The following is a 576,716-nucleotide window of genomic DNA, read 5'->3' as shown; positions in this document are numbered from 1 at the left end:
CCGCATGCTTCCCTTTACTTAGTAAAGGCGTCCGCATGCTTCCCTTTACTGAGTAAAGGCGTCCGCATGCTTCCCTTTACTGAGTAAAGGCGTCCGCATGCTTCCCTTTACTTAGTAAAGGCGTCCGCATGCTTCCCTTTACTGAGTAAAGGCGTCCGCATGCTTCCCTTTACTTAGTAAAGGCGTCCGCATGCTTCCCTTTACTGAGTAAAGGCGTCCGCATGCTTCCCTTTACTTAGTAAAGGCGTCCGCATGCTTCCCTTTACTGAGTAAAGGCGTCCGCATGCTTCCCTTTACTGAGTAAAGGCGTCCGCATGCTTCCCTTTACTTAGTAAAAGCGTCCGCATGCTTCCCTTTACTGAGTAAAGGCGTCCCTTTACTGAGTAAAGGCGTATGCATGCTTCCCTTTACTGAGTAAAGGCGTCCGCATGCTTCCCTTTACTGAGTAAAGGCGTCCGCATGCTTCCCTTTACTGAGTAAAGGCGTCCGCATGCTTCCCTTTACTGAGTAAAGGCGTCCGCATGCTTCCCTTTACTGAGTAAAGGCGTCCGCATGCTTCCCTTTACTGAGTAAAGGCGTCCGCATGCTTCCCTTTACTGAGTAAAGGCGTCCGCATGCTTCCCTTTACTGAGTAAAGGCGTCCGCATGCTTCCCTTTACTGAGTAAAGGCGTCCGCATGCTTCCCTTTACTGAGTAAAGGCGCCCGCATGCTTCCCTTTACTGAGTAAAGGCGCCCGCATGCTTCCCTTTACTGAGTAAAGGCGTCCGCATGCTTCCCTTTAATGAGTAAAGGCGTCCGCATGCTTCCCTTTAATGAGTAAAGGCGTCCGCATGCTTCCCTTTACTTAGTAAAAGCGTCCGCATGCTTCCCTTTACTGAGTAAAGGCGTCCCTTTACTGAGTAAAGGCGTATGCATGCTTCCCTTTACTGAGTAAAGGCGTCCGCATGCTTCCCTTTACTGAGTAAAGGCGTCCGCATGCTTCCCTTTAATGAGTAAAGGCGTCCGCATGCTTCCCTTTACTTAGTAAAAGCGTCCGCATGCTTCCCTTTACTGAGTAAAGGCGTCCCTTTACTGAGTAAAGGCGTATGCATGCTTCCCTTTACTGAGTAAAGGCGTCCGCATGCTTCCCTTTACTGAGTAAAGGCGTCCGCATGCTTCCCTTTAATGAGTAAAGGCGTCCGCATGCTTCCCTTTACTTAGTAAAAGCGTCCGCATGCTTCCCTTTACTGAGTAAAGGCGTCCCTTTACTGAGTAAAGGCGTATGCATGCTTCCCTTTACTGAGTAAAGGCGTCCGCATGCTTCCCTTTACTGAGTAAAGGCGTCCGCATGCTTCCCTTTAATGAGTAAAGGCGTCCGCATGCTTCCCTTTACTTAGTAAAAGCGTCCGCATGCTTCCCTTTACTGAGTAAAGGCGTCCCTTTACTGAGTAAAGGCATATGCATGCTTCCCTTTACTGAGTAAAGGCGTCCGCATGCTTCCCTTTACTGAGTAAAGGCGTCCGCATGCTTCCCTTTACTGAGTAAAGGCGTATGCATGCTTCCCTTTACTGAGTAAAGGCGTCTGCATGCTTCCCTTTACTGAGTAAAGGCGTCTGCATGCTTCCCTTTACTGAGTAAAGGCGTCTGCATGCTTCCCTTTACTGAGTAAAGGCGTCCGCATGCTTCCTTTACTTAGTAAAAGCGTCCACATGCTTCCCTTTACTTAGTAAAGGCGTCCCTTTACTGAGTAAAGGCGTATGCATGCTTCCCTTTACTGAGTAAAGGCGTATGCATGCTTCCCTTTACTGAGTAAAGGCGTCTGCATGCTTCCCTTTACTGAGTAAAGGCGTCTGCATGCTTCCTAGCCTAAATAGTTTTCTCAAGGCAAGTCAGTAGCCGAAGTCTATGACCCTCCGTTGGTGATTGGTCAACAGTAGGGATTCTCCAAACATCTTAATAAACTGTAAAATTGCGAGACTATGATCTTGTCAAAATTAATTACAGATTTCTTGAATTATTTTAGATTAATTCTGACTATTTTGGGGAATTGTGTACTGGCTACAGCGTCTAAAAATCGACAAACAGTACTAGACGTTTTTTGTTTTTCCATCGAATGTCTTTTAAGGGAGTATGCGAGCACACTCGTTCGGCTAGCTGAGTTTGGTTAAGGCGTGCGCATGCTTCCCTGCTGAAACCGTTTGGAACAGTTTGTGCATATATTATGATGACATTTGGTTAAGTTTTTGTTTGTTCTGGACTTGTTTCGGCTGTTCGGGCACAACATTTTTTTCGCGAGGCAAGTTGAAGTCGGTAGCCAAAGTCTACGCCCACGTCAATAGTAGGGATTCATCAATGAAGGGCCTGTTGTCTTTCAACGAGACGACTCGTCAGCAATGCACGTTTGTTCTCTTGAAAAATACTACACGTCTTCGGCAAAACGTCAAAATTAATGACAGATTTCTTTAGTTATCTTAGATTAATTCGCTTTTTTTTCCCTCGTTTTTCAAGTGAAGGTCTTTTAAGGGAGTCGTTCGGTTCAGTTAGCTGGGCGCCAGCTGAATTGAAGCAGGCTGACACCTTTGGCCACCTCAATATTTGCAGCCATAGATCCTTCAGTGTTGTGAAATAAGTATAATGTTAAAGTAAGATTTGAATGGAGAAAGCTGATCTGAGAGCCGCGCTCCCTTTCTTTCGATCTTATCAGTATTGGCGACCGTTCTAAAACACCACGCAGTGAGAAAACATATTACATTTTCGGCCTTTGTAAGAAAGTTTTTGGATGAAGGTTGAAATCTCATTGATCAATGTCTCAACCAAATATTAATTGCCACTTTGAAATGATGTGGTGTGCCCAGTGGGAAGATTCAAATGTATTTTTTTAAATTATTGTTAAAACATTTGTAGCCTATCTCTGGGTATCAGAGTTTATGCATTATGCTCAGTTTTCCACCAGAAAATTGCCAAAAAGAGTAGAATCTGCTCACGTACTTTTACACTAGACGTTTCTTTACAAAAGAAAACATTTTAAAAAGGGTTAGCTTCATCATATTAACAGGGTAACAGGGTTGACCTTAAAATGAGGGCCAGCTTTTTTTTTCTTTTTTTTTTTACCCTAAAGGAACTACTAATCACATTAAATAAATAATAATCTTCATAAATGCCTTTGTCAAAGCAACATAATAACTAGGGGTTGACAATGATGGGGAAATGTTGGGGTTGAATTAAAATCTTCCTAGAAGTCAGTGGGTTGCACAGAAGGACATGACAAAATGCAGAATTTTGTCACTATTAACAAGTCAAAAAAACTGTTTTATTGAATTTTCCATGTGGTCTATATTAAAGGCAGTGTTGAGGAAGCTACTCTAAACATATAGTTTACCAAGCTACTAAATACTTTACACTGGAAGAAGTAAAGCTACACTAAAGCTACCCTTAAGACAAAATATAGTTTCATTAACTAAAGTTACTTTGAAAAAGTAGTTTTCACTACAAACTACTTTGTGAAATATTATCATATATAAATCTGAAATGTCATTGACTACAATTTGCCAGACAGATCCCTTTAGGGTCATATTGTAACAGGTTTTGTTTTTTCTATTTATATTTCGAGGTGGCACATGGGGCGCACAGATTGGTTTCACTTTGTTGGTGAGTATTTGTTGCACCTGTTCTGGCTTGTCCATCTCGTTGGCCGGAAGGTGTTTCACCTGTGCTGGCGGTACATTCACGCTGCGAACAGCCCGTTCCATCTCATCCCAAAGATACTCCATTGGGTTGAGGTCTGGGGACTGCGCAGGCCACTTAAGTAAACTGAACTCGCGGTCATGTTCCAGGCAATGTTTTTCCACTTCTCAATTGTCCAGTGTTGGTCATCGCGTGTCCACTGGAGTCGCTTATTATTGTTTTTAGCTGATAGGAGTGGAACCCGGTGTGGTCGTCTGCTGCAATAGCCCATCCGTGACAAGGATCGACAAGTTGTGCGTTCCGAGCTACCATTATTCACACCATAATTATTACCATTACCACACCAATATTGTTATTTGTCTGTTTGCAGCCCGCCTGTTAGCGTGCACGATTCTTGCCATTCTCCTTCGACCTCTTTCATCAATGAGCTGTTTTCACCGACAGGACTGCCGCTGACTGGATGTTTTGTTTGTCGCACCATTCTCGGTAAACCTTAGATGCTGTCGTGTGTGTGAAAAGCTCAGGAGGGCGGCTGTTTCTGAGATACTGCATTCGGTGTGCCTGACCCCGACGATTATCCCGCTCTGAGTCACTTAGTTTACTCGTTTCGCCCGTTCTAACGTTCAATCGAACAGTAACTGGATGCCTGCCTGCCTGCTTACTTTATATAACAAGCCACGGCCACATGACTCACTGTCTCTAGGAGCAATCCATTTTGGTGAATGGGGTGGTGTACTTCATAAACTGGCTGGTGAGTGTATATAAAACACAGGAAAATCACGTTTTCGACTGCACTGGGCGATTAACACTCTGAGAATGGATATTTTAGGTTATTTGAAGATAATGAAATAATAACATTAAATGTTGTGAAAGTTTTCTTAACCCTAAGAGCTAAATGTAAAGGTTATTTGGAAGTTTTTGAATAACTTCCTTTATTTTGTGTAAAAAATAAAATAAAATACTCCAAGCACCAATGCAGTAGGACCCATGGTAATACAATACATAATTAAAACATACAACAATACATGATCCAGCCTAAAAAAAAAAACATTTACACTCCTCTGTAACACAGTCTCCTATCAAATAGTTTTATTAATTCAGTGATACTAACGTATCTAGATGAAGCATGGATTGCATGCCTCTGGTGCACAAGATGAGAACGCAGTCTTGCCTAATACTGTAAATGTCCTGGGGACTTTAAGTAGCAACCAGCTAGCAGACCGGGTATGGTAACTGCTGGTGGTGAAGGAGACTAGACTAGAGGTAAAGAGGGAGTTTAGCCAAAAGGTCTTTGTAGAACACATACAAATGTAGCTTTCTGCGCATATAAAGTGAGGTCCAACCCACCATTTGTTACAAGGTGCAATGGTGGGTGAGTGACTTGGCATTTGTAATAAAGCGCAAGGATGCATGATAAACATGATAAACAGAGTCCAGTCTCTGTAAGACAGAGGAGGCTGCATGTATATACAACAATTAAGTGATAATGCCAGAGAAGCCAGTGTTTGGAGGATATATTGGCACGTGTTATTCGTCGATGGCCGGCAAACCGTGCCAATATATCCTCCAAACACCAGCTTAGATGGCATTATCACTATACAACGGGTTACCAACACATTCAAATAATGATTGATGTATTTTCATTCAACTTTATTTTGATTCATTTATTCATACCATTTCATCCTTCCAAAAGATACAGTACCAACACAAATCTAGGGTTGCTAGAGAATACTGTCCCAGTCGTTCAGTATTTTTGTTCTGTATCTATGGACGCAACCCAGTCGTTCATTCTAAATGTTCCACTGCCATACTGGCTGGCAACGCTCTTATCCCTCGCTTGCTATCAAGCCAACCACGGCTAACTTAGTCACATTTAAAAAAAAAAAGTGCAGCAAGGATAACAGCAAAGTAGCTGCATTTGCATTTGTTTAAGCTGTTTTCCAAGTAAAATTTATTTGGATATATCCATAACAATGAGCTAATTTGCCTGGCATAGAAAATGCACTCAATCGTCAGGACACTGTTGTTCAGAGTAACTAACCACAGCTATATGAACACAATCAATTCAAACTGAAGCTGGAAAGATTGCAAATTAGATCCAGAGTTACCTCTGCTGCAGAGGAAAAGTTCGTTAGTTACCGGCCTCAGAAATCGGCAATTAACTGCACCTCAGATTGCAGCCCAAATAAAGTTCAAGTAACAGACACATTTCAACATCAACTGTTCAGAGGAGACTGCGTGAATCAGGCCTTCATAGTTGAATTGCTGCAAAGAAAACACTTATAAAGGACACCAATAATAAGAAGAGACTTTCTTGGGCCAAGAAACACAAGCAATGGACATTAGACCGACCGTGGAAATCTGTCCTTGGTCTGATGAGTCTAAATGTGAGATTTTTGGTTCCAACCACCATGTCTTTGTGAGACGCAGAGTAGGTGAACGAATGATCTCCTCATGTGTGGTTCCCACCTTGAAGCATGAAGGAGGAGGTGTGGGGGTGCTTTGCTGGTGACAATGTATGTGATTTATTTTGAATTCAAGGCACTGTTAACCAGCATGGCTACCACAGCATTCTGCAGCGATACGCCATCCCATCTGGTTTGCGCTTAGTCCCACTATCATTTGTTTTTCAACAGGACAACAACCCAAAACCCACCTCCAGGCTGTGTAAGGGCTATTTGACCAAGAATAAGAGTGGAGTGCTGCATCATATCACCTGGCCTCCACAATCACCCGACCTCAACCCAATTGAGATGGTTTGGGATGAGTTGGACCGCAGAGTGAAGGAAAAGCAGCCGACAAGTGCTCAGCATATGTAAGAACTCCTTCAAGATTGTTGGAAAAGCATTCCAGGTGACTACCTCATGAATCTGGTTGAGAAAATGCCAAGACTGGGCAAAGCTGTCATCAAGGCAAATGGTGGCTACTTTGAGAACATTCCCAAGGTGAAGCCATTTGGATAACCGAAGAATGTTGTTCCTTAACGTTCTGGGAACCATTTGAGAACATTCCCAAGGTGAAGCCATTTGGAGAACAATCCTAGAACATTTCCAACAAAGCAATTAAATGTCAAGTTCCTTAAATATGCTGAGAATGATCCAAAGCCAAGCAACTATCCTGCACCATTTCCAGAAGGTTGGCAAGGTTGTATTTAAAATAACCATAGGACAACCACACTCTCACCAAGCTGTAAGAAACATGGTTCTCAGAATGTTATATGCTAGCTGGGGAGATGGTTCCTAAATACAGTCATATGAGCTGGCTTCCCAAGAAAACCTTTTCACTGTCTGTTTGAGTCATAGCTAGTTTTTGTGAAAAGTCTAAGCATTTTATAAGGAGACAGATGGACTTCCTGTGTTAGGCTATAGGAAAACTCTCAAGGGATTGCAAAGATGAGAAATTAGGGTGAAATAGCAAGTACTGTGAATTGCTATGGGTCAGAAGAAAAAGTGTATCATGACCGTTTGGTGCTGCAGTTGCTGTCTCACAAGAAGTGGGGGAAGGGAGAGCAACAGTGGTCACTGGCCACAGCCCAGCGTGGCTGTAAATGTCTTGTGGTCGAAAGACAAAAGTCACCAACTGACATTTTGACTGCCTCTGCAGTCTTGTGAATCACTAGTCTTTTTGATCCATTCATAACCATTGTAGTTAATTATTTGAATTCATGAGCTATTAAGACTCGATGCAGCTGACTCTATTTGCTTTTAGCCACACTTTTTTAGGGCATCATGTAATTGCTTTTGGAGCCACTGTTTTAGAGGTTGTTATGTTGAAACACATTACCATAAGTGAATACTTTAAAAGCTATTGAACTTCTCACATACAGATTAAACATACTAGATAGCGGAGGCGCCACTTTGGTTTTAGAAGTGGGGGGACATAACCTGGCAGGGGGTCTGGGGGAGTTAAAAAAATGAAAGGTGTGAATTGGGAAGTAAATTGTATTGGGAGAGAGTTGACTTATTGACTAGACTGGTGGGGGTCGGGCATGCAGGTGGCTTATTTGGTTATTACAGATCATTTGGAAACACTCCTTTCTGCTTTGTATACGTTGACCTACCTATTTTATTAAAAGTACATATTTTTTGCATTATTCACACAGAATTCAGTAGCCTACCTCTCCTAGTTGGACGTGAGAGTTCAAGTTCGCCTAGTATGTGTGGCCTCATTGAAATAGAGTAGACTGCCTACATGAGTGGAGAATCAAGTGGCAGTTAACTTGAATATGAAATTAACTTTAAAATGATTTAGACTGTAGTTTACTACAGTGTCTGTAAACAGATATTGATAATGGAAAGAAGTGTAGGGTGCCCAACCAACGTGAGTCAAAGTGCAATCAAAAAATGTTATCATTGAAAAGGAAAAAGCACAACGCAAACAGATTATGCTGAGCCAGCGTTTTAATTTTCAATAAATATTGATTACCCATTAATGTGCCTCTGCCTGCAAATTGTCCTAAAAGGTAGGCTACATCCTATAGGCCTATGCAAAACGTAGCAAGTGTTGCTGTAATCATTCTTGCTGCGCTGCTTCCAGTTCAGTAGCCATACCTGCGAGATCCGGTGCGCATGTGGTCTCATTTAAATAGAGTAGGCTATAGCCTATGCATGGGTGGAGAAGCACGAGGCAGTTATCTTTCCAAGGAAATGTACTTCCTAAATAGGCCTGTGATTAGGCTATAGTTTACGACATTGCCTAGAAATAGGCCTAAATATTGATCACCCATATTTCTGTATGAAAATCTTCCCAATCCTAAAAGGTAGGCTATAAAAATAGCAGTAATACAATATAAAGGCCATGTGAGAATCTCTGGTAATCTAACCTATTTCTTAAGTTATTTTTGCGCATTTGATATTGCCTATAGGGCGCAAGATTGCTGGGACCATGGCTGGCAAGTGAGCTGCGTCTCACATGCCTAAAATAACATTGCAGGACGGTTGAGTTTGGGACCAGTTCCTGTGGTAGCGGGAGGGATTCGAACAGCTGTTTATTACTATATCAGTGTGAATTAGCTAGGGAAACTGACAGATCAATAACGTTATACATGACAATTACAATACTAGCTCAGCACTGCGAATAAATACAATTAAATTATTTATTTTTTAAGTTAAACAGCAGTTACCTTGCCAGCTACATCAGCCAACTAAAGAGTAGCCAGTTTCTGCCATGCTTGCTTTTACAACTCGGTGAAAGAGTGCCACACATACACACTGAGCTATGCTCAACTCAACCGTGCTGATCCAGCCAGCCTTCCAGAAGCTTTGCCTTCACACAGCCTGTCAGCCCACTCTGTGGTGTCCACGCAGTCCTAAATCCAGTCTGCTGAACACTCCAAACAGCCTACCCGACTGCTCAGAGGAGTCTGTATGGTCCTAAAGCACACCATTGCTGCTTTTTGTATCACATTGCAAGGATAAAACTGGGGGGGTTAAAAATTCAATTTAAGTATGTGGGGGGGACATGATTCCCCCGTCCCAAGTCAAAGTTGTGCCCCCGTTAGATACAGTGCATTTGGAAAGTATTACGACCCCTTGAATTAAAATATATATATTATTTTACATTACAGCCTTTTCTAAAATTGATTAAATTGTTTTAGTTTTCATCAATCTACACACACTACTCCATAATGACGCAGCAAAAAAATTAAATATCACATTTACATAAGTTGTCAGACCCTTTACTCAGTACTTTGTTAAAGCGCCTTTGGCAGCGATTACAGCCATGAGTCTTCTTGGGTATGACACTACAAGCTTGGCACACCTGTATTTTTGGAGTTTCTCCCATTTTTCTCTGCAGATCCTCTCAAGCTCTGTAAGATTGGATGGGGACAATGGCTGCACAGCTCTTTTCAGGTCTCTCCAGAGATGTTAGATCGGGTCAAGTCTGGACTCTGGCTGGGCCACTCAAGGACATTCAGGGACTTGTCCCGAAGCCACTCCTGTGTTGTCTTGGCTGTGTGCTTAGGGTCGTTGTCCTGTTGGAAGGTGAACCTTCACCCCAGTCTGAGGTCTTGAGCACTCTGGAGCAGGTTTTCATCAAGGATCTCTCTGTACTTTGCTCTGTTCATCTTTCCCTCAAATCCTGACTAGTCTCCCAGTCCCTGCCATTGAAAAACATCCCCACAGCATGATGCTGCACCAACATGCTTCACCGTAGGGATGGTGCCAGGTTTCCTCCAGACGTGGCGCTTGGCATTCAGGCCAAATAGTTCAATCTTGGTTTCATCAGACAAGAGAATCTTGTTTCTCATGGTCTGAGAGTCCTTTAGGTGCCTTTTGGCAAACTCCAAGTGGGCTATCATGTGCCTTTTACTGAGGAGTGGCTTCCATCTGGCCAGACTGGTGGAGTGCTGCAGAGATGCTTGTCCTTCTGGAAGGTTCTCCCATATCCACAGAGGAACTCTGGAGCTCTGTCACAGTGACCATTGGGTTCTTGGTCACCTCCCTGACCATGGCCCTTCTCCCCTGATTGCTCAGTTTGGCCGGGCGGCCAGCTCTAGGAAGAGTCTTGGTGGTTCCAAACTTCTTCCACTTACGAATAATAGAGACCACTGCGTTCTTGGGGACCGTCAATGTTGCAGAAATTCTTTGGTGCCTTTCCCCAGATCTGTGCCTCGAAACACTCCTGTCTCGGCGCTCTATGGGCAATCCTTCGACCTCATGGCTTGGTTTTTGCTCTGGCATGCACTGTCAATCGTGGGACCTTATATAGACAGGTGTGTGCCTTTCCAAATCATGTCCAATCAATTGAATTTACCACAGCTGGACTCCAATCAAGTTGTAGAAACATCTCAAGGATGATCAATGGAAACAGGATGCACCTGAGCTCAAAGTTTAGTCTCATAGCAAAGGGTCTGAATACTTGTGTAAATAAGGTATTTCTGTTTTTTATTTGTATTAGCAAAAACCTCTAAAAACCTGTTTTCGCTTTGACATTATGGGGTATTGTGTGTAGATTGATTAGGAAACATATTTCATCCATTGAAGAATAAGGCTGTAATGTAAGAAATTGGAGGGAAAACAGGGAAGGGGTCTGAATACTTTTGGAATATGCTGAGTGCCCTTAAATAACATCCACAATAATGTCTAAGCAGAAGCCGGTCTACATAGGATGTGCATAATATACTGTATGTTCTTGAATGTATTTGAATGTTTTGGGAATTTGCACATTAAAAAACGACCTGCAGCAGCGCTGGTGAACCCAGGTTCATAGCCCTTAGTCGCAATAATAAGTCGTAATTAGTCATAAAATATGCTACTTACTACCTGTAATACAGTCCTCTTATTTTTTTAACAGCCAAAAATATATTTACTTCAAATTGGATGAAATGTCATGTAACACGTGCAGCACAATATTGCTGATAAGCGAAAGTGCGGTTTGATAGGCTATATACTGTATGTTGTCATATGTAGGCTACATCTGTCTTTTAAAATCATGAATTGAAGCGACCTCGCTGGTACAATCTCTGGATACAGGGCCAGCATGTGTTTATTTTATTTTTTTAACACCAGTATACATACAAGAAGTATACAAACAGACAATGATAACATATGCTAGGGGGTACAACAAATTACAGATTATACAAGACCTTAAAAGATACACATTGATTGTTTTATCAGCTTTCTTATTAGAATAATGTAGAGTGGTCTTAATGTACTGCTCAAATTCCTTATAGAAAACATGGAAGAGTGTTTTTTTGTTGTTGTGAATTTACATTTATGAATGACATTTTTCCATTGCACAATTAGATTCATGAGGTAAAATTGTTTTACTTTATCCTGGTTATAGTTAAGGAAACTGAGCAGCACATTCTACCATTTAAAAAAAAAAAAAAGTCATCAAGAATATTAACAATTATAAAACTATAAATATCTTTGCCATAATTTAGACAATGCCAAAATAAATGCAAAACTGTTCATTCTGAAAGAGACATCTTTGACCTTGTTAACAAGCAGGTATTTGTGTGGTAATAACCAGACATTTTTTTCCAACAGATATTATTGACAAATGTTTTCCAGTAAATGTGACATAAGGAATAGATACAATATCCCTTTTGAAATAAAGCACTTGTAGATATGTTGTTCTGAGGGAGCAAGGAGAAACACATTTTTCTTATTGGAGAGTCAACTGGATTAAGCGAGGGTAGGTCAAGAAGGTGAGGTCTGGTAACGTCTCTGAACAACATGAGAGTTCCAGATGGAATAGCATCAAAGACTCTGGCGAACTCTTTATGGACCACACTCTCTCGATTTGATAACATATTCACAGAAGGACGCAGGTCCGGTGTCCCATAAAAGGCAATGGGCGGAGACGAAGGAGTCATGTACCGCGATTTGATTGGAGAATTGGTCTGACATGACTGTTTTTTTAAAGAAATTGCCTTCTCCCATTGGTCGATAGGCTTCGTCCGATTTGAGCTCATTTCCCCTATCAGCATAGCTAAATGGAGTCGCAGAAAAAAAGGAGAAGCTAAACAAATCCAAAGACTCGGCGTGGAAGAAATTCTGGTGGAGCGGCGTTTCGAGTCTTATACCCGAACACCAGTTGGAAGAAGAATGCTCGAAAACAAGAGAGAGAGGTTGAAAACCTTCCTAAGAAAAATAGATGAAAAGGCAATCTTTAGAATCAAGCACTTCATGAAAGAAAGGTAACTATAACTGTTCTACCTAAACCGCTATCACGCCGCGAGCCCTCTGTAGCAATGGGTGGATGTGTTAATAGAGATGCTAGCTGGCTTTTCGCTTCTTATAAGAAACAACGTTTGGAATTCAATACAACATACAATTAGTTACGTTATATTGTTACATTTGCCATGAATTACTTTCTATAGTTATTACTTTTGTTTCAAGAGACGTTTAGGTTCTTCCAAGTGGTGGCTACTGTAATGGGTCGCCCTGTGCACTCTTGCGGTACTACGTTAACATGCTAGCTAAGTACAACTAGCTAACGTTAAGCTAAGTATGACTAGGGAATTAACAAAAATATAAACGCAACAATTTCTAATATTTTACTGAGTTACAGTTCATAGATGGAAATCAGTCAATTGAAATAAATTCATTAGACTATGGATTTCACATGACTGGGCAGGGGTGTAGTCATGGGCCTGGGAGGGCATAGACCCATCCACTTGGGAGCCAGGTCCAGCCAATCAGAATTCGTTTTAATCTAGAAAAGTTTTATTACAGACAGAAATGCTCCTCAGCACCCCCTTAACTCAGACATTCCCGCAGGTGAAGACGCTGGATGTGGAGGTCCTAGGCTGGCGTCGTTACACGTGGTCTGCGGTTGTGAGGCCGGTTGAATGTACTGCCAAATTCTCTAAAATGACGTTGGAGGCGGCTTATGGTAGAGAAATTAACAGTGAATTCTCTGGCAACAGCTCTGTTGGACATTCCTGCAGTCAGCATGCCAATTGCACGCTCCATCAAAACTTGAGAACTGTGGCATTGTTGTGACAAAACTGCACATTTTAGAGTGGCCTTTTATTGTCCACAGTACAAGGTGCACCTGTGTAATGATCATGCTGTTTAATCAGCTTCTTGATATGCTACACAGGGGTATGGTTTATCTTGCCAAAGGAGAAATGCTCACTAATAGATGTAAACAAATTTGAGACATACTCATTTTGTGCGGATGGAATATTTCTGTTATCTTTTATTTCAGCTCATGAAACATGGGACCAATGCTTTACATGTTGCGTTCTATATTTTTGTTCTGTATATTTAGCTAGCTGCCTCTTAGGTGACATCCTGAATCTAGTGAAAGCTGTAAGTTATTGAACACATTTTAAATGGTAATAATATTTATCTACTGTCTCAAATGCTTGTCAGCAAGTAGAAGTGTCTCAAATAGGAACATAATTGTGCAAACAGCTGGACCTTAGGCAATTTAAACAATGTATTTTATTGCATAGAACTTCCGATAAAATTAGCTAGCTAGTTTTGGGAGTTACACTTTAATTAGGTCGCAATGTAGACTCAAGTGTATTCCTGGACTACAGCTAGAGGATGTCATGATACAGAGTACAACAGATCAGCAATTCGTTTCACAGGGAGAGGTGAAATATGTGTCAATTATGAGAAGGAAAACAGCTAGGTAAACATCCAGGCAATGTTTTTGTATACACAGGCCTACAGTCAAGGAAAGGTGTTTTCTTTACATTCAAAACAGGTCCAGAATATTGGCTTTACACCACCATGTTAGCTGAAAGCGGTGTGTGGTGAGCTGTAGGGAAACTCAGTTATTGCATGTTCCAATGCTTGGATTCTTCTGGACAGTTCTTAATCTCATCATTGCCTCTCGCAGATGAAAACGCGTTACCTCATTGTCCTCCTGCTCCTCTATGTGGGTCAGAAGGAGACTACTATTTATTTATCCTCCTAAAGGCAGGGATGATCCTGCTCTGAGAATAATCACAGACAGCAGGGACCGGTGTTACAGCAGAGGAGACATGTCGGGGACACGTAAGGGAGACATACTGGGGACACGTTTTCTTTGAGAACTCTATATTTAGTCTCCGTGGGTCACCCACATGTGGTCTCTATCGTTTATATAAAGGCTGTAACATATCACCGTTTAAGCCCCGTCCAATAGGAACCGTGCTACACCAGCCCCCCCCCCCATGAGCCCTTCGCCGTTATCTCCTCCGCTCTTAGTGAGCTATGGTATGTGAAAGTGACATTCATTGGGGGTCGTCTCTCAGGTTGTTAATGTACAGTGATAACATGTACTGACTGAGTTTTGTAAGTCTAGTAGTACTACATTGAAGCTAGGAATAGACAGGGAGGGGCTGCAGTGCCGGAAGGAGTGCACAACCAGTGGCCAAGAAAGGCCTAAATTACCAGCTGTTTTGCAGGCTAAGGGGAGTAGGCCTAACTTTTAAATGAAAGGGAGAAAACCAGATCTGCAGGCTTGAGTGGGGTTTCTAGTTAAACCTGGGGTTATGGTCAAGTCAGGGTTATGGTTAAAAGGGCATGCGTGTCGCCTCCCAGCACGGTGCAATGAGCACTCTCCCAGACTTCGTTCACAAAGTCAAGAAATGTTCTTTTCTTTTTCACCCGGGAGCCTTTTCACTTCACAGAGGACCGGTGAATTCCTCATAGTTCTAGCTGTCTCTCCAAACTATACACAAGTCTTTAAACACTGTTGTTCACGTGACTAATCTGTACAGTACCATCTGAACGTTAAGGTAGACACTGGCTTACCCAGAATGTTGTCTATTTACATGAAACCATAAACTCAAATCAGCTTGCACTCTTTTTGCTGTGAGAAATCATATCTAGATTTAAGGCTAGGGCTAACCATTTTTGGGGATATAAACATGTACTTGGTGAATTAATTCAACATGTGAGAGCCAGGTGGGAATTTCCTGCCTGGTGGTGGGAATTTCCTGCTGTTGAATTTCCTACTGTTGAACTTCCTACTGTTGAACTATCCTGAGGCTACAGTGGAAGAAAGGCCTTCTGTCTCGGTCAGCTGAACATGGAGGAAGTGGCGAGAGCCCTGCATGCATGGGCCACATGACTCTCACAAACGCACACTGTTCTGCAAGCCCTGGGCCTGGCGGCACGCCACAAGCCGCATGTTGTTTGGCCCCAGTCTCTGGTGACTTGTCTTGCTTGACCACTCTGCTGCAGAGCAAAGCGACTCCCTCACAGGCCAAATCACTTGGAGTGTCTGACTTTGTTTTGTTCTAGCCAATTGCTGGGATTTATAGTTGATTTGGCATATTCACTTGAATTGTTACTGGGATGTTCACTTGTGTTGCTATATTGGATTCATTTTTTTTTTATTCTACTGTTAGCCTTGGAGTTTTTTTGTACAATAGGTTTTTTTCTGGATCAAAAGGCGACTTGGGTGGTGTTCGCTGTCAGCCTGGCTGAATTTGAGGCCCCTCTCTTGGCAGTGTAGAGACATTTAGCATTTAAGCCACTTTCCTGCAATTCTACACATTTTCTATGGAGCTGAGAGAAATTGTTGGTGTTTTTTAAGCAAATCTCCTGCAATTCTCTGAATTGTGCCATGGCTAATGCTGTTGTTTTGCTCAAACAATAAAATACTGCTAAAGCATTTTTTTTAATGTTCAGTTTTCCCTGACACTAGCATTTATTTAGGTGATTGTTAGTTCTGAAAGGATATATGTCCATTTGTCTTCTACATTTATATCTGATTTTAGTGGTTAAATTTACACTTTTTCCACCCCTGAAGTTAATTAAAAAAAAAAAAATCCCTCTTTAGGATTTCATATGGCAGAAAAATCCCTGTACAAAATATTAACGTATGGTTTGGCTATGTGTGAAAGCTTTGGAGTCTGTATTTTCCCTTGTTTTTAATCTGAGCACTGAAAAGTCTTTCTTTTAGGAAGCTCAGAAAAGCCCAGCCGTTGTCATCTGATCTTTGCATATGACTAAACTCAACATGATTGGACGATAGAAAATCTGCAGTTCACATGACTGACTGGGCTGTACAACTTTTTCTGTTGTCCACTAGATGGTGCATTCATGCTGTTCATAACCGGACAATATACTCCTCATTGAACTGATGTATTTGTCATGGCCCATAACAATTAAGCCAGTCTTTGCATGTAAATATAACAAATGTAAAAGTTAGAACATTGAGGTAGAAGTTATAGGGCAGATGCACACATTATCTACAGAGCCATGTGCCTAGAATAATATGAATTAACAGAAATTTGCATGACAGACCCACGACTGAAGAATGTCATGTCCAGGAGCACACGCTTTTTTTTTACTGCCTTGAGCTGTAAGATCCATTTCTCAGCCGGGTGCTCTGAAATGCCATGTTGGGAACACAAGAACTGACCAGTGGGTCACCCCCTTTCCCCACCACTGCACTCTGTTTACCATAGAATGGGGGTATCTAGTCCACTCATATTAATGCCCTTTAGCTTATGCAATGCAGCTGCTTTTGCAGACTTGAGATATTGTACACCCGCTCAATGTGGGTACAGTGTGCTACCAGTTCCGTAACTCTGTGCCCAGCCGCACATCGTCTGTACAAACTGTTATGCTCATCTCAACGACAGCCTCTTATCAGAAGTCTGGGTGTTTCGTTTGATACTAGGAAGTGTATTTTAGGTGTCGGGATTCTTTCAGGAATGGCAATGGTAAAAGCTTTTCGCGATAAGCCCTTGCACCCCCCATGTGACCATAGCAGTCGCTATAAATGTTATCCGGTGATTTTTATTAAACCTGAAGCGGATAAAGGGAGACGTCAAGTGGATAGGGAGTTATTGTTGGTTCAAGCTAATACAATGTGTGCACAGGTAGAATAGTGCGTGCAGACATGACGTCATGGACTGTGGTTTTTCAGCAGAGTAGTGGCTGGTAGCGACCTCTTGCCTACTTGGCGGCATTACAGTACAAAGTTGACTGGATGTCTTAAGCTATATTTTAGTCGTTATCTAGTTGCCAATGCGAACAATCCACCTTTTGCCATGCAAGTGAAGTGATTTCAATATCAAATGTCATTGAATTGACATGGTCAGCAAACGGGCCTGATAATGTGGAAGACCTCATCAGCTGATTAGCAAATCTGTGTCTTTGTTGCACACTACCACCAAGTCTTGATGACTCTCTTGATCATGCCAATGTTATTTAGCCTATGTAATTACCCTGAAGAAATGTAAACCACACACGCTAAAAAAAAGTGACCCTTTTGCATTTGACACTTTCATAGCCCGGTTTGGTAACCTCCTGTGTTTATAGGTGTCTTATGTGGACTTATATAAGGAGTTAATTTAAGACTGCTGACCATTTGCATAAGGGTTTATGCTGTGGAATCTGGCATGCTGAACCGTGGATCAGACTGACTGTTAAGCATCGGCGTGGGAGGATGAGATTGAGTCATAGCCACGGTCCACAGCCCCACTCATCTCTCAATAGTCCGAAGTAACTACCTCTCCTTGTGTCCTCATTGCCATTTGGGCAATGACAATGTCGTCTCGTCCCCCCCCCCCCCCACACCCCACACACACACACTTTACGACCCTAATTGTGTCTCATAAAACACAGTGCATTTAACCTATTCACCTTGCACTGAAATTGGATGAACCTATGGGGTTAATTTGACCTCCTGACCCTGAAAGGTGTCATTTTTAACAGGCGCCATTGTCCATGTGTATTTTGGTTCTGTGTGGGACCTCCACAAAGAGGACAAGCCAACCATTAACATGCTCATTGTACTAGTTGCTTTGTAGCCATTTTCCTTCAGGCATTCTGAAGTCGACTGCCATTCAGCTGACAGTGTCATTTGAAGCCATTTCATGCTGTGTTGAGAAGAGAGGCTGGTGTTATTCCCCCACCTCCCACTGTTCCCTTCCCACTGTCAGCTGTTTCCAAGCTAATGCCAGTTGACCGAATATCGGAGGATGACGCAGCGTGAGGGACAGTGCCGCTTGGAACCCAGCCAGCCATCTAGTTTTTGTTTAGTTTTTTTCTTCAAACCCACTCTGTCTGTGTGCTGCTGCTCTTCTAACCCTTCCACGTTTTGAAATGCATCAATAAAAGCTAGAAAGACCTTTACACCCTTTTGACTGCTTGCCATTGCTCCCGGGTCCAGAGCAGAGGGCAAAAAAGCTCACACTTTATTTTTCACAAACGCTGCTTGTGTTCGGACCGGCGCGCTCTGTAGCAACTGAAGAAGCGGGTTAGCACAAGCTTGGCTGGTCATGGAGAGGGGAAAGAGCCAGTGGGACAACCAGGATCCTGCGGACCCTCCTCGGGCAGGGGATGAGGCGAGGTAGGGCAAGCGTGGCTTTCCACTGCTTTTTCTCTTCACCTGTCCACAGCCTATTCAGTGCCTATTTTCTAGTGATTAGGGTTTAAGCCGAAGTGAATGTCAATACTGAATCATTTGTGAGTATGACGTCAACAGATGTCCTCAATGTATCGACTGCTGATTTCTAGCCTGCTATTGACTCCCATCAGGATTAGTCATCAAGGTCTCTGTCTAACCCCATTACCAGAGGGAGTCAGTGGGACCATCTATAGATCACGTCCTCATGACCACGAGGCTTATCAAATGGGCAATCTATTAGCCTACGATTATCAGGTTCACCACCACTTGAGGGTATCACTGGTTCAGTGGACTAGTGCTCATAGACAGTACATTGTGGTCAGAACAGATTAACATGACAATTTACTAGACCATCACCATTTAGTGATGTGATATACTCTATCGTTTTACAACCTAAGAGATTGTATAGGCTTATGTTATGGATGTGCTGGTATTGTTCCGGTCTTGTTTTCTTTTCAATCTGTCTAGTGCTGGGCTAGCTGAGTTGGGTGAAAAGAAACTGATACTTTTCCCAGCACGTAGGAAGTGGGCCAAAGTTCAAGGCCTCTGCTCTGCCAGCAGATATAGGAGATAATAAAAATAGTTGGGAGCACTGACTTCCTTGTTTGTCTAGGTGGGGAGACTGCCACAAAGGGTCCGGACCTTGTTCCAGTAATACGAGTTTGTACAAATGATGGGACAAGTGTTAACTCGAGCCCTTTCAATGGAGAGGAACATTCCCATAGTATAGAAAGTTGTAGGCCTATTGCTTAGAGTTGACATGATTGTCAGATATTCACATGTCTATATAATACATTCCAGCTGATTTAATATCAGCTGACGGTGTTAGCTAGAAGGTGACAATGTAATCTGTACTGGCACAGACCTCAATGGCAATTGGCCTTGAACAATGTCATATAACAATGTGAATTACATCAGTAGACTACAATTGCCCTTAAACAACTTCTAGCATGCGACAAATTGGTTGCATGCAGGGTTGCTTGAATTTGAGTTATTCCCATGCGTTTCATGTGCAGTTCCATTAGAAAAATGTGATTTTTGGGCCTCACTAGCCCCATGTAACATGTACAGTGGACTCAGTGAGATGGTCCAGAATTCTTTCCTGATGGATTTAATTTTTCATTTAACCTTTATTTAACTAGGCAAGTCGGTTAAGAACAAATTCATATTTACAATGACGGCCTACACCGTGTGCCATCTCCACATTGGTTATACCCACGTGGGTGACTAAAAGACTAAAGAGGTCAGTGGCGGTAATGCACTTAACCTCTATGGGCTATTTGGGACGTTTGCGTCTCACCCTAGTCAACAGCCAGTGGAATCCCGTGGCGCGATATTCAAATACCTTAGAAATGCTATTACTTCAATTTCTCAAACATATGACTATTTTACACCATTTTAAAGACAAGACTCTCGTTAATCTAACCACACTGTCCTATTTCAAAAAGGCTTTACAACGAAAGCAAAACATTATATTATGTCAGCAGAGTACCCAGCCAGAAATAATCAGACACCCATTTTTCAAGCTAGCATATAATGTCACAAAAACCAAAACCACAGCTAAATGCAGCACTAACCTTTGATGATCTTCATCAGATGACACTCCTAGGACATTATGTTATACAATACATGCATGTTTTGTTCAATCAAGTTCATATTTATATCAAAAACCCGCTTTTTACATTAGCATGTGACTAACATGTGACTAGCATTCCCACCGAACACTTCCGGTTAATTTACTAAATTACTCACGATAAACATTCACAAAAAACATAACAATTATTTTAAGAATTATAGATATAGAACTCCTTTATGCAATCGCGGTGTCCGATTTTAAAATAGCTTTTCGGTGAAAGCACATTTTGCAATATTCTGAGTAGATAGCCCGGCCATCACAGGCTAGCTATTTTGACACCCACCAAGTTTGGTACTCACCAAACTCAGATTTACTATAAGAAATATTGGATTACCTTTGCTGTTCTTCGTCAGAATGCACTCCCAGGACTTCTACTTCAATAACAAATATTGGTTTGGTTCCAAATAATCCATAGTTATATCCAAATAGCGGCGTTTTGTTCGTGCGTTCAAGACACTATCCGAAGGGTAAAGAAGGGTGACGCGCCCGGCGCGTTTCGTGACAAAAAATGTCAAAATATTCCATTACCGTACTTCGAAGCATGTCAAACGCTGTTTAAAATCCATTTTTATGTGATTTTTCTCGTAACAAAAGCGATAATATTCCGACCGGGAGTCGTTGTTTTCGTTCAAAGACTGAAAATGTAAACATGGAGTCGTCTCGTGCACGCGTGCACCAGTCTCATTGTTCTCAGATCGACCACTTACCAAATGCGCTACTGTTTTTCAGCAATGGCCTGCAAAGTCATCATTCAACGTTCTGGCGCCTTCTGAGAGCCTATGGGAGCGTTAGAAAATGTCACGTTACAGCAGAGATCCTTTGTTTAGGATAGAGATGTCAAAGAAGGCCAAGAAATGGTCAGAGAGGGCGCTTCCTGTTTGGAATCTTCTCAGGTTTTGGCCTGCCAAATGAGTTCTGTTATACTCACGACACCATTCAAACAGTTTTAGAAACTTTAGGGTGTTTTCTATCCAAATTCTATCCAAATCAAACTAAATTATATGCATATTCTAGTTACTGGGCAGGAGTAGTAACCAGATTAAATCGGGTATGTTTTTTTATCCGGCCGTGCAAATACTGCCCCCTATCCCCAACAGGTTAAATTATGAAAGTTGCCAATCGCAATATAAAGTCAAGAGAAGGAAAAGGCCTGGAAGGAGGAGAGATGACTAGAAACGATTCGGTTTACCGTTTTATGTGTGGATTAATTGGCGGAGTAGAGGACCTTGTGCATTTCAGGTAAAATAACAACTCACTGTTTATCCCAGGACAAATTAGCTAGCAACCGCAAGCTAGCTAAATAGGACAAATTAGCTAGCAAGCTAGCTAGCTAAATTGCCATACATGTTTAATGCTTTTCGACCTGTCCTCAAATTCATATAATTGGTTGAGAGTTTGTTTTGATATTTTAACCTGGGTGTTGTGATTGTATTTGGTGGGGGGACAAAATACATTTATGCACGATGGCGCACGCGCGCAGCCGGTTTGGGTTCCGTGTTAGACCGCTGCGCCACTTGGGAGTCCATGCAAAGTCTCTACCTGGCAGACAGGGAGTAAACTGAAACTGATAGCCTGCAGTACTGTATGACTGGTTGCCAAGCGATGCTCACACTGTAAAGTGTGTGCATATTCGTGTGCTATGTGGCAGGGCCTGCGAGCTCTACCATCAGCATACACATTCCGTCCCATGCGTCTTCTCTTCTGTAACGCACAGATGGGGCCTGTTCTATCAGATTCTCATTCTCTTCATTAAAGACAAGCACAATGGCATGATCTAACTGTCAAAAACATGCCTCCTTGAGGTGGAACCCAATGCCAGGCGTATTATGAAAGGAATGTAAATTCAATCTAGATTAAGATCTGGTCAGATGCAGACAACTGTTTACATTAACACACTTGGTCAGGCTATAGATCTGTCTATAAATACGCACTGTAGGTTAGTTTTCCTCAAAGTATTCCCAGGCCTAATGGTCTGCAGACTAACATGTAAAGGAAGGAATGGAATTTCACAGGGCTTTCAAAAGAGCTCCCATTACCCTGCTTTCATTGTTCTATACTCCTATATCAGCCCCTCCCCCACACAGGCTTAGTCATGTGAGTATGACTGGGACATGTATCACCTAACCCTCCACACTGATAGGCCTGTTTACTGGTACAGAATCTGTACCTGGGGGGCCTTGTTTACAAGCTGGATTACCCACTCCCCCAACGTGTATGCCTTACAAGTTAGCCCTCAGTCAACTAGGTTACCTTCTCATTCCCGACTCACTGAAAGGTTGGAATGTATGTTCTCACTTTTAATGCCTGTATGTAACATGCTCCATACCCAGACACGCGGTAGCCTAAAGAGAAACAATAAACCGTTTTTAACCTGGCCTCCTGAAACTGTAAAGTGTTTTATTATTTGAAGGTTTTGCCAACCGAAGTGAGATAATGGCAGCCAGTGAAGTAACTTGCACAGCTTGAGTGATGCAAGTAGTTATCCAGTCAACTTCACTTAAATTTCTCAATCGTCCTTGACTGATGTTTTAGACCATGCCTTATTTCTGGAGAGACTTGGCCTATCTGACATATCCTAAGCCTAATGGTTTTTGAAAGGGCTATGGTGTAATTGGAACTTCGTACAGCAGCATGTTGACAATTAGCTGCGTGCACGTGGGTGGAGTGGGATTTTTGGAGTACCAGACACCTTTTGGTAACATGATGTCCTCGCTGGTCTCACTCCCATTCACAAGGGGGTGATGGCAAAGTCTTTTGTGTCTTTAATTTTGTGAAAACAAGAGTCACCTTCCCTTGCTAGCCTAAAACATAGCAAGCTAGCTAGCCTTTATAGCTTCCCACATCTCAATGTGATATAATTAAATATTGAAAAAATATCTCTGGCAAATAGTTATACTTGCTGGTGTAACGTAAAACATATCCCAGTTTGAAATGTTGCTTGTGTATTCATTACCATATTGGCAAAAAATAGAACCTTCGAATCAAATGGCTACCCCTCTTATGCTGCGGCTGTTCTGTACATCATGCATAGTCACTTTACCCCTACCTACATGTACATATTACCTCGACTAACCGGTGCCTCCGCACATTGACTCTGTACCGGTACCCCCCGTATATAGCCTCGCCATTTGTTATTTTACTGCTGCTCTTTAATTATTTGTAACTTTTTCCCCCCCCTTTTTAATTTTTTTATTTTTAACTCATCTATTTTTCTACTTAACATTACATTTTTCTTAACTGCATTGTTGGCTAAGGGCTTGTAAGTAAGCATTTCACTGTAAGGTCTACATCTGTTGTATTCGGCGCATGTGACAAATCAAATTTGCTTAGATTTTTGAAGTGTGTGTCTGTCAAGGGGGTGGCCCTGCCTTTGTTGCCAGGGGCAATGGATCCCAGTGTCTTTTTAAAGAGCGATGCAGCAGTTGCCCTTGTCTCAAATAGAACAGTGGACTAACTAGGGGAAACCTTGACTATAGTTGTTCACCATGAGCCTGTACTTCTGATGGAATTCCAACCCCCCCCCCCCCCCCCCCTTCGAGTGTCCCTCGGTGGGGGAGTGGCACTTAAACGGAACAATTAGTGGTAGGGAGAGCAAAATTAGGCTTAATGGGAAAAACGAATACCACAATTGAAGGAGGACGAGCCTTGTTTTTCACAATGCCTGTAGTGGTGGCAATAATGGCTTTAGTTATTTCTCATGGAACAAATACGTACTTACTATATGCGCAACAAATGAGAACAGCAAAACAACAATGTGCCCATCTTCTCGCTGTGGTTCAGTGTGGAGTAGTACTGAAGCAGGACTTTCATTCCATAGCTGTTTGACATGTAACAGTCACATTTCCTTCACTCGGTCATAACCAGTGGAAGCGTTGTAGTTAGAACAATTTAAAACCCCTGTTCTGAACTAGGCTAATATTTATGCAAAATGTTTTCGTGTCCATACTCAGATCGGCTGGCTACACAGCCATAGCATACAGGTATTTTTAACCTCAGCACAATAAGCATGAAAATAGTTAGCTACTGCTACGTTACCTGCATTGAAGATATTTGCCAATCTCTAACATTACTACAAATAAGGAACAATGACTAGTTATTGAGTTTAAAATATTTTTTTAATGAACAGCAAGGAAAGCTTACATAATTGGACATTCAATTTGCATTAAATCCTTTAGCTAGCTAGTTAGATTATTTACATCCACTGGGTTTCACAAGATGACTTGCTGGGTTGCTCAGCAGTCCCTAAAACAGACTAATTACAATTCATACAAATGTCAAATGCCCATATAGCAAGCTAGTTGGCTAATGTTAGCTAGTCGGCTAGCTAGTTAAATTGCAATGTATTTTTTATTATAATTTTGGGGGGGGGAAATTTGACATGTATGTGTTTTTCTTTACGTTAATTAACATATTCCTCTGAACTGTACTTTACTTTAATTTTTTTACATGATTTGTTATGAAACTATAATTACTTACATTTGTCAGCCATCTTCCTGAAGCAACTTTAGAGCCTTGGGTCGCAGAGCTTTATGGGACTTTTGATAACCACTTGATAGGAAGTCTGCATTTCACTTTGTTTGGGGTGGGTGTTGGGATTGAGCCAAAGTCTAGCTTGAGCAAACAATGACGTGTTGATTTTGTATATTCTTGTGCTGCACATCAAGTGGCATAGCATGTGTTCTGTACTGTTGTGAATCCATAGCCTTGGGGGAATAGGAAGTTTGAACCTCCACTCCCTGTCAGAGAACGCTCGATGGGCTGGGTTTGAGCAGCTCTCTGGCATCACCACACACCTGGGCTTCTCAGACTTTCTTTGCACTGTAATGTAATTATTTCTTCAAGCTAAGATCATATGTAAAGGATCCATATCTTTCATTTCAGTCTAGTCTAGCTACTCTGAGCTTGTGGACATGTTTTTAAATACGGGAAAGGCTTATTGCTCCACTGACTGTTAGTGCAGAAGGCGTGTGCCCTTACGTCACCCACTACGACGCGTCAGCCTATTTCAACACGAAGCCACTTCCTTCTAGGTAATAGAAAAATCAGCTTTCACTGGAAGGATGTGGCCATACTGAGTTGAACTAGTTCAGAAGTCATTCAGCACCCATCATTATGCAGTAGCAGGTTAAGACTTGAAGGCCTTTGTTCAACAGTTTTCGGGTTGGGTTTTGTTTTGACTGGCTGCAAATTATGGATTGAAGTCAGTGCTGCTACAGTGTGTTTTTATTCAGATAAGGAGGTCTTGCTATGAACAGGTATGAGTTTTCGGTCATCAAGGAGACAGCATCTGAACGGGTAAGACTTTAGACGGCAGTTTGTGCTTAGTTGGTTGTCCATTGCTTTTCAGGCCAGTTCTTTGAACAGCTGTGCAAATAGGCTAAATACTTAGGTTTGAGACGGTCCTGTTGTGTAGTGTGTTTTGTAGTTTAGATTCATTCTGCACTTTTATGCTGCATGTTTTTGTCCTGTGAAAGGAATATCTACTCAGGAAATCAAGTTTTCTTAGGTCTAATGATGTCTTACACTTTGTACCCTAGAAATTGCCATTATTGAATTTGACTTGGGCTAGTATGTTTTGAAATGGGCTTGAATGTTTCATGCTTTCATCTACACCATAGCAGGCTCATCGTGTGTGTGTGCCTAGAAGGCCAGCATCCCGAAGTCGCCTCTTCACTGTTGACGTTGAGCCCCGTGTTTTGCGGGTACTATTTAATTAAGCTGCCAGTTGTGGACTTGTGAGGCGTCTGTTTCTCAAACTAGACACTCTAATGTACTTTTCCTCTTGCTCAGTTGTGCAACGGGGACTCCCACACTTTCAATTCTGGTTAGAGACTGTTTACGTTGTTCTGTGAAGGGAGTAGAACACACGTCAGTTTCTTGGCAATTTCTCGCATGGAATAGCCTTTATTTCTCAGAACAAGAATAGACTGACGAGTTTCAGAAGAAAGTTCTTTGTTTCTGGCCATTCTGAGCCTGTAATCGAACACACAACTGCTGATGCTCCAGATACACAACTAGTCTAAAGAAGGCAAGTTTTATTGCTTCTTTAATCAGAACAACCTTTTTCAGCTGTGCTAACATAATTGCAAAAGGGTTTTCTAATGATCAATTAGCCTTCTAAAATGATAAACTTGGCACGTTGTGTTAGCTAATCCATTAGAACACAGGTGTGATGGTTGCTGATAATGGGCCTCTGTACGCCTATGTAGATATTCCCTTAAAAATATGCAGTTTCCAGCTACAATAGTCATTTACAACATTAACAATGTCTACACTGTAGTTCTGATCAATTTGATGTTATTTTAATGGACAGAAAATGTGCTTTTCTTTCAAAAACAAGGACATTTCTAAGTCACCCCAAACTTTTGAATGGTAGTGTATATGTGATGAGTGTATATGTAGTGTATATGTGATAAAAGTCAGTTAATCGCCAAGAAAGCAAGTGGTTTACTATCTGTTTACAGCCTTGTCACAGGATGTGTTGACGCAGTTTCTTTTACAGTTACTATAAGGCAGATTACTCAAATGGTCACCTTTTCCATGAGTCATAAAGATAAGCCTTTGGCCTCCAACTGTCCATTTTTCATTGATCCTTTATTGCAGTTAACCTAGTCAAGAGTTGAGGAAATGCACTCCGTTTACAGCGAGTCCACACAAACTACCATTTACATACTACTCTATTCCACTTATTAGACCAGACCTCTATCCATTATTTGTATTTATTTATTTCACTTTTATTTAACCAGGTAGGGCAGTTAAGAACAAGTTTTCATTTACAACTGCGACCTGGCCAAGATAAAGCAAAGCAGTGCGACACAAACAACAACAGAGTTACACATGGAATAAAACAAACATAGAGTCAATAATTATACACGATGACAAGTGTCAGCAAGACAAAATAATGGGTTTTCACTCCTTTTGTAATTTTGCTTGTATCACAGGGGCTGAAATGTGATGGTGGTTTGACTTTGAGCCAGTGGTGACATTCATATCCATATGAATGGTGTGTACTTAAGGCAGCTCTCTGAAAGCATTAGGCTACACGGCGTGTTTGCAAAGCAGTGCTTCATTATTTACGAAATATTCATATTCGATACGTGGTTCGACATTGGCCGAGTCTATAAATCCAAACAACATTTGTTGTCTCTATCTCCTCAAACTTCAGTGGCGTAAGATTGATGGGTGTTTTGTTTGATCCGTTTTGCCCTGTCAATGAACCCTTGTTCTCTCTTCCAGCTACCCAGTGGAGAGTGGGGGACTATCGGTGCAGAAGGAGAGCAAGAAGGTGAAGGCCAGGAAAGCCCTCAGTCTGGAGGAGGCCCAACTGGAGCTCCAGCAGAACAGAAACCTCACCAGACAAGCCCCCGTCAGGTAACCACACTGTGCAACCATAGGCTGCATTGACACAAGCAGCCCAATTCTGATATTTTGCCCAATTATTGGAAAAAGGATATCAGAAATGGGCTGCCTGTGTAAACGCAGCCTTATGGATTTCAAGATTGACCATAAATGCTTAAACACGCTTGTTTTCTCTTTGTGACTGTATCACACTAAAGGCTTCTGTGTTTGACTGTTAATATCTGTCAAGAATTCGCTAAACCCACAATTCACGTAACGTCATGCTGATGCTTTATCTTCCAAAGGTCTCAGACGTTCGACGTGGATAGAAGTTTTGAGAAGACTGAAGGCAGTGGTTCACAAAGTGTACGTTCACTCGTTCTGATTATTATTTACATTTTTTATGAATATTTCGTAAATAATGAAGCACTGCTTTGCAAACACGCCGTGTAGCCTAATGCTTTCAGAGGGCTGCCTTAAGTACACACCATTCATATGGATATGAATATCACCACTGGCTCAAAGTCAAACCACCATCACATTTCAATTTGAGTCATCCTTTTTTTCTTCTGTTCAACAGAGTTTTATAAAGCACAACAAAACATTCCACAAGCTGTTTCCTGACATTCCGGAGAGTGAAGACTTGCTACATGGTAAGTGACGTTTGGAATATTATTGGTGAAATACTCATGTCATGGAAACAGCTATTCATGCTTCTCAGTCAAATCACAAATGCCTGACCTGTGACATTTTTAAGCTAATCCTTAAAACGATCGCATGGTTCGGCGACGCAAAACCATATCTGGCAGCCTTTTCGGCCATCACCGTCAGACCGACAGCCTGTGCTTGCTGTGTCATCACGCTGCAAGGCCTTAAGAACTAACATTCTCATGTCCTCCCTTTCTCCACAGCCTACATCTGTGCCCTGCAGAAGGAGGTGCCCTACCACGGCAGGCTCTACGTCACCGAGCACCACGCGTGCTTCCACTCTTCCGTGTTGCTCAAGGACACCAAGGTAAGCAAACCTGACCCTTGATTGGCGACTAGGCTTTTCCGTTGAAACGTGGTTTGAACTTGTGAATGAATGGTTTGGCCGTCCTATTCGTAGCTAATGGAGAAATGTATTCCTATACCTTTGCTTTCTTTCCCAATTATGTGTTAAGTTGAGCACACAGTTTATTAGGTTTGGGCGATACCCCGTATACGGTACATTTTAGAAATACATCGTGTTTAAAAAAAAATATATATATATTTTAGGGTCACCCCCGCAACGCGTGGCCTGTGGGGGGTATGGTATAGAAACCTGGATACCACCCAGCCCTACAGTTTCTTAATATGCATTTTACTTGGTACATCTACCGACTTGATTATTGTTTGAAAAGCCTTTTTATTAGTGTGATGTGAAGGTCTGTTGCTCCTCTGTGTGTTTCTGTAGTTGGTTATCCCGGTGACCAGCGTGCACGTTGTGAAGAAGCAGAACACCGCCCTGCTGGTGCCCAACGCCCTGTCTATCCGCACCATCGAGGGGGAAAAGGTCAGGGGTCACTTGCTCACCTGTCACATTGACACTGCATAGTCCATCCCTTAATCAAATGATAAGATCTACACTGGTGGTTGTATTATCAATCTTCAATAGAGGGCAACCGATGAGTTACATAACACCCATTGACCTTTGATATACACAACTTTAATCTGTTCAATAACTGGGCTAATTTTTGAAGGCAAAAGTTTGCGACCTTGTACGTTACAGTTTGACTAAAGGGCATCCGAGCTGAAATGTCTCTCTCTCGCTCCTGTGTGCATTTTTAGTACCTGTTTGTGTCTTTGCGGAACCGAGAGGCATGCTACAAGCTCCTGCAGTCCGTTTGTTCTCGACTGGAGGATGGAAGTGCCAACAGCAGCCCCTTATTATCTTCTACGGACAATAGCTTTGATCAGGGCAAGCTAGTGGTGAGTTTGAATCACTAGTGTTTGTCTTCCTAAAGTTCAATTTCTTTTTTTTCATCCCTGAGTAAAAATACTGCAGATACTACAACAGCCCTTCGTAACCTAACGTTACTGCCTCATTCTACTGTAGATGTTTTGCCCTCCATTTTGAAGCTGGTTTTTAACCCAGTCTTTTTCCATCTCCCCAGAACTCCAGTCAGTCCAGTCTAGACCAGCTGGACGGGTCAGACCCCAAGCTATTCCTTGACTCGCCCCCACCCAACCCACACATAGGTGAGTGAGCCTAACTGGAATATTAGTCTGGAAGAAGATCAGCCTTTAGTCTGGAGGGTCTACTCTGGACTAGTTTTTAACTCTGCGTTGTTGGGAAAGGGCTCGTAAGTCAGCATTTCACTGTAAAGTCAACACCTGTTGTATTCACTCTGTGACAAATGAAATTGTATTTTATTGGGGGCCGGTTTCCTGGACACAGAGTAAGCCTAGTCCTAGATTAAAAAATCCCTTTCAAGGGAGAATTTCCTTTGAGCGTGCTTAATCTTAAGCCCTATGTTCAACCTCTCCTGTAGTCCTTAATGTGTAGACTGATACAGTTTTACAGTTGGCTACATGCGAGTGTTCTCTCCTTTTGAATGGTGTATTGTCTAGGTTAAAGGAATATGGTGTGTTGTTCAACCTCCCCTGAAAGTACCCCCATGTGTGTAGACTAATAAAGTTTTAGTCGGCTACATGTGACCGTTATCTGTTGCGGTGTACGTACCTAACCTCATTTACATTTGACATTTTTTTTACATTTTAGTCATTTAGCAGACGCTCTTATCCAGAGCGACTTACAGTAGTGAATGCATACATTTCATACATTTTTTTTCCTGTGCTGCCTCCACATGCAAAGTCCAAGGTAATGTTTTTAGAGTGACTAATGTGTGTGTTTTCTCCTACTCTTCAGACCTAGTGCCTCAAGGGAGCAGCTCCAGCCCTAGGAGCGCGCACACGCAGCAGAGTGACGGCTCGGTACCTGACGTCTCAGGTAAACACACACGACGTAGGCCTATGCGTCTGGTTGTCTCCTTTTCTCACTCAAACAGAAATACACGTGACCGTACAAAAAGCTTTATCACAGCGAGCCACTGATAAGCAAGTTGTTTCACAGTCAGTCATGTGGGATTGCTTGATTTTATGTGGCAATGGAAAATACATATAAATCTGCCCATTACATCCATGCGCTAACCCCGTGCCGTTCTCTCTCTCCTTGGTCAGGTGGCTCGTGGGTGTGGAGTGTGACGGAGAAAGCCCGCTCCCTCCTCATCCACAGAGAGGCCAGCAGCCTCAACACTCTCCTCTTCATCTACCTAATACTGTAAGTGTATGTATGTGTGTGTATATATTTATTTATATTATACTTCAAGGGGTCTTAAAATGTTGAGCTCAAATGGCAAAAGGATCCTTGGTATGATCTTAAAACAATTCCATATAGCTTAGTAGAATCCCCCCGGCTTAGACTTTTACGGGTCATTTCACAAAACGCGTTTCTAGGCTTATGCTCTGCAGGTAGAGATGAAACCGTATGAACATTTCTTATCACGGTATTGTTAAAATGTGTTGGAAATGTTCAAAAAGTACTGATACACACACATTGAAATCATTTCACCAAGTTTTATATTGAAAACCAACAAATGTAAAATTAGCAGCACTATGCATGTTTTTGTGTGCATTAACATTAACAGATGGCGCCATGAGGTAAAAGTTTCCCTTTTTAAGTAAGCAAATCAAATAAATAAAATGAGCAGCACTCACTGCCGTGCCTCACTACAGCCTCAGAAAGCCAGGCCTCTCAACAATTTGAAATGGCATCATGTCCTTTGCAATGTAATATGAAAGGGCTGCAGTGGTCTTGCGCGTTTTTGGATGTGGGTGCATGAGCAAGCGTTTAAAAGGCAGGCCGCTTGAGTGTCTGTCACAACTGTAGATGATGAGGGACCAGTAGCATCAATAGGTTTACCTGCTGCACGCCCACTCTGTAAACGAGGGAATAGCAAATGTATTATTGGTGTTACATTATTATTCACTTACACACACAATCTTCTGTGTTGCATTTGAGTATATGCGATGACCCCATGCACAATTTACAGAAATACAAATAAGTCTTAAGACAGTGATAGTAATTGCAATGAGCCCAACAATTGACATAAATACAGGAGTCTTGTATAGGAGTCTATAGTGTTTCTCCTGTTGGAACACTTTTACAACCAAGTCCATGACTGACTGATTTTAAATGAACAAAATATGTTGGTTGGGTGACTAAACTACAACGTGTTATCATGTGCAATGGGTGAATAGTCTGCAGACACACGACCCATACAGCAGCAGAACAACGTGTAGTGTTTTTACAACAGTAGGTAACACTGAAAACTTCAGTTTACATTATTGACCCAGCTATTAGCAAGTTGGATAGACAATGACATTTTCCCCCATCACGAAGTCCCCACATCATGCATTGAGCTAAAAGATAACTTACCTTGCATTCGCTATAAAGTAGTGGGTGGTGGTCACAAAGATGACTCGAGAGATTTGAAGTGTTACCCCCTTTGGCAGCGATTTTTATTTTTGCATGTTCTGCAGACAGGGTGACCATCTTTGATTAAGTTTCCCTCGGCACTCTTGTAAAACCCAAAATACGACCACACTTCAGATTTGGTCCTCTTAGAAGACTGAAAAATCTCCTGAGCACTGTCACTGCCTTCCGCCATGTTTTCAAACAAAACAAAACCCGCGTTGCATGCTGTGCCTGCGTCAGACTGTTGCTAACTTTGGTTGATGCTGGACAGTATTTACCGTGAGTTTGAATTGAAGCCGCATATGAGGGTGTGACTAAACATTGTTTGTGTTTAGGGTGGTACTACTGCTGCTATCATCGGGGTACATCGGCCTCCGTATCGTGGCTCTGGAGGAGCAGTTGACCTCTCTGGGCGCCCTCCCTGAATTCTCCCTACAGAGCAGGTATGACAACCCCCACAGCAACCATAATACAACCTCCACATAACAGGTCACAAACGTGGGACAACCAGCAACCATGTCACGTCTCAAGCAAGCCTTGTCCACAATTGCTTAATTTAAACTCATCCTTTATGTATGAATGTAAGCACAACAACTATTTTCTTTGCCTGCCAACTGATCCTGATGGGCTTTAGCCCTCTGAATATCTTTGACCATGGCAGGACAGCTATATTGAGAGGAGTCCGCTAAACCATATACAGATCTTGGACCAGGCTTCTGCACATTGGAAGACATGCCTCATCTGTGTGTGACTGTTCTATACAGGCGTAACTGAGACTTCTGATTATTTTAAGATATCGTAACTGACATTTTGTGGTTATGCAAATTGCCTCTCCCTCCCTTTCAAAGCTGTGACTTTCAAATTCCCGTAAGAGGTGCAGCTCAGCTGACGCGGAGCCAAATATTTTTTGTATCACATGCGGTGTATTGTGTGTTCAAACCTTTCTCCAAGTATACTCAACGGCCTCCTTTCTTTTTCTTAGGTACAAAGACACAACCGTGATTGGCCAGAGGAGAGATTGATGACTCATGTTTGGAGGACGTGACAATATAGCGCCAACTGGAGCTCTCGTGTTGAAGATATTCTTCTGTCCTCGTCCTAGAAGAACTAGGAGCAATTTTGAAAGTGTTCCAGAGTTGGCCCGTCGTCCCCTTGCGTATAGGACTTTTGGAGCACCTCCCTGTATGAGTTCAAACACAGACGGGTAAACTCAAAGGGCTATATTTAAGAGAGCTAGACCCAGGCCAGCCACAACTCACAGCAAGCGGAGCCAAGCCAACACATATGCACACAAATGAGAAGCTGTGTGACTTGGAACCAAAGCCAACTCTTAAACTAAGAATAAACTGAAGAAGAGAGGCGATAGAGTTGACTATCTGCTCTCACATCATATTGACGAAGCGATTTCTCTGATTTCCAAGAGAACTCTGAAACGTGTGTGTGTGTGTGTGTGCGCGCTTCCATTCTGTATTCTCTTCATGAGCATGTGGTCTGTGCAGACTAGCTGAATTGACTGTAGTCCTACATTTTGCTTTTAAATTATTAATTTTTTTAACACCTACCGTAAGGTACAAGTGCTATGCAGAACCAAAGATACACAGAGTGTACGTCTTTGGCATGAGTACACAGGACGTATAGAATCAAATGCATCTCTATCTCAGCATTTCATCACGGTGTTAAGTCTATCTGTATTTAATCTTTCACTACTAAGCCATCTGCAGGTACTCTTGAATGATTCTCCTGGTAATCAGCCATAATGATAATTCATTGTTATCTTCTCTTACACGGATCAGCCAGCCGAGCAGCCATTTTGCGCTTATCTCCTGACGGTCTCTCCTCTCTTTAAAGATCAGCAGTATTTAGCCTGGCATTCGCATGATTTAAACCAGTTTTAATGATCAATGCTTTGGAGGCCACTCCCTCCAGTCTCACTGGATGTATGCATCTTCAATGCACAAAAAAAAGTACGATCAGGTTGAGTGTTGTCGCTTTTGTAGCAGTAGAAATGTTCTACTTTTTTTTATTTTATTACTTTGATCATCAAAGTAGTTTTTGATATACCAATACTATTCTTGTTCAGATTAATATCTGATGACTTCCGTACTGTATAGAATGAACTGATGTTGTGTAAAAGCAAAGAATCAAACCTCCGATCTCAACAGGCCTGTCAATGACTAAATGCTTGTTCCTACAGGTTCAGGTGTTTCAGGACTGTTCAATGGCTATTTAGATTAGGAAGAGCCATAATGTATTGTATATTATTGCATGTGTCTGGAACATCAGATACTTGACTGATATATTATGCACACTTTAATTAAGCGATGTTACGGAGGTCCTATTTCCAACGAAGGAAATAAATGTGGTCGAGAATTATTTCAATATGCAAAAAAAACATGCAGGCAAAAAGATGTATTGGCAAACCTGTAGGTTGTTTTTATGTTTAATTTGTAAAAAAGAAAGCAAAAAGAATGGCTCGCGAGCGAGCAAGCGCACTTTAAAAGTTGGGAACCTGTCAATCCAAAGACATCACATTTGACAGATGGTGGGGAAGCAGGTGTTTTGTTCTTTAGTATTTGATGGTGCTAAGACCTTTTTGTTCTTCTCAGGGGTGGGGGCAACCTGCCACAGTTTCAGGTTCACTGCTTTTCCTTCGCGATAATGTTCTCTACTTTTCATTGAGCATCACTTTGTAACTTTGCAATATGTCAGTCTCTCTGATTTGTTTGAACTTATCTAGTGACATGGGATGATTGGTTGAAAAACATGAGAAAGAAAAATCCATTAAATTTAAACACTTTTTCTCTATTGACGAGACATGAAATGCGTTGAAGTGACGTCTTATGTCCTAATGATTGGGTAGTTGTAGTCAGGTGTTGGGCTCAACTACATGCCATAAAGCAGTACTGTCAGTTACTGTACTTCCCCAACAGGAGACAGCACACGTCTTCAAATGGACACAATGCAAGAATCTCAATGAGTGCAGTTTTGCACTATTGAAGTGGTGTAAATGATTGAATCAATTGTAATGTCCTTAATTCTTCTATGTTCATATGTATTTATTTGCGTTCTGTGTAATTCAAAGTATTTGTCTCTGTGAGATTGTTTTGGTATTGTTAAACAAATAAATCAAATGTTGCACAGAGTACTTTTTTTTAATAAGAAGTTGCATATCATATTCATGGAAGCAACCTTTTCTGGCCTGGAAATGTAGCATAAAGTATTTGAAGGCTCCTGTGTTCCGTTTCTGTTCAAAAAGTCGCTCCACTCCAATATCGCCTTTACACAATACTAAAGCACCACTGAGGTGAGTGGAGAAGTACTTGTGGCAGCAAACTCTTGTTTCGCCATCTATACAATGTTTATAACAAACTCAGAGAAAAAAGAAACGTCCTCTCACTGTCAACTGCGTTCATTTTCAGTAAACGTAACGTGTAAATATTTGTATGACCATAACAAGATTCAACAACTGAGACATAAACTGAACAAGTTCCACAGACGTGACGAACAGAAATGGAATAATGTGTCCCTGAACAAAGAGGGGGGCAAAATAAAAAGTAACTGTGGCCACCAGCTGCATTAAGTACTGCAGTGCATCTCTTCCTCATGGACTGCACCAGATTTGCCAGTTCATGCTGTGAGATGTTACCCCACTCTTCCACCAAGGCACCAGCAAGTTCCTGGACATTTCTGGGGGGGAATGGCCCTAACCCTCGCCCTCTGAACCAACAGGTCCCATACGTGCTCAATGGGATTGTGATCCGGGCTCTTCGCTGGCCATGGCAGAACACTGACATTCCTGTCTTGCTGGAAATCACGCACAGAACGAGCAGTATGGCTGGTGGCATTGTCATGCTGGAGGGTCATGTCAGGATGAGCCTGCATGAAGGGTACCACATGAGGGAGGGGGATGTCTTCCCTGTAACACACAGCGTAGAGATTGCCTGCAATGACAACAAGCTCAGTCCGATGATACTGTGACACACCGCCCCAGACCATGACGGACCCTCCACTTCCAAATCGATCCCACTCCAGAGTACAGGCCTCGGTGTAACGCTCATTCCTTCAACGATAAACGCGAATCCGACCATCACCCCTGGTGAGACAAAACCACGACTCGTCAGTGAAGAGCACTTTTTGCCAGTCCTGTCTGGTCCAGCGACAGTGGGTTTGTGCCCATAGGCGACGACGTTGCCGGTGATGTCTGGTGAGGACCTGCCTTACAACAGGCCTACAAGCCCTCAGTCCAGCCTCTCTCAGCCTATTGCGGACAGTCTGAGCACTGATGGAGGGATTGTGCGTTCCTGGTGTAACTCTGGCAGTTGTTGTTGCCATCCTGTACCTGTCCCGCATGTGTGATGTTCGGATGTACCGATCCTGTGCAGGTGTTACACGTGGTCTGCCACTGCGAGAACAATCAGCTGTCCGCCCTGTCTTAGGCCTCTCACAGTACAGACAATGCAATTTATTGCCCTGGCAACATCTGCAGTCCTCATGCCTCCTTGCAGCATGCCTAAGGCACGTTCAAGCAGATGAGCAGGGACCCTGGGGATCTTTCTTTTGGTGTTTTTCAGAGTCCGTTGAAAGGCCTCTTTAGTGTCCTAAGTTTTCATAACTGTGTCCTTAATTGCCTACCGTCTGTAAGCTGTTAGTGTCTTAACGACCGTTCCACAGGTGCATGTTCATTAATTGTTTATGATTCATTGAACAAGCATGGGAAACAGTGTTAAAACCCTTTACAATGAAGATCTGTGAAGTTATTTGGATTTTTACAAATTATCTTTGAAAGACAGTGTCCTGGAAAAAGGGACTTTTTTTTTGTTTACATCACTTGAAACCATGCCCCAGGCTTAAGGATGTCACTCTGTGACCTGGAAGGTGGCTTCATTGTCCATTTACCCAGAAAACAGATCAAAAGATATGTGTAAGCAATGAAGTAAAGAGACCAGGCCGCAGTCAAATATTCCTATTTATTCTGTTCAGTAGATTTTGCCAAATGACAAGAGTAGTTTCCTTTGTGGTCACATTGCTATCAATGGTAATGGTAAAGACTAAGGAGGTTGATCGTTTATTCTTTTGTGCAAGTAAAAGATCTGCTCCATTTAGCTTTCTTGAATGTTAGGTGGTTCTGAAATGTTCTTCTGGTAGGCACAGAGTTGGAACACACCTGAAAGATCAAGCAACAATGAAATGGATGAGTCACAACATTGAAAATATTCCAAGAGCCTGTGTTGTGAGGGACTTCTTTTAAAGTCTGAATTTGGACAGCCTGAAAAGCTAGTTGCAACCCAGCTAACCCGTGGGACCTAGACACAATATCTACAGCACTGTCCGTTGGTGGCAGAAGTTGGATCCATCCTAACCACAGAAGATGCAGTATGTACATTGAAGGATCGTGAGTGTTGCTAATCAATGGATTGTAACTGATCCTAACCCCACTACAACAGTACCACCAGATTGGTACTGTACCAGTCAAGTGTTTGGACACCTACTCATTCAAGTTTTTTTTAATAAAAAATTAAAACTTTTTTTACATTGAAGAAGCCATCAAAACTATGAAATGATGCACATGGAATCATGTAGTAACCAAAAAAGTGTTAAGCAATTCTTCAAAGTAGCCACCCTTTGCCTTGTTGACAGCTTTACACTCTTGGCATTCTCTCAATCAGCTTGTATATTGTAATGTAGCTGATCTTAAACACAAAGGGATAGTTTGAGATTAAAGTCCAATGAACTCATGGATACCATTTTTCTGGCTGCATGCAGTTTGAAGGTAGTTTCTGGAGCCACTGTTAACTAGCATTGGCGCAATGACTGGAAGTCTATAGGAGCAGCTACCGGAAGCTACCTTCAACATCCTTCAAACTGCATGCACTCTGGATAAGTAGAAAAAAGTGCTTACCCCCTAGAGTCTGTGTCTGTGGTTCTGAGAAATCCAATTTGCATAATAACAAAGATATCCCCATCAAAATCCAGCAGTTTACGCTAGAGATATTTTTTGTTGTTGCATGGGCTGCGTCTCCATCCACTACATCCGCCGATGTCGCCCTCCACATCTGCGGTGAAATGGGGCAGAGCTAGAGCTGTGTTTGTCAGACCATGAGACATTCCGAAAATCGGTCTTCTCACAAACGTCTGAATGGTTTGGCCCACAAACTATTATGACCCCTATATGGAAAGATGAGACTTTCACAAACACGAGATTCTTCTAAGTCAGTACATCTGATCTGCAACATTGTCTGTAGCGTGAACCATTTGGGCTACACACTAACACGTACTTATCGATTGTTTTGCTCTAGGAAGAGGTAGACCGGTACCAGATTTAAAAAAAATAATAATGAATGGAAGAATATATGAAGATAGTTTTGTGCCTAAAATAAAAGGTTAAATGCATGTAAATTAAAAAAAGTTTCCTGATCTTTCTTATCTCTCAGATCTAGAACAAACTTCCTTTAAAATGTTTTTGGGGACTATCTGTTTATGCATGTACAAAGCTGTTATTCAATGCATTTCTCAGTAGTGTAAAGTTTACTTAAGTTGTTGTTTGGGGGTATTTGTACATTACTTTACCATTTTTATATTTTTGACAACTTTTACTCCCTGACACCCAAAAGTACTTGTTACATTTCGAATGCTTAGCAGGACATAAATAGTCCAATTCACGCACTTATCAAGAGAACATCCCTGGTCATCCCTACTGTGCCTCTGATCTTGCGGACTCACTAAACACATGATTTGTTCGTAAATTATGTCTGAGTGTTGGAGGGTGCCCCTGGCTATCCATAAAAAGTTAACAAGAAAATTGTGCAGTTTGGTTAATATAAAGAATGGGATGATTTATACTTGTTTTTTTTGCAATTACATTGACTTTTGATACTTAAGTATATTTAAAACAAATTACTTTTACTCAAGTATTTTACTGGGTGATTTTTACATTTACTTGAGTCATTTTCTGTTAAGGTCTCTTTACTTTTACTCAAGTATGACAATTGGGTACTTTTTCCACCACTGGTGTTTCTATGGGCAAATAAAATAAACAATTTGATAACTTAATTTGGGATAGGGGACAGTATTTTCACGTTCGGATGAAAAGCGTGCCCAGAGTAAACTGCCTGCTACTCGGGGCCCAGAGTCAAATATTTGCATATTATTAGTATATTTGGATAGAAAACACTCTGAAGTTTCTAAAACTGTTTGAATGATGTCTGTGAGTATAACAGAACTCATATGGCAGGCAAAAACCTGAGAAAAATCCAAGGTTTGTAGTTTTCAAGTGATTGCCTATCCAAACTAGTGTCTGTGGGGTCATTTTGCACCTCCTAAGGCTTCCACTAGATGTCAACAGTCTTTAGAACCTTGTTTCATGCTTCTACTGTTACTGGGGAGAGAATAAGAGCTGACTAAACAAGTGGACTGCCTGAGGCCAATGAGTTGTTTACTGCGTGGTCACGCAGGCGCGCCGTTCCTTCTTTTTCCTCTGTAATGAATACGCTATTGTCCGGTTGGAATATTATCGACTATTTCTGACATGTTTCTACGAACGGTAATGGAACTTTTTGACTTTTCGTCTCGGGTTTTGCGCTCGCGCATTTTGCCTTTGGATAGTGATCGGAACGCGCGAACAAAAGGAGGTATTTGGGCCTAAATATGTAGTTTATCGAACAAAATGAACATTTCTTCTGGGAGTGCATTCCGACAAAGATCAGCAAAGGTAAGTGAAGATTTATAATACTATTTCTGAGTTTTGTTGACTCCAGAACTTGGCGGGTAACTGTATAGCTTGCTTTGATGGCTGAGCTCTGTACTCAGAATATTGAACAATGTGCTTTCGCCATAAAGCTGTTTTGAAATCTGACACAGCGGTTGCATTAAGGAGAAGTGTATCTATAATTCTTTCAATAACTGTTGTAAATTTGATCAACGTTTATGATGAGTATTTTTGTAAATTGATGTGCTCATTCACCGAAAGTTTTGGAGGCAATACATTTTCTGAACATCACGCGCCAATGTAAATGGGGTTTTTGGATATAAATATGAACTTTATCGAACAAAACATACATGTATTGTGTAACATTGAGTCCTGGGAGTGTCATCTGATGAAGATCGTCAAAGGTTAGTGATTAATTTTAGCTGAATTTCTTGTTTTTGTGATGCCTCTCCTTGCTTGGAAAATGGCTGTTTTTTCTTGTCAAGGTGATGTCCTAACAATCTTATGTTATGCTTTCGCCGTAAAGCCTTTTTGAAATCGGACAATGTGGTTGGATTAACGAGAAGTTTCTTTAAAATGGTGTAAAATAGTTGATTGTTTGAGAAATTTGAATTATGAGATTTTTGTTGTTTTGTATTTCGCGCCCTGCTATTCCATTGGCTGTTGGTGAGGGGTCCCGCTGGTGGAACGGGGTTCCGCTAGCGGAACGTCTGTCCTCAACAGGGGTCCTAAAATCAAATAGCTAAATGATTCTTGGTATGACCAACTTAAAACAATCCCATGTTAGCCCCCCACCCCGCTTAGACTCTAGAGGGTTTTAATTGACAAAATCTCAAACTATCGCTTTAAAGACCAAAGGGTTTATTAGAGGAGTTTACCAGCAACGAAAGTTAAGATGATGGCCACCCAACCTAAGATGTAGGACCAGGAGAAGCGCCAATCAAGGAAGCGCTTGCCAAAAAAGTTGACAGTCACACCAGTGTAGATGGCCAGAGCTAACAGAGCAAGAAAACCTGAGGGATGAAAGAACATGTGATGGGGCAAAAGAGAAACATGTTGATGTGGCCAAGACAGTTTTTTTTAAATAATGGTGATGTTTGTTCAAGTCTATACAATTCTACAAAATGTAATTCCTGATTTATTTTATTTTATATATATATATATATTTATTCTTATTATTCTTATTATTCTTATTATTATTCTTCTTCTTCTTATTTTTTTTTTTATTGCTTTATGATGTTACTGGTGTTTACCTGACAGGAGCAGAGCGATGCCCCCCATCCGGACCCTCCTGCTCTTGGTGCCATTGGCGAATGCACTCAGGCCCAGCACCACGCCAGCGAAGCAGCTCAGCACGGCCAGCAGCATGAAGGCCCTCGTCGCATCCCAGAAGGCTGTGCAGAGAGGACAATGTCATATACAGTGCATTCGGAAAGTATTCAGACCCCTTGACTTTCCACATTTTGTTACATTACAGCCTTATTCTAAAATAGATTCAATTAATTATTTTCCTCATCCATCTACACACAATACCCCATAATGACAAAGCGAAAACAGGTTTATATTTTTAAGCAAAAACTAAAATATATATATATATTTTGTAGACATTTGAGTCATTTAGCAGACGCTCTTATCCAGAGCGACTTACAGTAGTGAATGCATACATTTCATACAATGTCTTTTTTCTTTTTTTTTGGTACTGGCCCCCCGTGGGAATCAAACCCACAACCCTGGCATTGCAAACACCGTGCTCTACCAACTGAGCCACAGGGAAGACGGCACATGTCATGTCACCTCATCAGTCATTTTGCTATTGAAGGCCATGTAATGTAACATCAATCTTCTTTTTTCTTCCCTAGACACGATCCAGCCTGACAGTCAGGGAGCCAAGAGGACCTGAGGTTCCGATGGGAAGGGTGGTGATACCTCTGTAAGGTGAAACGCAGTAACACATTCCTCAGACACCCACCCAATGAAGGGCTAGTGTTCCTATGTGTACAGAGGCGATAGGGATGTGCAAATATCGTATTGTGCTTTTCTTCACAAACCAATAACAAAGCGTCTTATTATGGAATTACTGCTATGAGGTGGATCATTTATAGGCCAGATAGCACTATGCCCGCCAGATGGCCTCAGATGTTGCAGAAAATGACCGCCACAGGAGGAGGGCCCATGTCAACAGGTCATTCCAAAAGGGAGACATTTTTGATTTCAATTGACTTCACCTTTCTTTAACCAGATAGGCAAGTTGAGAACAAGTTGTCATTTACAAACTGCGACCTGGCCAAGATAAAGCAAAGCACTTCCACACATATAACAACACAGAGTTACACATGGAGTAAAACAAACACAATGTGAGCAAATGAGGTGAGATAAGGGAGGTAAAGGCAATAAATAGGCCATGGTGGCGAATTAAAACACTGGAATGGTAGATTTGACAGTACATGAAATACTGGGGTGCAAAGGAGCAAAATAAAAATATCAATACAGTAGGGGAAGAGGTAGTTGTTTGGCCTATTTATAAATGGCCTATGTACAGCTGCAGTGATCTGTGAGCTGCTGAGACAATATGATCAATCACTGCAGTTTTAATAACATCTCAAATCTGACTAGCTTTCATCTTACAACTTATTGTTGCCATAATTGTCTCTTACTTCTACTTACTGGCTGCCAGGCCTCGGTTTAGTACATCAAGGAACACAGGTTGCCTTTTAGGAGAAGGACTGACAAGCTTTCAACTAGGTGAGATACAGCTACTGTCATGAAGTCACTTTGTCATAGCAGGTTAGGAGAAATAGGTTAAGGTTAGGTAAAGGGTTAGGCTTACCCACTTACAAGTCACCACACAGAGAGCAGACTTGAAGCACAACTGCACTGTCTGGAAGAGCGCACCGGACAGTGCAGTTGTATATATTATATATATACACACCTTATTTACATAAGTATTCAGACCCTTTGCTATGAGACTTTAAATTGAGCTTCGGTGCGTCCTGTTTCCATTGATCATCCTTGAGCCGTTTCTACAACTTGGAGTCCACCTGTGGTAAATTCAATTGATTGTACATGATTTGGAAAGGCACACACCTGTTTATATAAGGTCCCACAGTTGTCAGAGCAAAAACCAAGCCATGAGGTCGAAGGAATTGTCTGTAGAGCTCCGAGACAGGATTGTCGACGCACAGATCTAGGGTATGGTACCAAAACATTTCTGCAGCATTGAAGGTCCCCAAGAACATAGTGGCCCCCATCATTCTTACATGGAAGAAGTTTGGAACCACCAAGACTCTTCCGAAAGGTGGCCGCCCGGCCAAACTGAGCAATCGGGGGAGAAGGACTTGGTCAGGGAGGTGAGCAAGAACCCGATGGTCACCGACAGAGCTCAATAGTTCCTCTGTGGAGATGGGAGAACCTTCCAGAAGGACAACCATCTCTGCAGCACTCCACCAATCAGGCCTTTATGGTAGAATAGCCAGACAGAAGCCACTCCTCAGTAAAAGGCACATGACTGCCCGCTTGCAGTTTGCCAAAAGGCACCTAAAGGACTCTCAGACCATGAGAAACAAGATTATCTGCTCTGATGAAACCGTCTGGAGGAAACCTGGCACCATCCCTACGGTAAAGCATGGTGGTGGCAGCAGCATGCTGTGGGGATGTTTTTCAGTGGCAGGGACTGGCAGACTAGTCAGGATCGAGGGAAATATAAACGGAGCAAAGTACAGAGAGAGACCGAGAACCTGCTCCAGAGCACTAAGGACCTCAGACTGGGGTGAAGGTTCACCTTCCAACAGGACAACGACCCCTAAGCACGCAGCCAAGACAATGCAGGAGTGGCTTTGGGACAAGTCTCAATGTCCTTGAGTGGCCCAGCCAGAGCCCGGACTTGAACCCAATCGAACATCTCTGGAGAAACCTGAAAATAGCTGTGCAGCGACGCTCCCCATCCAACCTGACAGAGCTTGACAGGACCTGAAGAGAAGAATGGGAGAAACTCCTCAAATACAGGTGTGCCAAGCTTGTAGCGTTATACCCAAGAAGACTCGAGGCTGTAATCGCTGCTAAAAGTGCTTCAACAAAGTAGTGAGTAAAGGGTCTGATTACTGTAAATGTGATATTTCACATTTTTTTTATACATTCGCAAAAATTTAAAAACTATTTTTGCTTTGTCATTATGGGGTATTGTGTGTAGATTGAGGGGGAAAACTATTTAATCCATTTTAGAATAAGGCTATAACGCAACAAAATGTGGAAAAAGCCAAGGGGTCTGAATACTTTAGTATATTAACACTGGTAAGAAATCTCATTTGTATCTCTCAAAAGTGTTTTATTTATAGGTTGGTATGTAGGCCAACATGTCTATTGTAGTTAAGTGTGATTCATAAAATCCAAATAGTTAACAGTTTTGTGTAACTATAATTTGACTCACCTTACAGTATCTCTATAGGCTATTCATAATCGTTATCGTTCAGGGTCAGTTTTAGTGGTTAGGCCAAAAACAGAGCCATATATTCTAAATATATGGCTCTTGATCACAAGAGTTGAGGTTAAAGTGGTAGTTCACCAAAAATTCAAAATAACTTGTAGGTTCCTTACCTTGAAAGTAGTTTATGGGCCAAGAAAAATCATGTATATTTAAGCAATAAGGCCCGAGGAGGTGTGGCATATGGCCAATATACCACGGCGAAGGACTGTTCGGGACTCAGCCGTGGTATATTGGCAATATACCACAAATTCCCGAGGTGCCTTATTGCTATTATAAACTGATTTCCAACATAATTAGAGCAGTAAAAATAAATGTTTTGTCATACCCGTGGTATACGGTCTCATATTCCACGGCTGTCAACCAAACAGCATTCAGGGCTCAAAACCACCCAGCTTATAAATAACCATAGCCACTATCTGCCTTAGCCACATTAGCATTGACAACAAAAAAGCACTGAGAATCAATGGACCCCAGGTAGCATGCTCTTATTTGCATGCCAAAATCCCCTCAAAGTAAGAAAAATTCAGAGTGGATCCTAAATGATTAGTTAAAGGTAGATTGTACTACTCACCCACAGTGATGGTGTGGGCATGGCACTTGTGATTGATGCAAAACCTCCAGAGGCCCTGGTTGGCCGAGGCGCCTGAGTAGCGGTACTGCATCCAGAAGTCGGTCGCCGTGGAGACTATGAGGAGCACGAGGGCGGCCAGACCACAGAGTGTGCCCCCTCCTGCTAAAGTGTACAGCATCAAGGAGAAGCCTGGGATAGCACAGTCCTCCTAAATGCACCGCAACTGTTTTGAGGTAAAAAAAAAAGGAGATTTGAAAGAGTTCATCACTATGTATCACTCTAACCATATACAAGCTTGAACAAAATCATCTCGAAGTGGAGGATAACATTTTGTTACTTTTAAAAAGTGTACCATGTGTTGAGTTTTTACCGCCTGTTTGTAGAACAGATCAGAAGGAAAGGAACCATGCTTCAAACTTATGGCATACTTTGGATAGAAGACTGGGTGAGGAAGTCACACAAAAAAATGTTGGGGGGGGGACACATGGGTGGACATGTGTTGGGGTGAACATTACAACGGTGGCAATGCAAACAGCCTTGAGCTCAATTTTATGAAATGCATCTTTACTTGGGTCTTATCTGACGTACTTTCATAGGCGAAAGCAGTTTAGTCTAATCTGTGATTAGGCTTGAAAGAAGAACTGAAGGAAGGATGCATTTTTGAAGTTCAAGCAGGGCCTTCATTTGGTAGTCTACACTAACACCTTTAGGCTTTAGAGCGGATACATCAAGTTTTAATGGCATGTGGTCGTGACACCTATAAGCACACCAACAACTGCACTTCTACTCACCATGCAAAGCGTCTTTGCAAAAAAGATTGCTCAAGTTGAAACTCCATTTCTAATCCATTAAAATGTCATTTCAACATTTTTGAATGCATATTTCCATCTATCTGATCAAGAGCCACCAAGAACAAAAGCAAACACTTGCAAATTTTGCCAAACCAAACAAAGCACTTAACCAAAATGACTGCATGTCAATCAGAGCGCTGAACAGGCTGATTTCAAACCATTGTTTCCAACTAATTCCCCCAGCGCATCACAACTAATCTTCTAATGCTGAGCAATAGATCTGTCAGCATGTTGCTCTGTGACCAGCGTGATGGGGTACCAAATACCCTTTTCAAACTACTGAGCCGAACCAAACCATCCACCATATGCTGCTGGAACCCTGCCGGAAGGGGAATGTGAAAAGATATGGTGTGAAGAAATATCCAAGCTGTTCGGGGCAGCACGATGGTGAAAAAAAGGGTACAATATTCCATAGTTGCCATTTCAATTCCCGCAGCAGCCTCAATTCATCCGAAGACCAAAAGCTAAATCAAATGTTAACTGGCCCATTTATAGTCTAAATTATATTTGTTCTTTTGATTTAAATAACAGGAATGGGCCCCAAACCAAAGATATAAAGTGAGTTGTCTCCAAAGAGCAGTTCCCTCATATTCTTTTAGCTATAATGTGTTTTTGTATATAGTCCATTTATATCCATGTAAAAAAATAGGAATGTTTGCAGATACCTGTTGGTTGCTGTCTCTGTGCTGGGTGGTTTGCTGTCTGCGTGAGTCTATCCTTTTTAAACCCTCTACCCATGGCCCTCATTGTCTGCCTGTACAATAGAGGGAATGATCGAGTGCAACGTGATGATGGTAATCCCTCTCTCTCTCGTTCACTCCCTCCCTCTCCATCCCTCTATCGCGCACCATTACCCCTTTGCCTCCACTCTCTCCCTCTAACCTGTACACTTGCTTGCTCTCTCCATCAGACAGTCTCCATCTGTATTTCTTACACCTTCACTCATGGCCTCTTCCTCGTTACCTCTTCTGCCTTCCTCTTAGAAAGTAGCTGATTAGCCCTGGCAGGCAGCACTTGGCATCGTGGGACTCTTTTGTGGATAGAGGGCCACAACACCCCCCGGATTCGGCCATGCCAGGGCTGGGTTCACCATGTTCATTACCGCCATGGTGGGTAGTGGGTACCACCCAGGGTCAGCGTGTCATGCTGTACAGTACATGGTCACTCACTGGTCCAGGGTTCAGCCCTATAGTAACACTGATTGATAGTTTCATATGGAATACTTTCATCTGGTGTGTTATAACAGGGCTGGATTGAACACCTACAAACTCTTCGGGGACCGGTTTTGGCTAACCCTGCACTAGTCAGTGGTAACCCTCTGGTCACTGTTGCCTAGTGTAGGTCTTGGAGGGCACAACTGCCCCAACAGACAATGCAGAGATTATCCCAGGTAGAATTTGAATTGGGTTTACGCCTGCCATGGTCCATGACCTGCAGTTCTATAGTAACGCTAGGATGCAGAGCAGTTCAGAGTATTGCAGATCTAAATGTAATGCATACAATGGACTAGATCATGTGGAGTAGAGTTGCGTACACCTTGTATTTCTATCTGCAGTGTTCTGAACATCAGGCCAAACTGAGTAAGGCAGGGATTAAATCCGCTCACTAGTAACAGGAAATGCGGCTTTTAATAAAGGCAATGTCCAGTTGAGCCGAAATATGCAGCGTTAACTGTGAACGCGATCTCCGCGTATGCGGGAACATTGCCTTTAATGCCTTTAAGACCGCAGTGTCTGTGGTTGTATTGAATCCCGGCCTAATCATTGAACTGAGGAACACTTTTGTAGAGGGTACTATATTTCTACATGGAGCATGGCTAATAATATAGTATATTCTAAGAGTGAGATCAGAACATGCTGTCCATCCAGGGGCGCTGCACTGCTGCTTTTTTTGAATATATAGTTTATTTATTAAGCTTTTTAACAGCCATAAAACTCTTGAACAGTTAATCAAATGGCTACCTGTACTATTTGCATTGTCCCCAACCCACCCCCCATTTTTACATTGCTGCTACTCTGTTTATTATCCATACATAGTCACTTTACCTCCACCTACATGTACATATCACCTCGACTAACCGGTGCCCCCGCACATTGACTCTACCGGAACCTCCTGTGTATAGCCTCACTACTGTTATTTTATTGTTGCTCCATAATTGTTTGTTTTTTCTTCTTCTTAACTGTATTGTTGTTTAAGGGCTTGTAAGTAAGCATTTCACTGTAAGGTCTACGACCTGTTGTATTCGGCGCATGTGACAAATGACATTTGATTTGATTTAGTGGACTCAATGCGCAACCTATTCTGGTCCCACATTGAAGCACAAAGGGCTCTGAGAGGAGGCTGTTAACACAGAGGCAGAAGGGGAATCCTATAAAGTCTTAATCCATTAAATAAAATGATTACAAAATCCAAATATGTTTATCTACATCAAATATTCCCATTCAACACCATCAAAAGCCTTTTTGGCATTGAGAGACAGATCAATACTTGGAGAAGTAGTCCTGCGTAGGCTACTGTAAATTGACTAGTCGTCTAAGGTTGTCGATACTAAATCTTTGTGGTATGAACCCAGACTGGTCCGGGTTAATGATAATACCCACTACCTTAGACAATCTACTAGAAAGTACTTTAGCCAGCACCTTTTCATCAGAGGGGAGGAGAGAAATTGGGTATAGTTGCCTGGAGCCAGAGGTTCTTTCCTGGTCTTGTGAATTTAAAGCAATAATGACTAAGTGCATTGAGGGAGGAAGTGTTGAAGACATGTAGGAGTCTTTGAACACTTCTAGTAAGATCTCCTGTAACTCAATGGGTTGTTCTAGCATTGCTTTGTCCTTTTCTGATAACTGAAGTAGTTTTAAGTTTGTCAAAAAGCGTTCCGGCTTTTGCTTGTCGAGCTTCCCTTGAGGAATATGAATTTGCGTAGAACGACCAAAATTCCTTATTGATTTCTGTTGTGTACTGAAGCACCTGTTTGATTTTAATTGCTGCTACGAGGTTCCTAGAACGATGCAGTTTCATTCTATACTGAACAAAAATATAAATGCAACATTCAACAATTTCAAAGATTCAATTGAAATAAATTCATTAGGCTCTAATCTATGGATTTAACATAACTGGGAATACAGATATGCATCTGTTGGTCACAGATACTTTTGTATATATAATGTATGTGGACACTTCAAATGAATGGATTTGGCTATTTAAGCCCCACCCATTGCTGACAGGTATATAAAATTGAGCACACAGCCATGCAATCTCCATAGACAAACATTGGCAGTGGAATGGCCTTACTGAAGAGCTCAGTGACTTTCAACGTGGCACCATCATAGGATGCCAACTTTCCAACAAGTTAGTTTGTCAAATTTCTGCCCTGCTAGAGCTGCTCCGGTCAACTGTAAGTGCTGGTATTGTAAAGTGAAAATATCTAGGGGCAACAACGGTTCAGCCTCAAAGCGGTCCCGTTTGAGTGCTGAAGCGCGTAAAAATTGTCTGTCTTCAGTTGCAACACTCACTACCGAGTTCCAAACTGCCTCTGGAAGCAACGTCAGCACAAGAACTGTTCGTCAAGAGCTTCATGAAATGGGTTTCCAAGGCCGAGCAGCCGCACACAAGCCTAAGATCACAATGCGCAATGTCAAGCGTCAGCTGGAGTGGTGTAAAGCTCACCGCCATTGGACTCTGGAGCAGTGGAAACATGTTCTCTGGAGTAATGAATCACGCTTCACCATCTGGCAGTCCGACGGACGAATCTTGGTTTGGCGGATACCAGGAGAACGCTACCTGCCCGAATGCATAGTGCCAGCTGTAACATTTGGTGGAGGAGGAATAATGGTCTGGGGCTGTTTTTCATTGTTCGGGTCCCTTAGTTCCAATGAAGGGAAATCTGAATGCTACAGCATACAATGACATTCTAGACGGTTCTGTGCTTCCAACTTTGTGGTAACAGTTTTTGGGAAGGCCCTTTCCTGTCTCAGCATGACAATGTCCCCGTGCACAAAGCGAGGTACATACAGAAATGGTTTGTTGAGATCGGTGTGGAAGTACTTGACAGGCCTGCACAGAGCCCTGACCTCAACCCCATCGAACGCCTTTGGGATGAATTGGAATGCCGACTGTGAGCCAGGCCTAATCACCCAACATCAGTGCCTGACCTCACTAATGCTCTAGTGGCTGAATGGAAGCAAGTCCCCACAGCAATGTTCCAACATCTAGTAGAAAGCCTTCCCAGAAGAGTGGAGGCTGTTATAGAAGCAAAGGGGGGACCAATTCCATATCAATGCCCATAATTTGAGATGTTTTACAATCAGATGTCCGCATACTTTTGGTCATGTAGTGTACCTTAAAAAAAAGTAGAGGCGTGGATCGGAAAACCAGTCAGTATTTGGTGTGACTACCATTTGCCTCATGCAGCGCGACACATCTCCTTAGCATAAAGTTTGTCAGAATGTTCATTGTGGCCTGTGGAATGTTGTCCCAATCCTCTTCAATAGCTGTGCGAAGTTGATGGAAATTGGCGGGAACTGGAACATGCTGTCGTACACGTTGATCCAGAGCATCCCAAACCGGCTCAATGGGTGACATGACTGGTGTGTATGCAGGCCATGGAAGTACTGGGGCATTTAACTTCCAGGAATTGTGTATAGATCCCTGTGACGTGGGGCCATGCATTATCTTGCTGAAACATGAGTGGCCTTTAGTCCCCAGCACAAGGTTCATGTGTGTAATGACCCTACTTTTTAAATCAGCTTCTTGATATGCCACACCTGTCAGGTGGATGGATTATCTTGGCAAAGGAGAAAGGCTCACTAACAGGGATGTAAACAAATGGGTGCACAACATTTGAGAGAAATAAGCTTTTTGTGCGTATGGACAATTTCGGGGATCTTTTATTTCAGCTCATGAAACATGGGACCAACAGTTTACATGTTAAGTTTATATTTTTGTTCAGTGTATATGCACTGTGGCTTGACCATCTGCTCCTCTCAACTGTATATGTGATGTGTGCTATCGGGGGCTGAGAAATGAGCAGAAGACACATTTCTGTTTCTCACTAATGGACAATACATTTGTATTGTATTGATATGTGAAACACTGGTGTGTGTGTGTGAGATGAGTCAGTCTATTCATGATGACATGAAGATCAGTGGAACTAAGGTGGATGAGTGACACAAACTGTCACGAGGGCTCATGGTTTCTGTTGATACAAGACACTGCGACATGCACTTTTTTCTAACTTTCTGCTAACCAAGCAAGCTTTGTCATCAGTCACTAATCAGTAGCTTGAGCTGGAGTTCATTGCCCCATTTATACCTGGTCCTAACATGTGTCCTGGGCCCGTATCCACAAATAATCTCAGAGTAGGAGTGCTGCTCTAGGATCAGTTTAGCCTTCTAGATCATAATGAATAAGGTTATATGAACAGTTCCTAGATCAGCACTCCTTATCTGACACACTTTGTGGATACGGGCCCAGATCTTGTCCACATTCTGATTGTGCCTTCATTTTTAGACTGGTATATGTAGAATAACTGATTATGATCAGTAGTCGGAATGTGTTATATCTACATATCTTACAATTGTAAACATATCTGGATTATCCAAACATTTCAATCGTCCCTCAAATCATTGACAGGTGGCACCATTGAACTGAGGCATCAATATAATTTTGGGGGAAATGGAGGTGTTTGATGCATGGGAATTATAATAATGGTAGGATAATAAACATTAAGACATTGACCTAATGATAAAACAGGTGCATTTGCCATTGGTAAGGAGCAGCATATAACCTAATGTTTATTTTGCTTGTATTAATAATCGTATTCCAGTACATCTCTCCTTTTCTGACTGGTTTATTCCCGCTACTAGACAACAAATATTACCATTCAGCCATTAAATAGTCAAGTATTCCCTGAATGTAAATAGACGGTAGCCTATTTAAAATATTTGACAGTATGGGTAGACTACAGTATTGCTGAGCACTACATCATAGCCTATACCAAGGCAGGAGATTGTGTTTCTATCTATTGATAAACAAAATTTTGAACAACAATTAGTCTTTTCATAGATGTGTGGGATGCAGCATTTAGGCCTTTTAAATAGTTCGAAAGCAGTGGTGTAAAGTACTTAAGTAGTACTTTAAAGTATGTTTTACTTAAGTTGTTTTTTGGGGTATCTTTACTGTCTTTTACTTCATTGCATTCCTAAAGAAAATTACCCCAGCAAAGGTGAGGAATTTATTCAGCAACGATCATGGCAATGTAATAAATCAGGGGCGCAATTTTCAAATAAAGCAATTTTGTCCCCCCCAGTTTAATCATTGGAATGTGATACAAAACAAGGCAACGGTGTGCTTTAGGATCATGCGGATGCGGTTGGTTTGGCTGTTTGAGTGTTTATCCGACTGGATAAAAAAAATATATATAATAATATTATGCCCCCCCCCCCCCCCCCCCTTCTAAAACAAAAGTTGCGCCCCTGAAATAAATAATAGGATATTGATGCCTATTTCTTATTATTTTAGCATTCAAAGATAAAATAAATTGCTTTTCCCTCTTTTCACTAACAGCAAATGATTGCATCTTATTATATTTAGTTACCTATATATTTAGTTTCCAGTGCGTCCTCCGAAACACAACCCAGCCAAGCCGCACTGCTTCTTGACACAATGCCCGCTTAACCCGGAAGCCACTCACACCAATGTGTCGGAGGAAACACCGTACACCTGGTGACCGTGTCAGCATGCACTGCACCCGGCACACCACAGGAGTCGCTAGTGCGCGATGGGACAAGAACATCCCTGCTGGCCAAACCTATCATAAAACTGTGCACATGTGAACGATCATTATAACGGAAATCATTCATATTTTATGGTATCAATATCATCCTTATTTACTGTATACTTTGGATGTATTGGAATTAGGCCGGGGCAGTTTCTAGCTTTAATAGTGCAGATATATTCAATCAATGTAATTGTCTGCATCATTTCCAATCCTCCATATGTTTGTAAATATACAGTACCAATCAAAAGTGTTGACACACCTACTCATTCAAGGGTTTCTTTATTTGTACTATTTTCTACATTGTAGAAAAATAACGAACACATCAAAACTATGAAATAACACATGTGGAATCATGTTGTAACCAAAAAAGAGTTAAACAAATAAATATTTTTCAAAGTAGCCACCCTTTGCCTTGACAGCTTTGCATTCTCTCAACCAGCTTCATGAGCAGTGGTGTAAAGTACATAAGTAAAAATACTTTAAAATACTACTTAAGTATTTTTTTTCAGGGTATCTCTACTTAACTTTTAATATTTTTGGCAACTTTTACTTCATTACATTCTGAAAAGAAATGATGTACTTTATTCTCCATACATTTTCCCTGACCCCCAAAAGAACTCGTTCCATTTTGACAGGAAAATTGTCATTATCACACACTTATCAAGAGAACATCCCTGGTCATCCCTACTGTGCATCTGATCTGGGAGACTCACTAAACACATGGTTTGTTTGTAAATTATGTCTGAGTGTTGGAGTGTGCCCCTGGCTATCTGTCAATAAAAAAATAAAAACATGTTTTAAATTGTGCTGTCTGGTTTGCTTATTATAAGCAATTTGTAATTATTTATACTTTTGATACTTAGTACATTTTAGCAATTCCATTTACTTTTTATACTTAAGTATTTTTAAAACACAATACTTTCAGACTTTTACTCAAGTACTATTTTACAGGGTGACTTTTACTTGAGTCATTTTCTATTAAGGTAACTTTACTTTTACTCAAGTATGACAATTTAGTACTTTTTCCACCACTGTTCATGAGGTAGTCACCTGGAATGCATTTCAATTAACAGGTGTGCCTTGTTAAAAGTTAATTTGTGGAATTTCATTACTTCTTAATGCATTTGAGACAATCGGTTGTGTTGTGACAAGGTAGGTATACAGAAGATAGCCCTATTTGATAGACCAAGTCCATATTATGGCAAGAACAGCTCAAATAAGGAAAAATAAATTACTTTAAGACATGAAGGTCAGTCAATTCAGAAAATTTCAAGAACTTTTAAAGTTTCTTCAAGTGCAGACGCAAAAACCATCAAGCGCTATGACGAAACTGGCTCTCATGAGGACCGCCACAGGAATGGAATACCCAGAGTTACCTATGCTGCAGAGGATAAGTTCATTAGTTACCAGCCTAAGAAATTGGCAATTAACTGCACCTCAGATTGCAGCCCAAATAAATGCTTCACAGAGTTCAAGTAACAGACATCTCACAATCAACTGTTCAGAGGAGATTGCGTGAATCAGGCCTCCATAGTCAAATTGCTGCAAAGAAACCACTACTGAAGGACACCAATAAGAAGAGACTTGCTTGGGCCAAGAAACACGAGCAATGGACATTAGGCCGACCGTGGAAATCTGTCCTTGGTCTGATGAGTCCAAATTTGAGATTTTTGGTTGCAACCGCGGTGTCTTTGTGAGACAGAGTAGGTGAACGGATCTCCGCATGTGTGGTTCCCACCATGAAGCATGGAGGAGGAGGTGTGATGGTGCTTTGCTGGTGACAATGTCTGTGATTTATTTTGAATTCAAGGCACAGTTAACCAGCATGGCTACCACAGCATTCTGCACCATCCCATCTGGTTTGCGCTTAGTCCCACTATCATTTGTTTATATATATACAAAAATTAATTGTGTGTGTATATATATATATATATATATATATATATATATATATATTGTGTGTGTGTGTATATATACAGTTGAAGTCAGAAGTTTACATACACTTAGGTTGGAGTCATTAAAACTCATTTTTCAACCACTCCACAAATTTCTTGTGAACAAACTATAGTTTTGGCAAGTCAGTTAGGACATCTACTTTGTGCATAACACAAGTCAGTCATTTTTCCAACAATTGTTTACAAACAGATTATTTCACTTACAATTCACTGTATCATAATTCCAGTGGTTCAGAAGTTTACATACACTATGTTGACTGTGCCTCTAAACAGCTTGGAAAATTCCAGAAAATGATGTCATGGCTTTAGAAGCTTCTGATAGGCTAATTGACATCATTTGAGTCAATTGGAGGTGTAACTGTGGATGAATATCAAGGCCTACCTTCAAACGCAGTACCTCTTTGCTTGACATCATGGGAAAATCAAAATAAATCAGCCAAGACCTCAGAAACAAAATTGTAGACCTCCACAAGTCTGGTTCATCCTTGCGAGCAATTTCCAAATGCCGGAAGGTGCCACGTTCATCTGTACAAACAATAGTACGCAACTATAAACACCATGGGACCACGCAGCCGTCATACCGCTCAGGAAGGAGATGCATTCTGTCTCCTAGAGATTAACGTACTTTGGTGCGAAAAGTGCAAATCAATCCCAGAACAGCAGCAAAGGACCCTGTGAAGATGCTGGAGGAAACAGGTACAAAACATTCACTGATGTGAGCGCTACTACCATTACTTCTTCAGCTCTAATCGCTCCTCCGACTCTTCTCAATGCCTCCAGGTAGGAGACACACTGGAGAGCCCTTACTCTTGCCACCTCTGTCTCCTTCACCCTAACAGGGCAATCTGTGAATTCAGGCGCATGTTCGCCACTACAATTGCAACATCTAACCTCCACTGGCATTCGATACTCTTCCCGTCTGCATACACTTGACACATGTGCATATCGCCCCGTAACACTCACTTCTGTCATCATGAAGTGCTTTGAGAGGCTAGTTAAGGATCATATCACCTCTACTTTACCTGACACCCTAGACCCACTTCAATTTGCTTACCACCCCAATAGATCCACAGACGATGCAATCGCTAATCGCACTGCTCTATCCCATCTGGACAAGAGGAATACCTATGTAAGAATGCTGTTCATTAACTACAGCTCAGCCTTATCATTAAGCTTGGGGCCCTGGGTCTGAACACCGCCCTGTGCAACTAGGTCCTGAACTTCCTGACGGGCCTCCCCCAGGTGGTGAAGGTCGGAAACAACACCTCCATTTTGCTGATCCTCAACACAGGGGGTCCACAAGGTTGCGTGCTCAGCACCCTCCTGTACTCCCTGTTCACCCATGACTGCGTAGCTGCGCACACCTCCAACTCAATCATCAAGTTTGCAGACGACATAACAGTAGTAGGCCTGATTACCAACAATGATGAGACAGCCTACAGGGAGGAGGTGAGAGCCAGGAAAATAACCTCTCTTTCAACATCAACAAAACAAAGACGCTGATCGTGGACTTCAGGAAACCGCAGAGGGAGGAACCCCCCCATCCACTTCGATGGGACCGCAGTGGAGAAGGTGGAAAGCTTCAAGTTCCTAGGCGTACACATCACTGACAATTTGAAATGGTCCACTCACACAGACAGTGTGGTGAAGAAGGCGTAACGGCGCCTCTTCAACCTCAGGAGGCTGAAGAAATTTTGCTTGGCCCCTAAGACCCTCAAAATTTTACAGATGCACAATTGAGAACATCCTGTCGGGCTGTATCACCGCCTGGTACGGCAACTGTCCGCAACCGCTGGTACGGTCTGCCCAACGCATCACCTTGAGATAGACTAAAAAAACAGCTTCTCTCACTCCCAACTTTGATGCCCAATGCCTGCCTTCCAGGACACCTACAGCACCCGATGTCACAGGAAGGCCAAAAAGATCAAAGATATCAACCACCCGAGCCATGGCCTGTTCACCCCGCTATCGTCCAGAAGGCGAGGTCAGTACAGTTGCATCAAAGCTGGGACTGAGAGACTGAAAAACAGCTTCTATCTCAAGGCCATCAGACTGTTAAATAGCCATCACTAGCACATTAGAGGCTGCTTCCCTATATACATAGACATGAAATCACTGGCCAGTTTAATAATGGAACACTAGTCACTTTAATAATGTTTACATACTGCTTTACTCATCTCATATGTATATACTGCATTCTATTCTACTGTATTCAGTCAATGCCACTCCAACATCGATCGTCTTAATATTTGTACATATCTTAATTCCATACTTTTAGATTTGTGTATTGTTGTGAATTGTTACATACTACTGCACTGTTGGAGCTAAGAACACAAGCATTTTGCTACACCTGCATTAACATCTGCTAAATATGTGTACATGACCAATAAAATTTGATTTGACATTTTTTGCATTTATGGCACTGAAGGGGTTTGAATGCTCTTACAGGGTATCTCATATAGCCCAACTTTACATGAGAAAGGAGAGACTCTTCATCAAAGAACAAAAAAGTATGGATGAAGTGAATTTCTTCATCACTCCATCTACCATAGGGGTCAGTTGACATGCACCAACCACTCCACCTACTTCCTCAGGTATTACATCTGCACGCACTTTATGTGCCACCCCCAGAGAGAACCTTGATTGGCTCTCTACTTTGAAGATCCATACACAAAACTTCCACTCATATCTTCTTGAGGCCCAATTATTCTGCTCTACGGACACAACAAAAATCGAAATAAGCCCACTTTCTGACCCTCACCGACGTCACTTCACCCAGTGCATCCATGACACTTATGGAGACTTCTCAGGTTATATTATTCTGAAATCCTCACTCCGACTAAAAACAAGTCTTGAACTTTCCTACAATGCCTTCACAAAAGTATTCACACCCCTTGACGTTTTACAAATTTTGTTGTGTTACAGACTGAATTTATAATGAATTAAATTTAGATTTTGCGTCACTGGCCTACACACAATACCCCATAATGTGGAATTATGTTTATGTCTGCAGTCATTAAGTTGTGAACCATTCAGAGGTGTGGGGGTCAATGGGAAGGGAGGGGACAATTACGCATAGGGAAAAAAATAGAACAGAGATGCAGGAGTGGAGAATGCAGGCAGTAGAAGTGATGACAGAGTTACTATAAGTTATAATAAGGATGGACGGCACATTGTTAAAACAGTTGGCTATGTGCACCATTGCGCAAAAGGAAAGCACAGACCTCTAGAGAATTGAAATAGCCAGGCTAGCTTAGGCGGGGAAGGGCAGTATGCCTGGAGTTGGGACCTATATACCTAGGCTACAAGAACAAGATAACATTGAGGCCTATCTGTTTTCCATTCGAGAAGTCAGCAGTAAGAGAACTATGGGCCCTGGAGCAGTGGGCAGGGATGCTGGTCCCCTTTCTGTCCGAGCATGCGCAAGCTGCGTATTTCAGACCTAGATCTTGCAGAAGACTATAAGAAACTAAAACTCCATCCACATCGCTCCCTCTCTTACCCTCTTCTTCCTGGCCTTAGCCTCGGCCACTCGTTTAATGGGCCTGGCGTTGATCTCCTTCCATTTTGCCTTGTTCTCCTCCACCATCTCCTTGGTGACGGGGATGGGCTTATTCCTGTGTTTTTTTCTCGTCATCCACGAACCACTCAAGCACCTCGCACTGGTCCTCTGAACTAAAAAACCTGAAGACAGACACCGTCACACTTGAAAGCAGAAATAATACAAGGCATTGCTAAAAAAAAATTGTATTGTTCATTCATATAGTGTGCCTGCAAGCGTCATTAGTGTATACACACAGACAGTAATCATCTAATCTTGCCTGTGAAAGGAGCCATCTACCAGGTCCCTCTTTCGCTTCTTGGATGTGGCAATCTGACAGCCCAGGGCCATAGCCTCTGAATTCATGACGCGAACACGCTTGCCTGGGGTAACACACACACACACACACACACACACCAGTTAAAGCTTCAGAACAGATTAAATCTTGCCATTGGTCTAAACAGCTATCAGTCACTCTGTAAGGGCCTACCCCTAGCCATGTTTTCTTTACTCACTGGTGCTCTCCACTGGCACCACCTGGAAGTCATCACTGTTGGCATCGCCTTGAATACCGCCGGACCCTTTAGCCTTCTACAACTGAGCGATGCTCCTGTAGACCACACGTTGTTTACACTTTTAGCTGATCTTCGCAAAGTGCATCATTTGGTCATAAGCCAAGTGACAATGTCTACCAGCATTACCCCCATTGGAATCTGTCAAATAATAGGTGGTGCCATCTAATATCCATCTAAAATCAAATCGAAGATACACTACATGAACAAAATTATGTGGACACCTGCTCGTCGAACATCTCATTCCAAAATCATGGGCGTTAATATGGAGTTGGTCCCCCCTTTGCTGCTATAACAGCTTCCACTCTTCTGGGAAGGCTTTCTACTAGATGTTGGAACATTGCTGCGGGGACTTGCTTCCATTCAGCCACTAGAGCATTAGTGAGGTCAGGCACTGATGTTGGGCGATTAGACCTTGCTTGCTGTCCGCATTCCAATTCATCCCAAAGGTGTTCGATGGGGTTGAGGTCAGGGCTCTGTGCAGGCCAGTCAAGTTTTTTCACACAGATCTCAACAAAACATTTCTGTATGGACCTCGCTTTGTGCACGGGTGCATTGTCATGCTGAAACAGGAAAGGGCGTTCCCCAAACTGTTGCCACAAAGTTGGAAGCACAGAATCGTCTAGAATGTGATTGTATGCTGTAGCGTTTAAGATTTCCCTTCATTGGAACTAAGGGGCTTAGCCCAAACCATGAAAAACAGCCCCAGACCATTATTCCTCCTCCACCAAACTTCACAGTTGGCACTATGCATTCGGGCAGGTTTCGTTATCCTGGCATCCGCCAAACCAAGATTCATCAGTCGGACTGCGAGATGGTGAAGCGTGATTCATCACTCCAGATGAAAGCGTTTCCACTGCTCCAGTGTACAATGGCGGTGAGCTTTACACCACTCCAGCCGACGCTTGGCACTGCTCAATGTGATCTTAGGCTTGTGTGCGGCTGCTTGGCCATAGAAACCCATTTCATGAAGCTCCCGATTAACAGTTATTGTGCTGACATTGCTTCCAAAGGCAGTTTGGAACTCAGTAGTGAGTGTTGCAACCAAGGACAGACGATGTTTACGCACTACAGCACTTGGCGGTCCCGTTCTGTGAGCTTGTGTGGCCTACCACTTCGCAGCTGAGCCGTTGTTGTTGCTAAACATTTCCACTTCACAATAACAGCACTTACAGTTGACCGGGGCAGCTCTAGCAGGGCAGATATTTGACGAACTGACTTGTTGGAAAGATGGCATCCTATGGTGGTGCCACGTTGAAAGTCACTGAGCTCTTCAGTCAGGCCATTCTACTATCAATGTTTGTCTATGGAGATTGCATGGCTGTATGCTTGATTTTTGTTTTTGCAACGGGTATGGCTGAAATAGCCAAATCCATTAACTAGCTGTTTGCTATCAGAATCCTGCAAAGTCGTTGATAGGTATTTAGTAAATCTGACAAATGGGACAATAAACTAAGTCTATTCATTAATAAGTCATGTAACATGAGCCCTGACCTCTCGTCATCTGAGTCGCTGCTGTCGTCATCATCATCCGAGTTGCTGTCCCCCTCTGCCCCAGCTTCCTTTGATGGCCCCACCTCTTCCTCCTCCGGCTGGGCCGTCCCGAGCTCCTCTTGGGCCTTTCTCTTCTTCCCCTTGGCTGGAGACAAAACAAAGGTGTTACAAAAGGTTCATCCAACACTCATCTCTCACTTTCCTTCACTTTCTCTCCATGGATGAATCGCAATCGTCTAAAGTGGAGTCCTCTCCTCCAAAACGCACTGGTCTGAAAACACAAGATCAGTGAAAGAAATATGGCGGACACCTACTGGGAGTGTACTTACACCCATCAAATACTTTCACGCAATGATGGAAAGGAGATGAGGGGAGGAAGCCACTTGAGTATATTGAAATGCAGCCATGCACTATGTACCTGTGGGGTCCTAGTTCTGTAGTACCTGTGTCTGCCGTAGCTCGCTCTCTGCATCTTCTTCCAGATCCAATTCAGAAAATATGTCCTGTGGAGATCAAACAGGGACAGGAAGTCATATCAGATCAGAGGTCAGAGGTCACGGAGTAAGAGAACCAATGGGTTTATAATTACAACAGTCAATTTAAAGCACTATATATGGATGAGGACATCTGTGTGTAAGCATGTTCGCGTGTGTACTCTTAAGTTAAGGCTGGGCGATATGGCCAAAATATAACATCACAGTATTTTTCACATTTTTGACGGTATGATGTTTATGAATAATAAAAGTTCTAAATATGCTTTATGGGTAATGCATGACCCTTAAATGGCCTAGGATGGCAATGGAAATTACTTCTAAGTTGTTATAACAGGCTTTCTCCATTCTGATTGCTTTATACTGTTCAACCAAAAATAAGACAAAACTGATAGTGAAAGTCCTATATGTAGAACATTGCATCAAAATCCTATTTTATGTAGCTTCAAACTCTGGTACTCCACCAATTGTTTCCATTTGCATAGTTATTTATTCATTTCCTGCCCTCATTTGTTATCATTTACACACTGTCACATTTATTTTGTGCTAGTATGTCTCAATTTTATAAAAAAAAAGAAAAGTTATCAGAATAATTATTCTCCTCTTTGATTGGTATTGCAGTTTGTACTTTCACCACTAGAGGGCAGTCAGTCGATTTCCATTGATCTCCATTTGGCAAGCTTGCCCTCCAGAAGTTGTTGACCAACCTGTTGTGCTAGCAAGTTAGCAGTTCTCAGCTGTTAGCAGTTTCTTACTTGCGATAAACAGATGAGTAGCTAGGTTTCCATCCAATTGGCAACAAATTTTCAAGTGAATATTCTAAAATCTGCATAAATAACATTTGCACATTTTCCCCTCATTGGTGTGTTTCCACTAAACTGACTAGTTGCGAATAAAAATCAGTGCGTGATGATGTAGTGCACACAAAATGTACTTTTCGCATAAGTTTTCATGTACCGAATAAAAATCTAAAATTCAGTGTGTTTCCATTGCATTTTCAACTCTACAAAAACTGTTGCGTTAAATAGCAAATGTGCCTACCTTGGTCTTGGCTCCAGCCAACAGCTCGCAGATACAGTGCGGGTAGGCTAGTCTGCATGATAAGATTATTATGGATCATTTTTATTTGTCAAACGGCAGTCAAGCATTGATCATCATGTCACCAGAATAAAACCCTCTATTTATTGGAAAGGCGCATCAAGCTCATCACCGTGCACATTCACCACCCTGTGAAGTTCATTATTTATTTCATCTGTAGCCTAATAAACTGTATGGTCTCCTGAGTCGTAGTGGAAAGACTACACCATATCACCGCATGACTCCAAGTTTACTTATATATTCTGGTTATTATAAATGTTTGCGCATAAATGCTATTATGTATGTATTGTACTGTCTAGTCCCCAAGTTCCCCTTAGGAAAAAATAAGTTATTTTATATTGAGCCACAACATACCATTGTTGGTATATTCATTGGAGACCAAGTAGGTGAGCAGTGAGAGTATAAAGACTTACCCTCTCAGCTCTGCCACCTTCTCCGCATTCAGCTCGGCCAGTTTCTGCTCCATCTCTACCTCCTCCAACTCTGCCTCTTTTTCCTTCTTTTCAGCCACCGTAATTTTCTTTTTGTCCTTCATCTCCTCTGCGTCGCTCGCCTCATCACCTGAACTCAGTTTGCAGACAAGCACAACAATAAAGGCCAATGTTGTTGAAGACTACTATTCTTTATAAAAGGGCTGTGCAGCTTCAAAGGATATTAATTTATAACCTGACAAATACTTCATACCCTTGTAAAATAGATTATCTTCTCCACCAAAATCAGCCCCAACCCATAGATAGGCAATTCATGATAAACTCATATTTGTATACTGGATGGGTGTAAACAATATAGAGGAAACAGAGGACTAGGTGGTGCCATACACACATTTACATACTGTACCCACCTACCTGTATCTGATCTACCAGTGGCCTTAGAGTCCCAGATCAAATTCAACCCCTATCTCAATAGAACTTGCTACCAACAGGACATTTAAAAACTGTAATATCTTGTTTCACAGAGTCGTGGCTGAACGACGATACGGAAAATATAGAGCTGGCGGGGTTTTCCATGCATTGGCAGGACAGAGAATCTACGTCTGGCAAGACGAGGTGCGCGGGGAGTGCCTATTTGTCAATAATGGCTGGTGCGCGATGTCTAAAACTAAAGAAGTCTTGAGGTATTGCTCGCCTGAGGTAGAGTACCTTATGATAAGCTGTAGACCACACTATCTACCAAGAGAGTTCTCTTCTATATTATTCATAACCGTCTATTTACCACCACAAACTGATGCTGGCACTAAGACCGCACTCAACCAGCTGTATAAGGCCATAAGCAAACAAGAAAATCAGAAGCGGCGCCTCTAGTGGCCAGGGACTTTAATGCAGGCAAACTTAAATCCGTTTTACCTCATTTCTACCAGCATGTCACATGTACAACCAGAGGGAAAAAAACTACACCACCTTTACTCCACACACAGAGATGCATACAAAGCTTTCCCTCACCCTCCATTTGGCAAATCTGACCATAATTATATCCTCCTGATTCCAGCGTACAAGCAAAAACTAAAGCAGGAAGTACCAGTGACTCGATCAATACGGAAGTGGTCAGATGTCGCGGATGCTACAGGACTGTTTTGCTAGCACAGACTGGAATATGTTCCGTGATTCATCCAATGTCATTGAGGAGTATACCACATCAGTCATCGGCTTCATCAATAAGTGCATCGACGACGTTGTCCCCACAGTGACCGTACGTACATATCCCAACCAGAAGCCATGGATTACAGGCAACATCCGCATCAAGCTAAAGGCTAGAGATGCCGCTTTCAAGGAGCGGGACACTAATCCAGAGGCTTATAAGAAATCCCACTATGCCCTCAGACAAACCATCAAACAGGCAAAGCGTCAATACAAGATTAAGATTGAATCCTACAACACAGGCTCTGATGCTAGTCGGATGTGGCAGGGCTTGAAAACTATTACGGACTACAAAGGAAAACCCAGCTGTGAGCTGCCCAGTGACGCGAGCCTACCAGACAAGCTAAATGCCTTTTATGCTCGCTTCGAGGCAGGCAACACTGAAGCATGCATGAGAGCACCAGCTGTTCTGGATGACTGTGTGATCACGCTCTGGGTAGCCAATGTGAGCAAGAACTTTAAACAGGTCAACATTAACAAAGACGCGGGGCCAGACGGATTACCTGGATGTTTACTCAAAGGATGCGCAGACCAACTGGCAAGTGTCATCACTGACATTTTCAACCTCTCCGTGACCGAGTCTGTAATACTTACATGTTTCAAGCAGACCACCATAGTCCCTGTGCACAAGGAAGCGAACATAACCTGCCTAAATGATTATAGCCCTGTAGCACTCACGTCAGTAGCTATGAAGTGCTTTGAAAGGCTGATCATGGTTCATATCAACAGCATCATCCCGGATACCCTAGACCCACTCCAATTCGCATACCGCCCCAACAGATCACGCAATCTCCATCGCACTCCACACTGCCCTTTCCCACCTAGACAAAAGGAACACTTATGTGAGAATACTGTTCATTGACTACAGCTCAGCGTCAGCACCATAGTGCCCACAAAGCTCATCACTAAGCTAAGGACCCTGGGACTCAACACCTCCCTCTGCAACTGGATCCTGGACTTCCTGAAGGGCCGCCCCAGGTGGTAAGGGTAGGCAACAACACGTCTGCCATGCTGATCCTCAACACTGGGGCCCCTCAGGGGTGCGTGCTCAGTCCCCTCCTGTACTCCCTGTTCACCCACGACTACGTGGCCAAACACAACTCCAACACCATCATTAAGTTTGCTGACGACACAACAGTGGTAGGCCTGATTACCGACAATGATGAGACAGCCTATAGGGAGGAGGTCAGAGACCTGGCAGTGTTGTGCCAGGACAACAACCTCTCCCTCAATGTGAGCAAGACAAAGGAGCTGATCGTGGACTGCTGGAAAAGGTGGGCCGAACAGGCCCCCATTAACATCGAGTGGGTTGAGTGTTTCAAGTTCCTTGGTGTCCACACCAACGAACTATCATGGTCCAAACACACCAAGACAGTCGTGTAGAGGACAACACCTTTTCCCACTCAGGAGACTAAAAAGATTTGGCATGGGTCCCCAGATCCTCAAAAAGTTCTAAAGCTGCACCATCGAGAGCATCCTGATCAGTTGCATCACCGCCTGGTATGGCAACTGCTCGGCATCTGACCATAAGGCGCTACAGAGGGTAGTGTGTACGGCCCAGTACATCACTGGGGCCAAGCTTCCTGCCATCAAGATCTATATGCTAGGCGGTGTCAGAGGAAAGCCCCAAAAATCTCTAGACTCTAGTGACCCAAGTCATAGGCTGTTCTCTCTGCTACCGCACGGCAAGCGGTACCGGAGCGCCAAGTCTAGGACCAAAAGGCTCCTTAACCGTTACTACCCCCAAGCCATAAGACTGCTGAACAATTAAACAAATGGCCACCCGGACAATGGCCCCCCCCATTAGTTCTTACACTGCTGCTACTCGCTGTTTATTATCTCACTTTACCCCTACCTACATGTACAAATTACCTCGACTAACCTGTACCCTAGCACATTGACTCGGTACCGGTACCCCCTGTATATAGCCTTGGTATTGTGTTACTTGTAATTCTTTTTTACTTTAGTTTATTTGTACAGTATGTTGTGTCTCACCTCGTTGGCTTTGCTCAGGAACTCCACAGTGTTGTCAGCCTTGAGGTTGGCAGTCGTAGAGAATGTGTGGTACAGGGTCAGATCACCATCTGTGTATCCCTCCGCCTGAAACACAGCAACATGAATGAAGCCACTGAAATATACAGTTAATTCAGTTGCAAACCTTTTACAGACAAATGCACACACACACCTTGGGTTTCATCACAGGCACCAGGTCTTTGATAGCCTTGGCTTGGACCTCCACCTCCATGACGGCAGGTTTGGGGTCAAAGAACTTGTTGTCGATTTTGTCTGAGGCCGGGTAACCTGAAATGGAAAGAAGTCCCGTCCTCAGTTACTCAACAAGACCAGCCTTTACCATAATAAACCCAAAGTATATATTTCTCAATTTACACTAGATAACTGGTGCTAGGAGCAGGTTTGGTGTAAATTCAGTTAATTCAGGAAGTGAATTGTAGTTGAAATTAGAATAAATAAAAAAGAATTTTTCAACTCTGCTGAATAGAGTCGAGGCGAACCAAGCCGACTCGTTTCTGGAGGCCTGGTGCTTGGTGGCCCGCACCTTCTTGAAGAAATGCTGGAACATTCCACAGCAGCGGCTGGCAGTCTTTGGAGCGGAACACCTTGGTGACAAACATGCCCCCTTTGGCCGGGATGTCACACGCCAGCTTCAGAGCCATCAGGGTCCGGTGAGCTGGTAGGGGGGGGTAGGGTGGAGGTATGACTTAAATGGACAATCTGCTGTTTCTTTTATTAAATGTTGATTTTGTTCGGCACTTTACACTGATTTATTAACTGTGAACGTCATTAATGTCCTGTTAATCTAATAAACAGCTCTACTGTACATATTTTGTTATGAGAGAACAACAAGATACAGCTGACTGACAGACATGTTTTGGTATTTATTAAGATTATTGTATTAAGATAATTTTCTATCAGTTTGCTTATATACAATTGAAGTCGGAAGTTTACATACACTTAGGTTGGAGTCATTAAAACTCGTTTTTCAACCACTCTACAAATTTCTTGTTAAAAAACTATAGTCTTGGCAAGTCGGTTAGGAAATCTACTTTGTGCGTGACACAAGTAATTTTTCCAACAATTGGTTACAAACAGATTACAATTCCAGTGGGTGAGAAGTTTACATACACTAAGTTGACTGTGCCTTTAAACAGCTTGGAAAATTCCAGAAAATGATGTCATGGCTTTAGAAGCTTCTGATAGGCTTATTGACCTCATTTGAGTCAATTGGAGGTGTACCTGTGGATGTATTTCAAGGCCTACCTTCAAACTCAGTGCCTCTTTGCTTGACATCATGGGAAAATCTAAAGAAATCAGCCAAGACCTCAGAAAAACAATTGTAGACCTCCACAAGTCTGGTTCATCCTTGGGAGCAATTTCCAAATGCCTGAAGGTACCACGTTCATCTGTACAAACAATAGTACGCAAGTATGAACACCATGGGACCACGCAGCCGTCATACCGCTCAGGAAGGAGGACGCGTTCTGTCTCCTAGAGAAGAACGTACTTTGGTGCAAAAAGTGCAAATCAATCCCAGCAAGGAGGCCTACAAACCTGACTCAGTTACACCCGCTCTGTCATGAGGAATGTGCCAAAATTCACCCAACTTATTGTGGGAAGCTTGTGGAAGGCTACCCGAAACATTTGACCCAAGTTAAACAATTTAAAGGCAATGCTACTAAATACTAATTGAGTGTATGTAAACTTCTGACCCACTGGGAATGTGATGAAAGAAATAAAAGCTGAAATAAATAATTCTCTCTACTATTATTCTGACATTTCACATTCTTAAAATAAAGTGGTGATCCTAACTGACCTAAGACAGGGAATTTGTACTAGGATTAAATGTCAAGAATTGTGAAAAACTGAGTTTAAATGTATTTGGCTAAGGTGTATGTAAACTTCCGACTTCAACTGTAGGTGTTATCCGTGCTGTTACCTACCATGAGAGAAGGCATCATGCACCCAGTTGGCTCCAACATTTGGAGCTCCGTCGTTTTGGACTATGTGCATCTTCCATGTCAAGAGCTCCTTCCAGAGCCTGGCGAAAACAGCAGTGACGTCAAACACACAAGTTCATTATTGCCAGAATCTTGTAGCACCCATTTAAAACGCCATTCTGTATGGTCAAGTAACACACTGTCACTCATTTGACCTTAGCATAAGCACCTACCTGTCCGCGCTCTCTGTGGTGATGTCCTCTGTCAGAGCGACCACATTGGGAATATCCTTGATTTGGACCAAGTCGACACCTGAGAAAAAAGAGGAACGTCATAACTCCATAAAAAAACTATCACAGCATGTTTAACTGAAATAGTAGTAATACAAAATTAATTAGTTGGAATACAGTGCATTCGGAAAGTATTCAGACCCCTTGACTTTTCCCACATTTTGCATTACAGCCTTATTCTAAAATAGATACAATTGTTTTTTTCCCCTCAATCTTCACACAATACCCCATAATCACAAAGCAAAAATGTTTTTGTTTTTTTATGTTAGCAAATGCTTCCAAATTTTTTTAAACTGAAATATCACATTTACATAAGTATTCAGACCCTTTACTCAGTACTTTGTTGAAGCACCTTTGGCAGCGATTACAGCCTCGAGTCTTCTTGGGTATGACGCTACAAGCTTGGAGCACCTGTATTTGGGGAGTTTCTCCCATTCTTCTCTGCAGATCTGCTCAAGCTCTGTTAGGTTGGATGGGGAGCGTTGCTACACAGCTATTTTCAGGTCTCTGCAGAAATGTTTGATCCGGTTCAAGTCTGGGCTCTGGCTGGGCTACTCAAGGACATTCAGGGACTTGTCCCGAAGCCACTCCTGCATTGTCTTGGCTGTGTGCTTACGGTTGTTGTCTTGTTGGAAGGTGAATCTTCGCCCCAGTCTGAGGACCTGAGCGCTCTGGAGCAGGTTTTCATCAAGGATCTCTCTATACTTTGCTCCGTTCATCTTTCCCTCGTTTTTCAGCTGCAGTCCCTGCAGCTGAAAAACATCCCCACAGCATGATGCTGCCACCATCATGCTTCAGCGTAGGGAGGGTGCCAAGTTTCCACCAGATGTGACGCTTGGCATTCAGGTCAAAGAGTTCAATCTTGATTTCATCAGATCAGAGAATATTGTTTCTTATGATCGTAGCGTCTTTAGGTGCCTTTTGGCAAACTCCAAGCGGGCTGGCATGCCTTTTACTGACAGGTAAAGCCTTTGAAAATCATGTCCAATCAATTGCATTTATCACAGGTGGACTCCATTCAAGTTGTAGAAACATCTCAAGGATAATCAATGGAAACAGGATGCACCTGAGCTCAATTTGGAATTTGGAATTTCATAGCAAAGGGTCTGAATACTTATGTAAATATGTTTATATATATGTTTATAAACATATATATATATATATACATATATATATATATATATATATATACACATATATGCAATTTTTTTTTTTCACTTTGTCATTATGGGACATTGTGTGTAGATTGATGAAAACATTTGATTTAATCAATTTTACAAACGTAACGTTACAAATATGGGAAAAGTCAAGGGGTCTGAATACTTTCCGAATGCATTGTATATTGGTGGTGGAAGAGAGGAGGTTTGGCTCACCAAAAATGAGATGGGCATAAACTTGGATGCCACCTGTAATCTAAGGTATGATAGAGAGAAAGAATGTAAACAAAATATAAACCGTAGCAACTATTCAAAACAAGCAACAACAACAACAATACTTCATTGGACTACGACATGACAGGTCTATGATAAATTTTTTTTGTTATTTAGCAGATGCTCCTATCCAGAGAGACTTACAGGAGCAATTAGGGTTAAGTGCATTGCTCAAGGGCACATCGACAGATTTCTCAACTAGTCGGCTCAGGGATTCGAACCAATGTCCTTTCGGTTACTGGCCTAACAGTCTTAACCGCTGTGCTACCTGCCGCCCCAATCCTATTGCTAAAGTACAACTTGACTGTCACTCAGTAGAGTTTGAGTGTATATTGAAATACTTTACAGGTGATGCTGCTAGCTACTCACCAACCACCTGGAGCTGCACACAAGTCCACCAGAGCCCTGGACTTCTGTAGGAACTGGAATGTATGGTTCAACTGAATAAGTTTAAAGGAAGAACGTGAACGATATCCTGAAGGAGTGGAAAGCAAGTATTAAACACATATAACAAGCCAATGTCTACATAGCTAAGTTAGCTGTTTCAAAACAAACCAGCTGGCTTCAACTACGGTATCAGAACCCTGAAAAGCCAGTTAGAAACTACTAGCTAGCTAAGTTATTGAGTATTGATGGCTATATGAGTCAAGTGCACCCGAATCACTGGTTGGCAACATTAGGTACAGTGTATCTTCTCAAACTCAGAAGCACACAGTACAGCAAGAGTAGCTTTCTGTATCTTTAGCTAGCTAGCTAGTTAGTCCATTTAAATGGGGCTAACGTTAATACTAATAGCACGATGTGTCTGGAGAAAGATGACAGATCCTACCTGTTTCCTTTGCTAAGTGGTAGAATTGATATTTTCTGGTCTTTCCAACTTTGAGTTTGTTCCCCATGTTTGCCGGTGTTGTTGATCACTTACGATGAAAATTGTGCGTTTCCGTTGGAATATTATGATTTACATATGACAGAGGCATATCGTCAACCACCTTCATTAAAACATAACACGTGTGGCTTCAATGTGTATGAAATCAAACTCACATATCAGTTTGACGCCTGGAAACGTTATTGAGTTTTTGTAACTAAAAACAGTATGCCTTTAATTTGTATATGTCAAGTACATTCACGTTACATTGTTTTTTATTCTTATTCAATTCGTTTTGTCAGTTTTTTTACCTTAGAATTTTAGATTATATTTTAAACTGTTTGTGCTTGAAAAGATTGTATTATATGAAGAATCAAACCCAACATAATAAAGAATACAGATTAACTGTTACATCCCTTACAATTTTTTTTTTGAAACTGCAGTAAAAGTGCAATAACTGCAGTTCACTGTGGTATTTTGGATGCAGTAATTGCAGAATAACTGCAGTTGAACTGCAGTTATACTGCACTCTAACTGCAGTTACAATGCACAATTACTGCAGTAAAAAAAAACTGTTGCTTTGGATGTAGTATTTGCAACATACTGTAGTTATACTGCACTCTAACAGCAGTCTTTTTTCGTAAGGGATGCGATACTAGTTCAGTTCTTTATTGATTCTTCTTTTGTTACATTTTATATTTCATTTTAACTTCATTTTCACACAACCAATCCTTTGAACATCTCCAAATGTGTATCTCCAGCAAGATACTGCATTAATTGTAATGTTGGCAACATCTCTACTGTATACAGTACATTGTCTGCTTGGCCTTCAATACAAATTATGATACAAAAGGTCATTGCATCCATGTTTTATGACAGTGGGTAGAAATGAGTATCCATCTATCCTCTTAACCAAAAGAAGATTGTTTCCCAGAACAGTAGTAGAACAAGACAGTGCTGCTATTGTTGAGGGGCTTCAGAAGGGTCTGTTTCTGGAGCGTGTGTTGATCATTCCAAGAACAGAGAAGGCACTTGCAGCAGCCGTCACCAAACTGATAGCTCCAATGGCCCGTGTGGCCTGTGGACAATGGAAAAACACAATTGTAACTTGAGTACAAAAACATCTAATATAGTATTATGAAATTATAAGTGTATGGTGGTGGAAAGGGAGACACAATAGTGACTTATACCACAATATATAGATTTCAAGTTGTGATGAGGGCTAGAAGGGCATTTTATACATTAGAACAAAGGAGAGAGTAATGCCAAATATCCAAATTGTCACCTTGGCACTTATGCATGTAAATCTGAGAGGATTGTGTAAGTATATGAAATATAGTGTAAACTCTACCTGCCCTGTAAGAAGGTATAATACCGGTAAAATATTATCAAATCATGATTGTACACTGAAACCTATGGGGAGTGGCTGGGTATCGATTTGGGATTGGGCCTCAGCGAAGACATTGAGAGAGAGAATACAGAGCATACACAGGAAGATAGAGACAGGAATAGTGCGAGAAAGAGAGGAAGAAGGATTGAGAGACCTGCTCAGATACCCCCTCCCCGTAGCGCAGCAATGTGACAAAGTGCTCGCAGTTACTGCCCAACAGATCATAAGACACCTCCTGGCCAATGAGGTCTTGAGATCGCTGAATTATATCATCGACAGGCAATGGAGTGCGGTCGTCGTCGTATTTGTTGTTGACCTGGTACGAGTCGTCTCCAACCACTTCCTTTAGAAGCTGCATTCGGACCACTGCCTTTCGACTGAACACTGACTTCACACTGGAGATGGCCGCAGCCTGACTCTCATCTACAGGAGAGAGACAATAATAAATGGGTGTGAAGGGGTAGCATTATTATGGTTATTGAGTGGTTGGAATTCATTCAAACTTGCATGGATAAATGTGGATTTGAGTGAATCCCACCCTTTCACAATGCTGAATACATTCACAAAGGGGTGTTGACATGTTATAAGTGTGTTTTTTTAACCCAAACGTTTTGAGCAAGTTAGTGCATTTGAAGCGTTCACGTTCTATAAGATCAAATACGATACATAAAACACCAATACGACACACATACAACATATCCTAACTCAAGCTAGGTTTTGCCCTCATGTCCACACTGCTTTCACTGACCAACAGGTGTCAAGTTGATGATATAACCATCTCCCAGGTACAGAGCCCAGTGCTGATAGGCCGGTCTGAAGATCTCAATGAGGTCACCAGGCTGGGGGGTCCCAGGGGGGTCAAGAGGGTTGGGGTCATTAGAGGCCATCTATAGGGAAAGGAAGTGATGTCAGAAGATTTACACACATGATCAACAATGTAGGATATTGCCTCCATTTACAATCAATATAATATTATTTAGTATCGAAAACCATTCAAATGGTTTACAAACCACAACCTCTCTCCACATGTGTAAGGGGCTAAGGTCACCGCTGCTAATTTAACCATCAAACTCTCCTATCACTATGGGTTCAATGAGGAGAGTAACCCCTTGCTCCCTGAATACAATATTCATGTACTCTGAGGTCACAAAGACGTATATTTATTTTTATTTTATTTCACCTTTATTTAACCAGATAGGCCAGTTGAAAGCAAGTTCTCATTTACAACTGCGACCTGGCCAAGATAAAGCAAAGCAGTGTGACAAAAACAACGACACAGAGTTACACATGGGATAAACAAACATACAGTCAACAACACAATAGAAAAATCTGTATACAGTGTGTGCAAATGAAGTAAGGAGGTAAGGCAATAAATAGGCCAATAGTGGCGAAGTAATTACAATTTTAACAATTTACACTGGAGTGATATATGTGCAGATGAGGATGTGCAAGTAGAAATACTGGTATGCAAAAGAGCAGAAAAAAAATATGGGGATGAGGTAGGTAGTTGGTTGGATGGGCTGTTTACAGATGGGCTGTGTACAGCTGCAGCGATCGGTAAGCTGCTCTGACAGCTGACGCTTAAAGTTAGTGAGGGAGATATGTCTCCAACTTCAGTGATTTTTGCAATTCGTTCCAGTCATTGGCAGCAGAGAACTGGAAGGAAAGGCAGCCAAAGGAGGTGTTGGCTTTGGGGATCACCAGTGAAATATACCAGCTGGTGCACGTGCTACAGGTGGGTGCTGCTATGGTAACCAGTGAGCTGAGATAAGGCGGAGTTATACCTAGCAATGACTTATAGATGACCTGGAGCCAGTGGGTTTGCCGACGAATATGTAGCGAGGACCAGCCAACGAGAGCATGCAGGTCGCAGTGATGGGTATGGGGCTTTGGTGACAAAACGGATGGCACTGTGATAGACTGCATCCAATTTGCTGAGTAGAGTGTTGGAGGCTATTTTGTAAATGACATTGCCAAAGTCAAGGATTGGTAGGATAGTCAGTTTTACGAGGGTATGTTTGTCAGCATGAGTGAAGGATGCTTTGTTGAGAAATAGGAAGCCGATTCTTGATTTAACTAGAACCGTCTAGAGTAGTGATGCTAGTCAGGTAGGCGGGTGCGGGCAGCGATCGGTTGAAGAGCATGCATTGGCATTGAAGCTCATCTGGAGGTTAGTTAACACAGTGTCCAAAGAAGGGCCAGAGGTATACAGAATGGTGTCGTCTGCGTAGAGGTGGATCAAAGAATCACCCGCAGCAAGAGCGACATCACTGATATATACAGAGAAAAGAGTCGGCCCGAGAATTGAACCCTGTGGCACCCCCATAGAGACTGTCAGAGGTCCGGACAACAGGCCCTCCAATTTGACACACTGAACTCTATCTGAGAAGTAGTTAGTGAACCAGGCGAGGCAGTCATTAGAGAAACCAAGGCTGTTGAGTCTGCCGATAAGAATACGGTGATTAACAGAGTCGAAAGCCTTGGCCAGGTCATTGAAGACGGCTGCACAGTTCTGTCTTTTATCGATGGTGGTTATGATATCGTTTAGGACCTTGAGCATGGCTGTAGTGCACCTGTGACCAGCTTGGAAACCAGATTGCATAGCGGAGAAGTTACGGTGGGATTCAAAATGGTCAGTGATCTGTTTGTTCACTTGACTTTCGAAGACTTTAGAAAGGCAGGGCAGGATGGATATAGGTCTGTAACAGTTTGAGTCTAGAGTGTCTCCCCCATTGAAGAGGGGGATGACCGCGGCCACTTTCCAATCTTTAGGAATCTCAGACGATACGAAAGAGAAGTTGATCAGACTAGTAATAGGGGTTGCAACAATGGTGGTGGATAATTTTAGGAAGAGATGGTCCAGATTGTCTATCCCAGCTGATTTGTAGGGATCCAGATTTTGCAGCTCTTTCAGAACATCAGCTGTCTGGATTTGGGTGAAGGTAAAGCGGGGGGGGGCTTGGGCCAGTTGCTGCGGGGGGTGCAGAGCTGTTGTCCGGGGTTGGGGTAGCCAGGTGAAAAGCATGGCCAGCTGTAGAGAAATGTTTACTGAAATTCTCGATTATTGTGGATTTATCAGTGGTGACAGTGTTTCCTTGTCTCAGTGCAGTTGGGAGGATGTACTCTTATTCTCCATGGACTTTACAGTGTCCCAAAACTTTTTGGAATTAGTGCTGCAGGATGTAAATTTCTGTTTGAAAAAGCCAGCCTTTGCTTTCCTAACTGACTGTGTATTGTTTCCTGACTTCCCTGAAAAGTTGCATATTGCGGGGACTATTTGATACTAGTGCAGTACGCCACAGGGTGTTTGTGCTGGTCAAGGGCAGTCAAGTCTGGAGTGAACCAAGGGCTATATCTGTCCTTAGTTCTACATTTTTTGAAAGGGGCATGCTTATTTAAGATGGTGAGGAAAGCACTTTTAAAGAACAACCAGGCATCCTCTACCCGGGCCAGGTTGATTACAAAGGCCTGCTCGCTGAAGTGTTTTAGGGAGCGTTTGACAGTGATGAGGGGTGGTCGTTTGACCGTGGACCCATAACAGATGCAGGCAATGAGGTAGTGATCGCTGAGATCCAAGTTGAAGACAGCAGAGGTGTATTTAGAGGACAAGTTGGTCAGGATGATATCTATGAGGGTGCCCATGTTTACTGATTTGGGGTTGTACCTGGTAGGTTCTTTGATAATTTGTGTGAGATTGAGGGCATCTAGCTTAGATTGTAGGATGGCCGGGGTGTTAAGCATATCCCAATTTAGGTCACCTAGCAGTACGAACTCTGAAGATAGATGGGGGGCAATCAATTCACATATGGTGTCCAGGGCACAGCTGGGAGCTGATGGGGATCTATAACAAGCGGCAACAGTGAGGGACTTATTTCTGGAGAGATGGATCTTTAAAAGTAGTAGCTCAAACTGTTTGGGCATAGACCTGGATAGTATGACAGAACTATGCAGGCCATCTCTACAGTAGATTGCAATTCTGCCCCCTTTAGCAGTTTTGTCTTGATGGAAAATGTTGTATTTGGGGATGGACATTTCTGATTTTTTGGTGGCCTTCCTAAGCCAGGATTCAGACACGGTTAGGACAACAGGGTTGGCGGAGTGTGCTAAAGCAGTGAATAAAGCAAACTTAGGGAGGAGGCTTCTGAGTAGAGGTCGACAGATTAATCGGAATGGCCGATTAATTAGGGTCGATTTCAAGTTTTCATAACAATCGGTATTTTTGGCTGCCGATTTTTTGAAATTTTTTTTTACACCTTTATTTAACTAGGCAAGTCAGATTAAGAACACATTCTTATGTTCAATGACGGCCTAGGAACGGGGGTTAACTGCCTTGTTCAGGGGGGATTCGGGGATTCGTTTTTGCAACCTTCCGGTTACTAGTCCAACGCTCTAACCACCTGCCTTACATTGCACTCCATGAGGAGCCTGCATGGCAGGCTGACTACCTGTTACGTGAGGGCAGCAAGAAGCCAAGGTAAGTTGCTAGCTAGTATTAAACTTATCTTATAAAAAACTATCAATCTTAACATAATCACTAGTTAACTACACATGGTTGATGATATTACTAGTTAAGACCTAAATGAAAAGATTTAAATCATTGTTTCTCTGATCAAAAAGTAGTCAGCACTGCTTGAACTGCAAGCCTACTTCGACAAACGGGTGATGATTTAACAAGCGCATTTGCGAAAATATCACTGTCGTTGCACCAATGTACCTAACCATAAACATCAATGCCTTTCATTAAAATCAATACACAAGTATATATTTTTAAACCTGCATATTTAGTTAATATTGCCTGCTAACATAAAATTGTGTCACTTCTCTTGCATTCATTGCACGCAGAGTCAGGGTATATGCAACAGTTTGGGCCGCCTGGCTCGTTGCAAACTAATTTGCCAGAATTTTACGTAATTATGACATAACATTGAAGGTTGTGCAATGTAACAGGAATATTTAGACTTAGGGGATGCCACCCGTTAGATAAAATACAGAACGGTTCCGTATTTCACTGAAAGAAAAAAACGTTTTGTTTTCGAGATGATAGTTTCCGGATTCGACCATATTAATGACCTAAGGCTCGTATTTCTGTGTGTTTATTATATTATAATTAAGTCTATGATTTGATAGAGCAGTCTGACTGAGCGGTGGTAGGCACCAGCAGGCTCATAAGCATTCATTCAAACAGCACTTTCGTGCGTTTTGCCAGCAGCTCTTCGCAATGCATTGCGCTGTTCATGACTTCAAGCCTATCAACTCCCGAGATTAGGCTGGTGTAACCGATGTGAAATGGCTAGCTAGTTAGCGGGGTGCGCGCTAATAGCGTTTCAAACGTCACTCGCTCTGAGACTTGGGAGTGGTTGTTCCCCTTGCTCTACATGGGTAACACTGCTTCGAGGGTGGCTGTTGTCGATGTGTTCCTGGTTTGAGCCCAGGTAGGAAGGAGCGAGGAGAGAGACGGAAACTATACTGTTACACTGGCAATACTAAAGTGCCTATAAGAACATCCAATAGTCAAAGGTATATGAAATACAAATTGTATAGAGAGAAATAGTCCTATAATTCCTATAATAACTACAACTTAAAACTTCTTACCTGGGAATATTGAAGACTCATGTTAAAAGGAACCACCAGCTTTCATATGTTCCCATGTTCTGAGCAAGGCACTTAAACGTTAGCTTTCTTACATGGCACATATGCACTTCTACTTTCTTCTCCAACATTTTGTTTTTGCATTATTTAAACCAAATTGAACATGTTTCATTATTTATTTGAGGCTAAATTGATTTTATTTATGTATTATATTAAGTTAAAATAAGTGTTCATTCAGTATTGTTGTAATTGTCATTATTACAAAAACATTTTCAAAAAATAAAATAATAATAATAAAAAAATTAAAAAAAAATTTTAAAAAAAAATCGGCCGATTAATCGGCAGCAGCTTTTTCCGACCTTCCAATAATCGGTATCGGGGCTGAAAAATCATAATCGGTCGACCTCTACTTCTGAGGTTAACATGCCTGAACCCAATGCTTTTACATTTGCAGAAGTCAGCAAATGAGAGCGCCTGGGGACACACAGGGCCTGGGTAAACCTCTATATCACCAGAGGAACATGTACACTGACAAAAGTTATACCCTAAAACACGTCAGTGTCTGTGACTACTGCTACTGGTTTAAATAAAAAATAAAAACTGTATTTGGTGAGTGCACATGTATTTATTTATTTCAATGAATCACAAATAGTTTTCTTATTTCTAGACTTTGTGTAGAGAATGGCAGTTGCACACTCTACAGACAATTCATTTCAACTAAGTCAGTCCTCAAGGGAATTAGTTAGACATTTAATAATACAAATAATAAGAATAATAATTGTAATTAAAGAAAATTAAAATGTTCCCATCCATTGAAGGTTCTATCTCCCAACCTGCCCCATATACAGTAGCTAAGATGAAGGTCAACAGGGTCATAGACATACAGTAGATATAGGCCAATACATATTAATCATGACAAAGACAATTGAGGCGAAAATAAGAAACTGTCGCACAGAAAATGTTACTCACAGTAGAGGTTGCACTTTTTCTATCCATCCCACATCATGCTTCCACAAATTCTGAAAGAAGAAACATGGGTGAAACCATGTCACCCTCCATCACCATCTGTTTGAGAGTAGACCCTATAGTTCAGTGTTTCCCAACCCTGGTCCTCAAGTACCACCAACAGTACACCATTTTTATTGTAACAATGGACAAGCACACCTGATTCAACTTGTCAAATAATCATCAAGCCCTCAATGAGCTGAATGAGATGTGTTTGTCCAGGGCTACAACAAAAATGTGTATTGTTGGAGGTACTCGAGGACCAAGGTTGGGAAACACTGCTATAGTTATCCTTCTGCTATTGACTGCATTCCTACTATGCATATCTGTGCCATACCCAAATGGTATTTTCGTAACAACAATTCTCTGAAAAACATGTTCAATCAATAAAAAAGGAAAGGAGAGAGACGATAAAATGTATTTGAATTTTGATGTTTTTTTGTGGTAATATTCTTTGATCATGGTAGTTGATCTAATTTCACAGAGAGAGAAAGTGCTGGAGAACAGGGTACAATGTAGTGGGTAAGGTCACACACATACACACAGAGACAATACACACAAGCTCTTGTGCCACGCACAGTCACAATAGCACCTACATAATAGAGAAACTGACAGAAAAATTGTTTGTCACCACTGAAAATAATCAGACTTTGACATTGGAAAAAAACATATATAAATGTTTAGGAAGCATTTATAATGAGTGTCAAAGTCATAGTTCAAGAACATATATGTGAGGGCATTGTAAAACTAGAGATAATATAGTCAAATACATGTAAAGGGAAGATAAACTGTCCAGTCATTTGTATTCTGCCACACAGAGAATATCTATGAGTACACCTGCCATGTGATGAAATCTATATCATCCTGGGAGAGCTATGTGTGTGTATCCATGTTATCATTAATTCATAAGTCTGAAGCTATGTGGTCGAACATTAAACCATGTTTAGTGATGTTATTTACAAAATGATCACATAAATATTTGTGTACTTCAAATTAAATTATACTTGACATAATTCAATGTAGGTCCTATAGCCTAAATGTGTATTACATTATTATAACTTCAGAATACTATTCAACTGTATACAAAAACAAAGAAGTAATACTTACTCGAAAACTAACACCTTTTTCTTCCTCTCCATTTTAGTGCTCCATGATTTATAGCCGCACCTTTTGAAAGTCAGATGAGCAAAATAATTAAATCCAAGTCCTTGTTATCTGAGAGAAAATCTAACTTATTCGGATTAGAGTCCCTCTGATTGCTTGGTGAAAATTGAAGCGGTGCTTGAGGTCCTGCAAGTAGGTAGTGTTTCATGTGCATATGTCGTGGTATGGTATCGACTTTGACAGATGACAGTCGCCGGGTTACTGCCACAGTTCACTGATGCTAGAGGTCTGTCCCTTCCATAGCAGCACTGACAGCGTTTATTCATGGTGTATCAATAAAGAATGCTTTGATATTATGTAGTAAGATGACTGACCATTCCTGCAACAAATTATCATCACTGGCATGGAAATTATGCACATAAGTCAGTTTGTGGCTGAGCCTTGAATATTTTTTTATGTTATGAATTATAATGAGGTCTGTTTTGAATAGGATGTAATATAATTTCAATAGACCATTTTCTTAAGTTATACATTCATTTTTTCCCAGGGGGGCAGTATGTAGCCTACCTGTCTGTATTTATTTTATTTAGGCTATTTCATGTAGTCAGTGGTATTGGGCAAAACATATGGTAGGCTACTAAATGACAGATGCAATGTTACCCATGGGCATTTTCATTTTATTTAACTAGGCAAGTCAGTTAAGAACAAATTCTTATTTACAATGACAGCCTAGGAACAGTGGGTTAAGTGCCTTGTTCAGGGGCAGAACAACATATTTTAACCTTGTCAGCTCGGGGATTCGATCTAACAACCTTTCGGTTACTGACCCAATGCTCTAACCACTAGGCAACCTGCTGCCCTGAATGCTAGCTAGCATTTACAGTATTCCAGATAGTAACTCATATCCCGCGTAAGGTCTTATATCCCGCGTAAGGTCTTATTCGGGATAATCTGTTAACATGCAACTTTGATATCCTGCTCACGAGTATATCTGTAACCATGAATAAACAGAATATTCCTAAATTGAATAGTAACTGAAATCTGGACACTGACTGTAGGCCTATAACCTCTCACATGTAGCGTAATATTAACTTCTGCAGAATTATGCATTTCTTGCAGTAAAATGATACAACATATGTTAATTTTGTCTCTGGAACAGCAGTGGAGAAATATAATTGATTTCTTTCAGCATCTCTTGAGAAAATGCAAAGCCTGTGTAGTGCGTTATCTTTGACACTGTATGCAACCAGACAGTATTTCAACCACAAGCAAGATGGCGCCGACAAATGGTCGCCTCGCTTCTAGTCCTTAGGAAACTATGCATTATTTTATTTTTTTATGTATTATTTCTTACATTGTTAGCCCAGAACATCTTAAGTGTTATTTCATACAGCCGGGAAGAACTTTTGGATATCAGAGCGACGTCAACTTACCAACATTACAACCAGGAATACGACTTTCCCGAAGTGGATTCTTTGTTCGCACCACCACCCAGGACATTGGATCTAATCCCAGAGGCCGACCCAAAACAATGTCACTGCAGAAGAGGTAGACGTAGCGGCCTCCTGGTCAGACTTCAAAGGCGTGCACACCACCCACCACTTCCGAGTATATTACTCACCAATGTCCAGTCTCTAGACATGGTAGACAAAATTAGGGCAAGGGTTTCTTTCCAGAGAGAAATCAAAGATTATAACATTCTCTGTTTCACAGAAACATGGCTCTCTCAGGATATGTTGTCAGAGTCTGTACAGCCACCGGGATTCTTCATGCGTCGCGCCGACAGAAATAAACATCTCTCTGGGAAGAAGAAGGGCGGCAGTGTATGCTTCATGATTAACGACTCATGGAGTAATCGTAACAACATACAGGAACTGAAGTCCTTTTGTTTACCTGACCTAGAATTCCTTACAATCAAATGCTGACCATATTATCTCCAAAAATAATTATCGTCGGTGTTTGTCACAGCCGTGTATATCCCCCCTCAAACTGATACCACGACGGCCCTAAAGGAACTTCACTGGACTATATGCAATCTGGAAACCATATATCCTGAGGCTTCATTTATTGTAGCTGGGGATTTTAACAAAGCAAATTTGAGAAGAAGGCTACCTAAATTCTACCATCATATTCTACCATCATATACCATCATAGCACTCGTACGGGTAATACACTGGATCACTGCTACTCTAACTTCCGCAATGCATACAAGGCCCTCCCCCGTCCTCCCTTCAGCAAATCCGACCACGACTCCATTTTGCTACTACCGTCCTATAGGCAGAAGCTCTAACAGGATGTTCCCATGACAAGAACTATTCAACGCTGTTCTGACCAATCGGAATCCACTCTTCAAGATTGTTTTGATCACGCAGACTGGGAAATGTTCCGGGCAGCCTCAGAGAATAACATCGATTTATACGCTGATTCAGTGAGTGAGTTCATAAAGAAGCGCATTGGAGATGTTGCACCCACTATGACTATTAAAACCTACCCTAACCAGAAACTGTGTATAGATGGCAACATTCGCTCAAATCTGAAAGTGCCAACCACCACATTTAATCATGGAAAGATGGACTGGGAATATGGCCGAATATAATGTACTTATTCCCTCCGCAATGCAATCAAACAAGCAAAACGTCAGTATAGGAACAAAGTGGAGTCGCAGTTCAACGGCTCAGACACGAGACGTATGCGCCAGGGTCTACAGGCAATCACGGACTACAAAAAGAAAACCAGCCACGTCTTGCTTCCAGACAAACTAAACACCTTCTTTGCCCACTTTGAGGATAATACAGTGACCCCGACGCGGCCCGCTACTAAGGACTGCGGGCCCCCACCTCTCCTTTTCCGTGGCCGACGTGAGTAAGACATTTAAACGTGTTAACCCAAGCAAGGCTGCCGGCCCAGACGGCATCCCTAGCCGCATCCTCAGAGCATGCACTGACCAGCTGGCTGGGCCTCAACCCAAACCTGTGCAATTGGTTACTGGACAAAGACTTTCCTCTAGGCTCAGATTAAAGATATGTCAGATAGCAGTGGCTATAGAGTCAGCTACCATCCTCAGTCGCTTTCCATCTAAGTTGTCAATGCCAGGAGGTTTGTCATTATTGATCGATAACAATAATTTTCCACCCACACTAACTTTACAGAATTCAAACTTGCAATGCTTTTCTTTCATTATTTGTTTTTTTATGCATGCATACAATGGCTCACTGTTCGTTGTTGGCATTTTCTACCTAAGTTTGCCCACTTTGCCAATTAAGTAGTCTTATGGTTTTGTGATGAATAAGCCATCTGATTCGATGATAATATGAGTTGAATTTGTCTTTCTGCCCATGATTTCATTTGAAGTACTCCAAACACATTATTTAGATACTGACTGTTAGCACTTGTGGCCTATAGCAACACCCCAAAAGAAAAGGCTTTAGATGTTCCAAGTGAACCTGCAACCACAACACTTCACATAAGATATTCTCTAAGAACTACAGAGATATTGTTTTATTTCACTAGGCAAGTCAGTTAAGAACAAATTCTTATTTTCAATGACAGCCTAGGAACATTGGGTTAACTGCCTTGTTCAGGGGAAGAACAACTGATTTTTTACCTTGTCAGCTCAGAGATTCAATCTTGCAACCTTTCAGTTACTAGTCCAACACTCTAACCACTAGGCTACCTGCCGCCCTGAGATAGAGATATTCATACAGAGATATTGTAACGATGTACGCTGAGAGTCGGGAAGCAAGTTCAGGGAGTGAATACATGTTATTTTTTTTTTTAAATCAACAAAACAAGAAACACAAACAACGCACCGACATGAAACAGCAACAATGACGACTGGGGAAGAAACCAAAGGTAGTGACATATAAAGGTGATGGAGTCCAGGTGAGTGTCATTATGCGTGTAAAGCTGGGGACAGGTGTGAGCCCTAACGAGCAGCCTGGAGAGGTAGCACACGAGACAGATATGGCTCTGAATATATACAGCAACACCTCCCCATAAGCATTTCTGTCTCTTCTATAGATGTTATATCCTTCTATTGCTACTTCTGTATCAAATTAATATTCTAAGTGAGTCTCAGAAATGGCTAATATATCAAATCGTATTTGTCACATCCTTATAGTGAAATGCTTACTTACAAGCCCCTAACCAACAATGCGGTTAAGAAAAATACTTAAAATAAGTAGGAAATAAAAGTAACAAATCATTAAAGAGTAGCAGTAAAATAACAATAGTGAGGCTATATACAGGGGGGTACCGGTACAGAGTCAATGTGCGGGGGCACCGGTTAGTCGAGGTAATATGTACATGTAGGTAGAGTTATTAAAGTGGCTATGCATAGATAACAACAGAGTAGCAGAAGTGTAAGGGTGGGGGGGGGGGGGGGGGGGCAATGCAAATAGTCTGGGTAGCCATTTGATTAGATGTTTAGGAGTCTTACGGCTTGGGGGTAGAAGCTGTTTAGAAGCCTCTTGGACCTAGACTTGGTGCTCCGGTACCGCTTGCTATGTGGTAGCAGAGGGAACAGGCTATGACTAGGGTGGATGGAGTCTGACAATTTTTAGGGCCTTCCTCTGACACCGCCTGGTATAGAGTTCCTGGATGGCAGGAAGCTTGGCCCCAGTGATGTACTGGGCCGTACGCACTACCCTCTGTAGTGCCTTGCGGTCGGAGGCCAAGCAGTTGCTATACCAGGCAGTGATGAAACCCGTCAGGATGCTCTTGATGGTGCAGCTGTAGAACCTATATGAATGTTATCTGATGTTAGCAAGTTATTGATTTCATGAACCTTATTTCTAATGCTACATATATATTCCCTGTGGCTCTGTTGGTAGAGCATGGTGTTTGCAACGCCAGGGTTGTGGGTTCGATTCCCACGGGGGGCCAGTACAAAAAATAATACATGAAATGTGTGCATTCACTACTGTAAGTCGCTATGGATAAGAGCGTCTGATAAATGACTAAAATGTAAAAATGTTAATATAGCTATTTTTCGCCTTTTCCTAGGTAGCTTATCAGAGCTAGACATACTGAAAAGAACAAAGAGAAAGAAATATACAGTACCTATCAGGTATGACGGTAACACCCAGATGCAGACAACGTCAAATGAACAATGGTTTAATAATCCAACTGGGGCAGGCAATAGACAGGTCAAGGCAGGCAGGGGTCAGTAAACCAGAGGTGGGGCAACAGTACCGGACGGCAGGCAGGCTCAGGGTAGGCAGAGGTCGATAATCCAGAGGTGGGGCAAAGGTACAGGTCGGCAGGCAGGCTCAGGGGCAGACAGAGTGGTCAGACAGGCAGGCTCAGAGTCAAGACAGGCAAGGGTCAAAACCAGGAGGGCAAGAAAAAGAGACTGGGAAAAGCAGGAGCTGAGACACAAAAACGCTGGTTGACTTGACAAACAAGACGAACTGGCAACAGACAAACAGAGAACACAGGTATAAATACACAGGGGATAATGGGGAAGACGGGCGACACCTGGAGGGGGGTGGAGACAATCACAAAGACAGGTGAGGCAGATCAGGGTGTGACAGTACCATCTGATGCAGCACTTCATCACTCTCCATCTTGGTCAAATAACCCTTACACAGCCAGGAGGTGTGTTTGGTCTTGGTCCTGTTGAAAAACAAATGATTGTCTATTAAGCGCAAACCAGATAGGGTGGCATATCGCTGCAGAATGCTGTCGTAGCCATGCTGGTTAAGTGTGCCTTGAATTCTAAATAAATCACTGACAGTATCATCAGCAAAGCACCCCCACACCATCACAACTCCTCCTCGATGCTCCACGGTGGGAACCATACATGCGAAGATCATCCGTTCACCTACACTGTGTCTCACAAAGACACGGCGGTTGGAACCAAAAATCTCACATTTGTACTCATCAGACCAAAGGACAGATTTCCACTGGTCTAAAGTCCATTGCTCATGTTTTTGGCCCAAGCAAGTCTCTTCTTTTCTCTCTCACTTAGATGTCTGGAAGTAGCTAGCAAGTTAGCTTTGGTGCTTGACTGCTGTTGTTAATACATTCGGATCAATCCTTAAAGAGGTGGGTGGGGCTAAAGCTTAAGAGGGTGTGAACGATGTTGAATGAGTGTAGACAAAGAAGGGATCTCCAATAGTCCAACACTTAAAGAGTTGGGTGGGGCTAAAGCTTAAGAGGGTGTGAACGATGTTGAATGAGTGTAGACAAAGAAGGGATCTCCAATAGTCCAACACTTAAAGAGTTGGGTGGGGCCTTTTGCACAACGTAGTAACTCCCACTTCCCACTTCTGCTCAACATCCTACCCGATACATAGCTTCCTCTGCCGATCGCATCCTGTCAACCTGATTGTAGCCATACTAGCCTCAAAGTCGCTCGTTTTATCATTACCTCAGTATATTAATATAATCATATTTCTATAGCGTTATTTTTATAATTCCTGTTGAAAATTGTTTATCCATTCAGTTAGTGATTTTTGTAATTCGATTATTGTGTTCTGTGTCTTTTGTTTGTATCTTTAGCTAGCAAACGTTAGCTACCAGTACCTAGCTAACGTTAGTGCTAACGTTAACATTATTAGTTGGTGCGGCATCTTTATTGAACATTAGGAAATGAAGAATAGCAACCTCAGGTTTATGAGGAGAAAGGTCAGCTCCATGGAATATTGCTCCGTTCCGTTGTGTACCTCCTCAGTGAAATACTACTCGTTGAGTTTTCACTCATTTCCCAGTGATAATGAGCTAAGAGCAAAATGGATAATCAACATTCACAGGGAAAACTTCACCGGCACAAGTCCCTCCAAGGTCTACCACACGATAGACACTTTTTACCACATGATTTCATTGAACCTTCTAGTGGGCTTCGACGTCTGAAGAGGGGAGCAGTATCTTTGCTATTCCAGTGGAATAACTACCATTTCCAAGCAAGAGCAAGTGTTTTGGGAAAGAAGGGAGAGACCAAGGACTGGATGTGTAGAGGACAACCATGTTGAAGATGGAGAGAATGAAAAGATGGATAACTACCATGACCACGACTACTGTGCAATGCCTGGGCCCACTGTAGTTGACCTGATTTCGATTGAGAGGGAAGAAATGCAGAAAGAGATTGAGGACCTATGGAACAAAGTAGAGGAGTTGACTGCGAGAAGTCGTTTTGGGCTGCAGCGATTTGTGGGATCAGATGCACAGATACAGTCCCTCACAAGGTGGGTAAACCTAGCCCTGCTTAGTATTGTTACATCATTAACTTTACACTATTTGCTTTCTGGAACCATTTTCTCTAGCTACCAGCATTTCTGTATTAGATTTATGATACTACATTTAATGTTACACTAAATAACTCCTATCAATGTTTTTTCCCATGTAGATTTGCCTCATATGACCATCTATTGGCCTTTTGGTCTCTCATCGAACCGTCAACTGCCAATATTGTCCGTGTCACACGAGCAAGGAGAACCAAGCTGAGGAATGAGGAGGTGACACTTCCATGTACAGTTGAAGTCGGAAGTTTACATACACCTTAGCCAAATACATTTAAACTCAGTTTTTCACAATTCCTGTTATTTAATCCTAGTAAAAAATCCCTGTCTTAGGTCAGTTAGGATCACCACTTTATTTTACGAATGTGAAATGTCAGAATAATTGTAGTGAGAATTATTTATTTCAGCTTTTATTTCTTTCATCACATTCTCAGTCGGTCAGAAGTTTACATACACTCAATTAATATTTGGTAGCATTGCCTTTAAATTGCTTAACTTGGGTCAAATGTTTCTGGTAGTCTTCCACAAGCATCCCACAATAAGTTGGGTGAATTTTGGCCCATTCCTCCTGACAGAGCTGGTGTAACTGAGTCAGGTTTGTAGGCCTCCTTGCTCGCACACGCTTTTTCAGTTCTGCCCACAAATTGTCTATAGGATTGAGTTCAGGGCTTTGTGATGGCCACTCCAATACCTTGACTTTGTTGTCCTTAAGCAATTTTGCCACAATTTTGGAAGTATGCTTTGGGTCATTGTCCATTTGGAAGATCCATTTGCGACCAATCTTTAACTTCCTGACTGATATCTTGAGATGTTGCTTCAATATATCCACATAATTTCACCCCTCATGATGTCATCTATTTTGCGAAGTGCACCAGTCCCTCCTGCAGCAAAGCACCCCCACAACATGATGCTGCCACCTCCATGCTTCACGGTTGGGATGGTATTCTTCGGCTTGCAAGCCTCCCCCTTTTTCCTCCAAACATAATGATGGTCATTATGGCCAAACAGTTCTATTTTTGTTTCATCAGACCAGAGGACATTTCTCCAAAAAGTACGATCTTTGTTCCCATATGCAGTTGCAAATCGTAGTCTGGCTTTTTTATGGCGGTTTTGGAGCAGTGGCTTCTTCCTTGCTGAGCGGCCTTTCAGGTTATGTCGATATAGGACTCGTTTTACTGAGGATATAGATACTTTTGTACCTGTTTCCTCCAGCAGCTTCACAAGGTCCTTTGCTGTTGTTCTGGGATTGATTTGCACTTTTCGCACCAAAGTACGTTCATCTCTAGGCGACAGAATGCGTCTTCTTCCTGAGCGGTATAGCGGCTGCGTGGTCCCATGGTGTTTATACTTGCGTACTATTGTTTGTACAGATGAACGTGGTACTTTCAGATGTGTGAAATTGCCCCCAAGGATGAACTAGACTTGTGGTCTATAAATTGTTCCTCTGAGGTCTTGGCTGATTTCTTTAGATTTTCCCATGATATCAAGCAAAGAGGCACTGAGTTTGAAGGTGGACCTTGAAATACATCCACAGGTACACCTCCAATTGACTCAAATGATGTCAATTAGCCTATTAGAGCTTCTAAAGCCATGACATTTTTTTCTGGAATTTTCCTAGCTGTTTAAAGGCACAGTCAACTTAGTGTATGTAAACTTCTGACCCACTGGAATTGTGATACAGTGAATTATAAATTAAATAATCTGTCTGTAAACAAGTGTTGGAAAAATTACTTGTGTTATGCACAAATTAAATGTCCTAACCGACTTGCCAAAACTATAGTTTGTTAACAAGAAATTTGTTGACTGGTTGAAAAACGAGTTTTAATGACTCCAACCTAAGTGTATGTAAACGTCCGACTTCAACTGTAAGTAGTACCAGTCACCCTTCTCTCTAAATATTGAGAACACCACTGGGTCTCTATGTATTCTCTCGACCAGAATGTCCACATGCGCACAAACAACAAAGTCACAACACTCCAACCCAGTGATGTAGAGCTGACCTTGAACTTGCCAGTAGTAGGCATGCTGCCTCTTCAGGGAAGGTTCACCGTTATACATGTGAACATACTTGCAATCCACAAAACCCTTTACTTTCTGGTTCTTAATTTCAACTAGGCCAAAAGGTGTATGCTTGAGAGGGTCGTAGACCAGACCATCAGGAGAAGAGGTAAGCCAAGGGACGTCAGGATGTATGATGAGGCCACAGGGTGAGAAGTTGACATTCTGCATCTTGCAGTAGTCACTAGCTGCTTCCATCTCCAACTCCAGTCCCCTCTTCATGTCAGCTGTTGGTGCTGTGCCTTTGAGGATCCTTTCAGCTAAATTGCCTGCGGATGTCAGCCCTCTCACATGGCAAGCCTCTCGGAATCGTGACTCGGTCAGTCTTGGTTTCCGGAGCACCTGTCAGTCAGAGACAGCTGTTCTCAGAGACAACTGTTCTCTAGCAGTTTCCTCTATTTTATGGGCTGTTGCGAAGCGCACCTGAAGAGACTATGTGAAGCTGGTCTCATTCACTGAGCACAAATGTGCAGCCTTGAAAGTTGCTCTCCAGTCTGTAGCCATCTAGGGGCAGTGGAGGGAATGGTGGTGTCTCCTTATGGTGAACTATGTGTCGCATTGTGATTGGAGGCTGCTGGTAAGACAGGAGGCTCCCCACCTGTACCTTTCCAAAGTGGGAGTCGAATAAAAGCTTTTCAGCAGACATCCCCATGCTGCAGATCAATGGCTTGGATAGAAGGTCAAAGATCTTGTATGCCTCTGCTATCTGTAAAACTGAGAGGTCAGGGGGCGGTCCAAAAAGGGCGCTGTAGAGTGTGCTTCTGCAAAGCAAAGCAGCCGCTGTGGTTAGCCAATCTAAACATGTACTTGAAACCACCTGAAATTAAATAATTGTATATAGTCAAAGTGTAATACGTACCATACTGGCTATTAGGGAATACTCACCTAATCCTTCCTTCTGCCTTGCTCTTTTTGTTGGGCTTGGTGATGGTCATTTTGCCTATGGGCCCAGGTTTCAGACCCTGTAAAAAGACAGTACAAGGGCACTATTCTAAATCTAATCATGAAACGATTTAAGTTTTCATTAAATAATTTCTTAGCATTATGACGTGATTATAACCATATCATGTTGATATGTGGTATAGCTATTAAAACATACCATAGTCCTTGGTTTATGCCACTGCTGCTCGGCCTCTGTGCAGCTGTGCACAGGCGGGACGACTGGTGTTCCAATCTGGGAAGAGTGTGCAGACTGGAATAGTAATGCAACTGTGTGGTTGCATAATGCAGTGCCAACAACACATCAACAGTGATGTTGTGTCATTGTTACTGGCTGAGAGCTTCAGTACAACCTACGTGGGGTTATAAAAAGAAAATGATTAGACTATAAAATCACTCAACATATGTCACGACCAGCAAACAGAAGTGACTGGCGCAACATGCAACAGCCACTAAATTCATTACAGCAATACGGGGTTTAAACTTTTCTATTAAGGGTAGAACAATTTAAATTGTTTACATTTAATCTAATGCGCCCAACATAGCAGAGCTTACAGAAACAGCAAGGAAGACGACTGAACAATTACTACACTAAGAATGGTTTCATAGACATGGGTTAAGCCTAGTCCTAGACTAAGCAATGCCTCTTAATGCAGATCTCCATTGACAGGAACTTCTTAGTCTAGGACTAGGCAACTGACATGTAGTGTGTCACAAACAGCTGACTTTTCACTCTACACTCAAACTGTGTGGTTTCTCATTTTTCCTCATGGACCTGTAGCAGCAAGCCCTTATGCTGACCTCTCCTGTCACTTTGTCCTTGTTCGAAACTGTTTTGAATAAAATTAATGAGCAATCATAATGTTAGCTAGCCTGTTAGGGCTAGGGGGCAGTATTTACACGGCCGGATAAAAAACGTACCCGATTTAATCTGGTTATTACTACTGCCCAGAAACTAGAATATGCATATAATTATTGGCTTTGGATAGAAAACACCGTAAAGTTTCTAAAACTGTTTGAATGGTGTCTGTGAGTATAACAGAACTCATATGGCAGGCAAAAACCTGAGAAGATTCTGTACAGGAAGTGCCCTCTCTGACCATTCCTTGGGCTTCTTGACTCTCTTTATTGAAAACTTAGGATCTTTGCTGTAACGTGACACTTCCTACGGCTCCCATAGGCTCTCAGGACCCGGGAAAAAGCTGAATGACGTCTTTGCAGCCCCTGGCTGAAAAACATTAGCGCCTTTGGTAAGTGGTCTATCAGAGGACAATGAGACTGCGGCGCGTGCACGAGGCGACCCCATGTTTTTATTTTCTCTCTCTTTGAACTAAAACACAGATTCCCGGTCGGAATATTATCGCTTTTTTACGAGAAAAATGGCATAAAAAATGATTTTAAACAGCGGTTGACATGCTTCGAAATACGGTAATGGAATATTTAGAATTTTTTTGTCCCGAAACGCGTCGGGCGTGTCACCCTTCTTTACACTTTGGATAGTGTCTTGAACGCACGAACAAAACAGAGGATATTTGAACATAACTATGGATTATTTTCAACCAAACCAACATTTGTTATTGAAGTAGAAGTCCTGGGAGTGCATTCTGACGAAGAACAGCAAAGGTAATAACATTTTTCTTATAGTAAATCTGACTTTGGTGAGGGCTAAACTTGGTGGGTGTCTAAATAGCTAGCCTTGTGATGCCGGGCTATCTACTTAGAATATTGCAAAATGTGCTTTCACCGAAAAGCTATTTTAAAATCGGACATAGCGAGTGCATAGAGGAGTTCTGTATCTATAATTCTTAAAATAATTGTTATGTTTTTTGTGAACGTTTATCGTGAGTAATTTAGTAAATTCACCGGAAGTTTGCGGGGGGTATGCTAGTTCTGAACGTCACATGCTAATGTAAAAAGCTGGTTTTTGATATAAATATGAACTTGATTGAACAAAACATGCATGTATTGTATAACATAATGTCCTAGGCGTGTCATCTGATGAAGATCATCACAGGTTAGTGCTGCATTTAGCTGTGGTTTGGGTTTATGTGACATTATATGCTAGCTTGAAAAATGGGTGTCTGATTATTTCTGGCTGGGTACTCTGCTGACATAATCTAATGTTTTGCTTTCGTTGTAAAGCCTTTTTGAAATCGGACAGTGTGGTTAGATTAACGAGAGTCTTGTCTTTAAAATGGTGTAAAATAGTGATATGTTTGAGAAATTGAAGTAATAGCATTTCTAAGGTATTTGAATAACGCGCCACAGGATTCCACTGGCTGTTACGTAGGTGGGACGATTTCGTCCCACCTTCCCTAGAGAGGCTAGCTACTGTAAAAGGCATATCTTAAACTACGTTACAGCTTTGAGTAAACGTCCTTGTCTGATCTGATAGGCAAATTGGCTACACTTACCTTCATAGTTGAAAAGGTAACTGGAAACATAAAGTTTGAATTATTTTTCCAACTTGGAGGTCGGTGCTTTGCTACTTGTCTTGGCCAGACGATGTACTAACATGTTATCTTTGGCAGCTCTTGCAAGCACCTTGTGTAAAACAATGCCATGGTTGGTAAGGGAGGGGGGGCGTTGGCGAATTGCTAGCCACCTTACTAGTTAGCTTGTTAATACTTAGCTAGCTAAGAGACAAAAAAAGACACAGAACACAATAATCGAATTACAAAAATCACTAACTGAACGGATAAACACAATTTTCAACAAGAATGATAAAAAAAACAATAGAAATTTGATCATATTAATATACTGATTACCTCAGTATATTAATAATAAAACAAGTGACTTCGAGACTAGTATGGCTACAATCAGGTTGACAGAACGTGATCGGGAGAGGAAGCTAGGTATCGTGTAGGAAGTTGAGTGGAAGTGGGCGTTGCTACATTGTGCAAAAGGACTATAGTATTACCAAACATTCAAAGGCTATTTTCTCAAAAGTGAGTTATCAACTTTCAAAGCAAAATTACCTTCCCATTGTTCCTCAACTGTAGTATATTATATACCATTTTGTAGCTCTGAGTCTCTACTTTTATCCAATGTAAAAAACACAATTTCAAATTTTGCTACATAAGACCGATTCCAGCCGGTCGGTCACATATGGACTTGGTATTTTACCAAATAGGGCTATCTTATAGGGCTATCTTCTGTATACCTTCTCACAACACAACTGATTGGCTCAAACGCATTAAGGAAAGCAATTCCACAAATCAACTTTTAACAAGGCACACCTGTTAACTGAAATGCATTCCAGGTGACTACCTCATGAAGCTGGTTGAGAGAATGCCAAGAGTGTGCAAAGCTGTCATCAAGGCAAAGGGTGTCTACTTTGAAGAATCTAAAATCATGATTTCTTTAACACTTTTTTGGTTACTAGATGATTCCATATGTGTGATTTCATAGTGATGATGTCTTCACTATTATTCTACAATGTAGAACATAGTAAAAATAAAGAAAACCCCTTGAATGAGTAGGTGTGTCCAAACTTTTGACTGGTACTGTATATTTCACTGTGACCTGCTGCTGACTGTCAGGCAGTGAGGCTGGTTGTTGCTGAGTGAGTGAGTGGTGGGGAGAGCCGGAGGGGTGTGCGTGTGTGTGTGTGTGTTGAGAGAGCGCTGCAGCTATTGGCTGAGTCACGTGAGCGAGAGGAACGGGAGCGTCACGCGCACACGTCGTGACAATTCTTTTTTTTTTCAAGTTATATGTTGGCGGTTTAGATTTTCATTATGGAGGCACCTATTTCCAACCCTTTTTCCGTACAACATATTAATACGCTAGAACTGATGCACATCAATAAATCATGGAAACAAAGCACTGGAAAACGACTTTGGGCGCACTAGAGCGCATTACATAAATTCGCTTGGAGATAGTAGTTAAACAAAAGGGTAGTAAGCGAAGTGATTATGCATTATCCGTTCTTTGTGTCTCGGGGGCTGCCACAGTGAACATTTGAAATGGAAATTATGGAACTCCCTCGCGTCCTCAATGAAATTGACATTACCTGTGGAGAATGATACATTTGCCTCTGTTAGCCACCAAGTAGCCTATTCATTGATATGCCATTGTAGGCTACCATTTTCAGTGGTGGAAAAAGTACTCACCTGTCATACTTGAGTAATAGTAAAGATACCTTAATAGAAAATTACTCAAGTAAAAGTGAAAGTCACCCAGTAAAATACTACTTGAGTAAAAGTCTACAAGTATTTGGTTTTAAATGTACTTAAGTATCAAAAGTAAATGGAACAGCTAATATGTACTTATAAGTAAAAGTATACACCATTTCAAATTCTGTATATTAAGCAAACCAGACAGCACAATTTTATTTTTTATTGATGGATAGGCAGGGGCACACTCCAACACAGACATCATTTACAAAAGAAGCATTTGTGTTTAGTGAAGTCTGCTAGATCAGAGGCAGTAGGGATGACCAGGGATGTTATCTTGATAAGTGTGTGAATTGGATAATTTTCCTGTCAAAATGTAATGAGTACTTTTGGGTGTCAGGGAAAATGTATGGAGTAAAAAGTACATTATTTTCTTTAGGGATGTAGTGAAGTAAAAGTAAAAGTTGGCAAAAAATATAAATAGTAAAGTACAGATACCCCAAAAAACAACTTAAGTAGTACTTTAAAGTATTTTTACTTACGTACTTTACACCACTGACCATTTTATACAATACACGATATCACTGTAACCTACTTGGAGCTGGCAAACCAATTTAATAAATAGCCTATAACTTCAATGTATTGTTGTAGCCTTATGATATTATGCAATTATAAATGGACATGTTTAGTTAAATGAATTGGAAGTTGTTCGAACACATTCAATTGACAGTAACAGTAGTCAGATTTGGCTACAGGTAAAAATGTTTTAAATAAAATAACACTGGCTGTTGTTGACGAGCATATCCATATTATTAATATTTAATTAAGTGATTTAAATTATGACCCCCATCCTCAGTAGCCTATTCCAGCAGGCTATTATGAAACACAAGCGCTTCTTACCTCAAAATCTTCTCGCTATTCATGTTGATTAAATTATTCTGTTAATTTGAACTAAGCAAGCTGCTAAATCGTTCAGTTTATATCTTGCCTACATCTTGTCTAGGCTACTGTAGACTATCTGAAATGAGATGTAGGCCTATCAGGGGCTATAAGCTACCTGCCTATATCTAAACAAACCATGGCAAAGTTGAATTACAATCATGAACCCAGATTTTGTAGTCTTAAAATCTGGCACATAATAACAGCATAATTGTTTCTTGCTCAGAGATTTCTGGATCCTCTGTCCAACTCATCACTCATACTTTCCTGACGGATTTATCTATAGTTATGCACATGTGTAAAGGGGATTGGCTGAAAGCCATAGTATATCAAATAAAATAAAATATTATTTGTCACATGCGCCAAATATAACAGGTGAAATGCTTACTTACAAGCCCTTAACCAACAATGCAGTCTTGAGAAAAATAAGTGTTAAGAAAGTATTTACTAAAATAAACTGAAGCAAAAAATGGGTACATTTAAGAAGAAGAAAAATAGAAAAGAATTAAAGAGCAACAATAAAATAGCAGTAGCTTGTCTATATACAGGGGGTACTGGTACAGAGTCAATGTGCAGGGGCACAGGTTAGTCGAGGTAATTGAGGTTATATGTACATGTAGGTTGAGGTAAAGTGTGTGTGGGGGGTCAATGCAAATAGTCCAGGTAGCCATTTGATTAGCTGTTCAGGAGTCTTATGGCTTGGGGGTAGAAGCTGGTACAGTAGCAGAGAGAACAGTCTATGACTAGGGATGGCTGGAGTCTTTGGCAATTTTTAGGGCCTTCCTCTGACAGCACCTGTAATAGAGGTCCTGGATGGCAGGAAGCTGGGCCATACACACTACCCTCTGTAGTGCCTTGCGGTTGGAGGCAGAGCAGTTGTCAATACCAGGCGTGTTGCAACCAGTCAGGATGCTCTCGATGGTGCAGCTGTAGGACTTTTTGAGGATCTGAGGACCCATGCCATATCTTTTCAGTCTTCTGAGGGGAAACAGGTGTTGTTGTGCCCTCTTCACGACTGTCTTGGTGTGTTTAGACCATGACAGTTCATTGGTGATATGGACACCAAAGAACTTGAAGCTCTCAACCTGCTCGATGAGAATGGTGGGGTGCTCGGCCCTCCTTTTCCTGTAGTTCACGATCATCTCCTTTGTCACGATAACATTGAGGGAGAGGTTATCCTGGCACCACGATAACAGGTCTCTGACCTCCTCCCTATAGGCTGTCTCATCGTTGTTGGTGATCAGTCCTACCACTGTTGTGTCGTCAGCAAACTTAATGATGGTGTTGGAGTGGTGCTTGGCCATGCAGTCGTCTTGTATGTTTTTCCAAGTCAACCAGCATTTTTCCCGTTCTCCTGCTTTTTGCTATTCTCCTTTTTCTAGTCCTCCCGGTTTTGACCCTTGCCTGTTTCTGGACTCTGTACCCGCCTGCCTGACTTTTCTGCCTGCATTGACCACGAGCCTGTCTGCCACTCTGTACCTCCTGGACTCTGATCTGGTTTTGACCTTTTGCCTGTCCACGACCATTCTCTTGCCTACTCCTTATGGATTAATAAACATTTTAAAGACTCCAACCATCTGCCTCCTGTGTCTGCATCTGGGTCTCGCCTTGTGTCATAATAACCTAATCTTATAAAAAACAATCAATCTTAACATAATCACTAGTTAACGGCACATGGTTGATGATATTACTAGTTTATCTAGCTTGTCCTGCGTTGCATATAATCAATGTGGTCGCTGTTAATCACCGAATCACAGCCTACTTCAACTTCGCCAAACGGGTAATGATTTAACAAAAGCGCATTCACGAAAAAAGCACAATCGTTGCACCAATGTACCTAACCATAAACATCAATGCCTTTCTTAAAATCAATACACAAGTATATCTTTTTTAACTTGCATATTTAGTTAAAAGAAATGCATGTTAGCAGGCAATATTAACTAGGGAAATTGTGTCACTTCTCTTGTGTTCAGTGCAAGCAGAGTCAGGGTATCAGCAGTTTGGGCCGCCTGGCTCGTTGCAAACTGTGTGAAGACCATTTCTTCCTAACAAAGACCGTAATTAATTTGCTAGAATTTTACATAATTATGACATAACATTGAAGGTTGTGCAATGTAACAGCAATATTTAGACTTAGGGTTGCCTCCCGTTTGCTAACATTCGGAATGGTTCCGTATTTCACTGGAAGAATAAATGTTTTATTTTCGAAATGATAGTTTCCGGATTTGACCATATTAATGACCTAAGGCTCATATTTCTGTGTGTTTATTATATTATAATTAAGTCTATGATTTGATATTTGATAGAGCAGTCTGACTGAACGGTAGTAGGCAGCAGCAGGCTCGTAAGCATTCATTCAAACAGTACTTTCCTGCGTTTGCCAGCAGCTCTTAGCAATGCTTGAAGCACAGCGCTGTTTATGACTTCAAGCCTATCAACTCCCGAGATTAGGCTGGAAATACTATAGTGCCTATAAGAACATCCAATAGTCAAAGGTATATGAAATACAAATGGTATAAAGAGAAATAGTCCTATAATTGCTATAATAACTACAACCTAAACCTTCTTAACTGGGAATATTGAAGACTCATGTTAAAATGAACCATCAGCTTTCATATGTTCTCATGTTCTGAGCAAGGAACTTAAACGTTAGCTTTTTTACATGGCATATATTGCACTTTTACTTTCTTCTCCAACACTGTGATTTTGCGTTATTTAAACCAAAATGGACATGTTTCATTATTTATTTGAGACTAAATTGATGTTATTTATGTATTATATTAAGTTAAAATAAAAGTGTTCATTGTTCATTCAGTATTGTTGTAATTGTCATTATTATAAATTTATATATATATATAAAAATCGGCCGATTAATCGGTATCGGCGGTTTTTGGCCCCCCAATAATCGGCATTGGTATCGGCGTTGAAAAATCATAATCGGTCGAACTCTACTTGAAACATATTGGTATTACAGACTCGGTCAGGGGTAGGTTGAAAATGTCAGTGAAGACACTTGCCAGTTGGTCAGCGCATGCTCGGAGTACACGTCCTAGTAATCCATCTGGCCCTGCGGCCTTGTGAATGTTGACCTGTTTAAAGGTCTTACTCACATCGGCTATGGAGAGCATGATCACACAGTCATCCGGAATAGCTGGTACTCTCATGGATACTTCAGTGTTGCTTGCCTCGAAGCGAGCATAGAAGTCATTTAGCTCGTCTGGTAGGTTTTTGTCACTGGCAGCTCGCGGCTGTGTTTCCCTTTGTAGTCCGTAATAGTTTGCAAGCCCTGCCACATCCGACGAGTGTCAGAGCCAGTGTAGTACGATTCAATCTTAGTCCTGTATTGACACTTTGCCTGTTAGATGGTTTGTCGGCGGGCATAGCGGGATTTCTTATAAGCGTCCGGGTTAGAATCCCGCTCCTTAAAGTGGCAGCTATACCCTTTAGTGTGGATGTAATCCATGGCTTCTGGTTGGGGTACGTATGGTCACTGTGGGGACGATGTCATCAATGCACTTATTGATGAAGCCAGTGACTGATGTGGTGTACTCCTCAAGGCCAATCGGAAGAATCCCGGAACATATTCCAGGCTGTGCTAGCAAAACAGTCCTGTAGCTTAGCATCTGCGTCATCTGACCACTTCCGTATTGAGCGAGTCACTGGTACTTCCTGCTTTCGTTTTTATTTGTAAGCAGGAATCATGAGGATAGAGTTATTGTCAGATTTTTCAAATGGAGCGCAAGGGAGAGCTTTGTTTTTTTCCTCTGGTTGTACATGTAACATACTGGTAGAAATGAGGCCACTAGGAGCGCCGCCTCTAGATGAGCGTTTTATATATATATCAGACCATATACCACGTGATGGGTTCTGACTCCTAAACTTTGAATGTTGATAATTATTAGGTATCCTATTGAAATATTGAGTGCTATAGTCTAGGGTCTACACCAGAAGTTAATGGTTATCTGTAGGAGGAATGTATATGGTATATGAGGCAATTAAGCTTGGAATGTATTGAGTAAAGGAAGGGCAATCACATGTGGCAGGCACTGATAAGGGTGGAGAGAAGTGGTTTAGTGAGGAAGGGGGTTGAGATCAGGTCGCATTAAGGAAGAAGGAACAGTTTATTGCCTGTATCACTTCACTTCCTGCCTAGCAATAACGATATCATGTTTAGCGAGAAGGAGGCGATTCCACCGAAATTGGGGTATATATATACTACCACTGGTGGAAATATGTCTTTGTCTGTTCAGCCATTTGATCCTTTGTGTGAATAAATTTGGTTGGAGCTTTTATAGTGTCTGTCAAGTTCTTACTCTGTTATGTAGACCCTAACAAGGGTATGACCAAAAATTATGTTTTACTGTTCTAATTATGTTGGTAACCAGTTTATTTATGTGATAATGCACGGGAAGCTGGTGTTTGGAGGATATATTGGCACGGGTGTTTTTATTGTCTCAGACCTGCAAACCATGACAATATATCCTCCAAACACCGGCAGGAAGTTGTTAGGCAGGGTTACCAACATATTCAAATAATGATTGCCATATTTTCATGAAAAACATTATATTGACTAATTTATTCATACTATTTCATCCTTCCACAATATATAGTCCTGAAACATATCTACGGTTGCTACACAAGCCGGCTGGTCGTTCGTTCTATTGGTTCGGTAGCCAGAGATGCGACCCAGTCGTTCAGTCTTTTTGTTCTGTATCTATGGACTTGACCCAGTCTTTCGTTCTACATGTTCCACTGGCATACTGGCTGGCAACATTCTTATCCCTTGCTAGCTAGCCAACTACGGCTAATTTACAGTCATGTCAAAAACAGTGCAGACAGAATAACAACAGTAGCTGCATTTGTTTAAGCTGTTTTCTAGTGACATTGATTTGGATACATCCATAATGTTAAAGTTGTGTCAATTCGTTTCTGGTATCAGAACAAAATAGTCAGCACATAGTAACTTCTGATTTAGTTGTACTTTAATTAATGCAAACACGTGTATGGTAAATATGTCGTTCGTATACGGTCTCTCTGTAACACCTCGCAGGGCAGACAGAAGAAGAGGGTGTCACATTCTATTGTTCTCTCTTTTATACTCTGACAGAGATAGTTCCCGCTCAATGCTGGCCTGTCAGAGGGAGGAGGAGCGTGGTTTAAACTTGCTCCTCCTATTGTCGGCGTGTAGGCTGGTCCCAGCGTCGTGACGCACTTCCTGTTGCCGGTTGTAGTTCTTCTTGTCTTCAACAGTTGATTTACCCGTAGTTTATATACTTAACATTGTAGCATAGCTTCCCCAGTATATTATATGAGTTATGCATACAAATAGCCAGTTCAACCTTAACAGTAACAATGAGCATAATGAGGCACGATTTCGCCTGGCATAGAAAATGTGCTCTCTCGTTAGGACACTGTTGTTCAGAGGAGCTAGCCAACAACACAATAACTTCAAACTGAAGCTGGAAATACTGCAAAATAGCTACACTTCGTTTCGTTTGACCTTTTTTCAATTCACATTTCTTTGTATATATCCATAAAAATTATGCACGTTTATTCATGATTTCGACTGGCTGAGAAACACTGCCTGCCTCGCTTTCTCGTCCGGACACCTACACGTTCATTACTATGGGACAGTTGTAGGGAAGGAATTTGAATATTGAAACAATGTTGCAAATGTCGGAGAGCCAGACATCCATGGATGGAAAATGATTTGGGGAGTTTAATAAGGGCGAATTATCTTTTTTCTTTCTACATATTCAAATTCCTTTCTTATGGCATGTCATAGCTTGCAATAATTATTACTTTGAGGAAAACCGAATTTTGCTTTTAACGTCGTTACAAGTTACAACGATATTCATTCTTATTCGGCTCAAACAAAAATGTTTTATTGTATAAATATGGGAACTCCCCACTTTCTGTGATTATTTTTATTTATTTTTTGAGGGGGGGGGGCTCTTTGTCAGTCCTCTTGGACAGGTTTTTTTGGTCATCGGGCTAGAAATGTAATTCTGACCTGGCAACCCTGGAAGAGGGTACACCAAGGGGTTGTCAGAACATTTTTTGTGCCATTGATTGGATTGCTCATGGTCACACGTCAACACGTTGATCTATAGCCCCGCCCCTTTGACATGGCTGCTAGGATCTTCTGCTGTCTGAGACAGAATAACAGATGAAAGGTTAGCTAGCGACCTTAGTAACTTTACCAAATATTGACTATTCATTGTCGGCAAGAGGATTTACCCCTGTCTGTGTTATGAAAAGGTAACTTTGGTCATCTCGCCTGAAGTTGTGGTAAGGGAAATTCAATGGACTGACCTCATTGTACATGAAAATAGCTAGCTACGTTACAGTAGATACCTGACACGAGACCATGCCACGCGTTACAAAACATGCATTTCAATAATACACGAAGTTGCTAGTTAACTAGTAATGTGATATAACAAATAACAGTTTATGTAAAGAAATGTCAATCTTGGGTAGTTTGCTTCCGCTAATTACTTGCTAGCTAATTAGCTAACGGTGCAACTATCTAGTATACAGTAGCTAACTAACGTTAGTTAGCCAGTTTAAGCTAAAGATGTTTGATGACATGTGTCGTACAATATCTGCCTTGCCAGTGTACGATTAACTTACTCGTGCTTTAACTAGCTGGTAATGTTGTCTACTGATGAGATGTTTTGTAGCCAGTGTTTTTTTTTTAATTTGCTAGCCAGACAAGTACAGTAGCTAGCCAACTGTTTCATACTTCAGTCTATAGCTTTCATAACACAACACCAGATGCACGTTTTTTTGGGAAGCAAGCAAGTTTTCTCCACGTACATGTAATGAATAGTCACATGTATACGTCTCATGAAGGTTGACATTTAAATTATTATAGCTATTTTGAAGTTGTGTTGTGGTCTACATTTCACTTAGCAGGCTGTGTGTTCCTGGGAAAAGTAATGATGAAATGCTCTTTCTAGCGTTTGTCCTGGTTAAGGCACATACTCGGGCACAAGGACTATTGAATATGTCAAGTAACAGACATGTCCGTATTGTATAGCTCTATATGAGGTGCCATTTGATAGTGCACAAAGTATGACAACCATTCCACCTTTGTAGTTTGCTTGCTTTCTCCAAGATCAGAAGCTGAAGCATGGATTCAGCTCAGGGGAACTTCTCTCCACTCAAACGCTTTGTAGTGGCCAAAAAGAAGATCAGTGATGTGTTTGAGCAACTGCTGGAGTATGTGAAGGAAGGCTCAGCGTTTGTAGAAGGTGAGTGTGTATAGTAAATCAGGTATGTTGGCAACATTTGAATTCCAAAGTAGGCTAATTAATAAATGTGAACGTGCTTTTTCTTATGTCTTGAGAACACTTATCTTCTCACTTTTCCTTGTGTGATTGTCAGAAACGTGTCAGAATGAAGCCTTGGAGAACATTGCAAGTCGTGACCAACAGGAGCAGATTCAGGCGTATGCTGGCAAACTGCAAACTATCAAAGATGTGCTGGCACGCAGGCACATGAAGGTGGCCTTCTTTGGCAGGTAAATAAGTGTAGTCGGATGCATTTTGATTTCTCCACCGTTTTGCATGTGCTTAGTTTGAGTTTAGTGTACACAGTAGGGGTGTGAACATTTAAACGAAGTTCGGATCCTTAACTTTAAGTAAAGAAACGTAACCGAATTTTTGTTTGTTTGTTTTATTCCCCACTTAATTCAAATCACAGTTCAGTTATCACAAAACATATTATTTTCCGTGTTATAGCCGATAGGGGAAGTTGTGTAATTCAAATAAAACCAGAGAGGAAGAGGCGAACTTTAGGCTACTTGGTGAATTTGCAAGGTGTGCAAGACAAGACATTGTGAGATGCAGATTACCAAAACATATGAGTACGCTTCTGCCTTCTTCTGCGGCTCCCCCTCTTGCCGGCCTGCCTGCTAATGATTCAAGTGTGTGTTCAGTCTTTGGTCTGTTGTGTGTAGAATATCCTAGCCTATTCATGGCACTGATGTCTTCGGGTCACTCTTGTGAGCACAGGGTAGCCTACTTCGTTTTTGCCTCATAAAATTACAGTAGGCTACCGGTAGCCTGTATCGATTACGCTTTTCAGACGTAATGGAATGTGGCCGCTTGAAAGTGCCTCGGCAACGGTGTGTTTGTCTGTTAAGGTAGGCTACACTACAGTTTTTAAAATGCAGACACGAAACCTCTGGTGATATTAACAAACATTTTACTTGTCTGTAAAGGAATGCCGCTTCTGAAGCAGGACTAAAGTCCATCAATAGGCAACCAGAACTGTCAATCAAATAATTGTAAGCTGCTGCGCGCAGACCACTACCTCCCAAAAAAGTACTTTTAAAGTTTGTTAAATACTTTGATTTACCAAAACATTTAGTAGAAATAAAACACATCTAGCTACCATACCATAAAAAAACAACACAGCAGAACATCAGTCAGCAACGTTTATTGTTGTCATGAAACAAGTAACTTTACGCTGGAGCAGAATTCTACTGTCTGAAAATGTACAGACCTGATGCAGCACTTATTAAAAATTGTCGGAAAAGTTATCAATTGTCGCAGTCAGCATGTTACTGTAGCTGCGTTCTATGTTTGTAAAGGGTTGTGGTAGATATAACTTCATTTCCCTGCCTTAGCAGTCATACATACGTAATCGGACCATTATTCCACATTGTAAGTTGACACAGATTTTTTTTCTGTCCATTTTAAACTTGAAGCAAAATGATCCATTTGTCAAATCTGTAGTACACAGCTTAGAGACTAGAAAATAAATATGGGTAGATAAGACAGCCGCAGTTAAGCAGAGATCAATGCATCATGACATCGAGTTTTGCTTTTATTAATCACTTAAGATTATTCTCATTACCCAATGGATAAAAAGCACTGTATTGTTCTGTAGTAGATGCTTATTTCCCACGCTTTCAGCATTGCTAATTGAGGATAATCAAGAAAATGTGACGTGGGACTCAGTTTCCTTTTTATTGCTGGTTTATTGAAGCACGCTTTGGGCACGGCTGGCCCGCTCATTAGGCAGGATTTGGATGCAGATTGACGAGGGCGGCATTTTCTGAGCTAAACTGACTCCAACAACACACAAAACCTCACAATTCTGCACAAAAACCATGACAATTTCTCTCAACTAGTGGCATAAGGGCTTTTTAGGTGAGCGCTTTGATAAGCAGTACCCACTTTGTCAAAGGTAGGGGCCCAAAATATTTTTTGTGCCTCTCCAGGTTGCTGTTGGAGTAACGCATCTCTGCAGCACTCCACCAATGTTCGTTCAGTCCAAAAATGATCTAACATAAATCATGTAGCAGATATAAGAGATGGTAGAAAGAGTATGTGGCCTTTTCTGTAGCATACAGCCTGGAGATAAAATGAATGACAATGTAATGACACGGACACTTTTTACATCATGCAGGTTTCTCCGATCAAATAGCCTAACCGAAATGGCGCTCAACCCCCCCCCCCCCCAAAATAAAATGAGCTGTCATGTTAACAAAGCAACATATCCTAAAAACAGGACAGGTCAAAGTAAAATGGACAATCACAACTGTTGTCCAAGAGTTTCACGACATTGTCATGATCAGTGGTTTCAAATTTGTAAAAATACTTTTGCATTTTCCGCTGTGCAAATAGGCTTGCGATAACTCCTGATAAAGTTGGGTAGCTGATATTCAGTGCTTAAATAGCCAAATTGATTAGTCACAAGAATCAGGACTAATAAAGCCAATGCAATGGCCTGTTTTACAAACGGTGGGTCTACCACAAAATTCCATTGCATGTCGACATGGTAGGCTACACCTCAGTAAGCACGGACAGATGCCTTTTGGACGTCTTTTTTTGTTGGTGTAGTTCCGCACCGGCCTTGATTCCACATCCACGGACATTGGCTTTTGGTTTGGTCTGGACCAAATCTGAACCACTCATAGATGTCTATGTTTAGTTAAGATTTGGTGCAGTGTAGACCAGCCTTGTTTTCAACGTCCACGGACATAGATTTTTGGTCCGGTCCATCATAGATGTCTATGTTTGGTTCAGATTTTTTTCTCCAGTCTGGACCAGCCTTAATTTGGCCCAAACATAGACGTCTATAAATGACTTCTTTTCAACTTTCATTCAGTACCGAAAGTGAACCTGATTTCAACTTCTGGAAAATATGCCCTTTCAACATTCTAGAAAAGATGTATTTTAAACATACGGAAAATACCTTTTCACCTTTCATTCAAAACCTAAATTGAACCTCTTCAACGTCTGGAAAATAAGTATTTTAGATGTCATTTTGCTTACTGGGACTATTCTAGTTTTGCGAGAAGTTTCATTTTTTGGTCTTGCCTATGGAGGCAGAATGGCAAGGACCGGCACTGACTTTAGGGATGGGTGGTATCCAGATTTTCGTACCAGGGTATACGGTATTTCCCGGAAGTGCACACAAGGTGTGCTATTTTTTTGCGGGGATGCACAATTTTTTTTATTCAGGGCTCTTGATCCAGGAGGGTATTGAATGTCTCTGCTGTAACCAAGAAGCTTTCTCTTGACAACTAGCCACTTAGTTCTTTGACAAGTCTTAGAGTTCTTATAGATATACTGAACTTATTGTTATAAGCAGTGGCATAGTACGCACCTCCACAGCCCACGCATGGCGGGGCTGCCCCCAACTCCCCAAAAAGTACTTTATTTTGTACGGTATTGAAAATCATACCGTCTGTATGTCGAAATACCCCGATATGCGGTGTAAACGGTATATCGCCCAAGTCTAGCACACCTGCATTGAAACTGCTCCGCTCCCTCAGGCTTATATCTTACAAAACCAAACCTATTTTTGAAAAGTCTCAACCATTGTGGTCATCTACCACTCTGTATACATACAAACTAGCTATTTGACAAGATTCATCATGACATAATTGCCTATTCATAATCCAGTACAGTAAATCACATTTGGCCAACATTTCTGTAATAATGAATTCAAATCAAATCTTATTTGTCACATGCGCCGAATACAACAGGTGTGGTAATCTTCACCTTACAGTGAAATGCTTACTTACATGCCCTTAACCAACAGAGCAGTTTTAAGAAAAATACCCCCAATTTTTTTTAATAATATAAGTAACCAGTCATTTGATTAAAAATTATTTTGAGATTGTCTATATGAGGTAAAAGAATGATAGTTAGACTTCCTCTTACATGATCTTCTGTACCTAGGACGAGTAATGGGAAGAGTACAGTGGTCAATGCCATGCTGAGGGACCGGGTGCTGCCCAGTGGCATGGGTCACACCACCAACTGCTTCCTGAGTGTGGAGGGCACGGACGCGGACCACGCCTACCTCAAGACCGAGGGCTCAGAGGAGGAAAAGAGCATCAAGGTAAGTTCACTGGAGATGTGGATATACACTGGCTTAGGCCTAGATGCATGGAAGATTAGGCTAGCTCTTATTACCACTCATATACTAGGCAATACATCCTCGTTGAGGTTGGAATTTGGCTACTTGAAGATGATTAACTCGTCTTACCACTCATAAAGTGTACCCTCAGTCACGTTTTGATTTCTGACTCAGCAATTAATCATTAAGCAACTTTAGTCTAGTTAAGGTTATTTAGTCTAGTTAAGGTTATTGCAATCAGGACAAGCACAGGTAAACATTAAATAAACGTTAAGTAATGGATATTTATAAAAGTATTGAGTGGTAGTGCACACTTGAAGTCGTAACTTTCTACTCCATTGTAGAAAATATAAAAAACGATGGCTTTCAACATCCTAACAAAAGCCTGCATTTACACAGGACAAATATAGGTACAAGGAAGGCATTAAAGAATGACATCATGCTTGAACCCTGTATGGAAGATATCCATAATACAGAGATCTAAGCTAGAGCTACCTTCAGCCTCAACCTATTATCCATGATATAACCCACTGTCTATTGAAAAATGCTGTAGAGACCATTAGAATCATTGTATAAAATCAAATAAAAAAATCAGCAGATACTTTTCCTCCATGTGATTGTAACACTCAAACACATGAATTGTTTTCACATCTGCATCCGGAGGACCAGAGCATTAGCGTTATCAAACAGTATTTTTTTTAATGGAAAGAGATGCCTCACCTTCACGTGCAGTATGTTTTTTAAAAATGCAATAGCACCTCTACTCTGGTTGTTTGAGGAAGAAAAAAAAAATCTATATTTGATTCTGCCATTGAACATTACATACAAATTGTCAGGCAAGCAAAGTTTGAAATTGATTGAAATCCAGTAAATGATACTGTGACGACTTCTCTCGTTCTAGACCGTGAACCAGCTGGGTCACGCTCTGCACATGGACGAGAGTCTGGACGCAGGCTGCCTGGTCCGAGTATTTTGGCCCAAGACCAAGTGTGCCCTGCTCAGAGACGATCTGGTTCTCGTAGACAGGTATGGTAACGGAATGCTGCCAATGACCCCACTTGACCTCCATTTACACCGCTGGTCCTAAGAGTAAGGCCCTATAAAATCTGTGATGTGGAGAACATGGACGGAATCACAGAAACCGGACATTAAAATGGAATTCAACAATATTCTAAAATGTATTGAACTTAGTAGGGAATAAACTAAATCTATTAAAAATTCATTCATGTTCCCAAGTTTATGTTAAGACATGAACAGAATGCATAAGTGATTGGTATTTCCTGCAACTTTATGAAGAGGTAAGGAGAATTCCTCCTGTCTGTGTATGTGCGGTACACGCATCTACCACTTTGTGTAGCCATTAGCGATTATGCTAATGAAAAATCTTCTGATAGATGGCAAGGCTTTCCCAAAAACCTTCTCAATGAAATGTTAACTACAAAGTAGGCTGTGCTTACCTGGCAAAATGATATCATGATTATTTGCATCGATCCAGTAGTTATTTGTTTTGCAATCTCCACCATCACATGTGCTACAAAAACACAGCTAAATGTCATTTGTATTGGTGTCACTTGTTAAAGCCACTTCAATCACTGTAGATGAAGGGGGGGAGACCGGTTAAAGGAGGATTTTTAAGCCTTAATCCGTCTCAATTGTCTCGTCTAAGTGTGCCTTTTAGAGGGTGAATGGGCAAGACAAAATATTTAAGTGTCTTTGAACAGGGTATGGTAGTAGGTTTGTGTCAACTGCAACGCTGCTGGGTTCTTCACGCTCAACAGTTTCCTATGTGTATCAAGAATGGTCCACCACCAAAATGACATCCAGCCTACTTGACACAACTGTGGGAAGCATTGGAGTCAACATGGGCCAGTATCCCTGTGGAACGCTTTCGACACCTGGTAGTGTCCATACCCCGATGAATTGAGGCTGTTTTGAGGGCAAAAATGGGGCTGTGCAACTCAATATTAAGTTGTTCCTAATTTTTGGTTTATTCAGTGTATACAGGGTCAGTGCCAATATCATATTTATAATGTGCAGGGATACTAGAGTGGTAGGGGTAGATATGTATAGGTCCTTCCTTTCACACTGTCCTGGATGGCAGGGAGCTCGGCCCCAGTGATGTACTGGGCTGTCTGCACCCTCCTCTGTAGTGCCATATGATCGAGGGCTGTTGCCATACCAAGCAGTGATGCAGCCAGTCAAAATGCTTTCAATGGTGCAACTGTAGATTTTTGTTGAGGATTTGAGGGCCCATGCCAAATCTTTTAAACCTGAGGGGAAATGGCCGCTGTCGCGGCTTCTTCACGACTGTTTGCGTATGTGTGGACCATTTTAAGTAATAGTAATTTGGACACCAAAGAACTTAAATCTCAAGACCCACTCCACTGTAGCCCCGTCGATGTGGATGGGGGTGTGCTTACATTTCCTGTAGTCCACGATCAAATCAAAGTTTATTTGTCATGTGCGCCGAATACAACAGGTGTAGACCTTACAATGAAATGCTTACTTACAGGCTCTAACCAATAGTGCAAAAAGGGTATTAGGTGAACAATAGGCAGGTAAAGAAATAAAACAACAGTAAAAAGACAGGCTATATACAGTAGTGAGGCTATAAAAGTAGTGAGGCTACATACAGACACCGGTTAGTCAGGCTGATTGAGGTAGTATGTACATGTAGATATAGTTAAAGTGACTGTGCATATATGATGAACAGAGCAGCAGTACCGTAAAGAGGGGTTGGCGGGACACAATGCAGATAGCCCGGTTAGCCAATGTGCGGGAGCACTGGTTGGTCGGCCCAATTGAGGTAGTATGTACATGAATGTATAGTTAAAGTGACTGATCCTTGGTCTTGCTGACGTTGAGGCTATATAGCTAGATTTTAGTCATTTAGCAGACTCTTATCCAGAGCAACTTACAGTAGTGAATGCATACATTTCATACATTTCATTTCATGCATTTTTTGTTGTTGTACTGGCCCCCCGTGGGAATCGAACCCACAACCCTGGCGTTGCAAACACCATGCTCTACCAACTGAGCCACAGGGAAGCTAGATATGGCTTTATAGCTACATATACACTATTGTATATATTTGTTATTCAACGAAACACTGATGAGCTGTGTATGTGGATCACCTATCAACTGAACAGCGATAGAAGACAGAAGAAGTGAACCCGCGTGAATCTGTTTTGCTTTCCTGTGTCCCTGTATATGAGGATTGCAATTGTAGCTATGCCATACGGTATGATCTGAACTATTGCTAAATAGCCTAACTACACTAGCCGTCAACCACCAGTGTCCCAAGTCCCATGGGAAGGATTGACCATCAATAAGCAGAGGTTGACTATACTGTATTACTAGGAGACGTTATGACCTTGACCTTCTAACCCTATCCTCCGTCTTCTTTAGCCCTGGGACAGATGTCACTACGCAGCTGGACAGCTGGATCGACAATTTTTGCCTGGACGCCGATGTCTTCGTGCTGGTGGCGAACTCAGAATCAACCCTCATGAACACTGTAAGCGTGCTCACAAGCTGACCCTCCAGGTGGGATCTAGACAGATCTGACTAATTCCGATGGGATCTTGACAGAGCTGACCAATCACAAATTGTTATTTGTCACATGTGCCGATTACAACAGGTGTAGAACTTACAGTGAAATGCTTACTTACAAGCCCTTAACCAACAATGCAGTTTTAAGAGTGTTAAAGTATTTACTAAATAAACTGAAGTAAACAATAAATAAATAAAATAACAAATAATGATAGAGCAACAATAAAATAACAATAGCGAGACTATATACAGGGGGTACCGGTACAATGTCGATGTGCGGGGGCACAGGTTAGTCGAGGTAATTGTGGCAATATGTACATGTATGTAGAGGTAAAGTGATTATGCTTGGCTGTGTGCTTAGGGTCTTTGTCCTGTTGGAAGGTGAACCTTCGCCCCAGTCTTGAGCGCTCTGTAGTAGGTTTTCATCAAGGATCTCTCTCTCTACTTTGCTCCATTCATCTTTCTCTCGATCCTGACTAGTCTCCCAGTCCCTGCCGCTGAAAAACATCCCCACAGCATGATGCTGCCACCACCATGCTTCACAATCAGTGGTGGAAAAAGTACCCAATTGTCATATTTGAGTAAAAGTAAAGATACCTTAGTAGAAAATGACTCAAGTAAAAGTGAGTCACCCAGTAAAATACTACTTGAGAAAGTCTAAAAGTATTTGGTTTTAAATGTACTTAAGTATCAAAAGTAAATGTAATTGCTAAAATATACTTAAGTATCAAAGTAAAAGTATATAAATAATTTCACATTTCTTATATTAAGCAAACCAGACGGCACAATTTTTTTTTGTTTTTGTAATTTACTGATATCAATGGGCACACTCCAACACCCAGACATAATTTACAAACAAAGTATTTGTGTTTAGTGAGTCCACCAGATCAGAGGCAGTAGGTATGACCAGGGATGTTCTCTTGATAAATATGTGAATTTGAATATTTTCCTGTCCTGCTAAGCATTCAAAATGTAATGACTACTTTTGGGTGTAAGGGATGTGTATGGAATGTAGCGTAGTAAAAGTTGTCAAAAATATAAATAGTAAAGTACAGATACCCCAACAAACGACTTAAGTGGTACTTTAAAGTATTTTTACGTAAGTACTTTACACATTTGTTCACCGTAGAGATGGTGCCAGGTTTCCTCCAGACGTGACGCTTCTCATTCAGGCCAAAGTGTTCAATCTTGGTTTCATCAGACCAGAGAATCTTGTTTCTCATGGTTCGAGTCCTTAATGTGCCTTTTGCCAAACTCCAAGCAGGCTGTCATGTGCCTTTTTACTGAGGAGTGGCTTCTGTTTGGCCACTCTACCATAAAGGCCTGATTGTTGGAGTGTTGCAGAGATGGTTGTCCTTCTGGAAGGTTCTCCCATCTCCACAGAGGAACTCTGGAGCTCTGTCAGAGTGATTATCGGTTGTTGGTCACCTCCCTGACCAAGGCCCTTCTCCCCCGATTGCTCAGTTTGGCTGGGCGGCCAGCTCTAGGAAGAGTCTTGGTGGTTCCAAACTTCTTCCATTTAAGAATGATGGAGGCCACTGTGTTCTTGGGGACATTCAATGCTGCAGAAATGTTTTGATGATCTTCCCCAGATCTGTACCTCGACATAATCCTGTCTCGAAGCTCTTCAGACAATTCCTTCGACCTTATGACTTGGTTTTTGCTCTGACATGCACTGTCAACTGTGGGACCTTATATAGACAGGTGTGTGCCTTTCCAAATCATGTCCAATCAATTGAATTTACCACAAATGTACTCCAATCAAGTTGTAGAAACATCTCAAAGATGATCAATGGAAACAGGATGCACCTGAGCTTAATTTCGAGTCTCATAGCAAAAGGTCTGAATACTTATGTAAATAAGGTATTTTTGTTTTTTATTTTTAATAGATTTGCAAGAATTTCTAAGAACTTGTTTTCGCTTTGCCATTATGGGGTATTGTGTGTAGATTGAGTAAAAAAATGTAATTTAATACATTTTAGAATAAGGCTGTAATGTAACAAAATGTGGAAAAAATCGAGGGGTCTTAATATTTTCCGAATGCACTCTGTGTTCTATGAAGCAACAAATTAGCAAAATTGTTCTTCGAAACAACCCAAAGGAATTGTCAGCATATTTCAACAATGTTTTCAAGAAAAGCTGTGCATATTAAGCAGCTTGTACCCAATTGTCATATTGGATTGATGCCTTTTTAATCTAAGGGCATTTCATTTTAACTAAGTGTGATAATTGGAATGTGAACTGACACACTAAAGGAAGTGTTTTCTTGTGAGGAAGGAGAGGTTGTTTTCTTTCCAACGCTTGTTATAGTCTAGGATAGGGCCAGCTCCATTTTGGTCCAGCACTCAGGACCAGCTCTGTTTGTCTGCCGAGGCATTCACAGAATGTCAGGGCACATACTCAATTACTGAGCTCGCTCGTTATCTGTGCCAAATCACTATTTGACTAAGCACCCTAGGATACCCTGCCTCTGTTTAATTAAATTATAGAACCCTATATATTTGAAGTACTCTATATAGTAGATTAGATGAGCATTATTTGACTGATAATACTTTGCTCTTGGACAAACACAATGTCTTATTCAAGTGAATGAGCACTTGTTCTAGCAAAGTTTAGTTTTTGAATGAAACTCAACTGTTTGATAATCAACAGACAATAAGTCTTTCAATGAATGGAGCCCTTCTCTATCGAATTAGCCAATGACCTATCTTTGTGACACCTGACAAAAGCCCTTGACACATCTCCTTCCCGTATAGACTGTGTGTGTGTGTGTGTGTGTGTGTGTGTGTGTGTGTGTGTGTGTGTGTGTGTGTGTGTGTGTGTGTACTGCACGTTCCCTATTGTATTGGAGTGTTTATGTATGTGGGTCACCCACACACACAGACTGTATGTACACAAGTACATTGGGACACCTTCTCTGAATTGTGGCTAAAGGTTCAACACGTGCCGCAGTCTGGTGTAGTCGGTAAAGTTTTAGACTCCGGACCACTCATACGTCCTTGGCAACCGGGTTTCGAGTCTCACAACGGCCAGCTGTCTGTGCCCTTCCTGTCTGTGCCTCCTCCTCCAATATCTATCCACCGATTTCTCTTCCAACTGTCCTGTCAAATTAAATCAATAAAATTCTCCTTATATATATATATATATATATATATATATATATATATATATATATATATATATATATATATATATATATATATATATATATATATATATATATATAAATAAAATAAAATAAAGGTTAACACAGCACTATGATATTATTAAGGATGTTTCTTTGTTGGTGCACTAACTATTTCTGACCATGCATTTTTGTGTGTCCTCCAGGAGAAGCATTTCTTCCACAAGGTGAACGAGAAACTCTCCAAACCTAACATCTTCATCCTCAACAACCGCTGGGATGCCTCGGCCAACGAGCCAGAGTACATGGAGGATGTGAGTGTCTTACCAACAATAACGGCATTAATACATTTTTTTTAAATTTCATTATAGAAGAAATAGCCACTGGTGCTGAAATAGGGTTGAGCAGTATCAAGATTTTCTTACCTTTTATTCTGTTCCTGTACCGTACCTGGGCATATGGTATTACCGGCAGTACAGACGAGGGGATGCTGTTAAAAAAAAAAACATCCAGTTGACGTCAGAAGTTTACATACACTTAGGTTGGAGTCATTTAAAACTTGTTTTTCAACCACTCCACAAATTTCTTGTTAACAAACTATAGTTTTGGCAAGTCGGTTAGGACATCTACTTTGTTCATGACACAAGTCATTTTTCCAACAATTGTTTACAGACAGATTATTTCACTTATAATTCACTGTAACACAATTCTAGTGGGTCAGAAATGTACATACACTAAGTTGACTGTGCCTTTAAACAGCTTGGAAAATTCCAGAAAATGATGTCATGGCTTTAGAAGCTTCTGATGGGCTTATTGACATAATTTCAGTCAATTGGAGGTGTACCTGTGGATGTATTTCAAGGCCTACCTTCAAACTCAGTGCCTCTTTGCTTGACACCATGGGAAAATCAAAAGAAATCAGCCAAGACCTCAGAAAAACAATTGTAGACCTCCACAAGTCTGATTCATCCTTGGGAGCAATTTCCAAATTCTTGAAGGTACCACGTTCTTCTGTACAAACAATAGTACGTAAGTATAAACACCATGGGACCACGCAGCCGTCATACCGCTCAGGAAGGAGACGCGTTCTGTCTCCTAGAGATGAACGTACTTTGGTGTTGAAAAGTGCAAATCAATCCTAGAACAACAGCAAAGGACTGTGTGAAGATGCAGGAGGAAACGGGTACAAAAGTATCTATATCCACAGTAAAACGAGTCCTATATAGACATAACCTGAAAGGCCGCTCAGCAAGGAAGAAGCCACTGCTCCAAAACCGCCATAAAAAAGCCAGACTTCAGTTTGCAACTGCACATGGGGACAAAGATCGTACTTTTTGGAGAAATGTGCTCTGGTCTGATGAAACAAAAATAGAACTGTTTGGCCATAAAGATCATCGTCAACTTATTGTGGGAAGTTTGTGGAAGGCTTCCCGAAATGTTTGACCCAAGTTAAACATTTTAAAGGCAATGCTACCAAATACTAATTGAGTTTATATAAACTTCTGACTCACTGGAAATGTGATGAAATAAATAAATAATTCTCTCTACTATTATTCTGACATTTCACATTCTTAAAATAAAGTGGTGATCCTAACTGACCTAAGACAGGGAATTTTTACTAGGATTAAATGTCAGGAATTGTGAAAAGCTGAGTTTAAATGTATTTAGCTAAGGTGTATATTTACTTCCGACTTCAACTGTATTTAGTATTGTTTTATCTATAAAGGATAACTTTTTTTAATGTTTCATTATTTTTATGAAATTCACTGAGGAGGAGGTCCTCCCCTTCCTCCTCTGAGGAGCCTCCACTGCCATATATGGCATATACAGTATACCACTCAAGCCTAGAGCTGAAGTGCAAATTACATGTATGTCTCTATGAGAGGTTTTGTTAGTGCTATGAGCTTTGTGGTAATGTTGTAGTAATGATGCAGTAACGTTTCCCCCTACAGGTGCGGAAGCAGCACACGGACCGCTGTGTCAACTTCCTGGTGGAGGAGTTGAAGGTAATGGACCGGGAGCAGGCGCCCAACCGCATCTTTTTTGTGTCGGCCAAAGAGGTGCTCAACTCCCGCATGCAGCGAGCTCAGGGTATGCCAGAGTCCGGTAAGCCCCGCGGTGGTCAAACCAGGAGGCTGTGGGCGTGTTGATGGGTGGGTAGGCAAGCGGGTGTGGATGCGTGTGTGTGTTGATGGGTGGGTAGGCATGTGTTTTGATGTCCGCAGTGGTCAAACCAGGTGTGTATTGTTGTTGGTAGGTAGTAAGGATGTCACAAATTGTTTTTTCTTAATGTTTAAACGGCCATTTTATGGGAGTTTTCTGTTAAAACAATACGAAAGAATGATAAAATTCCATGTGAATTCACAATGCAGCTGTGTTGCTGCCAGCAACGGTTTTGGTCTCATGCTGCATCCCTTTTCGATGGTTAAGCATTGCACCTGTACTACCATTACAGTACCTCAACTCCATCGCGCAAAGTTTGCATTTCCTTCTCATTTAACTTCTCAAAGTGTTACCATACAGGACTTCGCTGCTGTCGCTCGCCTTTCTCTGCCATTTTTTCCAACTGTTAAAACTGATGACGTAGTGGTGGAGAGTCGACTCCAAAATAATTGATTCCTTACATGTCGACTCCCATTTCTGAGTGTCAAGATTTGATTCCGGTGGAATCGACTCCTAAGACTATGTATTTTTTATAATGGAGGAGACTGATTAGTTGCCATACTTCCGAAAACACAAACACTTGCATCTTTCAGTGCGCTAGTGAGGGATGGAGAGAGAGGGGAGGGGCACAGTATAGGCAGGTCGGCCACCAGGCAGAACTGTGCACTAGGCCCATCTATCGGCAATCAAAAGCTGTATCTCGCAATGTAATGCTGTATCTCACAATTTGTGGGCTTGCAATGTCTCAAAACTTCAGTAAAACAGGGCCTATCATCAACAAATAGGCTAGGATATTGAGATGAGCAAGATGCAACACTTCACGGTCACACACAGTATCTGCTCATGTGTACGGGTTTGATTCACGCTGTTCACAGCGTGGAAGCCAGGTCTTAGTTGTTGCGGAAATTGACCCACTATGCCATTTACTTTCTGCGTCTACTTCATATCACTGAATCTACCTTTAAATTACTAAACTTTCCCCAGGCCTTTTACAGTTAGTTAGGTTATAACACAGAAAATACGTTTTGTGATAACTGCACTGTGATTCAAATTTTGTGGGCGAAAAACTCTTAAGGATTTTTGTTAATGTTAAGGATCCCAATTTCATTTAAACGTTTAAGCGTTCACACCTCTAGTAAGTAGTTCAGTAGGTAGTGTCGTGGAAATTCAGTACTGAGAAAGATTTGGTCATTTCTTCAAACAATCATCTTTATTTCATATCGATTAATTATTGCAATAATGAGTCTGGTCGTCGTCCCCCACCCTTGAGTGTTTAACCGAGTAACCTAACCTTTACACAAATGCAGAGTACTATATATAGCTGACACTTACAATGCTCAGTCATGGTTGGTTCAACCCCCCTCATGCAGACCAAGGAGCATCATAAACCACTCTGGGTTCATCCTGTCGTTATCTGCACGTGGGTTGTTGTCTTAACCCCACCCTTGCTTAGTTTCCCAGATGCAAGGATTATTTTGAGACAATGAGGAATTGTTCTAACTCCTCCTGGCTATCTCTATCTCGGTTAAACCCACCACATCTTGTCTATGTAATGCAGTCTTTAACTCATCTGTCAGCTCAAGCCATCTCCAGTGATCATACGCCCAGATTAGCTGCAGGGAACTAGAGCGGAGCCCATGAAAACGCAGAATTAAGCAGAATTGTCCTATTTGTTAAGTATTAATTGCTGGGTGTCTTAGTGGCTGTATTAGTGACAGATGGGTGTGTGGCAGGCTCACTCAGGTCAAAGGTTGTGTCCTGTCCACACTGTGTGTGCAGAATGTCTTATAGGCCTCCCCAAATTAGATCCACAGTGTACTATCTAAACAAAACATCCCCAGCCAAGCTAGAAAACAATCAAACTAAAACTTCCCTATCAACTCTGGCTAACACCACCTACATGGGATCAAGCCACTTATGCAATCCATTGGCTCACATGCTCCAAAATGACCTTTCGTTTGAGTGTTATGGTGAATGTGGTCTTGTGAGCTCTGCTTTTAGCCTGGCGTCTTCTCTCCATTTGGTTATACTTTATCCACATCCTTTCTAGGTTAAGGCATGTTTCACTTTTTGCAAGTTTTATCTTATTTTCACTGTACATACCTGTTGCCGTTTCATCCAAATTGTGTTAGCTGGTTTAGTTAGTAGATTCTCATGGTCAGGGTTGGGTAGTAATTGATTACATATAACAAGGATTACGTAATCTGATGGGGGGAAAATTAAGTATCTTGAATCATGCATTCCTGCTTGGACATACAGTATTTCTTGAGTCACACCATTTTAGTACACTTTGAATGAAACACATTGAATCGGTTTATATAAGATCATTAAACTACAAAAATAAAATGCCTGACCCCACAACAAGGTTTTGGTGCAACCAAATCATAGGCTTGTGCCACCAACTGAAACTGTAGGAAAAAGCTAGTATGGCGGCTGTGTGTGCTCTTATGTAAATTATAGTATGCTTCCACACTAGTCCCCAAATTGGAAATAGTCATGTTACTAAATTAAATAATTAGTTGTTTCACATTTGTATGCCTGGGTGTTAGAAGTTAAAGTAATTTAAAAGTATGTTACTCATTTTTCAGAAATCCAAAGAATTATGTTACTGATTACTTTACTTTATTTTTCATGTAACTGTTACTAGTAGCAGATTACATTTGTCAAGTAATCCATCCAACCCTGCTAATGCCGTATAGTTTTTTGAGAGTGTAGCAATGCTAATGGAAATGGATTGCATCAGTTAGTGATGCGTTCAAAAGCATGGGAAGAGTGCCACTCGTCAGAGCTCTTTCCTCATACCTTTGAATTAGGGTGATCACATGTCCCGGATTGTGCGACAATCCAGCGTTTTGGCCCTTTGTCATGCAATCGAACAATTGTTTCCTGCATTTTATCAACAAATTAAAACACCAGTAATTTACAGAAAAAGGTCAAATAGTCCCATATTTCAGTCAGTCTTTCCATTCATTTGATAAGAAATGACATTCCAATCTCCCTTTTGCAGTAAAGTTGTGTTTATGACAAGATATAAGGATGTGGCGGTACTGGTGATGTTTAACACTTCTCCAATCGGTGTTGAGATCTGATATTCTGCGCAGCGCAAGACGAAATGTAGACCAATGTCATTGTCAACCAATCCCATTTTTCAAATCCTTTCGGGCTAAATTCCAGCTAAACTTGGAGAGGACAGTTACCTACTTACAAAAAGTGTGCTTTAACGAAGAGCTATGAAACTAGGTAAATAGACTGAAAGATATAAGGTATTTTAAATGTGGTCACCCTACGCTAACTGATACAACAAAAGTGAACTGTCCTTTTAAATTATTTCTTTTTGTAGGAGTTTGTAGCCAAAATGGCAGTGTGCTACACTCCGTTATGGAGAGAGAATGCTGCTGTGATGTGGTGGTCTTTTGTTTGACAATGTGCCGCTTTCTCAGGTGGAGCTTTAGCAGAAGGCTTCCACGAGAGGCTCAAGGAGTTCCAGAGTTTCGAGAGGATATTTGAGGCAAGTTCTAGTGTGTGCGTGTCTATTTGTGTGTGTGACAACGTCTACCACCACTCGTTCTCAGCCTCAAACATGGAGATTGTTTAATGATTAAATACTCCAACTCATCTGAAATGTATAGGAAAACCCCACAGTATGAAGTAATTCATTTAAAATTAAATAGCAGAACTACATAGGATTTTTTTTCTCTCGAAATTAAGCACTTTCCAAGGAATCAAGGTGGAAGTGAAATCGGTGTGTAGTCCAGTCAAGCCAAACACCATGGCTCCTCCTCAGTCAAACTCTCTCACTCTAAATTCTCCGGCCTGGCTTTTGCCAGTGCGACACTGGACTTAGTTTTGGAGCGATCTGGGAGGATGGCTAGAACGGACACTTATCACATTTATCTTCTAGTGATGAGGGGAAAATAATTGATAGTTACATGTCACAATATTATTAAATCGATATTTGACTCCAATCATTTTTTTTGCTACTATTGGTAGTGCCAAAACTATTTTTTATTTCATCCTATACCTTGTTCTCCATCTTCTATTTAAATAGTGAGCCAACATGTTTTCAGCACTTTTATTTCCCTGACTGATCAAAACAAATTTTCTCATGCTCTCCCGTCTCTCTGCAGCAGACGTATAGTGAGCAATGTTTGGACCATCAATTGCAATAAAATCACCGTATCGAATGGAAATGCATATACAATCGCAACACATATCATATCGTCACCTACGTATCGTAAGGTCCCTGGAAATTCCCAGCCCTGTTATCTTCCTCCTAAAGTGACAGAGATTTTCCAAGGAGCACCTGCTCAAGCACAATGGTAGCTGCTGTTGTTTGTGGATGTGTGCATGAGGGTGTGCCCGTGCGTGTGCGTAGAGAAATGGTATAGAAAAGATTTGCAAGAGAGACTGTTCCGTAGTTATGCTGCCTCATACCGTTTACCTCTTTATTGGGTCGGACACCTAAAGGACAAACTGTTGAATAGGATGTTAACTAGATTCTGTCCCATGCCCACTACAGATGTGAGTGGTGAACCATTCTAATCACTCTATCTCTATGATCCTTTGCTGTGAGAAACGCCTCTAGTCTCGACCTCCAGCACATCTCCGAACTACTAGTCTCTCTCCACCAATCACGAGTTGCCAAGCCCGCCCCTCAGAACCCTTGCTTAGGCCAATCAATGTGCACATTGCCGTCAATCTGCGTCTTCATTGCTGAAGTCTAGATTTGCTTAGGCGAGGATCATCTGTTTCTTTCAGTTAAATTTTCATTCTGTTCACCCTGTCTCATGTTTTGATTCTGTTCTAGTTGCCTGCATTTGGTCTTTTCTGAGTTGTTTTATGTTTTAAATAGTGATCTTCTTTTCTTAATTGTTGTTTCTTGTGTTGACTTTTGTTCCTATGATTTTGCTATTGCTTCGCTAACACGTTACTGTGAACCTAAGAACCAAGGGGCTGTGGGACTCTAGATACAGAGCTGCTGATGGCACACGCCATTTTTTTCACATTGTTAAATTGCTTCAGCAGTTGTCTATCTTGTCCCCTTTCGTCCCACCACCACTGTGTGTGTCACCACCCTGTGTGTGTGTGTTTCGCAGCCCCCATTCACAGTAACGTGTGTGCTATTATATGGCCTCGCAGGAGTGTATCTCGCAGTCAGCAGTGAAAACAAAGTTTGAGCAGCACACTGTAAGGGCCAAGCAGATCACTGAAACGGTCAAAGCCATCATGGATGCCATCAACATCGAGGCGGCAGAGAAGAGGTGGGTGTGTCCCCCGTTCCATCCGCTCACATCACTCTGTTCTACCGGGATGGTCTTCTGTTTAATCGATGCCAAATGTTCTGGTAACACTTTTACTTGACACTTCTATGTGCTATTTGTACGTAAACGGTAACATTTTAATTAACAATTCAATATTGTTATCCAATGAATATTACGATACTTTGGTATCTGTTGTAATAGCAGTATAGTCGAAAGCACCTTACCACTTCCTGTCTGCCGTGTAGAGTGGCCTCATTGGAGGACCGTGAATATCAGATGGATCGTCTGGAGTTTGTGAAGAACCAGCTCAGCCTGCTCATAGAGGACATCAAGATGAAGATCAAGGCCATTACAGAAGAGGTGGAGAGCAAGGTAAATCATGCTATTCTGATAACATGAATTTTTACAATATGTTTGTGAAATATGCCCATCCTCGGCCTCTTAACAGTGCAGGGAAGCACAACTCTGTCCCTCCAGGGTCATACTGCCAACTACAATTTCTGGATTTATTACAGCCCTAACTCTCAATCCATTCCAAGGGTTACCACAAGTGGTGCGCATTTTTTAATTTTTTCCCCAGGCACTAATACAACCGTTTTCTTTAGGTGTCCAGTGCCATGGGCGAAGAGATCTGTCGTCTCAACGTGCTAATCGAGGAGTTCCACTCGGACTTCCAACCCTCGCCCCACGTCCTCAAGCTCTACAAATCAGTGAGTTTGATTTTCGTTACACCAAAGACTGCCACGACGGACACGGGTCTGCTTTCTATGGCAGCTTCTCCTTGAAATTGAAGCTTTGTCGCCAATGTAACACACTGAGCATTTAGGTTAGGAGCGTCATGACTCTAATACATCGTAGTAGTGACCTCTCTTCTATGCACTCTATTTCTGTGGCCGTTCCATGACCATTCCTTGACTGTTCCATCTCTGACCATGTCCTGCGGTTGCCCACCCTCACCCTGTGTACAGGACCTACTGAGCCATATTGAAGAGGGCATGGGTAAAAACCTGGCCTTCCGCTGCTCCAATGCCGTCAACGCCTCCGTGCAGTCCTCCCAGAGAGACATGATCGGTAGGTAGTTGGTGCAGCACGTAACACCACCCCATAAAACAGGCTGTGTTTAGGCTAGCCCTGGTCATGATTAGCCTGGTCCCACATCTGTTTAATGCTGTCTTGCCAACTCTTATGGTCAAGAGTTGGCATGACAACACAAACAGATCTGGGTTCAGGTTTGGTCATGACACAGGCTCATAGGCTCACGATCCCGTGTGTGTGACCTGGCAACTAGTCATAAAGCAGATTGACGAAGATCTAATGGACCTCTATGAAATTACTTTGAGGGAGTAAACCAACCAGATTTTCCCATATTGCTCACTTCTCACCCATGTATTCCCCTCAGATCATTGTGTGTTTAGAGACTGTCATGGAAAGGAAGGCCCTGTTTTAAATCCTACCTTCTTTTATGTAATCTAACACAATTGGGTAGGGAGCCTATTCAGAGGGTTCTACTACATAGCTTCCACTGATCCAGTTCTGTCAGATCTCTGAGGACTGCAAGGAACAAGGGAAGCAGGAAGTATTTGGATCAGAAGTCATCTAGACTATTTCAGTGAAGTCACCTGACTTGTCTGCATTTCCTTCCTTGTTTCTCCCCACCACCAGAGAGTCTGCGGCCTCTGCTGCCCCCTGCTGTTCAGAGCCAGATACAAACGCTTGTGCCAAGCCGCAATTTTGACCTGAGCTACAACCTGAACTGCGCCACGCTCTGCTCAGACTTCCAGGAGAACATTGAGTTCCAGTTCTCAATGGGCTGGACGGCACTGGTCAACCGCTTCCTGGGGCCTACCAATGCAAAACGGGCCCTCATGCTGGTTGACAGGAACTTCCAAGTAACGCAGGTAAGACAGCTACAGGGTGAAGTTTCCCCAACTTACAGATCTAGGATCAGCTTTCCCTCCCACTGTCCTAACCTTAACCATTAGTGGGGGAAATGTAAAAATGTCCCAGGATCAGGGTCTAGGGGCAACTTCTCGTTATTCCAGTAAGATACGAATGTGAGAAATGATGGGGATAGATACTTTGGTAAAAGGTGTGTATGTGGGCACCCCTTGAAATGAGTGGATTTGGCTATTTCAGCCACACCTGTTTCTGACCGGTGTATAAAATCGAGCACACACCATACAATCTCCACAGACAAACATTTGCAGTAGAATGGCCTTACTGAAGAGCTCAGTGACTTTCAACGTATCACCGTCATAGGATGCCAACTTTCCAACAAGTTAGTTTGTCAAATATCTAATAATGACAAAGGAAAAAGTTTTGATTTTTTTCTTTGCAAATATATAAAAAATGTAAGACAGAAATACCTTATTTACAAAAGTATTCAGACCCTTTGCTATGCGATTCGAAATTGAGCTCAGGTGCATCCTGTTTCCATTGATCATCTTTGAGATGTGCACTCCAATCAAGTTGTAGAAACGTGGTAAATGAAATTGATTGGACATGATTTGGAAAGGCACACACCTGTCTTTATAAGGTCCCACAGTTGACAGTGCATGTCAGAACAAAAACCAAGCTATGAGGTCGAAGGAATTGTCCGTAGAGCCCTGAGACAGGATTGTGTCGAGGCACAGATCTGGGAAGTGTACAAAAACATTTCTGCAGCATTGAAGGTTTCCAAGAACACAGTGGACTCCATCATTCTTAAATGGAAGAAGTTTGGAACCACCAAGGCTCTTTGTAGATCTGGCCGCTCGGCCAAACTGAGCAATTGGGGGAGAAGGGTCTTGGTCAGGGAGGTGACCAAGAACCCGATGGTCGCTCTGACAGAGCTCCAGAGTTCCTCTGTGGAGATGGGAGAACCTTCCAGAAGGACAAACATCTCTGCAGGCATTCCACAAATCAGGGCTTTATGGTAGAGTGGCCAGACGGAAGCCACTCCTCAGTGAAAGGCAGATGACAGCTCACTTGGAGTTTGCCAAAGGCACCTTAAGGACTCTCAGACCATGAGAAACAAGATTCTCTGGTCTGATGAAACCAAGATTGAACTCTTTGGCCAGAGGAATGTCTAGAGGAAACCTGGCACCATCCCTACGGTGAAGCATGGTGGTGGCAGCCTCATGCTGTGGGGATGTTTTTCAGCGGCATGGACTGGGAGACTAATCAGGATCGAGGGATAAATGAATGGAGCAAAGTACAGAGATCCTTAACGAAAACCTGCACAGGACCTCAGACTAGGGCGAAAGTTCACCGTCTAACAGAACAACGACCCTAAGCACACAGCCAAGACAACGCAGGAGTGGCTTCAGGACAAGTCTCTGAATGTCCTTGAGTAGCCCAGCTAAAGCCTGGATTTGAACCTGATTGAACATCTCTGGAGAGACTTGAAATAGCTGTGCAGCGACGCTCCATATCCAACCTGGCAGAGTTTGAGAGGATCTGCAGAGAAGAATGGGAGAAAGTACCCAAATACAAGTGTGCCAAACTTGTAGCATCATACCCAAGAAGACTCGGCTGTAATCGCTGCCAAATGTGCTTCAACAAAGTACTGAGTAAAGGATCTGAATACTTATGTAAATATGATATTTCCATTTTTTTATTATTAATACATTTTCTAAAATGTCAAAAATGTCTGCTTTTGTCATCCTTCCTGTCCTGTTAAAGATGACACGCTCCCTGTCCACCACGCCCTCCAGCGGCCCCTCCAGCGTGGCAGTAGCACATCCCCAGGACGCCGCGCTCTCCCACGAGGAGCTGATGATGTCCGTGGCCACCAACCTGGCCTCCCTCACCTCCCGCACCTCCATGACTGTGGTCATCGTTGGAGGAGTGGTGCGTAATACTACTCCCACCTAATCTGGCAACTCGTCTGTCATTATAATGGGCTATACAGTATGGACCAGGCTCTATACATGCATCCATACATCTCAATCCATCTTAAATTAAGTGGCAAAAATAAGTCGCTTATCTAGACTATTTGATTTATAGTATAGATATAGCACACACTAAAATAAAATATTTTTCAACAAGAGTCCTGGTATATTGTATATGTACGGATCTATACAGATGTGTAACCAACACAACAGATGAGGCTGATTAATATGGGTGCTGCTTTCCATACAGAGTTACACTACAAAAAAATTCAGCCCACCTCTCTCTTACCCGTGTGTGTGCTAGGTGTGCCGGACGGTGGGCTGGCGTCTCATAGCCCTGTCGGCCTCCATGTACGGCCTGCTCTACCTGTGGGAGAAGCTCACATGGACCACCAAGGCCAAGGAGCATGCGCTCAAGCGCCAGTTTGTGGACTACGCCACAGAGAAACTACAACTCATCGTCAGCTTCACCAGTGCCAACTGCAGCCACCAGGTCCAGCAGTAAGTACAGGCTGTATTCTGTATAAATGCCATTTCTGGGAATAAGGATAAGCTTAAAGGGGGAAGTTCACTATAAAATCTAGGTTTGTTTCTATTTTAAACCAGTTTTGAGTTCTGAAAAGTGGCTGACAATCAGTATTTCCATGTTATCAGATCCTTTTGTGTGCATTAGGACAGGAGTTTTTAAACTGGGGTCAGTTACTGCAGGTGGTCCGCCAATTTTTATTATTAACAAAAATAATATACAGTACCAGTCCAAAGTTTGGACACATCTACTCATTCCAGGGTTTTTCTTTATTTTTACTATTTTCTACATTCTAGTATAATAGTGAAGACATCAAAACCATGAAATAACACATACGGAATCATGTAGTCACCAAAAAAAGTGTTAAATAAATCAAAATATATTTGAGATTCTTCAAAGTAGCCACCCTTTGCCTTGATGATATTTTTGCACACTATTGGCATTCTCTCTTGGAAATATTTGGACATTTTATGTGAATTTTTCATGACTTGCGTAACTGCAACTGAATACTATTTTTATGTCTCTGCGTCCAGTATGAAGGAAGTTAGAAGTAGTTTCACGAGCCAATGCTAACTAGCGTTAGCACAATGACTGTTCATCCGACTCTGGGGAAGTAGATAAATGGCTTCATTGCCAAAATCTCGAACTCTGTTTTAATATGGAAGAAATTTGTCATTGGAGCTAATTACAGCTAAACTGTGTAGAATTGCTGGAAATTTGCTTCAAAGCTGCAAAATATTCTCTCAGTTGAATGAAACAATTTGTAGAATTGCTGAAAAATGTGTTTACAACAGCAACATTTTATCTACGGTGCCAGGAAGCATTTCTAAGTTTACTCTTCCTCTTCCAATGAACTCTGGGGAGGTCAAAATAATGACACTGTCTACCAAATCGATTCATTTTAAAATGTTGATTAGCCTACTTTTACTTTCCATTATCATTCACCTAATGATAAGACATGATGTTTTTGCTAACATTTGATGGGTCGCCGGTTTGCCTGGGCGTGGGTCCCTGCTCCCTGCATTAGGACACGTCTACAGGCCTCAATCTCAGTACAGTAACTAATGTTTGAGCCTCGTATGTAGATGTTTCTAAACACTCTTGCTTTATGAACCGATTCACTACTGATGTATTAAGTGCAAAATCTGCTGAAAGCCAAATTTATGCACCTCTGCTACCTTACTTCCCTCCCGTTCCCCTCTCTTTTCTGTGAAGTGGTGAATAAATAAGTGATAGAGCGCTTTGACCTTTGTTGCCCAGGGAGATGGCCACGACCTTTGCGAGGTTGTGTCAGCAGGTGGACCTGACACAGAGGGAGCTGGAGGGAGAGATCAGCCGACTGACCGCCAAGGTCCAGACTCTGGAGACCGTCCAGAGCCACTCCAAGACCCTCCGGTCAGTCTAGCTACCTCCAATGTCCAGTGTTACCCCATACCTTTCCCCCTTGCATAGCTCTATTGCCCCCCCCCCCCCCCTTAAAACATTTACATCCCCAATGCATTTGATTTAACATTTTGATGCTTATGGTGCTTTGGTAGTCTTTGTCTTTCTTTCCAAGAAAAAAATATTGTCACATTTTGGCATTTATTCACCATTGCCATATTTTCAACCTAACTTCCGTTTCCCTTAAAAAAGAGAAGTGGGAACTCTGCTTGGGCGTCTTTATAAGCCTGCTCCGTTAGGTTACTTCACCATTGGTTGTATTGAAGGTTCAAGGTCAGAGATATGCCCTTTGAACTGAATGTGTGTAGTTTTTTAGTTTCACTAGAGGTGAACAGCATTCATTTGTCAGTAAACCTCAACATGGTTCATTTGGATAGGCATTTTCACCTCATTATAATTGGTTCTACATCATTAGTGTGCCAATAGATGTTGGTCTATGTGTAAACATCTTTTTCTATATATTTTCAGGCACAAAGCCACAGAGTTTGAGAGGCAATTGGAGACTTTTACAGACCAGTATCTGAATCCCCATAAATGATGGACTGGGTTTCTCTCTCTGGCTCTACTGGCTCCCCTAGCGACCTCCCCTCTCCACTCCCCTCTCCCCCCTGACCTCCCCTCTCCACTCAGAGAAAATAGGTCCACCCTCGACAATATTGCTCCCGGGATTCCCCCAGCTCCGAACAGATGTTTCTCCAAGAGATTTGTTTAAGTGTGTCCAGTCTTCCGCACACTTTATAAAAGGACTTTGCAGAGAACAAACTGCCCATTAGTTCAACAAACCAAACTGCCTGTAATACAAATACACACTCTGTGTAACTGTGTGAATCAGTCGTGTGAATACAGTTCCGAAGGTCAGGACATAAAAACTCTGTTGGCATGAGATTGAAGGTTGGGTGCTGTAGCCTGTACATTGACACTACTGCGTTTATAACTGTGAATATGCCTTTCACTAACTCCTGAAGTGTGTGTGTGTGTGTGTGTGTGTGTGTGTGTGTGTAGACAAATGTAGGCATGTGATTTTCATTCAGATCTGAATTTGTTCTGGTTTACCCCATTGTAAAAAAAAAAAGAATAATTGTGTGTGTATATGTGTTTTTTGTGAAGGACCTACATAAATTCAGAGGAAATCCATTTCACTTCAGAAAAAACTATCAAAATTACTAATGTCCAGCTGATGGTGTTTTGATAAATAGAAGCATTGTATAACTTCCTCTGCCGTTTCAGCTAATTTGACATGACATAAAAAAGTGTTTTCCTTTCATGATGAATGTGAATTGAAACACATCCTGATTTACCCGAATCTATTAAAATATAATGCTATGTCATTGATTCTGTTCGTTTTTTTTTGCATGGGTAGCGTTTGCTGTAGAATTTCTAATGGAAAAAACACTAAACTGAAGACTTGCATTCTTAGAAGTGGAAAGAGGATTTAACAACTGCCCTCAAAAATAAAAGCTTTTACTGAATGGTAGATGGTCAGCATTCAAGCAACTATGTTGGAAAAGTAATTTGTTAACCTCAAATTCTACGTTTTTTTTATTTTACATAATAGGCTTCAACACAGAAACCCTTGGTTAAAGCTTGTTTTATTGGTTACAATATCAACTCATGGCAACATATCAGTATCACCAAGCCACTGTACAAATACACAAAAATAATTGGTGTGAAAAAGACTATAAAAAATTATTCCATAACAAGTGATTATAATTTCACACAATAGCACTGTAAGAGAAATCATGGCACCATGTCCCTGGTTTTCACTGGCTTAAAACACAAAAAATAAATAAGACTGTCAGAATAGATCAGAGCCAAAAGGCAGTGCATTAATTTGTGTTTGTGGTGATCGCTAAATGTAACGCTAATTATCAAAAGGACAGCTGGGGTACAACTTCAATGTTTGATTCTCTTGTGTTTGTTTCTCTTGATATGCGCTACTCCGTTTTCAGATTTTTCGCCAAACTCAGCAATGTTAAAAGAAACCCTCTAAAACACTGCTTTGATGCATGGATAATATTCCACCTCAGTCCACGAGTAAACAGTTCACATGTAAACGCAACGTATGCTGATTTGCTTACTTACTTTTCCTTAGACCTGTAAATCCAGGCTCAGGCTTTTCAATTACTTTGACTATGTATGTCAAGGAGACTTGAAAACCAACACACGCTGTGTTCATTGCAGACTGGGTCTCAGCATCCCATCCGGTAGAGCACATTCTGTCACGACTGCTCTTATGACATAGTTGTTTTCATCATGATGAAACAACTAAAGGAGACAAAGGAAATACAATGACATGGTCAAATCCAGGGAGATTGAGCACCTTTGACTATTGATGCCGAGAAACCATTGGTCCCAGCTATTGGGACTGCACAGGCACATTTTAATGCGGTCACTATTTTAGTAATAATACTGTTGCATCTTATTGAGCACTGTGGTCAATCCTCTGTGGTGTTCTCTGTGTTATAGAATATATCTTTTTTGGGCTAGCAAGGGCTGTGGTGCTGTATTGTCACAGATGATGTCTGAGCTGAGGAATCGACACAACCAACTTCAAAGTTGCTTTCAGGAGTTTGGGTATGGTTTCCCTGGCAGCCATGTTGGTGTAAAATGACCAAACTTCATCCTGCCTTTTTATCTGCCATCTGTATTTCCTGTCTCTCATTGGATCCTCATCATTCACAATGGGTAGATTCATTTCATATGGGGAAATGAACGCAAAACAGAAAGTGATTCAATAACATTGAAGGAATATCCATACGTTCTGGACACTTCTCTTTTATTGGGCACCTTATGAAGTCAACAGAGGACCTTGTTATAGGCCAAGTGTAAAAAATGACACTGATTATTTCGATTTTGATTCAGGGAAAAAAGCTGGCACTTTCTGTAAGCAAGCGAAGAAACACAATGAGTTGTCAATTATGACATGTTTTCAGTTCACAGCTCAGGGTCAGTGGGTAACATTGGCACAAATGCGAAAAGTAACACTTATAACCGGCATGTATGTTACCCACACAGATCAGTGAAAATTTCAACACTGATATGGAATACATTTTACATCCAAGTCAGCTCAAGGATGTGTTTTTGTGTTTTGGGGGCTTAATAAACCGCCAGCCATTTCTTTTACATTTATTCTCAAATTAATTAATGCAAAGCCAGGTAAAACAGCTAAAAACGTACAACCAAATAAACGGCTACTATAAATCACTAAATGATCAAAGGGTTTTCTTTGTAATCAATAAATACAACAAATTGTACGATAGAAAGCAGAATTGTATAAAATAATGTACAGCACTTTCGAGAAGCTATTGGAAGATGCATGCTGTTTGCAGGTCTTCGGTTGTGGTCATCTGTAAGCTTGGCTTTTAGTGTTTACTATAGTACTGACGAGTCTCTGCTTCACAATTGCTTGATTTCAGCAAATCATTTGACTTTGTTATAGCAGGTTATGGCCTGCCTCATTCTTTACCCAGTGCCAATATTTGAAAAGGAGACAATTATCTTTTAAAGTAACTGTCCAGTGTTTCCAGATTTCTATGAAATATAACCTATAATCACTTATTTTATTGTATGTTAAAAAGCCGCTTTTCTGTGTTGGAATGATGCGGGCATACCCCCAACAACAGAACTGTGTGGGCATTGACCGGTCATTAAAAAGATTAGACCGCTGATTGGCCAGCTCATCCCCTATGAGGAAATGTTTTATTTTTTTAAAGTGTTTTGTCTCCAAGTTAAGCTTTGGCCACAAATACGAGTATAGGATGAGTCAACAACATGATTTGGGTATGAATTGACAGAATATGAACTTTTTTTTTAAATACGATTTTCACTGGACAATTACTTTCACATTCTCTTGGGCCCACTTGAAAGAGTGGAGCCTCATTAGGCGACTGGGTGATTGAGGTCAAGTGAACTGCCTACAGGTAGAGATGAAAAAGCCGAAGTCTTGAACAAGCAAGGCCCAACATTTGAGTTCCTGACCAGTTCCGGTCAATGTTGGCAATGGGATTGGCTTCGTAGCATGTACAGTAAGGCAGAATGGAGATTTAACTGATCTCAAGCCACAGACCATTCTAATCCATTCCACATGGATCCAATCCATGTACTGTTATCTAGTTATTTTAGGATGTTAGGGTGTATAACTCAAAAATAGGCACCCTTATTGAAGTGTTGCCACCCAACCAAAGTTATCTTGCGAGGAAAACGGAAAATGACTAATGCACAAACTAACAAAGTATTGTGAGAGAGACCCCCTCTCCTCTATTGGTGAGTATGTTGAATGTGCTCTTTGCTTACAATTGGACTACAGTTTGTTGTGTATGTGTGCATTATCTAGCTCTCTAGCAAGTGTACTTTCTTCTACCGAGTGAACTTTCTTCGCTAGCAATACTTAAAACTGTTCATAACATTTGTTTTGGTGAGAAGAAACGTTACGTGTTAAATACAATTTTTTTTTTTATTTTTTTTTTTAAAGCATTTCTTTTTTTACAGGCTCGTGGTGGCACTAGTGTGATTTTGAGTGGCTGACGAGATTTCTGAACCAAGAGCTTTACATTCCACACTCAACTAAACCACCCTATTGATGGTCATCGAGAATTTTTAAAAAATCCCTAGAATTGAAGAGGACATAGCAAGAAGCTATTACAGGCATCTTCCCTCATGTCCACTCATAGGGAAGGAATTACGAGAGTCACTCACTGCTCAAATAGTGAGCAGTCTTTCCTTTTCACATCTTTTCACAATGCTCCTACTGACCAGCCTCTGGTAGAGATTGTATAGACTGCCAGCATTTCTGGTTCTCAGTACTTATTTAGTCTTACGGTACAGGCTTGAGCTAGCTCCCAGTAGCTCCAGGATCACATTCCTAGTTAAACCCCCCCACCCCACCCCCCTGTCAGTTTGGGGCCCTACGTTTCAGACCTTTTGGCCCTAGGTTTCAGACCGGCCCCCGTCTCCATCCGCAGTGGAGAGACGTAAAGGCTTTGGGATATATGCAGTAAAGTCTCTATTAGTGAATGATCGCAACATATTTATTGCATATCACACTGTTGTTGATTTGCAAGGCGTGGGAGTGATGTTCTACTATTCGCCATACAACAGCGGTTATGAACGCAGCCCGAGACCCCTGCGAGTGTCTCTCTAGGCCGTCGTTTCACACTGTTTGAGTTTGTTAGAGGGGCTTAGCGAGACTGCGCCTCCAAACAACTACGGGAGCTGTGTATCAAATCCTAGTTAAACCAGTTTCTAGAAAAGGGATTGGGCTAAAACGCCGCCAAGACTAAAACCTAACCTTTGTAGTCTAGAAGCTGTCTCTACAAACGACCACAACGGCTCTGTTTAGAAAAGAAAGCCATGTTTGTTTAGAGGAATGCCAGCAGATCACAAATCCTATCGTTACCGCAATCATCAACATATGAATATACAGTATTATAGTTATAGAACGTGTGTATACCTTTGCCAGTAGACCATCACACGCACATACACACACTCACACACACATGCATACTGACATGTACATTATGTTGTACATGGGGCAAGTGACAAAATCGGAATTGTGTTATCGTGTAGTACTGTGAATATTATATACATTAAACAAGTAAAACATAAGGCAAAAAACCCCAAAACAAAACAAAAAAACTCAAGGGTGGGAAATAAACTACAAAAATATATACATACACATTATATGTGCATATATGATGCATATATACACACATAATGCTATACATATATACTGTATTTATATATACATTTACATATTACACAGACTGTCCTCTAATTTGGCGGTAACCACGGTAACATGCGCTCTATTCCCCCCCTGTCTGAAAAGAAGAGGGGATGCCAGGGTTTGTTTTTTGTATTTTTTTGTAAATGTTTTAAAATCTCGTCTCATCATTTATTTTTTTATTGGACACTAACTGTACGTACTTGAAAACCTCTGTGTAATAGGTGGGTAAAAAAACGTCACTTGGAAAGGTAGAAAGAGTTGTTACTTTCTCACAGCGGCGCTGGCTGTGGCTTGGGCGGTTGGAGGGTGGTTGGGTGAGGGGAGGATTTGGACGGGGGGGGGGGGGGGGGGGGACTTTGCCTGTGTTGTGGAGTTGGTGGTGGGTTGGTGGGGGGGAGAAGACACAGTGTTCACCCTCAAGTCCAGCCCAGTGGTGTTGGTGGGTGGGTTGGTGGAGGGGGGGGGGGGATGTGGAGGGTTTAGTTCCAGATTCGGAGGAAACTGTCCCATGAGCCCGTAGCTACGGCCATGCCGTCGTCTGTCACGCCTAAACAGCTCACCCTGTTGTCGTGACCGGCCAGGACACCTAGAAAGAGAGAGGGGGGAGAGGGAAAGAGAAACAATATAAGGGTGATTAGGAGGCATTGTGAGTCATTGTACAGACAGTGTTTCACCAACTACTGTATGTACTGACTGTAAGTTGCTGTCCATAAGTGTGACTGCCAAATGAGTGCCTAGCACAAAAATCCGCATTATGTCCCTTCCTCTAATCTCAAGGGAGGTAACAAGAAAAGGTTGCATTTAAAAAAAGGGATTGGAATTAGAAAGGATTTGAATCAGTGCACTGGCTCCCTCAGCTCCCCCCACTGTACCTGCGCGCTCGGCCTTGAGGGTGTCCCACACGTTGCAGTTGAAGTCGTCGTAGCCGGCCAGCAGCAGGCGGCCACTCTTGGAGAAGGCCACTGAGGTGATTCCGCAGATGATGTTGTCGTGCGAGTACATCATCAGCTCTTGGTCAGCGCGCAGGTCGAACAGTCGGCAGGTGGCGTCGTCCGAGCCCGTGGTAAAGGCGTTGCCGTTGGGGAAGAACTGCACCATGCACCACAGAGACAGAGAGAATATATTGAATTAAGTTATTTTTGTTATAGTGTATTGTGTCATACTCACTGTTTAATCTAATGTCTATGACAATATGTTTTGTAATAATTTGTGTTACTGTATCATGGACAAAGTCATATTCTATGGTGTTCCTTTTTAAAGGCGTCAGCATGCTTCAGTTCAGCTAGCGCAACGCGAACTCGGCTAGCCGAAACGAACAAGCGTGCTGGCATACTCCCTTAAAAGACCTTTGCTTGAAAAACGACAAAAAAGTGGCAATAGTACTGTTTGTCCATATTGAGACACCGTAGCCAGTATACACTTCCTCAAAATAGCAATTTTACATCTAACTAAGATGTTTGGTGCAGTATTTTACAATGAAATAATCTACATTAAAACGAGTCGTCTCTCGTTGAATGACAACAAAGACTTTATTGAAGAATCCCTACTGTTGACCAATCACCGTCGAAGACGTCGGCTCCAAACATCGGCTTGCATCCAGAAAGAAATGCTGTGTGCCCGAAAAGTCGAAAGAAAAACGTCACAAAATGTCATCATAATATATGCACGAACTCTACCGAACTGTTTCGGCTGGGAAGCATGCGGACGCCTTAACACGACAGGGTCGAGCGAGTACAGATACCCCAAACAGTAAATATACACTGAGTATACAAAACATTAAGAACACATGCTCTTTCCATGACATAAGACTGACCAGGTGAAAGCTATAATCCCTTATTGATGTCACTTGTTAAATCCACTTCAATCAGTGTAGATGAAGGGGAGGAGACGGGTTAAAGAAGGATTTTTAAACCAATTGAGAAATGGATTGTACAGTGCCTTTGGAAAGTATTCAGACCCCTTGACTTTTTCCACATTTTGTTACGTTACAGATGTATTTTAAAATAGATTTTTTTTTTAATTGGGAAATACTCAGCAATCTACACACAATACCCCATAATGACAAAGCAAAAACAGGTTTAGAAAAAAACTGAAATACCTTAATTACATAAGTATTCAGCCCCTTTGCTATCAGACTTGAAATTGAGCTCAGGTGCATCCTGTTTCCATTGATCGTCCTTGAGATGTTTCTACAACTTGGAGTCTACCTGTGGTAAATTAAATTGACTGGATATGGAAAGGCACACACCTGTCTATATAAGGTCCCACAGTTGACAGTATATGTCCGAACAAAAACCAAGCCACGAGGTCGAAGGAATTGTCCTTAGAGCTCTGAGACAGGATTGTGTCAAGGCACAGATCTGGGGAAGGGTACCAAAACATTTTTGCACCATTGAAGGTCCCCAAGAACATTGTGGCCTCCATCATTCTTAAATGGAAGACGTTTGGAACCACCAAGACTCTTCCTAGAGCTGGCCGCCCGGCCAAACTGAGCAATCGGGGGAGAAGGGCCTTGGTCAGGGAGGTGACCAAGAACCCGATGGTCACTCTGACAGAGCTCTAGAGTTCCTCTGTGGAGATGGAAGAAACTTCCAGAAGGACAACCATCTCTGCAGAACTCCACCAATCAGGCCTTTATGGACAGACGAAAGCCACTCCTCAGTAAAAGGTACATGACAGCCCGCTTGGAGTTTGCCAAAAGGCACCTTAAGGACTCTCAGACCATGAGAAACAAGATTCTCTGCTCTGATGAAACCAAGATTAAACTCTTTGGCCTGAATACCAATCATCACGTCTGGAGGAACCCTGGCACCATCCCTACGGTGAAGCATGGTGGTGCCAGCATCATGTTGTGGGGATGTTTTTCAGCGGCATTGACATGGAGACTAGTCAGGATCGAGGCAAAGATGAATGGAGCAAAGTACAGCGAGATCCTTAATGAAAACCTGCTCCAGAGTGCTCAAGACCTCAGACTGGGGCGAAGGTTCACCTTCCAACAGGACAACGACCGTAAGCACACAGCCAAGACGACACAGGAGTTGCTTCGGGACAAGTCTCTGAATGTCCTTCAGTAGCCCAGCCAGAGCCCGGACTTGAACCCGATCAAACATCTCTAGAGTGACCTGGAAATAGCTGTGTAGCAATGCTCCCCATCCAACCTGACAGGGTTTGAGAGGGTCTGCAGAAAAGAATGGGAGAAACTCCCCAAATTCAGGTGTGCCAAACCCAAGAAGACTCAACGCTGTAATGGCTGCCAAAGGTGCTTCAACAAAGTACTAACTAAAGGGTCTGAATACTTATGTAAATGTCATATTTCATTTTATTTATTTTTTTTTACTATTTTTGCTTTGTCATTATGGGGTATTGTGTTTAGATTGATGAGGGGAAAAAACAATTTAATCAATTTTAAAATACTGCTGTAACGTAAAAACAAATTGTGGAAAAAGTCAAAGGGTCTGAACACTTTCCGAAGGCACTGTAGGGGTATGGTAGTAGGTGCCAGGTGCACCGGTTTGTGTCAAGCTGCAACAGTGCTAGATTTTTCACCCTGAACAGTTTCCCGTGTGTATCAAGAATGGTCCACTACCCAAAGAACATCCAGCCAACTTGACACAACTGTGGGAAGCATTGGAGTCAACATGGGCCAGCATCCCTGTTGAATGCTTTTGACACCTTGTAGAGTCCATACCACCAACGAATTGAGGCTCAGTTTCTCTTTTCAGGATTAACATTACATAGTCAGACAAATCTGTGTCAAATTCTTGCAGTATTAGCAAAGAAAGTGAATATCTAGTTTGGTAACCGGTCTGGTAACAGATGTTTGTCTGCTTTACAGTACCTACAATGTAAGGTTCTTCATAACAAAACGAAACGTATATTTCCTGTGCCTCCTACTCACGCAGACGGCGTTAATGTCGGACACGTGGCCAGTGAAGGACTGTCTGCACATGCCGTCCCGGACATCCCACAGCTTGGAAGACGCGTCACAGGCCCCCGACACAAAAGTCTTGAAGTCAGGGCTGAGGGACAGGCTCATCACATCCCCCGTGTGGCCCGTGAAGCTGGTGGCCATCTGGCCAGTCTCGATGTCCCATAAAGCGCTGAGAGCGAGAGTGGGGGGGGACGAGAATGAGTGGAGGTATGAGTGTACAGTGGAAATGTTAAGACTTGAAATTAATCGATGATGAATGGGGTTCTCCTCTCTGTGTGTGTGTGTGTCAGTGTAGTCTGTAGGGTTGAGCGATGTCAACCTTTGTCCTATCGTGATTATGTACCCATAAAACATTGTGATATACGATGCTATCGCCCCATATTGGCCAACCCAATTTGATTTTGTTTTTTATTGAAAATAAGTTGGGCTATAGCGTGAAATCGAATGCAACTGGACGGATCACAACGAAATCCTGGGCAGAGGTTAAGTGCAGGCAAATCTTTTCCTAATATTCCTTTCTGGTGGAGGAGCTTCAGCATGGAGCAGGTTTGTTTGTGTGTGTCTGTGTGGCGCAGTGTGATGGAGCCGTGATTGTCTGAGGAATGGGTGGTCTTAACGTGGTGACATCATTGGCTGGATAGAAAAAGTCTACAGTCTTCAAAACTGGATAATAATTGCTTTATTTTGACTCATAAAATAATAGATCGAACAAACAATATGATTTATTTTTCTATCAGAAATCTATCAGAAATGCTTAGGCTATTGACTTTCATTCTTGAAAGCCACAACGTTAGGAAAACACCTTCGTAGGCTTGAATATTTGGGAAATACGCTGCTGTTCATAACTTGAATTGGCCTTAAAACTTTTATGATTGGCCAGTAAGAGGAATGGGGATAAGTTATTGGCCATTTGGTTTTTAATCTCGTTTGGAGGGATTTTCCCGGCCCGTATGGATCATTTCTTTCTTAATAAACTTAAACTTGATTAAAATTGTCATTCAATTTTTCTATAGGCTATTGATATTGTTTGTTCTCTCATTATAAGTCCCCTGGCTACCTTATGTTTTTAGGCTCAAATTACTTTATGAGATGGAATGCCGTTACATTCATTGTTTGATGGGAGAAAGCCATGCATAAAATGATGAAGCATAGCCTTCTGTCATATTCATAGCCTATCGAATGGAGAGAGAAGGGAATATAGGCTACGTTCTTTTAAAACAGCTAAACACAAGATAGTTAATAAGGAGTGTCTTATTTTAAAAAAAAATGAATAGGTTCAGGCTATAGACTAAAAGCCGATGCATCCAACAGAGAGAGAGAGAGAATATTGGACCTTTTGTACTGTTTTGGTGGAATTCTCTGCTCTATCTACCCTACATTCCTCTCTTGAGTTCTGTATCACATATTTATTGAAATAGGCTATAGCAAATAGGAATAGGCAAATTACTCAGAATGTCACTTGTGTGCTGCCCTGCTGTGCGCTGGAGACTCCGTTCTTTACTGCGGGGCGCCAGTCAAGTTCAAATAGGCTAAACCATTGTCGGTCACATCACGATGTCGTCACCATTGACGATGGATGTCAATCGTCGTCGATAGACGACGCTATCGTATTATCATAACCCTAATAGTCTGTGTCAGTAGAATTCACGGGAGCTGGCTTAGATAGCGCTTTTGTAGCACCAGATCCAGAACAACCTTATAAGAGCGGTCGATGTGAAGCTATTGGACAAAGGATATCATCTAGACACAAGTTGTGTTCCCCGAATAAGTGTTCTTCCCACACTGGATCAACAAACTCACCAGGTGGTGTCGCCGGAACTAGTCACAATCTGGTTGTCATCCAGGAAACGACAGCAAGACAAATAGCCTGAAAAATAAAGGTTGAAAATAACCCCGCAGGCTTAATCCACACTATTCACATCAATACCATAACAAGCCATCACTGTGGTCCTCAGTGCATCCATTGCCCTTGTTCACCCCACATATTTGACAGTAATGGACAGGTGTAAACAATATGGAGAAGAACTAGTCTCACCCGTATTCATAAAGTATCTCAGAGTAGGAGTGCTGATCTAATATTGGTTTTTCCTTTTAGATCATAATGAATAAGATTATATTAATTATGGGTGTAACTGATCCTAGATCAGCACTCTTACTCCGAGATGCTTTATGAAACGGGCCAAGATCTGCAGGGGATATTGAATAAGGGCAGAGGTGAGGAATGACGGCAGCTTTTTGGAATGAAAGAAGGTTATATGGGTTTAAACCAATCAAAAAAAGTTGATGAGGTGAAATTGTGCTATTTCCTTTCTAAAATTGAAGTATTCCGCCTCTTAAAAAGAGCCTTCTCCAGTGTGTACCTGTGTGTCCGGGCAGCTCGCGGGTGACACGCACGTTACCCTCACGGGTCTTCAGGCTGTAGATGGAGCAGATGTTGTCCAGGCCTCCGCACGCCACATAGTTCCCAGACGGCGCGTATGCACAGGTCATCACCCAGGAGGAGCGCAGTGGGATGGCATGCATCTACGGAATACACACACACGATCAACGTCTGCTACCGCCAGGGTTGCAATCAAAATTCATAAGCGTTAAGACTTGAAAGGAAGGACCAAATCCTGACTTGAGATCTGAACGCATAACCTGTATTTTGGCTTCCAAATTCCAAGTCCAAGTTACACGTGCAGATCTTATGTTAGGAACCTTCCTGAAGTGAATTGACATTCAATTCGGGAATAGAAATATCCTGGTAGAAAATAGGAGGAAATTATTTTCAGGCGAATTCACTTCCTAATATAACCTAAATGGTAATTGAATTGACCCCAACCGTGCTTAGCGCAATCACCCAGGGGAGTGGAATGTGATGCAGTATACAGAGGAGAATCAAGGACAACGAGGGTGGCACTGTTTGCTACAGTGTGAGGGGAGATATCGAGGATACTTTACTGGTGATTGTTTGTCTTTGATGTTATTTGAGAGAGGTTACACAGGTGCAGTTTAATGTAGGTCTCACCTTGTTTGTTGTGTAGCTGTCCCAAATGATCAATTTGCCATCCTGGGAGGCACTTACAAGTAACCTAGACGCCATTTAAAAAAAGAGTATGGTTTCAATATATTGAAGAGTTTGACCTGTCAGCACAGCACACTGGCATATATTCACAGGAACAAAAAAGCCATGGAACTAGTTAAGAGCATACCTAATGCATGCATAACTAATGTAGCCAGAAAAGCTGCTGCTTCCAAAGCAGTTTAAATGTGGTGTGAACTCCAGAGCCCCTCCCTCCCTCTCTCTGGTGGGACACCCCACATGCCAGGATCGCAGTGTGAACCGTCCAGGATAGCGACCACTTTGGATGAGCCATTTCATGTAATATTCATTGCCTCAGTCATCTGAAAGGCTCTACAGTCGAGAGGGGGGCAGGGAGAGACAGAGGGAGATAGAACGAGAGAAGGATAGAGGAGGGGATGGAGCGCAAGAGTAAAGTGGAGAGAAGGGGGGGAGGAAACAATGGAGAGAAAGAGGGAGGAAGAATGGAGAGGGGAGGTGATAGAGAATGAAGGAAAGAAAGAGAGAGGGAGAAAGATAAACAGAGAGCCTGCCCCACCCCCCATCCCCCTGCCACCAACTGCTTGTGTTTCCGTCTCTCCAGTGATAGGAAGTGGGTTGGCACCCATCTGTAGCGAGCCAAGCACACAATAAAGGGAGAGCTGTGCCGCTGAAATGTCAACTGCTGTATATAAAATAAACACAGGCTGTTTGTCCTCCAGGTGGTTCACCCAGAGTGCAGACGCACACTCAGAAGTATTTGGGAGCAGTAAGAATGAGCTGGTAAGCATACATACTTGTAGTCCCGTGGCTCACATATAAATCGAGCCTCAATTGGAAATCAGTCGGTCCAACTGTACTAGTGTGACTGGCAACAGTACACTGACTGGTAAAAATGTGCCACTGCTCTGTGGCTGTAGTATTGAACTAGTAGCACATAGCTAGCTATGGGTTAAATCTACTTCTAACAGTCTATGGACTTTTTTGTAATTTAAATGTTAATGGCTTTGGTTTGGGACAAAGTTTCTGTCCAAAACCCACAGGACACAAGCAGCCAGTGCTTAAGAATATGGAGGTTTAGTAGTAGTAGTAGTAATAGTAGTAGTAGTAGTTGTGTAGTATTGCAGCAGTAGTGGTAGTAGTAGTAGTAGTATATTAGTAGGATAGTAGCAGTAGTAGTACTAGTAGTAGTGGTACTAACTAGTAGTAGTACTAATAATAATACATTTCATTTGTATAGTACTTTTCATTAGAGTTACCTCATAGGACTTATGCAACAATAAAAAGACAATAAAAAATCATTTAGAATCAAGGGGGTAAAATAACAACAGCAGAAGTAGAAGTATATTAGCAGTAGAAGCATAGTAGCAGTAGAAGTATTACAGTAGTAGTATTGCTGTAGTAGTAGTAGTAACAGTAGTATGGTCAGACCTGGAGTCGGTGCCCCAGTGCATTGCATAGATCTTGGCGAGGTGGCCCCTGAGAGTGCGCCGCGTTCTCATCTGTATCCGGCCCACTGAGTCCAGACCAGCTGTGATCTGCCAATACGCAGGCCCAAAGGAAACAACATCAGCATAACCCAGCACGGTCATTCATAAACTTCACGCTAGTCCAAATATGTACATGTTAGTTTCATAGACTAATTGCTAGGCTATTTGCTTTATACGTACAGCGCATTCAGAAACTATTCAGACCCCTCAACTTTGTCCACATTTTGTTACGTTACAGCCTTATTCTAAAATAGATTACATCGTTTTTTTCCCTCATCAATCTACACACAATGCCCCATAATGACAAAGCGGAAACAATTTTTTTAAAATTGTTTCCATTTATCATCCTTGAGATGTTTCTCCAATTTGATTGGAGACCACCTGTGGTAAAATCAATCGATTGGACATGATTTGGAAAGGCACACACCTATCTATATAAGGTCCCACAGTTGACAGTGTATGTCAGAGCAAAAACCAAGCCACGAGGTCGAAGGAATTGTCCTTAGAGCTCTGAGACAGGATTGTGTTGAGGCACAGATCTGGGGAAGGGTACCAAAACATTTCTGCAGCATTGAAGGTCCCCAAGAACACAGTGGCCTCTATCATTCTTAAATGGAAGAAGTTTGGAACCACCAAGACTCTTCCTAGAGCTGGCCGCCTGGCCAAATTGAACAATCGGGGGAGAAGGGCTTTGGTCAGGGAGGTGACCAAGAGACCGATGGTCACACTGACAGAGCTCCAGAGTTCCTCTGTGGAGATGGGAGAACCTTCCAGAAAGGACAACCATCTCTGCAGCACTCCACCAATCAGGCCTTTATGGTAGAGTGGCCAGACGGAAGACACTCCTCAGTAAAAGGCACATGACAGGCCTGCTTGGAGTTTGGCAAAGGCACCTAAATGACTCCAAGACCATGAGAGACAAGATTCTCTGGACTGATGAAACCAAGATTGAACTCTTTGGCCCGAATGCCATGCGTCACATCTGGAGGAAACCTGGCACCATCCCTACAGTGAAGCATGGTGGTGGCAGCATCATGCTGTGGGGATGTTTTAAAGCGGCAGGGACTGGAAGACTAGTCAGGATCAAGGGAAAGATCGACGGAGCAAAGTACAGAGATATCCTTGATGAAAACCAGCTCCAGAGAGCTCAAGACCTCAGACTGTGGAGACGGTTCACCTTCCAACAGAAAAACGACCCTAAGCACACAGCCAAGACAACGCAGGAGTGGCTTCGGGACAAGTCTCTGAATGTCCTTGACTGGCCCAGCCAGAGCCCAGAATTGAACCCGATCTAACATCTCTGGAGACCTGAAAATAGCTGTGCAGCGACACTCCCCATCCAACCTGACAGAGCTTGAGAGGATCTGCAGAGAAGAATAGGAGAAACTCCCCAAATAAAGGTGTGCCAAGCTTGTAGCGTCATACCCAAGAAGAATCGATGCTGTAATCACTGCCAAAGTTGCTTCAACAAAGTACTGAGTAAAAGGTCTGAATACTTATGGAAATGTGATATTTCTGTTTTTTATTTTTAATAAATGTGGAAAATGTTCTAAAAACCTGTTTTTGCTTTGTTATTATGGGGTATTGTGTGTACATTGATGAGGGAAAAAAAGGCTGTAACGTAACAATAAGGCTGTAAAGTAACAAAATGTGGAGTAAGTCAAGGGGTCTGAATACTCTCCGAATGCAGTGTATGTTTGTTTCAGAGCTATTTATGTCTTAGCGTAGTGGTCCCTATCCAATCAATCACCCTGATACATGGTACATGGTAAGACTACAAAGACCTTGGGATTTCAGGTGGTCAAAAGAGGATCAAATTCAAGTGTAACAAGAAAACCTGCTCACTGGTTGTGATTGGAAAGAGCCTAAGGGGGGGGGGGTCCTGTTTATGTAGACAATGGTAAATGTTTGGCTGTATTTTATATCAAGCACACATGACAGCTTGATCCAAGCTATAACCTGGCATTTATATGTATTGTAAGTAAGTGTGTAATCTTTATTTGTTGAATCCCTTACCTGCGAAAGAGTGGAGTCACTACAGGCTTTCCTAGCATCCTGTAACACAACAGCAAAATGGCAATGTTCAGAGTTCGCGAGAGACTGAAAGAGTATATTGCAGAAAGTGGTCCAGTGTTAATATTATAATATGATTTAAATGGCTGATTGATAATGCCAGGCAATGCTATCAAATGATCATCTGAAACTTTACTGTTCAGATTTCTTGAGTCAAGGATTCAATCCAGACACACACACACACACACACAAACACTCACTCAAACACACACACGCCCCATACCCGGATTTGATTGCGTAGTTGCTCCGCTTCCTGCCGTAACTGTTCCAGCTCGCTCATTGTCCCTCTGTGATGTGTTCAGGCCACGCTCCACTTGGAAAACTGGGTTTGTAAAAATCACACAGACCAGCTGACACCTGAAAAACGCAGACAGATAGATAGATAGACAGTCAGTCAGACGGACAGACACACTTTCAGAGGAGCACTTCCCTGGGCTGTAACAAACACGGACATCCTGCGGATAGGGCTGCTTTGGCCTGAATCGTGGGGCGTCGGCCTGTACCCAGACACAGGCACCAATCACCTCCAGTCTGGTTCAAAAGGCCATTTAAAAGCACAAGGCTCTGAGTCTCTGACCTTTTCCACTCAATCAGGCGGGCTGTTTTGCATTGTACTGTTTTAGCTCCCTGTCCTGCAATTGATTCTGTTTGAATATAATTTGACGTGCAAATGAGGGGTGTAACTGTACTGTAGCTCTATCGAGTGGATTGGGTTTATACACACACCCACGCTCGCACGCACACATACTGTACATACACACACTGGGCTGTGTGTGTGTCGCCACATCCTTTACCCAGGGGATTCTGAATGTGGGTCACGGAGCACTTACACACTCTTCAGAAATTTTTGGAGCGCCGGGCCCCCCTCATTTTCCAGGACATTTTGCAGCCTGCTGTCCAGAATGCAGCCCTGGATTAATGTTTTAGTTCCATTTCTATAATTAGCAGCTAGGGCAGCAGGCCTGTAAGATGTATTTTTTGTTCCACATTGGAAAACAAATAACGTTCATGATGTAGTAAAAAAAAAGAGTTTGCTACACATTTAATAGCTCTCGTCAAAGCAGTCATAGCAGGTGGTATTTCTGTTTATTGAATGCCCATGGGTGTATGATGCTTTATGAAATAAGGTTAACAAATAAGTGTTAAATAAGCATTAATAAGCAAGCGTTAATGGCCTTTTCGCTAATAACCATGTTAAACCACGTTCTGCACTATGCAGAAATCGCTCCGCTATTTCCTGGTAGTTAAAATTCGAATAGTTCGCCTAATTTCAGTTTATGTGACACAACAAGCAAGTATAGTGTAGAGAATCATTGTATCATCTAAACCGCTGTGAAATATATTTTTCATAACCAAAAATATTGTATTTTCAGCTGTTAGAAGCTGGTGTACAAAACCGAAATTAACAGACGGAAAAACTAAACTGAAGAACTAAACTTAAAAACTTAAACTTAAGAACGGGAAGCACAGAAATTGCGCACCACTTCTTAGACTTCGTAGAATGACAGATCTAACACACATTTCTATGTGAATTTGGTCAGGTTGCCCAGTTTTAAATAATCTTAATTTACATAACAGCATACTCCTTCCATATAGCCTACATAATGCACATGCACTTGAATGCTATTTTACAACTTCATTCAAAATCGACACTATTTAGGGCTTAGGTCGAGACTGTTTGCCATTTTTTCCGACTGCAGAATTACAAAAATGATGTCTGCATCCTTTCGGCGCACTAACAAAAGTAAGACAGTGGAGAAAGAAACACACTTTTGCCTGGGAATTACGTTTCCTTCATGACACCTGCTGACGCAAGCCACCTGCAGAGCCCCTGACGTCAGTTTACCAGTGAAGTGCTGCTGCTGGTGCCTTACTGCAATCTGCTCTTTGAATAAATAATCCACTAGTTTATTTCCCCCCAACATCGGACACCCCCTAACTTCGGACACTCTCTAGCGGCTGGAGGATTAAATCACTTTGAGCTCAACAGTTAAATGGCCTGGAAAATAACGGTATGTTTTACGACTAAAGACACCCTTCTAGCTAGCTGACCACCAATTTCATTGCAGTGTATGTAAGTTAAGTTAGGTTTTGAGAGTTTTCAAAAAAGTTATATATATGCACATTTTGTGGGACACATTGTATATTGTAAAATTCAACTGCGCGACAGACTACACATCATTTAATAACTGTTTACCTAAATTATTCATACTCATTTATGTTAGTATTAAACTGTTATCTACTTTCTCAAAACATAAGATTAATCTGTAAAATAAATAATGAGACATTATTTGGTTAAAACACTGAAGAAGTCTACAGGAGGGCTCACCAGGCTATGCACTGAACAGTTGACAGGCAAGTCTTTTTTTTTTTACTGGAAGGCTAGGCAACTAACTTTAGTCAACTATCAAGTAATCACTTCGGATACGAGGTTGGTGTCTCTTTTTTGAACAAAATTAAACAGATATATCTTGTAATTGAACAAAATAGTAAGGTCGCCAATAACTGCCGATAATACAGTAAGTATTTTTGTTGCTAAACCGCTTATCAAAAAGCTAATAGTAGTAGTATTTCCACTTAAATGTCAAACATGCTAATTGGTAACCCGTTAGCTAACATTTTTATGACACCAGTAATCACAAAACATGGCTTGATCACAAGATAACACTGTTAGGGGCGGCAGGTAGCCTACTGGTTAGAGCATTGGGCTAGTAACCGGAAGGTTGCAAGATTGAATCACTGAGCTGACAAGGTAAACATCTGTCGTTCTGCCCCTGAACAAGGCAATTAACCCACTGTTCCTAGGCCATCATTGAAAATTAAAATAAAATAAAAAAATAAGGTAATATATTTCTTAAACACTGTTGAATATAACAATAATACGGGGGTCCTACGCTATACACTAGTGTACATGTCTTGGCCAACATTAAAGCTAATTTAATTTCAACTATTAGGCAGAAGACTATGCACAAAAGCTTAATTAAACCTATTTGCGCATATGACGTGCAAAATAATGCAAATGGAAAACAACAATCCCCAATAGGTAGGTACTACATTTCTACAACGAAAAGACTTTAAAAGTTGGCCCTAATGGTTCAATCTGAATTGTTCTCGCATTTTGTAAACTATTCTAAAACTTAAGTTGGTGGTCAAATGACACTTATGCCCCATTCCAGAATCGAATTGCCCATATTTAGTGGTGTGTGGGATACAGACTGGCCGAGTAGCTTTCCTCCAGTGGTGGTGGTTGATTTGGAGGCCCAGAGAATGGCACAGAGACAGGGATGACAAAGGGGAGCTCTGCGCTGGCTCCCTATTGTTTAGTGTGTGGCAGTGCTGCTTGGCACCACCTCAACAGGCAGGCCCTAAGACTGGCCATGGGTGGGAAGCTCTCCACTCTACCCAGTGAAGACAGCCACCGCCCGCCCTGTTCAGCACAAATGTAACCAACGGCGAGACACACACACACACGCTCGCGCGCGCGCATAAATGCATTCACAAATCAACGTGAAACACATAAATACTTGCATATCACTCTCTCTCTCTCAAATACACACACACACACACACACACACACACACACACACACACACACACACACACACACACACACACACACACACAGACACAGACACAGACACAGACACAGACTGACGCCTAGATGACCTCAAAGCACATACTACTACCAGGCTGCATCTTCCCTGACATCCGCTCCATTTAAACAACGTCGCCCGAGCAGTAATAGATTTTTTAGTTACAATTTTGAACTGTAATACTATTGGGAATATTGTGTCTGATCACAAGGCTATTAACTTCACCTCTCCTGGGAAGGTCACCGTGTTAGACTTGTCTGTAACCTAATCCTAGGGATTACCATGGTTTCATATTTGTGTAATGTATCAAGCTTTATATTGAATAAGTGGATTGATTTTCCAAGTAACATTGTCTCTGGTGAATAGGTATTGCTGGCTGAATAGGATTCATTAACGTGTAATGCATGGGTTTGGTCTGATATATGTTAAAACCCCTGTAATAGGCTAAAGCCATGTTTGTAGAAATTGTTGTTGTTAATGTTTGGAGTGGTAGATTTTGGTCATATCATGCAATGAAAGTGTGATATGAGTATGAAATGTCTTGGGAGAATTAAACAACATTGTGTGCGTACACGTGTGTGTGTGTTGTGTTTGAGCGGGTGTAGGTGCACATGTTCTTGGGATGAAATCGTATGTACATGTATATGTTCTTCTAACTCCAATAAGGTGACACATCTCTGCAGAGAGGTGGAGGTGGCCTAAACATTGGGTGAAAGCAAAAGGAGGCAGGGCAGCCCCACCAGGTGACGACTTGTTCAGTTCACAGAACATTCAAACATCTGGAGAATGACGGAAATATCAGGTGACTTGACTTCCCAAATTATTTGCTGGACAAGCTGAGTATTTACATTGGTCAAGAGCAGCCATATGGAAATACATTAAATACATTCAGTATATGACAGACGCATATGGATATCAATCATGATCTTCATATGTTCTCTAATAAATCATTTGCCACTTAGGCCTACCACAAATCCACTGTAATTGTAACCACGAAAATATTTGCCCAGTATGTTTTTTCTACAGCCTACCTGTGCACAAAGAGCTACAGTATTACTGGTCAAAGTTTGCATACTATGATAACAGCAGTTGTAATGCTGTTTACCCTTTACAACACTTCACTACAGATGTAGGATCTTAATTTGAGACAGTTTGCTACAGCAGAAAAATTATAAGGAAATGTGAATTATTATGTGAATTATAATTAAAGGACATTTTTGGAAGGGTTGATCAATTTTCGTAATGGAAAATCAAGTCTGAAATGTCAAAGTTGAAATTACAAACTTCAGAAGCTTTTTAAAACCTCAAATACACGACAAGTTTTAAATGTCCTGCATTGCAGGCAAGTTCTACTGCAACAGGGTGATCATATTAAGGTCCCACATCTGTACCTCACTAATCTTGTTGGAGGACTCATTAAACCCGTCTTGTCAGGATATTGCTTAAAACTCTATAATACTGCAGAAGTATAACAATAACTGATAGGCTTACAGGTAAAACAAACACTGGGCTAGTTATAGGCCTAGACTATAACTATTTTTTTGTTAAATGGCTGTCATTTTAATGCGGATTGTGGATAATATTAGACAGATAACGTTAGCAGATACATGAAAGTTCCAACTTTGTTACAATACTGTTATAATGTTGTTACAATATTGTTACATTGTAACAACACCACAACACACACACACACACAGAACTGGAAGGTTATCTGTTCTCAGTGTTCTGACAGAATCTTGAACACGTGTTGCTTTGACAAGATTAAATATTGAGATATATTAGATTTTATATAATCTCCAAACAATATCAATGATTGTGGCATGCATTTTCAAGACTATGAAATTAAGCAATATGCGCGCCGTTACATTGGCAGCCTTGCTACAAATTGCCGCTCGAATGAAGGCAGAATGTCATCTATAATTGATGAATGTAAATGTATATATATAATAAATGTATATATATAATACTCCCGGTATCTTGCTCTACATATCTGAATAAGGCTTAGTTATATTCGTGAATATAGATTTTTATCCTATAGCCTACAGTAGGCTAGTTAATTTCCGTCTGACGGTGATTTGACAGTAAAAGGCCGCGTTTCGATAACACCGAATTTTCACCAATAAAAGCTTATTCGAGAAAAACAGCAAGCCTTGAAATAGATATAATTAACTATTAAGATGACCACTACTCAACACATCGCTTTTTAATGTATCAGTTGCTCCCCTAATGTTTTGAAACCTCAATACAAAACAAAGGCCGACATCAAGCCGTATTGTAGGCTATAGCCTGGGGTTTACCCAAAGCAGGAAATAAAGGCAAGAAAATGCCAAGAGACACAGCTCTCCAGAGCACACGTTATTACCTGAAACTGGATTTTGGGGGAATTTCCACGTCGTTCCAATCTGTGTCACAGTAGTCCGTTTTCAAATGGCATACATGGTCCCAGCTGTGAAAGAAATGTCAAGATAGCGGTATTAGTTTTAAGACAATTTAACCGATTTAAAGGGCCAGCCACTCGCGCAACTCTGGCAGGATTAGACTGAACGTTCACCAAGCAATCTAATCACCACACCCATGAAGAAACTGGGAACATGGCAACAGCCTACGCCGAGGGGTGCACTCACAGAGATGTCGTACATTTTCATCTTACTCATTCCTAAAACATGTTTAAACGTATTCCTAAGACAATATCTTGATTTCTATCAGTGATTTTTTCTCTGCTTAGAGAAGTGTCCTGTTTTCTTGTACAATAAGGACCAAATCAATCGTGTCGCAATAGCTTTGTTTCACCCACAGGAAAATGGTATTGACTGTTAGCTCCCTCAACAAAAAGAAAGAACGGAGTACAGGAAACAAATTGTTACAAGTGTAGGTGAACAGCTATCGCAGAGGTCTGAACGATACGATATTGTTTTAAAATATTATTCTTAGTTTAAGGAGTTTGTAACGCCGACTACATGTATTATTCCTTCCTTCATCATGTTGTATGGTTACAGTTGTGGCTTCTGAGCCATACAGTGGATTGAGCATTGGGAAGTAGGCTAAAGTGTGCAGGAAGGGGATGAAAGAGTACTTTACTATCAAGCAATTACAATGTAATTCAGTGTTTTCTAAATGTTCATAAGTGATTATCAATGCAAGTTGTTTTGAAGACTTTGTCAGTTCTGTGTGATTAGGCCTTCACCATTTTTCTCTTGATATGCAAAACATAACCAAAACATGAATTGCCATATATAATACTATGTTCTTACAATACAAAACATTTAGTTCTTACTCTAATAGGCTAAAGGTTTTGGCTTATGTAGGCAAGTACCAATTAATTATCTAGATATCTTGTAGTACTGAAATAAAAGGATTATTGGGATAACCATTATACACACTTAGGTCATACTTAAACAGACTACCTATAGGCCTGCGCATTCATCCAATCCTGGAGATCTCTCATATTGTGCACACACTAAAAGTGCCAGTTAAATGTAGCTATATCTTTCTGGTGTTCTGAACCTGTATCATATGATTCATCATGTATGTGTTTATTCATTTCTGATCATTTTTGATAGCACCAGGGAAAGGTGTGTCTGGTCTGGTTCCAGTGTAAAGGGGGTAAATAGTAGAATAGGATTTCTCTCCATTAGGACATGCTGAATTTTTTATGGGGCCAATGAAAGAGAGCAGTGGGATAGGCTTTTCCTCATCTCTGCGAGAGCTATAATCAATGAAGGGGAGATGAAAGTTGCACAGCCCTTGGTTTCCTTTTGGAATAGCATGGGGTCAGATTAAGTCTAATTGAATTCACACAGCAGTAGATTACCTCAATCGATCCCTTTTCCTAAATGCATTATGGGGATTAGGATTAAAATAATAGCTAGTAGAGAGTCACATGTTGTTGATTCGAGGATGTAGGACCTATGTTGCAGGGTTTGATATGCTGTGGAGGCTATTAACATAAATCAAAAAGACTGATGAAAATCACAGGATGTCATAACTTTAAATTCAACCGAACGATTTTGCCAATTCATGTCTGAAATTATGTAACATTTAACTATTCTGAGGTGTGAACATCACCACAACAAGATAGAACATAATCTATTCCTGTCAAATTTTGGCAGTACTCTCGCAGTTTTATATCAACGTCATATATTCCAATATTAGCTGATATCTCTCTAGTTTCTCTGAAAAAGAGAGGTGTTAGTTACGTCCCCTGTAACACAATACAGGGCAAATTACATTTAGTCATGTTTTGTTTTGTAACCCTTTCACCTAGGTGTGGCTAAATGTAATATTCTGGCCTGGGCAGCCCTAATATTGCCATATATAAATGTTGTAGAGACCAAACCTGGCTCACCTTGACAACTATACAATAATGTTAGTAGCTGTGTAGCCAATAATCAAATTCAGATGAATCTATTAAAAATCATAACAGATTTCTATTTCCAATAAAAGCAAGGCCACAACAATCAAGTCAGTAAACTATCAAGTAAATTAACTGAAATGCATCCCAGTGGCATTTTTTCTCTCATGCTTGGTGATTAGATGTGAAGGGTAAAATAGCAATGGCATTTATTATCTTAAATCACGTTGTTTTTTTGTAATCAACCCTCCGACCATCTCATAGGTGTCATCCATCCCTTATTGAAAGAGTTCATTAACCAACTGAAAATCAGAGTCAGGGTGTTCAGCAAGCTGCACATCATTCTTCAATCTGGTCCCTCGGTCAATCGCTTGGCAACCAAAAGGAGAGGGAGGGAGCGAATTGCACTTTAAAAATAGAACATCAATAGCTTGATGTCTGGAGAAGAAAAAAAAGATGCTGCAGAAGCTATAAATAGCCGCAGAGCTCTGAACCAGGTACCCTGTGTGTACAATATCTCTATTGTCTTCCAGCCATGACAGATAACCATTTTCACACATCCTAACCTACCATTGCAATGGGAACGGTCTAAAACTGAGACACAGTAACACTTTGTAAAACACTTAGGAGAAAATTGAGAGATTGGGGAATTTTGCTTGCTTAAATACTGTATCTGATGAAGATGATGCATTGATATCCTTAATTAACAAAGTTCCCCTTGATTGCTGGAATTATTTACATTATGGTAAAAATTGGACTGTAATAAAACAAGTGTAGGTAAAATAATTAGGCAATGCCTACTTTAATACCATACACTATAATAACAAACATAGGGTGTTACAAATGAATAGCCTGCAACAAGCAATCATACCAGATCACATAATCTCACTTTGAACTTCATTGCTACCATTTTAGGGTACATAATACCCTTGGAGGACTGCTCCGAAACAGCCATTATCACAATATGTAGGTGCCCAAGTTGAGAGGAGATGAGAAGCACTAATGGGATATCATGCCAGAATAGCTTTTGATATGCTATTTTTATATGCGTTCCCATTTTTTTTTCACGCCTGATGTACTCCAATGACCTACATGTAATACTGCCAGTGTATCAAAGGCAATTAAAATGTGTACAAACAGTAAACCCTTAAAAGGCTATATCAGGCCACCAGACATATCTCCAGGGGAGGTTGGCCGTTGCCTGGGCAACCCTCACAAATGGCAACTGACGTCAAGAAGGTAGGAGAAATACCAGGGAGAGCCAGAGTTGTATGCATAATGGATCATTGAAAAAGGCCCTCTTGAAGAGTGCTAAAGTGACTTAAAATATGCGCACCTCTCGGGCTCAGCGCCTCCCTCTCTGCCACTCTACATCTGTGGAGGAGAATAGACATTGACACATCTAGAGTTGCACATGCTTTCACTGCCTGGCATGTCCGGACCCATTTGAAACGAGCCATTCGGAACCACTGTTCATCAACCATCTCGCCATCTGATGAACAGTGTCGCTGACTGTGAAATAAATCCTTTAACATTTATATAATTTGGCATCCATTGTTTTGCGATGGCTGGTCTCGCCTTGTGTGCGGGCGTTGCTGATATATACACTGGTGCTCTTTTGCATATGATAGAAAATATGGGCCCTGCTCTGTATTTCTATATGTGTATGCATAAAAGGATTGTATACTCACTGAAACGAAGTCTGAAAAGACAATAAGATGAATAGTAAACCTTGCTCCCTATCCTAAACGTGATAAACCCTATGACCTATTCCAATGGGACCCACTGATGCTGTCGTTTTCCAAAACAATCAATCCGAATCTCTTGGTGAACATAAAGCATAACTACAGGCAATACCTCTGTTCCATTGGAAGGTTATTGTCTTATCTCAGAGCTATTGTTGGCCCATAAGAGGCTGTCACAGTGGCAGCTTGCTGAAGTGTCCTCATCATTTCTGTGATAATGCCTCTCGTGCGGTGTCTGAGTCACACACTAGAGAAGCGTGACACTGATCGTAATAGTGCACCTCAGTACTATGCAGATGGAGTTGGCCAAGTATACACCAGATGTACACTGCCAGGGGATAAACACAGGCACATACACTGGAAAGTTGCTATGGTGCCTTACTTTAAATGGTTCTAACGTTGTGGAAGAACCTATCAGCAGTGTTTCCATATTCAAAGACAACAACCAAACTGAGGCGATGTAGCCTCTTAAACTCCATGATTATTTGTTTTTGTTTTTAGGGAGGAAGCTCAAGAGGAAATGGACTGTGAGAAGAAGTGAGAAAAGGACAGTGTGGCAGTCCAGGGGAATCCCAATAAGACTTGCTCAAATCAGAGATGGAATTAACAATACAAGGCTTGAGCTGACCTGCAGTATGTTTCCTATGAAGTGACTCAAGACAAAGTCATGTCTCTGTTGAATCTCTGAAATGTTCAACTCTCACTGAAATGTTAAACTCTCCATCTCTTTCTGAGAAATGAGGAAAAGGTCATTCCAGATCTGAATTGACAGTAACTGTTCTGATTCTATTAACTGTCAAGATGTTTAAAAAATGAATTCCACTTGGCCCCTCTCTATTCATCAAAAAATGATACACAAAAAAAGACTGCACCTCCCTTCACAGTCGAAACCCTGTGATACCCGATTACTAATTCATTAGTAGGCATAAGCCCGCAATTAATTTGATTTGACATTTTGGTGCACCCCAGGCTCAAGACATAAGATAAGACCTAGGCATTACCTCAGACTTGTGTGGCAATGATGCACACACAAATGCACACACACACACACATACTCACACACACACACACAAACACACACACACACACCACACCTTGCTTGGAGCCACACTCACAGCTGATGTCAGTCTGACTTGCCTACTACATAAACTTCTCATGCCATACACACATAAGACACGTGTACAAAAACAGAATTGACACTAAAATGCATTCAGCTTTTACCTTTTTTTCAGTGCAGATAAGTGGGAGAGGAAGTAGGCGTTTTCCACATACGTCCTTAAGTACATGGACTGTAAGCAGACAGACGATGTGTGGTTTCAGTTCTTCCTCTATGCTCGGTGACTGTGGATGTTGCAAGGAAGAGCAGTAATGTAGAGAGAGCTGATGCATGAGGCTGAGGGCTGGATGTGTGTGTGTGTGTGTGTGTGTGTGTGTGTGTGTGTGTGTGTGTGTGTGTGTGTGTGTGTGTGTGTGTGTGTGTGTGTGTGTGTGTGTGTGTGTGTTGGCAGGCGGTGGGTGGGTGGGTGGGTGGGTGTGAGTGGTGGAGGGGGGCATGAGCAAAAGAGACAGTAGGTAGTATTTCTTTTTTTAAAGGGATATAACTTTACTTCTGAGAGCAGCTTCATAATGGCAATCATTAAAATACCATGCAAGTTGCACAATGCAACTGCCAGAGCTGACAGCAACCTGATTCAATGAATCACCTGGCCAAAATATGCAAATACATGATAATGGCTGCTAATAGTAGCCATGTTACTGTTACTCGTTGTGTATTTATTCCATGTGTTATTATTTTTCTATTTCTCTTTTTTTGTTTCTGCATTGTTGAGAAGGGCCGTAAGTAAGCATTTCACTGTTAGTCTACACCTGTTGTTTACAAAGTTTATGACAAATACAATATTATTTTGATTTATAAATGTATGTCTTTGACATGCACGAGCACACACACACACACACACACAAACACACAGTTAGTTGCCATACCCATTGACAGTCAAATAATAAGGCCAATTACTCTAAAACAAATGAACTAATATGGACAATTTGACAAGTCATATTTTCCATACCTTCTTCAAGTCTCTAACCATTGATGTATAGGGACTGAATTGTGCTCAAATTTTACACAATGCCAAACACACATAGGTTCACTCTATCAAATTGTATTCCCTGTCATCTAATACAGCCCCTCTTCCTCTCATAGTAACTTAACTTTGACGTCACGTACAGAGGCGGATTTAGTGATGCGGTTGAAACGTTTGATTGGATTGCCTGGTAACAGCTATATGGCGCCCGTTAGGTTGATTCACGTTTATGAATTTCTTTTGTTGTGATAAAACGTTTAGCTAGCTGCCGGGAAATTTTCTTTAATCGTATTATCCACAAAGTTATATTTGTCTGTTTTTATAATTTAAGAGGATGAGTGGCGGAGTGTATGGAGGCGGTGAGTGTAATTTCTGCGGTCAAAATTAAATGAATGAATTCGCCACGTTGTGCCGTAGTTAGCTACCAGTAACTAGCTAACAGTAGTAGGAGACAACTACATACAACTAGCTTGCTAGCTAGCTAACCTGTTAGCAGGTGATCTGCAGACTGGTGTTATCTTTAGCATATAGCTAGTTATCAATGACGGGCATAATCATTTATTTTCTCTCATGCACTTGTTACTTTGTGATTTATCGAATATGACTGCCAGCGTGCCTGCCAACAATGAGTGAAAGATGCTACTAGCTAACTCGCTAGCTGCATGGCTAACAGCCCTTTGCAGATGAATTACACGCTAGCTTGCTTGCTATTTTAGCTAGCTAGTTTTTCGTTGGCCACGGTATTAGGCTATTGGAAAGTTCTACCAAAACAAGTTTAGATTGCATGCAGTGACTTTTTAAAACGTTCTTTAGCTTTCTTAGTAGAAATGTAACTAACGTTAGTTGCCAAGTGTGGTCAATTAAGCTAGCCTCTAGTCTTGACGTAAGTAAACACATTGCTTACCGTTGTCATGTATTCATTTGTGCATACTCTCTCTGCAGATGAGGTTGGAGCCCTGGTGTTTGACATAGGATCATACACAGTGAGAGCTGGCTATGCTGGAGAAGATTGTCCCAAGGTAAGTGTCCTAGTCTAGTGACCTGATTAACTATGCATCTTCCTCTACATATTAATTTTCTTTTAGAGGGTATATCAATGTCAGGAAATAAGGCCTGTAACCCATGACAGTGAGCATGATTTAGGTTTAGGTAGTCAGTTCCTGTCGCACTTGCATTTTGGCAATTCCATGGGAACAAAGTGCTGAGACTTTTTTAAAGAACAGTCCATCCAAAGTTTGATGTGTTACCAAACTTTGAAACTGCACTGTTCTTCAAGTAAATATGTTTTTGTAACATTTGATGTGGAAATTGTTAAAAGCAGTCCTCGTGCATTGGTTTATGATTTAATATTGCAATAATTGTTTTTTTTTGGTGAAAAATCTGAGTCTCAGAATCACTGTTATTGTGGATTTGCCCATTTGCCCATCCCGTTAATAGAAATAACACCTCTGTCATCAGTAGACATCAAGGTGCCACTATCTAGGGGTCTATTCATTAGTGCACACAGTAGCAAAACATTTGGCAACAGTGAACGATAATCAACAAAAAGTTGTTTCTTATTGGACAAGTTCAGGTTAGTCCCTCCCTGTTTTGGCCGTTTGCTTCCGTTTGGTTCCCAGTGAACACACTATATTGGACTATAGGAGCCTAACATTACTTCTTAGTCCAAGGACCTTACATGTTATATTAAGAAGTCTATTGACCAATCCAAGTAACATAAGAAAAAAAAGTCCCCCATCAAAATCAGTTTAAGCTAGAGATATGTTTCTTTTGCATAGGCTGCGTCTCAATCCATCTGCCTGTGTCAGCCTTCCGCATCTGCGGCGGCCAGGCTACAGCGGTGTTTGTCAGAACATGAAACATCCCGAAAATGGGTCTGCTCACGAAAATGTCTGTAGCGTCCAAACCGTCTACAGCCTAATATATGACCACTCTATGGACAGATGAGAATCTCACGAGCACGATGGTGTTCTCCGCGTTGCTTTATGACCCCCACATGTGTAACGTAATAGAACTGAGGGTCATGATCAAGGGCAAAGGGCGAGGCTATGGTTGTTTCATTGTTGCTGATGTTGTTTGCCGTAACAAATGACATTGTTCTGCAAACTAGCAAAAAGGGGTTCCGCCTTTTTTAGTTGGAGAAAATACAGTCATGTTTCACCGACAGCATTCTGGACAGTAGCGATAGAAACAATGCATTAAAATGACATTCTCTCAGACCTGCCCCAAGAATTAGCCTACTAAGACAACCAAGTGCTCCTGCTCCATTCCTCTGAGTTGGCCCATGTTATAATGTTGTGACCTAAATGAGGAAGTGGAATTGACACTTATGGAATGGACACTTATATACATTTCTTTCTGCCCATAGGCTGACTTCCCCACAGTGATCGGCGTGACCCTGGACAGAGAGGATGGCAGCACCCCGATGGAGACAGACGGCGGGGACAAGGGCAAGCAGGGCACCAACTACTTCATCGACACCAACCAGCTGAGGGTGGCCCGCGAGAACATGGAGGTCATGTCACCGCTCAAAAACGGCATGAGTGAGTCTCTCTTCCCCGACGTGATCGTAGGCAATGTGGAAGTTGTATTGACAGCATTCTGCTTTGATGAAATTAAAATCCTCATAAAGTTGGTGGAGCAAATGCTGCTGGTCCTGTGAAGTGGCCCCTAGATAGTATGGTAGAGGGAATGCCAGGCTCAGTGATGCCTTCATCATCTATGACACTGCACAATGTTTTGGGAGAGGATCCTTATCTGGACAGTGTTTCCAGAGGCTTCCCCTGTGTATATGCTTTGGCACTATGTTGAAATGATCAGCATTCAACATTGATTAGAGGTTTATGAAGAGGATGGTCTTTGTTAGAAAAGAGAAATGACGGTTGTTCATTGGTCAGACTGAGAGCCGTTATGACGTAGGTGTTGGGTTTCTTTCTCATGAACTCTCCATGGTGCTGATTTGATGCCAGTAAATATAACAGGCTAGCCATCTCAAATGGAAAATGGGAAGTAAAAGAAAACGAGCTGATGTGTTTTTGTCCACCCCATTTTAAATGTTTTTTTTAAATGAGATTGCCATTTAGGACATTGCTTACATGGTCCTTCAAGCTGTCGTTATGGAGGTAATGATGACCTGACTGATGTTAATCTGAATTCAGTACAGGGGAGTTGGACTATTTAGAGAAGTGTGACAGCAATCTTAATTGACGCAGAGGAGCACTATGGCACCAGAGACCTCCTTAGAGTGCTGACCTGGATCATTATTCGCACACTTCACTAAAATTAGCAAAGTTCATCAGTCTTTTTTTCTTTTTTTTTCTCCAGTATCCGACCCAGCAACAGAGATGAAAGAGGTAGGCTAATAAAATTTAGTTGTGTGACGAGACGTATGCACTATGCATGCACACCTTAATTATTCAACAGTACTGGGCCTTATTTGTAGCAGCAAATGACCTGTATGACTTGCCCAAAGAGATGCAGTGCCTTCAGAAAGTATTCACATCCCTTGACTTATTTCACATTTTGTTGTGTTACAGCCTGAATTTAAAATACCCCATAATGTCAAAGTGGAATTATGTTTTGACACGTTTTTTTTATTAATGAAAAGCAGTAACATCTTGAGTCAATAAGTATTCAACCCCGTCGTTATGGCAAGCCTACATAAGTTCAGGAGTAAAAATGTACTTAACAAGTCATAATGAGTTGCATGAACTCACTCTGTGTAGTACAACAACCTAAAACACAAGACCAAATATACACTGGAGTTGCTTACCAAGAAGAAAGTGAATGTTCCTGAGTGGCCGAGTTACCGTTTTGATTTAAATCTACTTGAAATTCTATGGCAAGACATGAAAATGGTTGTTTAGCAGTGATCAACAACCAATTTGACTGAGCTTGAAGAATTTTGAAAAGAATAATGGGCAAATGTTGCACAATCCAGGTGTGGAAAGCTCTTAGTCTTACCCAGAAAGACTCACAGCCATAATTGCTGCCCAAGGTGCTTCTACAAAGTATTGAGTGTAAATGAAATATTTCTATATTTTATTTTCAATAAATTTGCTAATATTTGCTAAAAACATGTTTTTACTTTGTCATTATGGGGTATTGTGTGTAGATGGGTGAACAAAGTGACCCACGGTGGGGTTATGGTATGGGCAGGCATAAGCTACCGACAACAAACACATTTTATCAATGGTAATTTGAACGCGCAGAGATACAGTGATGAGATCCTGAGTACCATTGCCATGCTATTCATCCGCTACCATCACCTCATGTTTCAGAATGATAATACACTCCCCCATGTCGCAAGGATCTGTACACAATTCCTGGATGCTGAAAATGTCCCAGTTCTTCCATGGCCTGCATACTCACCAAACATGTCACCCATTGAGCATATTTGCGATGCTCTGGATCGACGTGTACAACTGCGTGTTCCAGTTCCTGACAATATCAAGCATACTTTGCATTATCAACTATATGCAAAGGAGATGTGTCGCACTGCATGAAAATGGTGGTCACACCAGATACAGACTTGCTTTCTGATCCTCGCCCCTACATCTTTAAAAAAAAAGTTATCTGTGACCAACACATGCATATCTGTATTCCCAGTTGTGAAATACATAGATTAGTGTTGAATACATTTCTTTCAGTTGACTGATTTTCCTTATGAACTGTAACTCAGTAAAATCTTAAATTGTTGCTTGTTGCGTTTTATATATTTGTTCTCTGTTTGTGATAAAAATTACAAATTATTTCCCCATCGTTTCGTTCTGAACAGAACTGGTTTTTGTGTTGTTGTTCTGACCAGAAAAATAAAGTTCTGAACCGGTTCGTATCAAAAAAGTATCAGTTTATATCGTTCCTTTTTTATACAATTATTATAATTTTTGTTGTACTTTTATCCCTTTTTCTCCCCAATTTTGTGATATCCAATTGGTAGTTACAGTCTTGTCCCATCGCTGCAACTCCCCTATGGACTCGAGAGGCGAAGGTCGAGTGCCATGCGTCCTCCTAAACGCCCCACACTGCTTCTTGACAGACTGATTGCTTAACCTGGAAGGCAGCTGCACCAATGTGTTGGAGAAAACACTGTCCAGCTGCCAACTGAAGTCAGCTTGTAGGCGCCCGGCCCGCCACAAGGAGTCACTAGAGCGGGATTGGACAAGGGAATCCCAGCCGGCCAAAACCTCCCCTAACCCAGACTACGCTAAACTAATTGTGCACCGCCTCATAGGTCTCCCGGTCACGGCCGGCTGTAACACAGCCTGGAATCAAACCCGGGTCTGTAGTAACGCCTCAAGCACTACGATGCAGTGCCTTAGACCTCTGCGCCTCTCGGGAGGCCCATATCGCTCCTCTGTTCCTTTTTAAAACTCAATCTTTTTTTGTACATTTAGCTTGACATAAAATTACTTCACCAATCAGTGCAGATAGAGCAGCTTGCTATAGAGCAGGTAAGCTATTTAATCTTTATAGGAAAGCTATGAAGAGCAAATTGTATTTTGCCATAAAAGCATGGTTTAATCAGTCACCACGGACAGACAAGTCTTTGAACTTCAGAGACTTGGCTTAACGTTGGACCAGAGTAAACGTTAGCTAGTTAGCTTGTGTGTGCAGAGCAGCACTAGAATTAATAACACGTCTTACCTTTTTGTAGTTAATTAATCCAATGTGAAACGTGATAGCCCAACTAAAGCGATCATTAAATGTTGATCCATTCCTCTATAATTAAAAGCCTACGTCATCAGTAGGCTACAGTAACCTAGGCTTCGAAGGAAGAGGGGCAGGTACCCTACATCACCGGCAAAGATTTCCAGCTGGCAGGCAGACGCTGGAATACGTTTCTGAGTGACCGAGTATGGGTTTTGCTAAGGCGTTTTGTTGCGATTTTTGTGGGACTGGAATTTTTTTTTATTAACCAGTTCCCATGCTTTTAAAATAACAGTGCTGATCACTTTCGTTCTGATTCTGTTGCTTGAATAATTTCGTTATTTTCTGGTTTTCAATTCTGTTCCCTGAACCAGTTCCAACGCCTGACTAAACCTGGCATCGTAGTCAAAATTCTGGTATCGTGACAACTCTAACAGTGCAAGTAACGCACTAATTAGCAAGGAATATCAACAAATGTGCACACGTGGCTACATGCTTTGATCTCAAAAGCGCACTACCAGGGATGATTGAAAGCCCGCTCCTGCCTGTCAATGCAATACAATCCTACTCGATGTGCTTTGCAGAAATTGGGAAAACAGCAATACATTGCATCCATAGGACAATGATCAAATTCTGATTGGAGTAATTGTTTGATATTGCGATTTCTGTGATTTATTTTTTCAAATCTATATTCTTATTGTCTGACTATTTTTTAGTGTTAATGTCGAGCCCGGTCTATGAATTTTTTTATTCAAGGCAAACCTACCTTGGCCCACCCCGTTGTCTATAGATTTTCTTGTGCCAATTTTTCACTGGTTATCAATGACATCCTCTTACTCATTCATATGCGTTTTTGTTTTCTTCTCTGTGAAGTCGAGGACTGGGACAGCTTCCAGGCCATCCTAGACCACACCTACAAGATGCACTTCAAGTCCGAGCCCAGCATGCATCCTGTACTCATGTCAGAAGCCTCGGTGAGTAGGCCTCACCTTCAGTTTGGAATGAGCCTCATGTCGTTTTGTTCACACACACCCATAATAGAGCATTGGTTTTGTGATAACCTCATTCAGTATGGAATGAGCCCCACGTAAGTTGAAATGACAGTGAACACCGACTGCCAATCGTGCCATCAATGTCCAAAGTGGCTCACCTCTGATTTTGAATCACAACAAACCACTATAGAGTTACTATACTGTGATATAGTATTTCTTTCTGTGGTATTAAGTATATATGGTGTCCTGCTGGTTTAGGCACCAAATTAAGAAAACAGTACCTTCTGTTTCAGAGTCTCTGTACTTGTTCAGTAAGAAACGCTAGTTCACGTTTTCAGTTGAAAAACGTTTTGCTATGGTGTGCCCTAATGAACACAGCACTGTTTCCCCTTCTTTCTCTCATCTCTGTGCAGTGGAACACACGAGCCAAGCGGGAGAAGCTAACCGAGCTGATGTTTGAGCATTACAACATTCCCGCCTTCTTCCTGTGTAAAACGGCAGTGCTGTCCTCGTATCCTTAAGCCATCCAGGCTTGCAGAGTAGATTGACATGAAATGGGGATGTTGTTGGAAGGTTGAAGTGGTGGATTGATGGTGTTACTGTAATAAAACACTAGTCAAATTCGATCCATCCGCTGTTTGACAATGACCCCAAAATCTCCTTAACAGTTCTGTTTTTCAAATCCTTTTATTTAACCTTTTATTTATCCAGGTTTGTCTCATTGAGAACTTCTCTCTTCCAAAGTAGATTTTTATTTTGCCATTTTAGCTATTGCTCATGTGACTTTGACACAAGGGTTTGGGCTAAAATACATTTTGATCTCTGTAGAAATGTGCCTTTTCCTTAACTCTGAGTGCCTGAGCTTTGCCAATGGACGATCCACAGGGTTGGTGTTAGACAGCGGAGCCACACACACAACAGCCATTCCAGTGCATGACGGTTACGTGCTTCAGCAAGGTAAATTGTACACTTCTCCGACCACCCTCTCTTCTATTTTGGTTTGGGGTTTTTATTTTTCATGGGCCATGTCCACACATTTGTCTAATAAAGGAATGATAAACTCTTACCCTTATGAGTTAGTTGCAATAACAATCTTTTTGGACCCACTTGACCAGAAATGTCATCCATCCACATTGAAGCCATTGTCTCATGATGTGGGTAGAAATGAATTAATATAGATACAGATTTGGTTTTGAATACTTCAAGCTTGTGGAAACCCCAAAATCTATTAACTGGGTAACACTTCTGTCCCTCCCTGCAACAAATTGAACCCCCGATAGAAACTATGGTAGCTGTAAGATTAAGTAAAGAAATGCAGGAAAGAGGTTTGACATTGTATCCACCTCCAAATCATCTCCTTACAGTAAATATGCATATTTTAATTTTATTAGGTAATAGCAACCATCTTGGCAAAGAATCAAGGGCTAGGCTTTCTGCAGTGAGGGCATTTGAGTCGGCGCTGCATTGAAATACAAGACTGAGGAGAATGGCACAGGAGTCCAGGCTGGCATATTGATAGGGGATTGTGTTACCCAGAAATCAATGAAGCCTTTTTAGTTGATATAATATGAGGGAATGTTAATTTGGAAAAGGAGTATTAGGTTAGGGTCATTAAAGGACAAACGTGAGGACACGATGCCTCCGTTCACAATGGTGCTAAGTCATTCAGTATCCTTGGCCTGTGTATATGTCATAATGTTATAAGCCATCATAGCAGGTGTATACACTGAGTGTACAAAACACTAGGAATGCCTTCATAATATTGAGTTGCAACACCCCCCCCCCACCCCCCCCCCACCCTTTTGCCCTCAGAACAGCCTCAATTCATTGGGGCATGGACTCTACAAGGTGTCGAAAGCGTTCCACAGGGATGCTGGCCCATGTTGACTCCAATGCTTCCCACAGTTGTAAAGTTCTCTGGGTGCCCTTTGGGTGGTGGACCGTTCTTGATACACACAGGATAATGTTGAGTGTGGAAAAACCCCGCAAAAAGCATTGTCGTTCATGACACAAACCGGTATGCCGGCACCTACTATCATACCCCGTTCAAAGGCACTTCAATCTTTTGTCTTACCCATTCATCCTCTGAATGGCACACATACACTATCCATGTCTCAAGGCTAAAAAAAAAAAATCCTTAAATCAGTGTAGATTAACAGGTGACCTCCAATAAAGGATAATAGTTTTCACCTGGATTTACCTGGCCAGTCTGTCATGGATAGAGCAGGTGTTCATAATGTTTTGTGCACTGAGTGTACGTTCCAATGGTGGGAAAATAAAATGATAGATGATACATCATTTATTTTGTCTACATATGTGTTTTGGACATGACGACAAACGAAAATGATGCTGTCTTCAATATTCTTTCCCCAAAACAATCAGTGACACCTTTTTGATATTTTGTTTCAGGCATTGTCAAGTCTCCCCTTGCTGGGGATTTTATGAGCATGCAATGTAGAGAGCTATTTCAAGAGTTAAATGTTGAAATAGTCCCTCCTTACATGATTGCCTCAAAGGTGAGACCTGCTAAAGTAAGTCAAAACTACTCATTTCAGAGATTCCACATCTCACTTTTTGGTGCAATTCCTCAAGTTACGGTGGTGGTGGGGTGTAAGTACTTAGATATTTAAACATATCTTTACATATTCATGTTGTCTCATGGATTTCCCTTCATCCACTCAATGTTTCATTAATCACTTGGGTCTGTTTGGGAATCTGCATGTAATATTAAGGCTGTCTGTAAGTGAATGATTGACCAATAACAATTAATACAAATGATGCTCTAACTCAGGTCTTTGGTTCCCATACACTGCATGCATGAGCATCAAATTGACATGGGCCATAAAATTGGTATAGACAGAATTCATACCAAAAGCCCTACATTGGTCTAGTTAATTGAAATTCCCTTGTCATTCTCTATTGTCCTGTACTTGCATTAGCATGAATTTAAATGAGCATGTCACACAGCATGCTTGAAAAAGTCATAATTTCCAAAAACCTAAAGCAATATCCATAATTTAATAAGCACTAGGGGAAAGAAACATGATAGGAACCAGACTTCACAGGAATCCCATTCATCCTTCATATTTTGATTTCTCATACCACAAAATGTGACATTCTTAATTGTCCTGTGATTGTCTTCACCCGTCACACTCAGATGTGATTTCTCTGAATTTATCAGGAATTCCTCATATTCCTGACATCAAGACATGGTAGCTTTTTATCACTGGCTCTATATTATTACACTCTCTTTACTCCTCTAGCCTGGTCCCAGATCTGTTTGTGCTGTCTATGGAAATGACCATAGGAGTTGGCGAGACAGCACAAACCGATCTGGGACCAGGGTACTCCTCTTCCATTAAGATGGCACACTGCTAACCTTAGTGTTTCACATTGTAGGATGCAGTACGTGAAGGAGCCCCAGCAAGCTGGAAGAAGAAGGAGAAACTACCTCAAGTCACCCGTTCCTGGCACAACTACATGTGTAATGTAAGTAGTTATGTGTGCTATCATAAACAGAAAGTCATAAACAGTCCTATGTAGGCGGTCAGTGACGTGTCACCAAATCATATGGATCATAGACGTGATATAAACCTGTCTTCATCATTTACATTTTCTTAGTGAATTTTCATTACTGCTACAGGGCTCGGAGTTAACACGTGTCCTCTTGTTGGACACGAAGAATATAGATTTACTTTGTCCGTATGGACAAGAAGAAGAAAAAATCACAGTAGGCCTATCAAACAATTACTCTGATCAGAATTGGATCAGAGAGGCCAACATTGGAATAATATTGAAATCAAATTTTCATGTACATAAACAAAAAAGCCTAGCTACATGTCAAAGTGTAGGGGATTTATTATTACAGTGCCTTCGGAAAAATATTCTCATCCCTTGACTTTTTACAAAATGTTTTGTTACAATGTAGGATTAAAATGGATTTAAAATGCAAAAAAATGTAATTCAAATGAGAAAAAGATTATCTTGATTACATAAATATTCAACTCCCTGAGTCAATGCGTGTTAAAATCACCTTTGGCAGCGATTACAGCTGTGAGTTTTTCTGGGTAAGTCTCAAAGAGCTTTGAACACCTGGATTGCACATTATTTGCACATTATTCTTAAAAAAAAAAATTTGGCTGTTGGTTGTTGATCATTGCTAGACAGCCATTTTCAATTCTTGCCATAGATTTTCAAGCTGATTTTGGTCAAAACTGTAACTAGGACACTCAGGAACATTCAATGCCGTCTTGGTAAGCAACGCCAGTGTATATTTGGCCCTCTGATTTAGTGTATTGTCCTGCTGAAAGGTTAATTAATCTCCCAGTGTCTGGTGGAAAGCACACTGAACCAGATTTTCCTTTAGGATTTTGCCTGTGCTTAGCGCCATTCCGCCCTTTTTTTTAATCATGAATAACTCCCCAGTCCTTAACAATTTACAAGCATATCCATAACATGATGCAGCCACCACTCTGCTTAAAAATATAGTGGTACTCAGTAATGTGTTGTATTGGACTTTCCCCAAACATAATGCTTTTAATTCAGGACATAAATTAATTTCTTTGCCACATTTTTGCCAGTTTTACTTTAGTGCCTTATTGCAAACAGGATGCATGTTTTGGAATATGTTGTATTCTTTACGGGCTAGTATTGTGGAGCAGCTAGGGTTGCAAAGGGTTGGAAACTTTCGCTTAAATTCATCAAAAAAGTTAGCTATTGACAGTGAACCTTTTTTGTGGGAAGCACATAAGGCAATTCTAGGTTAAACTATCCCTATTTCAATATATTTGCCACCCTCTGCATGCACAGTGCTTTCTTCCATTACATGTGCAGCTGATTCTCAAGATCTTGCACACTAATGAGATGATATTGAGCCCACACTTCTACACTGTCTGAGCCAAGGACTATATGCTTTCTGGTAAGTTTTGATTACAATACTGGGTGGGGTGAATATATGTTATGACATCCATGATTTTTTGTTAACTAGTAAATATTAGCCTACAGCAATGTGTGTTTAAATAATTTCTAAATTGTTAACAATTTCTGTTAGTTTGTTTTTGCTTTCATGTGGGTTTTAGCTTGCCTGAGCCTGCTAACTGAGGGGTGTTAATTCACCTGTTTCCATACGTTTCATTTTAAAACATTTATCTTACAAAGGAGCTGTTTAATCTAACTGCTTAACTATTTATCTGTACATTGAATTGTATTTGTTTTTTTAACAATTTTTTTTTTCTAATCTTTTTAGGAAAATGCCACGGTCACTATCTGATATATGGAGACATTTCACTGCAGCTAATGTAGAAGGAAAATCTGTGTACATTTGCAAATACTGTGCCAAATCATATGTGAAGAATGCAACGAAGATGCAGAATCATCTGGCCAAGTGCATAAAGTTCCTCTGACAAAAGTCCCTCTACTTTTATTCGGGGTGAAAATAATGAATCAGACACCTTATTGATAGCAACAGCTCATGGTCCTCCTGGAATCAGAAGTTTTTTTGACTCACTGGAGGAACGTAGTCAGAGAACTGCTGATGAATGTCTTGCTCGAGCTGTGTATGCAACTGGTTCACCTCTGCTCACAGGCAATGTGTATTGGACGAGATTTCTGAATGTTCTTCGCCCAGCATACACCCCTCCAACCAGACATGCTTCATCTACTCATTTTACGGATGCAGAGTTCAACAGAGTTCAAGTGAAGGTCAAGCAAATCATAGAGAATGCAGACTGTATTTCAATCATCTCTGATGGGTGGTCAAATGTTTGTGGGCAAGGAAGAATTAACTACATCATCTCCACCCCTCAACCAGTAGTCTACAAAAACACAGACACAAGGGACAACAGACACACCGGTCTCTACATTGCAGATGAGCTGAAGGCAGTCATCAATGACCTTGGACCACAGAAGGTATTTGCACTGGTGACAGACAATGCTGTGAACATGAAGGCTGCTTGGTCTAAAGTGGAGGAGTCCTACCCTCACATCACACCCATTGGCTGTGCTGCTCATGCATTGAATCTTCTCCTCAAGGACATCATGGCACTGAAAACAATGGATACACTCTACAAGAGAGCAAAGGAAATGGGTAGGTATGTGAAGGGTCATCAAGTTATAGCAGCAATCTACCTCACCAAGCAAAGTGAGAAGAATAAGAGCACCACATCATGTTTGACAGTCTCCTGGAGGGAAAGGAGTCTCTCCAAGAAATGTCCATATCACAGTCTGCCGATATGGACAGCCCCATCAAGAGGATCCTCCTGGATGATGTATTTCGGGAGTGAGTGGTAAGCAGCCTGAAACTCCTGAAACCTATAGCAGTAGCCATTGCATGGATTGAAGGAGTCAATATCATCCTGTCTGATGTTCAGACTATGCTTGCAGATGTAAGAGAAGAAATCCGCACTGCCCTGCCCACTTCAGTGTTGCTCCAAGCAGAGGAAACTGCAGTTCTGAAATGCATTAAAAAGCGTGAAGACTTCTGCCTGAAGCCCATACACGCCGCAGCGTACATGTTGGACCCCAAGTATGCTGGCAAGAGCATCCTGTCTGGTGCAGAGATCAACAAGGCCTATGGTGTCATCACTACCGTGTCTCGCCACCTTGGCCTGGATGAGGGCAAGGTTCTTGGCAGTCTGGCGAAGTACACTTCCAAGCAAAGGCTTTGCGATGGAGATGCAATATGGCAGTCGTGCCAACATATCTCATCAGCCACCTGGTGGAAGGGACTTTTTGGATCTGAGGCTCTTTCTCCTGTTGCCTCCATCATCCTCCAAATCCCACAAACATCAGCCTACTCAGAGCGCAACTGGTCCTTGTTTGGGAACACACACACCAAAGCACACAACAGGCTGACCAGTACAATGGTTGAAAAATTGGTGGCCATCTGGGCAAATTTGAGGCTTTTTGAGCCTGACAACGAGCCATCCTCAACAAGGTTGGAAAGTGACAGTGAAGATGAGGCCTCAGAGTCTGATGTTCAAGAGGTGGACATTGAGGAGGTCCAGGGAGAAGACATGGAAGCCTGAGAGGAAGACAACCAAAGCTTTAGTTTCTAGACTATAATTTTATAGATGTATGTTGAAAATGTTTTTGGGAGATGCGATGGATCATTGGGGATCATTCAATATTCCATTTCTTTTGTTGTTCAGTGACATCATCCCATGTTTAGAGTCAACTCATTTAATTGAAGTTCAATAAAAACAATCTTTTTTTTCTATTGGAAGGATTTAATAATTTGCAATTATGTCTACTTATGATAAGGTAAAAGGTTTATGTTTCTGTCTCCATATGATATAGCCAGATGTCATGCAAAAAACATCTACATTTAAATATTTCTGTTAATTTCCATATTCCTGTTAATTCCCACAGAAAGCTTCCACCTCTGAATATTCCCCAAAATGTGTAACCCTAGGAGTAACTACAATGTTGTTCATCCATCCACAGTTTTATCCTATCACAGCCATTAAAATCTAACTGTTTTAAAGTCACCATTGGCCTCATGGTGAATTACCTGAGTGGTTTCCTTCCTCTCCGGCAACTGAGTTAGGAAGGACACCTGTATCTTTGTAGTGTCTGGTTGTATTGATACACCATCCAGTGTAATTAATGACTTCACCATGCTCAGAGGGATATTCAGTGTCTGTTTAAAATATATATATATATATATATATATATATATATATATATATATATATATATATATATATATACATACACACTACCGTTCAAAAGTTTCGTCACTTAGAAATGTCCTTGTTTTCTCGCATGGAATAGCCTTCATGTCTCAGAACAAGAATAGACTGACGAGTTTCAGAAGAAAGTTCTTTTGTTTCTGGCCATTTTGAGCCTGTAATCGAACCCATAAATGCTGATGCACCAGATACTCTAGTTCACTAGTCTAAAGAAGGCCAGTTTTATTGCTTCTTTAATCAGAACAACAATTTTCAGCTGTGCTAATATAACTGCAAAAGGGTTTTCTAATGATCGATTAGCCTTTTAAAATAATCAACTTAGATTAGCTAACACAACGTGCCATTGGAACACAGGAGTGATGGTTGCTGATAATGGGCCTCTGTACGCCTATGAAGATATTCCATAAAAAATCTGCCGTTCCCAGCTACAATAGTCATTTACAACATTAACAATGTCTACACTGTGTTTCTGATCAATTGTATGTAATTTTAATGGACAAAAAATGTGCTTTCCTTTAAAAAACAAGGATATTTCTAAGTGACCCCAAACTTTTGAACGGTTACCCATCTACCAATAGGTGCCCTTTGCGAGGCATTACAAAACCTCCCTGCTCTTTGTGGTTGAATCTGTGTTTGAAATGCACTGCTCTACTGAGGGACCCTACAGATAATTGTATGTGTGGGTTACAGAGATGAGGTAGTCATTCAAAAATCATGTTTAACACTATTGCACAGAGTACATCCTTGCCACTTATCTGACTTCTTAAGCAAACTTTTGACGACTGAACTTATTTAGGCTTGCCATAAGAGGTTGAATAGTTATTGACTCAAGACATTTCAGCTTTTAATTTTGTATTCATTTTAAAAAGTAAATGATCTAAAACATAATGTCAAAGTGGAATTATGTTATTGTGTTTAGATCAGTGACATAAAATCTCAATGTAATCCTTTTTAAGTTCAGGCTGTAACACAACAAAATGTGGAATAAGTCAAGGGGTGTGAATACTTTCTGAAGGCACTGTAAGTGCGTATGGCCTACAGCCTCATGTCTAAACTGATGCTGACACGAGCGAGGCGCCAGAAAATGTAGCCAAACTTTAATGAGACTTTTTAATTACATAAATATAGGCTAAATGCCAGTCATATTTGAGAAATATAATGAAGGATAATTAACATTAACATCTAAAGGCTTGTTTCTGTCGACGTACTCGAGGCATGGTTCATTCAGATAAAATAGTGCCTGTTGCACATCACCCACCTTGAATCTGAGCGTAGGTGGTCAGCATTTGGAAACTATTTAACCATAAACGTAATTGTTTAAAACCTGAACATTTTATGAAGCGTGTCTTACCTTGTTTTAAAGTAGCCTAGCTTAACCAAAATCCGACCATGAAAATGTTGAGAATTATTTAAAACACTTTGTCATTGAAACTATAATTTTTCTTATGTTCTGTTGGTTTTCAAATCAACTTTATTTTATTGTGCAGTAGTCAAAGGCATAATCCTAGTCATATTACCCATGCTCTTTGATGCATCTTTAGATTGCCCCTCTTTATCTTAATTTATAACGGATATTTGTTTGAGGGTGGGACTTGAGCTTTTGGACAAGTTAAAGAATCTGTCCTACAAGTAGCTAAAAAAGTTTGTCAAGCCCTGCTGCTTGAATATTTGATGTTTTTGGCCCTACCTCCAGACTGTGATCCAGGATTTCCAGGCCTCCGTGCTGCAGGTTTCAGACTCACCGTACGATGAACAGTGAGTCCACCATAATCTACTCCATTCAAACATTTCACAATAACCACCACAGAATTGTTCTGTCCCTTTTAAAGAGTTAATTCTCATTGTTTTGAAATGTAATCATCTCTCCCACAGAGTTGCAGCCCAGATGCCCACAGTTCACTACGAGCTGCCCAATGGATACAACTGTGACTTTGGGGCAGAGAGGCTGAAGATTCCAGAGGGCCTTTTCGACCCCTCCAATGCCAAGGTAAGAATCACAGATTGCCAAAAATCCTTCTGGACCTGTCTGAAATGTGGTGTTCAGAATGTTCAGTGTTCTAACTCAATGTTCCGGTTCTCCTCCACAGGGTCTGTCTGGCAACACCATGTTGGGAGTCGGCCACGTGGTGACCACCAGTGTGGGAATGTGTGACATTGATATTCGGCCGGTAGGTGCCCACATTCAAGACCTATGTATTTTGTGAGTGATACTTGGTATGTTTATGTTATTCAGAATTACATGTTAAAGCAAGGTTGAGGCCAGTTGACCTTTTCCCCCACTTGAATTAAGAGGTTCTGTAGAACTGACTTTTGACCTTTGTCCTAGGGTCTTTACGGTAGTGTGGTGGTCACCGGCGGCAACACACTCATCTCTGGCTTCACGGACCGACTCACCAGAGAACTCTCTCAGAAGACCCCTCCTGTGAGTGCTACACTAAACTATTTCTCAATGACTTACTTCATCCATTTGTGGTACTCTTAATGTTAGTAATCATGGTTCCTGTCTTCTCTCCTCTGTTCAGAGCATGAGGCTGAAGTTGATAGCCAACAACACAACGGTGGAGCGCAGGTTCAGTGCCTGGATAGGAGGCTCCATCCTGGCATCACTAGTGAGTTCACTTCCATATACTTTTACTGTATTGCAACGCTTCTGGTCACTTGCTCACTATGATTTGTGTGTTTGCCAGATTTGTTTTATTTTTATGTGTGTATATATATATATATATATTTTATAACATGATATTACTTTGGCCTAATAAGTGTCATGTTTTCTTTTACCCTAGGGAACTTTCCAGCAAATGTGGATCTCGAAACAAGAGTACGAGGAGGGCGGGAAGCAGTGTGTGGACAGAAAGTGCCCTTGATTGACCGCCAACAACGTTCTGCTGCCTCCAGAACTCCCAACAACGTGTCTAGTTTAATCTTTTATTGTGGACTCAGGAACACCCAAGGACGGTTGCTGTTTTTGACGATTTAAAAAAAAACAAAAAAAAACTGATGTCTGTCTTTTATAATTTTATGGAGAAAACATTGACTATAACAAACCATGTCACATTGCTATGAAGAAAGAGGAGGGGGCTAAGTTCCTTTTTGATTCCACATCATTTTCAGTATATTTAACGACTTGATATTTTGATATCAATCCTCTTGACAGGTAAGAAACACTTGGGCAGTGTTAGTGTATATGCATTATCTAATGTGGTGTCAGGTGAATGTCTTTAAGCCTTTCCATTTTGGGGTAGTGAATAAGCTTCTCTAATGATGCCATTGATTCGCTGTCGTTGAGTTGCTGGACAAGACAATTATTCACTGCAAATTAAATCTGTATTTAATTTCACTCGTGTTGATATTTGATTGGCTATTTGCTGTCTTGAAAATAAAAGGAATATTTGTTAAGTGCTATTCTTGAATTCTGTTTTGACACTTGCAACTAATTTGACACAGTTGTGCACATTCACTTTATTTATTTCAATTTTTCAGCAGAACAGATGCATCATTTTACAAATTCTCATCTGCTTAAATTATTTCACAGGTTGTGGTTAGTGACCACACAATCCCCAAGTAAAATGCAAATGAATGGCAACAAATAAATGCAATGTCATTTAATGAGGAAAATAATTTGATTTGAACCCTCTCCCTCTGGAGCCAAGGAGCTGAGAATGCTTCATTGACTCTGCAAATAAAGAGATTCTAGTATGGGTGAGTACAGTATGTCATATGTAGCAGTTCAGAGGTAAGTACAAAGTCTTTCTGAATGAACTGATTAAAGGATAATATCTTAGTCTTGACTGAGCAGCAGCCAAAGCAACAGTAGGACTTACCTGTAAAGTACACATTCACGGAAGTGTTCAGAGGCTCTCTATGGACTCTTGAAGAGAGAGGTCTTTGTCAACTTTCTTGAAACCCTGGTTGGTGGGAAAAGGCACATAACCTGGCAGTGTGGTGCCAGGACAACAATCCCTCAACATTAGTAAGAGCGTGAACTACAGGGAACGGGGGGTGAGCACACCCCCATCCACATTGACTGGGCTGTCACTAAGAACTTTACATGGTCCACACAAACTCGTACAGTCGTGAAGAGGGCACGAGGGTACCTCTTCCCCCTCAAGAGGCTGAAAAGATTTGGCATGGGCCCTCAGATCCTCAAAGTTATACAGCTGTACCATTGAGATCATCTTGAATGGCTGCAACACTGCTTGGTATGGCAACTGCACTGCCCTCGACCGCAAAGCCCTACAGAGGGTGGTGCGGACGGTCCAGTACATCCCAAATAATGTCCTGCCTAGCTGGAAATTTGAGCGAAAAAAGCTTTTTGTGCATATGAAAAATATTTTATTTCAGCTCATGAAAATTGGGTCATGAAACACTTTACATGTTGCGTTTATTTTTTTGTTCAGTATTAATTGCAAAAAAGCAATACTAACAAGACTGAATTAAATAAGTATTATTTCTGAAAGATTTACATGCATTATGGCTTTTGGGTTCAAGCTGATCTTGGGAAACTTCACAAGAAATCTTAACCTGGCCTTGCTCTTTTTGGCATCTACAGCTACAACATTGAGACCATTTTGACTGGCTGCATCACCGCTTGGTATGGCAACTGCACCGCCCTCGACTGCAAAGTGCTACAGAGGGTGGTGCGGACGGCCCAGTACATCAGGCGGTGTCAAAGGAAGGAGGACCTGTGGCTATCTTATCCTATCTGAAAATGTGAATGGTCCTAGTGGAAATTCTTCTTCTCAATTTTCTAACTGTGGATTGGAGGTCGTCAGGTTGAGAAGCAACCGGTCCATCTTCCTGTGTGTTTTCCACCATCTTGTCTTCTCCCACCCCAGCAGCTTGCCTTTGTCTGAAAAAGGTGCGGGAAGCAAGTCCTCTGTGTGAAACAAGTCCAGAAATGATCAAGTTTCTTACAATTGGGCAGTCACTCTGAGCAGGCAACTCAGTGGGGATGGGAGTACCAGGTAAGGCAAAGTCCCATTCTGACTGTCTTGATTTTGAAGTAGGTGTGGGAGAGATGGAGGAGCCTGAAGAAGAGGGCTTTAGTTTATTTTGACTGTCAGCACTCCTACAATGGACAAATGCCAATATCCTCCAGGTTGTTCAGATCTTTTCAGAGGACTTGATCTTAGGTAATAATTAATGCAGAATGTCCACACAGTTATCTTTTGCGTAAGGTATAACACTGCTCCGGTTGACCCCAAGATGGCCGAGACTAGCTCTTTGTGATGCAGAACTGCTTTATAAAGATTTGGATTTGCAGATATTTTCTGAGGAACTCCATCTTAAATTGCGGACTGTGATAGATGTTACAAGCAACAGACCAGATCCTTTTCTCAGAAATCAAATCAAATCAAATCAAATCAAATTTATTTTTATATAGCCCTTCGTACATCAGCTGATATTCTCAAAGTGCTGTACAGAAACCCAGCCTAAAACCCCAAACAGCAAGCAAAGCATGTGAAAGAAGCACGGTGGCTAGGAAAAACTCCCTAGGAAAAACTCCCTAGAAAGGCCAAAAACCTAGGAAGAAACCTAGAGAGGAACCAGGCTATGAGGGGTGGCCAGTCCTCTTCTGGCTGTGCAGGGTGGATATTAAAACAGAACATGGTCAAAATGTTAAAATGTTAAAATGTTCATAAATGACCAGCATGGTCAAATAATAATAATCATAGTAGTTGTCGAGGGTGCAACAAGCACGTCCGGTGAACAGGTCAGGGTTCCATAGCCGCAGGCAGAACAGTTGAAACTGGAGCAGCAGCACGGCCAGGTGGACTGGGGACAGCAAGGAGTCATCATACCAGGTAGTCCTGAGGCATGGTCCTAGGGCTCAGGTCCTCCGAGAGAAAGACAGAAAGAGAGAAAGAGAGAATTAGAGAGAGCATATTTAAATACACACAGGACACCGGATAAGACAAGAGAAATACTCCAGATGTAACAGACTGACCCTAGCCCCCCGACACATAAACTACTGCAGCATAAATACTGGAGGCTGAGACAGGAGGGATCAGAAGACACTGTGGCCCCATCCGATGATACCCCCGGACAGGGCCAAACAGGCAGGATATAACCCCACCCACTTTGCCAAAGCACAGCCCCCACACCACTAGAGGGATGTCTCCAACCACCAACTTACCGTCCTAAGACAAGGCCGAGTATAGCCCACAACGATCTCCGCCATGGCACAACCCAAGGGGGGGGGGGGGGGGGGGGGGGGGGGCGCCAACCCAGACAGGAAGACCACGTCAGTGACTCAACCCACTCAAGTGACGCACCCCTCCCATGGACGGCATGGAAGAACACCAGTAGGCCAGTGACTCAGCCTCTGTAAAAGGGTTAGAGGCAGAGAATCCCAGTGGAAAGAGGGGAACCGGCAAGGCAGAGACAGCAAGGGCGGTTCGTTGCTCCAGCCTTTCCGTTCACCTTCACACTCCTGGGCCAGACTATACTTAATCATAGGACCTACTGAAGAGATAAGTCTTCAGTAAAGACTTAAAGGTTGAGACTGAGTCTGCGTCTCTCACATTGGTAGGCAGACCATTCCATAAAAATGGAGCTCTATAGGAGAAAGCCCTACCTCCAGCCGTTTGCTTAGAAATTCTAGGGACAATTAGGAGGCCTGCGTCTTGTGACCGTAGCGTACGTGTAGGTATGTACGGCAGGACCAAATCGGAAAGATAGGTAGGAGCAAGCCCATGTAATGCTTTGTAGGTTAGCAGTAAAACCTTGAAATCAGCCCTTGCCTTAACAGGAAGCCAGTGTAGGGAGGCTAACACTGGAGTAATATGATCAAATTTTTTGGTTCTAGTCAGGATTCTAGCAGCCGTATTTAGCACTAACTGAAGTTTATTTAGTGCTTTATCCGGGTAGCCGGAAAGTAGAGCATTGCAGTAGTCCAGCCTAGAAGTAACAAAAGCATGGATTAATTTTTCTGCGTCATTTTTGGACAGAAAATTTCTGATTTTTGCAATGTTACGTAGATGGAAAAAAGCTGTCCTTGAAACAGTCTTGATATGTTCTTCAAAAGAGAGATCAGGGTCCAGAGTAACGCCGAGGTCCTTCACAGTTTTATTTGAGACGACTGTACAACCATCCAGATTAATTGTCAGATTCAACAGAAGATCTCTTTGTTTCTTGGGACCTAGAACAAGCATCTCTGTTTTGTCCGAGTTTAAAAGTAGAAAGTTTGCAGCCATCCACTTCTTTATGTCTGAAACACAGGCTTCTAGCGAGGGCAATTTTGGGGCTTCACCATGTTTCATTGAAATGTACAGCTGTGTGTCGTCTGCATAGCAGTGAAATTTAACATTATGTTTTCGAATGACATCCCCAAGAGGTAAAATATATAGTGAAAACAATAGTGGTCCTAAAACGGAACCTTGAGGAACACCGAAATTTACAATTGATTTGTCAGAGGACAAACCATTCACAGAGACAAACTGATATCTTTCCGACAGATAAGATCTAAACCAGGCCAGAACTTGTCCATGTAGACCAATTTGGGTTTCCAATCTCTCCAAAAGAATGTGGTGATCGATGGTATCAAAAGCGGCACTAAGATCTAGGAGCACGAGGACAGATGCAGAGCCTCGGTCTGACGTCATTAAAAGGTCATTTACCACCTTCACAAGTGCAGTCTCAGTGCTATGATGGGGTCTAAAACCAGACTGAAGCGTTTCGTATACATTGTTTGTCTTCAGGAAGGCAGTCAGTTGCTGTGCAACAGCTTTTTCTAAAATTTTGGAGAGGAATGGAAGATTCGATATAGGCCGATAGTTTTTTATAATTTCTGGATCAAGATTCGGCTTTTTCAAGAGAGGCTTTATTACTGCCACTTTTAGTGAGCTTGGTACACATCCGGTGGATAGAGAGCCGTTTATTATGTTCAACATAGGAGGGCCAAGCACAGGAAGCAGCTCTTTCAGTAGTTTAGTTGGAATAGGGTCCAGTATGCAGCTTGAGGGTTTGGAGGCCATGATTATTTTCATCATTGCGTCAAGAGATATAGTACTAAAACACTTTAGTATCTCCCTTGATCCTAGGTCCTGGCAGAGTTGTGCAGACTCAGGACAATGGAGCTTTGGAGGAATACCCAGATTTAAAGAGGAGTCTGTAATTTGCTTTCTAATGATCATGATCTTTTCCTCAAAGAAGTTCATAAATTTATTACTGCTGAAGTGAAAGCCATCCTCCATTTGCGAAGGCTGCTTTTTAGTTAGCTTTGCGACAGTATCAAAAAGAAATTTCGGATTGTTCTTATTTTCCTCAATTAAGTTGGAAAAATAGGATGATCGAGCAGCAGTAAGGGCTCTTCGATACTGCACGGTACTGTCTTTCCAAGCTAGTCGGAAGACTTCCAGTTTGGTGTGGCGCCATTTCCGTTCCAATTTTCTGGAAGCTTGCTTCAGAGCTCGTGTATTTTCTGTATACCAGGGAGCTAGTTTCTTATGACAGATGTTTTTAGTTTTTAGGGGTGCAACTGCATCTAGGGTATTGCGCAAGGTTAAATTGAGTTCCTCGGTTAGGTGGTTAACTGATTTTTGTCCTCTGACGTCCTTGGGTAGGCAGAGGCAGTCTGGAAGGGCATCAAGGAATCTTTGGGTTGTCTGAGAATTTATAGCACGACTTTTAATGCTCCTTGGTTGGGGTCTGAGCAGATTATTTGTTGCAATTGCAAACGTAATAAAATGGTGGTCCGATAGTCCAGGATTATGAGGAAAAACATTTAGATCCACAACATTTATTCCATGGGACAAAACTAGGTCCAGAGTATGACTGTGGCAGTGAGTAGGTCCAGAGACATGTTGGACAAAACCCACTGAGTCGATGATGGCTCCGAAAGCCTTTTGGAGTGGGTCTGTGGACTTTTCCATGTGAATGTTAAAGTCACCAAAAATTAGAATATTATCTGCTATGACTACAAGATCCGATAGGAATTCAGGGAACTCAGTGAGGAACACTGCATATGGCCCAGGAGGCCTATAAACAGTAGCTATAAAAAGTGAGTGAGTAGGCTGCATAGATTTCATGACTAGAAGCTCAAAAGACGAAAACGTCATTGTTGTTTTTTTTTTTGTAAATTGAAATTTGCTATCGTAAATGTTAGCAACACCTCCGCCTTTGCCGGATGCACGGGGGGTATGGTCACTAATGTAACCTGGGGGTGAGGCCTCATTTAACACAGTAAATTCATCAGGCTTAAGCCATGTTTCAGTCAGGCCAATCACATCAAGATTATTATCAGTGATTAGTTCATTGACTATAACTGCCTTGGAAGTGAGGGATCTAACATTAAGTAACCCAATTTTGAGATGTGAGGTATCACAATCTCTTTCAATAATGGCAGGAATGGAGGAGGTCTTTATACTAGTGAGATTGCTAAAGCGAACACCGCCATTTTTAATTTTGCCCAACCTAGATCGAGGCACAGACACGGTCTCAATGGGGGAAGCTGAGCTGACTACACTGACTGTGCTAGTGGCAGACTCCACTAAGCTGGCAGGCTGGCTAACAGCCTGCTGCCTGGCCTGCACCCTATTTCATTGTGGAGCTAGAGGAGTTAGAGCCCTGTCTATGTTCGTAGATAAGATGAGAGCACCCCTCCAGCTAGGATGGAGTCCGTCACTCCTCAACAGGCCAGGCTTGGTCCTGTTTGTGGGTGAGTCCCAGAAAGAGGGCCAATTATCTACAAATTCTATCTTTTGGGAGGGGCAGAAAACAGTTTTCAACCAGCGATTGAGTTGAGAGACTCTGCTGTAGAGCTCATCACTCCCCCTAACTGGGAGGGGGCCAGACACTGTCCAGTGGTGAGCTGGAAGGTGCCAGACACCATGTCAGATGATTGGATGTTCTGGGTGAGCTCCTGCAGGTCTTTCACCATGGTTTGTGTAATATCAGTAGAGGTGGTGGATGTACAGTAGATAAACAAGTATTTTTTTTTTTTACCTTAATTAATACAGGTTTTTTCTCATTGAGATATCTCTTTTTCAAGAGAGACCTGCTCCAATAGCAGCAGGGGGAACAACGATTCAGACCAAACGACTTACATACACTAACACAACATTAAACTCCACCAACGTGACTAGATCATCACATTTCTTAATGTTCAGGAGAGAATTCCAGGACCACGGAGCAGAGTAACTAAAATCACGTGTTTGTTGGGGATCTTGACAAGGAGATGTTCTTCAGCTGAAACCAAACACCACCTACAAACACGTTGACCTCAAGGAACACATCAGATTGTAATTAATTTGATATCTCGTCCTCACATGAGGTCAAGATTGTTGAAATGGCCTTTGGCACTATTGGTCAGAAGAGCCTCGTCTGTTTCAGAAGTTTTGAACTCTTGCTAACACCTGTGTAGCGCCACTTCATGGTTCAAACTGGGCAGGACAGGCACACTCTTACTAGCTTGCCTCAAGTCCTGGCTTGTCAAACAAAGGTACTCCTCAGTCCCAAGACGTTCGAGTGCTCTGTGGGTGTATGGCTGGACATTCTGCTCTGCATGTCTGACCTCTTCCGGTGAATGGTGAAGTCCTTTGTCTTTTTGATGCTGTTATATAAACTAGTGGTAAGAGACCAGATCCTGCTCTCTAGCTTTTGTGCATTTTCCAAGAGGTCAAGGTCTCTCGACTACTTCAATATGATGATTATTACTGTATATCAATATTTGCGAATAAAGGCGTTTCCACCGTCAGTTCACGCATAATACATTTTACAGACACAAAAAGATCCCACCTGGTCTAGCATATTTTGTTTTGTCAACCTTTCGAAAGTTTATCAACAAATTAGCTGTTTCCATCAAGCCTGTCGTGAATTTTTTTTATCCTACATGTACATTACTTGCATAAAAAGGTTGGATGGAAACCTGGTTAGTAACACACTTGTGGAACACCTGCAGAACTTAGTACAACCCTCTGAGGTAAACTTGTGAGTCACGCAATGATGTGTTGTGTGGTCCTCCCACAATCGGGAAAGTATGCAGTGGCTCAGTTGGTAGAGCATGGTGTTTGCAACGCCAGGGTTGTGGGTTCGATTCCCACGGGGGGCCAGTGCAAAAAATAAAAAGAAATGCATGAATGTATGAAATGTATGCATTCACTACTGTAAGTTGCTCTGGATAAGAGTGTCTGCTAAATGACTAAAATGTAAATTAGGCTTCAGATGAAATAAGTTATAATTAACTTCAAAGGATGGTGATGAGCTTGATGCTCCTTTCCAAAAAATATTGATGGTCTTATTCTGGTGACATCTTCAAAGGGGCAGACACTCTAGACCCAAACTCCTACAGATCTATATCTATCCTACCCTGCCTTTCTAAGGTCTTCGAAAGCCAAGTTAACAAACAGATTACCGACCATTTCTGGTTTCAGAGCTGGGTGCACCTCAGCCATGCTCAAAGTCCGAAACGATATCATAACCACCATCAATAAGAGACAATACTGTGCAGCCGTATTCATCGACCTGGCCAAGGCTTTCGACTCTGTCAATCACCACATTCTTATCGGCAGACTCAACAGCCTTGGTTTCTCAAATGATTGCCTCACCTAGTTCACCAACTACTTCTCTGATAGAGTTCAGTGTGTCAAATCGGAGGGCCTGTTGTCCAGACCTCTGGCAGTCTCTATGGGTGTGCCACAGGGTTCAATTCTTGGGCTGACTCTCTTCTCTGTATACATCAATGATGTCGCTCTTGCTGCTGGTGATTCTCTGATCCACCTCTACGCAGACGACACCATTCTGTATACTTCTGGCCCTTCTTTGGACACTGTGTTAACTAACCTCCAGACGAGCTTCAATGCCATACATCTCTCCTTCCGTGGCCCCCAACTGCTCTTAAATGCAAGTAAAACTAAATGCATGCTCTTCAACCGATCGCTGCTCGCACCTGCCCGCCCGTCCAGCCTCACTACTCTAGACGGTTCTGACTTAGAATATGTGGACAACTACAAATACCTAGGTGTCTGGTTAGACTGTAAACTCTCCTTCCAGACTCACATTAAACATCTCCAATCCAAAATGAAATCTAGAATCTGCTTCCTATTTCGCAACAAAGCCTCTTTCACTCATGCTGCCAAACATACCCTCGTAAAACTGACCATCCTACCGATCCTCGACTTCGGTGATGTCATTTATAAAATAGCCTCCAACACTCTACTCAACAAATTGGATGCAGTCTATCACAGTGCCATCCGTTTTGTCACCAAGTCCCATATACTACCCACCACTGCGACCTGTACGCTCTCGTTGGCTGGTCCTCGCTTCATACTCGTCGTCAAACCCACTGGCTCCAGGTCATCTACAAGTCTTTGCTAGGTAAAGCCCCGACTTATCTCAGCTCACTGGTCACCATAGCAGCACCCACCCATAGCACGCGCTACAGCAGGTATATCTCACTGGTCACCCCCAAAGCCAATTCCTCCTTTGGCCGCCTTTCCTTCCAGTTCTCTGCTGCCAATGACTGGAACGAACTGCAAAAATCACTGAAGCTGGAGACACATATCTCCCTCACTAGCTTTAAGCACCAGCTGTCAGAGCAGCTCACAGATCACTGCACCTGTACATAGCCCATCTGTAAATAACCCATCCATCTACTTCATCCCCATACTGTATTTATTTATTTATTTATCTTGCTCCTTTGCACCCCAGTATCTCTACTTGCACATTCCTCTTCTGCACATCTACCATTCCAGTGTTTAATTGCTATATTGTAATTACTTCGCCACCATGGCTTATTTATTGCCTTACCTCCCTTATCTTACCTCATTTGCACACAATGTATATAGACTTTTTTCTACTGTATTATTGACTGTATGTTTGTTTATTCCATGTGTAACTCTGTGTTGTTGTATGTATCGAACTGCTTTGCTTTATCTTGGCCAGGTCGCAGTTGTAAATGAGAACTTGTTCTCAACTAGCCTACCTGGTTAAATAAAGGTGAAATAAAAAAAATTTAAACCGCTTAGCTGCGGTTTGACAAATAAAAATGATTTTGTCCATAATAATTGCATCATGTAGTAGGCATGTAGTAGGCTATTCCTGCACTGTATCGGCAAGCTGTTATTGTGACAAAACCAGTAGAGTTGAAAATGCGATGGAAACCCATATTTTTTTTTTCAGTACATGGAAATGTAACCGCAGAAGTTCTTTATATGTGTACTACGTCATCACAGATGGCCATTAATCCTCAACAATTCAATCGGATGGAAACATGTGGATTTTAGAATATTTCCATGAAAATCTATCGCCAATTGGATGGAAACCTAGCTGGTCAGCAAAAATATCATTAAAAAAATCTAATCATATCAAGTGTTATTTTATTGGTCACATACACATGGTTAACAGATGTTATTGCGAGTGAAGAGAAATGCTTGCGCTTCTACTTCCGAAAGTGCAGCAATATCTAACAAGTAATCTAACAATTCCACAACAACTACCTAATACTTACAAATCGAAGTAAAGGAATGGAATAAGAAAATAAACATACAAATATATGGATGAGCAATGACTGAGCGGCATAGGCAAGATGCAACAGATGGTATAAAATACAGTATATACATATGAGATGAGTAATGCAAGACATGTAAACATTATTAAAGTGCCATTATTAAAGTGACTAGTGATCCATTTGTTAAAGTGGCCAATGATTTCAAGTCTGTATGTAGGCAGCAGCCTCACTGTGTTAGTGATGGCTGTTTTACAGTCTGATGGCCTTGAGATAGAAGCTGTTTTTCAGTCTTTCGGTCCCAGCTTTGATGCACCTGTACCGACCTCGCCTTCTGGATGATAGTGGGGTGAACAGGCAGTGACTTGGGTGGTTGTTGTCCTGGAGGGCAGGTGGTTCGCCCCCGGTGATGCGTTATGCAGACCGCACTACCCTCTGGAGAGTCTGCGGTTAAGGGTGGTGCAGTTGCCGTACCAGGCGGTGATACAGCCCGACAGGATGCTCTCGATCGTGCATCTGTAAAAGTTTGTGAGTGATTTAGATGACAACCCAAATTTCTTCAGCCTCCAGCCTCCTCACCACGCTGTCATGGGTGGACCATTTCAATTTGTCCGTGATGTGTACGCCGAGGAACTTAAAACTTTCCACCTTCTCCACTACTGTCACGTCGATGTGGACAGGGTGGGGGTGCTCCCTATGCTGTTTCCTGAAGTCCAAGATCATCTCCTTTGTTTTGTTGATGTTGAGTGAGAGGTTATTTTCCTGACACCACACTCCGAGGGCCCTCACCTCCTCCCTGTAGGCCGTCTCGTCGTTGTTGGTAATTAAGCCTACCACTGTGGTGTCATCTGCAAACTTGATGATTGAGTTGGAAGAGTGCATGACCACACAGTCATGGGTGAACAGGGAGTACAGGAGAGGGCTGAGAACGCACCCTTGTGGGGCCCCAGTGTTGATGATCAGCGGGGTTGAGATGTTGTTTCCCTCCTTCAGCACCTGAGGGCGGCCCGTCAGAAGGTCCATGACCCAGTTGCACAGGGCGGGGTCGAGACCCAGGTTCTCGAGCTTAATGATGAGTTTGGAGGGTACTATGGTGTTAAATGCTGAGCTGTAGTCAATGAACAGCCTTCTTACATAGATATTCCTCTTGTCCAGATGAGATAGGGCAGTGTGCAGTGTGATGGCGATTGCATCGTCAGTGGACCTATTGGGGCGGTAAGCTAATTGGAGTGGGTCTAGGGTATCAGGTAGGGTGGAGGTGATATGATCCATGACTAGTCTCTCAAAGCACTTCATGATGACAGAAGTGAGTGCTACGGGGCGATAGTCATTTAGATCAGTTACCATAGCTTTCTTGGGAACAGGAACAATGGTGGCCATCTTGAAGCATGTGGGGCAGTAGACTGGGATAGGGATTGGTTGAATATGTCCGTAAACACACCAGCCAGCTGGTCTGCGCATGCTCTGAGGACGCGGCTAAGGATGCCATCTGGTCCGTCGGCCTGGCAAGGGTTAACACGTTTAAATGTTTTACTCATGTTGGTCACATAGAAGGAGAGCCCACAGGCTTTGGTAGCGGGCCGTGTCAGTGGCACTGTATTGTCCTCAAAGCGAGCAAAGAAGTTGTTTAATTTGTCTGGGAGCAAGACGTCGGTGTCCATGGCGGGGCTGTTTATTATTTTTGTAATCCGTGATTGACTGTAGACCTTGCCACATACGTCTCGTGTTTGAGCCGTTGAATTGTGACTCTACTTTGTCTCTATACTGACGCTTTGCTTGTTTGATTGCCTTGCGGAGGGAATAGCTACACTGTTTGTATTCGGTCATGTTTCCGGTCGCCTTGCCATGTTTAAAAGCGGTAGTTCGTGCTTTCAGTTTAGAGCGAATGCTGCCATCAATCCACAGTTTCTGGTTAGGAAACGTTTTAATAGTCACAGTGTGCACCACATCTCCGATGCACTTGCTAATAAACTCGCTCACAGAGTCAGCGTATACATCAATATTATTGTCCGAGGCTATGCGGAACATATCCCAGTCCACGTGATCGAAGCAATCTTGAAGCGTGGATCCGATTGGTCAGACCAGCGTTGGATGGACCTGAGCACGGCGTTTCCTGTTTTAGTTTTTGCCTGTAGCAGAGGCGCAATAAAATGGAGTCATGATCAGATTTGCCGAACAGAGGACGGGGGAGGGCTTTGTACGCATCTTGGAAGTTAGAGTAGCAGTGATCCAGAGTGCTACCAAATTGTGTCGCGCATTCGATATGCTGATAGAATTTAGGAAGAATTGTTCTCAGATTAGCTTTGTTAAAATCCCCAGCTACAATATACATGGTTATGGTTTCCAGTTTATGGTTTCCAGTTTACATAGAGTCCAGTGAAGATCTTTCAGGGCCGTCACAGTATCTGCTTTGGGGGGGGGGGGGATATACATGGGTGTGACTATAATCGAAGAGAATTCTCTAGGAAGATAATGCGGTCAGCATTTGATTGTAAGGAATTCTAGGTCAGGTGAACAAAAGGACTTGAGTTCCTGTATGTTGTTATGATTACACCACAAGTCATTAATCATAAGGCATACACCCCCGCCCTTCTTACCAGAGAGATGTTTGTTTCTGTCGGCGCAAAGCATGAAGAAACCAGGTGGCTGTACCAACTCTGACAACATATCCGGAGTGAGCCATGTTTCCATGAAACAGAGAATGTTACAATCTCTGATGTCTCTCTGGAAGGCAACACGTGCCCTAATTTTGTTCACTTTGTTGTCTAGAGATTGGACATTGGCAAGTGATATGTTCGACTCTGCTATTCAACCTGACGGCTTCACCATATTCCAAATGGATCTAACAGCGGCTTTTGGTAAGAGTTGGGTGGAGGGGTAATGTTTCCTCATAAACAATTCCTGATGTACCGACGTTCAAAACATAGCAAGCTTCTGTTCACCCAACCTGGAGTTCCTGACGCTAAAATGCTAAACCCACTATATACTGAGGGAATTCACTTACGTTATTATCATCGCAGCTGTGTACATAAAACCACTAGCAAACACCAAGGTGGCACTCAGCAAAGTGTACAATATTAGCCAGCAAGAATTTGCTTCTTCTTCTTTGGTATCATGGCGCTCGCACATTTTGTTTGTGCATGCCCCCACCTACTATGTGGTAGCGTGTTCAATCACGTTACATTTGTGATACAAAAAAAATATTATTGCATCAACCAAACCTACACCTATTTACCACTTTAAAATAAAAATAGAAAAAAATCATAACTATTCTGCAATAAAATCTCCCAGGTACCCAGGTACTTCTCTGCAGCTGCCACCTACACTCAATATAAACCCACTACCTGATTCCACTACTTTGACCCTATCTGCTCCTGCACCATGCCAATGGCCTGGGAGGATGAGAAGCCACTGTTAACTCGAAATGACACAACGACAAGGTTCCAGTTTAACAACGTTTACTAAACCGTATTAGCACACTACATGGTTGCCATTGCACTCAGGCCAGGTTAATCAACAACAAGACTGCTGCGCAGGCGCACTATAAACAGAGTGATAGCCCCGTAACAACAGAAATATAGGGATACTTAAAACATGAAATTAAAAGTCTCCCGCTTTTCTTTAAACACAAATAAAACAGCCACCACTCAACACATCCTGTAACTCTGAAGTCACATCTCATATACCCAAATACTTCTCTGCAGCAGCCACCACAACATCTATTTTTCTGTGATTTACATTCCATTTCTGCAGTACAGTTGATAACCATTGCTATGATGCCAAGCCAACCTTATTGAAGCATAAATCACTCGTTGGCCTATCCCCCTAGGCTGGCCCAAATCTACTACTCACTGGAATCCTCTTGGGATCCCTCACTCTTGATCCATCCTCCTCAACTTTCTTCACAGCCTCAGCATACGACACCTTCTGCATTGCATTACTCTGACTATGGCCACTTCAACCTGCCTCTCTCGCACTGGACACTTCCGATCCCCAGCAACATGGGCACCCCTACAGTTGACACACAACTTTATCCACCGAAACTACACACTCCTCTGTCCCATGTCATTCTGCACTCTTCCCACATCTTGGAATCTCCCTCCTACACACTGTTGCGACATGACCATAAACGTTGCACCTAAAACAATGCAGTAGATTTGGTACAAAAGTTCTAACAGGATAACTGATATATCCTAACATGACTCGGGTTCCAAGCTATTCACCACACCTTCCACCTCACTTAACTCGTCCCTCATTCACTTCCGTTTCCCCCCCAGAACTCGGTCTGGCTCACAGCTCACTCTGTTTGCACTTCACATCAATCTTCTTCAACACCCCAGCTCCATTTTTATCGCCATCTTCCTCAGATTCAAATCCAACCTCTGCTTTCCTCATTCTCTTCAACCTCTTCTTCCTTTTTTTCCACCTCCATTCCTCCTCAGAAATCCACGTTTCTGTGTCCCAATATTCCTGTTCTTGTTCCATGATTCCTCCTACAACAGCTCCGCCCCCTCTCCCCCGGAAGAAATCTTTATTGTCGCGGGTGACTTTAACAAAGCCTGTCTAAAAAAAATGTATCAGATAATATCACCAACATGTATCCTGCTCCACAAGATGATCTAGAGTGCTTGACCATGTATAGACAAACATTGTGACATGTGTAATGCCTTCCCCCACCTCCCATTTTGGCCAATCAGATCAGGTCTTTCTGTACCTACTCCCCGCCTACAACCAGCAACTCAAGAGGGAGACACCAACACAGAGAATAGTGAGGAGCTGGACAGAGGAGGCAGACTCAATGCTGTAGGATTGTTTCGAGAATACTGATTGAAATGTGTTAAAAGATTCATCCACCCATCACTTGGCAAAGCCCACCACTATGCATGCACGTTTTCTTAACCGCAACTGGATGGATCAATAAATAATTACTGTGGGAATTAATATCACTGAATGACCATAATATTGGAATAAAGTAAGCTAATACCATTGAAGTCATGTATCAAATTGTTGCTTACTGAAACTCCCAGTCATCCAACCATTTTAAATCATTTAAAGCAATAGCCGTGTGTTATCGACTATAATTTCAGTACCATTTTATTTGGCTTTGAGACTAGGGTGGGGACTCCTCTAGATAAATCAATCAATGTCAGATTTTTGTAGTTACTGAATCTCTGTTTGGATATTTGGTTACAATTAGGCTGGTGGTAGATAATCTATGAATCAATCAAATGTATTTATAAAACCTTTTTTACATCAGCAGATGTCACAAAGTGCTATACAGAAACCCAGCCTAAAACCCCAAACAGCAAGCAATGCAGATGTAGAAGCACACTGGCTAGGAAAAACTCACTAGAAAGGCAGGAACCTAGGAAGAAACCTAGAGAGGAACCAGGCTCTGAGGGGTGGCCAGCACTTCTGGCTGTGCCGAGTGGAGATTATAGGAGTACATGGCCATTTAGGCCAGATTGTTCTTCAAGATGTTCAAACGTTCATAGATGACCAGCAGGGTCAAATAATAATCACAGTGGTTGTAGAGGGTGCAACAGGTCAGTACCTCAGGAGTAAATGTCAGTTGGCTTTTCATAGCCGAGCATTCAGAGTTCGAGACAGCAGGTGTGTTAGAGAGAGAGAAAGAGAGAGACGAAAACAGCAGGTCTGGGACAAGGTAGCACATCCAGTGAACAGGGCAGGGTTCCATAGCCGCAGGCAGAAACGTTGAAACTGGAGCAGCAGCACGACCAGGTGGACTGAGGACAGCCAGAAGTCATCAGGCCAGGTAGTCCTGAGGCATGACCCTAGGGCTCAGGTCCTCCAGGAAGGGAGGGAGAGAATTAGAGGGAGCATACTTAAATACACACAGGACACCAGATAAGACAAGAGAATTACACCAGGTATAACAGACTGACCCTAGCCCCCTGGCACATAGACTATTGCAGCATAGATACTGGAGGCTCAGACAGGGGTGGGTCGGGGTACACTAGTAAGCCAGTGACTCAGCCTCCGTAATATGGTCAGAGGCAGAGAATCCCAGTTGAGAAAGGGGAGCCGGCCAGGCAGACACAGCAAGGGCGGTTCGTCACTCCAGTGCCTTGCCGTTCACCTTCGCACCCCTGGGCCAGACTACACTCAATCATAGGACCTACTGAAGAGATGAGTCTTCAGTAAAGACTTAAAGGTCGAGACTGAGTCTGCGTCACTCACATGAGGCAGACCATCCCATAAAAATGTTGCTCTATAGGAGAAAGCCCTGCCTCCAGCTGTTTGCTTAGAAATTCTAGGGACAAGGAGGCCTGTGTCTTGTGACCATAGCGTATGTGTAGGTATGTACGGCAGGACCAAATCGAAGAGATAGGTAGGAGCAAGCCCATGTACTGTTTTGTTAGGTTAACAGTAAAACCTTGAAATCAGCTCTAGCCTTAACAGGAAGCCAGTGTATAGAGGCTAGCACTGGAGTAATAAGATCAAATTCTTTGGATCTAGTCAAGATTCCAGCAGCCGTGTTTAGCACTAACTGAAGTTTATTTAGTGCTTTATCCGGGTAGCCGGAGATCTATTAGTTTGCTAATCTACCACTCACTGATCAGACACATTTAGCATGCCATAATGTATTATTTTGCTATTGACTCAAAAGCCTGCGGAGGTTGTGAAATATGAACACCAGACTCCTATCCTTTTAAAAAAAAGCACATCGTTTTTTTTTCTGTGCGTATCATGATGAAGATAGTTCCAATTTAAAACCCTACGCCTGCTCTCTACTAGGTGTAGAATGTACGCCCAGGCGTAGCTCATAGGCGGGCTTACGCCCAGGTGGTGCAGGCATCATTTTTATTAAAGTTATGACCCACTTACGACCAACTGGTGCAACCGGCCCCAGGTGCTTTCGCTCTCCGAGGCTGACGTGAGGAAAACTCTCAAGGGTGCATACTCACAAAGCTGCCGGCTCAGATGACAGCCCTGGTCCCGTCCTCAGAGTGTGTGCTGACCAGCTGGTGGGCATCTTCTTGGACATCTTCAACCTGCCCATGTACCAGGCAGTAGTCCCCACCTGCTTTAAAGGAGACCACCATCGTCCTAGTGCCCAAGAAAAAGAAGGTGACATGTCCAAATGACTGTCGGCCCATCGCGCTCACATCGGTCATCATGAAGTGCTTCGAGAGGCTGGTCATGTCCCACATCAAGGCTAGCATGCCAGTCAGACTTGACCCACTCCAATTTGCCTACCACTCCAACAGATCCATGGAAGATGCCATTTCCACCGCTATTCACACGGCTGTAACACATCTGGACAAGAGGAACATCTATATGAGAATGCTATTGACTACAGTTCAGCATTCAACACTATTGTACCCACCAAGCTCAGAGCCCTAGGTCTGTTTTTAGAAATTTTTGTAAATTTATTACAAATAAAAAACAGATACCTTATTTACATAAGTATTCAGACCCCTTGCTATGAGACTCGAAATTGAGCTCTGGTACGTCCTGTATCCATTGATCATCCCTGAGATGTTTCTTCAACTTGATTAGAGTCCACCTGTGATAAATTCAAATGATTGGACATGATTTGTAAAGGCACACACCTGTCTATATTTGACAGTGCATGTCATAGCAAAAACCAAGCTACAGTATGAGGTTGAACGAATTGTCCTTAGAGCTCCGAGACAGGATTGTCTCAAGGCACATATCTGGGGAAGGACACCAAAAAATGTCTGCAGCATTGAAGGTCCCCAAGAACACAGTGATCTACATCATTCTTAAATGGAAGAAATTTGGAACCACCGAGATTCTTCCTAGAGCTGACTGCCTGGCCAAACTGAGCAATCGGGGGAGAAGGGCCTTGATCAGGAAGGTGACCAAGAACCCGATGGTCACTCTGAAGAAGCTCCAGAGTTCCTTTTTTATTTAACTAGGCAAGCCAGTTAAGAACAAATTCTTATTTACAATGACGGCCTACCCCGGCCAAACCCGAACGACGCTGGGCCAATTGTGCGCCGCACTATGGGACTCCCAATCATGGCCAGTTGTGATACAGCCTGGAATCAAACCAGGGTTTGTAGTGACACCTCTAGCACTGAGATGCAGTGCCTTATACCGCTGCGCCACTCGGGAGCCCCCGTGTCACTCGGGAGCCCCCAAACATCCTAGTCTTGTTGTTCAATGTCCTCTAGGGACATCTCAACTGCAGCAGAGGGGGCAAAGCCCAGGGTTGATCTCTCAAACTGAAACAAATGACTATGTGAACTGAACCATTTATTTTAATGGACTAATCAATTCTCTTGGTTTTCTCTAGTATTACTCTCTAGTATTATTATCAGCAGTATAAAAATACATCTGTAGAGTACAAGTAGTAGCCACTTTCTGAAGGTCAACAGTAACACCCCAAAATATATTTTTTACAAACCCAGTCTTTATACATCTTTGTGTTTCCAAAATAGTGTAAGCAATTACCCATTTTTAACCACCTTAAAAAATGTTTTAAAAAAACAGACGCCCTATAGCAGTTGTCAAGCCTGACACAGATGAAAACGCTGAGCTCCTAGCCTAATTCAGGACGACTTTATCATGTTTGACCAATATGCAATAGTCTTTTTGTCTGTAATGTCTTTTTCATTGTGTTGGACCCCAGGAAGACTAACTGTCGCCATTGGTGTCGGCTAATGGGGATCCCAATAAAATAAAAAATAAATATATGCATGACCTCAAGCATAAACATATTTTCTTATATTTAAAATTATTTTCCTATTTCCCCCAAAGACAACCCTAGATGTCATCGCTCAACAGAAAAGGGAACAAAGAAGTCACTTACACAAACAAACCAAAACAGAAGGGGTTTCAAACTGGTTCTGAATGTGTCTATGTCAGCAAAGGAACTAGAAAGGGACCTAAAAGACACCCACCATGGATGCCCACTAGATTTGACTCAGAAATGACAAACTAAAAGAAAAAACACACAAGAACCTAGGATAGGGAGTTATGAAGAACATGGACCGAACTAAACAGGTGAGAACACGAGATTCAGGCTTTGTTGGCTACCTAAAGAGAAAGCACTAACATGAGGCATAGCTCTGCCAACATCTGTTTTTCTCACCGATGCATTCTTCTTCTGTGGATTTTATATGGGTTTGGCAACCAACTTTAAGGTGATTACTGCCACCAACGGGACTGGAGTGTGGACCAGAGACAGTGAAGGTCTAAATCCTTCCCAATATTCTTGTCTCCCTAAGAAAAGGAAATACATAATTAAATATTACATCCCCTGAAAATTTCCCCAGAAGTTCACTTCATCCTGGCTCTTCAACACCATTACTCCTCAAATGTAATAACAATCGCTTCCTTTACCTCCCATGTTTCTGGCACTGAAATAGAACATGTTTCACTGTCTCCTGACAATGATCACACCTCCCAGTCAGATGTTTCCCCACAAATTACAATGTACTATTGAGCCTCGTGTGTTCCAGTCTCAGCCTTGTGATGATACTTTTCTCCCTTCTCTCTCGGCCTCATGACCTCCCTGCCCCCACTCTTTCCTGGATCTTATACAGGTGTCTTCCCTTTCTCTCCCTCTTGCCATTTGTTTTTAACCACTGTTCTTATTAACCCCTTGGCTTCTGCTTTACTGATTGACAATTCCATCTCAACATTAAGATGTTTAATAGCCTGTTTGGCGACAACATCCACCTCCTTATTCCCCTCTACTCCAACATGAGCTGGAACCCAGAGGAACATCACAAATACCCTAATCCGTTTCACCCTATACAAGCAGTGCAAAACCTCATACAATATATCCTGTCTGCTCTGAGACACAAATTAATTTAAACTCATCAGTGCTGCACAGGAGTCAGAGCAGATGACTACCCTGTCTGGCCTCACCTCTTCCACCCACTCTGCAGCCAATATTATGGCCAACAACTCCATTGTGTAAACAGATACATTATTTGTTGCTCTTTTTGTCACTGTCACCTTAAACTCAGAAACACTCAAATCTGCACCTGTCCTCCCTGTTTTAGGGTCCTTAGATCCATCTGTGAATATATTCAAGAAAGCATAGTATTGTGTTCTTAAATGTTCTTTAAATTGACTCCTTCCTCAACATCTCTTACCCTCTCAAGCAATCCTAGATGTATCAATGGCTGAGGGAGAAACCAAGGTGGGATAGCAGGAAGATCCAGAGGGGCTAAACTCCCTTACAAACAACCCCATCTCTCTCACCATGCCATTGCCTTTCCACCCAAAGCTTGTATTCAGATTTCGTTCATGTTCCGAGCACTCTTGGAGTACCTTTTATTTTGTAGGGTGTGTAACCGTATGTCCTTGTCTTCTTAACTTTAACGCCATCTCTCCCAACTGTACCTCCATTGCTGCCACCAGAGGGGTCCTGAGTACTCCACAACATACTGTATTCTTAGGGCTTGGATTACATCTAACTTATATTGCTATATATTGCATTTTCAACGGCATTCTATCTGACCCCATTCCTGACAAGCAATGCATCACATTCAATATTTTCTTTCCTTTGATAACAACTCTGTTAATATGCTCTGCCCATGTCATTCGAGTGTCAAATCAGACCCCCAGGAACCTAAATCCTCCCACCCTCTCCAGATTCCTTCCATACAACTTCAAGTATATTTCCACCCCAACCTTCCTTCTAGAAAAAAAATCTGTTTTCTCAAATGGAAACTCGAAGCCTCACGTGAGGGGCCATTGCTCAACTTCACTAATCACTTCTTGACATTTTCTGGCTGTATGGGTAATATTTCTACCTCTCTTCCACAGTGCCCCGTCGTCCGCAAACAATGACCCCCCAATATCAGGTCTCACATGAGAGAATACATCGTCAAACAGAATAGAAAACAACAAAGGACTAATGACACTTCACTTCACTTCTCATTATCTACCTCGTAGCTTTCTGATACAGAGCTCCCCACCCTCAGTTATTCATCGCCCAAAAATAAAATCCTTTATCCAGTTAAAAACCATTCCTTCAACCCCCATGTTATCCAGCTTGATAAGTAGGCCTTCCTTCCTTCCACATCATATCATAAGCCTTCTCTACATCAAAGAAAATGGCTACCACCACCTCTTTATTTGCCTGTGCCTTCCGTATGACTGACTCAAGGCACAGTACAGGTTCCATCGTTCCCCTGCCTTTCCTGAACCCACTTTGATCTGGTGACATTAGTCCTCTACTCTCCAGAAAGTAAGTCAGCCTTTCCATTATCATCCTTTCCATAAGTTTACATACATGATATGTAAACGCTATCGGCCTATCAGCGGAGGCTGGTGACTTGAACAATTGAGGAGGATGGAAGACCCACGGTATAGGCACGTAACGCACGGAGAAATCGTCAAAGACTAATTATTTTAACCTAAAGCATTTAATAAATACATTTATAGTACAATATTATGGAGAATGGGAATGAGAGGGCTACTTACACCGTGTGGGAAAGGGATCACAGCAGTGATTGAATGAGGGTATGAGGCATGAGTTTAGGTGTTCAGAGACTTGACCAGTGCAGGACAGGATTTGACTGGGAAGACAAAAAACAATAACACAAAACACTACATAGTTAGACAAAAGAGCTAAGAGTGAGTTAGTCCAAGCAAGGAGTAAAATCATTGATGTGTAATAATGTGATTGTGTATCTGATTGACTCTACATACAGGAATGAGAGAAAATGTATAGGGGTTCTCACAGTGCCTGGAGGGGAAACATTCAATGTGCCAGTGGATGAGTGCTCACATGAGACGTGGCTTCAGTTCATGTCAGGAGAAAGTTGACAAAGGTAGTGGAGTGGAGTAGTCATCACCTCTTAATCAGGGAACAGGAGAGGGACTTAGCTGTAAATACAAATAGCAGATACATTCCATTACAGCTGCGCCACCGTAGGTTTGGACAACGAGTTTCTCTATGAACTTAAACTCAGACATCTCAAAATTCATAAAGTCAAAGTTCGATATGTTCAGCAAGTAAAGCATCATAACGTGCAATTACCTCTAGAAGCTCCTTGTAGTTGCCCTTGTCGGCGGAACTTTCCATCTCCTCATGTCCTCTAAAAGCAAATTCTTGCATGCCCAAAAACGCATGCAAGGCCGCAATACAGGCGGCTTGATGAAAGGCTCCCTGTTAACCAGCTATACTTTTGATACCAGGTGGTATTGAATGCCTTCACCTTTTCATCCTTCTTCATGAAACTGATCTCAGGCAGATGTCGACCCTCGCTTTTAATTTGCACCTTTTCCGTGTACCCCAGAAAATTACATTTACATTACATTTAAGTCATTTAGCAGATGCTCTTATCCAGAGCGACTTACAAATTGGTGCATTCACCTTATGATATCCAGTGGAACAACCACTTTACAATAGTGCATCTAAATCTTTTAAGGGGGGGGGGGGGTTAGAAGGATTACTTTATCCTATCCTAGGTATTCCTTAAAGAGGTGGGGTTTCAGGTGTCTCCGGAAGGTGGTGACTGACTCCGCTGTCCTGGCGTCGTGAGGGAGCTTGTTCCACCATTGGGGTGCCACAGCAGCGAACAGTTTTGACTGGGCTGAGCGGGAACTGTGCTTCCTCAGAGGTAGGGGGGCCAGCAGGCCAGAGGTGGATGAACGCAGTGCCCTTGTTTGGGTGTAGGGCCTGATCAGAGCCTGAAGGTATGGAGGTGCCGTTCCCCTCACAGCTCCGTAGGCAATCACCATGGTCTTGTAGCGGATGCGAGCTTCAACTGGAAGCCAGTGGAGAAAGCGGAGGAGCGGGGTGACGTGAGAGAACTTGGGAAGGTTGAACACCAGACGGGCTGCGGCGTTCTGGATGAGTTGTAGGGGTTTAATGGCACAGGCAGGGAGCCCAGCCAACAGCGAGTTGCAGTAATCCAGACGGGAGATGACAAGTGCCTGGATTAGGACCTGCGCCGCTTCCTGTGTGAGGCAGGGTCGTACTCTGCGAATGTTGTAGAGCATGAACCTACAGGATCGGGTCACCGCCTTGATGTTAGTGGAGAATGACAGGGTGTTGTCCAGGATCACGCCAAGGTTCTTAGCACTCTGGGAGGAGGACACAAGGGAGTTGTCAACCGTGATGGCGAGATCATGGAACGGGCAGTCCTTCCCCGGGAGGAAGAGCAGCTCCGTCTTGCCGAGGTTTAGCTTGAGCTGGTGATCTGTCATCCACACTGATATGTCTGACAGACATGCAGAGATGCGATTCGCCGCCTGGTTATCAGAAGGGGGAAAGGAGAAGATTAATTGTGTGTCGTCTGCATAGCAATGATAGGAGAGACCATGTGAAGATATGACAGAGCCAAGTGACTTGGTGTATAGCGAGAATAGGAGAGGGCCTAGAACAGAGCCCTGGGGGACACCAGTGGTGAGAGCGCATGGTGCGGAGACAGATTCTCGCCACGCCACCTGGTAGGAGCGACCTGTCAGGTAGGACGCAATCCAAGCGTGGGCCGCGCCGGAGATGCCCAACTCGGAGAGGGTGGAGAGGAGGATCTGATGGTTCACAGTATCAAAGGCAGCAGATAGGTCTAGAAGGATGAGAGCAGAGGAGAGAGAGTTAGCTTTAGCAGTGCGGAGAGCCTCCGTGACACAGAGAAGAGCAGTCTCAGTTGAATGCCCAGTCTTGAAACCTGACTGATTAGGATCAAGAAGGTCATTCTGAGAGAGATAGCAGGAGAGCTGGCCAAGGACGGCACGTTCAAGAGTTTTGGAGAGAAAAGAAAGAAGGGATACTGGTCTGTAGTTGTTGACATCGGAGGGATCGAGTGTAGGTTTTTTCAGAAGGGGTGCAACTCTCGCTCTCTTGAAGACGGAAGGGACGTAGCCAGCGGTCAAGGATGAGTTGATGAGCGAGGTGAGGAAGGGGAGAAGGTCTCCGGAAATGGTCTGGAGAAGAGAGGAGGGGATAGGGTCAAGTGGGCAGGTTGTTGGGCGGCCGGCCGTCACAAGACGCGAGATTTCATCTGGAGAGAGAGGGGAGAAAGAGGTCAAAGCACAGGGTAGGGCAGTGTGAGCAGGACCAGCGGTGTCGTTTGACTTAGCAAACGAGGATCGGATATCGTCAACCTTCTTTTCAAAATGGTTGACGAAGTCATCCGCAGAGAGGGAGGAGGGGGGGGAGGGGGAGGAGGATTCAGGAGGGAGGAGAAGGTAGCAAAGAGCTTCCTAGGGTTAGAGGCAGATGCTTGGAATTTAGAGTGGTAGAAAGTGGCTTTAGCAGCAGAGACAGAAGAGGAGAATGTAGAGAGGAGGGAGTGAAAGGATGCCAGGTCCGCAGGGAGGCGAGTTTTCCTCCATTTCCGCTCGGCTGCCCGGAGCCCTGTTCTGTGAGCTCGTAGTGAGTCGTCGAGCCACGGAGCAGGAGGGGAGGACCGAGCCGGCCTGGAGGATAGGGGACAGAGAAAATCAAAGGATGCAGAAAGGGAGGAGAGGAGGGTTGAGGAGGCAGAATCAGGAGATAGGTTGGAGAAGGTTTGAGCAGAGGGAAGAGATGATAGGATGGAAGAGGAGAGAGTAGCGGGAGAGAGAGAGCGAAGGTTGGGACGGCGCAATACCATCCGAGTAGGGGCAGAGTGAGAAGTGTTGGATGAGAGCAAGAGGGAAAAGGATACAAGGTAGTGGTCGGAGATTTGGAGGGGAGTTGCAATGAGATTAGTGGAAGAACAGCATCTAGTAAAGATGAGGTCAAGCGTATTGCCTGCCTTGTGAGTAGGGGGGGAAGGTGAGAGGGTGAGGTCAAAAGAGGAGAGGAGTGGAAAGAAGGAGGCAGAGAGGAATGAGTCAAAGGTAGACGTGGGGAGATTAAAGTCACCCAGAACTGTGAGAGGTGAGCCATCCTCAGGAAAGGAACTTATCAAGGCGTCAAGCTCATTGATGAACTCTCCAAGGGAACCTGGAGGGCGATAAATGATAAGGATGTTAAGCTTGAAAGGGCTGGTAACTGTGACAGCATGGAATTCAAATGAGGAGATAGACAGATGGGTCAGGGGAGAAAGAGAGAATGTCCACTTGGGAGAGATGAGGATTCCAGTGCCACCACCCCGCTGGCTCGATGCTCTAGGGGTATGCGAGAACACGTGGGAAAGAATGAAAGGGGTTCTTCAACACAAAGAACCCCCATAATGCTCTGTGGCTCAATCCCAATACAACTCAATATGTTCCTTCTCTGATCATAATTCGATGATTGGATGGACAACAAGTCAGTTCATACTGCAAAAGCTTTGACTGGTTAGAGGACGTCCTCCGGAAGTGGTCATAATTACCATGTATGTCTATGGAAAGGGGTGAGGCCTACAAGCCTCCTAGGTTATGTATTGAAGTCAATAAAGCCAGAGGAGGATGGAAGCTAGCTTGTCCTCCGGCTGCACCATGGTGCTAACCTAGACAGTGCTGTTACAGTTACTATAGACCTTTATTGCAAAAAAGTGTTATTTAATCAATTATTTGGTGACATATGAATATATTTAATAAAGTTTTATCTAAATTTTTAATGTTTCAAAATCTTTATTTTTATGAAATTTCACTGAGTATGGTCCTCCCCTTCCTCCTCTGAGCAGTCTCCACTGCGGCCTATAGCTTAAAGGACTAGTAGGGTCTTTCCCTGGTTTCCGTATCAGCACCACTACAGCCTGCTTCCAACTTCATGGCAGCTTCCCTTCCTGCCACACCTTATCGTAAAGGCCCAATACTTTCCCCATTGCAGTGTCATTGAGATGTGGCCATCATAATGTAATTCATTTTATCCTTCCCAGGATATATTACCCCAGCATTAACTAATGCTCTCTTCATCTCAGCCAACGTAAAAGGGCATTCAATTCCCCACCATCTCGCTCTGATCAGGAGCCCTGGATGTTCTCCTTTGACCCTCTCTCTCCAACACTGCACCTCTTCTGTCAGATTATTTGAGCTGTGCACCTTCACAAATGCCTGGGCTAACATCTCTGCCTTATCCATATCTCTCACAGCAACAATCGCCCCACTTTTCAGCACAGGGAGATCTCAATCTCGTCTGACCCCACACATCCTCTTAATCATCTCCCATACCTCTCCCACAGGAGTGGTCCTGCCTATGTTTCCACAGAACTGGCACATATACTCTCTCTTAGCTGTCCTAATAATCCTCTTTACTACTGCTTGTGCTTGTTTATACTGAATCTGTGACATGGTAAGGTTGGACCCAGGTCCAGAGAAGAGACCAGACGAGGAATCAGTGCTTAAGGATAAACATAATACTTTATTGAGAAATGGTAGCCTCAGGATCACAGTACACTTGAAAAAAAAGAAATACCCAGTCTCAAAACCTCACTCAGTGTCACGATTCCCACCGACGGTGGCGCCCCCTCCTGCTCGGGTGGCGCTCGGCGGTCGTCGTCACCGGCCTATTAGCTGCCACCGATTCCCTTTTGCTTTTCCCTTTTTTTATTTTGTGACACCTGTGGTCAATTAGCCATTAGAGGGGCTATTTAGTTTAGCTGGCCCGCTCCTGTTCGTGCGGGATTAATGATTGTTTCTTGTGTGACGGCTTGTGTTCATGTCGACGTTGTTGTACGCCACATGTATTTTCTCCCCTGTGTGTGGGAACATTTGTTTTTTGTGAGTGTATATTAAAAACACCACTACCCTGTGTTCGCTGCTTCCTGCGCCTCATTCCTCCTCCACAATTACCAAGCCTTAACAGAATCCCGCACCACGATAGAAGGCATGGAATCAGCGGGAGCAGCGGCCACTCCTCTGCCCTCGATGGAGGAACGCGTACTCCACCACACGACAGTCCTCCATCGCATCGGATCGGCAATGGACCAGATGATGGAGAGGATGGACAGATGGGAGAGAAGTGGTATCCTCTCTCCACCTCCACCTCCCCCGATACAGCCATCTTCGCCTCCCATGACGTCTGGCTCTGGCGCGCTTCGTCTGGCGCTCCCGAGGGAGTACGATGGGGCGGCGGCTGGGTGCCAGGGGTTTTTGCTCCAGCTTGAGCTGTACCTGGCCACCATCAGACCTGCTCCCACGGGGGAGGAGAGCGTGAGTGCCCTCGTTTCCTGCCTGACGGGCAGAGCTCTGGAGTGGGCTAATGCGGTCTGGAACGGTCCAGACTCGGCGAGGGACCACTACCCGGAGTTCACCCGCCGCTTTCGGGCCGTGTTCGACCACCCTCCGGAAGGAAGAGCGGCGGGTGAACGGCTGTTCCACCTCAGGCAGGAGACGAGGAGTGCCCAGGACTTCGCGCTGGACTTCAGGACCTTGGCTGCTGGGGCGGGGTGGAACGACAGGGCCCTCATAGACCACTACCGCTGCAGTCTCCGGGCGGACGTCCGCAGGGAGCTGGCCTGTCGGGACACAGCTCTGTCCCTGGACGAACTGTTAGATATGTCCATACGACTGGACAACTTGCTGGCTGCCCGCGGGCGTTCGGAGAGGGTCCTGCCCGTTCCACCCCCGTGCACCCCCGCCCCTACCCCTATGGAGGTAGGGGGGGCCGTGCCAAGGGGCACCGGAGGAGGTGGCTCCTCTTGCACCAGCTGTGGTCGGAGAGGACACACGGCCGACCGGTGCCGGAGGAGCCAGTCTGGGAGTCGAGATGGTAGGCAGAACACTTCTCGGTTACCTCAGGTGAGTCAGCACCAGATTCACCCAGAACCCCCTGTTGGTCATGTGTTTTTACCTGTTTTGTTTACTAAATTTTTTCCCTCTTCCCAGCATAGGGCGCTAGTCGATTCAGGCGCAGCTGGGAATTTTATGGACCGTGGACTTGCCATTAAGCTGGGCATTCCGCGGGTGCCGATAGATTCCCCTTTCCCCGTGCACTCCCTAGATAGCCGACCATTAGGGTCAGGGCTAGTCAGGGAGTCTACGGTGCCACTGGACATGGTAACGCTGGGGAATCATAAGGAACGCATTCGTTTTTTCCTTATTGACTCGCCTGCGTTTCCGGTGGTGCTGGGGGTCCCCTGGCTGGCTGGTCACAATCCCCGTATTTCGTGGAAACAGGGGGTTCTCCAGGGGTGGTCAGAGGAGTGTTCAGGTAGGTGTCTAGGAGTTTCCATAGGTGCCACGTCGGTGGAGAGTCCAGACCAGGTGTCCACCGTGCGCATTCCCCCCGAATACGCTGATTTGGCGATCGCTTTTTGTAAAAAGAGGGCGACTAAATTACCACCTCATCGACAGGGGGATTGTGCGATAGATCTCCAGGTTAACGCTGCGCTTCCCAGGAGTCACGTGTACCCCTTGTCACAGGAGGAGACGGCGGCTATGGAGACATATGTCACGGAATCCCTGGGACAGGGGTACATTCGGCCCTCCATCTCACCCGCTTCCTCGAGTTTCTTTTTTGTGAAGAAAAAGGAGGGAGGTCTGCGTCCGTGCATTGATTACCGAGGTCTAAACGCTATTACGGTGGGGTTTAGTTACCCACTACCTCTCATCGCTACGGCGGTGGAATCATTTCACAGAGCGCAGTTCTTCACAAAACTGGATCTCAGGAGCGCGTATAACCTGGTGCGTATCAAGAAGGGAGACGAGTGGAAAACCGCCTTTAGTACCACATCGGGCCATTATGAGTACCTCGTCATGCCGTATGGGTTGAAAAATGCTCCAGCCGTCTTTCAATCCTTTGTTGACGAGATTCTCAGGGACCTGCACGGGCAGGGCGTGATTGTATATATCGATGACATTCTGATATATTCCGCCACCCGCTCCGCGCATGTGTCCCTGGTGCGCAAGGTGCTTAGTAGACTGCTGAAGCATGACCTATACGTTAAGGCTGAGAAGTGTGAGTTTTCCAAACGAGCCGTCTCCTTTCTGGGTTATCGCATTTCCACCACGGGGGTGGTGATGGAGTGTGACCGCGTTAAGGCCGTGCGTAATTGGCCGACTCCAACCACGGTAAAGGAGGTGCAGCGGTTTTTAGGCTTTGCCAATTACTACCGGAGTTTTATCCGGGGTTTTGGCCAGGTAGCGGCTCCCATTACCTCACTGCTGAAGGGGGTCGACGGAGGCGGACGGAGCCTTCAAGAAATTGAAGACGCTGTTCACCGACGCACCCGTGTTGGCGCACCCGGACCCGTCTTTAGCGTTCGTATCTTATCCTATCTTGACTTTCTAGATTCCCAAGGGCCATCAACTCTATTCTCTTACACAGGTTGTAAAAGTTGACTATTACCATATTCCCCCCTCCAAACCACACCTCTACCACTACATACTCCCGTTTATCTCCCTCTTCTTAACACCTATATGGGATCCCCGGCTTCATAATGGTAGCACACCCTCCTCCTCCCCCTGCCACCCTAGCTCTACGGACTGCAACATAACCTTGTAAAATCTACAGTAGGTTTAAGCCATGTCTCCTGGAGACAATAACATATCAGGTTTGGCTGGTAACTCCTCATGAAACTGTCTGAACTCTTACCCATTAGCCATCAAACTTCTGGCATTCCATTGAAGGATTAATACCATTATGAAAATGAACCAATACATGATTCCTGGCTGGACTGATTCTCAATCTTATTGAGGTCATCCTGTACAATTTCCCATGTCAATCCTGTGATCCCAAGATACCTCACTGCCTCCTCCACTATGATCTGTATCTTCTTAGTCTTCGATTGTAATTTTTCTGTGCAATTGATTGCTGCTGTCACTACATCACGCCAAACCTGAATCCCGATCTGCCCTGGAATACCTGCTCTTCTAGGTGCCCTTCACTGCCTCTGCATACGCGATTTTTCACTCATTCCTCACCTGCTGCACTTCCAAACTGTCTTTTCATCACTGAACAACCCCCATATGCCGCAACCCCCACAGTTATAGCACTTTAACTGGACCGTCTCCAAATTCCCCATATGGATGTTTTCCCCCACACTTCTCCTATTGCCTTTACACACTGCCGCCACATGCCCAAACATATGAGTTATAGCAATGCAATGGTCATCTGGAGGCGCTTTGCCTCCCTTAAAGTGGTCCTTTATTTCTTTCATGTTAATCATTTCTGGAACTCCTGTAATAACTCCCATCACCCACTGTCGTGCAGTTTGATCCAGCATGCTACTATCAACAAGTTTATATACCTGCTTGAGTTTGAGTGTCTTCTCATGCTGTTTAGCATTGAAACACACCACCACCAAACTTCCATCACAAAGAACAGGCTCTGAATAGTATCGTTTTTTGCTTTCGTTTGAAATTCAGGGTAGTTGCATGAATTTGGTTAGTGTTTTTGTTTTTGGTAATTAGTATTCATTTGTTAATCCAAAACATATTTAGTTTTTGTGGTATTTTTTGTGGTATTTTTTACGATCCCGTACAGTAGGTGGCAGCAATACACCTGGAACGAATTGCAAAAAAACCTCCTCATGCCATTTGCACACACTGTATATAGGCTCTTTTTTTTCTATTGTGTTATTGACTGTACGCTTGTTTATTCCATGTGTAACTCTGTGTTGTTGTTTTTGTCGCACTGCTTTGCTTTATCTTGGCCAGGTCGCAGTTGTAAATGAGAACTTGTTCTCAACTAGCCTACCTGGTTAAATAAAGATTAATAAAATAAAATAAAAATAAAAATACACCTTATGAGTGTAGACATAGTTTGGGAAACCCTGATATAGAGCCTTTTGTAATCTCTGCTTTCACCAGGATCTAATGTTTTTTGGCCCAAATATGCCAGTCTAGAACCTAGGTACTGTATGTCTGCAAAGCACATGCACGCCTCCTATGGTACATGGGCAGGGTTGGGAAATAACGGATTACAAAAAAACGTTAACTGTAATCGGTTACGTTACCAGCAAAAATATTGTAATCAGACTACAGATACTTTTGAAAAACAAGATGAGTACGTCAAGGATTACTTTTAAATTCAGAAAGGATGTTTGTGAGAAAAAAAATCTTTGACAGTTCTCTGTTTTCTCAATGACATTCAAATCAAAATGTGTTTGATGGATTGTGGGAAAAGAGCAGGAATAGGCTTTTGTAGGCTACAATCCAAGCTATGTCTTAAAATGGTGTGACTGCTGTCGGCATCCAAAGATTACCTAGCTTGAATAAATGCTTGGAGGTAAGGATGACAGCAGTGGTGGAACAAGCTTCCCCCTAAAGTCAGGACAGAGTAGTCCCTGCCCATCTTCCAAAAAACGTCTGAAACCCTAACTCTTTGGATAGTAAACAACTCTCAAGGCACCCCGACACCCCCCTCTCCCCCCCAAAAGGCCCTTGTCTTTTCCTTCTAGCACTGACTTTGCTGATAAATAACATTACCTTGTTGAGGGAAAATGTACTTTTGTGATGTGTTGTTGTCTCGCCTAGCTATCTTAAGATGAATGCACTAATTGTAAGTTGCTCTGGATAAGAGTGTCTGCTTAATGACTAAAACGTAAATGCATACGTCACCCCAAATCAGAAGCCAAGAATCAAATCCTTATGGAAAAAATGAAGTAGACCCAAATCCAAATGTAGAAGTTGTAGGCCTATGCCTACTATTTGACTAATATGCATGTGGCCCACTTTTCAGTTAGCATGATCATGTTTTCGTTCACTTTAAATATTAACCAAAGCAAAACCAAAGCAAAATATCCCTTGCCTATCTCCTTCAAAAGAAGCTGCAGGGCTATAGAAATAACAACTATATAAATAATAGCATTCAAATACATTATTCCATACCTTATTGTTTTCCTTTTTCATCAGTAGTTCTGGTCAGGTGAAGCAGATGCTAAACTACAGGACTGCTTTGCTATCACAGACTGGAACATGTTCCGGGATTCTTCCGATGGCATTGAGGAGTACACCACATCAGCCACTGGCTTTATCAATAAGTGCATCGAGGACCTCGTCCCCACAGTGACTGTATGCACATACCCCAACCAGAAGCCATGGATTACAGGCAACATTTGCACTGAGCTAAAGGGTAGAGCTGCAGCTTTCAAGGTGCGGGACTCTAACCTGGAAGCTTATAAGAAATCCTGCTATGACCTCAGATGAACCATCAAACAGGCAAAGCGTCAATACAGGGCTAAAATTGAATAGTACAACACCGGCTCCGACGCTGGTCTTATGTGGAAGGGCTTGCAAACTATTACGGACTACAAAGGGAAGCACAGCCGCGAGCTGCCCAGTGACACGAGCCTAGCAGACGAGCTAAATCACTTCTATGCTCGCTTCGAGGCAAGCAACACTGAGGCATGCATGAGAGCATCAGCTGTTCCGGACAACTGTGTGATCACGCTCTCCGTAACCAACGTGAGTAAGACCTTTAAACAGGTCAACATTCACAAGGCTGCAGCCCAGATGGATTACCAGGACGTGTGCTCCGGGCATGTGCTGACCAACTGGCAGATGTCTTCACTGACATTTTCGACATGTCCCTGATTGAGTCTGTAATACCAACATGTTTCAAGCAGACCACCATAGTCCCTGTGACCAAGAACATGAAGGCAACCTGCCTAAATGACTACAGACCCGTAGCACTCACGTCCATAGCCATGAAGTGCTTTGAAAGGCTGGTAATGGCTCACATCAACACCATTATCCCAGAAACCTAGACCCACTCCAATTTGCATACCGCCCAAACAGATCCACAGATGATGCAATCTCTATTGTACTCCACACCGCCCTTTCCCACCTGGACAAAAGGAACACCTATGTGAGAATGCTATTCATTGACTACAGCTCAGCGTTCAACACCATAGTACCCTCAAAGCTCATCACTAAGCTAAGGATCCTGGGACTAAACACCTCCCTCTGCAACTGGATCTTGGACTTCCTGACAGGCCACCCCCAGGTGTTGAGGGTAGGTAGCAACACATCCACAACGCTGATCCTCAACACTGGAGCCCCTCAGGGGTGCGTGCTCAGTCCCCTCCTTTACTCCCTGTTCACTTACGACTGCATGGCCAGGCACGACTCCAATACTATCATTAAGTTTGCAGACAACACAACAGTGGTAGGCCTGATCACCGACAACAACGGGACAGCCTATAGGGAGGAGGTCAGAGACCTGGCCGGGTGGTGGCAGAATAACAACCTATCCCTCAACGTAACCAAGACTAAGTTGATGATTGTGGACTACAGGAAAAGGAGGACCGAGCACGCCCCCATTCTCATCGATGGGGCTGTAGTGGAGCTGGTTGTGAGCTTCAAGTTCCTTGGTGTCCACATCACCAACAAACTAGAATGGTCCAAACACACCAAGACAGTCGTGAAGAGGGCACGAAAAAGCCTATTCCTCCTCAGGAAACTAAAAAGATTTGGCATGGGTCCTCAGATCCTCAAAAGGTTCTATAGCTGCAACATCGAGAGCATAATGACTGGTTGCATCACTGCCTGGTACGGCAATTGCTTGGCCTCCGACCGCAAGGCACTACAGAGGGTAAACTCTCTGTTTATCATATATGCATAGTCACTTTAACCATATCTACATGTACATACTACCTCAATCAGCCCAACTAACCAGTGCCTGTATATAGCCTCGCTACTGTTATTTTTCACTGTTGTTTTTATTTCTTCACTTACCTATTGTTCACCTAATACCTTTTTTGCACTGTTGGTTAGAGCCTGTAAGTAAGCATTTCACTGTAAGGTCTACACCTGTTGTATTCGGTGCACGTGACAAATAAACTTTTATTTGATTTAGTTGTGGTCATTATTTCCAGATCAAATGGACTACCGTGTTACACACACATTTAAATGTATTTTTATTACATCATCAGCTACATTTGTGACATCACAAAGCCAGCTGGTTATTTGTCCCTGTTAAATACATTTTATACATTCAATTATATTCATAAGAAATCCATAACATACCTATTCTAATATGTTTCTATATCACTGGCTTATAGCGGTTTCACCATTGACCATTCCTGGAACGGAAGTTCAAGATCTGTCTTGGCGTAATGTCGATAACAAGCGTTGAAGGTGTACACCTCAAACTTTGATGTTAGACAATGTTCACTTTCATAATTCGTTTTTGCCACACTTGTCTGAGCAGTCCAAAAATGTTGAAAACAATCCTGTTCACCATAGACAATAATGTTCAGAATACCTGCAGTGACAATTGCTGGTATATCAGAATATTTATTTACCTACAATTTATTGTTGGAGCAATCTTTTGACTTAAATAATTTTAGTTATGTTCAAGGACATATTTTGAATTCTGTGGTTTAAAATATGACACAAACAGTGTGTGTACATCACTTTAATAGGAATAACCATAATCAAGGCATCATGATACAGAGGAAGACAAATGCCAGTTTACCAACATGAAAAAGTACATTACATAAAAGCTGATGACAGACATGTTTATGCAAAAAGACAGGGGATACAGTCACATGCTCCAATGTGAATTGCAGGAGAATGATGTTTCTTGGTCAATGAAGGTCTCATGATGACTGGGCCTTCATTTGGGGAAACTTCTCCTGGAGTGCGGTTTGTTTTTCTCTCTCTTTGTTCTGTAATCTGGTCTTAGCACGGAGGTGTTTCTCTAGACGAAGCCTGGAAAAAAGAAAGACAACTTGTGACAACAGATGATTGCATTTGCCCTTGTGAAGGTGTTATGCAAGATGTGATATGGTTAAGTGCTCTGCTTGGAGGTACTCATATTGTACAGTTATAAACTAATGCATGAACGATGTTCCTTACCTTATGTGGGGGGTGACAAATAAGGGTGTGTAGAAACGTTTGCGTTTGTATCTCTTGTTCATGTACCAAGGAAGCGCATGCTCTCTAAACCGGTACCTAGAAAAACATTTAAGATCAGAGTTAGCAATGACAATCAATCTTACCATTTGAATATGAATATTTTAAGGAAACTGCCTTTGTTTGCTTCGAACAGGTAATTCCTCTCCCCCGATAGTTTTCCAAAGACGGTTCAACAACACTTCACTCAATCTAGGCCAGGCTAACATGCTACATTTTGAACATTTGCTTACAAATTGAATGGGAAATAAGGCCAGTAAGGTAAAAGCAACATTTGGTTATTGTGGAAGGAGATACTTCTATGTATCATAGTGGTGTATTGTGTATGGAAGCTCCGTACCAGTAGACCCGTCCAAAGACGTCCTTTCTCCAGGCCCCGGGTCTTGCTCTCTCCTGGCCTGTCTGAAGCAGGCGGAGGGCGTCTTCTCTCTCCTTCACCACTGTGTCTAGTCTCTTCATGGACCTTTCGATCTGAAGAGATAAGGGTTGTCTCAATTTGTGTGTGTGGACTGGTGTAGACGGTCACTAAATGAATGTGCTCTACTAGGAATATCTCAATGTTCAATATTAATGAACCTGGTCAGAAAACATAGGTCTATGTCATATTTACCTTCTTTAGGCGCTCTGGACTTGGCATCTGAATTCTTTGCCTTTTGGACTCCTGCTCAATGGTAAGCAGCATGTTCTTCTCTTTCAAGAGCACATACCTGTGAGAACAGTGAAAACAAGATTTTCACCATTTAGTTTATGGACATTCATTCTGGAGGTCAGTGGTCTTCATTCAATGTCAACCTTTACTACTTGCCAGAGCTTATGTAAGTCTTCATTACTTTTTGTCCTTAGTTGCTTGGCAGTCCATGGTGCTCCTACAATTAAATCATTAAAATAATAAATGTTACTCAGCTACTTACCAGTCCCTTAGAAGGAAATCATTAAAAAAACGTTGCTGTGGTGATCTGTCGATATACTAGCAAAAAGTCTTACCTGACTTCACTGTTGTTTCCCCCCAGTTTTCAGGTATGTCGAAAAACTCCTCAAGTCCTCTTCTGCTGATGGTAGTGTGCAGAGGCCGACACTGTCCAACAAGGCCCACATGACAGTGCCAATTTGAGCTCAAAAGTGGAAACGTTAACCTAACAAAGAGGAGAACAAAGCAGATTCAGGTACTGAATGGTAAATCTATTCAGCAGCATCCTCGCCAGTCGCCATTTAATTATTTCTCTGTGCCATGATTATGAAAGGTTAGTTACTAGGGTTCTGAAGCTAACGAACTAACGTTACGGTTCTATTCGGTATTAGATTCTTACCTATAAGGATAAGACTGAGATTTGGTCAAAGTGAGAGCAGACGGTTGGGCGGCTAACGATGTAGAAATCCTAAAAGAGATTTGAAACTGTCTGCAAAGTGTCAAAACGCGTCCTGCTGAGGTCGCCGCCATCTTTGCTATAATTCCCTACCCAGAATGCTTCACAAAAAATACATTCAACAAAAACTCATTAGAAACACTTTTGGTATTTTGAATCATGAACAAAAGTAAAAAAAAATAATAAAAAAATCTACATAGTAGAAATGAAACGTTAACATAAAATCTTTACTTTGTTAAACTCTTATTCGCATATTTGTTTCCCTTCGCAAATATGGCTGTTTTGGCTTCACACTGTAGTCACGGACCTATCACAGAACGGTCTGCCTGGCCGCAGCAGCGATGCTGGGCGTGAGTGTTCTTTGGTCTGCTGCTAGGCTAAATCCTCTAAAATAGGGGAATTATGCGGTGAACTTGCTCAGCAGAACTGCAGTATGCACAGATCAAGGTAAAAGGCTATTTAACGCTTGCCGAGTCTACAATTACCTTATTTTCTTTTGCAATGTATTGTTGTGACCTTGTGCCTAGTACTGTGGCTGGCTAGCTTCCTGCTGTCACAAATTGCTAGTTGGCCATCCTACTTTCAAGTGTCTCTTGCCGCTGCAAATAACAACATACACGTCTCATTTTACAGATTTTTTTTCTCCATAGTTTACATGACTCGCGCGTGGAACTCATTAACTAGACTAGTCCTTGATCATGACTCTCAGTTCCATACATTAACGTTACACATAAATCATTGGACGAAGGCGTATTCTGTATGGGGGAGTTTTGTTAAGAGCCCTCGGTCTGCACATTATTAAAAGGCTTTGCATGGTCAATCTGCCGTCGCAGTACAGCATTTACTGCGATGCGGCCTCCGCAGAAGTCAGAGCGAACATACTTTTTGCCCGGACGACGTTGCGACAATTGCGCGCTGCTCAATGGGACCCCCACTCACGGCCGGTTGTGATACAGTCAGGAATCGAACTACGGTATGTAGTGACGCCTTTGCAGAGCTGTAGTCAAGAAAATGAGTTTATGTTTATACAGGACCTCCCGCCCCCACCTACCGTCAACCTATCATGTCCACGTGGAGCTATATACGGAGCCCTCCGCATTGTTACAACATTTGAGAGGTGCATGGTGACATGGCACTGAGCTTGATTAGGTATCTGCATGTTTCACAGGATTGCCAGGTCTAGCTAAAATTAATAGTCCAATGACTATTCATAACCCGGGCAGAAGGACTGAAAACTGGCCCACATTTTTTTATTTATAGCAACAGATTTGCCATATTTATGCAATAAAACCTTTTTACATTACCTTATCGAGCCAATTAAGAAGGAATATCATAGTAACTTGTAATGACATTAGAAGCTAAATTTGGGTTTTCTCAAAATAATAATAATAATTATATGTCGCAAGAGAAGAGATAATTAGCTTTTATTAAACTCGCCAAATAATTTTCCGTGAATGGATGTCGATTAAACTTGTTTGACTGTTATGATTAAAAGCAATAAGGCACAAGGGGGTATGGTATTTTTTTGTCATACCTGTGGTATATGATCTGTTATAAACTGGTTGGTTCGAGCCCTGAATGTTGATTGGCTGACAGCCGTGGTATATCAGACTGTATACCAGACTGTATTCAGGGCTCGAACCAGGTTTATAATTGTAAATAAATCCCCTTTGCACATGTGCATAACTATAAAATAAATCCGACAGGAGAGTTTGAGTGATGAAAGTTGGCCAGAGGATCTCGAACTCTCTGAGCAAGAAACACTTGGATGAACATAAAAAACGAATGTTAAGTAACTTTCTGGCAACTGTGCTGTTATTATGTGCCAGATGTTAAGACTAAAAACTGTTATAAATGGCCTATTTATGAGATTGATTTGTAATTTATATGCCATAATAACAGCACAATTGCCAGAAAATTGCCTAACGTTAGTTTTTGATGTTCGTCCAAGTGTTTCTTGCGCAGAGATTTCAAAATCATCTGTCCAATGTTCCTCACTCGAACTCTCCTGTCGAATGTATCTATAGTTATGCACATGTGCAAAAAGGATTTATTTACAATTCTAAACCTGGTTTGAGCCCTGAATGCTGATTGGCTGAAAACCATAGTATATCAGACCATACACCACGGGTATGACCAAAAAATACTTTCTACTGTTCTAATTATGTTGGTAACCAATTTATAATAGCAATAAGGCCCCCCGGTGGTTTGAGGTATATGGCCAAGATACCATGGTTAACGGCTGTATCCAGTCACCCTGTGTTGCGTCATGCTTAAGAACAGCCCTTAGCCGTGGTATATTGGCCATATACCATACCCCCTTGTGCCTTATTGCTTAATTATAGCAGTCAAACAAGTTTAATCAACATCCATTGATGGAAAATGATTTGGCGAGTTTAATAAGGGCAAATTTAATTTTCTCTTGTGACACTAGAAAACAATGTCTACTATATGCCATGGTCTCTCAGTCACCAGATCTCAACCCAATTGAACACTTATGGGAGATTCTGAAGCGGCACCTGAGACAGCATTTTCCACCACCATCAACAAAACACCAAATTATGGAACATCTCTTGGAAGAATGGTGTCGCTTTGTGCCAATAGAGTTCCAGACACTTGTAGAATCTATGCCAAGGTACATTGAAGCTATTCTGGCTCGTGGTTGCCCAACACCCCATTAAAACACATTATGTCGGTGTTTCCTTTATTTTGGCAGTTACCTGTACCTGATTTGGTGCAACAATACGGTGATTCCCACATAAATAATGTGTTGCAATGCCTAACATCCCTGAAAACTTTGCTTTGCAGTGGCAGAACGCTGGGGAAGCCATGGGAAGCAGATGCTTGTCATCAAGCCTACTGGCTTCTATGACAGGAGGTTTCTGCAATTATTAGTAAGTAGCTAGTTATTCAGACTAGAACTAGCCTACTGCAAAATAAACTCTATTGTTTGGTTTACAGACAACTGTCCCCAGCACTGAACCACAGAGTTTACTATCTTATTTACCCCCCACTTTTCTTTCTAGAAATTCTATATCCTGGTTACTGGAATCCCTGTTGCAGTCTTTGCAGTCATTCACATCTGTGAATGTGTTTGTTGGTAAGTTTGTGTTGATGTTTCCATTGATGTACAGAAATATTCTAATGTTTATATGTTACAGGGATTACAATGACAGCACTCCAATACAAGCACTGCCACGTTTTATTAATGTTTATGGAGAAACATGGTAAATGAGAAATTAAACTGAATATATTATTCTGTTTTTTAAGGTGAGGCTGAGCTGGCTGAGATTCCTGAAGGGTATGAGCCTGAGCATTGAGACTATTACAAGGTACTTTGAGGCCTTTGTCGCAGTTGTTTTCTCTTATCACAGTTCATGTCTTATTTGGAAAAAGTGACTAATCGTTTTATCAGAAAATTAAATGGAAATCATCTATAAACAAAGTTATTCACATAGTAAGCAATCTCCAGAGGATCACCTATCAGATTTGGGCAAAGTAGGTTTTGAGTCCTATTGTTGTCCCTATATTTGCAGCATCCTATCACCACGTGGATCTCACGGACATTCTATGACTCCCCAGTGAAAGACTATGAGAAAATGATGGCCCTTATTCAGATTGAGTCTGAGAAGGGTGAGATGAGGTGAGTGTCACACAGTGAACATAGTGCCAACAATGACAAGCCAGTCTATAGGGAGGAGGTACGTGAACTGGCATTGTGGTGTCAGGACAACAACCTCTCCCTCAACGTCAGCAAAACAAAGGAGTTGATTGTTGACTTCAGGAAGCACAGGATAGAACATGCCCCTGTTCACATCAATGGGACTGCAGTAGACAGTCATCAGTTTTAAGTTCCTTTGCATCCACATCACAGAGGACTTAACCTGGACCAACAACACCACAACTCTTGTTAAGAGGCCACAACAGCGTCTCTACTTTCTAAGGCGGATGAAGAAATTCGGGCAGGCCACCCCGAGTCCTTTCAAAATATTACCGCTGCACCAACGAGAGCATCCTGATCGGTTGCATCACAGCCTGGTACTGGAATTGCTCCGTCCATGATTGCAAGGCCCTCCAGCGGGTGGTAAAGACGGCCCAGTACATCACTGAGACCGTGCTCCCACCCATCCAGGACATCTACTTGAAACGGTGCTTTATGTTTTATTATTTTTTATTGTTGCATTGTTGAGAATACATTTGCATGTATGCATTTGATTGATTGGACGGTGTATACTGTGTGTATCCTGTACATATGACAAATAAAAACGTAACTTGCATTCCTTCTTTTTTGTGTGAGCAAAACAGAAGGATAATATAAAAGAAAACAGACAACGTCGACAATATAAATCTTTAATCTGTACACATTAATTTGCCAACAAATCCTATGTTTTTGTATCTGCAGACTGCAACAGTTAGAGGTGCGTAAGCAGATGAGAATGAAGGGAGATGGACCCTGGTTCCAGATTGAGACACTGGACAAGAATCTGGTCGACTAGAGCATTAAATCAACGCCTGAAAATTAAACCAACTAGTCCCACCACCCAGTGTAAACTGTCAGTGATCAGCAGTGGTGGAAAAAGTACTCAATTGTCATACTTGAGTAAAAGTAAAGATACCTTAATAGAAAATGACCCAAGTAAAAGTGAAAGTCACATAGTAAAATACTACTTGAGTAAAAGTCTAAAAGTGTGGTTTTAAATATACTTAAGTATGAAAAGTAAATGTAATTGCTAATATATACTTAAGAATCAAAAGTAAATAATTTCAAATTCCTTATATTAAGCAAACCAGACTGCACCATTTTCTTAATTTATGGATAGCCAGGGGCACACTCCAACACTGAGACAAAATTTACAAATGAAGCATCTGTGTTTAGTGAGTCCACCAGATCAGAGGCTGTAGGGATGACCAGGGATGTTCTCTTGATAAGTGTGTGAATTGGACCATTTTCATGTCCTGCTAATTATTAAAATGTAACTAGTACTTTTGGATATCAGGGAAAATGTATGGAGTAAAAAGAACAGTATTTTCTTTAGGAATGTTGTGAAGTAAAAGTAAATGTTGTCCAAAATATACATAGTAAAGTAAAGTACAGATACCCCCCAAAACTACTTAAGTACTACTTTAAAGTATTTTTACTTAAGTACTTTACACCACCGGCGATCAGGATCACTGTTTGTATATTATTTTCTTCATGACTAAAATAAAGTATCTGTCTGTAAAGTATACATTGAAATGCTGTTTTCCATCTTTAGACATCTAATATTTTATCCTAATGGGCTTCACAATTACAATGTTGTTTAGCAGGGGCACGTTCATTTGGCTAAATGTTTTACAATGGTACGTACTGAACGACCCATTCTCTTGCATTGGTGCACGACTTTCTTTTTAGTATTTCTCCCATTTGGCAGCAGTGGCATGTTGTGATGTAATTATAACGTTCCCGACAGGTCGTTAAAAGCAGCAGTTGCTGTTACTTTTGCTGTGATTCCTTTATTCTATTGTCAAACCTAAGAGTGGTGTCTTTGTCATAACCCATGAATGTCCACTAGATGACAGTGCTGTGATGACATTGCTCCCTCCTTCATTCTGTACTGTCATGGAAACAGTCTGAGTGAAAGCAACATAAAGATTGATACTCACAGTATATTAGCTTTACTTGTCCACTTTCATATCAATGCAGATGAGGGAAGCCACTTGGGACTATTGAGGTGCTAACTTGGACTGATTACAGAAGTTTGGGTGAAATTAAATGAAAGGTAACAGACTAGAGTAAAACTGTGTGTACACATATTGATATGATGCAGAATTGTGGTACAAAAATAACAACAGATTCATGCTCTCAAATGTATGTAACAACTTTATTTCGGCGCTTATGTACTTAGTAGCAACTCTGAAAAGTCAGTGTGTCAGTGTGGTCAAATAAACAGTTTGCCCTTCCTTAAAGTATGTAGTGTATTTCTTGTTCTGATTATGACAAAAAGAACCACACCTGTTTACAGTATTCTTTAGTCTTATTAAAGTAATACTGTTAACTAGTATCTTAGATAGTATAAAGTATTGCCTCAAGTATCTTAAGCATCCTATATGGACTTCAGCATTTGGGCAAAAATAGTAACTCTTAAATTGGCCGAATTTATGTGACATGTAGCCTACGGCACAAAAGCCAAGAGGTGGAATGTGTAGCCTATTAACATTTGAAAATAGAATAGTCAGAGAAAACATTGGTGGTGTAGCCATTTGTGTGACCGCTCGAGTTACACCGTTCAGGTGCGCGTCATGGTAAATAGAGCGATACAATTCTTTATTACACACGCAATTTGGTAGCCCTCGCACCTGTCAAGACCTTTTTGGTGTTTTTTATTAATGAGTTCCCCCGTTATGTTTTCAGCGTCATATCCCCCGTCGCTGGAAGAATGTCGAGACCGAATGATTTAAAAATAGGATCTCTCCTCTGACAGCCTGCTCTAATGACTCCCGGAGCATTGTAGTGCGAGAAGTAGGAATGGGAAGATGGCTGCAGATCTAGGAGAGCTGCTGGTCCCTTATATGCCCACCATCAGAGTTCCCAGAACAGGAGACAGGGTTTTCAAGAGTTGAATGTGCCTTTTCCTACGATTCGCCCGTAAGTCTCCCAATATTATGGTGTGTTTGTGTGTTCCAGGCTGTCTTGTAAACTGCGCTAACACACGTGAATTAGCTAACGCTGTTTTGTGTATGGACCTGGGAGTTCTATGACCACCATTCTCTTGAACTTGAGCGCAAGTCTACCAAAAATAAATAATTATGTTTACATCCCGTGGAATGGGATTTCCTTTGTTGAAAAGGCGCTATTTCAAAGTCACACACGTAAAATCACTAGAATAACGTTATATTGATATGGGAGTTATTGCTCACGGTTTTGTGTTAGAGAAAATAGTTCATAGAAATTGTGGTCCATCCATTTATTTCAATGTGGGTGACTTGTCATCTGCCACTTCATGAGTAGCGCCAATACCTCTTGAGGGCAGTTCTTCCTGATGTCTTATCTCTAGGTGTGGAGCAGTCAGTGTAGCTTGTAATACATTTGGGTCCCCCATGGACGGGCTCCACAGGAGGTTGGTGACACCTTATTTGGGGAGGATGGGCTCATGGTAATTGCTGGAGCGGTATAAGTGGAATGGCATCAAATACATAAAAAACGGGGAAACAATTTTCTACCACCTTGCTAGGGTTGCTAATGCTACTTCATGAGGTTGCGGTGCACATTAAGCCAGGGGTAAGGGGAAGGGGGATACCTAGTCACTTGTACAACAATGCATTTCAACTGAAATGTGTCTTCGGCATTTAACCCAACCCCTCTGAATGAGAGAGGGGTGCAGGGGCTGCCATAATCGACATCCATGTCTTAGGCCCCTGTGGAACAGTCGATTAACTGCCTTGCTCATGGGCAAAATGACAGATTTTTACCTTGTCAGCTCGGGGATTTGATTCAGCAACCTTTCGGTTACTGGCCCAACGCGCTAACCACTAAACAACACTAATGCGATGTGCAACATCCGGAAGTTGGCCGAAAATCTGAAAATGGTGGTGTAAAATTGTTTTATTAAGATGGTACACATATCTTCCCTTTTTTATTTTTGGTACACCGACGAGCCATTCAATCGAGTTAAGGCAACTGACAACTTTACAGCCTTGAATGGAGGATGTTTTATGTACGAGTCGGCCCATGGGGGATACTAGTGTGTTGCTGGCTTAATCCATTAGTCGGACGTAAAAGGAATAATAGATCCATGTTGGGCTACTTACTTCACAAGACCGATTAACTGAAACACATGCACGTTATTACAGACTTTTTAACGCTGAAGCTTGTGGCTCCCAAGTGTTTGGCTTTTTGGAGTAATTATTCAGAAGTTTTTTGCTACGAAACATTTTATTAATGAGAATTGCCATTTTGAATGTGACTCATCTGTCTGGAGTTCATCATGTCAGACTGGAGACTTGGGTTGGTTATTTTTATCCCTGTGCTTGAAGCTCGTGTGTCGAGCTACTTTAAGGTATGTCGCAGAGAGTTTTATGGGGGCCTATACTCCCAAGTACAGATATAGGTTAGTATGGAGGGTTATTTGTTGCCCTGCTATCCAAACTCCTTGCTCCTGCCAAACACTATGCCACGCCCACAGAAGTTAGTTTCTTCTCTGTAACAAGACTGGATCTGAGTACCTCCCTGACAATTTGTAGAATGCCAACACATTTTAACCATTATTAGTCCCAGAAACTGATGGTTTGGCCCAAAGCCAAATCACATCTGGGTAAACCGGCATTTTCAAAATGAATATGTGGATACCCCTTCAAATGAGTGGATTCGGCTATTTCAGCCACACCCGTTGCTGACAACGTGGCAACGTCACAGGATGTTAGGACGTCCATAGGACGTCCAACAAGTCAGTTCGTGAAATTTCTGCCCTGCTAGAGCTTCCCTGGTCAACTGTAAGTGCTGCAATTGTGAAATGGAAACGTCTATGTGCGACAATGGCTCAGCTTCAAAGTGCTAGGCCACACAAGCTCACAGAACGGGACCTCCGAGTGCTGAAGCGCGTAGCACGTAAAAATCGTCTGTCCTCGGTTGCAACACTCACTACCGAGTTCCAAACTGCCTAGGGACACAACGTCGGCACAATAACTGTTCGTCGGGAGCTTCATGAAATGGGTTTGCCTGGCTGAGCAGCCACACACAAGCCTAAGATCACCATGCGCAATGCCAAGCGGCAGCCACTGGACTCTGGAACAGTGGCAATGTGTTCTCTGCAGTGATGAATCACGCTTCACCATCTGGCAGTCTGATGGATGAATCTGGGTTTGGTGGAAACCAGGAGAACGCTACTTGCCCCAATGCATAGTGATAACTGTAAAGTTTGGTGTAGGAGGAATAATTGTCTGGGGCTGTTTTCATGGTTAGGGCTAGGCCTCTTAGTTCCAGTGAAGGGAAATCTTAATGCTACAGCATACAATGACATTGTAGATGATTCTGTGCTTCCAACTTTGTGGCAACAGTTTGGGGAAGGTCCTTTACTGTTTCAGCATGACAATGCCCCTGTGCACAAAACGAGGTTCGTACAAAAATGGTTTGTCGAGATCGGTGTGGAAGAACAACGACTGGCCTGCAGAGAGCCCTGACCTCAACCCCGTCAAACACCTTTGGGATGAATTGGAATGCTGACTGCGAGCCAGGCCTAATCTCCCAACATCAGTGCCAAACCTCACTAATGTTCTTGTGGCTGAATGGAAGCAAGTCCCCACAATAATGTTCCAACATCTAGTGGAAAGCCTTCCCAGAAGAGTGTAGACTGTTATAGCAGCAAAGGTGGGACCAACTCCGTATTAATGCCCATGATTTTGTAATGAGATGTTCGACAAGCAGGTGTCTTTTATTTATTTTTTGGTTAGAGATATGAGCCAATTGATGACTTTGTTTTGTACAACACTCCACATTTTGACATCACCACAAACGACTCAATGATGGCAGTCTCAGACTGAAGTATGTAGCGATCATAGAGCAGCGGAATAACTCTGTTTGAATCATCAGACATGGTTATTTGTGTGAATATATTTTTGTTAAACCTTAAAAGCCTCCATCGTTGTGTGGAAATGAGGCTCTTGTAGGCCTCTGCATTGAAGTTGAGCAAGGAATTTTGCTGGTGATAGGCAGTTAGGGCTGGCAGGTAGCCTAGTGGTTAGAGCGTTGGACTAGTAACCGAAAGGTTGCAAGCTCGAATCCCCGAGCTGACAAGGTAAAAATCTGTCATTCTGCCCCTGAACAAGGCAGTTAACCCACTGTTCCTAGGCCGTCATTGAAAATAAGAATTTGTTCGTAACTGACTTGCCTAGTTCAATAAAGTTGAACTATTTTCACGGTCTGCAAAGCCACACTGGAGTTACACTGTTTCGAACATGAAACCATGTTCTAGGCGTATTTCAGAAAATAAAGTCCTGAATACAAAAACACTTGATTTAGGCCTGCCCTAGCCTATATGTAAATTGCCTGACATTTTATTGACACAACCCTGCTGACAAATCCCAATATCCTTGAAAATTTGACATCCTTTGCGCATTGACCCCAAATGTTTTTACACCTTGATGAAACAACATCAATATAAGAAAATATCAGTAAAAACTGAGAGAAGCATGCCAGCCGAGATGCCTGTCCTTGGACCACGGGGCCAGGGCCCGTAGCCCTTTGGAGGCGGGGGGGGGGGGGGGGGATGCGGCGGTGGGCAGGGCAGGGGCCTGTGGTTCCCGCCCCGGATCGGCAGTGCCCCGGGCTGGGCGTGGGGCGAAATGATTGACACTTAAATTATTGACACCCTTTATAAAGATGAGCAAAAATAAAGGATACAAATACTGAGCTATATTATATACACAAAAAAATGGGAAATGTTATACAATTGCTCAGAGAAAAGATTTTGTTTATCAAGTAAAAAAAAAATTCTCAAAGATAAGGGTCAAAATTATTGACACCTGTGTTTTCAATACCTTCTTTTCTGCTCATGTGTTCAAATTTTGACACCAAATCCACCACTGGTGTGCATGGCCAAAGAGGTCTATTTTCATTTCATCCAACAAATGTAAATGCCTGGAGTTTGCTAAACGGCATTGGCACTTGGCTTAGAACCGGTGTTTTGGTCAGATTACATGAAAAGAGAGCTCTCTGGCCTCTAACACCAGTAATGGGTTTGGCATTGAATTGAACCTACCGTAAAATATGTTGGTGGATCTTTGATGTTATGGGGCAAGGGCATCATGAACTTTCCCCAGTATCAAATCAAATCAAATTTATTTATATAGCCCTTCTTACATCAGCTGATATCTCAAAGTGCTGTACAGAAACCCAGCCTAAAACCCCAAACAGCAAGCAATGCAGGTGTAGAAGCACGGTGGCTAGGACAAACTCCCTAGAAAGGCCAAAACCTAGGAAGAAACCTAGAGAGGAACCAGGCTATGAGGGGTGGCCAGTCCTCTTCTGGCTGTGCCGGGTGGAGATTATAACAGCACATGGCCTAGATGTTCAAATGTTCATAAATGACCAGCATTGTCAAATAATAATAATCATAGTAGTTGTCGAGGGTGCAACAAGTCAGTTGGCTTTTTCATAGCCGATCTTTGAGAGTATCTCTACCGCTCCTGCTGTCTCTAGAGAGTTGAAAACAGCAGGTCTGGGACAGGTAGCACGTCCGGTAAATAGGTCAGGGTTCCAGCGGGTCTGAGACAACAGGTCTGGGACAGGTAGCACGTCCGGTGAACAGGTCAGGGTTCCATAGCTGCAGGCAGAACAGTTGGAACTGGAGCAGCAGCACGGCCAGGTGAACTGGGGACAGCAAGGAGTCATCAAGCCAGGTAGTCCTGAGGCATGGTCCTAGGGCTCAGGTCCTCCGAGAGAGAGAAAGAAAGAGAGAATTAGAGAGAGCATATTTAAATTCACACAGGACACCGGAAAAGACAAGAGAAATACTCCAGATGTGACAGACTGACCCTAGCCCCCCGACACATAAACTACTGCAGCATAAATACTGGAGGCTGAGACAGGAGGGGTCAGGAGACACTGTGGCCCCATCCGATGAAACCCCCGGACAGGGCCAAACAGGTAGGATATAACCCCACCCACTTTACCAAAGCACAGCCTCCACACCACTGGAGGGATATCTCCAACCACCAACATACCATCCCGGACAAGGCCAAGTATAGCCCACAAAGATCTCCGCCACGGCACAGCCCAAGGGGGGGCACCAACCCAGACAGGAAGACCACGCCAGTGACTCAACCCACTCAAGTGACGCACCCCTCCCAGCGACGGCATGGAAGAACACCAGTAAGCCAGTGACTCAGCCCCCGTGATAGGGGTAGAGGCAGAGAATCCCAGTGGAAAGAGGGGAAACCGGCCAGGCAGAGACAGCAAGGGCGGTTCGTTGCTCCAGCCTTTCCGTTCACCTTCACACCCCTGGGCCAGATTACACTTAATCATAGGACCTACTGAAGAGATGTGTCTTCAGTAAAGACTTAAAGGTTGAGACTGAGTCTGCATCTCTCACATGGGTAGGCAGACTATTCCATAAAAATGGAGCTCTATAGGAGAAAGCCCTGCCTCCAGCTGTTTGCTTAGAAATTCTAGGAACAATTAGGAGGCCCGCGTCTTGTGACCGTAGCGTACGTGTAGGTATGTACGGCAGGACCAAATCGGAAAGATAGGTAGGAGCAAGCCCATGTAATGCTTTGTAGGTTAGCAGTAAAACCTTGAAATCAGCCCTTGCCTTAACAGGAAGCCAGTGTAGGGAGGCTAGCACTGGAGTAATATGATCAAATTTTTTGGTTCTAGTCAGGATTCTAGCAGCCGTATTTAGCACTAACTGAAGTTTATTTAGTGCTTTATCCGGGTAGCCGGAAAGTAGAACATTGCAGTAGTCCAACCTAGAAGTAACAAAGGCATGGATACATTTTTCAGCGTAATTTTTGGACAGAAAGTTTCTGATTTTTGCAATGTTACGTAGATGGAAAAAAGCTGTCCTTGAAACAGTCTTGATATGTTCTTCAAAAGAGAGATCAGGGTCCAGAGTACCGCCGAGGTCTTTCACATTTTTATTTGAGACGACTGTACAACCATCCAGATTAATTGTCAGATTCAACAGAAGATCAGGATATTTTTGCCCAAAACCTGGTTGTTTCTGCCAGGAGGCTGAAACTTGGCCACAAGTGGATCTTCCAGCAAGGCAAAAACCCCAAGCACACATCAAAACCCACAAATAAATGGTTCATTGGCCACAAAATCAACATTTTGCAATGGCCATCTCAGTCTCCAGATTTGAAACCCATTGAAAACCTGTGGTTTGAATTGAAGAGGGCATCCCATAAGCACAGACTAAGGATATCAAGGATCTGGCTTAGTGCCGTTATCCTCGCAAGGTGAGGTTTTGAAAGGTATTGAAAAAAGGGGTGTCAATAATTTTTACCATTACCTAATTGAAAAAACAATATTATTGTTAAACAAAATCTATTTCTCTGAGCAATTATCCAGAAACCGTGGATAGATGGTGGCATTCGCGCAAAACTGAAAGTGTGAACCACCGCATTTAACCATAGAAAGATGACCGGGAATATGTTTGAATACAAACAGTGTAGTTATTCCCTCCGCAAGGCAATCAAACAAGCGAAATGTCAGTATAGGGACAAAGTGGAGTCGCAATTCAACGGCGGCTCAGACACGAGACGTATGTGTCAGAGTCCACAGACAATCACGGACTACAAAAAGAAAATCAGCCTCGTCACGGACACCGACGTCTTGCTTCCAGACAAACTAAACACCTTCTTTACCCGCTTTGAGAACAACACTGTGCCACCGACACGGCCCACTACCAAGGACTGTGGCCTCTCCTTCTCCGTGGCCGATGTGAGTAAGACATTTAACAAGTCAACCCTCGCAAGGCTGCATCCCTAGCCGTGTTCTCAGAGCATGTGCAGGCCAGCTGGCTGATGTTTCTGGATATATTCAATCTCTCCCTATCCCAGTCTGCTGTCCTCACATCCTTCAAGATGGCCACCATTGTTCCTGTACCCAAGAAGTCAAAGGTAACTGAACTGAATGACTGTCGTTTGTAGCACTCACTTCTGTCATGAAGTGCTTTGAGAGACTAGTCAAGGATCATATTACCTCCACCTTACCTGTCACCCTAGACCCACTGCAATTTGCATACCGCCCCACTAGGTCCACAGACGATGCAATCGCCATCACACTGCCCTATCCCCTCTGGACAAGAGGAATACCTATGTAAGAATGCTGTTCATTAACTACAGCTCAGCATTAAACACCATAGTACACTCCAAGCTCATCATAAGGCCCTGGGTCTCAACCCCGCCCTGTGCGATTGGGTCCTGGACTTCCTGAAGGGCCGCCCCCTGGTGGTGAAGGTAGGAAACATCTCCATTTCGCTGATCCTCAACACTGGGGTCTCCTCCTGTACTCCCTGTTCACCATGACTGTGTGACCATGCACGCCTCCATCTCGATCATCAAGTTTGCAGACAACACAACAGTAGTAGGCTTGATCAGCAACGACGAGACAGCCTATAGGGAGGAGGTGAGGGCACTTGGTGTGGTGTCAGGAAAACGACCTCTCACTCACTCAGCGTCAACAAAACAAAGGAGATGATCGTGGCCTTCAGGAAACAGCAGAGGGAGCATCCCCCTATCCACATCAACAGGATAGCAGTGGACAAGGTGGAAATGTATGTTCCTCGGCGTACACATCACGGACAAACTGAAATTGTCCACCCACACAGACATTGAGTTGAAGGCACAACAGTGCCTCTTCAACCTCAGGAGGCTGAAGAAATGTGGCTTGTCACCTAAAACCCTCACAAATTTTACAGATGCGCAATTGAGAGCATCTTGTGGTGCTGTATCACCGCCTGGTATGACAACCACAGGGCTGTCCAGAGGGTGGTGCGGTCTGCACAGCGCATCACCGGGGGGAGGCAAACTACCTGCCCTCCAGGACACCTACAGCAACTGATGTCACAGGAATGCCAAAAATATCATCATGGACAACAATCACCCGAGCCACTGCCTGTTCACCCCGCTACCATCCAGAAGGCGAGGTCAGTACAGGTGCATCAACACTGGGACCGAGAGACAGAAACTATTTTTCAATCTCAAGGCCATCAGACTGTTAAACAGCCATCACTAACACAGTGAGGCTGCTGCCTACATACAGTCTTGAAATCATTGGCCACTCTAACAAATGAATCACTAGTCATTTCATTAATGCCAATTTAATAATATTTACATGTTATATTACTCATCCCATATGTATATACTGTATTTTATACATCTATTGCACCTCGCCAATGCCGCTCGGTCATTGCTCATCCATATTTATATGTACATATTCTTATTTCATCCCTTTTAAATTAGTGTGTATTAGGTAGTTGTTGTGGAACTAGAAGCACAAGCATTTCGCTACACTCGCAATAACATATGCTAACAATGTGTTTGTAACCAATAAAATGTTGATTTGATTAAGTGTAAAATAATATAATAAAAAAAAAAATTGAGCATACAGTGCATCCGGATAGTATTCAGACCCCTTGACTTTTTCCAGATTTTTGTTACTTTGAGCCAACAGTTGTCAGCCACACTCTAGTGGCTGACAACACTAGACTGCGTGTGTTTTGCATGTTATTCACCGTGTGTGTGTGTGTGTGTGTGTGTGTGTGTGTGTGTGTTTTATTCACCACATTATGTTTTTGTCCACAGGAGTCTGAGGGAGGCTTGTATGTGTGTATGAACACATTCCTGGGCTTTGGCAGAGAACATGTGGAGAGACATTACCGTAAAACCGGACAGAGCGTTTACATGCATCTCAAACGTCATGTCAAAGAGGTAAGGGGTCATACCATGTGCTTAATTCTATATTGGTCTACACTTACAGTGCAAACAGTACGTACTGCACCTTTGTGTTCAGTTTTGGCAAAAACCATTGAATGAAAATATCTATTGAACTGATAAGAGGCTGGCTTGTAAGCTTTCTAGAGGATTTTAAAGAGACATTTACAAAAATGGCATCTTCATCTCCAGCACCACCCTAACATCAACGTATGTGAAAACAGCACGTTTCTATGTTTTCGAGTCAAAAAGATAGAGGAAGAAAAGTGTGTTCCAATGACATCATCCTTAAACACTTTTGACATTATCTGGTACTTTACTAACCGTTGCCTACTTATAATTGGTTAAAATCTGACATCATCTACAAAACATATAAACCTTCACATATGTTGACGTTGTGGTGACCCTGGAGATTATGAAGTTGGCATTTTGTTTTAAACAAATATTTTTTTGGGTCCTATGTACTTATTCATTTGGAAGTCCCCTATCTTCAGATTTGTTAGGTTCAACCAATACAGTGGTCTGCTTCGTGCGTGCCTTGTGTTGTGTTGTATTCTGACATGAAGAACTGCAGAGATGGGCACACTGTAACCTCACCATTTCTGGTGTGATTTCAGATTAGTCAGTGATGGATCATTGTATGTAAGCCTCTGCGTGCAAGTGTGTGCCATCCCTCTTCCTTATTTTGGCCCGTTTGGTAATGTTCTTTCCCTCCATTGATTTTCATTGAGACTGTCACTGATAATCCTCGTCAATTTAAACTGCCTCCTGAGAAATGCTTTCAGTGAATAATCTTTGAGTCATCTGCACTTTGCATAGGCCTATGTAGTAGTAATAAGTTAGAATTGTGTAGTTGGCGTGGGAGAAGGAAGCCTCAAGCCTGCACTCTACAATCCGTTATTGTTGTTATGCTACAAACATTTGGATCTACATCAGATCCTGATACAACCTTCAAAATAAAAAAAATACGCAATGCTTATTTTATTGCTAGCAACCCGCTCAAGGCCGTCAGGTTAAACGGCCATCACTAACATTGAGTGGCTGCTGCCAACATACTGACTCAAATCTCTAGCCACTTTAATAATACAAAATTGGATGTAATAAACGTGTCACTTTAAACAATGCCACTTTATATAATGTTTACATACCCTACATTACTCATCTCATATGTATATACTGTACTCTATACCATCTGCTGCATCTTGCCTAAGCCTATGCCGCACGGCCATCGCTCATCCATATATTTATATGTGCATATTCTTATTCATTCCTTTACACTTGTGTGTGTGTATAAGGTAGTTGTTGTGAAATTGTTAGATTACTTGTTAGATATTACTGCACGGTGAGAACTAGAAGCACAAGCATTTTGCTACACTCACATTAACATCTGCTAACCATGTGTAAGTAACCAATAAGAGTTTATATATTACAATCACTTAAATGATCACTTAATATCACTCACTTTTCTGTTTTCCTGACAAATGGATATAGCCATGTAGTTCTTTCCTCCATCTTACAGCAACAGATCAACGAGGTCAGAATGCTGGTCTCTATTTAGAATCGATCGCAGTAGGAGAAATTGGAGGTTCAGTTGTAAACGACAACCTTAGCTGTTACCGTTTCCTCTTGGTTCTAATTGACCCCAGATAAGCCCCCCTGCAAGTGATTCTATTTCCATGCCTGGATCTGTCCAGAAACAGCTGGCCGCATTGCGCCTTCTCCTGGGTCTGCTGTTTTCCCGTGTGGCCAGTTGGTCCCAGAGTGCGTCTGCATTCTTCCTGTCTGTTCGACGCGGCCGCCTCCCTGCCCTATTGCGCAATCGATGGGCATCCACCTGAACCCGATTTGGATCAGAAGGACCCGGTCAGATCACAATGAATGGGCTTGTAGCCTTAGCTAGCGACTTGAAATGTTGACACTCTACTGACTCTACTCTATTGATTGTAAAAAGCCCTTGGTTTCATATTGATTGATTTATCCATGTGTGGATTTCTATGGCTGATACTGTTATAATTGACAGTTTCTCAGCCAACACTAGACTGTTGTATTAGTGTTGATAAACCAACATTACATTTACCAAAACAGTTTTGGTATTCTTATTTGTCGTTAATAATTTTTGGGGAAAATGACGGGGATGTTTCATGGCTTGCTTTGAGATATTAAGACATATAACTTGATCCATGAATATCATTTCTACCTGTTGACTTGTGTTTCCCACAGAAAGCTACAGGTGCCGCAGGGGGTGCCATCCCCAGAAGAAGAAACGGAAAAGTGTTCCTAGGTAAGCCTGATACTTGTACTGTCCTAAAATGGACTCGTCTATCATCATGGGGAGTTCCCCTTAAACTCAATCTCCTGATGGCTTATTTACAGTACAGTCACCTTTCTCTCTCAGTAGTCTGTTTGTACCCAGGATTCCTGAAGAGTAGGACAAGACTCTACATTTCCCCTTTCTAATCGCAACCTGGTGGCGTTTCAAATATCAGTGTAGTTAATTGAAAACGAGTTTGAAATGGAATACTCTTAAATCTAATAATAATAATAATAATAATGTTTTAATAATCACATCCTTCTCAAGAAAATCTTGATCTGCTCCAAGTATTGTAGTCGTTTTTGCACACTGGCTGGGTGCAACTGTTAGGGGAAATTGTATGTTATCGTATCATGCTGTTAATGTTTTTATTTAGTTATATGGCAGTAGCCCTACACTGGTCCCACACTATTTTGCCTAAATGGACATCTTCCCATGTCCAAAGTCGAGGCCCCCAGTCCTTTACTGCAGTGCAACTCTAAATTTAGCTCATTTATTTGTATATGCAGTTAGTAACCGTGCTAAATCCAAAGTGCCACATGCCCGACCTGGCCTACTCCCCTCCTGCAGGGGGGTTAGTTTACCGTGGGCTGCCCCTGCCTGTCGCTCAGCCGTCCTCAGCTGCTGCACCCTGTCAACCCCACCAGCTGACACACTTATGCCACTGGCCACAATGACGTGGGCAAGGGAGGGCCAGGTGGTGCTGGCTCCTCCCGCCCTAGCTGACTGTCGTTTAAACATCAATGCTTGCTAGTTACCTCCCCTGTTGAACCGCCCCACCAACATTCCCTTATCTCCCACTATCTACTAAAGCCGGATAACCAGCCGCTTTACGCCTTGCCTCTGTAGCTTACGTACGCTGAAGCGCTAGGCTCCAAGCGTCACGCTCCCATTATTGGACATGCTCGATTGTCGTCTTTCACTCTGCAGGCCTGACCCCATTTTGGAGCCTCGTGGACCCAGAGGTCCCTCTAGCCTGACGTGAACTGCATTCTCCCTCCCACTCTCCTCTCGGCTTTGACTCCCATTGGAATCCAAGCTGAAACAAAATTGTGCTTTGGCATTTCCATAAAAGTCTGATGATCTAATCAGTCAACCAGCAGCCCACCCAGCCAGGACATCATCTTGTTACCAGAGGACTGGGGTTGAAAGGTAGACTAGGGTCTATGTATGCAGTAACCTTAATCTGACTACTTACATGACTGAACAATTCATCCATTATTTTACAGTTTCGGAAGTCATAGGAACAGTGGGAGATAATAATTAATTTGACTCTAAAGGTTCTGTCTGAGATGTCCCAAATACTGTACATGTAAGGTTTTGATTGGCCAGTTATGCGCTGATGAGTGTTCTCGGATAAAAGTAGATTTATACCGGATGAAAGTAGATTTAATTAAATGATGGGCCTAATAATGGAGATGTCATTTAACTGTAAAAATGTATTACCTTTTTGTGGGATGGCCACAACCAGGCATGTCTCCATCTGATTGTCAAATAAATCACTTCAAAAATAAGGTTCTGTGCAACACGTTTGTCCACTCCAAAATAATAACAGATTCTAAAACGGTGCACTTTGTACCCGCCATTTGATGAATGGAAAGAGAGGTCTATTAAAACACCAAAACGTGTAAGGACATTCAGCGATTTATATTCTACATTGATTGATCTGTCCGTGGGCGTCTCGGTCCCGGCCAGTCATCTCTGCCTTGGCAAATGTTTTGTGTTCACGTCAAACAGCACCACATTTTGGAGAGTATACCACAATGATGGTATAATAGCCTGCAGATGTCTTGCCATATTTGTTTTAAATATTATGATAGGCTCACATTTTACCGGTACGGCGTACCGGCTTACTTTCACCCCTGAGTATTCTATGAAATTCTTGACAATCTATTCTGACATTTTTAAACGAGGACTTTGCATCATACTATTCTCAGTTGAACTCTAACAGCTCTGCAGCTGTGACATCTAACCCTAAACCCTAGTCTGGGTTAGCATCACTTACTAGATGTATATTTTATTAAGCCAGCTAACGTGGAAGATCAAATGTTCAAGAAATGCAAGTACACACCCCGTTTTTATATCGGATAACCCACATGTCAGTTACCCTCTAACAAATTACATGAGATCAGAAATGGATTAATCACCTGAAATGCCTACCATATTCTATGATTTTTATTTGATCCTATCATGTCACTTTTATCCCATCTAGCCAAGACACATGCTTCGTGAAAGGCGCAGGCTAATCAATGGTATAAATCATCACTCACTGTTTTATGGTAACTGAATGTCAATGTCTGCTTCCTTTCTTGAAGATTTAGAACTAAACGGTGATTTTAACGGAGATGAGTATGAGTGTGAAGACGAGGCCAAGCTCGTCATATTTCCAGACCACTTCGAGATCCCCTTACCAAATATTGAGGAGTTGCCTGCACTGGTCAGTGAGTGTGTGCCCGTGCCCTCTGTGTGCCATGCATTCTGAAGGGAAACGGCGGTTCGCGCACCGTCCTTTGCCTTGAATATCATGTTTTCCGATGCCATAGGTATCCTGTGATTTTCTTTTCTTTGCATGCTGTGTTATTTTGTTCACCACAGGGTCTTATGGTTGTGAAAGCCATTGTGTGCATGTACTGGTTATGACACCTACATAAGAGTGTCAACTCACATTTAATCAAATACATTTTTCCCCTGCCAAGAAGTTTCCTTTCGTTTTGAATTTTTTTTTTCTTAAATCCTTTGTTGTAATCAATTCTTTAGTCATGTTTTTTTTCTTCTTCATTTTAATAACCTTATGACCCTGTCATGAAGCATTATGACCATCCTGTGTCACTTTACTTGAACTAAGAAAATAAACTTTATGACGCTGTCGAAGCATTATGACCATCATAAGCCTATTACGCACATTCCCTTATATCAGTCATCAGTCAAAAAGAGGGTGTCTTGTCCTGCTCCTGCATTCACCCCAGTCATCAACAACAGAGCATTGGGGTAGGCGCTCATATCTGACATCAATGTGTGCGCAATTACAATGATAATTTAATATGGTCATTAATAAAAAATAAAAAAAAGTATATGACAAAAATGTACTGTTGACACAGGCAATGGTCTAATATAATGTTTTGAGTTTTGTGGGTTTTTACACTCATGTGGGTGTCATAACCTGCCATAAAATATGTCACAATAGGTCAAAATGTGTCAGTGTTATGACCATATTATAACTGGTTATGGCAAGTTATATCAGTTGCTATGGCATATTATGACATGGTATAACGCTGGGTGTCAAGTAAAGTGTTACCGATAAGTCAAATCAAAGGTTGCGTACACAGATTTGCAGATGTTATCACAAGTGCAGCGAAATGCTTGTTTCTAGCTCCAACAAAATAAACAATACTCACATAATCCAAATATAATACATGTCAGAGACCGTAATATAAATGTATATTAATTTACGCTGAGTATACCAAACATTAGGAATACCTTCCTAATATTGTTGCACCCCCCCGTTTTTCCCTCAGAACTGCCTCAATTTGTCGAAGCATGGAATCTACAAGGTGTCGAAAGCGTTCCACGGGGATGCTGGCCCATGTTGACATTGCTTCCCACAGTTGTCTAGTTGGCTGGATGTCCTTTGGGTGGTGGACTATTCTTGATACATACGGGACACTGTTGAGCGTGGAAAAACCCAGCAGCGTTGCAGTTCTTGACACAAACCGGTGTGCCTGGCACCTACTACTATACCATGTTCAAAGGCACTTCAATCTTCTGTCTTGCCCATTCACCCTCTGAAAACCTCACTTACACAATCCATGTCGCTTGCAATTGTTTCAAGGCTTCTTTAACCAGTCTCCTCCCTTTCATCTACACTGATTTTGAAGTGGATTTAACAAGTGACATCGGTAAGGGATCATAGCTTTCACCTGGTCAGTCTGTCATGTTTTGTAAACTCAGTGTGTATATACAGTAATAGTGTTTAAAGACAGTATATGAATAGAAAAGGTGTGTACAGCAGTAGTTATTACAGTGGTACAATTGCAGAAGTGATTCCAGTGGTGCGAAGCAGGGTTGGGGTCAATTCCAGTCAGTTCAGGAGGTACACTGAAATTCCAATTTTCTTCAATGCTTTTCAATTTGGATCATTTTGAATTTGGTTTACTTGACTGAATTAACTGGAAAATAAATTGACCCCAAACCTGGTATGTATATGATTTAACCTGGTTGTGTTAATCATGTATATAGTATAATGGGCAGGACTTCCTAACAGTAGCTTAGATAGTAGTATTGGTACTGTAATAACAATTTAGTCTGTCCAATTTCTATCGACATTATAGTTTGAAATTAGATGTAATAACTTCAATGAATAATGTAATAACATGATTAATACATTTTTTTACACACCTGATAATGTAATAGCCACCGGAAAATGTAATAAGTTATTACTATATCTGGGAGAAAAACTATTACATTATCAATCAACTGTTTTAATAAGTTTTCTGGAGATTTACTACGTTATCCATTTGTTACATTATATAAAAAAACATGTATTACATGATTTAAAAGTAACATTTATTTGGCGTTGTTACGTTATCCCCTGTTACAGGCTTACTCCCCTACCAGTAACAGTGAAAGACAAATCAGCGAGACATTACCATGATACTCTATATTATTAACAAAGTTTCAGGAACATATCCTGTGTCTTATCCTCACTGATCTAACTGGGATCAGGTTATATATTCTCCTGTATGTACCACAGTCCTAGACCTGTGACTAGTCCTAGTCTTATTATGTCAGTGATTCACATCTCCCCAGTCAGTAGATCTAATGCCTCCTGTGTGTCCCGTGACTCCCAGGTGACAATAGCCTGCGATGCCGTGCTCAACGCTGCGTCAGCCTACAAAAAACAGGAGCCCGACTCCTGGGACGATGAGATCCAGGTTTCCAAACATGCTAGGAGTCTCCGGCAGCAGGACAACGGCGTGAAGATCCCACCCAGGTAACGAATTGCCTACTGATTGGGCTGACAGCTTTTATCCAATAATGTAGAAAGGAGGTCGAGAGAGAGAGGTCGAGAGAGAGAGGTCGAGAGAGAGAGGACGAGAGAGAGGTCGCCCCATCCGATGATACCCCCGGACAGAGGCAAACAGGCAGGATATAACCCCACCCACTTTGCCAAAGCACAGCCCCCACACCACTAGAGGGATATCTTCAACCACCAACTTACCATCCTGTGACAAGGCCGAGTATAGCCCACAAAGATCTCCGCCACGGCACAACCCAAGGGGGGCGCCAACCCAGACAGGAAGACCACGTCAGTGACTCAAGTGACGCACCCCTCCTAGGGACGGCATGGAAGAGCGCCAGTGACTCAGCCCCCGGAATAGGGTTAGAGGCAGAGAATCCCAGTGGAGAGAGGGGAACTGGCCAGGCAGCGACAGCAAGGGCGGTTCGTTGCTCCAGAGCCTTTCCGTTCACCTTCACACCCCTGGGCCAGACTACACTCAATCATAGGACCCACTGAAGAGATGAGTCTTCAGTAAAGACTTAAAGGTTGAGACCGAGTCTGTGTCTCTCACATGGGTAGGCAGACCATTCCATAAAAACGGAGCTCTGTAGGAGAAAGCCCTGCCTCCAGCTGTTTGCTTAGAAATTCTAGGGACAATTAGGAGGCCTGCGTCTTGTGACCGTAGCGTACGTGTAGGTATGTACGGCAGGACCAAATCGGAAAGATAGGTAGGAGCAAGCCCATGTAATGCTTTGTAGGTTAGCAGTAAAACCTTGAAATCAGCCCTTGCCTTAACAGGGAGCCAGTTTAGGGAGACTACCACTGGAGTAATATGATACATTTTTTTTGGTTCTAGTCAGGATTCTAGCAGCCGTATTTAGCACTAACTGAAGTTTATTTAGTGCTTTATCCGGGTAGCCGGAAAGTAGAGCATTGCTGTAGTCCAACCTGGAAGTAACAAAAGCATGGATTAATTATTCTGCATAATTTTTGGACAGAAAGTTTCTGATTTTTGCAATGTTACGTAGATGGAAAAAAGCTGTCCTTGAAACAGTCTTGATATGTTTGTCAAAAGAGAGATCAGGGTCCAGAGTAACGCCGAGGTCCTTCAGTTTTATTTGAGATGACTGTACAACCATCAAGATTAATTGTCAGATTCAACAGAAGATATCTTTGTTTCTTGGGACCTAGAACAAGCATCTCTGTTTTGTCCGAGTTTAAAAGTAGAAAGTTTGCAGCCATCCACTTCCTTATGTCTGACACACAGGCTTCCTGCGAGGGTAATTTTGGGGCTTCACCATGTTTCATTGAAATGTACAGCGGTGTGTCATCCGCATAGCAGTGAAATTTAACATTATGTTTTCGAATGACATCCCCAAGAGGTAAAATATATAGTGAAAACAATAGTGGTCTTAAAACGGAATCTTGAGGAACACTAAAATTTACAGTTGATTTGTCAGAGAACAAACCATTTACAGAGACAAACTGATATCTTTCCGACAGATAAGATCTAAACCAGGCCAGAACTTGTCCGTGTAGACCAATTTGGGTTTACAATGTCTCCAAAAGAATGTGGTGATCGACGGTATCAAAAGCAGCACTAAGGTCTAGGAGCACGAGGACAGATGCAGAGCCTCGGTCTGACGTCATTAAAAGGTAATTTACCACCTTCACAAGTGCAGTCTCAGTGCTATGATGGGGTCTAAAACCAGACTGAAGTGTTTCGTATACATTGTTTGTCTTCAGGAAGGCAGTGAGTTGCTGCGCAACAGCTTTTTCAAAAAACGTTGAGAGGAATGGAAGATTCGATATAGGCCGATTAAAAAATAATTTTTGAACCGAACAAATAATTTAAAAAATAAATACTATTAAAAAATATATTTATATAATTTCTGTGTCAAGGTTTGGCTTTTTCAAGAGAGGCTTTATTACTGCCACTTTTAGTGAGTTTGGTACACATCCGGTGGATAGAGAGCTGTTTATTATGTTCAACATAGGAGGGCCAAGCACAGGAAGCAGCTCTTTCAGTAGTTTAGTTGGAATAGGGTCCAGTATGCAGCTTGAAGGTTTAGAGGCCATGATTATTTTCATCATTGTGTCAAGAGATATAGGACTAAAACACTTTAGTGTCTCCCTAGGTCCTGGCAGAGTTGTGCAGACTCAGGACAACGGAGCTTTGGAGGAATACGCAGATTTAAAGAGGAGTCCGTAATTTGCTTTCTAATGATCATGATCTTTTCCTCAAAGAAGTTCATGAATTTATTACTGCTGAAGTGAAAGCCATCCTCTCTTGGGGAATGCTGCTTTTTAGTTAGCTTTGCGACAGTATCAAAAAGAAATTTTGGATTGTTCTTATTTTCCTAATTAAGTTGGAAAAATAGGATGATCGAGCAGCAATGAGGGCTCTTCGATACTGCACGTTACTGTCTTTCCAAGCTAGTCGGAAGACTTCCAGTTTGGTATGGCGCCATTTTCGTTCCAATTTTCTGGAAGCTTGCTTCAGAGCTTGTGTATTTTCTGTATACCAGGGAGCTAGTTTCTTATGACAAATGTTTTTAGGGGTGCAACTGCATCCCTAAATTTTGTCATGTGGCAGAGAGATGTTTGGTTGCAGCTTTAAAGCTAATATCCTGCAATACTACACATTTTGCCATGAGGCACTGGCCCAGTGCAGTCAAAAACGTGGTTTTCTGTGTTTTATATACATGGAGTATACAAAAGATTATGAACAACTGCTCTTTCCATGACTAGGTGAATCCAGGTGAACGCTATGATCCCTTAGTGATGTCACTTGTTAAATCCATTTCAATAAGTTTATGAGAAGAGGAGGAGGTTAAATAAGGATTTTTAAGCCTTGAGATAATTGAGACATGGATTGTCTGTGTGCCATTCCGAGAGTGAATTGGCAAGACAAAAAAATCTAAGTGCCTTTGAATGGGGTATGGTAGTAGCTGCCAGGCACACGGGTTTGAGTGTGTCAAGCACTGCAACGCTGCTGGATTGTTCACGCTTAATAGTTTCCCCTGTGTATCAAGAAGGGTCCACCACCCAAAGGACATCTCGCCTACTTGACACAACTGTGGGAAGCACTGGAGTCAACATGGGCCAACAGTATCCCTGTGAAACACTTTCGACGCCTTGTAGAGTCCATGCCCCGACGAATTGAGGTGCAAAAGCGAGGGGTGCAACTCAATATTGGGAAGGTGTTCCTAATGTTTGGTATAGTGTGGAAATGTATACCAAGTGAGGTTGGAATAATATTGTGAAAATGATAATGCCCTTACAGCGGAAGAGCTGTTTGAAAAGACTGGCTGAAATTTCAGCCTGTTTTGGTGACATCACCAGGCGGTAAGAGTTCCAAACCTCTGCCAATAACAGCTTGTTTTCAGTTTTCCCGTCCCCACTCAGTCCACTCTCAGACACTCCTACCAAAATTATTTATTGAGGAATTGCTCTTTTTAAGAAGCAATTTTTGTTTATTTTAGAACATTTTATAAAAAATATTCACAGAAAGGTACTGAGTTGTTACCCAGAAATGATTTTATATTTATACTGAACACAAATATAACTGGAACATACAACAATTTCAACAAATTTACTGAGTTACAGTTCATTTAAGGAAATCAGTCAATTGAAATAAATGAATTATTGATGCTAATCTATGGATTACACATGACTAGGCAGGGGTAGGCCTGGGAGGGCATAGGCCCACCCACTTAGGAGCCAGGCCCACCAACTCAAAATGAGCTTTTCCCCACAAAAGGGCTTTATTACAGACAGGTATACTCCTCAGTTTCATCAGCTGTACGGGTGGCTGGTCTCAGACGATCCCACAGGGGAAGCAGCTGGATGTGGACGTCCTGCGTGGTTACACATGGTCTGCGGTTGTGAGGCCGGTTGGACGTACTGCCAAATTCTCTAAAACGACGTTGGAGGAGGCTTATGGTAGAGAATTAAACATTAAATTATTTGGCAGCAGATCTGGTGGACATTCCTGCAGTCAGCATACCAATTGCACGCTCCTTCAAAACTTCAGACATCTGTGGCACTGCACATTTTTTGTGGCCTTTTATTCTCCCCAGCACAAGGTGCACCTGTGTAATGATCATGCGGTTTAATCAGCTTCTTGATATGCTGCACCTTTTCAGGTGGATGAATTATCTTGACAAAGTATAAATGCTCACTAACAGGGATGTAAACAAATTTGTGCACCAAATTTGAGAGAAATAAGCTTTTTGTGCCAATGGAAAATTTATGGGATCTTTTATTTCAGCTCATGAAACATGGGACCAACACTTTAAATTTTGCGGTTATATTTTTGTTAAGTAAAGATAAAAAATGGCTGCGTTGGACCTTTTTAACAACTTGAATTACAGTGCATTTATGTAAAAAAAAAAATATTGGGGTGGGGAACACAGGAGGTATTGAGTTGAAAAATATATAATTTATGGAGTACTGTGGATACCAATATCCCTGTGAGCCTCCCAGGCCCATGTTACCCAGGGTTAATGTAAATTGTAAATTAATATTACATTGTATTGCACCCGCTTAACTTATTCCACGGATCCCAAAATGTGTTTAATATGCATTAAAACAATTACATGTAATTTTTTTATATATTTTTTTATATATATTTTCAGGTCTGGCCGCGGAACCCCTGCAGTACCTCCGCGGAGCCCACTTTGAGAACAATTGACTTAATTTACTTGCACGTCCCTCCACTTTACTTGTGGGATTCTGCCCCCATATATCTCTCCTGGTTGAATATTCCCAAGGTCAGATCACATAGGCCTACATACGCAGAAAGCATATGCTCTCTTTCAGATGTATTATACTGGCATGGTTGTCATAGGTAGACTTCTCAGCAACTGGTCAATCAATTTCCTGTGCTAAGGATGGGAATTATGAACGGTAGCGAATTTAGATTGGTCCGAATGTGGCTGGGTCACTCTGTAGATGAGACAGAAGGTTACCACACTAAATATAACCCCAAGCAGACACCCATGTGCAGCTGCATCAACTCTGTCACTCTTTGAGGTGCACAAAACATGATGGGACACACCAGAGCACTTGGATTAACTTGGCCGACCCATTTCTCAGCAACTCTCCAATCAACAGGTGTTTTCTTAGCTGTCTGAAGCCAAGTTACTATGTAACGTTACAGTGCCTTTTGCCTGACATGGAAGTTACTCCTATTATTTAAGCATTAAGAAGCACTAGTGTCCAGAAGTGCTTTATAATGAGAAACGTTAAAAACACACAAGACTGTCCTACCCTTTTTATTGAACATAATTCAGGTCAACAAATGAACCCCAATGAGAGAGAATGCTTTTCGGACATTCTTGCCATTTTGTCCTGCAAGGAAAAACGACACTGAAAGAAATGTATAAGAGCAACATGTGATATGACTCAATGTTTCCCCCCTGTCCCCTCTCTTCTCAGTGGATGGAAATGTCAGAAGTGTGAGATGAAAGAGAACCTGTGGTTGAACCTGTCAGACGGAGCGGTGCTTTGTGGGAAGTGGTTCTTTGATGGTGCCGGAGGAAACGGCCACGCCTTGGACCACTTCAAAGACACTAACTTTCCCTTGGCAGTCAAGCTGGACAACCTCACCCCAGACATAGCAGGTCAGTGACACATATTGGTGAGAAAAGAAAACTTGGCCCGATTTCAGTGTTTTTAATTCTTCCATTAGTATAAAGCAGACTGCCCCTACTAAACTGTCCCTTGTGTTGTGTATAAACTGACCATAAACCTACGTCAATTTGTTGTTTGTGAAGTTATGAGTAGCAATTAACTTGTAACTAGGTTTAACTGTTTCTCTCTCAGATATTTATTCGTTTGATGAAGAAGAAGCCGTCCTGGACCCGCAAATATCCGAACACTTGCAACACTTTGGAATAGACATTATACAGATTCAGCGGGTACGTCTTGCCGTCATTGTAGGAATACAATTTGTGATTTTCAACAACTACTGTCTGTCAATGTCACCAAAAGTAACCTATTTCAAACAGCCATTTCCATTTCACATAGAATGTGGACCTAGAATAATATCAATCATCTCTGGGTATGGCTGGACCCCCATTTTGAATGGGGACTCCCTCCTTTTATTCCATTGATTGAATAGAATGGAACAGATAACGACCACCACAACACAGACAACACAAACAACGTGCGGCCGCGAGTCAGCGAGTGGGAGCTGATCCAGGAGTCGGGCATGAAGCTGAAGGCAGTGTACGGCTCGGGTTTCACGGGCATCAAGAACCTGGGCAACAGCTGCTACCTGGGCACCATCATGCAGGTCCTCTTCAGCATCCCTGAGTTCCAGAGGGCGTAAGTATCACCAGCAGCTGGGATGGTGTGGGAGAGGGATAGAGGGAGATCGAGAGCGAGGCCTCCAGAATGGACTGGAATAAAATAGTAAATCAGGACGTTGGGTGTGGGGTTCTAGGGGGGTCGTCATGTTTCGCCCTCATACAACAACACCGATAAAGATGACTATGAAAGAAAAGTGACTTTACCTAAAGGTCTTATTACATGTTTTGTACACATCTATTGGATAATAGTTGCACAACAATACCTACAGTACTGTAAGTGGCAGGTTTATACGAGTGGATGAATGTAGTGTTCAATCTCATATTGTATGATGTCTGTTTTTAAACTCTAGGTATGTTGGAAATCTACAGAGGATATATGACTACTCACCTCTTGACCCCAGCACGGACTTCAGCACACAAATGTAAGTCAATACACAGTTAAATAATGTAGTTATCATGTTTATGACCCTCACCATGTTGATTTGATTTTGCTCGTCACATAAATCAGCAAGTTGTTTACCACTGGTGTTGCCCAATCTCTTTTGTTCTTAGTAGCTGTTAGTGGTTTGAGTAGCTGTTACAATGCAAGCATGTGTAATGGGTCATATGTGTTTGCCCGTTTGGTCAATAATTTAATTTATTTCCTTTTTTTGTTTGTATGTTGATGGTGGAGATGGTGTTAGCAAAGAGCTTTTCTTAGTCAAGTTTGAGCAGCTACTGTATTACAATGCTAGCTTGTGTAATAGGACAGGACATATTGGTTTGTCACTAATCCATTGGTTTGTTTTTGTTTATCCACCAGGGCTAAACTTGGCCACGGACTCCTCTCAGGCCTGTACTCCAAACCACCAATGAAATCCGAGCTCATTGAACAGGTGATGAAAGAAGAATACAAGGTATTAGACTGGGTACGTCCAGCTCGATATCTGGTTATAATGTGAGCATGCAAAATTACAGACTGACAAATGCCAATTTGTAGAATGTATTTGTTTTGTGGTTTCCAGATAAGTAGGCGAAAGAGCTGTGGTTAACTGTGTACTGTACTTTTCCTCTCCAGTCATTATTCAGCCGCTAGTTTTTTAAACTTCTAGTAATGTAAGTGTAATATAATGAGGAGTCTGCATTCAGGTCAAAACAGAATGTTATTGGTTTCCGAGCGTCCTCATTACATGAACAAGCTAAAATAAGTCTATGCTGGTAGTGTGAACAATGCATAAGCATTTGTAAAAATGTCTTTCTCCTGAACGTTTGTTCTGCTCGGTCTTCATGACTTTTTCCTCTGTTCACGTTTCTTGATATATAAAAATAAGCTGAGGAATAGTCGCTAGAAAAAATCCCAGACACATGGAATCATGACGAGTATGAACTCTGCCTCTAAGACACAATGAGCACGGTTATGGACACAATAATACGATTATTGTGGCTGGTCAGATTAATATAATAGTTTGTTTAAAACGTTTACATGCTTTAGAAGAAGAATAATTTGTTTACATGGACACATCTGAAGTCAGGCTACTTGATGGGACTTCAGATGCATACTTTGAGTTTTTCAGAATTTACTTCACATAAGAGGGGAGGTTCACTCTGCTGGTGCTGGCAAATGTGCAGATCAAATACACTGCTGGAAAGCTGTTTACATGTCCTAATAATTAGAAGGATAGCTCAGAAAAGCAGGTGTTTTAATCGACGTATGCTTACTTCAATTTTGACCTTATGCCGATTTAAGATGAGCAGAGTAAGGTTTTCATATGACTATTTCCATACTCTCCCTACTGCCGTAATCAGTTTAAGGTCGAATTATACTGAACAAAAATATAAATGCAACATGTAAAATGTTGGTCCCATGTTTCATGAGCTGAAATAAAATATCCCAGAAATGTTCCATCCGCACAAAAAACGTATTTCTCTCAAATTTTCTGCCCACATTTTTTACATTTATTTCAATTGACTGATTTCCTTATCTTTGAAATTGTTACATTTATATTTTTGTTCAGTGTATTAGTGTGCATGTAAACGTACTCAATGTGAAATTTTACAGTTCATAGGCCGTTTTAAAATTCAGACAAAAAAATAGGTGACGTCCATAAGTGATCCCTTGTCAATGTTTCTGATATTAGCTTATTCCGAAATTACAACTGATATTCTATATTCATGTCCCAAATGTCGAACATGGCTTCTCCCTTTTTGGCTCCTTTACCTCGTAGATAATAATCTGATTGGATTTAATAGGTGAGGGCAGCATGTTTCAAGTTAAAGTGCTTTCACCTATGTGGTTACAGTGCCTTCAGAAAGTATTCACACCCATTTCTACACATTTTGTTATGTTACAGGCTGAATTTAAAATGGATTAAATTGAGATTTGCTGTCACTGGCGTACACACAATATCCCATAATGTCAAAGTGTAATGATGTTTTTAGAATATTTTACAAATGTTATAAAAAATGAAAAGCTGAAATGTCTTGAGTGAATAAGTATTCAACCACTTTATTTATTCATGAGTAAAAATTTGCTTGACAAGTTGCATGAACTCGTTCTGTGTGCAATAATAGTGTTTAACTACCTCATCTCTGTACCCCACACATACAATTATCTGAAAGGTCCCTCAGTCAAGCATTGAATTTCAACCACAAAGACCTGGGAGGTTATCCAATGCCTCGCAAAGAAGGGTAGCTATTGGTAGATGGGTAAAAAAAAAAAGACAGACCTTGACCATCCCTTTGAGCATTGACGTTATTAATTCCTCTTTGGATGGTGTATCAATATACCCAGTCACTACAAAGATACAGGTGTCCTTCCTAACTCAGTTGCCGGAAAGGAAGGAAACCACTCAGAGATTTTAGGCAAATAGGAGAACTGTTTTAAAGTCACCAATCAGTCATTAAACATTGTAGTTACTCCACAATACTAACCTAATTGACAGAGTGAAAAGGAAGCATTTACAGAATAAAAACATTCAACAACAAGTTAAACTGCAAAAAAGGTGGCAAAGCAATGTATCTTTTTGTCCTGAATACAAAGTGTTATGTTTGAGGCAAATCCAATACAACATATTACTGAATTCCACTCTTCATATTTTGAAGCATAGTGGTGGCTGGATCATGTTATGGGTATGCTTGTAATCGTTAATTAAGGACTGAGGAGTTTTTCAGGATTAAAAAAAGAAACGGAATGGATCTAAGCATAGGCAAAATCCTAGAGGAAAACCTGGTTGTCTGCTTTCCACCAGACACTGGAAGATTAATTCAGCAGTACAATAACCTAAAACACAAGGCCAAAGCTACACTGGAGTTGCTTACCAAGAAGACCGTGAATGTGGCTGAGTGACAGTTTTGACTTTTGGAAATCTATGGCAAGACTTAAATGGTTGTCTAGCAATGATCAACAACCAATTTGACAGAGCTTGAAGAATTAAAAAAAAGAATAATGGGCAAATGTTGCACAATCCAAGTGTGGAAAGCTCTTAGAGACTTACCCAGAAAGACTCACAGCCATAATCGCTGCCAAAGGTGCTTCTACAAAGTATTGTCTCAGGTGTGTGAATACCTATGGAAATGCAATATTTCTGTATTTTGTTTTCAATACATTTGCAAACATTTCTAAAAACAGATTTTCACCTTGTCATTATGGGGTATTGTGTGTAGATGGGTGAGAAACAAAATCAATTTAATCCATTTCGAATTCAGGCTGTAACACAACACAATGTGGAATAAGTCAAGGGGTGTTAATACTTTCTGAAGGCACTGTGTACAGTAAAAGGCTATGAAATAAGGAAATGAAGCACTAAAAGCCTTTTGGAAAACAGCCTATGTTTCTTTACACCCCTGACTTCTCTTAGCCCTTATTAGCCACAGCAGTAATGGATAGGGCAGGAATGTGGCTCTGCATTTCATCTGAGGCCACGGCTAGTTTTGGACACAGACAGCTGAGTGGAACACCGTTGCCTGGCAGAATGGGAAAAGGAAGGGACTTGTGCAGAAATATGTTTTCTCCTCTGTCAATATTCATTAATTCTCCTTCTGATTAACTTGTAGTTAAAACAATGTAAGGCTGTGTTGCATGTCTTTAAAAAAATATGTTCAATATTATAACCCAATATTTGTCCCCAATCTATATTTGGGGTGTCTAGATGTTGGATCTTAATTTGCCCCCTTTTGTCGCAGAAGGAACATAATCCTGCAGCAGGAGGATTTTGAATTAATTTTTTATATTTAGAATCACAGCCAGATTTTACATGAATCGATACTATTGGTTCCCCTTTACGTCTGTATGAATGTTTCACGACCCCTTGACCAATGAAATGTATTCAAAATAGCTTGTCATCAAACCCTGTATCTCCACCATCACGGCTCTTGAAGTGAAGCGTGTGTCTTCACGCCTGAGGATATTTTTCTTTGTGGGTTTTTAGCCAAATGCCATCAGAGGTAAGTTAAATTACCTTCTGCCTTGGTAATATTATATATTTCTGGAGTAAGAAGTATTTCTCAGATAAAATTCTGCTGTGTTTTTGAGGGCGAGTGCAAATCAAATGGCTAGTTTTGGCTAACCCAGAATCTGACAGACAAAGTTTCATGTGTTTTTAGCTCCCCATATGGTCTCTGCTTGTTGGCTAACTAGCCAACTTGTCATTGGTATAAAGAGTGAACAAATTAATCAGGTGTGTGTGTGTGTGTGTGTGTGTGTGTGGCAATAACTAACTAGCTATTACATTAGGTTGTCACTAGCTAAACTGGCTAAGCTAGCTAGCTACAGTGTCAACCATGTAGCTAGCTAACGTTAGCTAGATCAACCAAACCATGAGGTCGAAGGAATTGTCCGTAGAGCTCTGAGACAGGATTGTGTTGAGGCACAGAACTCTGGGGAAGGGTACCAAAACATTTCTGCAGCATTGAAGGTCCCCAAGAACACAGTGGCCTCCTCATACTTAAATGGAAGAAGTTTGTAACCACCAAGACTCTTCCTAGAGCTGGCTGCCCAACCAAACTGAGCAAGAACCCAATGGTCACTCTGACAGAGCTCCAGAATTCCTCTGTGGAGATGGGAGAATCTTTCAGAAGAACAACCATCTCTGCAGCACTCCATCAATCAGGACGTTATGCTAGAGTGGGCAAAAAGGATCTCTGTACTTTGCTCCGTTCATCTTTCTCTCGATCCTTACTAGTCTCCCAGTCCCTGCCGCTGAAAAACATCCCCACAGCATAATGCTGGCACCATCAGGTTTCCTCCAGGCGTGACACTTGGCATTTAGGAGAGAATATTGTTTCTCATCTCCTTTATGCAACCGCTGTGACAGATTTCAAAAAAGCTTCACGGGGAAAGCACACTTTGCAATAATCTGAGTACTGCGCTCACAAGCAATACAGATACCCGCCATTTTGGAGTCATCTAAAATCATAAATAGCATTAGAAATATTCACTTACCTTTGATCTTCATCAGAAGGCACTTCCAGGAATCCCAGGTCCACAATAAATGTTGTTTTGTTCGATAAAGTCCATAATTTATGTCCAAATAGCTCCTTCTTGTTTGCGCATTCAGTAAGCTACTCCAAGTGTAGGAAGCGCGGCCAAAATGTCACGACGAAAAGTAAAAAAAAGTTATATTTACGTTCGTTCAAATATGTCAAACGTTGTATAGCATCAATCTTTAGGGCCTTTTTAACTTAGAACTTCAATAATATTCCAATATTCCAATGTCTTGAAAAACGTTTTGGAACACAGCTACCCCTCACGTGAATGCGCGCCAATGAACTCATGTGCTTTCCTGAGTCAACAACTTCCAACTTCCTTTGTTGGCTCTCTGTTCACCATAGAAGCCTCAAACAACTTTCTAAAGACTGTTGACATCTAGTGGAAGCCTTAGGAAGTGCATAATGAACCCTAAGTCACTTTGTGTTAGATAGGCAATCACTTGAAAAAACTACAGCCTCAGATCCTCCACATCCTGGTTGGATTTTTTTCTCAGGTTTTTGCCTGCCATATGAGTTCTGTTATACTCTCAGACTTCATTCAAACAGTTTTAGAAACTTCAGAGTGTTTTCTGTCCAAATCTACTAATAATATGCATATTCTGGTTCCTGGGCCCGAGTAGTAGGCCGTTTAATTTGGGTACGTTTTTCATCCGGCCGTGAAAATACTGCCCCCTACCCAAGAGCGGTTAAGTAATCACGAGGCTCATTTGAATTTCTCATCAAAGTTTGCCTTCACCACCCCTCTAGTTTCTTAACTCCCAAAGAGGAAGAAGAATGTGGTCCTCCTGAGCACACTGCACAAAATGGCTGAGATCAGTGATCGTGAGGACAGGAAGCCAGCCATCATCCTGGACTACAACCACAAAGGAGGCCTGGACAAGGTGATTGGAACTTACAGCTTCAGGATGATGACTGGCCCCTGGTCATCTTCCATAACATCATTGATATGTCTTCATATAATGCCTTCGTGATATGGAACGAGATCAACCCTACCTGGATACCTGATAAGTGGAACAAGAGGAGGGTGTTCCTGGAGCAGCTGGGAAAGGCACTTGCAACCCCACACATTCAAAGAAGGGAGTGCCTCCCCCACACAGCAGCCTCTGCAGCGCTTGTGAAAGCTGTTCAGGGGGCTGAATCTTGTCCTGAACAAATACTATGTGCTGCACATGTGAGAAATACATCTGAAAAGTCCATGCACACACACTTGCATACTGGCCTACATGTGCTAATTAGAGTTGATTGATTTATGTTCTTCACGTTTTCGTTTTGTATTTATTATCTTGTTTTATTCTTATTTATTGTTGTTTATACACCTTGTGGGTGGGGGCAATGTTTCAAAAAATGGGAGAAGACTAGTATTTTGTAGTTGAATTCCTCATTGTACAGTGTATATAAGAATATATCACTATGTTGCCAAAAAAGTTCAAGACTTATTGTTTCCCTTCAATAAAATGCATTCAAAACTACTTTCTGCACATTTCTGTTACTTTCTTAGGTTATAAAAGTGCTATCTCTTGTTAATAAAACCCACTGATTTCTGAATTGTGAAGAGGGGAAAACCCAGATATTCACAAAGTTTGTGATGAATGACAGGTTGTTTCTTCATGCAAAATAGATTTTGTGTTTAAAATTCAATTAAGCTGCTTTATTTTAGGGGTTTAGTGAAGGCGGGTCATTTTTTTAACCTTTAGGACAAGGGAGTATACAGAATGTTAAGACTACACAAGGGTTAAATGTGCTCTCATTTAACAAATGTGCAATTTTGGCATTTTTCACTGCCTAGATGGCTAGCTGCTGCATATCAACTTGTCTTGCTTGAGCAGTGTGAATTGTTCCTAATCCAATCTGTACAATACAAGCCCTGAATCCTCATATTTCCTTTCAGATTACCGACATAGAGGGACTCTACACTACAGCACCTGCTGTTGTGAGATTTATGATTAATCTCACACAGCCAACAAAGAGCGTCATGATTGCCTGCAGATTGTTTTTGTGGGGAAAGGATCTCAAGGATAATTGCCAGCATGCTTGTTTATTTTGGTGGGCTTCATTGGTCCCATTGTCTCATTATGCCTGGAGGCCTGTATGAGATGGTGTAGGTACAGCACAGATTAGACATTGCACTGTTGGCACTGTTCTCATAACTGAAAAATAACAAGTTGTACTTGTTTCTGCTTGATTTTTTTTCTTTTTTTTATTGAAAAACGAAGACGATAAAGCCCTTTTCAAGTTGAGACAAATCCTAACTTGAGCAGCTGAAATCGCCTCAAGTTGGAAATTGGCCTCATGATATTCAGAATGTTTATTAGCAGAATATAATTTTTTCCTGAAGTACCACCAATCACATTTCAATGGTTTTGGTTTGGCGTCTTGTCTTGCTGCACCCTTAGACAGGTTACAAATCATTCACTGTGTGTGTGACCCCTTGTTCTCATTCCAGCACCAGCCAAAGGGTATCTCTCTCAAGATGTTCAAAGCCCTGGTTAGCAATGGCCACCCAGAGTTCTCCTCCAACAGACAGCAAGATGCACAGAAGTTTTTCCTGCATCTCATCAACCTGGTGGAGGTATGCATGTATGGCTTCATACGTGTTTTCTATAAGTAGGAGTGTGTTATGGTGTACTTGTAATGATAAATACTACTCTAAAAGGCACGTAGTGATGAATACAGTATGCCATTGTTGCAGAGGTACAGCAATTGGCAAACAGTCACTGGTGTTCAATAAAAGGCTCAAAAGCATAAACGGTATCTTACGGCACTGGCTTTTCAGCTTGTCTTTCAATGATGGCCATAATAAAAGTAAAAAATAGCTTTCATGAAATGGCTACTGTAAAGCATTTTTCCGGCATGTCGGACTCTTGTCACACGTGGTCAATCGGAACCTTGGGGGAGAGGAAGCGTGACTGTTTTTGACGAAACGCAGCACCCTGTCCCCGGGCCGGCAGACACACACTTGTGCTCTGAAGTGACTTTTTCAACCGGGTTAAATTTAGACTGCCCCTATCGGTTCCAAAGGCCAGATAATGCTTCCGATTCTGCCTGAAGTCAACAGAGAAACATGCTCAGACTAGAAACCCGCCACTTTCTCTGCTCTTGCCCTTGACAAAACAATTAAGCCAAAAATCTGTTTACTCGACTCCGTTGCATGGCTGATTTATCTATTGTCAATTGTTTTTTTTACATTGAGCAGTAAGGTCAAGTAAAATGTAATAGAGGAGCTAACAAGTCAACTTAATGTTAATATAAATTAAAAATCAACCGTTTTTTTTTCTTAGCATCAGAATACCTATTGTAATTTAAATGGGGCCCTATGTTTTTACCTTTTAGTTTTAATTGAGTGTATAATTTGTGGGCATAATCAGCTGTCCTTAGCCTGTGTGGAGGAACTGAGTTGGTTAGACCAAGATAGGCAGACTCTAACAGTAGCCTTCAAGTTTAGCCTCGGGACTGCCTGCCAGCCAGCCAGTTAGAATACGTCACTGGAGTTTGGAGTAGAGCTATAACCTGAGTATTTCTGTAGCCTCTTAGAATAAAAAAGCTGCTGATGTGACACTCCATACAAGCCAAACAGTTTTAATTTAAGACCCATTGCCCCATGAGTCCTCAAATAAATAACAAACAAGTTTCATCCCCAATGACCCCCCCCCCCCCATAAACATCTGCGTACCTCTTTCAAATCAAATGTATTTATATAGCCCTTCTTACATCAGCTGATATGTCAAAGTGCTGTACAGAAACCCAGCCTAAAACCCCAAACAGCAAGCAATGCAGGTGTAGAAGCACGGTGGCTAGGAAAAACTCCCTAGAAAGGCCAAAACCTAGGAAGAAACCTAGAGAGGAACCAGGCTATGAGGGGTGGCCAGTCCTCTTCTGGCTGTGCCAGGTGGAGATTATAACAGAACATGGCCAAGATGTTCAAATGTTCATAAATGACCAGCATGGTCAAATAATAATAATCACAGTAGTTGTCGAGGGTGCAGCAAGTCAGCACCTCGATTAAATGTCAGTTGGCTTTTCATAGCCGATCATTGAGAGTATCTCTACCGCTCCTGCTGTCTCTAGAGAGTTGAAAACAGCAGGTCTGGGACAGGTAGCATGTCCGGTGAACAGGTCAGGGTTCCATAGCCGCAGGCAGAACAGTTGAAACTGGAGCAGCAGCACGGCCAGGTGGAGTGGGGACAGCAAGGAGTCATCATGCCAGGTAGTCCTGAGGCATGGTCCTAGGGCTCAGGTCCTCCGAGAGAGAGGAGAGAGCATACTTAAATTCACACAGGACACCGGATAAGACAGGAGAAATACTCCACATATAACAGACTGACCCTAGCCCCCCGACACACAAACTACTGCAGCATGAGTACTACAGGCTGAGACAGGAGGGGTCAGGAGACACTGAGGGGTCAGGAGACGCCTCTCTCTCTTTGAGTTATACTTGTTTCCCCCTGTCTTTCTTCGTTAGTCAATCTCTAACTGTGTAATTGACCACATGAAAACAGGATGCTTGGCATGGCCCCTCTTGTGATTTTTATTTATATATATATCCATATATCCATATATATATATATATATATATATATATATATATATATATACTGCTCAAAAAAATAAAGAGGAACACTAAAATAACACATCCTAGATCTGAATGAATGAAATAATCTTATTAAATACTTTTTTCTTTACATAGTTGAATGTGCTGACAACAAAATCACACAAAAATAATCAATGGAAATCCAATTTATCAACCCATGGACGTCTGGATTTGGAATCTCACTCAAAATTAAATTGGAAAACCACACTACAGGCTGATCCAACTTTGATGTAATGTCTTTAAAACAAGTCAAAATGAGGCTCAGTAGTGTGTGTGGCCTCCACGTACCTGTATGACCTCCCTACAACGCCTGGGCATGCTCCTGATGAGGTGGCGGATGGTCTCCTGAGGGATCTCCTCCCAGACCTGGACTAAAGCATCCGCCAACTCCTGGACAGTCTGTCGTGCAACGTGGCGTTGGTGGATGGAGCGAGACATGATGTGCTCAATTGGATTCAGGTCTGGGGAACGGGCGGGCCAGTCCATAGCATCAATGCCTTCCTCTTGCAGGAACTGCTGACACACTCCAGCCACATGAGGTCTAGCATTGTCTTGCATTAGGAGGAACCCAGGGCCAACCGCATCAGCATATGGCCTCACAAGGGGTCTGAGGATCTCATCTCGGTACCTAATGGCAGTCAGGCTACCTCTGGCGAGCACATGGAGGGCTGTGCGGCCTCCCAAAGAAATGCCACCCCATGCCATGACTGACCCACCGCCAAACCGGTCATGCTGGAGGATGTTGCAGGCAGCAGAACGTTCTCCACGGCGTCTCCAGACTCTGTCACGTCTGTCACGTGCTCAGTGTGAACCTGCTTTCATCATTGAAGAGCACAAGGTGCCAGTGGCGAATTTGACAATCTTGGTGTTCTCTGGCAAATGCCAAACGTCCTGCACGGTTTTGGGCTGTAAGCACAACCCCCACCTGTGGACGTCGGGCCCTCGTACCACCCTCATGGAGTCTGTTTCTGACCGTTTGAGCAGACACATGCACATTTGTGGCCTGCTGGAGGTCATTTTGCAGGGCTCTGGCAGTGCTCCTCCTACTCCTCCTTGCACAAAGGCGGAGGTAGCGGTCCTGCTGCTGGGTTGTTGCCCTCCTACGGCCTCCTCCACGTCTCCTGATGTACTGGCCTGTCTCCTGCTCTGGACACTACGCTGACAGACACAGAAAACTTTCTTGCCACAGCTCGCATTGATGTGCCATCCTGGATGAGCTGCACTACCTGAGCCACTTGTGTGGGTTGTAGACTCCGTCTCATGCTACCACTAGACTGAAAGCACTGCCAGCATTCAAAAGTGACCAAAACATCAGCCAGGAAGCATAGGAACTGAGAAGTGGTCTGTGGTCACCACCTGCAGAACCACTCCTTTATTGCGGGTGTCTTGCTAGTTGCCTATAATTTCCACCTGTTGTCTATTCCATTTACACAACAGCATGTGAAATGTATTGTCAATCAGTGTTGCTTCCTAAGTGGACAGTTTGATTTCACAGAAGTGTGATTGACTTGGAGTTACATTGTGTTGTTTAAGTGTTTCACAAAAAGCATAACAATTATTTTAAGAATTATAGATACATTACTCCTCTATGCACTCGATATGTCCGATTTTAAAATAGCTTTTCGGATGAAGCACATTTTGCAATATTCTAAGTACATAGCCCAGCCATCAAGGGCTAGCTATTTAGACACCCAGCACGTTTAGCCTTCACCAATATCAGATTTACTATTATAAAAGTTTGATTACCTTTTGTTGTCTTCGTCAGAATGCACTCCCAGGACTTCTACTTCAATAACAAATGTAGGTTTGGTCCCAAATAATCCATCTTTATATCCAAATAGCGTCGTTTTGTTCGTGCGTTCTAGACACTATCAGAATGGTAATCCACGGTCTCGCGCATGGCGCAGAACGTGACAAAAAATGTCTAAATATTCCATTACCGTACTTCGAAGCATGTCAACCGCTGTTTAAAATCAATTTTTATGCAATTTATCTCGTAGAAAAGCGATAATATTCCGACCGGGAATCTGCAATAAGCTAAACAGCCTAATGAATATACTCCACGGGGGCTAATCGCGCACGCGCCTCATTCAATGGTCCTCTGATCGGCCACTTGGATAAGGTGATAATCTGTTTCAGCCTGAGGCTGCCTCGTCATCCTTCAGGATTTTCCCGGCTTCTGAGAGCCTATTGGAGCCCTGGGAATTGTCACGTTACAGCTAAGATCCTTACTCTTCAATAAACAGATGCAAGACGCACGACTCCTTGTCAGACAGGCCACTTCCTGCATGAAACCTTGTCAGGTTTTTGCCTGCCATAGGAGTTCTGTTATACTCACAGACACCATTCAAACAGTTTTAGAAACTTTAGGGTGTTTTCTATCCAAACCTGAACAATAATATGCATATTCTAGCTTCTGAGTTGGTGTAGGAGGCAGTTAAAAATGGGCACATATTTTTTCCAAAATTCTCAATACTGCCCCCTAGCCCAAACAGGTTCAAATGATAAACTTGGATTAGCTAACACAACGTGCCATTGGAACACAGGAGTGATGGTTGCTGATAATGGGCCTCTGTACGCCTATGTAGATATTCCATTAAAAATCTGCCGTTTCCAGCCATAATAGTCATTTACAACATTAACAATGTCTACACTGTATTTCTGATCAATTTGATGTTATTTTAATGGACAAAAAATGTGCCTTTCTTTCAAAAACAAGGACATTTCTAAGTGACCCCAAACTTTTGAACGGTAGTGTGTGTGTATATATAGTACCAGTCAAAAGTTTGGACACCTACTCATTCAAGGGTTTTTATTTTATTTTTTACAATTTTCTACATTGTAGAATATTGAAGGCATCAAACTATGAAAAACACATTGAATCATGTGGTAATCCAAAAAGTGTTAAACAAATCCAAATATATATTTTATATTTGAGATTCTTCAAAGTAGCCACGCTTTGCCTTGATGACAGCTTTGCACACTCTTGTCATTCTTTCAACCAGCTTCACCAAGAATGCTTTTCCAACAGTCTTGAAGGAGTTCCCACATATGCTGAGCACTTGTTGGCTGCTTTTCCTTCACTCTGCGGTCCAACTCATCCCAAACCATCTCAATTGGGTTGAGGTCAGGAGATTGTGGAGGCCAGGTCATCTGATGCAGCACTCCATCACTCTCCTTCTTAGTCAAATAGCCTTTACACAGCCTGGGGGTGTGTTTGGTCATTGTCCTGTTGAAAAACAAATGATAGTCCCACTAAGCGCAAACCAGATGGGATGGCATATCGCTGCAGATTGCTGTGGTAGGCATGCTGATTAAGTGTGCCTTGAATTCTAAATACATCACCGACAGTGTCACCAGCAAAGGACCATCACACCACCTCTTCCATGCTTCACGGTGGGAACCACACATGCGGAGATAATCCATGCACCTACTCACAAAGACACGGCGGTTGGAACCAAACATCTCAAATTAGGACTCATCAGACCAAATTCCACCGGTCTAATGTTCATTGCTCGTGTTTCTTGGCCCAAGCAAATCTCTTCTTATTGGTGTCCTTTAGTAGAGATTTCTTTGCAGCAATTCGACCACGAAGGCCTGATTTCACACAGCCTCCCCTGAACAGTTGATGTGTCTGTTACTTGAATTCTGTGAAGCATTTATTTGGGCTGCAATTTCTAAGGCTGGTAACTCAAATGAACTTATCCATTGCAGCAGAGGTAACTCTGGGTCTTCCTTTCCTGTGGCGGTCCACATGAGGCAGTTTCATCATAGCGCTTGATGGTTTTTGCAACTGCACTTGAAGAAACGTTCAATGTTCTTTAAATGTTCCGTATTGACTGACATTCATGTCTTAAATTAATGATGGACTGTTGTTTCTCTTTGCTTATTTGAGCTGTTCTTGCCATAATATGGACTTGGTCTTTTACCAAATAGGGCTATCTTCTGTATACCACTCATGCCTTGTCACATCACAGCTGATTGGCTCAAATGCATTTAGAAGGAAATAAATTCCACAAATGAACTTTTAACAAGGCACACCTGTTAATTGAAATGCATTCCAGATGACTACCTCAAGAAGCTGGTTGAGAGAATGCAAAGTGTGTGCAAAGCTGTTATCAAGCCAAACGGTAACTACTTTGCAGAATCTCAAATATAAAATATATTTGGATTTAACGCTTTGTTTTGGGTTACAACATGATTCCATGTGTTATTTTATAGTTTTTATGTCTTCACTATTATTGTAAAATGAAGAAAAAACGTTGAATGAGTAGTGTGTGTCCAAACTTTTGACTGTGTGTGTGTGTGTGTGTGTGTGTGTGTGTGTGTGTGTGTGTGTGTGTGTGTGTGTGTGTGTGTGTGTGTGTGTGTGTGTGTGTGTGTGTGTGTGTGTGTGTGTGTGTGTGTGTGTGTGTGTGTGTGTGTGTGTGTGTGTTTCTAAGGTTCAAACATGCATGCAATTAATGAAAGTCTCAATGTTCTAATTGATGGGAACAGTTACATTTCCAAACACTTTTTTAACTGGTAAATTCAATAGCATCGATGAAGAGGACATAAGTATATTCTCTGCATCTTTCCCTGTGTGTCCCTCGCTTTAGAGAAACAGTGTGGGCTCGGAGAACCCCAACGACGCGTTCCGCTACCTGGTGGAGGAGCGCGTGCAGTGTTGCCAGACGCAGAAGGTGCGCTACACCCAGAAGGTGGACTACCTCATGCAGCTCCCGGCCCCCATCGAGGCCGCCTCCAACAGAGGTAAGATCCCACAGGCAGCTGCCCAGCCCCATGAGAACCAGCAGGGTTGCTGGCTCCCCCACAGCTCTCCTCTTCAAAGGGCATGGAGGATCGATATCTCTGAATGCCAAAGTGGGTTGGGAGTTTTGTGTTTTTAAATGCATACTGTAGATGGTGACTCTTAGCTGAATTACCTAATTGTTGAGAAAATAAGTTATTTCAAATGTCCAATATACAATCACTAAACCCCAATCATCTGAGAGTCCGACAACCGCAACAGCATTTTAGGAGGTTAAATGGCTTGACGTGTGTGTGTGTGTGTGTGTGTGTGTGTGTGTGTGTGTGTGTGTGTGTGTGTGTGTGTGTGTGTGTGTGTGTGTGTGTGTGTGTGTGTGTGTGTGTGTGTGTGTGTGTGTGTGTGACAGAGGAGCTGATAGCGTATGAGGCCAAGCGAAACGAAGCAGAGGAGAACATGAGGGCCCCTCCAGAGCCCGTGAGGGCCCGGATCCCCTTCACAGCGTGCCTGCAGGCCTTCACGGAGCCAGAGAACGTCCCTGACTTCTGGAGCTCGGAGCTGCAGGCCAAATCAGCTGGAGTCAAGTAAGCAAGGTCCTGGTCTAAGGCTGGGAAGAAAGATCGACATCCCACATTGTTGAATTCTCCCGCAGTTTCAACAGTGTGTGGGGATCTATCTTTCTTTCATGACTTGGCTTTTTGTATCCTGCACCCGAGTTATTTTGCACCATAATATGTCTAGCCCCCTAAGATGAAAAAACAATGTTGGTAGGCTACATGATAAATTAACCGTAGGAAAAATGTACTATTTCACTTTTTTTTAATACCCATACACAAACGACCAAAAATTAATGTAAAGCTGATCTTGTACATTGAATGAAAATATAAACAAAATGTAAAATGTTGGTCCCACGTTTAATGAGCTGAAATAAAAGATCCCAGAAATGTTCCATATGCACAAAAATATTAGATCTGTCAAATTTTGTGCGCAACTTTGTTAACGTCCCTGTTAGTGAGCATTTCTCCCTTGCCAAGATAATCCATCCACCTGACAGGTGTAGCATATCAAAAAACGGATTAAACATCAGGATCAGTACACAGGTGCACCTTGTGCTGGGGGAAATAAAAGTCCATTCTAAAATGTGCAGTTTTGTCACACAACACAATGCCACAAGTTTTGAGGGTGCGTGCAATTGTCATGCTAACTGCAGGAATGTCCACCAGAGCATTGCATGTTTATTTCTCTACCATAAGCCGGTTTGCTGATGTCAAGGTTGTGAACAGAGTGTCCCATGGTAGAGGTGGAGTTGTGGTATGGGCAGGCATAGGCTACGAACAACAAACACAACTGCATTTAATCGATGGCAATTTGAATGCACAGACATACCGAGACGAGATCCAGAGGCCCATTGTCGTGCCATTCATCCGCCGCCATCACCTCATGTTTCAGCATGATAATGTACGGTCCCATGTCGCAAGGATCTGTACACAATTCCTGGAAGCTGAAAATGTCCCAGTTCTTCCATGGCTTGCATACTCACCAGACATGTCACCCATTGAACATGTTTGGGATGATATGGAGTGACGTGTATGACAGTGTGTTCTAGTTCCCGCCAATATCCAGAAACTTTGCACAGACTTTGAAGAGGAGTGGGCCAACATTCCACAGGCCACAATCAACAGCCTGATCAACTTTATGCAAAGGAGATGTCTCACTACATGAGGCAAATGGTGGTCACATCAGATACCGACTTGTTTTTTGATCCACACCCTTAGAAACCTTTTTTTTTATTTACATTTTTTATGACCAACAGATGCATATGAATTCCCAGTCATGTGAAATCCATAGGTTAGGACCTAATTCATTAATTTCAATTGACTGATTTCCTTATGAACTGTAACTCCTCATTTAAATCTTAGAAATTGTTACATGTTGCGTTTATAATTTTGTTCAGTATAAATAAGTGATCCATATTTCTTTTCTAGTTATTTTTCTAAATTGTAGCCCTCTCTTTCCAGGACTTCCCGTTTTGCCTCCTTCCCAGAGTATCTGGTGGTGCAAATAAAGAAATTCACATTTGTGGTGGACTGGGTTCCAAAGAAAATAGGTGAGTAAGAGAACTGATGTCTCTCCACAAATGTTTTGGCTTGTCTGGATCCATGATTCTCTAGTACCAAGAGGATGCTGATTTCTGTTTTAACGTTGATACATGTCAACAAACATTGAAATCATATTAAGGGATAGAATGGTCTTCCATTGAAGGCCTATAAATGCATTCTATTTTTCAGATTTTCTCTTTATGCCTGGATAATTGTATTAAGTCAGCACTGTAGATCCCCAGCAGAGGGCAATGCCACACAGTGAATCACTGAGGTCCACTGACAATGAATAAAATACATCTTGTATTTTACATATTTACATACAGTGCATTCGGAAAGTATTCAGACCCCTTGACCCCTCACATTTTGTTAGGTTACAGCCTTATTGTAATATATATATATATATATATCTATCATCAGAATCCCCCGTAATGACAAAGCAATAACTGGTTTTTAGTTTTTTTTGTTGCAAATTTGTTAAAATAAAGTATTCAGACTCTTTACTCAGTACTTTGTTGAAGCACCTTTTGGCAGCGATTACAGCCTCAAGTCTTCTTGGGTATGATGCTATAAACTTGGAATAACCTGTATTTGGGGAGTTTCTACCATTCTTCTCTGCAGATCCTCTCAAACTCTGCCAGGTTGGAAGGGGAGCGTTGCTACACAGCTATTTTCAGGTCCCTCTAGAGAAGTTCGATCAGGTTGAAGTCCAGGCTCTGGCTGGGCCACTCAAGGACATTCAGAGACTCCTGCCTTGTCTTGGCTGTGTGCTTAGGGTTGTTGTCCTGTTGTAAGGTGAACCTTGGCACTAGTCTTAACCTGCTCCAGAGTGCTCAGGACCTTTTCATCAATGATCTCTCTGTACTTTGCTCCATTCATCTTTCCCTCGATCCTGACTAGTCTCCCAGTCCCTGCCGCTGAAAAACATCCCCACAGTATGATGCTTCACCATAGGGATGGTGCCAGGTTTTCTCCAGACGTGACGCTTGGCATTCACGCCAAAGAATTCAATCTTGGTTTCATCAGACCAGAGAGTCTTGTTCCTCATTGTCTGAGAGTCTTTTAAGTGCCTTTTGGCAAACTCCAAGCGGGCTGTCATGTGCCTTTTATTGAGGAGTGGCTTCCATCTGGCCACTCTACCATACTGGCCTGATTGGAGTGCTGCAGAGATGGTTGTCCTTCTGGAAGGTTCTCCAATCTCCACAGAGGAACTCTAGAGCTCTGTCAGAGTCACCATCAGATTCTTGGTCACCTCCCTCACTAAGGCCCTTCTCCCCAGATTGCTCAGTTTGGCTGGGCGGCCAGCTCTGGTTCCAAACTTCTTCCATTTAAGAATGATGGAGGCCACTGTGTTCTTGGAGACAGTCAATGCTGCAGACATTTTTTGGTACCCTTCCCCAGGTTTGTGCCTCGAAACAATCCTGTCTTGGAGCTCTACAAACAATTCCAAAAATATGATTGGGATTGAGGAAGGTTAACTATTAGAGATCCAGTTCAAATTAGGTTATTCCTGCATCTTGCAATTGAGATACTTGTTTTTGCAAGTTATGGTTTTTGTCATGTTAACCAAAAAAAGTTGTTACTGCTATATTCAATATTCTCTCATACTGATATGGTAGCTACATCTTGTATTTTGTACTGTAGCTATAGTGGTGAATGTGAGTGTAGTCATTCAGTTATCTGCTTGAATGACCATGCCCAAGTCCCCTCTTCTCTTGCTCATGTTCTTTCAAAACTCTGGGTTGCATTCATTCGGGCACATTGTAGCAAAACGTTCCGCAACAGGGATTGAAACGTGTTTCTTATTGGACAAGTTCCAATTGTACTTCCCTATTTCACTCAATTTTGGAGCCTTTTCTCCATTTCGAACTGAACATGACCCTGGCCTGTTCTTCAACAGATTTGTCCATAGACATCCCAGACTTCCTGGACCTGTCTCGGCTCCGGGGAACAGGACTGCAGGCGGGAGAACAAGAGCTCCCAGACCTCACACCCCCCATCGTCCTCCCTGAAGACACCAGAGGTAAGAAGGGCTGCTTTAGGACAAAGATACTGACAAACCTTTACCAATCTACCCACAGCTGGGAGGAGATTGACTTTAGGTGTTGGACGTGGCTAGCAAAGCTGGCGTTTGGACAAAACTAAATCTAGCACGCCTAACGAGTAACGTTTTGGGCCTAAAGCTGAGCAACATAGAAGTGGTACTGTTTGTAGTTCATATGCTTAGTATTCCCCTAATCTCTGTTCTTCCTTCAGAGGCGGTTGCTTGGATGGATTTAGCTACAGTGCGTCTGTAGTGCGACTACAGTGCGTTTCTGTGTACCTCTTTAATAGTTTAGAAGCCATTAGGCACATCGTGTTCTATACAGTCCTAGACCTAAGAACACTTGATATGTGCTCTAGGCAAGCAATAAAGCTTGTCCTGGTACCCTGTAGTGCTCCATTGACACAATGGTTGTCTTGTAGAAGATGCTTCAACCTTGTTAAGCTACAACTCGGGGTTGAAACGCAACTATTTTATTTTAGAAGACTAATATAACATAATTACCGTGTATCCCCTTCCTAAAATGAGGCTTTATGGTTAAATGCTAAGCGGCCAAAACAAAACTTCACACCAGAAATATGCCCGATTTAAGACGTCGTAAATGTGTTTTCAATGGAGCGATTTATTAAAGTTTTATGATTTCTCCTCTTAAGGACTGTTCCTGAAAAAGTAACAAAGCAGTTGGCCATTTTTGTTTTCTCTCATAATTAAATTACTGGTACACACCTACATACAGTAATATAAATCTTAGTTCTCAGTGTTAATAATGCATTTGTGATTTATACAGCATTTGTCAGATGAGCTCCATGAATCTTAAACACCAGCACATTGTCCCTTGACCTGAATCACTACAGCAATTAATTACATTTCTGAATCGGACAACGCCTGATGAATTCTGATTTGATTTCCGAGTTTTAAGCCCCCCAAAAAATGCTCCTTCAAATGCGTCATTTCCCATCAATTATCTTTACGGATTTAGTATTGATTTGGCATATGGAACCTGAGTTTTTTTTGTTTTTTTTTTACATTTATAGAAAAAAACATTACAATTAAGTTTACCGCCTTGAGCCATAAGTCAATACTTGTTTTAAGTGGAACAACATTTGTAATTAAAACTGAAGCGTGACTTGAACGGTAAGGATGCTATTTAGGTCCATGTTAGACTTTTTTTACTAACCACATACACTGCTCAAAAAAATAAAGGGAACACTTAAACAACACAATGTAACTCCAAGTCAATCACACTTCTGTGAAATCAAACTGTCTACTTAGGAAGCAACACTGATTGACAATAAATGTCACATGCTGTTGTGCAAATGGAATAGACAAGAGTTGGAAATTATAGGCAATTAGCAAGACACCCCCAATAAAGGAGTGGTTCTGCAGGTGGGGACCACAGACCACTTCTCAGTTCCTATGCTGCCTGGCTGATGTTTTGGTCACTTTTGAATGCTGGCGGTGCTTTCACTCTAGTGGTAACATGAGACGGAGTCTACAACCCACACAAGTGGCTCAGGTAGTGCAGCTCATCCAGGATGGCACATCAATGCGAGCTGTGGCAAGAAGGTTTGCTGTGTCTGTCAGCGTAGTGTCCAGAGCATGGAGGCGCTACCAGGAGACAGGCCAGTACATCAGGAGACCTGGAGGAGGCTGTAGGAGGGCAACAACCCAGCAGCAGGACCGCTACCTCTGCCTTTGTGCAAGGAGGAGCACTGCCAGAGCCCTGCAAAATAACCTCCAGCAGGCCACAAATGTGCATGTGTCTGCTCAAACGGTCAGAAACAGACTCCATGAGGGTGGTATGAGGGCCCGACGTCCACAGGTGGGGGTTGTGCTTACAGCCCAAAACCGTGCAGGACGTTTGGCATTTGCCAGAGAACACCAAGATTGGCAAATTCGCCACTGGCGCCCTGTGCTCTTCACAGATGAAAGCAGGTTCACACTGAGCACATGTGACAGACGTGACAGAGTCTGGAGACGCCGTGGAGAACGTTCTGCTGCCTGCAACATCCTCCAGCATGACCGGTTTGGCGGTGGGTCAGTTATGGTGTGGGGTGGCATTTCTTTGGGGGGCCGCACAGCCCTCCATGTGCTCGCCAGAGGTAGCCTGACTGCCATTAGGTACCGAGATGAGATCCTCAGGCCCCTTGTGAGACCATATGCTGGTGTGGTTGGCCCTGGGTTCCTCCTAATGCAAGACAATGCTAGACCTCATGTGGCTGGAGTGTGTCAGCAGTTCCTGCAAGAGGAAGGCATTGATGCTATGGACTGGCCTGCCCGTTCCCCAGACCTGAATCCAATTGAGCACATCTGGGACATCATGTCTCGCTCCATCCACCAACGCCACGTTGCACCACAGACTGTCCAGGAGACCATCCGCCACCTCATCAGGAGCATGCCCAGGCGTTGTAGGGAGGTCATACAGGCACGTGGAGGCCACACACACTACTGAGCCTCATTTTGACTTGTTTTAAGGACATTACATCAAAGTTGGATCAGCCTGTAGTGTGGTTTTCCACTTTAATTTTGAGTGTGACTCCAAATCCAGACCTCCATGGGTTGATAAATTGGATTTCCATTGATTATTTTTGTGTGATTTTGTTGTCAGCACATTCAACTATGTAAAGAAAAAAGTATTTAATAAGATTATTTATTTCATTCAGATCTAGGATGTGTTGTTTAAGTGTTCCCTTTATTTTTTTGAGCAGTATATTAAATGAATTCATCTGATAGATTCAGATAAATCAAAAAGTGTAGCAACAGCATGAATATAATTTAATTAGTACAAAAAACATGTTTGTTTGTTCCTTGGAAATAATCACTTGTTTTCTTTTCCTTTCAGACAACTCGATGAGCTCCTCAGATTGTAAGTATTCAGTTTCTCCTATCCTTCCGCTATATATACCTAACACATTACAAAGATTTACCACTATGGAACAAAAGTTTTGCAGTTGTGATAAATGCAGTGAAAATGAGTTTTACGACGCAAAACCAACAGCTGCTGCGGCCGCCGCGTAACTTTTCCTACTTACAAAAACTTGATTTGTTATTAGCCCTTTTTTGTTATTAGTAAGCACTGGGTAAGTACAGCATGTCCCCGCGCGGATCCTTTCCAGTGCCTCTTTAATGAGGCCCAAAGAGAAAACAAAACCACCTTTAGAACCTTCGAGGTTTGTAAAGAGCGTGGGCGGCACTGATGTTTATGGGTTGTTTTTTTTGCTTGTCCTCAGCCACAGGAATAGACGAGTCGGCGGCAATGCAACTGGCGGAGATGGGCTTCCCTCTGGAGGCCTGTCGGAAGGCCATCTACTACACTGGGAACATGGGCCCCGAGATGGCCCTCAACTGGATCATAGCACACATGGAGGAGCCTGGTAAGAGCCACATGGATGTTATTCAAGTCTGATTCCTCAGCCTCTTCTGGGCACATGTGGGAGTGGGCGGTGCACGCTCTAAAACATCACTAAAGTGACATGTGCGTCACAGCAGGAGTCCCCAGCTGCCACTGTGTGTGTGTGTGTGTGTGTGTGTGTGTGTGTGTGTGTGTGTGTGTGTGTGTGTGTGTGTGTGTGTGTGTGTGTGTGTGTGTGTGTGTGTGTGTGTGTGTGTGTGTGTCTAAGGACTGATACATTTTTGCATCATTTTCAATGGGTAATTCATAATTACATGCTATAACTGCATGTTTCTTATGCAAACAAGGTAAATAGATTGTTTCAATGTCCATTACTAAAGCACTTTTGTGTGTTAGCATGCTAACATAAATTGTATTTAGCTAGCTTAAAACAAAAATTAATGCAGTACCAGTCAGAAGTTTGGACACACATACTCATTCTTTATTTTTAATATTTTATACATTGTAGAATAATAGTGAAGACAACACTATGAAATAACACATATGGAATCATGTAGTAACCAAAAAAGTGTTAAACAAATCAAAATATATTTTATATTTGAGATTCTTAAAAGTAATCACCCTTTGCCTTGATGACAGTTTTGCACACTCTTGGCATTCTCTCAACCAGCTTCATGAGGTAGTCATCTGGAATGCATTTCCATTAACAGGTGTGCCTTCTTAAAAGTTAATCTGTGGAAAGTCTTTCCTTCTTAATGTGTTTGACCCAATCAGTTGTGTTGTGACAAGGTAAGGGTGGTATACAGAAGATAGCCCTATTTGGTAAAAGACCAAGTCCATATTATGGCAAGAACAGCTCAAATAAGCAAAGAGAAATGACAGTCCATCATTACTGTAAGACATGAAGGTCAGTCAATGGGGAAAGTTTCTTCAAGTGCAGTCGCAAAAACCATCAAGCGCTATGATGAAACTGGCTCTCATGAAGACCGCCACAGGAAAGGAAGACCCAGAGTTACCTCTGCTGCAGAGGATAAGTTCAGAGGAGTAACCAGCCTCAGAAATTGCAGCCCAAATAAATTCTTCAGAGTTCAAGTAACAGACATCTCAACATCAACTGTTCAGAGGAGACTGCGTGAATCAGGCCTTTATGGTCGAACCACTACTAAAGGACACCAATAATAATAAGAGACTTGCTTGGGCCAAGAAACACAAGCAATTGACATTAGACCGGTGGAAATTTGTCCTTTGGTCTGATGAGTCCAAATTTGAAATTTTTGTTTCCAACTGCTGTGTCTTTGTGAGACGCAGAGTAGGTGAACGGATTATCTCCGCATGTGTGGTTCCCACCGTGAAGCATGGAGAAAGAGGTGTAATAGTGTGGGGGTGCTTTGCTGGCGACACTGTCAGTGATTTATTTAGAATTCAAGGCACACTTAACCTGCATGTCTACCACAGCTTTCTGCAGCGATACGCCATCCCATCTGGGTTGTGCTTATCATTTGTTTTTCAACAGGACAATGACCCAACACACATACAGGATGTGTAAGGGCTATTTGACCAAGAAAGAGAGTGATGGAGTGCTGCATCATGACCTAGCCTCCACAATCACCTGACCTCAACCCAATTGAGATGGTTTGGGATGAGTTGAACCACAGAGTGAAGGAAAAGCAGCCAACAAGTGCTCAGCATATCTGACAACTTTCATCTGCAGAAATTATTCAGTTGTGCAAACCCACATTTTCATCAGCTGTCCGGGTGGCTGGTCTCATACGATCCTCCAGGTGAAGAAGCCAGATGTGGAGTTCCTGGGCTGGTGTGGTTACACGTGGTCTGCGGTTGTGAGGCCGGTTGTACGTACTGCCAAATTTTCTAAAACGACGGAGGTGGCTTATGGTAGAGAAATTAACATTAAATTACCTGGCAACAGCTCTGGTAGACAGTCCTGCAGTCAGCATGCCATTTGCACGCTCCCTCAAAACTTGAGATATTTTTGGCACACAATACAATGCCACAGATGTCTGAAGTTTTGAGGGAGCGTGCAATTGGCATGCTTGACTGCAGGACTGCACCAGTGCTGTTGCCAGAGAATTTCATGTTCATTTCTCTACCATAAGCTGCCTCCAATGTCATTTTAGAGAATTTGACATCAAGTCCAACCGGCCTCACAACCGCAGACAGTGTGTGGCGTCGTGTGGATGAACGGTTTGCTGATGTCAATGTTGTGAACGGAGTGACCCATGGTGGGGTTATGGTATGGGCAGGCATAAGCTATGGACAGCGAACACAATTGCATTTTATCGATGGCAATTTGAATGCACAGAGATACCGTGACGAAATCCTGAGGCCCATTGTCGTGCCATTATCCGCCACCATCACCTCATGTTTCAGCATAATGCACGACGACCTCATGTTGCAAGGATCTGTACACAATTCCTGGAAGCTGAAAATGTCCCAGTTCTTCCATGGCCTGCATACTCACCAGACATGTCACCCATTGAACATGTTTGGGATGCTCTGGATCAACGTGTACGACAGCGTGTTCCAGTTCCTGCTACTATCCAGCAACTTCACACAGCCATTGAAGAGGAGTGTGACAACATTCCATAGGCCACCATCAACAGCCTGATGAACTCTATGTGAAGGAGATGTCTCGCTCCATTAGGCAAATAGGCAAATGCATGAGGCAAATACACCAGATACTGACTGGTTTTCTGATCCATGCCCCTACCTTATTTTTAAGGTTTCTATTACCAACAGATGCATATCTGTATTCCCAGTCATGTGAAATCCATAGATTAGGGCCTAATGCATTTATTTCAATTGACTGATTTCCCTTATGAACTGTAACTCAGTAAAATCTTAGATTTGGTTTAATTTGTAGACAAACTGGAATTAAAACCAGACCTTAACAAGGGTTCCAGGACTAGTAGAGGGCTCAATGTCATTGTCATCCAACAAATGTAAATGCCCTGAGTTTGCTAAACGGCATTGGCACTTGGATTGGAACCGGTGTTTTGGTCAGATGACATAAAAATAGAGCTCTTTGGCCATGCACACCAGTGGTGGGTTTTGCATTGAAAGATGCATATGCAGAAAATAACCCCATACCTTCTATAAAATATGATGGTGAATCTTTGATGTTATGGGGCTATTTTGCTTCCACTGGTCCTGGCGCCTTTGTTAAGGTCAACAACATCATGAACCCAGTACCACGGCATTTTTGTCAAAAACCTGGTTTCCTCTGCCAGGAGGCTGAAACTTGGCCGCAAGTGGATCTTCCAGCAATATAATAAACTAGAGCACACATCCAAATCCACAAATAAATGGTTAATTGACCATTTAAAATCAACATTTTGCAATGGTCATCTGTCTCCGGACTTGAACCCCTTGAAAATGTGGTTTGAATTGAGGTGGTCAGTCCATAAGCGCAGACGAAGGATATCAAGGATCTGTAAAGATTATGTATGGAGGAATGGTGTAAAATCCCTCCCAATGTGTTCTCTAATCTCATAAAACGTTTTTTAAAAAAGGCTCTGTGCCATTATCCTCGCAAGGTGAGGCATTGAACGGTATTAAAAACAGGGGTGCCAATATCTTTGATCCCCATCTTTTTGAGAATTATTATTTCTCCCCCCTCCACTTGCCTCTTCCATTTTTGCGGTAATGCTGCCATTTAGTTTGTTGTAATTTTAAGTAGAGCAAACATTTCTATACATGTTTGTTAGCTGCATGTGTTACATAACTGCACGAGTCCTATTTATGATATAATTTACAAAGATTATACCGTTTAAAAAAGAAATAATCCCAAAACATTTTTTTGGTCAATTTGTAAATTTGAGTTTAACCATAATATTTATTGTAATATTTGTTCTATCTTTTCTGGTGGATTAAACTGAAATTGCAACCAACTTTCTATGGCTTGTTTTAAAAATAGCAATATTTTGGAGATTTCATTTTATAATAACCGAAAGTGAAGGTTTAATCTGAATAAAGGGAAAAAGGCCATTCTTGAACATGTGGTGAGATATTCTTAATAATCTGTTAGAGAACCAGTTCGGATTGAAATATCACTTGTAAAAGTTGTATGTATTTTTTGGGTGATCCAATATGTAATCCAGAGAGGTTAGAAAAATGATCTAGATCCTCTGAGGTTGTGGACGGATCCAAATTGTGGATTTAAAAGAAAACATGAATCCTCAGCGCACAATGAAACCTTTTTGTTTTTAAGCCTTGGAGTTCTTTTGCATCACAACCCTGGAGTGTAAGGGGCCTCACATTTTTTTCAATGGACTGGATCCTTATATTTACCACTTGGGTCCTGTTTCAGTAATAATGAAATCGGACCTTGTGGTTGAGTATCTGATAATCTACCATTTTTATAGGTGGGGTTAAAACATGCTAAAACTATCCTCTGGGTACATAAAAAAAAAGGTTTGCTATACCTGAACTAGTATGTCATCCAGCCCTGGAGTTTTCCCGGACTTTCCCAGCTTTAATTGCATCAAGAAGTATTACTTGTTAAATCTCTTTGTCTGAGCAATTGTATTAGTATAATATAATTTCTCCCTTTTTTGCATACAATATAGGTCAGTGTTTTATTTTATTCATAGTATTGGACCTGACTGTAATGTGGTTTAACACTAGCACACGCAGTCAAATTGTACAGGTGTGTAACAACTGTGTCAATTAAGGCCCAATCAGGTCAAAACGGGGGAGGAACAGTGTTCTATTGCCATAGTAACTTTTTAAAACTGCCATCTGTTTTGTTTTAGTCCCTCCTAAATTCTTAATTGCTTGTGTGGAATTGTAGTTAGGAAGTCACATATCAGCTTTTTAATATGCATGATCCATCAGCCAGCCTCTTTTGCACTCTCCCTGAAATTCAGCTTTATTACAGTTGTTTAATAAACTCAGTATTAAAGGAGTAGTTCACTATTTCCCAGCTTGATGTTAGATGGTTCTTCACCCTGAAAGTAGTCTATGGGCCAGGAGAAACTGTAGTCCATGGTCCAGTTCTCCTTAAACAGCCACTACAAACTTGAGCTAACTTTAGTCACCACAAGCTAACAATCAATGGAAGTGATGGGGGCATGTAAGCATGTTTTGTTTTTAAATGGCCAAATCACCTTTAAGTAACATCAAACCAAATATGGAGTTGATTTCAGGTGATTTGAACATAATTGTTTTCAAACATGCTTACATGCCCCCATCACTTCCATTGATTGTTAGCTTGTGGTGACTAAAAGTTAGCTGAAGTTTGTAGTGGCTGTTTAAAGAAAACGGAACCCTCGATTACAGATTCTTTTGGCCCATAGACTACCTTCAGGTTAAGGAACCATCTAAAATCTAGTTGTAAAATTGTGAACTACTCCTTTTAATTTCTGTACCCTGTTTGTTATATATATTTTTAAAAGTAGATTCATAAGTTGGTCTTAAACAATATTATAGTCACTTCTGCATACAGAGTGATGTTGTTGGAAAGTTACTAATAACTAATGAAGAGGCTTTTTTTCGCTCTCACAAACGAAACCCAGTGAGCAAGCACCTCCTTTACAGCTCGCCAAGAGATTCAAGGACAAATAGGCAGACCGACACAAACAAGGCTCTCTTAAGCTGAACATGCCATACTTGTACTAACAATGACCTATATTAACTGGGTGACTATGGCCTATGATAACCCAAAAATAACCAGGCCTTAGGAACACATCCTTGTTTAAGTGTGCTCTTCCTGATTTGACCCTTGTTTGAATGGGTGATTTACTGATTTATGTACCATGTTTATAGTAGAGCTTTCTCCTTCTTTCCTCTTTTCCAGACTTTGCTGAGCCCCTGGCACTGCCAACCTTCATGGAGCCCGGCCCTTCCGTGGCCAGCTCGGGCTTGGCTGCCACCCCCCTGGACAACCATCCTCCAGAGGAGAGCATCGCCATCCTCACCTCCATGGGCTTCCCCCGCCGCCACACCCTCCAGGCCCTAAAAGCCACGGTCAGTGGCTCTCTTTCGCTCCTGCTGCTCACACTCACTGGTGAAACAACACAAAAATAATATTGTCCTGGTCTAGGAAGCATTCAGTAGGGAGTAGTGCTTTGGTGGTTTTTAATTTGACTTTTTCAGATTTGAATTATCGTAGAGATATATATACTGTGTTGTGGAATATGGAAAATAAACCATATATCCAAAGCCTGTTCTATAGCTAAAACCTTGCAAAGATGGAAAGGGCGACTTATCATGTTTTAAGTAGGTTAATATCCCCCAAAACTTTTAACCAATATGTTTTATTTCTCTGACAGACTTTTGGCTTGCTATTTATATTTGGGCCATTGATGTAAGAATGATGGAGTGGCTTTCTATAGTGCCAAACCGTGCTGGAGAATCATGCCCTCTCAGCTATAAACAACTTGGCTGGCCTACTTGTTTACTTGATATATTGCAGTTTTAATAACCCCTTCATGTCCTTGGTTGCTTGAGATCCCTGTTCTACATGCTGTTTACAAATAGTCCAAGCATCGAGCCCGACATGGTGCATAGCTAGGCTCGTTCAGCATTTCAGTTCTATGAGTCAGATCGTTGTGTGTCATACGTGCACAGTCATTTTAGCACAGTTATTTTTTGCATTTGTTTGTGTGTTCCTCCAATGTACCTCAAATGAAACAACTAATTCATTAAATTCTGTTCTGAATTGTATAACACCACGATATAATGTATAAATGTTGAATTCCATTATAGTGGCTGCTATTTTAAGATGGTGCCTTTTTCTCTTTTTCATCAGTCACCTGCCCTTGTCAGCATAAAATAGATCCCACTTTCTCTACGAAAACAGACCCTCTGATTTCCTTGTTTACCATTCCTAACACCTCCAAACCCCTTGCCATCCATTTTTTTTCTCATAAAAAAGGCCAGGGACCTCGTGAGTTGAGTAGGAGTGTGAAACATTAGAGGGTCTCCAGGGTCTTCTAATAAAAGCCCAGTGAGCACGCAGGAAGTGTTCAACCTCACTGGCCTGTCTGTCTGACTGACTGCCTGCCTGGGCATGGCCAGAAAAAGCAGGCAGCATCAGATTATTCCCCCCATGTGCTCTCTTGATGTTGTCAATCCTGTTACATTCTCTTGAAGCATGCCAGTCACGATTGTCCATCTTCTGAGACCTGTGAATTTGAGAAGACTTAGGGGAGAGAGGAAGCATATTCTACTGTATAACACAAGGTCACTGATAATGGTAATTACATGACAATTTAGCCTACTAATTATGACTTTTTGGTTCTTTCGGATTCATTGAAACAAGCAGGTAGTTTAAGTAGTGTAAAAAAAATACCAGTAACAGAAAGTACTGTCAGTAATCAACCACTGAAATAGGTCTGTGAAATGATGTCACCAACATTCGTTGTTTCAGAACAACAACCTGGAGCGGGCGCTGGACTGGATCTTCACCCACACGGAGAGGGAGGAGGAGGAGACTAGCGACGCCCTGTCTGACATGGCCGATACCACGGAGCCCAACGACAGCGCCTTCTCCAATGCCAACACGCACAGCGACTCTACACTGTCCCCAGACCAGGACGCCTCAGACCCCCGGATCAAAGACGGACCCGGGCGTGAGTGACTCTGCATGACCTCTGACCTCTAAGACTGATCTAGGATCAGCTCCAACCTCCCCAGTCCTAGCCATAACCATTATGATCTAGAGACACTGATCTAGGATCAGTTCCAACCTCCCCAGTCCTAACCATAACCATTATGATCTAGAGACACTGATCTAGGATCAGCTCCAACCTCCCCAGTCCTAACCATAACCATTATGATCTAGAGACACTGATATAGGATCAGCTCCACCCTCCCCAGTCCTAGCCATAACCATTATGATCTAGAGACACTGATCTAGGATCAGCTCCAACCTCCCCAGTCCTAGCCATAACCATTATGATCTAGAGACACTGATCTAGGAACAGCTCCAACCTCCCAGTCCTAACCATAACCATTATGATCTAGAGACACTGATCTAGGATCAGCTCCAACCTCCCAGTCCTAACCATAACCATTATGATCTAGAGACACTGATCTAGGAACAGCTCCAACCTCCCAGTCCTAACCATAACCATTATGATCTAGAGACACTGATCTAGGATCAGCTCCACTCTCCCCAGTCCTAACCATAACCATTATGATCTAGAGACACTGATCTAGGATCAGCTCCAACCTCCCCAGTCCTAACCATAACCATTATGATCTAGAGACACTGATCTAGGATCAGCTCCAACCTCCCAGTCCTAACCATAACCATTATGATCTAGAGACACTGATCTAGGATCAGCTCCAACCTCCCAGTCCTAACCATAACCATTATGATCTAGAGACACTGATCTAGGATCAGCTCCAACCTCCCAGTCCTAACCATAACCATTATGATCTAGAGACACTGATCTAGGATCAGCTCCAACCTCCCCAGTCCTAACCATAACCATTATGATCTAGAGACACTGATCTAGGATCAGCTCCAACCTCCCAGTCCTAACCATAACCATTATGATCTAGAGACACTGATCTAGGATCAGCTCCAACCTCCCCAGTCCTAACCATAACCATTATGATCTAGAGACACTGATCTAGGATCAGCTCCAACCTCCCCAGTCCTAGCCATAACCATTATGATCTAGAGACACTGATCTAGGATCAGCTCCAACCTCCCCAGTCCTAACCATAACCATTATGATCTAGAGACACTGATCTAGGATCAGCTCCAACCTCCCAGTCCTAACCATAACCATTGGGCTAAATACATTGATCTAGAGTCAGCTCCACCATCCCCAGTCCTAACCATAACCATTATGGGCAAAACGATAAAGACAGAAATGATAAAAGGAGAAGAATTACACAAATACGAATGTGGTACAGGAGCTGGATAAAAAGTTATATAGCTGCTTTGAATGTAAAGCTCACTGCTTGCTGCACCCATATGATGCAACACTTGCTGTTTGCAGGTACATTTGGAACAAAACCATCCTTTCACCAATTGTGAAAGGCTTCTCTTTCCACTTCCATTCTGACACAATCCTGTTAAAGGAAGTTTTACGTCACACGTTTGGCTTAAGATTTCATGTTTGAGGAGACTCATTCTATTCAGAGTCTCAGCCTATATGATTTTGAACTCAGAATTGCAAATCATGGACCACAGTCTCTCCAACTACAACCTGCATTGGTTGAATAGGATCAGATAGGGATTCGATAGTTATGACACAGTTTTACTAGCTTGTTCTCATGGGTATACTGTAGGCAAAATGCATCTGTTCTGTTCACAAGGGAGTTGTAGTTTTGTGTAACGATTGGTTTGACTTCCTGTTTTACAGGTTACGAGCTTTTTGCTTTCATCAGCCACATCGGAGCGTCCACGATGTCTGGTCATTATGTATGCCACATCAAAAAGGAAGGAAGGTAAGTCAGTCACAATGTACATACTCTACATTTATCTCTGCTAGATGATTAAACCACAATCCCCTTTCACAATGAAGGATTAAAAATGAATTATATAGACACTGTTTCCACCAGCTGTTGCACTGCACATTTTTGATCTATTCCAACAGTAGCAATCCTGATTAAGCTAATCAAGGGCTTGATCATAGTTGACGAGTTGAATCGGGTTTGCTAGTGTTGGAGTCAATCAAGTATTATCTTTGATCGGCTAGCTGTCTTCACAGACCAGATTGGGAAACACTGTCCTAAGAGACTACTTAGATAATTTTGTAATTAGTGGTCTATAATGTGGCATTTGCAAATCAAGACGAAACTAAATGTATAGATGAGGTTTTAACACAATGTGTTACCCATGTTATTTCCCCCCCCCCCACGTCAGATGGGTGATCTTCAATGACCACAAAGTGTGTTTGTCAGAAAGGCCTCCAAAAGACTTGGGCTACATCTACTTTTACCGTCGACTGTCTAGCAGCTAGACCAAGCCCCCCGCCCTCCAACCTTAGAGAACCACATCCTCACAACCAGAAGACAGGAAGACAACCACAGTGGGAATTATGGAAACACTCGCACCCCAGACCAGCCAAAAAAAGATAGGAACCGCTCGACTCAGCCAAGTCACTCAAGAGCAACCGCAAAGTACGGTCAAAGGGGAAAGCAATTTGCTTTTTGTATGTCTCTGTGATTCCCGTGTGCTTGTGTGTATTGAAACGTGTTATTTGTCTGCTGCAAGTGTCAAACCCATTCCACGGAGGGCCAAGTGTCTGCGGATTGTTCCTCCTCCCTTGTACTTGATTGATGAATTAAGGTCACTAATTAGTAAAGACATCCCCTCACCTGTTTTGTCTAGGTCTTAATTGAAAGAAAAAGAAACAAATCTACAGACACTAGGCCCTCCTTGGAATGAGTTTGACACCCCTGGTCTACGGCGTAGGTACAGAGCGATGTGTGCAATTTCAGTTATCGGAGTACTCCACAGTTCTAGTATCAGCATATAAGATCTTACTATACATTTTCTATGCCTTAAGCTACTGTGCCAGTATTTTTATTGAAGTGGTACGTTTTATAAATGTCGGGCATGGTCCAAAAGTGGTCACGAGTCACTGCTAACCCTGAAAAACTCTGAAGCAGAACTCGATTAAAAAGAAAACGCAATGCTGCTGGGAGCTTTGCATGTGCCATGCAGAACGGAATATTGGAGAATGTTTTGCATCTATAGGGAATTAAAAGGACATCAGGAACCCTTAACATGTGATGCAGGATAGAAAATTATGGCATTGAATGCAGAGAAATAGCCAGCATCGGCAAGTGTCAGAATATGGGAAAAACATTTGAAAAACCGCTCTTAACTATTATGGATACTGAATAAGTAATATCCTTATTGGAGGGTCGGATGTCCTGTAATGAGATTAGTCATATCTGTCTGGTTTTAATTTGCAGGTTTTTCTGGGCTTTGGTGGAGAAACTGTTTTCTGTACAGTGACAATTGGACGAGTCAAGTTTCAGTTGCCAGGAGAATGTCATTTTTATTGAAATCTGAAAGCACTTTGACAGACTTTTATATCCCTGTTTTTCACATAGAAATAGAACCATGAGCATATATTACCTTGAATCAGATACCCTAAACTGATATTTGCTTTTCTTGAATGTGGTAAAAGCCTGTGACCAATGTGGTTGTAACCAAAAAATGACTACTATTATATCACCTTTCTTTTTTCAAAGTGTTCCTCAGACCATGTCGATTACGCATAGTGTATGCATGCATACAGGTTTGGTTGGCATTTGTATGCGCGCCTAATATGATTTACATTTTGTGGAAGGACAGACAATGCATGAGGTAAATGTTTGCCAATTATTGTAGTCCTCAAACTCTGAGTAATACCACATTTAATATTCGATATGCCGCCATCTTTTTAATGCAGAATGTATGCATTTGAACACAGCCATCTGTGTTTTCTTCATTATTATAGCAATATGCACTGGGACAGAATCTCTTATCTTGAGAATACACCATGTATTGTAGGTTACGACCTACAACTTGCTCCAGAATGCGTTCTCGTACTTTAAGACGTGGTGCTGTGCTGAATGTATTCCTTATTGTGCTCACTGCAACCAACCCCCCCCCCCCCCCCCCCCTTCGACTTTAATGCTAAATTCTAACACATATCAGAGACAACACTGGCCCTACTCGTGCATAGTCTCCAACCGTTGTGTATATGTTAATACTGTATTCACCATTTTACTCATACTCGCTGCTCATTCATTCTCACTCTTTTCGTGTCCAGCACAGTCACACCTTAGATTGTTTGCACTTCTATGTCTTATTCTCATGACCCTATACAGCCACTCTATCAAAGACAGTTCATCAACCTGTGTAGTAGTAAACCCAGCTGCGGTGTTGCCTAGAGTTCATTGTATGGTTGTTACATATCGACAAGGTAGTGGATTGCAATGTCGCATATCAAAAACCCTTTTTTTTTCTTCTTGTCTTTGAATACTTACCTGGGCAATATTCCATCAAAGCAGGTTTCCTGGAAGAGTCAAGAACATGATTGTGCTTGCATTGCAATAATGTACCTTTGGTTTCATGTACTCCGCAATGCAAATGTTTTCAGTGTGAGACAAAAGAAACTAAAACTGCATATAAACTCAAACATACTTTCTTGCTGCGCAGGATAAATCATGTTTTTAGACCAACAATGGGAAACCAGATAATGGTTTTGATTTACTAGAGCCCTTGGTTGTTTTGGAGAGGATTACAATTCCCCATCTCAAATCGATCCCTGAAGATCTCCCATCCTTGTCAGACGCTACTTGATAAATTGCTTCTGTTACCTATGCAATTCTTCGCGGTCTCTTTGCAAGTATTGTTTTTGCCATCCCCCTTCCACACTTGTTTATTATTCAATAAGAATAGAATGAATCCCTCTGTTCCATTCTGAGATTGTCATTACTGGTCCTTGACGGGTCAGTGTAGTAGTTACATTTATTATACAAAGGTCTGATTGCTGAGGAGAGGTGGGTGTTCTATGCATTCTAGTTCTATACCGTTTTGTCCTCTACCGGGGTTCCTCCCCATCTGGTCAACTCTGGCTGTTTTAGACTGGCAGAGTGCCCGCTCACCTTCTTTGCTCTCCATTTACTGTGGAATTGATCGCTATGGAGGACTTCTGTTTTGTCTTCTCTCAGCTCTCTCTTCATCTGTCACTTCCTCGCCACCACTATTTCTTGAGGTTGTGAAAGGTAGTGGTTTACCTTTTGTCACAAAACGCCTTCGTACTGTGAGCATGTGCACTAAAAGTTGATATTTGGTCTGTACAATACATGTATTTTTCTTTTATTTCATTTAACTAAATGTTCAATGATACTTCACCTGTTTTTACTTGATTTTTCTTTGCCTTTTTGCAAACAAGTTTGTTCCCATTCTGTAGTTTATTACATACAGTTTCCCTGAAGGGATTATTTAAAGTTGACTTTTGTAATGTATGTTTGCATAGTTCAATAAACTACACATTTCTTGATATTTGACACTTCTGTATTTTAGTGCATTGTTACTGAGGAACTAGTGTGGCTTGGCCATGGTTCCTCATCACAATTCCTCAATGGTTTTCAATTTCATGGCATCTCTAGTTCTTTACTCCATAAACAGTAGAATAGCAAGCATAATGTTTAATTTTAATTGAAGACTGTTTTTTGTTTAGTTATGTGGTAGGAAGGGAGAGCTGCAGCATAAAGTACTCATAAAGACAATGGAATACAAACCTTGGTAGGCATGCAATGATAAAATATATACAACAAAATACATAATTTGACTATTACAGTTTATTTTAAAAGAACGTTCATATACGGTATGTCTGAAAGGTGTTAATGCTTGACTAGTTTAAGTACAGTACCACTCAAAAGTTTGGCCTCACCTACTCATTCCAGGGTTTCTTTATTTTTACTATTTTCTACATTGCAGAATAATAGTGAAGACAAAATATGAAATAACATATATGGAATCATGTAACCAAAAAAAGTATTAAACAAATCAAAATATTTAATTTTAGATTCTTCAAAGTAGCCACCCTTTGCCTTGATGACAGCTTTGCACACTTGGCATTCTCTCAACCAGCTTCATGAGGTAGTCACCTGGAATGCATTTCAATTAACAGGTGTACCTTGTTAAATGTTAATTTGTGGAATTTCTTTCCTTAGGGGTGGTATACAGAAGATAGGGCTATTTGGGTAAAGACCAAGCTCATATTATGACAAGAACCGCTCAAATAAGCAAAGAGAAACAACAGTCCATCAATAGTTTAAGACATGAACGTCAGTCAATTCGGAAAATTTTAACTTTTAAAGTTTCTTCAAGTGCAGTCGCAAAAACCATCAAGCGCTATGATGAAATTGGCTCTCATGAGGACCACCACAGGAAACGAAGACCCAGAGTTACCTCTGCTGCAGAGGATAAGTTCGTTAGAGTTAACTGCACCTGAGATTGCAGCCCAAGTAAATGCTTCAGATTCCAAGTAACAGACATCTCAACAGCAACTGTTTAGAGGAGACTGCGTGATTCATGGTCGAATTGCTGCAAAGAAACCACTACTGAAGGACACCAATAAGAAGAAGAGACTTGCTTGGGCCAAGAAATACAAGCAATGGACATTAGACTGGTGGAAATCTGTCCTTTGGTCCAATGAGTACAAATGTAAGATTTTTGGTTCCAACCGCCGTGTCTTTGTGAGACGCAGAGTAGGTGAACGGATGATGTCCGCATGTGTGGTTCCCACCGTGAAGCATGGAGGTGGTGGTATGGGGGTGCTTTGCTGGTGAAACTGATTTCTTTTGAATTCAAGGCACACTTAACCAGAATGGCTACCACAGCATTCTGCAGCGATATGCCATCCCATCTGGTTTGCGCTTAGTGGGACTATAATTTGTTTTTCAACAGGACAATGACCCAACACACCTCCAGGCTGTGTAAGGGCTATTTGACCAAGAAGGAAAGTGATGGAGTGCTGCATCAGATGATCTGGCCTCCACAATCACCCGACCTCAACCCAATTGGAATGGTTTGGGATGAGTTGGACCGCAGTGTGAAGATTAAACAGCCAACAAGCGCTCAGCATATGTTATATTTTCAGGACTGTTGGAAAAGCATTCCAGGTGAACCTGGTTTAGAGAATGCCAAGAGTGCAAAGCTGTCATCAAGGCAAAGGTTGGCTACTTTGAAGAATCTAAAATATATTTTAATTTGTTTAACACTTTTGGTTACTACATGATTCCATGTGTTATTTTATAGTTTTGATGTCAACACTAATTCTACAATGTAGAAAATAGTAAAAAAAAATATACAAAAACCCTTGAATGAGTATGTGTGTCGACTTTTGACTGGTACTGTATATCGGTAGAGTAGTATGCATTGCAAGTACACTATAAAGTGTTCCATTATTACATTTTTAGGTCATTTGTTTCTATCAAAATATTATTTGTTCTATTCATACTTGTATGTCGGCTACAGAAATAAACCATAGTAAACCAGCATGGTACAATGGGTTGATCAAAATGGTGATAATTGACAAATGTATCGCACACAAGATACAGAGCAATCACAAACTGTAGGTCTTATGCTATTGTACTGACCAGGGAGGTTTGTGGTCGTTCAGTTATACACATGCGTGAGCGAGTTAAAGGTAGTACAACTGTCTGTCACCAAAGTGTTTGAATCCTTTAGCGAAACAGTTGGTGTGGGAAAGGCCTGCTCTCAGTTTGAGCTCGCTACTCTTATGTTTTGTTTATTGTATCTTGTGTACAATATATAAAGATTTTTTTATTTTTATAATAATACTATATATTCATACATACACACACTACCGTTCCAAAGTTTGGGGTCACTTAGAAATGTCCTTGTTTTTGAAAGAAAAGCAAAACATTTTTGTCCATTAAAATAACATCAAATTGATCAGAAATACAATGTAGACATTGTTAATGTTGTAAATGACTATTGTAGCTGGAAATGACTCATTTGTTATGGAATATCTACATCGGCATACAGAGGCCCATTATCAGCAACCATTACTCCTGTGTTCCAATGGCACGTTGTGTTAGCTAATCCAAGTTTATCATTTTAAAAGGCTAATTGATCATTAGAAAACCCTTTTGCAATTGTTAGCACAGCTGCAAACTATTGTGCTCATTAAAGAAGCAATAAAACTGGCCTTCTAGGCAGCGTTCCTCTGTCCAGTGTCTGTGTTCTTTTTTCCATCTTAATCTTTTCTTTTTATTGGCCAGTCTGAGATATGGCTTTTTCTGTGCATCTCTGCCTAGAAGGCCAGCATCCCAGAGTCGCCTCTTCACTGTTGACATTGAGACTGGTGTTTTGCGGGTACTATTTAAACTCTTAAGGATCCGCCCCTTTTTTCAATTTTCGCCTAAAATGACATACCCAAATCAAACTGCCTGTAGCTCAGGCCCTGAAGCAAGGATAAGTATATTCTAGGTACCATTTGAAAGGAAACACTTTGAAGTTTGTGGAAATGTGAATGTAGGAGAAAATAACACCAATAGATATGGTAAAAGATAATACAAAGAAAAAAACAACCGTTCTTGTATTTTTTTTTTGTACCATCATCTTTGAAATGCAAGAGAAACGCCATAATGTATTATTCCAGCCCAGGTGCAATTTACATTTTGGCCACTAGATGGCAGCAATGTGCAATGTATTATACTGATCCAATGAACCATTGCATTTATGTTCAAAATGTTGTCTCAAGACTGCCTAAATGTGCCTATTTTGTTTATTAATAACTTTATGTTAAAAATTGTGCACTCTCAAACAATAGCATGGTATTCTTTCACTAATAGCTACTGTAAATTGAACAGTGCAGTTAGATTAACAAGAATTTAAGCTTTCTGCCAATATCAGATATGTCTATGTCCTGGGAAAGGTTCTTGTTACTTACAACCTCATGCTAATCACACTAGCCTACGTTAGCTCAACTGTGGAAGGGACACCAATCCCGAAGAAGTTAATGAAGCTGCCAGGTGAGGACTTGTGAGGCGTCTGTTTCTCAAACTAGACACTAATGTACTTGTCGTCCTGTTCAGTTGTGCACCGGGGCCTCCCACTGTTTCTATTCTGGTTAGAGCCAGTTTGCGCTGCTCTGTGAAGGGAGTAGTACACAGCGTTGCACGATCTCTTCAGTTTCTTGGCAATTTCTCGCATGGCATAGCCTTCATTTCTCAGAACAATAATACACTGACGCGTTTCAGAAGAAAGGTCTTGGTTTCTAGACATTATGAGCCTGTAATGAAATGCTGATGCTCCAGATACTCAACTAGTCTAAGGCCAGTTTTATTGTTTTAATCAGCACAACAGTTAACATAATTGAAAAAGTGTTTTCTAATCATCAATTAGCCTTTTAAAATGGTACACTTGGATTAGCTAACACAACGTGCCATTGGAGCACAGGAGTGATGGTTGCTAAAAATGGGCCTCTGTACGCCTATGTACATATTCCATAAAAAAATCTGCTGCTTCAAGGTAAAATAGTCATTTACAACAATGTCGACACTGTATTTCTGATCATTTTGATGTTATTTTAAATGGACAAAATCTGTAGTTTTTCAAAAACAAGGACATTTCTAAGTGACCCCAAATTTTTGAACGGTAGTACGTGTGTATATATATATATATACATATACATATATAAACACACACACAGTACTGTGTAAAGGTTTTAGGCAGGTGTGAAAAAAATGCTGTAAAGTAAGAATGCTTTCAAAAATAGACATGTTAATAGTTTATATTTATCAATTAACAAAATGTAAAATGAGTGAACAGAAGAAAAATCTACCTCAAATCAATATTTGGTGTGACCACCCTTTGCCTTCAAAACAGCATAAATTCTTGCAACCAATTACCTTCAGAAGTCACATAATTAGTTAGATTGCATACAGGTGGACTTTACTTAAGTGTCACATGATCTCAGTATATATACACACCGGTTCTGAATGGCCCCAGAGTTTTCATCACCACTAAGCAAGGGGCACCACCAAACAAGCCCCACCACGAAGACCAAGGAGCTCTCCAAACAGGTCAGGGACAAAGTTGTGGAGAAGTACAGATCAGGGTTATAAAAAAAATATCTGAAACTTTGAACATCCCACGAAGCACCATTTAAATCCATTATATAAAAAAATGATAGAATATGGCACCACAACAAACCTGCCAAGAGAGAGCCGCCCACCAAAACTCACAGACCAGGCAAGGAGGGCATTAATCAGAGAGGCAACAAAGAGACCAAAGATAACCCTGAAGGAGCTGCAAAGCTCCAGAGCGGAGATTGGAGTATCTGTCCATAGGACCACTTTAAGCCGTACACTCCACAGAGCTGGGCTTTACGGAAGTGGCCAGAAAAAAGACATTGCTTAAAGAAAAAAATAAGCAAACACATTTGGTGTTCACCAAAAGGCATGTGGGAGAATCCCCAAGCATATGGAAGAAGGTACTCTGGTCAGATGAGACTAAAATTGTGATTATTTTTGCCATCAAGGAAAACGCTTTGTCTGGCACAAAACCAACACCTCTCATCACCCTGAGAATACCATCCCCACAGTGAAGCATGGTGGTGGCAGCATCATGCTGTGGGGATGTTTTTCATCGGCAGGGACTGGGAAACTGGTCAGAATTGAAGGAATGATGGATGGCGCTAAATACAGGGAAATTCTTGAGGGAAACCTGTTTCAGTCTTCCAGAGATTTGAGACTGGGACGGAGGTTCACCTTCAAGTAGGACAATGACCATACGCATACTGCTAAAGCAACACTCAAGTGGATTAAAGGGGAAACATTTAAATGTCTTGGAATGGTCAAGTCAAAGCCCAGACCTCAATCCAATTGTGAATCTGTGGTATGACTTAAAGATTGCTGTACACCAGTGGAACCCATCCAACTTGAAGGAGCTGGAGCAGTTTTGCCTTGAAAAATGGGCAAATATCCCAGTGGCTAGATGTGCCAAGCTTATAGAGACATACCCCAAGAGACTTGCAGCTATAATTGCTGCAAAAGATGTCTCTACAAAGTATTGACTTTGGGGGGGATAGTTATGCACGCTCAAGTTCAGTTTTTTTGTCTTATTTCTTGTTTGTTTCACAAGAAAAAATATTTTGCATCTTCAAAGTGGTAGGCATTTTGTGTAAATCAAATGATACAAACCCCCAAAAATCTATTTTAATTCCAGGTTGTAAGGCAACAAAATAGGAAAAATGCCAAGGGGGGTGAATACTTACACAAGCCACTGTATATGCCTACAAAATCCCTGACTTTGTGCAAATGTACCTACAAGAATTTATGTTTTGAAGGCAAAGGGTGGTCACACCAAATATGGATTTGATTTAGATTTTTCTTCTGCTCACTCACTTTGCATTTAGTTAATTGATAAATATAATCTATTAACATGTCTATTTTTGAAAGCATTCTTACTTTACAGCATTTTTTCACAACTGCCTAAAACTTTTGCACAGTTCTGTATGTATGTATGTATGTATGTATGTATGTATGTATGTATGTATGTATGAACACAGACACACACACACGTAACTGCCAAAATAAAGGAAACACCAATTAATAGGGCTTTGGGCTACCATGAGCCGCCAGAACAGCTTTAAAGCGCCTTGCCATAGATTCTACACATTTCTGGAACTCTATTGGAGGGATGCGACACATTCTTCCATGAGAAATTCCATAATTTGGTGTTTTGTTGATGGTGGAAGAAAACGCTGTCTCAGGCGCTGCTCAAGAATCTCCCATAAGTGTTTATTTAGGTTGAGATCTGGTGACAGACACACACGCATACCCTTTAAACCCCCTATTTAAACCCCCTTCTATCTCAAAGTCACTGAGATCTCTTCTAGCCATGGTAGCCAAAATAATGGGCAACTGGGCTTTTTTATACATGGCCCTAAGCTTGCTTGGGTGTTAGTTTCTTAATTAAGGCAGGAACCACCTGTGTGGAAGCACCTGCTTTCAATATTCTTTGTATCCCTCATTTACTCGTGTTTCCTTTATTTTGGCAGTTATCTGTAGGTTTACTTCATAAATGCAGCCGATCAAAAGTACATTGTAGAAATATTGCAATGTAACATCATATGTTTTGTTTTTATAAGTAGGGTGGAAAGAAAGCACTTCATGAGTCGCAATGCATGCATAAAAATAAAAGGGCATTCAAAGTTAATCATAGAAGATCTAGCATGCGAACATCGTCAAGTTATTTTGGAGCATGCTAGGTTTTGATAAGTCATCACACCTGAGAAGGTAAATGGTTCTAGAAAAAGGACTTTGTCATTGGGCATCCTAACTCAACACACAGAAATATATATTCTACAGTAGTGTACATAGTTGGTAAGCCAATAGTTACATTTAAAAAAAAAAAATCTTCTAAGTAACTGCATTGCATTCGGAAAGTATTCAGACCCCTTGACTTTTTCCACATTTTGTTACGTTACAGCCTTATTCTAAAATTGATTACATCGTTTTTTCCCCTCATCAATCTACACATAATACCCTATAATGACAAAGCAAAAACAGGTTTAGATTTTCTTGGTGCAAATCTATATAAAAGAAAACTAGTACATTTACATAAGTATTCAGACCCTTTACTCAGTACTCAGTTAAAGCGCCTTTGGCAGCGATTACAGCCTTGAGTCTTCTTGGGTATGATGCTACAAGCTTGGCACACCTGTATTTGGGGAGTGTCTCCAATTCTTCTCTGCAGATCCTCTCAAGCTCTGTCAAGTTAGATGGGGAGTGTCGCTGCACGCCTATTTTCAGGTCTCTCCAGAGATGTTCGATCAGGTTGAAGTCCGGGCTCTGGCTGGGCCAGTCAAGGACATTCAGAGCCTTGTCCTGAATCCACTCCTGCGTTGTCTAGGCTGTGCTCTTAGGGTCGTTATCCTGTTGGAAGGTGAACCTTCACCTCAGTCTGAGGTCCTGAGCACTCTGGAGCAGGTTTTCATCGAGGATCTCTCTGTACTTTGCTCTGTTCATCTTTCCCTCGAGCCTGACTAATCTCCCAGTCCCTGCTGCTGAAAAACATCCCCACAGCATGATGCTGCCATCACCATGCTTCACCATAGGGATGGTGCCAAGTTTCCTCCAGATGTGATGCTTGGCATTCAGGCCAAAGAGTTCAATCTTAGTTTCATCAGACCAGAGAATCTTGTTTCTCCATCACCTGAGAGTCCTTTAGGTGCCTTTTGGCAAACTCCAAGCGGGCTGTCGGTGCCTTTTACCATAAAGACCTGATTGGTGGAGTGCTGCAGAGACGGTTGTCCATCTGGAAGATTCTCCCATCTCCATAGAAGAACTCTTGAGCTTTGTCAGAGTGACCATCAGGTTCTTGGTCACCTCTGTGACCAAGGCCCTTCTCCCCCGATTGCTCAGTTTGGCCAGGCGGCCAAACTTCTTCAATTTAAGAATGATGGAGGCCACTGTGTTCTTGGGGACCTTCAATGCTGCAAACATTTGTTGGTACCCTTCCCCAGATCTGTGCCTGGTCACAAACCTGCCTCTGAGTTCTACGGACAATTCCTTCGAAGTAATGGCTTGGTTTTTGCTCTGACATGCACAGTCAACTGTGGGACCTTATATAGACAGGTGTTTGCCTTTTCAAATCATGTATAATCAATTGAATTTACCACAGGTGGACTCCAATCAAGTTGTAAGAAACATCTCAAGGATGATCAATGGAAACAGGATGCATCTGAGCTCAATTTCGAGTCTCATAGCAAAGGGTCTGAATACCTATTTTTTACATTTCTTTATACATTTGCAGCAATTTCTAAAAACCGGTCTTTGCTTTGTCATTATGGGGTGTTGTGTGTAGATTGGTGAAGAAAAACAAATGTAATCAATTTTAGAATAAAGCTGTAACATAACAACATTTGGAAAAAGTCAAGGGGTCTGAATACTTGCCGAATGCACTGTACATTATTTTTGTTCAAAATGCAAAAATCCGGCCTGCTAGACCATAAGAAATCACAAGGTCCAGGAAATCCTGGTTTCGGCGGTGTACTATTGTACTACAGTGTATACGCTGCTGACAGTTAGGGCAACTAGAAGGCATGGGGACAGAAACATGTAATGTAAATGATTAACTTTGAAATGAAACACCAAGGAGTAGCTAATCATGATGGGGGCCCGATAGTGCCTAGCGGGCAGAACTGATTAAATTACATCATTACAACCGGATTTCAAACACATTTGCTCGCTGGGTGGGTTGAGGGTAGTGGGAGTAAAGGGTTGTGTGTGTGTGTGTGTGTGTGAAGGAGTATCTGCTAGTTGGGGTGCTCGGGTAACAGACTAAATCGATTAGTAAATGGAAGGATGCCATAACGTGTTGGCCCAGTTGCCTTTGACATTGTACAGTCTGCCTGTGTGTTTCTGGTCTTCAAAGCTAGCCTCCAATGCAGATTGTCAGTGGTGTGCACATACAGTATGTGCTGTGTCTCAGCAGTTGCCTCTGGCTCCTTGATATTTTAAACATCATGGCCGCAGTGATTCCACACATGATGTTTTCCTCCTCGTGCATTTGCACCGTTCCAACCCTTTCGCCATGTGGAAAATGAGTCATTACATTTTCAGATCATTTGAATGTAATAGATTTTATACAAAATAAACAGAAATGAATCTGTTTTTCAAGTACATTGGGCTACATAACCTGTTTTACAATTACATTTGGGTTCAATTTAGCCAGCAAGTGAACCACTTTCAATAGGCTTGATTGGGATTATAGGACATAACAAGTACGTCTAAGGTGAAATTCAAAGTGAATTTTCAGCAGACTGCAGTAGTAAAATATGAATCTGACAGTACAGCCCCCCTCCACCCTCTACAAACCAGCCTCAACCAGATTTGCAGAGATGACTTAAATGAAACTGACCTCGCCATAGTGCCAAACCAAGGTTACAAAACCTGAATGCTTTGCTGGCATGAATGGCAGTTTGTGTGTTTTAGTCTAAATTGAATTATTCGCCCCATTTGACTTTATTTCTTTGTAAATATTATACGGGCCAAACCTTCCTAAATACCCATAAACTTAAATGGGGAATGAAAAGTGCTTACAGTTGATAAAGCAACTACTGCTGAACTATTTTTTGTATTTTTGTGATAGATTCCCCCAATCGCTTTGGCTTATACAAACCATGACATCAAAGCGGTACAATTTGGAAGATGAATCGGCAATGGTGTCTCTGCCAGACCCTGATAGCATTTTCCTTTGGTCCATTGAGTCGGACCGGGGAATTGTACAGTTAAAAATTGAACCATATTGCATGGGATCCTTGAATCAAACACATTTCTTCCGTCATACAGTAGGCCCCGACAGGTAAACACACCAGCGCAATGCTACAGTACAGAAGTTGTATGTGGCATTTGCTCTCTTGCATAGACATGTCATTTGTTCTCTTTTTAGACATGATGGTGGCATTAGTTCCGCAGAGTGCAAACTAACTGTGACGCTGCTATACTACTGAGCCAACTAGTAACTACACTACCTGTCAAAAGTTTTAGAACACCTACTCATTCAAGGGTTCTTCTTTATTTTTACCATTTTCTACATTGTAAAATAATAGTGAAGACATAAAAAACTATGAAATAACACATATGGAATCATGTAGTAACCAAACAAGTGTTCAGATGTATATTTTTATATTTGAGATTCTTCAAAGCAGCCACCCTTTGCCTTGATGACAGCTTTGCACACTCTTGGCATTCTCTAAACCAGCTTCATGAGGTAGTCACCTGGAATCCATTTCAATTAACGGGTGTGCCTTGTTAAAAGTTAATTTGTGGAGCCAATCAGTTATGTTGTGACAAGGTAGGGGGGTATACAGAAGATAGCCCTATTTGGTAAAAGACCAAGTCCATATTATGGCAAGAACATCTCAAATAAGCAGTCACTTTAAGACATGAAGGTCAGTCAATACGGAACATTTCAAGAACTTTTATAGTTTCTTTAAGTGCAGTCGCAAAAACCATCAAGAGCTATGATGAAACTGGTTCTCATGAGGACCGCCACAGGAATGGAAGACCCAGAGTTACCTCTGCTGCCTCGTTAGAGTTACCAGCCTCAGAAATTGCAGCCTAAATAAATGCTTCAGAGTTTAAGTAACAGACACATCTTAACATCAGCTGTTCAGAGGAGACTGTGTGAATCAGGCCTTCATGGTCGAATTGCTGCAAAGAAACCACTACTAAAGGACACCAATAGAAGAAGAGACTTGCTTGGGCCAAGAAACACGAGCAATGGACATTAGACCGGTGGAAATGTGTAATTTGGTCTGGACTCCAAATTGTAGATTTTTGGTTCCAACCGTCGTGTCTTTGTGAGACGTGGTGTGGGTGAACAGATGATCTCCGCATGTGTATTTCCCACGGAAAAGCATGGAGCGGGAGGTGTTATGGTTTGGGGGTGCTTTGCTGGTCACACTTTCTGTGATTTATTTAACATTCAAGGCACACTTAACCAGCATGTCTACCACAGCATCCTGCAGCGATACGCCATCCCATCTGGTTTGGGATTAGTGGGACTATCATTTGTTTTTCAACAGGACAATGACCCAAAACACACCTCCAGGCTGTGTAAGGGCTATTTTACCAAGGAGAGTGATGGAGTGCTACATCAGATGACCTGGCCTCCACAATCCCTCGACCTCATCCAAATTGAGATGGTTTGGGATGAGTCGGATCGCAGAATGAAGGAAAAGCAGCCAACAAGTGCTCAGCATATGTGGGAACTCCTTCAAGACTGTTGGAAAAGCATTCCAGGTGAAGCTGGTTGAGAGAATGCCAAGGGTGTGCAAAGCTGTCATCAAGGCAAAGGGTGTCTATTTGAAGAATCGCTAATATAAAATATATTTTGATTTGTTTAACACTTTTTTTGTTTACTACATAATTCCATGTGTGTTATTTCAGTTTTGATGTCTTCACTTATGTAGAAAATTGTACAAATAAAAACCATTGAATGAGTAGGTGTTCTAAAACTTTTGACTGGTAGTGTACGCACACAGGGATAATGTTTGTTTGATCTTGTAGAAAATAATTCTCTCACACGAGGGTATATATTTTTGGGCTTATTTCGGTGACACTTTTTAGAACAGGGCCGCTAGACACTAAGTAGAATGGAACACATTCATTAGTAAAGCAAAGAACCATCACTAGCTCTGCATTTACTTCCTACATAAACCAATGCTTATGTGCAAACAACTAAATGTTTATCTCACTGTGTAACTAAACTCAGCAATAAAAAGAAACGTCCCTTTTTCAGGAACCTGTCTTTCAAAGATAATTTGTAAAAATCCAAATAACTTCACAGATCTTCAATGTAAAGGGTTTAAACACTGCTTCCCATGCTTGTTCAATGAATCATAAACAATTAATGAACATGCACCTGTGGAACGGTCGTTAAGACACCAACAACTTACAGACGGTAGGCAATTAAGGTCACAGTAATGAAAACTTAGGACACTAAAGAGGCCTTTCTACTGACTCTGAAAAACACACACAAAAAAAATGCACAGGTTCCCTGCTCATCTGTGTGAACATGCCTTAGGCATGCTGCTAGGAGGCATGAGGACTGCAGATGTGGCCAGGGCAATAAATTGCAATGTCCGTACTGTGAGACGCCAAAGACAACGCTACAGGGAGACAGGACAGACAGCTGATCGTCCTCGCAGTGGCAGACCACGTGTAACAACACCTGCACAGGATCGGTACATCTGAACATCACACTTGCAGGACAAGTACAGGATGGCAACAACAACTGCCCGAGTTACACCAGGAACGCATAATCCCTCCATCAGTGCTCAGACTGTCCGCAATAGGCTGAGAGAGGCTGGACTGAGGGCTTGTAGGCTTGTTGTAAGGCAGGTCCTCACCAGACATCACCGGCAACAACATTGCCTATGGGCACAAACCCACCGTCGCTGGACGAGACAGGACTGGCAAAAAGTGCTCTTCACTGACGAGTCGCGGTTTTGTCTCACCAGGGATGATGGTCGGATTTGCGTTTATCGTCGAAGGAAAGAGCGTTACACCGAGGCCTGTACTCTGGAGCAGGATTGATTTGGAGGTGAAGGATCCATCATGGTGTAGGGGGTATGTCACAGCATCATCGGACTGAGCTTGTTGTCATTGCAGGCAATCTCAATGCTGTGCATTACAGGGAAGACATCCTCCTCCCTCTTGTGGTACCCTTCCTGCAGGCTCATCCTGACATGACCCTCCAGCATGACAATGGCACCAGCCATACTGGTCATTCTGTGCATGATTTCCTGCAAGACAGGAATGTCAGTGAAGAGTCCGGATCTCAATCCCATTGAGCACGTCTGGGACCTGTTGGATCGGAGGGTGAGGGCTAGGGCCTTTTCCCCCAGAAATGTCCGGGAACTTGCAGGTGCCTAGGTGGAAGAGTGGGGTAACATCTCACAGCAAGAACTGGCAAATCTGGCACAGTCCATGAGGAGGAGATGCACTGCAGTACATAATGCAGCTGGTGGCCACATCAGTTACTGACTGTTACTTTTGATTTTGACCCCCCCTTTTCACCACCCCCTTTGACACATTATTCAATTTCTGTTAGTCACATGTCTGTGGAACTTGTTCAGTTTAGTTGTTGAATCTTATGTTCATACAAATATTTACACGTTAAGATTGCTGAAAATAAATGCAGTTGACAGTGAGAAGACGTTTCTTTTTTTTGCTGTGTTTAGATAAACCTGACATTAACATGAGATGTTGTGATGTTTTGTAACCTTTGAGGGCCCTCTGACCTTCAACATTACCTTTTACATATTGTAAAGCAATACAACATGTTGCACAAAAACGCTGTCTTCTAGAAAATAGTGTAATGCCTCAAATCCATTCACTACAAAGCTTAATCTTTTGATTTAGTAATATGACATGAGTGAATAGTTTGAAAGTCATCCCAGCCATAAGCACAAACCTGAACAAATTCAACGGAATGTGTTTCTGACACGTGAAGTACATCTGAGTGAAATTTAAAAAAAAATCAACCAATGAGAGTAAGGGAAAATCGGACAAATATAATACGGAGTTGAGCACACCACGAATCATGAAGGATTCGGAGGATGCCAAGTATTAAAGAAAGTCAAAAATGAATCTGAAAATGACTTACATTAGTTGGCAAAAAAATTGTGTAAATGTTGTTTTAGCATGTGTTTCGAGTAAGGCTTCACAATCTGCAAATTTCAGTAAGATCGGAGGAAATTATCAGTTTGTTTTCAAAGTGCAAGAAAAGTTAAAGAATTAAAAACTTTTGTAAGTTTGTGCCACTGAATTATTTTAGGAAAATGCTTTAGTTTCCATGCAGTGCTTTTCCTCCCTAAAAAGAGGATAAAACCACCTCTAAAAAGGAACGTTTGATTTTCTGATGAAAACGGTTTGAGTCCTACAGTTTATGGTGTAGTCTTGATGTCACTCACTAAATCCTTCCTGTAGGTCGATGGGTGTGACAATCCGAACACTCTGAAGTACTGTAGTTGGATGAGGAAACCGTTTTTGTCAAACCTCAACACTGTTCAGCAACAGTATTCTCAGCATTTCTCTTTCTCTCTCTAGCTCAGTTCCACGCAATTCGCTTGTTTTAATTTCGGTGTTCTTTAAGGCATTAGTGGAGAGTGGGGTATGCTGAGACATTTTTTACATTCAGCATCACTACGTCAAGGGGAATATCATATTCTTTCTAACAAAGATATCTATATATATTTCAGGATGTTGTGTATCCCTGGAAATAATCTGAATTCATGTAAACATACAGTATGTTTTGAAAACAGAATGTCCCAAAAAAATGGTCTCTTGGCATAACTTACCCCAGGTATGGGGTAAATTAAGCAAGGGGACAGGGTAAGTGGAAACACCTTGGGGTAAGATTTCAGGGACCGGGATGATGTTTCAATGTACCAATTCGTAGGCAAGTTCTCTGCTACTAAGCCCATAAAACTGGTCTGTTTAGCAAGCTCAGACTCCATGTCATCAGACAAGACCTTATGTGCCTCTGCTACTCTATCATAGCACACAGGTAAATCTTTGTTTTCTTTTTGGTCTTCATTGTCATTCTTTTTTCATCCCTTGCTGCTGCTCAAATAGACTTATTCCCTTCTCTCACTTCCTTGGCTGCTCTTTCAAGAACCTCGTGGGGCTAGATCCCAGGTTTAAAAAAAAAACGTTTGTATGCACAGGGCATGATGATGTCTGCTCTGTAACAATAGAAATGCACTATCGAGTTCATATGCATGACAACTGACAAAATACTATGCATCATTTGTATGGGATATACTGATTAGCCATTGGTTCAACTTGTCCCTGACCAAATGGCACAATTTACTCCAAAGCAACCATTTTGACTATATTAGGCCACACAGCTACAATGATGCACTTTCATGCTAGGTTAAGGACCTCATATTGTAGCTTATAGAGACCCAAACTGATCTATAAACCAGTCTTAAAACGATCTACTTTGGTTTAGATACAAGCATCATGAAACCTATAATAATACATTAATTTGACTTTGTGAAAATCGTTTTCATGGACCTAACTTCCTTACCACCTGTTCCATGTGGTTTCTTTCTTCACAGACTTCATGAAATGATAACCCCTTCCTAAATATTTGGTCACATGATTAATTTTGTGTATGGTTTCCTAGAAACAAGGGGTGGCTCAACCAACCCATTGGCATGACTTACCCCGCTCTCCCCTACTTGTACAATCTTTGCCCGTCCTTGTGATCTTCTGGAAAATCACAAATTGCAGTGCAAATTCATCGCAAAATAGTCTCTTCTTCAAGCACATGCAGAACTCAAGACCGCAGAGGTACTTAGGAGTAGTAAAGATAGGCAAGTTCTTGTAGTGCGTGCAAAAAAGACCACACACTAGTCATCAACTGGACAAAACCGCTCTTTCCATCTGTACACTTTGGATTCTTGGCTGTTGGTAGGAGAGTAGAGCCTTGTCTCCATGCTCATCTCCACTCACATGTCCAGGTTGAAGGCTTTCATGAGTAGGTCTAGGTCTCCGATGTTGGCCGCCTGGAAGAGCTCCGGCTGGTCCATCATGGAGAGGGCTATCCGCAGGGCGGCCCAGATGTTCCCCGACATGACCTGGTGCGAGAGCTGCCGACTCCGGCTCTTCCGCTGCAGACTCAGGGCCGTTAGGAAGTTACTGGCCGCCTCCCTAAAAGACGAGGAAGACTTGACCATTAGAGAACCTTGTGATTATTTGCTATCATTACATTAGAGCGAGTGTTACTAGGTTTAAGGCCGATGTGTTTGACATATTAATAGGGACTTTGCTGATACTTGTAACATTACAGTGGTTGAACTTCAAGTCTAAGAAAACATTATTAGGCTCAATGTTATTCAGTGTCTCTGCCTCACTCCCCTCCAATGACTCTACCAGAGCAGAAACTCAAAGCCTTCTGCTGCGGTGCCAGGTGCTGTGTCGGAGAGCACCAGCTGGCTCTTAGTTAGACCTCCACCCACAACCCCCCCCTCCTCCACCACCCCTTGCCCCCTTGCTCACCCACCTGTGCGCTCCCAGGTTGATGCAGCTGATGCCCAGGTTGTAGCGGGACCTAATGAAGCCCGGCTGGAGCTCCAGGGCTCTGGTGTAGGCTTCCACTGCCTCCTCGCTGCGGTCCCCGTTAGCCAGTGTGGCACCCAGGCGGTTCCACAGCAGGTAGTCCTAGAGGAGACAGACAGGGGGAAGGAGTCAACACCGGAGGGGAGAATGATGACACATAGTATAGTGGTTGGTTTTGACGTTTGGTTTCAGACAGGGTCAGATAGTGTCATGGTCTGTGAACCTAGCAACTGTCGACTGAGGGTATGTGGTTTGTTGGCAGATTTGGGGCCAACGAACCACAGATTTTTTTGCACTGTGATTCATTCCATCAGGCACTACATCACTAAAATGGTTTACTATTGGAACATATTTGTTGCTAATGATAATTGTTGTGTAGTGTAATGCGAAGTCCTATCAGAAACTAACAGTGCCTGCTTTGGCAGAGAAGTATTGCAAGTCAAATTAAGTAGAATTTTGTCTGTGATATAACGTCAATTTCGACACTACAATAAAGCATTTTTGAGAGCAGTACATAATTTGCCTGTTCTTCCACAGTATCTTGGGTGTGTAAATGACTGTAATTTAGTTACTGTGATTGGACTTGTATGCTTCGTGGTACATTATTTCTACCTCACATGGCAAAACACCCTGTGAAAACCTAGCAACGCTGAAGTTCCAAGGATAATTTGAGGACTGTTCAGTTGCATCATTAAGTCAGTCCTCTCGTTGAGTACGCGTCTCCCACTTGGGGCTATATCTGCATATACAGGGACACGGCCTGATACGGTGCGCTTTGGCTTTTGTGCTGATATGCTCACCACTGCAGGACAGGGTTAACATAAGAAAAGCTTCTTTTTAACGTCAACATTTTAACAGTCTAATAAATATATTTCAGATATGGTATTGCAAAAATAATCATTTGATTGTATTTATGAAGGTCTTAGAATATAAAATAATTTATTTCAAAGAACACTACCGTATTCACCCATCTACACACAACACCCCATAATGACAAAGATAAAACGTGTTTTAGGCAATTTTGTAAATTTAATGAAAATGAAATACAGACCCCTGAGTCAATACTTTGTATAAGCAGCTTTGACAGTGATTACAGCTGTGAGTCTTTCTGGGTAAGTCTCTTAATGATTACAAGCATACTCATAACATGATTCAGCCACAACTATGCTTGAAAATATGGACAGTGGTACTGTGTTGTATTTAATTTTCCCCAAACATAACTTTGTGTCCTGAATACAGTGTTAATTGCTTTACCACATTTGTTGCATTACTTTAGTGCTTTGTTGCAAACAGGATGCATGTTTTTGAATATTTGTATTCTGTATAGGCTTCCTTATTTTCAATCTGTCAGTTAGGTAAGTATTGTGGAGTAACTACAATGTTGTTGATCCATCCTCAGTTTTCTCCTATCACATCCATTAAACTCATAATTGTTTTAAAATCACCATTGTCCTCATTGGGAAATCCCTTAGCGGTTTCCATCCTCTCCGGCAGCTGAGTTAGGTAGGACACCTGTATCTTTGTAGTGATTGGGTGTATTGATACATCATCCAAAGTGTAATTAATAACTTCACCATGCTCAAAGGGATATTCAATGTTTGCTTTTTTTACCCATCTACCAATAGGTTCCCTTCTTTTAGAGGCATTGGAAAACCTCCCTGGTCTTTGTGGTTGAATCTATGTTTGAAATTCATTGCTTGACTGAGGGACCTCACTGTCACGTCCTGGCCAGTATAAGGGTTAATTGTTATTGTAGTTTGGTCAGGGTGTGGCAGAGGGTATTTGTTTTATGTGGTTCAGGGTGGTGTTTTTGTAGTAAGGGCATTTGATTTAGTATTCCGGGGTTTTTGGGCACTGTTTGAGTTTCACGTATTTCTATGTTGATCTAGTTAGTTGTATGTCTATGTTTGGTTAATTGGGGTGGACTTCCAATTGAAGGCAGCTGTGTGGTGTTGCCTTTGATTGGAAGTCCTATATTAGTTGGGTGTGTTTGTCTGTTTAATTGTGGGAGATTGTTCTGAGTTTAGCCTTGTCAGACTGTCTGTATATCACTTGTTCACTTGTTTTGTTATTTTGGTGTTCATTTTGGGAAGTTAATAAACGTCAAGATGAGCTTACAGACTGCGCGTTTTGGTCCTCCATTACCGACGACAACCGTGACACTCACAGATAATTGTACAGTATGTGTGGGATACAGAGATTAGGTAGACATTAAAAAATCATGTTAAACACTATTGTTGCACATATTGTGAGTCCGTGCAACTTACTATGTGACTTGTTAAGTACATTTTTACTCCTGAACTTATTTAGGCTTGCCATAACAAAGGGGTTGAATGCTTATCGAATCAAGACATCTCAGCTTCTAATTTTTTATTAATTTGTAAAAACTTCTAAAAACATAATTCCACTTTGACATTATGAGGTATTGTGTGTAGGCCAGTGACACAAAAATCACTATTTAATCAATTTTCATTTCAGGCTGTAACACAACAAAATGTGGAAAAAAGCAAGCAGTGTGAATACTTCCTGAAGGCACAGTAAAAAAATAGCAGAGTAATAAAGTACATTTGTTTTGAGTCAACGCTCTCTGCTCTCCTAGTGTTAAAGGATAGGGGCTTGCGCTGCACCAAGCAGAGGCTGTAGTGCAGGGAGGGTGAATCAGGAGTTCATGAGAGTGGATTTCTCTCAAGTTTGGGATGAAGTGCTTCAGTGATTTGTGTGACAGTTTGGTGTGCCTCAGTGATTCTGTTTGCATGAACTCTGCCTTTCTCTCGCTATCTTGGGTCGTGTTTTGGGGATTCGTGACCTTGATCAGTCGTGTGTGTGTGTGTGTGTGTGTGTGTGTGTGTGTGTGTGTGTGTGTGTGTGTGTGTGTGTGTGTGTGTGTGTGTGTGTGTGTGTGTGTGTGTGTGTGTGCGTGTGCATAGTGTGTGTGTGTGTGTGTGTGCGCGTTCATATGCACGTTTGTGTGTAAAGTGTTTACACTGCCCCCCCCTACCTCTGGCCGCACCGACAGGGCAGCATTGAAGGCCTCCACAGCTTTGTTGAACTCAGCGCTGATGTTGAACAGCACGCCCAGGCCCGTCTGCAGGTCCGGGTCGGTATCCCTGTTGTGCTGGGCAGCCTCCAGGAACAACTCCTTGACCTCCAGCAATTGGGAGCTGTGGGCAGACAAACTTGGCTTAGAGCCTATATGGAGTAGAGACAGACTGGCAACCAGCAGAGTAATGCTCTTGAGAGAGTCCTTTCACAGCGCTGTTCATCCCCCTGCGTCCACTTTATTCGATTTCCACACCGATTGAGTGCGGGGGAAGGGAGAAGATAGAGTTGGGGAGAGAGAGAGAGAGAGAGAGAGAGAGAGAGAGAGAGCGAGGTGGAGAGAGCGAGTGAGAGGAGGAAGAAGTGAAGGGAGAGTTAGAGGGGGCTGCATCTCACTGTTGACTAGAGGATTTGATAGTCATGCTTTTCCTATAAAGTGGAGAATTCATTATACAGTGGGGGGAAAAAGTATTTGATCCCCTGCTGATTTTGTACGTTTGCCCACTGATAAAGAAAGGATCAGTCTATAATTGTAATGGTAGGTTTATTTGAACACTGAGAGACAGAACAACAACAAAAATATCCAGAAAAACGCATGTCAAAAATGTTATAAATTGATTTGCATTTTAATGAGGGAAATAAGTATTTGACCCCCTCTCAATCAGAAAGATTTCTGGCTCCCAGGTGTCTTTTATACAGGTAACGAACTGAGATTAGGAGCACACTCTTAAAGGGAGTGCTCCTAACCGCAGCTTGTTACCTGTAAAAAAGACACCTGTCCACAGAAGCAATCAATCAATCAGATTCCAAACTCTCCACCATGGCCAAGACCAAAGAGCTCTCCCAAGGATGTCAGGGACAAGATTGTAGACCTATACAAGGCTGGAATGGGCTACAAGACCATCGCCAAGCAGCTTGGTGAGAAGGTGACAACATTTGGTGCGATTATTCGCAAATGGAAGAAACACAAAAGAACTGTCAATATCCCTCGGCCTGGGGCTCCATGCAAGATCTCACCTCGTGGAGTTGCAATGATCATGAGAATGGTGAGGAATCAGCCCAGAACTACACGGGAGGATCTTGTCAATGATCTCAAGGCAGCTGGGACCATAGTCACCAAGAAAACAATTGGTAACACACTACGCCGTGAAGGACTGAAATCCTGCACCGCCCGCAAGGTCCCCCTGCTCAAGAATACATATACATGCCTGTCTGAAGTTTGCCAATGAACATCTGAATGATTCAGAGGACAACTGAGTGAAAGTGCTGTGGTCAGATGAGACCAAAATGGAGCTCTTTGGCATCAACTCAACTCGCCATGTTTGGAGGAGGAGGAAGGCTGCCTATGACCCCAAGAACACCATCTCCACCGTCAAACATGGAGGTGGAAACATTATGCTTTGGGGGTGTTTTTCTGCTAAGGGGACAGGACAACTTCACCACATCAAAGAGATGATGGACGGGTCCATGTACCGTCAAATCTTGGGTGAGAACCTCCTTCCCTCAGCCAGGGCATTGAAAATGGGTCGTGGATGGGTATTTCATCATGACAATGACCCAAAACACATGGCCAAGGCAACAAAGGAGTGGCTCAAGAAGAAGCACATTAAGGTCCTGGAGTGGCCTAGCCCGTCTCCAGACCTTAATCCCATAGAAAATCTGTGGCGGGAGCTGAAGGTTCGAGTTGCCAAACGTCAGCCTCGAAACCTTAATGACTTGGAGAAGATCTGCAAAGAGGAGTGGGACAAAATCCCTCCTGAGATGTGTGCAAACCTGGTGGTCAACTATAAGAAACGTCTGACCTCTGTGATTGCCAACAAGGGTTTTTCCACCAAGTACTAAGTCATGTTTTGCAGAGGGGTCAAATACTTATTTCCCTCATTAAAATGCAAATCATTTTATAACATTTTTGACAAGCGTTTTTCTGGATTTTTTTGTTGTTATTCTGTCTCTCACTGTTCAAATAAACCTACCATTAAAATGATAGACTGATCATTTCTTTGTCAGTGGGTGTCACGATTACCAGGATCAGTAGAGAGGCAGAATCAGGTGCAGGAGACAGAGGTCCGGAGTAATAGTGGGTTTTAATAGAAAATCCGGGAACAACACAAGAGGCCGAAAGGCACAGGGCGCACATAAATTCAACTCGGGAAAACACATTCCCAAAACAAAAGACGCACGGGGCGCAGCCCGGTAAATATAATTAGCAACGAGCGCAGCACTCACTCACAACTGTCCAGAGTTGACATAAAACAATCCCGCACGAGAACCCAAACTGAAAATACACACTAAATAACCCCCCACTCATGACAGACACGAAACAGGTGCGGGATAGACAGACAAAACCAAAAGACACAGAAACATAAATCGGTGGCAGCTAATAGGCCGGCGACGACGACCGCCGAGCGCCGCCCGACCGAGGAGGGGCGCCACCTTCGTTGGATACTGTGACAGTGGGCAAACGTACAAAATCAGCAGGGGATCAAATACTTTTTCCCCCCACTGTATAGGCTCCTAACTGATCATTATTTTCATGTGACACCTAAAAGTATGCCTTGAAAAGGAAAGAGCACCCTGAATTGTGGTTGTTTTAACATTGAATACACGTGAGAGCACGCTTGCTCGATCGGCAAGGAAATTACGCCCACACCAGCTGTGGTTGAAAAACCTTGAAATAACGTTTCCTTTCATTTATGACAGGAGGTAATAGTCATTGCACTGAAACAACTGAGTTTCTAAAATGAAACTGTTAAAAATAACATAACTGAGAATAAAGCACACCGTAGCATAAAATATGCATGAATGAGCCATTCCGTAATATTGTCACAGTGCTCAGGCTAAGAGATTGTAAAGGAGAGAGAGAGAATGCCAGCAATGTGCTTTAAAAAAGTGATAGATGTCAGATTTAGTGCTCTTGAATGAAGGTGCCCTGGAGCATACTTCTCCAATGTTAACTGTGTAATCCTGAATGGCCTGCATTTCTCCTCTTTCTCCGTATTGTAGTCTTCCTATACGATTCTCCTACAAAATGAGCATGCATTTACACCTATGGGATCTTTGCTAGTGCTATCCAGTCCTTATATTACACCTCTCATACCTGCCCACAGTAGAGACACGAGACATCCCACGTTGGGAGCCCGGGGAGCCCGCCAGGTGTCTCTTGCCCTTCAGCAGGTGCTTATACTTGGAGTTGTGGCGGAGCCAGCACAGCAGCGCCTCACAGGCATCCTGCCTCATGCCCGTGTTGGTCAGGCTCACCGCCAGGGCCATGAGGGCCTGGAGGTTGTTGGGGTGGAGTTCCAGACACCTGGAGATACAGAGAGAGGGGGCGAAGAGGGGGTGAATAGGGGTAGTGAGCACTTCAAAGGGTTTGACAGACACTAATTTGGACAGGCCACAGCTAAGGAACATCAGGAGGCTGGGGTCAGGTGGCAAAGACTAGTCCCCTCTTGGGGTGACATACAAGTATCCCAGGCAAGCATATTGCCTTCAAAAGCGTTTGGTTCATAGGAGTTACTTTGGGGCTTGCAATTGTTACTCTCCACTTAGAAAAAGGTTTTGTCTTGTTCGCAGTGTTGCATCAGAACTATAATATTATGAGATATTAAAAGAGCTATGTTGGACGAACAACAAGGATTAGCGAGCACTCGGGGAAGAGCCAAACCATGATTTGGCTTTCATCAAATGTTCCACTGAGATTTGTGACAGTCCATGCTACAACTTCCTTGTTATCTCAGGAAAACCAAATTATTTATGGCAGACTTGCTACTGTGCCATGGGTCTCTGAATGTTCTATAAAGTTAGTTTACAATTGGTATACAGTGCAGAAGCTCCGTTCGTCTTTTAAGATAACGTGTTATCTGCTAGAACTTTTCTTTTTTTCTCAGAGTTCTCTAATCCAGGCTCCTCAGGAATACATTAAAAGTCAGCAAAAACTAAATGTAAAAGCAGTGTGGTATTAATAACGGAACAGTGCTGGATTTCAGGAGATGAGTCATTCTGAGGAGATTATATAAAAGCGTTACAGTTTTAAACCATTGGTTTTAATATCAATGATTAATTAACCCAAATGCACTTGATTTAATGTTGTTCCTTTGTACAAGATGGTTGCATTCATCTGCAGTGAATGAAATCCAAGCACTGGCCTAGGATCTTATGAAATGCACATTTAATTGGATCAGCAATTTGTGGATGTGCATTGAGCGTAAAAGTACTGTCTGTGTTGCTGTTCTGTGTCTCTTTTGATTTCCTTGCAAGTGTTTACGTTCTCACAGATGGATCAAGCTGTTGCTTGATCTGTTGTTTGTCCTATCTACCGACCGAGCGTGCCTTCTGACAAGGTAATATAAAATGGGCCATCTTTCCACTTGTGGAGCACGACACCTTTGGCTCCCCGATATAATCCACTGGACCATGTGGCATGTATATTCAAAGGAAAAAAAATCATTAAAATGTATTTTCTTCATGGCTGTAGACCGAGCCAGTCGATAAAATGTAGTAGTAGCTTAGCCTAGAAACAGGGCTTTGAATACCTTAGATACAATATCTAACTTTAACATAAAAAAGGGTTTTCATCTAAGATGTGTGGTATCCCGGGAGGTTTACCACGGGGGGTGGTATTAGAGGGGAGGTACGTGCTGCGACGTTGGCTCCCTCTGCTGGGAGTACACGAGCTGGGCACCCCGACACGGATGGCTCCAAATGGAGGTAATTAGGGGGAAGTGCCAACCAGGCGGCGAGGACACATAAAAGGAGCACTGTGGCACACCGCGGAAGAGAACCGGGAGGGACAGACACAGAGCCAAAGCTGAGAAGAAGGACCAAGCCAAACCTATGTGATTTTCTTTGTTAAGTTTATTTTATGGCCTACTAAAGTCGTGTTTTCTGACTAAAACCTCCCGGTCTCTGTGTTAATCTCTGCATGCTCAACCCAACACCCCACGGTTTACCACAGACGGCTATACATTTCTGAAGCAGTTGAGGAATATTCGAAACTACAGAGCGTGCAGTGTATTGCCGTGTTTGTGGTGAAGCCTGTGGGTCCACGCTGCGCAGTAACACCTCCTTACCTCTGGAGGGAGACAATAGCAGCCTGCTCGTTCTCATTCTCGGCCTGGGTGGTCCCCAACACTTGCCAAGCCTGGGGAGACAATAGGAAGCATTGAACAACAGGGTCATCACCTGGGCTTAACACCCTCTCCAAGGAGACACGGTGTGGTCCAGATGCAGAGCTCAGCACTCTCTGAGGCATAGGATGACACACTCGCAGTCAATGCTCTAAGTACCACTCACACAGCCACTTCTGCCATTGGTAAAGAACAGAACAGTCAGGAAGCATCTTGTATCTCAAACAGTCTCTGCAATACAAACTTTTGTCTGAAGTTTGTCTAAGGTGAAGTTAGGACACATCAAAATACAATTGAAGCACTTAATATTGCAAGGTGAATAGCTTTGAGGTTTGTCTTCTTACAGAAACAGTAGTGTTCTGCCAGCCAAGTTCATTTAGGATTGCTGAGCCTCCTCCTCAGTCTGGTATTGGGGGTTTCCTATTAAGATGATGCATCCTGGTATTGTATTGTTCTGAAGAGCCAATAAGAATGAATTAATGAGATCAAGTTGCGGGGCATATTTCACATACTACTTTTGGAAAGGCTCACTCGAGACACTTGGCAACCAACCAAATTCATTAGGTGTACCTGATAAGTTCTGAAACCCAACTTTGAATCTCCATACCATCCAAGGATTGCATTTGGACAGTTGCTGAATCTGCAATCCAAACAGACTAGATTACATCCATCTTTCAGTCTCTGTGAAGAAACATATGATCTATGCAGGTTAATCCGCATTCTGGTTTATTTTGTGAATTGACATTGATACTGAATTTGTGAGTATCGATGTCAGGGTGACATTAGCTACAAACTATCCAGAGGTCTCTGCAGCAGAGAGATAAGCAACCAAGCACGCTAGGAGGACTTTTGTGATCATATTAGTTCCATACACTGTGGAATAATTTTAGGGCATTCCCGAGTTCCGTTTTCTATTAATGTGGGCTCTCTGAGGCTGTAAAGAGATTACTGCTGTTACAATAGAGAGGAAATGAGCAGGAGAGAAAAACATGAGAAAATAGCTATTACTCACCCCATTGGGAAAATTGACAATTTTCATTGGGAGATGAAGAAAGCGTAGTTTTGCTACAGTAAACCACTCTACTTAACAGAATTCCCCAGTCCGCCACTAGCAATCAGCGTCGGCCACTTAGCACTCTCTGAGTGTTGACCATACACATGATTTGTGAAGTTCTGAGTATGGTGTTATCTGAACAGGCTGATTGCCAGTATATTATGGTCCTGTGTGAAAGTCATGCTGGAAATGTGTGTGATTGCTGTGCCTGTGTCTCATCAGCCCCCTGTGCCTGTTCACCTCTGAGTCCTGGGGATCCTGTAAAATGGCCCCCTCCAGTAACAGGACAGCGTTGGGCAGGTCTCCCTCTTTGGACTTTCGAAACCCCTCCTCAAATGCATTGGGCCAGTCCTTGTAGGGGTTGTCCGTGTGAAAGTAGTAGCCCTGTCACCAATGGGAATAAAATAACAGTAACGGGAACATCAGCAATGTCAGCGCTCTGACTCTGTATTTAAAAAAAAATGGTGACCCTGAGCAACTTTCCTCTAGAATACAATATTTAAGCAAAACTCCCAGGGCTCTATTTTAACAAACCTAATGGTAAATCTAAGCACTGGCGGTAGCACTATAGGTCCGGGGGTGTGTCAGAAATATGTTTCCTATTTTCACAGCTGTTATTATGAGCGCAATAGCTGGCGATAGTGCGACAGGGCTGGTTTTTAAAGAATAAACAAGTTGTAGTGGTGACAAGGGCTTGGCCACTCATTGGCTAATCAAGTTGTTCCCTGGCTTAATACTGCATGCGTCTGTCTAAAGTTCTGTAGCTAATGCCGCGTTAACGTGCTAGTCGGAAATTGGAACGTTAGAGTTAAAATGAACTATTTGTGTAAAGCTTCCCATGGGTTGATTCTGGTACCTCCCAAATGGGAAACTTGGGATTCGACTCTTCTGCCTAGGTTAGCAAGTCAAATTTCAGAGTTACCTAGTTCCGACTAGCAAGTGAACGACAGTCTTTGCGTTGTCATCAACTCCAATTCGGCTAGGGGCGCGAATTATCTTGTCCTAGTCCATTGTGGATTGATACCACGGTTTATTAAGGGACAGATCAAAATTGAACTCAAGGTGTCATATAAAAATGATGTACCAACCTTCCCAATGTAAAAAATGAAGAAAAAAAAAAATCACAAAACCCTCCTCTTGTATTGTAATAAAAAATGTAACACCCTCCCCTTTCATAGAATTAACTAAAAATAATGTTTACGACCACAAATAATAACAGTAGGGACCCTGTGTTTATAAACATGGATATCAACTTTGCCACTTCAGTATGTTTTTGTGGCACAGTTGAAGCCACGCAGGTCTACAGGCCAAAAGTTTGAGGGTTTGCCAACTACCACAGACAAGCTCACTCTCCCTGCCTGTGTCATTACACTACAATCAGAGCCGGCTGCAGACAATGATCAGCTAGGGGTAAATCAGATTTAACATTTTGATGCTATATTAAATGATCAGCTAGGGGTAAATCAGATTTAACATTTTGATGCTATATTAAATGATCAGCTAGGGGTAAATCAGATTGAACATTTTGATGCTATATTATATAAAATGTAACAAAACAAATTTTCCACCAACATGTTTCTGTGCTAATGGACCACTCAACCAATAAACAAAAAATACTGACTTCAGGCACTTCAATATCATGGTTTGCGTTTTCCCCCCAAAAAGTGCATCCCTCCCAACCTCATTGTCTGCAGCCGGCTCTGAAGACTTGGCTGGACAATCTCTGAATGTAATTCTTAACTTTTTGAATTCATCAATTGGCCACTGCACAGTTTGGAATGATTGATTTTATTTGTCAGTTAAAAAAAATACAAATATACACAAAGATTTTAAAAAGTGACTGGGATTGCACAATAAAGTCAAGGACTTCCATTGTGGTCCCTATTTATTTTTTTTATTTTTTTTACATATATACATAGAATTACATAGATAGACACATTACAGAGATGCTCAACCTCCAGATGAGTATGAGAGGGGAGTTTAAGTAAAAGCTTGTTTGGCTTGAAGCTTATGCTTTAGATGTGTGGGGCTGCTGGTGAACCATGATGTGCAGGCATAATCAAAGTGACACTGGACTAGCGAACTTGCCAGAGTCTTTAGGGTGTCTATAGCGAGGTTAACATCCAATTGGCGACAGATTTTTATGCAAATATTCTAAAATCATCAAAAAACAATATGCCATTTCAGAGTTTCCTTTAGGATGATTTTAATTTACTGGACATTTGAGAAATTTTACGGACATCCATATGCATTCAGATCCAACCTGGCACAGCCAATGCCATTAATAAACGAGGGATGTTGGCCAAATGAGCGACATTTACATGTCCTTAAAAACACTTTGTGTTTCGATGTGTAGCATATGCAAAACCTTATAGCCTATTATTTGTATTGTTTTTTTAGGCTACTTTCCTAAAACAATAATTGTCCACCGAAAGGTTCAGCTGTCAGAGATTTGGGCACTAAATGTATCAGGGCATTGCATACATGGGCCTATAGGCTTAGGTGTCCACTGTATGATATTAATATTTTAATAAATATGTACAGTACCAGTCAAAAGTTTGGACACACCTACTCATTCAGGGCTTTCTCTTTATTTTTATTATTTTCTACATTGTAGAATAATAGTGAAGACATCAGCAATATAAAATAACACTCATGGAATCATGTAGTAACCAAAAAAGTGTTAAACAAATAAAAATATATTTTGTGTTCTTCAAAGTAGCCACCCTTTGCCTTGATGACAGCTTTGCACACTCTTAGCATTCTTTCAACCAGCTTCACCAGTTTTGAAGGAGTTCCCACATATGCTGAGCACTTGTTGGCTGCTTTTCCTTCACTCTGTGGTCCAACTCATCCCAAACCATCTCAATTGGGTTGAGGTCGGGTGATTGTGGAGGCCAGGTCATCTGATGCAGCACTCCAACACTCTCCTTCTTGGTCAAATAGCACTTACACAGCCTGGAGGTGTGTTGGGTCATTGTCCTGTTGAAAAAGAAAGATAGTCCCACTAAGCGCAAACCAGATGGGATGGCGTATCTCTCTGGAGAGATCTGAAAATAGCTGTGAAGTGACGCTTCCCATCCAACTTGACAGAGCTTGAGAGGATCTGCAGAGAAGAATGGGAGAATGTTCGATCGGGTTCAAGTCCAGGCTCTGGCTGGGCCACTCAAGGACAGACGGAGACTTGTCCTGAAGCCATTCCTGGGTTGTCTTGGCTCTGTGCTTAGGATCGTTGTCCTGCTGTAAGGTGAACCTTTGCCCCGGTCTGAGGTCCTGAGCACTCTGGAGCAGGTTTTCATCAAGGATCTCTCTGTACTTTGCTCTGTTCATCTTTGCCTCAAGCCTGACTAGTCTTCCAATCCCTGCCTCAGAAAAACATCCCCACATCATGACGCTGCCATCACCATGCTTCACCATAGGGATGTCGTAGAGAGATCTGAAAATAGCTGTGAAGTGACGCTCTCCATCCAACTTGACAGAGTTTGAGAGGATCTGCAGAGAAGAATGGGAGAAACTCCCCAAATACAGGTACCCAAGAAGACTTGAGGCTGTAATCACTGCCAAAAGTGCTTCAACAAAGTAATGAGTAAAAGGGTCTGAATACTTTTTTTTTTATTGAACAAACAATATACTTGCAGTGAAGCCGCTCAACAACTACCCAACACCAGTCATCCAACAGACTCAGAGCAACACACAGAAGAGCGACACACAGAAGCATCCAGGGTCAATGCCCTGCTCAAGGGCACGTTGACAGATCCCCCCCACAAGGGCAAAATCGGGGACCCGAACCCTCCAAGATCCCCCCACAGTTCCCCAATAGCTGTCCCTCAACCATCTGAGACCCCTCCCACAGCCCCCCCCAAGAAAAATAAAAAAAATACTTATGTAAATGTGATATTTACGCATTTTATTTTTAATACATATGCTAAAAAAATCTAAAAACCTATTTTTGCTTTGTCATTATGGGGTATTGTGTGTAGATTGATCAGTGAAAAAAACGATGTAATACATTTTAGAATAAGGCTGTAATGTAACAATGTGGAAAAAGTCAAGGGGTCTGAATACTTTTCGAATGCACTGTAGCTCAACCATATGCTTTCACAGCTTGCGTTGCACCTAAGTAAGCATATGCTTATGAGTTCCAGGTTTGAAACCATCTCGTCTAGCTATTGCTTGTTCTAAGTCATGGTGGATTTGCAAATTCAAGGGGAGGAGTAGGATACACACAGAGAGGTCACGGATAATCTAACTGTTCTAATGATTCAAAGATTACTGATATGAACATGAACTCAGCTACTGTATGAATTTAACGGGAGCAAGGAAGTTTCAGAACCCAATGTTGAGTGGGATTATTGTTGGGTGGGCTTATCTTGTATCTATTATCTATGCCTGCCCTTCAAATATACAACTAAGAGAGATCACAATTTACTGGGGAGGGTTGTCAAACAGAATTTTTTGCTTTTGGGGTGGGGGTGGGGGCCACAGGGGAGGTTAGTGCATTTTTCCCCTGGTTTACATTTGCTCTTTTGTTCGTATTTTCCCTATAAACAATGACTTTACTTACTTTTGATATTGCCCTAATAAAGTTTAGAAACGTTTGTGAAGGTTTCGTACGGTGTGGCTATTATTAAGCTTTAGCTACTGCAGGCCTATGATATGAAGGCAGTGCACACTGGCGCTCCAACTGACACCGAAAGTTGAACTTGAGGGGACAAAGATTGTTTCAGGCCTACTAATGTAAGAATATCATGCTTATCTTTATACAAAATATTTGGATCGAAAATGTATTAATTTACCTCCTTCTGTACCTTTTTATCTGTATAGCAGACGCAGTAGACATATGCCAAAAACGGAAAGCATGTCGGTGTCGTAGCATGCCACATGCATACTGTATCTCTATCTCTCTGGGGTTAGGCCGCATCTTTTCTTCCTTTATATAGGCTATATATTTATTAAAATATTAATATCACACAGTGGACACCTAAGCCTATAGGCCCATGTATGCAATGCCCTGATACATTCAGTGCTCAAATCTCTGACAGCTGAACCATGAGGTGGACAATCATTGTTTTAGGAAAGTAGCCTAAAAACCAATAAGAAGAATAGGCTATAAAGTTTTTCATATGCTACACATCGAAACACAGGAAAGTGTTGGATGGAAACCTCGCTAATAGACACCCTAAAGACTCTGGCAAGTGCGCTAGTCCAGTGTCACTTTGATTATGCCTGCATATCATGGTTCACCAGCAGCCCCACACATCTAAAGAATAAGCTTCAAGCCAAACAAGCTTGTAAGAATTGTAATTAAACTCCCTCCTCATACTCATCTGGAGGTTGAGCATTATTTCAACTCTATATCTGTAATGTGTCTATCTATGCAATTGTATATGTAAAAAGTCCCTGACGCTATTGTGCAAAATATTTGTGTATATTTGTATTTTTTTAACTGACAAATAAAATCAATCATTCCAAACTGTGCAGTGGCCAATTTATGACTGTAAAGAAAAAAATCTGTTACAAAACACCAAAATGTTTAATGACATTTGGAGATTGTCAAGCCAAGCCTTCGAATACTGGGTAAGCCTACAAGGTAGGGAGGGAAGTCTTTTCTGTTTGTCGAGATTTACATAGTCTATTTATTGTGGTGTTGAAAACGCAAACCATGGTATTGAAGTGTCCAAAGTCGGTATGCTTTGTTTATTGGTTGTGGTGCATTGGCACAGAAACCTGTTGGTGGAAAATTTGTTAGATATATTTTATATAATTTATAAATGTCGAAAATCTGATTCCCCCATAGCTGATCATTGTCTGCAGCCGGTTCTGATCGTAGTGTAATGAAACAGGCAAGGAGAGGGAGCTCGTCTGTGGTGGTCAGCGAACCTTCTACCCTAGCCTGTAGCCCTGCGTGGCATCGACTGTGCCACAAAAGCATGCTGAAGTGGCAAAGATAACAACAGGGAGTAGCAGCAGTGTAAAAGGGGGGGGGGGGGGGGCAATGCAAATAGTCTGGGTAGCCATTTGATTAGATGTTCAGGAGTCTTATGGCTTGGGGGTAGAAGCTGTTTAGAAGCCTCTTGAACCTAGACTTGGCACTCCGATACCACTTGCCGTGCGGTAGCAGAGAGAACAGTCTATGACTAAGGTGGCTAGAGTCTTTGACAATTTTTAGGGCCTTCCTCTGTCACCGCCTGGTATAGAGGTCCTGGGTAGCAGGAAGCTTGGCCCCAGTGATGTACTGGGTCATATGCACTTCCCTTTGTAGTGCCTTGCGGTCGGAGGCCGAGCAGTTGCCATACCAGGCAGTGATGCAACTGGTCATGATGCTCTCGATGGTGCAGCTGTAGAACCTTTTGAGGATCTGAGGACCCATGCCAAATCTTTTCAGTCTCCTTAGGGGGAATTGGTTTTGTCATTCCCTCTTCACGACTGTCTAGGTGTGCTTGGACCATGTTCGTTTATTGGTGATGTGGACACCAAGGAGAGGTTGTTGTCCTAGCACCACACTGACAGGTCTCTGACCTCCCTATAGGCTGTCTCATCGTTGTCAGTGATCAGGCCTACCACTGTTGAGTCATCGGCAAACTTAATGATGGTGTTGGAGTTGTGCCTGGCCTTGCAGTCATGAGTGAACAGGGAGTACAGGAGGGGACTGAGCACGCACGCCTGAGGGGCCCGTGTTGAGGATCAGCGTGGCAGACGTGTTGTTACCTACCCTTACCACCTGGGGGCGGCCCATCAGGAAGTCCAGGATCCAGTTGCAGAGGGAAGTGTTTCGTGCTAGGGTCCTTAGCTTATTGATGAGCTTTGAGGGCTCTATGGTGTTGAACGCTGAGCTGTAGTCAATGAATAGCAATCTCACATAGGTGTTCCTTTTGTCCAGGTGGGAAAGGGCAGTGTGGCGTGCAATAAAGATTGCATCATCTGTGGATCTGCTATGGCGGTATGCAAATTGGAGTGGGTCCAGGTTTTCGGGGATAATGGTGTTGATGTGAGGCATGATCAGCCTTTCAAAGCAGTTCATGGCTACAGACGTGAGTGCTACGGGTTGGTAGTCATTTAGGCAAGTTACCTTGGTGTTCTTGGGCAAAGGGACTATGGTGGTCTGCTTAACACACATTGGTATTACAGACATGGACAGGGAGATGTTGAAAATGTCAGTGAAGACACTTGCCAATTGGTCAGCGCATGCTCGCAGTACCAGTCCTGGTAATCCATCTGGCCCTGCGGCCTTGTGAATGTTGACCTGTTTAAAGGTCTTACTCACATCGGCTGCGGAGAGCGTGATCACACAGTCTTCCGGAACAGCTGGTGCTCTCCTGCATGTTTCAGTGTTATTTGCCTCGAAACGAGCATAGAAGTAGTTTGCTTGTGTCACTGGGTAGCTCTCGGCTGTGCTTCCCTTTGTAGTCTGTAATAGTTTGCAAGCTCTGCCACATCCGACGGGCGTCAGAGCCGGTGTTGTACGATTCGATCTTAGTCCTGTATTGAAACTTTGCATGTTTGATGGTTCTTAGCGGGATTTCTTATAAGCTTCCAGGTTAGAGTCCGGCTCCATGAAAGCGGCAGCTCTACTCTTTAGCTCAGTGCGGATGTTGCCTGTAATCCATGGCTTCTGGTTGGGGTATGTACGTACGGTCACTGTGGGCACGATGTCGTCAATGCACTTATTGATGAAGCCAATAACTGATGTGTACTCCTCAATGCCATCGGAGGAATTCCGGAACAAATTCCAGTCTGTGCTAGCAAAACAGTCCTGTAGCTTAGCATCTGCTTCATCTGACCACTTTTTTATTGATCGAGTCACTGGTGCTTCCTGCTTTAATTTTTGCTTGTAAGCAGGAATCAGGAGGATAGAATTATGGTCAGATTTTCCAAATGGAGGGAGAGCTTTGTATGCGTCTCTGTGTCTGGAGAAAAGGTGGTCCAGAGTTTTTCCCCTCTGGTTGCACATTTAAGATGCTGATAGAAATTTGGTCAGATGGATTTAAGTTTACCTGCATTAAAGTCACCGGCTACTAGGAGTGCCGCCTCTGGGTGAGCGTTTTCCTGTTTGCTTATGGCGGAATACAGCTCATTCAGTGCGGTCTTAGTGCCAGCATCAGTCTGTGGTGGTATGTAGACAGCTGCGAAAAATACAGATGAAAACTCTCTAGGTAGACAGTGTGGTCTACAGCTTATCATGAGATACTCTACTTCAGGCGAGCAAAACTTCGAGACTTCCTTAGATATCGTACACCCGCTGTTCTGATATACATAGTCCACCGCCCCTTGTCTTACCAGATGCCGCTGTTTTGTCCTGCCGATACAGCGTATAACCAGCCAGCTGTATGTTGAGAATGTCGTCGTTCAGCCACGACTCCGTGAAGCATAAGATAGTACAGTTTTGAATGTCCCATTGGTAGTTTAATCTTCCACGTAGGTCATAGATTTTATTTTCCAAAGATTGCATGTTTGCTAGCAGAATGGAAGGAAGTGGGGTTTATTTGATCGCCTACAAATTCTTAGAAGGCAGCCTGCCCTCTGGCCCCCTTTTCTCCGCCTTCTCTTCACGCAAGTTACGGGGATCTGGGCCTGTTCCCGGGAAAGCAGTATATCATTCACATCGGGCTTGTCGGACTTGTTAAAGGAAAAAAATGATTTTGCCAGTCCGTGGTGAGTAATCACAGTTCTGATGTCCAGAAGTTATTTTCGGTCATAAGAGATGGTAGCAGCAACATTATGTACAATAATAATTAAAGTTACAAACAACGCAAAGAAACAAACAAAAAACACAATTGGTTAGGAATACGTAAAACGTCAGCCTTGTTCTCCGGTGCCATCTTGACCCTGTGTTTATAAACACAGGGTCAAAACAGTTATTTGTGGTCGTAAACATTATTTTCAGTTAATTCTATGAGGGTTGAGGGTGTTCAATTTCTTTTACAATACAAGTGGAGGGTCATGCATTATTTTTATGACACCTTGAATTGGACTAGCCCCCCACAGTAAATTTCGACCTGTCTCTAACATTATGGAAGCACTGGGTTAAATCAGTTCATACTGTATATACAGCACATCTGTATATCATCAAGTTCATAGGCTATATTTCCCCTTCATTAAGTAGAACATGTCCACATGCGAAGGAAACAAATAATTGGCATCTAAACAGGGTGTATAGACAGAGTACTATGATAGCAGAGGTCAAAGGTGAAAATAGTAACCTTCTCGTGAGGCGACACACTGGAGGGGGTCTGGGCCTGCTCGTTCTCCGTTAACCAGTTCCGTCGCGCTAGCTCCTCCCACTCTGCCTGCATCTTGTCCCAGAACTCTGTGTCTGACTGTGGAGGGATGGTGTTTTGAGGGTGGGAGAAAGGGAAAGGTGGGCGGATTAGTAAACAGAGGACTGATTGCTTTGATACTTTGTGAATGCTGCATTCCCCTGCCACAGAAATGTCACCTCCATCTCACTCTTTCATTGGCGGGTTGTGTAATGTATGGACTTCTGGTGACTAATCACCATTACATGTAAAGGCAGCGTTCAAATGTCAACAATTTGCTAGACCTTTGACCTTTCAGTTGTTGACATTTCAGTAATGGATTGATGTCGAGGAATTTGCACTGTATGTGCAAAGCTCTAGACACAACAAACAGCCACCTCGATTGGTGTTATAACTACATATCCTTTGATGCCAAACAAGCAGCACCTTTTCCTTAGGTCACACCTTCTTGTATTTGTAGTGGTGGAATGCTGACCAATTGTTGGTCATATGTTTTGATTGGGAGGATGGAACTCAATTGCTTGATCATTCCTAGATAAAGGGAAAGATGTTTGAAAAAGGGAAGCTTTCTGGTCTGGGTAATTCTCCAGCTGCTGATTGTTACTGTTTTGATTCTTGCTAGTATGTTTTATGGTCCAACCTTTCAAGGGATTGCTGATTTTTCTGTCCTCTAAATTATTTTATGGATCGCAAAGTGCCGTCAAATGAAAATCAAGTGGATGCAGAGAACTTCATCCTGGTGAGATCTGTACTTTAGTTTCTCTCCTATAGTCGGGATTTGGTAAATAGTGCATTATGTGTCTCATTATTTACTGTCTTTCTAATTATTTTTTGGGTATCATGGCAAAATGGGAGTTAAACAACTTTTCAGTTAGGATGGTCAGAAAACACAAATTACATCAAACGCTTGTTACAAATTGAGGCAGGTATCGAATCTCTTCCTTTGGACAGAAACAGGTCATGAGAAGTGTTGTGCTGATGTTGCTTTTTTGTCTGACTTTGTCTAAGCATGCAGGCCATGTCTATTAGCCCTCACCTTATAGCTAAGGTATAGCTGAGGCCAAAGACCTCCAAGCATGTCACTGTCGATAACTCCATGGGCCAGTGAGCAAAGAGAAAAATTAGAAAAGTGAGCAAGTCATCTGCTTTCAAAGAGCAAACTTTTCCGACACCTCCAGAATCCCGAAAATAGAGTGCATTTTGACATGTCTATGACTTGCCAATCAAATTCCTGCCAAGACAAATTCGACACTTTAGGCTACAGATGTCAGATCTTAACTTGATCACTCTTTTGTCTAATTGTGGCCTGGGGTGGTCTAGCGGTTCGGACGCTCCCTTCAGGGCACACATATAGGCCTACTGTGTGGGTATGGGTTCGATTCCGGCCCAAACCCTTCTGGCACAAATAACTCAATCCCCCGAATGACTTCATTTAGTTACACATTTCAAATATGGACAGTCCAAGAATATTTTACCCCCGATCTTGAAAAGAAATGACCATACAAGACACTTTTGGATAGCATAAATAGTAAACAAATAAAATCACAGTAGGCTACACCAACATAAGTCTCCATTCATACAAAGTGTCGGGTAAAGTGCCACAGTAGATTTACCGTGGTAAACAAGGAAGTACTTTCTGTCCAAAAAGGACTAAGTTGTTCCGATGACAATACCAACCAGAGGGCGAACATATCTTGAAAGACTTTGGTTGCAAGCAGAGCTAAGGCAGGGAGTAAGAGGTGAAGCAAGATGGCTCATTCTCGCCAGAATCTGTCCAGAATAAGCTCAATGCGTTTCTATGGGCTTAATATGCAGACCTATGCTTGTGGAGACATGAGCATTTCATCATTATATACATATCTCTGACTAAGGTAACACCGACATCATCTTTTAGGGAGCGGTAATGATGTGACCATTAATGGTTGCAATTGAGATCAGCTGTGTGGGTGAATTTAGCGCATATTGATGGTTTAACGAGATATCAGCTGGCGATACTCGATGGTTGCAATAGGGCCCTTGTTATTTGATTATATTCCAATAGTCTACATTTTGTAGGCTACCCATTAGCCTATCCATTGTCACATCATGAAAGGTGTGAAAACCGATAATAGGATGTTTGTAGGCCTACTGTAGAATGATAAACTTTCCTCCAGTGTGTAAGCTCGCCCACGTTTTATAGTTAGGCTATGTATAATTTGCAGAGGTGAAAATCTATACTGTTACTTAGATTGTAACCTGAGGACCACACAGACACTGAAGCTACCACAAATGTATTCAGCCTAATGCTTGCCTTGAACATATAAAACAATTGATGTAAAGAAACAGATTTTCCCCTAGCGAAAAATACATCTACCCCCTACAAAAATGTAAAAGTGTTGATATTCACATAAGAATTCACATGAGACGCACTGTAGCCTACATAGGCTACTTGAACTGACACATTATACTTAAACAAAAATATAAACGCAACATGTAAAATAAAAGTTCCCAGGAATCTCCATACACATCTCTCAGATTTTGGACACAAATTTCTTTACATCCCTGTTAGTGAGCATTTCTCCTTTGCCAAGATAATTCATCCACCTGACAGGTGTTGCATATCAAGAAACTGATTAAACAGTATCATCATTACACAGATGAACCTTGTGCTGGGGACAATAAAAGGCCATTCTAAAATGTGCAGATTTGTCACCCAACAAATGCCACAGATGTCTCAAGTTTTGAGGGACTGTGCAATTGGCATGCTGACTGCAGGAATGTTCACCAGAACTGTTGCCAGATAATTGAATGTTCATTTCCCTACCATAAGCTGCCTCCAATGTCATTTTTGGGAATTTGGCAGTACGTCCAACCGGCCTCACAACCGCAGACCATGTGTAACCACGGCAGCCCAGGACCTCCACATCTGGCTTATTCATCTGTGGGATTGTCTGAGACCCGCCACCCGGACAGCTAATGAAACGTCTGTAATAAAGCTCTTTTGTGGGGAAAAACTAATTCTGATTGGCTTGCCCTGGCTCCGCAGTTGGTGGGCCTATGCCCTTCCAGGCCCACCCGTGTCTGCGCGCCTGCCCAGTCATGTGACATCCATAGATTAGGGCCTAATTAATTTATTTCAGTTGACGGATTTCCTTATATGAACTAACTCAGTAAAATCGTTGACATTGTTGCATGTTGCATTTATATTTTTGTTCAGTATATATTATTCTATAGCCTACAAACACCGCTTCCATCTGCCTTCAGGCGGGCGATTCTAAATATTTTCCTCCAGCGACGAAAGGGGTCAAATTAAGATCCAACATCCTTACCAACTGACTCGGTTGCTTTCTGATTCACTGTCCCAGCCAGAGACTGATAGAATGCTATTTTGCTATTTCTCTCTTAAAGGGTAATTTCACCACTGCTCGTTCACTGTATATGTTCATAAATATGTTAACATATATGTCATAAAAATCACTACACGCAAATACAAGCGTTTCTGCATCTCACCGGTAGAAAAGGGCCATCTGTGTTTTCTGATTGTAGGCCAATCACAATATCCAGAATTCACGTAACACTTTACAATAAGGTTGCATTTGTAAAGGGTTTGTAATTACGTTAATGGTTATTTAATCATTTGTAGATGCATTATAAACCATTAAATGGGTTATAAGAAATTGGTAAAAAAATAGTGCGCTTGCCAGTCAGTGCTTGTCAAATAGTTAGTCACTCTTTACCTCCAGCTATTAACCATTTATAAATGCACTTACAAATGCGTATAATATTTTACCATTATGTATCATCATGCAACCTTATTTTCAAATGGTCGCACAGTTAAAAAAAAAGTTATTTTCTATTTTCTTTGTGTAGTGCATTGTTGCTGTGTCCCAGGAACAGAAATAGTTGGGTTTCAGACCAATGGTTAACTCCCATAATGTGTCTTGCACAGGAGGATGGTGGCACCTTAATTGGGGAGGACGCACTCATGGTATAGGCTAGAGCAGAATAGGTGGAATGGTATCAAATACATCAAACACATGGTTTGATGCCATTTCATTAGCTATATTATGAGCCATCCTCCCCTCAGGAGCCTCCACTGGTGTCTTGCCCCCATCTGAAACCCTGATGATGCATTGGTACACTTATTTATTCCAGGAATGAAGGCTTCATCTCAAGATCAAGCCATATTATTGGTGCATTTATAAATGGGTAATAACTAAGTAAATATTGGCTCACTATTTGGCAAACACTGACCAGTTATTGCACTATTTTTACCAATGCAATATAGCCATTTATTAATGACTTATAATGCAATTTCCAAATGATTAAATAACCGTAATTATAACCCCTTTATAAACAATTTACAAATGGAACTGTATTGTAAAATGTTACTCAGAATTCATAGCGATTTCAGGATGTGGTACTGCCCCTGTCAAGGTGGATCCGTTTAAGAATGGGTGTCAACAGGTAGCGAACGTTACTCACTGGACCAGCCACTCGTTCATAGAACATTGGCTTGTGAAGAACTATTTATTTACAACAGCTAAAGTTAAGTCATGGTGTGGTGCTTAGTACCTGGATGTGCAAACTACAAGCAAGCACAGGCTGCTAGGGTAACATTTCATCGATTACCTTACTAAGAAGTCGAGCAGAGGTAACTAGCTGACAAACTACATTTGTTTATCTAAACCAAAATCTAGCTACCTAGCTTTCATAATATGCTGGCTAGACATTCCAAAGCAAATCAATGTAATTAGACAGATGTTATCTGGCGATGTAATTTGTAACTTTGCAAGCTAACTTTAGCTACCTTAGGTTACGTTAGCTACAGCCTACCGGACTATATCTAACCGTTAGCTAACTAACTACCCAGAGGCTAACGTGACTGGCCTATCGACATCTGTAGCTACATCAACATCAAGCGCAGCACCAGGAACTAGTGTAAGTCATCTTTGCTGCATCTTTCCATGACTCCATGAATAAATATAAATATATTGGAGCTGGGCATAAACGTGGGCCGTGTTTTGTTGTCATAGTTGGTAAGTTTATAAGTAGGCTACAACTTCTGTATTATGGCGGCTTTGTTGATTGTTTAAGCAAAGCGTTTTCTAAATTGGAGAAAAGCAGTTATTAGTAAGGAGGAAAGGGTGTGGGTAACTGACTGACTGGTGTCAGTATTGTGTGTGAAGGTTAGTCGGCATGTTCTATTGACACGAGGGGGATGGGTGGATATAGTACCTTGTGAGTGTGTATTGATGGTGACAAAATAGTAAAATGTTGGCTAACCACTGACTAGTGTATGCCCTACAGACTAATCTTGCTGCTGCTGATGACCTTGACACCAGCTTCAGTAATACAGATCCTGTAGACCAGGGGTGTCAAACTCATTCCATGGAGGGCCTAGTGTCTGCTGCCCCCCCTTCAATTAAGACCTAGACAAGCAGGTGAGGGGAGTTCCTGACTAGTGACCTTAATTCGTCATTCGAGTACATGGGAGGAGCAAAAACTCGCAGACACTCGGCCCTCCGTGGAATGAGTTTGACACCTGTGCTGGAGACCCATTGGATGAAAGCTTTCAGCCGGGAACAAGCTCAACATCATCTGACTTGGAAGAGGAAAAGACTGCACAGAGCTGGCAAGAGCAAAAGTGTATAGTCTGAATCCAAGGTCATGAGCGCATTAAATTCTGCCAGACCAGCTGACATTGCCCAACACGAGGTTCACTAGCTGAAGAACATTCCGGACCCGGTCTGGAACAAAGCCAACGCAACATAAATTTTCAGTAAGACTGATGTTATAGAATGCCTAGTATGCTCACAACTTCATTGTGGTATAGATATTGCTAGCTCTGTACATGATGTATATAATGGAGTTGGATATAAAGTTTTATTTTCTGCAAGTGTACTGACGAATGTCTAAATCAGGGGTGGGACAACTTTTTGGCTCGAGGGCCACATCAGGATTTTGAAATTCAACGGAGGGCCGCATTTTTTTGGGGACCAATTGTTTGTTAAAATCAATTTGTGGGGGCCTCCCGAGTGGCACAACGGTCTATGGCACTGCATTGCAGTGCTTGAGGTGTCACTATAGACCCGGGTTCGATACCAGGCTGTGTCACAGCTGGCTGTGACTGGGAGACCCATGAAGCGGCGCACAATTGGCCCAGCGTCGTCCGGGTTAGGAGAGGGTTTGGCAGGCCGAGAATTTCTTGTCCCATCGCACTCTAGCCACTCCTGTGGCGGGCCGGGTGCATGCACGCTGACACGGTCGCCAGGTGTACGGTGTTTCCTCTGACACATTGGTGCGGCTGGCTTCCGGGTTAAGCGGGCATTTTGTCAAGAAGCAGTGCGGCTTGGCTGGGTCGTGTTTTGGAGGACGCCACTATTCTCGACCTTTGCCTCTCAGCGATGGGACAAGACTAACTACCAATTGGATACCACTAAATATTATTATTATGTCTCGCGGGCCAGATCATATTCTATATGTGTAGGGAAGTATTTAAACACTTGCTTAGGTCCAACCTCTGATCTTTCCAAGCATTTTTTTTTTTCTAAAACAGGATAAAAATTTTAAGAAAAATAAGAAAACATATTTGCCCCCCCGTTGGTCTAAATGATTCCAACTGCATCCGAAACCAAGTTGACGTTAACTTCTGGATCAATTCATTGTGATATTCATGAAATATATTTGGCATTAACTAGCTACAATCTTACTGCTAAAACAAATAATGGCGGGAGTTGATGTATCATTTCAACTTTAATTTGTTGGCAAGTTAACTTGTTTCAATAAAACCGATTAGTCTGTCAATATACAATAAGTAGACATGGCTTGTATTCAAGTCAAAAGTTTATTTGCTCTTGAGACAGGTTCATTTTCAAAGCAGTATGCAGGAACAGTTATGGCAATTTATACAGTAGAAGAAAAGTATACTAATTGTAACGGTTGTCGTCTGGAATGGAGGACCAAAACGCAGCAGGAATGTGGATGCTCATCTTGATATTTATTTGAAAATAAAGTGAACACCAAAATAACAAAACAACGAAGAACTCACGAACAACAAAACAGTCTTGTCAGGCTCACACACGCAAAACAAGAAACAATCTCCCACAAACACTAAACCAAACACATACCCATATATAGGACTCCCAATCAGAGGCAACGAGAAAACACCTGCCTCCAATTGAGAGTCCAACCCCAATAAACCAGACATAGAAATACAAAAGACCAGAGACCACATAGAACATTACCCAAAAACCCGGAAATAATAAATCAAACGCCCTACTAAACCACCACCCCGAACCACATAAAACAAATACCCTCTGCCACGTCCTGACCAAACTACAATAACAAATAACCCTTATACTGGTCAGGACGTGACAGTACCCCCCCTAAAGGTGCAGACCCCGGATGCACCTCATAAATAAAAAAAAATAAAAAAAAACAACAACAAAAAAATCCCCCTAAACTAAAGGGAGGGAAGGGAGGGTGGCTGCCGTCACCGACGGCACTTGTGCTACACCTCCCCTCCCCAACCCACCTATACAGGAGGTGGTTCTGGCTCCGGCCTACTGTCCTCCAGAATGCAGACAGACTTGATTAGTTTTGGGCCGTAGGCAGACTCCCCTTGTTCCGGATCGTAGGCAGACCTCTTCCTTTCCACACTGTAGGCAGACTCATTAAATACATAGTTAATCATTTTTAGTTCCGGATCGACAACTGACTTACTTAGTTCCGGGTTGCTGATAGACTCCTTTGGTTCCGGGTCATAGGCAGACTCACCGGTTCCGGGTCATAGGCAAACTCACCTGGTTCCGGGTCACAGGCAGACTCACCCGGTTCCGGGTCACAGGCAGACTCACCCGGTTCCGGGTCACAGGCAGACCCCTTCGGTTCCGGGTCACAGGCAGACCCCTTCGGTTCCGGGTCACAGGCAGACCCCTTCGGTTCCGGGTCACAGGCAGACCCCTTCGGTTCCGGGTCACAGGTAGACCCCTTCGGTTCCGGGTCGCAGGTAGATTCCCTCGGTCCCGGGTCGCAGGCAGACCCCCTCGGTTCCGGGTCGCAGGCAGACCCCCTCGGTTCCGGGTCGCAGGCAGACCCCCTCGGTTCCGGGTCGCAGGCAGACCCCCTCGGTTCCGCGTCGCAGGCAGACCCCCTCGGTTCCGGGTCGCAGGCAGACCCCCTCGGTTCCGGGTCGCAGGCAGACCCCCTCGGTTCCGGGTCGCAGGCAGTCTCCCTCGGTTCCGGACTAGACACTGCTGCTGGATACTCTGGACTGCACACTGGTGCCGGATACTCTGGACCGCACACTGTTGCCGGATACTCTGGACCGCACACTGTTGCCGGATACTCTGGACCGCACACTGTTGCCGGATACTCTGGACCGCACACTGTTGCCGGATACTCTGGACCGCACACTGTTGCCGGATACTCTGGACTGCACACTATTGCCGAACTCTCGAGGCTGGGCTGACGCACTGGAAGCCTGATGCGTGGTGCTGGTACTGAAGGTATCAGCCTGGGGACACGCACCTCAGGGCTAGTGCGGGGAGCGGGAACAGGCCGAGTCGGACTGGGTTGTCGGACTGGGTTGACGCACTAGAAGCCTGATGCGTGGTGCTGGTACTGGAGGTATCAGCCTGGGAACATGCACCTCAGGGCTAGTGCGGGGAGCGGGAACAGGCCGAGTCGGACTGGGTTGACGCACTGGAAGCCTGATGCGTGGTGCTGGTACTGGAGTTATCAGCCTGGGAACACGCACCTCAGGGCTAGTGCGGGGAGCAGGAACAGGCCGAGTCGGACTGGGCTGACGCACTGGAAGCCTGATGCGTGGTGCTGGTACTGGAGGTATCAGCCTGGGAACATGCACCTCAGGGCTAGTGCGGGGAGCGGGAACAGGCCGAGTCGGACTGGGTTGACGCACTGGACCGTAGAGGCGTACTGGCGGTCTCGAGCGAAGAACTGGCATCGCTCTTACTGGCTGGATGCCCACTTCCCCCTGGCAAATGCGGGGCGCTGGTATTGCGCGTACCGGCCTAAAAATACTTGGCCTCGCCACAGTACCCATTACCTTGAAGCACGGGACCTGTCCAATCACTGGTTGCCCAGAAAAGGTACGGGGATTTGGCCTGGGGCTCACTCCTCGCCCAGCCAAACTACCCGTGTGCCCCCCCCAAAAAAATTATTGGGGCTGCCTCTCGGGCTTCAACGCCAGTCGTGTTCCCCAGTAGCGTTCCCGGTCCTCACTAGACTTCCTCCATGGGCCCTCTCCGGCCAGAATCTGCTCCCACGTCCATTTCTCCCGCCAGTCCATATTGAATACCCCTTGCTCCTTACTCTGCTGCTTGGTCCACTTGTGGTGGGAGATTCTGTAACGGTTGTCGTCTGGAATGGAGGACCAAAACACAGCAGGAATGTGGATGCTCATCTTGATATTTATTTGAAAATAAAGTGAACACCAAAATAACAAAACAACGAAGAACTCACGAACAACAAAACAGTCTTGTCAGGCTCACACACGCAAAACAAGAAACAATCTCCCACAAACACTAAACCAAACATATACCTATATATAGGACTCCCAATCAGAGGCAACGAGAAAACACCTGCCTCCAATTGAGAGTCCAACCCCAATAAACCAGACATAGAAATACAAAAGACCAGAGACCACATAGAAATACAAATATAGAACATTACCCAAAAACCCGGAAATAATAAATCAAACGCCCTACTAAATAAACCACCACCCCGAACCACATAAAACAAATACCCTCTGCCACGTCCTGACCAAACTACAATAACAAATAACCCTTATACTGGTCAGGACGTGACACTAATGGCTATAATAAATACTACAGTTCTACAAAGGGACTACTTGCATATGATATGGTGTGTTTGTGGGGGTGCAGTTAAGTGTTCAAAGTCACTTTGGTACAAGGGGAGATTGTTGTTATGGACCTTTCACAGCTCCTCTCGAGTTGCTTGAATGGTCCCAACAACACATGCAGGCAAGGGCATTTGCTGTCCTGTGCCTAGCTTTTCCACCATGTAGAACAAACTCCAAAAAGCATCTGTAGGCCATCAAGTGGTATTGTCTGCAAGAGAATGACAACACTATTAGGACTTTCATGGGAAATCATTGTGTACTGTCTGTATTCCTACTGTAGCAGCACAATACAAATAATGGCACTGGATGGGATGGCTGTCGTTTTACGGGCTCCTAACCAACTGTGCTATTTTGTTTGTTTTTTTCGCATTGTTTGTAACTTATGTACATAAAGTTGCTGCTACCGTCTCTTTTGACCGAAAAGAGCTTCTGGACATCAGAACAGCGATTTCTCACCTCGAACTGGACAAATATTTTTTCTTTAACGAGGCCGACACAAAGGATATACTGCTTTCCGGAGAACATGTCCACATCCCGTCATTCGCGTGAAGAAAATACGGAGATACTGAGGGAGAAGGTCGGGATACAAAGCTCTCCCTCACCCTCCATTTGGAAAATCTGACCATAATTCTATCCTCCTGATTCCTGTATACAAGCAAAAACTAAAGCAGGAACTACCAGTGAATCGCTCAATAAGAAAGTGGTCTGATGACGCAGATTTGTATTTATTTAATTTTTTATTTATTTCACCTTTATTTATCCAGGTAGGCAAGTTGAGAACAAGTTCTCATTTACAATTCGCTACCTGGCCAAGATAAAGCAAAGCAGTTCGACACATACAACAACACAGAGTTACACATGGAGTAAAACAAACATACAGTCAATAATACAGTAGAATAACAAGTATTTACAATGTGAGCAAATGAGGTGAGATAAGGGAGGTAAAGGCAAAAAGGCCATGGTGGCAAAGTAAATACAATATAGCAAGTAAAACACTGGAATGGTAGATTTGTAGTGGAAGAAAGTGCAAAGTAGAAATAATGGGGTGCAAAGGAGCTAAATAAATAAATAAATACAGTAGGGGAAGGGGTAGTTGTTCGGGCAAAATTATAGATGGGCTATGTACAGGTGCAGTGATCTGTGAGCTGCTCTGACAGCTGGTGCTTAAAGCTAGTGAGGGAGATAAGTGTTTCCAGTTTCAGAGATTTTTGTAGTTCGTTCCAGTCATTGGCAGCAGAGAACTGGAAGGAGAGATGGCCAAAGGAGGAATTGGCTTTGGTGGGTGACCAGAGAGATATATCTGCTGGAGCGCGTGCTACAGGTGGGTGCTGCTATGGTGACCAGTGAGCTGAGATAAGGGGGGACTTTACCTAGCAGGGTCTTGTAGATGACCTAGAGCCAGTGGGTTTGGCGACGAGTATGAAGCGAGGGCCAGCCAACAAGAGCGTACAGGTCGCAGTGGTGGGTAGTATATGGGGCTTTGGTGACAAAACGGATGGCACTGTGATATGCAAAGCTACAGGACTGTTTTGCTAGCACCGATTGGAATATGTTCCGTGATTCATCCAATGGTATTGAGGAGTATACCACCTCAGTCACCGGCTTCATCAATAAGTCCATTGAGGGCGTCGTCCCCTCAGTGACCGTACATCCATATCCCAACCAGAAGCCATGGATTACAGGCAATATCCGCACCGAGCGAAAGACTAGAGCTGCCGCTTTCAAGGATCGGGACACTAACCCGGACACTAACAGAAATCCTGCTATGCCCTCAGACAAACCATCAAACAGGCAAAGCATCAACACAGGACTAAGATTCAATCCTACTACACCGGCTCTGATGTTTGTCAGATGTGGCAGGGCTTGCAAACTAATACGGACTACAAAGGGAAACCCAGCCACAAGCTTCCAAGTGACGCGAGCCTACCAGATTAGCTAAATGCCCTTTTATGTATGAGAGCACCAGCTATTCCGGACGACTGTGTGATCACGCTCTCCGTAGCTGATGTGAGCAAGAACTTTAAACAGGTCAACATTCACAAGGCCGCTGGGCCAGACGGATTACCAGGGCGTATTATCAAAGCATGCGCGGACCAACTAGCAAGTGTCTTCACTGACATTTTCAACCTCTCCCTGACTGAGTCTGTAATACCCACGTTTCAAGCAGACCACCATAGTCCCTGTGCCCAAGAATGCAAAGGTAACGTGCCTAAATGACTTCCACTCCGTAGCACACACTGGTTGCCATGAACTGCTTTGAAAGGCTGGTCATGGCTGACATCAACACCATCATCCCGGAAACCCTAGATCCACTCCAATTCGCATACCGCCCCAAAAGATCCACAGGTGACGCAATCTCAATAGCACTCCATACTGCCCTTTCCCACCTGGACAAAAAGAACACCTATGTGAGAATCCTGTTCATGGACTACAGTTCAGCGTTCAACACCATAGTGCCCACAAAGCTCAGCACTAAGCTAAGGACCCCGGGACTAAACACCTCCCTCTGCAACTGGATCCTGGACTTCCTGACGGGCCGTCCCCAGATGGTAAGGGTAGGCAACAACACGTCTGCCACGCTGATCCTCAACACCGGTTCTTCTCAGGGAGTACAGGAGGGGACTAAGCACGCAGCCCTGTTCATTGCCGACTGGGTGGCCAAGCATGACTCCAACACCATCATTAAGTTTGCTGCTGACACAATAGTGGTAGGCCTGATCACCGACAACGATGAGACAGCCTATAGGGAGGAGGTCAAAGACCTATCAGTGTGGTGCCAGGTCAACAACCTCTCCCTCAATGTGAGCAAGACAAAGGAGATGACCGTGGACTACAGGAAAAGGAGGGCCAAACAGGCCACCCATTTACATCGACGGGGCTGAATTGAAGCGGGTTGAGAGCTTCAAGTTCCTTGGTGTCCACATCACCAACAAACTATCATGTTCCAAACACACCAAGCCAGTTGTGAAGAGGGCACGACAACACATTTTCCCCCTCAAGAGACTGAAAAGATTTGGCATGGGTCCTCAAATACTCAAAAGGTTCTACAGCTGCACCATCGAGAGCATCCTGACCGGTTGCATCACCGCCTGGTATGGCAACTGCTCGGCATCTGACCGTAAGGTGCTACAGAGGGTAGGGTGTATGGCCCAAAACATCACAGGGGACAAGCTTCTTGCCATCCAGGACCTATATACCAGGCTGTGTCAGAGGAAGGCCCCAAAAATTGTCAGACTCCAGTCACCCTAGTCATAGACTGTTCTCTCTGCTACCGCACGGCAAGCGGTACCAGAGCGCCAAGTCTAGGTCCAAAAGGCTCCTTAACATCTTCTACCCCAAGCTATAAGACTGCTGAACAATTTATCAAATGGACACCCAGACTAATTACATTGACCCCCCCTTTGTTTTTACACTGCTGCTACTCACTGTTTATCATCTATGAATAGTCACTGTACACCTACCTACATGAACAAATTACCTTGACTAACATGTACCCCCGCACATTTACTTGGTCCCCTGTATATAGCCTCGTTATTGTTATTTCACGGTAAGGTCTACACCTGTTGTATTCGGCGCATGTGACATACAATTTGATTTGATTATTTTGTTACGTTCCCCATCAATAAAAACAAAAATGTTGCTGAATAGAAAGGTCAACTAACAAAGTCACTGACAACAAAACAGGTGGTGTTATGAAAGACTAATGGGGGTATCCGCTGAAAGTTGACTAGCAAAAACGAACCTAAAAGCAATCCACCTCCCCAATTGGCTGCTGACATTGAGACAAATTGTGAAACCTCACTTGCTCGGTTTGGGATGAAGTGGGAGGGAATGCCTCAGGTGGAGAGAAAATGGTGTGTTGTAGCTAAGCGTTGTGGGAGTAGGAAGGTAGTGGAATTGAGATATTTATAGCATGACAGAGACTTGTTGTAGAATTCAGTGAGGGAGAGGGTTTCTATTAGTCTTTTACCCTTAGAAATGGATTGCTACTAATATGTCGCTTTGGAATGTTGTGTACAGAGTCAACTCAACCCATGGACAAGGAATTTGAATGCTAATAATCGTGGTGCGAGGGTAATTTCTGTTTACGTGCATAATAGTTTTGAGATCATAAAGATTTTAGGAATCAAGACTTCAACGCTACTTTAAAGCAGTCATAAAGAGTTTACTGTTTGCTATGCAACACATTTTACAACACATTATCCCCCTAAAGTCATTTGACACACCTGTCAATATAATTAGAAAGATTTTGATGGGGATTTTTTGTCAGTCTGTTTAAGATGGAGATATTTTTGCATGGGCTGCATCTCTATCCACCACTTCTGCCGATGTCGGCCTTCCGCATCTGCAGTGAATGTTTTGAGCTAGAAACTAATATGACCCCACTAAGGAAAGCTGAGACTCTCACGAACACGATGGTGTTCTCCAATTTGCTTCACGGGACTCGTCTGAAGTCAGTACTGCCGATGGACCAACTTCTGTCTGTATTGTAGCGTCCGAATTGTTTGGGCTACAAACTACGTATAAACGCAACATACGCAACAATTTCAAAGATTTTACTGAGTTACAGTTCATATAAGGAAATCAATCAATTGAAATGAATTCATTAAGCCCTAATGTATGGATTTCACATGACTGGGAATACATTTACATTTACATTTTTACATTTAAGACATTTAGCAGACGCTCTTATCCAGAGCGACTTACAAATTGGTGCATTCACCTTATAATATCCCGTTGGTCAACCACTTTACAATAGTGCATCTAAATCTTTTAAGGGGGGGGGTTAGAAGGATTACTTTATCCTATCCCAGGTATTCCTTAAAGAGGTGGGGTTTCAGGTGTCTCCGGAAGGTGGTGATTGACTCCGCTGTCCTGGCGTCGTGAGGGAGCTTGTTCCACCATTGGGGTGCCAGAGCAGCGAACAGTTTTGACTGGGCTGAGCGGGAACTGTGCTTCCTCAGAGGTAGGGAGGCGAGCAGGCCAGAGGTGGATGAACGCAGTGCCCTTGTTTGGGTGTAGGGCCTGATCAGAGCCTGAAGGTACAGAGGTGCCGTTCCCTTCACAGCTCCATAGGCAAGCACCATGGTCTTGTAGCGGATGCGAGCTTCGACTGGAAGCCAGTGGAGAGAGCGGAGAAGCGGGGTGACGTGAGAAGATATGTATCTGTTGGTCACAGATACCACCCCCCCAATAAAACGTCAGTATCTGGTGTGACCACCATTTGCATTATGCAGAACAACATCTCCTTCGCATAGAGTTGATCCAGGCTGTTGATTGTGGCCTGTGGAATGTTGTCCCAGTCTTCAATGGATGTGCGAAGTTGCTGGATATTGGCGGGAACTGGAACACATTGACGTATACGTCAATCCAGAGCATCCCAAACATGCTCAATGGGTGACACAACTGGTGAGTATGCAGGCCATGGAAGAACTGGAACATTTTCAGCTTCCAGGAATTGTGTACAGATCCTTGCGACATTAATCATTCTGAAACATGAGGTGATGGCGGCGGATGAATGGCACGACAATGGGCCTCACGATCTCTTCACGGTGTCTTTGTGCATTCAAATTGCCATCAATAAAATGCAATTGTGTTTGTTGTCCATAGCTTATGCCTGCCCATACCATAACACCACCGCCACCATGGGGCACTCTTATCACAATGTTGACATAAGCAAAGTGCTCGCCCGCCCACCATACACGCTGTTTGCCATCTGCCCGGTACAGTTGAAACTGGGATTCATCCGTGAAGAGCACACTTCTCCAGCGTGCCAGTGGGCGTCGAATGTGAGCATTTGCCCACTGAAGTCTGTTACAAAGCCGAACTGCAGTCAGGCCGAGACCCTGGTGAGGACAACGAGCATGCAGATGAGCTTCCCTGAGACGGTTTCTGACACTTAAGTTGTGCAAACCTACAGTTTCATCAGCTGTCCAGGTGGCTGGTCTCAGACAATCCCACAGGTGAAGAAGCCGGATGTGGAGGTCCTGGGCTGGTGGTTACACGTGGTCTGCGGTTGTGAGGCCGGTTGGACGTACTGCCAAATTCCCAAAAATGACATTGGAGGCGGCTTACGGTAGAGAAATGAACATTCAATTATCTGGCAACAGCTCTTCTAGACATTCCTGCAGTCAGCATGCCAATTGCACTCTCCCTCAACTTGAGACATCTGTGGCATTGTATTGTGACAAAACTGCACATTTTAGAGTGTCCTTTTATTGTCCTCAGCAAAAGGTGCACTTGTGTAATGATCATGCTGTTTAATTAATAATGAAACATGGGACCAACACTTTACATGTTGTAAAGTTCAGTGTAGTTGGCAGGGGTCTTTACGTTACAACATTAAGCCAAACAGACTTGATTGACTGTTTAATGGATGCCCGTTTCACTTTTCTCCCCCCAGTTTTGTTTTGAAGATGTAATATTTTGGGGGGGCCAATTTATGCAGTGCTATGTTCACATAATGCACTGTCCTCTCTCCCTTGACAATTTCCCAAGCTGATGTGCGAGAATCAAAGACCAGATCACACTCTCAGATCATGTTCGGGTCTCTGATTGGACACTGACACACACTATTCGGACCTGTGTGTGCTGATGTTTCAACTCTCTCGCATGCCAGGAAGCATGGCTGAGGCCGACGCAAATTCCTACTATTTATTTGTCCCGTCCCTCTTTATAAACATACAGTCTGATAAATTCATGGTTAATGCATAATTGTCTGACCTATTAGAAGCAATTAATACCCAAAACAGCATTTTTATTATGTAGATATAAGAAATACTCTGACTGGATTGAAATGCACTTTTTCCAACGTTACATTAATTTAACAGACCTAACTTGACGAATTGTCCCTCTTTCTACAACGTAAAGGCCTAGTCTATGATAGGCCTATGTCACGCTGGTGTAAAGGATTTGGAGACAGGCACAGGAATACATCATCTGGGTTTTAAATACACCCAAAACAAACACGTATATAAAACACTGGGATGTACCCAAACAAAAGAGCGAGGGAAAACCTCGTAGAACGACACGGGACAAGACCCGTAAAAACACAAATGCACAAAACACGCAGCACAGGCTGAGCCAATGTATAGGTATTCACATGACCAACGGACATGGGAACAATAATCGACCAGACAAAGGGCACACTTATACAATTACTAATCAAAGAAATGGGGACCAGGTGTGTGTGTAATGACACAGTTCCGGAGGGATCCGTGACAGCCTTTTCATATTTGTATGAATATTTTGTTAAAGCCTTTAGGTTACAGGATACATTCAGTTAATGAACTCATTTTACATTAACATTTAATTTGATGACAATTATTTATTGTCAATCATTCTTGAATTAGAAAAAAACCACTACCATTCAAATGTTTGGGGTCACTTAGAAATGTCCTTGTTTTTGAAAGAAAAGCAACATTTTGTCCAGTAAAATAAAAATTCATCAGAAATACAGTGTAGACATTGTTAATGTTGTAAATGACTATTGTAGCTGGAAACGGCTGATTGTTAGTGGAATATCTACATAGGCGTACAGAGGCCCATTATCAGCAACCATCACTCCTGTGTTCAAATGGCACGTTGTGTTAGCTAATCCAAGTTTATTATTTTAAAAAGTCTAATTGATCATTAGAAAACCCTTTGCAGTTGTTAGCACAGCTGAAAACTGTTGTCCTGATTAAAGAAGCAATAAAACTGGCCATCTTTAGACTAGTTGAGTATCTGGAGCATCAGCATTTGTGGGTTCGATTACAGGCTCAAAATGGCCAGAAACAAAACTTTCTTCTGAAACTCGTCAGTCTATTCTTGTTCTGAGAAATGAAGGCTATTCTATGCGAGAAATTTCCAAGAAACTGAAGATTTCGTACAGCGCTGCGTACTACTCCCTTCACAGAACAGTGAAAACTGGCTCTAACCAGAATAGAAAGATGAGTGGGAGGCCCCGGTGCACAACTGAGCAAGATCAGAGACTGTGCAGGGATCCAGATTGCTGATTTAAGAAAAAAACAGAGTCATCGGCATACATTGACACTTGTTTTTATCCCTAGGATTTCTAACGCCTTGATATTCTTGTTGGATCTAATTTTAATAGCTAGCATTTCAATGGCCATAATAAATAGATATGGAGACAATGGACAGCCTTGTTTTACTCCTCTTAAAAGCTTAATACATTCTGAGAAAGTAACCATTATTTACTATTTTACATCTGGGGTTGCTGTACATAACTTTAAAGTAATCCAGGCATTTATATATAAATTCTAGTCGTACTTTATCAAACGCCTTTTCAAAATCTGCTATGAAGACCATGCATGGTATCTTCAATGTTTCATAATTGTCGTATGTTATCTCCAATGTATCATCCATGTAAAAAAAAAAAACCTGTCTGATCAGGATGAACAATATCTGGTAAAACCTTTTTTTTATTCTGTGTGCTATGCATGTCGCCAGGATTTTCTCATCACAACATTGAAGTGTTAGAGGCCACCAGTTTTTTAAATGGACTGGATCTTTATACTTACCACCTGGGTCATGTTTAAGTTGTAATGAAATCAGACCTTGTTGAGTACTTCAAAGTATACCATTTGTATAAGAGTAATTAAAACATGCTAATAATGGATCTTTGAGAACATAAAAAGGTTTACCATCAAGACCTGGTGTTTTTCCAGAATCTTTTTATTTTTATTGTCCCTCTTTATATACAGTAGCATATTTCTCCTGGTGAGTGGCCTTTTAATATTTTGTTAAAGCATTTTTTTATTACAAAAAACACATTTGAATGTTGTATTCTATTATACATCAAACAGTGCATTTGGGAAAGTTTTCTTGCCCCTTGACTTTCCACATTTTCCTTATTCTAAACTTATGAAATATTTTTTTTCCTTAATCTACACATAATGCCCCAAAATGACAAAGCAAAACATTTTTTATAAATGTTTGCACATTTATTACAAAACAAATACAACTTAAATATCACATTCACATAAGTATTCAGACCCTTTACTCTGTACTTTGTTAAAGCACCTTTGACAGCGATTAAAGCCTTGAGTCTTCTTGGGTATGATGCTTCAAGCTTGGCACACCTATATTTGGGGAGTTTCTCCCATTCCTCTCTGTAGATCCTCTCAAGCTCTGTCAGGTTGGATGCTGCACAGTTATTTTCATGTTTCTCCAGAGATGTTCTATCGGGTTCAAGGCTCTGGCTGGGCCACTCAAAAAAATTCTGAGACTTGTCCCGAAGCCACACCTGCGTTGTCTTGGCTGTGTGCTCAGGGTCATTGTCCTGTTGGAAGGTAAACCTTCACCCCAGTCTGAGGTCCTGAGCACTCTGGAGCAGGTTTTCATCAAGGATCTCTCTGTACTTTGCTCGGTACATATTTGCCTCGATCCTGACTTAGCTCCCAGTCCCTGCCGCTGAAAAACATCCCCACAGCATGATGCTGCCACCACCATGCTTCACCGTAGGTTTGCCAAGTTTCCTCCAGACGTGACGCTTGGCATTCAGGCCAAAGGCTTCAATGTTGGTTTCATCAGACCAGAGAATCTTGCTTCTTATATAGACAGGTGTGTGCCTTTCCAAATCATGTCCAATCAATTGAATTTACCACAGGTGGACTCCAATCAAGTTGTAGTAACATCGCATGGATGATCAATGGAAACATGATGCACCTGAGCTCAATTTAGAGTCTCATAACAAAGGGTCTGAATACTTATGTAAATGTGGTATTTCTGCTTATTTTAATACATTTGCAAAAATGTCTAAAAACCTGTTTACTCTTATGAAAAATTGGTGGCAATACCGGAAAATGGTTGTCTAGCAATGATCAACAACCAATTTGACAGAGCTTAATGGGCAAATGTTGGACAAACTCTTAGACTTACCCAGAAAGACTCACAGCTGTAATCGGTGCTAAAAGGTGCTTCTACAAAGTATTGACTCAGGGGTGTGAATACTTATTTAAGTGAGATCTTTCTGTATTTCATTTTCAATACATTTGCAAAAATGTCTAAAAACATGTTTTCAATTTGTCATTATGGGGTACTGTGTGTAGATGGGTGAGATTACATTTAATCAATTTTGATGCTTTCTAAAGGCCACTGTATGCCTTACTTTCTCAAAGATACACTCTTGGCTTTCATTTGACACCTAATTTGATGTGCTCATATGAATTTCACATGTTAGTGCTCATGGGGCTTTTATACAAGGAAATGCCCAGAGTTATGAGTCATTTAACGGTCAAGGTAATGTAGAGAGAACACATTTTAATTTGATAAGATTTGTCATGATGTTGCCCTCTTTGAGTACAGGGAGGACAGTTGACCCCCTCCCCCTTGCACCATCCCCCAACCTACCTCCCCCCACCCAGGCCCTGTGTGAAGGGGTTGTAAAATTCTAGAGGAGAATCTCTTGCCATATGGCCCAGTTGAGACACAGAGGGGTTTCATAGAGAGACACAGGACATTCTTCCAACTCACAGAATTGGGAAACCGAATGACATTTATGTTCTGGAGAAGGTATGGAAGATTGGTGAAGAATCCAGCTACGAACTGGTCCACTTGGTACAATTTTGTGATACTCAGAAGAGACAATATAGCCATATTACCATAAAACTGTTTATATAATAGCCTCAGCTATGGGACTTGCATCCAAATGGTTGTATAGAATGTATTAATAAGGATAAAGCTATTTGTGATACATTGAGATGCTGTGTACTGATGTTAATGTGATAGAATGTATTTATGTTCAAAGATTAAATCAGTCATCGGCACGCCCCCAGGGACACGGACAGGATCAGGCGTCATGTGACAAGCCTGTTCTAGGTTCACCTATAAAACCCCCACCTAGAAGTTATTTCTTGAGACCAGGCCTCCACTCCATTGCGAGTTGGCCAATAGGTTTGACCATCCAATTCATCTACTGAAAGTGAACTATACCACGTGGTTAACTTTTAGACTATCGATACCGACAGAATAAGAACAAGTCTTTGATATTAATTATTAGTCTGCAGCTAAGTAAATTATATCATTGAACGCGAAGACCAACGAAACATCCATTCTATAACGACATTAATGAATGTCGCTTTGAAAGATTCATTCTAACCGAGAGAGAGAGAGAGAGAACTCTCCAACAGAACGACTCTCCAACAAGGATCCTGACGACACACTGAGCGTAAATATATATTGATTGCAATTGTTCCCGAATGAGTGAGCGTTCATGTGCAAAGGATTAGAATATCAATTGTTAATATTAATGAACTATGTGTGCCTCCTCAGCTGACCATTTATGACCCTTTGTTTAACAAGACACCAGCCATGCCTGTTTAGCCCACTAGGGCACATTACTCTACCAATTCTTTGTAACGATACCTACTGTTTTGTATGCTTTCTGTGAATTACTTAGTTTAGTAAATAAATGATTTTAAGACAATTGATGTATGGATGACCTTTAGTAAAGGCTGGATTCGTGCAGATACAACAATTTACGACGTTTGGAATGAGACTGGACGCGAGGTAAAATACACCATTTAAACCAGAAGATAATCGGCCTACACTATAATATAATATTATAATATAGGAAAGTTATATTAGGAAAATTATAACTTTGTAATCTGAATATTTTCCTTGGTGCCCCGATCTCCTAGTTAATTATAGTTAAACGATTAATCAGTTTAATCGCGTGATAATAATTACAGGGAGTTATTTTGATAAACATGTCTTCAGTTTAATGGTGACCCAAAGACACGACATATAGAATGTGCATACAACCATACGTCATTCCTTGATTAAACAAGCACAGACCTGGGGCCATTTTTGGATTGAAATTACAACATCTTTGAGAAAGGCAATTAGGAATGGTGCAATATTTCATTTGGCGACAGTAACCCTGCAGAGGCTTCATCCTAACTGATTCCAGAGCTAACAAAGCATGTAGCTAGAGAAAGACTGCGTATAAGACGTAAGATCTGCTTTTGTGCACGAGTGTCCTATTGCTGTGTGTCATCACCACAAAATCGGCCAAACGAATTACATTCTTGGATGTTACTTTCATGGGTGCATGCACCAATTATGATATGTGCCACGGTACTGGAATGGTTGTGAAGGGTGAAACAGTCCTCAATAGCGTGACACATGACAATGTGATGGCAGTCTGTGTAAAATAAAGACACTTTGGACCTTTATAACAGATTCTAACGAATCAAACACACTCTGATTACTTGAAATGTTTGCAACACAGACAATGGTGTATTTTGCACACATATCAGCGTTTTCATTTGTGGGAATGAGATTGAGAGAGCAGGTCATTTTTATCCCATGTATCAATGAAGCAAGCCTCTGCCTGCGACTCTAATTCGACTAGCTCGGATGAAGTGTAAATGTGAAACGCACAGCATTCAGTCTTGTGCTCGCAGCCTGCCAAAACAACATAAATTAATTTAGGAGATCCATTCGTTACTCCATGAATAGATTATTGCCAGTATAAGTAAATATGGAAACGCAGCCAAAGATAATACCGGTCCTTGGCCCACGGAACAGACTGAGTTTGGAACCAAGAGCCTTATAGTTTGGTCCTTAATTGCAAGTAGTGCTTTCCCCAACTCAAGTGAGGTAATTTATACAGTCAAAATAGATTTTTATATACAGTCTAAGTAATTTTCTGGGAGCAAATGATTGCTGTCTCCTCTATAATGTAGAACTGTATAGCTCTAAACAGCTTAGTGCATTATACTGTACAGTTTTTGTTTTAGACTTCATTATCAAATTGGCATTTTTCTTCTCCAAGATTAAGGGACAGACATTAATGGTTGTGCAATTTCTTTTTTCTTTTTTTATAATGACGCTTGACAACGGACGGAACCATAGTCGGGCAGACATGAAAGTGCGAGGGCCTTTCATTTTTCTTCTTATCGGATAACTATCAGTGTTCTGTTTTAGAGTAAGTCATAGTGTCTATTTACACAACAGCGGTACAATATATTTCAATGTTTAATTCCATCTGTTTCTACCTTAATATTGCTCCAAGAACAGCCCCGCAGGTGTATCCCCGGTGTATCTGTCAAACCACTTCCTGTTGTTGTGACTGCCGATAAGGGGATTTTGCACATCAACAGAGCCATAAAGGATTGGACATGTAAAGCTCTTTGAAGAACACCAAACACACTTTCAGACATGTAAATTCACTGATTTACTTCATATTTGGAGGGTGGAATTAAATTACAACACCACAATGCTCTTTATATCCAGGAAATTAATTCAGATCTTCCCTGTTCAATTTACACTGAACAAAAATATAAACGCAACATGTAAAGTGCCAGTCCCATGTTTCATGAGCTGAAAAAAAACATCCCAGAAATGTTCCATACGCACAAAAACCTTATTTCTCTCAAATGTTGTGCACAAATGTGTTTACATCCCTGTTAGTGAGCAATCCACCTGACAGGTGTGGAATATCCAGAAGCTGATTTAACAGCATGATCATTACACAGGTGCACCTTATGCTGGGGACAATAAAAGGCCACTCTAAAATGTGCAGTTTTGTCACAACACAATGCCACAGATGTCTCAAGTTGAGGGAGAGTGCAATTGGCATGCTGACTGCAGGAATGTCTAGAAGAGCTGTTGCCAGAGAACTGAATCATAAGCTGCCTCCAATGTCGTTGTAGAGAATTTGGCAGTACATTCAACCAGCCTCACAACCGCAGACCACGTGTAGCAACGCCAGCCCAGGACCTGGGGGTGGGGGGCTCATTCTGATTGGCTCGGCCTGGCTCCGCAGTAGGTCGGCCTGGCTCCCAAATGGGGAGGTATATGCCCCCCAGTCATGTGAAATCCAGAAATTAGGGCCTAATGAATTTATTTAAATTGACTGATTTCCTTATATGAACTGTAATTAATAGGGCTGTGACAATACCAGTATCACATTTTTTTCCCATGGCAAAAATGTAAACATGAAGCAAACATGAAGCTTTGGTCCTTAAAAACCAGCTGTACAGTATGTCAAATATTGTGCGCTATAGTTTGGAAAATAAATAAATGTGACACTGGATGAAAACACAATGATGTTTGTTTCCAACATTAGGGCTGTTTTCCTAAAGAAGGTTAGATCCGCTTCGTGTTATTTCTTTGCCAGATACTGGTATTGTCCTAGCCCTTGAAATTATACTACAGCAGTGTTTCCCAGCCCCCAGCTCATTCACTTATTTGATCTACTCCAGTATTTGCACACCTGATTGCACAGGCCATGGTCATAGGATCATATCAAATTTGGTAGCAAATGAAAGCTAAAGGCCAATTTATGTTTGATCCGAAAATGTGGTCGTAGGCTCTATATTGGAGGGTGTGCAGAGGCCAAATTGAGCTCCGGACCGGATTGCCTCACAAATTTTGTAACAATGCGGAGGGCTCTGTATAGTTCCGTATAAATCCATATTGACAAGATTGGTTGACGGTAGGTTGGGGCGGGAGGTCCTGTATAAAAAAACAAACTCACGTCCTTGACAACGTCTTTCAAAACAGCTCTGCTCAACAGCTCTGCGCTGTTTTGCGAAGCGCAAGAAGTAGGAATGTCCTGACTTCTGCAGAGGCCATATAACCGTAAATACAATTGACCATGCAGTGCCTTTAAGAGTCTATATTTTGAGGAAATTAAGGCATAGTAGATATGTTTGTATTTTTTTCACCATTTTCCAAAATAGGAATTGATTTGATTGCTTTCTGGTCATACAGATGGAAAATGTTTATTTTTAAATCTACTAGAAAGTCTTAAGGTATTAGAAAAAAATTGAAACACAATAATGAAGTAAAGGCCACTACCAGCTAATATAAATATTTAGATTAAGTTTTGCAGAAATGATTTGCCATCTGTAAATTTAGTAAGTATTGCCTGTGTGTAACATAATACCCAAACATGCAAATATACTGTTTTCTATAACCAGATACTTGTTTTTTTCAAATTCAAGGTGTCACATAGCTGACACCACATTCTTTCTGCAGATATCTTTGAATCTTAATTCGGAGTAGATATTTATGTTTATAAAAAGGGGCCATACAAAACATTTGATTTAGATAAAAGGCTGTGTGTGATAATGTAGTTGTCACGTTCTGACCAGTAAAGGGGTTATTTGTTATTGTAGTTTAGTCAGGACGTGGCAGGGGGTGTTTGTTTTATGTGGTTCGGGGTTTGTTGGGCTATGTGTTTATGTAGAGGGGTGTTTGTTTAGAGTGTTCCGGGGTTTTGGTTTATGTTCTATGTTAGTATGTTTCTATGTTCTAGTCTAGTCTTTCTAATTCTATGTTTAGTTGATGCTCTTCATTGCTTCTAATTGAAGGTCTTATTTAAGAGGGGTGTTTTGTCATGGGATTTGTGGGTAGTTGTCTCCTTGTTTAGTGTCTGAACACATGACATGACATGACATGACATGACATGACTGTTAGTGGTGTTTGGTGTGTTTGTATATGTGTTTTGTTTGTTTTTTCCTTCTTTTTTACCAATTAAGGAAGATGAGTATACACGTTCCCGCTGCACCTTGGTCCAATCATTATGACATCCGTTACAGTAGTGCACATAAAAATACCTTTTTACCAGATAAAAAGTTGAATGGGTTTCCATTGCATTTTTAACTCAACTGATGGGTTTATTATAAAAGTATAGCCTACTTGATGAGATTATTATGGACAAAAGGCAGCAAAGCATCGATGATCATGCCACCAGAATAAGACCCTTGGAAAGGAGCATCATACTCATCACCTTGCACTTTCACCACCCTGTGAAGTTCATAACTTATTTCATCTGTAGCCTAATAAACTGCATGCTTTCCCAAGGAGTTGTAGTGGGAGGACCACATAGGGCTGTGGCAGTCATGAATGTCAAGCAAAATAACTGGTCGGTCTCAAGATAATTAACAAACATATTTAGCATATCCTGGCTCCCACACAAGCCACTGATGCAGACCTTTGGAACATCTACACTTTAAAAAGTCTAACAAATCCATGTAATATAGCCTACACCTTCAGAATAAATCCACTATTTATTTTAGACAGGTCTAAAGAAGCATGATATGAAGAAAATGTAGTAAAGTTGAGAAGAACAGAATAGCATACTCTTGAGTTGTCCTTATGTTAGGCCCTGATCTGGCTATGCCAAATGGCTGTGGGCTAGATTTTTTTATATATTGTAAGGCTGCATGATGCGACTAATGATGATTTGAAAAATGTTGCTTGAAAGGCATGAGCTCTGCTTTGTTTTTTGCATAGGCTGTACACACTTGTTCATTTGCACAGGCTGTACACACTTGGCTCTCATTCCCAATTTGACAAGCACTTGATAATGCCCCGAATTTCCAGGTGGCATCCCCTTTGTGTGGCTGTAATGCATCCCCCAAAAAATAAATCCATGCCTTTTGTTCCCTTGGCCCAGAGTTCTGCCCTTCTCCCAGAGTGCTGCACACTAAAGCACCTCTCACTCACATGGCTCTCCATCATGTGATTGGGTCTTTCTCACAGGCTACAAGTGAAGACAGACACATCGGGAAGCAAATGCCCGCATCCTTATCTAATATTGGTTGAACTGTCCACATTTACTTTCCGTCAGCCAACAAGATGAGTAGGCCTAAAGAACAGCAAAAGAACTAGCCTATGTCAATCTACTATCCCCATAGTACAAAATTTGACCTATTCTGTGCGAGAGATAAATATTCCAAACATAGTCTGGGACAGTTGTGGGATGCAATAGATTTCAAATTAATACAAACACTAGCATCCCAAAACCTTTACGCAATGTGGCTGACGCAACAGATCAGAACATTTAGCTTAAAGTGTTGACAAACTATTTGGCTATTTCTTCACATTATAAGCGCAGCAATGTGCACACATTTACATTTACATTTACGTCATTTAGCAGACGCTCTTATCCAGAGCGACTTACAAATTGGCACACGGCAGTAAGAGCTAATGTTCCATTAGTGGGAAAACACCATTATCAAAAGTGACCACAAATTCCATTATGCATGTAATGCTTTATTATAAAGGTGCATTTTTATGGTGAAAATCCTCTTCCCAAAACTTGAAACTCACGTGCTGCTTATGTATGCCAGTTAGGCTTTACACCCCTTGTAAAGTGGATTAATGTGCTTAATTTTAAGAAGTTATTCGGCCACTTTAGTTGTGATACAAACCTTATCAAAACATACAGGCCTATGGGCTAGGCTATGAGGTGTGCAACTATGATTAGAAAATAGGCTGTGCTTCTTGCCTTAAACTGGGGATCATTCACAAGTGCTAATAAACTGCAAAAAATAAATAAACGTCCTCTCACTGTCAACTGCGTTTATTTTCAGCAAACTTAACACGTGTAAATACTTGTATGAAAATAAGATTCAACAACAGACATAAACTGAACAAGTTCCACAGACATGTGACTAATGGAATAATGTGTCAGCCAGTATCTGGTGTGGCCACCAGCTGCATTAAGTACTGCAGTGCATCTCCTCCTCATGGACTGCACCAGATTTGCTAGTTCTTGCTGTGAGATGTTACTCCACTCTTCCACCAAGGCACCTGCAAGTTCCTGGACATTTCTGGGGGGGAATGGCCCTAGCCCTCACCCTCCACTCCAACAGGTCCCAGACGTCCTCAATGGGATTGAGATCCGGGCTCTTCGCTGGCCATGGCAGAACACTGATATTCCTGTCTTGCAGGAAATCACGCACAGAACGAGCAGTATGGCTGGTGGCATTGTCATGCTGGAGGGTCATGTCAGGATGAGCCTGCAGGAAGGGTACCACATGAGGGAGGAGGATGTCTTTCCTGTAACGCACAGTGTTGAGATTGCCTGCAATGACAACAAGCTCAGTCCGATGATGCTGTGACACACTGCCCCAGATCATGACTAACCCTCCACCTACAAAATTGATCCCGCTCCAGAGTACAGGCCTCGGTGTAACGCACATTCCTTCAACGATAAACGCGAATCCGCCCATCACCCATGGTGAGACAAAACCATGACTCGTCAGTGAAGAGCACTTTTTGCCAGTACTGTCTGGTCCAGCGACGGTGGGTTTGTGCCCATAGGCGACGTTGTTGCCAGTGATGTCTAGTGAGGATCTACCTTACAACAAGCCTACAAGCCCTCAGTCCAGCCTCTCTCAGCCTATTGCGGACAGTCTAAGCACTGATGGAGGGATTGTGTGTTCCTGGGGTAACTCGGGCAGTTGTTGTTGCCATCCTGTACCTGTCCCGCAGGTTTGATGTTCGGATGTACCGATCCTGTGCAGGTATTGTTACACATGGTCTGCCACTGCAAGGATGATCAGCTGTCCGTCTTGTCTCCCTGTAGTGCTGTCTTAGGTGTCTCACAGTACGGACATTGCAATTTATTGCCCTGGCCACATCTGCAGTCCTCATGCGTCCTTGCAGCATGCCTAAGGCACGTTCATGCAGATGAGCAGGGACCCTGGGCATCTTCTTTTGGAGTCAGTAGAAAGGCCTCTGTAGTGTCCTAAGTTTTCATAACTGTGATCTTAATTGCCTACCATCTGTAAGCTGTTGTCTTAATGACTGTTGTCTTACATTTGTTTTGATTTAAAATGGACCGTTATCATGCATCTGTCTGGAAACAGGGGCAGGCAACAAAAAAAAACATGTTATCTACACACTTAAATAGCGATGGGAGGACGCTTTCTTGTGATTCATTTTCATGCCAGCCAGGTAGGTTATATTCCTGTTGTAAAGTTAAGCAATGTGCTTAATATTAAGAAAGTTTAGAAATATAGTAGGCCTAGCCTATAGAAAGCTGATGGGATCCTCCTCTTTTTAATAGAGGCCATCAGTCTGTTTTCTTGCGCAATTGCATAGTCCGTAGAAATGTTGCGCAACATGAGCTCATGGGCTCTCATGAAGTGTTTGATTATATTTTCAAATACATTTGCATTGATGTCAGAGTGATTAGAGGGGCAATAGATTGCTGAGTACCAGGCAGTTAGCAAGTTCGGTATGCTACTAATGACCATCAGCAGCATCAGAGCATGGAGAAGCCAAATTACCGTGACTAAACGGTCATGTGGAATTTGACTGCCTTCATGACTCATGACCGCCGCTGTGGCGGTAATACGGTCACGCAACAGCCCTAGGACCACACAACATGTCACCAAGTGACTCCAAGTTTACTTCGATATGGTTATTATATCAATATTTGCACATAAAAGCGTTTCCACCAACATTTCTTGCATAATTAATTTTACGGACAAAAAAAAAATCCCACCTTGTTTAACGTATTTAGTTTGTCAACAAAGTTTACCAAAAAATGTTCTGTTTCCATCAGGCCTGTCATGACATGTACTTCACTCGCATAAAACATGATGGAAACCTGGTTAATGTTACCGTGGAATTGCCATCAACTAATCAATCATCAAGCCCTTGATTAGTAGAATCAGGTGTGTTTGTACTGGAATAGATCAAATAAGTGGGGGTACTACGGGAGAGGTTTGGAAAACCCTGTATTAGTCTATGGTCTACTAGATTTATTAGGATCCCCATTAGCCGACGCCAATGGCGACAGCTTGTCTTACTGGGGTCTGACACATAATGACTACATCAATTTAAAAACATTAACATGTAGTGTGTGTGTTTGCATGCATCCAAACAAATAAAGCAACACCTCATGGCACAACGCCTCTCTCCCATGTGCCCTACTTGTGTGTATGTACTGACACATACATGTCAGTACATGTCAGTACATACACACAAGTAGGGCACATGGGAGAGAGGCGTTGTGCCATGAGGTGTTGCTTTATTTGTTTTTTAAAACCAGATTTGCTGTTCACTTGCGCTATACTGTATCAGATGAAAGGGAGCTCCATGCACTCACGGCTCTGTGAGAGTGTTTCCTTTCATTTGTTCTGGATCTGGAGACTGTGAAAAGACCACTGGTGGCATGTCTGGTGGGGTAAGTGCAAACAATTGGGAATTTCCAACACATTGACTGCGTCACTTCTTGTTTTTATAAGAAACAGTCTTTCCTCAACTCTTAGCCAAGGGAGACTGGCATGCATAGTATTAATATTTACCCTCTGATTACAATAAAGAGGGATAAGCTGCAGCTTAACTAGGTATTTCTTTGCAGCACTTGACCATATGACTGGACAATAATCAAGATAAGATAAAAAGCCTGCAGGACTTGATTTGTGGAGTGCGGTGTCAAAAAAGCAGAGCATTTCTGTTATGGATAGACCTCTCCCCATCTTTACAGCCATTGAATCTATATGTGTTGACCAAAAAATATCATAGCACTTGGTTTGATACATTCACCTCTGAAGGTAAATAATGTACTTACATTCAATAATCTTGCTCTAATTTGTCATCCTGAGGGTCCCAGAGATAATGTAGCAAATTTGTTTGAAAATGTTTTCTTTTCCCTCATCGATCTACACACATAATGACAAAGCAAAAACAGGTTTTTGAAATTGTTGCAAATTTATTAAAAATAAAAGACTGATCAAATTTACATAAGTATTCAGACCCCTTACTCAGTACTTTGTTGAAGCACCTTTGGCAGCAATGACAGCCTCGAGTCTTCTTGGGTATGAAGCTACAAGCTTGTCACATGTGTATTTGGGGAGTTTCTCCCATTCTTCTCTGTATTTCCTCTCAAGTTCTGTCAGATTGGATTGGGAGCATCGCTGCACAGCTTTTTCAGATCTCTCCAGAGATGTTTGATTGTGTTCAAGTCCGGGCTCTGACTGGGCCACTCAAGGACATTCAGAGACTTGTTCCAAAGCCAATTCTTTGTTGTCTTGGCTGGGTGCATAAGGTCGTTGTCCTGTTGGAAGGTGAACCTTTGCCCCAGTCTGAGGTCCTGAGCGCTCTGGAGCAGATTTTTATCAAGGATCTCTCTGTACTTTTCTCCGTTCATCTTTCCCTCAAACCTGACTAGTCTCCCAGCCCCCGTTGCTGAAAAACATCCCAACAGCACGATGCTCCCACTACCATGCTTCACCGTAGGGATGGTGCCAGGTTTCCTCCAGACGTGACGCTTGGCATTCAGGCCAAAGAGTTCAATCTTGGTTTCATCTGACCAGATAATCTTGTTTCTCATGGTCTGAGAGTCTTTAGGTCCCTTTTGGCAAACTCCACGCGGGCTGTCATGTGCCTTTTACTGAGGAGTGGCTTTCGTCTGGCCACTCTACCATAAAGGCCTGATTTATGGAGTGCTGCAGAGATGGCTGTCCTTCTGGAAGGTTCTCCCATCTCCACAGAGGAACTCTGGAGCTCTGTCAGAGTGACCATTGTGTTCTTGGTCACCTCCCTGACCAAGGCCCTTCTACCCCGATTGCTCAGTTTGGCCGGGCGGCCAGCTCTAGAATGAGTCTTGGAGGTTCCAAACTTCTTCCATTAAAGAATGGAGGACATTGTGTTCTTGGGGAACTTCAATGCTGCAGACATTTTTTGGTACCCTTCCCCAGATCTGTGCCTCGACAAAATCCTGTCTCGGGGTTCTACGGACAATTCCTTCGACCTCATGGCTTGGTTTTTGCACTGACATGCACTGTCAACTGTGGGAACTTATATAGACAGGTGTGTGCCTTTCCAAATCATGTCCAATCAATTGAATTTACCACAGGTGGACTCCAATCAACTTGTAGAAACATCTCAAGGATAATCAAGGGAAACCATATGCACCAGAGTTCAATTTTGAGTCTCAAAGCAAAGTGTCTGAAGACTTATGTAAATAAGGTTTCTGTTTTTTTATTTTTAACAAATGTACAAACATTTCTAAAAACCTGTTTTGGCTTTGTCATTATGGAGTATTGTGTGCAGATTGATGAGGATTTTTAAAATTTAATCCATTTTAGAATAAGGCTAACGTTACAAAATGTGGAAAAAGGGAAGGGGTCTGAATACTTTCCGAATGCACTGTATATAAGCAATATAACAATGGAGATGTACAAACTATAGCATAAAGGAACGATGAGCAGATAAGAGGCAAGCTGTAATTTCGATCAAGACAATAATAAGTGAGCTAAGAGGGACGTTGTCGATATGCTTATTTGTTCAGGGCTTTTGAAATTGACAGTGACAGAATTCAGAACATGGGTCGTTCTTACAGTATTCTCCCTGTATACCAAGTCAGAACCGTAGGATAAATAACAACGGCATATAAGCAGACAATGACAGCTCTTACAATATTCAATGATGACATTTCTCTAAAACAGGCTAACGTTATAGGCTACATGTGCACCACCAAGTCAGAACAGTAGGCTACAGGAGAGGGACCCAACTCTTATGGTGAGACACATGGGCTACTAACAGCTTACTACACAACATACACTTAGTATTACTTTCTCAGTTACAGTATGCATATCTCCCTGGCATATTACATCATTTATGCAGTAACATACAAGACATTTTTAGAGTCACCGTTGTTGTGCTGTGCTCACTTGAACAGGAAGGTGGCGTGCCGGTCCTTCTTGTGGGCAAACTTTGTCATCAAACTTTGTCATCAAAGTCTGGCATTCTCTGGATGAAGTCATGCTGGATTTACAGCACAGTCAATGTATTCAACCTTTTCTGACCCATGGTGTGGTGTGGGAATGTTTATCCTTCTAAGCTTGGAAAAGAGACCCTTTCAGACAGATGTTTTTAATCCTTAAACCCAGACTTGGACCACACACACACACTCTCCACTGACACACACTAACAAATTCGGAAATAAATAGTTTGGAAGGAATCAGTGGCTTACTGTGAGCGCAATAGTGATTGCTTTGTGACGCTCACAGTAAGGCACTGATTCCTTCCAAACCACTTATTTTTGGATATGCGATTTGCTGGGTAGATTATCGATGCGATTCATGATGATAAATGCTTGTCTAGCCGTGTAAGATTTTGAAAGTAGGATGTTGACATGATCAGTCCAATCAAAGCTACGGTAGATAAACATGTGATTTGATGTAATGGTATCTGTTGCAATGACCTTGAGCCTGGACGGGGCTTCTACTGTAAATCTACGGCAGCACCCAAGAGGGCTTGAACTGCCTCGCTCGCCCTGTAGATTCTGTAGTGATGTAGAGTCCCCATGAGTGACAGAACACTGAGCCAATCATGGTGCAACTAGAGAACATTACCAACGCCTACAAACTGTGCTTTTGCTGGCTGCCCCTCCACCACAGAAAGCACCGAGCTGGGATGAAACACCTGCATTTTGGAGTTGCCTTACACAAGAAAGACAGTAGACCATGTTGGTACAGTATGCAGCTTTATTAACTCAAGGATTTCATATATATAGTTTGCAAACTGACAAATCAATAAACCATATATTTTTGGGGGTGCTAAACAGGTGGGGAATCCACTGGTTGTGCATATTTTTTTAGGTCAAACCCCCAATGAACCCCAGTTGGTGCATTTAGCATAGACTATTAAGCTGTCAGCGAGTGTCAGCGGAGTGAGAGAGCACACTGTCTTAGATATAATAGAGATCATTTTGCACAGAGATAGGAGGGCTTGATGAGTCAAAAATAAATCTACCTCAAAGCAGCTTTTGGTAGACAGTGGTGTCATAACAGCTATTATCAAAGATGGTTAGGATAATGGGCTTTATAGTGAAGTTGAAAGGTGATATTAGAAACTTCCTCTGTCAATGTTTTCAGGTTTATTGCAATATGTGACATCGCTGTCACTTATTGGTTTAAACCTTAATGAACCAATCAGCAAATCCATCGGCCTATATCCAGAACCGAAGGGCTGCATCTCAATAGCACTGACCTGAGGGCACATGATAGGTGAAAGAAGCAATGGATGATGGATGGCTACTTGGAACTTCAGAAAGCTAGCACAGACTATTGAGACTCAACAGTGAGGGTGAAGAAGCTCTACTTTGAGTGTGACTGGGCAGGGTTTGAAACCCGATATCCTGCACACCATAAGACTGTTGGCACACTATGCTTAAGTCCATGCATTAGCGCTGGGAAGTCTTCGGGTCTGAGGCAAAGTAACTTATGACATGAAGCAGTGCCTTGTATTACTAACAAAGTTCACTCATCTTATTTCACTCTGTGCCCTCGAGTTCTGCTATAATATTGAGAAATATAGCAACCCTGTGTCTATCTTTAGGAACAATTCAAGAGTTAAGTGCTTGAAAAGGCCCAGGTGCAGTTGTCTGACCCTATACATGTGTGATGTGTCTGAAATCCCCCTCCGCTTACCTCGACAGCCGCCTTGGCACGCTCAAACTCTTCCTCCAGGGACTGGTTTCTGGACAGGAGGGCACCGCCACCGAACCGCTCTTTACTCAAACGGCCCTGTCTCACACACACACACACACACACACACACACACACACACACACACACACACACACACACACACACACACACACACACACACACACACACACACACACACACACACACACACACACACACACCACACACACAGAGAGAGGGGTGCAGTGTTAGCCATCTCTGCCTTCCCCTGGAGTGGCAAATATCACTGCCTCGGCAAAGCCTTTGACATGCTCAAGAAGGCCAGCGGCTGGCAGAAGTGCCTCCGTCAGCGCCTCCCAGCCCCCTCTAACACTTTTCCCACTTATCGGCACCACTCATCTCTCCAACCTCACTATCTCATCTCCATTACAGATTCATTCCCCTCTTTGTTGGCCAGGTCTTACATCACATGCCCTTTGTATACTTTCCATGCACTATTATAACTCAGAAATATGCTGATTGTAGCTTTGTTATAGCATCTGACAGTACATTGTGCTTAGGGCTGTTTCGGTGAATGTATTACCGCCACACCGGCAGTCATGAGTCATGACCACAGTCAAATTCCACGTGACCATTGAGTCACGGTAATCTCCTTTTACACTCCCTGGACATGCATTGGTAGTACCCAACTTGCTAATGACGTCAGGTCGCTGGTACTCAGCGCTCTGTTGTCCCTCTAACCACTCTGACATCAATGCCAAAGCAATCAAAAATGATATCAAACACAGTATCATGCTTTTAAAACTCCCCTCACTGTGATGATCAATTTGAAGAAAGTTCAACGACAGGTTGAAACTGAGTGGAAAACATGGACGTTGTGGATGTTGTTTCAAAGCCAAACACAACAAAATGGACCGAGCTTTCTATGTTGATGATAATTCAAAAACACCCATACGCATATATTAGAGCTTATGCATATGCCCAAGGCCGAAAAAAAAAAAAATGAATTCAAATAGTGATTGTGCTGTTATACAATACATAGCCAAATAGCCTCCAGCTTACACACAGCAGAAAAACATTTTAAAAAATGCATAGATTTAAGATGTCTTTAGTACATAATTGGTCTAAGCTATACTCCAAAATTCAACAAATTCTAGTAATCGCCTTTGAGTGTGGACTGTATTATTATGCATACTGGATGGATTGGTTACCTTGTTCTACGCTCCAAACCTTCAATCCATGAGTCTGGGAGAGTAAAGGATGAATGAATAGTGGATTTGGATTTTGAATAGCCTTGTAATAGGTCATTTTTTAATATTTTCATCATTAATAGGCTGACATTACCTTTAGCTACAGAATATCTCACCACCATGCGTTTCCATCTCTTTTTCTCTCTCTGTCATGTGTGCTCCCTCTCCGGACTCTAGGTCACCAGGCTGCTCATTATGGCGCACACCTGTCACCATCGTAACGCGCACCTGCACATCATTAGACTCCCTTGGACTCCATCACCTCGTTGATTACCTGCCCTATATACAGCTGAAGTCGGAAGTTTACATACACTTAGGTTGGAGTCATTAAAACTAGTTTTTCAATCACTCCAAAAAATTATTGTTAACAAACTATAGTTTTGGCAAGTCGGTTAGGACATCTACTTTGTGCATGACACAGGTAATTTTTCCAACAATTGTTTACAGACAGATTATTTCACTTATAATTCACTGTATCATAATATATAATATAATTCCAGTGGGTCAGAAGTTTAAATACATTAAGTTGACTGTGCCTTTAAACAGCTTGGAAAATTCCAGAAAATGATGTCATGGCTTTAGAAGCTTCTGATAGGCTAATTGACATCATTTGAGTCAATTGGAGGTGTACCTGTGGATGTATTTCAAGGCCTACCTTCAAACTCAGTGCCTCTTTGCTTGACATCATGGGAAAATCTAAAGAAATCAGCTAAGATCTCAGAAAAAATTGTAGATCTCCACAAGTCTGGTTCATCCTTGGGAGCATTTTCCAAACGCCTGAAGGTACCACGTTCATCTGTCAAACAATAGTACGCAAGTATAAACACCGTGGGATCACACAGCCGTCATTTTGCTCAGGAAGGAGATGCGTTCTGTGTCCTAGAGATGAACGTACTTTGGTGTGAAAAGTGCAAATCAATCCCAGAACAACAGCAAAGGACCTTGTGAAGATGCTGGAGGAAACGGGTACGAAGTATCTACATCCACAGTAAAACGAGTCCTATATCGACATAACCTGAAAGGCCTCTCAGCAAGGAAGAAGCCACTGCTCCAAAACCGCCATAAAAAAGCCAGACTACGGTTTGCAACTGCACATGGGGACAAACATCGTACTTTTTGGAGAAATGTGCTCTGGTCTGATGAAACAAAAATAGAACTGCTTGGCCATAATGACCATCGTTATGTTTGGAGGAAAAAGGGGAGGCTTGCAAGCCGAAGAACACCATCCCAACCGTGAAGCATGGGGGTGGCAGCATCATGTTTAAGGGGGTTCTTTGCTGCAGGAGGGACTGGTGCACTTCACAAAATAGATGGCATCATGAGGGAGGAAAATTATGTGGATATATTGAAGCAACATCTCAAGACATCAGTCAGGAAGTTAAAGCTTGGTCACAAATGGGTCTTCCAAATGGACAATAACCCTGTCACGTCTTCCGCCGAAGTCGGCTCCTCTCCTTGTTTGGGCGGCGTTCGGCGGTCGACGTCACCGGCTCACTAGTTACCACCGTACTATGTTTCCCTGTTCGTTTGGTTTTGTCTTAATTATATTCACCTGTTTCATATTCCCTGATTATGTTCATTATTTAACCCTCTGGCTTTCATGTTTGTCTTGTCCGTGATTGTTTCCTGTTTTGTGGTTGTTGGAGGTGTTTCTCCCAGCCATGTTTTATTGCTGTAGGAGAAGTTGGATTATTGTTTTTGAGTAAAAACGTTTTGTTTGCACTCATCCCTGTGTCCTGCGCCTGACTCTGATATTTCTCCTACGAAAAGCATTACAAACCCAAGCATACTTCCAATGTTGTGGCAGTTTAAATGTACTTGGCTAAGGTGTAGGTAAACTTCGGTTCTTTTGGTTCCTTCCCCAGGTGTCGTTGTTTCAGTTTCCTGTCTGTGCGTTGTTTGTGTTTCTTGTTTTGTTCATTTGTTTATTCAATTATGCACTCCCTAAACTTGCTTCCTGACTCCCAGCGCATACGTTACGCTTTCCTTCATTCCTTACTGAAGTGCTCAGAGAGAGTGGCTGTCTACAGATTAATGAAATATGTTTAGTTGTGAAAACATGTTACTCTCGATGTTCCCGAACAGATTTCACTTGGTTTCCCAAATTAAGCACTGGGTAGCTGCAGTAACAGGGTTGGAGAGCCCATGGCATACTGAGTTCTGTCGCGCAACAATAGGCTGCAAGCTCCTCAAACAGTGGCTGATGCATGGAGTAAAATAAGTATTCTTATAAGACCAGACCCGGCATGATTGAAAAACGAACCACAAAAGCGGCCTCCATTCTCTATTCGAGTGCATACGGATTACATGTATTTTTTACCCTGCACCTGCCCATTTTATAATGGGCCATTTTAAACCGAAACAAATTTTCCGTATTAGTAAACACAAAATTAAATTGAGAATAGTATGATGCAGTGGCGACATGTCATTCAGGACGTCGCTGTAACGTCTGCGTCCAACTCACACTTCCAAACACTTAGATCCCCAGAATGCAGCCCACTTTCCAGCTCATTCTCCAGATCCTAATCACCTGTTCACACACCTGCATGTCATAATCCCACACTATTTAATTCAGTTCCTTGCACCCCATCACTGTGAGGTATTGTTTGTTTAGAGAAACACTTTCTCAGAGCGCTGGTTTTCCCCATCATGCGCTCCTCCCGTGTATGATAGTTTTTGCCTGCCTCACTCACGACACCTGTTGCCTATTCCCTGCCTGTACTGTTGCCATTTTTGGACCGACCGTGTATGACCTTCTGCCTGCCCCTGGACCCAGCTTCAGTGGAAGTCGGAAGTTTACGTACACCTTAGCCAAATACATTTCAACTCAGTTTTTCACAATTCCTGACATTTAATCCTCGTAAAAATTCACTGTCTTAGGTCAATTAGGATCACCACTTTATTTTAAGAATGTGAAATGTCAGAATAATAGTGATTTATTTTTACTTTTATTTCTTTCATCACATTCCCAGTGGGTCAGAAGTTTACGTACACTCAATTAGTATTTGTTAGCATTGCCTTTAAATTGTTTAACCTGTTGGGGTGTAGGGGGCAGTATTTTCACGGCCGGATGAAAAACGTACCCAAATTAAACGGGTTACTACTCTGGCCCAGAAACTAGAATATGCATATTATTAGTAGATTTGGATAGAAAACACTCTGAAGTTTGAATGGTGTCTGTGAGTATAACAGAACTCATATGGCAGGCAAAAACCTGAGAAAAATCCAACCAGGAAGTGGAAAGTCTGAGAATTGTAGTTCTTCTTTTGATTCTCTATCGAAACTACAGTTTCTGTGGGGTCACGTTGCACTTCCTAAAGCTTCCATTGGCTGTCAACAGCCTTCAGAAAGTTCTTTCAGCATTCTCCTGTCACTGGGCAGATAATAGGAGCTCAGTCACTGAGTGGACTGCCTGTGGACAAAGGGATTGGATATGCACGATCCCTCGAGCGCGCCGTTCCTTCTTTTTCTTCTTGAATCAATATGCTATTGTCCGGTTGGAATATTATCGCAAATTTACGTTGAAAATACCATATAGATTGATTTTAAACAGTGTTTGTGTCACAACTTCTACCGAAGTTGATGCCCCTCCTTGTTCGGGTGGTGTTCGGCGATCGACGTCACCGGCCTTCTAGCCACCATTGATCAGTTTTTCATTTTCCATTGGTTTTGTCTGGTCCCTTTACACACCTGTTTCATATCCCAGTAATTATATGTTGTGTATTTAACCCTTTGCTTCCCCTCATTTCTCTGTCGGTGATTGTTTGTTTGTTATGTACGTGTTGTTTCTGTATCGGTGTGCGACGGGTTATTGTTTTACCCAGATTATTTTTCTACGTTGGTTTTGGAAATAAATACTCAATTTTTTACCACTCTGTTTTCTCCTGCGCCTGACTTCCCTGCCACCTACATACATGGACTATGACAGTTTAACATGCTTCTAAGTACGGTAATGGAACATTTGGACTTTTGGTCTCTGGTACCGCGCTCGCGTGTTATGCCTTTGGATAGTGCTCTGAACGCACGAACAAAACGGAGGTATTTGGACATAAATATGGATTATTTCGAACAAAAACAACATTTCTTGTGGAAGTAGCAGTCCTGGGAGTGCATTCTGACAAAGATCAGCAAAGGTAAGAGAATGTTTCTAATACTAATTCTAAGTTTAGGTGGCCCCGAACTTGGCCGGTGTCTGTATAGCTTGCTGTGATGGCGAGCTATGTACTCAGAATATTGAAAAATGTGCTTTCTCCGTAAAGCTATTTTAAAATCTGACAGAGCGGTTGCATCCAGGAGTAGTCTATCTATAATTCTTTAAATAATTGTTATATATTTTGTCAACGTTTATGATGAGTATTTTTGTAAAATGATGTGCACATTCATTGGGGGTTTTGGTGGGAATACATTTTCTGAACATCACGCGCCAATGTAAAATGCTGTTTTTGGATATAAATATGAACTTTATTGAACAAAACATACATGTATTGTGTAACATAATATCCTAGGAGTGTCATCTGATGAAGATCGTCAAAGTTAGTGCTTCATTTAGCTGTGTTTTGGGTTTTATTGACACATGTCCTTGCTTGGAAAATGGCTGTGTGATTATTTTTGTCTATGTACTCTCCTAACATAATCTAATGTTTTGCTTTCGCTTTTGTTGTTTTTGAATTTGCCGCCCTGATATTTCACTGGCTGTGTCCCGCAGGTGTCCCACGTAGCCCTGAGAAGTTAACTTGGGTCAAATGTTTCAGGTAGCCTTCCACAAGCTTCCCACAATACGTTGGGTGAATTTTGGCCCATTCCTCCTGACAGAGCTGGTGTAACTGAGTCAGGTTTGTTGGCCTCCTTGCTCGCACACACTTTTTCAGTTCTGCCCACAGATTTTCTATAGGATTGAGGTCAGGGCTTTGTGATGGCCACTCCAATACCTTGACTTTGTTGTCCTTAAGCCATTTTGCCACAACTTTGGAAGTATGCTTGAGGTCATTTGGAAGACCCATTTGTGATCAAGCTTTAACTTCCTGACTGATGTCTTGAGATGTTGCTTCAATATATCCACATAATTTTCCTCTCTCATGATGCCATCTATTTTGTGAAGTTCCCTCCTGCAGCAAAGCACCCCCACAACATGATGCTGCCACCCCCATGCTTCACAGTTGGGATGGTGTTCTTCGGCTTGCAAGCCTCCCCCTTTTTCCTCCAAACATAACGATGGTCATTATGGCCAAGCAGTTCTATTTTTGTTTCATCAGACCAGAGCACATTTCTCCAAAAAGTATGATGTTTGTCCCCATGTGCAGTTGCAAACCGTAGTCTGGCCTTTTTATGGCGGTTTTGGAGCAGTGGCTTCTTCCTTGCTGAGCTGCCTTTCAGGTTATGTCAATATAGGACGCCTTTTACTGTGGATGTAGATACTTTGTACCCGTTTCCTCCAGCATCTTCACAAGGTCCTTTGCTGTTGTTCTGGAATTGATTTGCACTTTTCACACCAAAGTACGTTAATCTCTAGGAGACAGAATGCATCTCCTTCCTGAGCGAAATGACGGCTGCGTGATCCCATGGTGTTTATACTTGCGTACTATTGTTTGTACAGATGAACGTGGTACCTTCAGGCATTTGGAAATTGCTCCCAAGGATGAACCAGTCTTGTGGAGGTCTACAATTCTTTTCTGAGGTCTTGGCTGATTTCTTTTGATTTCCCCATAATTACAAGCAAAGAGGCACTGAGTTTGACGGTAGGCCTTGAAATACATCCACAGGTACACCTCCAATTGACTCAAATGATGTCAATTAGCCTATCAGAATCTTCTAAAGCCGTGACATTTTCTGGAATTTTCCCAGCTGTTTAAAGGCACAGTCAACTTAGTGTATTTAAACTTCTGACCCACTGGAATTGTGATAGTGAATTATAAGTCATTGGCCACAGATAAGATGACGTCAAATCACGTTATATCTAACATAGCTTTGATTGAACTGATCATGACAACATCATACTTTCAAAATCTTAGCTAACACACTAGACAAGCAGTCATCATCGTGCATCAAGTCGGCATTCTACTGGCAAATCCTTTTCAATTCTTATTATAGAAATTATAGATAAAATGTATCGGTGCTCATCGGCCATTGGACAAACAATTCACATCAAGTTGGAAATCGCAGCTCAAACAATGAGTGCTAAGGCGCCACTGCAGCCCCGGGTTCGTTCCCAGGCTGTGTCACAGCCGGATGTGACCGGGAGACCCATGAGGTGGCGCACAATTGGCCCTGCGTCGTCTGGGTTAGGGGAGGGTTTGGCCGGCCGGGATGTCCTTGTCTCATCGTACTCTAACGACTCCTTGTGGTGGGCAGGGCGCCTGCACACTGACTTCAGTTGTCAGTTCGACAGTGTTTCCTCCAACACCTTGGTGTGGCTGGCTTCCGGGATAAGTGAGCAGTCTGTCAAAAAGCAGTGCAGCTTGGCTCTTGACCTTCTCCAGGTCTGTAGGGGAGTTGCAGTGTTGAGACAAGATCATAACTACCAATTGAATATCACGAAAAAGGGGGTAACGCCATGGGCCAGGGAAAGTTTGAAAACACTGGCCATGCTGTCAATCCAGCATGACTTCTGCCGAGTTCAAAACAACTGGAACCTCAGAACTGGGAAATCTCAAACTTCAGTGAGTTCAAGACAACTGGGTACTCAGATAAAACTAGCTCCAAAAGGGAAAATACAGAAAATAATTTTGAACAGTCATCCAACTCAGAATTCCTAGTCGGGATTTCGGGCCTCTTTCTAGAGCCCACAAGAATGGACACCTTGCCACCTACCTGTGAATACAGCACAACAAGGTGAGTCCAAAAAATTTTTGTATGCTGCTACTGTAGCCAAGAAAGTAACACAATGTGTATGTTGTGTAGCAAGCTGTTAGTAGCCCATGTACCTCACCCTAATAATTTGGTCCCTTTCCTTCCTCATAACTTAGCCTACTGTTTTGACTTGATGGTACACATGTAGCCTATACCGTGTTTGACAAAAATATAATCATTGAATATTGTACGAGCTTTCATTGTCTGCTTATATACCCCCTTTATTTATCCTACGGTTCTGACTTGGTGTACAGGGAGAATACGGCCCATGTTCTGAATTCTGTCACTGTACATTTCAAAAGTGCTGAACAAATAGTTATATTGACTACGTCTATCCTAGCTTGCTCATTAAGGTCTTAATCGAAATTACAGATTGCCTCTTTTCCGCTTGTCGTTCCCTTATGCCATCTCAATTGTCAGTCGAAACCACATTTGTTTAAGCGAGTCAGCTATACCAGCTATGTTTTTTAAAAAGGCAGCAAATGAGGCTGAATGAACTGTTTCGCTGCCAGACAAGGCTCCGCTAATAGCCAGGTGTAGCGGTGGTGCTAAAAAGAAAGCTTTGCTGTTGGGACAGTTTATGGGCACCGTTTGTCACCGTTATAGTGCAATTTATGTATTGTTTAGTGTTGTGTAGTGGCTTTGCTGGCATGCATCTAAAAAAAATTATAGTTTAGTTTTCCCCACCGAGATTTACATGGTAAAATTGCCACTGGTCTGGTGGATGAAAATATGATCACTTGATGAAAGAACAGCAGCCTGAGGCAAGGAACAGAGCGCAAGGTTTTTTTGTGACTTTCTCAAGTCGTCAATAGCCTATAGTTGAACCAAGCAACCCATATACATGTACACAGTGTACAAAACATTAGGAACACCTGCTTTTTCCATGACAGACTGACCAGGTGAATCCAGGTGAAATCAATGATCCCTTATTGTTAAATACACTTCAGTCAGACATGGATTGTATGTGTGCCATTCAGAGGGTGAATGGGCAAGATAAAAATATTTAAGTGCCTTTGAACAGGGTATGGTAGTAGGTGCCAGACGCATCGGTTTGAGTGTGTCATGAACTTTAACGCTGCAGGGTATTTTATGCTCAACAGTTTCCCGTGTGGATCAAGAATGTTCCACCACCCAAAGGACATCCAGCTAACTTGACACAACTGTGGGAAGCATTCGATTCAACATGGGCCAGCACCCCTGTGGAATGCTTTTGTCACCTTGTAGTGTCCATACCCCGACGAATTGATGCTGTTCTGAGAGCAAGAGAGGGTGCAACTCAATATTAGGAAGGTGTTCCTAATGTTTTGTACACTCAGTGTATGTTTGGATTTCTAAGGGATGGATCGAAAATTACATTATGGGTACCTGGAGGAAAATGGGGGCGGGTCATGCTTTTTAAATTTTAGTCAAGGGGAGGGTTGAGTATTTTTCAAATCTAGTCCAGGGGAGGGTAATGTAATTTGTAATTGATAGAATGTTAATATTCAGTAGTATTCAGCCCGATGCCGCCCCACATCTATGATTCTCCGTTGGGTGCGCAATATCAAATGCGCCTGTACTCTATATAGTATGGTCTCAATCATATGATCCATAGCCTATAGGCTATGAAGTGCATGCTCGGAGAAGCACAGAGCAAAGTTATATTGATAATATAGCTGCTGGGATGGTGTACATAAAACTAGGCTGCATTACACAGTGTAATGAATATTCCAACCCTGAGACCCGGCCTGCTCTGCTCTTTCTGATCAAAAACGTTTTTGTGTGCTGCCTAACCAATGTTAATGTAGGACTACAGTGAGTTCAGGAAGAGAGTCAAAGGCTTTATCAGATTTTTATTGTTGTTGATTAAGTCTAGTCCAAAAAATGCACTATATTGCGTGCGGATTAGCCTATGTTATCTTCAGATTCAGAAGGAGAGCGCGAAGATGAGATGGAGGACCAAAGGTCAACTTTGATAGCTTGTTACTACTGTAAATGATTTTATTGAAAACCTGTTTCTTGCCCATGATGCAGGCCTATTTATCAGAGTTACCGACCTCATACTGTAATAAGCCAGATTCAAGTAACTTACATTATTGTGCTGAAACTTGAAGCACAATCATTCCGAAAAGGACAGATCATGGTGCTGAAAGTAGGGTCATTTTTGTTGGCATAATTCATTTAAACCGTCTTAATTTTAATTAGACTTTACTAACAACAAGAGGGCTTTGTGTTGGAGCCTATTTCTTCTTATTTAAGAAATGAGAGGTAGGCCTACCTGTTTGACAGACCAAATTAGGCTATCCATAGATTTGTCTGTCAATTCCTCCACCCACCATGCACTCTTTAAATAGACTACCTCTGTCAGTGAAGGGCTGTTAACTTAAAACCAAGACTCGAATTGAGGGGGTATGTCATAGGCCTACTTTTTATTAAAGAAAATGGCAAAAAGCACAGGCATACCCCTTGAATATATAAAGTGATCTATAACAGCGCTTTGATCGCGATGCTTTATGCTATAAACAATTAGTAAAATACCCGGGAAAGATGTGACACTCATGCATATGGGGATATCATTGTTTCGTTTCTTTGACATTGAGGCTGAGCTACAACCTTCTATAACCAAGGAGACAGAACATGGACTTTGCCTGGGAAGTAATCTAATTCTGTCACTATCAATTGATTAAACTACCGTAAATTCCGGACTATAAGTTGCAACTTTTTTCCCAGGCATTGAACCTTGCGCCTTAAACGATGACACGGCTAATATATGGATTTTTCCCGCTTTCAAATTTTTTTTTCTACAAAAAAACACATTCTGTGACGTGCTCAGTCTTTTGGCGGCATGAAGCTTTCATTAGACCAATGAAATTGCCGAACGGGTTAAGGTCAAACAACTTTTTTGTTTACTGTTTAGATTAAATCGAGCGCTCTCAAACTTCCCATCATTCTGATTACGGTAGTCATTTTGTCACCCTCATCATGGCAAAGACACGGAGAAATGCATATGATGCAGCTTTCAAGTTGAAGGCGATTGATCTGGCTGTTGGAAAAGGAAATAGAGCTGCTGCATGGGAGCTTGGTCTTAATGAGTCGATGATAAGACGTTGGAAACAGCAGCGTGAGGAATTTACTCAGTGCAAAAAGACAACAAAAACTTACTGCAAATTTTTTATTTTTTGTTACAAGCGTGTTTCGTTAAAGCCTATTTATTTTTGTTACAAGCCGTGTTTCGTTAAAGCCTGTGTAAAGTTAATTTGTTTCAATGTACCGGTAGGCACCTGCGGCTTATAGACATGTGCGGCTTATTTATGTTCAAAATAATATATATTTTTTAATTCAGTGGGTTTGGCTTAATAGTCCGGAAATTACGGTAATCACTTTTTGTACAATAGGAGATGTTAAGCCACGGAAGAAGAGTAGCCAGCAGTTAAAGCTTTTTTTCTGCGTCGGTGGGCCTAGGCTAGTCAGTCTGGGGTGGAAAGGTAGGCGTAACTTTTGAAAGTACCATGCTCAGATTCCCACGATGATTACAATTTAATTACTTGCAAACGGGGACAGTTTCATTGCAAACGAGACACATTGATTTGGCATTGGAGAAATATGACAAAATTGCATGACATTTTTATAAAAGGCTATTTTCTCAAACCTGCAAATATGATCATAGATTCATTCAATGCTTTTACTATTGTCACGTTCGTCGTAGGAAGGAGACCAAAGCGCAGCGTGGGTAACGTTCCACATTGTTTATTTAAATGTGAAACCTATGCAAGACAAACAAACTATAAACAAAACACAAACCGTGACGACAGAGGTGCTACATGCACTACCTCAAAATAATCTCACACAAACACAGGTGGGAAAAACAACTACTTAAATATGATCCCCAATTAGAGACAACGATGACCAGCTGCCTCTAATTGGGGATCATCCAAAAACCCCAACATAGAAAAACAGAAACTAGAACCAAACAACATAGAACTAGATAAACCCCCCCAGTCACGCCCTGACCTACTCTACCATAGAAAATAAGAGCTCTCTAAGGTCAGGACGTGACAACTATGAAGGTTATCTTTCCACCCCTACTCTTATCCACGGTGGTCTGCGAACCCACAACTTTCTGGCCCGCAGCCCTATGCGCTATGCGCTATGAAAATTCCTGCGTTTCCATGTAATGCTTACAGGACAAAGAACAGTTTCTACAACTGTATATCTAAGGCTCTGGTCTGTCCAAGAAATTAGGGTAAACAGTAGACAGGTTCTCTGCTTTGGGTATAGGGGACGGTCACAATTTTTTTTCTTCTAACTTTCAGGGAGGGTATATATTTTGCTGGGCCACTCATTTTCAGAGAGGTCCGACTTTCTCCATGTAACCCTTATTATAAATAAAAGTTCACTCCCTAAGACAAAGGTTTGAATGATTCACAATTAAAGTTACCAAATAACTCTAAATCTAGCGTGTAGGACCTATTTCAAATTATCACTTTTACGCTCAACATAGCCACTTCATACTCGCTCCAGAATAGAAGAAAATCCTTTATTTTACTTAGTTAAGTTCAAATATATTCTTATTACTATAAAACAATGGCCCGGGACTTATAAGCATATCTTGTCTGCTAAATGAACTAGCCTATGGCATGGCACATAGCCAGATAACATACAGTAAGTAGGCTGACTCATTCTGTTCTTCTGAAATACATTTTCTGCATATCATAATGTTTCTTTAAACCTGCCTAAAGTGATGGTGTATAATACATTTATTGTGTTGGTGCATATTAAATGGATTTAGACACTTAAATGTAGATGTTCCAAAGGTGTGCATCAGCAGCTTGTATACGTGGAGGCCTAGAGAAGCTAAACGTGTTCATCTTAAATCAGTGGAGGCTGCTGAGGGGAGGACGGCTCGTAATAATGTCTGGAACGGAGCGAATGGAATGGCATCAAACAAATGGAAACCGTGTGTTTAATGTATTTGATACCATTCCACCAATTCCGCTCCAGCCATTACTACGTGCCCGTCCTCCACAATTAAGGTGCCGCCAAGCTCCTCTGATGTTAATTAACGGTCAATTTCCATGAGACCGCCACAGCCCTACCTGTGATGATTTTGAAAAGACCAGTTTGCATATACATGTGTTGTACATGTATACATGTTTTGTGACTGCACAACATACGGTATGTAGCAAAGCTGGTAACAAATATTAATGGTGCTGCAATAGCATAATGCGTTTGGATGTAATGCATTATGTTGTGACGTGACTCATTAATCTGACTGTTATTTATCGAATCAGACTGTTTAATTGATACTCTTAAATTAATAATGTAACAATGATCTCATTAGGAATTTGGGGCACCATGGGAAAAGTTGTTTAACGAGTTACCCCTCCGACTCAATCATCAAGTTTGCAGACAACACAACAGTAGTGGGCTTGATTATCAACAACGACGAGACAGCCTACAGGGAGGAGGTGAGGGCACTCGGAGTATGGTGTCTGGAAAACAACCTCTCACTCAACGTCAACAAAACAAAGGAGGTGATCGTGGACTTCAGGAAACAGAGGAGGAAGGACCCCTCTATCGACATCGAAGGGACAGCAGTGGAGAAGGTGGAACGTTTTAAATTCCTCGGCGTACACATCACAGACAAACTGAAATGGTCCACCCACACAGACAGTGTGGTGAAGGCGCAACAGGGTTTTGGGTGACAGGCCAGATTTCTTCAAACTTTTACAGATGCACAATCGAGAGCATCCTGTCGGGCTGCATCACAGCCTGTTTCGGCAACTGCACTGCCCTCAACAGCAAGGCTCTCCAGAGGGTAGTGCGGTTTGCACAACGCATCACTGGGGGCAAACTACCTGCCCTCTATGACACCTACAGCACCCGATGTCACAGGAAGGCCAAAAAGATAATCAAGGACAACAACCACGCGAGCCACTGCCTGTTCACACCGCTACCATCCAGAAGGCGAAGTCAGTACAGGTGCATCAAAGCTGGGACCGAGAGACTGAAAAACAGCAATCACTAACTCAGAGGCTGCTGCCTACACTGAGACCCAATCACTGGCCACTTTAATAAATGGACCACTAGTCACTTTAAACAATGCCACTTTAATAATGTTTACATATCTTACATTACTCATATGTATATACTGTATTTTATACCATCTATTACACACATCCTATGCAGCACCGCCATCGCTCATACATATATTTATATGTATATATTCTCATTCACCCCTTTAGATATGTGTGTATTAGGTAGTTGTTGGGGAATTGGTAGATTACTTGTTAGATATTACTGCACTGTCGGAACTAGAAACACAAGCATTTCGCTACACTCGCATTAACATCTGCAAACCATGTGTATGTGACCCAAAAAATTGGATTTGATTCTATCTCACGAATTAAACTCTAAAGATATATAGATATCTCTTACGTCAATAAGTCAAGTATTCATTATTATTACCTCATATCAGTCTCATTCTGAACATCGCATACTCTTTGATATCTGCAAGAACCCTAACCTCATTGATGAGTCAGCAGTACACAAATTGCCTTAAAACCTGTTTGGGCTAGGGGGCAGTATTTTCACTTTTGGATGAAAAGCGTGCCCAGAGTAAACGTTTGACATGTTTGAACGAACGTAAATATAACTTTTTTTGACTTTTCGTTGTGAGATTTTCCTCGCACGTCCTACATTTTGAGTGGCTTACTGAACGCGCAAACAACATGGAGTTATTTGGACATAAATTATGAACTTTATCGAACAAAGCAACATTTATTGTTTGACCTGGGATTCCTGGAAGTGCCTTCTGATGAAGAGTATTAAAGGTAAGTGAATATTTCTAATGCTATTTATGCATTTAGATGACTCCAAAATGGTGGGTATCTGTAATTGCCTGATGTTCTTTTCTGAGCGCAGTACTCAGATTATTGCAAAGTGTGCTTTCCCAGTAAAGTTATTTTGAAATCTGTCAATGCGGTTGCATTCAGGAGATGTTAATCTATAATTCTTTGAATAACAGTTTAATATTTTATCAACATTTTATAATGAGTATTTTTGTAAATTGTGCTGATTCACCGAGAGTTTTGGGGGAAATACATTTTCTGAACGTCACGGGCCAATGTAAAATGGGGTTTTTGGATATAAATATGAACTTGAAAGAACAAAAAATGCATGTATTGTCTAACATAATGTACTAGGAGTGTCATCTGATGAAGATTGTCAAAGGTTAGTGCATAATTTTAGCTGGTTTTCTGCTTTTGGTGACGCTTGTCTTTGCATTGAAAATGGCTGTGTGTAATTTTTTGTCTATGTACTGTTCTAACATAATCTAACTTTATGCTTTCGACGTAAAGCCTTTTTGAAATCGGACAACATGGTTGGATTAAGGAGATGTTTATCTTTAAAATGGTGTCAAATAGTTGTATGTTTGAGAAATTTGAATTATGACATTTTGTTGTTTTCGAATTTGGTGCTCTGATTTTCACTGGCTGTTGAATAGTGTGAACCGCTAGTGAACGCTAGCGTCCCACTAGCCCAGAGAAGTTTTAATTATTTATTTACTAACTAACTAAATAATAACAGAATACACATACACTTACATGAGATAAAAGTCCCTAGTGGACTGACACGATATGACGGCTTGTTACACAATGGAAAGTGGGTGGGGAAAGACAAAGGGCGTCGACTTATCGTACATACATTTGGAATCTACGCTCACGGAAATACGAATTCTTAGCACCCTAACCACTGCTCATTCGGATTACAATTGTAATATATATTTACGCGTAGATGTGTTTCTCTGTCATCTTTCTGTTGAAACCAATCGATCCGTTTATTGGTAGTGGCTCGATGTAAGGCTCTTGTTGTCCTCCAGAGGTCACAATGTCCTTCTTAGTTGTAGAGCATCTCTGGTCTTAGAGTGTTCGTTAGAATAGATACTTCAGACGTGCCCACAGTTGTATCAGAGGGGATTGTCTTCCTTCCCACCTCCATTTCTTTTACTTTTTACATGCACAGCTGCAGACTGAACATTTCTGGCCTCCTAGGTGAGGTTATCTTCTTCTGTAGAGTTTGAGAGCTAACTATTTTGTAACGTTCTGCTCGCACTGTACATCGGCTGGTCTGTAGAGTTTAAACCATTTTCAGCCTTGTAGCCACCGATCCAAGCTGTCTGGTCTGTAAAGTGTAAACCATTGACGTCTGGTTTACATCGTCCGTCTGCTTGGTCTCTAGTTGATTATTCATGGTTCAGCTCCCAACCACTTTACACGCCAGCAGGAACCCGGCATGTTTTGGTCTTACCATTTTCAGCCGTGTAGCCACCTCTCCACACTTTCTGGTCTGTATGTTAATTCTTAGCGAGTCCTTTTAAGCACTCTAGCTAAAGGGGGTGTTCCGTCATGCTGACGTGAACTCTAGGCTCACTTGGGCGTGGCCACTGACTGGGCACAAGTTTATATGAAAAACTATTCTCCATTTGGAAGGCTAAATCCCATCGCTATCTTCACAAAAGTATTCTCATATTTAATCAAACTCAGCAAAAAAAGATAATTCGTAAAAATCCTAAAATTCACAGATCTTCATTGTAAAGGGTTTTAATACTGTTTCCCATGCTTGTTCAATGAACCATAAACAATTAACGAACATTCACCTGTGGAACGGTCGTTAAGACAATAACAGCTTACAGACAATTACAGGCAATTAAGGTCACAGTTATGAAAATTTAGGACACTACAGAGGCCCTTCTACTGACTCTGAAAAACGCCAAAAGCAAGATGCCCAGGGTCCCTGCTCATCTGCGTGAACATGCCTTAGGCATGCTGCAAGGACGCATGAGGACTGCAGATGTGGTCAGGGCAATAAACTGCAATGTCCGTACTGTGAGACGCATAAGACAGTGCTTCAGGGAGACAGGATGGACAGCTGATCGTCCTCACAGTGGCATACCACGTGTAACAATAGCTGCACAGGATCGGTACATCCGAACATCAAACCTGCGGGACAGGTACATGATGGCAACAACAACTGCCCGAGTTACACCAGGAACGCACAATCCCTCCATCAGTGCTCAGACTGTCCGCAATAGGCTGAGAGAGGCTGGACTGAGGTCTTGTAGTCCTGTTGTAAGGCAGGTCCTCATCAGACATCACCAGCAACAACGTCACCTATGGGTACAAACCCGCCGTCGCTGGACCAGACAGGACTGGCAAAAAGTGCTCTTTTTGTCTCACTAGGGGTGATGGTCGGATTCGCGTTTATCGTCAAATGAATGAGCGTTACAGAGGCGTGTACTCTAGAGCGGGATCGATTTGGAGGTGGAGGGTCCGTCATGGTCTGCGGCGGTGTGTCACAGCATCGTCGGACTGAGCTTGTTGTCATTGCAGGCAATCTCAACACTGTGCGTTACAGGGAAGACATTCTCCTCCCTCATGTGGTACCCTTCCTGCAGGCTCATCCTGACATGACCCTCCAGCATGACAATGCCACCAGCCATACTGCTCGTTCTGTGCGTGATTTCCTGCAAGACAGGAATGTCATTGTTCTGCCATGGCCAGCGAAGAGCCCGGATGTCAATCCCATTCAGCATGTCTGGGACCTGTTGGATCGGAGGGTGAGGGCTAGGGCCTTTCCCCCCAGAAATGTCTGGGAACTTGCAGGTGCCTTGTTGGAAGAGTGGGGTAACATCTCACAGCAAGAACTGGCAAATCTGGTGCAGTCCATGAGGAGGAGATGCACTGCAGTACTTAATGCAGCTGGTGGCCACACCAGATACTGACTGTTACTTTTGATTTTGACCCCCCCCCCTTTGTTCAGGGACAAATTATTCAATTTCTGTTAGTCAAATGTCTGTGGAACTTGTTGTATCTAGTTATGTTCATTCAAATATTTACACATGTTAAGTTTGCTGAAAATAAACGCAGTTGACAGTGAGAGGACTTTTCTTTTTAGATGGATACCTGATACACTTTCAGAGTTACCGTTACCTTGATGTAACACCCCCTGATGATGTCGCAAAATAATAAACAATGTGACAGGATTATTCTTTATGTCCCTACCAACCATACCATTTCAGAAAATATGTTCCAATGTCCAATCTTTTGATGTTACTGTTTATAGGCGGGCCACACTCTGTAACAAAGGAGTTTCAGTCTTCCAATACTGCAGGGCAAGAAATAGTTTTTGCAAACTATTTATGACCGGCTGTTAAGTGATAAAACCGTCCAACACCCCCTCCTGTGGGAGGGGTGGGGGGGGTCTGGCTATCTGTCAGCCATGTGCCAAGCTGATCTCGCGCCTTTGATCCTCACCAAGTAGAGAGAGTCATGACAACTACTAGAGTAACTGTAATTAGCAATGGTCAAGGAATTGAATTAAAAGGCAATTCTGCCACTTTTCAACCTCATTCATTATCTCCAGCACCAAAACAGTGCTAGATCTGTAGTTAAAAACATAAGGTGCTAAGAAATGCTTCTCTGTGACATCACAAGGTCGGATTAAAAGTAAGTAAAACGGTGAAATTTCAAAACCTGCAATGAGTTTCTAGCCAGGGGGAGGGTATTTTCTTACTCCCGACGTCACCGCTAATCTCATAGTGTTTGAAAATCGCTGTTTTTAAAATGATTTAACTTTGGATGATGTAATCGGTTAGAACTTTTTAACTTCCATGTTTTCTACAAAACGTAGAAATGTGCAATTTTCACATGGTATTGTGCTGGAGATAATAAAAATTAGGTTAAAGTGGTGGATATATCCTTTACGAACATGCTCTATGCAGAGAGCCATTTTATAGCCCTATGGTAGAATGCAAGTCAGTCGGCTCCCACTGCCACAGCTGCCTGGCTGTCGCATTCTGATGACTAATCTGTTTTGTAAGGCCTCGTGTCAGCTCTGCCACTACCTGTAACATCACATTTTCCATTTCCATAGCTAGTCATTAGAAAGACCTGATTTATGCGAGGTCTAATTGAAGTTGGCTTATCTAGATATTAATGGCCTCCAGAGAATTAACTTTACCCAGGTTAATGCCACTGATTATGTCAAGCAATTTATAAGGGCCAAAAGGAAAAAGAAAAAAAAGTCACGTTTCTTTCCAAACTTTCCAGCCAGTTCCACATGCTATTGTATACAATATGTCAAGGTACAGTAAAGCTGTAGGGAGGTGTGAAGGGTTTACCTAGTTTTTCAGATGGCTTTTGTTCTAATCTAGACCAATACTAAAAAATTCATTCAAACAAAGTATTCCTCTCTCAATACATTGTGTGTGTGAGCACCTGCCATTATTTACAACATCACTGTGCTGAAACGCCCCACCTTTGGTTATCTTTAATCCAAAATCTATTATTTAAAGAGATGTTGAAAGGTGATGCAAGCTTAGTTGGTCTGAGATACACTGTGGGCTCAAAGTAAAGGCTACTGAATTATTCATGAGCTATTAATATAATAATGGGTAGATAGTAACAGGACCCTCATGCAAACTTGTATAGAGACCACGGGCACTTAGGAGGGAAGTGCTTGACATTTGGACCACGGAGCACCACAAAGAAACAATTTCAAAAGCCAACATGGGACTCTTCTGGTTTAACTGGTACCTTTGTTGCAGAACCAACACTTTTAAAACTCAAATTACATTCTGTGGTGATGTCTGCTCGGTGCAAATGTCTTTCAATATCATAGGAAAGGATGCATAGAGAAGCTTACATGTCTTCCACTAATATACTGTCTGTTGAGCTGTAATGGAAGAATATGAGGTGTTAGCAGAAGATGGCAGGTTAAAACATGGTCACATCACAGGGATCCAGTACAGTGACTGGAATCAGGACATTGGCTTGACCACTATGGTTTATATGTGTCCCAAAACCCTTCCATCCAACAAAGCAGAGTTCTCTCAACATGTCACAGAGCAGCCTAACATGCTTCTAATCAAAACCATCCGTTTTCGAGGTGAAAAAAACGTTAAACTCCAAATACTATTGATTACAAGTGCAGACAGAACAGACAATAATGGTCTGCAATGACTACTCAGGACTCAGCTTACTTGAAATGGTAGGGCTGGCTCTGCCTCTGCTTTGGTATTCCCTTCCAATGAGTTCATGGAGGTTGCCTCTGGTTGTGTTTTGTAGTCTATAGACCTAAAGAGAAAGGATAATTAAACCCAAAAATGTAAAAAAAAAAGATGCACTCTGCATTCATTACTCTCTCAAAACGATTTAAGGTGCAATATGCAGAAATTGCTACATATTGCAAATAAGAATAGAATATGTTTCTAAACACTACATTAATGTGGATAGTCCTGCATAAATCGTGAATAATCATGTGTGAGAAAGTTAGACACACAAATACAGTATTCCCCCCAAGAAAAATGCTTACCTCCCCTGTCATTGTAATGGTGAGAGGTTAGCATGTCTTGGGGGTACGATATTTGTGCTTCTGTAACTCTCACACATCCTTATTCATGATTATCTGAAATCATGGTAGCATCCACATTAATGTAGAAGTGTTTAGAAACATATTCTATTCTTATTTACAATAAAAGTGATTCCAATGACAACTCCTTGACCCAACTGTGATTTGTAACTACAATGGTTTCCTGTTACCGATTTGGTAACAGAATTACAAAGTTTTAATCTCTTAATAATTAATAAACAAACTTTATCAGTAAAAACACTAATTGGTAGGTCTACCTTTTACTTGTTACTTCTGTGAACTTTCCTTATCCCTCCTCATGAGGGACATACATTTTTAAAATATCTTAAAGATATGTGGGGTTTTTTTATAACGGAATTACAAGGCACAAGGCAATGTTTTTTTAAACTTACAGAAGGCAAATAATTGTGTTTATTAGTTGGCAGGGGTCTTTACTTCAATATTATTGTGATTTTATGTATTTATAATACCTTTTTAAGACTTTTTCCTGGTTGATGTTGTTTAAAACACATTTTCCATTTGTTTTACCAGAAATCAAAGCCTTTGCTTATTCCAATTTTTTTGGGATCGAAAATGTTTATTCCACCTTTTTTGGGATGGAAAATAGTTGGAAATGTATATACAGTGCATTCGGAAAGTACATTTTGTTATGTTACAGCCTAATTCTAAAATAGATTAAATAGTTTTTTTGCCTCATCAATCTACGCACATTAACCCCATAATGACAAAGCAAAAATGTTTAGCAAATATATTAAAGGTAAAAAACAGAAATACCTTATTTACATAAGTATTCAGACCCTTTGCTATGAGACTCAAAATTGAGCTCAGGTGCATCCTGTTTCCATTGATCATCCTTGATGTTTCTACAACTTTATTGGAGTCCACCTGTGGTAAATTCAATTGATTGGACATGATTTGGAAAGCCACACACCTGTCTATGTAAGGTCGCACAGTCCAGTCAATTGAATTTACCACAGGTGGACTCCAATGAAGTTGTAGAAACATTTCAAGGAAAATCATTTTATACATTTTAGAGTAATACTAACATAACAAAATGTGGAAAAAGTCAAGAGGTCTGAATACTTTCCGGATGCACTGCATGCCTTCATTTCTCAAAAATATAGACTCTTAGCTCTCATTAGACACCCAATATAACATGCTCCTATGAACTGCTCATTTGTCCTTTTTTTTGTGGTTGATGGAAATGCATGTGTGTGAACAAACTGCAATTTAACAGATTTGGAACTGACTTAGATATAACAGGAAGGTTACTTACCACAGATGTTCGCTGGAGGAGTTTCTCGATGAACGTTGTCTTTCCAATTTCCACTTTCTGCTGCCGTTTCTTTCAGGGTGGAGGTTTAGCTCTTCCCATTTCTCCAAAGGAGAGGCAATGATGACTGGGAAGAGCAATCATGGAGAAATCAGCTAACAGCAGGGTACAATACAACATAATCAGCTAAGGGGAAAAAAACATTGCCATCTGGACAGAGTCATGGGAGGGACATGAACTTCGCTTGTAAATGATACCCAGGGTTATACTTACATTTTTTATCACAAATTACTTGCTACACATAATTAGAACTCAGTTGAAGAGTAAAATACTTTAACCTCCTCAACTTGCTAATGGGAAACTAATCGTCTGTTACCCCTTAATGTCTTTTAAGATGATCTGTTCATTACAGGCAATTGCCTGATCTTTCTTTGGACCATCTTGAACATGAACAAGGGACATGCTTAAACCACCTGACCAAGTCCTAAAACAATGGGACTCCCTAAATCTTTCTCAGATTATTACCAATACCACAAGGTATGACTCCAAACACCCAGAAAAGGCAACTCTCCTTGATGTTATCCTCACAAATAATCCTGATAGGTATCAGTCTGGTGTTTTCTGTAATGACCTTAGTGATCACTGTTTTGCAGCCTGTGTTCGTAATAGCTACTCAGTGAAACGACCTGTCCTGATTTGTCATAGATGCTTGGTAAAAAACTTTAATGAGCAAGCCTTCCATGAACTGGCCTCTGTAAAATGGTATAGAATCAGCTTGATCCCCTCTGTCGAAGACACTTGGACCTTCTTTTTTTATATTTTCAGTGGTATTGTTAACACGCCCCCATAAAGAAAATGAGAATTAAAAACAGGTCTAGCCCCTGGTTCGATTGTGATCTTGCAGAGTTACTCCACCTCAAGAATTGCATTTGGTAAAATGCTCGGCACAGGCATACATAGGCTGACTGGCTCTCGTTCAGGCAAATGAGAAATAAGTGCACTCAGGTTATCCGGAAGGCCAAAGTTAGTTACTTTAAGGAGCAGTTCTCTCTCTGTGGGTGTAACTCCAAGAAGTTCTGGAAAACAGTTAAAGCCCTGGAGAATAAACCCTCCTCACAACATGTCCCTTAATGTTGATGATGTGGTTGTTACGGACAAGAAGCACATGGCTGAGCTCTTTAATCACCACTTCATTAAGTCACTTCATTAATTTGTCTGAGTCAAATTCCTATTTGACTCAGCCATGCCTCCTTCCCCGTCCAACATTTCCTCATCTCCCACCCCTTCTAACGCAATTAGCCCCGACGCTCCTCCCTCTTTTTTTCTTAGCACCGCTACAAAGTTTCTCCCTGCAGGCGGTCACTGAGTCCGAGGTGCTAAAGGAGCTTCTTAAACTTGACGCCAAAAACCCATCTGGGTTAGATGGTTTAGACCCTTTCTTCTTTAAGGTTGCTTCCCCTATCATCACCAAGCCTATCTCTGACCTTTTTAACCCGTCTCTCCTCTCTGGGGAGGTTCTCATTGCTTGGAAGGCAGCCACGGTTCGTCCTTTATTTAAAGAGGGAGATCAAGCTGATCCTAACTGTTATAGGCCTATTTCTATTTCGCCCTGTTTATCAAAAGTGTTGGAAAAACTTGTCAATAATCATCTGACTGGCTTTGATGTCTATAGTATTCTCTCTGGCATGCAATCTGGTTTCCTCTCAGATTATGGATGTGTCACTGCAACCTTAAGGGTCCTCATGATGTCACCATTGCCCTTGATTCTAAGCAATGCTGTGCTGCTATTTTTATTGACTTGGCCAAAGCTTTTGATATGGTAGACCATTCCATTCTTGTGGGCCGGCTAAGGAGTATGGGTGTCTCTGAGGGGTCTTTGGCCTGCTTTGCTAACTACCTCTCTCAAAGAGTGCAGTGTATACTGTCAGAACATCTGCTGTCTCAGCCACTGCCTGTCTCCAAGGGAGTACTGCAAGGCTTGATCCTAGGCCCCATGCTCCTCTCAATTTACATCAACAACATAGCTCAGGCAGTAGGAAGCTCTCTCAACGATTTATATGCAGATGATACAGTCTTATACTCAGCTGGCCCCTCCCCGGATTTTGTGTTAAATGCTCTACAACAAAGCTTTGTTACTGTCCAACAAACTTTATCTGCCCTTAACCTTGTTCTGAACACCTCCAAAACAAAGGTCATGTGGTTTGATAAGAAGAATGCCCTTCTCCCCATTGTTGTTATTACTACCTCTGAGGGTTTAGATCTTGAGGTAGTCACCTCATACAAGTACTTGGGAGTATGGCTAACCGCTACACTGTCCTTCTCTCAGCACATATCAAAGGTACAGGCTAAAGTTAAATCTAGACTTGGTTTCCTCTATTGTAATCGCTCCTCTTCCACCCCAGCTGCCAAACTAACCCTAATTCAGATGACTATCCTACCCATGCTAGATGAGACGTACTTTATAGATCAGCAGGTAAAGGTTCTAGCGGCTAGATGTCCTTTACCATTTGGCCATCAGATTTCACACCAATGCTCCTTATAGGACACATCACTGCACTCTATACTACTCTCTAAACTGGTAATCTCTCTATACACGTCGCAAGACCCACTGGTTGATGCTTATTTATAAAACCCTCTTAGGCCTCACTCCCCCCTATCTGAGATATCAACTGCAGCCCTCATCCGCCACATACAACACCCGTTCTGCCAGTCACATTCTGTTAAAGGTCCCCAAAGCACACACATCCCTGGGTCGCTCGTCTTTTCCGTTCGCTGCAGCTAGCAACTGGAACGAGCTGCAACACTCAAACTGGACAGTTATCTCAATCTCTTCATTCAAAGACTCAATCATGGACACTCTTACTGACAGTTGTGGCTGCTTTGCATGATGTATTGTTGTCTCTACCTTCTTGCCTTTCCTGCCCTTGTCTGTGCCCAATAATGTTTGTACCATGTTTTGTATGTTGTGTTGCTACCATGCTGTGTTGTCATGTGTTACTGCCTTGCTATGTTGCTGTCTCAGGTCTGTCTTTATGTAGTGTTTTAATGTCTCTTTTGTCGTGATGTGTGTTTTGTCCTATATATATATATTTTTAAATCTATATTAATCCCAGCCCTCGTCCCCGCAGCAGGCCTTTTGCCTTTTGGTAGGCAGTCATTGTAAATAATTTGTTCTTTACTGAAATGCCTAGTTAAATAAAGGATAAATAAAATAAAGAAAGAAATCTATCTACACACAATACCCCATAATAACGAAGCAAAAACAGGTATTTACTTAAGTATTCAGACCCTTTGCTATGAGACTCGAAATTGCGCTCCGGTGCATCCTGTTTCCATTGATCATCCTTGATGTTTCTACAACTTGATTGGAGTCCACCTCTGGTAAAATCAATTGATTGGACATGATTTGGAAAGGCACACACCTGTCTATATAAGGTCCCACAGGTGCATGTGCATGTCAGAGCAAAAACCAAGCAATGAGGTCGAAGGAATTGTCTGTAGAGCTCTGAGACAGGATTGTGTCAAGGCACAGATCTGGGGAAGGGTACCAAAAATGTCTGCAGCATTGAAGGCCCCCAAGAACATAGTGGCCTCCATCATTCTTAAATGGAAGAAGTTTGGAACTCCCAAGACTCTTCCTAGAGCTGGCCGCCCGTCCAAACTGAACTATCAAGGGAGAAGGGCCAAGGTCAGGAAGGTGACCAAAAACCTGATGGTCAATCTGACAGAGCTCCAGAGTACCTCTGTGGAGATGGGAGAACCTTCCAGAAGTACAACCATCACTGCAGGCACTCCACCAATCAGGCCTTTATGGTAAAGCAGCCACTCCTCAGTAAAAGGCACATGACAGCTCACTTAGACTTTGCCAAAAGGCACCAAAAGGACTCACAGACCATGAGAAACAAGATTCTCTGTTCTGATGAAATCAAGATTGAACTCTTTGGCCTGAACGCCAATCGTCAAATCTGGAGGAACCTGACACCATCCCTATGGTGAAGCATGGTGGTGGCAGCATCGTGCTGTGGGGATGTTTTTCAGTGGTAGGGACTGGGAGACTAGTCGGATCGAGGGAAAGGTGAAAAGAGCAAAGTACAGAGATCCTTGATGAAAAACTGCTCCAGAGGGCTCAGGACCTCAGACTGGGGGCGAAGGTTCACCTTCCAACAGGACAACGACCCTAATCAAACAGCTAAGACAACAAAGGAGTGGCTTCGGGATAAGTCTCTGAATGTCCTTGAGTGGCCCAGCCAGAGCATGGACTTGAACCCGATCGAACATCTCTGGAGAGACCTGAAAATAGCTGTGCAGCGACGCTCCCCATCCAACCTGACAGAGCTTGAGAGGATCTGCAGAGAAGGGTGGGAGAATCCCCAAATACAGGTGTGCCAAGCTTGTAGCGTCATACCCAAGAAGATTCAAGGTTGTAATCACTTCAACAAAGTACTGAGTAAAGCGTATAAATACTTACGTAAATGTGATATTTCAGTGTTTTGCAGAAATGTTTTTCCTGTTTTTGCTTTGTCTTTATGGTGTATTGTGTGTAGATTCATGGGGGAAAAAACTATTTAATCAATTTTAGAATAAGGCTGAAAATGTCAAGGGGTCTGAATACTTTCCGAATCCACTATATAGAGAATCATTACATTATCTAAACTGCTGTGAAATATATTGTCCATAACCTAAAATATTGTATTTTCAGCTGTTTGAAGCTAGTGTACAAAACTGAAACTAAAAGATGGAAAAACAAAACTTAAGGGAAGCGTAGAAATAGCGCACATAGACCAGATCTACTGCTTCTTAGACTTTCTTTCAATGAGTGACAGATCTATAACTCACATTTTTATGTGAATTTGATCGGGTCGCCCAAAAAGTTACATATTGCAGCCTTAATATCTTGTTTGTAACAAAATACTCTTCAAACACGTCAATTTTCCAGAGTGGGCTCTCTGGTTCTTTTTAATGATATGACCCATTTTATAAATAGTAATTGACATTATAGGTCATTAACCAATCACAGCCCTCCTTTAGGATTGCACATTCAGCAAGTCACAAGCAGAGGGAGTTGCCTTTGAATCTATTTTTCCATTCACTGTGTTGGTGGTGCTCATAAAATTGATCATACTTTAGAATTAGCAAAGAGCTCTCTCTTTGATGTACTTGTAGAGTATATTGTTCCAAACAATGTCTAAAAATGAACACAATCCAAAAGTGTCGTTTTGAGATATTAGTATTTTTGTATTTTTACCCCTTTTTCTCCCCAATTTTGTGGTGTCCAATTGGTAGTTACAGTCTTGTCTCATCGCTGCAACTCCCGTTCGGACTCAGGAAAGGCGAAGATCGAGAGTGGTGTGTCCTCCGAAACACAACCCAGCCAAGCCACACTGCTTCTTGACACAAAGCCCGCTTAACCCGGAAACCAGCCACACCAATGTGTCAGAGGAAACACTGTACACCTGGCGACTGTGTCAGCGTGCATTGTGCCCAGCCCGCCACAGGAGTCGCTAGTACGCGAAGGGACAAGAACATCCCTGCCAGCCAAAACCTCCCCTAACCCGGACAACGCTGGGCCAATTGTGCGCCGCCCCATGGGTCTCCCAGTAACGGCCGTCTGCAACAGAGCCTGGACTCGAGCCAGGATCTCTAGTGGCACAGATAGCACTGCGATGCATTGCCTTAGACCACTGCTCCACTCGGGAGGCCCAATATTAGTATTTTTAATGTTGAATAAATGTATGTGATTTATTTTCAGAAATAACTTATTTTAGATCACACTATAAGGAATGTAATGACACCAAGATGTTGTCTGTATCATGTACGGTTCTTACAGGAGGCATGTTTAGGTCTTAAAAGGGCCTAAAACTGGCACTTTCATCATGATAAAAAAAATGCTTTTTTACATTTCAAACATCCTTCCTTCCAATGATGTTTCTATGTGAGAATTGCCAGTACAATCTGATATACCAAAAATATTTGCCCTATACATGAAATAAGGATTCACTATAAATGGACAATAGTATCAGTGGTAAACCATCTGCTCCAGTGCTTGTACCTGAGTCTAGTGACACTCTCTCGGGAGTGTGTGAGCTGGGGGCAGTCTGTTCCACAGCCACCCGGATCAGCTCTGTCTCATCTGTTGTCTTCTTTCGGTGAGGCCCGTTCTTGGGCCCTTCCCCATGCGACGACGACAGAGGGCTCTTGTCCTGCTTGCTGTTCATTCTCTCTCCGGGCTCGCTGAGGTCCAATAGGTCCAATGTGGAGGTCAGAACTAGAAGGGTAGATCATACTAGTTTAGATTCTTGGTATACAGTTCAAATCTTTTCTTTACAGAGAGACGCATCTCCCTAAACAAAGCTGTCATGATGAACAAATTAAAATTCCTCAACAAACTGCAGTCTTTGACAGTTTTTAGGGCCTTCCTCTGACACCGCCTGGTATAGAGGACTTGGAAGGCAAGGAGCTCGGCCTCACTGATGTACTGGGCTGTACGCACTATCCTCTGTAGCACCTTGCAATCGGATTCCAAACAGTTGTCATACCAGGCGGTGATGCAACCTGTCAAGATTATCTCAATGATGCAGCTTCAGAACTTTTTGATGATCTGAGGGCCCATGCCAAATTTCTTACAGCATCTTGAGAGGGAATAGGCGTTGTCGTGCTCTCTTCACGACTGTGTTGATGTATGTGGATCCTGATAGTTTCTTAGTGATGTGGACATGGAGGAACTTGAAGCTCTTGACTTGTTCGACAGACCGCAAAGACGTGATGAAGGCTTTTTTGTTATTTTTCAGGTTAATGTACATTTAACTGCTCACAGCCTATAGTATGTGAATGAAAAGGCCCTTCCCATCTTTATAATTATGTGCTGATAGGTTTCATTATGGTAAAGTTAAGAACAATGCCATAACTACTTAGTCAGATGGCATACTAGGCATCTATACAGATGAAAAACTAAATGTATTGGTGTTAATTCATTTAAATTAAATTGTGAGTAGATCAACATGTTAAGTTTTAGGCAAAGAGGCTATGCAGAAAGATTTAACAAATTCAAACAGACGGTTTAGTTTATTGTCTTGGTGTAAACATTGGCAGTAAAGATTTGAATTGCGGTGTACAAAGACACAATTTAATAATGGCATATGTTGATGTAGTTCCTTTGATAAATCAAAATGTTGTGTTTTAAACTGGCTTTTTCTGCGTTTTCAAGCTAGTTTGTTACAGTGACATTGTGAGGTAATATACACTCCTATCGTAATCCAGTTATAAGAGATATCATTCCATTGCTCTGATTTCACTGGCCATATAAAATACACTGAACAAAAATATAGTTTTTGAGCATTTCTCCTTTGCCAAGATAATCCATCCACCTGACAGATGTGGCATATGAAGAAGCTGATTAAAAAGCATGATCATTACACAGGTGCACCTTGTGCTGGGGACAATAAAACGGCACTCTAAAATGTGCAGGTTTCTCACACAACACAATGCCACAGACGTCTCAAGTTTTGAGGAAGCACGCAATAAGCATGCTGTCTGCAGGAATGTCCACCAGAGCTGTTGCCAGAGAGTTGAATGTTCATTTCTCTACCAGAAGCAGCCTCCAATGTCGTTTTAGAGAATTTGGTCCAACCGGCCTCATAACCGCAGACCACGTGTAAATACACCAGCCCAGAACCTCCACATCCGGCTTCTTCACCTGCAGGATCGTCTGTGACCAGCGACCCGGACAGATGATGAAACTGAGGAGTATTTCTGTCTTTAATAAATCCCTTTTGTGAGTAAAAACTAATTCTGATTGGGCCCACCCATGGCTGCGCCCCTGCCCAGTCATGTGAAATCGATAGATTAGGGCCTAATGAATTTATTTCAATTGACTGATTTCCTTATATGAACTGTAACTCAGTCAAATCATAGAATTTGTCGCATGTTCCGTTTATATTTTTCTTCAGTATATATGATGGTTCTGCAATATTTAGCCTCTGTGTGTACACAAATCCCACGGGATTTAACACACTGCTGTTTTATGACAAACAAAAGGGATGCTCCTCTGAATGTAATCTGTAGATAATTAGAGTGTGTTCCGCTCCTGATATCTCTGTGCTCCTCAAATGATAAATGCAATTAGAAATCAGAGGAAACACTTGTGGGAGATGGAGATGATGTCTGAAGTGTTATCAGTGTCAGGAGAAAAGCCAGATGTGCTGAAAGAAATCAGGACGGACAAACTGTTTTGGTACGCTTGCGTCTACTTGATGATGATGATGCCTTGAAAAGAAGACCTCCAAATAGTCTTTCCAGCTGAAAGCCTATTAGATGTGTATGTATACAAAGGATAGTATACCGTCTCTATCATAGTGTGCTGAGCATCGCTATTCATTCATTTCATTGATTCATTTCTATATTGTCATGGTCATCTAAGCATTCCAAGTGTTTCTATTATATTTTTGGAGGATGATGTCAGCTAACTTTCTGACCACTGCTTTCAACAACCTTAACATTATAATGTTTTATAGTTCTAAAGATTCCTTATTGCTGTTTATTGTGGTCAGGTAAAGTCAGGTTTGTGTGAATCGTGATGGAGAACAATGATATCAATGGATCTTTTGCAATACCTTTTTTCTAAGCTATTGGAGATCAAATTGTCTATTGCTATTGTCAAGAGCTGAGGTTTGTCTCAGACTTTTGTAACGGAACAGCTCAACCTGTGGATATTACCGAGAAATGAGTCACTGTTGTTTCCACTCACTAATTCTCTGCTGAGCCACTGACCTTCAACTCGGAACCTACAGACTGTCATTTTGAATCATCCCAATCCACTCAGTGTGAGGACACAGCGGGCATCAGACGTGAACTTCTCACTTTAGCTAAAACTGGCATGCTTTGTGCCCATACTTTTAGTTACAGTACTTTCCTCAGCACACTAATAACAGGATTAAGTGGTCGTGTCTTTATTGTTTGCAATATGCATTTAGCATATCAAATATTGATGACCACCATGATGCAATAACACAATCCCCCTGACATGACTTCTTAGTGGAGGAAAATTCCCACTGGAGTGTCATGGTTGTCCTCTATTACATGAACTTCAGTCAATTTCCATATTGTTATGCTTACCCTTTTCATATACAGACAAAAATATATATATTTTGGACCATACCGCCTTCTTTATATATCGGAAAGGGGTAGGGGGGTAAAAAAAATACATGGTATATTAAAACCCACCTCAAGACCTAATCATGAAACAGTATTTTCGCAGACCCTGTAACCAAAAAACAGGTACTGGGTCATAAAATGGATCTTTGTTTTTATGCAGGTAAATTCATTAACACTCTTATTATTAAAGATCTCCCTAACAACACCCCCCACCCCTCCCAAACAGGGCAAATGCAAAGTTTGGTCATATTATGACGGTTTGTGCTGTTTGTGCCGTCATTCTGTTACAAAACTTTGCATCTGCAATGTTCTTCAAGTAATTTGACATGTTGTGTGAACTAAAACAGCATAAAACCGGGTGTATCTCAAAGCATGATCATAATAATTTACCAGCTACAGTAATTGAGAAACATTGATAAATAGTTTGGTCAATGTTGTGATCAAATTAACCAGTTATGTACCTTTGATAAGCAGCTAGCTATAGCCATGCCAATGTCAAGTCTTTCTATACTAATATCTGACTAACTTGGAAATATGAAGTTATTTCAGAATGAAAGTTAACTGGATAGCGCATCATGCTTTGTGATATTATGTTATCTAGCTATCCCCAGTTAGATAATGGGTTTTCACTTATTGCATCTGCATGCTTGTTGTCTTCTCACTGCTGGAATCGTTCGTTCGTGAGCTGGCTGCTCATTCTAAATAGTATAATCTGATCTGTTCAAAAGAGTGGCAGCATGTGCAGCGGTGATGATTAGTTTTTTTTTTTTACATGCAAAAGTAAAATCGGTGTATTTATGCTGTTGTTCAAGTACACAGATGGCTTTCTGTACAGTGCCTTCAAAAGTATTCATACCCCTTGACTTATTCCATATTTTGTTGTGTTACAACCTGAATTCGAAATGGATTAAATTGTTTTTTTTCTCACCCATCTACATATAATACTCCCATAATGGCAAAGTTAAAACATGTTTTTAGAAAAATGTGCACATTAAATTGAAAATCAAATACAGAAAAATATAATTTACATAAGTATTCACACCCGAGTCAATGGTTTGTAGAAGCACCTTTGGCAGCAATTACATCTGTGAGTATTTTTAGTTAAGTCTCTAAGTGCTTTCCACACCTGGATTTTGCAACATTTGCCCATTATTCTTTTCAAAATTCTTCAAGCTTTGTCAGATTGGTTCTTGATCATTACCTAAACAACCATTTTCAGGTCTTGCCATAGATTTAAGTAAAATCTGTAAACAAGGCTGTAACGATGTGCGCTGAGAGTCGGGAAGCAAATTCAGGGAGTGAGTGTTTTAATAAATAAACACAACATAATACAAAATAAGAAACACGAACAACGCACAGACATGACACAGGAACAGAAACAATAACGCCTGAGGAAGGAACCAAAGGGAGTGACATATATATAGGGAAGGTAATCAGGGAGGTGATGGAGTCCAGGGGAGTCTGACTCGCAGGTGCGCGTAATGATGGTGACAGGTGTGTGCCATAAAAAGCCGCCTGGCGATGCTTGGCGATGGTCTTGTAGCCCATTCCAGCCTTGTGTAGGTCTACAATCTTGTCCCTGACATCCTTGGAGAGCTCTTTGGTCTTGGCCATGGTGGAGAGTTTGGAATCTGATTGATTGATTGCTTCTGTGGACAGGTGTCTTTTATACAGGTAACAAACTGAGATTAGGAGCACTCCCTTTAAGAGTGTGCTCCTAATCTCAGCTCGTTACCTGTGTAAAAGACACCTGGGAGCCAGAAATCTTTCTGATTGAGAGGGGGTCAAATACTTATTTCCCTCATTAAAATGCAAATCAATTTATAACATTTTTGACATGCATTTTTCTGGATTTTTTTGTTGTTATTCTGTCTCTAACTGTTCAAATAAACCTACCATTAAAATTTTTGACTGATCGTTTCTTTGTCAGTGGGCAAACGTACAAAATAAGCAGGGGATCAAATACTTTTTTCCCTCACTGTAACAGTAGCGAGGCTATATACAGGGGGTACTGGTATAGAGTTAATGGCACCGGTTAGTCGAGGTAGAGTAGAGGTAGGTAGAGTTAAAATGACTATGCATAGATAATAAACAGAGAGTAACAGCAGTGTAAAAGGGGGGGGGGGGTACAATGCAAATAGGCTGCGTAGCCATTTGATTAGATGTTCAGGAGTCTTATGGTTTGGGGGTAGAAGCTGTTTAGAAGCCTCTTGGACCTAGACTTGGTGCTCCGGTACCACTTGCCATGCGGTAGCAGAGAGAACAGTCTATGACTAGGGTAGCAAGAGTCTTTGACAATTTTCAGGACATCCCTCTGACACCGCCTGGTATAGAGGTCCTGGATGGCAGGAAACTTGGCCCCAGTGATGCACTGGGCTGTACACACTACCCTCTGTAGTGCCTTGCGGTCAGAGACCGAACAGTTTCCATACCAGGCAGTGATGCAACCAGTCAGGATGCTCTCGATGGTGCAGCTGTATAACTTTTTGAGGATCTGAGAACCCATTCCAATTATTTTCAGTCTCCTGAGGGGGAATAGGCTTTGTCGTGCCCTCTTCATGATTGCCTTGGTGTGTTTGCACCATGATAGTTTGTTGGTAATGTCGTGACGTGACTATCATTAATGTGCAATTTATCTAATAATTACCCACTACGTTTAATTATTACTTGATTAAATTAATAATGTAACAATTAACTCATTAGGAATTTGGGCACCAATGAGAAAAGTTTGTTTAACCTGTTAGGGCTAGGGGGCAGTATTGACACGGCCGGATAAAAAACGTACCCGATTTAATCTGGTTACTACGCCTGCCCAGTAACGAGAATATGCATATAAATATTGGCTTTGGATAGAAAACACCCTAAAGTTTCTAAAACTGTTTGAATGGTGTCTGTGAGTATAACAGAACTCAAATGGCAGGCCAAAACCTGAGAAGATTCCATGCAGAAAGTGGCCTGTCTGACAAGTTGTGTTTCATCTTGGCTCTTTTTATTGAAGACTGAGGATCTTTGCTCTAACGTGAAACTTCCTACGGCTCCCATAGGCTCTCAGAGCCCGGGAATAAGCTGAACGATATCGAGGCAGCCTCTGGCTGAAACACATTATCGCTTTTGGCAAGTGGCCGATCAGAGTACTATGGGCTTAGGCGCGTGCCCGAGTCGACCGAATGCTTTATTTTCTTTCGTCTGTTTACCTAAACGCAGATTCCCGGTCGAAATATTATCGCTTTTTTATGAGAAAAATGGCATAAAAATGTATTTTAAACAGCGGTTGACATGCTTCGAAGTACGGTAATGGAATATTTAGAATTTTTTTGTCACGAATTGCGCCATGCTCGTCACCCTTATTTAGCCTTTCGGATAGTGTCTTGAACGCACAAACAAAACGCCGCTGTTTGGATATAACTATGGATTATTTTGAACCAAACCAACATTTGTTATTGAAGTAGAAGTCCTGGGAGTGCATTCTGACGAAGACAGCAAAGGTAATAACATTTTTCTTATAGTAAATCTGACTTTGGTGAGTGCTAAACTTGCTGGGTGTCTAAATAGCTAGCCCTGTGATGCCGGGCTATCTACTGAGAATATTGCAAAATGTGCTTTCACCGAAAAGCTATTTTAAAATCGGACATATCGAGTGCATAGAGGAGTTCTGTATCTATAATTCTTAAAATAATTGTTATGCTTTTTGTGAACGTTTATCGTGAGTAATTTAGTAAATTCACCGGCAGTGTTCGGTGGGAATGCTAGTCACATGCTAATGTAAAAAGCTGGTTTTTGATATAAATATGAACTTGATTGAACAAAACATGCATGTATTGTATAACATAATGTCCTAGGGTTGTCATCTGATGAAGATCATCAAAGGTTAGTGCTGCATTTAGCTGTGGTTTGGGTTTATGTGACATTATATGCTAGCTTGAAAAATGGGTGTCTGATTATTTCTGGCTGGGTACTCTGCTGATATAATCTAATGTTTTGCTTTCGTTGTAAAGCCTTTTTGAAATCGGACAGTGTGGTTAGATTAACGAGAGTCTTGTCTTTAAAATGGTGTAAAATAGTCATATGTTTGAAAAATTGAAGTTTTTGCATTTTTTAGGTTTTTGAATAACGCGCCACGGGATTACGCTGGCTGTTACGTAGGTGGGACGATTTGGTGCCACCTAGCCCAGAGAGGTTAATGAGTTACCGTTTCCCGAATTAACTCAAGAATATATCAATATCCTACCAGTCATTAATTAGTAATTTCTTCATATCAGTCTCATGTCGTAGACTCCGTAAATCTGCACAAACCCGGGTCTCAATGATCATTCCGTACCACACAAATTGAGTTGATTACTTATTTACTAACAAGCTAAATGATAACAGATGTACATACACACGGTATAGGTTATTGATGAGAGAGAGAGAGAACACTTGGATACATTTGTAAACTACGCTTCGTTTAGCCCTAATACCTTGCCCCGAACTGCCGCCCTTACGGGTAAGAAGCAATGCATGTGTTTACCTGTTGAAGGTCTTCGTCGGGTATCTCTGTTGGGCCCAGGCCTTCATGGGCTGGGTTCCACTTGCTGATAAGGGTTCGAGGCCTTGTTCTTTGGATGGCCCTCTCCTTCGTTCTCGGGTGTCTCTGATTGTCCACAAGATATCACACTGTCCATCTTAGTGGTCTGTTTACTTGCACTCATTCTGGAAGAGTGGTCTCTTGAGGATGGCTAATTAGCCGTGTCGATGATCGCAGAGTGGTGATGAAAGCAATGTAGACGAACAATGATTTGAAGAGAATAACCCGATGGTCCTGCTTAAATTCACCTTCTTAGATACAGTACTGAGAACAGCTACTCAACCGTAGTATTGATTGTTAAGAGGTTCCTTTGTCTTCTTCAACCTCATGCTGCGTTTCGGGGTTGTGACTAATCGTAGACCTCAGCTGCAGCTCTTGGTCATACTAGTCTGATATGTTAATTCTTAACTCAAATGCTTTATACCCTCGGGTAAAAAGGGGGTGTTTACGTCATGCTGACATGCTCTCTGGGTTCCCTGGGGCGTGTCTAGATACGAGGCAAGGTATCACAATTTACTATGATCTCGTTAGAGCAAAAAAAATCACAATCTTATCGTCACAAAACCATTATCTTTATACTGGATATTTTCTACATAACGTAAAACATGTAAACATGATATACACGTTGTGAAAACCCTTAAAGTTACAAAGTTTTCATTATAACGTCTTCATTTAGCTTTTAATGACATCACAAAATGGACATTCATCTTTCACATTCCATTTCTCATCATTGCCAACATTCAGAGGATGAAATATATTGTCCCGGTGCCCATTGTTTGATGTTGAAGTTCTTGGGCAGTAAACTCTTCACAAGGCACACAGACATTCGGATCACCCAAATTAGGCACAGAAAGGAATCGTCTGCTGCCTATGGTTTACGATCGAGTGAGTAAAACCCTCCCCTGCGGGAGAGAGAGAGCACTGTAGGGCTGATCCACTGTAAGCTGATCCTTTGGATCCTCACAGGAGGGTCATGACAGTGATGTGGACACCAAAGATCTTGAAGCTTTCAACCTACACTACAGCCCCGTCAATGTGAATGGGGGCGTGCAACAATCATCTCCATGTCTTGATCACGTTGAGAGAGAGGTTGCTGTCCTGGCACCACACGGCCAGGTCTCTGACCTCCTCCCTATAGTCTCATCATTGTTGGTGATCAGGCCTACCAAGGTTATGTCATCAGCAAACTTAATGGTGGTGGTGGAGTCGTGCCTGGCCATGCAGTCATGAGTGAACAGGGAGTACAGGAGGGGACTGAGCACACACCCCTGAGGGGCCCCCGTATAGAGGATCTGCATGGCCTGGCAGATGTGTTGTTACCTACCCTGTGTTTAGTCCTAGGGTCCTTAGCTTAGTGATGAGCTTTGAGGGCACTATGGTGTTGAACGCTGAGCTGTAGTCAATGAATAGCATTTTCACATAGGTGTTCCTTTTGTCCTGGTGGGAAAGGGCAGTGTGGAGTGCAATACAGATTGCATCATCTGTGGATCTTCTGGGGCGGTATGCAAATTGGAGTGGGTCTAGGGTTTCTGGGATAATGGTGTTCATGTGAGCCATGACCAGCCTTTCAAAGCACTTCATGGCTACAGACATGAGTGCTAAGGGTCGGTAGTCATTTAGGCAGGTTACCTTAGTGTTCTTGGGCACAGGAACTATGGTGGTCTGCTTGAAACATGTTGGTGTTACAGACTTGAGTCAGGGAAAGGTTGAAAAAGTCAGTGAAGACACTTGCCAGTTGGTCAGCGCATGCTCGGAGTACACGTCCTGGTAATCTGTCTGGTCCTGCGGCCTTGTGAATGTTGACCTGTTTAAAGGTCTTACTCACATCGGCTACGGACAGCTTGATCACACAGTCGTCCAGAACAGCTGATGCTCTCATGCATGCTTCAGTGTTACTTGCCTTGAAGTGAGCATAGACGTAATTCAGCTCATCTGGTAGGCTTGTGTCACTGGGTAGCTCGCGGCTGTGCTTCCCTTTGTAGTCTGTAATAGTTTGCAAGCCCTGCCACATCCGACGAGCATCGGAGCCGATGTAGTACCTTTCGATCTTAGTCCTGTATTGATGCTTTGCCTGTTTGATGGTTCGTCAGAGGGCATAGTGGGATTTCTTATAAGCTTCCGTGTTAGAGTCCTGCTCCGTGAAAGCAGCAGCTCTACTCTTTAGCGCAGTGCGGATGTTGCCTGTAATCCATGGCTTCTGGTTGGGGTATGTACTTACAGTCACTGTGGGGACGAAATCATCGATGTACTTATTGATGAAGCCAGTGACTGATGTGGTGTACTCCTCAAGGCCATCGGAAGAATCCCGGAACATATTCCAGTCTGTGCAAGCTAAACAGTCCTGTAGCTTAGCATCTGCTTCATCTGACCACTTTTTTATTGACCGAGACACTGGTGCTTCCTACTTTAGTTTTTGCTTGTAAGCAGGAATCAGGAGGATAGAATTATGGTCAGATTTGCCAAATGGAGGGTGAGGGAGAGATTTGTACGTGTCTCTGTGTGTGGAGTGAAGGTGGTCTATAGTTTTTTTCCCCTCTGGCTCACATTTAACATGCTGGTAGAAATTAGGCAAAATGGATTTAAGTTTCCTTGCATTAAAGTCCCCGGTCACTAGGATCGCCGCCTCTGGATGAGCGTATTCCTGTTTGCTTATGGCCGTATTCAGCTCATTGAGTGCGGTCCTAGTGCCAGCATTGGTTTGTGGTGGTAAATCGACAGCTACGACGAATATAGATGAAAAATGTTTTGGTAAATAGTGTGGTCTACAGCTTGTTATGAGATAGTCTACCTCAGGCGAGCAAAACCTCAAGACTTCCTTACATTTCGTGCACCAGGTGTTGCTTGACCGCCACCCCTTGTCTTACCGGAGGCAGCTGTTCTATCCTGCCGAAAAAGCGTAAAACCCACCAGCTGTATGTTATTCATGTCGTCGTTCAGCCACGACTCTGTGAAACATAAGATATTACAGTTTTTAATGTCACGTTGGTTGGATATACATGCTTGTAGTTCGTCTATTTTATTATCCAATGATTGTACATTGGCTAATAGGACTGATGGTAAAGACAGATTACCCACTCTCCGTTGGGTCCTTACAAGGCACCCAGACCTACGTCCCCTATATCTCTGTCTCTTTCTTCTGCGAAACATAACGCTTTGTATACAGGACAAAAATTGAAATGCTTTGCCACATTTTTTGCAGTATTACTTTCGTGCCTTGTTGCAAACAGGATACAGGCTTTCTTCTTTTCATTCTGCCATTTAGGTTAGTATTGAGATGTAACTACAATGTTGTTGATCCATCCTCATTTTTCTCCTATCACAGCTTTTAAACTACTTTTTCCCCCTTTTTGTTCACCCACATTTCATGATATCCAATTGGTAGTTAGTCTTGTCCCATCACTCCCGTATGAACTTGGGCGAGGCGAAGGTCGAGAGCTATGCGTCCTCTGAAACATGACCACGTCAAGCCACACTGCTTCTTGACACACTACTCGCACCAATGTGTCGGAGGAAACACCGTACAGCTGGCGACCGAAGTCAGCGTGCATGCGCCCAGCTGTCACAAGGAGTTGCTAAAGCGCGATGGGACAAGGACATCCCAGCCGGCCAAACCCTCCCCTAACCCAGACGACGCTGGGCCAATCGTGCGCCGCCTCATGGGTCTCCCTGTGGCGGCCGGCTGTGACAGAGCCCGGGATTGAACCAGGATCTGTAGTGATGTCACCGTTGGCCTCGTGGTGAAATCCCTGAGTGGTTTCTTTCCTCTTTCCTGAATTAGGAAGGAAGTCTGTATCTTTGTAGTGACTGGGTGTATTGATACACCATCCAAAGTGTAATTTATAAATTCACTATGCTCAAAGGAATATTCCATGTCTGTTTTTTGTTTTTTTACCCATCTACCAATAGCTGCCCATCTTTGCGAGGCATTAGAAAACCTCCCTGGTCTTTGTGGTTGAATCTGTGTTTGAAATCCACTGCTCGACTGAGGGACCTTACAGATAATTTTATGTGTGGTGTACAGAGATGGTAGTCATTCAAAAATCATATTAAACACTATTATTGCACACAGAGTGAGTCCATGCAACTTACTCTGTGACTTGTTAAGCAAACGTGTACTCCTGAACTTATTTAGGCTTGCCATAACAAAGGGGTTGAATACCTATTGACTAAATGTTTAATTAATTTGTAAAGATATGAAAAAACATATACTGAACAAAAATATGAACGCAACATGCAACAATTTCAAAAATGTTACAGAGTTACAGTTCATATAAGGAAATCAGTCAATTGAAATAAATTCATTGGGCCCTTATCTATGGATTTCACATGACTAGGCATAGGCCCACCCACTTTGGAGCCAGGCACAGTCATCAGAATTATTTTTTCCCCACAAAAGGGCTCTATTACAGACAGAAATACTTTCATCAGCTGTCTCGTCCGGCGTAGTTACATGTGGTCTGCAGTTGTGAGGCCGGTTGGACGTACCGCCAAATTATCTAAAACGACGTTGGAGTAGCTTATGGTAGAGAAATGAACATTAAATTATCTGTCAACAGCTCTAGTCGACATTCCTACAGCCAATTGCATGCTCCCTCAAAACTTGAGACATCTATGACATTTGTTGGGTGACAAAAATGTACATTTTAGAGGGGCCTTTTATTGTCCCCAGCACCTGTGTGATGATCATGCTGTTTAATCAGCTTCTTGACATGCCACACATGCCAGGTGTATGGATTATCTCGGCAAAGGAGAAATATTTATTAACAGGGATGTAAACAAATTTGTGCCAACATTTTTTGAGAAATACGCTTTCTGTGCATGTGGAAAATGTCTGGGATATTTTATTTCAGCTCATAAAACATGGGACCAACACTTTACATGTTGCGTTTTATATATTTTTTCAGTATAATTCCGCTTTTACATTATGGGGTATTGCGTGTAGGCCAGTGACAAAAAACTCAATTGAATCAATTTTAAATTCAGGCTGGCACACAACAACATTTGGAAAAACTCAAGGGGTGTGAATACTTTCTGAAGGCACTGTAGATAATCTACAGTACAGATGGTCATACTCTCTGTTGATAAGCAACTGGCTACTAAGGTTAGGTTTAGGGTTAAGGTTAGGGCTAGGTTTAGTGAAGGCACTGTATCTTAAAGAAACTATCGCTAGTTTGAAAACTTGGCATCATATTTCTGTCATACTGCTTTGTTCAAAACTCCAACCATCCTGCGCCCTGGGTATTCAGCCAATCAGCAGCCACAACTGCCTTGGGCACAGAGATATATGGTATAACTTTGCAGTCATTGGTTTCCATTTGGCATGGATTTTAAAGTTAAAAACCTGAGTCTCAGCCTTCTGTTACCATTCTGTTACCTATAAGAAAGTGGTAAATAAGGGGCTGTTTGAAAGAGAGTCATATAAACATTGCCTTGTTGGTTTTACAGGTAACACCCTGTTTTCTGTCTGAAATAGGTTACATTGTTATGTCGTAGTGTTATGAAATGTCAATGACTAATGCATGAAGGTGTGACTGCAGCCGTCGGGGCTGGGTAGATCGAGAGAAGTGGGAGGTCAGTGGAGGTACCTGCTGTGTTTGAAGTCACTGGGCGGGCAGCTCCATCGCACTTGGTCTCACAGAGAAAGTCGTCGATGGAGGGGCTTAGCAGGGGGCGGCTCTCTTGTTGCTCACTCACCAGCTGCAATTGCAAGCAGACGACACTGCTCAAACTCAGACAAAACATGCCCTTTTGACCCTTTTCTTGTAAATGACAACGTGACCCAGATGTTATAACATGTGGTGATGTGTACAAGTGTTGGCCTTTTGAAACGGTGTATTGTTTGCCACCCCCAACACACCTGCACTGACACACACACAAACATGCCACTCTATTTGACCCAGCCACTCTGATGTCCACTTCATTTGACAGATGTATTTTTTGTTATGAACTGTATCCACTGTGCACTTTGTAGTGATCCTCTGTTTAAAAAATGTAATTGAAACAAAGTGATGACAGGATCTTATGTGACCCACCAATCCAAACCCCCCCCCCCCCCCCCCCACCAGTTCATGGGTGTTCTGTTTTTCCCCTGAGGACCCACAGCTCAGTTGAGTGCTAGCTCTGTGAATCCATCATCTGCCTCTCCCAGTGCCCATTTAGCCAACCTTGGCAGAAGCAGAGACTCTGTGTGTGTGTGTCCAAGTGTGTCCAAGTGTAATTGCTAAGCCATTAGCAGTTGTTTATCTCACTTCCCAAACCCATGCTAAAGCTAATCACCTTGCCTGTGAGGCATCCTTGGGCTGTCGCTCTAGGTTTGCCAACACTGATGTGGCATAGGTTACATCCCATCCATTATCATTACCCTGAAGTAGTTGCCCCAGGTTTAACTGGCCCATTTGCCATCCTGTGCTCTAGTGACAAAGCAGATTGAAAGTATTGATTTGGTTTGATAATGTCCCGACCATCATTATTGTCTGCTTGTGCCATGTGTACACAATGTTGTCGGAGAGGAAACATTACATTTTCCATCCTTGCTGTCCAGAGTTGTGTTTGCAAGCAAAATCTTAATGAAGGCACTAAAAAATGTATTTACAAGCCATGAAGTTGCACTCAGCCTGCCATACAATACGCTTGATATGAAAGGTGCTGCCCGGGGTTTCATGACCCGTCCATATGTGCTTGAGCTGTGGGTCTAACAATGATGCAACTGTATTTTCTTGGAATTAATAATGTGGCTGGTTATTAGCCACTCAAGCCAAATTGAAAAATAAAACTTGACACCACCATTAATTGCTAAATTGGGAAACTGATTAGCTGCATCTCGGCATATTTGAGAATTGTAAAAGTCTTATTCTTCACTTGTCAATTTGGGACAATAGGCTAGCTTAGAAAGACGTGGTCCTCTTTACTCAGCGTTTTTTTGTACTGTACGGTATCTCACAGAAAATTGTACGATTACAAGTACTTTTGTAGATCAATATACAGACAAGTTTCTCAGTGCGGACTTTTGTCTCCCTTTCAGAATGACACGAAAACCCAATTCCTGTAAACTTGTCTGAATAACAGCTCAACTCTGACAAAGATATTCAGTATACAAAAGAAATACGAATGTGATTGTCAGTGAATGACTAACTGTGGGAGTGTTCTGAATCTGCAGCAACCTCGAAACGCTGGCCCAGTTTACTTAATTGGAGTTTATTAGTGTTTTATCCTGCGCTGAGACTAACTAACTTTGTTTATTTCCAAGAAAGACAGTTTGAAGTTACCTCACTTCACCCTCTGCTGTTGTTGATTTAGTGCAGAGAGAGAAAGAGCTACAGTATTAGCTGTCTTTTTAGGCATGTTATTGAGCTTGAATAATAATCTTAGATCCTACCATTTTGTGCTGTACTATGTTGTTTTAAGACAATTTGTACATGATCATAATCGGTTGTCAAACAGTTATGAGGAATGCCAGTGCGAATACATTGTATGTTTGCTCGGGGAGAACAATTTGAGTTCCAAGATACTGGAAATGTAATAGCTAAGTGTTGCATGGAGGCACCTCCAGCCAAAAGTCATGATCGATCGTTTTATGAAGGAATTGAATTCCTCACTTCATTTCACCCTCCAAACCTCAAAGCGTAACATCCTGCTGTATAATTTTCAGCAAAATGGGCCCTTAATGAGAGAAGCAAATCATTTCGGAGGTCTTTTAGGGCCCCTGCCACTTAATTAGATAATTTCCCCTGTATTCAATTACAAAATGTGCCTCACTTCTGGCACAAATATAAAAAGATTGCTGACATTAATGGGAATTATTAAGGGGACAGACCCCAACCGGCTAATGAGAAATGATGGCTTAGAGAAGCACTGAGGGAAGCACTGCAGGGCCTGTCAGTGATTCTCTCAAAACACATCAAATTAGCAGCGTGAAATATTTTCACATGTATTACATTTAGAGTTTACATGTTAACACCACATTTTCACATGTGAGGAGAATAAAATATTTTCACCTCACATGTGAATTGCAAGTTCACATGTAAATTCAATCACATATGAAAATCTGATTTGCAGGTTCACATGTAGGAAAAAACTCCATATGTAAAAAAAACTCCCATTTCACATGGGAAAATCACAATTGCAGTTACATATGTGAAAAATGTCCACGTGATTGTTTCTCACATGTGAACTTGCAATTCCACATGCAAAAGTTTTTCTGTATGAAAGTCAATGCCTGTTAAAGGGGCAAACAAAACAAAGTCATCAGCGATTGAATGATCTGTAACTAATCAGAGTATCATAGGACTCAAATTGCACTTCCTATGGCTTCCACTAGATGTCAACAGTCTTTAGAAATTGTTTCAGGCTTGTATTCTGAAAAATGAGGGAGTAAGACCACTTTCAATGAGTGGACCATTCAGTGTCCCAGAGGTTTTTCCGAGAGCACGCCTTTCTTGTTTTCCTTTTATATTGACGAAGCTATTGTCCCGTTGAAATGTTATTGATTATTATGACTAAAAACAACCTGAGGATTGATTATAAACATCGTTTGACATGTTTCTACGAAGTTTACTGATACTTTTCGGATTTTTCGTCTGTCTGTTGTGACTGCCTTTGAGCCTGTGGATTACTGAACAAAACGTGCGGACAAAACTGAGGTTTTTGGATATAAAGAGGGACTTTATCGGACAAAACAAACATTTATTGAGTAAATGGGAGTCTTGTGAGTGCAACCATATGAAGATCATCAAAGGTAAGTGATTAATTTGATCACTATTTCTGACTTGTGTAACTCCTCTACTTGGCTGGTAACTGTTTGTAATGATTTGTCTGCTGGGCGCTGTTCTCAGATAATCGCATGGTATGCTTTCGCCGTAAAGCCTTTTTGAAATCTGACACCGTGGTTGGATTAACAAGAAGCTAATCTTTAAACCGATGTATAACACTTGAATGTTTTATGAATTTTTATAATGAGTATTTCTGTTTTTAAATTTGGCACTCTGCAATTTCACTGGATGTTGGCCAGGTGGGACGTTACCGTCCCACACCCCCTAGAGAGGTTAAACTTTATATGAACATCAATACTCTCATTCAGAAGGCTAACATCACATTACATCTTTTCACAAATAGATTCATATTTACCCATTCATTTTATCCAAAATCTAGACGTAAATCTGATAATTGAAAGAGATAAAGTAATGTGTGTTTCCTGTCCTTCATGAGATCACCAAATGAAAGACACTCGTCATGACTGTCCCTTAAGTGTCCACGGACCACTCCCACATTCTCAAAAATATAAATATTGTTTAATGATTAAAAATTGTGATGTCCTAGGGTCTCTCTGTGTTCCACAGTTAACATTCCAATCTCCAACACTACAGAACATAGGGGCAGCGTATTATATGACCGACCATAAAACAGCCGACTTCCCGCACTCCCCCTCTGTGAGAGAGAGCACGCTGTAGAGCGGACCCACTGTAACCTGATCCATAAGATCGTCACAGGAGAGTTATGACAGCATAGTCTATGGATTTGATAATGGTTGCATTTCTCCAGCCCCATCCCTCAGCGTTTTACTGAAACTGTAGCGAGGAGTGCACTTTGTGAATGTTTCAATTAAGGATTGCCTGCTTTAAACACCTTTAATAGAGTAATAGTGTTATTAGTCATGAAATCTATGCAGGCTACTCAATCACTTTTTATAGCTACTGTTTACAGGCCTTCTGGGCCGTATACAGTGTTCCTCACTGAGTTCCCTGAATTCCTATTGGACCTTGTAGTCATGGTAGATAATATTCAAATTTTTGGTGACTTTAAAATTCACATGGAAAAGTTCAAAGACACACTCCAAAAGGCTTTTAGGAGCCATCATCGACTCAGTGGGTTTTGTCCAACATGTCTCCGGACCTACTCACTGCCACAGTCATACTCTGGAGCTAGGTTTGTCCCGTGGAATAAATATTGTGGATCTTAATGTTTTTCCTCATAATCCTGGACTATCGGACCACCATTTTATTACGTTTGCAATCGCAACAAATAATCTGCTCAGACCCCAACCAAGGATCATCAAAAGCCGTGCTATAAATTCTCGGACAACCCAAAGATTCCTAGATGCCCTTCCAGACTCCCTCAACCTATCCAAGGACGTCAGAGTACAAAAATCGGTTAACCACCTAACTGAGGCACTAAATTTAACCTTGCGTAATACCCTAGATGGAGTCGCACCCCTAAAAACAAAAAACACTTGTCATAAGAAACTAGCTCCCTGGTATACAGAAAATACCCGAGCCCTGAAGCAAGCTTCCAGAAAATTGGAACAGAAATGGCGCTACACCAAACTGGAAGTCTACCGACTAGCTTGGAAAGATAGTACCGTGCAGTATCGAAGAGCCCTCACTGCTGCTCGATCATCCTATTTTTCCAACTTAATTGAGGAGAATAAAAACAATCCAAAATTAATTTTTAATACTGTCGCAAAGCTAACTAAAAAGCAGCATTCCCCAAGAGAGGATGGCTTTCACTTCAGCAGTGATAAATTCATGAACTTTGCTGACGATAAGATCATGATCATTAGAAAGCAAATGAACGACTCTATAAATCTGCGTATTTACACAAAGCTCAGTTGTCCTGAATCTGCACAACACTGCCAGGACCTAGGATCAAGGGAGACACTCAAGTTTTTTGATACTATATCTCTTGGCACATTGATGAAAATAGTATTGGCCTCTAAATCTTCAAGCTGCATACTGGACCCTATTCCAACTAAACTACTGAAAGAGCTGCTTCCTGTGCTTGGCCGTCCTATGTTGAATATAATAAATGGTTCCCTATCCACCGGCTGTGTACCAAACTCAGTAAAAGTGGCAGTAACAAAGCCTCTCTTGAAAAAGCCAAACCTTGACCCAGAAAATTTAAAAAACTATCGGGCCAATATCAAATCTCCCATTCCTTTCAATTAAAAAAAAAAAAAGTCTCACTGCCTTCCTGAAGACAAACAATGTATACAAAACGCTTCAGTCTGGTTTTAGACCTCATCATAGCACTGAGACTGCACTCGTGAAGGTGGTAAATTACCTTTTAATGGCGTCACACCAAGGCTCTGCATCTGTCCTCGTGCTCCTAGACCTTAGTGCTGCTTTTGATACCATTGATCACCACATTCTTTTGGAGAGATTGGAAACCCAAATTGGTCTACACGGACAAGTTCTGGCCTGGTTTAGATCTTATCTGTCGGAAAGATATCAGTTTGTCTCTGTGGATGGTTTGTCTTCTGACAAATCAACTGTAAATGTAGGTGTTTCTCAAGTTTCCATTTTAGGAAAGTTCTAGGTCCCAAGAAACCAGATGTCTTCTGTTGGATCTGACAATTAATCTTGATGGTTGTATAGTCATCTCAAATAAAACTGTGAAGGATCTCTGTGTTACTCTAAACCCTGATCTCTCTTTTGACGAACATATCAAGAATATTTCAAGGACAGCTTTTTTCCATCTTTGTAACATTGTAAAAATCTTAAACTTTCTGTCCAAAAATGATGCAGAAAATTCATCCATGCTTTTGTCACTTCTAGATTAGACTACTGCAATGCTCTACTTTCCGGCTACCCGGATAAAGCACTAAATAAACTTCAGTTAGTGCTAAACACGGCTGCTAGAATCTTGAATAGAACCAAAGAATCTGATCATATTACTCCATTACTAGCCTCTCTACACTGGCTTCCTGTTAAGGCTTGGGCTGATTTCAAGGTTTTACTGCTAACCTACAAAGCATTTCATGGGCTTGCTGCTACCTATCTTTCCGATTTGGTCCTGCCGTACATACCTACATGTACGCTACGGTCACAAGACGCAGGCCTCCTTACTGTCCCTAGAAATTCTAAGCAAACAGCTGGAGGTAGGGCTTTCTCCAATAGAGCTACATTTTTAAGGAAAAGTCTGCATATCAATGTGAGAGACGCAGACTCTGTCTCGACCTTTAAGTCTTTATTGAAGACTCATCTCTTCAGTAGGTCCAATGATTGAGTGTAGTCAGGCCCAGGGGTGTGAAGGTGAACGGAAAGGCACTGGAGCGACGAACCACCCTTGCTGTCTCTGCCAAGCCGGTTCCCCTCTCTCTACTGGGATTCTCTGCCTCTAACCCTATTACGGGGGCTGAGCCACTGACTTACTGGTGCTCTTCCATACCGTCACTAGGAGGGGTGCGTTACTTGAGTGGGTTGAGTCAATGACGTGATCTTCCTGTCCGGGTTGGCGCCACCCTCGAGTTCGTGCCGTGGGGGAGATCTTCGTGGGCTATACTCGGCCGTGTGTCAGGGTAGTAGGTTGGTGGTTGAAGATATCCCTCTAGTGGTGTGGGGGCTGTGCTTTGGAAAAGTGGGTGGGGTTATATCCTGCCTGTTTGGCTCTGTCCGGGTGTATCGTTGGAGAGGGCCACAGTGTCTCCCAACCCCTACTGTCTCAGCCTCCAGTATTTATGCTGCAATAGTTTATGTGTCGGGGGGCTAGGGTCAGTCTGTTATATCTGGAGTATTTCTACTGTCTCATCCGGCGTCCTGTGTGAGTTAAGGTATGCTCCCTCTAATTCTCTTTCTCTCTCTCTTTCTCTCTTTCTCTCTCTCTCTCTCCTTCTCTGTCTCCTTCTCTCGGAGGACTTGAGCCCTAGGACCATGCCTCAGGACTACCTGGCCTGATGACTCTTTGCTGTCCCCAGTCCACCTGGCCGTGCTGCTGCTCCAGTTTCAACTGTTCTGCCTGCGGCTATGGAACCCTGACCAGTTCACTGAACGTGCTACCTTGTCTCGGACATGCTGTTTTGGACTCTCTCTCTACCACACCTGCTGTCTCTAACTCTGAATGATCGGCTATGACAAGCCAACTGACATTTACTCCTGAGGTGCTGACCTGTTACAACCACTGTGATTATTATAATCTGACCCTGCTAGTCATCTATGAACGTTTGAACATCTTGGCCATGTTCTGTTATAATCTCCACCCGGCACAGCCAGAAGAGGACTGGCCACCCATCAGAGCCTGGTTCCTCTCTAGGTTTCTTCCTAGGTTCTGGTCTTTCTTTCTATGGAGTTTTTCCTAGCCACCTTGCTTCTACATCTGCATTGCTTGCTGTTCGGGGTTTTAGGCTGGGTTTCTGTACAGCACTTTGTGACATTGGCTGATGTAAAAAAAGGCCTTTATTTGCTTGATTATAATTGTGCAGTCCTCTACAGTTGTGGCCAAAAGTTTTGAGAATGACACAAATTTGAATTTCACAAAGTCTGCTGCCTCAGTTTGTATGATGGCAATTTGCATATACTCCAGAATGTTATGAAGAGTGATCAGATGAATTGCAATTAATTGCAAAGTCCCTCTTTGCCATGCAAATGAACTGAATCCCCCAAAAACATTACTACTGCATTTCAGCCCTGCCACAAAGTAACAGCTGACATCATGTCAGTGATTCTCTCATTAACACAGGTGTGAGTGTTGACAAGGACAAGGCTGGAGATCACTCTGTCATGCTGATTGAGTTCGAATAACAGAGGGTGGTGCTTGGAATCATTGTTCTTCCTCTGCCAACCGTGGTTACCTGCAAGGAAACACGTGCCATCATCATCGCTTTGCACAAAAAGGGCTTCACAGGCAAGGATATTGCTGCCAGTAAGATTGCACCTAAATCAACTATTTATCGGATCATCAAGAACTTCAAGGAGAGCGGTTCAGTTGTTGTGAAGAAGGCTTCAGGGCGCCCAAGAAAGTCCAGCAAGCGCCAGGACCGTCTCCTAAAGTTGATTCAGCTGTGGGATCGGGGCACCACCAGTACAGAGCTTGCTCAGGAATTGCAGCAGGCAGGTGTGAGTGCATCTGCACGCACAGTGAGGTGAAGACTTTTGGAGGATGGCCTGGTGTCAAGAAGGGCAGCAAAGAAGCCACTTCTCTCCAGGAAAAACATCAGGGACAGACTGATATTCTGAAAAAGGTACAGGGATTGGACTGCTGAGGACTGCTCATTTTCTCTGACGGTGAGTGCTACCATCAGTCCTGTGTCATGCCAACAGTAAAGCATCCTGAGATCATTCATGTGTGGGGTTGTTTCTCAGCCAAGGGAGTGGGCTCACTCACAATTTTGCCTAAGAACACAGCCATGAATAAAGAATGGTACCAACACATCCTCCGAGAGCAACTTCTCCCAACCATCCAGGAACAGTTTGGTGACAAACAATGCCTTTTCCAGCATGATGGAGCACCTTGCCATAAGGCAAAAGTGATAACTAAGTGGCTCAGGGAACAAAACATCAATATTTTGGGTCCATGGCCAGGAAACTCCCCAGACCTTAATTCCATTGAGAACTTGTGGTCAATCCTCAAGAGGCGGGTGGACAAATAAAACCCCACAAATTCTGACAAACTCCAAGCATTGATTATGCAAGAATGGGCTGCCATCAGTCAGGATGTGGCCCAGAAAAAAATTGACAGCATGTCAGGGCGGATTGCAGAGGTCTTGAAAAAGAAGGGTCAACACTGCAAATATTGACTCTTTGCATCAACTTCATGTAATTGTCAATAAAAGCCTTTGACACTTATGAAATGCTTGTAATTATACTTCAGTATTCCATAGTAACATCTGACAAAAATATCTAAAGACACTGAGGCAGCAAACTTTGTGAAAATGAATATATCTGTCATTCTCAAAACTTCTGGCCACGACTGTAGTAGTGAGTGAGTTACTTTTGTGCCATTAATACCAAGCAAAACTTCTGAAGTCAAGAACAAAATTCTTAGTATTGCAAACAAAAATACTATTGAAAGCAAACTATGAACATAAAATATTACAAGGAAATCGTTTTGAAATGCGAGAACAAATTAATTGTAAATGGATGCCCAAAAATTGTTCAGTGATTTAAAAAAAATGATAACATGATTAAATAAAATGCCTCCCTCATTCCTGTAATTTTCCCTATCTATGGTTATCTTACTCTGGCCTTTGCGTTTGCTGCCTTTTTTAATTTTTTTCCCTACATTTTGGCACATTCATTCCAGCAACATAGCACCCTACATCCCACTGCTGGGTCTGTCCTGGTCAGTCCCTGGACGGGAGACCAGATGCAGTTGGATGTGTTGAAAAATAAACGTGAAAAAAAGTCACATGGGGGATTTTTTTTTTTACATGAGGGAATCATTTCGGTGAAACTTCTCACGTGTCCAAAAACCACGTCTGACTCATGAAGATTAAAATACATATATATACAGTGCCTTTGGAAAGTATTCAGACCCCTTGACTTTTTCCACATTTTGTTACATTACAGCCTTATTCTAAAATGGATTAAATAAAAACAATTGCTCAGAAATCTACACACAACACCCCATAATGATGAATTGAAAATGGGTTTTTATAAATTTTTGCTAATTTGTTAGAAATAAAAACAGAAATACCTTATTTTACATACGTAAGTGATCAGAACCTTTGCTATGAGACACAAAATTGAACTCAGGTGAATCCTGTTTCCATTGATCATCCTTGAGATGTTTCTACAACTTGATTGGAGTCCACCTGTGGTAAATTCAATTGATTGGACATGATTTGGAAAGGAACATTAGCGTTCTATATAAGGTCCCACAGTTGACAGTGCATGTCAGTGCAAAAACCAAGCCATGAGGTCGAAGGAATTGTCTGTTGAGCTCCGTGACAGGATTGTTTGAGGCACAGATCTGTGGAATGGTACCAAATAATGTCTGCAGGATTTAAAGTCCCCAAGAACACAGTGGCCTCCATCATTCTTATATTGGAAGAAGTTTGGAACCACCAAGACTCTTCCTAGAGCTGGCCGCCTGGCCAAACTGAGCAATCGGGGGAGAAGGGCCTTGGTCAGGGAGGTGACCAAGAACCCGATGGTCACTCTGACAGAGCTCTAGAGTTCCTCTGTGGAGATGGGAGAACCTTCCAGCAGGACAACCATCTCTGCAGCACTCCACCAATCAGGCCTTTATGGTAGAGTGGCCAGACAGAAGCCACTCCTCAGTAAAAGGCACATGACAGCCCAGTTGGAGTTTGCCAAAAGGCACCTAAAGGCTCTAAGACCACGTGGAACAACATTCTCTAGTCTGATGAAACCAAGGTTTAACTGTCTGGCCTGTATGCCAAGCATCACATCTGGAGGAAACATGGCACCATTCCTTTGGTGAAGCATGGTGGTGGCAGCATCATGATGTAGGGTGTTTTTCAGCGGCAGGGACTGGGACACTAGTCAGGATCGAGGCAAAGATGAACGGAGCAGAGATCCTTGATGAAAACCTGCTCCAGAGCGCTCAGGAGATCAGACTGAAGGTTCACGTTCCAATAGGACAACGATCCTAAGCACACAGCCAAGATATTGCAGGAGTGGCTTGGGACAAGTCTCTGAATGTCCTTTAGTGGTCCAGCCAGAGCCATGACTTGAACCTATTCAAACATCTCTGGAAAGACCTGGAAATATCCAATATAACACATCACTGAGTACCACCCTCCATATTTTCAAGCATAGTGGTGGCTGGATCATGTTATGCATGTGCTTATAATCATTAAGGACTGGGGAGTTTTTACAGGATAAAGAATAAACAGAATGGAGCTAAGCACATGTAAAATCCTACGAATGAATTCAACTTTCAGCAGGACAATCACCTAAAACACAAGGCCAAATCCACACTGGAGTTGCTTACCAAGAAGATGGTGAATGTTCAGGCCGAGTTACACTTTTGACTTATTAAATCTGCTTGAAAATCTATGGCAAGACTTAAAAATGGTTGTCTACTAATGATCAACAACCAATCTGACAGATATGAAATCATTTTGAAAATAATAATGGGCAAAAATTGAACAATCCAGGTGTGCAAAGCTCTTAGACACTTACCCAGAAAGACTCATACTTGTAATTGCTGCCAAGGTTGATTCTGTCATGTGTTGACTCCGGGGTGTGAATACTTATCCAAATTAGATACTGTATTTATTTTTCAATAAATTTGCAAACATAAAAAAATATGTTTTCACTTTGTCATTATGGGATATTGTGTGTAGATGGGTGCAAAAATAAATCAATTTGATACATTTTGAATTCAGGCTCTAACACAACAGAATGTAGAATAATTCAAGGGGTATGAATAATATACGAAGGAACTGTATATGGGACTATCCAAATAGTGTGACCAGTATGTCTGTTTTTAGGGCCCTCATTCCTTCTGAATGAGCCTATTATCAAAAGATGCATTAGCAAAGCAGAAGTGCTGTTTTGCACAAGCGATTTGCACAAAACTGCATCTGTGCAAACAGATTCTGTAGGTAGATACGGTTGCCATTTCTATAATATAAAATGTGCTACCTCGGGTACTTTAGGGTGAATGGGTGCTACCTCAGGCCATGCAAGAGCTAGGTTACAGTATTGTTGTCACACCTGCTCCTGCTCGAGTGCCAGGCTGCCCATCATTACGCACACCTGTCACCATCATTACGGGCATCAGCGCTTCATTGGATTCACCTGGACTCCTTCACTTTGTTGATTGCCTCCTCTATATCCGTCTGTTCCTCAGTTTGATCCCTGTGTCTGCATTAATGTCGTTATGTTTCCCCTGTCCAGATGCTGTCCGTGTTTTGTTTCATGTCCGTTATTTATTAAATGTTCACTCCCTGTACTTGCTTCTCGTCTCCCAGGGTCTGTCCTCACAATTGTCATGTCACCAGTAAGCTCATGATGAAATCAAGTGGAAATGTAAAACTTTAACTTCAATCTTAGTGTTGGCGAATGCTAGTCACCCTGAAGTAATCACACATACTGTAATTATTTTCAAAATGTCATACATTTCATCCCTATTGGTATTGTACATTTGATCATATTTTGTTCCGTGGTCATCAAAGAGCGAACGGGGAGTGCATGCTATTAACTGGATAATGAAAACTGTGTCCTCTCAGTCTCTTAACATTAAATTCATGACCAGCAACAGTAGCACCCTCACTGATTTTCTATTGCATACCATTGTCATTATTGTTGGTCCGTACATACAGTATCTGACTTTATGGTGCACACAGCACAGTGTATTTGCAAGTGCTGCTAGCCTTCACCTGACTTTATGAGTGACATCTACAGGGTGGTCCTAGGGTGTCCATGATGGAAGCTATGAATCACAGATGAACACATCGTTCTCATTCATATCATCCATCATGGAGACCATGGGACCAACCTGTATGTCACGACTTCCGCCGAAGTCGGTCCCTCTCCTTGTTCGGGTGGCGTTCGGTGGTCGACGTCATCGGTCTTCTAGCCATCGCTGATCCACCTTTCATTTTCCATTGGTTTCGTTTTTGTTTTCTACCCACCTGGTTTTCATTCCCCAATTACATGTTCATGTATTTAACACTCTGTTTCACCCATGTTTTTTGTGCGTGATTGTTTTTATGTTCATGTCGGTTCATGATGGCTGGTTTTTTGATAGGTGCTGTTTTCACCCGTGCGTAATATTTATCGTTTGTATTTGGTCAAGTGTATTTGTTACCTTGTGCCTTGATTTATGAGTAAAGTACATTGCTCACTCATTTTTGCTCTCCTGCGCCTGACTTCATGCACCAGCTACACTCACCTCATGACACTGTAGTAGTCACTCACACAGTCAAGTGAAGTCTAGTAGCACATGTAAATACACTATGCAGTGTACACACAATGAATAAAGCCCTTTAAGACCCGGGATATAGTTAGGCCAATGCCGACGAGAGTGATGCATTACAGAGAGACGGTTGTGAAACCCCATGATGTCCACGTGACAATCGCCCATAAAGATAGCGGTTCTTGAATGCCGCCATCTATTTAGCATAAAATAAGACAAATTGCGGTGCCAGGATGCAGACCTAAATCTTGTCTGTAAACAAGCATGCGTCGTGAGGTGGATCATCCCTTACTGTTGTTCTGATCAGGAGAAATCAATGTATGCGCCTTGGTGTTGAATGTACTATACATGTGCCCAGGGAGACAGTAACCTTACCTTGGTCCAGGGTCAGCTCTGTCTCTCTTGACCTCTTGGTTGGCCAGTCCAAACAGATGATTGATTTGATGATGACGAAAATAAATACATCCAAAAACTACTAACAGGCATACCCAAAGTAAAGAATCAAAACCAAATGAAAGGCTTCATTGCCACCAAACCAACCAGCAGCCTCATCGCTCTCCAAGCTGGCACTCTGACTGAATTTCACCTTAATTAGCAGCATCGGTCTCTTTGTCAAACCAAGCTCAGCGTTTGGAGAAGGTTGCTGTTGCCCCCTGGGGGAATCGAGTGTGGAAGTGGTAGTGTGCTGAAGTGTGCTGCCTTAACTACCTAACCTATTCCCTAACACTAAGTAAGTAGCCTATTGAGACATAAAGACAGTAAAACTTGACATCACTAAGAGCCCTATTTAATGAAAGCTGGTAACTAACTTTCCGGGATATGTATGGAATGATTGATTCAAGAACATGCTTTCTTACGTATCCCGGAAAACCTAGTGAGGCCTTTTAGTTTTGATTGAATGGGGCCCCATACTGAACGTTATTGTCACGTCCTGACCAGTAAAAGGGGTTGTTTGTTATTGTAGTTTGGTCAGGGCGTGGCAGGGGGTGTTTGTTTAGTGTGTTTCGGGGTTTGTTGGGCAATGTTCTATGTTAGTCTATTTCTATGTCTGTGTCTAGTTAGTCTATTTCTATGCTTAGTTTATTGGTTTGACCTTCAATTGGAGGCAGCTGTTTCTCGTTGCCTCTAATTGAAGGTCCTATTTAATAGGGGTGTTTTGTCCATGGGATTTGTGGGTAGTTGTTCCAAGTGTAGCTGTGTGCCTCACCGGACTGGTTTTTGTCGTTGTTTTTTGATTAAGTGTTTGTTTTGGTTTTCTTCGTAAATAAAGAAGATGAGCATACACATTCCCGCTGCGCCTTGGTCCCATCCTTACGACGAACGTGACAGTGATGAAGATTTAGTAAGCAAAAATATCATGGTCATGGATCTTCAATGATACTGGTCCGTTATTGATAGAAGACCTTGTGCTATTTGAGTTAATAAAACATCCTTACGAGGAGTCTTCAAAGCACTTACTGTAATTGCCAAAGGGCTAACTCTAAATAATGATCTTGGCTAACCCTTTTTCATTACATGATAGAGACCTCCATATCTTCCCTGCTAATCATCCTTCGGCCAATGGGGACAGGCAATCCACCCAATTATCTGTGGTTTACAGAATCTCAGGAAACTACCAGGTAAAGAGGAAAGGCCAATTATAGTTAATGTCCTGGCTCCAACTGAAACACAAGAGGGGTTTGCCCACACTCGTCCTCCCAAACCTCTCCCTTTGCATTGAGGTGGATGCTACCATTTTTCAGCACATCAATTTGTACCTTTTTGCTTGCCATCCAGTGCATTGCACATTGCTACTTTGTTAACAAGTGCTCAAGGGGAAAACTTCCGCTAATTGTGTCACCTGGGCATGACTCCAAGAGCTCTCTTAGATGTTGTTGTCAAGGGAACCCTGAACCGGTTAAACCCATAGGAGTAGTGTGTGTGGGGGGGGGCAGTGAAGATGTGATGTAAGGAGCAGCCCTGCATCATTTTGCTGTAATCTTGGTGAAGAGTGACGTGACAGTCAGCCTTAGGATACTAACAAAGTATATCTTGTTCTTTGTTAGTATTACCACTGATTACCACTGATTTCTCACTCTCTCATCGTTAATTTGGCATCATCCTGCTTACTCATTTTCAGCAGGTTTCATGTTGATGTTCTAGGGACAGATGCATCCCCCACATCCACTCCCCATACCCTTTGAACTTGCACAGTGAAGATATGCTTGTTTATTAAGATTTATGTTATAGTACACAGTGATGAAAGTTAATTATATTAATACAGCATAATTGGGCAACACTTTACTTGCTCCCTAGCGTCATAACACGTTATGATACAGTTATAACCATGTCATAATATGTCATAACAGCTGACATAACTTGTCGTAACCTGTCATAATTTGGTCATAATACTATCATGACCCATATACACTGCTCAAAAAATAAAGGGAACACTTAAACAACACAATGTAACTCCAAGTCAATCACACTTCTGTGAAATCAAACTGTCCACTTAGGAAGCAACACTGATTGACAATAAATTTCACATGCTGTTGTGCAAATGAAATAGACAACAGGTGGAAATTATAGGCAATTAGCAAGACACCCCCAATAAAGGAGTGGTTCTGCAGGTGGTAACCACAGACCACTTCTCAGTTCTTATGCTTCCTGGCTGATGTTTTGGTCACTTTTGAATGCTGGCAGTGCTTTCACTCTAGTGGTAGCATGAGACGGAGTCTACAACCCACACAAGTGGCTCAGGTAGTGCAGCTCATCCAGGATGGCACATCAATGCGAGCTGTGGCAAGGAGGTTTGCTGTGTCTGTCAGCGTAGTGTCCAGAGCATGGAGGCGCTACCAGGAGACAGGCCAGTACATCAGGAGACGTGGAGGAGGCCGTAGGAGGGCAACAACCCAGCAGCAGGACCGCTACTTCCGCCTTTGTGCAAGTAGGAGCAGGAGAAGCACTGCCAGAGCCCTGCAAAATGACCTCCAGCAGGCCACAAATGTGCATGTGTCTGCTCAAACGGTCAGAAACAGACTCCATGAGGGTGGTATGAGGGCCCGACGTCCACAGGTGGGGGTTGTGCTTACAGCCCAACACCGTGCAGGACGTTTGGCATTTGCCAGAGAACACCAAGATTGGCAAATTCGCCACTGGCGCCCTGTGCTCTTCACAGATGAAGCAGGTTCACACTGAGCACATGTGACAGATGTGACAGAGTCTGGAGACGCTGTGGAGAATGTTCTGCTGCCTGCAACATCCTCCAGCATGACCGGTTTGGCGGTGGGTCAGTCATGGTGTGGGGTGGCATTTCTTTGGGGGGCCGCACAGCCCTCCATGTGCTCACCAGAGGTAGCCTGACTGCCATTAGGTACCGAGATGAGATCCTCAGACCCCTTGTGAGACCATATGCTGGTGCGGTTGGCCCTGGGTTCCTCCTAATGCAAGACAATGCTAGACCTCATGTGGCTGGAGTGTGTCAGCAGTTCCTGCAAGAGGAAGGCATTGATGCTATGGACTGGCCGCACGTTCCCCAGACCTGAATCCAATTGAGCACAGCTGGGACATCATGTCTCGCTCCATCCACCAACGCCACGTTGCACCACAGACTGTCCAGGAGTTGGCGGATGCTTTAGTCCAGGTCTGGGAGGAGATCCCTCAGGAGACCATCTGCCACCTCATCAGGAGCATGCCCAGGCGTTGTAGGGAGATCATACAGGCACGTGGAGGCCACAGACACTACTGAGCCTGATTTTGACTTGTTTTAAGGACATTACATCAAAGTTGGATCAGCCTGTAGTGTGGTTTTCCACTTTAATTTTGAGTGTGACTCCAAATCCAGACCTCCATGGGTTGATAATTGGATTTCCATTGATTATTTGTGTGATTTTGTTGTCAGCACAACTATGTAAAGAAAAAAGTATTTAATAAGATTATTTCATTCATTTAGATCTAGGATGTGTTATTTTAGTGTTCCCTTTATTTTTTTTTAGCAGTATATTTATACCTGCTGTGACATATACTGAACAAAAAAATGCAACAATTTCAAAGATTTTACTGAGTTACAGTTCATATAAGGAAATCAGTCAATTGAAATAAATTCATAAGGCCCTAGTCTATGGATTTCACATGACTGGGCTTGGGTGCAGCCAAAGATGGAACTTAGAGGGCATAGGCCAACCCATTTGGTAGCCAGGTCCACCCACTGGGGAGCCAGACCCAGCCAATCAGAATTAGTTTTTCCCCACAAAAGGCCTTTATTCCAGACAGGAATACCCCTCAGCATGACAGTGTTGACCATATTATAACAGGTTATTACAAGTTATGTCAGCTATTATGACATGGTTATGACCGTATTATAACGTTTGATGACACTAGGTGTCAAGTAAAGTGTTACCCATAATTGTTACTAGATTTATTTTTTAAATACTGCACGGTAAGCCATTTTACACTTTGCCTATTGTCTAGCATTAGACAGTTAGCTGTCCATGAGTGTATTGAATGATATGTTGCCTTGTGCAGTCTGCTACCCTATTTGTGTTTTTGACCTATCTGTGCTTTTTGAAATTGACTTAAATGTTGGACTGGTGTCTCTGCTATTTTTATGGCCTCTTGAATACTTTACATCTGTGGTTCACAGAGCTCTCAACCTCCCTAATAGGCCAGTGAGACTTTTACAGTACATCTAAACACAATGTTGTGCTCAATCTGGAGTCTTATAAAATGGGCAATAAAAAAATCTGCAGGCTCTGCTTGTGCAAACTGTTTTAATTATATATCATATAAAATAAAATATACGGGCGAGTTAATTATAGATCGTAAATGCTAGTGAGAGTGTATGCATGTGATAGTGAACATATGTGCATGTGATAGTTTTTCCAAGATGGCGTAGCAGTGCAGACGTGGTTTGTCGTCCTCTCGTTTACTTTTTGTATTTTCGTCTTTTTTTTGTATATATTTCAATTTCTTTTCAATTTCTTTTCTATTTTTAAAGTAAATATACCTTCCGGTAACCCACCTCACTGTCACGTCCTGACCCTTGGAAGAGGTCATTTTCCATAGTAGAGTGGTCAGGGCGTGACAGGTGGTTGTTTTGGGTGGTTTGGGGTTTTCTGTTTATATGTGGGGTTTTTCTAGAGTTCTATTTCTATGTTTTGGCCGGGTATGGTTTCCAATCAGAGGCAGGTGTCTATCGTTGTCTCTGATTGGAAGCCATACTTGGGCAGCCTGTTTTTCCTTTGGGTTTTGTGGGTAGTTGTTTCCATTTAGTCTAGTGTACCTGACGGGACTGTTGTTGGACGTTTTTGTTGTTTTGTTGTTGAAGTGTATTCATTAAAGACAAAGAATGAGCACTATACACGCTGCGCCTTGGTCTCCATTCAACGACCCCTATGACAGAACTACCCACCGTAAAAGGACCAAGCAGCGTGAGATAAGGTACCTGGAGTCATGGACGTGGGAAGAAATCCTGGATGGGAAGGGACCCTGGAGCCAGGCTGGGGAGTATCGTCGTCCGAAGGAGGAATTAGAAGAAGACAAGAGGGAGCGCCGATATTATGAGGCGCTGTATCTTCCAATAGGCAAGGCGGAGAGGCAGCCCCCCCAAAACAATTTTAGGGGGGCATACGGGGAGTTTGTCGAGGTCAGGGGGAGCCCTGACCTAACTGCCCGGGCGTATCGGAGAGAGCCATGGAGTAAACCGGAGCCAGTCACGGAGTCAAGCGCGGAGCTTCACGCTAGATTCCGGAGAGAGGTACTGGCAGAAAGGGCACAGCGGAGTGGGCGTGCAGAGGGGCGAGCAATGCAGTATGGTGTGATGCGCACTATGCCGCCTATACAAGCTCCTCAACGTTGCCGTGCGAGAGTTGGCCGGCAGCCAGGAAGAAGTGTGCCGGCTCAACGTATCTGGTCTCCAGTGCGGCTCTTCGGCCCAGGATATCCTACGCCTGCTCCACGCATGGTACCCCGCATTCCCCAGCACAGCCCAGTTCATCCTGTGCCAGCGCTCCGCCCTTGCCGGGCGAGAGCCAGCATCGAGCCAGGATGGGTTGTGCTAGCCCTAAGCGCCAGACCTCCTGTAAGCCTCCATGGCCCAGTACGTCCGGTGCCTGCTCTGCGGACTCTTCCTCCAGTGCGCCCCACTAGCCCAGGCAGCCCGGAGCCTCCAGCGGCGCTCCTCGGCCCGGAGCCTCCAGCGGCGCTCCTCGGCCCGGGGCCTCCAGCGGCGCTCCTCGGCCCGGGGCCTCCAGCGGCGCTCCTCGGCCCGGGGCCTCCAGCGACGCTCCTCGGCCCGGAGCCTCCAGCGGCGGTCCGCAGGCCGGAGCCTCCAGCGGCGGTCCGCAGGCCGGAGCCTCCAGCGGCGGCCCGCAGCCCAGATCCTCCAGCGGCGGCCTGTAGGTCAGAACCTCCAGCGGTGGTCTACAGCACAGAGCTTCCGGTAATGATCTACAGTCCGATTCCTCCGATAATGATCCACAGGCCTGTGATACAGAAGCAGAAGGATCTGCGGGCGGAACGGGGGTTACGCCCTGAGCTGGAGCCACCTCCGTTGCTGGAGGATCGGAGGGAGAGGAAGGGTCTGGGTGTAGCACATGAGCCGCCATAGACGTTTGTCACCCTCCCTTCCCTCCCTTTGGGTTTTGGGTTGTTTTTGTTTGGGTGCAGTCGGGGTCTGCATCTTTGGGGGGGGTACTGTCACGTCCTGACCCTTGGAAGAGGTCATTTTCCATAGTAGAGTGGTCAGGGCGTGACAGGTGGTTGTTTTGGGTGGTTTGGGGTTTTCTGTTTATATGTGGGGTTTTTCTAGAGTTCTATTTCTATGTTTTGTTTACTATGTTTTGGCCGGGTATGGTTTCCAATCAGAGGCAGGTGTCTATCGTTGTCTCTGATTGGAAGCCATATTTAGGCAGCCTGTTTTTCCTTTGGGTTTTGTGGGTAGTTGTTTCCGTTTAGTCTAGTGTACCTGACGGGACTGTTGTTGGTCGTTTTTATTGTTTTTTTGTGAAAGTGTATTCATTAAAGACAAAGAATGAGCACTATACACGCTACGCCTTGGTCTCCATTCAACGACACCTATGACACTCACTCAATGTGACACGGAGCCGCTATTTTTTTTTAGACCTTATAGCCAAAACTTCCATCAAAGGCTAGCCATCAGAAGCTAACCAGCTAATTAGCTACTAGCTATTTAGTCATTGTTAGCCACTGCCACCTTTACCTTCTGCACAGGCACCAACCGTTTTTTTTTGCCTGGATAATACCTACCAGCCTCGGACTGTTTTTCTCCACTACAATGCCGGATTCCTGCCGTAAACCCTGGGCCATTACTCCTGATCATCACAGCTAGCTAGCTGCCACTGAGTGACCCAGCCCTGAAGCTAGCCCTGAGCCAGGCCCACCTACCGGCCTACTCTGTGATCACCCGGCTACCCAGCCAATGCCTCCCGGACACGGCCGGAGTCCACTACTCTGCTGGATACTTATCGTAAGCTCTGGACCTTTGCAGCGGAGCATCGCTGCTAGCTAGCTGCTACCGAGTGGCTATAGTGACCAACCCCCCTGCCCCGAAGCTGGTACCAGTTAGCCACGAGCCAGGCGCATCTCCCGGCTAGCAAACAAAATTACTACAACTACAATACCTCTTTTGCCATCTGGCCAGGACCTTTTGTCGACACGACGCCCTGCCGTACCACCACGACTGGTCCGCAGAGGTAATTCCATCCGCTGTGCCCTCAACCGGCTGTTGCCGGACGTCGGAGCAGACGCTTCTACTTACCCCGGCCTGCTAACTTTAAAGGCCGTGTCTCCCGCGTGCTAGCATAGTAACAACTATGCCGCGGCTTCCCCGCTCCATCTATTGCTGTTCACTGGACCCTATGATCACTTGGCTACATAGCTGATGCCTGCTGGACTGTTCATTTATCACGGTACTCCATTTTGTTAATTTTTTTTGTTTATCTGTCGGCCCTAGCCCCAAACTCAGGCCCTGTGTGTAGTTAACCGACCCTCTCTGCCCATTCATCACCATTTTACCTGTTGTTGTTGTCTTAGCTGATTTAGCTTTTGTTGTCTTACCCGTTGTTGTCTTAGCTAGCTCTCCCAATCAACACCTGTGATTGCTTTATGCCTCGCTTTATGTCTCTCTCAAATGTCAATATGCCTTGTATACTGTTTAGGATAGTTATCATTGTTTTAGTTTACAGTGGAGCCCCTAGTCCCTCTCTACATGCCTCAGATTCCTTCTTTGTCCCACCCCCACACATGCGATGACCTCACCCAGTATAACCAGCATGTCCAGAGATGCAACCTCTCTTATCATCACTCAGTGCCTGGGCTTACCTCCACTGTACCTGCACCCCACCATACCCCTGTCTGCACATTATGCACTGAATCTATTCTACCTCGCCCAGAAATCTGCTCCTTTTATTCTCTGTCCCCAACGCACTAGACGACCAGTTTTGATAGCCTTTAGCAGTACCCTCATCCTACTCCTCCTCTGTTCCTCGGGTGATGTGGAGGTTAACCCAGGCCCTGCATGTCCCCAGGCACTCTCATTTGTTGACTTCTGTAATCGAAAAAGGCTTGGTTTCATGCATGTTAACATCTTGAAGCCTCCTCCCTAAGTGTGTTTTACTCACTGCGTTAGCACACTCCGCCAACCCTGATGTCCTTGTCGTGTCTGAATCCTGGCTTAGGAAGGCCACCAAAAATTCTGAGATTTCCATACCCAACTACAACATTTTCCGTCAAGATAGAACTCCCAAAGGTGGGGGAGTTGCAATCTACTGCAGAGATAGCCTGCAAAGTTCTGTCATACTTTCCAGGTCTATGCCCAAACAGTTCGAACTTCTAATTTTAAAAATGAATCTCTCCAGAAATAAGCCTCTCACTGTTGCCACCTGTTATAGACCCCTGTCAGCTCCCAGCTGTGCCCTGGAAACCATATGTGAATTGATTGCCCCTCATCTATCTTCAGAGTTTGTTCTGATAGGTGACCTAAACTGGGTTAACACCCCGGCAGTCCTACAATCTAAGCTAGATGCCCTCAATCTCACACAAATTATCAAGGAACCCACCAGGTACAACCCTAAATCTGTAACATGGGCACCCTCATAGATATTATCCTGACCAACTTGCCCTCCAAATACACCTCTGCTGTTTTCAATCAGGATCTCAGCGATCACTCCCTGTAGTGCGCCTGTCCAGTCCAGAGCTTCCGGAGCCAGTTCCCCGTCCAGAGCTTCCGGCGACAGTTCCCCGTCCAGAGCTTCCGGCGACAGTTCCCCGTCCAGAGCTTCCGGCGACAGTTCCCGGTCCAGAGCTTCTGGCGACAGTTCCCCGTCCAGTGCTTCCGGCAACGTCCTACAGTCCGGAGCCTGCAAAAACGGCCCACAGTCCAGAACCGACAGAGACAGCCCACAGTCCGGAACCGACAGAGACGGCCCACAGTCCGGAACCGGCAGAGACGGCCCACAGTCCGGAGCCTGCAGAGACGGCCCACAGTCAGGAGCCTGCAGAGACGGCCCACAGTCCGGAGCCTGCAGAGACGGCCCACAGTCCGGAGCCTGCAGAGATGGCCCACAGTCCGGAGCCTGCAGAGACGGCCCACAGTCCGGAGCCTGCAGAGACGGCCCACAGTCCGGAGCCTGCAGAGACGGCCCACAGTCCGGAGCCTGCAGAGACGGCCCACAGTCAGGAGCTCCCAGAGACGCCCTCCAGTCCGGAGCTCCCAGAGTCGCCCTCCAGTCCGGAGCTCCCCAGCGACGCGCATTAGTCCGAGGTCTCCAGCGACGCGCATCAGTCCGAGGTCTCCAGCGACGCGCATCAGCCCGAGGTCTCCAGCGACGCGCATCAGCCCGAAGTCTCCAGCGACGCGTCTTAGCCCTGAGCCTTCAGCGGGGGTGGACAGGTTAGGTTGGGGACTAAGGCCAGAGCCTGAGCCACCTCCATAGTAGGAGGATTGGTGAGGGGGGGGGGGGTGTAGCACAAGAACTGTCGGTGACGGTGGCCACCCTCCCTTCCCTCCCTTTAGTTTGGGATTATTTTTGTTTTGGGGTATATTTTTGTGTTTATTTTTGTGTTTTTTTTGTTTGGGTTAGGGTTAGGGTTAGGATTAGGGGGGGTACTGTCACGTCCTGACCAGTAAAGAGGTTATTTGTTATTGTAGTTTGGTCAGGACGTGGCAGGGGGTGTTTGTTTAATGTGTTTCGGGGTTTGTTGGGCAATGTTCTATGTTAGTCTATTTCTATGTCTGTGTCTAGTAATTCTATTTCTATGTTTAGTTTATTGGGTTGACCTTCAATTGGAGGCAGCTGTTCCTCGTTGCCTCTAATTGAAGGTCCTATTTAGTAGGGGTGTTTTTTCATGGGTTTTTGTGGGTAGTTGTTCCGTGTGTAGCTGTATGTCTCACGGGACTGTTTTTTCGTTGTTGTTGTTTTTGATTAAGTGTTTTGTTTCGTTTTCTTCTCAATAAACAAGAAGATGAGCATACACATTCCCGCTGCGCCTTGGTCCCATCTTTACGACGAACGTGACAGCGACGCACATAATTTATAGTACGCTTGGCATTCTCTCAACCAGCTTCATGAGGTAGTCACCTGGAAAGCATTTCAAGTAACCGGTGTGCCTTCTTAAAAGTTAATTTGTGGGATTTCTTTCCTTCTTAATGCGTTTGAGCCAATCAATTGTGTTGTGACAAGGTAGGGGTGGTATACAGAAGATAGCCCTATTTGGTAAAAGACCAAGTCCATATTATGGCAAGAACAGCTTAAATAAGCAAAGAGAAATGACAGTCCATCATTACTTTAAGAAATGAAGGTCAGTCAATACGGAAATGTCAAGAACTTTGAAAGTTTCTTCAAGTGCAGTCACAAAAACCATCAAGGGCTATGATGCAAATGGCTCTCATGAGGACCACCACAGGAAAGAAAGACCAAGAGTTACCTCTGCTCTAGAGGATATGTTCGTTAGCGTTACCAGCCTCAATTGCAGCCCAAATAAAGGCTTCACTAAATGCTTCACAGAGTTCACGTAACAGACACAGCTCAACATCAACTATTCAGAAGAGACTGTGTGAATCAAGCCTTCATGGTCAAATTTCTGCTAAGAAACCACTACTAAAGGACACCAATAATAAGAAGAGACATACTTGGGCCAAGAAACACGCGCAATGGACATTACACCGGTGGAAATCTGTCATTTGGTCTGGATTCCAAATTGGAATTTTGGTTCCAACCGCCGTGTCTTTGTGAGACGCGATGTAGGTGAACGGATGATCTCCGCATGTGTATTTACCACCGTAAAGCATAGAGGAGGAGGTGTTATGGTGTGGGGGTGTTTTGCTGGTGACACTGTCTGTGATTATTTAGAATTCAAGGCACACTTAACCAGCATGTCTACCACAATATGTTGTTGCTTTTTGCTGTTGTGAGGTTAATAATATAGGATCGAGTTAGGCTCAAGAGTGGAGAGGAGATATAGGATGCATGCCATTTGCATGCTCCTTCAAAACTTGAGACATCTGTGGCATTGTGTTGAGTGACAAAACTGCACATTTTAGAGTGCACTTTTATTGTCCCCAGCACAATGTGCACCTGTGTAATGATCACGCTGGTTAATCAGCTTCTTGATATGCCACACCTATCAGGTGGATGGATTTTCTTGGCAAAGGATAAATATACACTAACAGGGATGTAAACACATTTGTAGACAAAATTTGAAATAAATATTTTTTGGGTGCATATGGAACATTTCTGGGATCTTTTATTTCAGTTCATGAAACGTTGCGTTCATATTTTTGTTCAATGTACTTTCATCAAATGAACTAATTCACCTTTTGCCCCGTTCATATTGATTAAGAGGTGCGCATTGTTGTGTCATTTTGAGTGATGTGGTATGTGTTGTCATGTTGCAAAATGTGTGTGACGACATGTCATAATGAGACATTATTAATACATTCGTTGAGCAGTCGAGTCTTGCCATTTACTTCTCAGACTTGTGAAGGTAGGCGGTTTCTTGTTAATTTAATGTACCTGTCTGTTTCTTTTTTATTTTGTAGCTGATCTATATCTAGATATGCACCAAGTCCCCATCTGATTATGGAATTAGTCAGCAAGAATGTTCAGCTTTATTTAAGTCTCTGGAAGTAAAAAAAATTACAGTTGTTTTAAACAAATTTACAGAAAGAAAAGTTAAGTCAAAAAGAAAAGGACCGGAGAGAGGCCTTGTCTAACAAAAGACAGTCAGCAAACACTGCATTTTCCAGATGAATTGTTAGATAATACTAGATTTTATTACAAATAAGCACACGATAAACATTTTGTTATGCAGCACTATAGAGTGCATTGGATTGGTTGGGATTAAAAAGAAAAAATATAAAAATCATTCTATTCAATACATCTTCATTCAACAAACATATCATGGTATTTTATGCAACAACTTAGAACGTTGAAGGCTACAGAGCACATTTTTTTTTACTTATACATCAGAACAACACTATACTGTAACCACAGCACAGAAACACGCACATGCACACACACACACACACACACACACACACACACACACACACACACACACACACACACACACACACACACACACCACACACACCAAGCACATTTAAATCAAGCACAGAAAACGGGGGCCCATACCATCCACATATTGCTTCAAAGCAAAGCAACACTGAAAAGCACATTGAAAATCAACTACATCTACAAGAAGAGAGGTGTTGCATTATGGAAATACATGCATATTAGCAAAGGTTAGCTGCTTATGAGGTGTAAAAATGTGCATTTGGAGTGTGCGTTTTCCTTAACTGCCTTGGAAATGTGCTATACTTTTTGCTGATAAAGGACCTGATTGGGTAGGCTCATTTGGTAATGTGTAGTAATTGTATCCATGAGAAAAGTGGGGGAAATTCTACAAACTAAATAAATACAAATAGCAGTATATTTGAATTTCTAATTACAGTTAAAAAAACGAACAATAAGTGACAGCTGAGGCACTCTCACTTACGATTCTTACAAACATTGTGTGTGGCTACGATAAGGTGTTGCTGCTGCAAAAAATATTAAATTAAAGGCACAAGTTACATAACATAGAATTAAAATACATCAATGAAATGACATTCAGATAAAATGTCATTCCTTGCTACAGCTGAAATACTGACTGGTTTTTAGTTGGTGATGCAGAACGAACTATGGCATGCATTTTATACCCTATCAGCTGAAAAATGAAATAAAATCAATGTTGTTGCTTTTTGCTGTTGCGAGGTTAATAATATAGGATCGAGTTAGGCTCAAGAGTGGAGAGTAGATATAGGATGCTCAAAGCCTTGCCATTGATTTTATCACCACCAAAAATAAGAGGAACCTCCAGTCGGGGGGTTGGGAGCGATGGGGGGGGAGGTTGCGATGGTTCTGCCCACCTTGGTTGTCACCGTGAGGAGGGGTTTCCCTTCTGAAGACGCCTTACTTGGTATCTCCATCAGGACCATGGCAACAGGCTTATCTGCAGCCCTAGAGTCTCTTCCCTATAACAGGTGAAATCAACAATGACTCGTGTCAGGACAATTGGTTCAGTCAATGTTTTTGCCCTCTAGGGCATCTTACCACCTTTACTTTATGATTATGGAATTATATGATAGGCTATGGTGAGCTAGGAAAAAACAGCAACATCGATTGAAAACATATCCACAATGCTATGACAATGGCTATGGAGGGGTCACTATACACAGATGAGCATGGTCTCCTGTTACCTTTAGCAGTTTGATCTGATATAGCTAGTATCTCTAGTGATGATTAGATATACAACACAGGTATCATCAGGAATGTGCTAGTCAGTCTCTCATTGCTTAGAACACATGTCTACTGGATGGCCGCCAAGGGAACATGGCCATACTGTAAAGTTGCAATCACTTTTCAGTGTGACCTCTCCCGTCCCACACCTATGCACACCTCCCACACTTAGGTTAAATGTATATCCCATGGGAAAGCACTGTGATAAGAAATGTACTCAAAGCCATCACAATAAATAGCAGATATTTTTTTTTTGTTGCATTCATGTTATCAGAATTTCACACACTGTATGTACAGGGCAATTACCAAGTCTTTATAAATTCAGTATGCAGAAGCCCTATACAATCAAACATGTCCAAACAGGTTTCCAAAGTAGGACAAGAAAACAAAATTCTTCTTGCGAGAATCGAAGTCTAAAAACATTGTCTACCATAGGAAACAGACACAAACTTAGCTGAATATCAATTACAAAATGTCATGCTGTGTTGTGAGACTGTTGTTTTTACCCTGATGAAGACAGCTTGGCTGTCGAAACGTTGGATATTACACTTTTGCATCTGAGCTCCTGGAGTGTGCGGCTCTCGCTTATTTTTACGTTTTCTACTCCGCTAGCAAGCACCTCGCCTTAATAGGTGTGCGTTTCTTTTTCTTCTAGACTGTTGTTTTTGACATAGTGGAAACTCTGTTACCTAATTCGATTGTCTAGGGCCCTTTTTATTTTCACTATAACCTGCATTAGAGAATAAGCATTTTTCTCAATTGACCCGGCGCTCCCAGTAAGCTTTATCCAAATATCATGGCACAATTTGTGCGCATTGCCTCAAAGTACCGTCCCCAGAGAGAACCATACAGCCACCTGCATCCACACTCCACCAACACTAAGTGAACCCAACTGTATACAGTCCCAGTGAAAAGATTGGACACACCTACTCATTCAAGGGTTTTTCTTTATTTTTACTATTTTCTACATTGTAGAAGAATAGTGAAGAAATCAAAACTATGAAATAACACATATGGAATCATGTATTAACCAAAAAAGGGTTCAACAAATCAAAACGTATTTTCATGTTGTTTTAAGATTCTTCAAAGTAGCCACCCTTTGCCTTGATGACAGCTTTGCACGCTCTTGGCATTCTCGCAAACAGCTTCATGAGGTAGTCACCTGGAATGCATTTCATTAACAGGTGTGCCTTGTTAAAAGTTAATATGTGGAATTTCTTTCCTTCCCAATGCGTTTGAGCCAATCAGTTGTGTTGTGACAAGGTAGGGGTGGTTTACAGAAGATAGCCCTATTTGGTAAAATACCAAGTGCATATTGTGGCAAGAATAGCTGAAATAAGCAAAGAGAAATGACAGTCCATTATTACTTTAAGAGATGAAGGTCAGACAATCTGGAAAATTTGAACGTTTCTTCAAGTGCAGTAGCAAAAACCATGAAGCGCTATGATGAAACTGGTGCTCTCATGAGGACCGCCACAGGAAAGGAAGACCCAGAGTTACCTCTGCTGCAGAGGATAAGTTCATTAGAGTTAACTCCACTTCAGATTGCAGCCCAAATAAATGCTTCAAAAAGTTAAAGTAACAGACACATCTCAACATCAACTGTTCAGAGGAGACTGTGAATCAGGCCTTCATGGTGAAATTGCTGCAAAGAAACCACTACTAAAGGACACCAATAATAAGAAGAGACTTGCTTGGGCCAAGAAACACGAGCAATTAGACCGGTGGAAATCTGTCCTTTGGTGAGACGCAGAGTAAGTGAATGGATGATCTCCGCATGTGTGGTTCCCACCGTGAAGCATGGAGGAGGAAGTTTGATGGTGTGGGGGTGCTTTGCTGGTGACACTGTCAGTGATTTATTTAGAATTCAAGGCACACTTAACCAGCATGTCTACCACAGCATTCTGCATCGATACGCCATCCCATCTAGTTTGCGCTTAGTGGGACTATCATTTGTTTTTCAACAGGACAATGACCCAACACACCTCCAGGCTGTGTAAGGGCTACTTGACCAAGAAGGAGAGTGATGGAGTGCTACATTTTGTATTTATTTTACCTTTATTTAATTAGGCAAGTCAGTTAAGAATAAATTCTTATTTACAATGACGCCTAGGAACAGTGGGTTAACTGCCTTGTTCAGGGGCAGAACGACAGATTTTTACCTTGTCAGCTCAGGGATTCAATCTAGCAACCTTTCGGTTACTGGCCCAATGCTCTAACCACTAGGCTACCTGCCGCCCCATCAGATGACCTGGCCTCCACTATCATCAACCCGACCTCAACACAGTTGAGATGGGTTGGGATGAGTTGGACCGCAGAGTGAAGGAAAAACAGCCAACAAGTGCTCAGCATATGTGGGAACTCCTTCAAGACTGTTGGAAAAGCATTCCAGGTGAAGCTGGTTGAGAGAATCCCAAGAGTGTGCAAAGCTGTCATCAAGGCAAAGGGTGGCTACTTTGCATAAACTAAAATATATTTGGATTTGCTTAACACTTTCTTGGTTAATACATGATTCCATATGTGATATTTAATAGTTTTGATGTGTTCACTATTATTCTACAATGTAGAAAATAGCAACAACAAAAAAACATTGAATAAGTAGGTGTGTCCAAACTTTTTACTGGTACTGTATATTCTTTGGCTAATTCTGTATTTCCACTAATCTTTTGAGTGGTTGATGATGTATCAAGAAAAATGGCAGAAGGCAAATGAGAGTGAGTTATAATAGTTCTATGTTGCAAAATTTGTCCAATGAACTGTGGATTGTGTAGGAGGTATTGTGTCTTCGATGTACACTACCGTTCAAAAGTTTGGGGTCACATCAAATTGATCAGAAATACAGTGTAGACATTGTTCATGTTGTAAATAACTATTGTGACTGGAAACTGCAGATTTTTTTATGGAATATCTACATAGGCGTACAGAGGCCCATGATCAGCAACCATCACTCCTCTGTTCCAATGGCACGTTGTGTTAGCTAATCCAAGTTTATCATTTTAAAAGACTAATTGATCATTAGAAAACCCTTTTGCAATTATGTTAGCACAGCTGAAAACTGTTGTTCTGATTAAAGAAGCAATAAAACTGGCCTTCTTTAGACTAGTTGAGTATCTGGAGCATCAGCATTTGTGGGTTCGATTACAGGCTCAAAATGGCCAGAAACAAAGAATTTTCTTCTGAAACTCATCAGTCTATTCTTGTTCTGAGAAATGAAGGCTATTCCATGCGAGAAATAGCCAAGAAACTGAAGATCTTGCACAACGCTGTGTCCTACTCCCTTCACAGAACAGCACAAATTGGCTCTAACCAGAATAGAAAGAGGAGTGGGAGGCCCCGGTGCACAAATGGGCAAGAGGACAAGTACATTAGAATGTAATATAGTTAGTTTTTACAAAACTGTGAGTGTTCTTTATGGCTTCTTTTATCATGCAGTGTTCACTTGCTAGTCGTAACTAGGAAACTGACATTTCCGACTTGCCAGCTGGTCTCCGGAAATTTCGGAGATCCGACTAACACGTGAGCACAGCAAAAAATGTGCAATTGACACAAGCAATTAAGCTAAGTAAATAAACGTTGCTGTTAGTTTCTGGGCCGAGTAAATACATTTACAATCCCTTGGTCACCAGACCAAATTCATTCTCCTAAACAAATAGGTTTCGGAAAATCTAATCTGCATCAGATTGATACCAAACAGTATGCATAGATAAGGTCCTTTGTGAATGTGAGCCTTGATTTTATAGTGAGAGAAGTGAATGACTTAATTTCATTGCATAGTTAATGATAAATATGAAAAAGGAAATTAGGTAGTTCCACTGGGAATACTTACAAAAGTTCAACTGAGGGGAATTCTTTGCAGATCAGTTTTGTATTGTTAAGCAATAATTTGTTGTCATTATTATACTGGACAAAAACATAACGCAACATGCAACAATTTCAACGATTTTACTGCTTTACATATAAGGAAATCAGTCAGAAATATGTTAATTCGGCCCTAATCTTTGGATTTCACATGACTGGGAATACAGATATACATCTGTTGGTCACAGAAATCTTTAAAAAAATTATAGATGCGTGGATCAGAAAACCAGTCAGTATCTGGTGTGACCACCATTTGCTTCATGCAGTGCGACACATCTCCTTTGCATGGAGTTGATCAGGATGTTGATTGTGGCTTGTGGAATGTTGTACCACTTCTCTTCAATGGCTGGGCAAAGTTGCTGGATATTGGCGGGAACTAGAACACGCTGTCGTACACGTTGATTCAGAGCATCCCAAACATGCTCAATGGGTGACATGTCTGGTGAGTATGCGGGACATGGACGAACTGGGACATTTTCAGCTTCCAGGAATTGTATAGATCCTTGCGACATAGGGCCGTGCATTATCATGCTGAAACATGAGGTGATGGCGGCGAATGAATGACACGGCAATGGGCCTCAGGATCTCGTCACGGTACCTCTGTGTATTCAAATTGCCAGCGATAAAATGCAATTGTGTTCATTGTCCCTAGCTTATTCCTGCCCATACTTTAACTCCATGCCACCATGGGGCACTCTGTTCATAACAGCAAACCGCTCGCCCACACAACGCCATACATGTGGTTTGCGGTTGTTAGGCTGGCTGGACATATTGCCAAATTCTCTAAAATGACATTGAAGGCGGCTTATGGTAGAGAAATTAACATTCAATTCTCTGGCAACAGCTCTGGAGGACATTTCTGCAGTTAGCATGCCAATTGCACGATCGCTCAAAACTTGATAAATCTGTGGCATTGTGTTGTGTGGTAAAACTACGCATTTTAGAGTGGCCTTTTATTGTACGGAGCACAAGGTGCACCTGTGAAATGATCATGCTGTTTAATCAGCTTCTTGATATGCCACAACTTTCAGGTGGATGGATTATCTTGGCAAAGGAGAAATGCTAATTTGTGCACAACATTTTTGAGAAATAAGCTTTTTGTGTGCATGGAAAATGTATGGGATCTTTTATTTCAGCTCATGAGACATGGGACCAACACTTTACATGTTGCATTAGTATTTTTGCTCAATGTATATAATTTCAAAAAATTACATTTACAGCTTGTGGAAAATGCTTATTTACAGGATTCCATCAAGGGAATAACAATTCCGTCAAAACAAATAACTGCTTGTTCTTTCATCAACCATGGAGCTTTGTTAATCTAAGATCAGCATATATTTCAGATAAAGACATCACTCTTGCATTACGTTCTCTGCTAAAAGGGTCCGCATTCACAACATAACAACAACAACTTTCCCTATTCCCTAATTTACTTTGGGCATTATGGACCTATATAGCCACATGTCTGGCCACTTTGCATACTGTCCCTGTTACGTAACATCAGTGTTGCTAATGCCTAGCCACTGTTTGATGCATCTCCAGACTTGCTCCTGGCGGCCCCTCGACTCAATCTGTCGGACTCACGCCAAGACTTCAAAAAGAAGCCATGTGGAAATGGCTAGGACTCTCAGCAGACCAAAAATGACCCGGGTCCGAGATGAACACATATCCACACTTCTAGGAGGAACATATCCTGTCCTTTGCGCCTGTTGGAGCACTGTGACTCAGTTTAGTTAAGAGGGAGAGCGGGAAGGCGTGAGCCGGTACCCTGGTACTGAGCGTAGTTAAGGCGTAGTTAATGAATCCTTTAAGGCGTAGTTAATGAATCCTATGGAGCCGAGAGAGATGCAGAAGGGAACGTCCCCGCTTAGCTGCAAAGTTCAGCTGCCAAGTGGGGACCTGATCCAGCCCCAGAGTCCCTCCAAATGGGAACCGTCGCAACCGGGTATCTCAGCCTTGGGCTCAGCTGTTTGGAGTTGACACACTTCCTCACACACACATGCATTCGGACACTCACACACACAGCATCAATGCCACACACTCTGTGTCTGTCCACCCCTTAGGGGAGTCCTCTGATGTTTGAGCTGTCCCTGTAGAACCCTGTTGTCCCTGCAGACCATCAGCTCTGCTGTGGGTTATCCTATTATAGCATAGAGAACACTCAGGGTACTCAATACCATAACCCGCTTTCTTTGTGTGGTGTTCCCAGCACTAATGTGCAAGCTGAGCTCAGCAAGTAGCTTTTTGTTTCGTGTGGCAGACTCATAGGCCCTCTTTCTTGCCATTAACGCTACCTTGGGTTCATAGCTAACATTAGGCCATATTTGGCATGAAAATAATCATGAGGTGGTTTTATGACGACGTGGCTACATGGTTTACTGAACTGAAATCTCAGCTGCAATAGAGCATTCGTGTATAGCAATGCGGGGCCTTCTGTATTTGATTACATGCTAAATTATCTCAATTTAATTGCAACTACTGGCGTGTGTACAACATTATGCCCCAAATAGACAGTAACAGTATGCAAGGGTTTTTGCTCATTTTGAAATAATTTCAACCTAAGCTAGAGTGCACTTCAGGCTTCTGAACTAATTAGAGTTGCTGGAGTCATGTAGAATAGGCTGTTTTAATTGTCTCCATCTCGCATCTCATGCCATCTTGAGCACTAGGAAATATGAATAAAAATGCTAGAAGCAGTTGTAACTAAATCAAATGACTATCTCTGAGTTATGTTTTCCCTACAACAGGGCGACAAGTTTCGTAAAACTGAAAAGCATAGAGACGCTCTTTCAGAGGACAAAGGAAAATACATTTGCTTTGCCTAGATATATAGATTCATGTGGACCATAACGAGGATTACATGTCTAAACACTGCAGGATTCGAATCAGAGAAACATATGTGAAAGGCACACCTAAATGCGATGACGCAATCGCGGCATCTTCACTCATCCCTGGTCTGGGTACTGTATCTGATCCACAATCCTCTATAAGTTCTTTGATTTCCACTTATTCTGTGAATGTACAGTCAATTGTAAGCCCTACTCCATTTCCAGAAGCAGCTGCGTGCTTAGAGATGAGTATTTAACCAGTAAGCTGTGTATAACGGTTTGCCCAACAGGAACACCTTTCCATACTGCTGGGACGAGGAAGTCTGTATGGATTTAAGCTTTGGTGCTGTGTTTAAATCCCTCAGTCAACAAAAGGGCTTTTGAGGTGATTTGCTAAAAGCCTCCCTGCTGTGATGGTTATTTGTGTACACATACAACACTTAACGACTTGAGGCCACACTGAACAGTGTATGTAACGCGAGGGGGGATAGAATGTCATTAAGGATCATCCTTGGAGGATCAAATGTCAGCGGGATCACTACGAAAACAGATGGGGGAAAGACACTTGGTGTCTGAAAGATATTGAGGATGAGCTTATGAAATGGATCCCCACCAGTTCTGCTTAAATGTGTTTGAAGTGTTGTCCAGCTCTCCCTTGATGAAACCATGGATTTTATTTGCTGGCAGCAAGCAAAGATAAATGTAATTGTAAGCAGCAGAGGACAAAGTGTCTTAGATATGTTTTTAATGGGACCGTATAGGCTCGCTACTGCTTGTCTCAAGGGTATATGTGTTGTTTTGTAATCTGACTGGTTGGATTCTTACAGTAAAAGCCAACCTCTGTGGCCTGTCTTAGCTCCATAGACAAAGCTCAAGGCTTTGACGAAACAGCAGGATTTAACCGATCCCCTGCCCGTGTCGTATTCAGGGACAGCAAATCCCTATAATTCCTTGCTGCACCGCCAAATATCACTATGGAGATGACCTGCAACCGTAGAGTGGAAACAACAGTGAAGTGAAACTTTCTCAGTGGGTAAAGGACCATAATAACTACATAATAGCTGTCGAAGTTTGAGAAATCTGACCCTGTAGGCTGGAGGCTGCTACAGATTGGCGGGACTGCTGAGCAAATTTCCTAAATGGTTTGTCAGAGCAAGGACATCACGATGCTAGAGAGTGCCTGCCAGGTTATTATACTCTCTACTCCCAAGCAGCAAGCTCAGGGATAGTATAGTACCTAGACACTGTACTACTTACTGTGTAAGGGCTGAGTTTGCACAGAGCCACTGTCTGCTCTCTCCGATGACGGTTTCCCTCATTCTGTCAAAGTGAAGGGTTGTTAACATGAAGAAATACAACAGATTGATCACACTGCATCCACTGACATGAACTGACAGGAAGAATCAAAGTTAGTTATTTTATTGTGTTATTTTAGTGTTAATATTTAATTTGCATCTATTTGTTAATTTTCTTACTTTTTAACGGCATTGTTGGGAAAGGGCTCGTCAGTAAGCATTTCAAAGTAAAGTTTACAATAGTTGTATTCGGTGCATGTGACAAATACAATATCATTTGATTTTGATTTGATTTGATTAGTGTCATAAGGCAGAATTATGTACCGTAGGGCAGAGCTTCTGATCGGAATAGCAAATTCAGGATGAGCCACTGATAACAAAGTCCCAGTCTGACCTTCTAAAGGCTGTTGATCATTGAATTACAGCAAGGGTTTCCCAACAAGGGTAACATCACACAGACAATGGTAGCATCCTCTTTTACGAGCCAGTCCAGAGGATAAGCCTGCCTCCTGGATGGCTGCCATCAAATCAAATAAAATGTTATGTCACATACACATGTTTAGCAGATGTTATTTAGCAGATGTGTAGCAAAATGCTTGTGTTTCTAGCTCCAACAGTGCAGTAATATCTAACAACTCACAACAATACACACAACCTAAAAGTAAAAGAAACAAATTAAGGAATATATAAATATTAGGATGAGCAATGTCGGAGCGGAATAGACTAAAATTCAGCAGAATAGAATACAGTAAATACATATGAGATGAGTAAAGCAAAAATATGTAAACATTATTAAAGTGGCCTGTGATTTCAAGTCTATGTACACTGCTCAAAAAAATAAAGGGAACACTAAAATAACACATCCTAGATCTGAATGAATGAAATAATCTTATTAAATACTTTTTTCTTTACATAGTTGAATGTGCTGACAACAAAATCACACAAAAATAATCAATGGAAATCCAATTTATCAACCCATGGAGGTCTGGATTTGGAGTCACACTCAAAATTAAAGTGGAAAACCACACTACAGGCTGATCCAACTTTGATGTAATGTCCTTAAAAGAAGTCAAAATGAGGCTCAGTAGTGTGTGTGGCCTCCACGTGCCTGTATGACCTCCCTACAATGCCTGGGCATGCTCCTGATGAGGTGGCGGATGGTCTCCTGAGTGATCTCCTCCCAGACCTGGACTAAAGCATCCGCCAACTCCTGGACAGTCTGTGGTGCAATGTGGCATTGGTGGATGGAGCGAGACATGATGTCCCAGATGTGCTCAATTGGATTCAGGTCTGGGGAACGGGCGGGCCAGTCCATAGCATCAATGCCTTCCTCTTGTAGGAACTGCTGACACACTCCAGCCACATGAGGTCTAGCATTGTCTTGCATTAGGAGGAACCCAGGGCCAACCACAGCAGCATATGGTCTCACAAGGGGTCTGAGGATCTCATCTCGGTACCTAATGGCAGTCAGGCTACCTCTGGCGAGCACATGGAGGGCTGTGCGGCCCCCCAAAGAAATGCCACCCCACACAATGACTGACCCACCGCCAAACCGGTCATGCTGGAGGATGTTGCAGGCAGCAGAACGTTCTCCACGGCGTCTCCAGACTCTGTCACATCTGTCACATGTGCTCAGTGTGAACCTGCTTTCATCTGTGAAGAGCACAGGGCACCAGTGGCGAATTTGCCAATCTTGGTGTTCTCTGACAAATGCCAAACGTCCTGCACAGTGTTGGGCTGTAAGCACAACCCCCACCTGTGGACGTCGGGCCCTCATACCACCCTCATGGAGTCTGTTTCTGACCGTTTGAGCAGACACATGCACATTTGTGGCCTGCTGGAGGTCATTTTGCAGGGCTCTGGAAGTGCTCCTCCTGCTCCTTCTTGCACAAAGGCGGAGGTAGCGGTCCTGCTGCTGGGTTGTTGCCCTCCTACGGCCTCCTCCACGTCTCCTGATGTACTGGCCTGTCTCCTGGTAGCACCTCCATGCTCTGGACACTACGCTGACAGACACAGCAAACCGTCTTGCCACAGCTCGCATTGATGTGCCATCCTGAATGAGCTGAACTACCTGAGCCACTTGTGTGGGTTGTAGACTCCGTCTCATGCTACCACTAGAGTGAAAGCACCGCCAGCATTCAAAACTGACCAAAACATCAGACAGGAAGCATAGGAAATGAGAAGTGGTCTGTGGTTACCACCTGCAGAACCACTCCTTTATTGGGGGTGTCTTGCTAATTGCCTATAATTTCCACCTGTTGTCTATTCCATTTGCACAACAGCATGTTACATTTATTGTCAATCAGTGTTGCTTCCTAAGTGGACAGTTTGATTTCACAGAAGTGTGATTGACTTGGAGTTACATTGTGTTGTTTAAGTGTTCCCTTTATTTTTTTGAGCAATATATATAGGGCAGCAGCTTCTAAGGTGCAGGGTTATGTGACCGGGTGGAAGCCGCCTAGTGATGGCTATTTAACAGTCTGATGGCCTTGAGATAGAAGCTGTTTTTCAGTCTCTTGGTCCCAGCATTGATGCACCTGTACTGACCTCACCTTATGGAGGATAGCGGGGTGAACAGGCCATGGCTTGGGTGATTGTTGTCCTTGATCTTTTTGTCCTTCCTGTGACCTCGGGTGCTGTAGATGTCCTGGAGGGCAGGTAGTTTGCTCCCGGGGATGCGTTGGGCAGACCACATCACCCTATTTGAGAGCCCTGCAGTTGCAGGCAGTGCAGTTGCCGTACCAGGTGGTGATACAGCCCGACAGGATGCTCTTGATTGTGCATCTTGTTCTCAATTGTGCATCTGTAAAAGTCTATGAGGGTTTTAGGTGACAAGCCAAATTTCTTCAGCCTCCTGAGGTTGAAGAGGAGCTGTTGTGCCTTCTTCACCACACTGTCTGTGTGGGTGGACCATTTCAGATCGTTAGTGATCTGGAACATGAAGCTTTCCACCTGCTCCACTGTGTTCCAGTCATTGTGGATAGGGGAGTGCTCCCTCTGCTGTTTCCTGAAGTCCACGATCTGCTCCATTGTTTTGTCGACATTGAGTGAGAGGTTACTTTCCTGGCTCCACACTCCCATGGCTCTCACCCCCCTCGATACGCTGTATCGTCATTGTTGGTAATCAGGCCTACCACTGTTGTGTCGTCTGCAAATTTTGAGTTGGAGGCATGCATGGTCACCCAGTCATGGGTGAACAGGGAGTACAGGAGGGGGCTGAGAACGCACCCTTGTGGGGCCCCAGAGTTGAGGATCAGCGGAGGTGTTGTTTCCTACCTTCACCACCTGGGGGCGGCCTGTCAGGAAGTCCAGGACCCAGTTGCACAGGGCAGGGTTCAGACCCAGGGCCCCAAGCTTAATGATGAGCTTGGAGGGTACAATGGTGTTGAATGCTGAGCTATAGTCAATGAACAGCATTCTTACATAGGTATTCCTCTTGTCCAGATGGGATAGGGCAGTGTGCAGTGCGATGGAGATTGCATTGTCTGTGGATCTATTGGGGCAGTAAGCAAATTGAAGTGGGTCTAGGTAGGTAAGGTAGAGGTGATATGATCCTTGACTAGTCTCTCAAAGCACTTCATGATGATAGAAGTGAGTGCCACGGGGCTTTAGTCATTTAGTTCAGTTACCTTTGCTTTCTTGGGTACAGGAACAATGGTGGACATCTTGAAGCAAGTGGGGACAGCAGACTGGGATAGGAAGAGATTGAATATGTCCGTAAACACCAGCCAGCTGGTCTGCACATGCTCTGAGGACGCGGCTAGGGATGCCGTCTGGGCCAGCAGCCTTACGAGGGTTAGCACGTTTAAATGTCTTACTCACGTTGGCCACGGAGAAGGACAGCCCAAAGTCCTTGGTAGCGGGCCGCGGCGGTGGCACTGTGTTATCCTCAAAGCGGGCGAAGAAGGTGCTTAGCTTGTCCAGAAGCAAGACGTCCGTGTCCCGCGCCGTGGCTAGTTTTCCCTTTGTGGTCCGTGATTGTCTGTAGACCCTGCCACATACGTCTCGTGTCTGAGCCGTTGAATTGTGACTCCGCTTTGCCTCTATACTGATGTTTTGCCTGTTTGGTTGCCTTACGGAGGGAAAAACTACAGTGTTTGTATTCGGCCATATTCCCAGTCACCTTGCCATGGTTAAATGGTTCGCACTTACAGTTTTGCGTGAATGCCGCCATCTATCCATGGTTTCTGGTTAGAGTAGCTTTTAATAGTCACAGTGGTTTCAACATCTCCTATACACTTCCTGATCAACTCAGTCACCGTGTCTGTGTATTCATCACTGTTATTCTCAGAGGCTACCCGGAACATATCCCAGTCCACATGATCAAAACAATCTTGAAGCGTGGTTTCTGATTGTTCAAACCAGCATTGAATAGTCCTTAGCACAGGTACTTCCTGTTTGAGTTTCTGCCTATAGGAAGGGAGGCGCAAAATGGAGCCGTGATCAGATTTGCTCAAGGGAGGCTGGGGGAGGGCCTTGTAAGCATCCCGGTAGCTGGAGTAGCAGTGGTCGAGTGTTTTAGCAGCGTGAGTACTACAGTCAATGTGTTGATAGAACTTCAATAGCATTTTCCTCAAATTTGCTTTGTTAAAATCCCCAGCTACAATAAATGCAGCCTCAGGATATGTGGTTTCCAGTTTGCATAAGTCCAGTGAAGTTCTTTGAGGTCCGTTGTGGTATCGGCTTAAGGGGTAATATACACGGATGTGACTATAACCGAAGAAAATTCTCTTGAGAGGTAAAACGGTCGGCATTTGATTGTGTGGTATTCTAGGTTGGGTGAACAAAAGGACCCTGAGTGGTTAATCATGAAACATGCACCCCCGCCTTTCTTCTTCCCGGAGAGTTCTTTATTCCTGTCTGCGCGATTTACTGAGAACCCACTTTGCTGGACAAAGACAGTATATCCTGAGAAAGGCATGTTTCAGGGAAACAGAGTATGTTACAATGATGTCCATCTGGAAGGAGATTCTCGCCTTCAGCTCGTGTACTTTATTATCCAGAGACTGAACATTAGAAGCGGTGGATGGTGTGCGCGCCATTCGGGAAAGTCATATTCCTGGTCGTAATGCTTGTGAGTTACCGCAGCTCTCATATCCAAAAGTTCTTTCCGGCTGTATGTAATAACACAAAACATTTCCTGGCCTAATTATGTAAGAAATAACACACCAAAAAACAAAATACTGCAAAAGCTGCTTAGGAGCTAGAAGCAGAGCTGCCCTATCTGTCGGCGCCATTCTGCAATCACCCTTTAAGTTGATACATGTCACTAATATTAGGACAAGGTCAAGCTTTACAGTTTTTTTTTATCCACTTTTTGGTTCCAAGATAATTTTTGCTATCAGCCTGGCAAGAACATTAATAGCACATCAATTTATGGCCAACCAATCACAGTGTCTCACCGGCAGTATATTTACAATGCAGTGCAGGCTAATGGCAAAATAAACACTGCCTAAAGTAATTAATATTAATGTTTTAAGACATTTTGCAACCTCTTCGAACTCTTTGAATAAACGTTCATCCACAGTGTTAACTATGATGAATTAATTGAATGCTTGTACAATGATTCTATATATACACATAGTAAGCACATAGCCATTAAGAACAACAACAAAAAAATCTGTCAATTGCCATCAGTGTTTGTAGCAGATCTGCTCTCCATCAATCATATGAAGTAATTATGGCAAAATAAATTCAGAATTTAAAATCTTCATCATGATGAGTTATAATTGCAGGTGTATAACTTTCAGACAATAACTCAATTATGAGGTCAGTAAAAGTTGTTTATTGTCACATACACCCGATAGGTGCAGTGAAATGTGTTATTTTACAGTGTTAGCCATAGTAGTAAGGTGGCCCTGGAGCAAATTTGGGTTAAGTGCCTTGCTCAAGGGCACCTTGACAGATGTTTCACTTTGTTGGCAGCGCAGGGAGAGTGCCTCACCTGTCTATAAGGCAAAGCTAATACACAACAAAATATGCCACAAGCGATATTTGCTGCAAACCTGTCCTTAACTGCAGAATCACTGTTCTTTGTAAAGTAAGCTTTGAAAACTGAATCAAATGAATTATTCTGACCTTTGTGGGGTTAAAAAGTAATTTGCTCAAAACATTTTATTTGTATTGCTACCATGGTGGTAGTGGACTTTTTGAACAGTGAATACTGGTAAGCCATGTGCTCTAACGTCTTTGTAGCTTTGAGAGATAGTCCTGTCAGGGGTTTAATGACTTTGAGCACCCTCTTTACGGGTACCAGAGGTATACTTTCACAACAGCAGCACAGGCAATACACAGGCAATACTTTGAGCACCCTCTTTACGGGTACCAGAGGTATACTTTCACAACAGCAGCACAGGCAATTCTCTGAGGTGAAACAAATTCTCTGAGGTGAAACAAAGGGACCAAGAACTACTATGGTGTTAATTGACATTTTTGGTGTAGCAGACAATTCTGCAGGGCCCACAATTGAACCTTTCATCAGGGTGCATCAAGAGGCCTTCTATCTGAGGCACAGCAGAGCTCCTGCTGTTTGGAAGGGAAAACATCCAAGCAAAAAAAAAATATTTAAAAAAAATCGGAAGCACTGACATCCTTCTACTCTGCATCATTAGCACTCTTCCCCCACTGCTGAAATGCATTTTGCAGACGGTCATGAAAATCCTCTGTGTTTAGGGATTTGAAGGATTACGTGGATTCAGCTTGGATTCAGCTTTCTTGGGCTTTGTGTGCGCAACATAATGAGAAATCTATCTATCTTTCTTTTTTTTCCCTCCCTCCATTTCTTCTGAGGGGTAAAATATCAAACAGTTAACCATAGTGTTTCTTTTAAGTCTCAAATCTTTTGAACTGAATACATGTGAAAAGAACATGATCAGAAATCAACTGGCTATAGATGTGTGATGTCAGACCCTGGCAAGTAGCCTATTCAATAAATGAACATTTAAATCAAAAATATGATTGAATTGGTTTAAATCAAATCCTTGCGAAGCCTGTAGCTCTCCAGAAGTGGTAAACAGCTGTTACTGTACACTACTGTACAACAACCCAAGAGAACATGATACAACACACATGACCCAATAAGGGACTTCCAGTGGAGCTGCCTTAAAACATGAAACACAGCCCCCGGTTCATGAAACATTCACACGGGACATGTGAAAAGTATGTCAATTTTGACAACCGTGTATTCAGTACATAGCGTCTCCTGGGAAAATCAGTGTCCTAAGCCACTTCTTGTGTTTTACTAATGAGTATTAATGTCAGAGGACATTGTATCCCCTGGCCCTAACACACTTCCAAAATAACTATCAAAACTTCTTTCACAAGTGTCTACATAAGTGTGAAATAAAGCTTCTTGTGTTCAGTGCGGAACGCTCTGGGAGGAAATGCTTGGCAGGTTACTCACTGGAGATAATTTCTGGCAGATGAACACTTAACTAACTGGAATGCGATTTGGCATTCCAGTTAGTTCAACAAGAGGATTTGCTGAGGTTTTTAATGGAGTCTTCGAGCAGTCTGAGTTATGTACATGACTTTTCTATTTCCAGTCATAATTGCACATATTGACACTCCATTGTAAAGTGATGTGGTACAGACTGGAGATACAGCACATACTGGCTGAAGAGCCTGGCTTGAGGTAGCCTATAGGACATGCATGTTGGGAGATATGGATAAATCCAGTGATTAAAATGTCAAACAAACATGCTTGTCCTGTCACATTGATACAACACACTTCTCGAATGTTGACGCTAAGAGGCTAGTGTTCATATCCTTCCCTATGGGAAAATGCTGTTAAATAACAATTACTTGTCTGCATACTCAACTCTCTTATACGGAAGCTTGGGGGATGACTGACATTTCTATTTTGCAATATCATATCTTTATGCTTGTCACATTACTCATCTGAAAGCCGGTGTATGAAATAGATCTGGAAATGTAGACAACAAAGTGATGCCTTAGACACTGTCTCGCACACTTACATTGTTACAGCTGTTGAAGGTGAGCCCTTTACTGTGTTTACTCTTCTATTCTCCTCTTCTCCCACTTTTTCTCTCTATCTCCCTTCTCTAACTCCTTGAGGGACTGATACCTCACTCTCTCTTAGGCACAGTGGCACCAAATAATAGGCCTTGTTTTGTCTTTCCCTTTCTGCAGCAGCACGCAGCTTCCTTTGGTTCTCACAGATGGCTCATGTATTGATGAGACGCTTGTCTTGTGCTACAAAGAAAACATGGTCACAGTAGACGAGCACAAAGTCACAATTAGCCGTTTCGGTATCACTCGTGAAATGGGGTCACTTTATGGCACATAGGGACGAATTCAGACCCGAGTTACTCGTGAGTAAATGTAACTTTATTCCCTTTTTATGCTCTTGTATCTCTATGCATTTTCTGATGTTGAATTTACGCATGGGGAAAAGCCAGTGCCAGCAAGGTATGAGTTTGGGATGGAGATCAAGGAAATTGAGGTGTGGCAGAGATTTGTCAACAGATACGCCGTATTCTGAAGTTGACTTAATTCCATCATAATGCCACCACCTTTACGTGCGAGGAAACAATGAATAAAGTCGAGCAACCTGTCCTTTCCAAGTGGAAAAATATCTAATACATTTTCCCCTATAGGAATAACACCATATTCCACGCACTGTAATTTACAAATTGATAAGAGCTATTGATAAGAGCTAGCTAGGTAAATTAGTAATCTGTTTGGATAAGGGGATTGTAAATATAAATTACTATTGTTTTAGATCTATTTTACCTTATGATCACAGGAGACAAATGTGAAACCAGTCATATGGCAGCAAACTGAAGCAGACCCACTAGGCACAAACTGTTTGAATCAATGTTGTTTCAACGTAATATGTCAATGTATTGTGAAGTTGAATCTATGTTTGAAACACATTAAATACAAGGACTGAACCTGATTAACAGGGTGATACATCAATCAATTTTGAACGTAATCATCAAAACTATTTTTACGTTGAATTTGTGTTGAAAATTCCAGGTAGAATGGTTCAAAATCTTACATAGAAACTACTTGGAAATAGCAACACAATTCATGTCATGTGGTGTTGTAAATAAATGAACACGCAACATAAGATCCACGTTACATTTTCACATATTCTCACTGTTCGATTTGTTTTTAATCCTATTTTCAATATATAGGAAAGTATTCATACCCCTTGACTTATTCCACATTTTGTTGTGTTACAGCCTAAATTAAAAATGGATTAGGTCGATTTTTTTCTCACCCATCTACACACAGTAGATGGCGCCGACAGAGAGAGCTGCCTCGATTCTAGTCCTTAGGAAACTTTGCAGTATTTCGTTTTTTTATGTATTATTTCTTACATTGTTAGCCCAGAAAAACTTAAGTGTTATTACATACAGCAGGGAAGAACTATTCGATATCAGAGCGACGTCAACTTACCAGCACTACGACCAGGAATGTGACTTTCCCGAAGCTGATCCTGTTTCCGCACCACCCAGGGCATTTGAACTGATCCCAGAGGCCGACCAAAACAATGCCTCCGGTGAAAAGGAAGACAGAGCGGTCTGCTGGTCAGACTTCGGAGGCGTGCACACCACCGCTCCCAAGTATATTACTCGCTAATGTCCAGTCCCTAGATAACAAGGTCGACAAAATCAGGGCAAGGGTTGCTTTCCATAGAGACATCAGGGATTGTAACATACTCTGTTTCACGGAAACATGTCTCTCTCGGGATATGCTGTCGGAGTCAGTACAGCCACCTGGCTTCTCAGTGCGTCGCGCCGACAGGAATAAACATCTCTCCGGGAAGAAGAAGGGCGGGGGTGTATGTTTCATGATTAACGACTCATGGTGTAATTGTAACAACATACAGGAACTTAAGACCTTTTGTTCACCTGACCTGTAATTCGTCACAATCAAATGCAGACCGTATTATCTCCCAAGATAATAATCTTAGGTTATTGTCACTGCCGTGTATATCGCCACTCAAGCCGATACCACGACGGCCCTCAAGGAACTTCACTGGACTTTATTCAAACTGGAAACAATATACATTTATTGTAGCTGAGGATTTTAACAAAGCAAATTTGAGAACAAGGCTACCTAAATTCTATCAGCATATTGACCGTAGCACTCACGCTGAAAAAACACTGGACCATTGCTACTCCAACTTCCGCAATGCTTACAAGGTCCTCCCCCGCCCTCCTTTTGGCAAATCTGACCACGACCCCATTTTGCTCCTCCTTTCCTATAGGCAGAGTGCCCCATGGTGTTGGTGGGGTTATGGTATGGGCAGGCAAATGCTACGGACAATGAAGACAATTGCATTTAAATTGATAGAAATTTGAATGCACAAAACTACCGTGATTAGATCTTGAGGCCCATTGTGAGGCCCATATTTTTTAAGGTATCTGTGAGCAACAGATGCATACCTGTATTTCCAGTCATGTGAAATCCATAGACTAAGGCCTAATTAATTTATTTCAATTGACTGATTTCCTCGTATGACATGTAACTCAGTAAAAGCAATTAAATTGTTGCATGTTGCGTTTATTTTTCTTTCATTTATTTTATTTCACCTTTAATTAACAAGGTAGGCCAGTTGAGAACAAGTTCTCATATACAACTGCGACCTGGCCAAGATAAAGCAAAGCAGTGCGACAAAAACAACAACACAGAGTTACACATAAACAAACGTACAGTCAATAACACAATAGAAAAATGTGTGTACAGTGTGTGCAAATGTAGAAGATTAGGGAGGTAAGGCAATAAATAGGCCATAGAGGTGAAATAATTACAATTTAGCATTAACACTGGAGTGATAGATGTTTTTTTTTTTAATTTTTATTTCACCTTTATTTACAAGTTCTCATTTGCAACTGCGACCTGGCCAAGATAAAGCAAAGCAGTTCGACACATACAACAACACAGAGTTACACATGGAATAAACAAACATACAGTCAACAATACAGTAGAAAAAGTATATATACAGCATGTGCAAATGAGGTAGGATAAGAGAGGTAAGGCAATAAATAGGCCATGGTGGCGAAGTAGTTACAATATAGCAAATTAAACACTGGAATGGTAGATGTACAGTATATATACATATATATATATATATATATATATATATATATATACATACATATATATATATATATATATATATATATACATAGATACATATATACATATATACATATATACATATATACATATACATATACATATATATATATATATATATACACTGCTCCAAAAAATATAGGGAACACTTAAACAACACAATGTAACTCCAAGTCAATCACACTTCTGTGAAATCAAACTGTCCACTTAGAAAGCAACACTGATTGACAATAAATTTCATATGCTGTTGTGCAAATGGAATAGACAACAGGTGGAAATTATAGGCAATTAGCAAGACACCCCCAATAAAGGAGTGGTTCTGCAGGTGGGGACCACAGACCACTTCTCAGTTCCTATGCTTCCTGGCTGATGTTTTGGTCACTTTTGAATGCTGGCGGTGCTTTCACTCTAGTGGTAGCATGAGACGGAGTCTACAACCCACACAAGTGGCTCAGGTAGTGCAGCTCATCCAGGATGGCACATCAATACGAGCTGTGGCAAGAAGGTTTGCTGTGTCTGTCAGCGTAGTGTCCAGAGCATGGAGGCGCTACCAGGAGACAGGCCAGTACATCAGGAGACGTGGAGGAGGCCATAGGAGGGCAACAACCCAGCAGCAGGACCGCTACCTCCGCCTTTGTGCAAGGAGGAGCAGGAGAAGCACTGCCAGAGCCCTGCAAAATGACCTCCAGCAGGCCACAAATGTGCATGTGTCTGCTCAAACGGTCAGAAACAGACTTCATGACGGTGGTATGAGGGCCCAACGTCCACAGGTGGGGGTTGTGCTTACAGCCCAACACCGTGCAGGACGTTTGGCATTTGCCAGAGAACACCAAGATTGGCAAATTCGCCACTGGCGCCCTGTGCTCTTCACAGATGAAAGCAGGTTCACACTGAGCACGTGACAGACGTGACAGAGTCTGGAGACGCCGTGGAGAACGTTCTGCTGCCTGCAACATCCTCCAGCATGACCGGTTTGGCGGTGGGTCAGTCATGGTGTGGGGTGGCATTTCTTTGGGGGGCCGCACAGCCCTCCATGTGCTCGCCAGAGGTAGCCTGACTGCCATTAGGTACCGAGATGAGATCCTCAGACCCCTTGTGAGACCATATGCTGGTGCGGTTGGCCCTGGGTTCCTCCTTATGCAAGACAATGCTAGACCTCATGTGGCTGGAGTGTGTCAGCAGTTCCTGCAAGAGGAAGGCATTGATGCTATGGACTGGCCCGCCGGTTCCCCAGACCTGAATCCAATTGAGCACATCTGGGACATCATGTCTCGCTCCATCCACCAACGTCACGTTGCACCACAGACTGTCCAGGAGTTGGCGGATGCTTTAGTCCAGGTCTGGGAGGAGATCCCTCAGGAGACCATCCGCCACCTCATCAGGAGCATGCCCAGGCGTTGTAGGGAGGTCATACAGGCACGTGGAGGCCACACACACTACTGAGCCTCATTTTGACTTGTTTTAATGACATTACATCAAAGTTGGATCAGCCTGTAGTGGGGTTTTCCACTTTAATTTTGAGTGTGACTCCAAATCCAGACCTCCATGGGTTGATAAATTGGATTTCCATTGATTATTTTTGTGTGATTTTGTTGTCAGCACATTCAACTATGTAAAGAAAAAAGTATTTAATAAGATTATTTCTTTCATTCAGATCTAGGATGTGTTGTTTAAGTGTTCCCTTTATTTTTTTGAGCAGTATATATATATATATATATATATATATGAATGTGCAAGTAGAGATATTGGGGTGCAAAGGAGCAAGATAAATAAATAAATACAGTATGGGGATGAGGTAGTTGGATGGGCTATTTACAGATGGGCTATGTTCAGGTGCAGTGACTTATAGATGACCTGGATCCAGTGGGTTTGGCGACGAATATGAAGCGAGGGCCAACCAACGAGAGCATACAGGTCGCAGTGGTGGGTAGTATATGGGGCTTTGGTGACAAAACGGATGGCACTGTGATAGACTACATCCAGTTTGAGTAGAGTGTTGGAGGCTATTTTGTAAATGACATCGTAAAAGTCAAGGATCGGTAAGATAGTCAGTTTTACGAGGGTATGTTTGGCAGCATGAGTGAAGGAGGCTTTGTTGCGAAATAGGAAGCCAAATCTAGATTTCATTTTGGATTGGAGATGCTTAATGTGAGTCTGGAAGGAGAGTTTACAGTCTAACCAGACACCTAGGTATTTGTAGTTGTCCACATATTCTAAGTCAAAACCGTCCAGAGTAGTGATGCCAGTTGGGACGGCGGGTGCGGGCAGCAATCAGTTGAAGAGCATGCATTTAGTTTTACTATTATTTAAAAGCAGTTGGAGGCCATGGAAGGAGTGTTGTATGGCATTGAAGCTTGTTTGGAGGTTTGTTAACACAGTGTCCAAAGAAGGGCCAGATGTATACAGAATGGTGTCGTCTGCGTAGAGGTGGATCAAAGAATCACCAGCAGCAAGAGCGACATCATTGATATATACAGAGAAAAGTCGGCCCGAGAATTGAACCCTGTGGCACCCCCATAGAGACTGCCAGATGTCCGGACAACAGGTCCTCCGATTTGACACACACTGAACTCTTTCTGAGAAGTAGTTGGTGAACCAGGCGAGGCAGTCATTTGAGAAACCAAGGCTATTGAGTCTGCCGATAAGAATGCGGTGATTGACAGAGTCGAAAGCCTTGGCCAGGTCGCTGAAGACGTCTGCACAGTACTGTCTTTTATCGATGGCGGTTATGATATCGTTTAGGACCTTGAGCGTGACTGAGGTGCACTCATGACCAGCTCGGAAACCAGATTGCATAGTGAAGAAGGTACGGTGGGATTCAAAATGGTCGGTGATCTGTTTGTTAACTTGGCATTCGAAGATTTTAGAAAGGCAGGGCAGGATGGATATAGGTCTGTAGCAGTTTGGGTCTAGAGTGTCTCCTCCTTTGAAGAGGGGGATGACTACGGCAGCTTTCCAATCTTTGGGGATCTCAGACGATACGAAAGAGAGGTTGAACAGGCAAGTAATAGGGGTTGCAACAATTCCGGCGGATAATTTTAGAAAGAGACGGTCCAGATTGTCTTGCCCAGCTGATTTGTAGGGGTCCAGATTTTCCAGCTCTTTCAGAATATCAGCTGGCTGGATTTGGGTGAAGGAGAAGCGGAGGGGGGGACTTGGGCAAGTTGCTGCAGGGAGTGCAGAGCAGAGTTTATATATATACAGTACCAGTCAAAAGTTTGGACACCCAATGTAGCGTTGCACACTCTTGGCATTCTCTCAACCAGCTTCACCTGGAATGCTTTTCCAACAGTCTTGAAGGAGTTCCCACATATGCTGAGCACTTGTTGGCTGCTTTTCCTTCAATCTGCGGTCCAACTCATCCCAAACCATCTCAATTGGGTTGATGTCGGGTGATTGTGGAGGCCAGGTCATCTGATGCGGCACTCCATCACTCTCCTTCTTGGTAAAATAGCCCTTACACAACCTGGAGGTGCGTTGGGTCGTTGTCCTGTTGAAAAACAAATGATAGTCCCACTAAGCGCAAACCAGATGGGATGTCGTATCGCTGCAGAATACTGTGGTAGCCATGCTGGTTAAGTGTGCCCAGGAATTCTAAATAAATCACTGACAGTGTCACCAGCAAAGAACCCCCACACCATCACACTTCCTCCTCCATGCTTCACGGTGGGAACCACACATGCGGAGATCATCCGTTCACCAACTCTGCGTCTCACCAAGACATGGCGGTTGGGCAGTGGTTAGCCTAGTGGTTAGAGCGCTTGGCCATTAACTGAAAGGTTGTTGATCGAATCCCTAAGCTGAGAGGGTAAAAATTGACCCACGGTTCCCTGGTAGGCTGTCATTGTAAATAATAATTTGTTCTTAACTGACTTGCCTAGTTAAATAATGGTTAAACAAAAAATAAAAATACAAATCTCAAATTTGGACTCATCAGACCAAAGGACAGATTTCCACTGGTCTAATGTCCATTGTTTGTGTTTCTTGGCCCAAGCAAGCCTCTTCTTATTATTGGTGATTCACACAGTCTCCTCTGAACAGTTGATGTTGAGATGTGTCTGTTACTTGAACTCTGTGAAGCATTTATTTGGGCTGCAATTTCTGAGGCTGGTAACTCTGGGCCTTCCTTTCCAATGGTGGTTTCATCATAGCGTTTGATGGGTTTTGCGACTGCACTCAAATTTTCCGTATTGACTGACCTTCATGTCTTAATAAAGTAATGATGGACTGTCATTTCTCTTGACTTATTTGAGCTATTCTTGCCATAATATGGACTTGGTCTTTTACCAAATAGCCCTATCTTCTGTATACCATCCCTACCTTGTCACAACACAACTGATTGGCTCAAATGCAATAAGAAGGAAAGAAATTCCACAAATTAACTTTTAACAAGGCACACCTGTTAAATGCAATGGATTCCACGTGACTACCTCATGAAGCTGGTTGTGAGAGTGCCAAGAGTGTGTAAAGCTTTCATCAAGGCAAAGGTTGGCAACTTTGAAGAATTTGTTTAACAGTTTTTTGGGTTCTACATGATTCCATATGTGTTATTTAAAAAAATGCAAAAAATTATGAAAAACCCAGTAATGAGTAGGTTTGTCCAAACTTTTGACTGGTACTGTAAGTATAAAAAACGTTTATTCAACCAGTTAAACAAAGCATATTAATTAGAATTGCACATGATATACTCAGTATACAAGAAAAACTGTTTTGGCCAAGACAGTATTAAAATAAATGAGATGAGGGAAAATTAAACTATAGAATAGAGTTAGGATGCAAGCCTGATGAACCAAACCACTAATCTTTGTGATGATACCAACAGATTTCATCACTTTGCTACAGACAAATTTAATATGATCTTTCCATGATAACTTTTCATCAATTAGAACTCAGAGGAATCTAGTGGATGTGACTTGTTCCATTTCATTCCCACCAATTAAGATTCTGGGTATTTTTTTTTCAATATTTCTTATTCTTACAAGTGAATACAATAAAGTTGGATTTTTTTACATTTAGAGCAAATTTGTTTATGTGGAACATTCACAAAATGTGTCCATACCTGAGTTGGCTTCATTATTTAGTGTATCAAAATTCTTGTGTGATAAAATGAAATTGGTATCATCAGCAAAGAGAATGGGAAGTGCGGTAGAAGACCCAGCAACAAGGTCATTCATATAGATTAGGAATAACCCTGTGGCACACTGCAGGATATCTATGTAAAATCATGAAGAAAGTCATATTTAATGATCAACCGTGTCAAACGCTTTGGATAAATCTAAAAAGATGCCAAGAGCGTATTCATTGTTATTAAGGGCTGTAAAGATTTTATCCACAAGTTGCAAAATAGCCATGTCTGTGGAGTCGTCTTCACGAAAACCATATTAGTGCTCATAGAGAATACAGTGTTGATTTAAATGTTTCAACATTCTCTACACACCAATTTTTCTGGAGTTTAGAAAAGGATGGTAGTACACATATTGGGCAATCATTTGTAAAAGATCTTGGATCCCCAGATTTATAGAGAGATAACTTTGGCAATTTTCAAATCTTTAGGAACAACACCAGTTTGCATAGATTTGGTGAAGATATACTTTAGAGGCTCAGTAATCGAAGAAGACACTGATTTCACCAAAGAAGCGCCAATCTCATCATGACCTACTGCTGATATCTTTAAATTACCAATTACCTCCATCACCTCTATTACATCAGGAGGCTCAAAGCGAAACAGAGAAGGGAAATGTCCCTTAATGTAAACCAAAGGATTTCCATCAGTTTTCTAAATTTTCTTTGACAGAGAGGGATGCACATTCACAAAAACGTTATTAAATTCACATGAAATAACATCAGCTTTGAAAGGCTGGTCATGGCTCACGTCAAAACCATCATCCCAGACACCCTGGACCCACTCCAACATATCCACAGACGACGCAATTTCGATTGCACTCCACACTGACCTCTCCCACTTGGACAAGAGGAACACCTGCGTGAGAATGCTGTTCATTGACTATAGCTCAGCGTTCAACACCATAGTGCCCTCCAATCTCTTCACTAAGCTCAGGACCCTGGTACTGAACACCTCCCTCTGCCACTGGATCCTGGACTTCCTGACGGGCCGCCTTCATGTAGTGAGGGTAGGCAACAACACATCCGCCACGCTGATCCTCAACAGAGGGCCCTTCAGGGGTGCATGCTTAGTCCCCTCCTGTACGCCCTGTTCACCCATGACTGCCTGCCCATGCACGACTCCAGCACCCTCATTAAGTGTGCTGATGATATGACGCTGGTTGTCCTGATCACCGAAGATGATAAGACATCCTATAGGGAGGAGGTCAGTAATCTGGCAGTGTGGTGCCAGGACAACAACCTCTCCCTCAACATCAGCAAGACAAAGGAGCTAATCGTGGACGACAGGAAATGGAGGGCCAAGCACCCATCCACATCGATAGGGCTGTAGTGGAGCAGGTCGAGAGCTTCAAGTTCCTTGGTGTCCACATCACTAAGGCATTATCAGGGTCCACACACACCAACACAGTTGTGCTTCTACCCCCTCAGGGGCTGAAAAGATTAGCTGTGGGCCCTCAGATCCTCAAAAAGTGTAACAGTTGCACCATTGAGAGCATCATGACTGGCTGCATTACCGCTCGGTATGGCAACTGCTTGGCATCCAACCGAAAGGCGCTACAGAGGGTAATGCGTATGGCCCAGTACATCACCATTCAGGACCTCCTATACCAGGTGGTGTCAGAGGAAGGCCCTAAAAATGGTCAAAGACTCCAGCCACCCAAGTCATAGACTGTTCTCTCTGCTATTTCATGGCAAGTGGTGCCGATGCACCAAGTCTGGAAACAACAGGACCCTGAACAGCTTCTACCCCTAAGCCATACGACTGCTATATAGTTAGTTAAATATACGTAATGAAAATATAAACGCGACATGCAACAATTTCAAAGAGTTTACTAAGTTACAGTTCATTAAAGGAAATCAGTCAATTGAAATTAATTCTTTAGGGACTGATCTATGGATGTCACATGACTGGGAATATAGATATGCATCTGTTGCTGTTGATTGTGGCCAGTGGAATGTTGTCCCACTCTTCTTCAATGGCTGTGCAAAGTTGCTGAATATTGGTGGGAACTGGAACACGCTGTCGTACACATCAAAACAGCGCATCCCAAACATGCTCAATGGGTGACACGTCTGGTGAGTATGCAGGCTATGGAAGAACAGGGACAATTTCATCTTCCAGAAATTGTGTACAAATCCTTGCTACAAGGGGCCGTGCATTATCATGCTGAAAAAGGAGGTGATGGCGGCGGATGAATGGCACGACAATGGGCCTCAGGATCTCGTCACGGTATCTCTGTGCATTCAAATTGCCATAGGTAAAATGCAATTGTGTTCGCTGTCCGTAGCTTATGCCTGCCCATACCATAACCCCACCGCTACCATGGGACACTCAGTTCACAGTGTTGACATAAGCAAACCGCTCGCCCACACAACGCCATACATGTGGTCTGCGGTTGGGAGGCTGGTTGGACGTAAATTCTCTAAAACGACTTTGGAGGTAGCTTATGGTAGGGAAATGAACATTAAGTTCTCTGGAAACAGCTCCGATTGACATTCCTGCAGTCAGCATGCCTATTGCACACTCACTCAAAACTTGAGATATCTGTGGCAAAACTTCACATTTTACAGTGGCCTTTTATTGTCCCCAGCACAAGTTGCACCTGTGTAATGATCGTACTGTTAAATCAGCTTCTTAATATGCCACACCTGTCAGGTGGATGGATTATGTTGGCTAAGGAGAAATGCTCACTAACAGGGATGTAAACAAAATTTGATAGAAATACGCTTTTTTGCATCTGGAATATATCAGGAAACGTTTGTTTCAGCTCATGAAACATGGGACCAACACTTTACATTTTGCGTTTATTTTTTGTTAATTGTAGTTAACCAATAGCTTTGCGGACTATCCGCATTGACCCTTTTTGCATTATTTTGACTCATTACATGCTGCTGCTACTGTTTATTATCCCTACCTATATGTACATATCTACCTCAATTACCTCGTACCCCCGCACATTGACTCAGTACTGGTACCCCGTGTATATAGTCAGGTTATCGTTACTCATTGTGTATTTATTCCTTGTGTTATAATTTTTTCTTTTTTTTTCTTTCTCTCTCTGCATTGTTGGGAAGGGCCCAGAAGTAAGCATTTTACTGTTAGTAAAAGCATGTGACAAATACAATTTTATTTTATTTGAGGGTGGTATATGTGTGAAGCTGGCATCTTGGGCTAATGAAAACAACCTCACCAGAGGTGCAGTAAGTAGTTTATTGACAGAAGAGGAGCGTAATGTTCCAAAAGATTCACTGAGGATTCAATACATTTGAAAATCAATGTTATTGGTGTTCCTCTCTTCAAATCCTCTCCCTGACAAATTTGGCCTATTTTGTGGAGCTTTCATTTCCATCCATTTGTTGTTGCCTTATTCGCTGGAGAGGCTAAGCCATTGCCTGTGGATGATTACCTGAGTTATGTTGTATCTGAGTTGAACATTCTCCTGGTTTCAATCTAACAAATTGTCATTATCATGTCACGATCAGAGCTTTTCTTTGTGATGGAAGAGTGTGAGCCATCCTAAAATGCATCAAATCCCATACTGGATATTTTGCATGTGTAAGATTAAAGGCTCTTGGAAAGGAAGGGTACTGTTGCACTCTGAGGGGACACATCCAGAGAGAAAATATGGTGAATTCAAAAACTTGGCATACATGGCTAGGTAGCATGTATGCAACAGTACATCTCCATTCATAGACCCTGGAGTTTCTTGTATTTCAGGGTTTCCATTAGATTATATGCATATGGTGTCCTATGGTGTCATGAGGAGGATGTTGATTTTCCTTAAACAAAGCCCTAGAATATGCAGACTGTCTTCTTCTCAGAAAACCAATGTCGGAGGCTATGATCTCCTTTCGAGGCTTATTGCAATTATAATTTGACCAACAACCTCGGTCACTGGCAGAATTTGACCGATGGAAGCCCACTGAGTACAGGCAGTGTTTGCTCTACACGGGTCCCATAATATTGAAGGACGTTATTTCCAAAATGGTCTATCACCACTTTATGTCCCTTAGTACAGCTCCAGTCAAAAGTTTGGACACTATTTTCTACATTGTAGAATAATATTGAAGACATCAAAACTATGAAATAACACATATGGAATCATGTAGTAACCAAGAAAGTGTCAAACAAATCAAAATATATGTTCTATTTGAGAATCTTCAAAGTAGCCACCCTTTGCCTTGATGACAGCTTTGCAATCTCTTGGCATTCTCTCAACCAGCTTCATTAGGTATTCACCTGGAATGCATTTCAATTAACAGGTGTGCCTTTTAAAACTTAATTTGTGGAATTTCTTTCCTTCTTAATGCGTTTGAGCCCAATCAGTTATGTTGTGACAAGGTAGGGGTGGCATACAGAAGATAGCCCTATTTGGTAAAAGACCAAATCCATATTATGGCAAGAACAGATCAAATAAGCAAAGAGAAACAACAGCCCATCATTACTTGAAGACATGAAGGTCAGTCAATGAGTAAAATTTGAAGAACTTTGAATGTTTCTTCAAGAGCAGTCGCAAAAACCATGAAGCGCTATGATGAAACTGGCTCTCATGAGGACCACCACAGGAAAGGAAGACCCATTGTAACCTCTGCTGCAGAGGGTAAGTTCATTAGAGTTTCCATCCTCAGAAATTGCAGCTAAAATAAATTCTTCACAGAGTTTAAGTAACAGACACATCTCAATATTAACTGTTCAGAGGAGACTGCGTGAATCAGGCCTTCATGGTCGAATTGCTGCAAAGAAACCACTACTAAAGGACACCAATAAGAAGAAGAGACTTGCTTGGGCCAAGAAACACGAGCAATGGACATTATACCGGTGGAAATTTGTCATTTGGTCTGATGAGTCCAAATTTGACATTTTTGGTTCCAACCGCCGTGTCTTTGTGAGACACAGAGTAGGTGAACGGATGACCTCCACGTGTGTGGTTCCCACCGTGAAGCATGGAGGAGGATGTGTGATGGTGTGGGGGTGCTTTGCTGATGACACTGTCAGTGATTTATTTAGAATTCAAGGCACACTTAACCAGCATGGCTACCACAGCATTCTGCAGCGATACGCCCCCCCCCCCCCCCCATCTGGTTTGCACTTAGTGGGACTATCATTTGTTTTTCAACAGGACATTGACACAACACACCTCCAGGCTGTGTAAGGCCTATTTCACCAAGAATGAGAGTGATGGAGTGCTGCGTAAGATGACCTGGCCTCCCCAATCACCCATCCTCAACCTAATTGAGATGGTTTGGGATGAGTTGGACCGCAGATTGAAGGAAAAGCAGCGTCAACACAGGATTAAGATCGAGTCTTACTACACCGGCTCTGATGCGGCAGGGCTTGCAAATCATTACAGACAACAAAGGGAAGCACAGCCGAGAGCTGCACAGTGACACGAGCCTACTGGATGAGCCAAACTACTTCTATGCTCGCTTCGAGGCAAATAACACTAAAACATGCATGAGAGCACCAGCTGTACCAGAAGACTGTGTCATCACGCTCTCTGCAGCCGATGTGAGTAAGACCTTTAGACAGGTCAACATTCACAAGGCCGCAGGGCCAGGACGTGTACTGTGAGCATGCGCTGACCAACTAGCAAGTGTCTTCACTGACATTTTCAACATCTCCCTGTCTGAGTCTGTAATACCAACATGTTTTAACCTGTTTAGGATAGGGGGCAGTATTTTCACGGCCGGATAAAAAACGTACCGATTTAATCTGGTTATTACTCCTGCCCAGAAACTAGAATATGCATATAATTAGTAGATTTGGATAGAAAACACCCTAAAGTTTCTAAAGCTGTTTGAATGGTGTCTGTGAGTATAACAGAACTCATATGGCAGGCCAAAACCTGAGAAGATTTCAAGCAGGAAGTGGCCTGTCTGAGAAGTAGTGTTTCATCTTGGCTCTTTTTATTGAAGACTCAGGATCTGTGCAATAACGTGACACTTCCTATGTCTTCCATAGGGTCTCAGAGCCCGGGAAAACGTTGAACGATATCGAGGCAGGCTCTGGCTGAAACACTTTATCGCTTTTGGCAAGTGGCCACTCAGAGTACTATGGGCTTAGGCGCGTGCCCGCTTCGACCGAATGGTTTCTTTTCCTTTGTCTGTTTATCTAAACGCAGATTCCCGGTCGGAATATTATCGGTTTTTTATGAGAAAAATGGCATAAAAATTGATTTTAAACAGCGGTTGACATGCTTCGAAGTACGGTAATGGAATATTTAGAATTCTTTTGTCACGAATTGCGCCATGCTCGTCACCCTTATTTAGCCTTTAGGATAGTGTCTAGAACGCAGGAACAAAATGCCGCTGTTTGGATATAACAATGGAAATATTTGGGACCAAACCAACATTTGTTATTGAAGTAGAAGTCCTGGGAGTGCATTCTGACGAAGACAGCAAAGGTAATAACATTTTTCTTATAGTAAATCTGACTTTGGCGAATGCTAAACTTGCTGGGTGTCTAAATAGCTAGCCCTGTGATGCCGGGCTATCTACTTAGAATATTGCAAAATGTGCTATCACCGAAAAGCTATTTTAAAATCGGACATATCGAGTGCATAGAGGAGTTCTGTATCTATAATTCTTAAAATAATTGTTATTTTTTTGTGAACGTTTATTGTGAGTAATTTAGTAAATTCACCGGCAGTGTTCGGTGGGAATGCTAGTCACATGCTAGTCACGTGCTAATGTAAAAAGCTGGTTTTTGATATAAATATGAACTTGATTGAACAAAACATGCATGTATTGTATAACATAATGTCCTAGGGTTGTCATCTGATGAAGATCATCAAAGGTTAGTGCTGCATTTAGCTGTGGTTTGGGTTTATGTGACATTATATGCTAGCTTGAAAAATGGGTGTCTGATTATTTCTGGCTGGGTACTCTGCTGACATAATCGAATGTTTTGCTTTCGTTGTAAAGCCTTTTTGAAATCGGACAGTGTGGTTAGATTAACGAGAGTCTTGTCTTTAAAATGGTCATATGTTTGAAAAATTGAAGTTTTTGCATTTTTGAGGTATTTGAATATCGCGCCACGGGATTACACTGGCTGTTGAGTAGGTGGGACGCAAGCGTCCCACCTAGCCCATAGAGGTTAACCTGTTGGGTCTAGGGGGCAGCATTTGCACGTCTGGATAAAAAAAATGTACCCGATTTAATCTGGTTACTAATCCTACCCAGTAACTAGAATATGCATATACTTATTATATATGGATAGAAAACACTCTAAAGTTTCCAAAACTGTTTGAATGGTGTCTGTGAGTATAACAGAACTCATTTGGCAGGCAAAACCCTGAGACATTTTCTGACAGGAAGTGGATACCTGATGTGTTGTATTGACTTTAAACCTATCCCATTGAAAAACACAGGGGTTTAGGAATATTTTGGTACTTCCTATTGCTTCCACTAGATGTCACCAGCCTTTACAAAGTGTTTTGAGTCTTCTGGAGGGAGATCTGACCGAACAAGAGCCATGGAACGGTGATGTCCCATTAGACACCTGGCGCGCTAGTTCATGTTGGGTACCCTCGTTCCAATACGTTATAAAAGAGTATGCATTCGTCCACCTTGAATATTATTCATGTTCTGGTTAAAAAAGGCCCTAATGATTTATGCTATACAACGTTTGACATGTTTGAACGAACGGAAATATATTTTTTCCCCTCGTTCATGACGAGAAGTCCGGCTGGCTTACATCATGTGCTAACGAGACGGAGATTTTTGGACATAAATGATGAGCTTTTTTGAACAAAACTACATTCGTTATGGACCTGTGATACCTGGAAGTGACATCTGATGAAGAGAATCAAAGGTAATGGATTATTTACATAGTATTTTCGATTTTAGATCTCCCCAACATGACGTCTAGTCTGTATCGCAACGCGTATTTTTCTGGGCGCAGTGCTCAGATTATTGCAAAGTGTGATTTCCCAGTAAGGTTATTTTTAAATCTGGCAAGTTGATTGCGTTCAAGAGATGTAAATCTATAATTCTTTAAATGACAATATAATATTTTACCAATGTTTTCTAATTTTAATTATTTAATTTCTGACGCTGACTTGACTGCCGGTTATTGGAGGGAAACGATTTCCTCAACATCAATGCCATAGTAAAACGCTGTTTTTGTATATAAATATGAACTTGATAGAACTAAAAATGCATGCATTGTCTAACATAATGTCCTAGGAGTGTCATCTGATGGAGATTGTAAAAGGTTAGTGCATCATTTTAGCTGGTTTTATGGTTTTGGTGACCCTGTCTTTGACTTGACAAAACATTACACACAACTCTTGTAAATGTACTGTCCTAACATACTCTAAATTTATGCTTTCGCCGTAAAACCTTTTTGAAATCGTAAAACGTGGTTAGATTAAGGAGATGTTTATCTTTCAAATGGTGTAACATAGTTGTATTTTTGAAAAATTTGAATTTTGACATTTATTTGGATTCAAATTTGCCGCTCTTGAAATGCACCTGCTGTTGATGGAGTGCACCACGGGTGGCACGCTAGCGTCCCACCTAGCCCCAAGAGGTTAAAGAGATGGGTGGGGATAAAGCTTAAAAGGGTGTGAACGATGCTGAATGGGTGTAGATAAAAAGGAGCTCTCCAGTAGGTACCAAAACATTCAAGAGACATTTTCAACATTCAAAGCAGAATCACTTTCCCATTGTTCCTCAACTGTAATGTTTGATATACCATTTTCTAGCTCTGAGTCTCTACTTTTATTCAATGTAAAAAAACACAATTTCAAATTTTGCTACATAAGACCAAATCGAGCCAGTCAGTCACATATGACAAAGCAACACAAAATTAGTCCACACCTTCTATGAAATGGAAGTAATTTCAGCTTCTGAGGATAAAACTGATATCAGATAAATAGCAGATACATTATACTTAAAAATGCAATAAGTAAAACCTGCTGGTTGTTAAAAATGACTCTTAAATTGTTCCAACCCTCACCCTACCATTCAGAAACATAACAGCAATGTGAAGACGTCGAAATCACCGAAACCTGTTAAGTCGAGGAGATCTCCAAGAGAAACCGAATGTAGACTACATTAAAATAACTGAAAACGGGTATGTTTAAACACACATTGACAGTTTGTGTACATTCAATTTACTTGGCATGGTTCATAATATGTATATTGTTGTGTGTTTAGAATCGCATGAGGAATGTAATCTCCCACCTCCAGCCCCTACTGCCTCCAAGTTATGTAAAGTATGGTAGCCTGCAATGCTGATTACTAATCGACCCTTTGTCCCGAAAACCTAGCCGCTGAACAACCACCTTGCCTTTTGATAGACTGGGAGGATCTTTTACCGTATTACCTTAACTGATCCTTTCAAATCTACAAGCATGTGGCTAGTGGGAATGTAGCCTCAACCCAGATGGAATCACTCCATGTTTCAACATTGTTAATGTAGTAAAACAAATGTGAAACAACTGAAATCCTTCTGGATTTCCAGCTAGGAGCGTAGGGGCTTGGGAGGTTAACTTCAGCAGGTTGTAGAGTTTTAGTTTAAAGTTTGGTAATGTGTTTAGGTTGACTTTTTAAAAGTATTCTACCATGTCAATAAAACTTAAACACATGACAATTGTGTGTAGAAAAAGGCTGGATGTTATTTTACACATGCACTTTTTTTAAGGGAAAGGTCTACCCAAGACCTCACCAAAATATGCCCCTAAGCACCAGAAAACCTGTCGCACTACTACCAAGAAACAAAAGGCTAAAACGTAGCACAAGCCACCAAGTAATGACGGTGAGGACGACCCTTCAAAACGTAAGACAACCTCATATTCTACATCATTGTGTGGAGATGGAGAAATGTCAAACTAAAACGCTGCGCAAGCCACCAAGCGATTATAGCGAGGAGAACCCTTCACAACGTAAGCCAACCCCGACTTTCTCATTCTTGATCGATGTATTTGGGAAAGGTATTGTAATTGTACTAAGAATTGCCATGATGTTGTCCAATATTTTACTGCAGAGAATCTTAAGCCTTCATGCTCCAGGGATAGGTCATGTGGGAGACGAGAGATCCCCTCACCAAAGCGCTGCAAAGGCTCAGACTCTTTCCTAAGTATGACACATTTATTTTTAATACATTTTTTTATGATATTGAAGTAAGGCTGTTATATTTGGAATTGAACAAATGTGAAATTACTTTGTTTCATAATTTCAAAAGAATCCTACAGTATAACTCCTTTGTGAAATCCATGACCTTTTAAAGGACAGTTGCCTGATTGAGGAATTACACTTCAAAGTGAACATGACGGAGGAAGATTTACTAAAGATGGAAGAGCAGCTTATGGAGAATGATTTTCAAAAATACATGGTGAGAAATGAAATGTTTCATTGGTATGAGCTGAATGACATTATATTGACATGTAGTACCGGATGGAAAAATATTGCATTTGTAATGCATTAGTGTCCTTTTGTGAAATTACAGATATCTCAGATCTCAAACTGGGGGGAAAAACATCCCGGACCAGGTGAATATAGCAAGGCACCGATTAACTATTACCAGATTTGTTTAACTTTTAAATTAAGTCATGATGTATTGCTTGTAAAGTACATATTTTATGTTCTATATAGAACCCTGACAAAAAGCCTAATGTCAACAATGAATATGCAAGGAAACAAAGGGAAGAGGTACTCCGAACTTTGCAGCGTCATAATAGGTACAGTGACATTTGAATACCTTCTCTAGCTAATATTTGTTTTCCCCCTTTATAGCAGGTGTGAGTCTAGGTGAATCAAAGGCTACAGTGGCAGAAATACTACAGGCGATGTCAACCTGCCTGAAATTTGCACCTGACTGCAAGGGAGGCAGTGGGAGTGCCAATGAGTAAGGGGGTGAAAGAGTTCTTAAGAAGTTAAAACCATCAAGCTTGTTCCGACATTGCCTTTTTTGGGGTTATTGTATATCTAATTTGTGCCAGAAATCATTTTTTTTTGCTTTTTTAATAAATAAAAAATGTACTTTACATCTATTTTGTGGCGCAATAGATTTTTATTGAAACCAACTTGACTTTGACAAAAAATATTTGCTTAATTTTTACATGGACAAAGGTTTGCACAATGCTATTCCAAGTTACTGCTTTAATTATGTTACACAGAATAACAATAGCCAACAGTAGTATAGACCCTAAATCTGGAAGATACATTTTGCACAATGAGTAGAATTGTATTATACATATCAGGGTGCAACATCAGAAAGGTCCTGGTTCATAGAGTTTGTTTTCATATTCTTAGCTTAGACTCTTATCCTTATTTAATGTAAAGAAGTCTACATCACAAAATGGCAGCGACTTCTAAACATCTAATCCGCACAATTCATCTATTGGTGATAATCTCTGTTGAATTCATGGTGTGTTTTGGTCAAATCAGACCACAATGTATTCTGAGCCTCACTTCAATATCTAAATGTAGTTGATTATTAGTCGAGTATAGTTTTCAAACTCGATAGTACCAAAAAGATAAATAAACTGTTTGCTGTGTTTTTGAGTGGATGAATAAAGGTTGAAATCTCAACCAAATATTCTCAACCAAATATTACCCAAATTTCCACGTTGAAATGACGTGGTGTGCCCAGGTAGTCTATGTGTGCAGTATATGAAATGCTATGGCATTATGCAGACAAAGCCTAGCCGTTTAAACCTGGAACATGGTTTATGACGACTGGACCATTGTCTTATCAGTTCCATGATCAGTGGGGATTATGGTAGATTTATAGAACTATTAGTCATCCCTTTATTGTTTTCTCCCTTTCCAATATTTAATTTATTGAACAACTGAATGGCAACTTTCAAACCACTGTATTTTTTAATTCACCAATATATTTAGTGCTTAAAGGCTCTCCAAACCTGTTTGAAGGTAGATTCCTAAACACGTTCATATCCCTAAATAATATATAAGATCAGAAAAACAATTATCGACCAATTGTTGCTGAAACTGAGAACTGTATAGGCCTAGATTTTGTTGGCTTTCTTTGATTGATCCCCTAATATTCTGAACCCGTTCTCTCGGTATATTATAGTGAGTCTGTCCAGAAAATTCGAATTAAAGGTACACTGTATTTAAAAGCAATGGCTTTAGATAAATGTACTGAAAACCACATTGAATGAAACCTCCATGAGGAAATCTGTTGGCCAGCAAGTGGGATGGTTTTCAGTGGTTTCATTTATTCAGTGTGCGAAAGGGAGCCACTCCCAAAGAGCTCGTTGCGCACCTGCTTCGGGTAAGTCTGAATACCAAATACTGAGAAATGCTTAAATCAAAACGCGTAAGAAAGGCATACATTTCCTAAGTCTGAATCGGGCCCTTACTGAACACTGATCTAAGTACTTTATAACAGTACCAGGTCATTTGGATAATTGTGGGTAAGCGCATTACAATTAACTTAACATGAACTGTCCTATATCCCAAGATTTGAGTGAAAAATACATTTAAGAAAAAAATACAATTAAATTGGGGGGTGGGGGAACGAACTCAATATACTTTAAAATGACTAAAACCAAATCGAAGGGGGGCTGGATACAGTTACAGTAACACACAACCTCATGCTGAACCCTTCTCTTGCCTTCTCCATGGTCTCCTCCCTTTGATCACTTCTTCCCATATCAACCTCAAGGCCTCTGGCATTTCCACTTCCATTTACCTGCCCATTAACAGGCGCCCTGAAAAAGAGAGCGTTCAGCGACTTTAAAAAGAACACCTCGTTTCACTATACGCTAGCCCAGCGTCTATCTGCCCAGGCTGCAGTTTCTAATGAGGGATGGCAGAGTAGAATGCTCTGCTGGGAGGATCCCCTCTATGTGCCGTGCTGGGGGGTAACCTGATTACTCTCAGCTTGAGTCGGAGATGACAACTGACTCTCATCGGAGACGGAGACCTCGCCGCTCCCACTGTCCTAGATCCGTGCAGCGGAACAGTCTTTGTCCCACTATAGAAAGGCTTACCTATGTGCTTATCCATATGGAAGCCTATGCAATCGTGTTAGGGTACATATGCCTATCAGCCCAATAAGGGATTTTCCCACTACTGAGCCAAACCAAGCTGTACTGAGCTGGCCTGGTTAAGCATCCATAACAGTTTCTGGAACTGTGCTGAAAAGAACAATATCAGAGACAGCACAGTTTGGTTCAGGTTAGCACGGTTGTGTGAAAATGGGGTTGTCCAATGTTATACGTTGAATGATGCGATGCATATGGAAAATGTGTCATGCTAGCCAGCCTGAGTGTATGAAAAGGAGATGCTTCATATCAAAGATGTAATTCAATCTAATGTAATCTATAAAGGATGTGGCTCACATTTCATTCAAAGATTATGACAGTGTGGTTTTCCTATATAGTCACTGACAGTTACCGCTGAAAATGATATGTACAATAAAAGACAGTGAAGCCAGTATGATTCCATACAGCTTCAATGGGCCCAATATTCATAGCATGGGATCTTCTAATGTATTTTATTAAATCATAAATCGTTTGTTTCCATTTGAATCCTTCTCTGCAATGTCATGCAAACATCTGTCAGTTCAGATTCAAGCTTTCCATTTGGTGAAATATCCCTATTTGTCACAAAAAAGAGCCGTGTTGAATAGACCAAACTGCAGCGGGAATATGGATGCTCATGTTTTAATTCAAAAAAGGAGTAACGCATCCACTGGAAAACAATATACACGACAGGAACAGTTTTGCAGGCACACAACACGCAGTGCAAAAACAACTACCCACGAAAACCAAACAAACACACACCTACTTATGGGACTCCCAATCAGAGGCAACTAGAAACACCTGCCTCCAATTGAGAGTCCAGCACCCAAAACTACACATAGAAAAACAAACCTAGAACCTATACCAAACTAATACACCCCACTACACCACACACAAAACCCCATAATACAAAACAAATATACCTCTGCCACGTCCTGACCAAATATAATAGAAATAATACCTAAATATTGGTCAGGACGTGACACTATTTCCATTTTCCCCCAATGTAAACAGAAACATACAGTACACAGTCCCTAGTGAAAGTCTACACACCCCTTGTACAGTCTTCACATTTGTCTGCAAATCTAAAAAGGGATTGCATTACATTTTTTCCTACAGATCTACACAACCTACTCCACATTTTAAAAGTCAAAGAAAATTAAAAATTAAAAAATCCCCAATAAAAAATGTATGTTTTAAAAAAAGATGTGTTGATGCGTGTCTTCACACCCCAGAGTTAACACTTGATGGAAGCACCTTTGGCAGCCATTACAGCTATGAATAATTTAAAATATGATTCCCCCAACTTTGCACAACTCTTACACAACATACAGTGGTTCTTCCTTTAAAAGTTTCGAGCTTATGCTGCGACCATTTGTGGTAGATGGTGGCAGATTGGATCATTTTGTCATTGCACCACATTATCACAAGGGCAAGTTAGAACGCTGATCTGTCGGTAGTCTAAACTGTGGCACAAATTGACTATCTTTTTGTAAATTAATGGAGGTGTTTTCAGTCCGAGAGTCTTTCTTCTCTGGCACTAGAGTCCGGCATCAGGCAACAACAACAAAAAACGCTGCCGTTGGTCCTTGACTTGAGAGAGACTTGGGTAAACACAATGAGGGAATTACACTTGACATGTGGACCGACGATTTTTGAAAAATAGGCACTGTGGGCTTTTGAATTCTCTCCAACTAAAACAGAAATAAATCATTCTAAATAAGAAACAGGATTTATTTACCAGCGTAAACAAGTGATAGTCAGCATAAACTGAGTGACTCACTCATTCATGGCTTTGGATCAAAATAAATAAGTACCAACATTCTTTCTGATAGTCTTTAATAAATACATGTTTTGACTGTTTTGACCAAGTTAATCTGCTCATGTTGTATGTGTTCAATTATTTTTGACTTGGTTACAATAAAGAATGTAAACAAAATAAATCAAATAAATCTTATTCATAATAAATAATTAGTTGCAAGCTTGACTTTTTTTTTTACTTACTATATTATGTATTGGATCAGTAAAAAAATATAACTTTTACATTACCGTGTAGTTTACCAATAAAATGGATTTAATAAAATGGACTGACGGGGATGTGGACATACTCGGTATACATATCCCGAAAGAAAGAAATGATCTCACTCCAATAAATGTTCATAGAACATGGAAAGGAAAATACCTGTCTATTTGTGGAAAAATCACCCTGATTAACTCTTTAGTCATATCACAGTTTACCTATTTGCTTAAGGTTTTGCCTACACCAAGCGACCTTTTTAAATTCTATGAGCAAAAAATATTCCATTTTATTTGGAATGGCAAGCCAGACAAAATTAAAAGGGCCTATTTATATTATGAACATGAATTCGGAGGGCAGAAATGATTAAATACTAAAGCATTAGACCTCTCACTAAAGGCGTCAGTCATACAAAAGTTATACTTAAATCCAAACTGGTTCTCTTGTAAATTAATAAGAATGTTCAATGTTCAAGAATGGCCTTTTTCCCTTTGTTCAGATTACAACCGCTCACTTTCGGTTATTTGAAAACGAAATAATATCCAAAATATAGTTATTTTTTAAACAAGTTCGTTGCAATTTCAGTTTAATCCACCAGAAAAGACAAAACAAATAATGCCACAAATATTGCGGTTAAACTTAAATATACTGCTCAAAAAAATAAAGGGAACACTTAAACAATACATCCTAGATCTGAATGAAAGAAATTATCTTATTAAATACTTTTTTCTTTACATAGTTGAATGTGCTGACAACAAAATCATGCAAATCCAATTTATCAACCCATGGAGGTCTGGATTTGGAGTCACACTCAAAATTAAAGTGGAAAACCACACTACAGGCTGATCCAACTTTGATGTAATGTCCTTAAAACAAGTCAAAATGAGGCTCAGTAGTGTGTGTGGCCTCCACGTGCCTGTATGACCTCCCTACAACGCCTGGGCATGCTCCTGATGAGGTGGCGGATGGTCTCCTGAGGGATCTCCTCCCAGACCTGGACTAAAGCATCCGCCAACTCCTGGACAGTCTGTGGTGCAACGTGGCATTGGTGGATGGAGCGAGACATGATGTGCCAGATGTGCTCAATTGGATTCAGGTCTGGGGAACGGGCGGGCCAGTCCATAGCATCAATGCCTTCCTCTTGCAGGAACTGCTGACACACTCCAGCCACATGAGGTCTAGCATGGTCTTGCATGGCGAATTTGCCAATCTTGGTGTTCTCTGGCAAATGCCAAACGTCTTGCACGGTGTTGGGCTGTAAGCACAACCCCCACCTGTGGACGTCGGGCCCTCATACCACCCTCATGGAGTCTGTTTCTGACCGTTTGAGCAGACACATGCACATTTGTGGCCTGCTGGAGGTCATTTTGCAAGGCTCTGGCAGTGCTTCTCCTGCTCCTCCTTGCACAAAGGCGGAGGTAGCGGTCCTGCTGCTGGGTTGTTGCCCTCCTACGGCCTCCTCCACGTCTCCTGATGTTCTGGCCTGTCTCCTGGTAGTGCCTCCATGCTCTGGACACTACGTTGACAGACACAGCATACCTTCTTGCCACAGCTCGCATTGATGTGCCATCCTGGATGAGCTGCACTACCTGAGCCACTTGTGTGGGTTGTAGACTCCGTCTCATGCTACCACTAGAGTGAAAGCACCGCCAGCATTCAAAAGTGACCAAAACATCAGCCAGGAAGCATAGGAACTGAGAAGTGGTCTGTGTTCCCCACCTGCAGAACCACTCCGTTATTGGGGGTGTCTTGCTAATTGCCTATAATTTCCACCTGTTGTCAATTCCATTTGCACAACAGCATGTGAAATTTATTGTCAATCAGTGTTGCTTCCTAAGTGGACAGATTTCACAGAAGTGTGATTGACTTGGAGTTACATTGTGTTGTTTAAGTGTTCCCTTTATTTTTTTGAGCAGTGTATATTAATTCATTTAAAAAATAATTCAATTGATAAAATGTTTCAAAAAGGTAAATTATATCATAAATAGGACTGGTGGAGTTATGTCACACATGCAGCTCACAAAAAATGCATCAACCCCTTCAAATATATTAATTTATTATTAACCCTGCATTATAATTGTATAAAAGCCCCTTAGAAATGAATTTAGAATCCTCCAATCCTCTAAATTGAATTAGATCTACAGAGACATTTTATTGATCTCCAAGTATCCTAATGAGTTCTGAGAGCCTTTTCATGCCAATTATTATTGGATTATTCACCATGGCAACCACTTGTTAGTATAACATTTAACATGATGTGTGTTTGTATTTTTTTATCGAATTCAATATTATATTTGTACCACTGTAGATTCTGTGTTTTTATATACAAGTTTAGCAGATTGTGAACTCTGCAAATAACATTTCCACGATGGAATACTAGCAGGACAATAGACTCTTCATACCTTCATTTATTTATAAAAGGATAGTCTAATAGCTCGGCTAGGTGTAAAAAAATCCCCCCAACTTGCAATGTATTAAGTACTCTAAAGCTTTCCATTTCTAACTCCGAACCTCATGCAACAGCAAAATGTCAGATAAAACATATAATGTACAGTATTTGTTCATCAACATCTTTATGCTTTCGTTAATACAATAATGAGAATAATACTCTTTCAAAATGCAGATGATTATTTCAGCTACTATACATCTCAGCTACATAATCCCCAATCTAACAGTATTTTATTATGTCTCCAGTAGATTTTCCGTTCCTCCTGAAAAGCTCTAATCTGCTCACTTAAATGAATAGAGATCCTGGTCATGGTGCTACAGTATGTTGTTACAGCATAATCAAAGTGAGGACAATCAGAGATCTGTTAAATGAATAGAGATCCTGGTCATGGTGCTACAGTATGTTGTTACAGCATAATCAAAGTGAGGACAATCAGAGATCTGTTAAATGAATAGAGATCCTGGTCATGGTGCTACAGTATGTTGTTACAGCATAATCAAAGTGAGGACAATCGGCGATCTGCTGTATACTTATGGCCTATTGTAACCTGGAGTCACACCTTTCCAGTACTCCTCACCCCACCCCAAACTCCAACCTTAACACAGTTACCGTTCAAAAATGCTGTTAATCAAAAAAGAAAATGACATTGCGACCAAAGAGAACAGACAAAATGGACATAGTTTTCATCAAGCCAGCTTCTTTCTATGGTGCTACCCGTTCCAGGGTTAGGACTGTAACCACCAGAGGACTTGAAAATGAGCCAGAGCTGAGTGGATCACCAAAAGGAAAGGTATTTTGGTTTCAGTGTATTTTCCTTAAAAAAATACATAGCCTATCAATGTGTAGGCACTGTGTAATAAAATTGATAATTGTATATTAAAAAGGTGAATGTGTTTTTGCAGAGAATACAATCATCCGTGGAGATCAGTGGACAAAGGGCACCGAAAAAATGCATGGTTCCCAAGAAAGCGGTTAGTTTTGCTAGATTCTTAAAATGTGTTTCTGTACGCAGCATTTGTGTGTTGGAGTCAGTTTTAATTCTTCATTTATCTACCGTTTCTATTATAGGCCACTGTAATCGATGGGGGCTCAGGGCAGTACCATTCTGCTCATCTGATGAAGGTGAACATTGATCAGATTCAAAGTTTGAAGACCGAGATCGAGTCATTGAAGGCAGACGAGCAGAAAGATAAACATTCTCTGAGGGCAGAGATACGGGCGACCGCTGATGCATTGGTCCAGAGCCAAGCAGTATTGGCGGAGAATCAAGTCGAGAATGATGCATTGAAGAGGGCGAGGAATGAGATGGAGTCCCAATCCATGCCAGACACACCTGTGAGCTCTGGAACTCCAATTCCGACAGGCAGAGTCAACATACGTGGCAGGTTCGTCAGGTCGTCGGTTCACCCTGACATTTCCATTCCTCTTCTGACAACAGAACTTGACGAACTGCTCACCAGGCACAGCAAGGGCCGTCCGGACCGTTATGCTGTTCTGCTATTCCAAGGATGTGTAACCGAAGAAAGATACCAATAGTGGACACAAAATACCAATTGGGATGGATCCCGAGGCAAAAGTGCATTTTCCCACATTTTGTTACTTACAGCCTTCTTCTAAAATGTATTAAATATAAGAAAAATCAACAATCTATACACAATTCCCCATAATGACAAAGCGAAAACAAGTTGTTAGAAATTTTGCTAATTTATTAAATATAAAAAACAGAAATCTTATTTACATAAGTAATCAGGACCCTTTGCTATGAGACTCCAAATTATGCTCAGGTGCATCCTGTTTCCATTGATCATCCTTGAGATGTTTCTACAACTTGCTTGGAGTCCACCTGTGGTAAATTCAATTGATTGGACATGATTTGGAAAGTACTCACACCCTTTGACTTTAAATTGTTTAACTTGGGTCAAACATTTAGAGTAGCCTTCCACAAGCTTCCCACAATAAGTTGGGTGAATTTTGGCCCATTCCTCCTGACAGAGCTGGTGTAACTGAGTCAGGTTTGTAGGCCTCCTTGCTCACACACGCTTTTTCAGTTCTGCCCACACATTTTCTATAGGATTGAGGTCAGGGCTTTGTGATGGCAACTCCAATACCTTGACTTTGTTGTCCTTAAGCCATTTTGCCACAACTTTGGAAGTATGCTTGAGGTCATTGTCCATTTGGAAGACCCATTTGCGACCAAGCTTTAACTTCCTGACTGATGTCTTGAGATGTTGCTTCAATATATCCACATAATTTTCCTTTCTCATGATGCCATCTATTTTGTGAAGTGCACAAAGCACCCCCACGACATGATACTGCCACCCACGTGCTTCACGGTTGGGATGGTTTTTTTTGGCTTGCAAGCCTCCCCCTTTTTCCTCCAAACATAACGATGGTCATTATGGCCAAACAGATCTATTTTTGTTTCATCAGACCTGAGGACATTTCTCCAAAAAGTACGACCTTTGTCGCCATGTGCAGTTGCATACCGTAGTCTGGCTTTTTTATGGCGGTTTTAGAACAGTGGCTGCTTCCTTGCTGTGAGGCCTTTCAGGTTATGTCGATTTGAACTCGTTTTACTGTGGATATGGATACTTTTGTACCTGTTTGTACCTCTAGCATCTTCACAAGGTCGTTTACTGTTGTTCTGGGATTGATTTGCACTTTTCACATCAAAGTACGTTCATCTCTAGGACACAGAACGCGTCTCCCTCCTGAGCGGTATGACAGCTGCGTGGTCCCATGGTGTTTATACTTGCATACTATTGTTTGTACAGATGAACGTGGTACCTTCAGCCGTTTGGAAATTGCCCCCAAGGATGAACCAGACTTGTGGAGGTCTACAATTTTTTTCTGAGGTCTTGGCTGATTTCTTTTGATTTTCCCATGATGTTAAGCAAAGAGGCACTGAGTTTGAAGGTAGGCCTTGAAATACATCCACAGGTACATCTCCAGTTGACTCAAATGATATCCATTAGCCTATCAGAAGCTTCTAAAGCCATGACATAATTTTCGGGAATTTTCCAAGCTGTTTAAAGGCACAGTCAACTTAATATATGTCCTAACCGACTTGCCAAAACAATAGTTTGTTAACAAGAAATATATATATATATATACAGTGCCTTGCGAAAGTATTCGGCCCCCTTGAACTTTTCGACCTTTTGCCACATTTCAGGCTTCAAACATAAAGATATAAAACTGTAATTTTTTGTGAAGAATCAACAACAAGTGGGACACAATCATGAAGTGGAACGAAATTTATTGGATATTTCAAACTTTTTTAACAAATAAAAAACTGAAAAATTGGGCGTGCAAAATTATTCAGCCCCCTTAACCTGTTGGGTCTAGGGGGCAGCATTTGCACGTCTGGATAAAAAAAATGTACCCGATTTAATCTGGTTACTAATCCTACCCAGTAACTAGAATATGCATATACTTATTATATATGGATAGAAAACACTCTAAAGTTTCTAAAACTGTTTGAATGGTGTCTGTGAGTATAACAGAACTCATTTGGCAGGCAAAACCCTGAGACATTTTCTGACAGGAAGTGGATACCTGATGTGTTGTATTGACTTTAAACCTATCCCATTGAAAAACACAGGGGCTTAGGAATATTTTGGCACTTCCTATTGCTTCCACTAGATGTCACCAGCCTTTACAAAGTGTTTTGAGTCTTCTGGAGGGAGATCTGACCGAACAAGAGCCATGGAACGATGATGTCCCATTAGACACCTGGCGCGCGAGTTCATGTTGGGTACCCTCGTTCCAATACGTTATAAAAGAGTATGCATTCGTCCACCTTGAATATTATTCATGTTCTGGTTAAAAAAGGCCCTAATGATTTATGCTATACAACGTTTGACATGTTTGAACGAACGGAAATATATTTTTTCCCCTCGTTCATGACGAGAAGTCCGGCTGGCTTACATCATGTGCTAACGAGACGGAGATTTTTGGACATAAATGATGAGCTTTTTTGAACAAAACTACATTCGTTATGGACCTGTGATACCTGGAAGTGACATCTGATGAAGAGAATCAAAGGTAATGGATTATTTACATAGTATTTTCGATTTTAGATCTCCCCAACATGACGTCTAGTCTGTATCGCAACGCGTATTTTTCTGGGCGCAGTGCTCAGATTATTGCAAAGTGTGATTTCCCAGTAAGGTTATTTTTAAATCTGGCAAGTTGATTGCGTTCAAGAGATGTAAATCTATAATTCTTTAAATGACAATATAATATTTTACCAATGTTTTCTAATTTTAATTATTTAATTTGTGACGCTGACTTGACTGCCGGTTATTGGAGGGAAACGATTTCCTCAACATCAATGCCATAGTAAAACGCTGTTTTTGGATATAAATATGAACTTGATAGAACTAAAAATGCATGCATTGTCTAACATAATGTCCTAGGAGTGTCATCTGATGGAGATTGTAAAAGGTTAGTGCATCATTTTAGCTGGTTTTATGGTTTTGGTGACCCTGTCTTTGACTTGACAAAACATTACACACAACTCTTGTAAATGTACTGTCCTAACATACTCTAAATTTATGCTTTCGCCGTAAAACCTTTTTGAAATCGTAAAACGTGGTTAGATTAAGGAGATGTTTATCTTTCAAATGGTGTAAAATAGTTGTATTTTTGAAAAATGTGAATTTTGACATTTATTTGGATTCAAATTTGCCGCTCTTGAAATGCACCTGCTGTTGATGGAGTGCACCACGGGTGGCACGCTAGCGTCCCACCTAGCCCCAAGAGGTTAAGTTAATACTTTGTAGCGCCACCTTTTGCTGCGATTACAGCTGTAAGTCGCTCGGGGTATGTCTCTATAGGGTTTTGCACATCGAGAGACTGACATTTTTGCCCATTCCTCCTTGCAAAACAGCTCGAGCTCAGTGAGGTTGGATGGAGAGCGTTTGTGAACAGCAGTTTTCAGTTCTTTCCACAGATTCTCGATTGGATTCAGGTCTGGACTTTGACTTGGCCATTCTAACACCTGGATATGTTTATTTGTGAACCATTCCATTGTAGATTTTGCTTTATGTTTTGGATCATTGTCTTGTTGGAAGACAAATCTCCGTCCCAGTCTCAGGTCTTTTGCAGACTCCATCAGGTTTTCTTCCAGAATGGTCCTGTATTTGGCTCCATCCATCTTCCCATCAATTTTAACCATCTTCCCTGCCCCTGCTGAAGAAAAGCAGGCCCAAACCATGATGCTGCCATCACCATGTTTGACAGTGGGGATGTTGTGTTCAGGGTGATGAGCTGTGTTGCTTTTACGCCAAACATAACGTTTTGCATTGTTGCCAAAAAGTTCGATTTTGGTTTCATCTGACCAGAGCACCTTCTTTCACATGTTTGGTGTGTCTCCCAGGTGGCCAGGGGCAAACTTTAAACTACACTTTTTATGGATATCTTTAAGAAATGGCTTTTTTCTTGCCACTCTTCCATAAAGGCCAGATTTGTGCAGTATACGACTGATTGTTGTCCTATGGACAGAGTCTCCCACCTCAGCTGTAGATCTCTGCAGTTCATCCAGAGTGATCATGGGCCCCTTGGCTGCATCTCTGATCAGTCTTCTCCTTGTATGAGCTGAAAGTTTAGAGGGACGGCCGGGTCTTCGTAGATTTTCAGTGGTCTGATACTCCTTCCATTTCAATATTATCGCTTGCACAGTGCTCCTTGGGATGTTTAAAGCTTGGGAAATCTTTTTGTATCCAAATCCGGCTTTAAACTTCTCCACAACAGTATCTTGGACCTGCCTGGTGTGTTCCTTGTTCTTCATGATACTCTCTGCGCTTTAAACGGACCTCTGAGACTATCACAGAGCAGGTGCATTTATACGGAGACTTGATTACACACAGGATTCTATTTATCCTCTCTGGGCTAGGCGGGACGAATTCGTCCCACCTACGTAACAGCCAGTTGAATCCTGTGGCGCGATTTTTAAAACCTTTGAAATGCTATTACTTCAATTTCTCAAACATATGACTATTTTACAGCATTTTAAAGACAAGACTCTCGTTAATCTAACCACACTGTCCGATTTCAAAAAGGCTTTACAACGAAAGCAAAACATTAGATTATGTCAGCAGAGTACCAAGCCAGAAATAATCAGACACCCATTTTTCAAGCTAGCATATAATGTCACAAAAACCCAGAAGACAGCTAAATGTAGCACTAACCTTTGATGATCTTCATCAGATGACAACCCTAGGACATTATGTTATACAATACATGCATGTTTTGTTCAATCAAGTTCATATTTATATCAAAAACCAGCTTTTTACATTAGCATGTGACGTTCAGAACTAGCAAATTCCCCGCAAACTTCCGGGGAATTCGCTAACAATTTACTAAATTACTCACGATAAATGTTCACAAAAAGCATAACAATTATTTTAAGAATTATAGATACAGAACTCCTCTATGCAATCGATATGTCCGATTTTAAAATACTTTTTGTTGAAAGCACATTTTGCAATATTCTAAGTACATAGCCCAGGCATCACGGGCTAGCTATTTAGACACCCGGCAAGTTTAGCACTCACCAATATCAGATTTACTATTATAAAAGTTTGATTACCTTTTGTTGTCTTCGTCAGAATGCACTCCCAGGACTGCTACTTCAATAACAAATGTTGGTTTGGTCCAAAATAATCCATCGTTATATCCGAATAGCGGCGTTTTGTTCGTGCGTCCCAGACACTATCTGAAATGGTAAATCAGGGTCGTGCGCATGGCGCAATTCGTGACAAAAAAAATCTAAATATTCCATTACCGTACTTCGAAGCATGTCAACCGCTGTTTAAAATCCATTTTTATGCCATTTTTCTCGTAAAAAAGCGATAATATTCCGACCGGGAATGTCCATTTAGCTAAACAGAGGAAAGTAAACAAAGCTTTCGGTCGACGCGGGCACGAGCCTGAGTCTCACAGTACTGTAACCAGCCACTACCCAAACGCGCTACTTTTTTTCAGCCAGAGCCTGCAAAGCCACGATTCAGCTTTTTACCGCCTTCTGAGACCCTATGGCAGCCGTAGGAAGTGTCACGGGACAGCTAAGATCCTCACTCTTCAATAAACAGAGACAAGAAGAACGACACCTTGTCAGACAGGCCACTTCCTGCATGAAACCTTCTCAGTTTTTTGCCTGACAAATGAGTTCTGTTATACTCACAGACACCATTCAAACAGTTTTAGAAACTTTAGGGTGTTTTCTATCCATATGTAATAAGTATATGCATATTCTAGTTACTGGGTAGTAGTGGTAACCAGATTAAATCGGGTACGTTTTTTTATCCGGCCGTGAAAATACTGGCCCCTATCCCAGACAGGTTATCATCATTAGTCATTTAGGTCAACATTGGATCATTCAGAGATCCTCACTGAACTTCTGGAGAGAGTTTGCTGCACTGAAAGTAAAGGGGCTGAATAATTTTGCACGGCCAATTTTTCAGTTTTTTATTTGTTAAAAAAGTTTGAAATATCCAATAAATTTCGTTCCACTTCATAATTGTGTCCCACTTGTTGTTGATTCTTCACAAAAAAAAGTACAGTTTTATATCTTTATGTTTGAAGCCTGAAATGTGGCAAAAGGTCGAAAAGTTCAAGGGGGCCGAATACTTTCGCAAGGCACTGTATATATATATATATATAATATATATATATATGCATTATTATTACTATTATTATTATTATATATATAATTGTATTATTATTATTTTTTAAATGGGGGGGTGGGGGGCATATGCTACTGCACCGCAAGCGGTACTAGTACACCAAGTCTGGAACCAACAGTACACTGAACAGCTTCTACCCCCAAGCCATAAGACTACTAAACAAGGCTTTTAAATAGCTAATCAAATGGCTACCCGGACTACCTGCATTGACCCTTTTCTTTATTAACTCTCTTTTACTTACTCTATGCACACACTCACACATACTTACATTGACACCCCAACTACATACGCCCACACAGAAGTAACATGTGCACACATACATACTGACACCACAAACCACACACACACACACACACACACACACACACACACACACACACACACACACACACACACACACACACACACACACACACACACACACACACACACACACACACACACACACACACACACACACACACACACACAGGTGCTACTTCTCCAGATACGCTGCTGCTACAGCTCAATCTATTATCTATCCTGTTGCCTAGTCACTTTACCCCTACCTACAGTATGTGTACATACCTCAATTACATACCTCAGCCACCTCAATTACCTCGTACCCCTGCACATCGACTCAGTACCGGTACTCCCTGTATATAGCGATGTTTCTTTTACACTTTATAGCTATTTGTATTTATTTATAGTTATTCCTCTTGTCACTATTTCTATTTTTATTTGATATTTTTTATCTTTAACTCTTCGTTGTTGGAAAAGTACCCATAAGTAAGCTTTCACTGTTAGTCTACACCTGCTGTTTACGAAGGATGTGACAAATAAAATGTGATTTGAATTTATTAGAATTGTACGAAGTTAGCTGTTTCCAAAAAACAGTGGTACACCACTGAACACACCCTCAGTCTGACGCCAGAACAGTTGACTTTAATGCCCCTTTGATTGTGTCTTAATTCAGTCATCCCCTCTGCACACACACACACACACACACACACACACACACACACACACACACACACACACACACACACACACACACACACACACACAACACTCCTGGCCAACAGTAGTGTGAGTCACCTGCTGTAACAGGACCACACGGCTCTTGTAACCTTGACAGACTTTGGCCAATTAAAGCATCTGAAAACAGCATCAGTAGAGGAGGGGCAAGGGAATTCACTTTTGTGCTCGCATCAGCGCTACCTCCCTGTGCTCAGGAGCGAGTCTCTGTCTCGCTCTCATTCCATGGACCCACACCTTAATGGATGATTGTTCAGAAGAATCCTGCTGCGCAAACAAGATAAGCTGCTGCTTGTAATTAGGGTTAAGTGCCTTGCTCAAGGACACAGCCACAGATTTTTCGCCTTGTCGGATTCAGTATTCGAACCAGCGACCTTGAGGTAACTGGCCTAACGCTCTATCATCGAGGCTACCTGCCGCCTCCAGTTTAATGCAGAGAGAGGAGCGAGAGAAGAGAGAAGAGAGAGACTGTCCAGTTGAACTGCACTCATCGATCATTTGAATGTTATCTGTGGTTACACAGGGGCCTTGAAGCAGTAGCATTGTCCTGGCTGACTCAGTCGACACCGCTTGTTCAGTCTGTTTGTCAAGCATCTCATCCAAGGCAGGCTAGATTAATTGGTGCCTATTTTGGTTGATGCTGTCTGTACAGATCGGCAGAATCAGGCCAAGAGTTTTGTCTGTGCAGTGGCTTTTTGGACCACCACTGCACAGACAGACGCAAGTGATTACGTAAACACTTTGAAAAGACATAAAGTAAAATGCAGAACACCACAAATAACTGTTCTCTAGCTCTCTCTCGCTCTCTGCCAACTGATATAAATAGAAAGCCATTTAACTGTTTAACTGTTGATAAAAACTCACAGCCGTTTTATTCAAAATAACAGTTATATTTTTTTGATGATGAATGTCTAAACAACAGAACTAATCATTTCTGTTGGCAGTGTCTTCATACACGATGGAACTGTGAACCTTGTTATATAAAAGGCTATGAGCAGCAGCATTTGCCTTAAGTACAATTTGTTTTAATTTGAAATTGCCACCAGGGTACTCTCTCACAACTAGTGCTGAGCGATTAATCAACATTTCGGTTATTTTTTCAGTTGTTAAACAACTAATTGACAGACATCGGTTCAATTATTTGAATTCCATTTCATTTGTTTTTTTTCTGTGAGCTCAATGTGCACAGAATAAATGATGGTCAATAAGTGATAAGCAGTAATGAGCAGTCACTACCATCATGGGACTTTTATGCATTGTTTTATTCTGTGTTGTTACAGAATTCAACCCACATAATGCAAAGTGCATTTATTGTCATTTTTTTAAACCAAAATCAAAAAACATGATTATTTTTTGGGGGAATCTTTTATAATCGAACCAAAACCGAACCGACCTCAAAAAGCACTAATCACTCAGCACTACTCAGAACCCACTTTTAGATGAAAGTTTAATGTAATAAATTTGTTCATCAATTGCATGTCAGATATTCAAATAATACCTTTGAAAATGTGTCTTCATAATGTAGCCTAGTTAAAATAAATATACTGTAAATACTGGTAAGAAATTAAGTCAATGTTATGTCAAATACATAAAATAAACTGTAGTCATATGACAATGTAAGGGTCAATGCAGACTATGTTTTGAAGCTTCTTTTCCTTTCATCAATCTTGTATGTTGTTTACGTCCATTGGGGTCCATTAAAACATTGTCGTGCACTTAGCGATGCATTTTGGTTGCTCATGTTTCCAGAGCATTTGAAGAGTCAGGAGTCAGTGAGTTCACATTCCACCCTCTCAGGCAGCCATGTCAGTAATTCAACTTGGAAAAGTGGAGGACTTTTACTTCCTTGCCTTTAATTTTCAACATTAAAGGCCCAGTGCAGTCAAAAATATGATTTTTCTGTGTTTTATATATATTTCCACACTATGAGGTTGGATTAATACTGTGAAAATTATGATATTGCCCTTTTATTGTAAGATATGTTTGAAAAGACTACCTGAAATGTCAGCCTGTTTTGGTGGGATGGAGTGTTGGCCTACCTGGTGACATCACCAGGTAGTAAATTAGTTAATAGACCAATAAGAAAGAAAGAGAGTTCCAAACGTCTCTGCCAATAACAGTTAGTTTTCTGTTTTCCCCTCCCTACTCAGACCACTCCCAGACCATCCTAGGGGAATTCTTGCTTGAGACATTACTCTTTGCTAAGAAGCCATTTTTTTTTCTTATTTTTGACCATTTTAATGGAGAAAAAAAATCACAGTAAGTTACCCAGAAATTATTTGATATTGAGATAAAAAATGGCTTCATTGGACCTTTAATAGTGTGGCTTCCTGCCATGAAAATTTGGAACAGAACAACTCCCCTGTGGTTTCATTAAAATATACTGTACATTTCCCTACAAAAACAGCTATTCACCCAGTCAAACCCAACCTACTCCCCAATTGTAATATCCCAATTCCTTGCATGTTAAGTATGAGCGTACAGTGAACCATGTCTTGTTGAAATGCTGTTTCATGGTGGTCTCCTACTGTAAGAAATAATAATTGACCTACACTTTCAAAGGGCAGAGGCTCTGTGTCTCTTGTGTGTGTGTGTCTGCGGGCGTGTGTGCGTACGTGTAAGGCCGTGCGTGGGCAGCTCATTACCCCTGTGCCAAAATCAAAAGATATCCGTCCGAAGATAAACGACCTCTCCAAAACCATTGATCTTAATGGAGGCTGGGGAAGATCAAATTCAACCGGATGGCCAGGCATCACTGTCTGGCAGTCAGGCGGCCAGTTTTATCACATGTGCAGGGAGATGAATCTGTGTGGGTTGACTCATCTCTCTAAAGATGCTGTGACTGGCAAACTTAACTAGAAACATGCAATTTTGCAAAATGGGGAAAACGCTTGTGCATATTGTCGAGGGCGTCTGAGGACAACGAATGGCATCATTTGTGAGCTGGCCTTGATTTTGTCATTGTAATCCCCTTTGACATCTGTGACAGGGTATTGCTCCCCGTGATGGAGGGTCAGTGTGGGCCCATTGTCATCCTTTCCAGGGAACTTGGCATTTACAAGCCAGGCATGGTTTACTGAGTGCCTCGTTGTTTCCTGGGCAATGTATGTACCCGACCTGAACCTGGCTGATTTCCGAGGCCCTTACCAAACGGAGGTTGATGTCCCGATATGGCCGCCGGCCACACACTAAGCCTCACATCTGGGAAACAGATTAGGGACAACAACGTCCATTCATGCTGCATGCTGAGCAAGCTAAGATACCAATGAAGGCTTTATAGCCACTGTTTCCATTCTCCGCAAGTCAGGTCAACCCAGGTTTGTTTGCACTTGTCCAAAGACTGTTTTAGGGATAACATGTCCGTCTCTCTGATGACTTTCTCATGAACATTCATTCTCCATAACACATGCCCAATGGTAAATCAATGGCCACGAATTGTTCTTTCCGTAGCCAATGTAAGGCTAATTCGTTCCTCACTAACCATGTATTAGCATGATAGCTAGCAGCCCATTAGCATCTCATGTAATTACACTAATTTATTGAAATCTCACCCCCTGGCAAACTCACTTACTGTCTATTTACATGGCTGATGTTTCATGTGAGATTATGCAGGGACATGCTTGCACAGTAAAATGCACAGCAAAATGCCCATGGCTCTTGACAAATTATTAGGATCTAATTTCAGAGAGGGATTTAGTAACAACCTGCTATCATGCCAGGGCCTTCCTTCATCACCACTTAAAAAAAACTGGGAAACATGATGGAGAAAGCATGTTACTTTAGTCGAAAGACAGGGAGGCTTTCCGTGTTCCTGCGATAATTGGGATTGATACGTGCTTCCAATGACATTTTACTGTGTCAAAGGCGGAGAGGGGGAATGTTAATAATGTGACACCTGATATGCATTGGGGACACAAAGCAGTGGGATTCCAAGACATTTCCTCCCACACGGTGTCAACAGATTTGTTACAGGGGGATGGCTTCTACCCAACCATCGATCCACAAATAGGAAAAGGATAGCTTTCTGGTGTTCTGTCTACTCTTCATTGCTACTTTTAAAGCTGACGAATGAAGCAAGCCCTTCCCTATCCCTCTGTCATCTATTTCATTACTTCAGAGCCCGACCACAACAATTCTATCATAATTGGACAATTATCCACCAATGAGGCACTGTTCTAAATTAGCAAAAAATTAAAAGAGACAGTGCTGTGCCACAATCAGTCTAGGGAGAGAAACTATACTTGAGGAGTGTCATATAGAGTTAGGACAAGGCGTTCTCCAAGGCTGTTAGTTGGCGTCGCTGGTTTTTGATTGAGAGTGATGGTACTGACGCAGTACCTCCTAGCCATGTAAATGTCAGCCTGCCGGCACAAATCAACCAAGCCCGGATGGAGCTGAGGAGTTCATCATGGAAACGCTCTTTTCCTTAACTGGTCGTCACCAGAACCGGGGACTAGACTTGATGCTCCTCAGTCACAATTAGATGGGCACTGAGGCCCCCTGATTACATGAGGAGCTGTGAGACGCACCTAATCACGTCATTCGTCCTCATTCCCAACACATTCCCGGGTCGCTAGCAGATTGGAGTGCTCATGCAGGCAGCTATTTGCTAGCCTCTCTGAATTAAATTTAGAGTAAAGACTTCGCTAGTGCGTAAACAAATGAAGAGTGTGGGATGATTCATCCTCAAGACGTTCATTGAAGAGTTGACAATTTCCTGTCTGAAGGTTCACTTCAACAAAGGGGTTGCATAGAAGTGACTAAAACACAATTTGTTGGATCCTGTTTGAAAGTGAAGGAAGTTTCCATTAGCTCATCCTACATACATAGTATAATCTCAAACAAATTTAAAGGCATTAACAACTCCCTCTCATAGACACCAAACCTTTAATTAAAAAATATATTACAGTGTTATTGGATAAGGTGATGCATGTGTTTTGTGGCGTTGTGTTTTTCGAGCTGATATTGCCTTTTAATTGCTACTTACTCTGAGTTTACACCATAATCTCACCTGCCTGTCAGGCGGATCAGAGGTAATATCGCCGAGGGGATTTGGAAGAGAGGGATTAATAAGTAATAGACTGGGCTGCTGCTGGTTTTCTATTTATACTACCAGTCGTCTCTGACGAGAACTCCTTGCCAGGACTTGTCGTGACTGACCTTTTCCATGGCAGCCTCTTCAACAACACACAGATATATCATAGCCGGAGGAAGGCTTTAATTTACATGATATGGTGCAAGGCGGAGAGGGAGATAAGTAAGTAGCATGTAGGAAATGATGAAACCTGTAGAGGTTAGGCTCTTGAGTAGACTTTTCTGGCATCTGGTGATCAAGTTTTTTTTCATGGTTTTTGGAAAGTACAGTAAGTTGAAGTGTAAATTATGAGAACAGTAGAAGTGAAAATGTGCTTTGCATGTAGAATAATGACAGCTACAGTACTATAATAATGTGCTACTAAATCATCTTGTTGATGTGACAGCACATAATAGGACATTATGAGATGATATCATATTAGGTAATGTTTATGCAAATAGGAAAGTATTCCGGTGCTTGAGTGCCGAATGTGAAAGGACATTTCACAATGCATTGTGTGATCAATTTAGAAAATGCCATTTTGGATTCCTAGGGTATAACTATGTTTCACTGCCTCACTGTACCCAACTGTGTTTGACTATTTTCAATGACCTTTTCATTCAACCACTTTCAGTGGGTTCTCCCACAGTAATAAGGAAGATGTGTGTGCCAGCTCCTAGCATCCACTTCACTGGCTGCTGTTATGCTTGAGTCATCCCACGCATGCATCCTCTATCTCAATATATCCTGTATCCTCTCTCCCCTTATGTAAAATGGAACAAGACAGTGCTTCAGTTCCATTCCAGCCTCCTATGACCTTTAGATGAAACTCTCTGTAACTGCCCTCCAGAGTTCATCTGTACTAGTAAAAATAAGTGAGTGTTAGGAAGTTCCAAGTTTTGAAAATGGCACTCTCACAACATTGACACCCATTATTGGCTCATTATCTCTGAGAAAGTTTTTATTTGTTATTATTATTATTATTATTATTATTATTATTCTGCAATTGGTAGTTACTGTCTTGTCCCATCGCTGCAACTCCCCTACGGACTCGGGAGAGGCGAAGGTCGAGAGTCATGCGTCCTCTGAAACACAACCCTGCCAAACCGCACTGCTTCTTGACACACTGCTCGCTTAACCAGGAAGCAAGCCACACCAATGTGTCGGAGGAAACACCATCCAGCTGGCAACCGAAGTCAGTTTGCAGGCGCCCGGTCCGCCACAAGGGGTCGATAGAGCGCGATGGGACAAGGAAATCCCGGACGGCCAAACCCTCCCCTAACCCGGATGACGCTGGGCCAATTGTGTGCTGCCACATGGGTCTTCCGGTCACGGCCAGCTCAGCATTCAACACCATAGTACCCTCCAAGCTCATCATTAAGCTTGAGGCCCTGGGTCTCAACCCCGCCCTGTGCAATTGGGTCCTGGACTTCCTGACGGGCCACCCCCAGGTGGTGAAGGTAGGAAACAACATCTCCACTTCGCTGATCCTCAACACTGGGGCCCCACAAGGGTGCGTGCTCAGCCCCCTCCTGTATTCCCTGTTCATCCATGACTGTGTGGCCATGCACGCCTCCAACTCAATCATCAAGTTTTCAGATGACACAACAGTAGTAGGCTTGATTAGCAACAACGACGAGACAGCCTATAGTGAGGAGGTGAGGGCACTCGGAGTGTGGTGCCAGGAAAACAACATCTCACTCAACGTCAACAAAACAAAGGAGATTATCATGGACTTCAGGAAACAGCAGAGGGAGCACCCCCCTATCCACATCGATGGGACAGCAGTGGAGAAGGTGGAAAGTTTTAAGTTCCTCAGCATACACATCACGGACTAACTGAAATGGTCCACCCACACAGACAGTGTGGTGAAGAAGGTGCAACAGCGCCTCTTCAATCTCAGGAGTCTGAAGAAATTTGGTTTGTCACCTAAAACCCTCACAAACTTTTACAGATGCACAATGAAGAGCATCCTGGCGGGCTGCACCACTGCCTGGTTCGGTAACTGCACCGCCTTTAACCGCAGGGCTCTTCAGAGGGTGGTGTGGTCTGTACAACGCATCACCGGGGGCAAACTACCAGCCCGCCAGGACACCTACAGCACCCGATGTCACAGGAAGGTCAAAAAGATAATCAAGGACAACAACCACCCGAACCACTGCCTGTTCACCCCGCTACCATCCAGAAGGCGAGGTCAGTACAGGTGCATCAAAGCTGGGACCGAGAGACTGAAAGATAGCTTCTATCTCAAGGCCAGCAGATTCTAAAACAGCCATCACTGACACAGTGAGGTTGCTGCCTACATACAGACTTGAAATCTTTGGCCACTTTAATAAATGGATCACTAATCACTTTAATAATGGCACTTTAATAATGTTTACATATCTTGAATTACTCATCTCATATTTATATTCTGTATTTTATACCATCTATTGCATCTTGTCTCTGCCGCTCGGGCATTGCTCATCCATATATTTATATGTATATATTCTTATTCTATTCCTTTACTTAGATTTGTGCGTATTAGGTAGTTGTGGAATTGTTAGATTACTTGTTAGATTTTGCTGCACTGTCAGAACTAGAAGCACAAGCATTTCGCTACACTCGCATTAACATCTGTTAACCATGTGTATGTAACCAATAAAATTTGATGGCCTTGTTTGGCACTGTGCTATCACCAGGTTCCACCCACAGGCCAGTTGGCTCCCTGGCGTCCCATGATGCCTCAGTCTCAAATCAAATCAAACTGGCCTGTGGGTGGAACCTGGTGATAGCACAGTGCCAAACAAGGCCACAGACAGGGCTCAGACAGGCCAGACCTCTGTGTGTGTGTGTACATGGTAATACGCACCACCCACCACAACAACACACTCACAATTAACCGCTTTTCCTCACTCCCTCACTTACTCTCTCTCTCAGTCTCTCTCTCTCACACACACACACACACACACACACACAGATCCTCTATTCCAAACTTATTTTGTCAAGTCAGCGAGGAGCTCCTTCTTTGCCAAATCATCATTATGTTTTTTTTTGTCCCACAACATCCCTTGAACAAGGAACAATACATACTTATTACTATTTATTACAGACCCACAAATCTCTCTTTGTGCCAAGGAAAAGAGCAAACGGATTCAAACTCTTGGTGTCAATAAACTGTCCGTTCTCAGTCAGCCCATTTATCAGATTTTACAGCAAGCATTTACTTTTAAATAAAGTTTGGCCACAAGTTTTGTGCATCAAAATGCAAAAGTTGCTGGGAGAAGCTGTGCCTCCATTTTAATGCCACAATATATTGGCGGATGAAGTCAAAAATAAAATTGGGATGTGTGTGTGCAGTTTACATTTTTGTCACTGTAGGCACAGTTGTAGATATGCCAGTTAATATGATTTAACACACACACAAACAAACATACACACAGAAACTGCCTAAATTAAAAATCTGTTTTCCTTTTTACAGTAAGCAACTGGGCTTAACATTTGTATAAAAAACAATACATAAACAAACAACACATAAAAACACATCAACTATTGTCTTCAAATTGAAAATGGAAGTTCAAACAGGAAAACATTAACAAGAATGTCACGGGCGTCGTATTGATTAGACCAAAATGCAGCAGGAGTCTGTATGCGCATCTTCTTTTTAATAGGCAGAAAGAAGGAAAACCAAACACACGTATACAAAAACCACCGCCGATAAACAGTCCTGTAAGGCTTACAGCTATACACGAAACAACTACCCACAAAATCCCATAGAAAAACACCCCTCTTAAATAGGACCTTCAATTAGAAGCAACTAGGAGCAGCTGCTTCCAATTGAAGGTCAACCCAACAAACACCACATAGAAATAGACATACTAGAACTAACATAGAAATAGACTAACACGAACATAACCCAACAAACCCCGAAACACTCTAAACAAACACTCCTCTTAAAACAGAACATAGCCCAACAAACCCCCGAAACACTCTAAACAAACACACCCCTGCCACGTCCTGACCAAACTACAATAACAAATAACCCCTTATACTGGTCAGGACGTGACAAAGAATGCAGCCATTTTCAGTTAGTGAGAATAGCGAACAACGGTGTTTTATTATTAGAATCTAAAATAACTAGATACGTAGGAGTCTTTTGCCATTTACTTTATTTTCATAACCATTGCTGAATGAATTCCTCACCTTTTCTGTCCTTGATGGGTTCATATTCCCAAAGTAGCCATACAACAAATTACCATGCGCATCTCTCATTTAATTGGACATAGTAGGCAAGTTAATAGATAGGCTATATGTATTTTGCAATCCCATACGCACTGCTGTTTATAATATATGCCTACAATCAAAATTAAAATGAGAACAGACAAGTTTACATTGAAGTCCTATGAATGCTACTGTAAGTACTGTAAATTATTATTTATAATTATTTTTGCCTGCCCTAGACAATGTTTCAGAAGTCGGGGCAGTCCATCATATTTAGTTTAGGGGAATAATAATTTGCCAGATACAGCATACATTACTGCTAAAGATGAAAACATTCTGTCAACACAGTAAATAGACAGATAGTGCTTATCTATTTTACAGAAACTAAGGCACGAGGGGGTGTGGTATATTGGCCATACACCAAAAACCCCCGAGATGCCTTATTGCTATTATGAACTGGTTACCATAATTAGAGCAGTAAAAATACATGTTTTGTCATACTGTACTCGTGGTATACCACGGCTATCAGCCAATCAGCATTCAGGGCTCGAACCACCCAGTTAATAATTAATATTATACCACAACATTGTTGAATACTTGTTTCTGATTGGCTAGAAAGGCATTCTAGAATGGACATTAAAACCAGACAACGGGACAGTTGGAAAAGATATCGGGACACCTTGCGATCATGAAGCAATATGCGCCTACACATGCAGACCGTCTGTACTTGCTACAAAGTTACAGAAAGCTAAACCAACAACTACACGAATTGAAATGGGATACATTGTAAACACAGGTCCAATGAGGAAAGAATTTAGCTAGCTAGCTAGCATTGATTTGTTTTTGCAGAGACATATTTTTTTGGAGCATCTGATGACCTAACGTGGTGAGTGATGAACATGAATTTCTCCAGTCCTCTCCGCCGCTAAAGCTGTCAAATAATCCCACATGTTTCTAGTTTGACCAGCTGCTTTCTGATGGTGGAATGGCTGAAAATGCATAGCATTGATCTAAAATTGACCCTAGAAATAGTACTGTTAGGAGATCTGGAGAGACCGGGTCAGTCAATTACTAATATACTAATACTCTTAGTAAAAGTATTTATCTTCAACACGCAATCTGTAGATTCTATTCGATAGATTGAAATTGTACGTTAAACATCATAGCATAGTTGAAAGATATGTGTTGCTTAGAAACACGAAGTGGGTGGCCAGCAGAGATAGATGGGATGGGCTGAGGGAAGCTGAGGGTTGGTATGTGGAATTGGAGACAAGTGGGAGTGGAGTTGCTGTGTGAGAGAGAGAATGATGGTCAAAAGATAAAGGGGAAAAAAAGTAAAAATAAAACATAATAAAAGTACATTTGAATGACACTAAGTGGCAGTGTTTTTACATCTAATGCCGGTTTGCCTGAGGCTGATGCCGTGCAGGTGTTTGTACACATGCATATACACACACTCTCATTCAAATAAACACATACAAGAGCACACACATACGTAATAGTGCCAGACATGCACACAAACATATACAGTTGACATTGCTGTTATGATTTCAGTTGTCCTTGATGTCCTTTGTTTTTTTTTGCATTGTTGTCTGCTGTTTTCTACTGTCTTTTTATTTTTTCTCTTTAGTTCATTCTCTTGGTTGTTGGTGCACTTGGGGGGGTTCTTGGGGGTGGGGAATGGAATTAATTGTATTTTGGTTGTTTTTTTTCTGGGGGGGGGGCTGTGGGAGGGGTCTCGAATGGTTGAGGGACAGCTATTGGGGAACTGTGGGGGGATCTTGGAGGGTTGGGGTTTCACAAGGTTGTGATCATGAAAAAGGAAACTATGACATATATTTTATATCACTGTCATGCGCACGCACCCTCACACGTGGGGATGGCTCTGTTGCGGAAAGACTGATACATGTTTGATAGCGTCTTAATGCTGTATTGTTTGTCCTTCATGTTCTGGTACTTTGGTGTTGCCCCTTCCTTGTGTTTTTTGTAATAAATAATAAAAAATTGTCCATTATTCCCAAGGTAATGTACAGAACGTCGGCGTATATCCCTTATGTATGGGTAGGCTACAGTAATGCCGTGCGATAGGAGCATGATATCATTGTCTATTTCATCTGAGAGCCTATACCAAGGCAGGACATAAACTCAGCAAAAAAAGAAACGTCCTCTCACTGTCAACTGCGTTTATTTTCAGCAAACTTAACATGAGTAAATATTTGTATGAACATAAGATTCAACAACTGAAACATAAACTGAACAAGTTCCACAGGCATGTCACTAACATAAATGGAATAATGTGTCCCTGAACAAAGGGGGGTCAAAATCAAAAGTAACAGTCAGTATCTGGTGTGGCCACCAGCTGCATTAAGTACTGCAGTACATCTCCTCCTCATGGACTGCACCAGGTTTGCCAGTTCTTGCTGTGAGATGTTACCCCTGTTCCACCAAGGCACCTGCAAGTTCCCGGATATTTCTGGGGGGAATGGCCCTAGCCCTCACCCTCCAATCCAACAGGTCCCAGACGTGCTCAATGGGATTGAGATCCGGGCTCTTCGCTGGCCATGACAGAACACTGACATTCCTGTCTTGCAGGAAATCCCGCACAGAATGAGCAGTATGGCTGGTGGCATTGTCATGCTGAAGTGTTATGTCAGGATGAGCCACATGAGGGGTACCACATGAGGGAAGGGTACCACATGAGGGAGGAGGATGTCTTCCCTGTAACACACAGCGTTGAGATTGCCTGCAATGACAACAAGCTCAGTCCAATGATGCTGTGACACACCGCCCAAGACCATGATGGATCCTTCACCTCCAAATTGATCCCGTTCCAGAGTACAGGCCTCGGTGTAACGCTCATTCCTTCGACGATAAACGCGAATCCGACCATCACCCCTGGTGAGACAAAACCCAGACTGGTCAGTGAAGAGCACTTTTTGCCAGTCCTGTCTGGTCCAGCGACGGTGGGTTTGTGCCCATAGGCGACGTTGTTGCCGGTGATGTCTGGTGAAGCCCTCAGTCCAGCCTCTCTCAGCCTATTGCAGACAGTCTGAGCACTGATGGAGGGATTGTGCGTTCCTGGTGTAACTCGGGCAGTTGTTGTTGACATCCTGTACCTGTCCCGCAGGTGTGATGTTCGGATGTACCGATCCTGTGCAGGTGTTGTTACACGTGGTCTGCCACTGTGAGGACGATCAGCTGTCCGTCCTGTCTCCTTGTAGCGCTGTCTTAGGTGTCTCACAGTACGGACATTGCAATTTATTGCCCTGGCCACATCTGCAGTCCTCATACATCCTTGCAGCATGCCTAAGGCACGTGCATGCAGATGAGCAGGGACCCTGGGCATCTTTCTTTTGGTGTTTTTCAGAGTCAGTAGAAAGGCCTCTTTAGTGTCCTAAGTTTTCATAACTGGGACCATAATTGCCTACAGTCTATAAGCTGTTAGTGTCTTAACGACTGTTACTCAGGTGCATGTTCATTAATTGTTTATGGTTCATTGAACAAGCATGGGAAACAGTGTTTAAGCCCTTTACAATGAAGATCTTTGAAGTTACTAGAATTTCTATCTTTGAAATACAGGGTCCTGAAAAATTGATGTTTCTTTTTTTGCTGAGTTTAGAAACACAATAATCTATTGATAAACGAAATATTGCACAACAATTCATCTTTCGCATGCCGTGGCCTAATAATGACAATAGTTCAAATTATACCTCAAATAAAGGGCGTTATAAGCTAGGTTTTCATCCAATTCGCGACAGACTTTCATGTGAATATTCAAAAATTTGCATAAAGCAATATACGCATTTTGCCACCAGTGATGTGTTTCCATCAAACTGACTTTTTGTGGATAAAAGCCTGTGCGTGATGACGTAGTGCACATGAAAATAACTTTTGTCATTCAATTCCCATGTAACAAATGAAGAATACATGTTAAATGGGTTTCCATTGCATTTTCAACTCTGCTGATGTTTTTGTCACAAAAACTGTTGTGTTACAGTGCCTTCAGAAAGTATTCACACCCCTTGACTTATTCCACATTTTGTTGTTACAACCTGAATTTCTCACCCGTCTACACACAATATCCAATAATAACAAAGTGAAAACATGATTTTAGAATTTTTAGCAAATGTATTGAAAATTAAATACAGAAATATCTTATCTACATAAGTATTCACAGCCCTGAGTAAATACATGTTAGACTCACCTTTGGCAGCGGTTATAGCTGTGAGTCTTTCTGGGTAAGTCTCTAAGAGCTTTGCACACCTAGATTGTAAAATATTTGCACATTAGTCTTAGTATTCAAGGTCTGTCAAGTTGGTTGTTGATCAATGCTAGACAGACATTTTCAAGTCTTGCCATAGACTTACAAGCCCATTTAAGTCAAAACTGTAACTAGAACATTCGGGAACATTCAATGTTGTCTTGGTAAGCAACTCTAGTTTATATTTGGGCTTGTGTTTTAGGTTATAGTCCTGCTGAAATGTGAATTTGTCTCCCAGTGTCTGTTGGAAAGCAGACTGAACCAGGCTTTCCTCTATTCCGTTTCTTTTTATCCTATAAAAAAAACTCTGTAGTCCTTGCCGATGACAAGCATACCCATAACATGATAAAGCCACCAACAAGCTTGAAAATATGAAGAGTGGTACTCCATGAAGTGTTGTATTTTGTATTTAGGGCATACAGTTCATTTCTTTGCCAATTTTTTGTTTTGTTTTACTTTAGTGCCTTATTGCAAACCGAATGCATGTATTGGAATATTTGTATTCTGTACAGGCTTCCCTCTTTTCAATCTGTCATTTAAGTTAGTCTTATGGAGTTACTACAATGTTGATCCATCTACAGTTCTCTATGTAGCTGTTTTAAAGTCACCATTGGCCTCATAGTGAAATCCCAGAACAATTTCCTTCCTCTCTAGCAACTGAGTTAGGAAGGACGCCTGTATCTTTGCAGTGACTGGGGTGCTCAACTGAGTGACCCTACAGATAATTCGTTCTCCACTAACATCAAGGCGGTGACCCGATCCTGTAGGTTCATGCTCTACAACATTCGCAGAGTACGACCCTGCCTCACACAGGAAGCGGCGCAGGTCCTAATCCAGGCACTTGTCATCTCCCGTCTGGATTACTGCAACTCGCTGTTGGCTGGGCTCCCTGCCTGTGCCATTAAACCCCTACAACTCATCCAGAACGCCGCAGCCCGTCTGGTGTTCAACCTTCCCAAGTTCTCTCACGTCACCCCGCTCCTCCGCTCTCTCCACTGGCTTCCAGTTGAAGCTCGCATCCGCTACAAGACCATGGTGATTGCCTACGGAGCTGTGAAGGGAACGGCACCTCCATACCTTCAGGCTCTGATCAGGCCCTACACCCAAACAAGGGCACTGCATTCATCCACCACTGGCCTGCTGGCCCCCCTACCTCTGAGGAAGCACAGTTCCCGCTCAGCCCAGTCAAAACTGTTCGCTGCTCTGGCACCCCAATGGTGGAACAAGCTCCCTCACGACGCCAGGACAGCGGAGTCAATCACCACCTTCCGGAGACACCTGAAACCCCACCTCTTTAAGGAATACCTAGGATAGGATAAAGTAATCCTTCTAACCCCCCCCCCCCCCTTAAAAGATTTAGATGCACTATTGTAAAGTGGTTGTTCCACTGGATATCATAAGGTGAATGCACCATTTTGTAAGTCGCTCTGGATAAGAGCGTCTGCTAAATGACTTAAATGTAAATGTAAATGTAAATAATTATATGTGTGGGGTAGAGAGATGAGGTAGTCATTAAAGAAATTATGTTGAACACTATTATTGCACACAGAGTGAGTCTATGCAATTTATTATGTGAATTGTTTTTACTCCTGAACTTATTTAGGCTTGCCATAGAAAGGGGTTGAATACTTATTGACTCAAGACATTTCAGCTTTTCATTTTTAATTATTTGTGAACATTTCTGAAAACATACACTACCGTTCAAAAAGTTTGGTGTCACTTAGAAATGTCCTTGTTTTTTGTCCATTGAAATACAGTGTTGACATTGTTAATGTTGCAAATGACTATTGTAGCTGGAAACGGCAAATCTTTCACAGAATATCTACATCGGCGTACAGAGGCCCATTATCAGCAACCATCACTCCTGTGTTCTAATGGCACGTTGTGTTAACTAATCCAAGTTTATTATTTTAAAAGGCTAATTGATCATTAGAAAACCCTTTTGCAATTATGTTAACACAGTTGAAAACTGTTGTTCTGATTAAAGAAGCAATAAAACTGGCCTTCTTTAGACTAGTATAGTATCTGAAGTATCAGCATTTGAGGCTCAAAATGGCCAGAAACAAATAACTTTCTACTGAAACTCGTCAGTCTATTCTTGTTCTGAGAAATGAAGGCTATTCCATGCGAGAAATTTCCAAGAAACTGAAGATCTCGTACAACGCTGTGTATTACTCCCTGCGCAAGCTGGCTCTAACCAGAATAGAAAGAGGAGTGGGAGGTCCCGGTGCACAACTGAGCAAGAGGACAAGTACATTTGAGTGTCTAGTTTGAGAAACAGACGCCTCACAAGTCCTCAACTGGCAGGTTCATTAAATAGTACGCGCAAAACACCAGTTTCAACATCAACAGTGAAGGGGCGACTCCGGGACTCTGGCCTTTTCTTCGCTGAAAAACAACCCCTGGAACTAAGGGAACCATGAAAACAGCCCCAGACCATTATTCCTCCTCCACCAAACTTCACAGTTGGCACTATGCATTCGGGCATCCATCAAACCCAGATTCGTCCGTCGGACTGCAAGATGGTGAAGCATGATTCATCACTCCAGAGAATTCGTTTCCACTACTGCTCAGCCATGGAAACCCATTTCATGAAGCTCCTGACGAACAGTTTTTGTGCTGACATTGCTTCCAGAGGCAGTTTGGAACTCGGTAGTGTGTTGCTACGCGCTTCAGCACCCGGCGGTCCCGTTCTGTGAGCTTGTATGACCTACCACTTCACGGCTGAGCCGTTGTTGCTCCTAGACGTTTCCACTTCAAAATAACAGCACTTACAGTTGACCGGGGCAGCTCTATCAGGGCAGAAATTTGACGAACTGACTTGTTGGAAAGGTGGCATCCTACGACGGTGCCACATTGAAAGTCACTGAGCTCTTCAGTAAAGCCATTCTACTGACAATGTTTGTCAATGGAGATTGCATGGCTGTGTGCTCGATTTTATACAGCTGTCAGCAATGGGTGTGGCTGAAATAGCCGAATCCACTAATTTGAAGGGGTGTCCACATGCTTTTGTATATATAGTCTAGCTTGAAGTAACAGTAGTTGGCAATAGAATTGAGAATACATTGTGGCAATATAATACATTAACAGGGAGCCACCTCTGATCCTTTTAGATTCATTCTCCAGACCCATTATTTCTCATTCCCAAGACCATTGAAAGCGATGAATTCCCTATAAACAGTCATAACAGGGGCCCTGATCCTGCCTTTCTTCATGCCAGCTCTACGCAGCTGGAACGTACAATTTCCCACCACACTAATTGAGATATGCCTGTGTATGGCGAAAAGCCACACTTGACACACTGTTTGTCAATCCAAACATTAATTGACATAATTTCCTCCTTCACTTTCTCCATGATGACATTTTTTTTCTCTCCAACATATTCAGATTGTCAATTACAGTAGCGTACAATCGGGCAGCTCGAACAGTTTTGTATCATTCTAAAGTCCTTTGTTACTGCTTATTGTAACTTCAAAAAGGCTCCCCTTTTCAATATTACAACATTACATAAGAGAGCTTTGAGACAATGATTGATTTGTGTCGCAAAACAAGCCCTTCAAATTAGTTTGGGAGAAATTCACCACAGCAGCCTCTGTTGTTTCATCTCCCTTTCTCAACAGACTGTTTTTAATTGGTGTTTGAGGAGCCTTCCTAATTACATGATAAGACTGTAAGCAGTTTGCCCGCTTTTTGCCTGCAATTATCTGCCATGATCGCCGGTTCTTGAAAAGAGCCATTGTGCTAGGCATGTGGTGAAACAAAGGGGCTTGTTTAATTCAGCAGAGTCAAGAGGCAGGGAAGTGAAGTTATCGATTCAAAGCTTTTGTTCAGGGCACCCAAATTCATCATCCACCATGAAAGAGTGACAAGCTAGACCAGACACAAACAACTCTAGTCCACGGTGACCTGATTGGTGACCCACTTTTCCCCCCCATCCACTGTTGTCATACCCAACTCCAATAATCAACGAATCATGGTCTTCAGTTTTAGAATGCAATAAGTTTAATCAGGTGTGTTGGCTATAGGGCTGGGGGAAAAGTGTGACACCAATCAGGACCCCGAGGACTGTAGTTGCCCGTCCCTGAGCTAGGCCATACGGAAGATAAAGATAAGGTACAGTGAATGCACAGCGTAGAGTACATTGGCTGATATGCTCCTGTGACCCAGGGTTTTCGAATATGTCTTAATTGAAATGGCACTGTCCTCCTAACTTAAGCCACGCTTTCCTACTGCACTCTTCCCCTTCGCCAACACAGCTTTTGAGATATGAAAGAAGCATTACACGATCCATATCGAAATGAGTCCCCAAATGACAGGATACATGTTCGTTTCTCGTGGCGGAGGAGCCCGTTTCTGGGGCACATGAATTCCCAACTATCGAGGCTGACTTTTATGAATGCAGGGCTCAGGGAGATGGATGAGCTAGCATTCTACCCCCTACCAGAGAGGCAGCAGTGCTGAGGTCTAGCCTAGTTTTGGGAATGAGATGGAGGCAAAACAAGCGAGCATACGCACGCACGATGGCCTACTGGCAATCTATAGTGAAGGAATCCATAGTAGTATTACTGTACGTTAATTGCTGAGCCGGGTTTATGCAGCTGAATAGTGAAAGTTGACACTGGAGCGCACTTCGGTGACCTAATCCAGTCTCTTTATGAGGGATACAGTACATTATCACAATCACAGGTACTGTATAATGGGAGAAAATAAAGCTACCAATCTGGAACAGGTTCTGACCCTAGCTACCTATCTTGACCCATGTCTGACCCTCAAACACCAATCACAACCATTTGCAAATAATGTGTGTAACATCGCCTTTATGTATTTACAATACTCAATTGTGATGTATCTTTCAAAAGCACATTTGATGCTTGTTAGAGACCGACAGTGCTTTCAGGAATTACAACACCTCTGTATCATCATGGCTAATGATCTATCTGTGCTCTGAGATATCGGTAAAATATTCATAGCAGTACAAAAGTGGTGGCACATATGCTGAAACTGAAGGAAAAAAACTGTTCAGAAAGGATTTAGAGTTACCGATGAAGACTACCCTTTGGTTGACTTACTGGCTACATTAAGTGAAATGGTTCTATCAGCAAATCAATCACATATTTGTAAAAGCCATTTTTACATCAGCAGTTGTCACAGAGTGCTTTTACAGTAACCCAGCCTAGACATAAAATAGAAAGCAGGAGCAGAGACAGTGTCCAGGAAACACTCCCTAGAAATACGAAACCTATAGAGGAACTACATTTGAGCCCTACCTACACACAAGTATGGCCTTCGCCTCTGAGCCATAACTGGGGTGAGTTTGCTACATGTTTGTTGTTAAAAGCTGGTTATGTCACGTTGCACTTGGCATCTAAGAACATCCTACGAAAGCATTAAAGTGAAAATGACAGATGGAACATTGCTTCAAGTATTATTAAAGTGACAATTCATCTCTCACACTACAATATCCTTCTCAAATCACAAATTGTGATGTACAGTACCAGGCAAACATTTGGACACACCTACTCATTCAAGGATTTTTCTTTGTTTGTATCATTTTCTACATTGTATGAAATTACACATATGGAATCATGTAGTAACCAAAATAGTGTTAACCTCTTATGGCTAGGGGGCAGTATTTTCACGGCTGGATAAAAAACGTACCCGATTTAATCTGGTTACTAATCCTACCCAGTAACTAGAATATGCATATACTTATTATATATGGATAGAAAACACCCTAAAGTTTCTAAAACTGTTTGAATGGTGTCTGTGAGTATAACAGAACTCAAATGGCAGGTCAAAACCTGAGAGATTCCTTTACAGGAAGTGGCCTGTCTGACCATTTCTGGAACTTCTTTGCCATCTCTATCTTTTACTAAGGATCTCTGCTCTAACGTGACACTTCCTACGTCGTCCATAGGCGCTCAGAGCCCGGGAAAAACCTGAATGTCGTCATCCCAGCCCCAGGCTGAAACACATTATCGCCTTTCTCAAGTGGCCGATCAAGGGAGTGTGGGCTTAGGCGCGTGACCTGACCGCCCCCGTCTTTGTGATTTTTTCCTCTGTTTGCCGAAAAGGAGATTCCCGGTCGGAATATTATCGCTTTTCTACGAGAAAAATGGCATAAAAATTGATTTTAAACAGCGGTTGACATGCTTCGAAGTACGGTAATGGAATATTTAGAATTTTTTTGTCACGAATTGCGCCATGCGCGCGACCCTTCTTTACCATTTCGGATAGTGTCTGGAACGCACGAACAAAACGCCGCTATTCGGATATAACGATGGATTATTTTGGACCAAACCAACATTTGTTATTGAAGTAGCAGTCCTGGGAGTGCATTCTGACGAAGACAACAAAGGTAATGAAACTTTTGTAATAGTAAATCAGAGTTTGATCAGGGCTAAACTTGGTCGGTGTCTAAATGGCTAGCCGTGATGGCTGGGCTATCTACTGAGAATATTGCAAAATGTGCTTTCACCGAAAAGCTATTTTAAAATCGGACATATCGAGTGCATAGAGGAGTTCTGTATCTATAATTCTTAAAATAATTGTTATGTTTTTTGTGAACGTTTATCGTGAGTAATTTAGTAAATTCACCGGATGTTTGCGGGGGGTATGCTAGTTCTGAACGTCACATGCTAATGTAAAAAGCTGGTTTTTGATATAAATATGAACTTGATTGAACAAAACATGCATGCATTGTATAACATAATGTCCTAGGGTTGTCATCTGATGAAGATCATCAAAGGTTAGTGCTGCATTTAGCTGTGGTTTTGTTTTTTGTGACATTATATGCTAGCTTGAAAAATGGGTGTCTGATTATTTCTGGCTTGGTACTCTGCTGACATAATGTAATGTTTTGCTTTCGCTGTAAAGCCTTTTTGAAATCGGACAGTGTGGTTAGATAAAGGAGAGTCTTGTCTTTAAAATGCTGTGAAATAGTCATATGTTTGAAAAATTGAAGTTTTTGTATTTTTGAGGAATTTGTAATTCGCGCCACGCCTATCATTGGATATTGGAGCAGGTGTTCCGCTAGCGGAACGTCTAGATGTAAGAGGTTAAACAAATCTAAAATACATTTAGATTTGTTTAACACATTTTTGGTTACTATATTTTAGATTCTTCAAAGTAGTCACCCTTTGCCTTGATGACAGCTTTGCACACTCTTGGCATTCTCTCAACAAGCTTCACCTGGAATGCTTTTCCAACAGTTTTGAAGGAGTTCCCACATATGCTGAGCACTTGTTGGCTGCTTTTCCTTCACTCTGCAGTCCAACTCATCCCAAACCATCTGAATTGGGTTGAGGTCAGGTGATTGCGGAGGACAGGTCATCTGATGCAGCACCCCATCACTCGCCTTGGTCAAATAGCCCTTACACAGCCTGGATGTCATGGGCGTCGTAAAGATTGGACCAAGGCTCAGCGGGTAAAGTGCTCATCTTCTTAATTTATTTAAAGTAAACACTTGGACAAAATAAACAAATGACGATAACAGTTCCATAAGGCTCCCAGACTATACAGAAAACAACCACCCACAAAACACAAGAGAAAACAAACCCAACTAAATATGGCCTCCAATTAGAGACAACGACAACCAGCTGTCTCTAATTGGAGGTCATTTCCAAAAACCCAACATAGAAATAGAAAAACTAGATAAACATAGAACATAACCAAAAACACTGAAACACACAAAACAAACACCCCCTGCCACGCCCTGACCAAACTACAAATAACCACTTTTACTGGTCAGGACGTGACAGTACCCCCCCAAGGTGCAAACCCCGAATGCACCTCAAAAACAAAAACCCCACAAAAATAACCCCAAACTTAAAGGGAGGGTGGCCACCGTCAACAACGGTCCCTGTGCTACACCCCCCCCCCCACCAATCCTCCCACTATGGAGGTGGCTCTGGCTCTGGGCGTAGCTCCCATTCCGTAGACTCCTGGCTGAGGAGCGTCGCTGGAGACTCCGGGCTGAGGAGCGTCGCTGGAGACTCCGGGCTGAGGAGCGTCGCTGGAGACTCCGGGCTAAGGAGCGTCGCTGGAGACTCCGGGCTAAGGAGCGTCGCTGGAGGCTCAGGGCTGAGGAGCGTCGCTGGAGGCTAAGGGCTGAGGAGCGTCGCTGGAGGCTCAGGGTTGAGGAGCGTCGCTGAAGGCTCAGGGCTGAGGAGCGTCGCTGAAGGCTCAGGGCTGAGGAGCACCGCTGGAGGCTGCAGACTGGAGAGCGCCGCTGGAGGCTGCAGACTGGAGAGCGTCGCTGGAGGCTGCAGACTGGAGAGCGTCACTGGAGGCCGAGTGCTCACAGCAGGCACTGGCTGTACCGGGTTATGGAGGCACACTGGAGGGTGAATGCGTGAAGCAGGAACAGGACGTACTGGACTGGGCAGGCGCACTGGAAGCATGATGCGTGGGGCTGGCTTTGGAGGCGCCAGACTAGTAACAAGCACCTCATGGCTAGTGCGCGGAGCAGGAACAGGACGTACTGGACTGGGCAGGCGCACTGGAAGCATGATGCGTGGGGCTGGCTTTGGAGGCGCCAGACTAGTAACAAGCACCTCATGGCTAGTGCGGGGAGCAGGAACAGGACGTACTGGACTGGGCAGGCGCACTAGAGGCCTGATGCATGGGGCTGGCTTAGGAGGCGCCAGACTAGTAACATGCACCTCAGGGCTAGTGCGAGGAGCAGGAACAGGACGTACTGGACTGGGCAGGCGCAATAGAGGCCTGATGCGTGGGGTTAGCTTTGGGGCCGCCAGACTAGTGACACGCACCTCAGGGCTAGTGTGAGGAGCAGGAACAGGACATACTGGACTGGGCAGCGCACTAGAGGCCTGATGCGTGGGGATGGCTTTGGAGGCGCCAGCCTAGTAACACGCACCTCAGGGCTAGTGTGAGGAGCAGGAACAGGGTAAACTGGACCGAGGAGATGCACTGGTGGCCAGATGCGCTGCGCCGGCGCACTTCTCCCAACTCTCGCCTGGCAACGCTGTGGAGCCCTTATTGACCACACCGGACTGTGAACGCATATGAGCGACACAGTGCGTATCTCCGCATAACAAGGTGCTTGCTTGATCCGTCGCTCCCCATAATAAGCACGAGGAGTTGGCTCAGGTCTCCATCCTGACTCTGCCCAACTCCCCGTGTGCCCCCCCCCAAATTGTTTTGGGGGATGCCTCTCGGCCTCATCTAGTTCCCTCTCCCAGAAACGTCGTTCTGCCTTCCACATCCATCCTTCTCTTCGGTGCTCCAATCCCCGCTGCTTGGTCCTTGTTTGGTGCTCCAATCCCCGCTGCTTGGTCCTTGTTTGGTGGGTGGTTCTGTCATGGGCGTCGTAAGGATTGGACCAAGGCGCAGCCGGTAAAGTGCTCATCTTCTTAATTAATTTAAAGTAAACACTTGAACAAAATATACAAACGACAATAACAGTTCCATAAGGCTCCCAGGCTATACAGAAAATAACCACCCACAAAACACAAGAGAAAACAAACCCAACTAAATATGGCCTCCAATTAGAGACAACAACAACCAGCTGCCTCTAATTGGAGGTCATTTCCAAAAACCCAACATAGAAATAGATAACATAGAACATAAACCAAAAACACCAAAACACACAAAACAAACACCCCCTGCCACGCCCTGACCAAACTACAATAACAAATAACCCCTTTTACTGGTCAGGACGTGACACTGGAGGTGTGTTTGGGTCATTGTCCTGTTGAAAAATGAATTATAGTCCCACTAAGCACAAACCAGATGGGATTTCGTATCGCTGCAGAATTCTGTGGTAGCCATGCTGGTTAAGTGTGCCTTGAATTCTAAATAAAATCATTGACATTGTCACCAGCAAAGCACCCCCACACATCACACCTCCTCCTCCATGCTTCACGGTGGGAACCACACATACAGAGATCATCCGTTCACCTATTCTGCATCTCATATAGACATGGCGGTTGGAACCAAAAATCTCAAATTTGGACTCATCAGACCAAAGGACAGATTTCCACCGGTCTAATGTCCATTGCTCGTGTTTCATGGCCCAATCAAGTCTCTTCTTCCTATTGGTGTCTTTTAGTAGTGGTTTCTTTGCAGCGATTTGACCATGAAGGCCTGATTCACGCAGTCTCCTCTGAACAGTTGATGTTGAGATGTGTCTGTTACTTGAAGCATCTATTTGGGCTGCAATCTAAGGTGCAGTTAACTCTAATGAACTTATCCTCTGCAGCAGAGGTAACTCTGGGTCTTCCTTTCCTGTGGCGGTCCTCATGAGAGCACCAGTTTCATCATAGCGCTTAATAGTTTTTGCGACTGCACTTGAAGAGACTTTCAAAGTTCTTGACATTTTCCGGATTGACTGGCCTTCATGTCTTAAAGTAATGATGGACTGTTGTTTCTCTTTGCTTATTTGAGCTGTTCTTGCCATAATATGGACTTGGTCTTTTACCAAGCAGGGCTATCTTCTGTATAGCACCCCTATCTTGTCACAACACAACTCATTGGCTCAAACACATTAAGAAGGAAAGAAATTCCACAAATTAACTTTTAACAAGGCACACCTGTTAATTGAAATTCATTCCAGGTGACTACCTCATGAAGCTGGTTGAGAGAATGCGAAGACTGTGCAAAGATGTCATCAAGGCAAAGGGTGGCTACTTTGAAGAATCACAAATAGAAAATATATTTTGATTTGTTTAACACTTTTTAGGTTAATACATGATTCCATATGTGTTATTTCATATTTTTGATGTCTTCACTATAAATCTACATTGTACTGTATTTCCAAACAGTAAAATGGCAGAAAATGCTATGGCATTTCTGTCCGTTTACCCATGAGTGGATCTATCGTATGTCCTTGGAACAGCAAATCAATGTGTTCATCAACCGCTGACCAATAATCAACTACCAATCCATTTTAACATCAGCAGTTGACACAGAGTGCTTTTACAGTAACCCAGTCTAGACACAAACGAGCTGACCAATAATCACACTGATCCACCAATCCATTTTTACATTAGCAGTTGTCGCAGAGTGCTTTTACAGTAACCCAGCCTAGACATAAAAGAGCAAGCAGAAGCAGACAGTGTCCATTAAACACTGCCTAGAAAGACGAAACCTATAGAGGAATTATATGTGAGCCCTGCCTGCATACAAGTATGTCCTTCGCCATACTGTGTGCTGTATCATACCAGAGTATAGGCTATATATAATTAAACACACATTAATACTCTTAAGTATGATGATGAATGAATATCTGGCATTAGGAGGCACTTGAACCATAAAAGAGTTTGAGGAAACCCTGATCTGGACTGCATCTCCTACAGATGTTCTCTTCAGCTTAAGCATCTCTCTCTCTCTCTCTCTCTCTCTCTCTCTCTCTCTCTCTCTCTCTCTCTCTCTCTCTCACGGAGTATACCAAACATTAGGAACATCTACTCTGATTGAAGTGAATTTAAACAAGGAAATGCCATGATGATCTGGAAGAGACTGCTGAATCAAGGCGAAGGTAAGAATCTCTGGATTAACCTGTTTAGGATAGGGGGCAGTATTTTCACGGCCGTATAAAAAACATACCCGATTTCATCTGGTTATTACTCCTGCCCAGAAACTAGAATATGCATATAATTAGTAGATTTGGATAGAAAACACCCTAAAGTTTCTAAAACTGTTTGAATGGTGTCTGTGAGTATAACAGAACTCATATGACAGGCCAAAACCTGAGAAGATTCTATATGGGAAGTGCCCTGTCTGACCATTTCTTGGCCTTCTGTAGCCTCTTTATTGAAAATACAGGATCTCCGCTGTAACGTGACATTTTCTAAGGCTCCCATTGGCTCTCAGAAGGCGCCAGAACGTGGAATGATAACTCTGCAGTCTCTGAGTGAAAAACAGTAGGGGTTTTGGAGAGTGCTCCTTCTGAGAACAATGACACTGGTGCGCGCGTGCATGTGAAGACTCCATTTTCTTATTTCAGTGTTTGAACGGATACAACGTCTCCCGGTTGGAATATTATCACTATTTTACGAGAAAAATCGCATAAAAATTGATATTAAACAGCGTTTGACATGCTTCGAAGTACGGTAATGGAATATTTTTAAAAAAATTGTCACGATACGCGCCGGCGCGTCACCCTTCGGATAGTGTCTTGAACACAAGAACAAAACGCAGCTATTTGGATATAACTATGGATTATTTGGAACCAAAACAACATTGGGTGTTGAAGTAGAAGTCCTGGGAGTGCATTCTGACGAAGAACAGCAAAGGTAATCCAATTTTTCTTATGGGTGTCAAAATAGCTAGCCGTGATGGCCGGGCTATCTACTCAGAATACTGCAAAATGTGCTTTCACCGAAAAGCTATTTTAAAATCGGACACTGCGATTGCATAAAGGAGTTCTGTATCTATAATTCTTAAAATAATTGTTATGTTTTTTGTGAACGTTTATCATGAGTAATTTAGTAAATTCACCGGAAGTTTTCAGTGGGTATGCTAGTTCTGAACGTCACATGCTAATGTAAAAAGCTGCTTTTTGATATAAATATGAACCTGATTGAACAAAACATGCATGTATTGTATAACATAATGTCCTAGGGGTGTCATCTGATGAAGCTCATCAAAGGTTAGTGCTGCATTTAGCTGTGGTTTTGGTTTTTGTGACATATATGGTAGCTTGAAAAATGGGTGTGTGATTATTTCTGGCTGGGTACTCTCCTGACATAATGTAATGTTTTGCTTTCGTTGTAAAGCCTTTTTGAAATCGGACAATGTGGTTAGATAAAGGAGAGTCTTGTCTTTAAAATGGTATAAAATAGTCATATATTTCAAAAATTGACGTTTTTGCATTTTTTAGGTATTTGTAATTCGCGCCACGCTATACCATTGGATATTGGTGAGGCATCCGCTAGCGGAACATCTAGATGTAAGAGGTTTTAACTGTCTAATGTTAGCTAAATTTAGTAATTAATAAAATGCTTACATTTCTTTAAATTGATGAGCAGGAGCTGATGTCTACTTTGATGCTAATTAGCATTTTAGAATCTGAAAGTAAATAGAGCCGAATATATTGACAGAAGTCACCTTGTCCGAGAGAGATTTACATGTTTCTAAAATTCCCTATAGGAAAAATGAATGATGGAAAAATGATTGGAAGCATTTCCCTGTTTGACTGCTAGGTTTTATGGGTATTATGACACCATCACTGTGGGGCTCTATAAGGGATCATAGCTTATACCTGGATTCACCTGGTCAGTCTAGGGGTCATGAAAAGCAGATGTTCTTAATGTTTTGAGTAGGGGGGGCTGTTTCGTTCGCTCAGATGCTTTCTCCGGTGAGACACGCTCAGCCTCTTGCGAATTGAAGAGAAACGAAAGATTTTTTTTTTTTGTACAATTTTTGGGGAAGCCTGGCTTCGCTTGGCAGCCATGAGTACACACCACTGGTTAGCGGTCACCTCGTGAGCTTGGCTTTTTGTTTCTTTCAGGAGATCCAATTGCACTGTGAATGCTGGGTTACATAAGCAGAGGTTATACAGGCTCATTGAACACAAACATGATTGGTTGTCCATGAGAAAGTCTTTAGTCTTCCTATGTATTCTCAAAGGATATTCTGCTTACTCGACAGTATACTATTCTAACCTCTTCAAGCCCTTAACATGTGCATGGTCGTGTCTGTGCTTTGAATTTAGTCAGCTATTTTAGTTAATCAATGGTTTGATTGGATACTTGCCTCTTAGAAGGCTTTTAAGGATGTCTGTATGTGATGTCACAGGATATAAAGTTGCACAATCCTCACGTTTAATGCGAGCTATATCTGTTTTTTTTCTCATCCAAGAGCAGTTTTCCAGACCCTTTGAGAACTGTTGAAGCGTATTCTATTGTGTCCAGTTGGCCTTGAGTTCTGACCTAGGTATTGTATTGCATTTGTGGCCTGAAGAGGCAAACATACCAAGACCAACTCAGCTCGTTTGTCATGATATCAATTGAGCCTCTTCCGAACCTATGGACGAAAAAAAAAAAAATCTAAATGAGTTGTGGACCTCCAATGGTAGAACGCTTTATCAAAATAGTGTCCTACGCCTCTTTCATAATTTTAACACAAGATAAATCTCCGTTTGTCAGCGGATGTAATAAAATGCACTTTATAAACTGGCTGGTTCGAGACCTGAATGCTGATTGGCTGACAGCTGTGGTATATCCGACCGTATACCACGGGTATGACAAAACATTTGTTTTTACTGCTCTAATTACGTTGGTAACCAGTTTATAAGAGCAATAAGGCACCTCGTGGGTTTGTGGTATATGGCCAATATACCACGGCTAAGGGCTGTGTCCAGGCACTCCGCGATGCGACGTGCATAATTGCTTAAATAAGTTATTGTGAAAGATGATCCCTTTTCAATCTCCAGCATCTAAAATAAGCATGCCCACTGTGAAAAGTCTACCCCCTGACAGAGTAGGAGCTCTGAAAAAGACAGATTGAACATTGCTTCAAGTGTTATTCAAGTGATAATCTCTCACGCTACAATATCCTTCTCAAGTCACTCATTGTGATTATGATATATTTCTGAACAGTGAAATGGCAGAAAATTCTATGGCACTTCTGTTCGTTTATCCATGAGTGGATCTAATGTCCTTGGAACAGCAAATCGATGTGTTCATCAAACGCTGACCAATAATCACACTGATCCACCAATGATTTCTGCTCAACATGAGATGTAATAGCTTTATCAACTATGTGTGTATTATCCTATTCCCCAAGGCTGTAGTAACCTTTGAGGACTTCAGGGACATCAAAAGCCCTTCAGTAAATAAATCTGTCAGTGAACGTGTAAGGTACTCTACCCCAGGGTCATGTTCAAAAACGATTTTGTTATAGAAAACAAAAACAAGCCTTTTCAGATAGTATGTCATAGTTCCAGATCAGTTTGTTTTCTGTTTCGTGCCCACTTAACATGACCAAGAAATTGTCTTAGTTGGCAAACAGTGCATGGACAAAAACAAAGGCACAGTATAACGTTGACAACCAACATTGTTTTCCAAACTGGTATTCCTGAAGGCTCTAACTGGCTTCAAATGGCTCAGTGGTTGGCACATTTGCTTTCAACACCAAGTCGTGGGTTTGATTCTTGCTTGCAACACTTATACTGAATATTATTATTTAAATCGGTACAAAAGTATCCCACTTCTGTCTTCTATCTACACGCACAACTAAGTAGACTACTTAGTACCGGTAAAAGTTTTACTGTACCTCTGCGACATAGTACAGCACTAAAACCTCCAACTGTAGTATTTCTTTCAGGTTGGGAAGTCCCCTGTGACAGTCCCTGTTCCAAGGTGTTGCCACCAGGCTGTGTTTGTGTGTACAAGTGTCCTTTTCAAAGTCAGATGTGGAGCCGTTAGTTCCATTCACATTGTCACATCACACCGAGGCCGTGTCCGAAATCTGGCTTGCATACTGCATACTGTGCACTAATCGTACTATACGTACTGTGAACTTACACACGCATCTAAACGGAGCCCCAGATGAACTGCAACTCACACCCCTAGCGTGACGAACTCTCACAATCACTGCCAGTGCGAAACACAGTAGTGCACTGAAGGAAATGAGGAAGAATGACAGGCTCCAAGCCTCTCATGCCATTACTGCACATCTGCGCAGTCTTATCATGTGAATTTATGACATTGAGGCATGGATTAAAGCCTGGATTAAAACAAATAAGGCTGTGTCTCTGTTTCAACTCCAGCCTTGGCACAGTTAGGTCAGTTGTTATTATTTTGCTGATGCACCTGTTCCATAATCTTCCCTTCCACTTTGCAATATGGCCCCAACATCCTGTAAACACATTTTTGGGGGGGGATAAAATCAACAGTGAGCAAATTTAACATGCAATTTAAGCTGGCAAATTCTTCCACTTCAATCTGGCTAAGTAAATGATGCTGCTGAATGCACAAATCTTCCTTATTCTCGTTTAAGTCAGCTGTCCAATACACAAACACCCCCAAACCCCTACAGAGATTTTTTCCCAGCCAGGGGTTAGAAAACAGTGACCCATAGGAGAACAGCACTGTCTGACGGGCTTCTGTTCCACCCAGAAATCATCTGATTCTGATTTAACTCATTACTCTACCTCCTGAAATAGGCAGGGCAATTAAATCAGTTTAATCAAGACCATGATTAGTTATGTTTGGGAGCGTTTTGTATACGTCTGGGATTAAAGCCTCCAGACCCTGCTTTAACACTTCAGGAAGCAGAGATGTTCATGTATCGTAGAAAAGTCTCATTAGGAACACATTTGTTTTTCCTTGGTAGGAGTAAGACATTATACTCATAGGTGTTAGACTAGAACAGGCTAACACAAATAGAATTGTATGCTTGCTCTGTGTGTCTAGAAGTTGGCATAATTGGTTACTCATCCACCCACATCACCACATCTATTGCATTACACCGGCGGTTCAGAGACAGATAAATGGATGATGGCAATTGATCAACGCCCCTGGCAGAATGGAAGGTCTAGCCTTGCTTGTCATTGAAGCTAGTCCGATAGTTGGAAGAGAAAATCCAATGGCGTACTTATATGGAAGAACAGTGTGGTCCCGGAGAAGAGGCAGCCTAAGGAGAAGCCTTAGTAAGAGGCCGTGGCAATGCAATGGAGACCGCCTCTGAAATACAAGGACACGCTAACCTGCTAAAATAAGGAAAAACAATGGGAAGACAAATTGCTAATGGTACCGCCTTTGCAACACCACAACACAAGCTGTATGGAATCAGTGACCTACTTAAATACTGCCTACTTACAGTGCCTTCAGAAAGTATTCACACCCATTTACTTGTTCCACATTTTCTTGTGTTACAGCCTGAATTTACAATTGATTAAATTGAGATTTTGGGTCACTGATCTACACACAATACCCCATAATGTCAAAATAGAATTATGTTTGCAGAACATTCATGAAAATAATGAAAAATGAAATGTATTCAACCCCTTTGTCATTGTAAGCCTAAATAAGTTCAGGTGCAAAAATGTGCTGAACAAATCACAGAAGTTACATGGACTCATTCTGTGTTCAATAATAGTGGTTAACATGATTTTTGAATGACTACCCCATCCCACAATCGAGTAGTGAATTTCAAACACAGACTTAACCACAAAGACCAGGGAGGTTTAACAATGGCTCGCAAAGAAGGGCACCGATTGGTAGATGTGTTAAAATAAATGAAGATGTTGAATATCCCTTTGACCAAGGTGAAGTTATTAATTAGGCTTTGGATGCTGTATCAATCCACCCAGTCACTACAAATACAGGCGTCCTTCCTATCTCCGTGAGGAAGGAAACTGCTCAGTGATTTCACCATGAGGCAAATGGTGATTTTAAAACAGTTACAGAGTTGAATGGTTGTGATATGAGAACAGAGGATTGATCCACAACATTTTAGTTACTCCACAATACTAACCTAAAAGACAGAGTGAAAAGTAGGAAGCTTGTACCAAATAAAAATATTCCAAAACATGCATCCTGTTTGCAACAAGGCACTGCAAAAATAATTGGCAAAGAAATTAACTTTATGTCCTGAATACAAAAGCATTATGTTTGGGGAAAATCAAACACAACACATCACTGAGTACCACTCTTCATATTTTCAAGCATGGTGGTGGCTGCATCATGTTATGGGTATGCTTACTATCAGCAAGGACTAGGGTGTTTTTATGATAAAAAAGAAATGGATTACAGCTAAGCACAGGCAAAAGCCTGGTTGTCTTCTTTCCAACAGACAGTGGGAGAATAATTCACTTTTCGGCAGAACAATAACCTTAAAACACAAGGCCAAATCTACACTGAAATTGCTTACCAAGATGACATTGAATGTTCCTGAGTGGCCTAGTTACAGTTTTGACATAAATCTGCTTGAAAATCTATGGCAAGATTTTAAAATGTCTTTCTAGCAACGATCAACAACCAACTTCACTGTGCTTGCAGATTTGTTTTTAAGAATAATTGGAAAATATTGTACAATCAAGGTATTGCAAAGCGCTTAGACATACCCAAAAATACTTACAGTTGTAACCGCTGCCAAAGGTGTTTCTAACACGTATTGTTTCAGTAGGGTGAATACTTATCTAATCAAGATATTAGTGATGTATTTTTCATAAATTTTTAATGTCATCATTTTTCTTCCACTTTGACATTGAGTATTTTGTGTAGATTGTTGACCAAAAATGACAATTAAATCAATTTTAATCACAATTTATAACACAACAAAATGTGAAAAAAGTAAAGGGATGTCCATACTTTCTGAAGGCACTGTAGAGTAGAGGAAATACTTTACTCTACCAGTGTAGAAGATGCATTGGCAGTGATGGGAGAAAAGCCCTATAAGAAAGCAATACCACTGTACCTGAAACAAACCTTATAGAGTGACGAATAAGACAATCTATCAAACCATTGCTCGATCTGACTACACTAAACAATGTCTCTCCATTGTGGCATAAGATCTTAATACAATCAGGCGTCTACAGTTGTCGGAAGTTTACATACACCTTAGCCAAATACATTTAAACTCAGTTTTTCACAATTCCTGACATTTAATCCAAGTAACAATTCCCTGTCTTAGGTCAGTTAGGCTCACCACTTTATTTTAAGAATGTGAAATGTCAGAATAATAGTAGAGAGAATGATTTATTTCAGCTTTTATTTCTTTCATCACATTCCCAGTGGGTCAGAAGTTTACATAGACTTAATTAGTATTTGGTAGCATTGCCTTTAAATTGTTTAACTTGGGTCAAACATTTTGGGTAGCCAAGCTTCCAACAATAAGTTGGGTGAATTTTGGCTCATTCCTCCTGACAGAGCTGGTGTAGCTGAGTCAGGTCTGTAGGCCTCCTTGCTCGCACACGCTTTTTCAGTTCTGCCCACAAATGTTCTATAGGATTGAGGTCAGGGCTTTGCGATGGCCACTCCAATACCTTGACTTTGTTGTCCTTAAGCCATTTTGCCACAACTTTGGAAGTATGCTTGGGGTCATTGTCCATTTGGAAGACCCATTTGCGACCAAGCTTTAACTTCCTGACTGATGTCTTGAGATGTTGCTTCAATATATCCACATAATTTTCCTTTCTCATGATGCCATCTATTTTGTGAAGTGCACCAGTCCCTCCTGCAGCAAAGCACCCCCACAACATGATGATGCCACCCCCGTGCTTCACGGTTGGGATGGTGTTCTTCGGCTTGCAAGCCTCCCCCTTTTTCCTCCAAACATAACGATGGTCATTATGGCCAAACAGTTCTATTTTTGTTTCATCAGACCTGGGGACATTTCTCCAAAAAGTACGATCTTTATCCCCATGTGCAGTTGCAAACTGTAGTCTGGCTTTTTTGTGGCGGTTTTGGAGCAGTGGCTTCTTCCTTGCTGAGCTGCCTTTTAAGTTATGTCGATATAGGACTCGTTTTACTGTGGATATAGATACTTATGTACCTGTTTCCTCCAGCATCTTCACAAGGTCCTTTGCTGTTGTTCTGGGATTGATTTGCACTTTTCGCACCAAAGTACGTTCATCTCTAGGAGACAAAACACGTCTCCTTCCTGAGCGCTTTGACGGCTGCGTGGTCCCATGGAGTTTATATTTGCGTACTATTGTTTGTACAGATGAACGTGGTACATTCAGGCATTTGAAAATTGCTGTGTGCCGAATACAAGTGTGCCGAATACAACAGGTCAGTCACCTTACAGTGAAATGCTTACTTACAGGCTCTAACCAACAGTGCAAAAAAGGTATTTTGTGAACAATAGGTAAGTAAAGAAATAAAAACAAAAGTAAAAAGGCAGTGAAAAATAACAGTAGTGAGGCTAGATACAGTAGCGAGGCTATAACAGTAGCGAGACTGCATACAGGCACCGGTTAGTCGGGCTGATTGTGGTAGTATGTACATGTAGATACGGTTAAAGTGACTATGCATATATGATGAACAGAGAGTAGCAGTGGCGTAAAAGAGGGGTTGGTGGGTGGTGGGTGGGGGGGCGGGACACAATACAGATAGCCCGGTTTGCCAATGTGCGGGGGCACTGGTTGGTCGGCCCAATTGAGGTAGTATCTACATGAATGTATAGTTAAAGTGACTATGCATATATGATAAACAGAGAGTAGAAGCAGCGTAAAAGAGGGGTTGGGGGGGTCACACAATGCAAATAGTCCATGTAGCCAATTGACTACATGTTCAGGAGTCTTATGGCTTGGGGATAAAAACTGTTGAGAAGCCTTTTTGTCCTAGACTTGGCACTCCGGTACCGCTTGCCATGCGGTAGTAGAGAGAACAGTCTATGACTGGGGTGGCTGGGGTCTTTGACAATTTTTAGGGCCTTCTTCTGACACCGCCTGATGTAGAGGTCCTGGATGGCAGGCAGCTTAGCCTCAGTGATGTACTGGGCAGTACGCATTACCCTCTGTACTGCCTTGCGGTTGGAGGCCGAGCAATTGCCGTACCAGGCAGTGATGCAACCAGTCAGGATGCTCTTGATGTTGCAGCTGTAGAACCTTTTGAGGATCTGAGGACCCATGCAAAATCTTTTCAGTTTCCTTAGGGGGAATAGGCTTTCTCGTGCCCTCTTCACGACTGTCTTGGTGTGTTTGGACCATTCTAGTTCGTTGGTGATGTGGACACCAAGGAACTTGAAGGTCTCAACCTGCTCCACTACAGCCCTGTCGATGAGAATGGGGGCGTGCTCGGTCCTCCTTTTCCTGTAGTCCACAATCATCTCCTTAGTCTTGGTTACGTTGAGGGATAGGTTGTTATTCTGCCACCACCCGGCCAGGTCTCTGACCTCCTCCCTATAGGCTGTCTCGTTGTTGTCGGTGATCAGGCCTACCACTGTTGTGTCGTCTGCAAACTTAATGATGGTGTTGGAGTCGTGCCTAGCCATGCAGTCGTGGGTGAACAGGGAGTACAGGAGGGGACTGAGCACGCACCCCTGGGGGGCTCCAGTGTTGAGGATCAGCGTGGCAGATGTGTTGCTACCTACCCTCAACACCTGGGGGCGGCCCGTCAGGAAGTCCAGGATCCAGTTGCAGAGGGAGGTGTTTAGTCCCAGGATCCTTAGCTTAGTGATGAGCTTTGAGGGTACTATGGTGTTGAACGCTGAGCTGTAGTCAATGAATAGCATTCTCACATAGGTTTTCCTTTTGTCCAGGTGGGAAAGGGCAGTGTGGAGTGCAATAGAGATTGCATCATCTGTAGATCTGTTTGGGTGGTATGCAAATTGGAGTGGGTCTAGGGTTTCTGGGATAATGGTGTTGATGTGAGCCATGACCAGCCTTTCAAAGCACTTCATGGCTACGGACGTGACTGCTAAAGGTCTGTAGTCATTTAGGTAGGTTGCCTTTGTGTTCTTGGGCACAGGGACAATGGTGGTCTGTTTGAAACATGTTGGTATTACAGACTCAATCAGGGACATGTTGAAAAAGTCAGTAAAGACACCTGCCAGTTGGTCAGCACATGTCCGGAGCACATGTCCTGGTAATCGATCTGGCCCCGCAGCCTTGTGAATGTTGACCTGTTTAAAGGTCTTACTCATGTCTGCAACGGAGAACGTGATCACACAGTTGTCCAGAACAGCTGATGCTCTCATGCATGCCTCAGTGTTGCTTGCCTCGAAGCAAGCATAGAAGTGATTTAGCTCGTCTGGTAGGCTCGTGTCAATGGGCAGCTCGGGGCTGTGCTTCCTTTTGTAGTCTGTAATAGTTTGCCAACCCTGCCACATAAGACGAGCATCGGAGCCGGTGTAGTACGATTCAATCTTAGCCCTGTATTTACGCTTTGCCTGTCTGATGGTTCGTCGCAGGGCATAGCAGGATTTCTTAGAAGCTTCCTGGTTAGAATCCTGCACCTTGAAAGCAGCGGCTCTACCCTTTATCTCAGTGCGAATGTTGCCTGTAATCCAGGCTTCTGGTTGGGGTATGTACATACAGTCACTGTGGGGACGACGTCCTCAATGCACTTATTGATAAAGCCAGTGACTGATGTGGTGTACTCCTCAATGCCATCGGAAAAATCCCGGAACATGTTCCAGTCTGTGATAGCAAAGCAGTCCTGTAGTTTATCATCTGCTTCATCTGACCACTTTTTTTATAGACCGAGTCACTGGTGCTTCCTGCTTTAATTTTTGCTCGTAAGCAGGAATCAGGGGGATAGAGTTGTGGTCGGATTTACCAAATGGAGGGCGAGGGAGAACGTTGTACGTGTCTCTGTGTGTGGAGTACAGGTGATCTAGAATTTTTTCCCTCTGGGTGCACATTTAATATGTTGATGGAAATTAGGTAGAACTGATTTAAGTTTCCCTGCATTAAAGTCTCCGGCCACTAGGAGCGCCGCCTCTGGGTGAGTGGTTTCCTGTTTGCTTACTTCCTTATACAGCTGACTGAGTGCGGTCTTAGTGCCAGCATCCTGTGGTGGTAAATAAACAGCCACGAAAAGTATAGTTTAAAACTCTCTAGGCATGTAGTGTGGTCTGCAATTTATAACAAGATACTCTACTTCAGGCGAGCAAAATCTAGAAACTTCCTTAGATTTCGTGCATCAGCTGTTGTTTACTGAGTTTGGGTAATCCAAAAGTTACATTACTGATTATAATTTTGGATAGGTAACTAGTAACTAACAGATTACATTCAGAAAGTAACCTACCCAACCCTGGACATCTATGTTTGGTTCCGATTTGGTCCAGACTGGCCTTGATTTCAACGTCTAAGCATTGGCCTAACCCTGGTCGTCTATAATTGGTTCAGATTTGGTCCAGTCCGGCCGGACCAGCCTCGATTTGGCCCAAACATAGACATCAGTGGAGGCTACTGAGGGGAGGACGGCTCATGATAATGGCTGGAATGGCGAGAATGGAATGGCATCAAACACATGGAAACCATATGATTGATGTATTTTATACCATTCCACTGATTCCGCTCCAGCCATTACCACGAGCCCATCCTCCTCAATTAAGGTTCCACCAATCTCCTGTGATAGACATCTATTATTGGTTCTTCTGTTTCACAAGTTTGGACAGCACAGCACTGTACAATACAGTAGAGCACAGTAGAGTACAGTACAATAAAGAAAAGTAAAATATAGTTCAGTAGAGTACAGCACAGTAGTGTATAGTACAGTATAATGTACTGTATACCCTACTTTACTCTAATCTACTGTACTCTATTGAATAAAACTCTACTGTCCTGAACCGTTCTGTACTGTACTCTACTGTACTGAACTATGCACTTCTATGACTCATTCAGATTTGATTTGGTCCTGACCGACCAAATGTGTACTTGTTTAGAATAATACCCAGCATGCTTTGCAAGTGTTTGTTTTCCCATATATATTTTTGTCATTCAGAGTGACTTACACTCAGTGCAACCAACTAAGGTAGATAAATAACAACATATCATAGTCATAGCAAGAAAGAAATATTGCTGTAACCGTTACTAAGAATGTTATTCTAGTGTAATTGGTATGTTGGTTTATTCTGAAGGGTGGACTACATTGAACATTGTGACAGTTGCAACTAATCCCTTTGAAAACAGCCATTTATTCTAATTATAATCATTTTGGTCGTAAAGTCAGTCTCGTCTAAAACAGAGTTTGGATCCTCAGTGCGTCACAATGAGTAAATTAAGGTTGGGTATGGATTACAACTATGTCAACAAATCATGTCCCCTTTTTCCAAGCTCCACATGCAAATCACCACTCCGCCCACTTCACTTTCCTTCATTGAATGGGGCTCTGTTGTTTCATCGCCCCCAACGCATTCAAAGGATGGTAGACTGAAAAGCCCTATATGGATTGACCATGCCTCCACAGCCAAAGTTCTTAGTTTGCATACCATGCCAAAGGATCCTAGTATGCGGTGGTTGGGGTTAGTCGCACCAGTAATGCTAGCTTGGTGTGCAACGACCAGAGGTTGTGAGTATAATCAGAAATACAGGAATATAATGACCTCTCTGGTATAACTTAGCTAACAAAATTAAATAACATTATTGCTGGTTTTGTAAGTGGTTATCTTTTGATAAAGCGAGGCAGGCTAGCTAATGTTAGCTAGTGAGCTACCTCATTACAATTTAGGTCGTAACATACACATTTATTCTGTGCTTAAATAAAGTTCCTGTGTGTTAACTCTTAGGCTGCTTTATTCCACTCTGACCAGGGGTGGTGTCAGTGAGTCACAAACCAGTAAAATACGAGAGCTGGGTCACTCTTTCAGCTGATTATGTAACATTATAATTTCATAATGCTAGCGAGGCTAGCTAACAAGCTGGGTTTGCAAGTTAGTTTGAAGCTCATACAACTGTATTATCTAGGGGAAAACTAAATAATGGACACAGCTATGAGGGTGGCTAACTCATGTTTGAGTCTGACTAATACAGTGAACTAGCAGCAACAAACCGTAACGGCATCACCGGCCTGAATTTAATCCAATCTGGAGCTACAGAATTAGGGTTCCCACTACTTACCACAGCCAAAAAGTAAAAATTGGTTATCGTAAAAATTGGTTATTTTTTTTAATTGGGCATTTTGCTCTTAATTTAAGGTTAGGGTTAGTCATAAAGTTAGAAGTGTGGTTAAGGTTAGGTTTAAAGTCACATTTTAAGAAGGTAAATTGTAGAAATAGGCAGGGTTTATGACTTTGTGGCTGTGTTAACTATTGACGACCTAGAATTAGCTTGCCTCGAGTTACTGCCCATATAATACAGACGGCTTCATCAACAGTAATGTGTGTTATGTGAAAAGTTGTATAAAAAAAATACCCGGTTTGATAAACTAGTAGGTTAATTACCCAGCCAAGCAAATACAAGTAGTAGAGTCATTTTGGTTGTGAAGTGCATTATCAACATTTTGCTATTTACTACTTGGCTATCTATTGTATCACCATGTCACAGGCCCTCCCAGTCAACACCACCTCATAAGATGAGGAAGTACATTGTTTATGAGCATTGTGTGCTGCAATTGTTTGAGAGATGTCCAGTTTGCAGTCGGACATGCAACAGAGAAGACCAGCAAGGGGACCCTCAGCATCATGCAGACATGCCCTCACTGTGAGAATTCCTATAAATGGAACAAGGAGGACACTTGAATCAGGTTGGTGACATTGGACATGGTCAAAGGTCAAAACAGTTTAGAGTTTTGTTCCAATTCACCTTCATAACCTAGCCTGGTGGAACCAGCCTGATCGCTGTGTTTATCATTTTATTTCACGTCACATATCTTGATATCTGAAATAGAAAGGTGAATGCAGCGATCAGGTTGGTTCCACCTTGCTAATCATAACCACCATTGATAATTACATTTACATTTAAGTCATTTAGCAGACGCTCTTATCCAGAGCGACTTACAAAATGGTACATTCACCTTATGATATCCAGTGGAACAACCACTTTACAATAGTGCATCTAAATCTTTTAAGGGGGGGGGGGGGGGGGGGGGGGGTTGAAGGATTACTTTATCCTATCCTAGGTATTCCTTAAAGTGGTGGGGTTTCAGGTGTCTCCGGAAGGTGGTGATTGACTCCGCTGTCCTGGCGTCGTGAGGGAGCTTGTTCCACCATTGGGGTGCCAGAGCAGAGAACAGTTTTGACTGGGCTGAGCGGGAACTGTGCTTCCTCAGAGGTAGGGGGGCCAGCAGGCCAGTGGTGGATGAACGCAGTGCCCTTGTTTGGGTGTAGGGCCTGATCAGAGCCTGAAGGTATGGAGGTGCCGTTCCCTTCACAGCTCCGTAGGCGATCACCATGGTCTTGTAGCGGATGCGAGCTTCAACTGGAAGCCAGTGGAGAGAGCGGAGGAGCGGGGTGACGTGAGAGAACTTGGGAAGGTTGAACACCAGACGGGCTGCGGCGTTCTGGATGAGTTGTAGGGGTTTAATGGCACAGGCAGGGAGCCCAGCCAACAGCGAGTTGCAGTAATCCAGACGGGAGATGACAAGTGCCTGGATTAGGACCTGCGCCGCTTCCTGTGTGAGGCAGGGTCGTACTCTGCGAATGTTGTAGAGCATGAACCTACAGGATCGGGTCACCGCCTTGATGTTAGTGGAGAACGACAGGGTGTTGTCCAGGATCACGCCAAGGTTCTTAGCACTCTGGGAGGAGGACACAAGGGAGTTGTCAACCGTGATGGCGAGATCATGGAACGGATAATGTAATCAGTGCTCTGTGTGACCGACCAGTATCACTGATGAGGGGCCATGAGCTGATCTACGCTGCCATACCCATCAAGTCATTGATGGTGAGACCAGAATTAGGTAGGTATAGTCTGTTCAGACTTCAACATAGTACCTGTCTGCCATTGGTAATAGAACTGTGACTGTGTGTTTTCACAGAAATGTCACGGTTGTCAAAGGAATGAGCGGACCAAAGTGCAGCGTGTGTCGTTCCACATTTTATTTATACTGTGAAACTATGCAATACATAAACTTGAATGACAAAAAACAACAAACCGTGACACAGCGGTGAAACAGACACTACTGAAAACTAATCTCCCACAAACCCAGGTGGAAAAAAAAAAACACTACTTAAGTATGATCTCCAATTAGAGACAACGAGGACCAGCTGCCTCTAATTGGAGATCATCCCAAACAAAACCAACATAGAAATACAAAACTAGAACATAAACATAGAAATACAAAACATAGAAAAACACCCCGTGTCACGCCCTGACCTACTCTACCATAGAAAATAACATCTTACTATGGTCAGGACGTGAAAATAAACATGTATAGCCAGCACATGGAGACATGCAAGATGATGTGGTGAAGTCCAGACTGATTGACGGGCTTGATACTGATGTCTCTAAATGGAGAGAGACCTGGCACTCTGCATTAAAATTGTACTAGATACAACTTTTACGTGTATTGTCTTTTTTATTATTGAATTGAAAGGTATCGGTCAATATGGGAAGGGAGAAATCCTGTGTATTCTGCACCAGGATCAGGCAACTGCTGATGTATACGGGACACCACTCTGATATGTTTGCCAGGGTAGCCCCATTACCACCAGACAAAATGCAGATAGGCACAGTATCTGTACCGGCTGGGAATGACAATAAAAGGTGAACGGTGCACATTGCTATATTAGCAGAACACTGCTTCTATGGTATTATGTAAAGGGTTGTTTATTCTACATGGACCTGTTACTACATTTGAAAGTTATCAAGTTTTTTTTATATCTTTCAAATAGGCACATTCTGGTTCTACCCTGCAAGTCTCCCATGAGTACAAGATATGTGTTTTGTGTCAATAATATACCTTGTAAAATAATTGCTAATAAACAACTCTAAGCGGCTCTTTTGTGTTTTCCAGAATTCTGTTTTCTCTGTTAGAATTTTTTCAGGTTTTTTTTCATATTTTTTTAAATCTTAATATTACAATTATTCCTAGAGAAACAACTACCCGCTAGAGAATGTAGCCAGGTGTTTCCTTTACGATATGCATCAGATTGTCACGTCATTGTAGTTTGGTCTGGGTGTGGCAGGGGCGTGTTTGTTTTGTTTGTTTTGGTGTTTTTGGTTTAGGTTCTATGTTTTCTATTTCTATGTTTAAATCTAGTTTTCTATTTCTATGTTGGGTTTTTGGTAGGACCTCCAATTAGAGGCAGCTGGTTGTCGTTGTCTCCAATTGGAGGCCATATTTAGTTGAGGTTTGTTTCACTTGTGTTTTGTGGGTGGTTATTTCCTGTATAGTCTGTGCACCTTATGGGACTATGTCGGCATTTGTTTCTTTTGTTTAAGTGTTATTTCAAATAAATTAAGAAGATGAGCACTTTACCCGCTGCGCCTTGGTCCTATCCTTACGACGCCCATGACACAGATGCATATCAAGGTGCGCAAACATGCTTGATAAATAAATGCTTGATAAATAGTACATAAACTATTGTAAAGGTCTAATTGCATGGAGAAATATTCATGGCAATATATCAATTACATTTTTTAAAAAATTTTATTGTTACAATTTGTTTAGACAGAGCCAAGGATATGTTTTGTACAATTCTACATTCAATCAACTTTATTTGTAGATTTGATTAGTAATAGTTATAGTAATTAATAAAAGTCCAGTTCGCTTCTTTGGACCAAATAGAAATGAAAAAGATTATAATAATATAACCAGCAAGGTGCATAGGTGAATGTATTTGCTGTATTCAAAAACAAAAGCACCTGTGCATGAACAATTGTAAAGGATTAATTGCAGAAATAAATATTCAAGGAAATATATTCATGACAAGATATAAAAACAGTCATTTGTTGATTACATTGGACACTGTATTGTGCTCTTTCACTCATGCCTTTACACATGAATCAATCACGTCTTCTCTTTATGCTTCGGGTCCACAGTCAACACACAGCTTCCGGGCTTTGTGTGAGCAAGCCTCACAAACAAATCGGTTGCACTGCACACAATTTTCATAGGCCTTGTTTTGTGTGCACCTGCCAACTTGACATTGTCTTATTTTTCCCGAGTGGAAGCTGTGGTGCTTGGGGAAGAGGGAGAACAGGATCTGCTGCCTTGGCGGCCTGCTTGGCAGCTCACGAAGCTCACGTGCCAGATCCAGTGGGATGCATGGTGCTGAGGATGCAAACACTCTTATTTATATTACATCTGTACACCGTGAGTGTTGCTTTACCACTCTCCATCACTGATGTGGAGTACAGCTCCGTTGGTGTGTTGTTTTGGGCGGAGGGGGTAGCTCCCGCCTTTGTTTGTTCCTAGCAGGCTAGTCTCCTTTGCAATCAACTTGTCTGCCAGGGAAATTGACGTGAAGAAGTTGTCCAATAGTCACATTTCTGTCTTTGCCCATATAAGGCTCCATGAGTCTCAAAACCACCATCTCAGAAAGTCGCCCACCCACTGGCGGGTTTAATCTTTCCCCAGATATGGAAAGCCATTGAGCAAGTATTTATTTTAATTTTTTGGTATTTTAATTTTTTATTGAATATCCTAAACAAATAATATACTTGCAGTGAAGCCGCTCAACAACTACACCACACCAGTCATCCAACAGACTCCCATTCAGAGCGACACACAGAGGCATCCAGGGTCAATGCCCTGCTCAAGGGCACGTCGACAGATCTCCCACCAGGCCAAAAAATATGAACCCGACCCCTCCACGATCCCCCCACAGTTCCCCAATAGCTGTCCCTCAACCATCCAAGACCCCTCCCACAGTCCCCCCCCAAGAAGAAAAAAATGAATTCCAAGAACCCCCCAATGCACCAACAACCAAGAAAATGAACTAAAGAGAAAAAATAAAAAGACAGTAGAAAACAGCAGACAACAATGCAAAAAAAAACAAAGGACATCAAGGACAACTAAAATCATAACAGCAATGCCAACTGTATATGTTTGTGTGCTTGTCTGGCACTATTACGTATGTCCGTGTATGTGTTTATTTCCATTCCAGCCATTACAATGAGTCCATCCTCCTATAGCTCCTCCCACTAGCCTCCTCTGATTTCCAGGTATAGGGAAGGTAGATGATAGGTCCGACTAGAGAATCCACTGAAAGGTTCTGCGCTGCTGCAGTTACATACCAGTATGCAATCTTCTTAAGATTCTGAGCTACAGAATGCAGACAGCACAAGAAAACACAGCACACAACTCACAATGATTTATTCTGAGTCTCAAGACTCTGTCCAAAGGTCACATCCACTCTATGAATTGTTAAAAAGCAGGAATATCCTGGCATATATGAACTTTATATCTAGATAGATGAATACAGTGCCCAACTAAATGTGTTCAAGACTTGGCTGTCAGGCATAAAGTAAAGTGAAAAAAATATACTTTACCATATAAAAATTACTTTTAATTCCACACATTTTGCGAGTGACTTGTAAACAACATCTTCACAATCAAGCCACTGTAGTATCATCCACATCCTTCCATGTTAGAAATTGAGTTCAAATAAATGTCAGAACAAAAGATAAGGTACAGACAGCACAGTTTGTGCTGGTTGCATTTACAGTACCCTATACAACAGAATGCAGTTCGCATCTTAACAAAGGAATAAACAGCATAGACTGGAAATTGGCTTTAAGGAGAAAAGTGTTGTCTAGTGATGGGTCGTTCGTGAATGAAGTGCTCTTTTTGAACAGATCTTTTTATTTTTGCAGCTAAATTAACTTCATAAACAACATGGAAAATGTATTATCCTGTATTGCTTACTTGCTATGATCTAAAAGCAAAGCCATAGACAAATGTGTTCCAACCATGAGATGGGACACTTAGAAAGTATAAGATAATTCAAAACAGAAACAGCTTGGATTCACACTATCCCTAAGTAGTATATCACTGTCCTGGAAGGCTTATTTAGTCTATCAAATATATTAAATTGTATCTATAAATAAATGTTACAATACATTGTTTGACTAACCCTATTGCTCTTGACAGATATGTGACATTATCCTGAATAGAATTTGCCAGGAAATGATCTAATAACATATTCATGATTTGTTATAGGGATTAAGCATATAGGTTGTAAGGATGATTATAATCATAAGATGTCAGTCATGAGATGAGACCAAGAAATAGTTGGAGTACTGTGGCATTTTTCTGCCACAAAACGCTAACAAGATTATAGATATAATATGATATGAATCGTGATATTAGTTGTTCATTTCCAACATTTTCTGAGGGCTATACTGTTGTTTGCCAAACTCTCCAACCAAAGCAAATACTCCGTTTCTCTACACAAGAAAAGAAAATAGACTACCCATGTGTTTCAGATCAACACAGCTGCTTGAGTAATACATTATGGAATATTTAACTGGTCTATAATGCCATAAGCTATGTTTGGAGAGGGCCTTTGTTACACAACCAATAACCGTAGAATGAACGTGAATCCCTGAATCAATTGGCTATATCTATCTGACGAAGAGGTTCAAATTGTGATTTGTCATGCAGACAAAAAGATGACCATGACATGTGACATAGGTCTAGTATAACCATCAACTGAAAATTCTGTTTTGTTACTTTCTTGCTAAGGGACTATTATTCTTACAGATATTATTACTGTAGGTCCTAGCCTATAGTATATCAAGAGAAAGGAGATGATTGTGGACTACAGGAAAAGGAGGACCGAGCACGCCCCCATTCTCATCGACGGGGCTGTAGTAGAGCAGGTTGAGCGCTTCAAGTTCCTTGGTGTCCACATCACCAACAAACGAACATGGTCCAAGCACACCAAGACAGTCGTGAAGAGGACACGACAAAACCTATTCCTCCTCAGGAGACTGAAAAGATTTGGCATGGGTCCTCAGATCCTCAAAAGGTTCTACAGCTGCACCATCGAGAGCATCCTGACTGGTTGCATCCCTGCCTGGTATGGCAACTGCTCGGCCTCCAACCGCAAGGCACTACAGAGAGTGGTGCGTACGGCCCAAGGCATTACCTCGACTAACCGGTGCCCCCACACATTGACTCTGTACCGGTACCCCCCTTTGTATAGTCTCGCTATTGTTATTTTACTGCTGCTCTTTAATTACTTGTTACTTTTATTTCTTATTCGCATTTTTTATTTTATTTTTTAACTGCATTGTTGGTTAGAGGCTCGTAAGTAAGCATTTCACTGTATGGTCTACACCTGTTGTATTCGGTGCATGTAACTAATAAAATGTGATTTTATTTTGATTTGATCTCTTTCCCAGTTTCACTGTCTCAAAATCAATCAATTGCATGTGGGTAGAGCTCTCTTGAGGTAAAATTAACCTCTGCCATGAGCCATGTGTAATGAACTCTGTATTTGCTTGATAGGACTTAATTTAGGACCATATAAAAAAGTCACAAATTAACTGTTCAACTATATTGGGTGAGCAAAGCCTATATTCCCAAATAATTTGACATCAGGTTCCTATGTCTCCCATACCACTGTTTCCAGTCACCTGGACATACTTGGCATGCTTGTTTGACGGTTAGAGAAATCCCGAATACCTGTGCCGTCCCTACCCTAAACCCTGATCCCAACCCTTACCTTAACCATAACAATTACCTAACCATAACCCTGACCTTAACCATGTTTGCAGAGCTGGTTAATGATACTTTGAATTGAAGGATCCTGGGCGTGAAAGGAGATATTGTCATATTCGTCGTTTCCTCAAGCACAGGTACTGATCCAGAACTAGGCTAGATAAAGAATGTTATACTGGATTGACATGTAGGTTACTGGTATACACCCTCACATACAAATCGAATGCATTTATGTTAAAAGGAACAAAACATCTTACCTGCAAATGTCCCTGGTACATATTGAGCTCAAAGTCAGTTGCTGATTCTCCGACGATGGATTTTTAGGTTACTTTTAGGCTTGCAATACAGATACACTAGGCTACACTGGAAGTGTTCATATGTGCAAAGAGTTCTGGAAAAAGAGGCGGAATGTTTCAAATGCCCGCTCTAGTTGAGGCGTTGAAGGTTACGCGAAAGGAAAGGAACTGTCCTTGTTTTAGGTGCTGAAACGCAAGAGTTCTTGCCATGTATTTTTTGCCGGTGTTTTAACTGAGGTAGCCCGCCGCGATAAGTGCGCTACCAGACCCCACTTCAACGCGAGGCGCCCAACAATCTTCACCGCGCTGCAAAAAGCTTCAGTGTCCTCGGCTTCAAATGGACAACAATTCAGTCAGTCAAGTAAAATCCACCTTGTTATGTCTTCATTGTGCACACTACCGCTCTCCCCCTCTCGACTGTCGCTTAGTAATTGTTTTGACGATTCTCGGTTCATTCTCTTCTTATAATGCACTCATCACTCCTGCTTGCCAACTCCCTTCATAAGGCTTCCACAAAGATCGTCTATTATATTGACAAGATATTCGAGTGACTGCTCTAACAATGGAAATACATGTCAACGAAGATGGTGGGCAGGTGGGAATAGGCGAGATCAGGATGGGACATTCTAGCCAATGAGAGGGCAGATACTCGTGTGACCAACAGGTCATACCGATAGAGGACCCATCTTTTTATCTGTGCCATTATAGTGTCTGTAACAGCATGGGCAGTGCCATCGAGGCTATCTCCATTTGAAAGTAGTAAATGTTCTTCTTCTTCATTGGCTGATTGCTCCCAATGCAAAGGACTTCCCACCCAGTTGACTACTTTTAAATGGTGGAAGCCCTCTTTGGCAATGTCCATAGAAAAATAGGTTATATCCATGATGAGTCCTCTATCTATCATTATGACAACAGGTACAATAGGGTAAGTTGCAGAAACGCCACAAGCGTCCACTTATATCAGTGCATTTGTAACAGCCTAACCATTACAACACTTCTATTTCACCAAATAAGGCTCACATAGACAATTTGCAATTACATTTTTTGTTGACCAAATTCGACACTCTCTCATGACCTCCATACAAAATTGCTTATTTCGTGGGCTTATTTTAGTGGACAGAAATTTGGGCGGAGTAAAACATCTAGCTTTGCCTCTTTCTTTCTTCCTCCCCGTGGTGCTGCTGGAGCTCCTCCTGGACATACATGCTCTAAAGGAGGCACAGGTTGAAATTGGGGGCAATTTGAAACTTGTTTAAGGCGGGGTGCAGCAGATATTAATATTACTTCTGAAGTTAAAGGCTTTTCAGGTTTATATGAAGCCTAATAATAACCATTTGCCATCTTACTGTAGCTGAAAACCACTGACTGCACTGCAATTGACCTACACAAACTGGTTCAGAGTACCGTTAGTGCCAGTCAGTGCTATCATCCAAGCAACAAGTTCTCACAGCCTCACGTCATAATTGGACGGTCATCCATGTTTCTCAAATGTAACAATTTGAAGTTCTTCCAAATGTAAAATGTTGATGTGTTTATGGTTAAGTTCAGGCATTAACTCAGACTTTTTAAGGTTTGGGTTAAGTTAAGGCATTAACTCCAAATTCTTAAGCTGAATGGTACGGATTAAGGTTTGGGATAGGCTTAAAACAAAGATATCAATAAAAACTTTATATCGCTGGATTCGACCTTCCAACCTTAATTTAGAATCAGAGACAGATGCTTACGCCCATCCGCCATCGCCATCCCCATCCACAACCCCCTAGCAAAACCGAAACCTACTTGAAGGTAACAGCGCTCACTGATGCCACTAGTGGCCAGGCTGCATGCAAGATCATAACCAAATCTGGTACCAGGCTAGGTTCAGAGACATTGAAAGATACAAGTTACATCACACATTTCAACATGTTGAAGTCATATTGGATACTTTAGAAACCTTTTTGTCACAATCATGTTAGGCTAATAACTATTTTCTTGGCCAACATGTTTCTGCCTAGGTGCAAGTTTTGCTCCTTACTGTTTATTGATATGAAACAGATCTCTTCTAATGCCAGCCCTCCAAAACATGAACACTGAAAAAGGTATGTAATGTATTAGCATTAACCCCACCAAATCACAGCCCCACTCGGGAGGGTATTATGATGATAATAATAATAATAAAAATGAAAATATGAGCTGCTATAAGCTATAATTACCATAATTTCCGGACTATTAAGCGCACCTGAATATGAGCCGCACCCACTGAATTAATTTTTTATTTTTTTTTTGAACATAAATAAGCCGCACATGTCTATAAGCCGCAGGTGCCTACCGGTACATTGAAACAAATTAACTTTACACAGGCTTTAACGAAACACGGCTTGTAACAAAAATAAATAGGCTTTAACGAAACACGGCTTGTAACAAAAATAAATAGGCTTTAACGAAACACGGCTTGTAACAAAAATAAATAGGCTTTAACGAAACACGGCTTGTAACAAAAATAAATAGGCTTTAACGAAACACGGCTTGTAACAAAAAATAAAAAATTAGCAGTAAACAGTAGTCTACCAAGAAAGTCATTGCTCCAGACCAAGCTCCCGTGCAGCAGCTCTATTTCCTTTTCCAACAGCCAGATCAATCGCCTTCAACTTGAAAGCTGCATCATATGCATTTCTCCGTGTCTTTGCCATGATGAGGGTGACAAAATTACTACCATAATCAGAATGATGGGAAGTTTGAGAGCGCTCGATTTAATCTAAACAGTAAACAAAAAACTTGTTTGACCTTAACCCGTTCGGCAATTTCATTGGTCTAATGAAAGCTTCATGCCGCCAAAAAACTGGGCACATCACAGAATGTGTTTTTTTAATTTTTATTTGAAAGCGGGAAAAATCCATATATTAGCCGCGTCATTGTTTAAGCCGCGAGGTTCAAAGCGTGGGAAAAAAGTAGCGGCTTATAGTCCGGAAATTACGGTACATTAGGATGAAAATGTATAAGCAAACTTCATGTAAACAAGTGATGCAAAGGTTGATTGGGATGACACCCTTGAGTCTATACAGTGCATTTGGAAAGTATTCAGACCCCTTGACTTTTTCCACATTTTGTTACGTAACAGTCTTATTCTAATATGTACTAAATAAAACATTTTCCTCATTAATCTACACACAATACCCCATAATGAAAAATTTAAAACAGGTTTTTAGAAAAATTTTCACATAAAAAACAGAAATATGTTATTTACAGTACATACAGTATGTTTTCAGACCCTTTGCTATGAGACTCGAAATTGAGCTCAGGTGCGTTCTGTTTCCATTGATCATCCTTGAGATGTTTCTACAACTTGATTGGAGTCCACCTGTGGTAAATTCAATTGATTGGAAATGATTTGGAAAAGCACACACCTGTCTCTATAAGGTCCCACAGTTGACAGTGCATGTCAGAGCAAAAACCAAGCCATGAGGTCGAAAGAATTGTATGTAGAGCTCCGAGACAGGATTGTGTCGAGGCACAGATCTGGGGAAGGGTACCAAAAAATGTCTGCGGCATTTATTTATTTATTTATTTTTTACCTTTATTTAACCAGGTAGGCTACTTGAGAACAAGTTCTCATTTGCAACTGCGACCTGGCCAAGATAAAGCATAGCAGTTCGACATATACAACAACACAGAGTTACACATGGAATAAACAAAACATACAGTCAATAATACAGTAGAAAAAAGAAAACAAAAAGTCTATATACAGTGAGTGCAAATGAGGTAAGATAAGGGAGTTAAGGCAATAAATAGGCCATGGTGGCAAAGTAATTACAATATAGCAATTAAACACTGGAATGGTAGATGTGCAGAAGATGAATGTGCAAGTAGAGATACTGGAGTGGAAAGGAGCAAGATAAATAAATAAATACAGTATGGGGACGAGGAGGTTGGATGGGCTGTTTACAGATTGGCTATGTACAGGTGCAATGATCTGTGAGCTGCTCTGACAGCTGGTGCTTAAAGCTAGTGAGGAAGATATGAGTCTCCAGCTTCAGTGATTTTTGCAGTTCGTTCCAGTCGTTCCAGTCGTTGGCAGCAGAGAACTGGAAGGAAAGGCGGCCAAAGGATGAATTGGCTTTGGGGGTGACCAGTGAGATATACCTGCTGGAGCGCGTGCTACGAGTGGGTGCTGCATTGAAGTTCCCCAAGAACACAGTGGCCTCCATCATGGCTCTTGCTGCCACAAACTGCAATTTACCTTACACAATTTGCCGACTTGCTTGTTCTTGTTGTGAATTGCATTAACATGCTGCTCCCCACGCCATAGGCGTGGGTTCTCTGCTAATTACCCTGCATGTTTTTTTTTCTTGTTCTTTCCCCTGCAGAGTGTCAAGGTATCATATTGGGCTTTCCTCTATGTTGGAGGCCATGCGCGAGTGGGTTGACCAGGCTCAAGCTGGAGACGAGCTCCCTTCCTGAGGAGTGGTGCGCCAGTGAGCTGATAGTCCCTTTACTGGGCATAGTACCCCTCCCAGGAAGCGTAGCAGGAGCCACCGCAGGCAGAGCCCATCTGCTGCCAGTCCTGGATGGGGGCAAGAGTCGGACGCTGGGACCATCTTGAACAGAGGGCGCATGCCCTGCGTCAGGAGGTTGTTAGCTTTGATTGCGACGACAGCTGTTCCCTGTTGGCCAGTTATAGGCTGTTCCTGGGGTACGACACTGGCACTGTCCATCTGTCCCCATCTCTGCTGAGTTCCAGGAGGCCTTGCGGAATCACTCGGCCTCCGGGAGTACCCAACCATGTACACCATGATTTGGCCCAGGGGATGATGACATTCTGGAGCAGACCAATAAGGTTCATAGGGACCGGGAGACCCTGAGACGGTTTATGCCGCCTCCTCAGGCCCCGGGTCAAAGGCAGACGGACCGTCGCCACCGACCTGTACCCAAACAACAGTGGGGTCCCTCTCCTGCCCCATCACATCGTGCTGTGGGATGACAGCGGGAATGGGCACAGCGTGCGGTGGATTAACAACCTGTGAACCGTCACCACCATAGGGACGTGCCTGGGGGACATGCCTGGGGGACCCAGGCGCTCGGGGCGCCAGAGGAGAGATGGGCCCAGGCAGGACCCCTGACACACCCTTCCCCGGCCTCTACTCCCAGTCTCAAATGGCAAAGTGGGAGGAGGGTGTGGAGTCCCCCTGGGTGTTGTCCACAATGCTCGAGGGATATCGACGTGCTTCAGGGGCCTTCGTGTCACCACGGTGGCCGACACCCTGAGAAGAAAACCCTGCGACTGGAGATCCCCTCATGAGACATCAGAACGGCAAGGTGGGTTCCATCGATTCTGGACCTCCGCAATCTCAATGGGTACCTGAAGGTACTGAGGTTCCACATGCTGTCCACAGCCTGTGTGTTGCAGGCCGTGTCCAGGGACCAGTGGTTTGTGACACTGGACCTGAGAGATGCGTACTTCCATGTTCCTGTTCACTCAGCTCATTGGCAGTACCTCCGATTCGCTTTCAAAGGGATGACTTATGAATTCATGGTTCTTCCCTTCGGCCTCTCCTTGGCACCCCAGACTTTCACAAAGTTCCTGGACGCTGTTCTGTCACCTATCACGTCCCAATGATTGTTGATCCTCAATTACCTGGATGAATGACTGATTTGTGCCCCGACCAGGACCCAGGTCCTGTCAGACAGAGACATGTTCCTGACCCACATCGGCGTGGTGGGCATTACTGTAAATAACAAGAAGAGTCATCTGACGCCAACCCAGAGGGTGGCCTTCATTGGCATGGAACTGGACTCAGTCCACATGAGAGCAAGCCTGTAGACCAGAAGGGTTCAGGCGATCTTATCTTGCCTCGACCACTTTTGGCAGGGTGGGTGGTATCTGCCCTGACCTGCCAACGCCTGTAGGGCTTGCAGACGGCGGCCTCGTTGCTGATTCCCCTGGGCCTGCTCCATCTCCGGCCTCTTCAAAGGTAGTTCAGCTACCACCAGCAGCACCTGAAACGCCACCGTCACTGCCAGCTGTGGATGACTGCACAGTGCCTCAGGGCATTGTTGAGATGGAGCTGTCACTCCTTTCTCTCAGGTGGGGTGGTGATGCTGAGGATGTGCCGCCAGGAGCTGGTCAGCACAGACGCCTCCCAGATCGGCTGGGGGTGTGTGACCAAGGGCAGGTCAGCCAGTTGCTATTGGCTATCCCCTTGGAGCGGCAGGCACATCAATACACTAGAGCTCTAAGCTGTACTGCTGGCCCTGCGGTCTTTCCTTCCACATCTGAAGAGAAGACATGTCCTAGTGAGAATGGACAACATCACAGTGGTGGCATACATCAACCATCAGGGTGGACTGAGGTCCCACCGGCTCCATCATGGCATGGGAGCTCTTTCTCTGGGCTCAAGGACGTCTAGCATCTCTACACACAGCGCACGTTCCTGGCAACCTGAATGTGGCAGCGAATATGCTCTTGAGGGAGGGCCCGCCACCTTGGGACTGGAGCCTACATCCCCAGGGGGTGCAGCACCTGTGGGACAGGTTCGGGAGGGTGCAGGTGGACCTGTTTGCCTCCCTGGACAATGCACACTCCCCCCTGAGGTACTCCATGTTGGAGCCACCAGGGCCTCTGGGCTTGGATCCCCTGGCTCACGATTAGCCAGGGCTGGAGCATTACACATTCCCTCCCTTTTCCCCTGATCCAGGCTGTGCTGGACAGGACCAGGATGTCAGAGCATTGTCTGCTGCTGGTGGCCCCATATTGGCCCAGACGACCCTGGTTCAGCCTTCTCCTGTCCCTGTTGTCTGGGACACTTTGGCAACTACCCCTGAGACCCGACCTGGTGTCTCAGGCCGGGGGTCCTCTGTGGCATCCGAGACCGCACCACCTCAGTCTGTGGGTTTGGCTGCTGAACGGCACCAACGGTCCATGTTAGGACTACAGGAGGGTGTAATGAACACCATGTAGAGCGCAAGGGCACCGGCTACCAGTTGAGCTGGCGGTTATTCTGCTCTTGGTGCACTGGTATTGAGGTTGTTCTTGAGTCATGCAGGGTGCAGTATGTCCTCCAATACCTGCATTCTCGCTTGGATCAGGGCTTGGCAGCCTCTATACTGAGATGGTATTTGGCCGTTATATCTTCCTGCCATGTGGGGTGGATGGACATGCCAGTGGGGCGCCATCCCTTGGTCTCCAGGTTTATGAAGAGGGTTTGTCGCTTGCGTCCAGCTAGGACCAGCTCAATGGCGAGCTGGGATCTGGATGTGGTCTTGGCAGCTTTGGCAAAGCCACCTTTTGAACCATTGCAATCTGCCTCCCTAAAACACCTCTCTATGAAGGTGGCTTTCTTGGTAGCGATTACTTCCATGAATCTCGCATAACCATGTATATCTCTCTGCACCAACCCTTCATTCCTCCCGAAGCCTGGCTCCATGGCCGGATCCGCGGTCTGAGCAGGTGCTACGTCCCGCACCGGAGCCGACACCGACGCTAGTTGCCCACCCTAACCCTCCCCATCTAGTTTCAGGTTTTGTGGTTGGAGTCCACACCTTTGGGGGGGGGGGGGGGGTACTGTCACGCCCTGACCATAGAGAGCCCTCAGGGCATGATTAGGGGGGTTTCTAGGTATTATATTTCTATATTGGTGTGTGTATGGTTCCCAATTAGAGGCAGCTGATAATCGTTACCTCTAATTGGGGATCATACTTAGTGTGCCCTTTTTCCCACCTGCTAATTGGGATATTGTTTTGTATGAGTGCCTATGTGCGCTACGTATTTCACGATCATTTATATCTTTGTTGTTTTGAAAGTTTCACTATCATTAAAATGTGGAACTCTACTCACGCTGCACCTTGGTCCAATTATTCATACGACGTACGTAACATTAACTCTGTAACTGTTTTAACCTGTTGGGGATAGGGGGCAGTATTCGCACGGCCGGATAAAAAATGTAATCTGGTTACTACTCCTGCCCAGTAACTAGAATATGCATATAATTGTTTGGTTTGGATAGAAAACACCCTAAAGTTTCTAAAACTGTTTGAATGGTGTCTGTGAGTATAACAGAACACATATGGCAGGCCAAAACCTGAGAAGATTCCAAACAGGATGCGCCCTCTCTGACCATTTCTTGGCCTTCTTTGTCATCTCTTTCCAAAACAGAGGATCTCTGTTGTAACGTGACACTTTCTAAGGCTCCCATAGGCTCTCAGAAGGCACCAGAACGTTGAATGATGACTCTGCAGTTACTGGCTGAAAAACAGTAGCGCATTTGGTAAGTGGTCGATCTGAGAACAATGAGACGGGTGCGTGCGTGCACGTGAAGAGTCCATGTTACTTTTTCAGTCTTTGAACGAAAACAACGACTCCCGGTTGGAATATTATCACTATTTTACGAGAAAAATCGCATAAAATTGATTTTAAACAGCGTTTGACATGCTTCGAAGTACGGTAATGGAATATTTTGACATTTTTGGCACGATATGCGCCGGCGCGTCACCCTTCGGATAGTGTCTTGAACGCACGAACAAAACGCCGCTATTTGGATATAACTATGGATTATTTGGAACCAAACCAACATTTGTTGTTGAAGTAGAAGTCCTGGGAGTGCATTCTGACGAAGAACAGCAAAAGTAATCCAATTTTTCTTATAGTAAATCTGAGTTTGGTGAGAATATTGGTGAGAATATCTACTCAGAATATTAAATCGGACATAGCGAGTGCATAGAGGAGTTCTGTACCTATAATTCTTAAAATAATTGTTAGGTTTATCGTGAGTAATTTAGTAAATTCACCGGAAGGGTTCAGTGGGAATGCTAGTTCTGAACGTCACATGCTAATGTAAAAAGCTGTTTTTTGATATAAATATGAACTTGATTGAACAAAACGTGCATGTATTGTATAACATAATGTCCTAGGAGTGTCATCTGATGAAGATATTATTTTTGGCTGTGTACTCTGCTGACATAATCTAATGTTTTTTTTTTCGTTGTAAAGCCTTTTTGAAATCGGACAGTGTGGTTAGATTAACGAGAGTCTTGTCTTTAAAATGGTGTAAAATAGTCATATGTTTGAGAAATTGAAGTAATAGCATTTCTAAGGTATTTGAATATCGCGCTACCGGATTCCACTGGCTGTTGACTAGGGTGGGACGCAAACGTCCCACCTAGCCCAGAGAGGTTAAAGTCACCATTAGCCTCATGGTGAAATCCCTGAATAGTTTCCTTCCTCTCTGGCAACTAAGTTCAGAAGGACGCTTGTATCTTTGTAGTGACAAGCATTTCACTACATCCGCAATAACATGTGCTTAATATGTGTACGTGACCAATAACAATTGATTTGATTTGACAGGGTGCATTAGGACACCATCCAAAGTGTACTTAATAACTTTACCATGCTCAAATGGATATTCAATATCCTTTTTTTACCCATCTACCAGTAGGTGCTATTCTTTGCAAGACATTGAAAAAACTCCCTGGTCTTTGTGGTTGAATCGGTGTTGGAAATTCACTGCTCGACTGAGAGATCACACAGATAATTGAATGTGTGGGGTACAGAGATGAGGTAGTCATTAAAAAATAATGTACAAAAACAACTAGATTTGATTGACCCCCCCGGTGAGTCAATCTAAGTAACATAATAAAATTCAATTTTAAACTAGAGATATCTGCAGATATCTCACTTCCGCATCTGCAGTGAAAGGTGGCAGACCCAGAGCAGTGTTTGTCAGACCATGAGACATCGCAAAAATCGGTCTTCTCACAGAAACTTCTGTAGCGTCCGAACAATTTGGGCTACAAACGAATGATTTTCACGAACACGATGGTGTGTCTCCATTTTGCTGTTCAACCCCCACAAGTGTCACTAGACTCTTCTGACGGTAACCAGTACTGGTTTTAAAAAATGTATGTCAGGATGAAGGTAGTTTTGTGCCTAATTGTGTGTAAAAAAAAAAAAAAAAGGTATATATTTCCTGAACTTCCAGAACAAACACTTGAAAACCTTGTTTCTTATTTATGTTTGACTGTCTTTTTTTGGCCAGTTGTGAATGTGTTATTCAATGCGTTTATCTGGGCTATATTAAGCCCATACCTTTAATACCTATATTATTAGGTATTAATGGTGAAATTCAATATTTTTTATATCTAAAGCAGTCCTAAAATTCAAAATCAAATAGCTAAATTAACTATAGTATGACCATCTTAAAACGATACGATAATATGCTTAGAACCATAACAAAGGGGTTGAATACTTATTGACTCAAAACATTTCCACTTTTCATTTGGGGTATGTGTGTAGGCCATTATGGGGTATGTGTGTAGGCCATTGACACATTTTTTAAAATATTTTATCCATTTTAAATTCAGGCTCTAACACAACAAAATGTGCAAAAAGTCAAGGGGTGTGAATACTTTCTGAAGGCACTGTAGAGTCATTAATGAAGTTAAGACTTAGTAAATTAATTCAAAGATTATTAATGGTCCCTATTAGTGGTCCTTTGTAGCTCAGTTGAGCTCAGTTGAGACACCAGGGTAGTGGGCTCAAATCCCGGGACCACCCACATGGAAAATGTATGCACGCATGACTAAGTTGCTTTGGATATAAGGGTCTGCTAAATGGCAAATATATTAACATGAAGCAAGAACAGAATGGCTGGCCGATGTGGGGAATCCATCATTGATATAAATAGACCTAGTTTCAATGTGATAAATATGGCCAATTAAAAATGCTGAACTCTATTATACCCTCAAGTTCTATTGGCTGGAAAGCTGTGGTGATGTCTAACTGTTTTTGCTTAACTAAGGTTCTTCATTATCGGATACAACTGCAAAGCCTAGGGTACAGTCCAAGTTGCCCTTTACTGTGCACATTGGACTGAGCATATGTCCATTCAGTATGAGTAAATGATTGCTGGTTAATGAATAATTAGACCCATGCTACTGTTCAAATGCAAACTGCTGCTATGCATCACCCAAGTGGGTGCTACGTGTTGGTGGATTAATTGAGTCAACCCCGCAATGTGTTTAAAACCAAATCAAATCAAATGTTATTTGTCACATGCGCCGAATACAACAGGTGTAAACCTTGCAGTGAAATGCTTACTTAAAAGCCCTTAACCAACAATGCTTTAAGAAGTTAAGAAAAAAAAGTGTTAAATAAAATATAGATACGTAAAAAATTGAAAGAAAGTACAACAAATAATTAAACAGCACCAGTAAAATAACAACAGAGATGCAATATACAGAGGGTACCGGTACAGAGTCAATGTGCGGGGGCACCGGTTAGTCGAGGTATTTGAGGTAATATGTACATGTAGGTAGAGTTAAAGTGACAATCAATAGATAATAAACAGAGAGTAGCAGCAGCATAAAAGAGGGGTCTGGGTAGCCCTATGATTAGCTGTTCAGGAGTCTTATGGCTTGGGGTTAGAAGCTGTTAAGAAATCTTTTGGACCTAGACTTTGCGCTCCGGTACCGCTTGCTGTGCGGTAGTGGCTGGCGTCTTTGACAATTTTTAGGGCCTTCCTCTGACTCCGCCTGGTATAGAGGTAGGAAGCTTGATGAACTGGGCCGTATGCACTACCCGCTGTAGTGACTTGTGATCGGAGGCCGAGCAGTTGTCATACCAGGCAGTGATGCAACCAGTCAGGATGCTCTCGATGGTGCAGCCGTAGAACCTTTTGAGGATATGAGGATCTTGGCCAAATCCTTTCAGTCTCCTGAGGGGGAATAGGCTTTGTTGTGCCCTCTCCACGACTGTCTTAGTGTGTTTGGACCATGATAGTTTGTTGGTGATGTGGACGCCAAGGAACTTGAAGCTCGGTCCTCCTTTTCCTGTAGTCCACAATCATCTCCTTTGTCTTGATCACATTGAGGGAGAGGTTCGTGTCTTGGCACCACATGGCCAGGGCTTTGACCTCCTCCCTATAGGCTGTCTCGTCGATGTCGGTTATCAGGCCTTCCACTGTTGTGTCATCGGCAAACTTGATGATGGTGTTGGAGTCGTGACTAGCCATGCAGCCATGACTGAATAGGGAGTACAGGAGGGGACTGAGCACGCACCCCTGAGGGGCCCCTATGTTGAGGATCAGCATGGCGGATGTGTTGTTACCTACCCTTACCACCTGTGGTATCCACATGGCTAATCTCATTACAGAAAAAAGAGCCTAAGTACAAAGATGGAAAAAAAGATGGACAAAATGAAGCTGAGCATTGAAAAAGGAATGAATAGCAATGTTGACAGCTTATGTCCATCTTTGGAGAAAGCCATCCAAACTGGAGAATAACATTAAGCAGCTACGAGACCACATAGACCTTGATGTCTGGAGACCCGCGTAGAATCCCTATAGTCTGGGAGAACATGCGCTGCCAAAACAACAACATTTGACCTAGATATGTCCATTATAGTGACAGGACTGCCAGCCGATGACAACGAGGACCTAATCTCCAAAGTGAAACAGCTGATATCGTCAAGCGTAGGCTGCGATACAGAGATGACCGGCACTGAGAGTTTGAGGTCCCAGGGTTGTGAAGGTGGAATGTTGGTCCGTCGAGGAGAAAGTGGCCCTGTTACGGAAGAACAAAAGCTGCTGGCCTTCCTGATTATGACAGTCTTCCTTTGATCAGTCCCACACCAACTGCGTTATAGAACTGAACTTCAAGACGCTTCTGAGGGAAATCCCAGGAGGAAAGGACAACTTCGTCATGGGAAGTGGATGGGTCATGAAACGAGACCACCTAGATGGCCAAAGCTTACAAGGACATTGAGTGGACAGGCCTACTACGTACTGAGGGGCTTCCCACCCCCTATGGCAGTGCTATTCAAAGTTGGGGTCGCGAACATAAAGATCAAGTTTTGAGTTTTTATTCGTTTATTTGTTTTTATTTGTTTTTATTAGTCGTATGAATGAGATACACATGACTGTATAAAATAAATTATTCAAATACTCAGCTATATTATATGCTCAAAAAATGTGGGAAATTATATTATCTTATACTAATACAATTGCTCAGAGAAAGAGATTTAGTTTAACACGTTATACTTTTTTCAAAAAAATGTAGGCTACAAAATTATTGACACCCCTGTTTAATGCAAGGAAAATTAAATCTGTTTTAACAAATTTCTATCAGCATGTTAAATGTGCAACCAGAGGGAAAAAAACTCTAGACCACCTTTTATTCCACACACAGAGATGCGTACAAAGCTCTCCCTTGCCCTCCAGTTGGCAAATCTGGCCATAATTCTATCCTCCGGATTCCTGCATACAAGCAAAAATTAAAGCAGGAAGCACCAGTGGTCAGATGAAGCAGATGCTAAGGTACAGAAGTGTTCTGCTAGCACAAATTGGAATATGTTCCAGGATTCTTCCTATGGCATTGAGAAGTACACCACACCAGTCATTGGCTTCATCAATAAGTGCATCGATGACATCATCCCCCCAACCAGAAGCCATTGATTACAGGCAACATCCGCACTGAGCTAAAGGCTAGAGCTGCCGCTTTCAAGGAGCGGTACTCTAACCCAGAAGCTTATAAGAAATCCTGCTATGCCCTCCGACGAACCATCAAACAGGCAAAGTGTCAATACAGGACTAAGATCGAATCATACTACACCGGCTCTGACGTTCGTCGGATGTGGCAGTGCTTGCAAACGATTACAGACTACAAAGGGAAGCTATCCGGAATCAAGGTAAGACCCAGATACAGACACATCAAATTGACAATGGTTTAATATTCCAACAGGGGCAGGCAATAGACAGGTCAAGGCAGGCAGGGGTCAGTAAACCAGAAGTGGGGCAATAGTACTGGATGGCAGGCAGGCTCAGGGTCAGCAGAGGTCAACAATCCAGAGGTGGGGTGAAGGTAAAGGTCGGCAGGCAGGCTCAGGGTCAGGGACAGGCAGAGTTATCAGGCAGGTAGGCTCAGAGTCAGGACAGGCAAGGGTCAAAACCAAGAGGGCGAGAATAGAGAGACTGGGAAAAGTAGGAGCTGAGAACAAAAAAAACGCTGGATGACTTAACAAACAAGACGAACTGGCAACGGACAAACAGAGAACACAGGTATAAATACACAGGGGATAATGGGGAAGATGGGCCACACCTGGAGGGCGGTGGAGACAATCACAGGGACACGTGAATCAGATCAGGGTGTGACAGGAAGCACAGCCGAGAGCTGCCCAGTGACACAAGCCTACCAGACAAGCTTAATTAACTACTTCTATGCTTGCTTCAAGGCAAATAACACTGAAACATGCATGAGAGCACCAGCTGTTCCGGATCACGCTCTCCACAGCCGATGTGAGTAAGACCTTTAACTTCTATGGGCTACGTGGGATGCTAGACGCACAGCCAGTGAAATATCAGGGCGGCAAATTCAAAAACAACAAAATGTAATAATTCAACTTTCTCAAACATACAACTATTTCACACCATTTTAAAGATACACTTCTCCTTGATGTAACCACATTGTCCGATTTGAAAAAGGCTTTACAGCGAAAGCAAAACATTAGATTATGTTAGGAGAGTACATAGACAAAAATAATCACACAGCCATTTTCCAAGCAAGGACATGTGTCAATAAAACCCAAAACACAGCTAAATGATGCACTAACCTTTGACGATCTTCATCAGATGACACTCCTAGGACATTATGTTACACAATACATGTATGTTTTGTTCGATAAAGTTCATATTTATATCCAAAAACAGCATTTTACATTGGCGCGTGATGTTCAGAAAATGTATTCCCACCAAAACCCTCGGTGAATGTGCACATCAATTTACAAAAATACTCATCATAAACGTTGACAAAATATATAACAATTATTTAAAGAATTATAGATAGACTACTCCTGGATGCAACCGCTGTGTCAGATTTTAAAATAGCTTTACAGAGAAAGCACATTTCAATATTCTGAGTACATAGCTCAGCCATCACAGCGAGCTATACAGACACCCGCCAAGTTCGGGCAACCTAAACTCAGAATTAGTATTAGAAATATTGTCTTACCTTTGCTGATCTTCATCAGAATGCACTCCCAGGACTGCTACTTCCACAAGAAGTGTTGTTTTTGTTCAAAATACTCCATATTTATGTCCAAATACCTCCGTTTTGTTCGTGCGTACAGATCACTTATCTAAAGGCATAATGCGCGAGCGCGGAACCAGAGACGAAAAGTCCAAATGTTCCATTACCGTACTTAGAAGCATGTCAAACGCTGTTTAAAATCAATCTTTATGGTATTTTTAATGTAAAATTGCGATAATATTCCAACCAGACAATAGCATATTCATTCAAGAAGAAAAAGAAGGAACGGCGCACTCGCGGGATCGATCATATCCAATCCCTTTGTTGCCAGGCAGTCCACTCAGTAACTGAGCTCCTATACTCTGCCCAGTTACAGGAGAATGCTCAAACCACTTTCTGAAGGCTGTTGACAGCCAATGGAAGGCTTAGGAAGTGCAACGTCACCACACAGAAACTGTAGTTTCAATAGAGAATCGAAAGAAGAACTACAATTCTCAGACTTTCCACTTCCTGCTTGGATTTTTCTCAGGTTTTTGCCTGCCATATGAGTTCTGTTATACTCACAGACACCATTCAAACAGTTTTAGAAACTTCAGAGGGTTTTCTATCCAAGTCTACTAATAATATGCATAATTCTAGTTTCTGGGCCAGAGTAGTAACCTGTTTAAATTGGGTATGTTTTTTATCCGGCCATGAAAATACTGCCCCCTACACCCCAACAGGTTAAACAGGTCAACATTCACAAGGCCGCAGGGCCAGACGGATAACTAGGAAGTGTACTGCAAGCATGTGCTGACCAACTGGCAAGTGTCTTCACTGACATGTTCAACCTGTCCCTGTCCGAGTCTGTAATACCAGCATTTTTCAAGCAGACCACCATAGTACCTGTGCCGAAGAACACTAAGGTAACCTACCTAAATGACTACCGACCCGTTGCATTCACATCTGTAGCCATGAAGTGCTTTGAAAGGCTGGTCATGGCTCATATCAACTACATTATCCCAGAAACCCTAGACTCACTCCAATTTGCATACCGCCCTAATAGATCCACAGATTACGCAATCTCTATTGCACTCCACACTGCCCTTTACCACCTGGACAAAAGGAACACCTATGTGAGAATGCTATTCATTGACTACAGCTCAGCATTCAACACCAAAGTGCCCTCAAAGCTCATCAATAAGCTAAGGACCCTGGGACTGAACACCTCCCTCTGCAACTGGATCCTGGACTTCCTGACGGGCCTCCCCCAGGTGATAAGGGTAGGTAGCAACACATCCGCTACACTGATCCTCAACACTGGAGCCCCTCAGTGGTGCGTGCTCAGTCCCTCCTGCAGTCCCTGTTCACTCATGACTGCACGGCCACGCACGACTCCAACACCATCATTACATTTGCCGTTGACACAACAGTAGTAGGCCTGATCACCGACAACGACAAGACAGCCTATAGGGAGGAGGTCAGAGACCTGGCCATATGGTGCCAGGACAACAACCTCTCCCTCAATGTGATGAAGACATAGTAGATGATTGTGGATGACAGGAAAAGGAGGACCGAGCACGTCCTCATTCTCATCGACGGGGCTGTAGTGGAGCTGGTTGAGAGCTTCAAGTTCCTTGGTGTCCACCTCACCAACAAACTAACATGGTCCAAGCACACCAAGACAGTCGTGAAGAGGGCACGACAAAACCTATTCCCACTCAGGAGAATGAAAAGATTTGGCATGGGTCCTCAGATCCTCAAAAGGTTCTACAGCTGCACCATCGAGAGCATCCTGTCCGGTTGCATCACTGCCTGGTATGGCAACTGCTTGGCCTCTGACGGCAAAGCACTACAGAGGGTAGTGCATATGGCCCAGTACATCACTGGGGCCAAGCTTCCTGCCATCCAGGACCTCTATACCATGCGAGGTCAGAGGAAGGCCCTAACAATTGTCAAAGACTCCAGCCACCCTAGTCATAGACTGTTCTCTCTGCTACCACACGGCAAGTGGTACCAGAGTGCCAAGTTTAGATTCAAGAGGCTTCTAAACAGCTTCTACCCTCAAGCCATAAGACTCCTGAACATCTAATCAAATGGCAACCCAGACCATTTTCATTGCCCACCCACCCCTCTTTTACGCCGCTGCTACTCTGTTATTATCTATGCATAGTCACTTTAATAACTCTAGCCACATGTACATATTACCTCAATTACCTCGACTAACCAGTGCCCTCACATATTGACTCTGTACCTGTACCCCCTGTATATAGTCTTGCTATTGTTATTTTACTGCTTCTCTTTAACTACTTGTTACTTTTATTTCTTGTTCTTATTCGTATTTTTTAACTGCATTGTTCGTTAGGGGCTTGTAGGTAGGCATTTCACTGTAAGGTCTACACCTGATGTATTTGGCGCATGTGACTAATCAAATTTGATTTGATTTGACTTGATAGACCGTCCGACGAAATTCTTAATGGCAGGTTCCTTCTCGAAAATGCAACAACAATAAGAAATAATCAAAGATAAGAATACGAATAGAAAGTAAATGGTTCAGTAGAATAGAATAAACATTTTAGCATAAGTATAATACAGAAAAGCACAATTTCTAGTCTAATATTTATACGTGTTTTGGGGAAGGGGGGATTGGGGTCAAGAGTTGAATTTGTGCAATATTTAGCAATCATAACAATTGTCTGGTAGCAGCAGTTGTGATGTATGTGTGTAGCATGAGTGTGTGTGTGTGTGTGTGTGTGTGTGTGTGTGTGTGTGTGTGTGTGTGTGTGTGTGTGTGTGTGTGTGTGTGTGTGTGTGTGTGTGTGTGTGTGTGTGTGTGTGCATGCGTGCACCTCATGCTCCAATACCATCTGTCCGGCGGTAAGGGAGTGAACAGCTCGTGGGTGGGGTGTGTTGTGTCCTTGATGATGCTGCAGGCCTTCCTCAGGCACCGTTTCGTGTAGATGTCCTGGATGGGTCGGCGCACAGTCCAAGTGATGTGCTGGGCTGTCTTCAGTGATATACTGGGCCTTGTGGTTGTGGACAAAGCAATTCCCATACCAGGCCGTGATGCAAACGGTCAGGAAGCTCTCGATGGTGCAGCGGTTGTATTTGGAGAGTACCGGGGATGGCATGACAACTTTCTTCAGCCGCCTTAGGATGTAGAGACGCTGTTGCGCTCTCTTGACAAGAGTGGTGGTGTTGTTCGTCCATGACATGTCCTTGGTGCCTATGCCCACCCATGCCCATTCTCAAATACTTCTCACATATTCGCACATACATTTTGCTCATATTGCTCTGTTTACCCTCAGGTTTGCATTTTAAACAAATAATTATTTCTGATCAGAGGTTAGTATTAGACATAATATTGAACCCTGAACAACTATGCTAAATAAGACAAAGGGTCCTTGTTCTGAATTTATGTACAGTAAAGAAAATATAGGATGGGAGGAAGTCCAAACACTATCTGTCAATGTAATGAAGGCTGTCTACTTTCCAGACCATATTGTGGGAACTAATTTCAGTCTCCACTGATGCTTTAAATTACTACCTATGACAAGTACAACAACAGGCCTGAAAAGGCCCCTGGAAATGGGTGTGTGGTACCATATAAGATATTATCAGATTGAACTCAAATTGATCATTCATTGCATACTACAATAAACTTGCACTGTAAGAAAACAACTAGCTCTCACATTCTCACTTCAGAATTAGACGTTCATCCATGTTTCTCAAATGTCAAATTTCAAAGGCGTTGCAAACGTGAAATGTCTAAGGTTTTAAGGTTAATTTTAGGCATTAACTCCAAATTTTTAAGGTTAGGGATAAGTTTAGGCATTAACTCTGAAATCTTAAGGTTAGGCATTAATGGTTAAGCTAAGAGTTAAGGGATAGGCTTAAAACAAAAGTAACTTCCTATTGCTGGATTCAAACTTGCAACCTTTGGAATCAGAGGCAGATGCCTATGCCCATCAGCTATCCCAATCCACAATGCACTAGCATACCAAAACCTACTTGAAGGTAACTGCGCTCATTGTTGCCCCTAGTGGCCTACATCCTCAAACATGGATGGACATCGAATACTGACTTGTATCATGGGTGACCTGGCTGAAGAATAGACAGAATGGTGTATCACTTTCACTTGATTGACTTCTACTTCTAATGTATTAACAAGGGAAGGTGTAGCTAGATCAAATATTATACTTCAAAAATATATAAAAATTCCTCTTACCTCGAGTTGTGTCTGTAAGCTAGTAGTGACAGTATCCACAATACTCGCAGAGGGAGTTTCGGCCTGCTATGCAGCTTTGCTAACATCGGTACCATAGATTACGTATATTTGGGGGGTAAGATTAATTAAACCCAAACATACATTTTTGATGAACTATCCTTTTAAATGTATTTGTTTTATTGATAAGAAGATTCAAACAAATCTGACATCCTATTCAGTGTTTCTCAGCCTTTTTGTACCAGGAACCAGCAAGCTATGGTCCTCCTTGAAGCACCCTGTACATTACAACTAACACTTTAGGCTACTATGAATAGGAAAGTGGACATTGCTAAAAAAAATCTGACTCCACCTGCTGCATTCGTATACACGTGTACACACGCTAAACTTGAATAAGCCATTAAGAGGACAACTTAGATTAAAGGAGGAGCACTAAACAACACTTGAGAACTGAATTAATAGGTGTCAAACAACTGTCTGAGGATCCAGTCAACAACACCCCAGGGGTGGAGCTTGTGCCATTGCTTATTCTATGCTCTAAACCTACCCTTACTTTTAATCATTTCACACAGTGCAAAAATAGCAATGAACTTAATCAAGCAGTGCATATCTTAATCAAATGTTCTGTACTGAAAATCATATGTTACAGTAGATTGCATACCCACTGGGGTAAGTGAGAGACACAAGCTAATAGATATGTGAGACACCTCTTAGCATTGTGCAGTTTAATGTTTCCCAAGTCGAACAGGTCAGTTTACTTGTGAATTAGCTGTCATGACTGTCCTGTGAGGATCAGAATGGGTCAGATCAGACTGGCGGGGGTTGACAGTAACCAGCCCTCTCTCTCTCCCACATGGGGGGGGGGGGGGGGCTGCTGGTTGGTCGACAGTTCACACCCTGTTGTAAATTACAGGAGAAGGAGACTTTCTCTCCCCCTCCAGTATTTAACCCAATGAATGTTCTTTGTTTTACAGAAGTTTTCCCTCAAAACTCTAACACGGTCAAACATGAATACTAGAACAATAATTCTAACATAAGAATGTGGGGAGCTATAGAAAACTAATGTCATATTGTTTTTCATTTTGTGATGTCATTAAAAACGGTATGGACGAAATACTGTTACTTGGAAAGTATATCCCCTTTATCTGTCAGGTTTTCATCCAATACGTTGTGCAAATGATATGAAAAACGATGAAAGTATTTTTGTTAAGATATGAATGTGATTTTAGGAGTCATAAGAGATAACTTCCGATCATATCCTTTGCACATTAAGTAGCCACACCCCAAGTGAGGTCAGAAGAGCGTGTCAGCCTGATGGACCCGTTCTTTTCGACCAGAGTGATTAAAAGGACTGGCTAAGAATTAACATTTCAGACCGGAACATTGCCAGGTTGCAGCAGTGCGTGTGAAGTGGTCTGAATCTTGAAACCTGAATAATCAACACGAGGTGTAGGCAAAAAGCTCACCTCTCAGACAATCATTGGTGTAGTTGATTAGCTGTCCTGAGAAAAATATCTCAAACTTTTCAAAACATCCTACTACTCTTGTCAAATCACCATAGTACGCTACTCTTACCACCCCACTGGAACCATCAGCACGGCTGGCTAGCTTATCTTCAAATAATCAGCTTCAGGAGCAAATGGAACAGAGTGAACTCTGTAGTTATGTTCAGGACTACACGATGGACAAAAACGCTCACACGTAAATACATTCAACATTTCTTATTCCAAATGGGCGGCGGTTCATGTGCAAAGTATATGATTAATGTGAGAATAGTTCTAAAATGTACCCCACGATAAGTGTCCCTTTTTCTCTCTCTCTTCCCCACCCTCTTCGTTCGTTGTGTACAAGCCGCCATATTTTGCCAGTCCGCTAGGGACTTTTGACTCATGTAAAGGGTGTATGTTTATTCTGTGTTATTATTTATTTAGCTAATAAATAAAAAATGTAACAAATTTGTGTAGTACTGAATCTTGTGTAGTACATGAGTAAGACTGGGGGTTTTGCAGATGCATGAGGTTACGACTGTTCAGAATGATGATATGATAAGAAGCAATGATTTATACGTTGACTGTTTTATGGATGTGATAGGAAAAGACCTTTAGCGTTTAATTCGGGAGATGGTAACTCTTCAAACAACCTCTTCCGTGGTGCCCCAAATTCCTAATGAGTTAGTTATTACATGATTAATTTAATCGGGTAACAATTAAACATAGTTAGTGGATTAAATAAATAACAGTCATCAGATTAATGAAAGTAAAGTCATGACAAAGCATTCTGTCCACAACAACGTGATACCAATACTTAATGCTCCTGGTGACTAAGCTGTCTATAGAAGATTAATAAGATGGAGATCTATCACCGGAGAGCACAGATGCAGAGAGAGGTGGAGAGAGAGGGAAAGACACAGTGTGGTAGACAGAGAGGGTGTGTGTGAGAGAGAGAGAGAGAGAGGTCACGAGCAGATGAGCTCCCACATTTTTCTGCATGTTTTTGAAAAAATAGATCGATTTAGAGTTAGACAAACTTGTATTTTTTGACAGGGACATATACAGAATGCTACCCTAAACAACATAACATTCACTCCAAATCAAAATTCCAAACCTACAACCTGATTTTGGACGGAATTACCTGGAATGCTTCCTACACCCAAGGATTATTTTTCCCAAGCTATACAGCAATTATAGACTGATCCTTTCTTTGTCAGTGGGCAAACGTACAAAATCAGCAGGGGATCAAATACTTTTTCCCCCACTGTATGCCCCTCCTGCCCCCCCCCCCCCCCCCCCACAAAGAGGGCCTCAACATGGAAGTCATACATACGCCCAGGCTGTGAACAGGCAAACAGGCCCAACCCCCACTCTTACACTATCCCAAGCCAATGGCATGTACCAGATGCTCAGCAGGCTCTGCTCACACTTACTGGCCTGAGGCCAAACCACATGACCAACAACATTGGACACTTTATGGAACACAAAGCCTTCACTATCCCATCCTGGAATATCCAAGGCCTGAGGTCATTTGCCTTTGGCCTAAAGAGCAGGAACCTGGACTTCACCAAAGAAATCGGAAATACAGACATTGTCATCCTACAAGAAACATGTTATAGAGGAGATGGACCCACTGGTTGCCCTCTAGGTTACAGTGAGCTAGCTGGTAGTCTCATCCACCAAACTACCAGGTGTGAAACAGGGACTAGAGCAGACCTAACTCACTCTATTCAATTAATCAAAACAGGAACATTTTACATTTGGCTATAAATTCAAAAGTAAATTATCTTAACAGAGAAAAATGTCCTCCAGTGTGCTACCTATATACCCCCCAATAGAATCCCCCATACTTTAATGAAGACAGCGTCTCCATCCTGGAGGGGGAAATCAATAATTTCCAGGCCCAGGGACATGTACTAGTCTGTGGTGACCTAAATGCCAGAACCGGAAAAGAACCTGACACCCTCAGCACACAGGGGGACAAACACCTGCCTGGAGGTGACAGCATTCCCTCCCCAATATGCCCCCGTAGGCACAACTATGACAACATAACAAACAAAAACAGGTCACAACTCCTGCAGCTCTGTCGTACGCTGGGTATGTACACTACCGTTCAAAAGTTTGGGGTCACTTAGAAAATTCCTTGTTTTTGAAATAATTGCCCCAAAAATCAAATTGATCAGAAATACAGTGTAGACATTGTTAATGTTGTAAATTACTATTGTATCTGGAAACGAGGCGACTCCAGGATGTTGGCCAGGATGCAGAGTTCCTCTGTCCAGTGTCTGTGCTCTTTTGACCATCTTAATATTATTTTTGGGGGGGCCAGTCTGAGATATGGCTTTTTCTTTGCAACTCTGCCTAGAAGGCCTGCATCCTGGAGTCGCTTCTTCACTGTTAACGTTGAGACTGGTGTTTTGAGGGTACTATTTAATGAAGCTGCCAGTTGAGGACTTGTGAGGCGTCTGTTTCTCAAACTAGACACTCTAATATACTTGTCCTCTTGCTCAGTTGTGCACCGTGGCCTCCCACTCCTCTTTCTATTCTGGTTAGAGCCAGTTTGCACTGTTCTGTGAAGGGAGGAGTACACAGCGTTGTATGAGATCTTCAGTTTCTTGGCAATTTCTGGCATGGAATAGCCTTCATTTCTCAGAACAAGAATAGACTGTTTAGTTTCAGAAGAAAGTTCTTTGTTTCTGGCCATGTTTCTGAGCCTGTAATCGAACCCACAAATGCTGATGCTCCAGATACTCAACTAGTCTAAAGAAGGCCAGTTTTATTGCTTCTTTAATCAGGACAACAGTTTTCAGCTGTGCTAACATAATTGCAAAAGGGTTTTCTAATGATCAATTAGCCTTTGAAAATGATAAACTTGGATTAGCTAACACAGCGTGCCATTGGAACACAGGAGTGATGGTTGTGTATAATGGGCCTCTGTACGCCTATGTAGATATTCCATAAAAAAATCTGCCGTTTCCAGCTACAATAGGCATTTACAACATTAACAATGTCTACACTGTATGTCTGATCAATTTGATGTTATTTTAATGGACAAAAAATGTGCTTCTCTTTCAAAAACAAGGGCATTTCTAAGTGACCCCAAACTTGTGAACGGTAGTGTACATAGTCAATGGTAGGCTTCGAGGGGACTCCTATGGTAGGTACACCCATAGCTCATTTCTTGGCGGTAGTACTGTAGACTATTTTATCACTGTCCTCAACCCAGTCTCTCAGAGTGTTCACAGTCAGCCCACTGACACCCCTATCAGATCACAGCAAAATCACTGTCTACTTGAACAGAGCAATACTCAATCATGAGGCATCAAAGCCAAAGGAACTGAGTAATATTAAGAAATGCTATAGATGGAAGGAATGTAGTGTGGAAAACAATCAGGCAAAAAACAATCAGGCAACAACAAATTCAATCCCTTTTAGACAACTTCCTGGACAAAATGTTCCACTGTAATAGTGAAGGTGTAAACTTAGCAGTAGAAAACCTAAACAGTATATTTGACCTCTCAGCTTCTGGCTAAAAATACTTGAATCAGTTATAGAACCTATTGCCCTTTATGGTTGTGAGGTCTGGGGTCTGCTCACCAACCAAGAATTCACAAAATGGGACAAACACCAAATTGAGAATCTGCATGCGGAATTCTGCAAAAATATCCTTCGTGTACAACGTAAAACACCAAATAATTCATGCAGAGCAGAATTAGGCCTATACCCGCTAATTATCAAAATCCAGAAAAGAGCCATTAAATTCTACAACCACCTAAAAGGAAGCGATTCCCAAACCTTCCATAACAAAGCCATCACCTACAGAGAGATGAACCTGGAAAAGAATCCCATAAGCAAGCTGGTCCTGGGGCTCTGTTCACAAACACAAACAGACCACATAGAGCCCAGGATAGCAATACAATTAGACCCAACCAAATCATGAGAAAACAAAAAGATAATTACTTGACAAATTGCAAAGAATTCACAAAAACAGAGCAAACTCGAATGCTATTTGGCCCTAAACAGAGTGTACACAGCGGCAGAATACCTGACCTCTGTGACTGACCAAAACTTAAGAAAAGCTTTGACTATGTACAGACTCAGTGAGCATAGCCTTACTATTGAGAAAGGCTGCCATAGGCAGACCTGGCTCTCCAGAGAAGACAGGCTATGTGCACACTGCCCACAAAATGAGGTAGAAACTGAGCTGCACTTCCTAACCTCCTGCCAAATGCATGTGTCACGATCGTCATTTAAATAACTAGACCAAGGCGCAGCATGAGTAGAGTTCCACATATTTATTACAGTGAAACTTCAAAACAACAAAGAATAAACGAACGTCCAATACGTAGCGCACATAGGCACTCACACAAACAATATCCCACAACGCAGGTGGGAAAAGGGACACACTAAGTATGATCCCCAATTAGAGGCAACGATATTCAGCTGCCTCCAATTGGGAACCATACTCACACACCAACATAGAACTATAATAACTAGAAAACCCTCCTAGTCACAACAGTACCCCCCCAAAGGTGCAGACTCCGACTGCAAAACCTGAACCTAGATGGGGAGGGTTAGGGTGGGCAACTAGCATCGGTGGCGGCTCCGGTGTCGGGATGTAGCACCCGCTCAGACCGCGGATCCGGCCATGAAGCCGGGCTGAATGCCGTGCCCGGACTGGGCACCGGCGCAGAGGAAGGCTCCGGCCATGGAGCGGGACTGGACGCCGTGCCCGGACTGAGCACCGGTGCAGAGGAAGGCTCCGGCCATGGGGCGGGACTGGACGCCGTGCCTGGACTGGGCACCGGTGCAGAGGAAGGTTCTGGCCATGGAGTGGGACTGGACGCCGTGCCTGGACTGAGCACCGGCGCAGAGTAAGACTCCGGCCATGGCACCTGCGCAGGAAGCTCCGGGCCGTGGACTGTCACTGGAGGCTCTGGACTGTGAACCGTCGCTGGAAGCTCCGGTCCATGGACTGCCACTGGAGGTTCCGGGCTGTAGACTGTCGCTGGAGACTCAGGGCTGGTGACACACTCTTCAGGGCGAGTGTGGGGAGCCGGCACAGGACGTACCGGACTGGGGAGGGGCACTGGAGGCCTGATGCGTGGAGCCGGCACAGGTTTCACCGGACTGATGACGCGCTCCTCAGGGCGAGTGCTGGGTGCCGGCACAGGACATATCGGACTGGGAAGGCGCACTGGAGGCCTGGTGCGTGGAGCCGGCACAGGTTTCACCGGACTGATGACACGCTCCTCAGGGCGAGTGCTGGGACCCGGCACAGGACGTACCGGACTGGGAAGGCGCACTAGAGGGCTGGTGCGTGGAGCCGGCACAGGTTTCACCGGACTGGTTCCGGGCTGGCACAGGTTTCACCGGACTGATGACGCGCTCCTCAGGGCGAGTGCTGGGTGCCGGTACAGGACGTACCGGACTGGGAAGGCGCACTGGAGGCCTGGTGCGTGGAGCCGGCACAGGTTTCACCAGACTGATGACACGCTCCTCAGGGCGAGTGCGGGGAGCCGGCACGGGAAGGTGCACTGGAGGGCTGGTGCGTGGAGCCGGCGCAGGTTTCACCGGACTGGGTCCGGGTTGGCACAGGTTTCACCAGACTGATGACATGCTCCTCAGGGCGAGTGCGGGGAGCCGGCACAGGACGTACCGGGCTGGGAAAGCGCACTGGAGACCTGGTGCGTGGAGCCGGCACATGTTGAACCAGACTGATGACACGCTCTTCAGGGAGCCTGTGCTGCAGAATAAACCTAACCAACATCTCTCTCCGATATCCCTCCTCCAACTGCTCCATCGACTCCCAGACGGTCTCTGGCTCTCTCCTCGGCTTGGCCGACCGCCCCTTGTGCCCCCCCATAACATCTTGGGGTTGCCCTTGGGCTGTTTGTGGCCGCGGACCCCGGTGTTGTCGCTGTCCCCCTTTACTCCTCGGCGACTCCCGCCAAGGAAGGGTCTCGCATCCACCCAGTATTTCTTCCCATGTCCAACTCTCCTTTACCTCCTGGGCATGCTGCTTGGTCCTGTAATGGTGGGATATTCTGTCACGATCATCGTTTAAATAACTAGATAAAGGCACAGCGTGAGTAGACTTCCACATATTTATTACAGTGAAACTTCCAAAACATCAAAGAATAAATTAATGTGCAATACGTAGCGCACATAGGCACTCATACAAACAATATCCCTGTCACGACTTCCGCCGAAGTTGGTGCCTCTCCTTGTTCAGGTGACGTTCGGTGGTCGACGTCACCGGCTTTCTAGCCTCCACAGATCTACATTTCTTTTTCCATTTGTTTTGTCTGTATCTTACCCACCTGGTTCCCATTTCGTTTTAATTATTTCCCTATTTAACCCTCTGGAGCCATCATGGTTTTGTGAGTGTTTATTGTTGTCAGTTGTCACGTTTATGTGATTCTGGATTTTCGTTCTCCTTGTTGGAGGATTTTTTGAGTAAAGTTACTATTATTACTCATCTCTGTGTCCTGCGCCTGACCCCGCCTTACCCACATCACCTAGACTCTGACAATCCCACAACGCAGGTGGGAAAAGGGACACACTAAGTATGATCCCCAATTAGAGGCAATGATATTCAGCTGCCTCCAATTGGGAACCATACTCACACACCAACATAGAACTATAATAACTAGAAAAAAAACCTAGTCATGCTCTGACCTATTACACCATAGAGAACCCCGAGGGCTCTCTATGGTCAGGGCATGACAGTATGACCATATTAGAGACACATATTTCCCTCAGATTACACAGATCCACAAAGAATTCAAAAACAAACCCACTTCTGATAAACTCCCATATCTACTGTGTGAAACACCACAGTGTGCAGTCACAGCAGCAAGATTTGTGACCTGCTGCCACAAGAAAAGGGCAACCAGTGATGAACAAACAGCACTGTAAATACAACCCATATTCATGTTTATTTATTTTCCCTTTTGTACTTTAACCATTTGCACATTGTTACAACACAATATATATACAGTCGTGGCCAAACGTTTTGAGAATGACACAAATATTAATTTCCACAAAGTTTGCTGTTTCAGTGTCTTAAGATATTTTTGTCAGATGTTACTATGGAATACTAAAGTATAATTACAAGCATTTCATAAGTGTCAAAGGATTTTATTGACAATTACATGAAGTTGATGCAAAGAGTCAATATTTGCAGTGTTGACCCTTCTTTTTCAAGAACTCTGCAATCTGCCCTGACATGCTGTCAATTTTCTTCTGGGCCACATCCTGACTTGATGGCAGCCCATTCTTGCATAATCAATGCTTGGAGTTTGTCAGAATTTGTGGGTTTTTGTTTGTCCACCCGCCTCTTGAGGGTTGACCACAAGTTCTCAATGGGATTAAGGTCTGGGGAGTTTCCTGGCCATGGACTCAAAATATCGATGTTTTGTTCCCCAAGCCACTTAGTTATCACTTTTGACTTATGGCAAGGTGCTCCATCATGCTGGAAAAGGCTTTGTTCTTACCAAACTGTTCCTGAAAGGTTGGGAGAAGTTGCTCTCGGAGGATATGTTGGTACCATTCTTTATTCATGGCTGTGTTCTTAGGCAAAATTGTGAGTGAGCCCACTCCCTTGGCTGAGAAGCAACCCCACACTTGAATGGTCTCAGGATGCTTTACTGTTGGCATGACACAGGACTGATGGTAGCGCTCACCTTGTCTTCTCTGGACAAGCTTTTTTCCGGATGCCCCAAACAATCGGAAAGGGGATTCATCAGAGAAAATGACTTTACCCCAGTCCTCAGCAGTCCAATCTCTGTACCTTTTGCAGAATATCAGTCTGTCCCTGATGTTTTTCCTGGAGAGAAGTGGCTTCTTTGCTGCCCTTCTTGACACCAGGCTATCCTCCAAAAGTCTTCGCCTCACTGTGCGTGCAGATACACTCACACCTGCCTGCTGCCATTCCTGAGCAAGCTCTGTACTGGTGGTGCCCCGATCCCACAGCTGAATCAACTTTAGGAGATGGTCCTGGTGCTTGCTGGACTTTTTTGGGCACCCTGAAGCCTTCTTCACAACAATTGAACCGCTCTCCTTGAAGTTATTGATGACTCGAATCATGGTTGATTTGAGTGCAATCTTACATGTCAGCAATATCCTTGCCTGTGAAACCCTTTTTGTGCAAAGCAATGATGACGTCATGTGTTTCCTTGCAGGTACCCATGGTTGACAGAGGAAGAATATTGATTCCAAGCACTTCCCTCGTTTTGAAGCTTCTAGTCTGTTATTCGAACTCAATCAGCATGACAGAGTGATCTCCAGCCTTGTCCTCGTCAACACTCACACCTGTGTTAACGAGAGAATCACTGACATGATGTCAGCTGGTCCTTTTGTGGTAGGGCTGAAATGCAGTGGAAATGTTTTTTTAATTTTATTTCATTTGCATGGCAAAGAGGGACTTTGCAATTAATTGCAATTCATCTGATCACTCTTCATAACATTCTGGAGAATATGCAAATTAGAGGTTGACCGATTAATCGGAATGGCTGATTAATTAGGGACGATTTGAAGTTTTCATAACAATCGGTAATTGGTATTTTTGGCCACCGATTTGCCGATTTTTTTATTTTATTTCCACGTTTATTTAACTAGGCAAGTCAGATTAAGAACAAATTCTTATTTACAATGACGGCCTAGAAACGGGGGTTAACTGCCTTGTTCAGGGGGGATTCGTCTTTGCAATCTTCGGTTACCAGTCCAACGCTCTAACCGCCTGCCTTACATTGCACTCCACAAGGATTAACAGGCTGACTACCTGTACCTGAGGGCAGCAAGAAGCAAAGGTAAGTTGCTAGCTAGCATTAGACTTATAAAAAACTATCAATCTTAACATAATCACTAGTTAACAACACATGGTTGATGATATTACTAGTTTATCTAACGTGTCCTGCGTTGCATTTGATCGATGCGGTGCCTGTTAATTTTCATTGAGTCACAGCCTACTTCGACAAACGGGTGTTGATTTATAAACGCGTTTGCAAAAAAAGTACTGTCGTTGCACCAATGTACCTAACCATAAACATCAATGCCTAACAGGAATATTTAGACTTAGTCACCCATTAGATAAAATACGGAACGGTTCCGTATGTCACTGAAAGAAAAAAACGTTTGTTTTCGAGATGATAGTTTCCAGATTCGACCATATCAATGACCCAAGGCTCGTATTTCTGTGTGTTTATTATATTATAATTAAGTCTATGATTTGATAAAGCAGTCTGACTGAGCGGTGGTAGGCAGCAGCAGGCTCGTAAGCATTCATTCAAACAGCCCTTCACTGTGCTTCAAGCATTGCGCTGTTTATGACTTCAACCTGGTTGGGTATAATTTGTGGAACGTTCCAACAGGAATCTATTCCAAAAACTTTGTAAATAACAAGGTTTCCAAAAAACAACGCATACAAAGTTGTATAGCGGCAGAATAAGATACTGGGTAGGGAGTGGTCTATTTCATTGCGTTTTTCACTCATCACGTTTATTCTGAAAAATGTCTGTCCTCACATGTCTGTTTGCCTATGGACAAACATTAAGAATAAGCTACGTGGTGAGTTCATGCCTATTCGGCAGCTAGTTAGCTAGGTTTGTATGCGTTGCTACTTTGTATGCGTTGTTGGTTGGCAACCTTTTACTTTACGTTTTTTGGAACAGATTCCTGTTGGAACATTCCACAAATTATACCCACCCCTTCAAGCCTATCAACTCCCAAGATTAGGCTGGTGTAACCGATGTGAAATGGCTAGCTAGTTAGCCGGGTGCGCGCTAATAGCGTTTCAAACGTCACTCGCTCTGAGACTTGGAGTAGTTGTTTCCCTTCCTCTACATGGGTAACGCTGCTTCGAGGGTGGCTGTTGTCGATGTGTTTCTGGTTTGAGCCCAGGTAGGAGCGAGGAGAGGGACGGAAGCTATACTGTTACACTGGCAATACTAAAGTGCCTATAAGAACATCCAATAGTCAAAGGTATATGAAATACAAATCGTATAGAGAGAAATAGTCCTATAATTCCTGTAATAATATAATAAATATAACCTAAAACTTCTTACCTGGGAATATTGAAGACTCATGTTAAAAGGAACCACTAGCTTTCATATGTTCCCATGTTCTGAGCAAGGCACTTAAACATTAGCTTTCTTACATGGCACATATTGCACTTTTACTTTCTTCTCCAACACTTTGTTTTGCATTATTTAAACCAAATTGAACATGTTTCATTATTTATTTGAGGCTAAATTGATTTTATTGATGTATTATATTAAGTTAAAATAAGTGTTCATTCAGTATTGTTGTAATTGTCATTATATATATATATATAAAAAAAAAAAATCGGCATCGGCGTTGAAAAATCATAATCGGTCGACCTCTAATGCAAATTGCCATCATACAAACTGAGGCAGCAGACTGTGAAAAATAATATGTGTCATTCTCAAAACCTTTGGCCACGGCTGTACAGATAATGACATTTGAAATGTCTTTATTCTTTTGGAACTTCTGTGAGTGTAATTTTTACTGTTCATTTTTATTGTTTATTTCACTTTTGTTTATTGTCTACTTCACTTGCTTCGGCAATGTTAACATATGTTTCCCATGCCAATAAAGCCCCTTGAATTGAATTGAATTGAATTGAATTGAATTGAGAGAGAGGCTGAAAAACATAGAGAAAGGCAACTTGGGAGAGAAAGAGAGCGGTAAGAGCGGGAGAGAGAGAAAGGAAAACAAGAGAGGGAAAAAGAAATTGAGGGTAAAGAGGAGGATTAAAGGGCAAGAAATAGAGAAAAAAAGGAAAGAGATAGAGAGGGTAGAGAAAGAAAAACTGGGCACAAGAGAGAGACCGAGTCCATGCATCATGGCTGTTTCCCCAGAGTGGAGCTGATAGTGGCTGACACTCTGATACTGTGATCCTCTCTGAGGCTGTCAGCAGGGAGAGCCAATCACAGTGGAGCCTGTCACTCTGTCTCGCTCCCTTGACCTCCCCACCAGCACTGTCACAGAGGGATAATTTGTTTGGGTAGACTTAGCCCTCCCTCCCACACACACACACACACACACACACACACACACACACACACACACACACACACACACACACACACACACACACACACACACACACACACACACACACACACACACGGCAATAACCTATACACACCAAGGTAGTCACAGACACACAACCGCACACACACACTCAACCACACACACACAAACGCACACATAAGATGTACGAACAAACTGAAGGTACACACAGTGCAGACACATTCATTGAAAAGTGCAGACACAATTCCAACACCATTACAAAAAAACGCATGTCAAATTTGCAGTTTTACATGCAAATTCACATGTGGTGGTAAAATAGTGTTATTCTCCTCACATGTGAAAAGGTTGTGTGGCAATTATTTTTCCACGTATGGAATGGCAAATTCTGTAATGCCTTTCTGTAAAAAGGTAACTTAGCCTACCTGAGTATAATTATTCAAGTGTGTTAAAAATAATTATTTCTTATTTCTGAGCCAACCATTCGGAGTGCTGCAGCTGCAGGTGCACACCTCTCTTCTTCATATGTTGGTCAGTGACCATTGGAAGAAGCCCAGTGAAAAGAGCAGAGAAGCTAGCACTATGTCTCCTTAATAATTCTAATTTGTAGCTCAGTTGGTAGAGCATGATGCTTGAAATGCCAGGGTATTGGGTTAGATTCCCGGGACCACCCATACGTAAAATGTATGCACCCATGACTGTAAGTCGATTTGGATAAAAGCGTCTGCTAAATGGCATATATATAATATATATTATCATGTTTAGCATGTTAAAATTAGCGCTGTTGGCTTGTCCTTTGGGAGACCCAGGTTCTAATCCTGCCACTTACAAAGCATGTTTTTTGATGTTGTTGTAATGGCACACCTACACAGGTGGATTGACTATTTTCTCACTGGAAATTATTTCTATACAATGCATTCAATTATGGCATGAGTTGCTTTATAAAAGGGTGTAAATCATTGCATCCTTGAGGCTCAGTAAATGAAACCACTGTACAGTCTTGTTCCAATCCACTGGTTTTCATTCTTGTGAAATTATGATTGATTTGAGTTTAGGTTCATGTTGACAATGCTCAAATCAACCTCCTTTCCACAAAAATCTCCTGCTTAAAATCATCACAGACAAACCCCATCGGATCTTTTCTTCTGCTTGCTTTACCTTAAAGAATACAGATAAAACTCTTCACCACATTTATTTTTGGAGATTTCATAGGATTTAGAGTGCATGCCGTCATTTCCTATCCCCGATGCAATTTCTCACCTCAAACCATTCCCGGCTTTGGTCCATAAATTCCATGAACAGAAAGGAAACAGTCGGCAGAAATGAGTGGACGTGGAGAGCCCCACGACGGTGTTAATGAACTTTGAAATGACAGCGGCAAGGACTATCCATTATGCTAAAAGCCCCCTCTAGTCCAGAGCCTGCCACATCCATCCCCATTAAAGCCTGTCCAAGATGAGCTTCATTAACCAGGCCTCCCCCTTCATAAAACCAAGAACAGGGTCCCGTATGGCCTTATCACAGGCTCCTACTGTGCTCAATGGACGATCTGTGAGTCAATGGACAATCAACTTTTGTCCTGCTCCTTCCCCACCACAAATTTGTATTGCTTGTTTTTAGTGGTTGGCATTGATAGAATGATTTAGTATGAGCAAAAGGATAGAAGTCAATAGCTGAGATGAGGGATTTATTGAGAAAAGGCTAAAAGAGTATAATCTTTATTTGATCAGATTAGATGTGAATTTATGTTATCAAAATTCAGATGAAGCAACATACTGTAGATTGGCGCAAAAGGTGTGGTATGTATGTATCATGAATGTACTGATGAAGTCCAAGTGTAATAATTCATGATAAGCCAATTACATTTTAGATATCACTAATAATGAACCTGAGTCAGTCTATGTGAGGACAGACACTGGGAGATGAGAAGCAAGTACAGGGAGTGAATATTTAATAAATAACAGATATGAAACAAAACACGGACAGCGTCTGGACAAGGGAAACTGAGGAAGTGACAGATATAGGGGAGGCAATCAATAAGGTAATAGAGTCCAGGTGAGTCCCATGAAGCGCTGATGCACGTAATGATGGTGACAGGTGTGCGTAATGATGGGCCGCCTGGCGCCCTCAAGCGCCAGAGAGGGGGAGCAGAAGCAGGCGTGACAGTCTATGATCCAGAGTTTTGTAATTCAGAGAGCAATGGAATGTTTCCTCCCTTACAAAAAATATGGAAAAATTATCTGAAAAACTATATATGTATTTATTTTCAAAAGAGTCTGACACGTGGTTTTCAGACACGTGTTATTCTATGTGTCATGTGTGCTTTTGTAACCAGCAAGAGGTTTATAAATGTAATATTGAAGTAATCGCAGGATTTGGTGTGTTTAATCATAATTCATGGCAAAATCTGAATTTGCAACTTTGAGCTGTAATTTAAGATACATATTTTTTTAAAGCATTAAAAGAATATTGACGTCTTGATTTTGTCCAAAGTAACAGTTAGCAAAATCAGGTAAATTGATGAACGCTCACTTTCTTTAACCTCAAAGTCAACCTGTTTTGAGATCGCATTGTTGTTTTTAGCTGTATATGGGATATTTTCAGAGTATTTTGAATGCTTTCAGACAATGCAAATCATCACAATATGTTTTTTTTTTTACAAAAGTTAACTTGAGTTAGCTGATTACCTCTATCAGCCCTAATTCAAAATAATTTCTTTATAGAAAAGTGTCTGTTTACATTCATTCCAAAAGCAAAAACATTCACATGCAGTGCCTTCAGAAAGTATTCACACCCCTTTTTTCACATTTTGTTGTGATACAGCCTGAATTAAAAATGTAAAAGCACTCAACATGCTGCGCTTTGGTCCCCTCTCTATGACAGCCGTTACACAGGTTTGTAGGCCTCCTTGCTCGCACACGCTTTTTCAGTTCTGCCAACAAATTTTCTATGGGATGGAGGTCAGGGCTTTGTGATGGCCACTCCAATACCTTGACTTTGTTGTCCTTAAGCCATTTTGCCACAACTTTGGAAGTATGCTTGGGGTCATTGTCCATTTGGAAGACCTATGTGTGACCAAGCTTTAACTTTCTGACTGATGTCTTCACATATTGCTTCAATATATCAACGTACATTTCCTTTCTCAAGATGCCATCTGTTTTGTGAAGTGCACCAGTCCCTCCTGCAGCAAAGCACCCCCACAACATGATGCTGCCACCCCCGTGCTTCACGGTTAGGATGGTGTTCTTCAGCTTGCAAGCCTCCCCCTTTTTCCTCCAAACATAATGATGGTCATTATGGCCAAACAGTTCTATTTTTGTTCCATCAGACAGGAGGATATTTCTCCAAAAAGTATGATCTTTGTTCCCATGTGCAGTTGCAAACCGTAGTCTGGCTTTATTATGACAGTTTTGGAGCAGTGGCTTCTTCCTTGCTGAGCGGCCCTTCAGGTTATGTCGATATAGGATTCGTTTCACTGTGGATATAGATACTTTTGTACCTGTTTCCTCCAGCATCTTCACAAGGTCCTTTGCTGTTGTTCTGGAATTTATTGCACTTGTCGCACCAAAGTACGTTCATCTCCTTCCTGAGCGGTATGATGGCTGCGTGGTCCCATGGTGTTTATATTTGCGTACTATTGTTTGTACAGATGAAAGTGGTACCTTCAGGCATTTGGAAATTGCTCCCAAGGATGAACCAGACTTGTGGAGCTCTACAATTTCTTTTCTGAGGTCTTGGCTGATTTCTTTTGATTTTCCCATGATGTCAAGCAAAGAGGCACTGAATTTGAAGGTAGGCCTTGAAATACATCCACAGGTACACTTCCAATTGACTCAAATGACGTCAATTAGCCTATCAGAAGCTTCTAAAGCCATGACATCCTTTTCTGGAATTTTCCAAGCTGTTTGAAGGCACTGTCAACTTTGTGTATGTAAATTTCTGACCCACTGGAATTGTGATACAGTGAATTTTAAGTGAAATAATCTGTCTGTAAACAATTGTTGGAAAAATTACTTGTGTCATGCACAAAGTAGATGTCCTAACCGACTTGCCAAAACTATAGTTTGTTAACAAGAAATTTGTGGAGTGGTTGAAAAGCGATTTTTAATGACTCCAACATAAGTGTATGTAAACTTCCGATTTCAACTGTGAGTAAAAATACTTTTAAGTACTACTTAAGTAGTTTTTGGGGGTATCTGTACTTTACTTTACTATTTATATTTTTGACAACTTTTACTCCACTACATTCCTAAAGAAAATAATGTACTTTTTACTCCTTGCATTTCCCAGACACCGAAAAGATACATTTTGAATGCTTAGTAGGACAGGAAAATTATCAAGAGAACATCTCTGGTCATCCCTACTGCCTCTGATCCGGCAGACTCACTAAACACATATGCTTCATTTGTAAATTATGTCTGAGTGTTGAACTGTGCCCCTGGCTATCCGTAAGTTAAAAAAACGAGACAATTGTGTCGTCTGGTTTGCATAATATTAGGAATTTTAAACGATTTATACTTTTACTTTTGATACTTAAGTCCAACTGTCACGTCCTGACCAGTATAGGGGTTATTTGTATTTGTAGGTTGGTCAGGACGTGGCGGAGGGTATTTGTTTTATGTGGTTCGGGGGTTATGAGTATTGTAGAGGGATGTTTTATTTATGTATTACGGGGATTTGGTGTATGTTCTGGGTTTTGTATTCTAGGTTGGTTTTCTAGTTTGTTTATTTCTGTGTGGTCTGTGTGGCTCCCGATCAGGAACAGCTGTACGTCGTTGTTCCTGATTGGGAGTCATATATTAGTTGTGTGTTTTCACCTGGGGATTTGTGGGTAGTTGTATTTCGCACTGCTGTGAGTATTAGCCTGTGAAACTGTCGGTCTGTCGTTCTTTGTGTTCTTGTTTTTCCTGTGTTCACATTTATTTAATAAAATATAATGATGAACATGCAACCCGCTGCGCCTTGGTCCTCTCTACCCAACAACACCCGTTACACCATCTTAAACAAATACTTTTTGACTTTTACTCAAGTAGTATTTTACAAGGTGACTTTTAAGGTGTCTTTACTTTTATTCAAGTATGAAAATTGGGTACTTTTTCCACTTCTGCCGACAAGTGGGAACTAGCCGTCTACACTGTCTTGGCTTCAAAGCCTGCACTCCACATCTACAAGATCCAGGGTCGTGCTGGAAATGAGAGGGTGGTGCACAGAAACCTTCTGCTCAAATGTATCTGACCCCAGCTTCCAGAGCGATACTGAAGCTTCTGGATTGGAGTTCAACTGTGCAGCAGCTGAACATTCCATGGAGGATGCTCTCTACTGGCTAGATGGAGGTGCTGAGGATCACTCTACTTCCTGGGTCCAAGAACAGTCTTCGGCTGAAGACGCTGATGAAGACACTGGCAGGCTTAACCCAAGTAACCCAATTAACCCACAGATGAACATTCACTCAGCTGAGCTTCCTGTGGCTGGTGGTACTGGTTCTGGTGCCCCCTATCCCTGCCCCTCAATAGCACTGTACTGTACTTTTCTCTGTACATGTCGTCATTGGGCTAGCATGGCTATTCATCAAATCAAATTTTATTGGTCACATGCACATATTTAGCAGATGTTATTGCGGGTGTAGCGAAATGTTCCTAGCTCCAATAGTGAAGTAGTATCTAACAATTCACAACAATACACACAAATCTAAAAGTAAAAGAATGGAATTAAGAAATATATAAATGTTAGATTGAGTAATGTCGGGGTGGCATTTACAAAAATACAGTAGAATAGAATACAGTATATACATAAGAGATGAGTAAATCAGTATGTAAACAGTGACTAGTGTTCCATTATTAAAGTGGCCAGTGATTCCAAGTCTATGTATATAGGGCAGCAGCCTCTAAGGTGCAGGGTTGCGTAACCGGGTGGAAGCCGGCTAGTGATGACTATTTAACAGTCTGATGGCCTTGAGATAGAAGCTGTTTTTCAGTCTCTCGGTCCCAGCTTTGATGCACCTGTACTGACTTCGCCTTCTGGATGATAGCGGGGTGAACAGGCCGTGACTCAGGTAGTTGTTGTCCTTTATAATCTTTTTGGCCTTCCTGTGACATCGGGTGCTGTCGGTGTCCTGGTGGGCAGGTAGTTTGCCCCCGGAGATGCGTTGGGCAGACCGCACCACCCTCTGGAGAGCCCTGCGGATACGGGCAGTGCAGTTGCCGTACCAGGCAGTGATACAGTCTTACAGATGCACAATTGAGAGCATCCTGTCAAAGTTTGTGAGGGGTTTAGGGGCCAACCCAAATTTCTTAAGCCTCCTGAGGTTGAAGAGGCGCTGTTGCGCCTTCTTCACCACACTGTCTGTGCGGGGGGACTATTTCAGATCGTCAGTGATGTGTACACCGAGGAACTCAAAGCTTTCCACTTTCTTTCATGTCCCCTTTTGTTAATTTGTACAGAGGAGTTGGTGCATAAGAGCAGCACAGCACCTCATTTATGGATGTTTGTTTCTTTATCAAGTATGTCATGCGTTTTTGTTTTATGATATTTTGACAATATTTTACTGTTAGTTTGCATGTCCACATGTACTAACTGTACGTAATGCCTGGCTGTTATTTATGAAAGGCTGTACTGTACTATAGCTACGTTTTATACTGTACATTGCATTATATTGTATCATTGTTAAATGAGATTGTTTTTCTTACCATGTTTACTATACCCATGTGGAAGAGAGGAGTTGGTGCATAAGGGCATCACAGCCCTTCATTTATGTATGTTGTTTGTTTCTTCATCAGAAAATAAAAGATCAACACCAACCCTGATCCTTTGGTCATATGTAAGCCGATCAAAACACAACGGAGAGGCAATCTTCACCGAGCGCACTTAGAACTCACATCGTCAGAGGGATATGAATGTGCAGGATTTCTTTTTTAGTGCATGCTGCGACGCGAGGTTTACTGTAATTGCATTTTGATCCTCTTTGTCAGTCACAGTCAACGATTGGTAATGACTCAGGTCTTTGTGTCTGTCCTTGTGTGGCTTTTGTCAGTCAGATTTTCAGTGAAAATGAATAGGTGCTGTTCTATTGCTGTTCTATGCTGTTCTATTGAATGTGTAGTGATAGACCATTTGTGTATGAAGCCATTGGCAAGGTAACCAGGTTTCAGATACTGTTTTGAATATTGAATCATATCGGTGACTGAGGTCTATGAATGCTTATATGAATACCGAAGACTTTTGTCACGTGTCCAAAATAAGACATTTGCAAACCTGTTTTTAGTTGGATGTAATAGCGTAACCTGCAGTTATCACTGTCTGTCACTGAGCTAACTTTGAAATGAACTTTGTGACAGAACATCCTCCTTACATTATAATAAGAATTCCAAATATGGCATACCAATACGCTCTGCGTACTTTCAAAGACTTTACTGTTTATTATTGCTTCGATAATTCAGGCGGCCCTCATAGTTTTTCACTTAAACCGCTACCAAAATAAACCCTAATAATCCCCCAAAATATTATTGGGGATTTCAGATGCCATTTCCTCTCACAGCAGGAGGTAAGCTTCTTCGGAGTTGAACATATCAGTTCTACTTCCTGTGTATCTTTCAGTCTGGGCTGAGGACACAATGAAGTGTGTTATAAAGATAGCCCTGTCCTAGTCACACCATTTTGTTGCAGGCAAAACCACACCGATGCCATTCAAATGTCAACAATGACATACTGTAATGTAACATTTTGGTGTGAGATGGAGCCATTCTTTGCCATGAAAAATAACAATGCGACAAGGTGCCAAATTCAATCCAAGGAGGTGCTGGGGCCAGTGTGTATCTATTGAAAAGGCAATATTAAAAGCATCCCAGCTTTGTCCTATTGCTTCTGCAGGGAGGCAGACGTTCTACTCATTTTTTCCCCAACAAGCTCCTGGGGGGTAAAGTGTAACAAATTCCCGCAAAAACAGAGGGCTGGTGGTTATTATGGAGATAGAGAATGGGCTGTTTATATGCTCATTCAGTCTCTCTTAACAATTTAGCTGGCAGGTTCCTTAAAACAATTATCCAGGGGTCTTCTGGGGCCCATTCCTTCACAGTGGCCCACACTGCCTTTATGGACATGTCACATTAGAAATACATTCTTGCACAGTTACTGTATGTCAGCTCAGGTAAGCTCGTCTCATGCCATTTCCCAATCTAATTGTCTTAGTTTAATTAACGTAGATTCCCTTTCATTACAGCATTGTGCATTTCTAAGGCCTGGGAGGGAGGGGCCTTTAATGAAATGTCTGAATTGTATTACAGGGAATTCTGGAATGGTAATCTCGTCGGCAACAGACTAATGACTGCACACTCAAACAGATGTACAGTTTAATTAATAAGCATTGAAAACACCAGGGCCATTCCATCCTTTTCATCCTCAACTCTCTCCCTGACTACTGTCACCCTCCAAGATCTGACAATAGCTGTAAATAGGCATATTTTTCAGCAAATCTCTTACCTATGCAATTAGAGCCCCTCTTTTTTTGTGTAGTGCGAGCAAAGAGAGGCCGCATTCCAATTGGCACACTATTCCCTATATAGTGCGTTACGTTTGACAAATATAGTGCACTACAGTGAGGGAAAAACGTATTTGATCCCCTGCTGATTTTGTACGTTTGCCCACTGACAAAGAAATTATCAGTCAATAATTTTAATGGTAGGTTTATTTTAACAGTGAGAGACAGAATAACAACAAAAAAATCCAGAAAAACGCATGTCAAAAATGTTATAAATTGATTTGCATTTTAATGAGGGAAATAAGTATTTGACCCCTCTGCAAAACATGACTAAGTACTTGGTTGCAAAACCCTTGTTGGCAATCACAGAGGTCAGACGTTTCTTGTAGTTGGCCACCAGGTTTGCACACATCTCAGGAGGGATTTTGTCCCACTCCTCTTTGTAGATCTTCTCCAAGTCATTAAGGTTTCGAGGCTGATGTTTGGCAACTCGAACCTTCAGCTCCCTCCACAGATTTTCTATGGGATTAAGGTCTGGAGACTGGCTAGGCCACTCCAGGACCTTAATGTGCTTCTTCTTGAGCCACTCCTTTGTTGCCTTGGCTGTGTGTTTTGGGTCATTGTCATGCTGGAATACCCATCCACGACCCATTTTCAATGCCCTGGCTGAGGGAAGGAGGTTCTCACCCAAGATTTGACGGTACATGGCCCCGTCCACCGTCCCTTTGATGCGGTGAAGTTGTCCTGTCCCCTTAGCAGAAAAACACCCCCAAAGCATAATGTTTCCACATCCATGTTTGACGGTGGGGATGGTGTTCTTGGGGTCATAGGCAGCATTCCTCCTCCTCCAAACACGTCAGGTTGAGTTGATGCCAAAGAGCTCCATTTTGGTCACATCTGACCACAACACTTTCACCCAGTTGTCCTATCATTGAAAGCATTACCATGTTGATTTAAATCTCAGCTGGTACACTCCACATTAACATTCTAAAATACTTAAATACACTCTTACAGCTGTAATATGCTGACTGTGCAAGCGGCAGGACTTATGGTTTCTAATTTTACAGAATAAAATATCCACTTTCACTACATTTAGACCATGTAATAGGGCCACAATATGTGATTATACAGATATACTAATCACAATATGTCATATAGTTTGTCTGCATAATTTAAATCTAACATTTATTTGCATGAGACAAAGTCCACTTGATCAATAGTTATTGCTCTTGTATCATATGGTGCCACTGGTGCTAATGACATCTATAGTGCCACCAACTGGTCTGATGCACCCATCTAAGGTTTCTGTGACTATATATTTGCACAGCTTCTAAAGACATATACATAAGGTTTACATACCAAATGTCATTGCCCAAAGTCCATTTGTTCAATTCTGGTAGCCAATTGTTGATGCCCGTGGTGGAATCATCAAACCTGCTGGCTTCTGAAGCCCCCGTGAGCTTCCTAGTCTAGAAGCAGCCTAGCTAACACTAGGGCCGTTACGGTGACCTTATTACCGCTACACCGGTGGTCACGAGTCATGACTGCAGTCAAATTCCACGTGACCGTTTAGTCACGGTAACTAGGCTTCTCCAACACTGTGCTCTGATGCCGCTGATAATCATTAATAGTCTACCAAACTTGATAAATGCCTGTCACTAAAGGCCTGGTATTCAGCGCTCCATTGTCCCTCTAATCACTCTGACATCAATACAAATGCAATCCAAAATTAAATCAAACACTTCATGAGAGCCCATGAACTCATGTTGCGCTACATTTCTATAGGCTATGAAATTGTGTGAGAAAACAGTTTTAATGGCCTCTATTAAAAAGTGGAGGATCCAATCAGCTTTCTATAGGCTAGACCTACTATATTTACACCTCAACTTTCCTAATATGAAGCACATTACTTTGTTTTACAACTGCTACCTTGCTGGCATGAAAATTAACCACGGGAAAAGTGTCATCATTCGCTATTTAAGTGCATACATGTATTTTTCCTCTGCTCCTGTTACGACAGGTGGATGAAATTGGTCAATTCAAAATATATTATTCAGTGCATGTAAAGACAAGATTTTAAATCATATTCACACACATCATGTAGCTTAGCCCTTAGTCCTCTATGTTTTGATAGGGTTTGTATCACAACTAAAGTGGCCAAATAACTGCAAATGTAGCCTATAAGCCTAGGATCGCTGAAACTCGGTTGAAAAGCACATAGCCTACAGAGCCTAGTGAAACATGTTCTTATAAGCCCAGTCATTGTGGAATCGTGTGTGAAAACAGAGTTTTTACAGGCCATCATTTAAAAGAGGATCCCAGCTTTCTCAAGCTGTTAAAATGTATTGCACAATTCCTAAAATAAAGTACATCATAGGGAAGCACAGCCGCGAGCTGCCCAGTGACACGAACCAACCAGAGAAGCTAAATTATTTGCAGTTGAAGTCGGAAGTTTACAAACACTTAGGTTGGAGTCATTAAAATTCATTTTTCAACCACTCCACAAATTCCTTGTTAACCGACTTGCCAAAACTACAGATGGTTAAGACATCTAATTTTTCCAACAATTGTTTACAGACAGATTATTTCACTTATAATTCACTCTATCACAATTCCAGTGAGTCAGAAGTTAACATACACTAAGTTGACTGTGCCTTTAAACAGCTTGGAAAATTCCACAAAATGATGTCATGGCTTTAGAAGCATCTGATAGGCTAATTTATATTATTTGAGTCAATTGGAGGTGTACCTGTGGATGTATTTCAAGGCCTACCTTCAAACTCAGTGCCTCTTTGCTTGACATCATGGGAAAATCGAAAGAAATCAGCCAAGACCTCAGATAAAAAATTGTAGACCTCCACAAGTCTGATTAATCCTTGGGAGCAATATCCAAATGCCTGAAGGTACCACGTTCATCTGTACAAACAATAGTACGCAAGTATGAACACCATGGAACCACACAGCCATCATACCGCTCAGGAAGGAGACGCATTCTGTCTCTTAGAGATGAACGTACTTTGGTGCGAAAAGTGCAAATCAATCCCAGAACAACAGCAAAGGACCTTGTGAAGATGCTGGAGGAAACAGGAACAAAAGTATCTATATCCACAGTAAAACGAGTCCTATATTGACATAACCTGAAAGGCCGCTCAGCAAGGAAGAAGCCACTGCTCCAAAACCGTCATAAAAAAGCCAGACTATGGTTTGCAACTGCACATGGGGACAACAATCATACTTTTTGGAGAAATGTCCTCTGGCCTGATGGAACAAAAATAGAACTGTTTGGCCATAATGACCATCGTTATGTTTGGAGGAAAAAAGGGGATGCTTGCAAGCCGAAGAACACCATCCTAACCGTGAAGCACAGTTGTGGCAGCATCATGTTGTGGGGGTGCTTTGCTGCAGGAGGGACTAGTGCACTTCACAAAATAGATGGCATCATGAGAGAGGCAAATTATGTGGATATATTGAAGCAACATCTCAAGACATCAGTCAGGAAATTAAAGCTTGGTCGCAAATGGGTCTTCCAAATGGACAATGACCATACTTCCAAAGTTGTGGCAAAATGGCTTAAGGACAACAAAGTCAAGGTATTGGAGTGGCCATCACAAAGCCCTGACCTCGATACTATAGAAAATGTTTTGGCAGAACTGAAAAAGCGTGTGCGAGCAAGGAGGCCTACAGATCTGACTCAGTTACACCAGTTCTGTCAGGAGGAATGGGCCAGAATTCACCCGACTTATTGTGGGAAGCTTGTGGAAGGCTACCCGAAATGTTTGACCCTAGTTAAACAATTTAAAGGCAATTCCACCAAATACTAATTGAGTGGATGTAAACTTCTGACCCACTGGGAATGTGATGAAAGAAATAAAAGCTGAAATAAATCATTCTCTCTACTATTATTCTGACATTTCACATTCTTAAAATGAAGTGGTGATCCTAACTGACCTAAGACAGGGAATTTTTACTAGGATTATATGTCATGAATTGTGAAAAACTGAGTTTAAATGTATTTGGCTAAGGTGTATGTAAACATCTGACTTCAACTGTATATGCTCGCTTCGAGGCAAGTAACACTGAAACATGCATGAGAGCATTAGCTGTTCCGGATGACTGTGTGATCACGCTCTCCATTGCCGATGTGAGTAGGATAATGGTGTTAATGTGAGACATGACAAGCCTTTCAAAGCACTTCATGGTTACAGACGTGAGTGCTACAGGTCGGTAGTCAGTTAGGCAGGTTACCTTAGTGTTCTTGGGCACAGGGACTATGGTGGTCTGCTTGAAACATGTTGGTATTACAGACTCAGACAGGGTCAGGTTGAAAATGTCAGTGAAGGCACTTGCCAGTTAGTCAGTGCATGCTCGGAGTTCACGTCCTGGTTATGCATCTGGCCCTACGGCCTTGTGAATGTTGACCTGTTTAAAGGGACCCACTCCAATTTGCATATCGCCCCAACAGATCCACAGAGGATGCAATCTCTATTGCACTCCGCACTGCCCTTTCACACCTGGACAAAAGGAATTTGATCTGAACACCTATGTGAGAATGCTATTCATTGACTACAGCTCAGCGTTCAACACCATAGTGCCCTCAAAGCTCATCACTAATCTAAGGACCCTGGGAATAAACACCTCCCTCTGCACCTGGATCCTGGACTTCCTGACTGGCTGCCCCCAGGTGGTAAGAGTAGGTTGTACATCACAGAACTCATATGGTAGGTAACAACACATCCGCCACGCTGATCCTCAACACTGGGGCCCCTCAGGGATGACTGCTCAGTCCAGTGCTCAGTCCCCTCCTGTACTCCCTGTACTCCCTGTTGGAGTCCCTGGCACAACTCCAACACCATCATTAAGTTTGCAGATGACACCACAGTGGTAGGTCTGATCACCAACAATGACGAGACAGCCCATAGGGAGGAGGTCAGAGACCTGGCCGTGTGGTGCCAGGACAACAACATCTCCCTCAACGTGTTCAAGACAAAGGAGATTATTGTAGACTACAGGGACCGAGCATGCCTCCATTCTCATCGACGGGGCTGTAGTGGAGCAGGTTGAGAGCTTCAAGTTCCTTGGTGTCCACATCAACAACAAACTAACATGGTCCAAGCACACCAAGGCAGTCGTGAAGAGGGCACGACAAAACCTATTCCCCCTCAGGAGACTGAAAAGATTTGCCATGGGTCCTCAGATCCTCAAAAGGTTCTACAGCTGCACCATCGAGAGCATCCTGACTGGTTGCATCACTGCCAGGTATGGCAACTGCTCGGCCTCTGACCGCAAGGCACTACAGAGGGTAGTGTGTACAGCCCAGTGGATCACTGGGGCCAAGTTTCCTGCCATCCAGGACCTCTATACCAGGCGGTGTCAGAGGAAGGTCCTGAAAATTGTCAAAGACTCCTGCTACCCTAGTCATAGACTGTTCTCTCTGCTACCGCACGGCAAGAGGTACCAGAGCACCAAGTCTAGGTCCAAGAGGCTTCTAAACAGCTTCTACCCCCTAACCATAAGACTCCTGAACATCTAATCAAATGGTTACGCAGCCTATTTGCATTGTACCCCCCCGCCCAACTTTTTACGCTGCTGCTACTCTCTGTTTATTATCTATATATACTCACGTTAATAACTCTACCTACATGTACATATTACTTCAATTGCCTCGACTAACAGGTGCCCCGGCACATTGACAATGTGTTGCACATTGACTCTGTACTGTACCTCCTGTATATAGCCTTGCTATTGTTATTTTACTGCTGTTCTTTAATTATTTGTTACTTTTATTTCTTTTTTTTTTAGGTATTCTTATTAAAACTGTACTGTAAGGTCTACACCTGTTGTATTCGGTTCATGTGACAATGTTGATTTGATTTGATTATATTATATTATTTATTATTATTGTCCAAAAAAACTAAACATTTTAAGTAGCACTGACCCAACAATGGTAAATGCAGTGCACAATCACCGGGGATATTGCTGTTGCTCTCAGCTGGTGCCAATAAGATAGGCTATACTGTTGTTCGCTCAATTAAATTGAGAATGTTGATAACTAAAAGACGGGACCGTTGAGCTAACGTAGGCTAAAGCGATTAGCATAAGGTTGTAAGTAAACAAGAACATTTCCCAGGACATAGACATATCTGATATTGGCAGAAAGCTTAAATTCTTGTTAATCTAACTGCGCTCTCCAATTTACAGTAGCCGTTACAGTGAAAGAATACCATGCTATTGTTTGAGGAGAGTGCACAGTTAGTTACTAATAAACCAATTAGGCACATTTGGGCGGTCTTGATACAGAATTTTGAACAGAAATGCAATGGTCCATTGGATCAGTATAAAACATTGTGCATACACTGCTGCCATCTAGTGGCCAAAATCTAAATTGCGCCTGGGCTTGAATAATACATTTTGGCCTTTCTCTTGCATTTCAAAGATGACGGTACAAAAAAATACTAAAAAAACGCATGTTTTTTTTCTTTGTATTAGCTTTTACCAGATCTAATGTGTTATTTTCTCCTACATTCATTTCACATTTCCACAAACTTCAAAGTGTTTTCTTTCAAATGGTGTCAAGGATATTCATGTCCTTGCTTCAGGTCCTGAGCTACAGGCAGTTAGATTTGGGTATGTCTTTTTAGGCTAAAATTGAAAAAAGGGGCAGATCCTTAAGAGGTTTTAACTGCTCAACACAGAATAGCTTGCGTGTTCGCACTCTCTCAGAAAATGTTTGGGGAAAATATCCTTTCTATTTTATTCAGCTGTTTAATTGTATTCTTCATACTATGAAATAATATAAAATAATGCCTCGGAATTCTAAGCAAATCTTGTCTGCTAAATTAATTAGTGTAGCCCACAGCCATATGGCATAGCCAGATCAAGGCCGAACATAAGGACAACTCAGAATATGCACTTCTGTTCTTCTGAAATAGGCTACATTTTCTTCATATCATATTTCTTTAGACCTGTCTAAAATAAATTATGGATTTATTGTGATGGTGTCGGCTGTATTAAATTGATTTAATAGATTTTTTAAATAGTAAATGTTCCAAAGGTCCACATCAGTGGCTTCTAGGCTAAGCGTGGAAGTGTTTAGGTTTATTAATGATCAATTACCGTGAGACCGGCTGTTATTTGCATCACAATCACCATCTTACAAAATTTCAGGACTGCCACAGCCCTAGCTAACTTGTTAGCTAACTAACATCGTAAATTAGCATTTCGCTAGCTAGCTGAGCTGTTTTATTAGGGCACAGAAATGTTAGATTAACTGTCAATGAAGTTGGTGGTTACTACTAGTTTCAAATCTGAGGCGAGAGAAACTGTCCACCTTGTTTTGTGTTTTGGTAAGGGCTCGGATTGATGTCACGAACCCAAGAAGCGTCAACCAATCCCCCAACAGATATTCATGACTTTGCCTCAGGCTATCTTACAAAAGGAAATTTCGCACCTAACAGTGCTGAGCTGTGAAAACTGTGTGAAACAATGCTCCATCCCCCCTGATTCCACTTCCTGTGGCAAAACCAGATGGACAAAAAATAACCTTCCGGCTTTTTGGGCTCTCTTGTCGTCCCCCATGGATATGACTAGACCAAGCGTCTACAACGCTGGCCCTGGAGATCTACTGAGTGGGCAGGCTTTTACCTCTGCCCTGCAGTAACACATCTGATTCAGCAAATCATAGTCCAGATCGAAGACTGTGATTTGTTGATTCAGGTGTGTTAGTGATGGACTGGAGAAAAAGCCTGCACACCCAGTAGCTCTCTAGGGCCAGAGTTGGAGAATCCTGTATTATAATATGAGTCCGCAGAATTTGCGATCAGGAAACAGATTAGTGTCAAATCTGCTGAATTGGAGAATCAATTCTTGAATCGGGGCTACAGCGCTCAGGTCCTGAAAGATGCAGGTCTAAGGGCCGGACGATTTGACAGAGAGAACTTGTTGCGAAGGGGAGTGCCTCGTGATACATCAGAGAGAGTGTACTTTGTTACAAAATACAACACTTAAGCAGAGAACATTAAAATAATCATTAAAAATAATTGGGGATTCATCCAAAGCGATACGCTACTACAGCAAGTCTTCCCAGAGCCACCAGTCATAATCTTTAAGAGATATCCTACCCTAAATGACAAATTAGTCCACAGCGATCTTCCTGGGGACTCTCAAAAAACTTGGCTAGACCACAAACCCAAGGGCTCTTTTATATGCAACCAGTTCAACCATTGCAGAAATATTGCACTAAAAAGTATTTTGTTGACACAGCTTCTAAAATGGAGTATCACATCAAGCATTTCATTAACTGCAAAACGACTCATGTCATCTACAGATTGGAATGTCCACAGTGCAAGGTGTTCTACATTGGACAGACAAAGAGATGCCTTCAAGACCGCTTAGCGGAACACAAGTACACCATACGGGTAGGCAATAGAGACTACCCCATGGCAAGACACTATAAGTCCTTACACCATGGCAACCCTGCCTCCTTACAAGCTATGGGTATTGATCATGTTCTGGCATCAATTAGAAAAGGGGATCGTCTTGAACAGCTAAACCAAAGGGAAAGTTTGGGGGATTTACAAACTACAGGCCACTAAGTACCCTGGTTTAAATGAAGATATGGATTTCTCACCTTTTCTGTAGGGTCGTGAAAGGTCCATTTGCTGTCATCTAGTGTACATTTTGCTCTATTGCCCTCAGCTATGTTTAGACTGTTGTTGTCCATGTTTGCTGTGTTCTAGTGTATTATGGAATAAATTGCTTTCCTTTTCTTGGCACTTTTCCCAGTCATATTTAAGGTTAGAACTACCTTTCTAGGCGTTCTGATGCTTCTAGCTTGGAGTAAAATTTTTTTGATTACATATCTACAGTATTTTACTTTTTAATGTGTATAGAATTGCTAACTAGGTGTTGTCCAATCAATTTTGTAACCACTCCCTCTTCTAATTAGGGCTGATTGGAAAAAGCTGTTCAAAAGAGGACATTGTATTATTATTTCTTTGTACTCCCTGACGAAGGCCATGCAGCCAAAATGCGTCATTTTTTAAAAACTTTGTTTCTATTGAACATGCCAGACTGTCACGTTTTCTCCTCTCCATGTTCAGGCGGCGTTCGTCGGTCGACGTCACCGGCATTCTAGCCATCGCCGCTCCATTTTTCATTTATCCATTTGTTTTGTCTTGTTCCCTGCATACCTGGTTTTCATTCCCCAATCACACTACATGTATTTATTCCTCTGTTCCCCCTCACGTCTTTGTGTGTGATTGTTTCGTGTTACGTGTCATTTTTGACGCGATATTTTCTGGTGTGCGTTTATTCCATGTTTTATATCACGAGGTATGTTTATTTGTTTGGACTTTATTATTGTGACTGTTTGCCATTTTTGCACTTTGGCATATTGGATGGAGGTTTCGACGCAGTGGCGCCCGTCTGTTGGTTTCTCCTGCCTAAATAAAGTGTGCGCCTGTTCACAACTCTCTGCTCTCCTGTACCTGACTCCGCTCCCAGTACGCACACCATTGACACAGACAAATAAAGGCATTTGAATTAATTATATGAAGAGGGCCTTGGTCCTCCTTTCTTTTTGATTATAATGTAAGTGTTTGGGTGAGATGAACATTAAAAGAACTCAACCAGCTGTCGCCTACTATTGACAACCAATTTCCCCCATGCCAGTATCTGGCTCAGTTATCAGCCATAATAATTGTACGGCGGTAATTGAAAAGTAGAGCAGAACTACAGAATCAAAAGATAAACAAAACCATTACAGTATGCGGCTGAAACAAGAAGGGGTGAATTTACTCCATGGACAATAGCGGTAAAGACAAGAGAATAATACCAGCCATGTAATTTACATCAAGCCATTATTGTCAATGCTTATCTGCACAGTATAATTGTTTCTGAACTGTCCCATACTCCAAGTTGAAGAGCCTAATTTCCATTTATATTGCTACTTATCGTGACCGCCCAGGGCGAGGTCAACCCTAAACCCACACTTATACCACACGCTGGTCAACCAGCGTGTTTTTCCTGTGCTTTTCTATTCTCGTTTACTAGTCCTCCCGGTTTTGACCTTTGCCTGTTTTTCTGGACTCCATTCCCGCCTGCCTGACCATTCTGCCTGCCCTGACCTCGAGCCTGCCTGCCATTCTGGAACTCTGAACTGGTTTTGACCTTTTGCCTGTCCACGACCATTCTCTTGCCTACCCCTTTTGGATTGTTAATAAACATCTTGGACTCTAACCATCTGCCTCCTGTGTCTGCATCTGGGTCTCGCCTTGTGCCCTTATAGTCTACCATCTCATGGACAAGCTACACTATATTCAGCCCTATGTAATGTTCAATGTGATTGCATTGCTGGGCTTTTGGAAACTTAGTAAGTGATATATATAAAAATTATATTTAACTAGGCAAGTCAGTTAAGAACAAATTCTTATTTACAATGAGGGCCTACACCGGCTCAGAATTCACCCGCCAAATATTCATGTATTTGCAATATTTTAAACATTTACAAATAAAAGTAAAGGGCAGATTTTTTTATGGAATATCTACATAGGCGTACAGAGGCCCATTATCAGCAACCATCACTCCTGTGTTCCAATGGCACGTTGTGTTAGCTAATCCAAGTTGATCATTTTAAAAGGCTAACACAACGTGCCATTGGAACACAGGAATGATGGTTGCTGATAATGGGCCTCTGTACGCCTATGTAGATATTCCATAACAAATCTGCCGTTTCCAGCTACAATAGTAATTTACAACATTAACAATGTCTACACTGTATTTCTGATCAATTTGATGTTATTTTAATAGACAAAAAATAAGCCTGGGATATCAACCATTCTATGTTGGCTTTAGTGGGAGTGACCATAGAATTCTATAGGAGTGACCTTACTGAGTAAAGTATTTGTCAGTGTCGCTACTTAACACAGTCATAAAGTCATAATTATTGTTAAACCCTGCCCATTTCCACAATTTATCTTTTTAAAATTGTATTTTAAACCTAACCGTAACTAATGAAGCCCAAGTTTGATGCGTTGGTCCACCAGACCTTCCTCTCATTTGGGGAGGGAGTGTCTGGGAACGAGACTAGGTGTAATGTGACTAACAAGACTTCACTTTAGAGCGTATGCCATCCTTCAGCACAACATGTCACCCTTTACAAAGCACATGTTCATATCATATTCGAAATAGTGGGTTATGTCACTTTTGACATTGATGATTATGCCACACTTTATAAAGCATGACATACGGTTATTGATGCTTTGTAGCACATTTATGTAGTGCTTAGGAAGACATTATGACGGCTTTATGAAGCCTTTATAAGCTGAAAGTAATTTAAAGCGGGACCAAATGGGTAAATAAACGTTGTGATGATACTGAAGATTATACCATATAGTCTACCCTTTAGATAATCATGTCATTCTGCAATGAATAGATGTCAGACGGGGATAGGATGGTCCACCATGCAAACAGGCTGTTCTGGTCATGCATCTTCTGTGTCTTCTGGTAACCTACTGTAACTTCTGGTGACCTATTGAAAACAATGCACCTTAATTTGATCATTTGTACTATGTATGCCTTTTGTTTTGATGACCAAACACGGTAGCCTACATACCTGTGGAAATTCCAGCTCAAATTGGCAGGTTGAATACCATGTGCCTTTGTTTTTTTTGTTTTTAAGGAGTAAGATGGCGGGCTCTAGGCGATTCTATAAGCCAATCAGGGCTGTATGTAAATATATCAACATTTGTATCCCCACACCGACACAGTTGGACTGAGCATTTCACTGGTCCAAGGTGGCTCAGGAAAATACATTTAAAAAAAATACATTTTAGAGTTATATTAAAAAAGAAACACACAGTGATTTATTAGACGAAGTGATGATTTAAAAATACAATTAAAAAAGACTGCATGGGGGCTTTAAATGTAAAAACAAATTCATTGCAACAGTATGGTGCCTCAAACCAGGTGGCAAGTCAATAAACTGGCATTTTGAGTGAATGATAACAGTAGGAATGATGTCATGATTTCATCCACATCTGCAAGGCAGAGAGCTGAGACAGGTATAATCAGATTATGGTGAGACCTCTTTCACATAATTTGTAAACATCCTCCACTGCATTCTTTTTCATGTTTTTCTTCCCGACAAACATTTAATATCTGATGAGCAATTATCGCTGTGCGATTCTGGGCAGAGTTTGCCTTTTACTTGTAGGAATTGAAAACCCCAGGTGTCTAGACTCCTCTGAACTCTCATTTTGGAAGACTGAAGAATGGAAGTCTGACACGTTATTGGGCAAAAATGAGTTCATATCAACATATCACATCATCATCTCTTTATCCGTGTAAAGACACTTTGCTCTGGCAGGCATCATTACGTAATGCCTCACAGGGCATGACTGTGGAGAAGGTGAAGAAAAAACATGGGTTTTGATGATGTAAGTCCTTTTGTTGTGGAAGCCGGAGGTCGGTATCTGCGCTGTGACATAACGTCTAGATGCGCTGGGCTTGCTAGCCCAGGATACCCCACCGGTGATTGGCCAGTCTACTGGGCCCGCTGCTGCCTCACTGTGCGGTAGCCTACTGCAAGGCGACTGGGCGCATTGACCAGATCCACACACTGGGCAAAGTCCCTGTCAGTACATTCTTGCAGCGGCTAAGCAACAACGCTCGGGCACAAAGTTGGTTTCTGACTACTAGACCTGTAGGTTACAGCTAACATTTTTTACGGAATGTAATGTTTTATTTTTGTTCTAGTGAATTGGATTGGATTCAGTGGTTAAAATGTGTATTTTTGTACAAATGGTTTTAATTTCTGCGTACATGGGTTATGTTTCATTGCATAGTCTCAGTTATCAAAAACAATCTCTTCTCCTTACCCCAGAGATACGGCCAAACCCTACTTTGACTGATGGTATAGCAGCTTTTATCTTTCAGAGGGGTTCGATTGTGTTACAATTTGACTCCTACTGTGACATGCTTATAAAACTTTCTCATCTACAGGGTTTGGTCTGGCTAAAAATTGTTTGTTGTATCAGATGACTGTAGTTTGGAATATTGTAAATCATCTCAGTGTAGAGAGGTTTTAGGAAGCAACAAATCAAGGTGTTTTATTTTTCTTCTGCTTTTGGTGTGAGGAAACATTCACCCAAACCCAGGCCCATTGGCTATGGATGAACTTCCGACTCCAAATGATCTGAAAACTAGATCAAGATTGGGACTGATGCATATTAATGTGAGGAGTCTGATGCCGAAAATGGACATCAAATCAAGTTTTATTTGTCACATACACGTGTTTATCAAATGTTATTGCGGGTGTAGTGAAATGCTTGTTTTTCTAGCTCCAACAGTGCAGTAATATCTAACAAGTAATATCTAACAATTTCACAACAATACACACAAATCTAAAGTAAAGGAATGGAACTAAGAATATATAAATATTTGGGCGAGCAATGTCAAAGCGGCATAGGCTAAGATACAGTAGAACAGGATAGAATACAGTATATACAGTTTAAGTCGGAAGTTTACATACACCTTAGCCAAATACATTTAAACTCAGTTTTTCACAATTCCTGACATTTAATCCGAGTATAAATCCCCTGTTTTAGGTCAGTTAGGATCACCACTTTATTTTAAGAATGTGAAATGTCAGAATAATAGTAGAGAGAATGATTCATTTTAGCTTTTATTTCTTTCATCACATGCCCAGTGGGTCAGAAGTTTACATACACTGAATTAGTATTTGGTAGCATTGCCTTTAAATTGCTTTACTTGGGTCAAACGTTTTGGATAGCCTTCCACAAGCTTCCCACAATAAGTTGGGTGAATTTTGGCCCAATCCTCCTGACAGAGCTTGTGTAACTGAGTCAGGTTTGCAGGCCTCCTTGCTCGCACACGGTTTTCAGTTCTGCCCACACATTTTCTATGGGATTGAGGTCAGGGCTTTGTGATGGCCACTCCAATACCTTGACTTTGTTGTCCTTAAGCCATTTTGCCACAACTTTGGAAGTATGTTTGGGGTCATTGTCCATTTGGAAGACCCATTTGCGACCAAGCTTTAACTTCCTGACTGATGTCTTGAGATGTTGCTTCAATATATCCACATAATTTTCCTACCCCATGACGCCATCTATCTTGTGAAGTGCACCAGTCCCTCCTGCAGCAAGCACCCCCACAACATGATGCTGCCACCCCCGTGCTTCACGGTTGGGATGGTGTTCTTTGGCTTGCAAGCCTCCCCCTTTTTCCTCCAACCATAACAATGGTCATTATCGCCAAACATTTCTATTTTTGTTTCATCAGACCAGAGGACATTTCTCCAAAAAGTACGATCTTTGTGCTCATGTGCAGTTGCAAACCGTAGTCTGTCTTTTTTATGGCAGTTTTGGAGCGGTGGCTTCTTCCTTGCTGAGCGGCCTTTCAGGTTATGTCGATATAGGACTCGATTTACTGTGGATATAGATACTTTTCTGCCTGTTTCCTCCAGAATCTTCACAAGGTCCTTTGCTGTTGTTCTGGGATTGATTTGCACTTGCAAAATACGTTCATCTCTAGGAGACAGAACGCGTTTCCTTCCTGAGCGGTATGATGGCTGCGTGGTCCCATGGTGTTTATACTTACGTACTATAACATTTTTGACTTAAGGTTATTGTTTGTAGGGGTGCCAGGTAGGTTTTGCCTACCAGAGAAAATATTGATTTCTCCTTTTGGTTTGGGAGGGATTGAGTCCCGTCTGGTCCGTCAAGTCTAAACCAATACAAAGGACTCGTGTAAAAGTCAGTATGGAAACACTTTTCACAAACCCTTAAAACATTGGAAATAACTTCAAAACAAATATGTTCTTTTGCGTGGGTTGTATTAGCAACATAAATCACAAACATAATAATAACAATGAATGAGCTCTGATTCCTCCAGAAAAGTCCTGTACCTCGGGCCTTAAAGAGTCCAGCCCAGTAAAGGAGTTCAGGGAACTCAAGTGACCTTAGTCACGGAATGTTTGTCCGTTCATAAAAGTGTAGCGTAAACCCTGTCTTCAATCATACAATCAAAATATCAAACTCTTTTACCACACAACCATAAAGAGTATCAAATCTCAACACGTCTTCAACTACAACTGATCACATAAATCATCACGATATACGTCACACTAAAACAAATGAAAGCACACTTTTAAATACAACAAAACAAACAGATTAAAGAAGCTTCGGAACTGAGGGTTGAACACATCCTCATTCGCACCATCATCACAAACCCCACTTTTGCGCAGTTGATGCTGGCTATTTAATTGGGAATTAACCTCTTACATCTAGACGTTCTGCTAGCGGAACACCTGCTCCAATATCCAATGATGGGCGTGGCGCGAAACACAAATTCCTCTAAAATCCGAAAACTTCCATTTTTCAAACATATGACTATTTTACAGCATTTTAAAGACAAGACTCTCGTTAATCTAACCACACTGTCCGATTTCAAAAAGGCTTTACAGCGAAAGCAAAACATTAGATTATGTCAGCAGAGTACCCAGCCAGAAATAATCAGACACCCATTTTTCAAGCTAGCATATAATGTCACAAAAAACAAAACCACAGCTAAATGCAGCACTAACCTTTGATGATCTTCATCAGATGACAACCCTAGGACATTATGTTATACAATGCATGCATGTTTTGTTCAATCAAGTTCATATTTATATCAAAAACCAGCTTTTTTACATTAGCATGTGACGTTCAGAACTAGCATACCCCCCGCAAACATCCGGTGAATTTACTAAATTACTCACAATAAACGTTCACAAAAAACATAACAATTATTTTAAGAATTATAGATACAGAACTACTTTGTTTCAGCCAGAGCCTGCAAAGCCACGATTCAGCATTTTGCCGCCTTCTGAGAGACCATGTGAGCCGTAGAAAGTGTCACGTAAGAGCAGAGATCCCCTGTAATTGATAGAGATAATCAACAAGGCCAAGAAATGGTCAGACAGGGTACTTCCTGTACAGAATCTTCTCAGGTTTTGGCCTGCCAAATGAGTTCTGTTATACTCACAGACACCATTCAAACAGTTTTAGAAACTTTGGAGTGTTTTCTATCCAAAGCTAATAATTATATGCATATTCTAGTTTCTGGGCAGGAGTACTAATCAGATTAAATCGGTACGTTTTTTATCCGTCCGTGAAAATACTGCCCCCTAGCCATAACAGGTTAAAGGGGAAGCGCCCTACTGGAAGGAGAAGCACTGAGGTGGTTCAGACAAATTCAGGGCCGTGACACACCCCCTCCCCTGGAAAAAGCCGACCATTGCCCTGGAAGGCACATCTTGGTCTGGGAAACCGAGAAAAGTCTCATCATTTTCATGACTTTGTGGCACTCACGCTCCTCAGCTGAGGGGTAACAGGCCTTAGGCGTGAGACTTCTGGGCCTGGGAATGCGAGAAAAGTCTCATCACTTTCCTCTTCGAAGATATCCAGGACCTTGCAGCGCTCAATCTCCTCCAAATCCTTAAGGCGTGAGACATGGACAACGCAATGGGTCTTCATGGAAATGTTGCAGCAGTTGAAGGCGTAGAGGTTCAGGTATGTACATTTGGTAGAGTGCTCTGTGAGGTAGTTGTACAACTCGGTAGACTTTGTCTTCTATGATGGTCAGCTTGGTGGTAGAATTGGTGGTAGAATCTTTTCTTCATCTTCCAAGATAGTCTGGTACAAAGCCTGTACTTCTGGATCATCCTGTTGGGCTTTCCATATGGCCTCATCAGAGATGGGAAAGTCAGTTTTGGGTGAGTCTCAACTGCTAGACAGGACAGTAGCACATGTAAGATGAGGGCCATCACATTACCACCAGCAGGAGCTCTGGATAAGGCGTCTGGAACAGTGTTGTATTTTCCTTTCCTGTATTCTACTGCAAAGGTGAACTCTTGCAACCGTAGAGCCCATCTGATGAGTCTGGTACTTGGTTTGTTGGTATTGAACACCCACACAAGGGAGGAATGGTCAGTGACCACAGTGAAGTGTCTTCCCTCCAGGTAGTACCTCCACTTTTCCAAAGTCCAGTTGCCTTCTGCTCCATTCAATGTCCGACTGGCAAGCGCAAGCAATTGTTCAGTGCCAAGTCCAGTCTGTTGGACTAAGACAGCACCAAGTCTAACATCACTTGCATCAGTGTAAACAAAAGGGCATTCAAAGTTGGGATGACCCAAAATGGGAGGTGTGACAAGGTGCCATTTCAGGGTTTCAAAGGAGGTCTGGCACTCTGCCATCCATCGGAATTTCGCTCCTTTTCGCTTCAATGCGTTGAGTGGTTCTGCCACCTGGGAGAAGTTGACACAAACCGATTGTACCATCCAGCCATTCCAAGGAACCATTGAAGGGCCTTGAGTGTGGTTGGCACAGGGAAGTATTGTACAGTCTAGGTTTTTTCAGGATCCACATGAATGCCGTCAAAAGACACAATATGGCCAAGGAACTTCAGGGATGTTTGGCAGAAGTTGCCTCTTAGGTTTTCCAACACTGCTTGAAGATCTTGAATGTGTTGTTCTCTGGTCTGGGAGTAGATAATCATATCGCCCAGGTAAACAAAACAGATCTTCCCTTTGAGCTCACCGAACACAATCTCCATGAGTCTTTGGAAAGTGGCAGGTGCATTCTTTAATCCAAAAGGCATCACCTTAAAGGAAAACAAGCCCTCAGCACAGATAAAAGCAGTCTTGTCCTTGCTTTCCTGCTCCATCTCAAGCTGCCAATAGCTACTATTGAGGTCAAGGGTAATGAACACGACAACACCAGACAATGACTCCAGGATCTCTTGGATGGTAGGAAGAGGATAGGCATCAGACTGGGAAACATTGCTGGTCTTCCTATAGTCCACACAGAATCTAAGACCACAAGTCTTTTTTTGGATGAGGACAACAGGAGCAGCCCAGGGAGAGGAGGAACGTTCAATTATATATTATGCAAACATATCATTAATGAGTCCCTTTTGGATGATTAGCTTCGCTGGGGACAAACAATATGGCTTCTGCTTGATCGGCATTTCCTGTGTAAGGAATGTTTTGTGCATCAGGAGCCCGGTGTGTCCCAGCTTTGAAGTCCATACATCAGAGTAATTCTGCAGCTGTTCCAACAGCCTTAACTCCTATGGATGTTCCAGCTGAGCGCTTCTCACAGCCCGTAAAAGGTGATCATCAGAAGGATTATCAAGGGTTAGTGGTACCAGAACAACGGCAGGGAAGACTGCCACATTTGGACCCCAATCATGTAAGTACAGTGGGGGAAAAAAAGATTTGATCCCCTGCTGATTTTGTACGTTTGCCCACTGACAAAGAAAGGATCAGTCTATAATTTTAATGGTAGGGTTATTTGAACAGTCAGAGACAGAAGAACAACAAAAATATCCAGAAAAATGCATGTCAGAAATGTTATAAATTGATTTGCATTTTAATGAGGGAAATAAGTATTTTACCCCCTCTCAATCAGAAAGATTTCTGGCTCCCAGGTGTCTTTTATACAGGTAACGAGCTGAGATTAGGAGCACACTCTTAAAGGGAGTGCTCCTAACCGCAGCTTGTTACCTGTAAAAAAGACACCTGTCTACAGAAGCAATCAATCAATCAGATTCCAAACTCTCCACCATGGCCAAGACCAAAGAGCTCTCCAAGGATGTCAGGGACAAGATTGTAGACCTACACAAGGCTGGAATGGGCTACAAGACCATCGCCAAGCAGCTTGGTGAGAAGGTGACAACATTTGGTGCGATTATTCGCAAATGGAAGAAACACAAAAGAACTGTCAATATCCCTCGGCCTGGGGCTCCATGCAAGATCTCACCTCATGGAGTTGCAATGATCATGAGAACGGTGAGGAATCAGCCCAGAACTACACGGGAGGATCTTGTCAATGATCTCAAGGCAGCTGAGACCATAGTCACCAAGAAAACAATTGGTAACACACTACGCCGTGAAGGACTGAAATCCTGCAGCGCCGCAAGGTCCCCCTGTTCAAGAATACATATACATGCCCGTCTGAAATTTGCCAATGAACATCTGAATGACTCAGAGGACAACTGACGAAAGTGTTGTGGTCAGATGAGACCAAAATGGAGCTCTTTGACATCAACTCAACTCGCCGTGTTTGGAGGAGGAGGAATGCTGCCTATGACCCCAAGAACACCATCTCCACCATCAAACATGGAGGTGGAAACATTATGCTTTGGGGGTGTTTTTCTGCTAAGGGGACAGGACAACTTCACTGCATCAAAGGGACGATGGACGGGGCCATGTACCGTCAAATCTTGGGTGATAACCTCCTTCCCTCAGCCAGGGCATTGAAAATGGGTCGTGGATGGGCATTCCAGCATGACAATGACCCAAAACACACGGCCAAGGCAACAAAGCAGTGGCTCAAGAAGAAGCACATTAAGGTCCTGGAGTGGCCTAGCCAGTCTCCAGACCTTAATCCCATAGAAAATCTGTGGAGGGAGTTGAAGGTTCGAGTTGCCAAACGTCAGCCTCGAAACCTTAATGACTTGGAGAAGATCTGCAAAGAGGAGTGGGACAAAATCCCTCCTGAGATGTGTGCAAACCTGGTGGCCAACTACAAGAAACGTCTGACCTCTGTTATTGCCAACAAGGGTTTTGCCACCAAGTACTAAGTCATGTTTTGCAGAGGGGGTGAAATACTTATTTCCCTCATTAAAATGCAAATCAATATAAAACATTTTTGATATGCGTTTTTCTGGATTTTTTTGTTGTTATTCTGTCTCTCACTGTTCAAATAAACCTACCATTAAAATTATAGACTGATCATTTCTTTGTAAGTGGGCAAACGTACAAAATCAGCAGGGGATCAAATACTTTTTCCCCCCACTGTACGTCGCTTCTGATTGGAAGAAATGCATCTCGCTCTGATTGTGTGGAAACCAGTAGCAATTGTGTGCGATATCAATCTGGACACCACTGAAGTACATGAAATCAATTCTCAACACGACAGGAAAAGCAAGGTTCTTGGTATGTAGAATAATAGAAGGAATCATATAGGAACAGTTACACAGGCGGAACTCTACCTCACTCCATCCAAGTGGTCGTTTAGCCTCACCATCTGCCAGATATAGTGGACCTTCTGTCCACGGCTTCCAGTTGTATTGTGGACCTTTAACCTCCTTCCACAGTTTCTCATTGAGTAGTGTGTAGGAAGACCCGGTGTCCGGGATGGCTCTTCATGTCCACGGGCCTATGGACAGCAGTTGGTGCGGTATTAACTGAAAGGAAGGAGATGTCGACGGGGGGGGGGGGGGGGGGGGGTGTAGGCAGTGGCTCTTGGGGTTTCAGCTCTGGTCAAAGCACCCAGGGTAGGATGGAAGTTCCTGCGAAGGAAGTTAGGTGTGTTGGCCTGTTGTGATTTGTGGTTTCTGGAAGGGTTTACTTGATACTGACTTGGACATGTGGGTGAAAAACGTCCCTTTTTGCTACATCTCCAACAGAACATGGAATTGGTCTTGTCTGGAGACCCTGGCTGTTGTTGATGGTTTGGCTTGGGTAACTGTTTGGGTGTCTGTTTCTTTCTCTGTTCTTACTGCTGTTTGCATTCTCTGTCCTTCTCGAACTGCTGTCCCAATCAAACCAGTCCATCGACAGTAGTGACTTTTTCTCGGAGATGACTGGCTAGTATAGGGTTGATGTTCTTCAAGATCAACTTAATGACCTCTTTCTTCTTCAATACCAGGTTTACACCTTCTGCACAGGGAGTGGTAACAGTATGCAAAGTCATGGATACTCTCTTTCTCTCTTTGCACTCGATTCCTGACTCTGCCAGCTCCTCTGTGTAAGTCCTCAGACAGAAATGCAGAGGAAAACTTGGCCTCAAAGTCAGCCCAGGAGGTAGTGGTGAGACGTGCCACATCCCACCTGTCTCGAGCTGTCCCATGCAACACATTCCTTAATGTGGCAAGGAGTTCTTCGTCAGCCAGTGGATTGAGGGCAAGAAAGTCACGACATCTTTCCAGATACATTAGCGGATCAGGACTGTCATCCTTTTTCCCCAAAGGTGGGAAATTGCAATATAATGGGCATCGCCCCCAACATGACGTCTACTCAAATCACCATGAACAAAAGAGCTAGGAGGGATTAAGGAAGTAGAGGGTGAGGGAGTTGTCAGACCATGAAAATTAACACCAGGATGAATGGTGGATTGCATCCTGCAAGGGTTGGCTGCAGCATGGCCTTGTCTTGGCTGTTCTGAGGTGCCAGCTTAGCCCTCAGTGGTCTGAACAGAAGTGGACACCAGAGAAGCTCTAGGCAAGGAGTTGTGCCTAATGGAGGCCATGTCAACAGACACTTCATCCAACATTTTACCACATTTAGAGAGTTCTGTCTGCAAGTGGTCTACAGTGTTAACCAGAGGAGAAAAAACAGAATTAACGTCCTTGAGGACCTCAGTATGGTGATGCTGCAGAGCTCAGTGAGTCTCTGAATTCCATTGCACTCTGTTGTTGCTCTTCACTCAGACATTTGAACTTATGGTGGATTAGAGTTTGGAGATGTTGGTGAGTCTGACGAATATCAAGGATGTCACCTTGAAGTTGTAAGACTACAACCTCTGGAGATAAACCAGACAATGGAGGAAGGTTGGGCGTCAGAGGGAAGGCTAGCTCAATACTTCCACACAGGTCCATGTCAATAAGTGAGTAACCAGTTAGACTTCCTGTGGCCTGTGGTCCAGACCGAGCATTCAGATTCAGATCTCCATTCACATTATGATTTTTATTGTCAGTTCGATGGTCAGAATGACTGTGTATTCCCATTGACAGGTATGATATGGATGAGCACATTTTCTTGGTGTGAATCCATTGTTTAAATTCCACACAAAATATTTGCTTTGGTTATTTCTCAATGTTGAGAGGTCCCATCTGGGGTGCCATTTTTTTGTAACGGTTTTGACTTGAGGTTATTGTTTATAGGGGTGCCAGGTAGGTTGTGCCTACCAGAGAAAATATTGATTTCTCCTTTTGGTTTGGGAGGGAATGAGTCGCGTCTGGTCCGTCAAGTCTACACCAATACAAAGGACACCTGAGTTTGAAGGTCGGCCTTGAAATACATCCACAGGTACACCTCCAATTGACTCAAATAATGTCAATTGGCCTAGCAGAAGCTTCTAAAGCCATGACATCATTTTCTGGAATTTTCCAAGCTGTTTAAAGGTACAGTCAACTTAGTGTATGTAAACTTCTGACCCACTGGAATTGTGATACAGTGAATTATAAGTGAAATAATCTGTCTGTAAACAATTGTTGGAAAAATTACTTGTGTCATGCACAAAGTAGATGTCCTAACCGACTTGCCAAAACTATAGTTTGTTAACAAGACATTTGTGGAGTGGTTGAAAAACGATGTTTTAATGACTCCAACCTAGGTGTATGTAAGTGTATGTATCTTCCGAATTCAACTGTATCCATGAGGCACACCACATGTTCAGATCCAAGTTAAATGGAAAATAGACCCTTCGATTTTGAAACTGGTTTTGTTGACTGAGAATAACCAGTTCAATAGCTAAAGCCGAATTCTCGATTCTAATTCAGGAACCTCATAGTCAAACTCAGCGTTGCTGAAAAACGTGTGTCAAAGCGGCATTTTCCACAACACTTTTGACAACTTAGGTGAATGATGCGTCTGGCCATAGAGATCTGGCATTTACAAAATAACACTGATTGGCCCAAGGGGGGTGCTGTAGTAATCAACTGTACGTACGTTAGTCACGCGCGGTATCTCAGACACCACTGGCACGATTTTCACCAAAGTGTGAATGATGCAACAACATGTTTAGATTTTGTTTGGTTGAGTTGTCAACGTGACATCAACAAAACATTTCACCATGTCATTGGATTTAGGTTAAAAGATGGTTGCAAATCCAATCAGTTTTCCACGTGGATTTAACGTGATCACATAGATCTTTTTTTTATTGTGACGTGGAAACAACCTTGCTTCAATCAGTTTTTGCCCATTGTTACGTTCCCCTATTTCAGGAAATGGCTTCCTGGATTCCTAAAGCAGCTGATTGGTCGTCCCCATCGCTGATTGGAGCTCTGACCCCTCCTTCTCGTCAGGGACACAGCTGTTTCTTCAATTACCAACTCCTTCTCCAGCTTGATAAAAGCCAGTGTTCCTGCGTCAGAGAGTAGAGCTTCTTTTTATGTCCTGTGTTGGTTGTTGTGGCGGTCAGTGAAAGGTTTTTTATTATTTTGTATTATTTTGTAGCTGGGCATTCAGAGGTATGTGTATGACAATAGGACTTAGTGTTCGTGGTTATTGAAATGTCAAACGTCAATTATTCTGTGTTTCATTTGTTCCCAGGGGGGAAGGGGAAGGCACCTTGGGAGTGTTAGGCAAGAGGCCTGCGGGCATACATATACCCGTAGTATTTAATCTGTCTATGCACACTAGGTAAGACCTGGGCGGACCACCCCCTGTATTTTGGTTAGCGCGCCAGGTGGTGCTAAAGGTTAGGTTAGAAGTGGAAAGGCAGATAAGTTAGGAGGGGATTCCTTAACTTTACTTTCTTTGCTTTGGTTCTGTCCAGCCCCTTTTCCCCACATTACCATGTGTTAGGAATAATACATTCCCTGTAAACTGTATTTTTCTCTGACTCTGTCCTCCTTCCCCCGCACCTACGATCACATACTTTTTTTCACTCCACGGGGAGTTGAGATGTAGCGGGGTGTTGCGTTCCCTCCTCCTAGAGGCGTACGTAACACCCATACATACAGTATTGCTGTGGACATAGTTTACTATAGTGTGTAAAATGAGACTGTGATAGCAGTCAATAAAGCTGCAGTTATTGTTCAATAGCTAAATTTGTTTGATGTTGACTGCACCCTTTGTACCCAGCCACCTGCTTTTCTTCTCTCCCCTGCAGCTCAGCATCACAAAGACAAATGTGGAGTGACAATGTGAATTACAGACCAGAGACATCTTCATCAGCACCGTGTGTGCGCGCGTGTACCCGTCCCTGCAGCAGTATAATACAATGAGCCAGATTTGCCATCCTATCAAAGGTAATTCAGTAGATGAGATTGTTCAGAAAATGTGTATGTTGTGACAGAATGGCTATTTTAGCTCAAAATGTTCTAGATAACCATTTTGTCATGAAATGAGGCACAGTAAATGAGCACAAAGTGAAATGCTGTCAGATTTGTCTTCGCAAAGGTTATCCCAGTATTTTGTGGTTTCTAATTGTGTGGTTTTCTCTCCAAAATGCACTTGCCAGAATGCACTCAGTTTGGCTACTGCAGTGACGTGCAGTCAGGGTAGGCACAGTGGCGTAGTGCAGTTTTTGCAGTGCACCCCGCAAGGTCCGCCACGGGGCAGTTTTATAGCTAATCTCATGCTATTTTACACATTTTGCCATGGCGCCGTGAGGTCGCCTAGGCAGAGAGCTCCTGTACATTTTGTAAATATTTAATATTTTCAGTTTTTTGCTTGACTTGTTATTTTCCTTTTCATTTTGAATTGCTAAATGAGTACAGATTAAGTCTGGGTTACATCGATTGTATTTGTTTCCTGCCAGTGAATTTGATGGCAAATCAGCTCTTTCAACATACAGTGCATTTGGAAAATATTCAGACCCCTTGACTTTTTCCACATTTTGTTACATTACAGCCTTATTATAACATTTATTAAATAGTTTTTTTTTCCCCCTCAATCTACACACTACCCCATAATGACAAAGCAAAAACAGGTTTTTAGAAGGTTTGGCAAATTAATAAAAAATGTAAAAAATTATATCACATTGACGTAAGTATTCAGACCTTTTACACAGTACTTTGTTGAAGCACCTTTGGCAGCGATTACAGCCTCGAATTGGGTATGACGCTACAAGCTGGGCACACCTGTATTTGAGGAGTTTCTCCCATTCTTCTGAGCAGATCCTCTCAAGCTCTGTCAGGTTGGATGGGGATCATCGCTGCACAGCTATTTTATAAAGGAATACACACAGAATACTTTCTGCTCCATACATAGTGCCTTCAGAAAGTATTCCCACCCCTTGACATTTTTTACATTTTGTTGTGTTACAGCCTGAATTTAAAAATTTGTACCAATTAATAAAAAATGAAAAGCTTAAATATCAACCCATAAGTTCAGGAGCAAAAAATGCCCCGCTCGGCCGAGGCGTAGGAGCCCAACAATCCCGCTCGACGATCCCACCCGACGATCCTGCCCGAGGCGTGGGAGCCCGATGGGCTCGGCCGAGGGAGCCCGACGGCCGAGGCGAGGGGCGTGGGAGCCCGACGGCCGAGGCGAGGGGCGTGGGAGCCCGACGGCCGAGGCGAGGGGCGTGGGAGCCCGACGGCCGAGGCGAGGGGCGTGGGAGCCCGACGGCCGAGGCGAGGGGCGTGGGAGCCCGACGGCCGAGGCGAGGGGCGTGGGAGCCCGACGGCCGAGGCGAGGGGCGTGGGAGCCCGACGGCCGAGGCGAGGGGCGCGGGAGCCCGACGGCGAGGGGCGCGGGAGCCCGACGGCGAGGGGCGCGGGAGCCCGACGGCGAGGGGCGCGGGAGCCCGACGGCGAGGGGCGCGGGAGCCCGACGGCGAGGGGCGCGGGAGCCCGAGGGGCGCGGGAGCCCGAGGCGCGGGAGCCCGAGGGGCGCGGGAGCCCGAGGGGCGGGGCGCGGGAGCCCGAGGGGCGGGGCGCGGGAGCCCGACGGCCGGGGCGCGGGAGCCCGAGGGGCGTGGGAGCCCGACGGTCCCTGGCCGAGGCAAGGAAACCTTACGAACCAGCTAAGGCACCCCCGGTTTCATCGGCAGCGGCACCTGAACCCGACGTCACAACCAAAATACAAGAACTCCATGATGCTTCAAATAGTGGTGTCAGCATTCTGTAAGGAACGGCGCTGGAGACGAGAAGCAAGTACAGGGAGTGAACATTTAATGGAAAACGGACATCAAACAAAACAAGAATAGCGTCTGGACGGGGGGAACAAAATGACATGACAACAATAATGCTGAGACGGAGATGAAACAGAGGAAACAGACCGATATAGGCAATCAAAACGTGAGGGAGTCTAGGTGAGTCCAATGAGCGCAGATGCGCGTAATGATGGTGACAGGTGTGCGTAAAGAAGGGCAGCCTGATGCCCTTGAGCACCAGAAAGGGAGAGCGGGAGCAGGCACGTCCGTTAAGAACAAATTCTTATTTACAATGACGGCCTACCCCAGCCAAACCCTAACCCGGACGACGTTGGGCCAATTGTGTACTGCCCTATGGGACTGCCAATCACGGCCGGTTGTGATACAGCCTGGAATCTAACCAGGGTCTGTAGTGACGCCTCTAGCACTGAGATGCAATACCTTAGACCTCCGCGCCACTCAGGAGCTAAGATAAGATCTTGCTACCATGGAAAGGATAACACCTGTCTATTTGTCATATCCCAATTTACTTATGGCCCTGCCTACCCCTAATGACTTGTTTTAAAAATTATATAAGCAAAAAATATTCCACTGTATTTGGAACGGCAAGCCAGACAAAATTAAACTGGCCTATTTATATCTTGAACATGAATTTTGAGGGCATATATTATTAAAGCATTGGACCTCTCACTAAAGGCTTCAGCCATACAAAAACTTAAATACTTAAATCCAAACTGGTTCTCCAAGAGGTTTGGAAGAATGGCTCACCCAGTGTTCAAGAATGGCCTTTTTCCCGTCATTCAGATTACAACTTCTCACTTTCTTTAAATTGAAAGTCAAATAATCTCCAAAATATAGCTATTTTTAAAACAAGCCATAGAAAACTGGTTGCAATTTCGGTTTAATCCACCAGAAAATTCAGACCGACTATTACAACAAATATTATGGCTAAACTCAAATATACTAATTGATAAAAACATACATTTTTGGAACAAAACATTAAAAACAGTATAATCTTTAAGTGATATCATAAATAACTCCAACAAATACAACAAATGTAATAATTGATAAAAAAATATTTTTTTGATGAAATGTTTAAAAAGAGGTATAATTTTAGTGAATGATATCATAAATAGGATGGGTGGAGTTATGTCCCACATGCAGTTAACAAAAATATATGGAAATGTCTGCTCTATCCAAAATTACAACCAACTGATTGCAGCATTACCACAAAAATGGAGGCAAATGGAAAGGGGAGAAGGTAAGGAACTTGTCTGTCAACCCTGCATTAAAGACCAAAAATTGGCTAAAGAAAATTGTGATGAATAAAAAAGTATACCTGTTTCATTTCAGGATCAAAAAATGTACAGCTGCGCCTTACAGGTTGCAAAATAGTTGGGAGGAGATTTGCGCTGTATCGATTCCATGGCACAAGAAATGTGTATCTTTAATTTTCAGAAACTATGAGAATAGAAAGGTTCAGAACCTTTTGTGAAACAGCACAGTGGAAAGGGGTGGTAGGGTTAGGGGAAAATAATAAAAAAGTGTGTGTGTGTGTTAATTACTTAAAAATCATACAATGTGATTTTCTGGATTTTTGATTTTAGATTCCGTCTCTCACAGTTGAAGTGTACCTATGATAAAAATTACAGACCTCTACATGCTTTGTAAGTAGGAAACACTGCCGATTTTGCAGGTTATCAAATACTTGTTCTCCCCACTGTATATATAGTTGAAGTAGATAGAAGCCACAATCTATCAATTTAATTGTCTGCATCATTTCCAATAATGGAAATGATGCAGACAATTAAATTGATAGAAGCCACAATCTATCTACAATATTAAAGCTGATCTACCCCCTAAATAAATAAAAAAATATGCAAGAATTACATGGACTCACTCTGTGTCCAATAGTGGTGTTTAACATGATTTTTGTATGACTACCTCATCTCTGTACCCCACACATACAATTATCTGTAATGTCCCTCAGACGAGCAGTGAATTTCAAAAACAGATTCAACTACAAAGACCAAGGAGGTTTTCCAATGCCTTGCAAAGAAGGACACCTATTGGTAGATGGATTTAAAAAAAAAAAAGCAAACATGCATCCAGTTTGCAATAAGGCACTAAAGTAAAACTGAAGAAAATGTGGCAAAGAAATGAACTTTATGTCCTGAATACTGTGGTGGATATTTCTGTAATATCAAATGTGGAGAGACAAACGTATCAGTTATTCTTAATTGGGGATGGGGGGCAGTATTTGCACGGCCGGATAAAAAACGTACCCGATTTAATCTGGTTACTACTCCTGCCCAGTAACTAGAATATGCATATAATTAGTAGATTTGGATAGAAAACACTCTAAAGTTTCTAAAACTGTTTGAATGGTGTCTGTGAGTATAACAGAACTCATATGGCAGTCAAAACCCTGAGACAAATCCTAACAGGAAGTGGAAATCTGATGTGTGGAATCACTTTCAAGCTTTGCCATTGAAACACACAGAGACTTATTAATCATTTAGCACTTCCTAAGGCTTCCACTAGATGTCAACAGTCTTTACAAAGTGGTTTGAGTCTTCTATGGTAGAAACTGACCCAAAGAGAGGCTTGGGAAGTTGGTCACAGGGGGAGGGCCATTACTACTATGACACGGGCGCCCATGGGAACCCTTTTGTTCCGAAACGTTTAGTAAGACAATGCAATCGTCCGCCTTGAATATTATTGAAGCTCTGGTTGAAAAAGGCCCTAAAGATTTAACATAAATATATTTTTTTTGCACCTTCGTGACGACAAGTCCCGCGCGCTTCAGTACATTATGAGTAGCCTTCGGAACGCGCTAACAAGAAGGAACTATTGGGACATAAATTAACTTTTTCGAACAAAACTACATTTGTTGTGGACCTGGGATTCCTGGAAGTGCCTTCTGATGAAGATAATCAAAGGTAAGGGAATATTTACAATAGTATTTTGATTTTAGATGGTTCCAAGATGGCGCTAACATGTATCGCCTAGCCTATTTTTCTGAGCATACCACGTCGTTTATTGCAAAGTGTGTTTCCCAGTAAAGTTATTTTTAAATCTGGCAATGCGGTTGCATTCACGAGATGTTAATCTATAATTCTTTGAATGACAATATAACATTTTAACAATGTTTTCGAATAGTAATTTTGTAAATTGTAGCACTGATTCACCGGAAGCATTTGAGGGAAAATATTTTCTGAACGTCACGCGCCGATGTAAAATGCTGTTTTTATATATAAATATATACTTTATCAAACGAAAAATGCATGTATTGTGTAACATGATGTCCTAGGAGTGTCATCTGATGAAGATTGTCAAAGGTTAGTGCTGTGTTTTGGGTATTTGTGATGCATCTAGTTGCTTTGAAAATGGCAGTGTTTTTTTTTTTTGGCAGGGTACTCTCCTAACATAATCTAATGTTTTGCTTTTGCTGTAAAGCCTTTTTGAAATCTGACAATGTGGTTCGATTCAGGAGAGGTGTATCTATAAAATGGTGTAAAATAGTCATATGTTTGAGAAATTGAAGTTATAGCATTTATGAGGTTTTGTATTTCGCGCGACGCGATTCCACTGGCTGTTGACTAGGGTGGGACGCACGTTCCCAGACAGGTTAAACAAAATCTTTATTCACTTATAAGGGAGCAAGGTCACTACATGCACACAGATTGAATGGAGTGAGAGCTGGAATAATACAGAGACGCAAGGGCATTATATAGAAACCCAAGAACTGCTTAGTCATGGTTGGTTCCACCCCTCAAATCAAAAATCAAATCAAATGTATTTGTCACATACACATGGTTAGCAGGTGTTAATGCAAGTGTAGCGAAATGCTTGTGCTTCTAGTTCCGACCATGCAGTAATATCTAACAAGTAATCTACCAATTCCACAACAACTACCTTGTACACACACGTGTAAAGGAATGAATACGAATATGTACATAAAAATATATAAATGAGTGATGGCCGAACGGCATAGGCAAGATGTAATAGATGGTATGGAGTACAGTATATACATATGAGATGAGTATTGTAGGGTATGAAAACATATAAAGCAGCATTGTTTAAGGTGGCTAGTAATACATTACATCAGGATGGCAAGATGCAGTAGATGGTATAGAGTACAGTATATACATATGAGATGAGTATTGTAGGGTATGAAAACATATAAAGCAGCATTGTTTAAGGTGGCTAGTAATACATTACATCAGGATGGCAAGATGCAGTAGATGGTATAGAGTACAGTATATACATATGAGATGAGTAATGTAGGTTATGAAAACATTATATAAAGTGGCATTGTTGAAAGTGGCTAGTGATACATGTAATTACATCAAGATGGCAGATCAAGGCATCCTAAGATTCCTTGTTTTCTTCTTGTGCCCAGGTGTATCGGGACATAGTGCACAAACAAGTGATAACGTCAGTTCCTTTTACTCCTTTCTCTACCAAGCTAGCCTCAGTTCTCTTCTATCTCCCCACAGCTGTGCCCTTGGAAGATAGTAAAAGAACAGGATGGCCTGAATAACTGTGGTCACTTCTCAGAGGGTCTTTGTTATATGCCTTGTGACCAGGTTACTCAGAAGCAAAGAGAAATTGAAACAATACAGGTCTATCTGTTCCTCAAACTTATCTCTATCCCATGTGCTTGACTACATGCCTAGATCAGCTGCGGGGAGTGAGTGTGGAAGAGATGAACCATCCTTTCTGAGAAGCACAGCATTGGCACTAAATAAATGTTTCTACGATTGTTAAGCATATTAATTGTTAACTATTCATATTAAACAAATCAGGTAAATACGTGATTTTTTTTATCTCACAATACGAAGCGTTATTTTTATGGTAAATCCAACACAGTGCATCACTGAGTACCACTCTTCACATTTTCAAGCACGGCTGCATGTTGTTATTGGTATGCTTGTCATCGGCAAGGACTAGGGAGTTTGCAAACACGTCTAAAAACATGATTTCTCTTTGTCGTTATGGGGTATTGTGTGTAGATGGGTGAGAAAACCCCCCAATATCATCCATTTTGAATTCAGGCTGTAGCTAGGTTTCCATGCAATTGGGGACCGATTTTCATGCGACTACTCGTTTAGCAGAAGTCTTATCCAAAGCAATTGGGTTAAGTGCCTTGCTGAAGGGCACATCGACAGATTTTTCACCTAGTCAGCTTGGGTATTCAAGCCAGCGACTTTTCGGATACTGGCCCAACGCGCTTAACCACTAGGCTACCTGCCAGCCAGGGTTGCCAGGTTTAGCTTAAATTTCCAGTACAATGACCACTCAAAACCCACCTAAAAGGCCTGAAATCTAGCCCCCCCAAAACATTCATAGCAAGAATGCCATATTTATACAATAAACCCTTTTTCCATAACGTTATCGAGCGAACTAAGAAGGAATATCGTAGTAACTTGTAACAACCTTATAAGCAAAATTCGGTTTTCCTCAAAATAATAGTTATTGAGAGCTATGACATGATGTAATAAATGAATTTGAATATGTCGCAAGAGAAAATATAATTTTCCCTTATTAAACTCGCCAGATAATTTTCCATCAATGGATGTTGATTTAACTCATTTCATTAATATAATTAAGAAACAAGGCACAAGGGGGTATGGCATATGGCCAATATACCACAGCTAAGGGCTGTTCTTAAGCATGATGCCTGGATACAGCCGTTAGCCATGGTATATTGGCCATATACCACCAACCCCCTGGGTGCCTTATTGCTATTATAAACTGGTTACCAAAGTAATTAGAACAGTAAAAAGTTTTTTTTGTAATACTTGTAGTATATGGTCTGAGATACCACAACTTTCAGTCAATCAGCATTCAGGGCTCGAACCAGGATTGTAATTGTAAATAAATCCCCTTTGCACATGTGCATAACTATAGATAAATCTGACAGGAATATTTGAGTGATGAAAGTTGGACAGAGGATCTTGAAATATCTGAGCAAGAAACACTTGGACGAACATAAAAAAACAAATGTTAGGCTATTTTCTTGCAATTCTGCTGTTATCTTTTGCCAGATGTTAAGACTACAAACCATTATAAATGGTTCATTTACGAGATTTAAATGGTATTTCAATAGGTATAGGCTACAGACTAAAATCTGAGTTTATAATTCTAATTCAACTTTGCAATGGTTTGCTTGGATAAAGGTAAGTAGCCTATAGCCCCTGATAGGTCTACATCTAATTTCAGTCTACAGTAGCCTAGACAAGATGTAGGCAAGATGTAACCTGAACGATTTAACAGCTTGCTTAGTTCAAATTAACAGACAAATGTATTCAACATGAATTACGAGGTGATTTCGAGGTAAGAAGTGCTTGTGTTTCCCAATAGGCTGCTGGGATA

The 576,716-nt window shown here is 42.3% G+C and overlaps 9 protein-coding genes and 2 pseudogenes across 19 annotated transcripts; 5 read left to right on the top strand and 6 right to left on the bottom strand.

Annotated features, from left to right (window-relative positions):
• Positions 1 to 18,219: 18,219 nt before the first annotated feature.
• LOC106613502 (GRAM domain-containing protein 2B) lies at positions 18,220 to 33,266 on the top strand. Of its 2 annotated transcripts, none has more exons than XM_014215801.3 (12): positions 18,220 to 18,424; positions 27,354 to 27,488; positions 27,761 to 27,821; positions 28,036 to 28,108; positions 28,367 to 28,470; positions 28,891 to 28,989; positions 29,265 to 29,405; positions 29,591 to 29,675; positions 30,346 to 30,426; positions 30,657 to 30,756; positions 32,289 to 32,396; positions 32,936 to 33,266. In XM_014215801.3, the coding sequence occupies exons 1-12, from the start codon at positions 18,354 to 18,356 to the stop codon at positions 32,973 to 32,975; spliced, it is 1,098 nt and encodes a 365-aa protein (XP_014071276.1). In that variant the 5' UTR covers positions 18,220 to 18,353; the 3' UTR covers positions 32,976 to 33,266. The 2 variants fall into 2 exon arrangements, with proteins under 2 accessions (XP_014071276.1, XP_014071277.1); XM_014215802.3 differs by lacking the exon at positions 18,220 to 18,424 and adding an exon at positions 25,147 to 25,412.
• Positions 33,267 to 36,901: 3,635 nt separating this feature from the next.
• On the bottom strand, positions 36,902 to 46,316 carry LOC106613457 (lens fiber membrane intrinsic protein). The gene is made up of 5 exons (XM_014215736.3): positions 46,226 to 46,316; positions 44,710 to 44,932; positions 40,912 to 41,052; positions 40,537 to 40,671; positions 36,902 to 37,117 (listed from the first exon to the last, which is right to left on the bottom strand). Exons 2-5 carry the CDS (start codon positions 44,885 to 44,887, stop codon positions 37,053 to 37,055), a joined length of 519 nt encoding a protein of 172 aa, XP_014071211.2. The 5' UTR covers positions 44,888 to 44,932; positions 46,226 to 46,316; the 3' UTR covers positions 36,902 to 37,052.
• A 10,948-nt stretch (positions 46,317 to 57,264) lies between these two features.
• Positions 57,265 to 69,865, bottom strand: LOC106613456 (pre-rRNA 2'-O-ribose RNA methyltransferase FTSJ3-like; annotated as a pseudogene). Its single transcript, XR_014378944.1, has 17 exons — positions 69,629 to 69,865; positions 69,169 to 69,274; positions 68,743 to 68,782; positions 67,313 to 67,416; positions 67,083 to 67,180; positions 65,637 to 65,812; positions 65,309 to 65,447; positions 65,119 to 65,223; positions 62,027 to 62,050; positions 61,903 to 61,985; positions 61,433 to 61,484; positions 60,344 to 60,403; positions 60,099 to 60,171; positions 59,901 to 60,045; positions 58,350 to 58,384; positions 58,115 to 58,217; positions 57,265 to 57,977 (listed from the first exon to the last, which is right to left on the bottom strand). The product of XR_014378944.1 is annotated as a pre-rRNA 2'-O-ribose RNA methyltransferase FTSJ3-like (transcript).
• A 447-nt stretch (positions 69,866 to 70,312) lies between these two features.
• LOC106613501 (phospholipase A and acyltransferase 1) lies at positions 70,313 to 79,051 on the bottom strand. Its single transcript, XM_014215797.3, has 5 exons — positions 78,756 to 79,051; positions 77,613 to 77,662; positions 71,803 to 71,941; positions 71,209 to 71,477; positions 70,313 to 70,742 (listed from the first exon to the last, which is right to left on the bottom strand). The coding sequence occupies exons 2-5, from the start codon at positions 77,637 to 77,639 to the stop codon at positions 70,641 to 70,643; spliced, it is 537 nt and encodes a 178-aa protein (XP_014071272.1). The 5' UTR covers positions 77,640 to 77,662; positions 78,756 to 79,051; the 3' UTR covers positions 70,313 to 70,640.
• A 21,089-nt stretch (positions 79,052 to 100,140) lies between these two features.
• On the top strand, positions 100,141 to 126,695 carry LOC100380721 (mitofusin-1). Of its 7 annotated transcripts, none has more exons than XM_014215795.3 (18): positions 100,141 to 100,335; positions 101,146 to 101,300; positions 101,434 to 101,569; positions 105,246 to 105,408; positions 106,328 to 106,452; positions 108,835 to 108,943; positions 112,309 to 112,416; positions 114,055 to 114,193; positions 117,706 to 117,773; positions 119,405 to 119,526; positions 119,772 to 119,898; positions 120,132 to 120,236; positions 120,495 to 120,597; positions 121,189 to 121,424; positions 123,190 to 123,357; positions 123,703 to 123,899; positions 125,185 to 125,319; positions 125,836 to 126,695. In XM_014215795.3, exons 2-18 carry the CDS (start codon positions 101,180 to 101,182, stop codon positions 125,903 to 125,905), a joined length of 2,232 nt encoding a protein of 743 aa, XP_014071270.1. In that variant the 5' UTR covers positions 100,141 to 100,335; positions 101,146 to 101,179; the 3' UTR covers positions 125,906 to 126,695. The 7 variants fall into 7 exon arrangements, with proteins under 7 accessions (XP_014071270.1, XP_014071264.1, XP_014071265.1 ...); XM_014215789.3 differs by having other exon boundaries at positions 100,142 to 100,335; positions 114,055 to 114,208; XM_014215790.3 differs by having other exon boundaries at positions 100,143 to 100,335; positions 101,165 to 101,300; positions 114,055 to 114,208.
• Positions 126,696 to 126,939: 244 nt separating this feature from the next.
• Positions 126,940 to 152,555, bottom strand: LOC106613499 (guanine nucleotide-binding protein subunit beta-4). Its single transcript, XM_045687285.2, has 11 exons — positions 152,537 to 152,555; positions 147,582 to 147,665; positions 141,850 to 141,983; positions 141,570 to 141,608; positions 139,495 to 139,601; positions 138,031 to 138,094; positions 137,381 to 137,543; positions 136,821 to 136,887; positions 134,988 to 135,189; positions 131,962 to 132,178; positions 126,940 to 131,675 (listed from the first exon to the last, which is right to left on the bottom strand). Exons 3-11 carry the CDS (start codon positions 141,904 to 141,906, stop codon positions 131,569 to 131,571), a joined length of 1,023 nt encoding a protein of 340 aa, XP_045543241.1. The 5' UTR covers positions 141,907 to 141,983; positions 147,582 to 147,665; positions 152,537 to 152,555; the 3' UTR covers positions 126,940 to 131,568.
• Positions 152,556 to 153,567: 1,012 nt separating this feature from the next.
• actl6a (actin-like 6A) lies at positions 153,568 to 171,130 on the top strand. 2 transcript variants are annotated; one of them, XM_014215710.3, is made up of 14 exons: positions 153,568 to 153,755; positions 154,339 to 154,415; positions 155,765 to 155,939; positions 159,919 to 160,019; positions 160,451 to 160,548; positions 160,900 to 160,994; positions 162,447 to 162,553; positions 163,437 to 163,526; positions 169,422 to 169,483; positions 169,601 to 169,715; positions 169,816 to 169,896; positions 170,055 to 170,150; positions 170,251 to 170,337; positions 170,512 to 171,130. In XM_014215710.3, the coding sequence occupies exons 1-14, from the start codon at positions 153,731 to 153,733 to the stop codon at positions 170,590 to 170,592; spliced, it is 1,290 nt and encodes a 429-aa protein (XP_014071185.1). In that variant the 5' UTR covers positions 153,568 to 153,730; the 3' UTR covers positions 170,593 to 171,130. The 2 variants fall into 2 exon arrangements, with proteins under 2 accessions (XP_014071185.1, NP_001133252.1); NM_001139780.1 differs by having other exon boundaries at positions 153,589 to 153,755; positions 162,447 to 162,568; positions 170,253 to 170,337; positions 170,512 to 171,124.
• A 34,199-nt stretch (positions 171,131 to 205,329) lies between these two features.
• mrpl47 (mitochondrial ribosomal protein L47) lies at positions 205,330 to 207,317 on the bottom strand. Its single transcript, XM_014215787.2, has 7 exons — positions 207,152 to 207,317; positions 206,829 to 206,977; positions 206,650 to 206,710; positions 206,455 to 206,551; positions 206,185 to 206,315; positions 205,788 to 205,883; positions 205,330 to 205,640 (listed from the first exon to the last, which is right to left on the bottom strand). Exons 1-7 carry the CDS (start codon positions 207,280 to 207,282, stop codon positions 205,529 to 205,531), a joined length of 777 nt encoding a protein of 258 aa, XP_014071262.1. The 5' UTR covers positions 207,283 to 207,317; the 3' UTR covers positions 205,330 to 205,528.
• Positions 207,318 to 207,416: 99 nt separating this feature from the next.
• Positions 207,417 to 213,154, top strand: LOC106613498 (NADH dehydrogenase [ubiquinone] 1 beta subcomplex subunit 5, mitochondrial-like; annotated as a pseudogene). The gene is made up of 6 exons (XR_014378980.1): positions 207,417 to 207,655; positions 210,017 to 210,102; positions 210,235 to 210,308; positions 210,479 to 210,540; positions 210,745 to 210,851; positions 211,611 to 213,154. The product of XR_014378980.1 is annotated as an NADH dehydrogenase [ubiquinone] 1 beta subcomplex subunit 5, mitochondrial-like (transcript).
• Positions 213,155 to 213,533: 379 nt separating this feature from the next.
• On the top strand, positions 213,534 to 271,525 carry LOC106613496 (ubiquitin carboxyl-terminal hydrolase 13). The gene is given in 22 exon segments (XM_014215785.3): positions 213,534 to 213,805; positions 213,807 to 213,833; positions 222,491 to 222,616; positions 224,840 to 224,900; positions 227,246 to 227,367; positions 229,778 to 229,920; positions 235,372 to 235,556; positions 235,759 to 235,853; positions 236,057 to 236,262; positions 236,597 to 236,668; positions 237,049 to 237,142; positions 244,156 to 244,281; positions 250,899 to 251,052; positions 251,457 to 251,631; positions 253,066 to 253,154; positions 255,047 to 255,169; positions 258,033 to 258,056; positions 258,421 to 258,564; positions 264,358 to 264,527; positions 265,933 to 266,134; positions 267,884 to 267,968; positions 268,387 to 271,525. Coding segments are annotated over 22 exon segments (2,604 nt in total). The 5' UTR covers positions 213,534 to 213,721; the 3' UTR covers positions 268,484 to 271,525.
• Positions 271,526 to 281,827: 10,302 nt separating this feature from the next.
• LOC106613494 (PEX5-related protein-like) lies at positions 281,828 to 508,996 on the bottom strand. Its single transcript, XM_082956582.1, has 9 exons — positions 508,721 to 508,996; positions 340,175 to 340,270; positions 306,062 to 306,178; positions 297,102 to 297,245; positions 295,751 to 295,821; positions 293,779 to 293,988; positions 290,641 to 290,803; positions 287,587 to 287,744; positions 281,828 to 287,234 (listed from the first exon to the last, which is right to left on the bottom strand). Exons 1-9 carry the CDS (start codon positions 508,994 to 508,996, stop codon positions 287,033 to 287,035), a joined length of 1,437 nt encoding a protein of 478 aa, XP_082812708.1. The 3' UTR covers positions 281,828 to 287,032.
• Positions 508,997 to 576,716: the final 67,720 nt, after the last annotated feature.

The sequence above is a fragment of the Salmo salar genome, chromosome 10 (assembly GCF_965601325.2).
Source record: "Salmo salar chromosome 10, fSalSal1, whole genome shotgun sequence".
Taxonomy (NCBI): domain Eukaryota; kingdom Metazoa; phylum Chordata; class Actinopteri; order Salmoniformes; family Salmonidae; genus Salmo; species Salmo salar.
The sequence above is the reverse complement of the archived record's forward strand: the minus strand, read 5'-3'. Positions and strand labels throughout refer to the sequence as shown.

Excerpts from the sequence above, each read along its gene's own strand:
- LOC106613502 (XM_014215801.3), top strand. The coding sequence starts at position 18,354 with ATGGAGAGGGGAAAGAGCCAGTGGGACAACCAGGATCCTGCGGACCCT. Across the intron at positions 30,757-32,288 it reads CTCTTCATCTACCTAATACT|GGTGGTACTACTGCTGCTAT; the intron begins GTAAGTGTATGT and ends GTTTGTGTTTAG. Across the intron at positions 32,397-32,935 it reads GAATTCTCCCTACAGAGCAG|GTACAAAGACACAACCGTGA; the intron begins GTATGACAACCC and ends TCTTTTTCTTAG.
- LOC106613457 (XM_014215736.3), bottom strand. The coding sequence starts at position 44,887 with ATGCTGTACACTTTAGCAGGAGGGGGCACACTCTGTGGTCTGGCCGCC. Across the intron at positions 41,053-44,709 it reads TGCCCACACCATCACTGTGG|CCTTCTGGGATGCGACGAGG; the intron begins GTGAGTAGTACA and ends CTCTCTGCACAG. Across the intron at positions 40,672-40,911 it reads CATCGCTCTGCTCCTGTCAG|GTTTTCTTGCTCTGTTAGCT; the intron begins GTAAACACCAGT and ends TTCATCCCTCAG.
- LOC106613501 (XM_014215797.3), bottom strand. The coding sequence starts at position 77,639 with ATGGATAGAAAAAGTGCAACCTCTACT. Across the intron at positions 71,942-77,612 it reads GAAAAAGTGCAACCTCTACT|ATGGCCTCTAATGACCCCAA; the intron begins GTGAGTAACATT and ends CTTTCCCTATAG. Across the intron at positions 70,743-71,208 it reads GGGAGGGGGTATCTGAGCAG|GCCACACGGGCCATTGGAGC; the intron begins GTCTCTCAATCC and ends CATTGTCCACAG.
- LOC100380721 (XM_014215789.3), top strand. The coding sequence starts at position 101,180 with ATGGATTCAGCTCAGGGGAACTTCTCTCCACTCAAACGCTTTGTAGTG. Across the intron at positions 114,209-117,705 it reads TCAGGGTATGCCAGAGTCCG|GTGGAGCTTTAGCAGAAGGC; the intron begins GTAAGCCCCGCG and ends CCGCTTTCTCAG. Across the intron at positions 120,237-120,494 it reads TCCTCAAGCTCTACAAATCA|GACCTACTGAGCCATATTGA; the intron begins GTGAGTTTGATT and ends CCCTGTGTACAG.
- LOC106613499 (XM_045687285.2), bottom strand. The coding sequence starts at position 141,906 with ATGAGCGAGCTGGAACAGTTACGGCAGGAAGCGGAGCAACTACGCAAT. Across the intron at positions 136,888-137,380 it reads CGAGCTGCCCGGACACACAG|GCTATTTGTCTTGCTGTCGT; the intron begins GTACACACTGGA and ends TTTATTTTTCAG. Across the intron at positions 135,190-136,820 it reads AGTTCCGGCGACACCACCTG|CGCTTTATGGGACATCGAGA; the intron begins GTGAGTTTGTTG and ends TCTCGCTCTCAG.
- actl6a (NM_001139780.1), top strand. The coding sequence starts at position 153,731 with ATGAGTGGCGGAGTGTATGGAGGCG. Across the intron at positions 163,527-169,421 it reads GGCACAACTACATGTGTAAT|ACTGTGATCCAGGATTTCCA; the intron begins GTAAGTAGTTAT and ends CCCTACCTCCAG. Across the intron at positions 170,151-170,252 it reads TCTCTCAGAAGACCCCTCCT|CATGAGGCTGAAGTTGATAG; the intron begins GTGAGTGCTACA and ends CTCTGTTCAGAG.
- mrpl47 (XM_014215787.2), bottom strand. The coding sequence starts at position 207,282 with ATGGCGGCGACCTCAGCAGGACGCGTTTTGACACTTTGCAGACAGTTT. Across the intron at positions 206,711-206,828 it reads GGAAACAACAGTGAAGTCAG|GAGCACCATGGACTGCCAAG; the intron begins GTAAGACTTTTT and ends ATTTAATTGTAG. Across the intron at positions 206,552-206,649 it reads GAAGACTTACATAAGCTCTG|GTATGTGCTCTTGAAAGAGA; the intron begins GCAAGTAGTAAA and ends CTGTTCTCACAG.
- LOC106613494 (XM_082956582.1), bottom strand. The coding sequence starts at position 508,996 with ATGGTTGGGTACTCCCGGAGGCCGAGTGATTCCGCAAGGCCTCCTGGA. Across the intron at positions 340,271-508,720 it reads TGCTACGCTTCCTGGGAGGG|GGCCGTTTGAGTAAAGAGCG; the intron begins GTACTATGCCCA and ends TGTGTGAGACAG. Across the intron at positions 306,179-340,174 it reads GTGCCAAGGCGGCTGTCGAG|TCAGACACAGAGTTCTGGGA; the intron begins GTAAGCGGAGGG and ends ATCCCTCCACAG.